The 576,716-nt window shown below is 37.1% G+C and overlaps 1 protein-coding gene and 1 long non-coding RNA gene across 4 annotated transcripts; one reads left to right on the top strand and one right to left on the bottom strand.

Annotated features, from left to right (window-relative positions):
- Positions 1 to 93,724: 93,724 nt before the first annotated feature.
- GBE1 (1,4-alpha-glucan branching enzyme 1) lies at positions 93,725 to 359,834 on the bottom strand. The gene is made up of 16 exons (XM_087418209.1): positions 359,551 to 359,834; positions 303,640 to 303,809; positions 267,476 to 267,591; positions 229,960 to 230,085; positions 228,993 to 229,128; positions 226,096 to 226,186; positions 222,326 to 222,535; positions 176,923 to 177,038; positions 174,671 to 174,798; positions 170,004 to 170,102; positions 164,264 to 164,374; positions 160,371 to 160,542; positions 125,906 to 126,090; positions 124,164 to 124,294; positions 104,154 to 104,271; positions 93,725 to 95,686 (listed from the first exon to the last, which is right to left on the bottom strand). The coding sequence occupies exons 1-16, from the start codon at positions 359,673 to 359,675 to the stop codon at positions 95,630 to 95,632; spliced, it is 2,091 nt and encodes a 696-aa protein (XP_087274335.1). The 5' UTR covers positions 359,676 to 359,834; the 3' UTR covers positions 93,725 to 95,629.
- LOC147913473 (uncharacterized) lies at positions 359,320 to 364,003 on the top strand. 3 transcript variants are annotated; one of them, XR_015548742.1, is made up of 4 exons: positions 359,472 to 359,582; positions 360,673 to 360,759; positions 360,964 to 361,072; positions 363,680 to 364,003. It is a non-coding gene; the product is annotated as an uncharacterized LOC147913473 (long non-coding RNA). The 3 variants fall into 3 exon arrangements; XR_015548743.1 differs by lacking the exon at positions 359,472 to 359,582 and adding an exon at positions 359,320 to 359,405 and having other exon boundaries at positions 360,673 to 361,072; XR_015548741.1 differs by having other exon boundaries at positions 360,673 to 361,072.
- Positions 364,004 to 576,716: the final 212,713 nt, after the last annotated feature.

Consider the following 576,716-nt stretch of genomic DNA (forward strand, 5'->3'; position numbering starts at 1 on the left):
ACTTAAATAAAATGACTGGTATGGCAGAAAAACAAGTTATGTATTTAATAAGCAATCTCAAGCTTGTAATGTAGTGAAACCCACTTGTAATTTCTTTCTTAGTTGTTTTTTTTTTCCCCTGCACACACTGTTCATTTTTAAAACTCTCTACAAGGCTTTTATAAAAATCAACTTAGTCGGTATACCATCACTCCAATTTTCTTTGCCCATTGCTTTGAAAAACTGTACTCTGATTCACGAACGTTAGTCATATCGAAATGCATGAAATATGGTTGTACAGCATTCTTTAAAGCATGGTTTTCACTTATGAAATATGTACATTAAAGAAAGAAGCCTTCAGTATGCGCTGACACCTCACACAGGCATGCTGTCTATCTTTCCAACCTGTGGGATACTTTTACACATAAAAGCCATTCCTCTGTATTTTGTCTTCCAAATGAAGGTTGTTATAGTTCATCATACTGCCATTTACTACCCCATGATTCTGATTACCTTAATGAAGTAGCATAATGGGCATTCTTGCCAATTAAACATAAGGTTACTGTTAAAAATTAAAATACTGAATATGGCAGTCAATTCTGAAACAGACTAACCTGAAACACTGCCAGCACATTTGAGCTGCCCATTCAGAGGTGAAACTACCCATTGTCACTTTCAGGAGACCCTTTACTAGTCAGGTTCCCTCTCTACTGAATTACTGCATTAATTCCTATGACATTTCACTTTCCTTTAATAAGATAATTATCTAACTCCATTTGAGCTATTTGTAAACGTGTTTTCATGCATCCAGCTCCTCAGAACACATTGTTTTCCATCAGAGAGGGGAAAAAAATATTATACTGATAATTAGTTTCCCCATGGGACAGTGCTATAAGAAATTTTCCTCTCATCAACTTTGATTGAAAAAAATAAGGCAGTATTTTGCCAGTGAGTGAATATTGGCTTAGGTTTTCAGTGTATTTTAGATTTATTTTTAACCTTGGCTTTCTTTCTGTTTGAGCCAAGAAAGATCATCTTCTTCCTGAGGATTTTTCTCCTCTTTTGCTGATTAGCTATAGAATGAGGAGAAGCACCTGATGGCCACATTAAGAAGGATGCTAAGCGGTTTACAAGTCTCAGTAATTAATGACTATTTTTATCACAAAGAATATAGACTGGCTTCTTCCATCTATCCGAAACTCAATGTAAGCCTATATAAGCCTCAATGCAGCATAATTGGTGCAATAGAGCTGAAAATGAGATGGAGGATATAATGCAGCTCCAGTAATCCTGCCTTTAGCTAAAATGGAACAGTAGACGCCCCTGGCAGCCTCCAATGTGGTTGCCACTAAGATTTAAAGCCAGCCAGCTGTCTGGTGTTCCTTGTGAAACTCACATCACTGTTTATATCCTTAAACAGAGTTAAAATGTTTCAAATAATGACATTTATGGGAATGATTTACTGTGGTAAACAATTTGTTTCTCAGCCTTTTGGCTCTAATTGGGTGTTTTATCTGATTAGGAACAATCATGGACTGTGTACTTGTATCAGTGTTTATTCCGACCACCCTGTGCTTATAATGTGCTCTCAAACCTCTTGGAATGAACAAATGGGTTTTTCTTTCTCAGTGTTGTTATTAAAAAACCCACTCTCTTGTAAATCATAATATGCTAACAATAGGTCTGAGGACTCAATTGGGAAAATGAAAACAGCTTCACATTCATGAAGGCACGCTAAGTGAGACCACGGTAAGTGCTGGGTAATGTGTTTGTTTTAGATTTGTGACCAGACCCTCTGCAGCCTGGATAGCACTGCATTGTCCAAACCAGCCATAATCACGAATAAGCTCCTGGTAGTTTCTACAACAGGACTGGAAAGAACACTCAAAACAAAAAAGCAAACAAAGCGAGGGATGGGACTACCTTCTAGGGGATTCTGAGACAAGTCAGGGTTATTTTCAGCTATCTCTTTAAACAGTGTGTAAGAATTTCATTCATGTTCTTCCTCATAATGCCAGCACCACCAACTGTAAAAATAAAAAGACCGGTTTCTTCAAAAGAAGGTGATGTTTTGAGACGCCTTAGCAGCGTCTTCCATGAGTATTATATAACAGCTGCATGCTACCGTTCTGTGGATATCAAAAGTTAGAAAGTATTTTCTAAAAATACCCCTTGAGGGTATGCCAGGTATTCATAAATAGAAAGATTCATTGAGGAAACCACATAATCAGATTAATCAGAGGTGTGGTTAGATTTAACACGATAATACAGATAAATCCAATGGGATAGAGAAACTAGTTGTAGTTCAAATCTTTTAAGAATTCTTATAGATGATGAAATCCTATGTTTGGATGGGAGTCCAAAATATTACCTATTCCATTACCCCATTACCTGTAATAGGAGGGTTTCAACGTGAGTTCGAGTCTTCTGACAGACACTGTCAGTTCACAGCTACAGGAATCCTCAGTAGGGGAACGAGTTCCATGAGGGGTCATGGAGGAAGGTCCAAGAATGACTCGAACTGTTGATGAAAAATGAAATGAAACAAAAGTAAAATTTGAATTCACTCATTCCAAACAAAATACTCATCATCACAGAGCAGGTCATGTGTTATCTGTTATTTTCCTTTGCCTATTCTCACAAGGTTAAAGACTTTGGTTATCTGAATCATACAGTTTCCTATGATATAGATATGATCGCACAAAATTTTATTCCCTTAAACATAAAGCTGAATAGTATTAAAATCCAAAGTTGCCACATCTGGGCAACATGACAGAGAAGATGCAGCAGAGCGGTCAAGATTGCTGGACTCCGGAGCTAGATAGCCTGGAAGTGATTCTTATTTCTGCCAATTTTCAGCTAAGTATTCTTGGGTAAGTTCTTCACTTAATCTGTAAAATGGAGATAACAGTACAAACTTCCTTAATAGATTATTGGGATGATTAAATGAGTTAATGCATAGAAATATAGTATTATTTAATAAATGAATCAATAGAAACCCAAATAGGTACATCGCTTTCCCAAGATCACATACTTAGGAAGTAGTGGGGGCAGTAGTGGTAGCTGTGATTCTGCCATGGACTCCACTGGAACCCCCACACTGCCTGTATGAAAGTACTAACGATTTTGGTGAGAGTGATTCTGGAGAGGAGTACAGTGAATGCAGGGACAAGCAGTAGGAGAGGATTATGCAACACAGGTTCTGAACAAGGTAAAATGAGTAACAAACATAGGAAGGAGCAGAAGATCAAAGGAAGGTGACGAAACGCCACACAGTCGTGTCTGTCTGCCCAGGTGCTCGCTTGGAACGATTATATATTAGATGAGGCGCTTACACTGAATAGATGTGAACAACTGCTTCAGGCGAACAACATACAACTTGTATTTAGTTCTTCCCTGCCCTACACATCCGTGACGTTTCATGCAGGATCCTGAGAAACTGCTAATCCCTCAGTATCTTCCAACTAGGGAATACAATCCCATGACTGGCTAGTCAGTCTGCATCAAACACATCTGGATTCCTTTTAGGAAGATTTTCATGTTTTTAAGAAGTGGATATTACAGTTGCCTTCTCCATAATTGTCTAGTTTCATGAGCTATACATACTGTCAAAAAGCTACCAGCTATTCTGCATAAGAATGCTGAAAATGTGGAACATTATGCCATATATTTGATTTATTGGTCCTTCCAAGAAATCATTTCTACCAAACATTGACTATGCCAGAAATATCTCCTTTATTGTTTTATCTTCTCTAATATCACATAGAATGCTTTGAAAATATTATTTTTTTTTTGGCAGTTTGCTACTCCTGCATCCGATTTAAAGTGATTTCCTCACTGGAGAACCTTGGCTACATCTGACTCAGAACAATTCTCCACATTTTCTATAGGATTATCATAGTATTACATGGTTCTGTTGCTGCAACGCTATTGCATTAAAATAATAATACACTCCAGACAGGATTTCAGATTACAAACGTTTTAAGGCAAGAAAATAAAATCATTTTCCCAACCACTCTAGGATTGAATATTCTCATGAATTTATTGTTATTTGTGTTTAAAATATCTATACACCAAGCTGTAGTTTTGCTTACTTCCTCTTCAATCTCATGCTGTGTATAAAGAGACTGTTGTGACTTATTCTGGTTTCTGCAGAATTAGAATCAATGAGTAGGTGCTAATAAAGGCAAATATCTGCTCAATAATAGAGAATAAAAAAACAAAAACAAAAAATTCCAATACTCCCTGACTGGTGTAGATACACAGATGCCTTACAAGAACAGTTTTCTGCTTTAGAAACGTTTAGAAGAAGCAACAAATCTGTCTATCACTAATCCCTGAGTCAAGTGAAAGTTTAGACAAAGGGTCCTCCGAGGTCCCATGATTCTAAACTAACTCGCAATACATCTATCTCCAGAGGTGGGAAACTTTTTCAAGAAAAGAAGTCATAATTTTTAGTATATTTTCTATTTAACATTTGGAAATTAAGTTATTGGATTTATCATTGTGTAAAGGTAATAGCCATGGACTCTGGAGTACTATGGACTTGGCTTTGAATGCCAGCTTTGATGTTTATTAGTTCTGTGGAATTGGGCAATTTACTTAACCTCTTGGAAGTGCATTTTTTAATTGGTCAAATGAGATTAATAACACCTATCACACAGGGTTAGTGTAAGGATTGAGTGAAATAACCTTTTCAATGCTAATATAATCCTCAGCACAGAGTGAGTGCCCAATACACAGCAGCTATTACAGCACATATAAATCAGTAGACATAAAACTTCTAAGCCATAATAATGAGAATGTTTTAAAAAGTTGTAAAATGCAATTGTGCCATAGTTGTGCACAGAAATGATTCATTTATAAAATGATTAAACCATTTTTTATCAAATCAATATATTCATTCCTGTGCTTTAATTATGACTTCTTGATCTGTTAATATTTCTTTGTTTGTTTATGTCATCCAACTCATTTATCTTGACATCCTCTGAAATCACTTTAAAATGAATCAAGAAATGTGTTTTTCTTGTTTGGCAGTTTTACCTTTTCAAGAAGTTGTAAATTCAGAGACCATTATCTGTGATAGATGGTCTGAAGGAAGTTGAGGGGCAGTGAAAGGGGAATAGAAGTATTCACTGGAAGGAAACTATTTAGTGTTGAGTAGAGGAATAAATGTTGGCATACGGAAAAAGAAGATTCTAAAGAAATGCAAGGAGAAAATCAGCACTAAGGTCCAAAACACTAAATGGAAAATTAAGAAACCAGGGAGCCCAACAAAAATAACAAAATGAGACTTATGGAATAATTAGTTTAAGCTGGGGATTATGTCCTTTTGAAATACTAATGTTAAATTCATACGTTTTTATATTTGGATTATAGAATCTTAGCATGGAAGATGGAAGGTAGCATAAAGTCATCTGGTCAACCCCTCTGCCTATATTAGGATTGGAGCGTCTTTGGAGCGTGATGAGTACAGGCACCACAGATAGGGGACTGCATAGAACACTTGCTTTGATCTTAAACCATTTCTGGAGTTACTTGTTGAAGAAAAGCTACTTAATCTTAATTTATAAACTACTATCATTCATCAGTTATTTTTTTATTTACTAATGCAGTGAACAATAAACACTATATTTATAATCTTTCATTGATTTTATTGATCAGCATTAAAAAGGAGAGAGAAAATGAATGCCTCCAATCAGCAGATATGTAGTAACCTCTGCCAAAAGGAGTGAACTCCACTTAGCCAGGATACAAAACTCAGATTCACGTCTTTTTTATAGTCTCCAAAATTTGTTTTCCTCAGAGCTTAAATCACCAAGTGTTAATAAAGCAAAAACAATCTGTTTTCTTAGATCCCACACATTACTAAGTTGCTTCAATAATCCATTGGCAATATGCGTTGTCCAACATACCTCCTATGTTCTTCTAGTCTATTCTCTGTCCCTTGTTACCTGAAGATTGCAGATTCAAAAACCAAAATAAAATAACATGAATAATAGCTCAGCCTTTCCTGATCCCCTTCCCACTAAAGATGTTTCTGCTCTGCCTGCTAAGTTTCTTCCTTTTTCCAAACAATGAGGAGCATTCTGCAATTCCAGTCATATCTTTGTATTATTGTGGTGCAATATTATGGAAAAGATTGAAGGAAGAGATTGCACTAGAGGCTGGAAGGTTGGTGAAGACATTTTCAGGAGATTTGGATGCTAGGGTTTGACACTGAGTTTTTTGGAGGTAGATAGGAGAGTAGTATTATACAATGAGCCTTGTATCTTCTTGCGCAGTTTGAGACATGTCATCAATTTATTTTGACATTTCTTTTTCGTGGCTAGTCTTTGTTTTTTCTTTGACCTACATAAGGCTAAAGACTAGATGCTTGAATCATGGCTATATTATCTACACAACTACTCTTTACTATCAGTTTATTGGATCCTTACAATCACAAATGAAGAGAACTGTAAACAATGTGGAAGATGAAGCATGTTCAGTATTTTTGGGGGGAAAACCTGCCCAGTGCAGAATCCACCCCCATTTACCAGGCAGTGGTACTCATCTGTGTGGTAATGCTATTATAATGGTGCTTGGAAATTAACTGTACAGTACAGGCTGACTCACACGAGGTCTATTTAGATCTACCTCAGGGGTTAGGTTTTAAATCAAAGTTATTAGGCATTTGTGTTGCAGACACAACCTAAAGGTCATGATGAAAAGAATTTGAGTTAAGTATAAGAAGGCGAAATTACATCTGCACGTTCCCCTGAGCTCCAGGGTACTGCATACCATTTGCCTACTGACTCTGGTCATATCAGCGTCCTTAACAAATCATAAGGGGGCCTATCCATGAAGTTCTGTCTGGCCTACTGGTTGGCAAAACTGCCTGGAAGGAAAATCCAAAAACTGAGAATTGGAGAAATTTCTCTTCTGAGGCCTTCGAAAGTGGCCTGGCTGGAAAGTAATTGTTGTAGCCTCACCTTTCTATCACCTAAGAGGGTAGTGGGAGTAGAACCATATAATGAGCATTAAATTTCAAGCTCTTCACATATATCATCTTCTTTAACCCCTGCAACAGCCAAATGCAATATGAACTATATTTTATGGATAAAGAAACTATGACTTTCAGAGTTATATGCTCCCAATCACTCAGCTAGTTTAAGGCCAGGATTTGAACCAAGTATAAGAGAGTGAGGTTTTCTTCATATGACATTACATCTTTTCAGATTTCTTCCTTTTCTTTCATTGCTTTTCTACCTATAAGAATACGCCTTCCCAGACTTTATACTCTTTTTCGTTTTTCTATCAAAACTATTGTAAAAGTAAGAGCAGCAGAATCATTATTGAAATAATATACCTCAGAATAACTTGCTGAAAAAAAGTCTAACCCCTTGGTGGATATATTACACATTATCCTAACAATCAGGCTTTTGTGTTAAATTCAAACAGCCAGATAACTCAGAAACTAATTTTTTTCCCAAGATTGCAACGCCATTAATGACGATCCTAAATTGATGCAAGTTTTCTAAGCGGCTTCGAAGACATTAAGGAAATATTAAAATATCCTTAATAGGGTATCAGTGCTATGTACATTTTATTGCATTATAATACCTGGAACAATTTTCAATTTATTTATGGTGCATATTGTTATTCTCAGCCAATTCCCTCATTGTGACTTAAAAATGCAAGTTTAATAGAGTTGTCTTGATTCAAAGCTCCAGGGTCACTGGGCTTTACTGCTTTTCTGTGCTAACATATCCACTTTTAAAGTCCTAGACATAATAGTTCACAGTGAGAAGAGAAACATTCTTTCTACCAGGGTTGCAAAGTTTCCAAATATAAATTGAAGCCGAATCTGCATAAATATTTAAATGCTCCTTGGCCTCCTATTATCCTGTGTTCATACCCTGAGATTCATCTATGAAAGGAATCAAAGGCTGAATTTAAATTCTCCACCAGGATAATTACCCATTGCATCTAATTTTGAGGGTAACTTATTAAAGAAACTGGGGTCATCTACTTGTAGAGGACAGACGGTAGCTAAAATCAAGGTACGACCCTTCCTGTCATATCTTAAGATTAATATCTTTCCCTCGTCGTCTTCGTGCTTGCTTTCTTGTTGCATTAACCAAAGAGTTTCCATGGTGTCTATTGAGAACTGATGTCTATTTGCACGCAGATTCTTACCGTGAAAAGTTATGTGGTCATGATTCTGAAATAATCCTGGTGGGTGAATGTGGATAGACCAGGATTCTCCGGTGATATTTTTAAGAGATTCTGAATGGGTCTGAACTCAGGCTTGTAAAGAATTTTGAATCTGTATCTACTCCTGCATGCTGCCTGCCAGCTCTGATTTCTTCACTTTAAAGGACTAATCTCCTTTTAAGGAAGGGCATTAACTCACCAAAAAGGAAATGGTGTGCTTGTAATGACAAATGAACGTGACTCTTCTCTTCTATTTGATAGAAGGGCACTTGTTCTGTGGAAATTGTATATTCTTTTGTAAACAGACTCTCCAGCCCTCTGGCTAGAGGAATCAACGCCCTGTGCGGATGGGGCAGACCTTTATCCAGAAATGCACACACTTGATTTATAGTAAAGTTTTGATATTTAACCTTCTGTCTAAACCTTAAATCGGGGCCTAGGGCAAGGACAAATGTCTTCATCTTCTTGAATTTAAAAATTTGTTTCAAACTATTGAAGAGAAATTAAAATCCCAGAATGATTTGAGTCTGTGAGCATAAAAATAGCCCTCTAGCATAGTATGCATTTGCAACGAGAGTCATAATCTAAGGATCAGTCTCTCAAAATGAGAATGAGAATCAAAAAGAATTAGAGGAGGGCCGGCCCCATGGCTTAGCGGTTAAGTGCGCGCGCTCCGCTGCTGGCGGCCCGGGTTCGGATCCCGGGCGCGCAGCGATGCACCGCTTCTCTGGCCATGCTGAGGCCGCGTCCCACATACAGCAACTAGAAGGATGTGCAGCTATGACATACAACTATCTACTGGGGCTTTGGGGGGAAAATAAATAAATAAATAAAATCTTTAAAAAAAAAAGAATTAGAGGAAAAACATTGAGTCTATAGAAAGACATATATAAAGCCCTATGAATATAAAAACCCAGCCGACCTAATTAAAATTCCAGTGTATTTAAATACATCTCTATACTCCGTTCTCCAACATACATACAAATATGCTCATAAAAAATACAATATAACCTAAAATTATGCTATTAGAATTTTTTAAAAGTAGTTACAGGACTTAACTCATATAGCAGCTAGGGAAATGATCACAGGTTGTAGCTACTGCCACCATAAGAATTGGTTTCAATTCAGCCTTTAATGAGATCAGCTATTTCTATTCATTTTCATGGGTACCTACTTCTGTAATGAAAAGGATTAATTTGAAGTTCCTAGAAATGCATCACCTAGCTCATGTTGGAGGGTAGCTAGTCTGTGGGCCGTAAATATCAATTCTTCAAGTAGAAGGTTGACTATTTCATTAAAACTGATGATGCTTTAGTACTTCATATGCAGAGCCATACAAAGGTTGTGTGAAACAGGGTTTCAACATAGAATGTATTTGAGGAGGAAAAAGTGTCATGGAAAGGTGATCATGAGTTACTCAGAGATGCATTAGTGGGGTCAGGGGGATGCTTCCTTTGTCAAACCAGTGCAAAATAATCTCTGAATCTCAGGTCTTTCTTATTGATAAAACAGGCCCACAAATCACATCCCCACATCTAACATAGCCAATACACAGGCAAGAGAAGGCCTCCGTGGCATGGCTACCCTTCAAACGCCAATGACACTAATTTATTTCATTTTCCCCTAAGTAAAAAATAGTAATGATTAAAAGGTGACCTTCGAGGTTTGGGAGAAGGTAGTGCACGTAGTGTGGTTCTTCAGCCCCCTAAGTGTTAGCCCCTGATTTTAAGTGAATATTTCCCAGCAGTGCTTTTCCAACACTGTAACCAGTGACATTCAGATAAACAATGTTGGAAATGGCAGCCAACTATCACGCTAAATGTGAGGGAAGCTGCAAAACTGGCAGCAGCTCCATAAAGCACAAGTTCATTAATTCCCTGAGAAATCTGCCATGGCTCGGATTCCTTGTGTAACGTCAGTTATACACGTGTAATAATCAAGCGAGTAATTTAGCCCCAACTTGATCAATTCACTGAGGAGAAAGAAATAAAAGATAGCCAATCTGGTTTCATATGAAATTGGGGGCAAGTGGTGTCCTGGACTTTTCATTAGGAATGTTATGGACTTATGTTTTCCAGATTTCTATTTTCTGGCCAAAGAAGAGTTGACTACGATTTTCAGAGTTGACCATTAGAAACATTTAAATTCCAAGAATTATTTATAAAATAGTGACTATCCATCTACTTTTTTAAAGTGGAAATCTTGTAGAAGATGATAAAACATACATTTCTTTGAAAATTATTTCCTGAAGCTGTTGTGAATCTTAACATAGTATTCATCATCTTGCAAGTAAATAATAGCATATAATGATTCTTGACCCTGCCACAGAAATCTCGCTTTGGGATCAGTATCGTCTGTGACATCTATAAACCAAAGACAAGACAAGATCGCCAATCATGATGTCCCAGACAGCAATCAGCCACAATGCAGTGAGCCCATCCAGGGTTATTGTCCTCCCCTGCACCAGACAGGTGAGGAAGGGAGTTTGTAAATGATGTATGAAGTCTTCTGTTGTACCTAACAGACACAGAGTGTTTATCTTCCTAAAAATTTGTAAGACTCCTGTCACTTAGATATCATGCCAAGAAGACAAAAGGAAGAGGAAAAAGGGAAGTTAAAAAAAAGTATCTTTGAAGCCACTGTGTTAAGGAGTGTCAGGGGAGGGGTGACTGCCAAATTTGAACAGCTCTAGGCTCTTCAGTGAATGTGTTTATGTAAAATGAAAACCACAAATTACTTCAGTAAGAATGAAAAGAATTCTGACCTCAGTATTTCCATAGTACAGCCACAACACTGGTTGACTTACTTCACTCTCAAGTTTTCACCTGGTTGTTTTTTTGTCAGTGTCATGTTAATCAAAGCCACAATTGATAGAGTATTAGATGGAAAGAAGGAGGATTCATCTTCTCCCTTTTGTTTTTCAGCCTTATTGAGGTATAATTGACAAATATCATCTTCTCTTAAGTAGCCAAACTAGTATGGATCTTGACCTCTAAAAGTATCTACCTGCTGCTAAGAACAGCCCTGTTAACTATTGACAAGGAAGATTTAGAGACATTAGAGCTTGAAGGACCTACAAAATTCATCAAATCCAATTCTATCGTCTTGAAGGCTAGAGCTAGAGCTGAGAGAATGGCACCATCTAAATATAAGAAGTTCCAAAATAAATCATGATTTTTTGCCTATGATATACAGTGAATAAAGTAAATACACTTTTCTCAGTTGATGGTTGTGTACATGGGCAGTAACCCATTCAGCATTCCTGTTCCCTTACACATCCACCTTGTTTATTACATGTCCGAAGGCAACACGTATAATGCATAAGAGCTGGGTTTTGACGTTAAATCTAGTTCCCGTGTACAGTGCCTCTACCTCCTAGGACTATAAACAGGCAATTACTTTATCACTTTAATCCTTAGTTCCATCCATAAAAAGACATGAATAATTCATTGAGTGGCTTTAAAGATAGTGAAGTAACTTATGTAAAGTGGCTAGCACATTGCCAGGACTCAATAAATATTAAATGTCATTATATTTTTATTTATACAGGCACAAAATATTTCAGTGAATGAATCAGTAAAAATCAACTCTTCCTTAATTCAGACGATGGAGCAAGTGTTAGTTACAGTGTGAAAAAATGGAACAGAAGATTAGGAGAAACTGAAGATCTGGATAACTGTTATTCACAATAATTGAATTTCCATTTGTGATTAAACTTCAGCTTCTTCACAACTAAGAAGATGCTCAAATAGTGGGTCATAACATATGCTGTGGATATTTCCACGTGTAAAAAGACTGTTTACTTCTGACTATGAGGCACCAGAGTACTTACACTACACTTCACAATTAGGATGCCAGTATTAGCTCCTGATTTCATATGTGAATATAGCAGAAAAAGCGTGAGCAATTTGAAACTCAGTGTACAAACTGCATTTATGTTGTCCTAAATAGCTCATATTCTCATACAGTTAGTTGTGGATTTAGAAAATACATTTTGAACACCTACCATGGGCCCAATACAGTGCTGGCGCTAGCAGGAAATATTAAAGTTAATAAAACAAGATAGAGCTTGCAATTGACACACACACACTCACACATTTGCAATCAATTGAAAAACAAATATTGAACAAGATAATCAGCCACAGATCCTGGAGTTCGGTGGGATTTTGACAGGTAGAGATAAAGGAGAAGGGAAGCGTGAGTGGAAAGAATGGCATGAACAAATGTCCAAAGAATGGAAACATGAGATCTCATTTGTCCTTTCTGTCCTTTGTCTGACAAAATCCCACTCTTTCTTCAAAGTCTAATACAGATTTTAAACTGACTGCTCATTTCCCCTCTACCTCCTTAATTGTTCTCTTCCTGTAACATCTTTCCTTTTTCATTAGTAAGTTAAGAGCTCTCTAGATCCGGAACAACGGCTTGGCAAAGCTTAGCTCCCCAGGAACTTACGTGGTACCTGGTACATAATAGTCACTAAAAAATGTTCATTCTAGAATATGAGGAGTAAGGGAAAATGAGAAATCAAGTTGACCTCTAGAATTTAAGTTTCAACGACTGGGTGGAAAGAGCACAGAGCCACGGAGCCCCTGAAGAAAGAGGTGGTTTAAGTTGTTTGAGAAGAAGGGGACTACGGTGATTTTACTTTTGATGACAACTGAATATCCAAGTGAAGGTTCTGGCCAATGTTTACATATTTAGGACTAGAATTAAAAAGGAAGCCAGGGCTTTAGAAAGAGATTTTTGAGAGTTGTCCACATGGTAGTAACCGTGTGTAAAAAAGATGAGGAGTGCTCTAATAAAGGAAACTCGAGGAAGAACTCTATTTGGGGTACAGAAAGAAAATGTGAATACAGAAAACTGAGAAAAATTAGAAAGACATCTAGGAGAGCTTATTATCAGAGGATTCCATGGAGAACAAAATAGTCAAGAAGAAAGGAGAGAGATCAAGAAGAACTGAGAAAGAGTTATTAGATCTGTGACTTCTGTGGTCACTGGATATCATCAAAAATTATTTGGGGACAGAATGGAAGTCATTTTATCAGAAGGAATTTTTCTTCCCATGCTCAGTACACTTACACCTATGAACATCATATCACTATCACAGAACAGAGTCTATAAAAAGTAATATGATACATCAATAGCTTTATGAGGGATGAAAAGAAAGTATTTATTCAAAGCTATTTAAATATATTACTGTGATTTGCACATCGTGATATCATTTTAATAGTGCATTAGATGAAGATTTTGCACTTACTTATGACTTTATAATATGAATTTTTAAAAAGCCTATCATTATTAACACTTCTAAAAGTTAGAAAATTTACACCAACAGTCACGATTAAACTACAGTGGGACATTATTCTTGATGTGAGAATAAGAAGCTTACATGCCATTTTGGAATCAGTGGTTATTATTTTTATGAGGAAAACTGGATGTACTTATAAAATACAGTAGGAGGAGAATCAGACTACCCAGAGGTAATTTAGCTGGCAGGTAGCTTAAATGTTTTGCATTTTGGAAATTGTGTATAGCTTGTGAGGGTAGAAGTGTAAAAAATGAAGAAATGAAAATAGATGACCAGCTACCCAGAGAATCTGCCTGATTTCATTTGCAGAAAGTATGTAATTTGGTGTTAGATTATCACTCTTAACCTTTAAATTATTTCAATTCTGTTGAGAGGGGAAGTCAAAGCACAAATTGTAGGATCTGGTTAGCTGAGCTAGTTTAAGACAGACAGAATAGACTCATACTGAGGATGGACTTCCTCTCTATATTACTATAAAATGAGCAAAGAAAACATTTCCCATTGTTATATGAAGGTGAATACGTTTTCACGGTGGAATTAGTTTAGTAATCTAGATTCATGTCCTGTGAAACCATGTATTAGTCAGTATATTATCATTTTCCCCATTGGAGTAGATATTCATTCAACCATCCACTCCTTTATCCATTCAAATAATAATGGAATGCTTATTATATGTCAGGTACTATGGTTGGCACTGGTCCCACAACCATGAATAAGATCCATCCCTTGTTCTCAAGAGCTGAAAACCTGGTAGTACTTTCTAGATATTTCAAAAATCATCAAAGAAAATCAATACAGCAACTTTAAAAATCCCATATATATGCCATACAACTACCACTTAAATATCTCATCATATTAACCAATGTTCTTAATTTGCTCTATGACATATCGTATCTGATGTCCATAGCACACTGGATGCTCAAAAATAGGATCTCTCTTATATGCTCTAATACTTTTCCTTTCACTAGTTGAAGGTTTTTATGTTTTTGTTTTTGTTTTTATCACGAATACAATTTGGATTTGTACCCAACAGTTGCATTTTTGTACACTAACAACGAAGTAGCAGAAAGAGAAATTAAGAATACCATCCCATTTACAATTGCAACAAAAAGAATAAAATACCTAGGAATAAATTTAACCAAAGAGGTGAAAGATCTGTACACCGAAAACTATAAAACATTTCTGAAAGAAATTGAAGAAGACACAAAGAAATGGAAAGATATTCCGTGCTCTTGGATTGGAAGAATTAACATAGTTAAGATGTTCATACTTCCTAAAGCCATCTATAGATTCAATGCAATCCCTATCAAAGTTCCAACAACATTTTTCACAGAAATAGAACAAAGAATCCTAAAATTCATATGGAACAACAAAAGACCCCGAATAGCTAAAGGAATCCTGAGAAAAAAGAACAAAGCTGGAGGTATCACACTCCCTGATATCAAAATATACTACAAAGCTATAGTAACCAAAACAGCATGGTACTGGCACAAAAACAGACACACAGATCAATGGAATAGAATCGAAAGCCCAGAAATAAACCCACACATCTATGGACAGCTAATCTTTGACAAAGGAGCCAAGAACATACAATGGGGAAAAGAAAGTCTCTTCAACAAATGGTGTTGGGAAAACTGGATAGCCATATGCAAAAAAATGAAAGTAGATCCTTACCTTACACCATACACAAAAATTAACTCCAAATGGATTAAAGACTTGAATGTAAGACCTGAAACTGTGAAAGTTCTAGAAGAAAACATAGGCAGTTCGCTCTTCGACATCGGTCTTAGCAACATCTTTTCAAACACCACATCTGACCGGGCAAGAGAAACAATAGAAAAAATAAACAAATGGGACTACATCAAACTAAAAAGCTTCTGCACAGCAAAGGAAACCATCAACAAAACGAAAAGACAACCTAATAATTGGGAGAAGATATTTGCAAACCATACATCTGATAAGGGCTTAATCTCCAAAACATATAAAGAACTCATGCATCTCAACAACAAAAAAACTACCAACCCAATTAAAAATGGGCAAAAGACCTGAACAGACATTTCTCCAAAGAAGATATACAGATGGCCAACAGACACATGAAAAGATGTTCAAAATCACTAACTATCAGGGAAATGCAAATCAAAACTACAATGAGATATCACCTCACGCCAGTCAGAATGGCTATAATTAACAAGACAGGAAACAACATGTGTTGGAGAGGATGTGGAGAGAAGGGAACTCTCATACACTGCTGGTGGGAGTGCAAACTGGTGCAGCCACTATGGAAAACAGTATGGAGATTCCTCAAAAATCAAGGATAGAACTACCATATGATCCAGCTATTCCACTGTTGGGTATTTATCCAAAGAACTTGAAAACACCAATTTGCAAAGGTACATGCACCCCTGTGTTCATTGCAGCCTTATTCACAATAGCCAAGACTTGGAAGCAACCTAAGTGCCCATCAAGGGACGAATGGATAAAGAAGCTGTGGTATATATACACAATGGAATACTACTCAGCCATAAGAAACGACGAAATCCAGCCATTTGTGACAACATGGATGGACATTGAGGGTATAATGCAAAGTGAAATAAGTCAGAGGGAGAAGGCCAAATACCATATGATTTCCTTCATTAAGTAGTAGATAATAACAACAATAAACAAACACATAGGGACAGAGATTGGATTGGTGGTTACCAGAGGGGAAGGGGGGAGGGTGGAGGGTGAAAGGGATAATTCGGTACATGTGTGTGGTGATGGGTTGTAATTAGTATTTTGGTGGTGAACATGATGTAGTCCATGCAGAAATAGAAGTACAATGATGTACACCTGAAATTTTTGCAATGTTATAAACCAATGTTACTGCAATAAAAAAAAAAAAAAAAAAAAAAAAACAATTTGGATTTGTACCCAAACATATTTATATAAGTTATGCTTATCATTGTAATTATGTAATTAAATTAAATATTGCTTAAACTGATCAAATATGACTGTGAAAGTGTTTCTTTGATGGTGGTGTTTCTGTGAGAACTAAGTTGAATGATATGCTAAGATTCAAAAGTAAGTTGCCAAGAAGGCTGAATTCACTTCAAGAGACACAATTTTAAACAATTGTAGGGAAAAATCTTAAATGTAGTAAAGCCTTCTCTACCTAGGTTAGATTACTTCACAATGGTCTCTAAGTTCTTGCTCCACTTAAAACATAAAACAAAACGGGCTTTCATACAACATGTATTATGAGTATGATTTATGCCAAAAAGACGATGAACTCCAATCCCTGAGCCAATCCTCAAAAAAGCAAAAAAGAACTTTGGTTTTCCATTAAAAAAACAGTTAATGAATATATATTTACAGGTTTTAGGGTAATAGAAGATCTTTAAAGTATGCATATAACAGATTATTTTGTGATTCCTCATGAAATCTACTTTTTCACAGACTACAATCCCAAAGATGTGTGGCTATGGCATAAAAGTGTTGCATATTAACTGCAACACTTATAGATATAGATGGATATCATTTTGTTACTTCAAAACCAAGAAAGATGCTTTTGCTGCTCAGTTTAAAAAAGGAAATGGGAGGTGATCATTCAAATTACAAAAAGATAACCCACAAGGACCAAAACTAGTACACACATGCACATTTGTCAACTACCTGATAGAAACTAATACATTTAACTTGTCACATAACCACCCAACTTCTGGGAAATCACCAAATGTGTTATTTAAACTCAGTCTGCGCTTAGGGGAATGCTTTATTTAAAAGAACAGTTTTTGCTGGGAAAAATAAGAAGTTAGAACTTCATAGCCCGAAGGTCCCACTCTATGCTTACTTCTTAGACGCACAACACTTCTCCCAGTTGATGGATAAAGAGTTCACATAGGGGACCATGAGTAGGGTGGCATGTCCCTGGAAAGAAATGAGATATGATAGTTTGAAAATTGAGTTTTCTATTGAAAATGTTGGGTTATTTAATTCTCAGTGACTCAGGGTGCTGGTAAATGTTTTTACTTGGAATGCACATCCTTGAATGTTATGTTGTAAAAATGTCCAGAAAATGGGATGTGAGCAAAGCCATTTTTCTCCCATTTCATACTAATAGAGCAAAGAAAAACAAATGTGTTTATATAGTCTGTGCTCTATTAAACCACCATGCCTTCAGCTGTTGCCTGTGGGATTTTTATGAGAACCTTTGCTTACTTTACTCACTTACACGGAGGCCATTTAATGGCCCCAGTTAGTCCCCACTCATTAGCAGACTTACTTGATTACAACATAAAAACTAAAATAGCAGTTTAAACTATCAAAATACAAACCTGAAGAGGAAGGCTTAGAAGGTTTTCTCTTGTGAATCTTTGGAAAACCTACAAGCCCTATTGCACTTGGCTATTTGGTCTAGAAAATTATGACTCTCTTTCCCATTTTTATGTTCTTGTTTTATCCCCATGCTGACTTTAATAAAATTGCCATCTTATTTAGCTGTTTCTTTCATTTTACCCTTAGATCCAATTGTTTACCAAGTTTCATTGATTCTTCCTTTTCCTTCTCCTTCACAATCCTCAAAGCCACCATCCAAGTCCCCACTTAGCTGACACCTGGACTAGGACAGAAGTGTGCTAAGAATTCACAAACTCTTGTTTCCTTTTGCTGTCCACACCGCACGGTAATTCCAGATGAATCTTTCCAAAACATTGTTTTTATCACTTAATTCTCATCCTTAAGAATAAATAAAGCAATCTACTGACAACATCATTTCTATAAATGCCTCTTCTTGTTATTCCAAGTTTTCCATAATCTGTCCCCACTCAATCTGATATTATTGTCTCTTCTAATCTGTTTTTAATTAGCTGGGGTTTTGAATATACAATTCCTTAATGTCAGCATAACTCCCTTAGCTTAAAGCAGGGGTCTGCACACTATGACCCGTGAACCAAATCCGGCCTATTATCTGTTTTTGTATGGCCCATGGCCTAATTGTGGTTTTTAAACTTTTAAACAATTGAAAAAAAATCAAAGAAGAATGATAGTTCATGATATGAAAAATAATATAAAATTCAAATTTCAGTGTCCATACATAAAGGTTTATGGGAACATAGCCATGCTCATTTGTTTATGTATTGTCATGGCTGATTTCACACTACAACAGCAGAGTTGAATAATTGCAACAGAGACCACATGGCCCACGAAGCCTAAAATATTTACTGTCTGGCCCTTGACAGAAATTTTTCCCAACCTCTGGCTTAAAGAATATCAGACAGGGGCCGGCCCGGTGGCGCAGGCAGTTAAGTGCGTGCGCTCCGCTGCGGCGGCCCGGGGTTCGCCACTTCGGATCCTGGGCACCACCCACGCACCGCTTGTCAAGCCATGCTGTGGCGGCGTCCCATATAAAGTAGAGGAGGATCTGCATGGATGTTAGCCCAGGGCCGGTCTTCCTCAGCAAAAAGAGGAGGATTGGCAGATGTTAGCTCAGGGCCGATCTTCCTCACACACAAACAAACAAAAAAGAATATCAGATCAATTGACGGTAGACAAATACATACATATAATTTCCCCTTATTCAAAACCATGTATGCTATCCATGTAATATTCTACTTCATTAAACATGAATTTCTTTTCAGTAAACTTAGAAAAACACTTTCATCCAAATGCTACTTTGGGTTTAGTGGAAATAACAGCAGGAGAAGAGAAAGGAAGAGGAAGCATAAGCGTGGAGCAAGGGGAGAATATAGTGAAAGCAAAAGTTGAGGAAGGAGGGTAACAGGGATGGTTTGTACAGACAGAGAGAAACAGAACCAGAACTGTTAAGGGAAAGTGGGGCCATGTTCCCATATCTAGCCAACTCCTGCCCTTTTGCCTTTTCTCCCCATTAACAACAACTATTACCTCTTACATGTGAGATTTACTTATATCATCTCAGTTGACCCTCACGACAATCCTAATTAAGGCAATAATATTATCTTAAATTATAGATGAGGAGGGTAATACTTAAAGATGTTGACCAAGTGACAGGCCCGTGCTCGTAACTCAGGTGTGGTGCCAACGCCCATTGTTACAATACCACACTGCCTTCCATTATTCCTCAATATCATGCTCCTCATTCAAGAGGTATATTTAGTTCTTTAGAAAATCACTCATTTTTGGGCCGGCCCCGTGGCTTGGTGGTTAAGTGAGCGCGCTCCGCTGCTGGCGACCCGGGTTCGGATCCCGGGCGCGCACCGACGCGCTGCTTCTCCGGCCACGCTGAGGCCGCGTCCCGCATACGGCAACTAGAAGGATGTGCAACTATGACATACAACTATCTGCTGGGGCTTTGGGGGGAAAAAATAAATAAATAAAATCTTTAAAAAAAAAAAAAAAAAAAAAAAAAAAGAAAATCACTCATTTTTAAAATTACTGTGGAATACTGTCAAATTGAAACTCAGCTTGCCTCTTACACTTAATAACTTCAAAACCTTCTTGTAAAATCTAGGTGTTGATTTTTACCTAGTAATCGAGATTTTGTTGACACGGGGAATAAACTACATTCGTAGGTTTCAAAGCTATTGACTGTTGATAAAATATTATCCTAATAGTGAATATTTATTGACCTCTTATTATGTTCCAATCATTTTTTTCTCATAATAATCCTAAAGAGTATGCACAACTATTATCCCTATTTGCATCATAGATAATTGTATCACCAAAAGGTTTTAAGTAACATGCCCAAAGTTGGTCTAATTCCACAGCCGTAGGATTAACTATTATGCCAGGCTGAGAAAAATCTTTAAAAGAGTTAAGTATTAGAGACTCATGAGCACCTAAACATAGAAGACTTATATTAGTGGATTCCATTTTTAAATGTAATAAGGCAACAACTTGAATATATAACAGGACTATTGAAATATACACAACGCTATCTTTGAAGACAAAGCAGCACAGTATCCTGATTAACAAACACACACATGTGCGCACACACACACAATTACAATCGCAGTGATAAGATGTGCTCTTGTGGTCAGGAAGATCCCATATGGCACTATGCTTATCAACTTACCAGTATACAGGAACTCCTGCTATGATAAGCAGCATGCTTGGACCACCATAAGAGGAGTTGCTTTAGGTTCAAGAAGTGTCTCTCCTTCAGGCAACGCTCCAAACCAGCTTTCCTCTCCATCAGATCTTGGTACTGTCTGCATAAGATGTTTGCTACCATTAGTGGACTGTGAGTGGTGCATAATGAACACTCTGCCTCAGGTAGCCACAGTTCATGTAGTCCCCGAACACTGATGAGCACAGAGATTGAGCTATCTGTTCAACCTTATTACTGTTTTTAAGTCGATTTCAAGATATAAAAGGTATCTGGAATGAAGCAGAGGAAACTCACTGTGGCTGGTATAACCTTTTGTCGGTAAATTGCCTTGGATATTTTATCAACACAATGAACTGCATTTCACAGGAACTACACTATTTAAAAAGACAAATGTTAAAATCATAATGTAATATTTAGACACTCTTTTCCCGGAGGTCAACGTAAGGACATCGAGTAATTACATCGTAACATGAGATACTTAATTATGGAGGTGCGTATTACCTCTCCTAGATAATGTCATTTTCATTACGGCAATTTCTCATTTCTAAGAAACACTTCTCTCTCATATAGGAACTCTGACATGAGAATTCATCTTAACATCCCCAAATCAGATGCAAATGTGTACGTTTAGCGAGGTGATACCCTCCCAAATGCTGATTTTAATTCTAAGGTACATCTTAAACTAGAGGGCATCTTAAAATGGAAAAAAAATGAAATGATCTAATATTGGTATGGGATAGAAATAATCTTTTAAAAATTAAAGAAAGTTCTTTCAGTGTTTTCCACTGCAGCTAAAAATTAAACATGGTTGTCTGGATCACGGAATGCTCACCGCCTCCTCCTGACAAAGCAAAGCATTAATGGTGGCAGCAACCATAACATCTCGTCTCTCTTACTGCCAAAACCAGCGCCCTGTGATGTAGTGAGAATTAAAAGTTCCTAACCCTCAGCTCAGTTGATTGGAAAGTTTTCATTAGAAGTAGGTTTTATTGTGGCCCCAAAACCTACATTTTAAAGCTCATTATCCTCTGTTTCAGCAATGATAAGCTGACAACTGTAAAACAGTCATGAAAACACAATTGCAGTCTTGATAAATGCCTCCGCTGTGTAATCCATGGCAGCAATGATTTATGCATTACAATTACTTCTTAAAGTACCCAAAATTCACAGAGTCATATGGTTTACACACACACGCGCGTGTGCACACACACACATATGTAAGGATGTAGTATTGGGCCTTAAAACTTAGTTTTAGAATGGTGCACTTTTCTTTTGTTATCAGGGAATTTTGCTTGCCATACTCCCATAGTTATTTAACACGAACAACTTTCTGTTTCCATTCATCAAACAGCAGTACTCTCCAGGAATACAAATACCCTGAAGACAGTCAGTCTTGATAGTCAAGAAAATGTTAATCATCACATGCACCATGGTACATTCACCAGCCTGTAAGGCACTGTCTTTCTTTCTCTCCTAGAGTGTGAAGACACTTGTAAGTGGGCTTGCCTAAGAGGTTTCTCATAATGTAACTACCAAAATGATTGTATAAGTAAAAAATAAAAGCAAACTTGTTTTCATTTAAGATTAAAAGTTCAAAATTTAAAATGTCCTGTGTAGATTCAGTAATACATGAAATATCCTCAGTTTACCTTAGTCTTCATTGTATTTAATACGTCATATAAATATCAGGACTTTAGATTATAGAAAATTCATCTGAAAATACTTTCCAAAATATACCCCTGTAGACCTCTAGATGGCAAACTTTGGTAAATTTTTATGACTGGCCTGAATTCACAAAGTTTCTTACCAATTCTGTCTAATCCACCTATTGAACTGATTCTCTGTTTCATAAGCTACTCAGAGGCATTTGTGCTCTTATGGAACAATGAATGAAAAAAGCGAAGCGTACTGTTTTTTTCTAAAATTTAATCCTTTTCTTTGGGATAACCTAATTGTATCAAGATGATGTCCCAGTGTCTTCTATCAGTGTTTCTTTGGTGTTGTCTATGTTCCGGAAAATTTTACCTGATAAATGATTTCAACTGGCTTCTAAAATCAACTATTTCTCTAAAATTATAAAGGTGAGTTACAGCTTTTATTATAGGAATTTCAGAAATCTCATAGAATAATTTTAAAAAAGCCTTTTGAGAAATACTAAGTATAAAATATGTGTATGAGACTGTCATTAGAATCTTAAGCATGCCCTTTACAAAACAAATATCTATCAGGACAAATTTCCAAAGCATGCTTCTTTTTGTGATATCATTCACGGCTGTTTAATTCTATAGTCACTGCTAGTCCTTTAGTCAAATTAAAAAACATTTATTTTGAATGCCAACTATATTCAAGAGTTGTCATGGGATGAACAGAAATAAAATTAGTAAGAGAGTTGATAATTAAAATATATGCAAGTAGCATTGAAAAGGACAAGTCTACTTTTCATACAACACTATTAGCAGGAATGTTAAAGCATAAAATCCAGTTGTAGCTAGGACACTATGCTAAATTTTCAATGAGGACTTGAATTAATATCTTAAAGCTATCACTGGCTGAGAGAAAATTCATTACTTAGTGTGCTGGATATTGTAGAACCCCCTTTCTGAAAGATAGCTCCTCCCCCATACACATAGTAACTATGGGAACAATATTTTAGCATGATATAATATTGGCTACTGACAACTGGATATCTAACTCAATTGGTATAAGCGTTTGACAAAAGCTGGGACAAAGTTCTTTGCAAATTTCAACTTCTGGTCGCTAGGATAGGACCCTGACTGAAAATGAACCAATAGGAGTCTTTCCCTAAAGATTATAAAACTAGAAAAAGGAGAGCAAATCTCTCTCTACTGGCTAAAGCTATAATACATATAAATATGTAAAGTTTATGAATTGGAGGCATCCATTCTGGGTTTGGATTGGAGATGTGGAGGAGGCTGAACTTGGAAAGACAGAGAGAGACGGTGAATAGAGTTCTGAGGGTATCGGGCCCCTGATTCCAGTTATTTGTGAGCTAGAGCTATTTTCTCATCTTCCCAATCTATAAGACAGCCTAGAAGCCATTCATTAGGTTCCCATTCTACTTAAGCTTCTCAAGTTGTATTTTGAACACTTGAAACCAATAGAATCTTAACTAATATTCTGTTCTTTTGTAGTTTTACCTCGAAGGTAAATCATTTTAGAGCTAAATCAAGTAGCTAGGTTTCTAATATTTATGTAAATGTTAACTGAGAGTGAACACATGTTTTAAAATGTGACAGAAGCAAGATATACCTTATAAAATCCAAGTACGTTAATTATTATTTACAGGCAATAAATAGAATAGTACATTTAATTTAGGAGACTTTAATACAAAGAACACTTTGTGACCACAGAGAACCCAAATGAATAAAGACATAATTTTCTTTCATTTTTAATTATAAGTGTAAATGAGTTTTGGGGAAGTATACATACATGTACCATCCAAGAAACACAAAGAGAATTTTTATAGCTCTTGTAAAATATTTTGATCTAGGTGCTCACATTAAACTGAAATGAGGTATAAAGGTCCAGCCCCGGCTTGGGCTCAGCTCCCCTACTCACAAGCTGGGTGCCCTTTCAAGAAATCCTTACAACTCAGTGCCCTGCTCTTTTCAAGCAATAGATGCCCTTGTTTTCAACAGAACCTTGAGATTTGCTCTGTAAATGTTTTTTAGATGCTCATAGATTTTTTCTTAATTTTGGATGGTGAAAAATGCAAATAATTTCCACTAGGGGCTCCCAAAGTCCCGCAACTTGGAGAACACCTGCCTGAGAATTAAGTCGACTCACGGAGAGAAGTGGAGGCAGTGAGGAGGACAGAAGCAGCGCTGTGAGGATTTCACCCGAGCACATGGAGCCAGTCACGCCTGAGGCAGTCCAGCCCTTTGACTTTACATTTATGTGAACTAATAATTTCTCATTTTTACCAAACCAGCTTCTATATGGTTTCATGAGGAACCAAAGGAATCTTGAAAAATAGAGTCAAACCCCACTTTTCTGATTCATGTTTTTCAGTGGAACCTCTTATTCTTCATGACTCCAAAGGGCACAATCAGAGCTAGAAGATAAGAGGAAAACTAACTGTCTTTTTTAGAATCACTCTAGTTTTATACAGGAAACTTTAATATGTCGCTGGCTAGGTGGAATTACATACCTAGAAGCAGCATAAAGATCCATCAGATCACATATCCAGATGTTCATGTTCAGAAAAATGTTATGGACATACAGTTATTGACAGATTAAGGTTTTCAAAAAATTTGAGAAACTAAAAGAAAAAGTGGGTCAACACTTAAAACATAAAATATCAAAGAGATTTATCTTTTTAACATAAGATTAGTGAGTTCCACCTAACAGATCTTGTCAAGTGAAAAATATAGAGGGGTTTTAGATTATTGCAGAGATGTCCAAAATCCCTACTGTGACTTAACTGAATAATAATAATATTATAATAATCACATTAAGGGGAATATTTTGAATGTTTTTCCTTGGTTTTCCTCACTTTGTAATATAATTTTGCTAATTCTGAGTACTAAAATATTCATAAACTGAACACTTGCAGAAGAGTGTAATTGAAAGATTATATGAGGATACTTAGCTAAAAAGTGGAGCAATGCAGGTAAGAAAGGAGAAAACTCTGGGAAAAGACAAAAAAAGATATGGTGTCAAAAGATCTGAAGTTCTTGACCTGTCAATTGCAAGAGATACTGTCTTGGATAAATTGCCTAATGTCTCCAAGGCTCAGTTTCCTCATCCATAAAATTGTATTAATGTAATAGATAATTGTGTGACTGTCTTCCCAATAGCCTTTCCTAGAAACTATCCACCACCCATATGGGAACTGTGACACAACCTTGTTCATTCACAACCTCGGGAATTTACCCAATGAAATCTGAAATTGGCCCCCAGGAATTCTAGCTCTTAGCATATCAATCTGTCTTTGTCATAAGCGCTTGGACCTTAATCCTGTGCAGCTTGTGCCCTTTTAGCTTTGCAAAATGGCACACTCAGCTGTCTAACTGATTATCCTGCGCTCCCACCTTGTCTGCCAGCCCGGAAGCTAGCGGAGTAGAGGACACTGCACATCCTTCTCTAACCTCAGCTCTTCTTCCAATATTCTAACTGGATATTCAGCCTCTAGTTGGGCATCGATGGCCACTGAACTGCCCACAGTAGAGGCCAGCCCACTGTGGCAGTCATTCATTTTCCCTCTTTGCCCCAGTGCAGTATGTGCAGTTCCTCAAACAAGCACATTAAACCAGCTGGCATTTTGGGGGTGGCCCAGTACTCAAATGGTGGTCCACGAGCATCTAACATACAGGCCACCCCTTCCCACATAGAGGTCAATGGCTAATTAAGGATATCCCCCTTGAATGCCTCTTTCCCAAGACCCATTTCTTCAGTCTCCTGGCTGGCTGACCAATTTTGAGTTTGCAACCTCAGGTATTTCCCAGGTGAAATCTAAAACTGGCCCCTACACAGAAGGGCAAGGAGAGACTGAAGAAAGAGGCAGACCGCTCCAGATTTTTAGGTGGCAGTTTTAACAAGCAAGGGAACTTACATATGAGACTTGTCTTGGGCAGCCACAAGATGAGTAGATCTAGGCACCCATCCACCAGAATCTTAAAGGTTTATATAGAGGCCTTAGACGGGTTCCATCGTGAGTTCAGTCCAGATGCTCTCAACATCTTACTGTCAAGGCTATATCCTTGAAACATTCCTGTTGTGAGAATGGTGGGCAGAATGCACATTCCAAGGACAGGGGAGGGGGTAGGGAGCCTCTAATTGCCCAGGTCCAGCTCGAGGGTCAACTGGCAGTCATGCCCTCTCAACGACCTTTCCAACAACGCTTTAACTATATTTGGTTGTAGCAGATGCAGGAACCTTATCCTGATTAGTCCATGAGGCCCTTCATTGTATTTGTGAACCAAAGAGTGGTCAGATGGTCATCAATTGCCAAAACTGGGAGGCGACAGCTAAGAAGCTACTACTGATGATAATTTCTACCAAAGAAAGGCAGTCTGCAATAAGAAGGAAGCTTATAAAGAGATAGATTGTTAAGAAATAGAAAGAGAGTCATGTTGTTCTGCTGCCTGAGTCCTTGAGTTCAGCTCTGTCCTGCAATAGTAGTTGTGTGGTTGTTCGACTTTTCCTTGGAATCACTTGCCAGTACATTTCTCCTTCGTAACCTCATCTCTGAAATTGCTATCTATCACTTGCTGCCAAGGAAATTCCTAATCTGATTACCTTTTCTAATTTTATATAATTTATTTCAGAAATAAAATAAGATATTGAACATCACAGGACTTTGAAAACTTGAAAGCACTGCCTAATATAAGACAGCGTTACCGTGGTTATTATCTACAACCAACCTCAAATGTTTTAGAGACTGTCATGTAAAAGAAGAATTTCTTGTTATAAGTAGTTTCAAATGGCAGCACCAGGGAAAATGGTTTGGTGAAATTTAAAGGGAGGAAGACTTCAGCTCAATATAAGAAAAAAGGTTTTAAAAACTGGAGTCTTCTAGTGTTCTCATGTTCAACTCTAAAATTCTATGACGCTAAATCTCCGTGATTCTGTTCCAAATGCTGCATCCATTCTAGTCTAAAATAATATTCCTTCAGCTCTGTTGTTTTTTTTAGATAAAAAGCTATCCTTTCTTTAGATAAAAAGCTATCCTAATATTATATACATATATACACACATATACTAATATTACATCTATTTTAATTTTCTCTCTGTATAATATACGTATATAGTTTCTAAACCAGTAATTCTCAAAAAACAGTGTAGTCATTGATTATTGTTTTCTCTCCACCAACTACTTTCCCTTCTTGTGGCAAAGATAAACGATTAGGATTTGAGGGAACCATCCATCCCCATTCTCTGTCCATGTTTTTCAACTGAAGCTGATTCTTTGGCTGGGATTGTTCAGGACTAGAGGATATGATGACTTCAGTTAAGCCCATGAGTGTATTAAATTTCCTGCCCATAAAAAGGCACAGGCACATAACCTAAGCTGGTTCAATTAGTGGGAAGTCAGACAGTTGCTCTACACTAATTAAATGGGCCAACAGGAACTTTTCTGGGAATTCTGAGACAACGATTCTCTTTCTCCTGCTGTAGGCATTTGGCCCTGGAATCTGCTGGCAACCCTCAAGTGACCACGAAGGAAACAATCCCAGGGTAGGGGCTGATATCTTAGAAACAGAGCAGACGAATAAACCTAAACTGTGTCCTTGATGACCAGGTTGAGTCATTGGAATAAACCTAATATTAAACCTATCATATAGATGAACTTTTTTTATTTCTCTTCAGTATTTAAGACAGTTTGAACTCAATTATCTTTAACTTGTAATGGAAAGCATCTTAAATAATGCAAGTTAGGGGATGATGAATGAAGGGTACCAGAATATACTCCCCCTTCCCAAAATATGCCTCTTGGGCATAGGGATTATTTTGAACTAAAGGACATTGAGAACCAGCAGATGCAAGTAAAGCTCTAAAAACAGGCACAAGTTTTTCTTTTATGAAGGAAATTGACATTTATAAGGGAAATCTCCATTTGTAAAGGTTTCTCCCTTTCCTGTGCCAGGAAGAGAAGGACTCTTAAGAATCCTTATCCATAGAGAAGACTTAACTCTGCAGAACAAAACTCACTACCCAACCTTGTTTACCATACTTTTCCTGGTCACCTTCCCATAACTTGCCTCCCCCACCTGGAAGCCCAAACCCCTTTTCCTTTGTTTAACCTAAGATGGTACATGAGCCCCTTTGGTGGTAACCCTCTCTTTGGGTTACTCAACACACATGAGTGCTCCCATGTGTATGCACAATACACATGTTAATAAACTTCTATTTGTTTGTCTCTTGCTAATCTTTTATCAGTCTAATTTACAGGGCCCTACTGGAGAACCTAAGATCAGTAGAGGAAAAAGATTTTTATTCCTCCCCTACATGGACTTCACTGCCTCCACTATGTTTGTTCAAACTCCAGACGCCTGCACATTCTGACATTTTGCTCTCGTAACAACATCCGCAAAATCCACCAAGGTGAGGGTTGAGACATCAAAATTTTTTAAATAAAAATACAATAGAGTTTTCATAAAATATTTACTCATATGTCCACGGACTATAAATTGCCAGCTAAATGTGAGTGAGAAAAGTCTGGAAAGTCTGGAGCTCTAGGTGAAACTGTGTAATGCACAAAACGTGTCTTCAGGATCACATTCCTCCCCTCTTACTCTGAACCTAAACACACTGCTCTGAAGAAACATATACAAAGAATAGTCATCTTTGTCCATCAGTAACTACACACATATACTGAATACTTCCTGGATTCCAACCTTTTTTTTCTCTGCAAGAACTACATCTGAAAGGATATTGGAGCGGAAAGGACTTTATATTTTCCAATTCTCCAAGTTACCTGCATTCTAAGAGAGCATGCTAATGTGAGTCAACAGGAGTTGAACTCCTGCAACAAATGTTTATAAGAACTGTTATAACAGAAATGACTACAATAAATATGAACCTCATATTCCACAAAATCAATGTGTAAAAAAGAAACAAAATATAGAAAACTTTACTTTTTTCATCACTTAATTTCTATCTCCAGTCCTCACTCTGCCTCATGACAGAAAACTTGCTCTATCTTGGCTTACTCTCTACCTTCTATTATTGTCTCCCTTCCAGGGGGAGGAGGGGAGAGGTAGTAGATGCTGAGTCTAAGTTGGAAATATTATCAAGAATAAAAACCTTTATCAAAATCTTTTCTACTACACTGTTTTATTAGTAAATTTCTAAGAATTAATCGAGAATTCTGATTTAATCTGATTGTCGTATCTAATGGAACTTTATCTTAACCCAATATTAAAGCCTCACTTTACCACAATAAGATTGTTTTTTGGATAGACTTGGAAAGGTAATGCTTAAGAGAGCAGAATGAGTGGCTAATGGTGAAATCTCCAACATCAGTGATTAGAAGATAGGAAACAGATTTATTTATCCTATGCTAATGAAATGATTCAGAAGAGGAGAGAAAAAGAAAGGAATGGTTTTTAAAGAAAATATCTGAAAGCAAGAATTTGCATACAGTTTCCAGAAAACAGATCTAATAAAGCAAGAATAGAAGATAATGAGCTAGGACATTTCTTCCTCTCCTGCAAATCTGTGCACACTCATCAAGATCAAACATAACCTGGCCTGGCTAGAAGTCAATTGGGAAAATAAATTATCAAAAATATAATTAAGTAAGCAGAGAGGCCTGGGCAAGCTTCTTGGACTTTTTTACATCAAAGCTGTAAAAATGGAGCTTCCTGGGGTCATTCCATCAAAATCACTAACAAAGCCCACATCTGGTTTGACTCTGACCAAGATCTCTCCACAGAATCAATTAGGGCAATTACAAACTAGCAGTGAACAAGGGCTCATCTGTGGTTAATTGAGTAAAACATACTTAATCAACCTTTCTGAGTAATAAGTATGTAGAAAATCAAAATCCCCAGTGTCCATTGGTTCTAAGTATCGCTACTTAAAATCTGGCTCTTTTATGGATATGAAGGGGAAAATGTTTGAAGGAGGAGAATTAATGGCTCAGGATGGTTTTTCTGGCATAAGAGGGTATTAGTGGAGGCCCCTTCCCTTCACCACTACATGCTTTCCAGTATCTCTAGTGAGAGCACAAACATGTAATAACAAAAAGAATCAATCAAAAGCAGCTAACCTGGAAGTTGCATTGGGTCAATAAGCTAAACATGAGCGTTGATCCAAAATTCTAGCTCTTAAAATATTTTGCAGTGATGTTAATTTATTATCACTCCCCTGCTGATGATATATTCTGAAAATCAAGTGAAGAAAATACTACCAGGTTATTAATTTAACTCAGGACTCCCTTTCATTTTCAAGCTATTCCAAGGGGCAAGGCCAGAGAGTGCCTGCTTTTGCGAGATAGCAGAAAACACAACTCATGCTAGAATCCAAAATTCTCCAAACATAACATTTCAGAGCCAATCTCCAATCTATCTAATTTTTTTGATGACAGCTCTGTTATAGAAAAAATAGCCAAAATGCCATTTCTACTGGGCATGGGAGGAGGAGGCTAAGAGCTAATTATGAGAGAGTTGGGGTAAACCAGCAAAGTCTATGGGTTTTTCCCAAGCACCACAATTTCTAACCTAAGCTATTTAAGGAGTGAGCCCATTGTGTCTATGGCAAGGACTACCCTCTAATTGTTATCTAAAGCACTGGACAAATAAGCAAGAACTATTTTAAAGAATCCAAACAGCTCATATCCTCCTCCTGCTGGGTACACTTCTGACAAGTTGGCATTAGCACACACCTTCCTCTGAATGGAAGAGAACAAAGAGAAAGAACAAACGAGACAGAAAACAGAAAACAAAAATGCCCTAGGGTTGTTCTGAACTCCAGCGGCTCAGACTAGGTGAACAGTGCTTCATCAGCACGGTGGGAAGTTCCCAAGCAGGCAGGTCCCATGCCCTAGAAAACTCCTCTGATTGTGGATCTCTAATCAAACTAAACAAAGAATTTTAAAGAGAGGATGAAAAAAAGTGGCATGTTTTTGTGAGAAGAATATTACATTGCCTCACCTTCTCTGGAATCGGTGCTCTGGCACCACACAGCCTTCTGGAGCGTTCTCTCCCGGCAAAACAAGGCTCAAATTATTTATGTTTTCATTGTGTCATATTACATGAGGCTATAATGCCAAATAATCCTCAAAAAGAAGCCTCAGGTAACACAGATGGTAGTATCAATTGTTTAAGAAAAAAACCTGATCACAAGCTTTGCATTAAAACTACGCTGACAAATGAAATCATCATGAAGAGAAAATAGAACTTTGATTGAATAATAACTCTGAGTAAATGTCAAATTCCCCCATATCCAGATTCATCTTTGGCCTTAAAGATGGCTTTGGAATAAAATGAGAAGGACAATGTTTCTTGTTTCACATGAATAGAGATTAAGTCCTGTAAGATCTTTTGAGAAGCAAGGAGAATTCCCACAAGGTTTGGCTCAGATTTTAGAAAATGTGGCTACATGTATGTGCAGCCTGTATCCTTCACACATGCACTGTTTTCAAGTGTTCTGTCTTCAAATATGTGGGAGCAGAGGCCAACAAGCTAATTGAGTAGCAGAGAAGGGAAGATGCTTACCTAAGTTTAAGTATATTTTCCCATGTTTTCACGGCCTACATGGAGGTGTCAGTGTATATAAAAATAACAGATACATAGAGCATTTAGACAGCCTTTTCTGAAATGTTTATGTTTGTGATCTCACGCTGAGAGTGTCATTTGTATAGCTTTAATATTTAAGATGTCTCTGCAACTCTTTCGTTTAGTGCCATTTATATTCAGCAATGACACAGATGACAGGGAGAGTATCAAATACAGCTGTGAAATTTGATATATAACCCAGGGTCCTTCTAAATCCTGGGTTCAGATGGCTACAACTTTGCATTTGCAGCTGCAGGAGCTCTGGGCAGGTCTGATCTCTGAGTCTGACACTACCCTGGCATCCCCAACGTGGCCTCTGTTATTCTGCTTTCTGTCTGTCTGCTTCTAGAAAGCTAAGCCAAAGATTTCTCTTTTGTGAGTCTTTTTAGGTTTTGTTGCTTGCCGTTCTCAGTCTGCCCCCTTCCTCGTGCTATCCACAAGCTATTTTGGCATCTTGCTGTCTTCCCTCCCTGGTGCGTGACTTGCCTTGTGAGGCTCACTTACAGCTGCACACTTTCCATGCTGGTTGGCAGGCTGAGCTGTAGGATTTCATTTTTAGTGATTGTTGTGGTACTTGCTGTCCCTTCTGATGTAAATAGAACTCCACTGTTTCCAAAAAAAAAAAAAAAGGAGCATTCCATGAAAAGCCTTGTGAGTAATGGTAGAAAGCTTAAAGGAGATTAATGAATTCCTCCCCCCCGGATGTCTTCCCCAAGTGTACCCAGAGTGAAAAGTTGGCAACCATGACCTGCTCTATTGCCTCATTTTTCACCATGTTTGAAGAGTGGTCTTGGAAAAGGGGGTAATGCTTAATAACCCCCCATGGATTCTCAAGCTATTTTAGCACCCTCAAGTGCAGGTCAGGCCTCTTTTCTCACCTATTGCTGTTAACAAACATTTGTCAGAAAGTTTAGAAGTCAGCAGACTATACTGACAGCTTTCATTTCTGCATCTCCAAGGCTTATCCTTGGTATTGCGAACGGTCGTCACCATCTACGGTGGTGCTGCCATTTCAGTCTTCTTCCAAATGGAGACAGTCTCCTACGTGTCTCTGTTGTGTGTGGCTGGCTCCATATTTTTAGTGAGCTATCACATATGCAGCATGATTTCTGAGTGTTATAAAGATGTCTATAATTTTTTGAGCTGGAAGAGCTTCCCCAGAGGCCAAATTTGTATTCTAATAACATAGTCCTCATTTCTCATCTCCCTAAGCAGGCCTTCAGGAAAAGATGATCCTGAAGCCAAATATACAAGCAATTCATACTTCTGCACCATTAGTAATGGGCGATAGCTCTAACACAGCCCCGCAGTTGTCACCCACAAGGCCATGTCCTCATGTACTAACTTTGGATCATAATTAATTCTATTCACATCCATATCTATTTAGAAGTACTATGATTCTAGCCCACTAATAACTGAAAATATGTCCATACAAAATTCTGAGAGATGTAACCAACTATTCATATAATTCCTCCTATTTCTCTCCTATAAAGAGAATAGTGTTCTTCCTACAGGCAAAAACTACCAATGACTGTGAAACACTTATTTAGCCCTGCACAGTAACTGATTGAAAGCAGCTTGTTCAGTGATTGTGCCAGGGCTGGAGAGAGATGACAAGTCCTGACAATTGCTGCAGTCAGCATTCTGACTCTTCCTCACAGATGGTGATGACTGGCGTGCTGCCTCCTCAGACACATTACCTCAGATGCATCTTTATGGGAAGAATCCTTGGAGAGGTCTAAGAAGCCTCTTCTTGTTTAAAAATCCTTGGCAAGGATGTGGCAAAGTCCAAGGGCTTTACTATTTTTCATCTGCCTTCCCTGTCAACTTATTGAGTATTCTCCTTAGCAGCTTCTAGAGTTTTCTGTGTAATAGAGAGCCTTGTGCATGATGGTGGAAGACTTTAAGGAAACAGATAAGTTATTACTACTGTGGATTTCTTCTCCAAAGGCCCACATGGTGAAAGAGGAGAACTCATATTATTCCTGTCACGTGATCCATAAGATACACCCCAGTACCAACTAATGGGGAGCCCAAAAGAGGTGTATGAACATAGGCAAAAGCCAGAAATGACAAAAATGCAGTAGGACTGAAGGTTGGCTCAGGCTCCTTTAACCCCGAGGGTCTGTCAGAGCTGATCTGCGCACGAGGAATTGTTCTCTGGAAATCCTTGAAAGGAAGTGAACTTGGGCAAGAAGAGTCTTAACCTTACAATTTTGGAGTTTGGATATTAGCTTTGTCATGAACAGGCTTTACCTTCTCAGCTCCTAATTTTCCATATTTTATTAGGATATATGGTGTGACTGTCTCAGGAAATCTGTCATTGCCACTTTTATAGTTGTCTAAGTATGGCTTACAATTTAGTCTTCTGCCTACTTCTGAGTTCAAAAGAGCCATGTTGTTGAACAAAATGGTAAAACATAATATTTTTACAGTTCTTCGCAGATGTACAGAAACACATATCACGGCAAAGATGAACAAAACATAATACTCACCAAAAGAAAGACCAATGAGGAAATTCATTAAAGAGGGTTCTATTTACACATAAGAACAATAACATTTCTTAAGCACTTATTCCATGCCAGGCATAGTTCTAAGGATTTTACATGTATTCACATATTTAATACTGGTAACAAAACTTATAAGGTATATGCTATTATTTCCCACATTTTATAGACGAGAAAACTGAAGCATGAGGTGAATCAGTAATTTAACCAATGTGAAATTGTTAGTAAGTGGCGAAGTTGAGGTTAAAACCCAAGTCGTCTGGCTTTAGAGCCTGCTATAGTAACCACCACTCCATACTGCCTACGGTCACCACTAATTGTTGCTTTGCCTTTACCAGGGGTATTGCTTGATTAAGATCACCAATGATCGTGGGTATATCAGCTATGTATTGTGACAATAATGCATAATAAACCACTCAAAACTTCAGTGGCCTACAACAATAAGCATTTATTTGTCATGCATCCCTGGGATTCAGCTGATCTAGGCTAGGTTGGCTGTGTGTGGCCGGGCTTATTCATTCTCCTGCAGGGTGGTTCTGCTTCATACGCCTCTCCACCAGTCTCTGCCTGCACCTTGTTTACCAACATTCCATTGGCCCAGTGCAAGCCACGCGGCAGAGTTGAAGAGTCAGAGTGCGAGGGCCCTACCAAAGGTATATGGCAGTGGGTATGGACACAGGGAGAAGTAAAGAATTGGGTCATTATGTCAGTCTACTATATTTAGTAACAAGGAAAGTGATATGGATTGGGAGCCAAATTCTATTCTATTCATTCATCCATTCATTTATCCATTCAGTAAACTCCCTTGAATTTCATATATAAACACTGTCCTTACATCTTAGGCATACCAAGGTAAAGTTCAGAGATGCTCCTTCAGAAAGGCCTGTAATCTCATGGGTGAGATAGACAAGTCAACAATTACACTACACCAAGAATGTTATGAAAGCAAAGGCTAAATTTTCAAAGAAGGGTTGTATTTAAGCAGGAGAAAGAAGAAAAGGGAGAAGTGACTGCCCCCAGGATAATTTTCAGGCTAAACCTTTATGTGTAGGTAGTTCAGATAATAGCCAATATGCCTAAAGCATCCATTACATGCAGCAGGATGTCAAGAGATGAAGATATGGAAGTTAAATCATGAAGAGATTTGCATGTTACCCTAAACAGCTCACACTTTATCCTGAAGGCAATAGGAGGCTGTGAAAGATTTTAAACAAATTATCAGACTTTATATAACAAATATAAATAATGCCTGACAATTTTCTGAAGGATATTTTATAAATTAATATAAAGGTAAGTAAGTGGTATCATACAAAGAAAAGCCTTCTATAATGTTCCTTCATTTTGAAGTCCCCAAAGACACTTTCTTATCGATGTCCCAGAATGGGATCAGGCCCTGAGTGACTGGTTCACAGTTACCAACAAATAACATGTAAGATAAATACCAAAGGATCAATTTATTTATATGCACTGAAAAATAAATCAAACAAACCATAAATATCTGAGCATCAGGGTTGGCACATTGGCTCCCAGTGGCCAAACTATGTGGCCATGCAGTAAACATAATCAAAGCCTGTTTTATTGATTTACTGTCTAATTACTGCAGTGACAAGGACAAAAAACAGAAAGGAAGACAGACACAGGTATCAGATTTCTTGGTGAGCACGGAACGAAACCATGGGAGTTAAGTGAATTGAATGTTTAATGGCAACAGGTGAGAATACCTGTTGTTCCATCTCACAACAGAGTTGGACTTTCCTTTCAGACAAGAAAGACTTGAGGGCCCCCTGGCTCCAAGTCTAAGGGCCAGCCTTGCCAGTGGGACATAAATAACTTGATGTCCAGTACCTAGGATCCCCACTTTATTTCATGATTGTTATCATTTGCTCAAAGACGTGGCTTCCTTTTCTCCATTTCCATAGTTGACTGATGTCCCCTCTGTGTGGCATCTTTTTTCCTTTAAATGTGTTAATACTTCAACCAGAAGCCATCTGGCCTGTTGTAAGCCTGCTGACCTATAATCTAATATTGATTTTATCATTTATCTCCCAGAGAGCCAATTATTTCCTTCGTTGTCAAAATTCCTATTGGGCTCTTTATTATAGTCCATAACATGTGAAAAAACAAGGGCATTAGAATATGCAGTCAACAACTGTTGTATAAACATACATATGCAGTCAAGTTAAAAAAAAAACAGACGTTTTTGGTTATTTAATGATGGAGCTCCACTGGTGAGTTTTGATCTGCAATAAAAGTATATGAGTTTTCTCTAAGTTATTTATATCAATATATTCATGAAAACAAGCTTTTTATTCACTGGGAATTTTAACTTCAAGTTTCTAATTATATAGTAAAGGGCAACAGATACCTCCAGGTAATCTTTGAAATAGCAGAAGAAACAATTTGTTTATTCTCCGATTTCCTGTTCTCTTTTCTCATGCTCTTTATTACCGTGAGCAAAATATTTGAATGAAACAGGATTTTTGTTTATAGATGACTGTCTTCTGTTAATGTTGAGAAATCCTCCTGACTCCTAAATAATACTTGGATTATATTATGTATATTTCCCTGGCAATGAATGAAAGAAAAGGAAATAAAGTAAGCAATTTCCAAATTGCTCACTGATATTGGGTATTTATGGTTTCAACTATGTTGCTATGAAATAACCAATTAAAATAAGGTATTGCATGCACCATGATTTACAAATCATGCAGGAAAGTCAGAAAAAGTTTACACCTGTGTAGAAATATTGCTACTTATGTGCGTCTGTTTCTGTCTCTTTTTATTTCTTTATTTTTACACATGATTTAGGGATTGGAGAATGGAGGATTACTACATTTATCAGAATGTTTTATTTTGCAAGTAGCAGAAAACCCAACTCAAACAGGCTTAATTAATACAGATAATTTATTGTTTTTGCGGCTGAAAAGTCTTTCAAGTAGTGCGTGAACCACAGCTCAGAAGGTATTACCAGGACTTGTCTTATTCTTTTTGCATGTCTCAATTCCTTTTGCTGGGTGTTTCCTTCATTCTTTAGAGGCTTCTCTCCTCATTGTCCAGGATGGATGAAAATGGCTCCCAAGAAATCACACTTCTACATTTCTATCCAGCAAAGGAGAGCATTTCTGTTACAACACCCAAATAAATGACCTGAGATTTATTCCGAGTAGACCAGCTAAACCACAGGCCCACCTTTGAACAATCACTATGGCCAGGGAGCCCATATGCCACCTCTGTACCTGACAATCGAGTCAGCTTCCTGCACCATGTGATCTTCATGGGAACAGGGAAGAGAAATTCATTAAAATCGGGGTAGTATACCAAGAGAGAGGGAATAAATTTAGGAGTCAAATAAATGATTCACACTCTGACTTTAACATCAAATATACACCTTAAAAAACTATTCTTGAGCCACCCCTGACGGCCTAGTGGTTAAAGTTTGGTGCTCTCACCGCTTCAGCGGCCCAGGTTCATTTCCCGATCATGGAACCACACCACTTGTCTGTCGGTTGCCATGCTGTGGAGGTGGCTTACATGGAAGAACTAGAAAGACTTACAACTAGGATATACAACCATGCACTGGGACTTTGGGGAGGAAAAAAAAAAGAGGAAGATTGGCAACAGATTTTAGCTCAGGGCAAATCTTTCCCAGCAAAAAAAAAAAAAAAGTATTCTTATTTGCAGTAATGTATTTGGGCAATATGAATAGACCACAGAAAGAAAATAATTTTAATAAGGTTTTCAGTGAAAAAAAAATTTATCTGTAAAAAAGATTAATAGAACAATGAGAATAATAATTGGGATCTACCTCACCCACGACAGAACCTCGTAACCATTTCCATTCGTCTTTAGGATATCCCAAGGTAACACTGCTAATCAAAAGCTGTTGCAAGTGACTCAGTTCAACTTCCCCTGTTATCTTTTAAGAAGCCACAAACCCCCTGTCCGGTTTTGCTTATTGTCTTCTGTCATCATCCTCTACACCAGTAAAATGACGAATAATAAAAAGGCGGGAGGAACACTAACTCCTCACAGACAAGGAACAAAGGGCTAACCCAACTCAATGGTGCTGAGTTTGCAATCCACTTACGAGATTCGGTCATTTAAAAAGTAGAAGGCAACTATCACATGCAAATTGAGACATATATTTCTGCACTGTAATACTCTGCCTGTTTGGTGTTTGGTAGTTCCATTTTTTACCTTGTTTTAAATTTCTTCTATTGAGACATTTACACATTTATTTTTCCTTTGGAGCTACTAATTATCCCTAGGCAGTGACTGAACCCAAAGTCTGAATTTCCGTCTTCAGGGCTATTTAAACCTGTTATATCTTTAATTGTTTTTATTTGCCAGAAAGCATTTATTCTATTTCAAGTGGCACAGAACGCTTACTGGCTCCTGCAAAAGTAAATTCTTTTACATGTAATTTAAAAACAAGGTAAAGGGAGTGACAGGTCTCCTCTTTATCCCTTTTCAAGATGAATTGCCATTTTCTGGGTACTACCAGCCGTAAGCGGTGGGAAAATTTCAAGATGTCCACTTCACAGCATCTAGACTTGGATGAACTGAACGCTCAAACTGTTTTGTGCATTAAAGAAATTGTACACTGGAGAGGGGAGAAGTCAAGATGGCGGCGTGGGCAGACTCTGAACTCAGCTCCTCCTGTGGACACAGCCAATTTACAGCTGCTCATGGGAAAGTTGCCCCTGAGACAGAACTGAAAACTGGATAAGAGGAACTCCTGCAACAACGGACAATCCTAGTTGAGGTGGAGGAGGCAGAGACTCTCTTCTGGAGAGAAAAAATGCCGCCTTCACAAGCCGCCACCTTCACGGCCACCAGGGAGCTGCCCAAAGGTCCGCAGCCCTCCCTGGAGGAACGGGGCCCTGAGCCGGGGAGTGCCCCCGCTGTGGGCATTTTGTGGACCCAGCACAATCGAGACGAGTGGCATAAATATCTGACTTTGCCTGCTACTAAAACATTGGGGAGTACCCCCAGAAAAGCTGGTTCACAAAGAAATTAAAACCAGCTCTTAAAGGGCCCATGCGCAAACTCACCCATTTCAGAAAGCATCCTAAAATCACCAGAAAGAAAGGTGCACAGTGCTTTGGTGAAAGGAGACTCACCTGATGGGCCCTGAGTGCATCTCGGTGAGAGGTGGGACCTCTCCAGAGACTGGGACATTGGCGGCGGCCATTGTTGTGGCCTGGTGTGGATGGGCTGACACAGACGCCATTGGAGTTCTCCCTGGGGCCTGCTAGCCCAGGTCTGCCCCATCCACTAGAGCACCGATTTAATCCAGCTCAGCCAGGGCAGGCAGCCCACCCTAGAGACTGGCCCCACCCAACAACAAGCACTCAGGCAACTTGTGGGCCTGCATAGATTGGTGACTGGATTCTCTGCAGCCTGGCAACTGAGCCCACTTCAGTGGGACAGGGTGTGCACAAAGAGCAGGTGGAGAGTGTGGGGCAGTGGTGGAGTGTGTGCGGCTCCCACCATGGAGAGACTGGGTCCACTTCGGGAGGTCGGGGCGCACACACGGGGCAGGACTGTGTTGACTGTGTGTGTGGACCTGTGGGCGGCGGGGCTTGTCAGCTGCAGAAGACTTGTGCTTCTCAAAGGCCCACATAGGGGGTTTGCCCCTCCTTCCAAAGCCTGAAGCAATTGGGTGCTCCTGTGCTTGAGGCCAGCCCCACCCAGCTGCAATCCTCAGAGAGCTGACAAGAGACCTAAAGGCTGGAGGCTTATAGCAATTGTAAGCCCCTGAGCCTAACAACCTGCCAGGCTGGGGGCCTACTCACTTAAAAGAAATACTGCAACACAAATGTGGTATTAGAACTTGCAGCCTACTGTGCTGGGGCTCCCCACACCTGAAAAAGAGACTGAAGGGCCCACAACAACTACAAGAAGCTGAGCATTACAACAGCTGGCCAGGAGCATAACTCAGCCTCCCTGGGCGCCTACAGGGAGAGCAAACAGGCCACAACAGAAGGACACACGTAGCCCACATAGGGGCCACCCCTGGAACATTGAGAACTGAGGGAAGCACACTGCAGGAGTCCTAAGGCATCACTTGTATAAGGTCACCTATCCAAGAGCAGGAGACATAGTTGACCTACCTAATACGTAGACACAAGCACAGGGAAAGAGGCAAAATGAGGAGGCAAAGGAATACATTCCAAGTAAGGGAACAGGACAAAACTCCAGAAAAGGAACTAAGTGAAACAGAAATCAGCAACCTACCTGACAGAGAGTTCAAACTAAGAGTGTTAAGGATGCTCACTGATCTGGGGAGAAGAATAGATGAACTCAGTGAGAATGTCAACAAAGAAATGGAAGATATAAAAAAGAACCAATCAGAAATGAAGAATACAATACGGGAAATGAAAAATTCGCTAGAGGGACTCAAAAGCAGAGTAGAGGATACAGAAGAACGGATCTGTGAGCTGGACGAAAGACTAGAAGAAATTATGCAAGGTGAACAGGTACAAGAGAAAAGAATTAAAAAGAGTGAGGATAGTCTAAGGGACCTCTGGGACAACATCAAGCACACCAACATCTGTGTTACAGGTGTCCCAGAAGGAGAAGAGCGAGACAAAGGGGCAGAGAATCTATTTCAAGAAATAATAGATGAAAACTTCCCTAACCTAAGGAAGGAAACAGACATCCAGGTACAGGAAGCACAGAGAGCCCCAAACAAGATAAACCCAAACAGGCCCATACCAAGACACATCATAATCAAAATGTCCAGAATTAAAGATAAAGAGAGAATCCTAAAAGCCGCAAGAGAATGTCAAATTACATACAAAGGAAACCCCATAAGGCTATCAGCTGACTTCTCAGCAGAAACCTTACAGGCTAGAAGAGAATGGCACGATATATTTAAAGTGCTAAAAGGAAAAAACTTACAGCCAAGAATACTCTACCCAGCAAGGTTATCATTCAAAATGGAAGGAGAGATCAAAAATTTCCCAGACAAGCAAAAATTAAAGAAGTTTGTCACCAAGAAACCAGTGCTACAAGAAATGTTAAAGGGACTGATTTAAGGGGAAAAGAGAAGACCACAAATAGGAAAAATTATCTATTTCCATGATTAGAACGTAATGGATACAAATGCACAAAAAAGAGGTTAGATATGATATCAAAAACATAAAAGGAGGGAGGAGGGGAGTTAAAGAGTACAGCTTTCAGACAGAGGTCAAACTAAAGAGACCATCAATTGTGTACAGAAGGAGAAAGGAACAGAGAAGGACTACTAAAACACTGAGGAAAAAAAGTTAAAAAATGGCAGTAAGTACATACTTATCAATAGCTACTTTAAACGTCAATGGACTAAATGCCCCAATTAAAAGGCATAGGGTGGCTGATTGGATAAAACACCAAGGCCCATATACATGCTGCATACAAGAGACATACTTCAGACCTAAAGACACTCACAAACTGAAAGTGAAAGGATGGAAAAAGATACTCCACGCAAATGGCAATGAAAAGAAAGCTGGGGTAGCAGTACTCATATCAGACAAAATAGACTTTAAAACAAAAACTGTAAAAAGAGACAAAGAAGGGCATTACATAATCATCAAGAGAACAATCCAACAAGAGGATATAACACTTGTAAATATCTACGCACCCAATGTAGGTGCACCTAAATATATAAAGTGATTACTAACAGACATAAAAAGAGAAATAGATGGTAACACAATAATAGTAGGGGAATTTAACACTCCACTTACACCAATGGATAGATCATCCAAACAGAAGATCAATAAGGAAACATTGGCCTTAAATGACACACTAGAACAGATGGACCTAGTAGATATATACAGAGCATTCCATCCAAAAACCGAAGAATATACATTCTTTTCAAATGCACATGGAACATTCTCCAGGATTGATCACATATTAGGCCACAAAATGAGTCTCCATAAATTTAAGAAGATTGAAATAATACCAAGCATCTTTTCTGAGCACAATGGTATGAAACTGGAAATCAACTATAGGAAGAAAATCAGAAAAGCCACAAATACGTGGAGATTAAACAAAATGCTACTGAACAACGACTGGGTCAATGAAGAAATCAAAAAATACCTGGAGACAAATGAAAATGAAAATACGACATGCCAGAATTTATGGGATACAGCAAAAGCGTTTCTAAGAGGGAAGTTTATAGCAATACAGCCCTTTCTCAACAAACAAGAAAAATCTCAAATAAACAATCTAACAATGCACCTAAAGGAACTGGAAAAAGAAGAGCAAACAAAGCCCCAAATCAGTAGAAGAAGGGAAATAATAAAAATCAGAACAGAAATAAATGAAATAGAGACTAAAAAACAATAGAAAAATAAATAAAACCAAGAGCTGGTTCTTTGAAAAGATCAACAAAATTGAAAAATCTTTAGCTAGACTCACCAAGAAAAAAAGAGAGAAGTCACAAATAAGTAAAATCAGAAATGAAAGAGGAGAAATTACAACAGACACCTCAGAAATACAAAAGATTATAAGAGAATACTATGAAAAGCTATATGCCAATCAATTCGACAATCTGGAAGAAATGGATAAATTCTTAGAATCATACAGCCTTCCAAAACTGTATCAAGAAGAAGTAGAGAATTTGAATAGACCAATCACCAGTAAGGAGATCGAAACAGTAATCAAAAACCTACCCAAAAATAAAAGTCCAGGACCAGACGGCTTCCCTGGTGAATTCTACCAAACATTCAAAGAAGACTTAATATCTATCCTTCTCAAACTCTTTCAAAAAATTGAGGAGGGGGGGATGCTCCCTAACTCATTCTATGAAGCCGACATTACCCTAATACCAAAACCAGACAAGGACGACACAAAAAAAGAAAATTACAGGCCAATATCACTGATGAACATTGATGCAAAAATCCTCAACAAAATACTAGCAAATCGCATACAACAATACGTTAAAAAGATTATACACCATGATCAAGTGGGATTTATTCCAGGTATGCAGGGATGGTTCAACATTCACAAATCAATCAACGTAATACACCACATTAATAAAATGAAGAACAAAAATCACATGATCATCTCAATAGACGCAGAGAAAGCATTTGACAAGATACAGCATCCATTTATGATAAAAACTCTGAATAAAATGGGATTAGAAGGAAAGTACCTCAACATAATAAAGGCCATATATGACAAACCCACAGCTAATATCATCCTCAATGGTGAAAAACTGAAAGCTATCCCTCTAAGAACAGGAACCAGACAAGGATGCCCACTGTCACCACTCCTATTTAACATAGTACTGGAAGTCCTAGCCAGAGCAATCAGGCAAGAGAAAGAAATAAAAGGGACCCAAATTGGAAAGGAAGAAGTGAAATTGTCACTATTTGCAGAAGACATGATTTTATATATAGAAAACCCTAAAGAATTCACCAGAAAACTTTTAGAAGTAATAAACAAATACGGTAAAGTTGCAGGATACAAAATCAACATACAAAAATCAGTTGCATTTCTATACACTAACAACAAAGTAGCAGAAAGAGAAATTAAGAATACAATCCCATTTACAATTGCAACAAAAAGAATAAAATACCTAGGAATAAACTTAACCAAAGAGGTGAAATATCTGTACATTGAAAACTATAATACATTGCTGAAAGAAATTGAAGAAGACACAAAGAAATGGAAAGATATTCCATGCTCTTGGATTGGAAGAATTAACATAGTTAAGATGTCCATACTTCCTAAAGCAATCTATAGATTCAATGCAATCCCTATCAAAGTTCCAACAACATTTTTCACAGAAATACAACAAAGAATCCTAAAATTTATATGGAACAACAAAAGACCCCGAATAGCTAAAGGAATCCTGAGAAAAAAGAACAAAGCTGGAGGTATCACACTCCCTGATTTCAAAATATACTACAAAGCTATAGTAACCAAAACAGCATGGTACTGGCACAAAAACAGACACATAGATCAATGGAATGGAATTGAAAGCCCAGAAATAAACCCACACATCTATGGACAGCTAATCTTTGACAAAGGAGCTGAGAACATGCAATGGAGAAAAGAAAGTCTCTTCAACAAATGGTGTTGGGAAAACTGGATAGCCACATGCAAAAAAATGAAAGTAGACTCTCACCTTACACCATACACAAAAATTAACTCCAAATGGATTAAAGACTTGAATGTAAGACCTGAAACTATGAAACTTCTAGAAGAAAACATAGGCAGTACACTCTTCGACATCGGTCTTAGCAACATATTTTCAAGCACCATGTCTGACAGGGCAAGAGAAACAATAGAAAAAATAAATAAATGGGACTACATCAAACTAAAAAGCTTCTGCACAGCAAAGGAAACCATCAACAAAACGAAAAGACAACCTAACAATTGGGAGAAGATATTTGCAAACCATACATCTGATAAGGGCTTAATCTCCAAAATATATAAAGAACTCATGCATCTCAACAACAAAAAAACTACCAACCCAATTAAAAAATGGGCAAAAGACCTGAACAGACATTTCTCCAAAGAAGATATACAGATGGCCAACAGACACATGAGAAGATGTTCAAAATCATTAACTATCAGGGAAATGCAAATCAAAATTACAATGAGATATCACCTCACGCCCGTCAGAATGGCTATAATTAACAAGACAGGAAACAACATGTGTTGGAGAGGATGTGGAGAGAAGGGAACTCTCATACACTGCTGGTGGGAGTGCAAACTGGTGCAGCCACTATGGAAAACAGTATGGAGATTCCTCAAAAAATCAAGGATAGAACTACCATATGATCCAGCTATTCCACTGCTGGGTATTTATCCAAAGAACTTGAAAACACCAATGCACAAAGATACATGCACCCCTGTGTTCACTGCAGCGTTATTCACATAGCCAAGACTTGGAAGCAACCTAAGTGCCCATCAAGGGACGAATGGATAAAGAAGCTGTGGTATATATACACAATGGAATACTACTCAGCCATAAGAAACGACGAAATCCAGCCATTTGTGACAACATGGATGGACATTGAGGGTATTATGCAAAGTGAAATAAGTCAGAGGGAGAAGGCCAAATACCATATGATTTCCTTCATTAAGTAGTAGATAATAACAACAATAAACAAACACATAGGGACAGAGATTGGATTGGTGGTTACCAGAGGGGAAGAGGGGAGGGAGGCAGGCGAAAGGGATAATTCAGCACGTGTGTGTGGTGATGGGTTGTAATTGGTATTTGGGTAGTGAACACGATGTAATCTATGCAGAAATAGAAGTATAATGATGTACATCTGAATTTTATACAATGTTATAAACCAATGTGACTGCAATAAACAAAAAATTAAAAAAAAAAGAAATTGTACACTGGCAATTACTATTTTTCTAGTCAAGGTTGGTGTTATAAGGATTTAAGATACAGAAGCTCAGCAATAAAGTATATATATAACCAACAGCCTTGAAAAAGAATTGATTAAATGTGGGTTTAAAATCAAGTGTTACACAAACTTACGAGTGTTTTAATGAATTATTAGGCATTTTATTCTAATGAAAACTTGACTTCTATGCTAATAAGCTAAGGAAAGATGTATTTGCTTTAGATTAATACTTCTATATAATAGAACTTAATTTACTTTCAAGAGCTCCTCTTTTAATTATTACTAGCTTGTACATAATAAAGGAAAAAAACATATTGAGAGTTACTGTTAACCATTTGAACTAGTGAGATATTCTATCAATCACAACATAAAACTCCCTATCCATAAGTATTTGTTATAATCATAGTTGACCTCAGGAGAGTTGTTGATATTAAAGCATACTTAATTGCATATATTAAATGAATACTTGAAATAAAGAAAAAGACAATAAATGCAAAAAGATGCTTTACAGTACATTTTCATAATTAATATTCAAATTCTTTAATTTGTCCCCTATATTCTTCCTACTCAACTGCCCTTAATATTCCTAACTCAGAATAGAAGCTGCTGCCTGCAGCCTGGTCTTACTGACTCCACCTATTTATGACACAGGGGTGTTCCCCACATTTCTCCCCTCCGGGAATGAGGCACTCATTCCCCAGCTCCTAAGAGTCTAGACCGCTGGCAACTTTCAACTGAGTCTCTCTCCATAGTTTTCCGAAGCCAGTTCTCAAATTTTATCTTGTACTAGAATCATAGAGAGAGCTGAAAGCACAGACAGCTGTGCCCCCAGATTTCTGACTTAGTAGGTCTGGAGTGGGGGGGCGTCTGGGGTGGGATCTACCTTTCTAACAAGCGCCAAGGTGAAGGTGATGCTGCTGTTCTGGGAACCACACTTTGAGAATCACTGCTCTAAGCTAAAGAGAGCTGCCTCACCCAGGTCACACCTCCCTCCTTGGAAGCAGCCCAGATCCATTGGGAATATAAAAGCCAGGCCTCCTTGCCTCAAAGGCACAATCTAAAGGACCATCTCAGCTCCAGATCTCCTGGTGGGATTGGCTGAGGCACTTATCATTGCATTGCGTTTCAATAATTCCCTCTGTCCAATCTTATGTCCATTCGCCACTATGGGTGCTGATCCTATGTGTACTACAAGACCCAAATTGATCTACTTAAAACACCTATGTGACATTATAATGGCTCTCCCATAACTCTACAATGCCATCCAAACTTGTGTCTATCGTTTGTATTCTCCACAATTCTGGAATAATAAAACTACTTAGCTTCAACTGGCTGTTGAATGCTGCTGGAGAGAATGTATACGAATTCATAGTTCCTGCTCCAAAGGAGCCCTCCGCACTGCCTAATAGTACTAGAACCTGTGTAGGTAGTTTTCTCTCCCACGTTTCACATTAACTACCTTCTCCGTTTTCTTCCTACCTCCCACTCTACCATTTCCTAACACACTCCAACAAGATGGCCTTTTCATCATCTTACCTCATTACACAAAGCAGATGCCAAAGTCATCCTCCACACTGCCTTTCCCTTATTCCCCAAAGCTAGTCCAATATCAAGTTCTGATAAATCTATCTACAAAATATTTCTCCAATTTTTCCACCCCTCTCTTCCCCAACAGTCTCATCATGCCCTAGTGTGGCAAATGTTATTTCCCACTCTGATAACATTAAAACCTTCCTGACTAGACCCAGGTTTTTGTAACCTCCAGCCTGTTCTCTACTTTGGCAGTCTTTCTAAAGCAAAAACCTGATGTCGTCTCTTTCTATACTCTTTCTATACTCTTCTACCACAAACATCCCTGTGACCCACCCCCACTCCATATAGACGCACACTGATCTCAGGATAAAGTCCAAAATTCTTAGCTTGGCTTACAAGGAGGTTCATGATCCAACCTCTATTTGTATCCCTTGCCTCATCCTGTATCCCTGCATACAATACAACATGCTACAGTTATGCTAAACAACTTGAAGTTCCCAAGCCCTCGCATAAACCGCTCATCCAAAAAAAAATGTGTCTGAGTTCCCAAGGCTAAGAAAACAAACAAACAAAAATTTATGGCAACAAAGTTTAAAGCTTTCCAATCCTTGAGAATATATCCTCAGACCCTGAGAGGCTGGTTATAAAATCCCAGGTTGAGAAACACTGTCATAAATGCAATCCTCCTATATAAAAGCAAAAGAATTATAGAATCTTAGGGCTAGAACAGATGTTAAATAAAAACAAGTTCAACTCTCTTGTTTCCCAAATAAGGAAAATGATGCTCAGAGAAGTTAAATCATGTCCAGTGGATATTAAAGGAGCCAGAACTTGACTGGGAGAAGGGTGAGAAAAGTTGAAGGAAATCTATAAAATAGCAAAGAACTTTGAAAAAAAGGTGGTTGTGGGGCTATCACCATCAATTTTGAAATCCAGTACAGATAAACTCAATATGTACATGAGTGACAGGGGACTGACTGGGAGATCAGAATCCCACACTGGTCTCCAAGACCAGTCCACTGGTCCTTTTCAGAAAGGATTGTTGCCAATGCTTCTTTGTTGCAGGTAATGGAGACATAGAATGAAGAGATTTACTTACATCCTCATCTCTTTGAGCATGCTGGGTATAGTTCTAATAGTTAATGTCTCAGGAAGAAATGTATTTTATGTTATTAACTGGTATACACACACACTAAGCAAACATGCTCACACATACAAATAAATAATAAAAATTTCACACAGCAAATTCTGATGTTTTCTACTTTATTTTGTTCTATTCTAAACCATTAAGATAAGGGCTAACCATGACCTTCTTAATTGTTTTCATAGTCCATTAATGGGTTGTAACCCACAATTTGAAAACTAATGTACACTTGATTTCTTATTGTTTAGTCTGAATTTGAGGTCTTTTTTTGTGTTCTTTTATCCAAAACAGCAATAATACTTTATAATACCCCAAATATATGTGGCCTTTTTGGTAAATTGCATTTGGTCCCCCAACAATCCTTTTTATTAAGATTAAGCCATCCGATAGGAAGAAGAAAGATAGAATTTATCTCAGTCAGCTCAGGCTGCCATAACAAAATACCACGGACTGGTGGCTTAAACAACAGAAATTTATTTTCTCACAATTGTAGATCCTGGAAGTCTGAGATCAGGGTACCAACATGATCAGGTTCTGGTAAGGGCTTTCTTTCTGGCATTGGGACAGCCACCTTCTTGCTGTGGCCTCACATGGTGGAGAGACAGAGAAAGGAAGCTCTTTGCTGTCTTCTTATGAAGACACTAATCCCATCATGAGGGCTCCACCCTCACGCCCTCATCTAAACATAGTTAATTCTCAAAGGCCCCGTCTCCAAACATCATCCACAGTGGGTAGGGCTTCAACATACGAATTTTGGGCAGACACAATTTGGTCCACAGCATAATGTAAAGCAATACTCTTCCAAAAAGAAAGGGTCTTCTGGTTCTGGTGGAAAGGAAGACATGGGAAAAGTGGAAGTGAAAGGTAGTTGTGTGACATAAAAGTCCTATCTGCCTTGGAATCAAAATTCTAGGCTAGGTTGTTAGGAATATCCATATTCATGGAAGAAGGCATATTCCTTATTTTTAGGTTATAACACAAAATTTCAAAACCCTTTGGAGAAGCAGCCTGACAACAGGTAGCTACCACAAACTACCAATGATGGCATGACGTAATTAGGTAGAGAAGAAATCATGACATGGCGACCTCTTCATTCTTCACAGCCTGGGAAAAGTGTGAAAGAGATCTGGAAGTTTTCATGTGACATTTTAGTGGGTATGTGGTAGATAGCCCTAAATCAGAGACTTTGATATCATGGTGTCAGAAATACTTGCTAGATTCTGCTGGATTAACTGAGGTGTGTGTCCTGTGTAACAGAAGGAGATGGCCAACATCCCAGGAATTTTCTTACACAGAGAAAGATGATATTAAGACACTTCACAGAAGATACACCAAGGACAGAAACCAAGACCTGAAACCAGGCAAGACGATTTACAACTCAACTGGAGACATTCGGAAGCCAGCAGATAAGGATAACATGACATTATGTATGGTCCCAACGTGCTCAGATGTCACCCAGAGAGGGAAATAGGAGAGGAGAGATGGAGACAATGCCTGCAAGTCTGGATATGTACCACAAAGATATTGAGAAAGACAGAAAGAAAATGTTGTTAAACTGGAATAGACTGTGATGTATTTGATTGCTAAGTTTGTGACTTAAAATGTGACACTATTATACTTCACTTTTCTTTTTATGCTCACTCTCCATTAAAATATTCTGACTTGTCATTATAACTTAAGAAAATTATAAGGTGGTTTCTAAAAATATAACACAGGTTATCATAAGAAGCTTGGGTCAAGAACAATGTGATTTCAGGCTAATATTTTTGGAACCAAGTAGTTAACTCCTCACTTCCCTTTACTCCAGAGATAATAATAGATTGGTCTATGCCACATGTCAATATCACAGGTGTCACACAGTTCTCATTTATAAAATTGGTGTTCTTTGTACCATTTTATATAAAAACTACTCTATTCTTGGGAGTCCTCCAAAATATGTGAAAATAAAAATGTATAATGAAGGTTAAATCCGAGATAAATAGTTAGCCATTTCTGGGTAAATTTGTAACTGAGAATATGATGAAGTCCATTTGGCCATGGAGCACCACAATACTATAGCCATTTGTGCTACACTGAGCTATTTCTAAGTGATTGTTGACTTTCACTGTACGCCTACTGTGTACTTATCACTGTGGTAAGTGGGCACTGAGGATACAAATTGAATGGGACAGAATTCCTGCCCTATCAAAGCTGATTGCCTATTCCAAGAAAGAGAAAATTAAACAGTTACAAAATAGTAATACTGCAATCTGTGTCCTGTTTTATGTGCTACAGGAGCAGGGAGCAGGGAGAAGGATCTTCTTGCTGTGCAATGGAGCTGCATGGGGAAACTGTGAGAGACAGCTTCACAAAGAGGTAATAACTAGACTAAATCTTACGCTATGGGGAGGAATGTTGTGTTATGTTTTTTTATAAATATCCCTTTTTCACATTTAAGACACCTGGCTGAATCTAGTAAGAATATTAGAATGGAGTAAATTGGAGCCACAAAAAATGTGGAGATTTAATTTTGAGGGTTTACCTCATGATTTCATGGGCTGGATGCTACAACAAATAAGCCATTCAAAGATAACTTTTAAAATTCACGAAGTAGTTATTTATTTTGAGGAGATTACAATATACATCCGTAAATATAAACAAATAACAATTTTCTACTGTTATCAGAAAGACTACTTGTGGCTTAAAATAAAACATCTATCGATGACATCACGTACCAATTCAAATATTTTTGTACTTCAAAATATTTAGACAGATGAAGATGAAGTAACCTGGAAAATGCCTTGATGATTCAAAAATGGCTTAAGCGATGTTGACGAAATGGAATTAGAAATGGATGATATTTTGACCCAAGTTAGGCCAAATTCACTTTCTCAAGAATTTTAAATCAGAAGAGATTCCAATTGTCTTTGGGAACTGGACTGTGTAAAACACTTAAAATTAGGGCTGGGACAATCACGTTTGCCTACCAGCTTTGTTGGACAAGCAGTGCAAGTCCAACAGCAGAAGAGTAAAGTGCAGAGGGAAGCAGAATTAAAAGGCCATGTGAACACAAAGACAGGAAGGGAGAGGTGGGGATAAGTTGGTTACCTTGGTTTCTGGGTTGTCTTGATTGTCTTGGTTTGGATGCTCTTAGTTTTAGTCTCTTGTCAAGAAGAATTGGCTGCACTTCTTGCCCTTCATTTTCTGAGATATGCCAAGATGGTTCCAGGTTTTGCCTAAGAAATTATGAGAGGATTTTGTTACATCTAAGCAAATGATTAAGACACTTGTGTCTTTCAAAAAAAAAAAATAGAAGGTAGCCTAAGACCAACAAGAAAAGGTAACAAATTGTTTAAAGCATAATCTATACAAATCCCTATCATTGTTGACTTACTGACCTCACTAGAGTCAATCCTGAATGAGAAGCAATAGAATACAAATAAATTCAAATGCTGCCTTTATATTCCCCTGGGATCCACAGTAGAACTAAAATTACATGTAATCTTAGCTGAATGCGATGGCTCCATAGTTTTATCCATAATATTCAGTTTAGAGAAAAAATTATTCATTTTATCATTTCCATGTGTATTATTTTGCTAAGTAGATTAAACTAAAATGTTCAGTGTGATCCTGGAACTTCATTTGGGATTATGATTCCTTCCAGCTGGAATGAAGGTTAAAAGAAGAGTAGTTGATTAGCCATTTATTTTCAAATACTTGAATATATTGAGAGTCTAATTGAAATTTTCAATTATCCAGATGTTGGACATACGTAAGCTTTAAAAGAATAAGCAATTGCCACTTGATAAATCATAGGTTAGGGCAGCACTGGGCACAGAAAAAACTTTGAAGAGACAAATGTGACCTTAACGACATCAACAATGTCTTCCTGTTGAGTGGCTACTCTCACCATCCTATTCTATTATTCAGTAATTTTATAGAGGCTCTTCTTACTACTGGCCCCTCTAAATTCCTTTTCTTATTAACTCTTCAGAAATTCATTCACACAAAAGGGATTAATAGTTACTCAGTGTAAGCCTTCCCAGGAGAACTGTCATTTTAAGCCTTTAATTAAACAGAACAATCTTTTACTGCAGGATTTTTCAAAACGTAGTCAAAAGAAAAGGGAGTATTTGAGGAACAAGGAAGTTTCCTTGCTGCCTCTTATCATACCAGGTTGGTAACTGTCCACTCCATCTCTTTTCCTAACTCATCAGGCCTTGTTTGGCCAAAAAGTATTAAGTAGAAGTAATTCTCACGCTAATTCTTGTCTTATCATTGCTATTTTCATTCATGATTCATCTTTTTCTCCTTGAAAGTTTATATATTCTCCCCCAAAGAGAAAAAGAAAACAAAAAAGGAGAATGAACTCAATGAGGGATTAAACAGATGATATCCAGAAGACATGGCACCAATGGCAATTTTTATGAACATATATAAAATAAACTAATTATTCAAACAATAACATACATAAAAGGTATGAGGTAACTTATTCAAACCAATCTCCTGCATGTTGGTCTCTTGCAAAGTTCCATGAAAATTTGCAATATAGGTGCTTAAGGCAAATAATGCTGGTGGAGCGCCGAGGTGGTGACTAGGTCACCCATCTACCACATCACATTTGCTGTAGCAGTAGAGAGGGACTGTAATTCATGATTAAGTCGGGGAGGAGCTGGTTCTTCCCAAACCAAGACAGCTCAGGGGGCAGGTCATGCTGCTGACCAATTCACCAAATAGCAGCGACCACAAGAGTTGGACACCTGCTCATGACAGGGAGGAGGTTGGTGCTTCACAGCTATCCAATTTAAAAACCCCACAGCCTAAGAGCCGAGGTCTCTCTCCCAAGTCTGATATCTGTTTCAGCCAAAGTGCAATGGGCTATAGCAAACACCACATCTGCGACTCCTATTGTTCTGTGAATATTCTAAATAAATACTTCCCCAATAGGACTTCCCCAATAGGACAGGTATATGCAAGGTCTGGCCATTTGCCTTAAATACTTATCATTCATTCCTCTCTCAAAAAATTATTTCTGGGGACAACTCTGTGCCAGAAACTGTTACACACAATACTTACACAGAACTGGGACAGAGGACAAAGAGAGAGAATGTGCTTTGGTATTAGGATGACCAGGTTAGAATCCCAGGCTGCTAATGCCTGGCAGTGTAACTTGAGCAAGTTATACTCTCTAAGCCATATTTTGTTCCATAAGATGGATATGCTTGCAAAGTTGTCATGAGGATTAATGAAAATATATGAATAGCATCAACATTAATACGATGGCTGTAGTAGTCCATCTTAGTCAATTTGCTTATATTATCACACTTTTCTTTGAAAAAGAATTCTGGTAATCAGGACATATAAATTTTAGATTCTTAATTTCAAAAACACGAATGATCAGGCAACATATTATAAGAATATTAGGACCAAATTTTAAAACTCTTTAGTAAAATATGGCAATGCCTTTTATTGAAATAGTCCATTATTAGAGCATGGACACATAAAAACAATATTTGTAAATAGCTTCTTCCAAAATTCACACTGATAATTGTTAATTATTAGGCCATTTGTCAGTGGGAAATACATCAGTTCTTGGTGACCAAAAAAAAGCCAAAATAAAAAAAAAGGGGACTTCTCAAGAAGTATCCTCACATACAATTTCATAGAACACATCTAAATAAGTCAGTAGTGTGGGTGGGTTGCTGGGAAATGCTGTAGCTTAAGGTACTTATGTTATAGCTTTGAAAACATGGGTCCATGTGGAAATTAAATTATAAGAATTAAATGGTCAAATTCTTCCACAAGCACAGATTTTGAAGATATTGCATACTGTCACAGATTGTACAGAATTTCCCACTTGTAAGCTGTAATAACTAGGTGACTTCTGCTTGAGAGAGATGCCCATGATAGATCTATGAGGACTTCTTTAACAGGAATAGTCTTTGCCATACCTTCCTCTAGCTGCAGATTAAAGATCCTTAAATTTAAGCAAACGAACCAATAGCTTCCCGTCCAGGGCTCTGAACAAAGAAATTTCCCCAGAGATGTGAAGTAAGAAATGAATGAAACTGATTTATTCCTAAGGAATTTACTACCTAAAAGTGTTCCTAGTCCTACCTCTTCCTGAAGAATTTACTTCCCAAAAGGATTGTAATAGAATGCAGTTAATTTGGAGTATATGCATGGGAAAACATAAGGAAAAAGCATTTTTAAGAAAAAAGAAATGAATTGCCCTGGTTGCCTATTTTTAAGAGCCAAACTTACTCCAAAAATAGGACCAGGATGTTTCTAGCATCTAGTGTGTACACAGCAAATTAGATTAGATATTTCCAGCGCAATTCAGACTAACATTAAAAGTTTGATATATACACATGCTTTGGGAAAAAAAATGAATAATTTAAATAAATAGAACACCTCATCTTCAACTAAGTACCAAGTTTAGAAGCATCAATCAATCCCTAGCATTTGATGCTTTAAATACATGACCCCGTTTCATCTCCACCAGAATTCCATTGTACAGATGAGGAAACTGATACACAGTGACCCTTACTTACCCCAGCAGGAACTGCTGGGGTGCCAGTATTCTAGCCAGGGTCATACCCTTAAATCAATCACCTTTGCAAGGCTGTAGGTAGAAATTAAAGGACAGTTGAAGAGACACATAAAATACATTCATGCAATCTAATCACGGAGAAAAAAGATTACCGCAATATATTTCCCATTACTGAGCCAGAATAAAGAAAAATGATCCAGTAAGGATCTTCTAACTTGACTGGGAAACAGAATAGGACTGAAGTAGTTGAGCTTCCATATGAAGGTACATAGGCTGAACTTGTAAAGGAATTATGCATGATTTTTAAAAACGAGTTTCACCTTGAGGCATTGTCATCTATACCACCTCCTGCCTTAACTGAAGGTAGTTAAATAACTTATTTACTTTTCCCTAAATTGAAATAAAGTTCATAGAAGGAATACATTTTTGAGATTAAAATCTATAATAAAGAATGGATTTTATAGAGCTTCTATAGCTTTGCCATCATTCTTAGAGCACACAACGGAATCAGCTGAAAACTTGGAAAAAACACACTCCTGGGAGCCATTCAGTATTGCCTAAAGAAATACACTCTGTTTTAATGGGGTTTTTTGTTGTTGTTGATTTCATCACTTGTTTCTAAAACGCTATGATCCAGCCCTTGGAAATCCAGACTTCGAAGTGTCTTGCATGAATTCTATTCTTGCAGAATAATCTAAGCCTTTCATCTGAGTTGGAATCTTTACTTCTGTAGTTCATCAACATCATCTGTCACGTCTATGTCGCTGAAATGAGAAAAACTTTAGAAGGCAGAAAAAAATTAAAAACAAATTAATGTGGGAAGATGATATAAATCAAGTGGTGAAGCCAAGAGTAAATTATCAAAAGATCTTTCATCTGGAGTGAATACATTTTCCTTTCTCAAGAGGAACCCATTATGTGTTTTTGTTTGCACTATTATACATCAAGCAGCATATTAAAGAAATAGATTTATCAGGATTTAGAATGTGTTTTACTCTGATAGGAAGAATAGTGGTCCTTCAAATTTAATTTGAAAAGGCTTAAACCGTGCAAGTCTACCTAGGCCCTGGCTAGGGGCTAAGAAAAACAAATACTATTTTTAACTTAAAACACATGAATGCATCCTCCCCCATAAGAAGAAAAATACCAAAACAATACCATGTTAGAATAAGCATTATTTATTCTATCTAAAATCCTCAGAATTTATTCAGTCAAATACCGCAGTTTGACATTTTTATGGCAAATCACGCTCTGTTTACTGAGTGGGGAAAGAAACAATTAAAACAAGGCTTGCTTTGTGTTTTCTGAGCTTGTTTTTCTTCTGAGTTAAACTGATTGGTTTTACTAATGGGTTTTGAAAGACATATCTATATAAAACAGAGATCTCAATAAGGGGTTTGAGATTGCCAACCAATTTGAGAGAACTTCCATCCAAAGGTGGATAGAAATTCAGAGATAAAGAAAAATTTGCTTTTCTGTGGTAACCTACTTGTAACTTGCCCAATCACCACACCTGTTCTTTTATTAGAGCAAATTAAATAGCCATATTGGAGTCTTTCTGAAGAAGTGTGTCTGTATATATATGTGTGTGTGTGAGAGAGAGAGAGAGAGACAGAGAGACAGAGACAGAGACACTGGGGGAGAAATGTCTAGGCATTTAATGTGGCCTAAGACCAGATAAGTGGTAAGATGGGGGAAAGGACTACTGTAATAGGGAGAATGCTCTGACCAGAGATTTGTAGGTGTCTCAAAAGTAAAGCAGAAAAGGGCGTTTCTTTCTGGGAGGAGCAGACAAGGCTAGAAAGAGGCAGGTGTGAGGAAGTGGGATAAAGCATGGCCTGATGGGACAGTAGGTCAGAGAATGTTTTACTGTGAGACCAGCCTATTCTTGACAGGGGCTCTTAGGGAGGGGTTGTAAGGGTGGGTCAACGTTCAGAGACCTGTGTGAAGGAGAGGAACTTAAGTTTGGTTAACCAGCGTTTTGTTCTGATTGATCAGTGGGGACAAGCAGTTCAGTGAATAACTCATGAGGCAAAGAATGGAAATTTGGAGAGCCTGTGTCTGGCCTTGTCCTGGTAAACAAGGGGGCACCTGTGAGTCGTATCTAAGTCATACGGGGAAGGGGCTTCTCTGCAGGATGCTGTTTCCTGGAACACAAAGCCTGGGGGGCTTTCTTTAACCTTCTCTGGGTTCCAGGATCACAGAGCTGGGGCAAAATTCAACATTGTCAGTGTTGATGTCACTCCCAGCTCTGAGCTTTTCTTCTTGCTCTTGTCCTAAAAAAGGAAGGCTCTCCCTTATCCTCTCCTGCCACAAAGGTCCAGGAAGAACCAGTGCACTTTACCAAATGCTAGGGTGGGAAAGGAAGAATAAGGCTGGAAAGTCTTTGAAGAGGAAAGAGAACCCTGGGACAACGTCTGAGCTGAGATTGGCCTCCTACGATGATCGTGGTCTCCTTAACAAGATAAAAAACTTGGGACATGTCATGTCACAAAGTCCCCTCAGCTGATGGGAGTCACTGCTGGAGTGTGTGGCTTGTTTCCAGTGCTCTGAGCATGGGGGACATCTGATGCAGCCTCTGGACAGGCTGGCAGAGGGGACGGCAGCATACAAGGAGTTAAATATATGTTTAAAGCCTCTTCCAGGCACATGTTGGCTACTGGGTCTGGCTTGAACAAGAACAAAATGGTTACATCTGACAGCAGATCTCATCAGGGTGAGATAGTATATACCAGTGATTTTATCACGTCCCAGAGGCTCAGAGTGAGGAGGCACATGAAATTAAGTAGGGTGATTTTTTTCCTTCTGGGAAATAAATGCTGCATAAACTTGAACTGAATAAAGTGCATAAACCAGGGCTGGCCCAGTGGCGTAGTAGTTAAGGTCACACTCTCTGCTTCAAGCAGCCCGGGGTTTGCAGGTTCAGATCCCGGGCACAGACCTAGGCACCCCTTATCAAGCCGTGCTATGGTGGTGTCCCGTACACAAAGGGGAAGAAGGTTGGCACAGATGTTAGCTCAGGGACTATCTTCCTCACCAAAAGAAAAACAAGTGCATAAACCTTTGAACTCCTTGTGTCTCCTTTTCTTAATCAAGAACACTACTTACCACTCTGATGACTTGTAAGTTTATCCTGTGAATTCATAGGCCAATAAGAGCTTGAGAAAAAACTTCAAAATAGAACAAAAGGATTGTTACTGTTATATACACTACTACCGTCAAAAGCAGCAAAATGCATCATAAATTATATACTTAACTCCATAAGGGTGAAAAGAAATTAGTTCTTCTCATAAGTAACAAAACGCTGATAATTCTCATTCAATTTCACCGTTTAGGAGCATTCAGACCTTTTACCACTATTGTGATAAATTAGAAGTGGGAATGGAATCTGTGTTTTCTGTAATTTTGCAGTAATAACGCCATTTCTGACACACTTTGTCTCTGTCATCAAGGTAATATGATTTGCTCCTTAATTTCATTTCTGGGTAAAGGTAAAATAACAAAGACCCACACCAGTGAATTCATCTCCTTATAACACACGTTACAGTGAGCCTTGGCTAATGCTAAAGAGAGGGAGAGGAAAGAGGCTCAAGAAACCAGATTAGATTTTCTCTTTCTCTTACTTGTCCTAGTTTACAGGCTGTTATTATTCTGCATTCCATAAATTAAATGTAATTACATTTTAGTGTCATCTCCATTTCTCATGACGTTGAAGTGTTCATTGCAGCTTACCAAGAAGCCCTAAATGTGGATGCGGGGGAAGTTGGAACAAACAAAATGAGCCAATCCTGCTTTCTGTATCCTATTATCAAAGCTTCATTTAACCACTCTCCTACAGGAGGGGCCGTCACACCTAAATTACACCACCCACTAATGGAGACCACCTAGAGAGACTCCAAAAGTCTTATGCACAGTAATTTTTAGAGATTTTCCATTATCCTTTATTCAGCAATATTCACAAAACCCATCTTAGCATTTGGTGAATCATTCTGAATCTGAGGCATCATTTTCTCCCCTAATCATCCCACTCCAAGATCCAGGCAGGTTCTGTCAGCCTCCAGGTCTCCTCTAAAAGCTGCCACATCTTTGTACTGCTTACAGCATAGACTCAAGCAACGAGTAGCAGCGACCAGAAAAAACCCTCTTCCTCCTCCTCGTGCCCAACCTGGAAGAGCCAGCTGAGGGCAATGTTGTAGAGTAGGCTGACCTCAGCTGAGACTCCGAAAACATTTACTTAGCGCTGCACTAGATGTGAAGAGAAATAAAGAGAAATAAATATAGGGCCCAAGTCCTCTAGAAGCTGACAATGTACTAATCCACTGAGGAAGATTCTGATAAGTTTATTCACACTAAACTGTTATTAGCTGACAAGTGTTAGTTCCATTACGGGCTCTTGCAACAGATTCCTTAGCAACCCACTTTCTCCTTCCTTGGTGGGTATATAGCAGGGGGAGGCTGGGTTATCCGGGTGTTGTTGTGTGGGAACAGCTTCAGGGGAAATCTGTCAGAGAATTATAAAGTTGTCCAACAGAGGCTCCAGAGAACCGGCTGTCACCCTATTTCGTCCTGGACTTTTTACAGAATGGGCTTCCAGAAACGTCCCTCAACAGATTCTCTGCCAACCGAGAGGGCGAGTGTGCAAAGCTGACCTTGGAGCCAGAAGTCTTGAGAGAGTCATTTTCTCATTAAAGGTTTTATTCTCTTTAAAAGCACCATAATGTAGCTTGAAAAACTACTTTCCTTTGAGAGCTTGTTTCATAGCCTGATGCACTTTTCAGGATAATGGCCACAGAATTTAGGTTCAACTTGTAGGAATCCTGAAGGGCACCATATCAAGCGTTCAGAACATTAGGAATTTTAGGCTGGAAATAAAGTGGCCTCCTGAGTGAATTTCACATTTCTGGTAATGGATAGAGGAGATGTGTCCTGAAAAAAAGGTTTTTTGGGGAAAAAGTCTACGTGGCCTTTTTATAGGAGATATCTTTATTTCTATCTATGAATATATAGATATTTTTATATCTATATATCCTATAATACTATATGTGTGTATAAATACATATATCATTTCTTATATTCAATCTATGGTTATTTAGCCATAAAAAATGAAAACCAGGGGCCAACCTACTTAAACATTTATAGGATATTTCTTTTATTTGGTGTATAATCATAAAACACTAAAAATTTTTTAAAAAATGAGAACTAAAGGCCAGACTACTTACAGAAATTTTCCTGAAAAAAACTTATGATGACCTCTTCTATCATTTAGGCAGGTTAGTTGATATAGTTGGGTTTAAAATACATGAGGTCTGTCCTGCAGATCAAGGCCTTGGCCAGTTAGCTTGGAAGACATAGATTCAATAAACTGTTGTTAGCAGTGGATGGTATCCTGTCTTCCTCTGCTCTCATCCCAAGGTATAAGTTATGTAAATTAAGAATCTAATGTATAACATGGTGACTATAGTTGATAACACTGTATTGTATAATTGAAACTTGCTAAGAGAGTAAATGTAAATGTTCTATTATGTGAGGTGATTAACTCAATGAGGGGAATCCTTTCACAGTGATATATATATCAAATCATCACATTGTACCCTTTAAATATCTTTCCATTTTTTTTGTCAATTATACTTTAATAAAAAAAATTAAAAAAAAAAAAACAATGTGGGGCCAGCCCTGGGTGGCCTAGTGGTTAAGTTCAGTGCTCCACTTTGGCGCCGTGGGTTCAGTTCCTAGGCACAGACCTACACTGCTCTGTTAGTGGCTAGGCTGTGCTGCCAGCCCACATACTAAAAAATACAGGAAGATTGGCACGGATGCTGGCTCAGAGCAAACCTTCCTCAGCAAAAACAAAAACAAAAAAAACAATGTGGACTGTATCTGAATATTCAAGTCATCCAGAGAAGAAAATAAAAGGACTTTGTTAGAAAAGCTCTTCTGACTGACACTGTCTCCTCAAGTTCTGAAGGTTTCACCCACAGCCTTAAAAAAAGAAAGTGTTAACTAATCAGAGCCTGATGAGAAGGGAGGGTCCCTGACTGTAACCAAGAGGGTCCATAAAACAATAATATATGTCAAAATAAATAGTACGTGGTCGACACAATAAACACTTTTACTGAATAATAATATTAATAATAACAGACAATGTCCTTGGGGAACTTCTATGTGCTGACACTTGGCTACACACCACACTCATGTGGTCCCAGCTCCAAAATACACTGTTTTCATAACTCGTTTGACAGCAACACCTGACCCAGCTTGAACTCACTTAATGGCAAAACTTGACCTGAATTGCTTTAAGAATTGTACATACTAAGTCCTTCCAATAACCTTGGATTTAGTTTTTCTATTATATTTATTTTGTGGTTGAGAAACTGAAGCACAGAGAGGTTAAGTAGCTTTTCTAAGGTCACACAGCTGGTGATAGTTGGAGTTATGACATGAATTTAGGCAGTTTGTCACCAAGACCTATGATCTCTACCCACTACTTTGTACTGCTTCTTATACAGATAATCTAACATAATAGAGAAATGATCAAGTTTAGTGGTAGGATAATGAAATGCCTACATGTAAGCAATAAGAAAATATTTTATAAACAAGGAAAAATACTTTCTGCTACATTTTTGACAACTCATCTAATGCATTGACTAAGAGCTACAGCCACTAGGCAGCACTACTGGATAGAAGAGGAATTGGACAAAGCCACTTTGTCAGTAGCAGGGCCTGGAAAATCCAGGATGTCAAAGAAGAAACAATCATCGGAGGAACATCTTAGGAATCTTTGTGTCAGAAGCCTGGAGAAACCCCAGTGCAGTCACTGAAAAGCAGGAACCACAGAAATCAGGAGAACCACAACCCTACAGAAGTCCAAGAGACACTGGAGAATCTCTGCTTCCTCTTTCCTTCACCTGCACACGCCATTGGGATTGCAAGTGTCTCTCCTGCTCTGGAGGCCTTTCCTCTTATTTTCCTCTGACAGGTGGACAGACTTTGGGTTAAGGAGCACTATCAAGGTGGAATGCTCCTCATTCGCTACATATAAATGTCACAATCTGTGAAAGCTAGTGCAGGGGTTACTGGGGTAAAAAGAGAGAGAGAGAGAAATAGCTTGCAGGATGCTAAATATCCATCTTGATAACATCTCATTGAAAAAATGTCTTCCAGTTTTTAATATCTAGAAATATACTTAAAATAATAAAAAAGAAAGAAGAGGTAGAGAGATGGAAAGTGATGTTTTCAGCAACATAAGAGAGAGGGAGAAGGCTCTTTGCAATATAATTGGCTACTATGAAAGGGGCCAGAAGGGCTGCAAGCAGATGCTGAGGGCAGGCAAGGGGGAAGTTGGAAAAACAGATGCTAACGGCCTTAAGAGAAATGAGTTTTCCAGAGAGTTCTGTTATATCACGGTGTGTTCTGAAGCTAGAAGGGGCTAAGGTGAAATAACTCTATAAGTAAAGGGAAGGATAATTGAGTTTGCTAGTCTCTGAGCTAAATGCTAGCCAAGTAGAATGGATTGCTTACTGCACCATCTGGAGTGGTGTCCAATTTATTCTGGGACTCTGAGGCCCTGACTATAGAATTAGAAAGCAGTTCTTTAAACAAATATGGTTATTGAAGTGCATAATGATTCGTTTTCCAGCATATTTTTATTAAGCAATGGTATTAGAGTCTCCTGAGGACAGTGACGTATTGTGGTAGCCCCATGAATCCACAGAAATCTAAAGCCATTTGTCCAGAGAGCAAAAGGTGATGTTAAAACAAGCCTGCTTAACGCAGAGGTAATGTTGACATTAATTTATATGTGGACTTTGGGTGATTTGCATCAGAGACTAAAACATAACTTCAAAAAGATTTAAACCCCCTCCCTCTTTACCGTATAAAATGGCCCTTCTCCAAAGAACTCTAAGGAGCTTCTAACAGTTCTTGCAAGGCTGACAAATCGGCTAAATGGACATTTTTAATCACTATAAAATGAAGCATACTCTCAGAGATCAGAATGCCAATTATTTTATCTAAAATTTCTTTCAAAGAAATTACATTATAAACTATCAAAACCCAGTCTAGAATTGATTATAGCGTGGCAATGCATTTATGCCACTCTCGTTAGTGGCCTGGAAAGGTTATTGAAAAGTCGAAAAATCTACATTGCTTGATATCTAGCCACATGTGTCAGAAGTTTTGACAAGACAGACGTGATATGGCTCCAGTGTTTTCAGGTAAACTCTGAGGATTCATTTTATATCAGAGAGCCCTTGAATGATGTGGCAAGAAGAAACCGATGTCTCCTTGCTCTGGGACAGAAGGCAAAGAGTAGGGGGAAAAATTATGTATGAGACTTCTTCTAAAAATAAGTATTTCAGCATGGTTATATAATTTAACTCTTTGATATCCTCAAACTGTAGTAATAGTCACTTGTTTTTGTCTGCTCAGCATGCATTTTCCCTTTTTCTGGCAATTACAACTGTATTTTTCTTTGCAAAGTAATTCAGGTAAACCTGGCCCCAATCTATCGTGCTCTGAGGGATGGGAAGTAGCTGATACACAGTCAAATAGATTTACAATGAGCTTCTCAAAGACAGCCACGCGACCCTAGCTGAGCCGGGGAGTTAAGCCCAAGACTTTTCAGAAATCACTGGAAAGAGAAGCTAAATTGGTAAGCCAAGAGCTGCCAAGAGCCTCTATACGGTGAAAGCCTGCCTGAGAAGGAAGCCAACGCGGAGAATAAAAGAGCTAAGATATGGATAGAGTGGTGATTGGGAAGAGGGGCAGGGAACAGCAGAGAGACTGATGAAGCATTCACGATACTCTCTGGCTCTTCTAATACTGGCTCTCTTACTTCTGCATTTTTCCATTATATAAACTAAAATAATCCCTTCTGTATTTATTATGACTATTTCAAGCAAATTTACAATTGGGATTCTGTCACTTAATGTTGAAAGATTCAAATTTACAGAAACGGATCCTAGCAGGCGGGGTGGAGTGTGAGCTTTTGAATTGACTGAGTCAAAGTGGAAGAGGAGAGAGCTGGAGCTCGTCCACCCCAGGAGATCACCGGCATTGCCTATCACATGACAAGAGAGCAACTGGTTAGATGACCTCTTGCTGTATTTCAGGAGTCTGAATTTTAGGTTACTAAGTATAAAAATGTCAGAAAGACAGCTAAATCTTTCATCCTATGGCCTTGAAGAAAGATCAAGCATAAGGCCAAATTTGGCACGACTGACAGCAGGAACGAGGAAAAATACTGGGTTTTTTTCATTTATTTCTTTGCTTGTTTGTTGCTTTGAAGCCACAGTAATCAAGACAGGGCAGTATTGGTAGAATGACAGACAAATAGATAATGGAAGAGAAAAGAAAATCCAGAAATAGACTCTGATTTTCCACAAGGCACATCCAAGCAATGCAATGGGAAATGAAAGGTCTTATCAACAAATGGTCTGGAAAATGGGATAAGAGCATGAAAAAATATCAACTTTAACCACTATCTCACAATAGTAAAAAATTAATTTGAGATGATCATAGACCTCAAACATTAAACCAAAACTATAAGATTTCTAGAAGTAAACATAGACAAATATTTCTGGTATCCTCAGGTAGATAAAGATTTCTGAGAAAAGACAGGAAAAAGCACTAACAAGAAAAGAAAAAATACAATACATTGGACTTTATCTAAATTAAAAACTTCTGCTCATTGAAAGACATCATAAGAAAATGAAAAGGCTAGAACATTGTTTGTAGTACATATATCTAACAAAGGACTTGAGTCCAAAATATCTAAACTCCCACAATTCAAAAAAAAAACCAATAAAATTAAAAATGAGTAAAATATTGAAAGACACTTCACAAGAGAATAAATTCAAGTGGTTAATAAGCACGTGAAAAGATACTCAATACCATTAGTCATCATTAAAATGCAAATTAAAAGCACAATGAGACACCACATCAGTTAGAAACAAATCAAAAGAAGCGATAATACCAAATGTTGGCAAGAACGTACAGCTACTGGCACAGTCACCTGCTGCTGGTGAGAGGGCAAAACTGGAGACCCACTGTGGAAACATGTTTGGCATTTTCTAGAAAGCTCAATATTAACTTACTAAGTCAAAGCAATTCCTTCTCTAGATATTTACCAAAGAGAAATGAATATTATATATATATATATGTTTTTTGGTGAGGAAGATTGGTCCTGAGCTAACGTCTGTGCCAATCTTCCTCCATTCTGTATATGAGATGCCACCATGGCATGGCTTGACAAGCAGTGTGTAGGTCTGTACCCAGGATCCAAACCTGTGGACACTTGGCCACCAAAGCAGAGTGTGCAAACCTAATCATCATGCCACCGGGCTGGCCCCGAAAATAATATTTTTACACACAAAAATTCACATACGAAGGTTTGTAATAACTTTAATCAATTGTATCCCCAAGCTGGAAACAATTCAACAGTCTCTCAGCAGGAATATAGAAAAACAATTTGTGGTATAGTCATACACTGGAATATTATTCAATCATCATCATCATCAACTACTGATACATGCAACGCAATGAATGAATGTCAAAAATATTACATTGAGCAAAAAAATCCAGACACAAAAGATTACCTACCATATGCTTCCATCTCTGTGAAGTTCAGGAACAGACTGTTGCTATGATGCATACCTGTCACAGCATTTAGCTTTACCCTAACCTTATTCCTAATAATATCACTTCCATTTCAGGCTCAACTCCATCCAAAGGCTGACTTCTGCCTTACCAAATTAAAATCTCCCTCCTGCACCAATGCCACTCACTCTCCCAGCTATCTTACCCAGAGGAGGCTAAAGGAGAAAAGGAGACAAAAACTTTGGTTGATATAATCTGTATGACTAAGAGTTTATAAGATGGGTGGCAACGAAGAGCCTTCACTCTGCACTGAGTAGACGTGGCTTTTTCAGGGGCAGCATTAACACTTACACTTTTGCTATTTCTGACCTAGATAAATTGGCAAGAGAGGAAGACTATGAAAGTACTAACCTATGGTGGTAAAATCAGAACAGTGGTTGCCTGTGTTGCGTAGGGATTAACTTGAAGAGAAGTGAAGGTAACCTTGTGGGGTGGTGGAAATGTTCCTGACCTTGATTGGGATGTTGGATACACGGATGTACACATTTTCAGAACTCATTGAATGACATACCTAAGATCACTGCATTTTCTTTTTTTTTTAAAGGTAAGGAGATATATATATATATATATATTTTTTTTTTTTTTTTTTGCTGGGAAGATTCACACTGAGCTAATATCTGTTGCCAATTTTCCTCCCTTTTTTCCCCTCCCCAAAGCCCCAGTGCATAGTTATATATTCTAGTTGTAAGTCCTTCTAGTTCTTCTATGTGAGCTGCCGCCACAGCATGGCAACTGACAGACGAGTGGTGCGCTTCCGCAACCAGGAAACGAACCCGAGCCGCCAAAGCAGTGAGAGTACCAAACTTGAACCGCTAGGCCATCAGGGCTGACTCTGCATTTTCTTATTTCTAAGTTTTCCTTCAGTGAAAAATGAAAATTGATGTGCTTAACAATATTTTTTTAAGTGTGGAAAAACCAAAAAGACCTTAAGGCTGTGGGTTACTGTTTGTGGCTGGCAATCTGTGATGTCTGCAAATCAAGTAATCGAGTTTATAGGATTGGAAAAGCTGAATTCTCTGTGAAAAATGTAGTTAGTCCTGGCAGGAAGCAGGATATAAGATTGAAACCAAGGAAACCAGAGCTTGAAAGCTCAGGCCCATTCCACTATTTCCTTCTTGCTAGAGAAGATGGTGCAGCACCACATTCACATTTCTGATGGAAAAGCACTTTCAACTTAAAGTTTATACTCTGAAAACTAGCTAATAAAGTGAGCAGGCAGAAAAAATTTTCAACCATGGAAGAACTCTTTGAGAATGTGCTTCAAGCAAACAAGGAAGTAGATGAAGAGATAAGGCATTGCTCTTAGGAACAGGGAATCTCACATAGGATCAAGGAAGGGATACAACGGAAGTCTCAGAATGGCCATCGTGTACTGGATGCAAAAGGTGTCCAGTCCCGACTGAACAGGATAGTGGAATGTGGGAGGGAATTCGTCGAAAGTAAAGTGTGTGTGTGTGTGTGCGCGCGCGTGCGTTGGGCGGTCAGGTCACAAGACATCACCAGAGAGCACATTATTCAATAGAGGCAACTGTGCAGGTTGGAGATCACCACAGATTCCCGAAGAAAACCTCTAATATGATCCCCAAGAGAGCCAGCCTGTGAATATCTGCCACACCAAAGATACCAGTGGCTGAATTACAAAAGCACCAATGACATATCTTTGTCACCTTTGCCCTAAGCACTTCACCCCTTTCATTCCCCACCCCCCTGGAGGGGCCAGGAAGTATGGGGGGTGGGGAGAGAGTTGGAGGAAGAACAAAAGGACAGACGCTATAATCTCCTCCCCATTGCAAGTCTCTGAGCCCAGCCGAGGACAGCCTGAGCTTGGGGAAGGAGGGAAACAAGTAGAGATGACATTGACGGTTTAAGTTGTAGTGGTCTGGACATAATACCTAAAAGTAGCCACAATTAACTTTTTCTTATACATGAAAGGTACTGGAAAGTGATGGAGGAAGGATATCTGACAGAGCAGGTTAAAACACAGTCATGAGAGAAAAATTATCTTTTTTCTCCTGTTTTTACCCCACTGAGTTCAGACTCTTCGATAATCTAGTTACAGTATCTGCTACCTGCCTGTTAAGATTATTGAGGTTTGGTTTTCCATTCTTCTGTTACCACCACTGAATATTCCATATTCAGTCACCAAATGGAGATATACCACAGTATTTGATTCAGTGTATTTACTGCTCACATGATTGTGACCATGGAAATATTAATTGTGGATTCACATAGAATACTATGATCACATTTCTTCATGTTACAAAGTTTTGCATTTTTCCCACGTTATATCTTAACAGCTTTTCAAGACTCAATCGAGAAAACAAGAACTATGTTTTTAGCACAATAGAGATCCTTAAGAATAACCTTTGGAAATGAGTGTATATTTGCTAAAATACTAGGTATGCCATTAAATTAATTGTGTTTATTTGTATTGTTTGTTTGACTGTCTGTTTTTGAAATTAAAGTGTTGTATATTCTGAAGATACTGTGCTTCAATCCTAGCATTTTGATTGTTCTTTGCTTAAGCTTAACTTCTGGGCACTTGTGTTGGTTTATTGAGTGAAACAGAGCAAGTCTTCTTACATAGACTATACCTGTTTAACCAGTTGTGCGTCTAGTTACTTTCTGTGACCATAAAAGCAGTAGATAGAAGATGATACATAGATCAATAGATAGATTTGTTGTTGTTAGTGCCAGTGAGTTGTTTCCCACTCCTAGAGACTCTGTGGACAGCAGAGCCAAAGCCCGCCTGGTCTTTTTGATCCTCTCACATTCCAGCGCTGTATCAGACAATGTTCCGCTGCTATTCATAAGGTTTTCATGGTCAGTTTTTTTGGAAGTAAGCGGCCACATCCTTCTTCTTAGTCTGTCTTAGTCCAGCATGGGGGACCCTGCTGGTATGTGAAATCCCGGTGGCATAGCTTTCAGCATCACAGCAACATGCAGCCGACACAGTGTGACAACCGACAGATGGTTAGTGTGCTTTCCTGACTGGCGAATGGACCTGAGCCGTGGCAGTGAGAGCCCGAATCTTAACCACTAGACCACCAGGGCTGGCTGGATAGATAGACAGATGTAGATGGAGAAATAAATATTTATATATAGTGATAAACTATATCACTATAAAAATATTTCTTGTATTTGTAATATGACTCATGTAAAATTGAGATAAGTTACTTCATAGGATTGCTGTGAGGATTTACCGAAACAATTTATAAAGAGAATAGCGCCTGTCAAATAAGTGCTCAATAAATTTATTATTTTTAGAATAATATATATAAAATTATTCTCTCATCCCACAGCATAGTAAGAAATATGGACACATTCCAATTATTTAAAAAGTGGAGAGCACAATATTGAAGTTTAAAAGATCTCATTTTTAGTCCTGGCCTCTATACCCAGTTAACTTTGTGACTTTTGCCAAAATGTTCCACCTCTATGGGCCACAATTTCCTCATCTTTAAAATTAAAGGTCTGATACATACTTTCTCTTTAAAGTCTACTTCAGCCTTACTTCCATGATTTTCTTACTTTAACAGCTTTCCAACCAGAGAAGATTTGTTAAAACTGGAAAAACTAAGGGGGAAATTTAGAGGTGAGGAGTAAGTTAAGAAAATGCATTTTTCCATAGCCAATCCTGCATTATATACTTGGATAGAAAAAGTCAAGCTATAGTTTGGAGTTGTTCCATTTAACAAGTATTTACTGAACACTTACTATGAGCCAGGCTCCTTATGAAGCACAGGGCTCAGGGCTGGGACACAAAGGGATTTCTGCAAATTTGGGGACCATGTTGCAAATAGGATTCTCTTTATTAATAACATCTCTTTAAGGCCATAGCTCTGGCGCCTTTTCTGTATAGCTATAGCACTTCCTTTGCACAGCTCTAGCACATTCGACTTAGACAGCTAAAGCACCTAAATGCTAAATTCTAGAATGTGTTTTTCTCCCTTGTCACGTTTGGATCCAAGTCCATCTGTCAATGGCCAACTCTGCAGAAGCTGAAAAACCACTTTTGGAACGCTGCCAGCTCCTGCTTCTGGGCTGATTTCTAGCAGCTGTTCTCCCCTTGTGAATTCCCCCTCCTCAGCTGCAGTCCTTTGCACTAACAAAAGGAGTCTCTCCGCCATTTAATGCACCTGTGGAAAGCTACGTAGCCCCGTAGATGGGAGCGCATCTGGATCAGGATGGCCTTTTCCCCCTGACATACAGACACGAAGCACATCATTACAGCTTGCACACTGCTTCCGAGTTGCTTGCAAAGGGCCTGGCAATTTGATAGATTTAATACACTGACATTCTGATCATAGAACCACGGGATGACATTAAGGAATTAGGGGAGACGCAAGCCATCACCATTAAAAGACTTCGCAACTGAACCCCCCAAAATTTACCCTGGATAAAGATAGTGTTCTAGTTAAGAGTCTAAAACATTCAGGAGTGAACCACATTTGCTCCCTTTGGAATTATACTACACGTGCAATCAGGATTCCGATTAGGACAGACTTCAAATTCCCATTTTTAGGAAGGTCTCATTAACATCACCAACTGTGGGCAAAAAGGTAAAATAACACATGTGTATGTCCTATGGCAAATAATTTCATCTCGCAAATGCTGTGTTCTCTCATAGCTTCACAATAAGTACAAAGCTAAATAACAATGGAAATTATTTTGCAAGCTTTCCTACAACTTAAAAAAAAATGAAAGAAAGATACCTTGGGACTTATGTTCAAAATACAAATTCTTGAAGTTCTTTATTCTTTTATCAGCTCTGTTGCCCAAGGGGAAATTTGTACAACAGGCATCATATGTCTTTAATAATGAAGCAAACTACAATTGCTCAAATCTCGCGAGCAGCTAAGAAACCCAATTGTGTGTAGGAAATGCCAGAAGATTTTATTTGACCAGAGCTATAAATTCAGCAACAGTCAAGGGTTAGGCTCATTTCAGTCAAAGGCAGAAAGGCAAAACTGATGAAAACATTTTAAAGGATAATCTGTATGGACTGAGTCTGAGGGAAATTTCTCATGAAGTGAATACCTTCCTTATACCAGAGAATTCTAGAATCCTCCCCCTTTTTTATATTTTTGTTTAGAGTGGTTCACTCTACAGGACTTCTCAAAGCACTCAAAGTTTTATCCTTCTTGAAAAAAGAAAAGGAAAAGATATTTATTTTAAAAGCTTCTGGTAAAATTTCTCCAAGTGAAATGTTTTCTCTATGATTCAATTTACAAATCTGTATTTCAGATTGAAAACTACAAAACTGGAATTAGCAAATTAGATATTAAAGATTTTGCTTCTAATGACACTTGTTACACCATACAGCATTTTATACGCTTTAGCTGGCAGAAGAACAATGGGCTGATATTAAATAAAGTAGACACGTTAAAGATAACTATAAAAATAATTTATTTAAAGGATCAAGTAAACATTTTAGGCCTCATTTTTATATGAGTTTCAAATTGATGTTATATTAAATACTATCCACTGAGACTTAAGATGAACTCAATCCAAAGGTGTCAATTCAAGGTATTGTAGATTTAAAGAATAGTCAATAGTTCCTTTTTCTTTCAAAAACATCCATTATAGCAGAAAAACATGTAAATTTAGTGAAAGGAAAGGAGCATGTTTACTTAGAAATTTTTGGATGGGAGACCTGGACGCTATGAAAAACATTGTACTGATAACAGACTAGCTCTGTTCTTAGCTGGGAACAACTAAGAAACACCATCGAAACTTGGTGTGTACTTGGTAAATTGAAGGATCATGTGACATCTTGACTAATGTGCTTTCTAGCTTGAGACTCATCACAGATCTAAAATTTACATGTCACTTGGCAGCAAACCTACTACAGGGTAAAATCCAAATTAATTCAATGTAAATATTGCTCAACACAATCCCTTTAATTTTAAGAGATTTAATAGAAAAATTCCTTTCACAAACAAGTGATTGCTTTATTTTGTAATTAACAAAGGGTAAGATAGTTTTTCCTGACTCTATCTACCTCTCCTAAAGTATTTGGACAGCCCAAACGAAATAACTCAGTGTCCTTGTTCCAGAACTTGGTATATTAGACAAACCCCTTACTAAAAACTCGACTCCTTTTTTAGACACAATTCTAAAAAGCGTGCCTATTTGACTTTCTAATCTAGAACAGGTTAAAAGCAGAAAATTAGAAGGAGGCACGACCGTATTGGCAGGCCATCAAAGAGTGGCAAGAAATGACACCTGACAGCCTGACAGAAAGCAGCAAGTCAGAGGGACCGTAAAATTCACAAAATAATTATAAAAAGCAAATACAACAAACTGACCCGAGAATTTAAAAGGCATAGCATCTTGAGGCAAATGTCTCCTCAAATAATTACTTTACTGTACACTGTACAATTGATATGCACAATGAAGACCCCAAGTCATCAAGAAAATATTAAATTATGCACCCTGCTCCAATAAGGCAGGAAGTATTTAACACATCATACAAATATTCCCATAAAAATCCTTAGCCTATTAAAAAAAATGAAGAAGAAGGAGAAAGCATGAGTAATCTGAGTAGACTCTTTTGTGGAGTATCTCATTCTCAACCATGTCAGACCTCTGAGGCCTACATCAAAACCAGAATATAAGTGGGGCTGGCCCCATGGCGTAGTGGTTAAGTCCAGCATGCTCCGCTTCAGTGGCCTGGGTTTGTGGGTTCAGATCCTGAGTGCAGACCTACACCACTTGTCAAGCCATGCTGTGGCAGCATCCCACATAGGAAATAGAGGAAGATTGGCACAGATGTTAGCTCAGGGCCAATCTTCCTCAAGCAAAAAGAGGAAGATTGGCAACAGGTGTCAGCTCAGAGTGAATGTTCCTGGCACACACACACAAAACCAGAATATAAGATACTTAACATGACTGCTAGACGCTGACTGATAGTTCAGGTAATAAAAAGTCAAACAAATAATTTATTTGTAACCTTAAAAGTAACCTATTGCTACACAGTCTTCATAATTATAACATGTAATGTCTCCAAAATATTTCTTTGAGTGGATATTTTAAAATTTATTTTCCACATCTCTTTGGTTGATCATTTACACTGTAATGACCTTGTAGTTAAAGCTACATGTCTCAAGATGTTTTATAATATCAGTATCAGAAGAAAAGAGCATACATAACTTAAATCTGAAGGACAGGTTATTTGTGTAGATAGCTGGATATCCAGAAGCAGGACAAACTTCAGTTCTCTTCACACGTGGTTCGTGGTTTCATTTCGCTGTGATTCCGCAGCTGTGCCCTTCCACAGGCATTGGCTTAGTCCCAGAACCAGCTTCCTTCCTGGTTGCAAAATGCCTCCAGCAGTACCAGGCTTCACATGTCCACAAATCAAGATGTGTGGCAGAGCACAGAACGTTTTTTTCTTGATTTCTCTCTCATAATGACTCAGAAGACCTCTTTACTGTCATCCCCAAGGAAACTCTCTCCAATTTCACCTCATGAATTATGTTAATCCTGGTACCTGAGCCCTGTGGCCAGCAGAAGGCCCTTCACTGATTGATTCAGGTCTAGGTTATTGAACCAATCACTGTGGGACTTCCCTGAGACAATCCAGCCCAGCCCTGGAGGTTGTGGCGGATCACCTCAACTGCAGAGGAGTCAACATCTATATGAAAATTGGGTTATTATGCGGACGAGGGGGAAATGGAGTGCTAGGTGGTAACAAACATTGACTGTTACATCAAAATGGATGTTGTATGTATATATAGAGCTTTCTCTTTCCTTCTTGTTTTTTCTTTTTTTTTTTTTTTTTGTGAGGAAGATCAGCCCTGAGCTAACATCCATGCCAATCCTCTTTTTGCTGAGGAAGACTGGCCCTGGGCTAACATCCGTGCCCATCTTCCTCCACTTTATATGGGACGCCACCACAGCATGGACTGACAAGCGGTGCGTCAGTGCGCGCCCGGGATCCGAACCCGGGCCGCCAGCAGGGGAACGCACGCACTTAACCACTACGCCACAGGGCCAGCCCCTCTCTTTCCTTCTTTAGTATAGTTTATCATACATAAAAATGTTTTCATTTAATCATGTAAACTTTTTTGGTCACAATGAGTGAACTCCATTTGAATTTCTTTAAGCAAATGAGGAAACATTTTGGAATAGGTAAGATACATTTATTGTCTTGTTTTTCCAGGCTGGTACCCTTCCCCCTTCCTGGGGAATGTGTTTTGAAGGGAGCAGCCTTATTTGTTGTTTACATGTTGTACTTTCCGGACAACAGTGATGGATCGAAGGATAAGTATCTGATCCAAGCTCAGCCTATTATAGTTCCCTATATCCCTGACTAGATGGCAATTCATCCAGGGGATAGACACATGGTCCAAGCCAGAGTACGCTACTTTCCAAAGAGTGTTATAACTAGGAATTGTGGGAGTTGGGGGACGGTGGTTGAAAGCTAATTTCATTTCATCTTGAAAAAGTGTGTATGCCCAGGGCTGCTGGTGGCCACGGTTCCAGCCTGGTGGAGAAAGCAGGTTTCAGAGAAGCCAGAACACAAAGAGCAGAAAGAAAAGATGGAATGAAAGAGACCTGAAGGTGTTGACAAAGATCCTCTCCTTGACCAAACTCTACTCAGGCTCCACTGAACTTTCTCACCTTGACTTCCACGTTTGGATTTCCATGTTCATCTCTGAACGAATCTTGTTAAGTTGGTTTCACTAGAATCCATCATTCTCTATATCTGACCGCCGTTGATATCTCTTCTGGTTGCTCATTCTCCACCAGCTTCCAGGTGATGTCTGATCAGCCTGGCTGCCTTCAGCAAGACTCCTACTAGGTCAGTTTAGCCAGGATCTCCCCTCATCCTTCATGGTTCCTCTTAGTAATTTTCCATACACTGACCCCCATCCTGAGCCTTGGCTATAAATTCCCGCATGTCCACGCTGTATTTGGAGTCGAGCCCAATCTCTCTCTCCCACTGCAAGACCCTATTGCATTGGCCCCTATTTCTACCACAATGGCATCCCTGGAATAAAGTCTTCCTTACCATCTTACCAAGTGTCATTAACGACATCCAAGCACCAAATTCTAGTTGTGTCCAGCAACATTCTGGCCTCTCTCATTTATTGGGGTAGGCAGTTTCCAGAAAGTTCATCCCCATTTGCTTCTGTAGATATCTGCTACTTACTGTCAATTTGCTTTCCCAAAATGTTGTACTGATTTATATTGTATTTCATCATAAATCAGCATTTTTTTTTATTTAAAAGATCGCATAATGAATACTTCTGAAACGCATATATTATCACAGGAAAGTAGCAGAAGTGGAGGAAATCTGTTATAGTGGAAGGAATGTAGTTTTCACGGTCAAGAAAACCTGAATTGAAAAGTCTGCTCCTCCTGCCTACTAACCGTATAATTTTTCGATAGTTACCTGAGCTTTAGTCACTTCGGTTACAAAAATGGGCATATTAATACCTAGCCAGTATCCAGTTAAAAAACCAGCATTTAATACATATCATTTTCTTTTTTCCTGGAAGGAAAAGATCTCTTCTATTCCTAATTTAACCACAAATTGCTTGATCTAGGGAACTCACATTACTTACATCTCTGTACGTCACCATCTTAATTTTTAACTAAGAATTAAAAAAAAATCTCTTTAAAACCTAATTTTTGATAATTGGTTTAATATCTTCAGATTTATAAATATTATTATATCCTAACCAAATTAACTGTGAATAATTTACATCTACGCAAAAAGGAGTCTTTCTTTTTTGAAAATTATTACTTAATAAATAAGTAATATTTGTCTTCATGGAATTTCTAACTTCTTCATGCTGTTCAATTGCTCCTTGAACCATTCATGAGTCTGACTTTATTTGGCTGGTGTCATTAAGCCACATCCAAGGTGACAAAACTGCATGAGGCTTTGGTTTCTGAGAAAGCCATCTCCAATCTTTGGTAACACCTTGTTGCAATAAATTTATATCTTTGGGGATTTAAGGGTACATTTAGAAATATGGAAAATCTACCTGTGTGAAATCACCGGCTTTGTGAGGTTCCCAGTTGTATACTCAAAACATATGCAATTATGAACTTATGCAATTAAGTTCATGTATTAATGAACTTTTATAGTAAAATCATGAATCTGTATAGAATTATCAGCATTCCTACATTGATAGCTATTTCTTGTAGATTTTCCAACTTAATTTGCAAGCTAGATAGGAAATATTCATTAGTATATATTCTTGAAGTTTGAATTATTTTTAAGGATTTAATGAATCATTTCAGCAAGTTCCCTTTAATTCAAAGAGAATACTTTATTGCTTAGCCTTAAATTTTAAATTTATATGTATGCTCACTTCAGGAAAGCACCTTAATTATTTAAATATTTCCTTAACATATGCAGATATGAAACAATAGTTTTTTGAAGGATGAAATATTTTTACATCAGAAGAGAGCACAAAAAAATGGATAAGAGTAGAAACACTGCTGTTTTTCATTTCCTTACATGCATTTGTCAGCTAAAGGTTACTTTTCAGGTCAAGAAAACTTGTACGCTAATCCCTTCTGATGAGAGATTCAAGGAACCATGTTGGGACTTTGGTTTTCTTAAGTAAAAGAATATTGTAATACTCAGAGTGGTAGAGACACGTGTAAATATGATGTTACATTTAATTTAAAGTTCCATTCTCATCTTTATATTTTGGTTGGGTATAAATATGTATAACCCACAAATACATATACACATGCAACTTAATGCTTATCCTTATTTTTTTTCATTTATCGAAAAGTGCTAAACAGGGGAGCAAAGTTATAAGTCGTAAATCCCTTTGTAATGCTTGCACTGTAACACGTAATCTGGAAAACCTCTAGACACTTTTATTCTAGAGGAAAAAAGATCAGATATTGCATAAACCTAGAGATGCATGGGGAAGAAACTTGAAGAGTAAAAGTTGTTAGAGGAAATTGGAGGCGGGCAGAGTGTGATGGTCAATTTACAGTAAATAAGCAATTTAGTTCCTCTTTCACTTAATCTATATTCATCCCTGGAAAGGAACACACACACATATACACACGAACATGCACACACACAGAGCTCATGGTCATTAGAGAAACAGCCATTGGCCATTTGCTGTTTTTTCAGACAGTGGGCAGAGATACTAAAAGTAGAAAATTCTTGTCTTTATTTTCTTCTGTAGATGTATTCTTGAATATGAGCAATCGACTGAGATTAAAGATCATGGATATTCTCATACTATATCTTAAGTAGGTAAGGGGAGGTAGTAGGTTATGGCATAATTTCAGGATTAGAGTTTTGCTTTGTCATGGGAGAGTTGTAAGGGAGTTGACGATAGAAGTATGTTATTAAGTATTTCTGGTGAAGGCAAAGCAACCGATAGTCATTGAGAAATTATTGGCATCAGGAGTGTACAAAGAGAGACTGAAAGAATGAGAGAGTTCAGTCATACAAAGGTATGTTGGATTTCAAAATTTCAGAGAAGGAGCAGCAGCTACTCATGTCAGATCTTGGGGTATAGAGGAAGCAATGACTAAGGTGTCAATGCTTCAAAAATTTTGAGCGTAATAGATGATTGGAGAATGACAGCTATGAGGAAAGGTAAAGTGTGGCATGAAACTCAAAGAAAGAAGAAGTTTCGCCCAGGGTAGAAGAATAAATGTTGGGAAATTGCAATGCTGTCATAATGAAAAAGGTTTGGTCCCTGTGTAGCAGTCACGAGGGCATTCTGTAACACAGAATGGGTACGCATTCCCTCGGCTGAGAGCAGTGTCAGGTGAGGCCACTTTCCTGTTTGCTAGCCTCCTACATACTGGCTTGACATTGATACATGACCTTTTAAAGAATAGATTCATTGAAAAGTCAGGGTGGCAGAGCTAAGTAAACACACTGAACATTTTATTACTCATTAGAGATATTTGGTCATTTGTAAGGTTGCTGTATTGCTGAGTGTGTTTTCACTTTTATTTTCTTTGGCTAAGTCATAATGCTCAATTGTTTCTTCCTTAAAACGTTTCTTATATTTATACATTCCTCTCCATTCCCTTTTTCTCAGCAGTTTAGCATTGGAAATCTGTAACTATTTTCGCCAACTCTCCTCTCTCTCCCCTTTCAATCATTTTAATGCATCAATTTGATTAATCTTTGCAAAAGAATGATGTCATTATTGAATTCCATTGCTCAGGAACATACACAATATTGATTCTCTGCTGAGTATACTATTTGGTTCTATTAAGTCCTTCATAAATCTATGTCTGCAGCCTTGTTCCCCACCATCCCCCACCAAGCACGTTCTCTTCTACTCTGGCTGATGCTCTCTCTGTCCTCCTACAAACAATGTTCAGGCTCGCACTTGTGTCCTTGCTAATGATATTTCATCTGCTTCAACTGACCTTGATTTCTCATTGATGAGTCCAAATTCTGCCCTGTTTTGTGGCCAAATTATAATTGTTTCCAAAGAAATTTATCATTTTAAATATTCCAGCCTACCATGACTTCTCCCTTCTCTCAATTTTATACGTGTCACCATTCTCTTGTTTTGTCTCTCCAAATAGATTTTAGGCTGAGGGAAAGCGTCACATGACATACTTCTTGTCCGCTGCCATAGTGGTCAGGAACACGATTTCGGTGATGTACGGTGAAGCACACATGGCTGTCATTGTGCTCACAGTGTGCCATTAGAAACACAATACATTTCTTCAATGATTGCCTTGACATTTTTAAAAGAATTTCATCAAATGTTGGCTACTTAGTATGATATTTTTTATGTTGTTCAGTTCTTTTCCGTATCAGAATTTGCTAAAAGTACTGCTAAAATCAGCTCGTAATAAAGCCATCACTAAAATTCTCAAGGCCATTGCACGAATGGACGTTGATTATAGATGGATGCTAACTTTCAAAGAGCAAGATTTGACTATTTAATTCTTAACTCTCCATTAAAAAAGCACTCCAGTGACCTCAGTCTTAAGCCCCAGGAGAGTCAGTTCAATTTGTACTTCATAACCTAGGAAGACCAGATGCTAGTCTACTCAGTTCTGTGGCAGAAAGATATTCAGAAGCATCTGAAGGTCAATCATGAGGAAAAACTCAAGCTTAGTAAAAGAAATAAAAAAGTGAATAATTTAAAGTGATGCATAACACACCATTTCGTTGCAGTTAATTCTATTTTCCACCTCTTTACTCTAAGACAGTCCAAACATAAGAAATTCTAATTCTTTTCATACCCTGGAAAACATTTTTATGAAGAATTCAGCGTGAAAGTGACTCAGGTTCAAAAGTAATGAAATTATTCCTATGCCTTAAATTTATATTGTAGAAAATCCAGACAAACCAAATTTCTCCAGTCAGGAGAAGGAAAGTCAGACAACAACATATTGTAGGGTAGATGACAACCCTGCGTAAATGTTACGTGGCTTTCGTCCTGGTTGTTGCTATTGTTTTCTTCCCTTATCTTCAGGAAGTTAAAGTCATCTGAGTAAACATTCATTCCCTCATCTACAAAATGAAATAGGTAAATCTGATCAGCCCTGCTAGTTTGAGCCACTGCATAACAAAAATTAGATTATCATCTCAGAATATCGGAGTCAGTGAACTGCATTGCATGAGCTTCTTGTAGGCAAAATATCAAGAGGATAAATAATACATTTAGGTGAAAATACTTTCTTCTATGGGAAAAACTATTTGTTCACACAAAAATTAATTGAGCATATTCTCTGTGTCACTGTGCTGTCCACTGCATTGTGAGCGGAAAGCCATAGCATATAACGAATGGAGCTTCAGGGTTTTACCATAATATGGTTAAAGACACAAAACATACGTACATGAAACATTTACAGCAATAAAGCATAACACTTAAAAATGATAAGACACTGGGAAGTGTTAAATACTATGAGTTCAGGGGAAGGGGAAATTTGTGGCCAAGAAATAAAATTCATTTCAGCTGTTGTATTGAAAACCAATACATACCCATGTGCTCGATGCTTTTCTTACATTATCTCCTTTAAGGAAATTTAAAGCAGGTTCAGAGTAGGAAGACTTTAGCCACTAAAGGTGGAATGGAAATCAGAAGTCTGAAGATGGGACAGCAGAAGCATGAACAGGGTAGCAGGAGCAAAGAGAAGTTTAGAAATCGGGAGGATGCGAAATCAGTCTAGGTGAATACAGAAATTTAAATACTCCCAGTCCCTCCAGTGCAGCCAAATTATTGTCCTCCTGAGACCACTTCACCAGCTCATCAGCTTTGCTGTTTAAAGCCACCTGTTTCAAGAGCACTGTAGAGTGACTGCCCTTTCCTTGTGGCTGGATTTAGCACATAACTGGCAACGACCACATCGAAAGCACTTTCTAACCAGACTTTTGATGAGTTGTAAACTGCTGTGCATCCCAGGGGTGAGCTCAGGAGACATTCAGAGCCTGAACTTAGGTAAATATATTGCATGTACATATTCACATATCGATTTATTTGGGAGCCATATCTTGTTTACGTCAAGAGTCTCGGTCAGCTGCCTCAGCGTGGGTATCTTTCCTTCCACTGCTCTCTCAGTGTGCTACGGACAAGATTCTTCATTCATAGGCCAAAGATCATAGTCTGGGAACAGGATAGTTAAATTCAAAAAAGTACTGTTACCACAACTTCAGCAATTATACGGAGTCCTCAGATTGATTGTGACTTTATTTCCACCTTTCTTGAATATATCAAGGTTCTAGTACTTTTTTTTTTTTCGATGAGGTAGATTGGCCCTGAGCTAACATCTGTGCCCATCTTCCTCTATTTTTTATATGTGGGATACTGCCACAGCATGGCTTGATGAGCGGTGTGTAGGTCCACACCTGTGATCTGAACCCGAGAACCCCAGGCCGCCAAAGCAGAGCACACGAACTTAACCACTACGCCACTGGGCCGGCCCCAGGTTTCCTCTTTTGACCAAATGTTTTCTTTTTCCAAGTGGTTCCAAAGCAAGAATTGTGGATTAGTTGATAGAACTGATGTATATACATCCATACCAAACTCAACTGAATAGATATGACTCATCCCTAGGTCATGGTTTTTCAAGCACGGTACTCAAATGGAAATAATTATGCAGAAGGGAAGATACTTGTAACTTGTTTTTTCCAGCTTATTCACCAAAAGACAAAGCTATTAGGTTTTATTTCTTAAAAAAAGTAAAAAAAGGCAAAATCTCCTTCTTCACACAATAATAAATTTTTGATTTTTTAAGCTCTGGGAAAATCTATTTGATAGAAAAGAAACAGAAATGAAGTTACACTGAATAATGTCAGGAATGAGTCCCATAGAAAAAAGCTTCCCAAGAAAAAAGCAGATCCAAGAGTCTGACATAATTCTCTGAAAAAGAGATAAACACATGCAGGGCTTGAAGAGGCACCCTAGAGTGGTATGAATATAATTATGTATTTGAGCTTGAAGATAAAGTATTTGACATTGGTGAATTTTCACTGAACACCTGTAAAGACAAATTCTTCTTTTTTTTGTTAACAAAGAATTGCTTGCCATCCTTAATAAACTTGATCTTTGCCATCATCTGTCCTACAGTCACTATATATTCTCAGTTCTTTCAACCTGGTTTTACTCTTTCCACTCAGACATCCCTTTTAACAAGTTTTCCTAACACTAAAAGATCACTTTCTTCCTTCATCCTGCTATATCACTATCCCTCTAGAAATACTATCATTCCTTTCCTCCAATCCAACTTTCAGGTAGCTAAGAACTGAAATGGAAAAAATTCATAAAAATTCAGCTTATCTGTGGGTCAAATTCATGTGATCTGATCTACCAGACGAGGCTAAACAACTACTAAACAATTCTCTTAGCCATGTTTACCAACTCCGATAATGACTGTCACAAACTGCTCTCAGCTCTGCACAAGTTCTCAACTTGATGCTGCATTCTCGCTCTTCCAGGCGAAGAGAGGTACTAATGAAACATCCACCAGTTTCCCACTTTTTCACCTAAAAATCTTACTTGATCCCTCCTCCCTCTTTTCTCTCAAGAAGACTTGCCCTTACTGGTGTCCAAGTCACATCAATCTGTTCTCTCAACTCCAGCCCCTCACTTCTCCTGAATCTGTATCTTCAATTTTCATCTCTTTACTGGCTCCTTCTCTGAAATAAAATATATACTCTCCTTTCCTAAGAAAAGAGACTGTGCTTTTCTTCTCCAGGTATATTATGGCTCCTTTCTTTCTCTACCAAACACCTCAAAAGTGTAACCCACACTTGCTTGTCATCAGCTGTTCACTGCCCGCTCCTCAAATCTTTCCCTTCTCCTCCAAGCTCTCAGCATTCTATTGACATTTTTCTCTTCAAGAATCACCATTGACTTTCTAAATGGGAGATCTAATGAGGGATTTTTACTTAGGACTTGTCTTACTTCTCAGCATCATTTTTAACCACTGCCTACATTTTGTCATTGTTGCTGTTATTTTTGTTCTAACAACTCACTTCCCTTTGTCACATAACTTTGCATTTTCTGGATTCCTTATGTCTCTCAGGATGCTACCATCTACCATTCTCTTGGTTTGTTATCTTCCACACACCAAATATGTGTAAGTTCTTGGAAGTGGCTGAGTTGAGCAATTTTATGTCCTAACTTCATTTATCACCTCTTTGTGGGTGGCATTGAAATTTACATCTTTGGTTCCTAAATCTCCTGAGATATAGATTGAAATTTTAACAACCTGCTGAACATTTCCACATGAATTAGCCTTAGCATCTAAAACTTAAGAGATTCAAAATCAGTATCTTCATTTTTCCTCAACTTCTCTACCACTTGTTTCTACGTCACTTATTCATGTTAACATTTTTCCTCCCTAAATTTTGAAGTTATCATTGATTTTTACTTTCCTCTTGGCTCTAACTCCCCACACTATCACAGGACTCCAACTGGTCACCAAGCCAAATAATCCTTTCTTTGTAAGGTTCCAATATACAAGAATTTTATTCACCATGTTTTAATCAAATAATACCAGTTCCAAACAACACAGTTCAAATTTCAGTTGCCATGGCTATTAACTGGGTAATTGCATAAAGTATGAACTTTCTGATAGCTTTTCAGTCTATAAATTATTATGTAAATAACAGCTGTGCATCAGAATCAGTGGCCAATAACATCACTTCTTTCAAAGAATGTGGATGATTGGTCACAGAATGTCTGTTATTCAGTTCACACAGAAATTACATGTAGTTGTGTTGACTCTGTCTCTCATGATAAACCCATGTGCCACTTTTCAAAAATGGATAACTGGAAAAGGGAACTGGCCAACAAAGATGAAAGTGCAGCAAAGAAATGATAAGTGATAACGCTGAAAGGGAAATTCGAATCAAATGTAAATAATGTTTAGAAAAAATTGCCACCCTTGGGAATGTTGACACTGCTAACATTCAATAGACTCCAGATACGCAGCTAGAAATTCACTAGTCTACTGCAGGTGGGCTTACGACATAAAGGAGGAAAGTGGTTGTAACAAAAAGGATGAAGGTGTCCCAGAGGAAGCGATGCTGGCCAAAAACTACATTAAAGGACTTCTCAGAGATATTTCATGGCTCTGAAAGTTCAAAGTATAAAATGTTGGAAGCTAATCTAAACTTAGAAAGGATTCACCAAGGCATTGAAAAGATGTTCTCTTCATATAGCGAGTTATATGACAAAAAGGCAAGCACTGTTCATACTACTCTTGACGTGTTTTACGTAAAGAAATCAAACACGTTAATTGACAGTGTTTCAAAAGTTTTAAATTACTGGGTATAAATAAACATTAATTTTGCTATTTTTTCTTTTCTCTTTAGAATGTATAGTAAGAGATATTTTAATGCTTTGACAAAAATGTTTAAAGGTTGTAAAACAATTATAATTTTTCCTCTTGATTATTAAGGTCCTACTGCATGGTTTCAGCTTGCACAGTCACTTGTATGATTCCTCGTTACCACGCAAAGCCAGGACTGGGTGCACTATCGATTCAGTGTCAGTAGTCTTTTGCACATGTCCTGTGCTGTAGACTGGGTGTTCTTGCTCAGGAACTTCTTACTCTTCTTAGAGCAAGGACATCAGCAGATGGCAGAGGGGAGTTTTGCCAATGGCTTCTAGGCATTCTCTTGAGAATTACCCACGTCAGTGCTGTATGCAGCTGTGATAATCAACAGCAGCTTCTAGCAATATCTTGGCATCCCCCTGAGAATCATGGATTTGGTGTTCCAGACAGCCAAGTTTATGAGCAGTGGCTTTTCTGTAAGTCTCACATTTCTGGAATTTCTGAAAGCCAGAAGGAAACCTCATTACCTCTGCTTTACCAGCCCTTCTGTGTCCCTATTATAAACCATTTTACATTTGCAACACTTGTAGTGATGTCTGTTTTCCTGACTGCTCCTGACTGACACAATATTTGGCTCCAGAAGAATTTTCTAGGTAAAGAGCCACCTAAAGATGAGTCTTTGTGTTGGTTATCCCACTTGGTGAGATCTGAAGGTGGTAGTGACTTTATCATTAGTGGAAAATGAGACGGTAGTCCGTAAGATACAATGGAAAAGAGTTACATAAATTATCAGCTGTAGTTACCCGGACTACAGAGCCTTGTGAAAGCAAATATGTGGAGTCCAAGTGACTCTTGGAAAAGAATGACGAGATAGAGATGAACATGAGGACTGTGGGGGACGATGCCTACTTCTGAGCACACTGAGATTAAAGACAGAGAATTCTTAGGGTTTTAAATTCTCAGCTCAAAGCATGATCAGAAAACTAGTCTGAAATCATCTTTTCTCTCTTATAGCCTCAGGACTGATGTATCCAAATATCAGACCCAAAGTTTGAGGCTACTGGTTGCAAAATTACAACACAAGTTAAATTCCCAACTTCATTTGTTCTCTTTAGTAAAAGGTAGGGTATTGATCTGTGTATAAGTCAGGAAGCAACCAGGAACAAAAGAGAAACCATTCTGAGTGTTTAAACACAGGGAATTAAAAGCAGGAATTTAGTTACACTGTTGATGAGAGAGGCTTAGAAGGCATTTAGGCCAACTGACACGTCCCTGCTTGTGTAGTTCTGCTGTAACTACTCTGGCTCCAGGCCATCCCCGTCTCTGGAGCAGCAATTGCACTCGGCTTTTCAACCAGTCTCCCAGCTGCCGACATTTATCCCTACAAAGTACACTTCAGAGCATCTTCCTGAAGCACAGCTCTGATACGCACTATAACATAATGAGGGAAATTGGCCAATGTTCTATAGACTTGAGATCAAGTCTTAACTAGCAGTGGGATCACGGGCAAAAGGCTCCTCTGAGTCAAAATTTTCCAATAAATACAATGAATGGATGGATGTAAATTGGTAGACTTCACATTTTATTAGCCTTGGAATATGTTGTTCAAGGAAGTGTGATGTGCAGTTATAAACAGATAAAAGTGAGTTGCTCTGAAAGAGGGATCACAGTGCTGCGGAGACTTACCCATCAAGAGTCCCAAACTCTTTGCCCCAGCCCCCTGCCCACCAAGTAGTTTTCAGGGGGATCCCCCCACAGCACATTTTGAAATCACTAGAGTAGTGGATTTTAAGGTTCCTTAAGCTCTAAATATTTTTTTTTTACTTTGTAAATAATCCATAGTGGCCATATAATCAGTAACATAGAATCCAATCTTCTTAGTTTACACACTGAAGGTCATTTATAAACTGGTTTTAACTTACCATTCCACTGTTATTATTTACGTTTTTTTCATAGACTCTGAACTACTAACTCATGTTGAATGAATTAATATGAGTTTAGAAAGAATTCAATGTAATTTCCTACTTTTAATATATGAATATGCCTTCTTTCTGTATATCTACAACCTCATTCACCTACTTAGTTAAATCTTATACACGCAAGGCCTAGTTCTTGAGTTTTTTCATCAATTAGATCATTTAGTTTCATTAAGTGAATCGTTTAGGATTGGATTGGCTGCACGTCACAGAAAATCCTAAATATATTAGTAAGTATTTAAGGGCTTATTTTTCTTTTACATAAAATAAACCAAGAGTAAAGGCAGTTGATGGTTATATGATTGGTGTGTAATCATCAGGATTCTAGCATCGTCTGTCTTTCCCATCTACCATCTAGCATGTAATGTTGTCTTGTGATCTAAGATGGATGCAGATCTCCAGCCATTTTACACACATACCAAGCAGCTGAAGGAGAAGGTAAAGGTTGTTATTAGGAAATGTCCACGTTTTCTATTTTCCCTTTTAAGGAGTCTTCCTGGAAGTTCTGCCCACTTCTTTCTTTACTTAGAATTTAGTCACATGGATGGAAAAACGATGTTTTTGGCACCTGAAACATGGTTCTCTTCTTGTGGAGAAAGAAGAATGGATGCTGGATAGGAAACTTATAGACTCTGGCACAGCAACAAATCTATTTGCTCCTCCGAGACCACAGTCAGCAGACCACATTGTGAAATTCTATTACTTATTTATCTTTACATTCTGAGCACCTGGCACAGTATCTCAATACATGAGTGAACAATAACAAATGAATAGCAGCCTTATCTTTTTTTAAACTGACATTTGACAAGCCAGCCAGAATGTCGAGAAGCGGCCCACATCCTACTTGTGCTAGGAGTCTGAGATGTACTAGAGATGGCCAGAGGGGGCAAGAATGATTTCTATTTGGACACGCTCCTTCAAAAGAAAGAAACTAACGCTGAATATTACTAACTCCATTTCTGTAACTGCCTGTCGAGAAATATATATTCTTTTACCCCAGTTTAATTTTTAGTTTTGTGCAATATTGAGAGTTTATCTTAACTTTTTGTATTAATGATATATAAATTTTAATGATATATATGTATAAAGGAATAGAAGGTTATGCTAAAGTACAGGTAAGAATTTGTTTTTGCCACACAAGGAAAATTCATAATTTTTTTCATATGTACTTTAAAATGTTTCACACATTATAATGAGATTTAACATCCTACTCTCATAATATCGGGCAGAAATCTTTAAGAATGTAGAAAATCCAGGTTTTAGACTCATGACATACCAAAGGCAGCTCCTGTCCTTCTCATTAGTTTAGTGTTTCCTCAGCAACTAGTCACAAAATATGAAAACACATAGCTACAGACTATGCCATCACAACAACCAGAGCCATATTTAAAGAACTTATTCATCTATCTACCTACCTACCTATCCAATCTATTTCTGATCTATTTATCCATCATCTATCTACTGCCTTCCTCCGAAAATGATTTAGATGGCTTTCAAATATATACCACAATAAGCAATATAAAAATGAAGTTTAAATGTATAGGCAACAATAATCAGAGCAAAGGAAAATCAGGGTAACAAAAAACCAGATCAACTCACGAATTACGTGATTACATGAAATGCATACATGAAATCCTACTTTCTTTCTAGAAGTTGGCCATTAATTTGGTTCTAAGATTTCTTATAACCCAGTGCAACTCATTCCAGAGAACTTGGAGATTGGTATTTGTGGATCCAGTTAAACATCTATCAGGAGAATTCTGAACCTAGGGAAATAAGATTTTTCATTGATTGTTAAATTATGAGATCAAGAAATGATTCTGGGAGAAATGTTGACTCCTAGATAATCTGTTCTTGAAGGAGAGTGAACTGAATACACACACACACACACACACACACACACACACAAAGAAGAGTCTGAAAGAGGAGTTACTGGTCACGGAAGCATAGAAAAAAGAAGAGCAGTGTATCTTCAAGTTAGTGTATCCAAACCATGTTTAAGCAAATATAGTTTTTTTTTCAAGATATTTATTGATGTTCCCTGTTGATAAGGACTGAGTTAAACAATGTTAAATAAGTTTGGGAAACACGGTGTTAAACAATGTTAGACCAGTTTCCTTATTATAGGAATCTTGAGTCTTTAATGTGTAATTTGCACTAGGAGTCCGTAAGGGGAAATAAAGTGTTTAAGATTTCCCAAACTTAGTTGACAGTTAATGGCAGACGCGACACTATGTTTTTATCGCACTGTTTCCCTTTCCTGGACACAGAAAGATCCAGCCTCCTCTGCAGTTGGGTCAGGACAGTGTGACTGGATCCTGGCTGACAAGGTGGGACAGAAGGGGTGTAAAGCACCTCCAAGCTTGGACTTTTTCTTGCAATTCTTCAGTTTTCTCTTCTTCCATTGTGACTTTGGAGTCCACATGTTCCAGATAGCAAAGCTACAAGATGGAGGATGGTCCCCTGCTCTGCCCTGAAATGTGATGTGAATGAAATATACCCACTTCTGTCTTGTCCAGTCATTAAGATTGTAGAGTTTACTTGTAATTTCAGCCTAGCTTTACAAATATCTTATTTCTTAACATAAAATGTTGCTCCAAGATAAATGGTTGAAAAATATATGCCCGAGTATCTGAATGAATTATTTTGCTTATAGGATTACTAGTAAGCTAAATGCGGAAGATGTTTTACCCCAAATCCTGAGACTTGGTTTCAGAATGTTTTGTTTACTTGGAGGCCACTAACCAAACAGTAAGTATAATATCTCTGAGGAAGTAATCCAATGCAGACCAACAAGACGCAAGTTTTAGAATTTCCACGTAGTCGTGATTTTAGACCTTTGCTTTGTCTGTTGCTCAGGGGAGAAGATGGAGAAAGGACAATTGGTCATTATTTCTGTCACTTTGGAAAACTGCAGTCAGGCTCTTGCGCTCCTGAGCTCGGTTTTTGTTGAGTTTTGGTTGTCTCCCTGGAACACTGGATGTGACTTGTTGTCACACTACATTTCCTCTGTGAAGGAGAATTGTCTATGCAGGCATCTGCCTTCTTTTACACAAATAAAAAATTATTAACTAAACTCTACAGCTTACTTATGTTTCACTAGTTTTTCCCTAATGTTTCTTTTCTGTTCCAGAGTCCCATCTTGGACACCACATTTCATTTAGTTGTCATGCCTCTTTAGTCAACTCCGGGTTGTGACAGTTTCTTACACTTACCTTGTCTGGCATTCCCTTGTCTAGGCTGGAATCTCTATGATGGTCACTGTTATGTGTCAGCTTGGCTAGGTTACAGAACCCAGTTATTTCACCACACACCAATCTAGGTGTTGCTGTGAAGGTATTTTGTAGATATTGGTGGTTAACATCTACAATGAGTTGACTTTAAGTGAAGATTACCCTTGATAATGTGGGTGAGGCCTCGTCCAATCAGTTGAAGGCCTTAAGAGCAAAAAGAAGGAATTCTGTCTCAACTGCAGTACCAACTCTTGTCTGAGTTTCAAGTTTGCTGGCGTGTCCTACAGATCTTGGACTTGCCAGTCCCCATAATCACATGAGCCAATTCCTTAAAATAAATCCCTTTATATATGCCTTATATATATTATATAAAGATATACACACACATATATAAAATCTTATACACACATACAAAATATCTGTATAATAATCATCTCCTGATATATAACCTCCATATGTATATATATATATGTATATACACACACAAAATCCCTCAATTTTTTTTTATGATGTTTTTCCCATGGTTAGACTAGAGCTATAGGCTTTGGGACTTGTATTTATGCCACTCTCATCACATCATATCAAGGGCACATGCTGTCAACATCACTCACCACTGATGATGCTAACCTTGATCACCTGACTGAAGTAGTTTTCTAGGGTTTTCCACTGCCATTTATTTTCCCTCTCCCCTCACTCTGCTCTTTAGAAAGTGGTCACTAAGTGCAGCCCACACTTAAGGGAGGGAGTTGGGGGTGAGTTAAGCTCTACCTTCTTGAGGCGGAGTATCTACAAAAATCATTTAGTGTTCTATACAGATTTGTCTCTTCTCCCCTCTTTACTCAATCATTTATTTAGATGGTATGAACTCACGGATACTTATCTACTGCTTTATGCAATAATACATTATTTATTTTGTTGCTCAAATTGTTTCAGGTGTGACTACTGGGTACCTTTCTATTGGCCCCTTTGTCCCATTGCCATGCTCCCATTCTTTTGATTTGGGGCCACTTCCTTACTTTCTGGCACTACAAGAAGCTCCAATCTCATCTTGTACATTCTGTCCCAGTCCTAGAATCAGCCATTTCTCCAAGGAGTCCTGGTTCCTTCTTTTGGAGAATATTAGAAACAAGGATCTGGGAGCTGGGTTCATGATCTTCTATGCAACACACAGCAAAAATAATTCCTGGAACTTCAATACCATCTCACAACAGAGTGTGGGGCAATAAACACCCCAGGTGGGCTTCAAATGTCATCCCCTTCCCCTACCATGTTCAAATCCAGTTAAAGACAAACAACACAAACGAGAGACCCAAATTTTGACCCCTGGCCTAGAGATTGTCAATATCCACGGCGGAAGATGGCAGAGTGCAGCAGGACGAGCACGAGCCTAGACTCAAAGAAGGACGATAATGATTTTTCCAGAGTTTAAGATAATGTGTATAAAGTGGAGCACAGGGCATAGTAACAAGAAAGCACTCAATACATGGCCGCCAATACAATATGTCTTCTAAAAAATATATCTGCTTAGTAAATAATTAGGCATTCTACTGCTATTTCTACAGAGCTGAGTGATGCCCACTTATCAGAAGAAAGTGTAGAGGAGATAGAGAGCGACTCTGTGTGTGTGTATGTGGGAGACCTCTGTATCATATGATTGGTTTTAATCAATAGTTGACAACATGGCTAGAGGCATTTGTGAAATAAAATTACATGCAGTGTTTTTCATTATTTATATTACTGAAGTGAATGGAAAGTGACACTACAAACTCCGTTAAAAGAATCCCTAGTGGACATAAATCAAGAAGTAATAAAGGTATTTTATTTCCCTCCCCCTCCCTTTCTAGAGGAATAATAAGACTCATAGTCAAATAGTGTGAGGTGAGAAATTCTCTAAAGAGATCGAAACATATATACTGCATTTCGTTGCAAGATTCGGAAACTTCTTTAAATACAAATTCACTTATTTAGATTTGATGCTCATAATATGACCAGAAAAATATCTAAAATCGAGTATAGTATCATACACAGAGATCAAGCGATTCATTCATTAAAGACAATATTGGAATCAGCGAACTTTGTGGGTTTTCAGTTTACAGATGTATGTGTGTGTACTCACATACCCATACATATGCTATAAATGCATACATGTTGGATGGGTTTATTCATACATTTACAGCTTTATATTTCCTGTATTACCTTAGACAAGTATCCACAAACAATTGGAACACTTACTTCATTTAATTTATATGTAATTTAATTTATTTAATTTATAAAGTAATTTAGTGTGATGGCTTTCTTGTGAGTTTTCTGCTTTGCATCGTCTTATGGTGAGTACCAGACAACTGTGGAAATTGTAGATCAATGGTTGATATCTCTCCCTCTTCTTCAAGAAATTAACATTTAGTTGTACAAACATTTATTTCATAAAGCTGTGTATTTCTGATGAGACTACAGACTTTCAATCCAAAAAATGATGGGCCAACTGTTTCCAACCTATGAGCTCTCTTCTGCAATTCTTCAGTTTCCTCTGTCATTTATTACTTCTGCTAGTAGTATATACTGGACTGTAAGGAAGGGGAAGAGGGAAAGAAATAGAGACCCTCAACACCGGGTTGCTGTGCCTCACTGGAGGGCACCTGTGGCTACTTTACTTCGTGTACAATTTGCATTGCCCCATTGGTGACCATAAAGAGGTCGTTCCCTTTCATGCACAGCTGGGTTATACAAGGGCAAAGTCTGAGAGTAGCTGACACACTAAGGGGGCAGCACACTGATTGCAGGGGACTGGAGTTCACTGGGACGTCCCAGTGTACTCAAAGAAAAAGCTAAAATAAGCAAATAAAATTAGCAGTGGAGGATCGATGTTTTGGTTTTCTGCAGTGTTGGAGAAAATGCAAAATCCCCTCCTCCTCAAAGCAGCCCATACCTCCCTGCCTGGGAGAGCGGGGATAACTTAGTGCAGAAGCCTTGAAGGATAGACAGGTGGTGGTGACAGCGTGTTCCTGACAACAAACTTGGAAGATGTCGCCAAACACTGACTCACCATCCATGTAGCAATTGCTCAAACAATGGCATTTATAGAACCAACGATGATGCTTTTTTTTTCCCTTTCACTCTGTCTTGTAACCTTGGATAAGAACCAAGAGTCATTGAATGCTTTCTCAAATGAGGCACTAGGAGTAAAGAGCTGACATTTGAACTCAGGTCTTCTGACCACTATATCACATTGTTTTGTTTTGTTTTGTTTATTGCTAAGGAAGATCGCCCTGAGCTAACATCCATTGCCTATGCTCCTTTTTTCGCTTGAGGAAGATTTGCTCTGAGCTAACATCTATTGCAAATCTTCCTCTATTTTGTACGTGGGCCACCACCACAGCATGGCTGCCGACCAGCAGTGTAAGTCCGTACCTGGGAACCTAACCCGGGCTGCTGAAGCAGAGCATGCTGAACTTAACCACTAGGCCAATGGGGCTGGCCCCACACTGTTGTTTTAAAACACAGCACAGGCTTCTGGATGAAACGGTCTACACAGCATGTATGAGGCCCAAATACCTCTCTTTGGTCCAGCAGAAATGACAAGAAATACTGTAAGTTATAAGTAAGCTTCTGAACGACATGCCCTTTAGCATAAGCGTATCTATCACAAAATACATTTTTTCATGTAAATAAATTACTTCTCTGCACAGCTTTTGCCGAGAGTTAAAATCCAGATGTAATGTGTTAAATATAGAGAGACAAAACTTATAGCTACTGTATCTTAATTCCTCACTCTGCCAATTAAGAAATTCTGCCCTAAAGTATAAATGTTTCTCTGCAATTCTCTACAAATCACCATTAATAAGATAATAGAGCAGAAAAATTAGTAGGGAGTTCATTTGACTTTTTTCCCCCTGAAGGCTGGCTTGAGTGGGAAAATTTATCTACATTTCAGTTCTAACACATTGTGAATGATAAATGAACTCTACTGCATAAAGGACATGACATTGCTGTGGCTTAGATTTCTATGTTCTTTCATCAAACAGTCTACCTAGCAGAGTTCATAGCTCAGAGCTTGTCTCCCCATAAGGAATATACAGATTAATGAAATCCACCACTCCACAGAACCCCAGTTCAGGACACGACTCAAAAGAGGTAAAAAGAAATAGTCTGAGAGGTGCAGGGTCAGCCAGAAAGCTGCTTCACTGTTTTAGTTTCTATCAGGTATGTCTGTTCTGGCTTGTTCTAAACACGAAAAGCAATAGGAAACCTATTTGACGTTGCTTTCATCACCAGATTCAATGGCTGCAGGACCAGAGACAGCGCAAGGATATTTGCCCTGAAGCGCCAAGCGGAGCACGAGAGGAGAATACATTACCCTTTATCGCCTCCCCCAGACCTGTCTGCACTCACTGCTATACTATTTGAAGAACAGGCTCCTTATTGAAACAACCTCCTGCATGATCCCGCATAGCAACGGCTATAACCCTGATGGGTGACAAATGCTGAATTGATATTGCGAAGGGGGAGTGCTCAAGTCAGAGGGAAAAATACGTGCATTCTTTTACAGCGGCCACAAGAAAAGTCAATTTATTGTCACTGGTTATTTTTTGAACTTGAACAACATGGTGGCTAAATCCCTCATTTTATGTTAGAGATGAATACACCGGCTGAGAACAGAGCAAAGGGAGAAACATTGAACATAAAGCAAAGAAAATACGAAAGGAGTTGACCCTCAGAGTTCAAGTGTTATAAAGTAAGAAGCATTCTAGTAAATATGTTTACAGTTCAATTTTTGACTATTAAAAACTATGGCATTTTCTGAGTAAGCTTATAGTAAACTAAAACATTAAGCATCATTAGCATTAGGGGTAAACAGAGCAATTACTAGCACTCACTTGCTAATATTAGAAAACGACGGAAAGAAATCTGTAGTTATTTATGTTTTCTAGAACATAAAAAATAAAAACAGTAAAAATACTTATTCTAAAAAAGTCAAGAAGATAGACCAGTCTCATTTTTGATGTTGGTAATAAACACATCATAGAAAAAACATTATTATAAGGCACACAGTAAAATTTTGTGCCTCTCTGTTGATTATTGAAAATGTTTAGCCAATAAAAAAAAGAACTTCTCACCAGATTACACGATGATGAGAATGTTACTAATACAAAAATGATGATTTAAAGTGAAATATACTACAATATTAGAATGTTCTATAAAGGCTGTCTATGCTACGATAGGAAAAAACAACGACTACGTTCTATTTTGGATTCAATATTTTATTTGTTTGCATGTATTTTTATAATTCTTACCTAGCAACATACATTTATTGCTCTTCTTGGGGGTGAAAACACTTGACAAGGGAAATTAAGTTACATTACATTGTTCAATTCAAACTTCAGATGTGAAATCTAAAGAACATATTAGTAAGATCAACCAGTATAATGAAAACACAGCATACAATTACTCTGGTTTTTTTGACTTTGCCACAGAGGATCACAATGGAAAGGAAATGGGTTCTGGGTGTGAAGTCATTTCTTGTCATTTTTAAAGAGCTGTAATAGAAAAATAGCATATCTGTTCACACGTAAGAAACACAAAGGTAAGGAAGTATAAACTAGAACACGAAACATCATGGGTGCACATCACGTCATCAACAGCAGGTATAGTACATGGATCACGGCAGCGCTGCGACATTAGTAAGGTCCCTGTAACAGGAAAAGCGTTGCAGGCGGCATTCAGTCACGTTTCCTGGTGTGCATCATCCTCAGCGGGCACCGCCGATTCTTTCAGGAAATCCAACTACTATTCTACTTTGAGGTTAAAGCAAATAACACATTTCAAGACCTAGATTCGAGGCTTTACTCAAAAAAGTTATAAGGAAGGTGGTTAATATATAGGTTTAGCTATAAAAGTAAGTCTATTTTGCTATTTCTTCCATTATTGAGTTTTTAATAGAAAGATTTCTAAGTGCTCCTTACTAATCACGAATAACCAGGCTAAAAACAAACAAAAACACAGTATTAATGTAAAAGAAAATATTAGATCTTTAAAAAAGTGACAGATATTTTACGTCTTATAAGTGCATCATAATTTCTCAGTTATGAATGAATTCCGTAGCAATGATTTTAGACCTGTGGTGAAGTATTTAATAAACTGAGGGGCAACTTCATGACTGAGTATCCCACTGAGTTGAGACAGTTAATTCAGCTTCTAAAAGTGCTCAGGTTTACAGCTGGAGACTAGCTTAGATATCTGAGTGGGTTAAGATAACTTCAAGTTACAAAATGGTACCTAAGAAAAAAAATGTTATTAATCCCCATGCCTCCTAGTCCATCGTGCACATGTGCATGTATGTCGGGAAGGTATCGGAGTTGAGATAAGGCATTTTCATATTCATTCTAAATCAAGGCCCTTAATTGTACAGTGAAATAGACAATTGTAGCAAAAGCAATTTTACAATTTTTTTTTCCATTGATTCAAAGTAAAAGACATTTTCTGAAATGTTACAATTACCAACTCAGGCCTTCGGAAAGACTGAGACATCAGCATGTGCCAAGATACCAAGTGAGCAAGAGACTACAAGATGGAACTTATGCAAAATGAGGCATGGAGGAGTTCATAGATAATAACTTTTACGTTATCTTTGATACAATTCTTAATCTTATATTATTACTATTTATTACAGTATTTCTAAACACAATTTGAAAAAATACAGTAACAGTCTTGGTACTTTGTAATTTAGACCAAGAAATATTAGAACAAATAAAGCCACGAAATATCCATCTTAAAAAAAGACTGTCTACATTCAACAGAAATAATCATACATGACACATGATTCAAATTTGAACTTAAAAGGATCAAATAATTGGCCAGGAAAGCAAAGTTGTTTAAAGACATTATGTATAATACTTCATTTGAGAATCCTAGCTGCTTAGATGCCTGGAAAATACAGTCTAGGATCTGTGAATATTCAAAAATAATCCCTCTCCACTTCTTAAAGTTTGACATTCATTTGCATAAAGCAATACTGAATTTCAGACATTTGACATTTCGGCTAGACAACTGTATTTTGAAAAGCGTACACGTTATAAGCTTCGTGACAATGAGAACGGGAAAACAAAGCACACATCTTCCTCCAGTGGAGCTGAAATCAGGTCTCGTCAGTTGGGCAGATCCACATTCTGAAGGACGAGGGCCACTCGGCTTGGAATGTACACCTAGGTCAACACAACCATGTCAGCGCAACTGAAAGAAATACTGAACGTGATGTTATTAAGGCAAAGGGGCATGATGCAGTCTCACATTTGCTTCAAGTTACAGTTAGCTTGACAGTTCTACTGGCTCTGAGGAGACACTGTCCTGCGGTTCCAATGCTTCTGGCATCACTGTGAGACGCCTTTAAAACAATCACCACTAGAGGGCTCCACATGCTTTACAAAAACCAACGTTCCTCAGACACCAGGGACGTAAATGGCACTGACGGCTGTTAGGTACTATGAGGCGGGAAAGGAAGGCTGCCCCACAGGTCACAACGTTATTCTACCGAGGTGAATAAAAGTAACGTACAAAGCATCGCTTTACATCAAGACACATGTATCATTCTGTTTTGTTTGTTTTCTCCTGTCATTTTAAGAACAAAAATGTGGGGCCGGCCCTGTGGCTTGGCGGTTAAGTGCGCGGCTCTGCTGCTGGTGGCCCGGGTTTGGATCCCGGGTGCGCACGGACGCAGCGCTTCTCCGGCCATGCTGAGGCCGCGTCCCACATACGGCAACTGGAAGGATGTGCAGCTATGACACACAACTATCTACTGGGGCTTTGGGGGGAAAATAAATAAATAAAATCTTTAAAAAAAAAAACAAAAAAACCCAAAAATGTAATATAAGGGATCCTAAGTGCATTTTAGGCCACTTCCCAATTTAAATCAATCAAAAAGCTTGCCATGGCACTTAAAATACAATACACATCCTGTCCGCGCCCCGCAGAGTCCTGACCCAGCTCCTTCTTGCATAAGCGCCTCTCGCCTCTCAGCTCAGCACAGCACTTCTCTTCTCGCCTCGCTCGCCAGGCTCCAGCCACCATACCCTGCCCTTCCTCTGGGTCTTTGCCCAGGCTGCGCCCTCTGCTCGGAACACTCTCTATCTTGCTAGTGCCTTACCCTCTTGGATTTGAAAAATCCAGCTCCACGGAGAGGTGCTCCTTGACAACGCCAGATATGATACTTTCTCCATTTCATTTTCTATCATAGCACCATTTTTGTTTCTTTCTGAACACTTAACCTAATTTGTGATTTTTTTCAAGTTTATGATCTATCCTCCCCACTGGACTGTGAGCTTTACAAGGGCCATGTCTTCATATTTATAACTCTTGTAGGTGTCAATGGACAAAGAAGGTGCCAATTACGACTGAATTAAAGAATGAATAATGAATAAAGGAATCAGCAATAGTGGGGTCAATAAGTGCATATTTCACAAGATATCCTTCAATATACTTACATCTGAAATAATTTTTATAAAATTGAGAAGTGATTTAAAATTAACCGCTGGACGCTTCTCTACATGCTATTTTACACATAAGATATTTAATTACTATTAACAAAGCAAACAGTAAAGACAATATTACAGACTGCTGTCATCGTGACAGTATCTCTCCATTTCTGACTTTGCGAACGTTTTGCTATTTTCAGTCACTTTATCTAAGTGAAAGCTTGACCAGTGGTTAAAAAAATGAAAAAGGCTTTTATAGTTTAGAAGCAGAATGAAAGATGCAAAGAAAACACAGCTTTAGGAAAAAAATAAAAGAACAGAACAACTGATTTTCATCAAATGAGACTATTGTATGTCCAGAGCATCTCACTCTGTACATGAACACAACATTTTCCCTTAAGGTTTCTGTTATAAAGAACTCTTACAACTCTTAAAAAAAAAAGAAAAAATCAGATACACCAATACAGTTGGTTAGTTTTGAACATTAAAGATTAAAGCAGTTTTAAAAGGATGGCATTTTGAGAAATTGACATTACGAATGTAATAACTAGAGAACAGTTTTTCTAATCTTCAACTAAAAGTAACAGTGATTTGGGAAATGATCATCAACATTTGAGAAAAATTTCAGAAATGCTCAAAGTCACTGGGTGGCTCAATGTCTCACATCTGATGGGCAATCTAGTACTTCCAAAAGAGAAACATCCTCGCAGTCACTAGGTGTGGGGAAACCATGTACTTTAATGCCACAATGTTTCCCTATAATTTACACACTGTTTTTAATGACTCATAGCTTTTAAACCACATCAGGATTTAATTGCTAATGCAATTCCTTCCACTCAACAGTTTCTCTCCAACCGTGATAGGTGAGATGTTATGAGATTGGTTCAACAAAAGGAAGCTGGAGGCACCATGAACAAAAGAGGACCATTACCAATGATACAGACAGATCAGTCCAAAGGATGGCATATTTCCATAGTCAACACAGACCAAAGCAAATGAGGAGAAATAAAAGAAACCAACAGTCAGATTCAACCAATTCCCTCTCCAAGTCTTATCAAAACAGGCATGAATCAAGACAGTGTCCTGCCCTTGCAAGGGAGTTTGCCATGTACTTATTCTATTCTATGTGTTTAGTTTGGGGAATCACAGTAACTCGGTGTAACTCATCAGCGGGATGGCAGGTTATAATCAGAATGGTTCTGAGTTGTTCTGTTACGAGCATCCTAAAACTGAAGACCAATCTAAATTTCTCAGCAGCACCAGAAACTGAACAAAAGAATTCCAGTTCCCTTTATATTAAAAACATTTCTCTAATATTCTATGGCTCTAAATAAAGATAAAAGGATTCTGAAAAGCCCAAGCCTCCTGAGAAAGATGCAATGAAACACGTGTGTCAGGCCTAGGACAGACCATATTAGGTCCCTGCTCTGTGTGTGGCACAGCGATGTATCATGAACAAGTATGTCAATCTGCTGTTTGGATGCCACACCGTTTTGGTACCTGCTCTGTTTGATTCATAACCTCATACAGATTTCATTAATGAAATACAACTGATAACTATAAACTGATAATTTATAAACAATCTCTGTGATCTTTTGGTATTTTAGCTAGCCCAAATTTAAGAGTAAAACAAAAGGGATGACATAAGAAGTTCAAGGTTTGCAACATATGCATTGAGTTTCCTATTTTGGCATTTAATGGCTAAAAAATGCTCCAAGAACTCTCGCTAAATGATGCTGGTCATTTTATGTAAGGAGCTTTATGATGCCAACTCCAGTCACATTTAGAGACGTCCAAATACTATCTGCTCAAAAACCTTCAGCTGATAATCATGTGATATCATTAACAGGAATACTGTGTAATTATATTTTTTCACTGCAGTGTTAATTACCAGAATGTGTTTATGTTGCTCTAGAGCCCTTGCAGTATAGGCAATATGAAAGAATTTCTCCAGGCAAGTGATGTTTCTTAACTATGGCTATTTATGGAATTTTGAGTTTTCTTCTTTATTAGGGTTCTGAGTATGTAAATCAATTTTCTTAGTGGTTAGGAAATGACTACCAATTATACTAAAGGATTTAAGATAATTAGAGCTAATCCTATGAAGAGACAATTACAGACATGAAGAATTTGGGGGCTCTATAAATCAGTACTAAGTATTGGCTCTGTAACTCTCATTTTATAATTTTAATTCTAAAAATAGTTTTGATTCATACAGCAAGAAAAAAATATGAACATAATTTAAGTAGATTGAAATATAAACATTTAAGTATATTTAAATATAATTTATATTTAAATACATGTATATGGAAAACATTTAGTAGGCATGTCACAGATAACATACACTGATAAACATATTTACTATGCCCATTTATTAGCCATTAAGCCCTGAACATTTTATAGCTAGGATCACATTAAGAACATATGAGAAAATGGAATGTATGGCCATGAATTTCGTTTTTTCTAGCTATATTTGTAGTCAATTCTTCATAAGGAATCAGAATGCCACAATATAATCCAATACATTTATTAAGAGAGTCAAAGTGCATGCTAACCTACCCAGCTTAATGACTTAATCACTATGCCAACCATTAGTATGGATAATAAAATAACTGATCCCACAATAATCTACTATATTATATCATCCAGGCAAAGTACTGTGTTCTTCTAGGATCGTAATTGAGTTGCAAAAATTAATTACACAATTTTTGAAAACAGAGTTTCAAAAATTTGAAAAGAGAAAATTTTAAAATAATTTTTTTTTTTTTTTGTGAGGAGGACCAGCCCTGAGCTAACATCCAATGCCGATCCTCCTCTTTTTTGCTGAGGAAGACTGGCCCTGGGCTAACATCCATGCCCATCTTCCTCCACTTTATATGGGACGCCGCCACAGCATGGCTTAACAAGCGGTGCGTCGGTGCGCACCCGGGATCCGAACCGGCAAACCCCGGGCCGCCGCAGCGGAACGTGCGCACTTAACCGCTTGCACCACCGGGCTGGCCCCGTAAAATAATTTTAAATAAAAACACTTTAAAGGCTAATTTTTAAGTTTTCTCAGAAATTGTTAAATTTAGCAATAGCACATAACTGAACGGTGATAACATCAGTTGTTGAAAAGGGCATTAGACTCTTAGTATATACACACATTTGTCATAAAATTTACAAATTATTTTGAAAAATAAGGATGACAAAATAATTTTAATTTTTACAAACAAGCTTTAGTTCATAAAATATTTTCTAAGAAAAAAGAAATCTTATTCTAATTCATTATTTTGTATTAGGTTAAGAGAAAAGTGATGCTAGTAAATATTTCTATATAGAAATGTATATTTTCTCATCTAATTTAAAAATATTAAAAAGAGTAAACTTTAAGAATCAAGATTGATTATTTGTCTAAAAAAAATTAAACAGTTTCATAATTTTGGATAGAGGAAAAGACATTTTCCAGGGCCGGCCCGGTGGCAAAGCAGTTAAGTGTGCACGCTCCGCTTCGGCGGCCCTGGGTTCACAGGTTTGGATCCCGGGCACGCACCGACGCACCGCTTGTCAAGTCATGCTGTGGTGGCATCCCATATAAAGTAGAGGAAGATGGGCACGGATGTTAGCCCAGGGCCAATCTTTCTCAGCAAAAAGAGGAGGATTGGCATCGGATGTTAGCCCAGGGCTGATCTTCCTCACGCACACACAAAAAAGACATTTCTCATCAGCCAAGTTGTATTTTCAATACTTACCACCGAGGGGCAATAAAAAAGATACATCTATGCCAAATGCCCTATTTAAACCAAAGTCTACTTTTGACCCCCCAAATTTAGAATGTGAATAAACTGATCTGCTTCTCAATGATAAAGAGCCTAACTGGCAAAGTAATAAATGCTAAAACTATTGCTTTATTCACATTTTCACCATTGAGACGGCTTGAGTTACTGTAAAGGAATCTAATTCACTTCAGGTTCAATAATCTCTCTTCTTCCATTTGTGCCATGGAATTAGAGTTTATGAACCAGAGGAAAGAAAGCGCCCCTTGCCCCACCTCCAGGGCACTGATTAACATTTAGGGTAACATATAAGTTCCTGTATCAGGAACCAAAATATAGAGAAATGGCTATGCTAAAATGGAATTTCCAACAACTGCTGGTAAAGCAGAATGGATACGTTCTGCCCTATCGCTTCCTGGCATCTGTGAGCGACTCTGACCTTACAAATACGTTCCAACGGTACTACACACGCAGTTCTCTGGCTTCCGAGTTTCAGCTGATGGAGCACAGAAAGACGACGCTGGAGTGGTCCCTGCTGATGCTGCAGCATGGACAGCTATTTTAAGATTCCTTCGAGCTCTGTTGGTTGCTGTCTTTGAAAACAGCTTTGACACTTATTCAGCAGATCCTCTGGATTATTGAGTTTGCAAATTAAGCTTTTGCAAATACTGTGTCCCAGTTACAATGGCCAGAAATTGCATGGAAAAGGTAAAAGCTATATTTTTGTCCCCCTTTCCCCCTTTATTTTAGGCCTGTGGGAGGCAGAAGCGATCTTTCACTGGTGGTGGAATGTGAGACCTATAGCACGTATGGTCATGTTCAGGAAACCTGACTGGATGCCAGCACATAGGAACAAGTTTATAAAGTTCCATTATAACGAAGCATTCTTATAATAGGTCTGTTTTTTAACGTAATTTTTTCTCTGGCTTTTCGAAGGATAACTCGGGCGAGAAGGAACCTGTTCTAGTGGATTTTCTGGTCTATCTGGCCTCCCTTATTCTTACATTAAACCAGGGATCATTTCCTCTGGAGCCTGAATGAGTAATTTTTATTTAATGAGTAATTCCTGAAGCACCTATAGTCATGGAAAATAGAATGCTGCCGCTGGGAAGACAGGGTTCATCTCTACCTTTCTGACGGAGCTGGATCAGAATCCTATTACTGGCAGCGGTTAAGCTCTACTCTATTTCTCCTGTGCTTGCACTGCTGTATTCCTCCAGCTCTTATGGAGACCTATGTGATATTCTCCATTCCACCTGCTAATTTAGAACTGCACATATCATATAAGCAAGATCAAGTCAATTAGTGCTTGAAAAAGTAATCTCCTGACTGTTGCTGCCACTGGTTGGCTGGTTTAATTATGACAGAATATCTTTGCTCTTACAAAACGGAAAGGATGCCAAGATATTGTCTGCCTACGCCCAAAGATTGTGAGCCCTTGCCTAAGATTATCATTTCCCAAAGTTGGGAGAAGGTCTTTTTAACTGTGTGTCCTCAAAGCACCAAGTGTTCTGATGTGCTTAAAATACCTAACAAATTGTCGAATAGCCATGACAATAATAACTTTAAAATACATGTGCAATAGTATTTTGCAGTTTCCAAAATGCTTGGCTGCATTAATCAATTTATGCCTCCTAAGAATCTCTTGCCGTAGGAAGGCTACTTTTACTAATCCTCATTATACAGATGAGGGAAACGGAGGCACAAAAGGCTTCAATTACTCAAGTTCTCATAGCTGGTAAGTGGCAGGCAGAGGGCTTGCTCCTAAGTTCTCTGCCAGGACCTTCTGTGGTCTTTTCACTATACTACCAGCCCTCTCTCCCTAACACAACCCTCTTTGGATACATGAACCTTTGGGAAAGTTGGCTACATGAGAATTTTGCTGTCTAGATCTTTCAAACTCCTTTCACTCTGGTTTAATTGGTTCAAGTTCAGCCTTATTGTAGTCGGTTGCTGTTTCTCCATGACTCCTCTTTGCCAGCTGAATCAACCTCTCTAACCACTCAGGGGTCTCTAACTCTTTTGGTTATTTCAGAGCTTTAAGATAATTTTATCATTCTTTCAGAACCTATTTTTATTAATCTTATTTTACGTGGCAAAACGGAACATTCTGACAGACTACAGCAATCATTCTTTGAAGACTCTCACAGCACCTTCGAGCCCTCACTCTTAAAAACACATATGTATCTACATCTACATCCAAAGCTCTACCAGTATCACCATCAACACCACCCGTATGCACACACATACACTGAGGGTAACACCTAAGTCTCCTGTGGCCACTGCATTTTGCTCAGAGTCTCAATCAACAACTCGATCTTGCTCATCCCTGCATTTTTCATTTACTTTATGCCACTGTCTTTGGCACATCAATTCTGTATATGATATGGTGGTTTACAAAGTGATGTGCTGTCACCACTTTAAGAGATGAGAATATAGTAGAAAAAAGAGCCAGACAGGGGTCCGATACAAATTCTCCTGCTTGACTTATACGTAAATTTTTGAAAAATGAGAGAATTTAACAGCCATGCTAAAGCTAACTATACATTCGTTAGATACATCCTGCCCTCATGAAAGTGAAGCAGATCTTAATCCAAGCCCTCCCAGGGGGAAAAATACAGATCTGAGACAGAGAGACAGAAGAAGAGGGAAAAGAAGGAAAAGAGAGAGAGAAAGAGACAGAAAGAGAGAGAGAGAGAGAAAAGAGGCATATGACTAACCAGGAAAAGAAAAATATATATATAACGTAGGTGTGGACTTGATCCTTTATCCGGCCATAAAGTAAATGAAGAATTCCTCCCAATCTGGAGAGTTTCTAAATTCTACAGTTTTAAAATAATTTAAACCCAGCAGTTTAAAGCAATATTCTTTCATTTGTGTTAAAAACACAAAGTAAAAATTAGTTATATAACTTAACGCCTTCCTCAGTAATATGAAGAAACCACGGAATTTTCTAACTAGAATGAATTCAGTCTTCAAGTGACTACATGAAAGAAAAAAAGATATATTTTATTGATCCTTTTAAGGTGTTTTAAACCAAACTTCATTAAACATTCAATAATATAGAAATCTGCTTAATGTAAAATATTATAGAGAGAGCAAAAACAGAAGAAAAGTAAATTGTTGCACAAAAAATAGAAATGTTCATAATAGAAAAAAACTGCCTTCCTCTTATTTTTTGAGAAATAATTTTTAATCCTATTAATATTCAAATTTCCCCAATTAGCTTTTCCTGCCTATTAGTTTTACAGAACCCAGTCCAGTCCAGCACCACACACCGCATCTGGTGTTTTCAGGGCTGTTCTCATTCCCTGCTCCTCCCCCACCCCTGCCTTTTTTGCATGTCACTTACTCGTTCAAGAGTTGTTTCTTTGGACAAAAACATCACTTTTAAAATAAAGGATTAAATTAAAATGCAATGAAAATATCTTAAAAACCTTACTTACCAAAAGAGAATAGGGACGCCCATTATGTTCATAAGGCTCAGAGAAGAAATCGGTATTGTGGTCCAATCTCTGGTGTCCCCCATATTCCGCTGCATCTGAATCTAGCACAATTTTGAACGTATGGCTCTTAAGGAATCACAACGGTTCAGGACTTGAATGAGACATTATGAAACACGTTCTGGGACAGCAATTTAAAAGAAAATATTCTGGACACTGTTAAGTCATGATTTGTGCTATATACTCATTTTTTCTCCAACATTTCAGGGATTCTCATGTTTGAAAAGGGCTTTATAGCTTATGTAGTCCACACACCCAGGGGATCCTTGTTGTCCTATCACAGCTCACCACGTGTCTTCCAGCCTGGGACTGAATAGACCAATTAACAGAGAATCTACTTATCTCTTAATGCAACCCATTCCATTTGTGAGAAATTCTCCTCCGCAGTGAATAGAAATTTGACTCCTTGGACACTTTCTACCCAGAAAATCCATGAAGAGTACGTTCAAAATACAGTAACTTTTCAAATATTAATTAATAGCTATGCTATCTCCATGTGTCCTCTACATATATTACTAAGTACATACTGAATATAATCCTAGAACCTTTGACCATTCTTCATTTGATATGGCTTTTTACTTCCCCATCTCTGAATTCCTTCCAGTTTTCTAGATCCTGGTTATTAAAATGAGGAATACAGAAGTGAACCGAGTGTCTACGTGTGGTCTGAAGAGTGCAGAACGAAGCAGGCTTACTCCCTCCCCCTGGTTACAGGCAGCATGCTGCTATCAACACACAAGATCATGTAAACATATGAGCCATCATGTCACAGGTGGATTCATGTTACAATCATGAGATCTGCTACAATTTAACGGCTGACTTTTCACAGTGAATTATTAGACATGTTAGCATTACCATATTTACAATAAAATAAAAGCTATGGTTATTATGTTCAAATTTATTATGCTCAGAATGTCTAGACATGATACTTTGATACAAAACCCCTCAAGTAAGTATACATAGGTACTTAGAAATCTTAAATTTCTTATAGCCTAAGAAGGGATATAGATAGGTATAAGTGCTTTGTGTTTTCTTCTCCTGATATATAAATCTTAAATCTCAGAAATGTTTGTATATTTTCATTAGAGCAAAAATTATCACATTAAAAGTACATGTGGGTAACAAACAATGACCATCATTTTTATGCCTAGGGAACCTCTGTCTGGGTAAGAGATGCAGATGGCTTGCTCCAGGAACTTTTGCTGGGAGTGGTGACTCCATCTCCATCAATCCAGGTCATCCTGCTCTGATTAAATTCAGGCTGATAATCAGCACATTAGTGTGTTTAAAGGAGAGAGATTGGAATTCAAAAGATGACTACCAGGCACAGGCACACTCTAAAGTCACTTAATATACCTGAAAATAATTTGAGTATACCAACTTATTTAATGGTGAACTATGGATAGTGAAAATAAATAATTGGGACATAGTAAACAAATGAAGCATTGTGGAATGAAAGGAACTATTAAAATAAAAGTTTAGCTTTTGTTCTTCATCTTAGTTCATTAAATAAATACTTATACAAATCTTCAAAACACAAAAATAAAACCAAAAAGAATACAGTTTAGAGAATAACGTCCTAGAATAATTTTTAAAACTTTTGCAATAGAGTGTCAATTATTAAATTAGTGGCCAGAGAAAGCCAGCATATCATCCAAAGCAGCGGTCCCCAACCTGTGAGTTAACAATCACTGGTAGTGATTAGAAAGGTGTTATTAGAAAGGTCTCACTGAATGAGCAATTGTGTTATTTTAAGGGACTGGGAACCTATATGTGCATTAGGCATTGTCTGGACTAAATTATGTTATTATACACATTTGATGCTGTATTTCAAAGAATGTGCACACTTTTTAATTAGTAAAGTGCAGATTCATTTAACAAGTCACAGACTTTATAGTAAGTTTTTGCCTATATATTTTCTCATTCAAAGGTTACTGAAAGAACAATTGTTATATAGTGATCCATTTCTTTTGGTCATTGAAAAGGATAATCATACTGAAAATGGTTAGAATCTATTCACTCAATATATAAAATTTGTAGCCATAAAGGAAAACTTACAAAAGCCATAAAGAAAGTTTCAAAATATTAGTTTAGATACATTTCTCTGATCTATAATTTAAAAAAAAAATTCTGCTGTGGCCTCGTTTGGAATTACCCAGCCCTGTGACTTTATTACCTAGGAAACACAATAACTTCCGTTAGAAAATGCAACCCTTAAACTCCAGAAATGCCAACAATTTAAAACACTAGATTAAAAGTAATGATTGTGAAGGAGCTTTATAACTGTAAATTACTACCATATATTATTCAAGAATCAGGAAACCCCATGTTTCAGGAACACTGCTTAGAACAAAAATTTTTAAAGAGGTTATTTGAGCAACTGTATTTTTGTTTGTTTTTCTGTTCCCTCATTCAGGCATTCCCTCCCTCCCTCTTTCTCATGTACACACACACACAGACACACATACACACACAACATGGGACCCACACAGTCCCAAAACCCCTACATAGCCCCATCTTCCATTAAAGAACATCTTTCTGAAAATATAACTCAGTCAATTTACACTTACACTACCTTCTTCATATGGCTTTCAATTCCATAGTAGACAGAACAAATTTAGCAGGGCACTTCAACGCTTCCACATCACCTGTTTTATTCATAGCTATCCCCCTACACCCCACAGAGTACCTTCTCGTAATAGGTTCTGAGTACATCTTTGAAACTGATATTCAGGATGACAATTCTGATTCACCAAGAAAGGTCAATTTACATATCTTAGTTTTTTATATTAGAAGAAAGTAGAATAAATTACCCTTATTGCCCTATTCACTTAGTAAATACATATAGTGTATGAGGCACTGCACAAGATTTAAAAAAATGACTTAAGAGATGGTCTTAGTTTATGTGCAACTTACAGCCTATAAGGGGAGATCAGACATGCACAGGAGAGTCGATAAATAAAACCGACAGCGACATGCAACGAGAGGGAGAGCCAGGAAGAAAGGTAGGGATGACTGTCTGCATAAAGACTTTCGAGGGCTGCGCTAGGCTAAGATTTATTTTGGTAACTAAGTATGAGAAGGTTGAAGATTTTTGAGAAAGGGTATGACAATCAAGAAAATTAACCTGGAGGTCGGGAGTATAATAGGATTGACAAAGGAAAGATTAAATCAGAGAAACCAGCCAGGAATCTAACAGTGCTCCAAGGACAGTAAGTATGGCTAAACTCTGATGATGTGAATGGAGAGAAAGAGATAAATCAATAAGATTTTGCAAGTACAACTGATGGTGGTCAGATGGTAAGGAAACTGATGCTCAATTTGGGGAAACATAAGTGGAAGGGGAGAAGAGCTGTGTTCAAAGACACACAATCAGTTTAGTGGCAGAGCTGGCATGCACACACAAGTCAAACGTAGATCTAATCACTCTACCAGTGGACACCTGTTTTCTGCCAAGAATCAGGCAAAGTGTTTTCATATGCTGTTTCCTGTTTAATTCTCAAGTTGAGATTATAAGCATAAAGAGGCTAGAATGAACATGACATGAGAAGAATAAAAATAACAAATGCAGATAAGATGATATTCATCTAAATGATTAATCTAATTAAATTTAAAAGATTGTGTTAAAGGACTGAATTCTTAACATTCCTTATGGAGTCTGAATATCTGACATTTATTCTATTTGTTCTAGATCTATTTCTTGTTCATTAGGTTCATCTGGTCATATTACTGGTGAGTATAAACTATTGGACCAAAAAGTTTACATGCTCAATTTGGGAAAATACCATAGGAAAAGAATGACAGGATGATAAAATTATTTTATGGAGATTTTTTTTTTGATGAGGAAGATTAGCTCTGCATTAACATTTGTTGCCAGTCTTCCTCTTTTTGCTGAGGAAGATTGGCCCTGGGCTAACATCCGTGCCCATCTTCCTCTACTTTATATGCAGGATGCTTGCCACAGCATGGCTTGATAAGCAGTGTGTAGATCCACGCCCAGGATCCGAACCTGCGAAACCTAGGCTGAACTGGAGCACATGAACTTAACCACTACGCCACCGCGCTGGCCCCTTTTATGGAGATTTTTTTAAGAAGAAGATCAAATAGTTCCCTATCCATTTGAATGTCATTTTAAAATATTGTGATTTCCTCTTATTTTAAATTTAAGAGCTTCCTAAGTATATGTGATAAATCTATCAACAGGTTGAAGTAGATAAAAAGTTTTAAGCATTATATTATAATCTACATCCTTAAATTTGAACCGAGCAAGAGCCATGGTCTGAAGACCTGTACTAATAAGATTGAAGAACAGTGAAGGCATGAAGACTCTTAAATTCAATGGCTCTTCAAATACTTCAAAAGCTGCTGTGTTTGCTCAGCCACTTGATAAAGTGTCTGCTCAAAGTATAAGGATTTTGATGTAAGAAGTACTATCATTTATATCATTCTGCGCTAAACTCACTTCACTTCCGCTGATGAAGCTAAGGAAATGTATTGTAAGGTACAATCCCCAAGGTTTCAAATTGAGTGACAACAAAAGGGGTTCTCCAATGACTAGATGATCATAAAGATGGAAAAGTTAGTAAGTTACCATGTATCTTTAAATTGAAGTCATCACCGATTTAGGATGAATTTTTTATATATCTCCAATAAAGAGAAAAAAATTTCAGTACCATGCCAATCATTGTAAGACATACCCCAACTGAAGACGTGAAATGTGAAAAAAATGTACATCTTAGAATATATGAATACAAAATTGGTGAATATAAAATATTGGACCAAAAAATTTACCTTGCTCAATTTGGGAATATATAGTAGGGAAAGAATGATAGAATTTTTTACGGAGTTTTTCTTTTTTTTTTTTTGTTTTGGTGAGGAAGATCCGCCCTGAGCTAACATCTGCCAATCCTCCTTTTTTTGCTGAGGAAGACTGGCCCTGGGCTAACATCTGTGCCCATCTTCCTCCACTTTATGTGGGATGCCGCCACAGCATGACTTGACAAGCGGCCTGTCGGTGCGCACCTGGGATCCAAACCCTGGGCCACCAGCAGCAGAGCGCGAGCACTTAACCGCTACGCCACGGGGCCAGCCGCCGGAGATTTTTTTTTAAAAAGAAGATCAAACAGGTCTCTATCCACTTGGATGTCATTTAAAAATATTTAAATATTTAAAAACAAACAAGCAAAACAAGCTCATAGACACGGAGAACAGACTGGTGGTTGCCAGAGGCGGGGGTTCGGAAGTGAGAGAAATGAGTGAAGGGGGTCAAAAGGTTAAAAAAAAGAATATATGAATTTAGTATGTTATCTTCAGATCTTATTCTTTAATCAACCCACCCATATCATTATGATTGCCACAACTTCTGGGAGCTGAGGGACCCTAGGAGAGAATCTACATCAAAGGCAGAAAACATTCCATAGGAAATTCTAAGAAACTGAGAACGAACATCTGGTAGAGTAAGAACAGGTGCTGGAAAGCAGGGAAAATTTTATGTTTTTAACAGTCTAAAAATAACTACTAGCATATGACTGGCCACAATGTTCTAACAAAATCCTCCCCTTTTTATGTTTCCTGAATTGAATTTTATTTTTTGCCAGCTACAATCCACAAAATCTTAGGTTATGGCCATACAGCATCTCAAGTAGATCTGTCCCTTTATTTTATAAATATAGCAACTTAGGCCTAGTTTATTGTCCTAGACATACATTACAACTTTTAGTTGCTCTCTCTGTTCTCTTTCCAAATGCAGGAGTAGCAAAGACTTCTAATGTGTTACTGTATAGTTTACGAATGTGTACGTGTGTTAGTGTGAGGTAGGGGGGGGTGTGTGTGTGTATATCTGATTTAGGCATTTCCATCTTTACTTATGTGATCTAAAATACGTATTAATTTAAAAATTCAACCCTGGAAAGGAGTTACGATATTTCAATCATATTTTCAAAACTATTTTATGAATGTAGCATTTACAGCTATGTTACCTTCAATGGAAAATATCCATTTAGCTTTTTTCTCTCCTTGACTTCAATTTAAAAAAAATCCCCAAATATTACAATATTTCTAAAATAAAATTAAAACAGAGAGTAATGTGAAAATAAATACAGAATTTACTATTGAATGTAGTCAAAGGATATTTTAAAATACAATGAATGCTAAATGCAGCTTCTCTTTAAGGGAGCAATGGTTTTTTTTTTTCACTCTTATTAGTTCACATTAAAATTTTAGTGTCCTTGAAAAAACCAATATCTTCATCACGAGCTACATATGCATTCAAGTTTGTGAACACTGTCTTCATTAAAAGTTTAAATGACAACACATACTTTAATTAAGTGCAAAATAGAAATATATTTCTAGTATAATCTAGGATGTATTCATTTCATCAGTAATAGGTTTCTGATTTTAGACTGAAAACTTAACTCCAATTCCTGCAAGTTTACTTCCTTGGCTGTAAATTTTCAGAAACTGTACAATGAAGAATCACAATAAAAAAAACTTAAAGGTTAAAGGGCTCAAATATTATCTACTGCATTAAATAACAGATTGTTATGCTTTCTGAAATGCATTTTTATGCAAATTATTAGTATATTCTTTGGCATGCTTAATGACACACATCAGTAAATAGCAAATCGAATGATAAGACAAAATACTGAGTACTATATATTTCTCTATGCAAACAGGAAAATTATTCTAAATACTTTACAGAATACTTTGACTAATCTAATTAGGAACTTTTCTTTGTTCTAGAAGACGATATAACTTGAACTAAAAAATGCCATTGTTTCTTAATAGCTCAAGAAAGAATAATAATGGAAAAAAATGCCCACGCTTAAAGAATAATAATGAAAAACTATGCTCACACTTCTGGCCTAACCTCCCTCTAAAATTGTTGCTCTTTGAGTGCCATTAAGGATTACCCAAAGAACTTGTAAATTCAATTATTTGATGAAGCAATAGCAATTACTTAGAACAGCAGACGAAAAAATAACAGATTTTTTATTCACCTTTTAACCACATACTTGGTCATCAAAATGAGTTTCAACCAGGCAGATTCAACATTTTTTACAAACACATTGTGCTATTGAACTCAAAAGAATTTTGACTTAGGCTAGAAACACCTTTGCCCAAATTTACTCTAATATAGCCTTCAATGGAGTCCAACACAATATATATAAATGGAAAAGATAAGTGGAAACTTCAAAGTCCCTGAAAAATAATGACAATTTTAAGCAGTAAGTAAGCATCATTTGAGCCATTTCAGGCAGGCAGACAGAACAGGAGAAAGCATCTTAAAATGGTAAAATATGGTGGGTGCATCGATAGGCTTTGGGGTCCAACAATTACACTCTAACCCCAGTTCTGCCAATTACCAAGCGTGTGTCTCTGAGCAAGTTACTGAACTTCCTAGAGGCCCAGTTTCTCCTTGGATAATGGAGGTTCTACATCAGAGGGCTGTTGTGAGGAATGACTGAGGCAACGTACATCGAGTGCTTAACACAGCGTCTAGCACTGGGGAAAATGCTCAAATCATTAGCTGCTGTTTTTATTATTATTACCATAGACCCTGGACCATTTAAAGTGCTGTCTTAAGTGAGGAAAAATGTAAAAGTGGGTCTCTTTATTCTTGCTCTTACTTTTTACACCCAACCTGGCCTCTTCTTTAATGACCTTTTTTTCCATTCCATTCTCCTCATTGTCTTTGTTCTCATTAGGATCGAAACACTTTTTCTGTTACACAAAAAATTTAACATTAAAGCTTAATTGGACAGTAGATCCAACTCTTTGAGGACTATATACTTTTTTAAATTTTAAGGTTTTTTTTTTTTAAAGGAAAATGCTTCTCGAGCTTCTTCCTACTCTGAGCACCCTAACTGAACATTAAACACCTCCCTACACCCTCTTGTACTGGTCCTGATTTTACACTATAGCATTATTAACTTTTAACATATTATAAATTTAATTATTATATTTTTCTGTCTCTATTAAAATACAATCTCTATAAAAGATTTCTGTCTTTCCCTACACCTTCTTCCTGGGGATGATTTACATAATTCAAATGAGCAAAATTTCTGGCAAATTCTACGTAGATTTAATTATTTATTTTGAAGGTTATTTCACAAATGTAAGTTTTATTTAGACTATCCAATTATTATTAAAATTCCAAAGTGATGAGACTATTATGGTGATGAGAGAGTTCATCAAATCCAGCAAGATGATGCTATATAGCCCTTAGGTAAGTCGTCAGAGGCAGTCAGCAGACCAAATATCACCAGGAATAAATTTCCTATAATAAAAATTATTAAGGTGAGAAAAGGAAATATGTACAATTAAATGCTTCTAAGATAAATCTACAGGATAGCTCATCTCCCTCAGTTTGTCCAAGGCTGTATCTATTGTGTGTGGCTAAAATAGATTACAACACCCATGCTGTAAACCTATGCCGGTAACACGGGACTAGTGTGCAAATCATAACTTCTACACTCAAGGAAGAACATGAGCAACAGCTTATTAAGAAAGCTGATGACAGTAGAACTCATCTTTCACCTCTTTGTAGAGCGTTCTTTCCTCTGTTGTATGGGATGTTTACTTCAAAAACCCTTTTATCCTCTAATATCCTTCAGCACCTATCATGACGCTTTCTCAATCAGCACTTGAAGTTGAAATACGCTTAGGTTTATATCCTACTTTAATATAAGATCTGAGTAGTCATCTTTTTACTTAAAAAGTTATTCTACCCTTTTAAAGTGGATATGTTTGTTTTTAAAATATTCCATTTAAATTGATCTGTGCTTTTGAGTGTCAGAAACTAGGATAGTATAACACTGCAGAAAAATGACATTTAGTAAGAGGCACCATTAACTTTTACAAAGAGAAGCAGGGAAAACAAATAAAATTATAAGTAATTAGTGAGCCACACTTTATCTATTTTAATTGCATTTCTACAGGACAAGAAAACGATAAATTATCAGGTGCCCAAATGAAAAACTATGCTGAACTTAGAAGAACTAGATTTAAATCACATTTATTCACTTACTAGGAATATGATCTTGAGAAAGTTATAAATCTTTCTGCTGTTCCTGTTTAGGTTGAGGACAAAAATACTTGCCTGACCCGCATCACTAAGACGCTGTGAGGATAAGACGAGTCAATGTAAATAAAAGCACATATACACTGTGGAGTGCTATGCAAATTTAACTTCTGGTAATAAATAGGAAACCGTCTCCTAACCCAGCCAATTCTATTTAATTTGAATGGGCTAAACCAGGTCATGCTAGAGCTCTTCTACCTCTCAAAAATCTATGATTTCATGCTGCCCAGTATTTCCTAACAGTCATTAAACATCACAAAACTGCACTTGGTGAACAGGGCAGAGATCAAGGTGGGAGGGGTGATGAGGGCCCATCATCACGGAGCTGACAGTTGAAGCTACGAGTATGTGCGAGTTGTTCAAGGGAAGAGTGCCAGGAAAGGGAAGAAATGATTGGATTTGGATCTGAGGGAAAAAGCTACCACAAAGAGTGAGTAAAGAGGACAAGAAAATCAAAATAGTGCTGCAGCGTATGGAGAAAGGGGGTGAGGAAGAAAGGTGGGCCGACGGGACAGGAGGGAGGAAGGATTTAGCAGGAGGAGGAAGATGCGTAATTTCAGGACTGTGAAAGGACAGAAATCATTTTGCAGTGGAGAACTGGGGAACAGGAAATGAAAAAGGAGGACGAGAGAATGTGGGCAGCAGAGAGGATTGGTACCCTTTCCTCTTGCCCTTTCTTTGCCTTCCTTTTATCATCAAATTTCTAGTGCACCTTTTGAATGATGATGACAGTAATGATCACAGCAGCAAACACTTACTGAGCTCAAACTGTGTACAGGACACTGTTGCTAAGCCTGTCATAGGCATTAACTCATTTAACACTGAAAATAATTCTATGTGTTGGTGTTTTAAAGATGAGGAGACTAGGAAACAAAGAGGTCACTTTCACAACACGAGTAAGTGGAAGAGACGGAAATTGAACCCTCAAATGGTCTTATTACAGTGCTCGTGCTCTGAACCACTATCCCAGTGACCAGAACAAATTTCCCCACATTCACAAATACAAGAACCAGAAATACCTGCTACTACTGTGGCCGCATCAGTTACATGAGCCTTCGGGAGACAAAAACGTTAGGGGAAGAGACCAGACTGAAGAAAATAACATCTTAGAGTCAGAAAAGAATGCTACCACCAGAGAAACTTGTTTTCTTTAGCTGGAAAAAAATGAAGAGTGTTGGCAGGGAAGGTAGGAAAGTGAAAACTATCTCCCTAAATAATAAAGAGCTCATGGGGAAAAAAAATTACAGTAGTGTTTATAATTTTACAGACAAGGAAGACAATTTTATGTTTTAATTAATGTTCTTGTAATAAAACACTTATTGTCTGCCAATAAAAGGTAATAGGATTGCACTTTATTAAGTTGTACATTAATTAAATAATTTTTCTTGATGTCTAAAGAATACTTTCCTTATTCAACAATTGATACCACCTAATTACCAAAAAAGAATCATAATTAATTTAAAAAATAAATTTCACAAATATAATAGGAATTAATTAGGCATTTTTCCACCATTAGGCCAAGAGAGACTACATTAATAGAATTAGAGATGGTTCTTACACATGGTTATAACTGAAGTCACTATTTCCAAGAGCATGTTGTTCATGGCTCTACTTTTTCCACTTTTCTCTGGAGAAACAGACACTCTTGTTTTGGTTGTAGCATCTATCATGTTCTTTTTTTTTTTCGCTGAGGAAGGAAGATTCGCCCTGAGCTAATATCTGTGCCAATCTTCCTCTATTTTGTACGTGGGTCACTGCCACAGCATGGCCGCTGACGAGTGGTGTAGGTCCACACTTGGGAACCGAACCTGGGCCGCCGAAGTGGAGCATGCCAAACTTAACCCCTAGGCCATGGGGCCAGCCCCACAACCATATATTCTTGGGAGCCCTTGAATAATTATGTGGAGCTAGTAGTTACATCATGGCTTAATTTTAAGAAATTTTCTGGGGTATTCAGGCACCATTTTCACATATAAATGAAATATTGACCACTCAGTTTGACCCTGTGAAATTCTGAGTTAGAACACCTTAACAGAAACTGGTAGAAATGAAAATATCTCACTTATAGAAGATCTAAACAGCTTTCGACAGGCAGGAGATACTCATTGAAAAAAAAGGCTAATTTCTACAAAGATTCAGAAAGAAAAAGTAATTTAACATTCAATATTAAGAATTTATTTTAGACACAGAATGCTCTATTTAAGAAACACTAGCATCAGATATAAAGGTGACAAATACAATCGATTTTTTGTAATAGAAGAGAACCATCTGTTTTGGACTGATTAAATAAAGGACTATTTTAAAAGAAAGGTTAGATATGAAATCTTTCAGGCCAACGTTTTCATTGTAGATGCCCTTCTTCCACATTTGCAATGCTGTTCCCTAGGCAAGGAAAAGGTCCACCAAATGAGATAGTGTAAGGTGCTTGCAGAGAGCCAGGCATATAATAAGATTGTAATAGATGGTAGATCTTATTATGCAAGTCTGTTCAGCAAGTATTCTGACAACAGATTCTAGTGCATTAATTTCAAATTCTACAAAATTATGATGAATTTTATTGATAATATTTAATCAATTTTTCCTTTCTACCATTTAATTAAATATCTGCTCTAAGGGAAAAGCAACAGATTATACTAATCTTTGTGTTTTAATTACTTAAATTTAAACCACTTCAGGGGTTCTTTCACCATTAGGTAGCTGTATCCTCTATCCATCCATCCATCCGTCTATCCATCATCCATCCATCCACCCATCTGTCTGCCCATCCCTCTATTTATCATCACTCATCCATCCATCCATCAAGAATTTACGAGTTGCGAGTACCTAACATATTCTAACTAAAGATATAATTGCTAATTTCAGGTAAGACTCTCAGTCTTACCATGTATCTTGGAGTCAACTTCCAAATAATAGTAACTCTTTTTACGAATTGGTAAAAATGATTACCATAGGCACTAATGTTTTTCCCCCTTATTAGTGCTAAAGTTATTAGGTCAGTATGTACTGTTTTTAAAGGTTACAATAATGTGTCTGATTTCTTTGTCCCACAGAAGAACAAGAAATAGAGGACAAAAATCTTAACTGAGCTATCGTCAGATGAATTTCTGGAACCAAAGGAGATCATCACTGTACAACTGAGCTATGACTCAAAAAAAACAGAAAGGCTGTTGAATATCTCAGAGCACTGAGACACTGAATAGCACTCAGCTAGTCACAAAAAAACCTAAAACCATTTGTGTGTAGTAAGGGCTTGCTCATTATTCAGTACTGCCTATCGTCTTATGAATATATGTTAAGTCAATCTAAAAGTGTTACAGCAGTTGCAATATTTTAATCATGCAAAATATTTTTCTTACTTTGTGATTCATCTCAAATTTCTGGTAGAAACATGAGGCTAAATCAGAGGCTCTTTATTGCTGGTGGAGGTGGGGGTACGTGTCTGTCATTATCATTAAATTACAGGGATTGTTGGACAGTGTTTAACAATGAAAAATGATCAAAAAGACCGCTAGGTAATGTTTAAAAGTATTACTGGCATCTTGAAACTAAAGAAGGCTAACATAGGCAATGAGTGTAGCTCCATTTTTGAAGCTATAGAAACAAAAGGAGGACCTAGATTAAATATGAAATGGTTCGTAGTATTGTCTGTCTCTTCACAGAAAGAACAGCATGATTAAATTGCAGCATACAGTAAAAGCAGACACACACACCCACACACACATACACAAATACACACACTCACATACACAAGAAAAAGAAAGATGCTTGTATGTATTCAAAGTCACTGTTGCAGATCTTTTATGAGAAAATCTTGTATTTTTTAAGATTTTTTTTTACCAAAACATCTATAAACCAGAAAGTTGAGATGCTCTAGTTTTTTAATCTAGAAATTAACCTTTATATATAAAATCTTGATAGAACATGGCATTTAGCTAATCCTAAATTAAATCCTTTGTTTTTATTTGTTGCATAAAGCACAGATTCTGATAAACACGGAGTGTTACATAACCACGCTCCAAAGGCTTCTGTAAACTAAGTAACGCGCAGCAGCATCTCAGCTTCAGCGATCACACTCCAGTGAATCATCCAAGTGACCTTATTTGCTTATTAGAAACTCTGTGTACAGGTTGCAAATGTCAGAGTCTGAATTTACATTTTAAATAGTACATCTTGCAGAAGTTTAATGATAATATTTCAGAGATCTTGGGTCAAATCCAACTATTTACTCATCTGTTCGCTTAGCTTTAAATATTTTTGGCCTGGATTCTCATATTCTTCACAAGCCATACTTTCTGATCACTCCTCTTAACATTTCAACATTGTAACAGTTTGAAACACCATTTGGAAAGGGGGCTGCTATCATACCATTATTTCCACACCCACCTCAACAGCATGCTGACGAATAACTTTAAAACATTTGATTTTAGTGTTGTTTATGCTCTCAGAAAGATATGCATCTGTGTACACCAAAGACACACACCTTATAAATAAACTGTGAGGGCTTAAAGTTTACTCTGAATATTACACAGTAAACTTAAATGGATGGAGTGCATCAGAGGAGTTTAACTGTGAACACAGAACCACGAGACATTTATATTCTACTCTAGAATATGGAGAAATCACAATAATCATTTTATCTCTTTTTTTCTTATGGAGGATGGTGACAGGGGTCACGAGGAAGAATTTCTGGGGAAGAATTTGTGGGGGGTGATGGTGGGGTGCTGAGGGAAGTTAGTGGATGAGAGAGAAGCTTGTCTGTGCCACGAATTTGTGTCTAATTTTGTCATGCTACCTATTTCTCCAGAACTGTATCAAAATCATTTTGACCATTACTGAAATAAGTCATCATCCATAATGCTACTGCTATCACCACCAACCACATGGGCATACCCATGAACAGACAGAAAGAGGCACCATGGTCTAGAAGAACGAATGTGGGCTTTGCAGTACACTGCTCACCCTTCACCAGCTGTGTGTCAGAGGGAAGGTAGGTAGTTACCTAAAGGACTCAGTTTCCTGATCTGTGACAGGAGGCTAACAGAACCTACCTTATAGGGGGGCCGAGAATACTAAACTAGTAACTTAATTAAAATGGCTAGCAAAGAGAGGCCCTCAAATGACGTCCCCAACACCCACACTCTCCCCCACATCATACTAAATGTGGCATCATCATTTGCTTTATTCAGAACAGGTTAGAACGAGCAGTTTGTCCCTGGGGGCTCAGCCGTTTTCCTTTTGATTCAATGCTGATTTGATAATGCTCCAGGTGAAGAAATGTGATGAAAGAAATACAATAATGATTCTGGTAACATAAAGGGCATATGTTTCTTTCTTTCTCTATAGCTAAACAATGTAACAAATGTGACACATCAAGAAAATGTATTTTATCTTCCTAAGCACGTCATGTGTAACCTGCCTGCTTACCCAGGATACTTAGGTCTCAGTTCTGCATCACCCACATTGCTATCTACTGTATTAAAGAAGGCTAGTGATTAGTACACTGAACAACGGCAGCTAAAAAGACCAAGGCAAGACAATGTATAGGCAAAGGGTTGTTGCTGTTGTTGTTTCTCATTTTCTAGAATACGGCAGTAGATTCCTTTTGCAGAAACAATACTACGTCCTTCAGCATTCACCATGAAGACCATGTTCAAAACCTTAGTGATACAAATCAGACTTCCCTCTTATCTTTCCAAATGCATCATCTTATTTTGAAGTGACAGTTAAAAGCATCCTTAAAACATTTCTTCTACCTTGCCTGGCATTACCTCCAAAACAGCTCCCCTTCCTCGATAGAGTTTCTGGGGAAGACAGTCACCACCTCTTCTCCACAGATCTGACTGAAAGTTGATGTCTTGCTATTTGATATGGAGGATATACAGGTTCAAAACATGGAACTGCTCAAGAATTCAGACATGTTACCTATTGCAGGGTTATATTTCATAGTGACAGACGTTCAAATGACTTCTTTAGAAACTTTAAATTTGTTCTGGCACCAAATCCTGCTTCCCAGGGAATTAAAAATTTGATGAATTTCTTGACTTGATTAATACATCCAATTTTGCCACTGTGGATTCTTCACAGGGAAAATCTGTATTCAATTCACTGGCTCAGTAGCTGGAAATACCAATGGCATAGAACACTGTGGACAAGCCAGGAAATACAGCATAGAAATCCAAGTTTTTTTTTACTTTCTATATCTGAAATAACTCTGTAATGCTGAGCTACAATGTCGTTTAAAGGTACAAGAATAAAGTCAAAAAGATGAAAGGGCAAAAAGAAATGAGACTTATAAAATGGTAACGATAATAAAAAGGACTTTTAAAGCTAAGCTTGGAACAACAAGAAGCTGAGAGAATAGATCTATGTGCTGCTTGTGGAAGATGGTACAATCACAACAGATTAATAACAGAGAATTGTTCTGCTCTAGTATGTGTTTATCTTCTCCATTAATGGGTTAGAGGCAAAAACAATACTGTTTGTTTTTGTTCACGTTTAATGTTCAATTTGGGATTTTAGGTTAGAATTAAATGAATAAATAAAGAATATAGGAGATATGACATAATACAAGTACACATACAGAAAAACTAAAGTTTTTATTTGATGCAAATACAATATGAGCAGAAAATGTGATGGCTGCCAGTAAAGCTAATGTGACTTGAAGAGAAGAGTATCGAGACAATGGGAGGTAATGGGGCACTCTATGTCATTCTTGCCAGACTATATCTGGAATTCTGTGCTGTTCGTTCTAGAGACACAACGTAAGAGGAGTGTCAACAACAACGGGTGCATTTTGATAAGGGATATGTGATGGTAAGAGGTCTGGAAAGTATCATGAGAATCTATTAAAGAAATTAGAGGTATTTGGTCTGGAAGAGGGAAGACTAGGGAGGTGGTACTGTGAGGAACATGTTACATGCCTTTCTGATTTGGATAGCTGGCATGTAAGAACAGGCATTAGCCCCAGAGTACAGAATTAATGCATTTTACAGTTAAGGAAACATTTTTACAAATTAAAAACCTTAAATTGTTTACGTTGTGAAACAGTGAGTTCCAAGGACTGGGAACTGTTCTAAAGACATCGGCTATTATTTGTGGAGGAATTTATAGATGGGATTTCTGCACTGAACTGGGTCACTGGAGTACAGAATATTGCAAACTCCAGAAGATTTTATGATTCCAAACTAGGAGTTAGTGCTGGTGCTATGAACATAAAGCCAATTAGAAGGCATGGTTTAAGGTGTGTTGGCATTGCTCTGCTGCTCCTCTACCCTCAAAAAATAATCCTCATTATAAAATAATCATTCTTTTAGATATCCAGTCCATTAGGTCTTGCATACTTCTTGTGTATTCAGAGACTTGTTAAAATGCAAATGTCCTTAGAGGAAACAATAATATACGGGAATTAGTTACAACTTGTTGACAGAAAGACATGACTGAGAAAGGCAGCAAGAGTAAACAAGGCCCGAGTGGGCGTAAGTCTGTAGAAGACAAATCCTTGTAGTAAAAGAACCAACACTATTTCGTCAAGGTTCTCCTAGAGAGCCAACAGATTACCGAGGCTACAACTACGAGTTCTATCAAGATGTGGCCCAATTTTCCAAGGAGTCTATATCATTACAACTTTTCATGAGTGCAGTTTCTGAAATGCGTCACTAATGTAAAGCATCCCGTGTTTATTAAAATAGAGAATCTCTGAGTAACAGGTGCCTAGAGACATTTGAACAAACTGCTAAATTTCAGAAGATTCAATTTGTGGCAAGATTTATTGAAACCGAACTAGAATTTCCTATACAGTGTAACTTTGTACCACTAAATAAAATGAACTTTTGGGTGGGTTCTACTTAATAAAATATGCTATGTTATTATATATGTTTTCATTTAATAATATTTGTTAAAGTTACATAGGTTTCAGATACAAGATCAATGTAGCTTGAGTCAAGATTTTGCTCCTAAACATCATCATTGAAATTCTATGTATTTCCACTTCTCAATGATCCTAAATTAAACTAATATTTTCTCTTCCCCTAGCTGGTTACTCCTCCTTGCTTTGCTAATGTCAGAAATAATATCATTGTTCAAAGTGAAACCTTATATTTTGTCTTCTGCACGCCATGTCCAAACAATGCTGAGTTCTTTACTACAAGAAAAGGTTTCATATACCTCTTTCTATCCTATTACCATTACTTTAGTTCATGTCCTAATTATCTTTTACCTGTACTGCAATTTCTCATAATTAATATCTGTACTTCCAATCTCTCTCCTCATGAAAGCTCTGTTACACACTGGTACATGAGAACTTTTCCTAAAGCATATATTCTTATCAAGTAGCTCTCTTGCTCAAAAACTGTCAATGACTCACTATAATACTACAGAACAAAGCCTAAACTAATTAATATGCCATTGAAATCTTCTATTATGTGATCTCAATCTATCTTTTCAGCTTTATCTCTTAGTATTTCTTTTTATGGTCATCATTCTCCAATCAATCCATTGTATTGTCCATTATCTAAGGATATTCTATGCTTTCCAACAGCTGGAGTGGCCTTCCTCAATTTTTTCTACTCATTTTATTCATTTCCCAAGATCCAGGCTTAAAGATTCTTTTCCTTAATCAATCAATCAATCTCTTTCTCTCTTTCTCTCATTTATTTATTTACTTTCTTTACTTGTTCTCTGTTCTCCCATGGAACGTTTCTGTCCCATCCCATTTACTGCATTGCACCTTATACCCTAGTTTGGTTTAATACATCTCTTCTCCCCCACTTAGGGTCAAGGCCAGTGCTTAGCAAAGACTGCAGCAGATCCCAAGTGTTCTGTAAATGTATTTTGGTTTGATTATATTTTGATTTGATTATAAGCAGAATTATATTTTGATGATATTACATTACCAGGAATAAGTCTAGGGGCATTACTTCAGCAGTTTGGAGCTGAGAAGGGCTGTGTATAAGTTGCTACACATCTAGTATTTGTTTGCATTTCTTCATGGACATGGTGAGAACATTTATTTCCTAAACAGTACAGCTCTTCTTTGGTGAGATAAACCCATCACAATAATTTTCTTTATCTGAGCATTCTCTGTGTTACCTGAGGCACATTTGGGCTATCAGTCACACCTACAGCCTCCTCTCCTAAACTCTCTGATGTCATGTGGGACAGTGAGCTGCCAGGAGGGGAGAAGGCAGGGAACCACCTTTCACGGCCCTCAACGTCACTGAGAAGCGCTGGGTGGTGGCAGATGCCACAGGCTACCTACCAGACAGCACTGGCTCTTTCCTCCTTCCTGCCAGAGAAACATTCTGTCTGGGCAACCACTTCACCAAGGAGTCTACTTCCTGGAGACTCAGGGGTAATTCCTAATTAAGCCACTCATGGTGATACCATTCTCCTTTCTAGAAATTTCTCTGGGGATGTGTGACTGAATTCGGCTCAATGGAATATGACAGGAAATTTGCTAAAGTGACTTCATTCTTGAAAAGAGAAAGAAAAAATAAAATGTCTGCCTTTTGTTGTCTCTGAAGGTGACATTTGGAACCAGGGTTGTTGTCTTACAACTATAAGAGGTGCCAGCTCTTGGACACTGCTAGCACCCTGAGAGTTGAAAGCAGAAAGACAGAAAGAGCCAGGGACCTCGATGATACATTGTCACAGTGCTGGGGTCACCCTACCTCAGGGCTTTTATTATGTGGCAAAATACATTTTCCTTATTGTTTGAGCCAGTTGAACAGGGGGATTCTCTTATTGTAGCTAAGACACCCAGACACAGAGCACTTGGTATTGGCATCACGTGCTTGCTCAGGTGGCAGACATTAATCACTGTTAGGGCTTCAGGGGAGAAGCACATTATTTCTACCGCCTGCCTAAAAATTTGCGCTGGTTTGTTGTTAGGTCCTCAATCTGTCACTTTTTCCATGGATCTGGTAAGTCATAATCTCTTTAAACTATACAGTATGGTCCCTTTTGTAACATTTATCAAACTTAGAATTACTAATGTTTGTCTTCTTCACTAGTTGAAAAGCTCCATGAGGGCAGTGACTATATCTGCCAGGAAAATTCCTGTATTTACAGCACCTAGCACAGGGCTGGCGCACACGTGTTCAATAAATAGGTGCCCCGTAATCATCTGTGAAATGGATGAATGACTGAGTAAACGAATATACAGTCATGCATCACTTGATGATGAGGATAAGTTCTAAGAAATGCATCATTAGGCAATTTCATCCTTGTTTGAACAGCATAGAGTGCACTTACACAAACCTACATGGTATAGCCTTCTACACACCTAGGCTCTAGGGCACTAATTCCATGGGACCACCATCATATACCTGGTCCGTCATCGACTGAAAAGTCATTATGCAGCACGTGACAGTATAGAGAACATCAAAAACATTCTCCCGGCTACTTCCTTCGCTTACACCTCCCATGCCCTGATTCCTGACCCAGTCAGGCCTACAAAAGGGAGCCCTGTCCTGCATGTTAGGACACAGGAAAGAGAAAAGGGAAGGAAGCTATCTTTACAGCCACTGTCTGCTCTCTCAGTGGAGACGGGGAAGGAGACAATTCTCAGAGGCAACTTACAAAGTATTTTCATAAAGAGAAACTACAATCATCTTCTATATTGCATACTGGATCAAAATATTATTTAAAAAATGTTCAGAATCATACTTTTTAGAGCCAGAATGAAGTTGAGGGTTAATTCAGTATAACTAGCTGAGCAAAGATTCATCAATCACCTATTTCAAGTTCCTCACTTTTCAGATGAAGAAACTGAGTGCTACTGTCACCAAGATCAGCATCAGTCTTTCTTAGGCTCTATGATGGAATAAAAATTGAATGCAGACTGTCATACTCATTGGCAACAAAAAGGATATTTCCCTGGCAACGTCGTTCCGACTCTGTAATCGGTGTAGCTCTTGTTTGGATGGAAGTTGAAAATAAAAAGGAGACCCGCTCTCTCAAAAGCGATGATCTTATTGTCTTCGTGCTTCTCACTCACAAAGGCCTGCAAGAATTAACACATATATTACATTTAAATAACACCTAGATGCTGTTATAAGTAAATTATTCACAAAGAAGTTGTTTTTGTCTTTATTAATAGCGTTGTTAGTTATTAAGCCAAAAAAGAGAATGCCAGCACATTATATTTTTGAACATGTTGTAATTTTGCCATATCAAACTCTAAGCCAACAACAGTCTCAAAAACTGCTTAAAGAGTATAAAACTCTCATCAGCACTTGCCAACTTCCAGCAAAGCACAAAGGATCAGTGTTGTGGCTTAGGTTTTAAGTAAAAACATGGTAACTGTGCTATATATAAAGTGTTCGCGTGTGTGTATATATACTTACAAGCAAATTTTCTTTTTTAAGACTTTTCTTTTAGTCCCCTGATTAATGAGGTAAGGTACAAAAAATTACGTTTCAAAATATAATGTAACATTGTTATTATATTGAAATTTCTGAAGTTGCAGTTATCTTAAAAACTTTACATTGTTGCACAACTTCGTCAGATTCAAAGGCAACCTAAAGTCTTCATATATATATATATATATATGCCTAATCAAAGAGAAGGTCTGAAAAGAAATTACAGTATCTACAAGCTCTTTTATTTTATATACCATGTTTTACAGTAGGCAGTGAGAGCCTTTGCTATTCAAAACCACCCTCTTCCAGGCCCGGCTTTGAGAGGACTTATTTCCATGCATATCAGCTGCACCACTCTTGGTAACGTAGAAATGTGAACCAAGGCTCTAGAGTAAACAGCATGCCTTTTGGTATTCAACACTGTTCCTATTGAAAAGGAGCATCATTTTGCTCTCTCTTCTGGAAACAGCATTACTAATAAACGTGATTAGGGCATTCGTGTCATGTAGCCAATCTTACTGAATATATAAGCACCTTTGTTCAACCGTTAAAAAAAAACAACCATAGACAGCAAAGTAAAAACACATCAACGGTAATTTCAAACACCACCAGTAAAAAGCAAATGGGTTATAAGTAACACATACTATATGCTAATTTTTGCAAAGGAAAAAAAGAAGCCTGTATAAAATTTGCACCTGTTAATTACATTTTCTAAAACTTATTGAAAACTGAGACTTTAATTCTAGAGGAGAGTCAGGCTCATGAAAAATACAAAACAGCATGCAGGTATAATGGCATCTATTGAAATGACAAGTTAGAGACCAGTAAAGGAGGGGAAAAAAAGGAATAAAGAAATCTACATGTTGTCAAAGTCATTTCTTTATGACAGCATAATTATTTATATAAAGAAAAACAGTCAAAACAATTAAGATGTTTTCACAGCAATTTCCAAAATGGATTCCATGCAGAGCTTTTGTCATTTATTTTAACCAACTGAAACAAAAATTACTAAATTTAAACAACAACAAAAAGCTAACCAGCAAAGTAAGCAGGGCATTATGTTTAAGATTTTCATTATCTATTGGAGAGACTTCAGTGACATGTTTTGACAACCTGAAGTGTGTTACAGGGCACTTACACACTGAATAATAAAGTGATGTTTAAAAGATCTGCACACAGATTTAAGCTGATTGCCATTCGAAGCATGTACAACATTGGTGACTAAAACATAACATTTAGAGGAAAGAGCTTACCTGGGGAGCTGAAAGCCAACCACATCTTTCTTCCAATTTATTCATATCCCTGTCAAAGTTATTTAGGAACTTATAGCGAAGAAGGTGATCATCAGTTAAATGAAACTGCCTTCTGGCATAATGGTAACTCTCATTATTTCCTTTTCTTGGGAAGTCTAACCATTCAGGATGGCCAAATTCATTACCTGCATTAAAAACAAATATAAACCTCATCTAGTGATATTAGCAATTCTCACTAAGATAACTCAATAACTATATGTTCTAAAGTCCTTCAAATCAATTTAGGTTATAATTTAGTACAGCTGTGCCCTGTAAATTACGTACAAAGCCGGGTCAGAAGCAGCCCAGTCAGGCACAAAGAGTACTGACCACATTTGGACTCAGGTCTGGCGTTAGCCCGGCCACATGTTCCTTGTTGCACGCCTCATTTTCCTCATGCACAAACTGAGAACAGTTATCTCTGTCACACTTATTTCACCTCCCAAATAATCTCTGAAGTCTCTGAGTAATTTCTGAAATCTCTATTTCTGTAATCTCTGAAATCTGTACAATGCTTTACAGTTTCCAAAGGCTTTGTATGTCCATTATTTTTTGCTCCTCAAAGGGACTCTCTCTCTTGTCCATTTCACAGATGAGAACTCCAAAGCTCTGGGCAGTTAAGAGATTTGCCCAGCCTCACACAGAGAATAAGTGGAAAGCAACCATTAAAGTTCAGTTCTTCTGATTAAAATCCAAAGGTTTTAATGAGGTTCCTTCTACCTCATCACATTAGGCAAATACATTCTAAACTTCAGGCGCTACAGAAACCCAAGTCATCGCTCTTATTATTCATTTTCCCTGTCACTTTCTCAGATCTGTGTTACCATTAGACATGCATCTTTAATTTGAAGTGTGTCTGCATGTGTGTGCGCTCGCCTGTGTGTGTGTATAGCTAGGACACTTGGTTGGGAATTCATTTATATATTATTTCCCATTATAATGATGAGAACCAGAAACCCAATACACTTGAAAAATGAAATAAAATAATAACACACACATATTCTTCACTCTGAAAATCAAATTTAGATATTAGTCACCCAATAGATCAGCTCATATTGTTTTCTTCAAGTTGGATTTCTACTTTACAACTTCTTTTTTTCTTCTAAAACTTAAATGCTAGGGGCCAGCCCCATGGCGTAGCGGTTAAGTGCGCGCACTCTGCTGCTGGCGGCCTGGGTTCAGATCCTGGGCACGCACTGAGGCACCGCTTGTCAGGCCATGCTGTGGCAGTGTCCCATATAAAGTAGAGGAAGATGGGCATAGATGTTATCCCAGGGCCAGTCTTCCTCAGCAAAGAGAGGAGGATTAGCATGGATGTTAGCTTAGGGCTGATCTCCCTCACAAATAAACAAATAAAAAATTAAAAATAAACGCTACTTTCCAAAATTTACTTTCATTTACCACTTTAATGCTGCAATTTTCTAAGCCACAAATTTCTTCTTTGAGTTAGAAAGTACCATAGCCAATACAGGTGTGTCCTATTTTAAAGAAACTAGTATATTAATATTCCAATAAATAAAAACTAATAAGCTAGGATGTAATTCAAAATGATTGATTGTAGAGTTGCTTTAAATGTAAACTCTGCTAAGAAACACTGCAATCTACATTTAACTTTTCAGGACTATAGTCATCAAAATAAAAATAACATCCAAACAAATATGTCTATAGTAGTTTCATAAAATTTAAAGTATCTACAAACATTTTGCTAAATTCTAATATTTCAGTCTAAATAACATTTTTTAATAATGTTACCCACTACGTGACACAGGAGGGAACAGGGTTTCTGACTCCTTGGGCCCATATCTACTTTAGGATGCTTTAAAGTGACACAAGGGCTTCCCTCTGCACTTAGGATTCCTGCCTGGGTCTGGAGCCTGATTCACATCAGCCTATGGTGTACCCACGGCACAGCTTGCTCCAACATCCATTCAACTGGCAAAAGGATGTAGCTCCAGAATTGTAGTGAAGACATTCTGGACTGATAATGAAGGTACCGCCAGCCTGAGGAAAATTCTGTGTCCAAGCACTAGTGGGATTTCATCTAGTGGAGAACTTAAGAGAGACTAGAAACGCTATGAGGTAGCTAGAGTGTAGTAGCCTACAAACTGGATCCAGGCTTTCTACAGGCAAAAATACTTTCATTTTGATATGGCCATAGATCTCTGTATTGCCTCCAGTAATAAGCAATTCCTTTAGCCTTTTCTAGGGGAGACTGTTACATCATTGTCATTATCATTATCACAGTAGAGGCAGGAGCAAATGCTTAATGTCTACTTATTATGTGCCAGGCACATGCACTGCACATGAATTAACTCTATCCACCTTCAACAACCCTGAAGTAGGTACTATTATTGTCCCAAATTTATAGGTTAGGAAACTGAGGCACAGAGAGTTATTAAGTAGTGGGGCCTATGAACCCAGACAGTCTGGTTTCAGCACCCTGACTCTTAATGACTACTCCACCACATTGCTCTGAGGTCAATACCATGGAAATACAGTGTGAAGAATGACTAGCCTCTCACACGTGGACAGAAACTCCAGCTAACAGGATGACATGTGCAGACGCATTGGAGTGAGAAGGTGAGTTGTACTAAGGAGTTTGGGTTAGTCATAAAATAGGGCTGGTGGTGAGAAGAACGGGTGGCACAGCCAGGATGAGGTTAGATTAGGATAGGACTCATAAAATGTGGAGCTTATATTGCAGACTGTAGGGAACCAAAAGCTATTTGTTTTTGGTGAGGAAGATGAGCCCTGAGCTCACATCCGTTGCCAATCCTCCTCTTTTTGCTGAGGAAGACTGGCCCTGAGCTAACGGCTGTGCCCATCTTCCTCTACTTTACACGTGGGACGCTGCCACAGCGTGGCTTGATGAGCGGTGCGTCGGTCTGCACCTGGGATCTGAACCTGCAAATCCCAGGTCACTGAAGAGGATGCGTGAACTTAACTGCTGCGCCACTGGGCTGGCCCCCAAAGGCTATTTTTAAGTAGGGAATGAGCAGTTCAAATGTGTTATTAACACATCTCTGGTACAGTGTGGACGAGACGCTGGGTATTGGGGATAGCTGAACGGTAGGAAAGCTGTACGGAATCCCGAGGCTAAGGGAAGAGATGATGAGATGCAGCAGGCAGGCGGAAAAGAAGGATCGACTCGAATGGCAGTTCTGAGGTGGAGACAACAGGACTCGATGACTGCCTGCGGAACGGAGGTTCTGAGGAGAAGGGAAGTGTGAATGCAATTCCCAAGTTTCGAGCTCAGGAGACCGAGCAGTGCCAGCAGTAAGTGCACTCGGGGAAAACGGTGACAGAACTGACAGAACGTGTGGGGAGAAGATAGTGAATATATTTTTTGGCATGCTAAATTTAAGACCTGAAGAATATACCTGCATCCATGGATTTACAGCAACCTTGATGAAAATAAAGTACTGAGACTCAGGAGAGAATTGGGGGTGAAGACCAAGAGTACTCTGTAAGGCCTCAGTGAGCAAGGGTAGCTGCAGCTACAGGAGGAAAAAGGGCCACAGGCGGCACCTCCAGGAAAGAAGACCTGAGGAGGTCTTCTTAGATTAGAGAAGACCGAGGAGCAACGGTCAGCAGAGAAGGAGGGACATCAGAAGAAAATCCAGAAGGCTAAGAAGAGTTTCAAGGAGGGTGGTCAAATGCTACCAGAAAAAAAAAAAGAACTTTCTATGTTATCACCCCTTTGGTGTGGGAATAAGATAGTGTGGAGCTGTGCTTTTCCATCTATGGTATGCTCCGAGGAAGCATAGAGATTCCAAGAAAGCTTGTTACCAATGTTCACGCTGGTTCATCACCTTTGGGGTGAGTCCCAGGCAGGCAGCTACATCGTCACCAGCCCCCCTGTAACGTTCTGAAGGAGGTGGGCGAAAGGCCACACCCAGAAGAATAACAGCATAGAGATTTTTTTTTTTTGTGAGGAAGATCAGCCCTGAACTAACATCCGTGCTAATCCTCCTCTTTTTGCTGAGGAAGACCGGCTCTGAGCTAACATCTATTGCAAATCCTCCTTTTTTTTTTTTTTGTTCCCTTTTATCCCCCTAAAGCCCCAGTAGATAGTTGTATGTCATAGCTGCACATCCTGCTAGTTGCTGTATGTGGGACACGGCCTCAGCATGGCCAGAGAAGCGGTGTGGCGGTGCACGCCCAGTATAGAGATTTGAAACTTCTTTATGTCTCAGTAATGACAGTCATACAACACAGATTTCCTAGTCAGGGAGACTTGGATTTTAATTCCAGCGAGGCCACTTACGAGATTCAAAAGAGGTAAGTGAGCCACTCAGCACCAGGTCTGGAGCCTGCAAGCTTTCAATGTCTGGCAGGTTTTATGTTACACACTTCCACTCATACTGATGTTTTTCAGGAAAGAATGACATAAAAGGTAATAGATGAGAGTTATAATAAAGCTAAAATTTCTGGTGCCCAGCATTCTGAGGAGGGAACTGACCACCCTACTCTGCAGTAGACATACAAGTAACCGGGACGAATGGGAAAGGCAGCTATTGGCTCCTCTCCACTCAGGTTTTATCATACCACATCATTCCTTTCTTTAAAGTGAGTAAATTCTACACAGATGTATTTATTCATATATTTAATAAGAGAAACACATTTCCCTAAACCAAGTATTAATGTCCTTTAAATTATCTACTATTTTAGATCTTAAAAGGCAGAATTGAACGTGAAAATAATTTTGTTACAAGACATCCAGAGTGATAGGGTAAATCAGGTTGCTATGTAGGGAATTCCCTCTCCACTCTCTTCCTTCGTTATTCCTAGATGTTCATCCTGCAAAACCTCTGAACAAGCTCTCAGGGGTTATTTATTTTAAATATATATATATATATATATATATACACACACACACACACACGCACATACATACAAACTATATATTATATATACACGATAGTATATATGTAGTATATATATGCTATATACAGCATATACATTATGCTATATACGTATAGTACATATTTTTATAGTATATATAGTATCAGTTGATTATATTCTACTTAAAACGAACATTTTAGGCACCTTCTAAAACTAGAGTTCTGCTCTGGTTGGAACACTACTGGCACTGGAGGACCTCCTCATCTCCTCATTTCTTCCCAGTCTTCTTGAAAATGTGACCTCAGCTTACAACGCCTGTTGCTTGCCATCTTTTCTACTGCCTCAGGTAGACTAATGAGATGAAAACATAAATTCTTCTCCACTGTATAGTTTAGCTTCTCTCTTAGTATCCCTCCTTGGAAGTACAGTTTTCATCAGTACAGAACTGAATGGTGTTTTTGACCAAAACTATTGGGGGCAGTATTAATCCATCTCATAATCTGGTTAAAAAGCTAAGTACCCATTCCCCAGAAATGTATACACACACTCACAGCATGCAGCCTCAAGGATTCATAGACTCCATTAAAAACCAATCCAATGTGAAATTACATTATTATCATTTATTTCTAACAATCTGGAATGAGAATTCACCTCCTTATAACCTATAGCATAAATAAGGATTGAAGAGTAACATTATTACAATTAAATGAGCAAAGGCATGAAAACTATTTAGAAGAGTACAAGACACACAATATGTGGCTCAACAAACACTAGCTACTATTATTATAGTGTTATAATTTTCTTTTAGTTATTGTTTTTATTGTACAGGTAATATACTGATAGACATATTATTATTTGTTTTTGTTTTTCTTTCTTTCTTTTTTTTTTTGTGAGGAAGATTGGCCCTGAGCTAACACCTGCCAATCCTCTTCTTTTTTTGCTGAGGAAGACTGGCCCTGGGCTAACATCCGTGCCCATCTTCCTCCACTTTATATGGGACGCCGCCACAGCATGGCTCGACAAGCAGTGAATCGGTGAGCGCCCAGGATCTGAACCTGCGAACCCCAGGCTGCTGCACTGAAGCGCACACACTTAACCACTTGCACCACTGGGCCCGCCCCGACATATTATTTTTTAAAATCACAATTAAATACACACACAACATCTGAAATCTTACCAAATAACCACTTTCTATGGTCTGAATGTTAGTGTCCCCCCAAAATTCATATGTTGCAATCCTAATCCTCATTGGGATGGTATTAGGAGGCGGGGCCTTTGGGGGGTGCTTGGTCATGAGGGTGGAGCCGTCACGAGTGGGATTGGTGCCCTTATAAATAAGACTCCACAGAGCTCCCAGCCCCTTCCGCCAGGTGAGGACACAACCAGAAGTCTGAGAACAAGAAGAGGGCCCTCATTCAACCATCCTGGCACCCTGATCTCGGACTACCAGCCTCCAGAAACTGTGAGAAATAAATTTCTATTGTTTATAAGCTACCAGGTCTGTGGTATTCATTATAGCAGCCCAAGTGGACTCAGACACCACTGTTTCCCTTTGGTAAATACTTTATTTATTTCCTTTTATAGCTATAGCTATAGCTATAGCTATATATCTACATCTCTATCTATAGCCATATACACGTCTATCTATTTATCTATCAACTTGGTTTTGAACAAAGATAGACTTATATTGCTATTTTGAATTTTAATGTAAGCATTTTCCACGTAAGAAGTATACATCTCCACGATGGTATTCCACTATTTGCATGTAACAATTTTATTTAATCATTCTCTTCATGTTAGTCATTTGGTTTTTTCTAAAATTTTGGTATTATAAAAAATGACCAGTCTTATAAATGTATCTCTGTACACTTATCTGATATTTCCCTAACATAAACTGAATAAGCAGAATAGCTGTTCAAAAGGTAAAAAGCAGATACGATTCTAAGAGAAAACACTTCCCAAGTTTTGAACTTACTAATTAAAGACACAAGCACAAGTCAGCAAATTGTTCCTGCAAATAATGTTACACACACACACAAATCATATTCCTTAATGCATATGTTTAATATTCTACTTTAACAGTATTTCTCATCACTTAAATTTAAGATTTCATTTTACTGCCCTCTAAGATATATCAATTTTAAACATTCATCTTTTCAATAACAAATCTAAAAAATTATTAACAACTAATAGGAAAATTCATTACATAATGAATTTTCAAATAAAGTACTTGGAAAAATATAAGACAAAGACAAAAGGAGGAAAAATGTTTGACATAATCCTATTTAGGATTTTTTATGTATTTTAACTTTCACTTCATTTATCACTTATAAGTATAAAGCCACTACTTTAAAGAACATCCCAATAAGCATACTTATATAATATGGAATGTGAAATTGAATTTTTAAGTTAAGAAAAGACCAGGGCAGGCCTCGTGGCTTAGTGGTTAAGTGCGCGCGCTCTGCTAGTGGCGGCCCGGGTTCGGATCCCGGGCACGCACCAACACACCACTTGTCAGGTCATGCTGAGGGGGCGTCTCACATAGAGCAACCAGAAGGATGTGCAACTATAACATACAACTACCTACTGGGGCTTTGGGGAGAAAAAGGGGAAAAAATAAAAAAGGAGGAAGATTGGCAATAGATGTTAGCTCAAGGCCAGCCTTCCTCAGCAAAAAGAGGAGGATTGGCATGGATGTTAGCTCAGGGCTGATCTTCCTCACAAAAAAAAAAAAAAAAAAAATCCAAGAAAAGACCTATTTTTAAAAAAATTTTCAAGACATGATGAAGACCCTTTTCTATTAGAGAATCATTTATTAATCTCTATTACAGACTAATTTAAATTTTCTGAAAATCTTCTCCTGGAGAGGCTTCTTTTTAAACTGAAAGATATAAAAAGCTGCATACGACAAAGAAATAGAAAAATTACATTAGTGATTGCAGACAAAACATTCTACTGGGTGGCTTTTGAATGCTATCTCTGTTGTAAATGAGCTGACAAGGGGCAAATTAAGTTTAATGTAGACAAATGCAACATTAAATTTCATATTTGGTTCAAAACTGTAAACAGAAGCATAAAATAAATGGAAGCAAATCACAGAAAGACTTTCAAAGTGACCTTGGAATAATAGTGAACCATTCTCCGACTGAACAGAGAAAACTGGAAAATGCCTGTTAGTATCTTACACCAGCTCACAGCTCACAAACCTAACGAAGAAAAATACTATCATTAAAACAAGTTAAGAATGTTCTTCTCAGCTATGGTCTACAAATTACTTAGGAAATGTGGCAGCACTTGAGACAGTATAGTGAAATATGGCCACCCAAATAAGCTTATAACTAAGGGCTGCTGTATATAAAGATGGATAAGAAATCTAAATTTATTCAGGTGATGGCAAAGTAGGTAACTAATTTGTTTTAGTACAGATAACTTGATGGAATAGGAAACACGGGATCTGAATCAGCATTTTAATTTAACCAAATAAAAAAATACGTGTGTATATATATTTCTAAATTATATATAAATATGTTATGTACACACGCATACATAATATATGTATATATTCCTCAATGAATGCAACAGGCATTTGTAAGCTTCATACATTCCTAGTGATTCCCTGATATTTTATGCAAACTATTGTATGTGTGTTCATCTGTGCATTTTTCTGAGGAGAGAAAGGTTTGCCTCAGATTCTCCTGGTGTCTGAGTCACCACTCACAGCATTAGAATGTTAGGCACTAGAAGAATTGGTCACAAGTAAGTTTCTAAGCTATATAAAAAAGAAGAAAAAAAGTAGAAGCCTAAATTGAGGGAAGCAGTTTTAAAACCTTTGGCTGGTTTATTCAACAGATGAGAGGCTTAGAAAAGTCACATTTAAACTAACTGTAGCACACAGAGACTGTGACACTTGAGAACAATACTTCCAAGTCCAAAATATGCATTACAAGTAACCTGGCACTAACCATCAAAGTATGATCTTTCCACTCATCAACTTACGATTATGATCATGAATGTAAGACATAGAATGCTACTCATTTCACAATGAAGGGAGGATAGTAAGGTTTCGAGCTGTCATTTGGAACATTTTGCAGGAAAATTCACAGTACATGCCATGATTCACTGCATTCAATATACTAACAGAACTGGGAGCTTCTAGAAATGAGGAGGCTGAAAGCTTTGGCTAAGCAACTTTAAAACAAAAACAGGGAAGCAAGTGACTAACATTGCTACAGTTAATTAACAATTCTAGAAAATTCTACTAAGTTGCATCTTCCATTTCCATTTCCTCTGTGAACAGCACCATTCATGTCTGGTTAATTGTGAAAAAGCTATAAGCGCAAAATTCCTATTCGGATTTCTTTTCCTGTAATTAATTTTTTGCTGTTTGATGTAAAGTTCCAAACTATAAATTGACAAGAAGCCAGCTGGTATGGTGATGAAATTTGAGACAATACAACTAACGAAAAAAGTACCAGCTCTGTTAGCTGAACATTTTGATTATCGGGTTTGTGTGTTTTGTTTCTCTCAACTGTAATACATACTAATTTTACCTAGGAATTAATTAAAGTCTATCACAGCTTCCATGCTGTGGATGTTATATAACTTTTTGTTGATACCGAGTTTACATATATATATATATATATATGTGTGTGTGTGTGTATATATATATATGTGTGTGTATATATATACGTGTGTGTGTATATATATACGTGTGTGTGTATGTGTATATATATATACGTGTGTGTATATATATACGTGTGTGTGTGTGTATATATATACGTGTGTATATATACGTGTGTGTATATATATACGTGTGTGTATATATATACGTGTGTGTGTACATATATACGTGTGTGTATATATACACGTGTGTGTGTATATATGTGTGTGTGTGTGTGTGTATATATATATATATATACGTGTGTGTGTGTGTGTGTGTGTGTGTGTGTATGAGTCCTAATGAGAATATGAAAAACTTTAGCTCGTATTCCTCTTAACTGTACTGGAGACCAACTCTTAAAAGGAAGTATCTATTTTAAAATTAAATGCTTTGGTCTGCCTCAAGTCCTTCAGTGAGTACTCAAGTCACTAAAGGGTGGGGCACAGCATAAAATATTTTTCTAAATCAGGGCCTGTGATTTCCCTTTTCAAAAAAATAAACTTGCTATCCACTCCTCCATCCCACTTTTGATGCTAATCAATCTGGTTCTGGGCAGGGGCCACATCTAATGTTTCTTTTTCATTCTCCACACCACGTTCCAGCGTACTATACCTACAACAGAGACTCCTTAAATATTTGTTAAGCTTGGATGTTTCCCTCTACACTTGTTAAAGGTCTAATATCATCTCTTTTGAGGCACAGAAGCAAAATATAACAACCAGATCCAGAAGATGAGATAAAGGGCGGCACGGCAGCTGAAGCAAGCAGAACAAAATTCAGCAGTGCTACGGGGGATTTACTGTTAAAGTCTACCACAGCCTCTGTGCTATGGATTTTAGGTAACTCTTTGTTGATATCAAGTGTATCTATACATATACTTTATATACACATATATATGTGTATAAATATATATATATGTGTGGGTATGTATGTAAGTATAAGTCATGTGTCACTTAACAATGGAGATATATTTATAGAAATGCATCGTCAGGTGCTTTTGTCATTGTGCACATACCATAGAGTGTACTCACACAAACCTAAATGGTATAGCCTACTATACACCTAGCCTTTATGGTACTAATCTTATGGGACCACTGTCGTATATGCGGTCCATCGTTGACCGAAAGGTCATTATGCAGTGCAAGACTGTATATGGTACAGTCCTCATGAGAATATTAAAAAAAAAAAAAACTTTAACGCCCATTCCTCTTAACTGCACCGAAGAGTATTTTAAAATCAAATGCTTTGGTCTCTGGGTTCTCTCATGGAGCCTCCATCGTTACACTCCTCCTTTAAAAGGTAAAGTCAACAACTATATTCTGAGCCCCATGACTCACTCTATGGGTCCTACGCTCAACTACAACCCAAGATTATAATTTTAAAACTATTGAAATGTACCCTGTGTATCCAATAACATGCTTAATGCACATTAGCATGATCCCTGACCTCATAGAGCCCACGATCTAATAGGGGAGACAGACAGAATTAAACAACTATAAACATATATATTTTCTTAATGGGGGCATATGAGGGAGAGGGCTCAAAAAAAGGCTTAAAGGATCAGTAAGAGTTAAAACAACAAAAAGTAGTAGGGGAGGAAAGGACAGAATGCCAGCAAACCCCCCCCTCCAAAAAAAGGAAAAGGCAGCACAGCACCTTAGGGAGAACAGGCCTGAAACTATGTCAATATACAGGGAGGGGGGAGGAGTCAGTCTGAGGAACTCCATCTTGGAATTCTAGAAAATTATCTTTGGCGTTAAAAAACAAACATGTCTTGGCATACCAGACACATATATGGCTTTTAGAAACATACAAGGTAACTGACGCCCTGGGAGTAGATGGAATTGCCTGGGAAGAACACGGTAGGTAAGAGCGACAGAAAAGAGAGCCCACCAGGCCAGAGCCTGAGGAACACTCACACGACGAGGGGGGCAGAGGAAGAGGAGCCTGGAAAGAAGCCTGAGGAGAAAGGGCTGGAGCGAGGGGAGGAAAACCACGGTGGGCGGGAGACGGAGACTGATCAGGGAAGGAACGCAGTGGTTGACGGGAGTGAGGGCTAGTGAGACATGCTACAACCTGAAGTGCTATGATAGAGTAGTAACCAGAGGGGACACTGATGACCAGACAGAACGAGAGCAGGCATGTCTGAGGGTAAAGCTGAAGACTGAAAACTCTACCGTGAGTAAAAAGTGCTTTATTTTTTAGGTTTGTTTATTCTCGGATATTCTGACAGGTAGGATTTAACTAAATACCTGGGAAAGAACGGTCATTCTTAACTGTGTGTAAGCTTTGTATTCCAAATTTTAAATTCTGAGGTGTTTTATGGTATATTTATGCACTTTATCTTAAGACACTAAAAAAAGAGTATACTATTAGTATGCTAGCTTAGTAGTTTCCATTAGGTTTCCTTACAATGCCTATAACAAATATACAAACTAATATTTTGAGTAAAACACATGATAAATTCCAGTCCCTCATCCCTTAGATAAAGGGGATGGTGGACCGAGTCAAAGTTCCACCTGCTCTCTTATTCCATCTAATAATACTCTAGGGACTAATCTCCATGCCCCTGATGCTGTGACTTTGACAGGGGCCAGGAATGGTGCTGAAGGTTAGAGCTATAGTAGCAAGGCTGGTCCATACCCTCATTCTGTCCTGCTCTCCCCAGTCTTCCCGCCGATCAATTGTGCATATAAAGTCTGGAGGCAAAAGCCAAATGAGCTCTGGAAACTTTGGAAAACAACTTTCAACTTTGCGCGGACCATGGCCAACCCATCAGTCCCTTTGCCGGGCTACATTATTAGAATTGTTGATGTTCCCGTCAACAAGGCACTGGATAGGGGATGAACTAAACGCTCAGGTCGAGTGTTTTGATAAGAAGGTCATGAAAATGAAACAAAAGACACTCTGAACTATCAATGCCTATAAGTACAAAATCGGATTAACTCTATATTACATACAGATGTGGCAGAATAAATGTAGACATAAACCAGTCTTATTTGAAATGCTAAAGAATTAGCAGTATAATATTGAAGGGTAATTATATATCTCTTAATGCTTTTATTTAAATCAAGGAACTGAAAGAACACTTTAAATAAATGAAATGCAAAGTAATTATAAAATTATATTAAAATAATAAAAGCAAGAGTAATTTCTTGAGAGCCCTCTATATATGTGGACTCCATGCTAGAATTTTAGTAGTTATTTCAAACAATAGTCATAAAAACCCTTCAATGTGGGAGGGGACATTATTCTCATTTTCAGATACTAGATCAGGAAGAATGTGAGTTTCTAAGGTTATGCAGGTATCAAGTGTCAAGGCTGGTATTCAAACTTAGGTCTGTCTGCATGCTCTCCATTGTATCTGGCACTAGGTACTTGACTTGAACGGCATTAGCTGCAAACCTATTATGAATGTACAGGCATGAGGGAAGGTAATGAAAGAGCTATAAAAAGACGTCTAAGAACGCATGTCCAACTCCACTATCAAGAGCACAAATAAAGCATATTCATTACCGACCTGTGCTCCCTCTGGGCCCTGCGTGTTCTGCTGCTCTGGCCGTTAGTATCCGTGCTGTAGCTGGTTAGTGTCCACGAGGCCTTCTTTAACTCCCGCAAGAAGGCCTTGGTGCTTGTGTTTCCACTTGCACTTGGATATACTTTGTTTCCTTAGTAAGGTAATGATTTAAATAGTACATTTTTTTGTATGTTTGTTGTTTCGTTTTCCTAACTCTGTATTAGGCAAGGGATAGATAATCTTACATTTTCACCTATTATCCCTATTGCCCAATGATAGCAGGCATATAGTACACACTCAAGGATTTATTAAATAAGCATTGAAAGAAAAAAATGAAGGAAAATTATGTCTGCTTCCCTTAGTAGACTATATTGCTTATGGAAAGTTCTGTCTTATTTTTTGAATGCCCAGTTTAAAGCACAGGGACTCAGATAAAGAAAGTGTCTAACAAATGTTTCCTTACTGACTACAACATTGGTTTTTATGAGAACCATAAGAAAAACAGACAAAATGTGCTACGGGGTAGAAAGGGGATGGGTAACGAGGAGCCCATCTGTACCATCAGGGAGGGAAGGTGTAAATCCCAAGAGAGCAGATAAATCACTTCAGTTCTCTATTCCTCAGAGGCCAGGATGACTCCTCAGGTGTTTTCCTATCCTGAATGCCACGCCGATAGGAGGCAGAATTTCAAATGGTTCATGTTGCTATGTATACTTTGACCTACATGCCATTTTTGGCACAGTTTTGATTTAAAATAAATAATAAAAGTATAATAAAAACAAGGATAAAACAACGAACAAAACAAATAAGACTGAATTGAGAATGAGTGTTATTTTTACGCAAACAGAATTTTTTAAGGTATTATTTTCTTAAGAAACCAGACAGCAACAGTAATGGACTTCTGCCACTCATCCTGAAACTATTTTGATGCTGCATGAAACAGAGGACTCAAAATACATTTTCAGGGGCAGAAGAGAAGGAATAAACCATATGAAGGAAGAGATGGTGGGGGAAAAAAAAGAGGTTATTTGATAAAATCCTAACTGAATTCAGATTGTTTGCAAGTAATTTCTAAATGTCTTAGAAAATGTTTTGCTAATGGACAGCCATGTAAAAAGTGTAAAAGTTTTGCACGTGAATAGGGCACCAACTAAAAGACTCCACTCCTTTTCAGGTGGTAGAAAACAAGTCAAGAAACAAATTATACATTGGCTGATTATAAAATTAATTATACACATGTAGTTTTGTAGGTCGCAACTGTAAGATTCAAAAAAAGTTTAGTAGTGGAGTCACATTGTGTTATTTTTTCCCTAAAATTTGCCTATAATTAGGATATGCTACCACTAAGTTGGGTCAGTTCCTTGTGGTCACATCAAACATACATAGTAACAGAGATTAACAAATTTCCTTAAGAAAAAAAAAACTTCCCTAATCAATTATTCTTTCAGAGCTAAGCAGAGACATGTAAAAGAGAAGTACATAACCACAGGAAATAAGATTGGAAAGAAAATGTTCACTTAAATCCTCTATACTTGATAACTGACATCAGTTTAATTCAATCCTGGTATCATTCCCAGGCAAGAGGAGTGCTTCTGTAAGAATCTAAGGCACAGCATGCTGTAGCTTTTCTAGGTTCCAGTCTTCCACAGCCTTTCTTCTGTAGCCAACAACTCTAACTCCGCTGGTAGGGAGACTTAACCACTTGCTTATAACTTAATCAAAGAACTAGTATCTGTTTGCCTTTGGATGATGCTTCCATCGATCCAAGCTCCTGCCAATAGCTAGTCAGCCTTCTCTGCCTCCCTGCTGTCAGCTCATGCTTCCTCTCAGGCCACTGGTGTCAAAGAAATGAGAAAAAATGTCCACAGCAGCATGAGGGCTGGTGGGAAACACTGTGAACTTCTTCCCTCAATAAGAAGAAAGGTTCTCAGCATTTGTACTTGCTTCAGGTGTCTCTCTGCTCTGGGTAATACTGATTTTGAATTTATTAAAATGTGATGGTAAGGTTATAAATTAGCCTACCTACTGGCTTTGAGGCAGTTAACAGGGAGGGTTCAAAATCACATAAACAATCTTAATGTCTTTAAAATGATGGCATTTACAGTATCATTCATAAGTCTCCTACAGAAGTTTGATGCAACATGAACAACCATCACCACCATCCTCCACATAGGTAAACCATCAAATCCTCCCATTCTCTGCACTTCCATAAAGAGAAAGTTCTAAATGACAAAAACTGTTTGCTCAAGAAAAGAACACAGAAATGAAGGGATACAATTATAAGTGTTGTGTTTAACTTCAGTCATATCCAACCATTTCATTACTTAAACTATTCCATTTAGAAATGCTTATCTCTATCATTTGTACCCAGATGAATAGTTTCTTTGCTCTCCTTTAAGCTTTATCTCCCAACATACAGACTTTGTTTCAATCAAACAAAACCAGATGACAGTAATATAATGATGGCCCAGGTTTCCCACTTCTACATCTCTCCAGTTAGTCCTTGACTTGTAATGCCTGTTTTCGCCTCCAGAAATCCTGTCCGTTCTCCAACAACCAGCTTAAATATCATTTCCTATGTCAAAGATGTATCTCTCCTTCAGTCCAAGAAACATAATTTTTTTTAGCTGATAAATTGCTTTCAAGAAAAGACACATTTTGGGCTCAGCCCAGTGGCATAGTGGTTAAGTTTGCGCGCTCTGCTTTGGCAGCCCGGGGTTCACAGGTTCAGATCCTAGGCGCGGACCTATGCACCGCTCATCAAGCCATGCTGTGGCAGCGTCCCATGTACAAAATAGATGAAAATTGACACAGTTGTTACCTCAGGGTCAACCTTCCTTACCAAAAAAAAAAAAAAAAAGACACATTTCCTAACTTCCCTTTATGGCTCTAAGTTTTGTCCAGTGACACACAAGCAGAATTATTATGTGAAGATTCTTTCAAAAGAGCTGACTCAACTGGTAGATATTCACTTTCCGCTTCTCTTCGGTACCTTGATCTGGACTATGTGGGAAGGGCAGCATTTCAGTTTTGTGCATTTTACTTTATAGTGAAATGTTTTGTACACATAGATACACAATTAAGTGAATTTAATGTAATTGTATCAAAAAAACCTAAGGCTATGACAAATATCTAAGTAAATTTCCTTTCTTTAGGTTAGAAAGTATCTGTATAGTGTAGAAGGAAACTTAATATGAAATATGCTATTATCTCAGAACAAATATCTCACATAGTTACTTAATTTGAAATGAACATAATGTATTAATTTTAAACAATATAAAGAAAGCTATTCAGAAGTAAATGCTATAGCTTGACTAAAGAGTAAAGAAATATCCCAGAGACTCTAATTACACTCAAAAGATTAAAATAAGCACCCAAATTTATGGCACAACAGTTACCGGTCCCCTCACAAACGGGGACATGAATGTATAAAACAACTTTGTCAAAGTTTTCCGCAAGCTTCTTGAAACTTTACAAAGAATCATTAAATGTGTCAGGTATTTGGGAGAAAAAAGAAACTTTTAACATTCCAAGTGACAGATGTCAAGACTCATGAATATCTAAATATCTAAAATCTAAATATCTAAAAATCTAAACTACCATCCAGGAATATATACATATTTACTTTAATGTTATTCCCGGGATTCATTTAAAAAAACTTTATAGGAAGAGTGGGAGCACACAGTGGAAACATACTAAGGAGGCAAATTCTACTGACTTACACAACTACAAATGCTATTGCATAGTTTTATGCTTTCATATAATTTTATGTGAATTAGTCCAGTCTTCAGTAAATAAATAATTTCTTATAGAAATTAGAAAATTATGTGTCATACAGTGGGGGAAACATGAGATATGGATACAAAAGACACGAATTTTAGGACTCAGTTTGTCACTTACCATACGTAACCCTCAAGCTGTGTAACTTCTCCTTATTTGTAATATAGTAAAAACTTATATTTATCACACACTTATTACATGCAAGGCATCATTCCAAACTCTCAACATCATTAAATATTTTACTTCTTACAAGTGCCCAGTAAAATAGGTATCATCATAATCCCCATTTTTCAGATGATGAAGGTAAGGCAAAGAAAGATTAAGTAATGTGCCAAAGATAATACAGCCAGAAAGTAAAGCAGCCAGGATCAGAATCTAGGCAGACTGCCTCCAAACCTGAACTCTTAACCACTATGTTACACCATCTCAACATGAAATTATACAAAGGATACTGACTTTGGTGGTTGGTTGCACTAAGTGAAATTACGCATGCAAAAATGTCTTATAAACTTTAAAAGTCTAAACAAATGCAACATACATATAAAATTATGTGGGAGTTTATACAGGGAAAAGGATACAAAGAATAAGGATGCTGTGACTTGGCTCCTAGCCGAAAGTTAAGAACAAGGAAAAGGAAGGAACAACTGAAATAGACTCTCAGGGTTCAACCACTAGTTACTGGACTAGAGACGACGACACTAATAATTATAATAATTGTAAAAAGGCATCACGATTTGTAGGGAGGATGATTTCAGTGACTTTGAGGAACCAGAAAGATATCGTATCAAGATCCCAGGCAGGCAGCTTCAAAATTTACGTTTGTAGTTTAGAACGAAAGGTTGGATTTGGGGATGTTGATTTGGGGATTATCTACATTAAAGAGATGGCCAAAGCCTAAAAGTAGATGAGCTTTCTGAGAAAGAAAGAAAGAGCAGGGAAGAAATAAAAGAGGCCCAGGACAACATCTGAGAAAATACATACATTGTAGGAGAAACAAGATGAAAAGGAGACTCTGAAGGAGACAGGGGAGTCACAGTTGATGGAACAAAGGAGGCAGAGAAAGAAAACATGAAGAAAGTCAAACCAAACCAGGTGATCAAGAGAGCTCGGGGAGTGGGTGCAGAGTCCTGCAGGTCACGGAGGACCTTGGAAACCAGAGCTTCTCAACTGTAGAGAGGGCAGCAGGAAACCTACCAGGGTTTGAGCAGTGAACAGAGTTATGAGAAAGTAGGGTTAGCACACATAACTACATTATGATGTTGGCAAAGTAGAGGGAAAACAGATTAAACAGTAATTAGCTTCACAGGTTAGTAACCCGTTTCTCAATTTGTAAAAGGTGCATTTTAAAGCAATGTCTAAAAATTTTCTGATATTTTCTCGGATTCATTTCCTAGTTATTTTAATTATCAAAGTAATTAAAACAAATGTGTATCAAAATCATGGTGAAAAGAACTATCTGTAGTCCAATTGCTTCCTGTCGATAGTGCATATTTAGCCACATTATAAAAGGAGACATCTATTGTTTTATTTAACTATAATTTAAGAACAAAACAACTTAGGTGTCACTAATGTATATTATCAAGTTGCAGAGGAAATACTGGTTGGTACAAAATATCTTGTGCTAAGGGTCAGAAAATAGCAAATTTTCTGCTAATTATTAAAATTCAAAAATTTAAGAACAGAAATTCTGTTCTTTCTATCTGTAAGTTATAATAATTACATCTGTCTCTTCCAATTAATCTTTCCAAGACAAAACAAGATATCACTTATGAAAATATTCCCGATTCATATGGAAACAAGTATTTTGTGCACCCAAGGTGATACAGATAGAAACCGATTTTGAGAAACAAAACTATTTATACAAATATTTCAATACATTCAATGTTAATATGAATGATTATTTTCTTCACCAAGAAAATAATTTTCATGATATGCATATAATAACATAGAGATATTAGAACTTTTTCCAATTTAAACATGTGACCTTAAAGTCAACTGATTAAAAATGAATGGATTTCATCGTCTTTTACTCAAAAAATGATGGGTGTCTATAGGAAGGAAATTTAGAATTTAAAAGTTTCAGCTCTTTATCTCAAGCTGTCTGGCCTTTGATGTTATATTTGCTCAGGCAACTCTTGCCCTCATTTATTTGGGGGCAGCACATTTTGGCAAGGGAAGGAGAAAAAAGCAAAGAATAAAAGAATTAAGTCAGAAGTAGGCTGGCGGTCATTGAAGACTTTTTTTTTCATTTTCAAAAACATTTGAAACTTAAATCTGTTCATTTTTAGCTACTTCAGAAATATTTTCCAAGGGAATAAGATCTCTCATCAATTCCACTGTTAGGAAGAATATGAGGCCAAAGTCTCTGTTTTATTTTACACAGGAGAACACTTAATTACATGGGAATGGCCGAGCCAGGACTAAAATCTTACCTGTCTATCCTAAAAGAAGAATCTACACATTAAACCAGAAAACTGAAATGATTATGCTTCAGATACTATTTTGCGATAAACAGAATCTAGTGGACAATACTTGAGTAGAAGGCCCAGAAGTTACAACGAACAATACAGTGTTTCTCAACCAAAATAAACCAAAAATTTTGTTTTTTCAACAAAAATGTCATTATCCCCCCCACCCCTAACCTCCTCCACACTCACACTCAGGAACCTTTTTAGACATTTTTTTCCTAATTGCTTCCATCCCATGAAATTTAAGTACTATAGATCTAATGCATATCTGTTTATATGCTGTGATGCTCTGGAGGGCAACAGACTATTATAACAGTTAAGGTTATTTTTTTTGCCCTCCTTTAACAATCAATTTTCACCCTCATTGAGACTGCATGAATAAAGCATGTTTATGAAACCACGAAAACAGGCACGTTGCTGGAAACGGGTGCATGCGTTCTGCTCTAGGCACAGAGGGCGCATGCTGCCTGCACTGGGTAATCCTGGAATTGTTTGACCACATCTCTTCAAAGAGAATAAAGGGATCCTACCTGGTCCATGTGATCACTGCCCCCTGGACTTTATTCTCATCAAGCTCTCTTTAGGAACTATCAAAAAAATCTGACTCCAAAAATATTGGGATTGGTTAACAAATATTATAATAGAAGCTTTCCAATTTTGTAAGCAAAAGAACATATTTGACTATTTTTACTTATTCTGCTAATATTTATTTGGCCTCATTTATAGGAGAGCCCATACACACACAGGATTTAAAAGTCTCCCAATTAAAAGACAGAAAAAGAGAGATTCCTCGTAGTTCACATAGCTTTCAGAAGACTCTTGTTTTAATAAATAAAATGCATTTTAAAAAAGTCAATAAATGGATTTTTCAAAATGTACCAGGTTTATAAATGTTTACTTGTTCAACATGTAATAGTTAAGTTCTTGTGTCATACTACTATTTTAAAGTCTATAAGCTAGGCATAAAATAAGCTGATCTCCAAAAACTATTTTAAGTGCACAGCATTTTTACATTATAATAAAGAAAAAGTAAAGGAAAGAATATAAAATGTGGAATAAATTTTTAACCACATAATATAATTAATATTTTTTATTAAGCTATAGATAATATATTAGATTAATCCAAGATATCTGGATGTCTTCCTGTTTGTGGAAGGGTGTTAATAAGGCTGACAAGTGTGGTGGAAAGGAGATACTATAAAAATAATTCAGTATAACAACTTCATAATAAGTTTACTTACCCACCTTATCAAGTTGTTACCAAGTATAACACGAAACTTTAACTCATGACTCATATATAATGAAGCATAATGTATATAAGATGAAAATATTGAAAAGGTGTGGATTATCTAAGTTTTCAAACTTTTATTTTTGTCATCTCATCTTTTCATCACAAAATGGTCATCACAGCACATCTCAGAATGGAACCTCAGAATGATGGTGGTTTTGTGCGTGCTGGTGAAGCTCAAATTCTATCTTTGTTTTTATTCACAGTCGTTCACAAGAGTCTATTAGACAATGGTGTGCAAATCAAGTTGCAAAGCTGTTTCTGGGTTGTTTCTCCCAAGCTATACAATTCCTCTATAAAAACTAAAAGTTGATTTATATTTTTAAGGTTAATAACACATGCCTATTAGTTCTTGTTGACAGAGTTCCTAAATGTATTTTTAAAGAGAAGATAACGATTGTAGGCATAAATATATTTATGAACTGTTTATGCTTTAAAAGTTATACTATTATTCTTTTTCATTTGTAATTTATGCTTCTATGGGTACAACTTACTTTGAGCAACTTAATTTTATAAAAATGTTTTCATAAAAGATAAATCAGGTGATAATTCTTTGCTATATTACAGAATTCTTTAAAATAGCACATTTTTCAATTGTACCTCAAATTATTCATTTTAAAAACCCAAAATTAAAGAAAACTTCTCCCAATGATAGTTATTGCATAATGTGAGTTACACCTGTACTACCTTATATTTTCAAAACTGCTTAAATCAAGTACCCGATCATTTTTGAGTTATGAAATAAAATGCAGAGGTTGAGTTAAACTTGCAACGTTCAAAAAAACATATCTCTTATATGATCCACATAGAAAAAAAAACCAGTATTCAAGTATTTGATTATTTAGGATATAAATATGCAGTAAAAACAATTTATCTAAATAATACAATGATATTTTTTATCTTGTACTACGTATCTTAGGCAGAGTCAACAATTAAATATCTCTTTTATTTGAGTTAATAATCAAAGACATCTTAGTATTCATATGGCCCTGGAAAATGGCAACTTTACTTTACTCATACTCTTCATAAAAATCTTATTTAAAGAAAATGATTTTGAACCCATCCACAGGAGATATACCCAATTTATTGATTGATGTGAATAGTGTAGAAAGAGTTCAGACCTACAATTTTAAAACCAATTTTACAAAATTCCAGTGGCAGAAGATCTTGCAGTGCTATATGTAGTTTGAGGTGACTGTCCTCTCAAATCTATCTTGCACGTTTTCAGTCGAGTAACATATCTAAACTGTGGATCTGACTATGCCAATCTCCTGTAAAACCCTTCAATAGTGCTCTATGACCTGGCCTTTGCTTCTATCCTCAGCCTTCTCTCTCATCATTCACGTTCTAAATTAATGTGTCCCTCATGCTGTTTCACCTTCTTAGCTTTGCGTAGTCACCCTTCCAGTGATGGATTCTCATGGAGGATCAGGACAGAGAGGAAAGGGACACGTTAAACTTAACCCCTCGCTCGTCAGGAAGCCTTCCCTGAAGGGCCACCATGTCCTCTGCCAAGTTCATGCTCTTCCTTGGAGTACTCTCAGTGTTCCACACAGACCTTGAAGGTCACATTTATCACCTAACACACCTACATCTGCCTGGCTCTCTCTCTCTCCTCCATGGACAGTGAGCTCCCTGAGCTGACAGCTCGGTCTTCCTGACAGGACCCAGGTCCTGCTGATGCGTGACCCAGCAGCAGGTGCTAAGTCACTGGAGAATGAAGGAAGCAAAGGGGACTAACAAGTCATTTGTAAGAATGGCTCACAATTTGGAAATAAGTTATCTTCTCCCTTGAATTGTTTCATAGATTACCACACGATATGAAATTTGGTTTGCTGTTTTCCCCTTTGATTCATCTTCTCTGGAGGGACACCTATAGTTAAGAGATTTGCAGACATCACTGCCAATCTTAGCATTCATTTCAAGTAAATTAACAATATTGGCTTATATGGGGTAACATGTTTTGAGGCAGAGACAGCTGAGTTCAAATTCTGGCTCCTGTATTAATCTGAACAAGGCATTTAATCTTTCATTTTTCTCATGTGTGAATGAAGGCAATCATTCCCACCTTGGGATTGCAACTCAGCTTTAATGAGATATTAGATGTAAAGCACTTACTGTACTGCCTAGCTCAGGGTAGGGTTCAAGATATTGTAGCTACTTTAGAACAGGATGCTCAAAGACTGTCAAATTAAGACAAGTCACCCAAATAATCTGCATCCCACAACCCCTCAAGGAAAATCCATTCCCAGAGAGAAACCTATGTCTCTCTAATGAGAGAAAAAAAAAAATTACTTTATTTTCCAAGGATCTTAGAAAATCTCTCTCCTATTAACTGAGATTAGTGTGCATAGTTCAACTTCCTGCTTTATTTGGGGGTGTGAGCCAGGATGGAGAGGTAAGACTCAGACAACGATAGAAAGTTTTAGAGGCAGAGAAATTCATCTTCTCAATGCCGGGTCTCCTGTTGGCAAGTTACTCAGGAGAAAGTTTGCCAGAGCAGATTACTCATGTTTAGAGCACGCATGACCCCAGTCCAGAACATGACAGCCATACAGCTCACCAGCTCTAGCAATATATAATCAATCACATTTGCATTCTATGGTTACAAGGATCTTTATAGTCTGCTTGAATAACACTGGAAGCCATTTGGCCTTTGAGTTAAAATAAACTCTCTGATCAATTCTTTTTGGAAGAAAGATCTGTGGGTTTCTTGGTAACTTCTAGAAACCTATGGAAAGTTCTAAGAGGCTGTGAGCCAAATAACAAGACGTACTACATAGTAAAACTGGAAAGGAGAGAATTAGTGAAGGTGAGAAATGATTCAAGAGCCCAACATCACAGCAGAAATATTGTGAAGCACGAAGAAAACTCATACCATGAGATGGGTGGGGGTGAGGGAGATGCTGTTAATTTATTGGTATCTCATGTAGGCAGATGTCACCAACAAGATGAGGTTATCACTCAGGTGGGTCTTTGGGATTGGATCTGGGGGAGGCTTAACTGAAGATATAGCACTAAATTAGGAATTCAGGGCTAGTCTAATGCCCATTGTATATTAATTTATCTTTACTCCCACATCCTAGAATAACATCCTATTTTTCCCTCCTTAGGAAGATGAGTAATTTGATAGAGGATCCTGGCCTAGCTGACTCCCTGGATTTAGAGGAATCTTCTGTAGACACTGAAGCTCATGAAATGAGGCTTTGGAGTTATTCCAAAATGCTAGATGATAAAGTAAGAAAGAAGGTTTGAAGAAATTTCTGTATTTCTAAATAATGTTAAAGTACGTAGTACCTCCATTCTGCAAACTCAATCGTCTTCAACTTAACAATGGAGCTGGAGAGGTTTATACAGTATGGATCTACTTCTAATCCCAGGCTAAGTGGATAGTGAGTCCATTCAGTGGTATATATATAAAATTATATGTCATATAATATATAAACTATACATTCTATATGCATATTGTATATATATGCTGTGTGTGTGTGTCTAGCAGCAGCCTAAGATCAAAGAATTCACATACTAATTTGAGAAACAACTGTGCTTCTTTCACTAGGACTTATTCTAAGATCCAGGCTCACTTTATTGTTGTGTTAGATTAGGAAATCTGCTGTGCAGCCTCCAAGTTGAAATTCCTATTTGTGATTATCTCACTTTGAGGAGACAGAGATGAAAAGAAAAACAAGTGCTTTAGCATGCATGGGAATTTTCTTTCTTCATGATGCTATGATGATATACCTTCTCTAGGAGAAAGGTCAGTGTCCTAGATGGTAGGTTTTGGTTTAAAATTCATAACACGTGAGGGATAATATTCCACTGGTTAGCATGTCCTGCACAGAAAAAACGATTTCATTTTCCCAACAAGTCTCTCTAACGAAAATAAATGATTGAACCAATAGTAATAATTAATACCTCCCCTTTCTGACAGAGTTTTATAGAAATAAATCAAAGAGAAAAGTTCTTGTTTCTGCTGTAAAGGCTTAGAGGCAGAAGACCAGAGAGCAGCAGACCTTGCTTAGACGGGTGAAGACGGGGGCGCTGCCATGGGTCTCATCCTATTGCTCTTTTTCTTTGGAACTTCAGTGGGAGGTCAGCCCGGCTGAACAGCAGTTCAGGAGGAGTCATTAACACCGCCCCCATTGACACCCACTGACACCCAGACACGTCCCAAGAGAAAAAATGCAGGGACCATCCGAGTATCCTACCCTGAGACCGAGGCTGAAAGAATTAAGGACAGACAGGTTCATTTGCTTCTTAACTCCTCTCAACAAGCAGATTATCAGTAGACCCTTTTCCTATCAGTAAACAGTGTGACGTATTCAATTTGGTCAATGTGAGTGGGCTAGAGAAAAATGTGGATAAGTCACATCAGAAACATTCTCTAATAAGTTAAGACGTTTCTCTAAAGTGACTCTTCTCCCAGGTTATGGTCATCAGCAAGGATTTGGAGGCTCTTGTGAAAACTAACCTGGCAGAAAGAACATTTCCAGTACTGACGAGGGTATTTAAATCACGTGGGGAGAGGGACAGGCGATTCCATCAGCCAGCTGCCCATGATTCCAGCACAGTCTGGATCTGTCTCTGGCTCAACCTTCATTTTTGCATTTCCCTCCATCAGTGGATCTCTGTGTTGATCTCCACAAATTAAAATCACTTGATGAGATTTTTAAGAACTACCCCTGCCAGAGCCTCAGGGACCTGGCTGGAACCTCCAGACCTTGGCTGGAACGGTGGGATGGGGCTCAGGCTTCAGGATTTTAAAGCTCCTCGGTAACTGTAGCAGCATTTCCTCAAATCTCAGCACAGTCTCATACTCACCGTACGTTCTCATTAAATGCCAGCTAAAATTGGTTATCAGGGCCATTACTTTTAAGTCTACGCCATATAAAATAGATGCTATTTGTGTCTCTGAGCATTTTAACAGGGCTTCAAGCTATTTACCACTGTGCATATTGAGAATTTTGCAGTTTTTCACAGCTCAGTTTTATAGACTTCTACTATTCATGTTACATTCAGTAAACTTGCCTCAACAAGCTAAGAGAAAATGCCAAAAATTAGCACTCCTACTGTTCGGGAGAGTGTATTTTGTCTTCCTATAACTGTTTCAATTCCAGCACTTAGCAGGAAGACATTTAAATTTTTATTGTATTCTGATCCATCAGAGAAAAAGAAGAATTTACAAGTTTGACACTAAACAATCACAGATGGAAGATTTGAAGTAAGATCACACATTTTACACTGAAGTATAATGTAGCTATCACTAAATGCAGACTGACACTCGGGACAAGATCCATCCAGCTTTCCCTGTGGCTTTAGGGAGCATGTAACATATTCATTAAAGAACGTCCCACAGAATTTCAAATGTCAAAATACAATGTAAGCGTATTGAGAAAATCCTTCAAATTTAGTAATGGAAACTTCATAATACTGCTGAGAAAGAAAATTGTCAGTTCGTAATTATGCCTCTTTCTCCCCAGGTATCACCCATTACAGAAAACAGAATAACTTCATGGTAATGAGGTTCCTAAACAAGAGAGTAGTAAAAACATATGTACACATATCAGATGACCCACATTAGGAACAAAAAATAGTTTGCTCTCTATTGTCATGATTTTAGTTTGTTTATAAATAGAGCAAAGCAATACAAGAAAAACAGAAAAGGCTTCTGATTTAAATTTTAACTATTGATGAAAATATATTTGAGAAAGCTTCTCAATACCAGTTAGGAAAACTCCAGGGGCAGCCCGACTCCTGTTTGCCTTGTTTGCTATGGGAAGTCCAAGTCCAGCCTCCTGGTCATTCATGGGCTGTTGGACTCACCACATACCATAATCTGTTCCAACTGCCTTTCTCGTCCTCCTGCTGTGCCCTCTACGATTTCTGTTCTGTAACCAGAGAACTTGCCCATATGTTTTACATCCTCTTGGAATTCTCTCTTTATGTCCTAGTCTTAAGAATCACCTGGGAATCTTTTAAAAATTCCAAAGCCCAGGCTACAGCCAAGACCAATTCAATCACAATCTCTAGTATTTTTTGAAACTCCCCAGGTCATTCCCATGTGCAATTCTGAGAATCAGTGATTTATTGGTTCTCTATTATACCAGTTATTTTCTAATACTTTCAAAACTCTTCCTTTTTTTGACAGATGTCTGATAAAATTCCCACCCTTGATCAACCATGGCCTTCTAGGAAAAAAGTAATACAACCAGGGGCCGGCCCAGTGGCTCAAGCGGTTAAGTGCGTACTCCCTCCGCTGCGGTGGCCCAGGGTTTGCTGGTTCAAATCCCGGGCACGCACCGACACATTGCTTGGCAAGCCATGCTGTGGCGCTGTCCCATATAAAGTGGAGGAAGATGGGCATGGATGTTAGCCCAGGGCCAGTCTTCCTCAGCAAAAAGAGGAGGATTGGCAGATGTTAGCTCAGGGCCGATCTTCCTCACCAAAAAAAACACAAAAAAGTAATACAACCAAAAGGCTGATTCAACTCATAGTCTTGATTACAAATCTCAAATGAGCATTCAATATTACCTAACTATCCTACTGTGGTTCTCTAGTATTTTCACACCTGGAAATGTCCATTTCATACTTCTATTTTTTTCTCAATGTCTCTTACTCCTTCCACTCTCAAATGATAACCTCAATGAGAATATAAAAGCTATCAAGAATGAACTTCTTCACCTTCACATAACTCCACTTAAAACCCACTTGCACCTGTATCCAGAAACTGACGTGGAAACAATGAGTTTAACTTGGATGAATGAATGAGCAAACAAATCAATGAGTCTCATTGATTCTAGATTATTTCAGACATTTCAGTTTATGTATTAACATCTGATGTCATGGGGAATGTGTATTTTATGATTACAACATGAGTTTTCGGTTTTCTGGACTACTGTGCCATATTATAATAGCGAAACATTGCTAGTTTTGTTGACTTAACTCTGCCAGTTCAGTATTTTTTAAATGAGAAATTTGAATCATTTATGTTTTGAGATATACCCAGAGAGTTACATGCAGCATTAAAATTTCAAATTGAATGAAGGTGTACTCATTTAGAAGATGTTCTTCTATAACACTGTAATCCCCAAGAGGAAAAAGAAAATGACGACCGAGAAAGCAAAGCTTCTGTTGCAAGAATAATTCTTACTTTAGTTCAAAGGCTCTCTGAACAAGTGGAATGTGAACAAGACAGTATGGAAAGTGATTCAGGTCATCTGCATTTGAATCTCTATCTATATATGAGGAAAATAAAGAAGATGAAGTCAAATCAAGGGGGAAAACAAAACAACTTCCTTTGAAACAAAACTGGCAGCAAGCTCTTAATAAGATTGCAGTCCCTACCAAAAAAAAAAAAACCCAAAAGTTGTTGAAAAAGACTTTTCTTAAAGTTATTAGATAATAAGACACTTGATTATGTGAAAATGAAAATATTAGAGTTAGCTGTCGAGTGTCACTTTCTCCTTACCATTGCATAGTCTAGGACAGGGTTACAAAAAGCTTTCTGAAAAACCAGAAAATTTTTCACAACAACCAACTTGCAACTCAATGATGACAACATTTTAATGCACTTTATTTTTGAAAGTCACATTTAAAAAACTATTAAATAATATTATTTCAGGTTCAAATTTATGATTAAACTTTCTTCATTTTGTTTGGATAGCTGATTCTTAAAATTACATTCCACTTTGTCTGACAATATTTTAAATCAGCAAGATATGTGCTTAATGCTTAGATTTTAATTTATGCTTTACTTGATATTATAAAATATGGTTGTATGCGGCCGGCCTGGTGGCATAGTGGTTGAGTTCACGCATTCCACTTTGGCTGCCCGGGGTTGAAGAGTTCGGATCCCGGGTGCGGAGCTACACACTGCTCATCAAACCATGCTGTGGTGACATCACATATACAAAATAGAGGAAGACTGGCAATAGATGTTAGCTCAGGGCCAATCTTCCTCACCAAAAAAAAAAAATACTAAATAAATAAATATATAAAATATGGTTGTATATGTTTATATTTTAAATGAATTAAATATTTTTAATTTCTTCTCTTTTTCTAGAATTCTAAGCAGTCTTTAATAAAAAATACTACCAATGCTATTATTTTGGCATTATATTGAATTCATACTGCAGTATCAGCATTGATGTTTTTTCCTAGTACTGTGATCACTGGACATAGCAGCCCATTTGCCTGCCTGCCTACGCCTCTTTACAGCAATTCTGGATGAGCCACATGATGCAGCCTTGTGACTACTCCCTCTGCCTCAGCCAACTGGATTGGAAAGGGCAGCACTCCCATGATAACCAGGTAACCGTCAGAAAACTGGCACAATCTATCCTTATCCTCATTTTCTTCTCCTTTGAATTGCTTTAGCAGTTTATCTACATGCAATTAACATATATTCGCTGAAGTCACCCCTATGTGTAAAGCAGATATTTTTCATTTTATATTTACTTTTAACCATCAATTAAAATTCTTAAACAACCAATGATCATAAAAAATAGCAAAGACATACTCATATACATTATCAGCAATCACACATCTTATTTTTCTAATCTGTATCCTTTTAGTTATATTATAAATAGAGAAAAAAATAAACATAAAGCCACTCAACCATCAATAACAGGTCTTTCTTACTAAAGACTTCATGATATTTTAAAGTGACTGAAAACCACATTTTTTCATAAAACTTGCCAGTCAATGAATGATCTCTAAATTGATTTCCTTAGGCCCCAGTGTTTTCATTTATTTGAAGTTTAATATTCCTGGATGACCTGAATCTCACTCCATCGCTTCAGTCCCATTCCTACTTAGACTTTCACTGATTTCATTGCATGGCTTTCTTGTGCCTTTCTATTCTGAGTCTGCCTGGCTGAAGCAGCTCATAACTTCCACGAACAATCTCCTAACCCAGTTTCCCACATATTTACATGACATTCTGTGCTTATCTCTGTCACTGCATCTAGTGCATGTACTAGTATAAAGATACTTGTCTGCTTACTTGTCTGTATTCTCTTTTGGGTTTTAAGACCTCGACGGCAAGAACTGTTTTCCACCTTGGAATATCCACCACTTAGCAATACCTGGTACATAGCAGATACACATAAATGTCTGAAGCATGAAAGAATTTTATGAATTGTATTAAAAAACATTCTAGAATGTGTTATGAATATATCAAATTTGTAGTTTAAACTTACATAAATCTCAAATTCACTAACTTTTTAAATTGAACTTGCCTTAAATCAATCTGCCTTCTCTTTCTCTCTCTCTGTATTTAGAAATTCTGTGCACAAGTATGCTAGAAAAACGTATTAAGTTTTATCCAGTGTTCACACAGACTCACACACAGACACCACATAATAGATACATAGTAAATGCTAACTGATCAATATAATTTTGGCTTATCCTAGAAATAAAAACTAGTTAAGGCAACCTTCAGACATCCTCATACATGAAAGCTAAGTAAGGTGTTTTAGCCACAACATTCAGTAAATGTCACTATGAATTAAAAGCAAAAAAAGTAATATTCATTCTTAGTGAGACTGACTGTAGAAATGGCTTAATTTACCACATAATATCAACTGGGAAAATGTCATTTGATTTCTAACAAAGAACTATTACCTTTACTGGTGTTTTAAAGAGGAAATGAATGAAACATTTTAAGAAACTTTATATTAAACAATGTACCATCAGACAAGATTCTAAAGAAATACTCTTAGATGGAATTGAACATCAGCATTCTGGACCCATATATTTAATAGAATGACTAATAATATTAAAAATAGTAATAGTTAACTTAATTTTAAATTAAATTTAAATTTAAATAAAAGTTAACCATGAGCTACGTGCCTGGCAATATTCTGAGTCCTGTACACGCATTCAATCACTTTACCCTCAGAACAACCATCTGAGGCAGGCGCTACTCCGTTTCACCCCTGAGCAGAGGAAAGCCCACCTCGATGATGCGCCCCACTCTGGTCACAGTGAGAGAGCTCGGACTCTGCCCAGAAAGTTTTCTTAACCACTGTGCTCTACCTTTTCCCTAAAAGGTACTCATCGGTTATACTTTGGTGGCTAAACTACATAATGATCTAAGAATAATTTTTTCAGTAATTTTCTTAAATTGGAAATCAGAAGAAAAAGACAAGCGATGAGCTGCTGTCATTTTCCAGCTGTACAACGTCAGGTATGTCCCTTTACTTCTCCCAGTCGCAGTTTTAGCAAAATGGGATGTGGAACATCTACCTAGCATACCTTAGTACTCTTCTCATGTTCACCCAGGTTTCATCTGAACTAAGACATACTATAAAAAAATATATATAGATTAAGATTAAGTTAGATGGTGCATATCAAAGTGTTTTAGAAAGTATAGAATGCTAAGTCAATATAAATGTACTTTTATTAAATTTATTATCTTAACTCTCTTATGATCAATGATATAAAAATAATTTAGCCATCCCTGCTCTCCTCTTCCATACTTGAGTCTTTCATATGACTATACGATAGAATAGGAAATATAAATGTATTTATTCATAACCAACTAAAATAACGCAGCAAATCAAAAAAGTCATAGCAAATATTCCTCTGCTTTAACCAGAGCAAAAGAATTTTTCTGAAACTCAAAATTAAGAGTCTATAAGACAAAAACAAACAATCAAATCAGCCAAACTGGTATCATTTTGAGAAAACCCATATTGATCTTAATGATTTTTGATAAATAAAACACATACCTAAATGCCTGACAAATTTATGGAAACAGATTTTAATGAAAAATGACAAAAATGTGTTGTTTTCTTATTTCTTTTAACTCATTCTTTCTCTACTAGAGGGAAATAAAAATAAAATTCCAGAAAACTAACAAGTTTAAAAATGCCTAAAACATGAGTAAACAACCAGGTTGCTCTTCGGTCTTAAAGAATTTCTTAAATTGATCTTTTTAAATATTAATTTCTTATATGCCACTTGAAAGGAATTACTTTGCTTAAAACTACGACTGGTGATTGCAGCTAATGAACTACTGCTAAAAATATTACAAGGTACTATTATATATACATCTACATATATATTAAATATGTAGATATCTGATATCCTTTTTCAGAAAAATGTGACAGCCTTGTGATGGCCTAGATACCACACTAGTTGCTAGTAGTTCCGGAGACACAATAGTGAATAAGATATGGATGACTCCTATTCTCACTGAGTTTTAGATTTATCAAGGGAGCCATGTATTTAATAGTTTTTCAAGTGTAATTTTGTTAAGTGCCGTGAAAGGTAAGTACAGGGTGATATAAAAATGGACAATAGGGAAAACTAGTGTAGTTTGAGACTTTAGGAAAGACCTCCCTAAGGACATGAGACTTGCAGATAAAGGATTTGGTTAGGTAAGCGGTGGAGTGGGGGTTTGAGTGGGATGATTTCAAGAGGGGAGAACAACAAAATGCATAGAGAGTTCAGAGTGGAAGGAGGCTGGCACATTCAATGAACTGAAAGAAGGCTTGCTTGGCTGGAGCAGAGCAATCAATGGGGAGACCCACGGGACACCATTCATGCAAGGCTTACAGGTCAGCTGGAGGACACTGTAGTCATTGAAGCCATAAAGCAGGGCAGTGACATGATCAGAAAAGGTGAAAAAATATTTAAAGTCATGATCGCTCATGGGCAAATATTAAATTTTATCAAACAACATCAATAATGAGAAATTATAGAGCCATTTGGAAATTACTGATTTTAAAGTGAATAGAGAAATGCTATATTTAGATAAGATATTGAGACAAGAAGAATTTAAAAAGTGTGGTATATTGGAGTTAAACATTAGAAGCCATTTGCTTCAAGGACAAAAGTAAGAATAAAACTTCAAAAGATCTATCAGTCCTATGTCAAAGAAGAATCTCAAAATTATATTTGGTACCACAAATATGGTCAATTTACAGACCTTATAAAAAGAGATGCTAGAAATAATTATGTTTATTTATTGTGTTACTATTGAAAGTTCCATAGGAAGAGTCTCCAAAACAGAACAGATGCTCAGCCTGCCCTAGGTTGAATACATACAGTTCAGGTGATATTAATATAAATATTTCACAAAGTTTACGAAATTACTGGAGATTTGTTAATGTCCTAGCTGTCCGTGATCTGTTTTTACCCACGGGGAAAATGCTGACGAAGACTCAGGAAATAGTTCTCATTATGAACTTTTATCAGACTTTCCTTATTTGAAAGTTATCAATATTAAATTAACTAGGGCCATTAAGTCTCTGTCCTCTGCCGATAGTTTTGTTTTACTCTCATGCTTGCCTGGAGGCTCTGTTATATGCTACAGGCTAGAACTGTCTTCAACAAAGGACAGTCTGAGGGAAAGGACTCTTTCAGGTACTTCAAACCACTGACACTCTCGACTTTTAGGTATAGGCCTCTGAGCTGACAGCGCTTACGTAACTTCCAGACTACAGCAGTAAACTAAGTCAGGGTTACTAGAATCCTCGGATGCAGGGGGCTTCAAGAATTAATGACATAGGACTGACCGCATGAACTCATAGGTCTTATTTTATTTTGGTTCTCTGCTTGGAACATTGTTTTAGTTTCCACACACATAAGGAAGCCCTTGCATTTTCTTTTTAAACTATCTATAGACTGTAACAATTTAATAAACCCTGCTTTTGTAAATGAAATAAAACATTTAAAACTCTCACTAAACCCCCAGTTCTCCTTACTTTACATGGCAATATAGTTATTTTCATAGGCTCATAGACTCCACCTTTTTATTAGGATACAACTGAATAAACTGATTGTGCAACTAAGGCCTTACTGGAATGGCCATATTTGTTAATGATGCTCATTGTGCCAAGGAGGACCAGGTGCCTTTAAGGAACTGAGGCTGATTTTACTTATGGATAAAATGTCTATAAAGTAAATCCAGAAAACGTGGCCTGATATTTGGCTGGGACGGTGCAGTCTCCCAGGTGAAGAAGGTTACCTCCCGGCAGGTTAAGAATATTAACAAATTTTGGTGATCCTCAGAGAAGAGGAATACGCCCAAAGGTTATGCAGGTGAAATCTGGCATAGGGTCTATTGGGTTTGGCTTCCTAACCTCAAGTTAGCAAACAAGAGAGTCTTTTAAAAGTCCAAACTGAGATTCCTTATAAAAACTTGCAGATAGAAATGAATTAATCTGAAGCTCTAAGGCATTTATTATAGACAAGTCAGTCAGCCTCCCATACAAACTTCCCAGTCTTTCTGTCTCTCTCTAGCCTAAAAGCTGGTGAAATCTCCCAAAACTCAAATGTTTAAATTGTCATTACTGGCCAAATAGAACAGAAAAACTGTATTAGTTGATTTCTATATTTTATCATTCAAGATCCTTCAGACAACAATGATCTTTGAATATTCATATTTTTCCCAGTTTTTTAAAATAATTTTTTTGTTCATCACAATATCCTGGGCCTTGGTTTTCACATTTATAATACAAATATACTGTTGGACAATTACCTCAAAGAAGACCAATTAATACTAGCTTAATGTGTTATGACATGACAATTACATCTTTCTTATGTTTTATTTGCAAACACTACAGTAATAAACTCAAAATGATTAAATTCAGAATAATTTCAAGTTCTAAAAATAGTTCGATTTCTTGACAATATTAAAAATACCAGCTATTAGACTACTTTTGCATCAGGTATTAGTATAACAATAATCTTAGTGTAATTTAATTTTTACAGTTTACACATGAAAGTATATTAAAGAAATAAAGTAATTTTCTATTTTAAATCTGAACAGCCAAATCAAAATATTCTACATGATTTATGTCACATGTAATATTAGTTAGCACTTTAAATGACTGGATATGTGTTCAACTCATACTTACCCATGAAATTGAGATAGCCTTCTCCGCCAAGCGCGTGAGTAATGAGTCGAATCATTTTATGAAGCTGTATTCCACGATCAATAACTGGAGTAAATGGGGTCAGAACGCTCATGTTGGTATACATTTCGGCATCCATCAACCAAAATGCCAGTGACTTATCCCCAACGAGTGCCTATTAGAAATAAAAGTGATTGAGATAAATGCAAAGAATAGGTACTAAGCAGCTGGGATTTACATGAGAATAACTCATGATTACACAGGGTGCAAAATGGTGTGCATTAGTATTAATTTCATGTAGTTTCCATTAGTTACTTTCTATGCTGAAGGTGAGCTGGTAAAATATATTAGAGATCAACACATCTGTTTTCAGGACTGAGTTTTATTTTTAAAAGAGCTTAGTGGATACTTCATGATAAGCTACCTGAATATTGGTTATACCTGAGCTGAAGCTTCAAATTTTCTGAAATTGGAATAAATATTTATTATAATGTTGAGAACACTAAACAGATTTTAAAACAGTTTGCATACCATGATTTTGTTTTGAAAGAATGGAAGAGTTTCTAAAAAACATTTATATGTACATGTATTTAGATTTATGTATATGTACTTATATGTATTTGTAGATGTATATATAATATATACATATATTAATATGTATATATAATATACATATCTAAATATATTTGTACATGTATATGTAATATATATATCTAAATATATTACAATGGACTCTCCTCCCCTTCAGCAGAGGGTTGACAACTTTTTTTTTAATGTAAAATTTGCTTTCTCATTGCACTTGTCATTTAATCTAAAATTAGTTTGTTTCATATGAACATGTAACAGTTGATAAAGGGGGCAGGTAACTCAGAAAGACCCTGAGTAGCAGAAGACAGGCTTCTTAACAATCCAAATTATTCATGGTTACAAACAACTAACTAATGCAAAGTATTCTTCACTGACAAAAAATAATATATAGTGAAACATAAATAGAGATTAAACCATAATCTCATTATTCTATTACAATTATTTTCATTTTTAGAAAAATGTTTTTACTTACAAACCTATCATAATCTCTATTTTGATTTAAATGACTTTTAAAAAAAATACTCTTACAAGAAGATCTACTCATTTTGTGGGTCTTATCCTTATTTTGAGGGCCAAGAAAGAACTGGCTTGGAATATGGTTCCTGCAACAAGAATTCCCAGAGTTTGATTAGATGGTAATTGTCATCTATATTATTTGAGTTCAATTTTTTTTTGCTTTATCAAGTAGCCTCTTTGTTCTCTGACTTATTTTAATATTTATGTTGAAGTCCTAACTCCCAATGTGACTGTATTTGGAGATGGGGCCTCTAAAGAGGTGATCAAGGTTAAATGAGGTCATAAGGGTGAGGCTCTCATCCAAGATGAGTGGTGTCCTTATAAGAGGAAGAGACACAGGGATGCATGTGCCCAGTAAAAAGACCACGTGAGGACACAGAGAAGATGACCATCTGCAAGCCTAGGAAAGAGGCCTCAGGAGAAACTAAACCTGCTGACACCTTGATCTTGAACTTCCAGCCTCCAGAACTGTGAGAAATAAATTTCTGTTCTAGCCACCTTGTCTGTGGGGTTTTGTTAATGGTAACCCTAATACATGTACCAATAAAATGCAGCTTCAGTCTGACATATAACTTAGAGTTCTATGTAAGCTTAGTTTGAAAATAAGGCTGCACTGCCAAAAAAGTTTAAAAACAACATATGTAAGATATAAATTATATTTGTTAAATTGTTTTTAGACAGGACTCTCAAACAATTTGTCCTTTTCACTTGTTTTGAACTGTTTGACTGTATTCTTATGTGTAACTGTGTTTATTTCTGTCATTTCTGATTCTATTATAAAATTATTTTGATAATTTCTGCTTAGATTTTTACTACATGTATGTATTTCTATTTTACTCTGATGCATACATTTGCATATTATTAATTTTATAAATATATATATTTATAATTTTTAGGTGTAAGAGTCAATGTACACTTGCTTATAGAAAGAACTAGGCAACTTGCATCTTTTTGTACATTTCTGACAATTTGTAATACGAGGCAGAATTACCTCAATCTTTAAAGTATAAAATAATTCTTGGTAAATCTATAATGTTTCTGTACACTTTGGGAGGAAAATTAGGAAAGTAACTATCGGTTTCACCTTCAATTTGCTTATCCACTCATTTATTTATTCTTTCATGTAAAATAAACATATACTGGGAGATCAAAATGTGCCAGAACTGCTGGGACTTTGCAATAGAAAGATACAATTTCCACAGATAGTTTAGTTTTCCTGTAGTTATATATTTGGTGAAGAGGTCCTTGCATTCTTAAATTAATATTATTCGTTTCTTATTTTGTTACATTTTGGTTCTGGTATTTTCATAGATATTTATTTGATCTGCTCCATGGCCAGTTTAAATTGAAAAGATAGCACTGCCCCGATTTGGAAGATGCAATATTTAGCATATGCCTACTTCATGAGTCAGCAAACTTTCTGTAAAGGCCACATAGTACATATTTTAGGCATTGTGGGCCACTTCCTCTATCTCAACTACTTAAATCTGCCATTATGGCTCAAAAGCAGCCATAGACAATATGAAAATGAATGAGCATGGCTGTGTTCCAATTAACTTTACAAAAACAGGCAGCAGGCAGAATTTGGCCCATGGGCATTAGTAGCTGATCTCTGGTCTGCTTACACTTTCTTAGTAGTTAGAGGAGATACCTGAAAAACCACCTGTTTACCTCAAATGACCAATTTCTGCTGAAAGAATAGAGAAGTTTATTGTTTGAGCTTCAATTTTCTTAATACACATACTGCAAATAATTTCAAAGCTTTTATGATCTCTTTTTTAAGGTATAAAGAGTACATTTTATGTTATTTACATTTATGAGGATTAATATGGCTTTAAATAACTAAATGGCCTTTTCCCCCATTTATTTTTGTTTATTGAGTGACTACTGGGAACAGTCACAGTGCTAAGGCTGGAAACACAAAGGTGATGGAAACAAATGGTCTGTCTAAAGCATGATGAGAACGTGGAGAAGGGGCCGGTTGTTTTTCCCTTACACAACTGAACAAAGGCTTCAGAGAGAACGTGCTATCTGAGTCAGGGCATCGGGTCTTTGCAGGAGTTTCCAGGTGAAGCAGGCATTTGCACGTATGTGCGGAAAAACACAAGACTGGAACGCAGCTGACCTATTCAGCAACGGGTGGGAACTTTACAGCACTGAAGAAGAGAGTGCTTGGAGGGTTGAGCAGAGGATGAAGGTGGCAACTTGAACTTGGGCCAGGATATGAGTGGCCTTGAATGACAAGCTTCAACCAGAAGAGCGGGGTTGACAAAATGAGCTTTGCTCTTTGGAAAATACTTCCGGCTGCATTAGAGAGGATGGACTGACACTGAGAGGGGTGGGGGTCAGGGGATCAATTAGCAGGAGATTTCAGTGATTGAGGAAAAAAATGACAAAAACTTGTCAAAAGGCACAAAAGAAAACCTCTAGAAGAAAACCTAAAATGGAAATTAAAATAAACCTGGATCAGCACAAATAGTCCTCTCATTATAACAAAGGAAAACATGTAAAATAACACTTGCAACTATCATTTATAATCTTTTAATTACAGTTTGGCAGGGTAAAACTGGTACCGCATTTTGAAGCTAGAATTTATAGATCTACAAAATAATTTTAAAATGTTTTTCAAATATGACTAGCTTTCATATAAAGACATATATAGATAGAGCTATATACAATTAGTTATATTAACTGTATTAAACTACAGAAATTTGTATTTAGATATGTTTGTATTTAGGTACATTAACAAACCAAGAGCGAGAAAGCATGAATTTATACACATATGCATTTACCTGATCGTGGCTCTCTGCATAAGCAATGCACTTTTCAAGGTAGCGTCTGTTTGTGAGTGTGTACACTATATTGCCCATATTCCAATCTTCATCTTTAAACTCTTTAAGTAGCTAGATGCAAGAGAGAAAATAATTTGAACAAACCATTATTGTTCTTACTTTAAATCCCAATCTGAGGTATACAGCATATCAATCCAAATTATTTGACATGTAGATACAAGTGTACCTATATAGCAAAGATACCTTTGTTTAAACTTTTATTGAAATCACAGCTTTTATACAGACAGTCCAAATGACAGTGCTGTGGGTGTGTGTGTTTGCTTTTGTGCAGATGGTTTTATCATTGCACTTTAGGATTTCTGCAACCTCCTTTTCCCTGTAACAACTGCAACCTCTTGATTAATGACCACAGTGAAGGGTTGTTGTGCAATATGTTTTTCTGTAACTTTCGCAAGGTAGAGATATACTACTTGCTACATTTTTTGGTTTGAATAAAAAATTTTATCAAGAATAGTGTTTTGTTCCATTCTTAAAAAGTGATAATTAAACAACAATTATTATTTCAAAGTTTAAAGGCTAATTACCATGAAATAACTATCATCTTAACAGATGACTTTTTTTTTTTTGCTGAAGAAGATTTACCCTGAGCTAACACCTATTGCCAATCTTCCCCCCTTTTTATTTTATTTTTTTGCTTGAGGAAGACTGTCCCTGAGCTAACACGTGTGCCAATCTTCCTCATTTGTATGTGGGTTGCTGCCACAGTATAGCGTGACGAGCAGCGTAGGTCCGCACGCAGGATCCAGGCCCACAAACCCAGGCCAGCCAAGTGGAGGACGCTGAACTTAACCACTACACCACAGAGCCAGCCCCAACAGATCACATATTTTTGTCTCCATTTCAGTTGCCACTCATCTCCAATCTGGCTTCTGCCGCCCACCACTTCCATGTAAATGGCCTTGCCAAGATCTCAGACGACTGTCTCTCAGGTCAGTAATTGCTCTTTCTTAGGCAAATGCTTGCTGTACATGTTGACAATGCTGACATTATCCCTTCCCTGAAATGCTTTCTCTACCACTGTGAAACTCTCGATTGTTTTGTTTTGTTTTGTTTTCCCACCACTCTAGGCATCCTGCAAATTCTCTTTCTCTGCCTATCCTATAAAAGTTGGTGCTCCTCAGAGTTATGTCCTAAAAATAGCCTCTTCTCTTATACTCAACACACTCTTTCTGTGTGGGCCCATTGCTCTGTCCAAAGGGTCAATTACACTCTGATTGGCAGAATTCTTAGATGGCCCCCAGGATTCCTACACCCTCATATTAACATCTTTGTGTAATCCTTTATCTAGAGTGTAGACGGCACCTCTGAATATGATGGATGTCCTCTGAAGAAACCATGAAATAATAACTGAGTAATGTCTTAAGTTGCTAAGTTTGAGATAATTTGTTATGCAGCAATAGAAAACTAATGCAGATTTTGGTACAAGAAATGGGGCTCAGGCCTGCTTGTATCTTCCTACGCTGACTTTTTTTTGTCTATGGAATTCAGGTGTGCTTAGCCATCCCCCATAATTGCAGTGTGAATCGTTGGGCACCAGAAGGCAGACTGTGTTAGGCAGAATAATGGCAACCCAGAGATAGTCACATCCTAATGCCCAGAATCTGCGAATATGTTACCTGAGATGGCAAAAGAACTTCAGAGATGTGATGAATGAAGCTAAGGACCTTGAGACGGGAAGATTATCCTGGATTACCTGGATGGGGCCAACGTAGTGACAGGGATCTTTCTAAAAAGGAAGCTGAGTTGTCAGAGTAAATGACAGTACACTGCTGGCTTTGAAGATGGAGGAGGGAACCATGAGCCAAGGACTAAAGATGGCTTTTAGAAGCTAGAAAAGGCAAGGAAACTAAACCTTTGAGAAGGAAAGCAGCCTTAGTCTTAGCCTAGTAAGACTCATTTCAGATTTGCGACCTACAGAACTATAAGAACTACGACAGTAAATTTTTGTTGTTTTCAGCCACTAAGTTGGCGGTAATTAGATGCAACAACAATTTGAAACTGATGTATAGATCTACACAGATATGCACAATTAATTTTTGACAAATGTGCAAAAACAATTCAATGGAAGGAGGATAGACTGATCAACAAATCATGCTGGAAGAGATGGACATCCATTGGTAAAAAAGAACCTTAAGCGAAGTCTTACACATTGTACAAAATTTATCTCAAAGTGGATCACGGACTCAAATATAAAACTATAAAATGTTTAATAGAAAACATAGGAGAGTCAAAGAATTCTTGGACATGATACCAAAAGAAAGATCTCTAAAGGAAAAAATGATAAATTGGTCTTCATCAAATCTAAAGTAAACAACTTTTGCTCTGTGAAAGCCCAGACGAAGAGGATGAAAAGACAAGCAACAGACTAGGAGAAAATATCTGTCAACCACACATCCAACGAAAGAGTTGAATCTAGACTATATAAAGAACTCTCAAAACTCCACAGTAAAGAAATGATCCAATTAGAAAAGGGTCAAAAGACACGAACAGACATTTCACCAAAGAAAATATACAGACGGCAAACAGGCACATGAACAGATATTCACCACCATAAGCCATTAAGAAAATGTAAATTAAAACCACAGTGAGATATCACTACACACTTATTAGAATGGCTAAAAAAAAAATAGTGGGGCCAGCCCAACGGTGTAGTGGTTAAGTTCACATGCTCCGCTTTGGTGGCCCAGGGTTCGCAGGTTCGGATCCCGGGGGCGGACCTATGCACCACTCATCAAACCATTCTGTGGAAGCATCCCATATAGAAAATAGAGGAAGATGGGCACAGGTATTAGCTCAGGGCTAATCTTCCTCAGCAAAAAGAGGAGGATTGGCAAAGGATGTTAGCTCAGGGCCAATCTTCCTCACCAAAAAAAAAAAAAAGTGACAACCACAAATGCTGCGGTGCAAGGATGTACAGAAGCTGGATCTCTCCAATGTTGCTAGTGGGAATGTAAAGTTGTGCAGCCACTCTGGAAAACCGTTTGGCACTTTCTTAAAAAATTAAACATCCAACTACTATATGACCCAGTAACTGCACTTTTGGGTATTTATCCTAGAGTAATGAAAACTTATGGTCATACAAAAACCTGTAGGCACATACTTATAGCAGCTTTATTCATACAGCCAAAACCCGGAAAGACAAGTCGAATGTCTTTTAAAGGGCGAATGATTAAACAAACTGCGGTATATCTATACCATGGAATATTATTCAGCAATAAATAGGAATACACTATTGATACATGCACCAATGTGGATGACTCTCCAGAGAATTTTGCTGAGTGAAAAAATGGCAATCTCAAAAGGTTACATACTGTATGATTCCATTTATATAACATTCTTGAAATGACAAAATTAGAGAAATGGAGATCAGATTAGTGGTTGCCAAAGTTAACAAGTAACGGGGGCAAGAGTGAAGTAGGTGTGGCTATAAAGGCACCACCAGGGAAGCCTGTGGTGATGGAAGCGTTCTGTGTCTTGACTGTATCCATGTCAGCATCCTGGTTGTGACACTGTACTACAGCTTCGCTAGGTGTCACCACTGCGGGATACCAGTTAAGAGGACACGAGAGCCCACTGGATTATTTCTCACAACTGCATGTGAATCTACAATTACCTTAATATAAAAAGTTTAATTAAAAAACTATATATATACTAAAAAAGTACTAGATGCACAATAAATATTTGATGGAATTAATGGATAAATGAATGAATTCAATTAAACATTTATATCACCTTTACATGAACATTTCAGTTACTAGATAATAAAAATGACTGAATAAAATGGAAAGAGATACAGCAAATTAGGCATATTTTAGATAGTCAAATATTCGTTCAGTAAATGACTAAACTAATATGATATTCCAAACTACTGATTTTAAACAAATACAAGTAGAAAATGGTAAATAATTTGCTTTTGAACAACAAAAACATGATGAAATCTAGCATTCTAATCTAATTCATACCCTACAGGAAGATAACAATGCAGGCCACATACATGCTGGGTACAGCTATCATTTGAACTAATACTCTTGTGTGTTTTATTGACATTTGAGGGAAGGATAGTAATTTATGGAATTGCATTTTAAACACACAACTTATAAAACTAGAGGAAAATCCTCTTTTAGTTTTTTTTTTAATATTATTTTAACTCTCCCTAGTTTTATTAACTAAGGGCCTCGCTTGGGTGACGCAGAAAGATTTTTAAATAATTACATAACACAGAAGATGACATCTTCCTTCAGAGAATTTACAGTCTAAGAAGACAGGATGGCCAGATCCTAAACACAGGACAGGTGCATGATGTATTGCCTAGTACAGCACCTCGGGCAGACAAGGGACTAACATGTTTAGTAAGTTCAAGATTCAAAAAGAAACTGCCATCATTGTTCAGAGAAGAGAACATCCCACTGTGAGCTATGATTGACTGGAAACTAATTGTAGGTTGATACACCTAGAAATATTCTTGAATCTGCACAAAGACAGTGAAGGCTTTTCAGTAGGAGATTAAAAAGGCAATATTTGGCACTTGTGAAGGAAAAACATCTGCCTGGAAGACTAGAAATAGTCAGAGATGGTGGGTGGATAAAGAACCTTAAACTAAGGTGAGAAACTTGAAGACTACAGCATTTTTTTTTTAATTAACAAATATAAAGTGACTTTCCTAGGTATTAACGCTAGAAAACTCGTTTGTTTGTTTGACTTCTAAGTCTAATCTTCTTTGTAAAACACCTGCTTTTTGAACTGACAACGCTGAAGAATCATTACAAATAGAGAAGCAGAAGTTGTGTTGGTAGAGGTTTAATGTCACAGTTGTGCATTGCACAAATTGCCGGGAATCCTGGAAAGACAGCTAAGACATGACTGCAGTAACCACTTCCTTCAGAGGCAGCTCTGTGGTTTTTCTCTGCAAAGTTGAGAGACTTCTACCATTGTGACTTCACGGCACCAGTTCATTTCTGTCCTCTGAAAGGCTTCATCAGAAAGCTCTGATTATTTGATACATATGTGACTCCTTACACATACTCAGCCTATGATTACGAACTTGGCCACTCAAAAATGTTCTATATCAAATCTAAGTCTATATAACAACTTTAGTCTTTTAGGTAAACATTAAATGAAACAAAATATAATCCAAACTACTTGAACTGTCATTAACTTTAATAAAATAGTATTAGAAATGATGTACAATTATTCATTCCGAGTGCCTGACACATGGTAAGGACTTTTAAATGCTGAATGAAGGAATGAGTGAATTCAAATCTGTTGAGGTAAAACCATACTATGAAGCAAGTACTGGGAATCAAGGAATAACTTATACCTTAATTGATGATTTGCAGGCAGAAATGGATGCTTTGGTGAACTTTAATGTGTTTTAAATATACAGCATTAAAGTTTCATATAATTGCATTGTTAATGCAAAATTCCATTTACACAGCTAACATTATATTAATCATATTTTCCCCTTGCCTGAATAATGCACGTATGAATATTTTAAATAAGAACTTTTAGAGGTTTGAGAAGCACCTTATTAAAGAGCACAAGAATCAACACACTAATGCGAGAATACTTCAATTATAATATCTGTAACAAATGAGCACAACTAAGAAACAAATCGAAGAAATAACAAATAAACCAACATAATACATATATCCACAGAAAAAAAAATTATATAAAATCTTACCTGGATCCATTTATCCGGAATTGCCATAGCTAATCTATAGTCAAAGCCACCTCCTCCCTGGGAAATCGGAGAACACAGAGCTGGCATTCCTGAGACATCCTAAAACAAAGTACATGAGCATTAGCAGCTCACACTGCTCAACTTCTTACTAAATATTCTTCTGACAGCAAAGTCCAAGCCAATAAATAAAGACAATAAACAGAGGCATATATTTTTGGAGTATTTTGGAGCATAACTGTGAGGGTAGATAAAATTGTGATAGCATATCTCATTTCCCAATAAGGTTTTGTGTAATGCAGGACAACTTCAATCTCATGAAGTTATTCTTTTCTTTTCCTTAATGTCACATAGAGAATACAAAATAGTAAAACTATTATTGCTAAAACATAGTTTCCTAGACTTATATTTGAGCTACTGTATGAACATTTTTTATTAGCTACTGCTTTCAAGAAACACAAAAATACACGTGGCATATATCTGTTACACTTGCTCTCTCCCTATACAGCACTGACATGGAATGTACTTGGTGAACGCTTAGCTTCTGAGGAAATGGAAAGTAGTGTTAGTACATTAAGAGTGAAGCAATAAGATGGCTTTATATAGTCAGTTACACTTGGACAGGGTCTTGGAGGTTATCTTGTGAAGCCTCTTCATTTATAAGATACAGAAACCTAGGTTTATTGAGGTGAAGGGTCTCTAAAGATACATGTTTCTCAAGGGTAGAGCCAGGACTCAGATGTCAGGCCTCTCAACAGTGTCTTTCTACTCCATCATGCCACCACTAGGTTAGTGATAATCAAATGAATAAAAAATCAAACAGATAAGTAAAAAAAAAATAAAATTGGTATAAAGATCCCAAGGTAACAAAATATATTATTATAACAACTGTTGCAAAATATGAGCCAAGTACTAGTAATTCTAACTCCACAATATCTTTCAAATAAACCCCTTTCTTTTGTTCCATTTCTACAGCCGCTATCTTATTTAATCTTCATTACTCCTTGCTTAGACCATTATATTTCCAAATGGAATTCCCCGTCTCCTGTTTCTTTTCACACCCACTGCCGCCAAATTAACATCTTATGGGAGAGTCTGCTCCTATCACTGTCCATCAATAGCTTTCAATAGCCAACAATTGAAAACTCAAATTCTTTAGCTTAAGATTCAATTCAACAATCATACTTGAAGCATCGATGATATAATTTACTATTTGATTATCTGCTTTCTCACTTGCTGTAAGAATGTAAGATTCACGGGGCAGGAGTTGTGTGGATGCTGTTGCTGTTGTTCATGAGGTATGCCAAGAGTCTAGAGTAGTAGAAGAGAACCTGGCACAAAGCAGGAACTCAATAAATATTTGCTGAGTGATTGAATGAAGGTGCTGTCAAAGATTTAAAAATAAATAACACACAATATTTGACCTTCAGGACTGATAAACTAGGACCTAAATAAACAGACACACATTTATTATCATGAAATGACAACATGATGTAGTTATTGTTCTTAACTGAAGACACAGAAAGCGCAATGGAGAGACCTACATCTTTCCACCATTATTTCTAAGATTTCATTTCAAGCATTAAAAACATCATTCACTTTGAAATGTTTACTCTTCCCTGTGCTGGTCACACGCTTTTCTACACATGTCACTGCCCAAACTCTTCCTTGGATTATTTTCTTTACTTCCTATAAAAGACTATCACATACTCCGAGCTCTCTGGGACTTAACTCAAACGCTTCTTCTTCCAAACACTATCCCCAAACTCTTCCCTCAAAAAGGCTGGAAAAAAGAAATATATGACCTCTCTGGACTTCCAAAATAATTTATTAACTGTTTTCTAATGGAAGAGACGTACAGTTAAATACAGTACATGGTGAAATACATCCATAAGAAAATATTTGTCAATAATATCTTATTTCTACACAGTACTTTATAAAAGTGAAAAAGGATGAATGGTTAATAGAAAAGAAACTATTTTAAAAGAAGTTATGTTTATCAAAATATGTCACATTTTCACAGATATGATAGGTAATCAGTTCAATTCCTTATAAACATTGGCTGAATCTGTATTAAATATCAGGCACCCATGTTAGGCACTCAAATTACAGAAACAGTGCCTTCCAGAGGAATTTTCATAAGACTGGTGATAGGCTGGTATTAAAGATCAAGATAATTTTTTTCAAGAAAACAGTAAGGTGCATTCTATATTTTGTCTAAAGGCAGTTTTAGGAAATAGTATGATACGAAATAAAATCTAAGAAAAATATGTGGGTACCAACTGGCCTTGACTCCTAAATCCGAATCCTAGAAAGCTGCCCCTTTAATGCATATGAGATACTTGTAGCTTTCTTTTGAAAATGGCAAGTTAATAACTATCATTTTAAAACCTTAAAAGAAAAAAAAAAGATAAAGATGACTAAAATACATATATTTTAAATATAAAAAAGTTGATGCCGACATAGTATATTAAAACAACCATATGTGTTTCAAATGAAGTTAAAATAGCTTTGTTTAATATCTAAAGATCACTTATGACTATTCCAGAGGGGGGGATCCTCAATCAAAAATATTTTTAATTAATATAACAAATATAACAGTGTGGAATGGTAAATATGTTCTAGAAAAAAAGGCTTCAATTTTAATAACTGTCATTATAAATAAATTCAAATTTCTACTTTAGGACTTTATATAAAATTACATTATTTATTCATTACACCACATTTCTTTCTTTAAAAATAAGTTCATGAGGATCAATTCCACATTTTGAAGAAACTCTCACTAGACAGAAAAGTGATGTATTGAAATTGAAGTAGTTTTGAATTTAAGTAGAATAAACTGAAGACAAATCTTGTTTAAAAAAAAATCTAAAACCAAGTAATATAAAGTAGGCTAAAGCCTCAAAGTTTCAATGGTAGAAACACTGATAATCAGACAAGAGCCCCCCGGCTGAAGAAACTATGTTACTTGAAATGAACAGAAAGATCAATGTAACAATTCTAAGTTTCATGTATTAAATAATTGCTTCTTTTTCTTCAGTACCCATTTTTGATTTGTGCTGTCATTAATTGTTTGTAGTAATTTGTCATATAATGTCTCTGCGCTTTGAACTGCCATAAATATAACTGACAGACTAACTTTCTTAATGTTTGACAGACAAAATTAAAATACATAAAAGACAAAATAAAAGTTTAAAATATGCTCTGATTGATGTTAAAAAATATTCGGCACATGGGGCCAGCCCGGTGCCATAGCGGTTGAGTTCACGGGCTCCGATTTGGTGGCCTGGGGGTCACAGGTTCAGATTCCAGGCCTGGACCGACGCACTGCTTGTCAAGCCATGCTGTAGCGGCGTCCCATATAAAGTAGAGGAAGATGGGCACTGATGTTAGCCCAGGGCCAATCTTCCTCAGCAAAAAGAGGAGGATTGGCAACAGATGTTAGCTCAGGGCTGAGGAAGGAAGGAAGGAAGGGAGGGAGGGAGGGAGGGAGGGAGGGAGGGAGGAAGGAAGGAAGGAAGAAATATTCAGCACATAAAGTATTAGCCAGATTTAAAAGCTATGACCACATGTAGGTAGGGAGAGCATGTGAAATAATACAAGGTATCAAAATGGTATGATAATTGTGGGTTTTTAAAAAATCCTATATAAGAATTTATTCCAGGAATTTAGGGTCCATAGCTCTATTCCTAGAAGATATTTAGAAGGCAAAAGGCCCCAAAAGAGTAACTGTTCTCTATCCAGAGATAAACAAGGAAATCATACCACCTACTTGGAGATTTGGGGTTTTGAGAAACAATGGATAGAAAAAAGCCTATACACATAAAAAATACCACAGGAAGGAGACTGTCCCTCCTGCATTCATTCCAATGAACTTAATGCCAACAATGGGAAAACACACTTTGACTCTTCTACAACAGTCTTACTATTTTTATATGCCAGCCACTACACTTTATATAGAACAATTTTAACCTACTAAATCCAATTTTAATAATAATTCTTAGTTAGAAGACTCAGAAAACCAAAGGGATTTTAGTACTAAATCTAAATTAGCATAAGCATTTAACAAACTTCTTAATTTATCACATTTATCACAAAGAGGGGAATTGTCAGTTATGCATATACCGAATTATATCATTACAGTGCAGGTTTGGGACAGTTAATCATGAACCTTCAGTAATCATGAATAACTAGTGAACATTTGGCAATCCGAGAGCAATAACGTAAACAAGAAATGTAATCGCATCAGAACGAGAGAGGCTTCAGAGAAGCTCGCGGGCAGTGATCCATGCCATCTCTAATGATTAAACCAGGAAAGAAAAAACAAATAAATAAATAGACACACACACATTAATATTCAATTCTTTACTCCGCTGCAGGTCTCATGGCGGAAGGACCTGTCCACTGATTAGGGTATTTCACTTTCCAACTACTGGCATTTTCTTTTTTAACAATGGAATGACGGCAAGTACTTTGTGTACAGCATCTCCTAACAGAAGCGCAGTGAATTCTAAAGAATGTGCCACCCATACGAGGTAGCTGCACTCTAGTCAGGGGGCCATTTCAGCTATGCAATTATTGACAACTCAAGACTGATTATTCAGATACTGTGTGCCGACAAATGTCCTCTATTAAAGGGGGTCAGTGGGTAGAGATCGTTATGGCTTTACCTCAGCTATTGTTATAGAGTCTGGATACAATGTGTGAATCAAATGATTTGCCAGCATGAGATAAGTCAAGGCATCTTCATCTACTTGTAGTCCAAAATATTCATGGTAATCACCTGAAAAACCTTCACCTAGAGAACAGAAAATAAATATGGATGCATTATGTTAACAAGCAAGTCTTAACTGCACAAATGCCCCCACCAATTAGTTTGTTGATGTCGGTTTTGCTATCATAGCAAAGTGTAATGAGCCTCGAATTCACATAGTGTTACCATTAGCAAATCTATGGAATTCCATATCAACATTCAGAGTTCAGACAATCCTGCAATGCAATTTTTGTTTTACAAAAGCAAACAAAAACATTTTGATTTAAAATTTTAATTTAATTTTAACTGAATTTTACAGCACAAAAATAAAGCAAAATGATACTGAAGAGAATTTTAAATTTCAACTTTTGGATATATTTTTTTCTCACATAAAGAGATGTTAATATTAGCTGGCTCCTATCAGGTCCCAATGAGATAAAGTAAAGCAAATATGAAAACCATCATAAAATTGAGACTTAATGTTTATATTATTTTAAATATGGGTTTCAATTTATACAATATGGATTTCCTATGACAACAAAAAGATTTTAACATTCTCCTACTCTTTCTGTATCCTCTTCCTCCACCTCCTAATTTTGGTTGCTTATAGTATGCTTCTCTTACTGGGTTATACCATTTACCTTCTATTCCTTCAGTTGTTTGCTCTTATTTTTAATTAAATCAAATTAGTGCTCAATATCTTCCTTTTTTTCCTCTGTTTCCCTGTATCTAAGTTCTTTACTTTGACTCACTTTTTTCAGTTTACTAGATTCCATCACTGAAGGTTTTCATGTATAATTATGGAAGTTTTATTCTGAAGGTTCTTTCAAATTTATAACTCAATGGCAATTCAACTATCACATCCTTGAGTCACATTTTGTTTCCCTAAGAATTGTGTAGACACTGTTGTTGGCAATAGAGTAGTATGCGTCCAGCCATTTTTTTTCCATCTATAGCGGTAAATTGCTTTTTCTTCCTAGTTGCCACCTGATGAATTTCTCTTCATCACTGAATTTTATAAATTAAACACTCTGTGGCTTGATGTTAATTGCTTTATCTCAATTTTTTTCTGGTATATTATGTGTTCTTTTGCAATTTCAGTTTTGTTTTCTTCCCTCTCATTTCAAAGGGCGAAAACATGTTAAGTAACTCAGAATGTTTTTCTTTACTATTTCTTGGGCTCTTTACCTATAAAAAGCATATCCCATATTCACGGACTTCAGTTCATTTCCCCCATTTCAAAATTCCTTGGAAAATACCTAGCCCTCAGCAGAGGGAGGTTCTGCAGGGGAATGCAGGTGTTTTAATCTAGGAGAGGATGTTTCTGGAATTTAGCCATGCTTGCCTTTTTCATCCCCTAAGTCAGCTTCTCTCCAAACTGGAGGATATCAATAAAAGCTGTCGTGTTTTATAGATTCAACTTCTCTCCTAGGAACATCTCATGGGGCAGCATGATGATTAAGAACAGATAGCAGCGCGCTTTGAATATAGCTTCTTTCCTTGACAGCCACTTTTCAAGATTTACAGTCTAAAGTCCCTTTTTTGGATTGGTTGTTGCTGGTAAATATTTGGCCATTAAAAAATAATAATTGTTCGCTATGTTATCTATTGAGGGATTAGGATTCTGTGATTCTACTTTGTACAATTTTTAAACTAAAGATCTCTGATCAATATTTTAATTACAAATTAATTTACAATTTAATTTTAACTGAGTACATCTATATTTAAAATATACATATTTTCTTCAACGTTTAATATGCCAAGGAACCCACATGTTCACAAATGTTCCCATTTATTATTTCTGTTATTTATTTTTCATTTCAAATGCTGTCACATTCACATCCTGAGGGTGCTGCAATAAATGGTTTCCCTAAAAAACATTTTTAAAAGAAAGCTACATCTTAAGGATAGCATATTATTAAGTAGATATATTTCAAGGAAAATCATTATCTTTCATTTACTGATAAAATGGATTTATACCCAACCTCTTGCCAAAAAAAAGATCAGAAGTGACTAGAGACAAGACACACACAGTGGAACTAATAAAAATCAAGCCAGCAAGAACGGTCATTGGAGCTTCTGTAACTGAACCCCAAATCTGTTTACAATCTTCCTGTAAAAAATAAAATAAAATCATCAGTTATGTCTGTAATATATCAGGGTACCTACCAATTCCATGGTGATGATAGAGCATGGATGTAACACCATCAAAACGAAATCCATCAAAGCCATATTCTTCCAACCACCATCTTATGTTTGACAGAAGGAATCTTAAAACTTCCCAGCTAAAATATTAGAGAAATATATATTTAAGAACACTGTATACAATGTTTTCCTTAATTGTTATACATCATTTGCTGAGAGTATTAGTTAAAATTATAAATCTCTGTCTTAGGAACCATGATGTTTAAAGAAATAATATCATATAAAAACCAAAAGACTACTAATAATTTATCTCATTTGTTTGATGAAATTCATTTTAAAAGGAAAAATTATTAAACTTCTTTAGCTGCAAAATCACTTAATGTCTGAGAAAAACAGAAAAATGTGTAGGATGAGTCCAAAGTGCAGGGACTCTGTCCTGCTCAATGCTATGTCCTCAGCCACTGTGCAGCAATTACTACACAGTAGTGCTTACCGAAGAAAACAAAATCTGTTAGTTATCTGTGAATTTTCATCAAGATTTTTCATATAATATAATCAGTTATTTAGTTTCTCCTTCTAGAAAATATAATTTCATTATCAGTAGTAAAACTGCCTTCAACGTTTGTCTGCTTAAAATAGTTCCTTATTCTACAATTTCAAACAGACACAATTCAGAATAAAAAGTCACAGGAAAAAAAGACTTTTAAAATCAACCACATGATAAGCAGTATTACATTATAGACTACTATTTTGTGGGGGTAAAAAAAAAAAAGAGACCTAATTACTAAAAACATATGTTTAATAAGTAAAAAGTTCTACAAATTAAAGAGTCCTACATCCATAAAAACAGAACAAAAACAAAGAACTATTATAACTCAATTAAAAACGCCACACGAAACAAGCTCATTTCGGACAATTGAAAAGAGGGCATCATCAGTTAGTATTTTCCTCAGTCATAGAGTTATGGTTGAGTTCTCTATCTTATTATAACCATGGTTTTAAGACCTTAATACCTCATTTAGTTTAATGAAAAAGCAGTAATAGTGTACACAAATCTCTAGCCCAGTTGAAATCTATGTATTTTCTTAAACCTTCCATATATTAAAGAGTAATCCGACATAAGTGGAGATTAAGTCATCACAATCAACTCCAGAATTGTAAAGCTAAACTTTGGGGAAAGATGAGTGTTGTTGGTAATTAACTGCTTTAAAAAAGTTACTTTGAGTTTTCAAAACTGACTGAAAGTTAAAAAAAGAAATGAAAAAATAGAAATCCAAGCAATCTAGTAGATACGAAAGGGAGCCAGGAGGTTGGTTCTAGATTATTAGGTCCAAGACATGATGAAGGGAGAATTTGATTATGTTTCTATTAATACATATTCATTTAGAGTTTAAGGAAAAAAATTCTGTTTAAGAAAACCAAATGAATAAAAATAAAGAAGTATTCTTCAATGGAACAAGATCAAAATTACTCTATATTTTGTATAGGAATTTCTATTTATACTTTTTTGAAGTTTTTTAAAAATTAATAAACCATTATTTTAGAGCAGTTTTAGGTTCACAGCAAAATTGAAAGGAAGCACATCTATACTTTTTTTTAACAAGGTTGCTATATTAATATTTCAGAAAAGAGAAAAAATAAACTTGCATATCAATAATCCTTTGTAAATAATGTTTTGCAAAGGATATATATTTTTCTAATTTGGCCATTTGACTGGTAATGTATATATTACTTTTGAAAGGTAAATTGAAAGATATTTTTAGCCAAAAATATCCCAGAGTAGAAACAAAACCTGTTTAAATACTAAATATCTTGGATAGATGCATGAAGATATGAATATGTACACCAGAGATCACAAACTGGCTTGATCTGACGTGCACTACTGTTTTGTTTAGCTTGCAGAGTACTTTAAATTTTTCGATTTGAATTTCTGTAGCTGGAACATGTATTTTCTAGCACGTCCCAGTCCCTGCCACTCCACACTTTCTTATACCAACCCTATTTACTCATTTACATCACCAGCTGGGGCTTGTGAACATTTGCTGTCAATTTCCAACATAAATATCATGGACTGAATATTTTTCAGGTAGGCGTAGGTTCAAACGTAAAAACTATGCCCTAATATCTACAAAAAGAAAAAAAGAAAAAGAGCCAATGATATTGCAATTCAATGAAAAACATAAAAAGGAGATACTAGGAATGACTGAAAAGAAAGCATTGTCCAACATCACTTAGTTGATTAAGGGCAGAGTTACTAAATGTCCTACTGATTCCTGTTATGACAATATTTAATCTATTCTCTTTTTGACCAACAGGAGTAATAAAACTGCAATTGACATATTAAAAGGAAAAAGACATATTTACTTGTAACTATGTGAATAAAGAGATTCTTGGCATGGATGAATAGAAGAAGAATTACCTGTGGTAATCAAAAAAGAAACAAAAATGACAATGGAGCATCTGATTAAAAAGTTCTAATGGGTTAAGAAAATAAAGTCTATTCTTTAGACCTCCAAAATGCTCTTAACCTGAAATAATGCCTAAACAACACAAACAATTCTAAAAAAAAAGTCACTACAAGATTAAACTGATAGGAATAAATCAAATTTGTAGTGCTTTCAAAATAATTTATTTTATGAATCATTAATGAAACATAAAATAGAAACAGAAAAGAGATACACAAAATTTACAGGAGAGAAAACTATCTAGAACAAAAATAGGAAAGAAAGAAATGTAGGACGTTTTACTTTCTAACAAAGTCTCAGGAAACATTCAGGAAAAGAAAATCAGACCTAAATTTTTTAAGTTAGTAGCAACAAAAGGAAAGCAAAAGTTAAAAATATCAATTCTCTGATTATATTCATTTTCTAAAACTAAATTAATAAAAAGAGTTAAGTAAAACACACAAACAGGTAACATTTTATAGACAATTAGCCTTTGTTGTTCAAGAAAAAAATGAACTACGAGTGCAGGAAACAGGAGGAAAAACAGACTTATAGATAAGTTCCTAATATTTCTGTGGTACAAATTTTGTGTCTCTGATCATCTTAGCGTGATAAATCTAGACAGACTAATTCACTGTCTGTAAACTCAGTGTCCTGATGCAACTACTTTTAAAACACAGACTGCCTGTATTCAGGTCACAAAATCAGGGCTTTAGAGCTCTAACATCACAGAGAAGCAGGAAGACTGAGGTTTGAGTCTGTAAAATAACCGTGAGTACCCGCATGAACACAATCCAGAACTCAAAAGTCGAAAAACAGTGGGTCACAGAGCGTTCAGTGTTATTGAAACGAAGATGTAGTTTTTTTTCTTTTTCTTACACTATGTGAACATCCAACTTAATGTCGACAATGTATTTAATTATTATATACACACATTTACCCCAGATCACTGTTCTTAAATTACAAGAGGAAAGCTGTGCCAGGGGTCCCTAGACCCCCTCCAGGTTGTGATTCACTAGCAGGACTCACAGGACTCAGCATACAGTCGTGCTCACAGCTGTGATTTATTACAGTAAAAGGATAAACAGCAACATCAGCAAAAGGAAAGCGTGTGGGGCAAAGTTCAGAGGAGTCTAGGTGCAAAGCTTCCAAGAGTCCTCTCCAGGCGCAGTCACACTTAATTCCTCCAGCAATGAGTTGTCTCAACACTTGTGAAATGTTGTCTACCAGGGAAGCTCATTAGAGACTCAGTGCCCCTCGATTTTATTGGGGGCTGGTAACTGGGCATCCTCTGCCTTAGCATGTATCAAAATCTAGACTCCCAGAAGGAAAGCAAGTGTTCAGGATAAGACACATTGTTTATAGGAAGAGTTTAGGTGCAGTGAGCCATTGTCTTCAGTTCTGGGAAGGGTAAGAACCTTCCGGAAATGCAAGTTCCCAGCTGCTAGCCAAGGGCCAATCTCTTAGGCAAGTGTTTCTAAGGATAGCAGTTTTAGTCCTGCTATACTAACTCTTTTCCGCACAAAAACAGAGCCTAACATTTATTACATAATTATACAATACTTACTATAGTTTACTGGAGAAAAAACTTCTAAAAGCATTTTATTTCAGAGGTATTGAGACCTCAAAACTAGTGGAAGAATCTTAAATATATATTAAAAATCTAAATACGTAAGGACCTCTGGCGGAAATACGCTGTCCTGCACTCCGCCTTCCAGCTGTCACATGGACAACGAAATCAGGAAGCCTCTACAGGAATGAACTGGTTCCCTGCATCTAACATTTGCCTTTTAAATACAACACCAGAACAAGCTTAAGGGATATGTACCAGTGAAAAGACAGACTTCTGAAAGATGTCTATTGCTATTTCTACTATCATAATGTTCAAATTCAGCACCCATCAATTCCATTTTTCCTTCTTTGGTGGGGTTGAGAAGAAGAACAGTTATGATGTATTCCAAATTACGACTGAATTAGAAACATTACTCAACGTGTAGTAATAAATGAACTGAATCATCTCACTTGAGTGGTTTGCCTTGAGTCCAAGTATGAAAATGTCTGGCAAAGAGTACCATAAAAAAGGCAATTTACTTTTTCTACCTCAAAATGTCATCAGACAGCCCATAACACAGTTGATATATCCAGTTGATTAGAGTCCCATAAAAATATAAAGTGCAATTTAAGAGCACGGTTTTAGTTGGTGTGTTCTAGCACACAAGGCGGAACTTTGATTTTAAGATTACTCCATTGAGGCTTTTACAGCCTATCCTTAGAAACCACGGGGCAGCCTAGTTTGCAAACAATTGGAGGAGTTAGATGCTAAATTTTAGAAGTCGATGGCAAAAAATATATACCTTAGTGGCCAGCACGAATGTGTATGAGAAGTACCCTATTTTAGTTATTAGCTTTATATCTTAAACTAATTAACCTGTTAGAAACTAATACAATGTCATCTATACTGCCTACAGTCAACTGATTAACTTACATTTTTATGAAGCAAAAACAAAATCCCTAAAATCCAGGAAAAGATAATGAAATGCAGCTGACCTTCTTGTGAATCATAAACCACTAAAAATGTTTAAATCACAGATGTCTAATACAGAAACTGAACACATCGATGGATAATATACACATTTAAGCATTTCTGGCAATCAAAATAATAAGGATTCTAATTGGTTTAGATGTCTGAAATCTTCAACCTGTAATCAAGTAATGAGGATTTACTAAGGAAATTTTGTCACATACAGATAATTCCAATATTAAGGTTTTTAGGAAATATCTCTAAAATCAAAAACTGTTGATTGTCTCCCATTCTGCCAAAGAACTTTATGATGAAATAAAACAGTCAAATTTTCTTAGCAAGCAAGTATAACCCGATATAACAACATCAACTAGATGAAGTTACATTTTGTAATACAACTTTGTTTGCCTAGTGTTGTATTTATTTGTGGCCCTGAATAATTTCCGGGATTTTCAAAACAAGCAACTTAGTCCACTGGATGTTATTAAACCTAATAACATTGTAAACTAATAAATAGGAGACATTATTAAACAGTGGCTAAATATCAAAAATATGAAGAAAAATTATATATTTCTCTTAGCTATTCCAGTCTTTGAAGCTGAATGGCTATCAAAAAGTATATCATAAAACCATGAAATAAAAACCACATGTTTTGATCTGAGTATTTCAAGTGAGACAGCAGACTGACAGTGAATAAAGAAGGTACTTTGATACTTTTTCTTTTATGAAAAAGATACGGTGTGTCAAATAAAGGATAGACTCTTAAATTGCAATAAAAATAACATTTTTTAAGGAAGATATTCTAAACTGTCACCACAGAAAAGCAAGAAATATCTAACTACCTACTCTATTTTTAAAAATTAAAAAAAAAAAAACCTCATCTATCAATTTAAGTTTAATTAAATTAACCAATAAAGACAAGAATGTTATATTTTTGTCTATACTTTGTCAAGAGAAATTATACTTTTTCAGTCAATAGAAATTGATTAAAAGAAAAACTTGAAATGATCAAAAAGTGATTATTCATATCTAATACTAGATAGCAGTATCATCTATAATAAAATGTATCTTGGTTTTTAGACACGGAGAATTACATTGAAGCTACTGTATACATCAATTCCAAATAAAATTAGGTAGCAAGTAGCACAAAACTCTACTGAGACAGACTGTTAATTCAACTACCAAAAATTCATAATAATATAAATTTCGGAACTATGTAGTTATTAAAATACGATTTTGAAGTTTTCAATGTCACGTTATTTTCTGGAGTTCACCCTGAACAACTTTATTTTATACGAATTAATATATTGTTTAATCATATTATATCCACTAAGCCTTGGTTATCTATAGTCATTACAATAAAATATTTTCTTTCCCTTAAGGCACAAATTATACTTAGCTTATTAAATATTATATTAAAATTACCTCTATTTGTATTATCTATAAGTCTAATCAGGTATTCTCTAGAAATAAGTTGGAAAGGATAGCATATTGTGCCTCTATATGCTAAACGCTTCCAATTATACTTTTAACAGAAGAAAAAAAACTACTCAACTCAAACAATTTTTGTCTCTTTTTTCTCTAATTTAATCCACAGTCTTAACAAGCTTGGTTACCTGCTCAAGTACGATTAGGAAAAGGCAAACTGGAAAGGGAGTGTGTCTGTGTGTGCCTGTAGTAGTAAGGGACCAGCAGTGAGAGCAAAAGTACAAGTTTTGGTTCTGAAATAAAAGAAAGAGACAAATCTAAGACAACTAATAACCCCCTCTGATAACGATTACTCCAAGTGATTAAGAAATTAATAAATTTTCATAACTTTTTTTTTAAATTGGTTCATATTTCTCTGTTTTCTCACAAAGACTGTTACCAAAGGCAATTTTTCAAAGCATTAATGCTTATAAATTATACCACAAAAGTTTGGAGAGAACTTAGAAACATCTTTTTCAAAGTAGAGGACCCGAAAAGCTGAGCAGCCCATGGTCCAGAAAGCAGAAAGCCAAGCAAAGTCACCCCTATAACGAAATCCAGGTGAGGTGGTGAAATTACTACATATCTCATCTGAACAAGACACCGTTCTTCAGAATAAACCCCTATAGTTAGCTAATCACATACACACACATACAGACATAGGTAGATAGACACATACACACTCATAGTTTTCAAACAGGACTAAAAATTCTCTTACCTATAAAATGATCCAGGTCAAAACAGCTGACAGTGACTTGAACATATATAGATATAAATCTTCGACAAATATTAAACCATAATTGGTAATCAGCTTTTAAAAGTTTATTTTAATGGTAAAAGTCTGGAAACATTATTCATATACTTCTGCTTTTTCATTTTTTCCCTTCTGATCATTTATAATAGATTATGATATTTAAATAAGCTATTATAATACTTCTATTACAGAAAAATACATTCCTGAACTTGATAATATTCCACCATCTCATTAAAATTTATAGTTAAATATATAATATTTATTTATTTATATTTAGCTAGTTTCATTTCAAAAGATGACTTGAGGCAACTCCCAGATCTAAACAGTATCAAAAATAAATGAAGAAAATACAGGTGAAGGGGAGTAAAGATATTGCAGATATACAATCATAAAGCATCTGGGAATTAACTTTCTTTTCCAGTCCAAAATAATTATGATTTTATAGACTATACTGACTACAGAGGATTTTCCTTGACTATCACCCACAAATAATGAATATTTTAGGGCAACATTTAAGGAAAATACTATTATAGTTTATACAAATATATAGATATTTAGAACACTAAGGAAGTTGTTTGTAACATGCAACAATGTACTCTGAGACCAAAAATGGATAAGCCCTCCACAGAGGAGGTGAACTGGGTTATACCAGTTGCATAGGGGTAGAGGGAGAGAAGGGTGAAAAAGAGAGGCACCTAGTTCCTCAGGAAATGGGGTGTGTGTGTGTGTATCAGCGTGTGTACGTGTGTGCATGTGCGTGTCAGTGTGAGTGTGTTTGTGTGGTGTGTGTGTGTTCTGGGGTGGAAAACTGAGGAAAATAGTATGAGAGGCTTCTATTAATCATATTTAAATTTCAACCATCACTCCTTTAGTAGTTTTCAAATTTGCACTAACCTTGCTAAACAATATATAGCTCTCTAACGCGTATTTGCACACATTTCTACAAACAAAGGGAGCTAACTTTCAGTGGGCTGTCTGGAGTAGAATAGAAAGAAGAAATGTGAATATTATATAGGGAAAAAAAAGAAATTTAAATTCACTGAGTGTCTACTGTCTTCCAGACTCCACATATTACATAGTCTCACTTAACGAGGCTGTGATGTCAAGTATGTTTTATGGTTGGGGAAACTGAGATTTAGAAAAGTCAAATAAAATACTCAGTGTCACTCAGGTAATAGGGACAGGTGGAATTCAACCTGTTGAGTCCAAAACCTCAACTCTTAAGTATAATTTTATACTGCCACATTCAGTATGACTATGCATAAATTAATTCTCATTTGTGGCAATGTCCTTGGTACATGATGTTTTAGAACCATGTAAGTCCCACACATCCACTGCTCTAATATGTACTCATATTAGCGATATGAACCTGAGCAAGATATTTAACTTCTCTAAGCCTCAATTTTCTCAACTACAAAATGGAGAAAACTTCAGCACCCTCCTGAAGGGGATTAAATGGGATAACATGTAGAATGCGATTAATAGTTTGATATACAATAAGGGATCAATTAAGGGGAACTCCTATTAGATAATAAACAGATTCTAAATGTATATTTGTTTAAATATAGATTAAATATAAATTGATATAGACCAATGTGTTCTAAGAGCTATAATTTTTTCCATATTAAAAATAAGTCTTCATAAAGATAAGTATGCTTTGGTTAATATCAAAATAAAACAAGCCTTATTATTTAACTCGGCATTGATGTTTCTGGAGTAGTGTGGTTTCTGGAGTAGTGCATTCAACAAGTGTTTCTTGAGTACCTGCTTTGTGCCAGGCACAATGCTAAGAGCTGGGGAGGTAGCCATGAAGAAGAAATACACAATACCCATTTTCATGAAGTTTAGAGTCTAATGGGAGAGACAGACATTTTACAAATAATAATACAAGTGCATTTAATTACAATGGTAATTAATAATACAAAGAAAAATATGGTAGTATGGCACTGTATTGAGAGAGGTCCTGTTACTCTAGTCCGGGGAGGTGAAGCTAGGCTTCTCCGAAAGTGATATTGAAGGTTAGGTCTATTGGCTAAATTAGACAATATATCACCCATTCAAATTTATGAGAAATCACTTTAAACTTAGTTCGGAAAAGCTGCCAATCCACTTCTAACAGGCATAGCAGAAATACATTCTTATTACATACTATCAGTTCCCTAGTGTAGTCTTTAACATAGGACCTCCTTTATAAATTTATTTTAGGGGCTGTGGGGCAGCGGTTAAGTGGCGCACTCCACTGTAGCAGCCCGGGGTTTGGAGGTTCGGATCCCAGGCGCACACCAATGCACCACTTGTCAAGCCATGCTGTGGTGGCATCCCATATAAAGTAGAGGAAGATAGGCAGGGATGTTAGCCCAGGGCCGATCTTCCTCAGCAAAAAAGAGGAGGACTGGCAACGGATGTTAGCTCAGAGCTGATCTTCCTCACACACACACACAAAAAATGATTCTAATATACAGTCAACATAATCAGAGTTTGTTCAAAGATAGCTATTAAATTAACCATCAAATAAACCCGTGAGGGCAAGAAAAAATGAATATTTTTCCTTATGTGATAATTTTGTGATTGACCTCCTTACACAATGCTCAACTATTCTCTCCTTTTTTTCATCACATTTCTCCAGAATTTTTCTCTTTAAAGAGAATACCTTTGGGATAGTTTTCTTCCTAGCAATATACATCTCCAGGAAATTCCCACTGCGTGTCCTACCCTCTTTCCTTATCAAGTCTCACTCTTTTCTTGACTCCTGTGCCAATCATTGCCCTGTTCACCAGACTCGGATCTTTCTGTCAATCTTGAGAATCTATTCCTGCCCCCCCTTACTCTCCGTGGCTCCTTCATCCCCAGATTAGCTCCCCCTAGGATCTCTTCTCTTTCCTTTCCTTTTCCTTTTCCAACCTCTTCTCCTCTTTCTCTTTTTTCTCTTGTTAGCCTTCTTCCTTTTAAATCTTCATTGAAGAAGCAAAAGTGAAAGCCCATCAAACTAAACTAACTGATGCTTGAAATTCACTAAGTGTATACATTTCTTAATACATATATTAATGTTGTACATTAATATATCAATTAATATATTACTTATTTGTTAATATATTATTTATGTATTAATTAACATATTAATATATAATAATAAATATCATTTTGAAAAATTAAAGATATTAGGTACTACGGTTTGATGCATTTTATGAGGAAATTGTGGCATATCTCACTTAAAGAAAATTAACAAAGCATTTGTAATACCCAAAGAAATAGCACTGAATTAGGAGTCAAGAAAACTGTATTCTAGCCAATTTTGCAAAAGTCAATATAAACACATAATCTCTCTGAACATTACTGTGATAATTTTTGAAAAGAGGGTACTAGATTTTTTTTTCTTCTAATTTCATAAACTTTTTGTATTAGATTGAAAGATTAATTCAAGATAAAAAATTTTCTGAGTTTCAGGATAGACTAAATAATTTGAATCATTTTACTATATGCTAACAGAATCCAGACCTAAACGTTTATCACATCAAATACTGTGGTTTAGGCAATAATAGAGTTCTAAATGACATGGAAAAATAAACGTCTATACTAAAAACAAAAATAAAACCAAGCAGGCCATCCTCTCCAAAAAAATCAAATAGTAAGATTCATTTGCCATTCCTCTCCTAACCAAACTCTACCCATTATTCAAAGCCCAGCATAAGCTTCACAAAATCTTCCTGACAACTCCTTACATTAGCGCTATGTGAAAAACAACAGGAGATGACCTGGTTCATGCAAATCAGTCCAGTCTTCCCCACTTAACCATAACTGTCTATGTGGTAGGAACCATGCTCTACACCATTTTTTATTAATTTAAAATAAATCGACATGAATTGACTTAACAATGTACACAGAAAGCTAAGACATTCACAGAATTAAATAGTAACATTTATTTTTTTACATCTAACATTAACTCAGATGCAATAAAAAAAATTAAACTGAGAAATCTCTTTCACAGTCATTGAAATAGGAAATAGAAATTAAAAACAACAAAATTCTTTACTTCACTGGAACAAATGCAAACTTAAATAATGATACTTTGGATCCCTACAAAAGTGGCTCTGTGATTAGTATGATGCAGGCTTTTCAAGAGGTATTTTCATAAAGAAAACTGAATAAGAAATTATTTAGTTGGAATGCTCCAACAAAAGATTATCCTTTTCCTTTTTCCCCACAGTTATAATCCCTGTCTAGGAACCTTTTATAACAAGTTTACCGCTACAAAAAGTAACATCATTAAACTCTTCACTAATCAGATTTCCTTATTAATGAATGGATTTGTTTATTAGACATTTTAACACACACAGGCATTCATAAAAACACATACTCCAATTAAAAGAAAAAGTAATATGTCTGGCCTCTAGTTAGAGTATGTTCAGATTGGCCTGTATGTATAGCCTCCATCAGAATAAGAATGCTTATGATTAAATATTGAAAACTTCCCCAAATGTTCTATAAATCTCTGGTGACGACAGCAAAAGGAAGAAAGCACAAAAACACCAGCATCCTTGAGGAATCGTCAGCTTCCTTTTGTTTGCTCCAGTCATAAATTTTGTATTTGCACATTGCTGCCTAGATTTTCAAAGGGTTTTGCAATGATTAATTTAACAATCTACCCATATTGCTGTAATTTAGCCAAAACTTTTACATATACATAATTTATAATATCCGTATGAAGGACAGATTAGCGGGCAAAACAGAACTTCTAACATCCAGGAGTATTATTAAGGCAGAAATGGGCAAGTGTCACCAAAATATGACTACTTTTACGTCTTCTTGGACTTTAAAGAAGTCAGATGGACTTCTCAAGCTTGGGTGCTATACCCCCAAGGATAAACATAAACAGTGGTGCATTTTCACAAGAGTCAATTTAACCCGATGATTTGGAATTAAACACAAAGAATTTTTTAAAATTCTAATAATTGCAAATATATTGAATGCTTACTAAATGCCAGACCTCGTACTAAGTGCTTTGCATGAATTATTCCATGAATTCTCACAGCAACCCTCAGAGGTCTACACCATAATAGGGGTCAGAATAGTTTTTTCCTACAGGGCCAGATATAAACATTTTAGGCCTTGTGGACCACACACGGTCTCAGTCTATGTCACAATGACTCAACTCTGCTGTTACTGGCTGAAAGAGCTCATAGGCAATCTAGAAAGGAATGGCATGGCTGCATTTCAATAAAATTTTATTTATAAAAACAGGCAGCAGATTTGGATAGATTTGACCCACACACCATAATTTGCTGACCACTGCAATTAAAATTCACTGTTTACCAGTGTTAGTATATAACTTTCACATGGCCACATAGTTGACCAGTGACAGTCAGAATTTGAACTCAGGTCTCTTACTACAGAAATCAAAGCAGCTGCCTATTATGCATATCTGCCTCTTCACAGCAATTTAAAGAGTTATTTAAGAGTCAAATAAACACAAACATATTCTAGAGTAAAAGGCAAACTGACATGTCTGTAAAAGATAAAACAGTAGATTAGAAGAAACTTTGCATTTGCAACGGATGCAGGCCCTCGTAAATAAAAGTTTACACTCCTCAGAATATCAGGATATCTAGTGAAAAGTTTAAGAACAACTTAGCCTATGCTTACAAATTGAGCTTTTTAAACAAGTCCCAAAATTATTTTAAAGTTCCATGGTGTGTTTTAGGAATCTTTTTCATATACAATGACACAGGATGAATTGCTAAAGCCACCTGGAATTAAATATATATATATAGTTATCAATGACCAGGCATTTTGCAAATGTACTCTGTGCAGCCAAGTTGAGAATAATAACCTCACTCAGGCCAAAATCCTGCCCAGTCAGAGTGACTCTGCCCTATTAAATAAAGTCCCATCTCATTTGGAACAAAATCCAGTCTACTGTCGTGGTTACAAGGTCGATATGATCTGGCACCAGTCTAATATTGTGACCTTTTCCTCTCCACTATGTGCCAGCTAGCATGCCCTTCTTTCTGTTACTCAAGCACAATTAAGCTCTTCTCAGCCACAGGGACTTCCCACCCCTGCCTGGAATTCTCTGCTCCAGATTCAGACCCCAGCTCAAATGTCAAGCAGATTTCACTCAAGTGCGATCTCTGAGAGGCCTTCTCTGGACACCCGGTTACTCTACCAATCACATCATCCTCATTCATGTTTTGCTTACCACTTATGTAATACTGTGATCCTTTTTCTGGGTTATTATTTGCTTAATTTTTTTCTCCTTTATTTTCTACATAGCAATTGAGTAATGCTACGTAGCAGTGTTTTTATTGATTTATTATTAATCTTCTCCAATATTAGAAAAAATCGATGCTTCTGAAGTATAGGTGTCGTGTTAGTTTTGTTGCTGCTGTGTCCCCAAGCCTAGCAGAGTGCCTGGGAACCACACAGTAAATACGTGTAAAATGAAGGAGTAAACGAGACACACGAGGGGAGCCCAGACTCAGACACCAGACCTCTCAGTCCACCGTTCTGTACACTGCACCACATGGCCCCTCCCTGGTCATTTACTTTACTTTGGAGAACCATGCACAGAAAAGAGGAAAAAGTGTCTAGGCCTCACAGAAACTAACAAAGCATTTAAATTTCACAGTCTTGTTAGTTTATTCAAAAGAGAAAAAGATTTTTTTTCTTAAAAGTCCCCCTGGATAGCTGCTGCTGTCTAAAAACGAGAGAAAAAAATGTTGTTTGCCTCTGTGTAAGAGGCTAATTTTTTAAATTTGGTAATGCATACTGCTGCTTTATTCATTTGGTCTTAATTGCCATTTTAATTATTTAATCTTTATGTATTTTTATCTTTTATTTCTTTTGCATATTACCTTAGTTGTCAAAATGTTTGTCCAGTTTAAAAATCATCTTATTTATTCCTAATTGCCCTTAGTCAAGAAAATGTCATCTATTATACAAATTTAAAACAATTTATTTTTTCTTAACCCTTTCTAATTAAATTTCTCAAAGCTTCAACTTTGTTTTAATTCATTCAACTTTTATGTTAGACTTTTTATCATTTCTGTTATTTTTGGTATTTGTTATCATTTTTAGTTTATTGTAGGACAGCATAGAGAGTACAGATAAATGGGGATCATATATACTGTAAGAAAAAACTATGTCTTAAGCAAGGAATATTATAATCTTGTTCATCTATGATTAAGTTTTGTATTGGCCCCTCAGTTCCTTAGAACTAAATCTGGTACTTTTGCCAAAATTAATTCTTGTTGCAAAAAATCGCTAAATTGGATACCTGTTGAATATCACTATGTCACTACTTGTACAACCACCAATGGTTTTCTGGATCGGTGGTCAACTTTCCCAAGCCAAATCATTTATTTCCACTAAGAAGGAATCTGCACCCTCCACCCTATGATCTCCTCCTCTGTAATCACTGGTTATAGGCTACGCCATGTAAGAATACCTTTGCACAATATGGAAGCAAAGTAAGGGGAATCACTATCTAGTTAAATCTACTGTGCTTCTTCCACTGAAAATTTTTCTCGAGACAAATTTTATTTCAGAAATATAAATTCTGAATGTTACTCTTTAACTACATCAGGTTGTCAATGCAAATAATCCATAATCAATCTATAAATCAAAACTGGGGTGAGTTTATTATGAGCCAGATCCAAGGACTAGCCTGGGGCCTCCCTTCTCCAAGGAAGGAAGGACACCAAAGAAGTGGGGTGTACAGAGTGGTCATATATCATCTTAGAACAAAGAGCATACATCACATGTGATAGGAATGTCCCATTTACAATTGTCACAAGATGTTTAGCTGGCACAGCAGATCAGTGGTCACAAGCTGAGCACAGCAGGTCGGTAATTAATCCTTAGCTCCCAGGACGAGATACTTATCCTTAAAGAAATGCCAATATGGGGGGAAGTTACATTCCTATATTTAGGGGCATCATTCTTGTCTTTGGGACACTATAAATGTTTAAAGTAGACATACAATGCATGCTCAACAGGCCATGTCAGGCCCTTCTGGAAAAAACAAGGTCAGACCAAATTAGCTTTAAACCAAATGGCTTCCTCATATATTCCAATATATCCTATTGCTTTTCATTTATTTATCAGGGCCTTTAGGAAAGCTGTTTATCTGGGTTACACCATCTTTCTCCCTTTCAGAAAAGCCCTCTCAAACTACATTTTCAATACCTCTTTTAACCTGCACTGAAGTCACTGAAGAGGTTTGTGACATTTGCTTTCTCACTGGCATGCAGAACTGTCAGCGAGAACAGTTCCAACCACATCACTCAATGACCCCCAAACAACGAGCAATATGAGGTAACTGTCAGTCACGATGTGTCTGTTAATTCCTGAAGATGACTCCCTCTCCCCTTTGGCTGCTGGCCATTTGCATGCTAGGGAAATAAAGAAACAACAGAAAACTACCCTTTACTGAGACTCTATAATGGGTCAAATGCTTTATCCATAAAATCATATTTAATTTTCTCATTAAACTTACAGAAGGGGTTATCATCCTCTAAGTACAGATGAGGAAACTGAAATAAGAGATGTTAAGTGATTTTCCAAAGTCACCTGGGCAGATAAGTGGAGGATTAGACACTGGTCCAGGTCTGTCTGACTCTCTGCCTTCTAAAACACTGCTCAGGACTGGCCCTGTGGCTTAGCGGTTAAGTGCACGTGCTCCGCTACTGGCGGCCCAGGTTCAGATCCTGGGCGCCCACCGAGGCGCCGCTTCTCCGGCCATGCTGAGGCCGTGTCCCACATACAGCAACTAGAAGGATGTGCAACTAGAAGGATGTGCAACTAGAAGGATGTGCAACTATGACGTACAACTATCTACTGGGGCTTTGGGGAAAAAAAATAAATAAATAAAACACTGCTCAAAGCCAAAACACTTGCAAGTCAGATTTTATTCTCAGACACAGCAAATATATCAAGATTATAGCCCATGTTTCCCTGCTTCCTAAATTATTTTCTAATTTTTGCTTTGTAGGTTTTTTACTTTGTTTGTTTTCTTTTGTTATTTTGCTTGCTATTGATGATTAGTGAAGTTAATAAAATTTTGGATGTATCACAGGAAGCTCATAGAGCTTGTGGCAATGTGCCACTTGACTAGTCATCTCAACTTGCCTTTTCTAGAGCCCTCTTGCTCATGAACGCTTTCGTTCAATTTATTAATTACCATCACAATGTATTTCATTGTGATATTGTTGACTGCTAATGGTCAAACCTACTTTGGAAAGAATTATAGTATTAGAATATTTTAATGCAGATGTTAGAGATTGTAAACACATAAATTGCTCACAACAGAGCCTCAAATAGCTCAAATTTGGCACTCCGACTTGTTACTAACATAAAAACATGATTCAAATTCATTCACAGCCAATTACATAAGGGATAAATGAGGAAAAAAGAGAAAAAGGGTGTAAAAAATCAATAAAGATATAAATGTGAGCAAAGAATGAAACAGGCATATAAACGTGGAAAGGTCAAGAAAATAATGGCTGTACACAAAAATTAGTATTGCTCTGAAGTATAAATTCTGCTTACAATTTTCTGATTTTTTCCAACTATTATGATATCCCATGTCACATGTCTGGCCCATTGGTTCAAAACTTTCCTTCACTTTGGCTAGAACAACAGCAGAAGCCAGCACAAGTAAGTCTGTACACGACATCTCCACGTCTCTCCATCACCATCCAAGTTAACAATTCCTTGACATTTGATATAGCAAGTTAATCAAAGAATAATTTCAAAGATCCTTTGTTTTATAGATACTTGTGAGTCTTTGGCAATAGTTTATTTTATGAAAAGTGCATCTCTTTTAAGATGAAAGAGCGGAATATCTAGTTGAAGACAAAAGCATTTTTGTGAATAGGATATTTGTCGCATTTATAGATAAAAGGCCTACATTTGTTTCTCATAATTCACAAACACTTCATAAGGAAAGACCTCTTTGAAGGTTTACGATCTTATTAAAACACGACAGAAAAAATGATTTTGATAAATTGAGGGTGGAATATACATTTCTAGCGTGGCTTTTAAGAGACAGAAGTCTGAAGGTGGCCCAGCAACCTCTGAAACGCTGTCATCACAACGGCTGGAGAAAAACACAATAGCTCTCTGGTGCGCCACGCTCCTCGATAACACCTGCAACTGCGGGTGGCTCTCCTCGAAAAGAAACGCCCCACTTTCCTCTTCAGGGGTGGCCACTGTGCTCCACGGTGGGTCAGAGGTGACCAGGGTGCTTTCAAGTTCAGTTTAACAATTCTGAAGAACTGGATTGTGAGCACTGACAAGTTCCCAATTTAGCTTGTTAAAGACATAAAAGTGGTCTCTTTCCCTCCTTTAACATACACTTTTATTCACTAAGTGCAGCAGGAGATTTAATCTAGTGACCTTCTTTTGGAATTCAATTTAAATTTAAATGATTGATTTTAAGATTTTGACTAGACATATACTGAGGCTTTAACTAAAAGTAATCTTTACAATACACTTGAGGGAGATTAAATGAGGTTAAAAAGAATTGTCACAAAGTGATTTTTTTTTGCCGTTACCTTGTATACAAACTATTTAGGAGTCTAGAAGACAGAACAGAACCAAATCTTAACACACTAGGAGTATTTTGACAGAATTGCACTTTTGAGATATAAAATAAATAGCAAACTACAAGGACACAATGCATTCCTATACTGGGCAATGGCTAACAAATTTCTGACTGAAATATAATACGACATAGTCAGAACCCACCTGGTATATTACATTTCGTTTAGCATTCCACATTTAAGAGGGATATAGATAAATTCAAGGTTGCTAATAAATAAGAATTCAAAACCACATAACATAACAGAAGAAACAACTGGGGGAGAAATGGAAATGCACATCCTGCAGATAGGAAGAGCCCCAGGGTATGACACTCAAAGGCACACTATTTAGGAAAGTGATGGGATCGGCTTTGTGAATTCCATGAGTTACAAACTGGTACACATATTTTCAACTCAATAAAAAAACATAATTTTCTGATGGAAAGACCTGTCCAAATATGGAATGGACCACCTCATGAGATGAGTTTCACACTACTGAAGACATCTAAGGGCAAGCAGAATGAGGGATGCCGAAGAAAAAACTAAAGATTAAACTATGATATTGGGGCTTTTTCAAAGTCTTGAGTCTATCAATTTTCTAGTATGAGAATTGTCTACAATGAGACAGCTCCCAGATTGATAAAGAGAGCATCTCAGAGTAAAATAAATACCAGCATCTAATGAACCACATTAGCCAGTAGCAGAAATAATGTAACTTAGACATAGTTTATAAATGCTTTTTTGGTGAGGAATTAGGGAATACCCAAATACAAAGTGATAAGTTTGAATTGTCAAAACCAGGATGTCCTGAAGAAATCTGACAAAAATCTAAAGAAAAATAATGTATTGGGAAAAGAGCAACAATCTGCACTATGCCTAGTAAAAGCAAACACTATTACTAATCTTCATAATATGCTTTAGTCAGTCTAATCCAGCAGTGATGAAAGAAACACTAGTTGATGAACCCAAACTTCCCAGTTATTATAGAGGTACTTCTTAGGTAGGAATGGTCCAGAAGACATTTACTTTACCAAGATTATACATCATCTAAGACCATGCAACTAATATAGTGTTAATTCTATGCTCATTTAAAAATCCTTAAAATTACTTATTTGGATTCAACACCTCTTTGGAACAAAACAAACGTAACTTTCTTAGTGAACACAAGGATCTCAATAACTTTTAAGGCATATACTTCATCTAATACCATTAGATCAGCATTTTTTTTTTAACTTTTTTTTTTTTTTTTTTTGTGAGGAAGATCAGCCCTGAGCTAACATCCATGCTAATCCTCCTCTTTTTGCTGAGGAAGACCGGCTCTGAGCTAACACCGATTGCCAATCCTCCTCCTTTTTGTTTTCCCCCAAAGCCCCAGTAGATAGTTGTATGTCATAGTTGCACATCCTTCTAGTTGCTGCATGTGGGACGCGGCCTCAGCATGGCCGGAGAAGCGGTGCGTCAGTGCGCGCCCAGGATCTGAACCTGGGCCGCCAGTAGCAGAGCGTGAACACTTAACCACTAAGCCACGGAGCCGGCCCTAGATCAGCATTTGTTATACCTTCTCTTATGAGTTTAGCGTGAGTGTGACCCCTATAGCTCAATCTAATCTAGAGGGGAAAAAATTCTGAATTCTCAAGTTGAAGATCAGCTCTGAACCGCCGTGATTTTAACTGGCACTGATGTTCTAAGACTGCATGAGCAGCACATGTCCCGATTTGACTAAATATAAACACACGTTACGTTAACAAAATCTATTTGAAAAATTATTACCTACCTCAATATGTTTTTGAAAATGAAGACTACTGTCAAATGCCCATGAAAGACAATAAATAACTATTAACATTTTCATATATTTTCTTCCACTACTTTGTTTCTTATGCAAAGAGGCTTTAAAAAAATTTTTAATTAAACTTTTGATTTTGAGGTAATTATAGATTACCATGCAGTTATAAGAAATAATACAGAGAGATCCTGCGTACACTTTACGGAGTTTCCCCAAATGGTAACATTTGGAAAGCTACAGTACAATATCACAGGCAAGGTACTGGTGTTGACAGTCTCAATACACACTTTCATCACCAGAGGTAGCCCTCCTGACGCCCTTTTACAATCACACCCACTTTCCTACTGCTTTCCCACCACTATCCTTAACTCCTGGCAACCACTAATCTGTTTTGATTCTTTATTTAGTCAGTACAAGAATGATACATAAATGTAATTGAACAGTACGTATGTCCCATTGGGGGACAGGCTTTCTCCACTCAGCATAATCCTCTGGAAATCAATCCAAGTTGTTGCATGTTTCAATATTGTTCTTTTTTTTTTTTTTTGCTGAGGAAGATTTGCCCTGAGCTAACAGCTGTGCCAATCTTCCTCTATTTTGTATGTGGGTCTCCGCCTCAGCATGGCTGACAAGTAGTAGGTCCATGCCCTGGATCCAAACCCCTGAACCAAGGCTGCCAAAGTGGAATGCGTGGAACTTAACCACTACGCCACGATGCCAGCCCCACAATATTGTTCCTTTTTAATGCTAAGGAGTATTTCATGGTATGGGTGTACCACAATTTGCTTAACTATTCATCAGTTGAAGCACACCTAGGTTGTTTCCAGGTATTGGCCATTATAAATAAAGCTGCTATGAACATTCATGTAGATGTTCTTGTGCGGGGGGAAAAAAAATTTTTAATTCTGGGAGGATAAATACCAGGATTGTCACTGCTGGGTTGTACAGTAGTTGCATATTTAGTTTTACAACCATCACACTGCTTCCCAGAGTGATTGTAATATTTCATATTCCCACCAGGAATAATCCAGTCTCCCACATACTCACCAGCATTTGGTGTAGTCACTATATATTATTTTAGCCATCCCAATGGGTATGTGGTGATATCTCATTGTAGTTTTAGTTTGCGTTTCCTAATGACAAGTGATGTTGAATATATTTTCATCTGTTAATTAGCCATCTATATATACTACTCATGTCTTCTGACCATTTTCTAATTTGGTTTTTTTGGGTGTGTTTTTTGTTTTTTGTCTTTGAACGTGGAGTTTTGAGACATCTTTATATATTCTAGATTGAGACTTTTGTTGGATATGTGGTTTGCAAGCATGTTCTCCCAGTCTGTAGCTCTTCTTTTCATCTTAATAAGATCTTTATATCATAATCTTGATAAAGTTCAGTTTATGAATTTTTTCTTGTATTGATTGTGCTTTTGGTGTTGCGTCTAAGAATGCTTTGATTACCTCTACATTTTGAAGAATTTTCTTTTGTTTTTTCTAAAAGTTTTCCAGTGTTACATTTCACATGACAGTGCATGATCTATTTGAGTTGCCTTTTATATAAGGTGTAAAATTTAGGTTGAGGTTAATGTTTTGCCCATAGATGTCCAAGGGCTCCAACACCATTTGTTGAAAAGTCTATCCTTCCTCCACTGAAATGCCTTTGTACCTTTGTCAAAAATTAGCTGGGCATATGCGTGTAGGTCTACTTCTGGGTTCTCTATTCTGTTTCATCAATCTGTGTCTGTCCCTCCACTGATACCACATAGTCTTGATTACTGTAGCTACATAATAAGTCATAAAATTGGGGAGACTGATTCCCACCACTTTATTTCTCTTTTACAAAATTGTTTTACCTATCCTAACACAATTGCTTTGCATTTCCATATAATTTTAGAATAATCTTCCCTATATCAAGCCAGCCCTTGTAATCTAGTGGTTAAGGTTCAGGGCTCTCACTGCTGTGGTCTGGGCTCAGTTCCGGTCAGGTTAAGCATCAGCAGGTCATCACTGTTTTGAGACTGTTTTGAATAAGCCTCACATTTCTGAAATAAACCCTACTTGATTATGGTGTACAATTCTTTTACTGTATTACTGTGTTGTATTTGCTAACATTTTGCTAAGAAGTTTTCTGTCTATACAGTCAGGTGTCACTTGACAACAATGCATTTGAAATGCATTGTTAGGTGATTTCGTCACTGTGTGAACATCACAGAGTATACTTACACAAACCTAGATAGTACAGCCTACTATACACCTAGGCTATATGGTACTAATCTTATGGGACCACCATCATATATGAGATCCATTGTTGACAGAAATATCATTATGTGGCACATGACTATTCATGAGGAATACCGATCTGTAGTTTTCCTTTTATTAGTCTTTATCTGGTTCTGTTAACAGGACAATACCAGTTTTATAAAATGATTTGGGAAGTATTCCTTCTTTTTCTATTTTCTGGAAAAGATTGTGTAAAATTAGTGTGAATTCTTGAAACGTTTCATAGAATTATCCATTGAAAACATCTGTACCTATAGATTTTACTATTTTGAAAGTTACAAATCAAATTTCATTAACAGTTATAGAGTATTCAAATTATCTATTTCATACAGGGTGAGTTGTGGTAGTGTTTTTGTAGGAATAGTTTCATTTCATTTAAGTTGCCAAATTTATGTATGTAAAGTTATTCCTAGTATTTCCTTATTATTTTGATGTCTGCAGTGACATAACTTAAAAACTAAAGAGAAGAAGGAAACTTTATTGTATTTGCCCATAGTTTTACTCTTTCCATTTTCTTTCTTCCTCACTGATATTCCAGTATTCCTTCTTTTATAATCTTCTTTCCGTTTAGAGAATTTCCCTTAGCCATTCTTTTAGGATAGGTCTGCTGGCCACAAATTCTTCTAGTTTTCTTTCATTGAGAATGTCTTAATTTGCCCTTCATTCCTGAAGAATATTTTCACTGGTTTCTAGTTAATAAGCTTGTAGTAAATATCTTTATGCACAAAGTATTTTCTTTTTAATACATAATATGCTTATAGCCTTAGAATAAAATGCCTTAAATAGAATAACTCAATGATCATGCAAAAGCATTTTTTAATATAAGTACTGAGAAACTATTTTCCAAAAACATTGTAGAAAATTACACACCATGAAAAACAGTGCATAGACGTGATCGCTACTCTGAGAGAGAGAGGATGGACTAGTTGACTTCAGAAGACCCTTCCAGCTCCACAGTCATGATTCGAAAGGATACCATTGAGGAGGATCATTTATCATGTTAATTTTTAGACACAACCTTATTAGTCAGGGTTCTCCAGAGAAACAAAACCAATAGAATATATAGAGATAGATGTAAGAGGAGACTTCTTATAGGAATTGGTCCATGTGGTTGTAGGGGTACAATCCCACAATCTGCCTTCTGCCAACTGGAGAACCAGGAATGCCAGTGGTATAATCCAGTCCAAGGGGAGCCAGTAATGTAACTCCTAGTCCAAGGCCTAAGGCCTGAGAACCAGGGTGCCACTGGTCTAAGTCCTGGAATCTGAAGGCCCAAGAACCAGGACTTCCGATATCCAAGGGCAGAAAAGATGGACTTCCCAGCTCAAAAAGACAGAGAGAGAGAGAGTTCACCCCTCCTTCACTTTTTGGTTCCATTCAGGTCCTCAAAGGATTGGATGTTGCCCACTCACATTGGTGTGGACGGATCTCTCAATCTACTGAGTCAAATGCTCCTCTCTTCCCAAACACCCTCACAGATACACTCAGAAACAATGTTTTACTAGCTATCCGGGCATCCCTTAAGCCAGTCAAGTTGACACAAAAAAAATTAACCATCACAATGGCAGAGAAGAATAAACTTTGAACAGCAGTGAGAAGTTTCTTTGGCCTTTGACATTCTCAGTCAACACCTGTTCACTCCCACCCCAGCTCCCCTGGGCATTTCTGCCTCACTTCTCTCCCATAGCTCAGAAATTTCACTGATGATGTATATCCTACACTGAACTTTCCTTTCTATAAAGAGCTTAGGGATGAGTTCAGGCCAAGCTACACATTACAACTGTAGAATAAGTCCTTGAGAAGGTAGAATTACTTACTTACGCACTTAGTTGAAAAGTTACAACTACACCCAGAAGTATTGGTGTTTCACTACTGATTTTTACGTTTAAGTAAATCTACTCATCAGGTACTTTTTCGACTTGAAAAACTGCTACATATCCAGAAAGAAACATCTTATCTAATGTACTCTTGGAAATCTCTGAACTTGTACATGAGCTATTTCTCAAAAGACGACCCTTTAAACTATATCAAAATAATGAAAATATACAGAAAATTATTATATTTATCATTTTGTCATTTATTGCAAGGAATATGTAATCTTCATTTATTTTTCAAAAGAGATCTCTTAAGTGGTAAAATCATTAATAATGTTGATATTTATGCATTGGTCTCTGTCCTATAAAAACAAGTATAAATAATCATATTACGCAGATTTCCAGCACCTGCATATGGTGGCTGAACAATATGTGTAATATTCATTCTATAGAAAATATATCCTTCACATTATCCACGTCTATGTGAACTTGACTCAAATTTATCTTGCAAATATATCTATACATCATATATATTAATAAAATCTCTATTTTTTCCATTTAAATTTAGAAAGAACACAGTGATTTTATGGTCTTCTACTATATCTGCCCATGTTGAAATCAGAATAAAAAGAAACCTATATCTGACATACATTAAATGTACAAATACGGGCTATTATACTAATTAAATAAAATTGACAGATTGCTTATTTCTGTATTTAACTACATATTTCCTTATTTTTATATTTATATAAAATTGTTTATAAATCAAAATAATCGTGGCAGTTAATTATATGTCATAATAGATATATGATGGATAGAGATAGCAGATGGGAACTTATAAATTATTTAACACTTAACGCACATTTCATGGGGGTGGGTAAGATAAGTACTTGATAAAATTATGACTTTATGTGGGATGGAGAAAAATTATAAAACAAATAATTATATACAAAATTGAAAATTATCCTCTTAGGTCAGAGACATTCACATCTGAAAATTCTTTAGGGAGTTAATTAAAATAGAAAGAGTCATCACTTCTCAAAAATATAATCAAGAGATTTAACTTTGGCTTTGCATATTTATTTTGATATTTTTAAATGCATTTTAATGTGAGGAAACAAAGCATCATTTTATATTTAAAATAAAGTTTTTCTTTTTACTTTCTTTTAGTAGGTCTCTTAGAATAAAACTTTTCATCATAAAACAGCATAGTATTAAAATGTCATCACCACTAAGATATACACAAATTTATAAACTAAAATATCTTCATACTGAAGAAGAACTGGACTTTATAAATCAGTTGGTGTATTAGAAAACAGATCATGATTTCCTATTTAAAAAAATATATTGCTTTCATAAATTACTCAGGGCACAAATAAAATTAAAACTAAATGATATAAAACATATCAATTAAAAAGGCTGTATTATGTAGCAGCATGGGAAGATGCAAATATTTTTGAAATAGAAATAACTTTTAATATCAAAAGCCAAAGGAAATGGCAAGACATCTTACATTAAAATATCTCATGAAATGTACAGAGTACTCAGCATATATACTTCTATTTTAGGTATAATTCTAATAGCTAATAAGCATTTATTGGAGAGCGAACACACGTTGTGGAAACAAAGCTAAAAGGGAGGTCACTGGAGTGACATGTTGTCTAATAGGAAAGACTAACATGGGGAGTTTTTTCAATGTAATATGCACATTATTAGACCTATAAATGCAATATTTAAGTAAGAAGGGGAAGTCCAGATCAAGTCTGTTGGAATGAGGGAAGAGAGAGAATATATAAAGAGGGAGGGACAGGGAAGAGATGGGAGGACTTTTATGAAGATTTCCTGTAAGGGGAGATAGGTACTTGATGTTGAAATATAAGATAGTCCGTAAAGTAAAGCAGAGGAGGAAAGGCATTCCAAAGGAGAAGGAACGGCATTTGTAAAGACACAGAGAGTTGGTATGAGAGAATTGTGAGACTACAACTATGTTGTAGAGTAGAGAGGCAGAAAGAGACCAGATACTGGAGCTCCCAGGCCTTTAAAGGATCACTTTAAAGATGTGATCCTTGCACCCATAGGGCTTTGGTGAAGACCCCTCAGTGCCCAGTGGTTAGGACTCATGGGGCTGCTACAGGCAGCTGGAGGAACACCCTTCCTTGACACCTCAAGACACAGAAAGGATTCACCCATTGTGACTACAGTCTATTGTTCTTAAAGTCTGTGCACTTCCTCCCAGAGACTGGCTAAGGGAATACAAAGGAGAAGGGCAGCCACATCCCTATTACAAGCACCTTTTAAAAAATAATGCCATCTCTTTTATTATGCATGTTTTCTTAAAATTTAGAATTGGATCCTTTTGTGTATCAAAAAGTTGTACAGTGGTCCCCCCTTATCCTTGGGGAATACATTGCGAGACCCCCAGTGGATGCTTGAAACTCCTGATAGTATTGTAGGGGATCAGAATTGGCCACCCCAAGATGTGTCTCTTTGGCATGAGGATTATTTTTGGCTGGTTATTTTTTAAAAAACTGCAGGCATGGGAAAAGCTCTGAAAACCAAGTAGAAGTTACCCTTTGTAAGAGATATTTACATTTGTAAGTGAAATCTTCATTTGTAAAGCTATCTCCCTCTCTGTACCAGGAAGAGTGGGGTGACCTTTTCTCTAGAAACTCTTATCAATGCAGGAGGCAAGGACTTAAATCTGCATAATAACCCTACTCTTGTTTACCGAGCTTTTCTGGTAATCTCCCATAGCTGACTCCCCCCACCCCCAACATCCTCTTTTGTCTTTTGCTGAAGAGGATATTTAAGGCAGCAGCTTCAGCCATTCTGAGGAGTCACACAGTTTTCCTGGGTTTCTCCCATGTATACATGTTATAAAGCTTTGTTTGATTTTCTCCTGTTCTTCTTTCTCATGTCAATTTAATTCATAGCCCAGTCAGAGGACCTAGAGGGTAGAGGAATTGTCTTCCTCCCCAACGGTAGCAAACCCTACATATACTGTTTTTTTCCTATAAGTAAATACCTATGATAGATAAAGTTTAATTTATAAATTAGGCACAGTAAGACATTAACAACCATAATAATAAAATAGAACAATTATAACAACACACTGTAATAAGAATTACTGTAGATCTTAGCAACCTCAGCATAACGATTTTTTTTCGTGTTAAGTTGGGAATTTTTGCCTTTTCACTTAAAGAGGCATTTGATGGCTTCTCTTTGGCATATCTGAATTGCCAGCATCACTACTCCTGTGCTTTGGGGCCATTATTAAGTAAAATAAGGGTTACTTGAGCACAAGCACTGCAACACCATGAAGATCTGATAACTGAGACCGACTACTAAGTGACTAACTGGCGAGTAGCGTAAACAGCGTGGATTCACCAGACAAAGGGATGATTCACACCCAGGGTGGGACAGAGCGGGTCTGTGCAAGATTTCATCATGTTACTCAGAACAGTGTGCAATTTAAAACTTATGAATTTAATGGGGCTGCCCTGTGGCACAGCAGTTAAGTGCACGCGCTCCGCTTCAGCGGCCTGGGGTTTGCAGGTTGGGATCCCAGGCACGCCCCAACACACCACTTGTCAAGCCATGCTGGGGCTGCATCCCATATAAAGTAGAGAAAGATGGGCACTGACGTTAGCCCAGGGCCAATCTTCCTCAGCAAAAAGAGGAGGACTGGCATGGGATGTTAGCTCAGGGCTGGTCTTACACACACACACACACACACACACACACACAACTTACGAATTTAATATTTTTGGACTGTGGTTGACTGTGAGTAACTGAAACCACGGAAAGCAAAACCAAGATAACAGGGGACTACTGTAATTGAATGTATCCATGGACCCACAGTTTCAGCCCCGGAGAAAACCATACAAGAAGTTAGAACTCTGTTGTCACTACCCCACCCACCATCCCAAATGCATGTTCATGTGCACACACACACAGCTGTGCACATTTTTGCACAATGAACACATATACACAACCAGCAGGCTTTTCCTGAGACAGCTGAAAACTGGACAACACCCTTGTGTTGCCTACTACTAACTGCAGTTCTAACTACCCAGTGAACAGTGGCACCTTTTGTGCTCAAGACCATTTAGGCAATTGAAGACTTCTACCTTTAGTCAGTGGACTAGAAACAGTCAGGATAATATCCGGGAATTATTTGGGATATTTGATATGGAATAACTGGTATGTAAAACCCTCTTTCTATGTCTGTTTCTGCCATATTTCTATTCCATACGATCAAGAAAGTATCAAGCTATGACATAACCCATTAGGGGGAGGCAGCCTCAAGTGTGAGAGACTCTACAATAGATGTTAGATCCCCACTTCCACCAGAGCTATTAGCATTTATCTGTTTAGAAAACAAGTGCCATAGGCTATTGCTTACCACTGAATATTTACATTATGAGTCACACACCAAATTTGCATTTGAGAAAGCTTACTCCTGCAATGTTATGAAGCATATATTTGGTGAAGAATTGCATATATTTGAATCAATTGTCTCTCAAGTTTACTTGCCTTATAGTTTATACCTCCTGCTGTGATTTATTATTTAACAGATTTGACCTGGAAAACTGTGATTCTTTTTGTTGTTGTTGTTAACGTTCTGGAAATGTTAACTATATGAGAATTTAAAAGAAACAGAGAACGCAGAATTGTTATTCAAGCATTTATGGAGGGCCCCCTGGAAGACTGCCTTTTCCAAAATTGAGAGCAGCCCTCAGTGGGGTTTAAGGGAAGTCTCCTAGCTCTGGCAGAACTCCAGCACTAGGCAAACCCAACTTCTGCTTAGTCCACACCCAGGTGGGTCCTCCAAAGCCCTCAGGAATCCTATCAGACTTCCTTAGTGAAACAACTCCCCCACTCTCTCAGATGATAATTCCACACCTCTGCTCACCTGCAATTTCTAGTACCTCTCCCTTAACTTTCCACTTTCAGCTGACTGCCTTGCCTTCTAGTTACTTGGAAAAATGGAAGCAATTAGAGATCATCAACACCTCATCAAATCTACCTCCCTCGCTGCTTTAAAACCCTATATTCTGCCTCCTTCTTATCATATCAGATAAAATGCCCCTGAACTTTTCCAAGAGCAACCCTCCATTGGTACATCAAATCTCATCTTCTCTTCCTGTCTCAAAGGGTTTGCACCTAGGTATCCATTCTCTACTGACTCAGCAATTTTCCCTCCTCTATCAGTTCAATCCCATCAGCTAAAGTATCTCCTACCTTAAAAGAAACTGCCTGACTTTTCACCCTCCCGTTCAGCTAACAACCCACTTTTCTACTCCCCTTTAAAGAATATCCTCTCATAAAAGTTGTCTACACCTGCTGCCTTCACTTTCTCACTTCTTATTCTCTACTTAACCCACCTGAATTGGAATTTCAGCCCAAACGTTCCACGAAAACCCTGTTTAGTCCAAATCAATGACCATCAGGCCACATCAATGGCCAGTTCTCAGTCCGCATCTCACTTAAGCCCTGCAGACGCAGCTGACCTTGCCGAGCACGGCCTTCTTAAAGCACGTCTATTTCACGCTGCTGACTGCCCTCCTATTTCGCCTGCAGATGCCTCCCCACCTTCTTAGCTGGCTTCTGTTTTTCCTGACCTCTTCATCCGAGAGTAACTCAGAACTTCGCAGTCAGGCCCTCTCTCTCCTCACCCTCACTCTTCAGGTGATCTGATATATTTCATAGCTTGAAATAATTTCCAAAAACAGATGACTCCTGGATTTAAATTGCCAGCCCTAACCTCTCCACTGAATTCCAGGCCCAAATATTTAACTGCCTACTCAGCATCTCCATTTAGATGTCAAACAGGCATCTCAAACTTAAGTTATCCAACACTGCCCTCTGGGTTTTCCCCCAAATCCCTCTCCTCCCAGTTTTCCACAGCTATATAAATGACATAATGCTCAAAAGGTATAGAGGTGACGTTTTCAGAGGTCCATTTACCCGCTGGTCAAAAACTTAGGAATAATTTTTCCTCCCTTCATATACAACTAATCACGCAGCAAGTTTTGTCAGGTCTATCCTCAAAATGTATTCCATTTTTAATCTAATCAATTTTGTGAACCCTGATGCTGCCATCCTGATCCAAGACACGACAATTTCTCACTGGTCTACTGAGGTGCAAATGCCTCTTAACTCCGTCCACCAATTCCACACCTGCCCCACATCCTTGTTTCTCCTAGTTTATCAGAGTGGGTGGACTTATCTTTGCTGTATATTTACAGCATTCCCCTGATCCAAACTTTTTAACAGCTTCCCATCAAACAAGAATAAACTAAATGAAATAGAAGAAAGCCCAAACTCCGTACAAGGGCCTACAAGGCTTTATATGATTTGACAACTGCCAAATTCTCTGGAGTTGTCTAAAATTCTCCCTCACTTACCTACATCTACGTCTCCCTTACCTTCCCGTGAACACTCTAAGCCCCCAGCCCTGCCCCACAGAGACTTCACAATTGCTCTTCTCACTGTTCGCTCATCCCCCAGGATGTTATATTGTACCTCACTTCATCCAGGTCTCTGCTTAAATATCACCTCTCCAGAAGTGCTTATCTTGACCACACTAGAGGACAGCTGACATGTAATACAACTCTGAATACTTCTAGCCGGCTTCACTTTTCTTCACAGCCCTTGCCACAGCTGGAAATTTACTTTGTCTTGTCTATCTTCCCACAGACAGGGCTCTCAGGACTGGCGTCTTATCTGTTTTTTTCACTGCTTCATTCCCAGGGTTCAGGAATGTTGGGTACACAATAAGTACTCAAGTTTTGTTTAATTAATTAGTTAACTCAGCACCTGTGTGTGCCAGACATTTTAAATACGTGATTCTCATCATGTGTCCATGAAGCTTCCTGCCCCTAATATTCATTTTAAAAAGCAGAGACAGTCAGAAGATCATTTTATGTATATGTTGTATATTTTTTCCTAAAGACATTTGGCACACATTTCTAATATAGAAAAAGTATTTCATATCTATTTTTAAAGCAAAACTCCCTTTGCTTTAAAACAAATCTACTTGCACAGCCTAGAAATGTATATTGTTGCCCTATTTTCTATCAATTTTAGGTGTGTTAAGATTATAAACTATAACAGCAAGAAACCAAAACATTAAATAATCTATGATAAACCTGTATAAACTTTTGAATTTTAGATGTGTCTACACACACATATACATATATAAACATGTACATTAATGATGAGAAAACAACCCAGTGCATATTAATATGAACTAGTTAATATCAATATGGTAATATAATTTATAAACACACACAATACAAGAATCAGATTTCTGCAGGATGTTAACGCATCCTACAGAAACAGTGGACAAAAGGACCAAGCCTTCCTCTGGTTCATTCCCACCATCTCTGAATTGCCTAGGTTTATGCTCAAACCACCTCAAAGGTTCACATTTCTTAAAGCAAATTTCTAGCTGCAGCCAATTTTTCCTACGTGCTAACATAACCAGCACAGCAAGGAAATAAGCCAACCATAGGGAAGACAACGAAGAGAATCCAAAGAGAAACCTCAGCCACCTCTCCTGACACAGACCCAAATCCTCCCCTGCCTCAGAACCGTGCTTCCCTTGTGTCACACAAAAAAAGGAGAGGTGGGGGAGAGAGAGAGAGGCAGAGATAGAGAGAAAGGAGAAGAGAGGGGAGGGGAGGGGAGGGCAGAAAGAAGGGAAGAAAGGTCTCAGAGAAAAGCCACAGTGCTTCACTCCTGCCATGATGGGAGACATCCTTAGTCCTTTACCAGTTCAGAGATGACTATCTACCCTAGACACCAAGGACAGCTTCTCCTCAAGAGCATTTGGTTCTGAGGGAGGTTCTTATTTTTGTACTGGCTATGATCTTAATATTTTATACTTTGACGGCTTGTGGCAATTGGAGCCTATACATACATTAAGACTTTTAAAAAGAACAGAGAGAGAACTTTTCCTCATCTCTTTCCAGAAATTGACAAGCATGAATAAAAAAATAAAATCCTCGACTTTTTATTTTCGGCTATCTTCTTTTAAAAATCACCAAGCTTAAATTGCCAAGTGTATAATTGAGATCTATGAGAGAGAGAGAGAGGGAGAGAGAGACAGAGAGAGCGAACAATGGGAAGATGTAGGAGAAGGCAGCCAGACAAACCTCTGACAGGCTGATGGGGGAGACTGACGGAGTGTTTCCTTTAAATAAGTGTAAATCCCAAGGCAGGTTGTGCTATTATTTTCTGCTTGAGGATATAATAGTAAAGAAGCTTCATTTCTCCGGCCCGTGGCATAGTGGTTAAGTCTGGCACACTCTGCTCTGGCGGCCAGGGTTCACGGGTTCAGATCCCAGGCACAGACCTACACCACTCGTCAAGCCATGTGGCAGCATCCCACACACAAAATAGGGCAAGATTGGCACAGATGTTAGCTCAGGGCCAATCTTCCTCAAGCAAAAAAAGAAGAGGACTGACAACAGACGTTAGCTCAGAGTAAATCTTCCTCATCAAATAAATAAATAAATAAAATGTACACTATAAATAAATAGTACTACATGTTGATGGGGGTTGGGGAGTGAAAGAGATGAAAATGAAAGATTTCAATGAAGTAAACAATTACAGATGATGACAAACACCACTCAGTAAGGAGCAGCCCACGGCTCGGAAATAGCAGAGCTTGAATGCTGAAGCAAGTCTATCTTATTCCATCCCCTAACCATCGCACTGTCACTGTACCTTTATTGGTTAGGGTATTAGCGAAAATTTTTATTTTCTTTCAAGGACACAAATTTCAAACAGGATATTCTTTACAAAAATGTGAAACCACCACTAACAATGTTTATAATATAGAATTCACCCATGTATACTCATACAATACAGTATCTCCTAAAGATGAGATCAAAGGAAAAATAGGTAAGTTATGACTTTTAAAATACAAAATGCAAATATAATTGCAAATTTTAACTACACATTATGATAAATAAATGAAGGATAAAAAGAAGAAGCCATAAGTGAGCATTCCAGGGGGACTGATTTTAGACTGGTGAAGTGAAGGAGAAGGGGCTTTTCCACTGTAGACGGGAAAGTGAATAGGAGATCAGCATAGGAGGGCTATACTCCCAGGAGAGGGCCGAGCACGCACAGAGGGCCAGGGTGAGAACAGCAGCAGAGTGCTTAGAGATTAATGAGTGATGGGAAGAGCATGTTAAGATGAGACCAGAGCCAGTGCTTTAGAAACCTCATAAGCCACGTTAAGATTTTTTCTCTCTCTTCTAAGCGCATTGAAGTGCCTCAAGGTCAAAGAAAGTTGAGAAATGGAGAATTATTCTATAGCACTTACTTGGACATTCAAAATGCACATTAGCTAATTAAAAATCCCAAGAATTTCAACTATAAAGAAATGAGTTGAACTTGATTTAATTCAGAGTTTTCCAAATTTATCTGAGCACTGAACACTCTTCACGTGACACACACTGAGGTCCTGCAGAACTTTCCTCTTTGGTGGATCATTTCCCAAATTAGTTATATGGAACAAAGAGCTGTGACAAACCTGGATGCCATTGTCACTTCATGAATTAACTGACACCATTTGCTGTATCTTGGAATAAAAGGACCTAAAATATTCTAAAAGTATTACTTTCTAGAGATAATGGGTTTCATTTTTCCTCAGTTGGACAAACATTTGACAGTCTACCCTCTGGCAGGCTCTGAGGTACTGTCCTAAACAATAGGGTTATAAGATGTATAACACCTATATTCTAATTTGGGAGAATTAGAAAGCACAAATGTATTCATTCATTTATTTATCCATTCAACAAATTTGTATTTCAATGAGTCAAGCACTGTTCTAGTCGAAAGAGATAAAGGGCGGAAAGAAGACAAACTATCTTTGCCCTGCTGAAGCTTATATTCTTGCTTGGTGTAGAGAACTAAATAATAATAATGCAATCCAATAACTGGTATAATAAGACACATATTAAGATGTAAGAGAGCACAGATAGGATGTAGATAATCAAGTAAGAGCATTTAACACAAGGCAAGGGGTGGGAAAGAGAATCTGGAACTGAGAAATAATTTGGAAGTAATATAAAGAGGAATTGTAATGCCTAAATGGATATATGTTCAGAGCTGACATGATACAGAAATTTGAGCTCAACAAAGTCTGGATGGGGAACAAACCATGGAATTTAGAAGAAACAATAACTAAGTCTTATTATGTGCCAGGAACTGTTCTAAGACCTTTATATATTTTTAATATTTTAAATCTCACAACAGCTCCATGAGGTAGGCTCCTTTTTAATCACCATTTTAGAGATGGATGTGGCTACTAGAATATATTTAAAATTACATATATGGTTTGCATTATATTTCTTTTGGACAGTGTTGTTTGATACGCTCCTCAGCAGGACTGTTTGTCTCCACCGTTATGTACACCTCGCCTATAATCTCCCATTCTTCCCAGTGGCCCCGCCAGCCTGGCAGCGCAGCAGTCTCCTGCACCAGCTGGCCAGCGGGGTGGCAGCACCAAGGTTTTCTCTCACCATCCCTATGGCCCAGACGTGTTTGCTGTGTTCACACACTTCCCTTGATCACTAAGCTCCCTGAATTCTCCTCTCGGACAGGAGATGGTAGATACCTCGATTCTGGAAAGGGCTAGGGAAAGATAGAGAGATGGGCTACCTCTGAGAGCCTCTCAGATGTAACCACAGCAACTAGGAGATCAGCCCACGGCAGAAGCTAGACGGACAAACCGAAGGTCAAGCAAACCCAAGCTAGCTTATTATAAAGCAACCCTCAATAATAACACTGTCAAAAAGAAAAACGTCAGGGGCAAACGCTATTCCACACTGGGCACCGAACAACTGGCATAAAGGTATGACCTCTCCTCTCGTAACCATCGCCACATCAGTGGCCACACAAAACACAAAGAAAAGGAGGCTGTAATAACTAAATAGGCCCTTCCTGCCTGAGTTAATCTAGGTACTATTACAATAAACCGTTTATCCACTACACTAAAAAATTTGTCACCTAACTCCATTATCGGGAAAGACTGAACACTCTGAAACTAAAAATCTGTTTCCCCCTCATAACAGAGCACCAAAAATATTGTCCTAAGAAATACATCAGAGGGTCCCTGATTTCAAATGCAAAATAAGCAGGTAGTTAATGCAATAACTTTAATAAAATGCCTTTGGCACCTGAAAATTTTAAAAATAATAAGTAGAGGGAGCGTATTCCACACTGGAGGAGAACAAAGTAGTCCACGTAAATAAAATCTTCACAGTAATCCTCATTAAAAAATAGTCGACAGATAACTTGAACTAAATCCTTAAAACAACATTTAAAAATTTAACATTTTTAACAGAAATACTTTGAAATTACATTTTACTTTTTCCTGGCACCTTAAAAAGAGGTTTTTGAACATGAGACAGTTTTTTCTTGACTCACGTTCGTCATGATCAATGATTACGCCACACTGCAGTCTAGTGACGCCCACAGGGACGACTACAGCGTGTGCAAGTGTTCGCTGCTGCACCTAAGCGGCCTCACATCGTTGTGCTTTCAGTTCGGGTTCTGACGCTGATGGGTTTCTCTCTACCACTGCTCTCGGCTGTGACTCCTCGATACTGCTAGGCGTTGATCACGATCCGCCATTTCCACAACTGTTCCTCATTTTGTGCCTCTACCAACAAAAGAGCTTAACGTGCTTTTAAAAGACAGCGTGAGGGGGCCAGCCCAGTGGCTTAGCGGTTAAGTGCTCGAGCTCCGCTTCTGTGACCAGGGGGTCCCCGGGTTCGGACCCCGGCGCGCACTGATGCACCGCTTGTCAAGCCATGCTGTGGCGGCGTCCCATATAAAGTGGAGGAGGATGGGCATAGATGTTCGCCCAGGGCCAGTCCTCCTGGGCAGAAAGAGGAGGATTGGCATTAGGAGTTAGCTCAGGGCCGACCTTCCTCACAGGAAAAAAAGGAAAAATAAATAAAAATAGTGGAGACCACAACAAACATCTACAGCCATTACGGCACGTATTTTGGCTCATGGGAAAAACTGCTGTTACTCGTCTTCACGCCTCTTATGTTTCAGAGGACTAAGCTGGCTGGCTAATCTGCCCACAAGATAACTGTGACAATGACATAGTAGTAATGATAGTGACCACGGCAATGATCATGACTAGAAGTCACACACTGGGATAAGTGTGTCTCCGAACCTTTGCAATCGTAGGAGGGAGGTACCATTAGAATCTAATGTTATAGAGGAGGAAGTTAAAAAGATTAACTAATGTGGGTGCGGTTACATGCTAATAAGTGGTGGAACTAGTCCTGGAGCCCAGGCTGATACCTAGAGCACCCCCTGCCCATCCCTATACTGCCTCCAAAGGTCAGCAATCACATTCATCGTGTTTTAAAGAAATTACAACCTAGATGCAAGGGACTGAAAGAAATAAAGTTACCAAATTTTAACTATGTCAATTTCTTCAATACACATACATTTTGTTTTACTGAGCCTGGTCTTAAAAGGCACTATTTTGTTGATTTATCTGCTACTTAAAATTAAGGAGATGTTAACATAACTCTGCTAAGTGATAATACCATACTAGCAGTTTAGGTTCATAAAATTCCCATTGCTAATCCACAAAAGAATAAATTACGATGTTGTAATTTAAGCTATAAAAGTATCATTATCCTTATATTTGAATCATTACTTAATTTACTATTTAATTTTGGAAGTTGGGTAGAATATGATACTCTCATAATCAAAGGTATACCTTGGAGTCCAGAGATAGCCCTAGAGGCCCAGGGATTATATCCATCTCACATGTGTGTTCCTTTGGTCTACACAGTGATTTCAAAACTTTAAATTAATTGCAGATACTTAAAAATGGGGAGATTTCATATAAAATGTGGACTTCTGACTTCCCTTACAGAACCAGAAGACGTGGCTACATGGGCCACACTCTCACATGGAAGAAACAACTGGGGGAGTTTGTGAGTGGCAGTCCCTTCAGCCAGGACCTGTTTGCTCCAGGTTGCCAAGAGTGCCACCTGGCTGGCTTCCCTCTGTCACCTGCCTGGTTTGTGAGCTGAGCCCTGCTTTCATTTTTAGTAAAAATCTGAAAGTGCAACTCCAACTTTCCATAATATTCCATATTCTAGTTTACCATGCATTTTCAATTATGTTATTTTATATAGTTTGAACAACTACCCTGCAGCACATAAATAATATTATAATTATGAGCTCTTTATACATGAAACTGAGATTCAAGTGTTAAGTGGCTGGGTTCAAGATCAGAGAGGTAAAGGTCATTTAATTGCCAAACCACCTATTTTATATTATCCCAGATCTTTAATATCCTAAACAGTATTTATTATCATCATTTTGGCTAGAAGTATCTTTTGTACTTCAGTTGAATTGAATTCAGTTCTAAACGACAAGTAACCCCACCAAATCAATTCTTTGCAGTATCACGTTCATGACAAGAAAATTTGATGGTGAAAAGTTTATGAGACAGAGAAACAGAAACAGAGACTGCTTTACTTTAAATAAAATGTCTTCTATAAGAAACAATAAATTATTAACATTACTTCCACATTTAATATATAAGCAACAAATACATAACTAAAATTAAAAAATAAACAAGTATCTAGAATGTCACATGGCGATAGGTGCAATGGAGGAAAATCAGGCAGGGGCAGGAGCTGGGCAATGGTGAGGGATGGGAGGAGTTATTTTATATCAGGTCGTCAGAGAAGAAAGGTCAATAATGTATGTAAAGCACTTAATGCCTCCAAATTGAATGGTCCTTAATAAAGGTTATCCCTGTAATCATCATGATTATCATCACCTCACAAAGACCAGGGGAACCCAACTGGACAGCTGGTTGGCCTCATTTGCTATCCTTATTAAGAACAGAGATTCAGTCTTGGGAAAGTTGGTTATCACGCTGTTTTGTTTCCTAAAGCATCGTGGGAAGACTGATGCTTTCAGCAGACAGAATTTGAAAGGCACCATGGGCAAAGATCTAGTCTTGGGGAGATATTGTAACCCGGAAGGAGAAAATGAAATAAATCCTGAGGCTGATGGCTTCTCTTATTAACAGTGAAAGAAACAGGAGGAAGACTGGAGACTCGGGATACAACCAGTGCCAGGGATATTTCACCATCACAAAACGTGGACGGAAATATCAGAAGTCAGAGAAAAATACGCCTGATCACTGATCTAAATGAATGAGAGGAAAAAACTCTCAAAAATGAATAATTTTTATATTACTTATAAAATGCATCCTTCCAAACTTATAAAAGACACCTATATTTTCTGAAAATAATTGGCTCAATATAACATGGCTTATTTATGTGCAGCATAACGCTACGGAAATCATTCAGCTAGAAAACCACGAAATATCTCTTCATAACTTCAAAACTGCTAGTCCATACCCTAGAAAATAGACATGTTTAAACGAGTTGTTTTGTTACACACAGATAAAAACAGAAAAATTGATTTTTTTTTTCACTTTTTCCCTGCTTGTTTAAAAAGGTCATAAACAAAACCCAGATATTTTTATTATAGACTCCAAAATTCCCAGATTTAAATGAATAATCATTGAATAGGGCTTTCAGACCATGTTCCCAAGCATGTACCCCTATCTCAAGCTGAAGGAGCTGCTTTTGGAGCAATGCACATTTTCAAATTGAAGGTAAATTACTGAGTAGAACTGCCCTACTTTAGAGTGAGTTTGGATTTGAGAAGGTGAATGTTATAGGTGAGCAAGTCCTAAATACTCCAGATATTTTCACGATATCCCCATGAACCTAAATTTTAGACTTGTGGGGAATAAATGAGGCAGATAATACCAGGAACAAAGTTTATACAAAGACTGTAAATCCTTACCCCTGCACTGTGCTCTGCATCAATAGAAATCTTTCTGCTAGGCTGAATAATCTCATAAACCCTGTGAGAGAAGTTATATTTCTACTATTCAAACTCAAATCCAGACAGATTAGATTGATATAGCAACTTTCTTAATACCTTTTACAAAAGAGAATTAGTCTGTCTGAATTTTGAATCTAACTCTACTTTCTTTGAAATAGTAGATTTAACCATTTTCCTTAATCAAGCTGAAATAAGAGTCTGTTTAAACAAAGAAGAGATACTAAAAGGAAAAGAAAAAATACTCTAAAAGAAGAAAACAGTAAGGCTTTTTATGGGACATCCAGCATTATTAACAATCTTACCGTGAGATTTTAATATTCTTAATGAATAGGCTGTGAGTTATTGCTTGTTTTTACTTGTCTGACTCCCTTTGGAATAGTTAGCTGTTTACTAAATCTACGTCCAAAATTGTCTGTTAATCATTCACCATTTGCAATTGTCTGGAAATCATCCATCATTTGCAAATGCTTCATTAAAAAAAGCATCATTTACTTTTTATAAAGCAAATAGACAGGTATTTGTCTGTCTAAAATGATGCTATTACTTCACTTAAAAAAATATAAAATGGGGGCCGGCCTGGTGGCATAGTAGTTCAGTTCACATGCTCCACTTCGGCGCCTGGGGTTTGCAGGTTCGAATCCCAGGCGCAAGCTGACGCAACACTCATCAAGCCATGCTGTTGCAGCGTCCCACGTACAAAATAGAGGGAGATGGGCACAGATGTTAGCTCAGAGCCAGTTTTCCTCACCAAAAAAAAAATATATATATATATATATAAAAAATGTTCTGAAATCTCTCCAAAGAAATTAAAAAATATTTTCTTTTAGAGTTTTGTGCTACATTAAAATTTATTGAAAATATCACTTCCCTAAAGACATGACCTACGGTAGATGCTCAATATGTTTATTAAATAAACAAATCAATAAATTTATGAATGAATTGATCAGAAAAAAAATAGTTTCTTCTTCTTTTAAGGAAAATCTTTGATGTTAACCCGAATTTACCTAAGCAGAGGTCTAATTCAATGATCTGTAAACTTTTTTGGTTGTGTGCCCTATCAGTAAAATCTTTTCAGCAGAGTCCTCTGTATATCTATTTATTTATTAATTGTATATGTATACATATCACTTTAGTAATATATTAAGTATACCGTAAACTCATACACACAAAGAAACTAATTTTAAAATAAAGATAAAATAATCAAGGTCTGGTTAAAGTTAAAATCACTTTGATATGTGATTTTAATGCTTGTTCTGGCTGTAACAGCTCACTAAAATACATAGATATAAATGAAAAGAGAGGATCAATGGTTGTGATTACTAAATTATAAAACTCTTTGTTCAACTCCCCCCACCATCTACCATCTTGCATGAAATTTGGCTGCATATTTCCATTTTCCCTGAAGTTAGTGAGGTGATCTTGCCCAGTAACCACACAATGATTCATTTATATTTATAATTATATTTATATTTCTAACCAATGAGCTTAAGACAAACTAAAACTAGAACAATTTTAAGTTTGGCAAAAACTGCTCCAAGATTCATGTGTATGCAAATTAAAGAATTTTTATGACTGAAATCATTTGTGGCAATAAAATCACATTGATGGAAATTTTTTATTGATATTTTCCCCCAAATGCTTTCTCCATGCTGAACTTTCTTTGAAAGCAGTTACTTCAAATTAATTGTTAAAATGATGCCTATACCCTGAAGGGAGTGATTTTCTAATTTCTATTTCTTCTCAAACTTCTGATAAGCATATGCTAGTTCCTCAAGCATATACACCTAGTAATACGTCCTAGGATATATGAATCTACAACTTTTCCAGGTAATACAAATTGTTTTCAAAGGTAGTTGTATACATTTGCCCTATGCTATTTTCTCTGTGTAATGGTGGCCACTTTTACTATAGCAAAAAGAGCAATTATTCTACTCAATGGCATGTGGCTTTTTGTTTTTTTGCTTTTATGTAACCACAAAGTAGCATATGACTTTAAAGTTGTCTTAAAAATAATAATTTTAGAGATTTCCATTCATGTCCTAGATGCTTAGTTTTCAAATATCTTGCTAATCATGATGGTCTCATATGCTTGTTAGCTAATAAATACATAAATGAACAATAATCCTTAAGTTCAGATTCACCACTAAGAAATAATTTGGTCATGATGAAATATCATATATAAATATGCTAACATTTTGTTTAGAATATTAGCACCTATGTTCATGAGAGTTTATCCCAGAAATGCAAGATTGGCTTAACATTCAAAATCAATAAATGTAATTCACTATATTAACAAACTAAAAAAAAAAAAAACATATCATAGCAGAGACTACTTAAGATCCAAATATCCACTCTGAGCAGAGAAGGGCCCCACAAATTTCCTTCCACACTCTAACTTGTGGAAAAGGCGTAACATGATTTAAAAACCCCAAATATTACAGTGTCTGTACTAAGGGGTATTTTATTCCATGTGGTTATGACTCTAAAAAAGCAAACTGGATTCACTCTTGTTTCTGAAAGGAACTCTAGTAACTCAAGATAAGAGTAGCGTATCTTCCTGCCTAATAGTTGTCACATTATGAACCCAAGCTGATGGAATATGATTACACTACTTTTGTACCCAAATGTAAGGTTCAGGGGAAAAATGAGCATTAGCTCTACTATGCTATCTCCATTGAGTTTCAATATCTTATCTTGAAAGAGATACTCAACAAAGAAAAGGTATTTGAAGCTGTAGTAATGGTCAAGGCATAATAATTGTTTAAGCTCAACAAATCTGCAGTTGTCTTGTTTTATCAAGTGCATTTACGTAGTGCCAAATGCACATGCGAAACAGAACTTAAAACTGAGACCACTAAATTATATCCATTATTTCTCACTCTACAAACTTCTGAAACTTATGGGTGACAGATGTGTCAGAAAGTTTTCTTTACCAACTAAAGAAAGGACAGCCCAATCTCTGGTATGAGCTGTCATTAGTAATTTAGCAGAGCTAGAAGGCAGTTCAGCGGAAAAGTAGATAGAAAATTAAAACATGGGCCACTCCTGATTAGAAATTTATTCATAGCAGGTAATGAAATAGCACAGTCAGGATCTCTGGTATTACTCAGAGTGAGAGATTTAATTCTGATAACTTTGATGATGGCACTTGAATCAGAGATTGTAAGTGGTGACAAGTTGTGACATATAGATAGGATGAAATGAGCATCAGCAACATATCTCTACAGAAGCCGATTCTATATAAGACCATTTTTTTAAACAGTAAATATAATAATTTCAAAAATTATTACAAGTTTTCAAAAAAGAGGCTTAGGCCTTAGGCGAACCATGTACCATTTTTATATATACTTTTCAATGGAGTATAATATTAATCAACATATCAAAGGTAAGAAGTGGAAAAGGACTTATATTTTAAAATATGAAGCATAAATTGTAGTTTCTGATTTCATCTGGATAAGGAACAACCCAAAATTACAGGCAGAGTAGCTATTCTATGGGGAGAGTAACAGTGGAGGCTTGGGTTTATATGTGTTTATATGCATGTAATGGATACTCATTAAAATGCACTCAGGTACAAAGAATGTTATTTATATTTATAAAGTATAACAATTTTTACTTTGGATTTTGTGTGCCTTTTTATATTTTCTAATTATCAACAATGGCATTATTACTTATATAATGAAAAGTATATTTTGTAAAAATTGCCTGTTTCAAACAAAACCCTCTACCACAGAAATATGGTTGATTGAGCAAAATAATAATATTTCCACATAAACAGGTATGTCAATCTATCTGTTTTGAATTTGTGCCATATTCATTGTGTGTGGGCAAAACTTGCTAGACATGGGAATTTTAAAACACAGCCCTAAAATTCTTTAATGCTCCTGCCATTGAACGAAGGAGTCCATGTCCCCTGTTCCTTTTACAGCAGAAATGATGCTGTGTCAGTTTCCAGATCCAGACCATAAGATATGGCAGCCTACAGGTCCTATTATTTGGGACTCTCACTCTTGTAAGAACACAAGTAGCCAGTGGAGTGGGGTACAAGGAAGGAACTGTGGAGTGGGGTACAAGGAAGGAACTGAGGCCCTTTGCCCAGAGGCATGGCTGAGCTCCTAGCTGACAGGCCAGCCCCACTGGCAGTCATGTGAGTGAACCTTCCTGACAGTGGAAACTCCACCCACTCCAGCTGACACAACACAGGGAAGAGAAGAGCCGGCCGCTGAGCCACGCCCAAATCACAGATCCAGGAGCAAAATAAACAACTGCTACTGTCTAAAGTCACTAGATTTTAAGCTGGTTTGTTAAGCAGCAATAACCAAAAGAGCAGAGTAGGATTTGAATCACGAATGCTGATTACAAAAATGGCTTTAGCATTACACCAAAGCAATGTTATACTACATAAGCTATAACTAATCAGGATAGAAGGAAGAAAATGTAAAATAAAAAGCCTGATAAATTTCATCAGGCTAACATAAATTTTGTTAATAAAGTTTTTAATAAATTGCACATAGTACTGAGAAAATAATTCAGAGTCCTAGAATCTTTAGTATTCTACATATTGAAAAACCTAAGTATTAATGAATTATTTGTTTAAATTTGGTAATTTAAATTTGGCTTTGTAGGATTTTATGTATGTTGTTTAATGATGTCATAACCAATAGTATAAACCTATACAGAAAACACTAATCCTATAAAACTAGGAAAATTCAGATATTGTCAAATAGAACAACATAAAGGATAAAAGAAATACATTTTAAATGGAACTACATTTACAGACAACTGAGCTTATATAATATAACGTAGCCAAAAAAAATTATCATAATAAAAATAATAAGCTAAAAACATACTATACATTATTTACCAAAAGTAAGCACCTGAGAAAGATTAACAGTTATTTCAATAACAAAAGAAACCAAGTATTAAATAAAAATGTTAACTATGTCTTAATTTCTTTTTAAAACAATTATGTATAATCCCTTTTCTTTAGAAAATTGGATAATTTTTTTTTAATTTATTTTTTCCCCCAAAGCCCCAGTAGATAGTTGTACGTCATAGCTGCACATCCTTCTAGTTGCTATATGTGGGACTTGGCCTCAGCATGGCCGGAGAAGCAGTACGTCAGTGCGCTCCGGGGACCCGAACCCGGGCCGCCAGCAGCAGAGCACGCGCACTTAACCGCTAAGCCATGGCACCGGCCCCAAAATTGGATAACTTTAAATGGACTTTGAGAGCTCAAGATACAGAAAAATACACTATAATAAATATTTTAATAAAATAAAGAATTGCTTTATAACATAAAAATCTACCCACTTAATGTATTTCTTTTTAAGATACAGTTCTACAGAAGAATTGTTTCATAATATAAAAATTTAACCATTTAATGTATTTCTTTTGTAAGGAACAGTTCTACAGGAGTCAACTCTTATTCATCCAAATAGGAAACAGAGAGTTCAATTAATTGTATTTCTTGTCCACCATCTACTTTTATAAGAGTTACTCAATAATGTAATTAGTGTGATTATATCATTGAATTAGTACAGGTTCAGTCCTTTTTACTTGTTATAAATCCAGAGCATAAAAAGCAATGTTCAAAAAAGTGACACAAATACAAAATACCTTTACAGAAGGAATTGCATTAGCCCCAAAACTCTGCCTCCTCTTATAATGAAAAGCCTGAGAACCAGAATGATTAATCGATTTGTACCAGAGTGAAGTTAGGCTGGAAGCCTGCCACCCACTCCCACCTCTTGCATCTTTTCTCATATATTATGCTGCTTCATCGGGCATGAGTGATTCCTATATGGCTATGAAATATAAAATAACGTATGATATTAAGAAAAGAGTGAAGCAAAACAATTTCCTCCACATAAAAGTCATCAAATTTATGTTGAAAAATCAGAATTCTTCATTTTATCAAAGTACTCGCCGAAGCATTTTTCTACACTGCTCGTTTTCCAGGTATGTTTATGTTTATGTACAATGCAACATCGAAAAGAAAATTCATCAAATTTTTTAAAAAATAATTTATAAAAAGTTAGTTACACATTACTTGACACTCTGCTACTTTTAATATGCCTGACAACATATTTTCATATATTTTCACTTATGATAAATAATGGATACAAGTTGATAGTATTTTTGATTTTCGAGAACATGTTTGCCATGCTATTTAGGGTTAATCATCTAAACACCCTTCTAGTTAGATGGTTAAAAAAGTCAGAAATGTGTTTAATCTTTAAAACTTGTTTCAACACTAAGCCTTAGTTTACTTATCTATATGATGGTCGTAACTTACTATGTGTATGTAGAGTTACTGTGCAAAATAAATGAAATAAAATATGTAGCTAATATATCTAAAACACCTGGCACCATAGCTGACGAATTACATACTAATAAATGTTAGTTACTATAGTTATAATAAATTAGCTGCAATAAAAAACATGATATTATTAAGATAGCAAAACATAAAGTATGATTTTGAAAAAAGGCCTACTTAAAACAATGTGTATTTTTCTACTAAAAAGAGATTTGCTATGGTTAATTCAACCTGATAAAGCGGTCTTTTAGATATTAAAAACTTATTCACATTAATCCTCTTAAATGGCAATATATTTTAAATGGCATAAGATTTATAAAACTGAAATTTAATGCAACTTACCAAGAATACATGTGCTATACAAAACAAGGTAAATTCTATAATTTTTATAGCATTAAAATTTTTAAATTTAAAAAAATTTTTAAAATCAAATTAAGAAATTAAATACCAGTGAGAGAGTACACATAAAATGAATTTAGTAAAATTCCTTGACATTTTTTTTAAACAAAGAAGACATTTCCATGTTATATGTACCTACCTGGAGTAGATAAACAGTCGACTATCCCAAAGATCATGAGTCCCTCTAGGTCCAGAATGAAAATAACAGGAATCTGTCCCATCGAACATATTCAATCCATCATCTGAATTTTTTGAAGCATGGCTGTGTACCACATCTAAGAGGACTGTAATACCCATCGAGTGAGCTGTGTCAACCAATTCTTTTAGCTCTTCAGGCGTCCCATAACGGCTAAAGGTAAAGAGCACAGGAAAACCAAAATCACATCATATTTAGAGCAAACAGCCAATCATTTACTGTGTATCAACTGTTTTACCAGCACAGTACTAGATACATTAAATATGCAAATGCAGTATGATACAATACTTAGATATGTCAAAGTTGCTTAATATTTGTTATTAAGCAAATTTAAAATAAAAAACTAATTCAAATTTAGCTATTAAATATAGATTTAATCCCAACAAAATTCACATTTTGAGCAGGCAGATAGTAACACTCTGCTTCTCTATGCTCAGAGGTGCTGATTTCTATCTCCAAACCTAGCTAGTGTGGGGAGCCATGGTCATTCCTGTTCATATACCTGGCCATCCCTCTGAGTGTGTATGGTTGGGGGTGGGGGGCTCTTAAGAGTATTTCTTCAAATGTCCTTGGTCACTTGATTGAGGCAATCCCTCCTGCACTTACTTATTCTCAAACTAGAATGTCCTCAAGTCCCAGAAGGCCAAGAGAATGTGTCATGTCTGTTACCAAGCAGAAAAGATGGGTACCTCACATGCATATATGTTTATGTTGAAAGCAGTTTGCTAGTCTGCATGAAACAGAAAACAAAAATCACTCCTAAGAAGAAGGCCTTTCTTTTTTTTTTTTTTAATTTTTTGTGAGGAAGGTTAGCCCTGAGCTAACATCTGTTTCCAATCCTCCTCTTTTTGCTGAGGAAGATTGGCCCTGGACTAACACCCGTGCCCATCTTCCTCTACTTTATGGGATGCTGCCACAGCATGGCTTGACAAGTGGTGCATCAGTCCGCACCCGGGATCCGAACCTGTGAACCCCGGGCCACTGCAGCAGAGCGTGCGACTTAACTGCTACGCCACCAGGTCAGCCCCAGGAAGGCCTTTCTTAACTTATGCAAAATCTCAATATTACAGTCTTCCATAGCATCAATTTTCCCTTTTAAATAAATAATCACTCTTGTGATTAACTGTTTATTTTCTCTCTGCCTCACTAGACTATATGCTCCTTGAGGGCAGGGGCTGTGCCCCTCTGGTTTCTCATTATATTGTTCAGTGCTTAGTATACAGCAGATCTCCTGATAGCCAAATCCTTTGGGCAGCAGAGCTATCTTTAAAAAACACAAATAAGATCATGGTATCCTCTACCGAAAATCATACTTGCACTCCCATTGTCCTTAGGATAAAGACCACTGTCCTTGTCATGACCAACTGCACTGCCTAATCTGGATTCTTCCAATAACCTTAGACTTATCTTATGACTCTACCCGTTCCTCTCCTTATCCCAGCCACCTAGCCTTTTCCACTCACTGAACAGCCTGTTCAATGAATGAACAGCCCTAAACATTTGTTTGTTCAACAAATACTTATTAAGCTATCTACCACGTGTCATGAAGTTTTCTGTGCTCTGGGAATTCAGTACTGAGCAAAACAAATATCACTGCCCTTATAGAATTTACATTCTAGTTGGGAGACAACAAATAAATAAGCAAAATATGTGGAATGTCAGATAGCTTCTCCAAAGAAAAATGAAGCAAAGCCACTGGTGGGAAGGGCTATTTTAAATAGGGTCATCAGTGAAAGTTTTATGAAAAAAGTAATATTTAAGTGAAAACCTGAAAGAAGTAGGGAGTAAGGCATGCGAATATCTAAAGGGAAGAATGATCAGAGAGAAGGGGCACTGGGGACAGAAATGAGCTAGGAGTATTTGGGAAATAGCAAATAGGCTGGTGTGGCTAGAGTCGAATGATCAAGAAAGAGATGAGCCCAGAGAGTCAGCCGAGACCTAGATCACATGGGGTCTTATGGACCAATATAAGACTTTGGCTTTTATTCTGAAAGAGACGGGAATCATTAGAGGGTTCCGAGCAAGAAAGTGACATGATCTGACTTTTATTTTAAAATGGTTATTACAGAAAGTAGTCCACAAGAATGGAGGGAGAGATGGCTAGAGAAAGGGTAGGAGGACAAGAGAAAACAGAGTGACCAATTAAAGAGCTATTGAAATAATCCACGTAAGAGATAATGGCAACCTGAACCAGGGTGGTAGCAGTTGAAGCAGCCAGGTTTGGGTTACATTTCGAAGTTACAGGTGGCTAGGTTTTATGATAGAGTGTAGGGAGGGACATAAAGGGAAGAGTCAAGTATAATGCAAAGATTTTTGGCTTGAACAACTGGAAGATGAAGATGTCATTCACTGAATTAGGGAAGATGGCAGGAGGAGGAGGCTGGAAGATGAGGTCAGGAATTTAATTTGGGACACGTTAAGTATGAGATATGTATTTCATATCCCAATGTCAAATAGACATTGTTTGAAATTCACAACAGAGGTCAACACTGGAGAGGTAAATTTGCGGGCTGGCATATAAAGCGTATTTAAGCCATAAGAATGGATGAGACTTGATGAGATCTCCAAGGTACTCTATATAGATACAGAAGAGAATGGAACCAAGGCCTGACCGCTGGGCGATCCAATCATTAGTGGTCAGAAAGAGCAAAGGAAATAAAGAAGAAGCAAGAAGAGAGGTGGGAAAAATAACGAGAGGGTTTAATATTCTGACAGCCGAGGAAAGAAAAAAGTTCCAAGAAGGTAGGGGTCAGTTCAAGTAAGCTAAGAATTGACCACTGGACTTGACAACATGAAGGTCATCAGCACCCTTAGCAAGAGCAATATTGGTAAAGAGGTAGAGAGGCTGCTCGGAATGAGTTCAAGAAAGAACAGAAGTGAAGGAATTAGAGACGGTAAGTACAGACAACTTATTCAAGGAGAACTACTACACACAGAAGCAGGTAAACGGGTCAGTGACTGTTTCCACATCTGGCATGCTGTCTACCTACTCCCACTTCACCGCCCACCCCCAGTTAACTTTTAATCATGTTTATATCTCAGTTCCAACATCAGTTCAAATCTAATCTAAACTATCAGATCTTTGATTGTATGCTATTATAGAATCCTGTCATTTTCTTCTTAGCTTTTATTACAGGTAGAAATCATAATATGTATGATTGCTGGATTAATGTCTATATGCCACCACAGTGTAAGCTCCATGAGGTGGAGACAGTATTGAACTTGCTCATTCAGGTCAGCACTCCTTCAATGGCGTAGGATCCCTTGGTGTATTTCTGCTCGTTCCTGGGATTTCAGCCTGGGAAGAAGGACAGTCCTTCTGCGGGTAGTCTATATCCTACTATGGGCCTCCTCAGTCATCTTCCTACATGTCAATCCCTTTCAATAAAAGGATGTGAGCTCTGGCAACAATGGCTTCCATAAGACACGATTTTCTGACTAAAGCTTGGGCCTCCAAGTGCATGACAATTTCAGCAGGTAACTGGATATTCTTTATTAGAAATCATTTCACGAAAAGCAACATTAAATCAGGGCAACCTCTTAGGCTAGATGGAAAGACAGTCTATGATCTTAATAAAAGAAAATGCTCAGCTTCTGTTAATTCTGTTAACCCTAAAATAAGTTACAAAACAACATCATATAAAATGTAAAACTTCATTTGTTTTAAATTTTTTGATCAAATAAGAATGGATATAATGAGTCTTTCATTTTACCTTGAAGCTGCAAAGAAGCTTGTGATTTGGTAACCAAAACTGGCATAGTAAGCATGCTCCATGATCGCCATCAACTGAATGCAGTTGTATCCTACACAAGCGAAAGTCAAATAGAGATTAAAGTCACATTAAAAAAAAAAAGTAATAAAAAAATATATAACAGCATCCTTGTTCTAAAGACATTGAATTTTACTTAAAATCATTTACATATAAATGATTTGATCATTTTGAAAAGTTCTACTACTTTAACATCTTTTGCTCGTCTGACCTTCTCACACAAAATCGGACAGCTGGTTCTTGAGGGTTACATTCTAACTAGCTATTTGAAATGTCTTCATTTTAACAAGTAATAAATGATATGCAAATATACTCTTAATTTGGATTTAGAATATTAAAGATGGCAATCTGCATATGCTAAACTTCAGTTGCACTTGTAATGTTCATACTGAGGATTATGAATGCTAAATAAAAGTAACTGATTGCATGCCATATCCTTTTTATTTTACATTTTATTTATATTTCAGTTATTGCTACCATATAGCATAAGATATACCAGCAAATCCATTTTTCTACAGGGTAGCTTTTACAGTGCCAGCATTAATTCTTCTACTTGCCACTATTTCTTGCACCTATAAAGTTACTCAAGTTGCATGTGTGCACAGATGTATAAGCAGACACACACACACACATGCTCACACACACAACTTTCCTTTCTCTGTCTAAAAATGTTTTGCTTTAACACTAAATGAAGTGACTCAAAAAGGTAGGCATTATATTTTTAAAAATCCATAACACTTAAAAGTATTTACTAATGTATTTTCTTTTTTTTAGTGAGGAAGATTAGCCCTGAGCTAACGTTCAATGCCAATCCTTCTCTCTCTCTCTCTTTTTTTTTTTTTTTTTTGCTGAGGAAGCTTGGCCCTGGGCTAACATCTGTACTCATCTTCTTCTACTTTATATGGGACGCCGCCACAGCACAGCTTGACAAGTGGTGCATCGGTGCATACCTGGGATCTGAACCCGAGAACCCCGGGTTGCCACTTAAGCAGAGTGCACACACTTAATGGCTACACCACTGGGTCAGCCCCACTAATGTATTTTTGTGTGTGTGTGTGTGTGAGGAAGATCAGCTCTGAGCTAAGATCCATGCCAATGCTCCTCTTTTTGCTGAGGAAGACTGGCCCTGAGCTAACATCCGTGCCGATCTTCCTCCACTTTATGTGGGACACCGCCACAGCATGGCCTGACAAGCGGTGTGTCAGTGTGCGCCCGGGATCCAAACCCGGACTGCCTGCAGTGGAGCACGTGCACTTAACCGCTACACCACGGGGCCGGTCCCCCCACTAATGTATTTTTAATGTAAGCAAATAATCATAGAAGAAACTTTTGGTCTCTTAAAAAAAAAAAAAACTAAAAAAGTCAGGTTTTCTTCTTCAAAGCACAATTTGGTAAAATTTCCAAATATGATTTGATTGCTTTGAAAGTTTACATTTCTGTAACATACATAGAAAATATTCTTATTCTGTTCTCAAAGTCCAATTCATGTCAATGTAGCTTCTCATGCACATATTTCAGTACATAATATTGGAACAATTACAAATTCACATTCAGAATTAGGGATTCGTAAGTTTAAAGAATAATATAAACTTCATGGTTTATAATCTGCTGAAAAGTTATCGTTGGCTTTTTATTGTAAAAAAAATCAAATTAACTCTATCAGGCCTGATGGAAGTATATATATAAACTACTGCTCAGAAATACAATTACATATTTCATAACAAAATATAGTTTGTAGTTTATTTGCCTATTATGCAATTAACATTATTTTTATGTTTAAGCACCAATTTTTAGTTTTTATTACTAATTTTATGGCATTAATCATTCTGGATTCATTTATGTTCAGAATACTGGCCTAGACGATTCAAACACAAAGATGAACGAGAACCTTATTCTGCTGAACGTTTTGCAAGAACTGGGTCACAAACGATTTACTACTTATAAAATGACAAAATATCACAAATACAATAATTTTAATATAATATCTATTAAAATAATTAATATAAAATTCTCCAAACATTGATTTAATTTTGGTTTCTGGAACCTGATCTCATCATCACAGATCATTAGGATCCATACATAACTGAAAACTTTAACCATGAGTTACAAACCTGTCCTCTAGCCAAAATTTGGACTGCCTACCAGAAGCAGAATAATTAAATGTACTTTATCTTCCTGCCTAGCCATTGGAGCAGGTGCTAATATGCTTTGAAATGATAAAAAAGCATTACCTCTAAAAAAAAGCAACCGATTCAAAGCATACTGAATCAAAAATTCAGCAGTACATTATTCACTCTCCTGGTTGTTCTTATGAAGACAGAGTCTGTGTCACTTCAGTCCAATACACAAACATCTAGAACAATATGTCTCACATAGAGGATGCACTATAAATATTGGTCACTTAAGTCATCCAAACAAGAGCTATACACACGACTCTGATATAAAATGAGTTCCCAGTCACCTTACAAATGTAAGATCTTTTTCCCTAACAGACTAAAATGAACAGGCTATAATCAATGACCACTCAAATCGATAAAAGTTCTCTCCAGTAAAAAAGTAATTATGCTTACATATTTATCTACAATTTTTCAAGCCATCAGTTCATATTACTTAAAATTGAAATTGGAATAATATCTTGAATTCTTATGCTCTATCTTATTTCATTTCTCTTTTCTATGCTATCACTATTACAGGGCAATTTGAGAAGCCTAAAATAAAATGCATTTCTATTACATATTTAATCTCTTAGCACAAAAAAGAGACACTTGTAATTAGTTTTTCTAATAAGAGAACAGATACATTAAAATTTTAGCTGAACAAAAATCACAGTTATTACTCACCAAGGCCTTTGATTCTTGGTAGTACATTGCATGTAAAATGTTTATAAGAAGCTACTTTTCCTTCATGGGAAGAAATTCCCACATGAGATTCATAAATTCTTAGACTTCTTGGCTTCTTTGGTCTGGAATGCTTAAACTACAGAATATAAGATTACATACAGAATGAGACCAGAAATGCAGGTATGACACAAGCTGATTAAGTATGTAAAATGAAATGATGAATCAACTCAGTCAAATACTTTGGAACTGTTTTTCCATATAAAAGGCATTGGCTATATCCATTAAATTTTCTTTTGGAAAAAAGTCCTTTTTATGATCACGTTAATGGACCTATTTTAAAAGAGTAATCATGTAATGGCTTACGCCTTATCATTGAGTGAAGATATATTTTAAGCCTAAGACTTAGAGAAAACATAAGAGCTGTGAAATGCACACAGAATTATTAAATGCAAAGCATTTATCAACAAGCTCCAATAACTTAAAGGACAGAAAAGTGAGTTCAAAGACACCTACAACTCTTGTCAATAAGACAGCCTTAAAAATTACTCTAATTAACACATTCAGGGGATGTCTTCGCTATTCCTTGTTCCTAAGGAGACTGATCCTGCTTCAAACCCATGACAGTGAGAAATATTACATCACTGAAGAGTCTGATGAATCAGAAATTATAGCTAAAATTTTTTAAAAAATCAGTATCCCTTACAGGTTAGTCTGTAAAGATTTAGTTTTCTTCCCCCCACCACCTCAGAAACACACAATAAAACAAAAACTCACTTCTATACTTTATTGGCTACAGATGAGGGACTCTAATATATGTAAGTATAACATAATGGGTGCACTATGACGTCAAATATTAAACCAGCGGCAAAGAGAGAAATTGAATGCTACTATAAAAGTTATAAAAGTAAAAATTAATTTTCCTAGAAATATTGGAATAAGCATTTATTTAAAGATTTGTTGTTCTCACTTTATATGGCTGTTCTGGATCCCAGTGTATCCAATCATAATTCACATTATCACTTTCACGAACCACATACTTCGCCCACGGTGAAATACGATACAAGATCTCTCCACTTTTACTCCTAATAACCACCTAAAAAGAGAGAGAGATGTTACTGCTTTAAAATACTTTCAAAACTCTAAGAAAATGCGTAATAGTAGATGAGCACTGCGACAAGTAAGAATAGGAGGGATGCTCTTAAGAATCTAAACTACCATCCAGACATGTGACCTTAAAGATATTTATGAACTTTGCTTTCCTCATGTAGCTGCAGTATGTGATCCTTAAAGTCACTTCCAGCTTGAATATTTTATGATTCTCTGGCAATTTCCATCATTGCCAACCAACCTTTAGACTGGTTAATTAAAGTAAACATACAGTAGATAGTAAAAAGAGAAGAATATTATTTGGAAGCTACTGTCAATAAATCAATCAACAAGAAGAAACAATACTACTTTATTAAAAAAAGCCACAAGTTATATCACCATGTCTTTCATTTCCTTTTCATAGCACTATAACATTTTCAAGAAGCTAAAGGAGAAAAATGGGTTTTGATTAACACGGGTATCGTGTGTGCACACACACACACTACCCTGCAAATCTTTTCCACCTCTTCTCAGTATCATCTACACTAAATTCTCAGTATGCTTTACCATATAAAACCAAATATTTTCCCCTTTAACCACCCATTCCTATATTTGCAAAAAGTATCACTATCGTTATCAATAATAAAAAATAACAATAAAAATGCAAATACAATTTTTACTGAATCCTCCATTTTAGACTTAGCACTCAATAGAAGACTGGGAATTTATCAGCATGGTTAGATAATAAAGTGAGCTACGTAAACAGAGTTTCCAAGTGATTCAAATTATAGAATTTTTCGAAGTTTTTTTTCAATTAAACATTCTAAAAGTAGGTAGAGTATGACCAAAAGTGTTCAGATTAGGAGCTATATTATGCTGCCAGCGTTGAGAGAGAACATATTCTTCAATCTCCATTAATAGAGAAAAGCTCAAGTATGCATAATTCTTGGTAATTAAATATTTGTGGGGCCGGCCCCGTGGCTTGGTGGTTAAGTGAGCGTGCTCCACTGCTGGCGACCCGGGTTCGGATCCCGGGCTCGCACCGACGCGCTGCTTCTCCGGCCATGCTGAGGCCGCGTCCCACATACAGCAACTAGAAGGATGTGCAGCTATGACACGCAACTATCTACTGGGGCTTTGGGGGGAAAAAATAAATAAATAAAATCTTTAAAAAAAAAAAAAATATTTGTATAACACTTTATAGTTTAGAAAGGACTTTGATAGTCTTATCTCACTTCATTTCAGAGAATCCTTATACCCCAAATATTAAGTAAGATTAAGTGAGTTGCCAAAAATTCCCAAGTCACCAAGTGGCAGAGCCAAAAGCTGAACACAGAGCTTCTGATATTCACTTCCTTGCTCTTAAATGGTGACCACAGCACTTTCTTCAGATACCAAAAAAGAAACAATCATGATTTATAATGGAAGGGGCAGGTGAGGGGTGAAAAGGAATGTCTAACTTACATGAACTCAATTCTTTCTCCTTCATTATGCCTCCCACTTACTGAAGCCAATCATAGTGATGTGTGGCTATTATTCAAGTAATTATCACAAAACCATGAATGAATACAATCAACTCACTTCAGGAGTATTTTATCCCAAAAGATATGTCCCTTAAGCCACATGAATTTCTAGTATAATATACAATAGTGATATGTTTGAGAAAAGGTCCTTTTGCTCATTCATCAACCCAGAACAAAGGTTATGGTGAAATAAAATACTAGAAATCAGTTTTCAAGGAACAGCTAATTCACTGAAATCACTCTGCCTAATCCACCCATCTATCTTTTCTCTCTTTTGCAAATGGCTCTACAATCTCTCCAAAGGATGAATAAAACCAATAACTATTTTTGAAGGTATCTGTTGGCAGAGAGAATATTTGAAATTTTGAGTAAAGAACATAAAGAATCTCACACTGAATATAATTTCCACATTCTTTGGAACATTAATTTGTTTATCTTGATGTACGCATGAATGTCTTCAGAGGCTACTGAGTGACGGGGGTGAGAACGAACCGTCCCTCCATGGGTCTCTCACACTCCTACATATTTTGCTGGGTGGGTATGCCGAGAATACAAGGTCCCGACTGTCATTGACAGGGGCCATTTCTCAGGGTTGTGTTTGCACCAAGCAACCCTGAGCAATGAGATAATGTCTTCCTTGAAGACACAGAACAGGCTTGCTTACTGCTTGCTATAAAAGAATGGATTCTCCAAGATGAATATTCCTCAGCTAAGATGCAAACCACCCACGTGAGTAGCATCTATCTGGACCACATGTCACCCCTGTGGGACTCGGAAGAGGAGAGAAGCCAATGCAAATATGATGCTCATACTGCTTACTGTGCTATGGCTAATAAAATCATTTGTCTCTAACTCAGGAGTCCCTTGTTTTCTGCCAGAATCCAAGAAACAGTAACAACCTATAAACTTCTATGTAGGGTAAACTTAAATCCTACACCTGACAAAGTCTTTCACTGAATGACTTCACTATTTTTGTTTCCAAAAGTTCTGTTTCTTCCTTCCCAACAGTCATTTCTATTAGTGTTGCTTCTTGGGGTGAAAACTTAATTACCCAATTCCCTCCTTCTTTCTTGGTGACAGAATTATAGCCTGGGTCCCTGAACGATAAGCAAAACAAAGTTTCTCACCAAATCTGGAATACTTATCTGTGATCATTACATAAAAGGTAAACAAATTTCTCTGTTCTTTAGGCCCCTGAATTTTGGAGGTACCTTTGTTACAGCATTTTAGATTTTCTTAAGCAAATGCACTTGCCTAGAGTAGGCACCTCACCTCACTTTTGATTTGCTGTTCCTAAATGGTTGTGGTAACCAGCTAAGAGTATTATAATAAATATAAATAAATCTAACTTGAGAGACATTCCAATAAATAAAGAATATAATCTTTCTGGACTAAACTTTGCTCACACAACATTTTTGGGGGGATGGGAGAGAAAAGACTACCTTCTAGATTTTTGCTCTCATGAGTTCAGATTCAGAAGAAAGATTTTTTTAAATGATGAGACTTTATATCATTTAATTTATATTTAATTTATATTTATATTTTATTTATATATATTTTATATATTTATATATTTTATATTTTATTACATTATAATTTATATTTAATTTATATCATTTAATTTAATAGCACATGCTATATAGCAAACTGACAAGAAAGAGCCAGCTTGCTCGATCTTTCAATGATGATAAGTCTAATAGCTGACGGGTAAAAGTTCACATGATACTACCAAATAAAAAGTCTGTTTTTTGGTACATACACTGCTAGTATGCATATAAAATAGTATAGAATTTCCAAATAGGAATTTGGCAATATGCATGAAAAATTCAAAAAAAGTAATTCTCAATGACTCAGCAATTCTAATTATAGAAGTTTGCCCTGTGGAAATAATCAGATATGTGCCCGAAGAACTATATCCTTGCCTACTAATTTTAGTGTTACTTTTATTAGCAAAAAGTGAATGACTGAATAATGTATTATTGTTAAAAATTATACTATTGAATTATATTAAACGTTGCAAGAAAATTCTTCAAAGTTATAAAAAAGAATGTATCGCATCCTCCTAATGTAAATGCACACAAATTCATAGACTAAAATATTTAAAAAGTTAGAATACTGAGATGGTTAGCTATAGAGGGAGGGATTATTAGTAGCCTTTATTTTCCAGTTATATGTTTCTGTACTGTTATCACTTCATTTCGTTTATATGACTTCTATAATCAGAAAAAAATAAGTGTTTCAGTAAAGATTGCAAATGGATTATGTAATTGCACACACACTTGTGGAGCTGTCTTACTCAACTTGCATGCTTTGTGGACCTTAAACATATTGACAGTTTTAAAAATAGAACTTTAAAAAATACATCAAATCACTTCAAAGGAATATATTAATGAAAATAATAGCATGATGATTTTTTAATAGTGCAAACAAGACATTTTGTAAAATTGTAACATTTTGTAACATTGTAAAAAAGTTATTAGGCTCTTTTTTTCTTTTTTTGTGAGGAAGATTAGCACTGAGCTAACATCTGCTGCCAATCCTCCTCTTTCTGCTGAGGAAGACTGGCCCTGGGCTAACATCCGTGTCCATCTTCCTCTACTTTATGTGTAGGACGCCTGCCGTAGCATGGCTTGATAAGCGGTGTGTAGGTCCGTGCGGGGGATCTGAAGCTGCAAACCCCAGGCCGCCAAAGTGGAGCGTGTGAACTTAACCACTATGCCACCCGGCCAGCCCCTTAGGCTGCTTTTATTAATTAGCCAAATTAACCCTTTGGCTTCAGGGAGGTTACCATCAAAAGATATTTTTAGGGTAAATAGAGAAGTGAATAAAAGAAACTCCTACCTGTGCAGAAGTCAAATCGACGTAGTGAACTGTATGAAGTCAAATTTTATTTAGAAAATGACATTTAGAACTCAAATATACAATATAAGAAAGAGTTTAGTAAAATAGTGCAGACCTAAAAAAATTTTATGTGTGTATTCATTCTAGAAATCTTTTGAAATGCTTCTTGCCAAAGAATACTGTTCCTACGGACTGGAAAATTACTGAAATAAGATGCTCCTCAGGTGGCCAACTGTTACATAAAAACAGTGGATGTGTTCAGCTGGTTAGAAGCGTTAGCATGCTCTGGAAAACAGTACTGAATGCAACTCTAGGCTTCATAAGTGAATGTATAGAAGACCAAGAGAAAAGGCACAAATACTAAATAATATAATTCAATTTGCCCAGATTATACTTCCAAAATCACAACTACATGCTATGAGACAAAGGTTTTCCTTAAAAAAATGCTTAAAGGGGGGTGAAAAACAAAAAGATATTAACGAAAATAACTATTTGATAGAGTACATGTCAAAGTAAATAACCAAAGTCATTTCTAATTTATGAAGCAAAGTTATCTCCTCCTCTTTTAAATTACCTCTAATGTATATAATATCCACAGTAATTGATACAATGTATATTCAAATATATAAATATATAAAAATATAAAATATATATCATATAAAATATATAAACACTGGATATGCCATACCAGTGTGCAATGTTGAATATCAATATTCGATGTGTGTGTTTAAATGTGATTAAAATATATATGTGTGTGTGTGGATAGAGAAATTTACACACATACATATGTTCAAAACATATTGTAATCTATTCTTAAGTAATTAAAAAAAAATTTTATATATCTGAAATCTACTGAAATATATTTGACATATAACATTGTATAAGTTTAAGGTGTACATGGTTATTTCATACATTTTTATATTATAATGATTTAAGTAATTTTTAGAAGTAGGTAGGATAAAAATAAAGAAGTGAAATTTCTAGAAAAGGTAATCAAAAGTTCATAATTAAGTAGGAAAATAAGCGATATTGGAGAGGAGAATTTGGTGGTTCTACCAACGACCAGAATCCTAAAGAAATAAATGTGCGTTTTTAAAATTTACAAATAACATAGTATAAACATTACTTTAAAACGTATAGATATAATTATTAAAACTTTAAAATTGCTTAATATAATTTAATCTCATTCATAATTTAATCTCATTTTAATTCAACTCAAATTTTACTAGTAATCTTTATTTTAAAAAAAAAGACCTATGAGTATAAATTTTATTCATAGTTTTGTTTGTGATTACTACTAGACCAATTTTAAGATTCTGTAGATTATGTAAGAAAGAATATCTTTGCCATTGTGGGAGGCTGAAAAACTGTCCCCTGGAAGATGTCCACATCCTACTCTCTAGAATCTATGAACAACACTTTATACAGCAAAAAAAAAATGAATCTTTGTAGATGTGATCAAAGTAAGAATCTTAAAATGGAGAGATTATCCAGATTATCCAGGAGGGCAATCATATATATCCTTAGAAGAGGCAGGCAGAGGGAGATTTCACACATAGACAGAAGAGGAAAAAGCGACGTGACCAAGGAGGCAGAGACTAAGTGACACAGATATTCCCATGTAATTATTTTCAGAGACTGAACAAAAAGAACTACTCTTTACACGATGCAAATAAAAGCTCTAAATTTACAATAAGGAAAAGCTAAGGAGCTATTTTTTCTACTCAATACCTGATATATCCACTTCATTAAACAGAGATGAGACTATTTAAATAAATAGATAATCAGTTGGCAAAAAACAATAATAATAATAATGCTTATTGAATAGATTTCATTCCGAATTTTCTAATTAGGGATATCAGCAACACTATCTGATATTAAAACGTATTTCGTTATGAACTTTGAGTTTATATTTCAATTAATGAGGGAAGAAAACCAAGACACCAATAAAAGTATCAAGGCAGTTTTCTAATAATAATAAGGCCCTGATAAGTAAATGACCACTCTGTAGAAAACTTTCATAAAACTAGATATAACTGATTGGTAAAATTACATAAATTAGGGTTCTAGATAAGCTATAATTGACATTACCATTGTTTATATATTGAGCCTGCTATAGGTAGCAAATAAACATAACTCTGTTTTTTGAAATTTTTTTAATTTTCTGTTAATTTTACCTGGATACTTAAGTTCATACATTTTAGGGATCTCCATCTTTGTTTCATAATTTAGTTCATAATTTTCAATTAATCAAACAACCTTACACAAGTCATGTGCACATAAAATCATCATAAAAATTATCTTTGTGATGTCCTTTATATATACAATGTTCAGGGATTGAGAGAGGTGGAGAAGATACTAAATGATTAGATTAAGCCCCTTAAGCTCTTATGTTTCACAGTACTGGACACTATACGAAAGAAAAGAAAAGGCTATATCCTTGTTAGTAGTTTAACTAAGAAAAGATAGAAAGCAGTTGAACTTCGAAAGTAACAACCTAGTGATGATTTTTCATTGGCTTCCATTATTTGTGATTTGTATAAGATTTCTTATTTTAAAACATGCCATCACAATTCATTTTTTTTTCTTTAATAAGAAACAAGAAATCTTTCCAAGATTGAACCCAGTAACAACAGTTTGAGTAGAAATAGTTAAAAGATTTCTCTTACAAAAATGAAGCCACTAATTAAAAAAAAAAAAAAAAAAAGCCTTCCTTAAAAGAAAAGATTAAGCATACTAGCTATGAAAAATAAATCTGTAATGTCACACAAACAAATATCAGATCAAATAATACCAAACTTTTGGCATAAAGGACACCAATGTGCAGAACAAAAAGAAACGATTTTTGAGGTATAATACTCATAGTTACTTTGCTCCTGATTTAACACCAACTGTAGAATTACAGAGATATAAACATACATTTCTATAATACATATGGGAGAGAAGAAACTGCAGAATATTGTCAAAAAGAAATAAATGAAGATCAGTAGTTGCTTCTTCTAAAAGCAGGTCCTTATTTAGAATGATTTAGAGGGACAGATGCTCCTGTACCTATAAAAAGGAGTACTACTCCCAAACGTTTCCACCCCAGCTCTCCCATCTTCTAGTCAAGTTAAGAAGTATTACAACTATAATATTTTTTTCTGTTTCTGTCTTTTGACTGAGGCAAATCTTTAAAGAAATAAACAACTAAGCAGAACTGATAAAGTGTTTGCTTCATTACAAGTACATTACCTGAACAAAAACCTTATAAAGTGACGTCACTACGAAAAGACAAAATCCAAAGGGATTATGTGAGATTTAGGAAGCAGGCATTGAAAACGATATCCCTGAGCAAGTGAGAATAACTACTCCTAAGCGAAAAGAATAGGAACAATGCTGCAATCTTGTAATCCGGTAAAGATTGATTAGGTGTCTTAGACTAGAAAACAAATGAATTACACATGACATAAAAATACAGGAATTAAACTTCCAAGATATTGAAAAATCAATATAGTAATAAAAGAAAAAAGCTATGGAAAGGGGAAAAAATCAGTGAGTTTTCATTACTGAAAAAGTATGCTTCAAAGAGACTCATCCATGTGCAGAGAAGGCTAGAATTCTATTAAGTAAACAGAGTTATAACCTGGGATAATGCCAATAAAAAAATCTAAGAAGTATTTTCAGAAGTGCTAGGAGAGGGGAGGTACTATCAAAAGATCAGTTAAAGCTCTCTTTAAAATATTTCATTAGGTATAATTACAAAAGTCTATATGGTGATAAATTGAATCATTTGAAGAAAAGAATATGAATCTGAAGCAATCACTCTAAGTGCCACTGAAATGAAGTAAAATATAAAGTGTGGGGGAAAAAAAGAAATAATTCAGCCCTTAAAAGAAATCTAAAGAAATTCCAGAGACTAGATACAGAATATATAATTCTAAAAATCATAAGAACTTTTGAGAAAACATACAAGTATATATTTAATATACATTGACACTAATATCTCCAAGAATATAATTAATAAAGAAATAAATAAAGAAAACAGTTAATGATGAAGAGAATTCTTCCTAATATTTAAATATTCTTTATAAATTAAGGTCTCATAATATAGATTGCAACACTATCACTCTTTTCTCTTTTCTTCCACAAAAGACATGTATTTTGCCAGGCATAGGTGGTATCAGAGGAAGGAGAACTACAAATAGGTATGCATGAATGTTGATAGGGAAATAAGAGATGAGAAAGTGACGACAAAACAGACAGTACAATGGGGAATAGATAATGACTACACATGAGATGTAACTCAAGATATGCATTTGGGTAATTTCTTATCAACTGATTTTTTTCTAGCATTCTTGCAGGTGATAACACATGGTCAAGAACTGTAGTGACCCTTTTGATAATGGATTCAGGCACTGGAGGTGGAGAGAGTGACGATGGCAAGAAGTAGTGGTAAACAGGAGCCTTTACAATGGAGCTGTTTACTTTAAACCTTCCTAGTCGAGGTGTATTTAAATTATTAAACATGGGTACTCCCATCTTATGCAGACAGCAAAGACACAGGACAGCTAACACACTTTGATCTCTAAGTGTGACAAGCTCTCTGGAGAAGCAGGGAAACTTCTCTGACAATGCACTGATAAAGCACAGGTCAGGGAACTACTCACCTGACTCCTGCGTGAGGCTCAGAGAATATCCATGAGCTGAGATGCAGTGACCTATGGCTGACTGTTTCAAAAAAAACATCTGTCCATAACACATTTTTTTTTCCCATTTAGGGACACATTGAGTCACTTGAGGAAATTTATGGCTATTGGTATATTAGAATGGGTAAAGACAGACTGAGGAGTGAAAAAGAAAAAACATTAAATTGAAGAGGGTTCAACATTAATGTTGACATTTAACATACATTTAACTGTGCTACTCAATAAAACAACTCAGCTTAAATGTAAAAACTTAAATCATAAAAAGATTATATCATATGTATTTTACCATGAGAAACAGGTTATGTCCTGTAGGTGTACCTTTATTCATTATTATTTGAAGGCACACTTGGCCAAAGTGCAAATACTTCTATTAAACACAACCAAAAGTAATACCCACCTAAACAGTCACAAAATCTAATTTTCTTCTGTTTTCTGGCCCAGAAAACAGAAGTTTTAGTATTTAAAGATCAAATACTAAATAAAAGCTCTCTTTAAAAAAATGATGCCTACATAATTTAGAAGAAAAAAGCATAAACTACTTTTATTAAAAAAAAAACCTCCTAAACAAAAATGAAAGTGTTCAGTTCTCCATACTTTATAATCATATTTAAAATCTACTATGCCCACACTGAAGGACAAAAGAATAAAAGATTATAAAATAAGTGCAAGATATTTCACAGTACATAGATATAAGAAAAAGAAAGTGTGTTAGTGCATTTAAAGTATTTCTAGAATCTATGTTCACATAAAGGGAGCAATCAGGGAACATATTCATGAACAGTCTAATTTTCCAGATACTTGTGATTCACTTCCATAAACACTAAAAGAGAAAGAGGAAAAGAATATTTTTTATAGCTATATTTCTAAAATGTATTCTATATTCCCTTGTGGCCTTAACAAAGAGAATTAAACACTTGTTGAAATTGAATTGTATACGCTGAACTGTGACATGTTTGGAATATGAACATTTCCCCTCTGAATTCAGTAAAGAGAATATTAGACTTTTATATGTGTCTTTGGCAGCAGTTTTCAATCCTGGATGTACAATGAGAACTATCTGAAGAACATTTTAAAAAAAAGGTGCCCGAGCCCTATTTCTATCCATCACCACCAGCCTACCCATCGCCCTTGATGCTGACTCTGTAGTCTGCAGTCTAGTGCCTTAGGAGATAAAAGCTGGAACTGAGAAAGCGAAAGACAAAGTAGCTACGGGGACCAGTGACCCAACAATAAGAGGCTAGATTTTTATTAAAAAAGAAATTATGGGGAAGGAAAGAAAACTAACACCAGAATTACAGAGAATAATTTTCTAAAACCTTGATAATAATGAATATCTTTGCAAATGATAAAAAGTATTTTGCAATGAAATTTGTCTCAATCTCAACTTTGAATTTTAATTTATTTCTTATTCAGTAATAATTTACACTTCTCTTTAATTTCTTCTAATTGATAGTCTAATCATCCTATCAATTTATTATTGTCAAACAATTACTTCGTAAACTTAATCTCACTTCAATCACTAAGGGCATCCATGCTGGCTCAAAATTTATTCATTTTTGGTCCTGAGTATAACCATGAATTCCTCACATCATTTACTTATCCAAAGTTTTCCACTATACTTTTAAGGAATGCCTTCGCAAAAGGTATGGTGAATTTATTCAAGCTTCTGATCTTACTCTATAGTTCTAACCCATCATTTTAGAAAATTTCACAGTTTCTATACTATGTATCACATAAATCATTCTGCAAAACAATATTTATCATTGCTACTTTAAATGCCATTAATAAAACTGCATGATTTTCTTTATAATACTATGTTCTTAGGAATTCCATTTATAATTTTTATTTAGAAGTTGTAGCAGATATTAGCTCTTTAGTCAGTCAAACTACTTTCTGGCATTCTTCCCTGTAACAGAGAGAATGGAATACTTAAAATCACATTTTTCACACTCTCTTGCAGCTAGGTTTCTACATAGTAAATGCACCCTGCAAGATCTAGAAGGAAGAAACTAGTACGTGGGGTAAATCAGATGGAGATCAATCTTTTTTGCCTAAGAACCCTGAATGATACTTAATCTAATAAATTGTCATTATCGCTGTAAGTATGAACAGTGGAAAACTCAAAGATAATTGACATGCCACAATTCATTACCTCACACATTCATAATTTCCATTTTTAGCTCCCCACACACAACTACATACACATTCAGAATCAGCTCTTTTGTGAGAAATAATCATAAAAAAGGTGTTTTGCATGGGGAAAATGTTTTTCTTCCTGCATTTGGTTTCAAAGTTCAAATTTTAAAATCTGAATTTTATAAGCAGACTTGATATGATTATCAAGCCAAAAAAACTGTTGGCAATACACAGGAATCCTCAGGGAGCAGAGAGAGTACTGGGGGGAGGTGCAGGGATAATTTGTACCGAAGCTGGGATTTGAAGCAGCACTCATCACGAAAACTAAAAGATTCTTTGACCTAACCTAGGACGTGATTTTGAAAGAACACACTGAATGTGGAATATGAGACACTGCAAAGTCCAAGCAAGTTTAAAAAAGCAGTGGAATAAGCAGGCTCAAATGAGGAAAAGCTAGAGGCAGAATGTGGAATGGAGGCCTAGAGAATTGAAGGAGAACAGAGCAGATTTCAAGCTTAGACAGGCAAAAATAGAAAACTCTCAGGATCTATCAAAAGAGCGCCTGTACTATGAAAACAAACAGTATAGGTGTGCCCAAACTTGGGCCTAAAATGATCAAAAACTCTTGAAAAGAAAAAGAAAACACCTACAGGATTAATTTCTTTAGATGTTAAAATTGCTTTTTATATAATTATTAATTTAAAAATCAGTTCTCAGGAACAAATGGAAAGGTTTGCCACTGGTGAGACAGCTTCTGGTTGCTCTAAGAAAAGACTATGCTTACAGCATAGCTTCCAACTGCTTCAATCAGCAACCAAATATGTGTTAAAAGTACCCACGATGAAATTATCTATTTGCCAAAAATAATGATTCAATATTTATAGGTGAGTGAGGTGTTACTTTCATGTCTGACTTACAGATTCACTTGAAAGAATGGTGAAAATATTCACATGAACAGAGATTTGCAAAAATCACTCACTGTAACTACCAGTGCAAGACATTAGGAATCATTATTTCATTATTATTATCACTTCAAACCTCTCAACATGACTGTTCATAAATGTGACTTCTTAAGTCAATAAAATAGAATTAATTGGCCATCATAAGCTATCAATATTTAGCATAGTGATAGAGTTAATCCAGTTTAATATAAAGATGCAAATGTCAATGATATTGTTATTTACAAAGGCAACAAACAAAAGCCATTACCTGTATATTCTTCAATTTATACTATTTCATTGAGTTCAAATTTGTATATGAAATACGCCCTACTCGGAGAGTATTTTTTCCCTAAATTCAGATAGGAAACAAGTTCACAACCTTATTTCATAATAGTAATACATACATTTATACACACACACAAACATATATATATTCACATATATTGTTGTTATGCAAGATCCATTTAGATTCTGCAGTGTTTTCAACCTCTTAGGAACGCTGATTAACTAAGTTCTAAAAGTAAAATTTAAGAAAATTAAACAAACAAATGAAAATTACCAAACTGATGTTAGATGTGAGACTTTTTAAAGTAAAAGAACCTATTTTGACTCTCATAAACATTTTCTTTTCATGTTACATTTAAGTGGTCTTCTTGGGCTATGGTAATGGTTAATTGAAAACGTTTAAATCTGACGCACTTCATATTCTGTAAGCAAAGTTACAAAGGAATACATAATTAAATCTAAGACCATATCCAGTAAGACTCAACACTGTCGGAACAATTTACAAGTAAATTCAGAGCACTTCGGAGGCCCAGATACAGGCCGCAAGGAGGGTAGGAAAAGAAAACCTCATTCTTCTAAGTGATGGTAATGAAGATGGAGCCCTGATTTTAATACCTCAAGAAAGCACAAAATTATTACAAAAATACTTTAGCTAGTAAAAGAAACAGATTTGTGTGATACACATTTTGGGTATTAGTAAGCTTTTATTTCTTTTTATAATAGTCGGTTATGCCAAGGTAGAATGCTTAGCCAAAGTAAATATAAGCTTCTAGCTTATAGGCATCACTCCATTAATATGAAGATGGAGTTGATTCAAGTAAGTAAAATAGTAATGTACCTTTTGAGATTTGCATGATATATTGAGTAAGAAGAAAAAAAGGAAATTGGAAACCAATAGATATAGAATAATCACGTTTTTATGATAATCAAAAGCATATAAATACAGAAAGGCAGAGAGACAAGGAGAAAGAAAGTTTATAAATGCCTAGAAACAGATCAGGAAGAATACTCACAAAAACTAAAATAATAGACGGTGAGAAGGAGGGCCAGGCTGTTCACAATTATGAGAAGAGCTTCTTTGCTATTTCTTTCTGTATTTCTTAATTGCTTTAATTCTGTTTTTTTAACAGACATTATGAATCGTTTAATAATCACAAAAAAGTAAAACTGATTCTTTTTAAATAAAAATGAAAGCATTTCAAATATCAAAGTTTCCCTGGGTTGAAACACATATCAAATGGCCTGCCGTTCTCAAGCCTCAACAAATATATATGTGCATATGTATATGGAAGTTTAAGCTTTTTACTAACATTATAAAATTCCAAAGGAAAATCATCTCAAAGAAAAATATTTTTACATTTGTATTCTCAGGAAATTATGTAAACTGAAAATCTGTAAAGAATAATTTAATCTCAATCAAAATGCTACACCTTGGCTTTCCAAAAGAGGGAGATATAACTCCACTGCCACAACTCTATCGATTTGATACATAAATGATATATTCAAACACACAACTTATTGAGTTACTGAAATAAAATATTTTTAAGAAAAAACTTTAAATTATGTGTTTATTTTAGCCTTACGATTTTAATTGCCTAAAGAGCACAGTTAAATCTATGAAAAGTATCACAATCCACAATAATAAAACAGAAGCTGCTCCAACTCTTTTATGGAGCTCTCAATTGTGGAATAAAAATATGACAGAAGTCTCGCAGTGTTTAGATTTTGAAAAAAACATAGATTCAGAGACCACAGATGTTATGGTTAAAAATTATAGGTTCTGATTATTATTTGAAAATAAGACTTACTATTGTTCAGAAGAACTAGAGACAGAATGCTATCCATTTCCTGCAGTGATTACTAAAAATATGAATATTAAATGCTGTACCTGGGGGCTTCCTACTGAAAACAATGTTCACAAAACTTACTTTATAAATCAAGTCAAACTTTTAAAAATGTACTGTATCTTTTGAAAAAAAATAAGAATATAATCTAGTTTCTAAATTAAGAAAAAGAAAAATCAATGAATTAAAAAGCTCAAAGCAAAAGAAATATTTGAACGATATTACAAACAAAGAAGACACATCAATGATGAAAGAAAGGATATCAGCATCAATCCCAGATATTAATTTAACTTGATAAAAGCAACAGAATCACTCTCTAGAAAAGTATATTTTAAAAAGAATGTGAAATTGTTCTAAGTTAAATAAACATATATATGTATTTAAATATAAAATGCAAGTAAGCAAAAACAGTTGAAAACAGGGCACCTATTTATTCAGAATGCTATTATCATATTTATTTATTTTATCCACTCTCTATGTAATTACAGTTAAAAATAGATGGTTTGTTTCTCTTAATCAGCATGTGGCCAAATCACCAAGTTTCCACACATTTAAAATAAGCTTTGAGCTAGTTGATTACTACAGTTCTCCCAACTTCAACATAAGTCAGGATATTACAGAGGATAGAGGAGAAAGTAAACATCTTAATTTGATTATTGTTTCAGCCACTTATGACTTGGGACAATATACTTAATTTAGCCAACATCACTTTCTATAGCTAAAACTGGAAATAATTATAGTATCTATACATCATAGGACTGTTAAGCTAGGATTAAACCAGAACAAGATGCTAAGCAAACAAAATGCTTAAAATAGTACCTTTAAGATACAGAATACTCAAAATAATATTTTTTTAATTCAAACTAAAACGCTCTAACCATTTAAACTCATAAAAGGAAACTAGTATCCACGGAGACTATTCATAGTCACGAAGCATACTACAAATAAAAACATCTCTGCTGATAATATTTTCTTATTTATACCTCAAGCAAGTACAGATAACTTTATTTCGCAACGAGCATGAGCTGGTATTTTGTAGGCTCAGACTTTACTAACATGAAGAGATGCATGATCTTGGGCAAGTTATAACTTCCTTGAAATTCAATTTTCTTAACTAAAACAAGAATATTGGACAAAGATGATCTCTAAGATTCCTTCTTGTTTGCAAACTCTAGTATGCTCACTATGAATAGAAAATAATTATGTATGTGTACATACATACATACATATGTACAGATATAGATATGTAGATAGAGAACAGGATAATAAGAGAACAATAAAAACAGCATATGTAAGTCCCGAGGGTATGTGAAATAGATGTTTAACCGTAATGTTATTTCAATAAGGAAGGGACTTTTAAGCCATTTTGAAGAACAAAATGGATATGGAAAGGCAGAAACACAGACGCTTCAGTAGACGTTTCAGAGATGGAAACAAACAAATCCAACGAGAATTTAAAAAACGGATTCTAGAGATTACACAAATCTCCAAATAATAAATTGGCAAGCTGAACTTAAGAAAGTTTAAAACAACAACAATTAATCAATTCATGAAGAAAATGGAAAGCCCATACTGAGGAGTTTAGGATTAACAGCTAAAAAAGTGCCAAGTTCTTAAGAAACTTAAAGTAGAAGATAAAGATAATAAGGACTTGTATCATTAGACCATTTTCATCTTTTAAAGGTATCTTCACAAAGTCATTAACGGGACATGCAACATATAAACATACTAAGCAAATAAACGGAGGAACCAAGATATAAAATCAAACAGCTAATTACTAACAGCCAAACAAGAACCCAAAACTCTCACCACCTAGCCAATATGATTTTTATAAGGCCAGTAGTTTTGAACTCGCCACCCAGAAAACCCATCAGGAGCTGTTTAGAAATGCAGAGCCCCCTCCTCTGCATGGTGATACAAAGCTGTCTCTGAAAACTATTGTCTTCTGTGGTGAAAGAGGAGCCACTGGAGTAACTCAGACTAAAGGCAACAAAGGCCAGAGCCACAAATGAAAAGAACAATATTCGAGAAATCCTTCAGTGGTGGAATCAGCTAAAGGATTTGACTGATTGATTGTGATGGTAACAGAAAGACAAAAAGGAAAAGAACTCTAAGTTTACAGTTTGGGGAGACCAAGAGGATGGCAGACCCTTCGAGAGGCATAAGTAAAGATGGAAGGTTATGCCGAGTTACAAATGAAAACATGAGCTTGTTTCCTCACAGTAAATGTCAATTGTACACTTGAATCTCATCAGATTTACCTCACACAGACGTTTGATTCATACATATAACTGAAAGATATGTGTATTTTTTGCAATATTTTCAGGAATCTTTTTGTTAAAATTAAGCTACTTAAAAACTATATGCAGGGCTGGCCTGGTGGCGCAAGTGGTTAAGTGCACGCGCTCCGCTGTGGCGGCCAGGGGTTCGAGGGTTCGGATCCCAGGCGCGCACCAACGCACCGCTTGTCAAGCCATGCTGTGGCGGCATCCCATATAAAGTGGAGGAAGATGGGCATGGATGTTAGCCCAGGGCCAGTCTTCCTCAGCAAAAAGAGGAGGATTGGCAGATGTTAGCTCAGGACCAATCTTCCCCATACACACACACACAAAAAAACTATATGTGGTATATGAGTGTATATGCATGAATATATGTTGTGTTTATACATAGGTTACCTTCTCTCATCTCCCAAACCCACAAGAACACACGCACTGTGCACTGTTGAAATCCAGAGCTAAAAAGTTAAACTATGTTGATTTCATTATTGACTCTTCTAGGAAAAAAAAAAATCTTATTTTAAACTAATTAGACCAACAAAACAGAATTGTCTAATAAGTCTAAACTATAAAAGTCCTTATTTTCAAATAATTGTTACTTTCAAAGTTTAGGCTAAATTATTATTCTTCGAGTAAGTCTAGTAGAAGCCCTCTTTTCATAAACAAGAAAGGACCATTTATAAACAATATAAAGCACTTAGTCTAAGTAACCATTTGCTTAGTAGTATACAATTTACATGTGTGAATTACCCTTTAATAAGGCTGAAGCACATTAAAGGTATGGATCCTTTTGCAAAGGTATCTCTCTTTTAGAATACATTCCCATTACCCATTAGCCTAGGAAATTTGTTTTATCCGTATATTACTTATAAATTAAAATAATGTTTATATTTTTAGGTGAATTTCAGTGTAACGTGTTCAAGCAATTACATAAAACACACAATAATTGTACTAAGTGGTAAGACAATATATAGTTGGCAGGCTTCAGGAGTTATGAGCAGAAACAGCCAAATTTGCTCTTGTGACTTGTTAGAGGTCACTGGAAAGACTATGGGAATTACCCTCACCAAAATATGAAAGGCTCACTTGGTTATTGGATGGACAAAAACGTGTGTGTAATATGAGAACAGCATCCACGTTCATTCCATTGCTCACAGTTTAATACATTTCCTATGATATGATTTTTCACATTGATTAGATCTTATTGATTATTCACATCCAGTCCTCGCATTCGATTAGTCTCAAAACAACTAGCTTTTCTCATTTCCAATAGTTCCTTTTTTCATTAAGGATTCTCCATCCATCTTCACTGTGGTGGTTTCATTTTGGTCTCATAGTCTCCTTGATCTCTCCCATAACATTTCATTAAGATTTCTTTTCAAGTTGTGCAGAGATTTTATACACAGTTCCAAGATTCTTAAAATGTGAGCTTTGAATTAAGAAAATATATGTTCAAAACCACATAAAATTCTTTACATGAATAAGTGCTGGGCAAATCACACAGTTTCTATAAACACTCTCGTGAATTTCCAGTCATTGGTGGGGCTGATTCCATGAACACACCAGCTGAATCTTAGGAAACAGCATTTGTAAGGAGGGAGATAATGCTTATTTACACACAATCACCAGATATTGCCTTATTATACAAATTTATAAAATATTTGGCCTCTACTTAAAACGTCTACAAAGATGTGACTATTGAAGACATAATATACATGAGTTCTGAACATATGCATGGGAAAAAAATTAGTTGAGATTCCGGAGCATTAACTAAGTATCAGGCATTGTTGTAAATGCTTTTACCCTCTCATCAATTCTATGGGGTAAGAACTATTATTATTCCCACGTTAGAGGAAGCAACTGAGGTAAGAGAGTGGTTTGTCACACAGTAGTTTCGGGAAATGGCAAGTGAACACACGCAGTCTGGCTGGAGTCCACGCTTGTATTCATTATGCTATTATCACTATTCAAGAGAACACGGAGACATGTATCCTCTGAAATATAGGTAGAAGTATTGGCACCGACATAAAGTCAAAGCCATCTAACAGGCAGAGTACACAGGAAAAATGTCACATGGTATCAAGTGTCTATTAGATATTCAGGTGAGACATGGCACTGCACTGAATGTTACTGGGCAGTAAACTCAAAGATGATTTGCTCTATCAGATGTACTATGAGAGAACAAAATTTTAAATTTATTTACCTTGAGAGAATAAAAACAATCACTATATTTCTTATTTATTATGAATATGAAAAATCAGAACATTGAAATCTACTTGAATATTATTTCTTTGAAAAATTTTTGAAACCTATTCATTACATTTTTTAAAATGCAAACTGAGGAATAGCCAAAAGGCTCAGATATGTAACTTGCTCAAAACAGTACAACTTATAAATGGCAAATAAAGAACTGACATCCAAAGCCTTTTTTATCCAACTCACTATACAAAATAATTTGTCATGACACTTAGCTAACAAGATAGTAGATGACTCCAAATTAGTAAACACTGAATTTAGGATATTCCAACTTCTCTGATGCTTTGCCTTTAAGAAAACTGCTGTGACACGACTCCTAACACTGGCTTAATATAAAGGGACTTTGTGAATTCATACATCCTAACCGTGTACTGGAGGAGAGGGGATGAGTCTCGGGGGCATTAAGGAGCTCTGCAACTGTGAGGGTATAGGTTTCACGGATTAGGGTTATTCGAGGTGGGGAAATAAAATAGCACACTTTGGGTAGTGAGGACAAAAAAAAGGCATTCAATAGGGACTTTTCCTGGCTTGAGTTTATTTCTCTGTTTAAGAAAATAAAATATAAAATCCTGCTCAAGCACCCCTTTGTTGCACCCGGCCCATATTCTTCCTTATTAGAATTACAATAGTTGTCTACAACTAATCAAAATGAAACCACCACAGGGACCGACTCGGGGGCATAGCGGGGAGTGCACCACTTCGGCAGCCAGGGGTTCGAGAGTTCAGATCCTGGGCGTGGACCTATGCACTGCTCATCAAGCCATTCTGTGGCGGTGTTCCACATACAAAACAGAGAAAGACTGGCACCGATCTTAGCTCAGGGCCAATCTTCCTTACCAAAAAAAAAATAAATAAAACCATCATATTTTCGCAAGGGACCTTGAAACCTACATATTTGAAAAAAATAAGATTTAAGGACATGATCCCGTTTTGTAAAGCATCATCATCTAAGGGTATGTGCTAAAGAACAAGAGTCCTTTCAGCAGTCCTCAGTGTGGTCCCTGCACCAGCAGCACTGGCATCATCTGGGAACTTGTCAAAATGTAAATTCTCAGGCCCACCCCAGACCTATTGAATCAGACACCTGGGGTGTGTTTTAACAAGCCTGCCAGGCGATTCTGATACATGCTAACGTTGGAGAGCCAATACTTTAGGATACTGCTGTTACACAGGTTTCTGTGGACACGCAAGTGGATGGTATGGATGTGGGGAAAGGAGAGAGTCTACGAGTAAAGACAACATCTATCCACAGTGCGATCACCACAGTAGACGGCCGAGGGTCATCCAACTTAGTGGATCTGAGTTGGGAGGAGGGCAGATCACTGGAGCAGAGGAGGAGAAAGAACCGAGAGGCAGCAAGGTGAAGCGTCTCGCATGAAGATACTGAAATCACCAAAATTACTTCTGTTTAAAATATTCCTTCTGGGATACAAGTGAAGCATGTTAAGGTCCTTTTGTGCTCCCCAGATTTTATGATTTTACCCTAAAATATCCTTTAGAAAAGATAAATTTTGAGAATATAATTCTCTTTTTATTTTTTTGTGAGGAGGACCAGCCCTGAGCTAACATCCAATGCCAATCCTCCCCTTTTTTCCTGAGGAAGAGTGGCCCTGAGCTAACAACCGTGCCCATCTCCATATAAGCATGGCTTACCAAGCGGTGCGTTGTGCGGCCCAGGATCTGAACCTGCAAACCCCGGGCCACCGCAGCGGAGCTCGCGCACTTAACCACTTGTGCCACCGGGCCGGCCCCAAGAATATAATTCTTATTTTAATAAGATTCAGTTTACTAACGGTTGCTTTAGAAATGTTTAACCAACTTAGCAGATTTTTCCCCCTTTTTATTTTGTGAGGAAGATCAGCCCTGAGCTAACATTCGATGCCAATCCTCTTCTTTTTTTGCTGAGGAAGATTGGCCCTGGGCTAACATCCATGCCCATCTTCCTCTACTTTATGTGGGACGACACCACAGCATGGCTTGACAAGTGGTGTGTCGGTGCACACCTGGGATCCCAACCTGAGCATCCCCCACCCCCCACCAGGGGCCGCTGAAGCGGAGTGCAGGCACTTAACCACTGAGCCACCAACCTGGCCTCCAACTTTGCAGTTTTAAAAGCAAGCCTTCTTTCTAAATCCCTTCTAATATTGTGTAAAATATAAAAAATATTCCTTTCATTAATTATTATAACAATAGATAAATGCTAGCTCGCGCCCTTTCCTTCTTGTCTGACGTTCCTACAGAATTTATTTTTAAAAAAGGGAAGAATTAAAAATGTTTATTAAAAAATTCTCACCACCAAAACAAAAAATAATTAGAGCCAACACCTATTTGGTTTTATTAAGAAGGGAATGAAATCACTCTCCCCGAGCCCTAACTTAAATTTTAGGTATCTAAAATGTACCCTTCCAGCTGTCCTATGAATTCTCTGTTATAGAGGCAGTCGGTTTACATGCTCAATTTTGCTATTAAATAATGAAAACCAGGTTAGAGCCTGGTTGCTGACAGTTGCAGATTCTGCTCAGTATGCTTTTACATCCCACATTGCTATATATACTGCAGTGTTTTCATTAAAATTCTACTCTTATTTTATGCAGAAATTGTTTGTCAGACTAAAAATAGCATTAAAAATGAGATTGGCATTTCACGATAATTTGGACATCCTGCAAAAAGTGGCAAAATTTTAAGCCTCACAGAATAATATCTAATGAATCCCAGATTGCTTTAGGATTTTACTTTCATTTTATTTGTTTAACGTTGGAGTTTACAAAGACCTAAAGTATGCCATTATGATTGCACATTATTAATAATACTAGCTATATCCTTGAGTGTATATTACTAATATCAGCTATATCTTTCAAATTTTCCTTTTTATTAAGAACACCACACTTTTTCTAAGTTATAATGAATTAACTCATAAGAGTTTTAAAACAATGTTTCTATAGCATAGAAACAAAAAAATGATACATTACTTACAGTTGATTTGAGAAGTATAAAAAATAAGTTTCTAGCACAAAGTTAATTCTTCTATTTCCTTAAAGAGTTCATTTTAAATGGCTATGGCAGTAAATGCTAATTGTATTTCAAAATCAATCCTCCATTTTTTTCTTTAAATAAGACCAAACCTGCTGAATTTTAGCTGGACAACTATTTGGCCCCAAGCCAAAACCACATTTCCCAACTTTCCTTGCAGCCAGGATGGCCAATGTGACTAAGATCTGCCCAAAAGGATGTGTATAGAAATGATGTGTTCACATCCTTGAAAGGGAATACCCTGACCTTGTTTTCCTTTGCACAGGAAACATAGACAGGAGATGGTGAGTGTTGTTCATCATGTGGATAACACACTTGGACACAGAAGACCAACAGGATGTAAGGAACCTGGTCTGAACACATACAGGGAGCAGACACAGCCTATCCGCAGAGCACCCACTGACCTGAACTTTCACTTCACAGAGAAACAAATCATCTATCTTGATTAAGACTGTTATTTTGGCCCTCAATAAAGCAAAATAACCAATATCTTACCTAATACGATGACTGAGAGATACCTATCTCCCACTGAAACAATCTTAATAAGGAGTAAGAAACTTGTAAAGGCAACCAAGTGTACTCCTGGGCCAGCAAAACACATTCTACTCCAAATATCAGGATTAGCACAGTGGAGCCCCAGCACTCATCTTACCTGGCTCACCTCACACTTCCTTTTGTTTTCTTAACCACATTAATTACTGACTTCTCCATCCATCCTCAGTCTAGCCAGCCACACCAGCTTTATAAACAATGGGGTTTCTTTCATCCTCCATCCTCAGTTTTAATTCGTGGATACTTTGGTCTCTTACTTCTTTGACTCTTTAATGCCACTGATGCCCTTTCAGGTACCATGGACGGTCTCTTATCTAGCCACTAGGACATTGCTTTCTGAACCTTGCCCCTTCAGCAGCCCCCAAGCTGAAAGGTCTGATCACAGAGACAGGACATGAATGTGTTTTCACACTAGGTATAGCGACTAGTCTATGTCTAAAAAGTAAAATCTCCCTTGCCTTGTAATGTTCTCGCTTACATAGCTATAAAACTACCTACCTACATATATACATAGATGCATGCATGCATACATACACAGTGACTAGCAAATCATGAGATCAAGCTGTGTCAGTTTGTGTGCACAGCCTCCTTAGAGCATCTTCATCACAAGCTTCTTCACATGGATATCATGATGTCATCTACTAGAAGTTATGGTACCCTGAAATACCTAACTTGAAATATACATACACACACACATATACATATATATATATTACTTATAGCATCTGTTCTATCCAATATTCCTAACAACTAAAAGATATCAGATTGTTTGGGGCCGGCCCAGTGGCGCAGCAGTTAAGTGTGCATGCTCCACTGCTGGCGGCCCAGGTTCGCATCCCGGGCATGCACCGATGCACTGCTTGTCAGGCCATGCTGTGGCGGCATCCCACATAAAGTAGAGGAAAATAGACATAGATGTTAGCCCAGGGCCAGTCTTCCTCAGCAAAAAGAGGAAGATTGGCATGGATGTTAGCTCAGGGCTGATCGTCCTCACAAAAAAAAAAAAAAAAAAAGATATCAATTGTTTTCTATGTTCTCCCAGGTTTATTACTGTCACTGCAACTTACTAACAGGAAAACACGAATTCTAAAAACATATTATGATTTTCAAATGTTTATCATGTTACCCAAGGGCTATGCTTGGCATTTACATTTTTAAATATAGTTATCAAGAAGTCACAGCAATTGTAATTAAACTAATAAATTATTACAGCATAGCATAATGGTTAAGGACACAATCTCTATAGTCAGACTTCCTGGTCTTTTTTTATTGAGATATAATTGGCATATAACATTATATTAGTTTCAGGTGTGTGACATAATGATTTGACATTTGTATATACTGCAAAACGATCACCACAGTAAGTCTAGCTAACATCCATCACCACACAGTTAGCAATTTTTTTTCTTGTGATGAGAAGTTTTTGTGAGGAAGATCAGCCCTGAGCTAACATCTGATGCTAATCATCCACTTTTTGGTGAGGAAGATTGGCCCTGGGCTAACATCCGTGCCCATCTTCCTCTATTTTATATGGGACGCCGCCACCTCATGGCTCGACAAGCGGTGTGCTGCTGCGCGCCCGGGATCAGAACACGCGAACCATGGGCTGCCGACGCGGAGCTCGCGCACTTAGCCGCTATGCCACGGGGCCAGCCCCTGTGATGAGAACTTTTAAGATGTACTCTCTTAGTAACTTTCAAATATAATACAGTATTATTAACCATAGTGACCATGCTGTACATTACATCCCCATGACCTTTTCTTTTATAACTGAAAGTTTGTACCTTTTGATCCCCTTCACACATTTAACCCAAACCCCAAACCCTGCCTCTGGCAACCACCAATCTGCTCTTTGTATTTACAAGTTCTTTTTTGTTTGTTTGTTTAGATTCCACATATAAGTCAGATCACACAGTATTTGTCTTTCTCTCTCTTATTTCACTTAGCACAATGCCCTCAGAGCCCATCCATGTTGTCACAAATGACAAGATTTCCTTCCTTTTTATGGCTGAACAATACCGCATTTTGTATATATATTTATATATCACAGTTTCTTTATCCATTCATCAATCGATGGATGCTTCCATGTCTTCGCTATTGTAAACAATGCTACAATGAACATGGGGGTGCAGATATCTTCTTGAGTCAGTGTTTTCCTTTGAATAAACACCCAGAAGTGGAACTGCTGGATCATATGGTATTTCTGTTTTTAATTTTTTGAGGAACCTCCATATTGTTTTCTATAGCGGCTACACGAGTGTACATTCTCACCAACAGTGCACAAGGGTTGCCTTTTCCCCACATCCTCGCCAATATTTGTTATTTCTTGTCAGACTTCCTGGGTTTCAACCCCAGCTCTACCAATTATTGTTACCTATGTGACTTTGAACAATTTACATAATCTCTCTGTGCCTCAGTTTGATGATGATAATATGCACCTTCCTGATAGGCTGTTATGAGGATTAAATGATTCAGTTAATATTTATAAAGTGTTTAAAATAGTGCATGGCACATAGTAAGTGCTATAAGATAAATGAAAGAAAGAAAGGAAGCCTTTGACAAGGAACAAACGATTATATTTATAGCCTAGTTTAGGTTATAAATTCTGGATAGTCAATCATTGCACATTTTAAATTATGAAATAATTATTTTACAAACTGCATTTTTAAAGGAAGAAAAAGACAAAACCACAAGAGAAAAGGAAGGAATCGACAGGTTTGTGGGATTTTCTTTTCCTTGTGCTTGTCTCTGAAGGTGACCTTTTTGGGAAAACATATGTTATTTGTTCTCTGAGCTGTGTATGATTAGTTTCTTCATCATGCACAGACAAATTAGGAAGGCTGCTGTGGTGCCCAGAAATCATCCTTTAAACAAAATCAAAATTAATGATAAAATTGAGTTCCCTTTGTGTTTGATTTTCATCTATCTGCACTCAATTATAAACGAGCTATCAAAGAAAGCTACCCATTAGCTGTTAATTCATAATGACCTCAGAAAGCAATCCCTACATCACCATTGATATCTCACCGACAACCTTGTACTCTCTTCAGGGCTTTAGGGGGAAACGAAAAGGGAAAACAAAACCACATAATCCAAGCGGATCCTCCTCCCGAGCCTGGCCACGGAAAACACCAGTGCACAGAACCAGGCTTCATTCAAACAGGCTGTAATCAGATTTCATCTATAGATTTAAGAGAGAAACTATTTTTTCTTTTATCATAATATATTGCTCCTTAAGTAAAATAAACATTGATATAGTAACGGTACATCCTGGATTTCTATTCTATTGTGTCAAAAGTGAATATTCTTCAAAGTTAGAGCAAGTTTTCAATGAGGAAAGTGTCTAAAACAGAGATGATATGTGCTTCACCTGGAGAGAAATAACATCTAATTATCAATTTGGGATAAGAGTGACATCATTCCATAACTGGACTTGTCTCTCTTCATAGTAACCATCTAAATGACTCAACATCTGACCTCTGGCACATCCCATAGTAAATCCACTTTGTAGCCTCCTAACTAACTGGTTCTGAACCACAAGGAAAAGGAATCAGGCACTGTCTGTTTATACACACATGATTTAAAGAAATATTAAAACCAATTTGGGTCCTGATTTGAAATAATTCCAAACCCTTATTTGCATATTTATATACGTTTAATTTATATTCTTCTTACTTCAAAAAAAGGAGAGGGATAGCTTACAATTTTTAAAAAGTAGTATTTAAAAATAAAATGAGAAAGAAAAATCAGCAGTTTTTTCTGAAAATGGTCAGAAGGAGAGAGGGCTAGAGGGCGAGGAGGTGAGATAATGCTATAGGACTCCAGCAGGATGGTTACTGCATTGTACAATTCACTTAATTTTAAGTTTTATGACAGACAACGGAAAAGGAGGAACGATGAGATAAAAATAAGCATTTCAAATCTTCAGGAGAAAGGCAAACATTTTCTAACATTAAGTTCTCTAAACAGTGACTCATAAGGATCTTTGTATTACAAGTAACACAGAAAATGCTCAAGATTTATTAAAACAGGCTGTGGTTTCCAGACTAATATTTGCTCATTTGAGGTTTTTTTTATTTTTATTTTTTACCATGATTTCAATAGGACTCCTCCTATAAATAGCAATTCTATAGGTCTAAGATGCCTAAACTCAAAGAATATAAAATTACCAACGTGCAACCTTATCAATTTATTTCCCTTTCTGTATAATGTGCATATGCAAAAATTATTTCCAACAGTGGCAAATGCACTTATCTGATGGTCCCTGTCCATTTCACCCATGCAGTAAATAAAATTTATTGAGCAGCTTCAATGAATCAAAATTAATAGCTCCCAGGGATACAAAGAAGACCAAGACACTGCCCCTGTCCTCAAAAAGTTCCATCTAAAAGTACATCTCATCACAGTAAGTAAGGAGGGAACAGGCTCTAGAGGGGTTTGTGGCAGAAGGGGCAGTTGGCAAGTGAAACGTAGAGTTTGGGATTATGGAAAACTTCACCAAAACTAAATGGTATGTAAGCTCTATATCAAAGACTGGGAGTTTGTCAGCCTACTAAAACAGGGGAAAGCCATTCCACATAAAAGGGGTTTTCCCTTTGCATTTGCTAAGACATGACCAGAATAGTGTTTGAGAAACTACAAGTAACTCAGCATGGACGTTACACTGCCTTGTTATGGATTGAATGTTTGTGTCCCCCCAAAATCCATACGTTGAAACCCTACCCCCCCAATGTGATGGTATTAAGAGCTGGGGCCTTTGGGAGGTAACTAGGATTAGATGAGGTCAAGAGGGTGGAGCCCTCATGAATGGGATTTAATGCCCTTGGAAGAGTCACGAGAGAGCTTGCTTCCTCTCTCTGCTCTCCTCCATGTAAGGAGAAGATGCCAAAGAGAAGCTGGCAGTCTGTAACCCCGAAGGCAGCCCTCACTAGAACTCTAGAATGCTGGCACCCCGGTCTCAGATTTACAGCCTCTAGAGCTCTGAGAAATACATTTCTGTTGTTTTTAAGGCACTATGGTACTTGGTTATAGCAGCCCAAATGGACTGAGACAAGGATAAAGACAAAGCTGGAGAGGAAGCCAGAGGCCAGGACACTGAGGGCTTTCTATGGCAAGCTAAGGAGCATGGAATTCATCCTAGTGTCGTTCAATTCTTTTAAAACAGAGAAATTGTTATTTAGACATAATCATACATGAGAGCCCAATTATAAAAGAGAAAAAGGATCTCGTTATTTTTGTTTGTTTATTTTCAGGGAAAGATTCGCCCTGAGCTAACATCTGTTACCAATCTTCCTCTTTTTTTTTTTACTCTCCAGAGCTCCTGTGCATGGTTGTATATCCTAGTTGTAAGTCCTTCTACGTGAGCCGCTACCACAGCATGGTGTGTTTGGCTCTCGTGGTTCCACAGATAGGTGGTATGGTTCTGTGACCGGGAAATGAACCCTGGCCTCCGAAGTGGTGAGAGCGCCGAACTTTAACCACTAGGCCATCAGGGCTGGCTCAAGGATCTCCTTATTTCAAGTGAGTGCTGGGGAATCTGAAAACCAACCAGGTTGGCTTCATGACACACAATGTAAAAACCCTGGCTAAAACCAAATCGGGGTGGGGAGAGTTCATCACAAAGGGTTTAAAGCAGACAAGTAACATGAATAGATTTCCAATCTCACAATGATGACTCTGGATATAATGTGAAAATGGACTGGGGTAAAAATGAGAACCAGGACAAACATGAGTTATGAAGGTATGACCATTTCAGGAAAAAAGTAAAAAAGGAAACACATATCAAGGCAGATGGTAGTCAAATTTTTAGAAAATCAAGGATAAAGAGGAAATCCAAGTGACTACCAGGAGAAAAGGTAGATTTCATACAAAGGAATAAGAATCAAGTCATCAGGATTTTGATCAGCAACACTGGATATATGACAAAAACTGCAGCAACGTCTTCAATATGCTGAGAGAAAACAACTTTGAATCTAGACATCTATAATAAGTAAACTTTAAACCTGGACAAAGTGTGGAATATATAAGATCTCAAGCCATCGCTAGAAGAATTTCTACAGGATGTGACACAGGAAAAGAAGGTGTTAACAAGTAAGGTGCAAAAAATGAAAAAATGATTTATGACAAGTTTGAGTTGGCATTTATGCTCTAGATGAGAGGGTATGAATATTAGTGACAAAAAAAATGAGATCATTAAGGGTCCAAGTCCTGAAAAAAAGAAAAAAAACAAGAAAGCACAGATTAAAGAAAAAATTGGTCACTATTAAAAATTATTGAGGCTCTTTTTTAAAGTAAGAAATGCAGGATTTAAGAAAAAGCAAAGAAGAATCTCTGTCAAAGTTCAGCAACCGTGTTGCCCTGCATGTTTTCAGAGTAAAATTTCCTAAAATAGATTCACTACTTTGTTTAGTCTCCTTTGTACATCTGATGTCATCATAAGTCAATACAAGTCAAACCAACCAGTCTCCCAAGTAGAATTGGGTAATTTCTGTTCAGTCTTGCTTGGCTTTATATTCTTTCATTCCCTAACTGACCCTTGACAACCTACTCATTACTCTACATCCATTAACTCCTTCAAGACCAAGCTTAAAATGCATCTCTTCCCATAATTATTCCCTAACTAACTATTCAATTTGTGACCTTTATTCTCCCCCATCTTTCTACTTCCACAAGAATCTCTCTCTAATCCTTGTCCTCAATCCTGTCATCCTCTCTCTTGGGTTCTTTCTTGGTTCCATCAATATTTAGCAAAAAATGAAGAGAACTGCATCACTAACAAATTTTAAAAAAAGAAACAACCACATATTCCATTTACTTATTCTTGCTTTTCTGTCACAAATTTCTCAAAAAATATGAGCTTCTTCCACTCCTCCCTTACCAGCCACGTAATGTTTAATCAACTCATTTCATTTGTTTATGGGGAGCTTACTCCAAGCGGACAATAAGTTCAAAGTGCAGGCATTTTATCTTTTATTTCTTCACATACATCCAGGGAGGACAGTGCAATGCTTCAAGCGCAGAAAACATAAAATTAAATACATGCTAAGGTATTAAGAAAAAATAAGAGCAAAATTTGATGAAGAAATTAATGTGGAGCAAGCTCAAAATAGAAGGAAACACTCCCACCTTCTATCACTTTCTATTTCATCCATCCTCTAGGCAGAGCTCCTCTACAGACTGGAGAATAGACTGCTTTGGAAATTTACACATTTATTTTGTGTTTCCTATCAACATTCTAGAGAGGTTCAGCAAAAAAGAAAAGAAAAATGAATCAATTAATAAGCCTTTATTCTCATCTACAGAGGAAGACTATTTCCTAGTACGTTATTTAGGTTCATTAACATTCATATTGTATTTTGCAAACACAAAGAATGATAATCTCTGTGGTAAGGGAAAGTGCATCTAATTCTAACTATGTATTCTCCCACAAATTAGATGTTTCAGGATCTTACAGGTTGATTAAGTTGAACCAGGTAACAAATGAAGTGAGTAAAGGATTTTCTGTGGGTCATGTAGAAGAAAATCTTTATCACATATAATAATATGTAAAGACATCACAAGGAAGAAAAAAATAAGTTAGACCAAAATCTTATAATCATGGAATATGATAAGAATGTATTAACTCAACTGAGGTCCTAGAATTATAAAACATTCTTCTATCCGATAGATGTTCTTTTCTCTTCTTCCATTTAAAGAAAGGTGTTTAGACGTATGAATTAAAAATGACAAACCTACCAAACTCTTGTTGAAATAAATAACAGAAAAGGAACACAAAACGCATTAACAGAGGACAGAAAAGCAGGCAGCAAGAGACCACAAATTTCAACAAATTTTTGGAATATAGAAAGCAGTTGGATAGGTAAGAAACTAAGTAGACAGGCAAAAATTACAGTCTGGTATTGCAGAGGAAGAACCTGAAGAGAGCTGGTCAGTCTGCCTTACAGAACCCCCGGGAGACTCAGCATCTGGAAGCTTCTAGGAGCATGGAAGGTCAGACGCAGTGTTAGACAAGGGGACTGTAGGGTCTGCAGCAGAGCCTTTTTCCTCGCAGATAAACTTGTATCCCCTCAAAACGCCATCTCTCACCCTCAAACAGGAGATCAGAGTTTATTCTCTGAAAAACAATGAACTAAGAAGTTTCCAGAACCAGAGACAATGAGTACAGCAGATGGCAGAGGTGAATCACACGTATGAACCTAGGGAGATTAAGTGTCCCACTGAAAGGAGGGACACTTGTCCTCTTTCCCTGTCCTTATCCAAGGATGCCAGTAGCCAAGTATAAGTCCTCCACTCCACACCCCTTCGACCCACCTTGTAGGAGACTGGAAGACTCATCTCTGGAAAAAATAAACGATCCCAGAGGAAAACCTTCACTTACTGCCATCAACATAAAGGCTGGCTCACTTTCTGACTATTCAACAGTGAGGCTCACCAGGAACAAAGCCCTGTCCATGTGCACAGAATTTTCAACTGCCTTTTCCTACCACGTTCTAAAGTATGACCATGTAACCATGGACCCCTACACATTTGAAGACAGCCTGCAACATGAAAGACAGACTAAAAGAAACATAGGAAAAGAAACTCTGAAAGAAATACAATACAGAGTGGTGGAATAAAAAGAAAACTTGGGGAAAAAATAAAAGAAAATATCTCTAATAGTCTCAAACAGATAAAAGTATCTTTGGATATTGAACAATGACAGAATTTATGAAAAAGGGAGAGAACAAAACCATGTTATTAGAAATTTTAAAAATATGATTACTAAAATAAAAGCAGTTAGAAGATAAAGTAATTTCTCAAAGGGGAACAGAAAGTCAAAATGATGGGCAACTTGAGAGAAACAGATAAGAAAATATAGGAGATCCAATATCCAAATATTAGAAATTCCTGACACACTGAATAAAGAATGTCGAGAGAAGGAAATGGGCAAACAAAATATTCCAGAAATGAAGGATCTGGTGCCTATGAGATTAATCTTCTTATGCAAATATTCAGATACTAATTTTTCAGCATGCCACATCCCTGCCCAAAACCTCTCAAATGCATCCTTCTACCTAGCAATCCCATTCTAGCTCTCAATAATTAGTTTCACTTTATTTAAACAATCTGACCTCTTACCATCTAAAACACAAAGTCTTTCCACAAATTATCCACAAATTATTCCACAAACTTATTATCTATATCCCTTCTATTCTCAGGGAAGGTCACTTCAATACTGTTTTTCAGCAGCCTGAAAAATGGGGACGATATTCTCTATACAAAAAACCAAAAGCAAATATGGTATAAAATGATTGTTAAGTCTGAGACAAGGCTCAAGTTCTACTTTCTCTTTATCACTTTTTTTTCTTTCTTTTCTTGGTGAACTCTTAGCCTGACCAGCAGTGCAACAAAATAGTTAAGAGCATAGACTTTGCTGTCAGACAAATTCAGGCCTACCATCTACTTAACCTCTCTAAACTTCAGTGTACTCATCTAGGAAATGAAAATATAATAATAATACCTTCTCTCATAGTGTTATCATGAGGATTAAATTAAATATGAATGTGAAATGTCTCTAATTTTTCGTTTGTCTTATCTAAGAAAATTGCAAATAGAGGTATTAAGTTTTGTGCTCCTCTTCTACCAATCAATTGTGTAACATCTAAATATAAATAGAAAAGCAATTTGATGTGCTCTGAACTGAATTGTGCCCCCTCCCCAAATTCATATATTGAAGCCCTAACTCCCAATGTGATGGTATTTGGAGATGGGACATTTGGGAGATAATTAGGTTTGAATGAGTCATAAGGGTGAGACCCTGATGATGAGATTAGTACCATGTGAGGACTTGGCAAGAAGGCAGGCATCCACAAGCCAGGAAAAGGGCTCTCACCAGAACCCAAGCATGCTGGCTTATTTCAGACTTCTAGCCTCCAGAACTGTGAGAAAATTAATTTCTGTTGCTTAAGCCACACAGTGGTATTTTCTTCTGGCAGCTCAAGCTGACTAATACAAGATCCTTTGAAATGTTAAAAGTCTGGTATCAAGAAACCTCTGTTCTGGTCCATTTTGTTACAGATTGGCAAGGAAAAGTTCAAGTACACAAACATCCTAAACACTAAAAAGAAGACAATTCTAATTGCCATTGCTAGTCAGTTGGGTATTGTTGAAATAACTTTCTAGGCCCAAGATGGAGTCGCTCCTGTCCTGGGTACCATGTCAGCAAACCAATACTTAGATAACTTCCATGTCCCTATAAATGCTCCTCTTGACCAGAAACACAGTATATCCATTAAGTCAATCCCCAAATGCCAAGCCAACTCTGGGCCTTCTCAACCCAAACAAGGTTGACGATATGGCCCCAGCCAATCACTTATTTTCTTTTTTTCTCTTCCTTGTTCTTTATTATTTATCCTATAAAAGCCTTCTGCCCTCTGCCTCATTTTGCAGTTCTCCAAATGGAGACTGTCTGCTTCATGAAGTGTTACATAAAGTTTGTTTGTATCACCCAACCCGGCTTCTTTAATCATTTTTTAACAGTATTAATTGGAATGATAAAAGAAGAAAAAATGAGAATCAAAAGAAAAGGAATTCTTCACAGTTTGCCTCCAAACCACCTTTCAGGTTTACTTTCCCTGACCTGTTACTTTTCCTGACCTGAGGTCTTTCCCTGACCTCCTGAGCTACATTTTACTAGTTAGGACAGATCCACTTCCCAGCCAGCTCTCTGCCCCAGGAGGCTGACATATGTGGACCATACTTCCCAGAACTCTGGCTTCTCATTGGGTTTGGCCAAGGTGGAGCCCCAGTCAGAAGTCAGAGAGAGGGGGGGGAGTGCTAGAGATCAGAGTATTTGTTTCCTTCCCTGCAAGGGTACCATGAATTAACTGTGTCCCTCACCAAAGCTCAGTGCTCCTCTCAAGACAGAAAGCATCTCAGTTCATTTGGCCTGCCATAACAAAATACCACAGACTTCTTTTCTCACAGTTCTGAAGTCTGCAAGTCCAAGATCGGGGTGCCAGTACGGTTGGGAGAGCGCCCTCTTCCAGGTCACAGACTTCTTGCTGTATCTTCTCCCTCTGGGTTCTGGTAATTGATCCCTTGTTCCTTGTGGCCTGGGCAACGTAACAATTTGGGTGCTATTCAGGCCTCTCACCCCACCCTCCTTTGAACTCTCACGTGACTCTCTATCAACTTTCAAAACACCCTTTTGGGGAAAAAAAAACCCTCTTCAAACTGAACTATTTCGAGTGTGCCATTTGCTTCCTGTTGGGACTTGGATCAATACACACACTTTTATTCATGCAGTACCCTCAGGTTAAAATAGCCTTTCCCCCTCTATCTCTCTGCTCAACTTCTAAACATGTTACAAAGTGTGCTTGAATGTTGCTGCCCCTCTGTTATTTCTCCTGTTACTATCACAGAATCAATAACCTGTTCGCTCACTTTTTGTTCCAATAGCATTTTATTTTTAAAACACACACACACACACACACACACACACACACACATATATTATAATTCAGTACAAGCGTCACAGATCAAGGGCAGCACCTGACATACAGCAGACACTCAATAATTGTGCTAACGGGGCCGGCCCAGTGGCGCAGTGGTTAAGTGAGCGCGCTCCACTGCGGTGGCCCGGGGTTCGCAGGTTCAGATCCCGGGCGTGCAGTGCTGCACTGGCTGTCAAGCCATGCTGTGGCGGCGTCCCATATAAAGTAAAGGAAGATGGGCACAGATGCTAGCCCAGGGCCAATCTTCCTCAGCAAAAAGAGGAGGATTGGCAACGGATGTTAGCCCAGGGCTAATCTTCCTCACAAAAATAAATAAATAAATAAATAAATAAATAATAATTGTGTTAAATTTCCATGAAACAACTTGAGAAGATTTTTTAATATAATAATGTTTTTAAGGTGTATATTTTAAAATAGTAAACAAAAATACCTTTACATAAATTAGTTTGGCTAGTATCCAGAAAAAAAGTGTTAAAGACTTTTAACACAGTCTTCTATCCTTATATCTTTACAGCTTTGAATGTTTAATTCACCTTATTTTATTTTTAAAATATTTTATGTTTGGTTAGCTTACTTAAAAATATAGAAAAGAGACATTTATATGACCATATAAGTAATTAGTTATCTTCTTCCAAAGTGTTCAATTGAAAAGACCAGTTGTTTTGTAGAGAAAATAAAGCTATTATTTCAATGGCAGGTAACAGTTCTTTTTTGTTAATGGTTACCAGATAATTCATAAGAGAAACATCCTCAAGTGAGTTATAAAGGTCAATCCCTTGTGGAGTGAAATAAATTTTCAAGTTCAATTTAAAATAAGATTTTTAATTACCAAGATAGACTACCTAGGGACAACTTCAGATTGAAAGGCCAAAAACCTCTAGTTGATTTTTTTATAGAGAATTTAATCTCTCCCCCAAAGAAAACCTGGTGCATCATTTCCCCTAAAAGAAAAACTAATTATATCACCTTTTTAACATTATAATAGCACCTAAATATCTCCTCAACATTTGAAACATTTAAACACTACAAGTAGTATTTTGGGCCTAAAATTTCAGTTAATTATCCTCATTGAAATTTTTACAGAATAATAATGAAGAGGGCCGGCCCCGTGGCTTAGCGGTTAAGTGCGCGCGCTCCGCTACTGGCGGCCCAGGTTCAGATCCTGGGCGCGCACCAACACACCGCTTCTCTGGCCGTGCTGAGGCCGCGTCCCACATACAGCCACTAGGAGGATGTGCAGCTATGACACACAACTATCTACTGGGGCTTTGGGGGAAAAATAAAATTAAAAATATATATATAAAAAAAGAATAATAATGAAGAAAGATTACACAACAGTTTACTTGATATTTGTTGAACACTTATTTGCTGTTAAACATAGACTTTAAAAGCCTTTAAAATGCAAACAGGGACTCTTCTTTTATTATCGGATTATCTCATTTTATCCAGGTAAAATAAACTTTCGAAAGAAAGCATAGACTAGTACACAGCATCGTATAAAAAGCGTCTTAGTCCATCTGGGCTGCTATAACAAAATATCACAGACTGGGTGGCTTACAAACAACAGAAACTTATTTCTCACAGTTCTGAAGGATGCGAGTCCAAGATGGGGGTGCCAGCATGGCTGGAAGAGGGCCCTCTTCCAGCTCACAGACTTCTTGCTGTATCTTCACCTGGCAGGAAGGGCTGGGGCTCTCTCTGGAGCCTCTTTTATAAGCGTGCTAATCCTATTCAGAGGGCTCCACCCTCCCAACTTAAGCATCTCCCAAAGTCCCACCTACTAGCACCATCACATCAGGCATTAGAATGTCAACATATGAATTTTGGGGGGACACAAATATTCAGACATAGCAGAAAGTATAAAAGATTTAGGGTTGGATGGGAGACATAAATGCTACCATTATTCCCAGTATAAATCAATAATCATTCATTCCTAGTACTCCACTATTTTTCCCCACGTATAAAAACAATATCAAAATTAATTCATTCATTTTTTCAGGCAAAAAGTAAGTAAAGTGTCAGAGCTCCCAAAATTTTCTAATTCAAGAAGGCAGAAAAAAGTCTGCAACACTTAAAAAAATTAGTAAGTTTAGTTCTTTAAAAAAATGACCATTAGACCTACAGCGACAATGAAACCAGCGCTATTACAGATGCCTTGCCTCAGTTTCCATAAAATCAGGCCTTATAAACCATAGAAGAATCAAGCTATTTGATTTATTCTTTCAAAGATTGGACCTAAAAATGCTTTAACATTCAATAACTCTTTCTTGAGTGCCTACTCTGTGCCAGGCACTGTTCTAAGAATTGAGAATATACAGTATTAGCAAACAAAACAGCAAAGGCCCCTGTTCTCGTGGAGCTTATACCGACTTAGAAAAGGGATTATTTACATTAAATTTAAATCCCTCTTATTGTATACTGTAGCTACTTTTTCTCTTTTTCACTGCAGATTAAAAAGAATCTTGGCTGCTATCCCATGTTAAAATGTCTCTTTACTCCAGACAGCATGCTATTCTGGTAACTATATTATGTGTGGCAATATTTCAGCAATTTTCAGATACACTTATAATTTCATTATTTGCAAAAAACAAAACAAAACGGCAAAGCAAACATATGATGCATTTTGATTTTAAACATACCTTAAGTAACTCTAAGTTAATATTGTTAAATAATAAATGCTAATAAACATAATAATTCAGTCATAGGATTTATTATCATAAATGCTATGAATGCTATTGCAGGTCTAAGGAAAGGAAAGAGATACAAGGGACATAGAAATATTACATAATTATATGAGATGGGCTAAAATCCAGTGAATGTTAAACAATTTAGATAGCTTCTTATACAATCAAAGCCTGAAATCTGGAATCCAGACTTTGGGACCCACCCCTCAATCTTCCCTTGAGGAGACAGGAGAAGCTGGCTGTGTTGGCTGTGCAGACCCTGAACGCAGAACCACATGGTCAGCCAAAGCAGAGGGAGTGGGGGGATGCTCAGCCTGCCTCTGACAGGCAGCCCCTAGGCTAACCCAGGTGGCCTTAACACAGGAGAACAGCAGAAACAAGAGCCCCATATCACAGACCAGAAAGAGGATAACCAGAAAAATCACATCCCCAAATTGCAGGGGACTCCCATGCACACAGTATCGCCTCCCATTTATGTGGCTCCTCACAAAATCAATTCTATCAAGACTCTATCTCTACAGGTAAAAATTCTCTCTGCATTTGCTGATTTGAAGACAGGTTTCATTTTTCTATTAAACTTTCTGTTTTCTAGATAAACTTCTGTAATACTCAATTGCTCCTTATATAAAATTTCCAAAGGTGATGATAATACAACTAATAAGTTTGGTATCTTACCAACCAAAAAGTTCTAATTTAACACATTTTAAATTTTCCTCTATTTGGACATTTAGACTGTCTCTCCCACAGTTATAACGCATCAGTTTACATTCTAATATTTTAAATCAAACTTTGCAAACAGGATAAAAAGAAAAAAAGTTCAAATAAAAACAGGAGAGAAGAAAGTACCTTTAATTTGGATCCATGTGGTACTAGAAGGGATTTATCCTGCTTTGGTGGGATATACAGATCCCATTTTCCATAATCCAGTTTTTTATATGGGTACGAAAATGGATTCCAATCATCTAAAAAAATAAAATAGATCAGTTAACAATAGCATGATAGGACTAATATTTAATGAATTTCAAGCAAAGCATAATATGCTGCCTACTAGTACAAAATCAAATTGTCTAAAATATATTGTTTTCTAAGGTGTTAATCAAAACACTCTCCTAGCCATTTAGATAAAGCAGGTTATTCTTAATCTGTTTTTAAAAAAAGTATTTCAAAGTTTGTCCTTTGCCCCTTAAAATTAAAGATCACAACATTTTCAATTGTACTTTCAACTCTAATACTTCTATCAATAAATAGAATGTAAAAGAAAATGATGGGACCTTTTTTAAAGAAACACCATGAACAAAGACAACATGAAAAAATAGAAATGCATTGTAGGCTATTAGATAAGATACATGTCATGGTAGAAAAAATGATAAAAAAAATAATTAAAATCATATTGTATTTACACAAATTCATAAGCATGTAACAGAATTGAGTTAAAATCTAAAGAAATGCCTCAAGCAAGAAAGGGAAAAGGTTATAAATTATAGGGGGCAAAGGAAAGGAGGATTGTAGATCCTAGAAGAAAGCCAAAATGAACAACAGACCCATGCACACATAGACACTTAACATATATCAGCAGTGGCATTACAAATCACTGAGTAAAGGACACACTGTTTAATAAGTAGTGCTAGGACATTTAGTTATTCTTATGGAAAAAACGAAATGGATCTCTACTTAATAATATGCCCAAGAATCACTTGAATATAGGTTAATGTTTAAATATGATAGGCAAAACTGTAAAATGTTCAGAAGGAAATATATTTATAATCTTGGGTTTAAAAAGTGTTTTTTAGACAAGATACAAAAAAACTTTCACAAAACATTAAGAAAAAGTCTGATAAATTTGACCGCTAAAATTATAACCTTATCTTCATAGATGGATGGATAGACAGACAGAATGACAAGACAAGCTACCAAATGGGAGAATATATTTGTAATGAATATACCAAGAGAGAGCATCCAAATATATGAGGAACATCTATAAGCCAATGAGAAAAAGAAAACAAACCAATAGAAAAATGGACAAAGATCATCAGAGGAGGACACATGAATGGCCACTAAACTTAGCTCAGGCTCACTCATAATTAGGGAAACACAAATTAACACAACGATGAGATGCCATTTCCCACACATTGGATAAGCAAAAATTAAAAGTTTGAAAATATCAAGTAGTCAGCAAGGACATACAATAACACTGCAGCTGAGGGTATAAATTGGTGGAACAACTTGGGATTATATAGCAAAGCTGCATTAGCTCTAAGGCCCAACAATTCTACTCCTAGGTAATAACCTAGAGAAATTCTCACAAATGTGCACAAGAAAGCATTCAAAAATGTTCACTGAGGGCCGGCACCGTGGCTTAGTGGTTAAGTGTGCGCGCTCCACTACTGGTGGCCCGGGTTCGGATCCCGGACGCGCACCGACGCACCACTTCTCCAGCCATGCTGAGGCTGTGTCCCACATACAGCAACTAGAAGGATGTGCAACTATGACATACAACTATCCACTGGGGCTTTGGGGAAAAAAAAGGAGGAGGATTGGCAATAGATGTTAGCTCAGAGCCGGTCTTCCTCAGCAAAAAAAAAAAGAGGAGGATTAGCACAGATGTTAGCTCAGGGCTGATCTTCCTCAAAAAAGAAAAAAATGTTGATTGAGGGGCCAGCCCAGTGGCATAGCAGTTAAGTTCACACACTCTGCTTCAGTGGCCCGAGGTTCGCAGGTTCAGATCCCCAGTGCAGACCTACGCCCCACTTATCAAGCCATGCTGTGGCAGGTGTCATACATATAAAGTAGAGGAAGATGGGCAGAGTGTTAGCCCAGGGCCAATCTTCCTCACCAAAAAAAAAAAAAAATTTCATTGAAGAATTGTTTGCAATAGCAAAAAATGGAAGCTATCAAAATTTAAATCAGCTACAAAGTGGGTAAATACATTGTCAATAATTAACAACAGGATGTTATAGAATGATATAAACTGAATGGATTAGAGCAAATAAATCAACACACACAAATAGCTAAAACATGAAAGTTAATTTCAAAAGGGTATAGAAGAATAGCATTTATAGCAAGCTCAAGAAATAAGCAAAATAGCTTTATATAATATTTATGGATACATATGTATGTAGTAAAAATATCAAAAGAGAAATGAGAATGTTAAACATCAAATTCTATGGGTGATTTACCCAGGGTAGAAGAAAGGGAACACAGGGAGCTTCAATAATATCTGTAATATTTTATTTCTTAAGGTAGGTCATATACACAGAGATGCTTATTACATTATTCCCTATTCATTTATGCCTAAAATATTTCACAGTTCTAAAAAAAATTAAGCAGCCCTGTGATGCTATGCACTGCAATGCTGTGACATTAGATGCTCAACCGAAGAGATAACAGAAGCATCAGGAAGCTCACTTTAGGCCATGATTTCCTTCTTTACACACCAACTCTTTCACCCATCAGCTCTAAGGATCGTCACTCCCAACCAGTCTGAACACTGGGGGTAAGAAACAACATTTAATTAAAGATCCTTCTAAACATTTCCCTGCTCCCCATCACAAGGACGATCTGAAAGGAGCCTGCAGCTCCACAGGCTCTGTGTTGCTATACTCTCTGGCTCCTGGAACCCCAAATACATCTCACCTATAAATGGTATGACATTCCTTTTCCAAAGAAAAGAATTTTAGAGTATAATTAGAGAGAAAAAAAGCTTGAAATATGAATATGTGGGTACTGTAACACTTTATACATTTACTGAATGTCTTTGTTTTTTTTCTTCTTTCGTGAGGAAGATCAGCCCTGAGCTAACATCCATGCTAATCCTCCTCTTTTTGCTGAGGAAGACCGGCTCTGAGCTAACATCTATTGCCAATCTTTCTCCTTTTTTTTCCCCCAAAGCCCCAGTAGATAGTTGTATGTCATAGTTGCACATCCTTCTAGTTGCTGTATGTGGGACGCGGCCTCAGCATGGCTGGAGAAGCGGTGCGTCGGTGCGTGCCCGGGATCCGAACCTGGGCCGCCAGTAGCGGAGTGCGCGCACTTAACCTCTAAGCCACGGGGCGGGCCCCCTGAATTTCTTTTTAAGCTTATCACTTAAGACAATTAAGCTTAAGACAAGCAGCAGATCTTTTCCTGGTTAGTTAGATCTGAAAATAAAGGGTACAGCTCATTAGTTCATTCATTCATTCATTAAATACATACTGAGTGCTTAATGCAGGCCCTGCTCAATGCTAAACTCAAAATTAGTGTTCAGAATGACAGTCATATCTCCTCAAGAAAAGGTTAAATAGAGTAACAGTACACCAAAATGAACAATAAAATTTATAATGCAGGATCCACTGAAAACTCAACTATAAATAGGATGTTGTTACTTTGAAACTTCAATTATATGGGAAATTTACATATGCAGATTTATTAAAAAAACTGTTTTCAGTAATATGAAAATCACGTGTTTTTGAATATTAGTTTTTGAATACCAATTGAACTAGCTCTTCAGCTCGCAGTCACTTAAGTTTTAAGATCTATTTAAACAAGTATTAATATTTTTATAAAGAAAAAATACTTTTACTGAATCATATTTTCCTTTTATATCTTAGAGATCTAAATCTCCTAATGCATATGTTGATTATTTGTAGTAATTCTACACTGTGAAAAAATATATTTTCTATCATCTTTAAGAGTTTCATTTTACTAGCACACCTCCACCTCGTGGAAACTCAGGTGTTGACTTTCACTACAGGTACATTTTTCTTGCCAAACACCAACCTTCAAAGAAAGATTTAGAACATCTTCACGTATGCCCCCAAAGAAAATGCAGTCCACCAACCATCGTAAGGAATGTAGAATATACTAAAGAGTTCATGTGGGAGAGAGAGAGGAAGCTTTATAAGGCATACATGCATGAAACTTGAGATTTTTTCATTAGACAGTTCTCTCCCCACGTAAATCCCTCTTCAGCCACACGACCACCAGTCTTTCATCTCCTTGAATCTTTCTCCAATCTCTGCTCAGCCCTAAATTTTCCTCACTCTTCTGACTTTATTAAATAGTGTTCCTTCTTTTTATTCAAAACATTCACTGACACCAACCAAAATACCTACCTCTACTGTATTGCAGGCATATGAAAATTTTTTTCCAATAAAACTAGTTTCTCCCTAAAATGGGTTTCCCAAAATAGCTAATAAGAACATAAGCTTTTCTCCATAGGGTACACATATCTAAGGCCCAGAACAGAATAATCAAAAAAATCATTGGATTTGAACCTGTTCTTATAAACTTAACGTTAAACACTTAGTTAAGAAAGAAGGAACTATCATTAAGGTATATATATATAGGTATGATTGCAGAAACCAATTGTGGAAGTATACAATTAAAAATAAACAAAAATTAAATGTCAAATGATTGGTTTAAAAATATAAATTAAAAATGAATTTTTTGTTTTTAAATAAAATTTGCTTTAGAAAAACACAGAAGGCAAAATAATAAAAGTTGAAAGACAAATTTTAGGGAAATTTATGTCTTGTGAAATAAGTCATGAGGCTATTCCTAAATATAACTGAAAATAAAGTAATAATAACAAAAACAAGAATAATAATGATCAATAGTTCTAAGCCATATCAGAATATATCTAAAGAGAACACTTTTAGAACTAGATGACTCAAACTTTTTTCATTTTAATCTTGTATGACTTATTTTCTAAGTACACAAAACAGAATTAATTTTAATTAAGTACTTAATGCAAATAGTTTGTATCCCTATATAGGCCTCAGGATAGGACCAAAATATCCCATCACCACATGTGACAATTATTTGCTTCTCTATCAAGCACAGAACTATACATTGAGAGTTCTGTAGTTCAGTGGGTCTCAAACTTCAGCTCACACCACAATCACCTGGACTTATTAAAGCAGATTGCTGTGCCCCACCCTCAGAGTTTTTGATTCAGTAGGTCTGAAGTGTGGCCTAATAATTTGCATTTCTAACAAGTTCACAGGTGATGCTGATACTACTGGCCTGGGCACCACACTTTAGAAACAACTGCCTGATTCAATTGTTGTGTTCAGGTGTTCTCTACTCTTAGCTTTGTGAGTGATTTTCTAGATTAAATTAAATTTATAGACTACCATATAATGTTCTAAATCAATAGGTGAAGGAAATTCTGAAATGGAACATATAATAATACTTCAAGGCAAATATTACATGAAATTCAGGATTTAGGATTTGAGAATAAATAGGGTTGTAAAGCCCAGAAGGATGACTAATGAGATAAAGATTATAGAACACATCTGAGATATTAAAGAATTTGAATGTATTAATGCAACAGAACAAAAACTGACAATTTGAACATGAAGACCATTACTCAATATACCGTTTTTAACGTCTATAGATAATGTTTTCTAGAATATTCTCACCAAGAGATAGCTTGATTAAAACGTATAGGTCACTGATCATAAAATAAAAATTTGAAGGCTTTTTCCTAGAAAAGTAATAGTAAAGTTTTTAAATGTTAACATACGAACTCATCTTCCTTTCTATGCCTCATTTACTACCATAACCTAGACATTGCTAGGTTCGAGGGTTAAGAACCCCCAAAACAATGTGTGTTTATTATTCTGGTTTTGGTAAAATTTTAAGAATATGTTTCCTGCTTGCATAAATTATTTTATTATAACATTTTCTACGACATTTGATGTTGATCAAGTTAGGATAACATTACACATTTTTAAAGCAAACATTTTAATAGGTATTTTATTATTAACAGGCTCAAATTCATCATCCTATTTGATACTGCAAAAGATGCTATTTGTCCATAGACTCAAAACCAGCAGACAAAATTTAAATCGAGAAATAGAAAAAAAAACGATGTGTGATGCACAGTTTAATATGAACTACAAACACACATTCGGCACAGGCGATCAAACATTAACTAACGTCACTGCATCAGGCGCACAAACTCTAGATTTATCTCAAACCCAACAACCTTTCTTTTTCTAATGTAATAATCCTCACATAAAAATCTTAAATGTCAGCCTCCTTCAAATATTTCAAAACTCTTTAACCCACAGTAAAGTATTTCTCTTCATCAGCACTTAGCTGCAGAATTTTTTGAGTTTAATATAAATTTTCCCCATGCATGGTTGGAATGGTTCCATCTTACCGTGCAGAGCCTTACACTTTTGATGCAGATGCCAATGTACTGAAGAACATGGTCCACACTTGGGCCAACTCCTGCCACATGCAAGCCTCACCAAGCAGTGAGGGAAGATTCCAGATGAACGCAGCAGGCAGGGTTAACATAGGCAGTACTGGCCCGTACAGCAGATTTCAGTCACTTCACATCTGAGTGGATGTCACTTATGTCATCATAACAGTTGTTAAACATTTGGAATATCACCTCCTTAAAGCAAATCAACACCCTTCCCCATCATAAAATGTTATTTAATTTTTTCAAGGTTTTGTGGTTTTTCTTGGAAACTGTATCATTTTGTTATTAAGGAATCCACTTCTACGACTGTCGTGAAGCCCAGGCTGGGTTAACAGCGATGAGTTCTGGAGGTAACTACACCCACTCTGGACTTTCAGGTTATAACGACTGTCCTCTCTGTACCTCAACCGAAAACCCAGACCTATGAGGCTTCCATCCCTGTCCTCCTATTCCTGGAAGATGCCAAAGCCAACTATGTAGGAGGATTTTCCAGAGAAGACAACTTGGTCTTCCCAGAAGACAAATCCTCTACTTTGCTTTATGAGGCAGATAGCAACCCCGAACCACAGACAGGTTGGGACCTGCGCAAGCCTCAATTGTTTCAAGGTTTTTATCATGCAGCGTTTACACAGATTTATAATGCAAAGTCGGCTTGTCAAGATGGAAGGTGGGGACTTCTACCATGTCAAGGAAGCCTCCGTTCTATTCCCGAAAAATCAAGGTCCAGAACTGGAACTTCCTATGACCTTGCCCTTATCCAGGATTACGGGAGAACGACACATTCTTTGGGCATGGAGGACAGTAGTCTTTCTGACATACACTCCTGTGCTTGTCGATCTCCACCTCTTGTTCCCCTCCAGATAATTCTTCCCCTCAGTTGGGTACCTGAGAATCATCTTTCTTCAATTTCTGCTGGCAGCTGCTACCCTGGGAACGCCCTTAAGGCCTCCAGCATTATTTCTTAGGGGAAACTGCTCTTAATATACATTAGGTTAGTTGTGCTTTTCAAGAACAAAATCTAGAGTATGGCAGAGTGCCACTAACTTCAGAACCAATGGGACACTAATATCTCATTATTTTAAAGAACAATGGTGCTTAATCTTGTGATAAATAGCTTTCTGGAAAGGGAACAGATCAAATACTATAGAGCTTCACTTATTAAACTGTTCTTTTTAAGGCATGCACAGAAGAAAACGGCTCCATGATCAAAAACAGTGTGGCAAATATGACTTCAAATAGAATTAACTGTGTTTCTCTCTTTTTTTTTTTTTTGTGAGGAAAATTAGCCCTGAGCTAACATTTGTTGCCAATCCTCCTCTTTGTGCTGAGGAAGATTGGCCCTGGGCTAACATCTGTGCCCATCTTCCTCTACCTTATATGGGACACCACCATAGCATGGCTTGACAAGTGGTGCATTGGTCCACACCCTGGACCCGAACCTACGAACCCCAGGCCACCGAAGCAGAGCACATGAACTTAGCCACTATGCCACCGGACCGGCCCCAACTGTGTTTCTTTATTACAGGAATAGTATTTATATTATGATACTTCTTATGAAAGAAAGGGTGTGATAAATGAATAAATGTAGTTTCTTGTGATTTCAAAAACCATGAAAACATAACCCAAAAAATGAACAGAAACAAGTATATGTGGAGGGAGAACACAGATTGTAGTCTTCTAGGATTGTACCTTGTTATATCATGACTATAGAACCAGGTAAACAATTTGCAAAACTAGAAAATTTAATAAGTTAAAAAGGAGGAAAAACAAGAAAACAAAATCCCTTAAAACGGAAACAAACTGAGGGGCTGGCCCCGTGACTTAGCGGTTAAGGGCTCGCGCTCCACTACTGGCTGCCCGGGTTGGGATCCCAGGTGTGCACTGACACACCGCTTCTCCGGCCATGCTGAGGCCGCGTCCCACGTACAGCAACTAGAAGGATGTGCAACTATGACATACAACTATCTACTGGGGCTTTGGGGGAAAAAAAAGGAGGAGGATTAGCACGGATGTTAGCTCAGGGCTGATCTTCCTCACAAAAAAAACAAAAAAACTGGCAGATTGTTAAAAAAAAAAAAAAAAAACAGAAACAAACTTAAATAAACGAACTTATGTGATGGATGGTATTTGGAGGTGGGGCCTTTGGGAGGTCATTAAGTCATGAGGGTAGAGCCCTCATGAGTGGGGTTAATGTCCTTATTAAAAAAGACCCCAAAGAGATCCCTGCTCCCTTCCACCATGTGAGGACACAGAGAAAAGACTGCCATCTGTGAACCAGGAAGAGGGTCCTCACCAGACACCGAATCTGCAGGCACCTTGATCTTGGACTTCCCAGCCTCCAGAACTGTGAGAAATGAATTTCTGTCATTTATAAGCCACCCAGTCTACGGTATTCTGTTATAGCAGCCCAAACAGACTAAGACAAAGATCTTCTCTAGTTTTCCATATACTAAGAAATTTTCCTAATAAAAATTTAAAAACTAATGTTATGAAGTCTCTGTGCACAAATACTTACACAAATCTCTTTCTTTGTTATCAATTATAAAAAGTGATCTTATCAAGAAAAAGATATGATTTTTATTTATTTATGGTTCTAAATACAGATTAACAAACTACTTTCTGGATAGGCAGTTACAGTTCATACTCCCACCAACAGCATATGAGAATGCTCAACTAACCATATCCTCATCAACATTGGGGATTATCATTTTAATAACAAGGCATGCATGCCTTGCTCAACCAGGATTCACTAAGAGAATTAAGCCCTAATGCCCTAAGGATCCATCATATACAATAAATTAACTTCTCTTCAATGCATCTAGCACAGTATTCACTATGTACCACACTTGGGGGAATTAAGAAAAAAGGCATCCAAATCATTTTCAGTGTTCTGTGGATCAGATGCAAAACCAGCATGAGAAAAGTTGCCTCTCATTATTGTGTTAGGTATAATAGAAAGCTTTTGATATGCAGAGTTTTCATTTCTCTTCAAAACAGACTATAATTATAACTTTTGATTATTTTCTTTAATCCTATTGTTATCTGGGAGGAATTGGGTGGTGGATATATATTTTGTTTTAAACTTTTTCATTTATTTCTAGTTTTACTGAAATGAATTTAACAATGTAGTGGACTTCATGGCCTAATACAGTTGGTAATCAATCCAGTTATTTATTTAGCAATCTATTTATTTCTAGCAGTATAAACCATTTAATTATCTCAAAATAGATTTTATGGAAAACTCCAGCAGAGAAACTATATAAAACACGTAAATGCAGAGTTGCTTTGCCTGAAGTGCCCCACCTACTTGGGCCTCCTCCTCACTTCTGACCCTCCCTTTCAGAGCCTACCACTCAAAACTCAGTTCTAGAAAGTGCTCCAATGTATGATCTATCTTTGTAGATATTCCACAGAGCCTTGAAAATATGTAATTTCACTTGTTTCAGATTCTCCATTTATTTTTAGTTTCCTTGATCAATTACAAGTTAAGAGAATATTAAATTCTATCACGACAATTGGGTCTGCAAATTTATCCAACTTCTAACAATTCTTGCCATCTATACTTGACCAAAAATAAATATTATTTGGGACCTAAGGATAAAGGCATTTATCTTTGCTGTGACTTATACTATTGATCTCTACACCATTTTACCTGGATTTGTTTTTGGTCTGGATTTGACCATCCTTTTATTATACAATATTTCAGTGACAGTAAAGCAGAAGAAAATTAATGGTTAAAGCTCAGAAGAGATATATTATTTGCTTAGAAAGAACATAGAAAAGGACAAAGTAGAAAGGAGAAAGAATGGGAGAGAGGTACTAATGCAACATGGTCGATCATCAGAAGCAGTGACAGCATTCCATGGGCCAAGGTGGCCCTCAATTATGTTTTAACCGCCAGTACACTGAACTGTATCCCTCCATGTCAGCAAACATCTGGAACTGAGTAGGGGGCTCCCTTAGAGCACACACTCCAGCTCACTGTTATACGCCATATCACTTGCGATTGCAACCTCACCCATTTCTGAGTTCCGTGGCTTCAGGACAGAATTGAGTTTAGAAACTCTTCTCCACACCCTAAAATACAATCTTTCATCTGAAGATATTCCACGTGAACCAGCCCCTGGTGTGGGGGCATGTGAGGGGCCTGTGATAATCAGGAAAGCAATTATATAGGTCTCCTTCTACCCTACAGCCACTCATGAAAATACACCAATGAAAGTGAAATAATATTTCTAACATGTCTAGCAATGCAACAGAAATAATCCCATGTGCCCATGGCCAATTGATTTTCAACAAGGGTGACCAAGACCATTCAATGGGGAAAGAATAGTCGTCTCAACAAATAGTGCTAGGACAACTGGATCTCCACATACAAAAGAATAAATTTGGACCTTTATCTCAAAATATATATAAAAAACTAACTCAAAATGGATCAAAGACTTAAATGCAAGAGCTAAACTATAAAACTCTTAGAGGAAAACACAGGAGTAAGTCTTTGTGACCTCAGTTCTTAAATATGGCACCACAAGTACATGTAACAAAAGAAGAAAAATGATAAATTGGACTTCTTCAAAATTAAAAATTTTATGTGTCAAAGGACACTATCAAGAAAGTGAAAAGACAACCCACAGAATGGGAGAAAATATTTGGAAATCATATATCTGACAAGGGACTTAAGTCTAGAATATACAAAGAACATTTACAACTCAATAATAAAAAGACAAGCAATTTTTAAAAGGAGCAAAGGATCGGAATAGACAATTCTACAAAGAAATTGTAGAAATGGCCAATAAGCACGTGAAAAGATGCTCAACTTCATTAGTCCTTAGGAAAATGCAAATCAAAACCACAATAAGGCACCACTTAATTCATATTAGGATGGCAATAGTCAAAAAGATGGAAAATATTTGTTGGCAAGGATATGGAGTAACTGCAAACCTCATTCAATGCTGGTGGGAATGTAAAACAATGCAGCCACCTTGGAAAACAATCTGGAAGTTCCTCAAAAGCTAAAGATAGAATTACCTTTTGACCCAGCAATTCCACTCCTAGTTATATGCCCAATAGAAATGAAAATACATGTCCATACAAAAACTTGCATATGAATATTCATAGTAGCAGCACTCATAATAGTCAAAAGGTAAAAATAACACAAATGTCTATCAACTAATAAATGGATTAAAAAAAAGTTACATATCCATACAATGGACTATTACTTGGCCATAAAAAGGGATAAAATACTGAGATATGATACAACATGGATGAACCTTGAAAACTTTATGTTAAGTGAAAGAAGCCAGTCAAAAAAGACCACATATTTTGTAATTCCATTTATATGAAATATCCAGGATAGGCAAATTTATAGAGACAGAAAGTACATAAGTGGTTGCCTAGGGCTAGAGGAGGAATGAGAAGATCATGGAATGATAGCTAAAAGGTACAGGGTTTCTTTTGGGGTGATGAAAATGTTCTAAAATCGACTGTGGTCATGGTTGCACAGCTCTGTTTTCAGTATATTAAAAATCACGGAATTACACTTTACATAGATAAGTTGTACGGTATGTGAATTATATCTCCATTATATCCCAAAGCTGTTAAAAATTTTTACAAAGTCAGGTAGCCTTTTTCTGCTCACTTCTATTAAGTTTTTGCCCCAGACTAGAATCAGGTTCTATCAGAGCTATCATAAAGGCAAAGACCACCTAGGGAGACGTATACAACAATTTAATGCTGAGAAGATAACCTGGTCAATAAGTAGAATGAAGAGTCAAGTTGGATAGCCGAAGACTTCTTGAAAGAGAAAATGATTAAAGGTCTCAAGGCTTTGCAAAGCTATAACAATGCGACCACATTAGAAGCTGGGGAAAAAACAGGCTTTTAAGCAAAGAAAACGTCTCTCTCCTCGTCTGGAGCCCCGATCAGCAGTAGCTGTATGAGTGATTATCAACAAAGCAGATCAAGCTGCTGCTGCTGCTGTGAACTTACCACGCACTACAGAAGAGCCGCGGAAGGACAAGAAATCCCAACACTATCAGACGATCCACGCCCTTAAGGGAAAAAAACAGTTTGAGCAGAGGCTTCTCAAAACTAATGATACAGGAATAGAAAGTTTTATTATGATAGAAGTAATAAAAGTCACCACAATAACAAAAACAGGAGGACTTGGTGACACTGATGGCAGCAGCGGTAGTTATGGACTATCTGCAGTGCTTAAATTCAGTATCTTCCTCAATTATCTCAACAGCCCTATCAAGTAGTAGGATGGATTTCATTTGATGGAAGAGGAAACAGGCTCACATGGGGAGAGCAACAAGGGTCAAGACCCACAGCTATTAAGTGACAGAGCCAGGATTTGAATCCATGTCAGTCTGATTCCTGCTTCTGCCTGTGTGTGCGCTTACCCTCCAGGACACATAAACGATCTGGACCCAGTTCAGCATCTACCGACATTAGAAATGCACACAATTCATATTGGGCTCTTGAACAGATTTTGTCTGCACTATCAGTTACAGCTATTCTTCTGGAATCTTATGATTTAGGAAGCAAATTTTGCATGTGGATTTTTTTAATAGAAAAGCCCACTGTATGTGTTTGCAAGCCTCGAAAATGTTAGGCAGGTCTGCGGCGTTAACCAGAGACAGAGCTATGTAAGTCTGTCCAACACAGGGCACCCTGGACCACAGTGCCCGGACAAGTCAGCATTCCCAGCCAAGCAAGTGAAGGAGCATGATTCAGGCTGCTCCCCGAACACTCAACCTTAACTGTCAACAAGCATTTTGTTACTGTTCACAATATGCCTAGCATTAACTTTGCTGTTATGGCCTTATGGAGGATAACCACAAAAGTAAAAGTGAGTGACAGTAAGACAGACAGGGAGAGAAAGACAGAGGAAGAGAGGAAAGAAGAGAGAGAGAGAATAAATACAAATGACTCCTAGAATGGAGCAGCTTCTGGTATGTCCACAGAGAGGTAAACATACATACTCCCTTCTTTGCACTAAAAAACTCTTGTTTTCCACTTGACAGAGAAAACTGGAGCTATTGGGCAAGAACTTCATCAGCTTTCTGCTTTCAAACCTACTAGCCAACACCTGCAGCCATCTTTACCTCCTTCCCTTTAGTCTGTCAGGAAGAAGGTTTTGTTTTTTTTCTCTTGTTCAAGGCTAATTCCTTGATTCCATTCTTTGCTTTTGTTTGTTTTCAATTATTTTCTCATGTTCCGAGGTTTTCAAACATTCTCTCTCTTCAGGCTCTTCACCTTCAGCATTCAAATATGATGGATTGACGTATTCACTAATTATGAAATAACATCAACGATAATGAAGAGAACCTCTCTTTTGATCCAAGTCACCCTCTGGTTCTCCTGCCATTGACAGCCTAATTTCTTGACTACTATCTCTACTTCCTCATATCTCTTCAGCCCGTAAAATGTTTCCGAAATACTCTGGCAAAGATCACCAGCGACCTCCAACTTTCCAATCCCAGCTGTTCTTTTCAGACTTCAATTTATGTAGGCTTTCAGTGGCATTTGAAACTTCTGGTCACTCTTTCTTGGGTGTCAAGAAATGAGTGAGTGACACCTATTTCAGTTGGTTCTCTTAAATCACAATAGTGAAGATGAAGAGGAAAAAGAGAACGGATTTGAAAGCTATTTCAGAGTTAAAATTGATAAGAAGGAGTGTTTGGTTATTAGGGTGACAGACAGTGATAATTTCTTGCTTGGGTGGTTACTAAAACAGAACATAGAGATAGAAGAGGAGACAATTTAAAGGAACTGAAGTGGTCAACACCACCTATTACTGGAGAAATGTCAAGTAAGGAAAAGATATCTAAATTGAGGAGGGGAGGTTAAATGGAGAATGCATGTGCATTAGGGTGTTATTATTTCTTTATTACTATATTTTTTCTTATTGCAAAAGAAATGTGTGTTCAGTGCAGAATAAAAAACAAAAAATATAATCAAAAAGAGACACTAAAGCATTCATAAAAGCATGCTTATAAACTTATGCTAATACCTTAGCATAAAATTTTCTCATTTTTTTACTATCTAGGTATTTAGATGCACATATATGCGTTTCCATAATATGAATTATATATAAAATATATCTATACACACTTTTTTAAATTCAGTTTTGTAACCTTTTCCACATACTACATGGTCAGTCAGCACTACCTCTGTCAGTACATATTCATTTATGACAGTAGCTCCCCAACATGCCTACTTTTAAAAGTTAGAAATCAGTAGACTCCACACCAGATCCTTGAATCAGATCCAAGAGTGGATCTGTACTTTTATAAAGCTCCCTAATTTTTTGCACATGCAGATTTGGTAACCAATGATCTACATACCATTCTAGAAATCTGACAGAGAATTAAGGGAGAGATTTTCTTTAGTTTTCTGATATGTTTAAGGAAGGAAAGATGTGAGCAACTTTATATGCAGAGAGAAAGGAAGCAGCAGAGGGAGAGGCTGATAGGAGAAAGATCTAGAGGTAAACAGAGTTACCATATTTAGGAAAAAAAGAGAAAGGGATTCAACGTATGGATTCGCGACATCAATTTCTTCAACTAACTTTTGAAAGCACCTGGGAAGGATGAATATAGATATACAGAGATCTTATTAGGGAAATGGCTTGCAAGTTGAAATTGTCCTTGCTGCTAGCTTCTATTTCCTCTGAAAAGTAAGAGTAAGTATTATGCTAACAGACAATGAGGAGGCAGTGAAATAAGGGATTCTGAAGGGCGAGAGGAAACTGAAATAGCTACTGTGGAGGATGTAAAAAGGAGATGACTGGGGGGCGTGCAAATGATTTCTGTGGAGTGTTAATGGCCAGGAACCCGCAGAAACAGCAGCTCATATGGCTGTGATTTCCCTCATGGTGCCCAAGAGCTGCGCAGGAGCAGAGAAATTAGACAGTTTGATGTGAGCAACACTGCAGATTCACAAGGCGAGTGCGGTAGAAGGCCAAGGTTCAAAGGAGATGAAACTTTCAGGAAAAGCGTGGTTGGAGAGCTTAGAGCAAGGGGTCTAGACATCAAAGAGACATAGTCATGTCAGAAAGCATCATGGATCTAGAGGTCTCATTCAGTCTAGAATAACTGGCATCATGGAGTTTAGAACAGGAAAATGCTGCTATAGCAATCTTTGTACGTGTTACACAATATATTTTGACAATGCTTTGCAACAATCCCCCCGTCCCTCATCAGCAGCATCATCCTCCACCAAAAAAATCTTGATTGCTACCACATCACCTTCCCTAAGCATATCAAGATCTCTAAAAAGCAGAGCTACTCTATCAGATCCATAAATACATGAGTGAGAAATAAATGCTTACTGTTGTTACACACTGAGTTTGGGATAGTGAGTTACACAGCATTACCTTGGCGAGAGCCGACCAGTGCACCAAGTAAGAGTGAGCACTACCCCTCTGAACTTCCCACAAGTAGCCTAAATCTATATCTATTAATGCACTTATTACACGTGTCTCTATAGATTTGTTTGGTTTTGACTATAAGCTACCTGAAGGCAGGGCCAAGTTTTATCTACGTGCGTATCACAACACCTAGTACAGAACCTCCACATAATAAGTACTCAACAAGTTTTCTCTGAAAAAATAAATATTCAACTTTTTATGCCAAATTGAGATCATAAGATAACTTGGCAATCGGAAATTTAGTAAAGAACAGAATTACCCAAAAAAATCATTTCTTTTTTAGTTTTGCAAGTGAACATAAATAGTATTCTTTGAGTAAGACTTCATTATATATGCTGATTATAAAAAATCATCTCTATATTTAGCAAATAATGTAAATGATTAATAAGCATAAAAACTAGCTAACTCCTTTTTATTAATCTTTCCAATTAATATAGATCACTAACTAAATTATGTAGACATAGCTTAAAAGCGAAATTATAGTAATTAAAAGAAACATGAATGTCTCTACTTGTATGCTAGGATAGATTTTGATTTTCTCCTTTATGTTCTAAACTCAAAAAATATTATATATAATTTATATAACGTAAATATATTTCAGAAGATCACCTTTGAGTGGTGATATTTAATTATATATTAGACTAATTACATATAATATGTAAAGGGAAAAAGGTTACGAAATTGTAAGTTAAAAAAGTATGTGTGTATATACTATATATGATATATATACAAATTATAAATAATTAATTTAATATGTATATATAATTAAATATTGCCACTCAAAAAAGGCAGCATTCTAAAATGCTCAATAAACTATTAATCTAAAGATTCACAAAATGCCTAATTATCCATATTTAAACACAAGTTAACATCTAAAATAGACTTCTATATGTGATTTTTATAACACACATAGGGCATAATTCATTAGGCTATGCTCCTTCTTTTCTGAAATCCAAAATCCAAGAAAATTGAATCACTTTTAAATGAACCAATGTGTTTATTAGATCTGTGGGGTGTAAGAAAACTTCAATAGCTACTCTATGTCATGCTGATATAGGCATAAACTCACAGGTTAAACTTCTCTCTTTGTAGTACAAGTTTCAATTTGGATTTTAAAAAGCTTGAGGCCATCAATTTTCACGTCTTTCCCCACTCCCATTTCAGAAATCAGAGACCCAATTTCAGGAAAATACTGGCAAGTTATATGGAGGTTTAACATGCTCAAGAATAAATCTGACTGCCATTAAGGCAATTCCATTAAAATAAAGAATATTTAAACCACTTACTATTACCAGGTTTTCTGGCTTCTAATTTAATAAAGTCAAACAAAGTGAATAATCATGTTTTCCTTAACTATTGTACTAATCATATTCAAAAACTTTAAAATTTGAAACAAAAGCATTAAAATGTTTCTGCCACTTTTAACCACCTCCTAACAGAGCCTGCAAGGCTCTGCCTTCTCATCCCACAACACTCCCCCCATCACTGGAGGGCTAGGCCACTGTACCACTTTTTGAACAAACTAAGCTCCTCCATCCTCTCTTGCCCATTGGCCATGTGCCCACTGCACAAACCCTTTGAACCTGACACTCTGGAGACAGAGACCTCTCTGTGTCCCTGCGCCTGCTCCTGGACTCTACGGAGCACGGTGAGGAGATCTCCACAAGCACGGGGACTGCTGTCCCACCTGAGACTGTGTGGACTCAAGCTCTCTGATACCAGGGAGACGCTCAACACCAACCAAGATCATATGTTCATCCCTTCCACCCTAACTCTATGTGCATACTTTCTCTCTAAATTTCTCTCCTGAAGGTTCCCAAAGAAGTGAAGGAACTAGATCTCAGATGTAGCACTATCAATCAAGTAAGACAATAAGAGCTAGATACAGAAATAGCAAACAAAAAGTAATAAGGTAGATATCCCTCCAGCTCTAATACTGGATCAGGCACACAGAAGAAAAGCAATAGTGTGCATTAAACAAAGAGTTATCAGAGTTACTCATTATTTTATAGTTACATGTAATATGCATTTTTAAAACTACAATAGCGATATTCTTCATCTTCAAGTATGTAGTAAACGTTTGCCTATAATCCATCTTCTTTGTTATCGTCACTACCTATCCGAACAGAATGAATAGCTCCAAACAATTCCAGAAGAGTAGCATGATCATAAATCACAATTTTAAATGATGGCAACCCTGTTTTTTAAAAATGGTTAAGCCATTTATGATTCTCTTTACTCTTTGGCTTTCCTATGCTAGACATTATAATTGTTGTGTGTAAGCATCATTAAGTCCTACTAAAATAACTCAACTGATCACGTACCTAAAACCCCACAATTCCCCTAAGATAGTACACTCAAAAGTCAGGTGGTTCTCCTTCAATACTTACTATAATATACTCACACACACACTTATATTTACACATATACTTATTTTTATTTATAGAAACAAAAAGTTGTGTGTTGTGTATGTTTGTGTGTATATATGTGAGTTCTCTTCAAGTCAGTCCACTTCGAATTTTCCTGTCTCACAACTCAAAGGTAGGAATGTAAACCATTTAATTACTTATATATCCATTGTAGTAACATATATAATATTACACATACACACACATACTCAACACTGATATCTTATAGTTTAGATATAAAATTATCCCAAAAGTATAAGTCAGCTTCTAGAGACATAAACATGAGTTTCAGATGTACATCATAGAAGTTACATGTAATTCAAGGGTCTGAAATTAGGATGCCATTGGTAAGCAGAGCCTTAATAGAATGAATATGTGTAGAATACTGGTAGCTAAACCTTTCAATTACTATTTACCAGATATGTGATTTTTGGCAGGTTGTATAACTTCTTGAATTTAAATCTCTGTGTCTGTAGAATACAGAAACAACTCTCTAGTACTGTGAACAGAAGCGCAAATGGAACTCACTTCCCTTAAAGCTCATGGTCCTCAACCCTACTCCAGCTCAGTGGTTACAGCACAGAGCCTATATGCCATGAATGCATCCTGTCTCTGGCACAGGCTAGCAAGTATGAGTTCTGTAGTCTAAGCCTCAATTTGCTCATCTGGAAAATGAGGACAGTATTAGTATCTGCCTCAACAGGCTACTGGGAAGATTTAGTGAAAGAGTTTGTATCAAGCACTTATTGCACTGTTAAGTGTTCACAACACTTTAGATGTTACATAGATATATAATAATATTGTAGATATTTATCTCTTCCTTGAAAAGCCCTCTCCTCTTTCTGTGTTATGATACGACACTCTTCTAATTTTCCTAATGCTGTTCCTTTTCACATGCCTTCACCACCTCTTCTTCCTCATCCTTACACCCCCAAATGCGAGTTTTTCATGGTTCTATCTTCAACTCTTTACTAATACTGTTCCAGTGACTTGTAAACAAAATACTGAAACATTTGGTGAAGGGATGAATCCAAATTCCATAAGAAAGGAATATTTTATCCTGGGGAAATTTAAGAGTAGGCTTTACCAGGTACTTATTCCACAGAAAAATTTTGTTATGCTTTCAGTTTGAGACAATACCACCACCATTGAGCCTAGCAAGAGAGTGCACACCTTCAAAAGGTAACCCAGCAAGGGTATGTTTTGACAAACTAGATGATAATGTTCATATTCTCCATTTAAACTTTGGAAAATGCCAAGCAAAGGCAAAAAATGAGTGAAGAAATATTTGTTGTGAATGTACTAGATGTCAGGCACCATGCTAAGAGCTCTCACATACACAATTTCATCTGCTCTTACTTGCTACACAGCACTGTATGTAGCAGGATCTTCCTACATGGTTGATGATGAAGGTGTGAAACAAAATAAAGTCCAGATGAGGAGAATCCATCTGCTTGCAACAACAATGACTTCCCATTATCTGTATGCCTAACATGACCATGCTTTCTTACTAAGTCTCTGAGATGCAATGAATCTCGATCTTCGCTGAGAAAACATTAACAACTCTATAACGTTGCAATTACCTTTTGGGTAATGATGGTATACTTATAGGAGATTTCAGTTTGTGATTACCTCACCCTGTGGAGACGAGGAAAAAGGAGAACAAATATGGACCATTTTCTACAGAAGCTGTTCCTTTAAAAAGGAAATGAAAGTTATAGTGAATAGACTTACCTTTTGACAGAGTTTATTGTGATTTAATATGTACAATTAATCTGAGATAGTTTTGTGCTAGTCAGCATGACCTAGCCATAAAAAAAAGTTTTAATTCAAGAAGAATATAGCTATAAAGCACTTAAGGTGATATTACTACTCATCTGAGTAGGTCTTAGGAGAAAGTAAGCCAGTCAAAGATAAAACCCCTCTTCTGACTCAGTAACCCTTTGACAGAAGGATCAGTGACAAGTTGATTGACAGGAGCCACAGGCCTGAACACACTGGAGTTGCAGCAACTGGTATCAATCCTGTCCCCCACCTCTACCCTGGCTTTTCTCAAGCAAGAAAACTGGCATGGCCCAAAATACAGCCCAAACCCCAGTGTCTGCTCAGAGCAAGAGATCCCCATGTCCTGAACCTAGGGGATGCATTCCCAGGGCTGAGGGGTATGGTCAAGATAAGTAGTTGACAACGTACAGCAACTAGAAGGATGTGAACCTATGACATACAACTATCTACTGGGGCTTTGGGGGGAAAAAACTGAATAAATAAAATCTTTAAAAAAAAAAAAAAAAAAGATAAGTAGTTGACTGCACATCCTTCTGTATTCAACTTACTTTTTTTTAATGCCTTAGGCTAGGAGTGCACAATTAGACAGGGCCACAGGGCCACAGAATGAGCTTGGAGCACTGTACTTTCCTCTAACTAATCTAAAGCTGATTCTATAACAGTAGACTTTGCAAATTTGACCAACACACGTGCACAACATATATTCTCATTTATATTTGCTTTTCTACTTTGATAACTTCATTCTTCATATGCTTTACCTTTTAGGAAAGTGCTATCCACTGGATAGTATTATAAACGAGAAACCAACCCACCAGCTGATAATTCTAAAAACACTAGGAAATATAATCCATAATGATAAAGAAATTGTGTTGACGAGGTGTTAGGAGAGGTGAGGAGGCAGATCCCCCTTTCGTTTCCAGGTTTTAGCTTAGTTTGATAAGTTTGGTTACCTTCCCCATCAAGAGAAAAGTAAACCATACTTGGAACAAAAATAGTGAGTTATAAAATTCTTTTAGAAACTTTCTTTGTATGTTCACTGTAATAGTTCAATTAAAATGTACCTTTTGGGGGCTAAACTTTATAAAGAATCCCAATTAAAGGCAAGTCCTGAATACAAGTTAAATACAAACTAACTATAAATTTAAGATTTTAAACCTATTTCTAACTTAAAGAAAGGTTAAAGCAATCTACTTTTAATTAAATATATCTATGGCAACTTAATTCCAAATCTTAAGGTTCTGCAACCGAATTTCTCATGATAAGAATATTACTAAAACTCATCTGCATTGAATGACAATCTTCCATTCCTCTCGGCTCTCCGAATCCATTATCTCTCTCATGGGAATGAATGCTTTGCTATGACTGATGATGAATAAGATATATAGGACAAATGATGCACTTTTTCATTTAAAAGACTAAAAAAGAAATTCACTTTAGTCTCCTTTCTGCCTACTTTCATTAAAATCTAAATACAGCTATTCTAAGAGATTTTTTCTTGCTCAGTTCAGCTTGACAAAAAACGTCTCATGTATCACCTAAATCAATTACAGATTCTCTGGAAATGTACCTCAAAAGTTTCATTTGAACACTTTTTGTTTAAAAATAAACACATAAAATATCACCAAAATAAATGAGCAATCAAAATATCCTAAATAAACAGTATCATGAAAGAGTATATTGTTTATAATTATTACTAAATTATATTCTAAGAGTCATTTCAACTTTAGAAAGTACTTAAGGAAAATAATTCCTTATTTTCTAAAATATCTTTATGAAATAGTATCCTTAATCATTTATTTTTTTACCTAAAAAGTCATACAACAATGCCCACAATATTTAGAATAACATCAAAATCTCAATTTAATTTTATTTCTAAATGAGCTTAGGCAACTACTGTTGGTTAAGAGGAGACCATCCATTTCCCCGCTAGATGAGGTTATTGTCCCTCTTTGCATCACTGAATTTCCATGGCTTAGCCCAGTGTCTGCCACATGGAAGGTGCTCAATAAATACTGCTACCAAGGGAGGGAAAGCAGGAGGGATAAAGGAGAAGCTGTTGAATTTAAATTCCAGATCTTTCACATGCTCTTCTAACTTCAAGGACTCAGACTTTTGAAACAAACCTACTTTTTAAAAAATCACCATATACCCACGTACAGCCATATATTTAGTGAATTAGAACATTATTTGGGAGATACTACAACTTTAACAGAGTAAGCACCTTATTTTAAAATTGTATTCTATAACTCTAGGGAAGAAAAAGAAAGAAAAACCTTGATTTTACTTGCCCAGAGTTTAGATGTCCCTCTGATAAACTGCTACAAAAGCAATTGCTTGCTTTAAGTGGATTAAGAAATAAAGTTCCATCCGCTTTTCCCTAAGAACCCAGACTCTTTTGTAAACCTGAAACTCTCCCACTTCTTAGTATTAGTTACTAAACTTGCTCAGGATTAATAAGATCAAAGAAAAATCCAAGGGAAAGAGGGAGGAAAGAAAGAAAAGAAGGAGAGATGAAGGGAGGGGTAGGGACAGAGCAAGAAAGGAAGGAAGGGAGAGAGAAAGAAACCAATACACCAAAGAATGTTTTCTTCCTCTTTGAATAAAAATGTACACACATAATACACTGACGTAGTTATATAAAGAACTTGGGAGTCACTTACAAGAAAATAAAGTCAGAAATGCCTCTAGTGATTTGTGTTCCCTCTAAATCCTGTTAAAAGAAACCTGGGTAGCTATCCTGGTTATTCCCCATTTCTCCTTGCTAGGAACAACCTTAAGATCCCTCTGAGTTTCTCAGACCTGCTGGAGACCTTGGAGGCTGACCTCAACAGACTCAACCCCAGGACTCTCCTGCACTCCAGCTTGAGGCAGGGACTGGCCAACGGGAGACACTGGCATAAGAGAAATGCCGAGATATTGAGCACTCACGTCCATCCCTGCTTCCTTCTGGCAGCAGCTGCCTTTCTCTCTGGCCACAGATCCTGTGTCAGGCTCCTCCTTTAGGACTCCAGCGCTAACTGTACTCCAGTAACCATTTCCTCCTTCCCCATACCTACACCCGAAGGGGCAACAGCTTCCAATTCTAGTTGTTCCCTTAACCCTCACCAGCCTTCTGTAAAGCACCCTTCATGAGACTCTCTCCAGTGACACCCCTGAGCATGCCATCTGTGTCCTGCTGCTCCCTAATACAGAGGCTAAAATCATGTGACTCTCAAAAACCTCTTCAACAGAAGCAAGTGTGCAAAGAACTACCACCTACAGATGACACCCCTGTTCACTGGAGCCAAGCACACTTATCAGTCAGCTGAGACAGCAAGAATAAAGAAAGCAAGTTAGAGCAGCCTAGGTTAAAAACAAATAAATTCCTATAAAGTGCCCAAAATCGTCAGTCAGCACATGCTTCATTCACCTTTGGTCCTGATGGAGCTCTCTTGTCACCTATTTCCCCCTTATTGGGATGAACAAGTTTGAAAAAACACATTCTCACATTTCCATCCATAAAGCAATGTCTAGATCACGCATATATTTGCCTGGCATATCTGTTTCATCAATTGGCAAGTACATCAGCTACATTTATCACCATAGAGATATAATTCACTTATATTTTAATGAGTAATTTTTAATTACATGGCCATGGTTACTCACATAATGATAGCCTTTTAAAAATATCTTCTAAAATCTTTTATTAATATTTTTACAAAAACAATGTAAGCACTTAAGTATTTAATGATGCTTCTATAGGTTAATTCAAAAAGTTAAAAACGAATGAACAGTTCTTACATTATAGCAAATATTGTTCATTGCAGTCAAGTAGAAGACTGGAATTACCAATACTTGTCCACAGTCCAATAACATGACTTGGTGCCACTCTATTAGTCAGTCTGTCTGGGCTTCCATAACAAAATACCACAGACTGGGTGGCTTAAACAACAGAATTTATTTCTCACAGTTCCGGAAGCTGGGACATCCAGGATCACAGTGCCAGAAGATTCAGTTCCTGGTGAGGGCCCTCTTCCTGGCTTGCAGACTGTCACCTTTTCACTGTGTTCTCATGGGATAGAGAGAGAGAGAGCTCTGATCTCTCTTCTTCTTCTTTTAAGGACACTAATCCCATCATAGGGTCTCTCTCACCTCATCTAAGCCTAATTACCTCCCTGAGGCCCCACCTCCAAATACCAACACACTGGGGGTTAGGGCTTCAACATATGAATTCAGGGGGCACACAAACATTCCGTCTACCTAAAGTAGACTCTTTCTAGCATCATGTTTAAATTGAGCCTTACTTTTTCTTCTACTGAAAACCTTTATTCATATTCTACAATTTTCTAAGCTCCCAAATATTTCTCCATTCTGCCATTTTCATCCTAGGGAACTTCTTCATGGGGTCTTCTCTACCCTCTCCCTTCCTAATTGTTTGTTCTTCATGCCTGTTGCACAACCTGACTACTTCTCTTTCCACTTTACTGTCTCCTGAGCTTGAATCACTGGTTCTTGCATCTTATGTCTTCTTCTTTCTTGGTTTATTTCCTCATTTTTCTGGCATCCATACATAACCTCCTCAGAAAGAATGCTTTGAAGATAAACTTTCTGCGTCCCTATATAGCTGAATATGTCTCAACCCTGCCTAGACATCTGATTGATAAACTGGCCAGGGAGTAAGAATCAAACTTCCTCTACCGCCCACAATAAGTGATGAGTCCATCTGATTCTTTCCTAGGAGACGTGTTTTTCTTTCCTTCTAGAAGATTCTCCTAAATAAAGAAAATATGGGTCACTGCCTTGGGTTGCATACTGCCTACTATGTGCTAGGAAAAGAGAGTACGGCTGTGACTTCCCCCATGAAGATGGAGTGGGAGAGATGAAAAGGAAGGACATATGATACTATAGCAGCCACTAGCATACAAATGATACAAGTCCTCAAAAAGGGGGCAATACATCATCAACATTAAATTCTACCCCCCAGAGGCTGTGATTCAGGAGGTTTGTTATCTACCCTAGAATCTTCATTTTACCAACACCCAAGTTACTCTGCTTCAAGTGATATATGGACCACACATTGGGAAAAATTGTTTTTGACTTAACAAAGCATGATGAAGATGAAATTGTTCTCCAGTAGAGGGAGCACTAAAAACCCTGTTTAAATTAAAGCATAATTAATTTGCTACAATATAGGAAAAGAATATAATGTATCTCTCACTGCTGAGTTTTCTAGAATTTTGAACAAAATAACTGAAATTCTATAACACATCTCTTTACCATAAAAAGACTTAAAAATTCACAAAGTTAGTAAACCTAACTTTAAAAAAAATTATTAAAAATACTTTAACAGAAGCAGGGCCATTGAGCTGAACCATTCCAGAGGTGCTTTATAATACCTAAAACACAATGTGGAAGGTGTCCTGTAGACTTGTGTAACTCAGCAGGCCTAATGGAAGGGAAATACTATTCCAGCAACAAGAGGCCACAGTGGAAACCACTCTATCTACTTCAAATAGAGGGACTTAATACAGGTAATTGGTTACACAGGTAATAGAAGAACTGAGAATTCAAATAGAGGACAATTAAATAACCCAGGGATTACCAAAAAAGAATCTGGTAACACCTCTAATGGGGAGGCAATATTACCGGAACCCAGAAGCCAGGGCCATCTAGCAGAAGCTGGCAACAAGGGAAACCTTCCTGGCAGGAGCTGAGCTCAGAGAGAAAAGCAACAACAACAACAAGAAACACCTGCTGCAAGAGACAGTCAGCCTCACTTTAGACAGAAGGGTGGGCAAGGGAGTAGGAGAGAATTTCCTGGCTTCTCCCTTCTCCCAACCTTCAGGCTTCCACTAGTACATCTCAGTAAACCAGCTCAACAGAAGCAGAGACCGAGGGAGCTTGGGAAATGTGGTGCAGAGCAGAATAGAGTGGGTGAAAGGATCTTAGGGCAAATAAACAAATGCCCAGCACAGTAAAATATTTGAATTTGGTCAGAACATCAATAACCAAGGCAACCCAAGAGAACTGAAAGCATATGCTCACATAAAATCTTGTACAGAAATGCTCATGGAGCATTATTCACAATAGCCAAAAAGTAAAAACAACCCAAATGTGCATCTGCTGAGTAATGGATAAACAAAATGTGGTATATCTATATAGTGGAATACTATCAGCCATAAAAAGGAATGAAAGCCTGTTACATGCTATAAAATGAATGAATCTTGAAAACATTATGCTAAGTGAAAGAAGCCAGAAACAAAAGGAAACAAAACATACATACTGTATGATTCTATTTACATGAAATGTCCAGAATAAGGGAAATCCATAGGGACAGAAAATAGATCAGTGGTTGCCCGGGAATGGAGGGAGAGGAGAACTGGGACTAACTGCTAACAGGTATGAGGTTGCTATATGGAGTGATGGATGTTCTGGAATTAAAAAACCACCGACGGGGCCGGCCCAGTGGCGTAGTGGTTAAGTTCGCACACTCCGCTTCAGCGGACCGGGGTTCACAGGTTCAGATCCCAGGCAAGGACTGCCGCACCACTTGTCAAGCCATGCTGTGGCGGCGTCCCATACAAAGTAGAGGAAGATGGGCACGGATGTTAGTCCAGGGCCAATCTTCCTCAACAAAAAGACCAGGATTGGCAATGGATGTGAGCTCAGGGCTGATCTTCCTCACAAAAAAAAAAAAAAAAAAACCCACTGAAGTGTACGCTTTAAATGGTGAATTTCATGTTATATAAATTATATCTCAGCTATCAAAATGTTAGAATAAAACATAAAGAAAGAAAATAAATAACTAAGAAGTGGAGTAGATAATAAGTCTTCCAGATTTAGGTCAAAAGTCATTCAGACTCCAGGGTTGTTGGGCAGTGACATTGCGCAACTGTATCACTACTGAAGGTCATTGATCCTTGCTGAGAAAATGTGGTATTATTTTCAGGTTCCTAATCTCTAAATAATACATTTGAGGTACTTCTGCCACTTCTTTACAAGCAACCAAGATGGCTAAGGTATTTTTTCAGGAATCCGTCATAAGAAGTGGGTCTCTGGCATTCAAAATTAAAATGAATACTTTCACAGTTTCACATGAGGAATTGCCAAGCTACGAAGAAGCAAAATTTTCCTTTTTTCTTTCAAGATCTATGCAAGTTTCAACATACCTCCAAATTTTTCTAATAACAAAATAGTTGGACAGGGATTGAAAGTGTAAAGAATACAAGCTAGTGATAGGAAAAAGAGGACAAGGGTGTGAGGAGAGCGCTCCAGATTCAAAGCTTGACAATAAACCTCCAACTGTCAGACAACTGAAAAGACTAAACTTCAAAACTAATCAGTGAATTCCAGCTGACCTGCTTGGACAACTGTCTGGATAAGCAAAACAGACAGTGCTTTACATCTTTTACAAATTTACTAAATTTCTGTACACCTCTCTACAATGCAAAATGGTATTCAGTTGTGTTATCTGTGGCATAAGAAAGGAAATAACAAATGACATTGGAGTTGCCTTAAATGTCTCTCATAAATGACAACTTCTTAGAATAATACAATTTGAACTTAAATAGTTTAGTTGTGATCAAGATACAGTGAATGCTGATATATGTTACAATTAGTCACACCTGGGGCTAGATATGACTATTACAAAATAGAACACTTCTCTAAGAAAACATCTAATTTGATAAGAAAATAATATAAATATGTACCTTCTCTGTGTAAATAAATGGTGAGCTTAATAAAGTCACTTTAGTGGATAAAATTATGAAAATTTCAAAAGACAACTGCTGAAGAACAACCATAAACAAAATAATTTTATAGACATTAACTACAAGTGAAACACCCAAACTGAAACCTAACAGAAAGTATTATATTATCCAAACAGCATAAATTTTTAACAGGATATTTATGAAAAAGCAACACGAGGCTATAAAATTATTATTTATGTCAGTCACACAGTTCAAAATCTACCTCCTAGCATTAAGGTCTCTAACAGCAATCTCCTAAAATCCCAGGGGGTAAGGATGCTCCCCTATGAAAATAATCCCATTAGGCATTATAACAAAGCTCTCTGATCCAGCACAACCAGGGCCAGAAGTTGGTACATATATGGAAAATATTGGTTAAAGCAGAGAATGATAAAATATGAGTGTCTGTATACATATATACATATATATACACACAAAACATATATACATATATATACACACAAACAAATGGTAAAAGTTTTGTTTTAACTTAAAACACAAAAATATTCACCTATCTTCTGATCTAAGACCAAAGACATTACCTTGACTTCAGGTACTTTGATTAGGATTTTGTATCATCTTTATTATAGGAACCTACACCTACAATGCAACATTTATAATTTCCAATTCCCTTTAGAATGAAAGCTAAAAGGTGCATGCAAAATAATCTACATGTGAAATTGTTAGGTTTATTTCATTCTTTTGCAGTTCACTTGTACATACTTCATTTAAAATAACTTTTTCCAACTTGTCCTTACTGACATTTTCCCATTACTCAATACTTTTCTGTCACGCTCACAGTTTATCACTTTATATAATATTATGTTATAGAATTATAATGAGAAGAATTAGTACTCACAGGATTGGAGGGGGACAGGAAACTGGCTCACTATAGGCACACAATGCAACTAGCAGAAGCGGGACTGCACACATGTAGCAGACCACAGTCTACTACCTGTGCATGCTCAGTATCCTGTGGGAAGCTGTTAGTATCGCTTACAGTGAGCCTGTCAAGCAGAAGTAAACTCAGTAAGTCTAGTAAGTAGACGTTGGTTAAGTAAACCTACACTGTACATCTACTCCATTGAAAACAAACAATCCATCAGTGATAACAGATAAAAGGGGTGAAAGAATCGACATCAGGTTGGAAAGCTGGAGAAAGTACTGACAACAACAAAACACTTGTTGGCTGATCAGTTATTTTAAGTTCACATCCGTCAAAGTGCCCATCTCTCAGCATCAGTGCTAGTTTGGTTAACAGCCTAAAGCCTTCTACCTTTGCCGTGTAGTTTGCCACTCTTCTGCCAAAATAAACAATATTGAGAGTCCCCAGACCACCCTAGAAATTTGTTTTCTAGAAACATCACAATCTCCAGTAAGCCAAACTGACGGAAAGCCACATAACAAAAATGCATTCACAGAGGACCCACAGGGAGTTGAAAATGTCTACCTGACAGAAGCCTCCTTGAAGTTCCACTTGAATCCAGAGGTCAGTAGAGATTCCAAAGGAACTTTCTCAACAACCCAAGTAGGGAGCACCACCCTGCCTCACCAGCTCCCCTCTGCTCCCTCAAAAAAAGAATCCAAGATATTCAGATTATCAAAAAACCTGGAAAGTTTACACTGTATATTATGAAAATGTGTTATTTGCCATGGGGTCATTTATATTATTATCCCTAAATTTTTCATGAGCCTCCACAAAAGAGGATTCTGCTTCCACGCCTCACTGACATAAGGCTAAGCCAAATTATTTGGTTAATAAGTACAAATCACATCTGCCACTTCTAAACTGAAGCTTTTAGAGCCATGACAGGCTTCCTCCATTGCTCTTTCTCTCTGTCAGGAGATCAGCACGTCCCACACTGGGGCTGCTCCATCACCCTTGATCCTGGAAAAAAGCTGACACTTGGGACAGAGCCATAGCTGATAATTGTAGCCAACATGAGCAAGAAATAAGGCTTTGTGGTTGTAAGTCATTAAAATGTTGGAGTTTTAAGTAACATGCCACACCACAGTGAAAGATCACTAACACCACCACAGATTTAGGTGAGGGAAGAGATACAAAGGAGGCCGACATCAGAACTATACCTCCAAACCTTAAAGGACTTCTGAGCCATAAATAATGATCACTAATTTTTCAGATCAGTGTTTCTCAAACTATCAATGATGACAAACCAGTTACCATTTTTTTCTTAATTTTTCAATCTATTATAGACTAATACTTATGTAAAATATAATAAAATGAATTATTAGAAAATCAAAACTAAAAAAACATTCAAAATTTAAGCTCCAATTTTTGCTTTATCATTATTAGATTCAACAGAAATAAAATTACTCTGTCAAACTGCTCTTAAAGTTTCTAAATGCTTACTCCTAATTTCTGACAATATGTCATTGCAAACCAATTACAGTGCACAGAACCACACTGGTCCACAGAGGACACTTTGAGTAACACTGTTTCAGAGCATAAGGAATTAAGAAATGTAAAGGCTTTTGTGATGATGTAAACTTCTAGGCAACTGTATACCTGGAAACTAAATTATAGACAAATTTCGTCCAGAAAAACAGGTAAAATTCTCCTTAGTATTTTTCCCACTCTGAAAAAATATCTGTGGTGCCTTTTTTTCTACAGTTTTTTCATAAAAATCAGGGTGTGGTTTTCCTTTTTCAGTCTATCAATGATAGACATTTAGGTTATTTGAAAAGTGCCTAGCTCCCGGACTTGGTAATTTTAAATGAAATGTTTTCAGTTATGGGCGAATAGGAACCCAATTATTTTATATTGACATACGCAGTTTACTGCCTTTCTCTCTATTTATTATCATCTAGCTACTGGAAAGCAGCTAGTTTTCCTCAATTATTTAGTAACCTGCAATAAACATGATTTAGTTCCAAAACTCCAAGTATATTTTAAATCGCATTTAGTTTTCTAAAGAATCAGTCTTTGTTGTATTGAAGATAATTCAAAGTTTTAGAAATTCATCTCAAACCTTTAAAGTAGTTTCTGGTTTGCCCAGAAATACTTTTTGGGTGGTAAGATTCCAATCTTGATGAATGTCATTACATATCCACTGTCCTGGGTTGCTGCAGCAGCTGCTAGCTGCTTAAAAAGCTGGTTTTTAAAAAAAAAAAATGACTGACAGAAAAAGAAATCATTCTTTCATTTTCTAGCAAATGAAGAAAAATACATGAAATATATTTAAAGTGAAGCTGCTTTCCTAGTTTTAAAAATGTGGATGGCAAATCCAGATCCACCTAAGTTTCAGGAAACAGAGACTAAATCATTTGACTTTGGCAAAGCTCAATTGCCCTTTGAAATAAATAGTAATTTTTTTAATAAGAAAAAACGACTTTTGCAAATTAGAGTATTTTTTCAATCTTGTCAATTAACATTTCTGTAGCACTGAATAATGATAAAATGTTTTCCTATTTGCAATCTAGTTAATATATGGAGCAACCCCAATTACAACAGGTAAGACAAATATCATTTTATCCCACTGAGCCAGATGAAGAATCGTGTTTAGAGAGCTCAAACTCCAAATCTCATGGTTTTTTTTTTTTTTTTTTTTTAAACACACCAATTCAGGGCAGTTTCTTTCTTAAAGATCATTTATATTTGACTACTCTAAGCAAATGTACCTAAAATATTTTCAGGCAGTTGGCAAAAAACGGTTGGCAAAAAAAATACACTACAACAACAAGCGTTTACCAGCAATATTATGAGTAAGCCCTGAGAAAAAATGTATAGTGCAATTTCTAAAATGATTAGAAGAGGAGAAAGACATCACAGCAATTTGCTCAAGAATTTTGATTACAGGTATAATTTTCCATAATACACAATTAAAATCTAGACATTCTCTAATTTTAATTTCTTCTGAAAAATTATCAGATATAAATGGCTAATCATTTAGATAAACGCTGAATTAAGAAAATTTCCTTTTTTAGGTAAAATAACTAATAGCCAATTTATCCATTAGCAGAAATAAGATTTTTGTTGCTGGTTTTTGAAGATCTGTTTTATATTATCTTTGGGGATTGAGGGATGTGATAGGTACAAAAGCAATGTTTTAAATTATATATACAGGGCTGACCCCGTGGCTTAGTGGTTAAGTGCGCACGCTCTGCTACTGGCGCCCGGGTTCCGATCCTGGGCGCACACTGACGCACCGCCTCTCCGGCCATGCTGAGGCCGTGTCCCACATACAGCAACTAGAAGGATGTGCAACTATGATATACAACTATCTACTGGGGCTTTGGGGAGAAAAAGGAGGAGGATTGGCAATAGATGTTAGCTCAGAGCCGGTCTTCCTCAGCAAAAAGAGGAGGATTAGCATGGATGTTAGCTCAGGGCTGATCTTCCTCACAAAAAATAAATAAATAAATAAAAATTATATATACAGTTCCATGATAAAAGTATAAGTAAAGTTATGTTACTTTTTAAATATCTGTCAATAGGTAAAGAAGCAATAGGTTTTTATAGGTGATACTTCAAGTACATATATAGAAGTTAAGCTTACTGTTACATAAGATGACAAAGTAAGAAACAGAATTCTTAAAAACGATCAGCGTCATAGATATTATTTCTACAGAATCTTTTAAGTTTATTGCTGTTTCAACTTAGCTAATAAATGAGGTCATATGAATACAGTTAAATGATTTAAAAAACATTTTAATATCATTAGCAAACCACCTAGAACAACATTTTAATTAAATCATCATTTGCATTTTCCAATAAAAAAATCTACCATAATTTTTTTAGCTAATTAACATGGATTTTCTTTTCCTTTCAGTTTAGTACAAATTTATACACTGGAAGACTTACAATAAAATCGTCTAACCCATTTCTGATCCTAAGAAAAAAAACTAAAAGAAAAATAACTTTCTTCTTGCTCAACTCTTTGAAGAAATAAAACATAGATTTTATGTAAATAAGAGAAAAACAAAATATAGAATCCTTTGTGTTTAAAAAAAAAGACATGATGAGCTCAGTTATTTATGGGTATATTTTCAGCTATGCTGTCATCATCAGCAAAATTCTGTGTTCTACACAGTCACATTAAATTAATACTCACATGTACATTTTTCCCAAAGAAATATTCTTTTAAATACATTATTAACCTAAAATTTTGGCTCTACTCTCAATTTTAAAGTTGTTTTTTTTAAAGGTAAAGCTCTTCAGTGAGAAAAAGTTGAGATCCCATGGATAAAGAGACCCTGAGACCCTGTAACTCCGGGCAGAAAAGAAGATATTCTTTCATCTCGGTAAGAAAATAGATTAGACATTTAAATTTTCCCAACATACTGCCTGTTAACTATTTTAACAGTTAACTATTTTCTATCACAATTTCATTTATCTTAGTCTTTCCAATCCGTCCAGTAAAAATAAAGGCCCATTGATTAAATCTGATGCTTTTCATGCCCTTATATGCTAAATAAATATTGGCTGACTGAAAAGAATCAAATGAACATTATCTCAAGGATATGGAGAGATTTTAAATTATGTGATACACTTTCACAAAAGATAGAATTTTTAAAAATCAACTTAAATTGAAAAAAAATAATTAACAGGACATTTTTACATTAAAATAGGAACTAGGTAATTTTTAGTTTTCTCTTTCCAAAGGTTTTTTAAATTATTATACTTTTAATATTTAAGCATTAAATCCTAGGTATTCAAAATTTTTAAATGCAATTCTTCAAACACACATATAGTCTAACTGGATTTACAGGCACAATTTTTAATAAATCAGCGTTAGCCATTATGATAGCTCTCAAATCTAGTTTTCATATAGTTCCTTTCCCATATTTTAATTTTTTTTAAATCTATTTAGTGGATTTCATCATAAATACGAGCGAGGGGGGACCAAATACAAGTATCAAATTTTAACTGAGGTTCTTATAGTAGTTTTGGTATCTTTAGGTAAAATTTGAACTTGAACACTCTCAATCAATACCTCTCAATCATAAATGGCAGTCAAAAGAACAAATAGAATACTAAAAAGTACCTTGATTGTAGGTTGATGTCTAAATGATCTATTAACAAAAAACTAGAAAACTAGTAGTCAAGGCAGTTGCTTAGAGAAGATGGGGAAACAACCATGTTTGTGTATAAGAAAAAATTAACAATTTCAATAATTTAAGTGAGATGTCTCCTATCCTCAAAATGCATTTTATAATTATCACCAGGCCAAGCTAATCTGAATCAGCTAATTGCATGGTCTTTCTCGAAACTTTCCCTGAAATTTTCAATAACGCTCTGGAAACACAGGCAACTGACATCAGCTAATTTGGGGACTGCACAGAGAATTAACTCCTTAGACCTATGCTTTCCAATAAGTAAGCCACTAGACACATGTGGCTACTGAACACTTAAAATGAAGTTAGTGCAACTGAGAAACTGAATTTTAAGTTTTATTAAATTTTAATTACCTTAATAAATTTAAATTTTAAAACTATTACTCAATTCAGTTATTAGAACTTTTAATTACGTTTGGAAAAACTTGGGCATGTACTTTAAAAACTGAAAATTTTATTAAATCTAAGTATATATCAAGTATTACCAATGAAAAAATACGTACCAGATTTAGAAGATGTGGTACAAAAGAATGAATGAAAATATCTCATTAGCAAATTTTATATTGATTACATGTTAAAATAATATTCTGATATATTGGGTTAAATAAAATTTATCATTATTAAAATTCATTCAACTGTTCTCCTTTTACTTTTTTAACACAGCTACTAAAATTTTTGAATTACATAAGTGGCTTGCATTATATTTCTATTGGACAGTGTTGCCTTAGACAATATATATAAAAGCAAAACTTTTTTTTTTTTTGTGAGGAAGATCAGCCCTGAGCTAACATCCACGCCAATCCTCCTCTTTTTGCTGAGGAAGACTGGCCCTGAGTTAACATCTATTGCCAATCCTCCTCCTTTTTTTCCCTTTTTCTCCCCAAAGCCCCAGTAGATAGTTGTATGTCATAGTTGCACATCCTTCTAGTTGCTGTATGTGGGACGTGGCCTCAGCATGGCCAGACAAGCGGTGCGTCAGTGCGCGCCCGGGATCCGAACCCGGGCCACCAGTTGTGGAGCGTACAAACCCAACCGTCAAGCCACCGGGCCGGTCCCAAAGCAAAACTTTTTTAAAGTCAAGTTCCTTAAGGTATAATTTACATGCAGTAAAATTCACTCTTTTATGTGTACAGTTCTAAAAATTTTGACAAATGTGTGCAGTTATATAACCACCACCACAATCAGGACATAGCACATTTCCATCACCCCCAAAAGTTCCCTCATGCTCCTCTGAAATCAACTCACACCTCCTACCCCCAAACCCTGACAACTCTTTCTCCTGTTCCTATAGTTTTGCTGTTTCCAGAATGTCACAGAAATTGAATAGTAAGCATGTAGAGTCAAGTAAAATTAAATATTAAATACTACACCACTGTGCAGTACTAAAGGATTATTACCATTCTGATATTTCCTTTCCTTGTATTATTAACATCTTGCCAAGACCTCTTTTTCCAGTTACTCCACTTTCAAAACTGAGCTTTCCTCCTTATCACTACTACAGAAATTTATTTATACTTCTAGAATAAAACTGCGCAGACTGCATTAGAGTTATTTACATACAGGTCTTCCTTCCACTAGACTGTAAGCTAGAAGCCTGACTTCTAGCCACTATGCTTTCCATAGAGATAACAAGGCAGAGAAGATATTTCCCATTGTGTTCCCATAAAAAAGGAAAAGGAAAAAAAAGAATTGAGCGATGAAGTTGACCCTCTAGAGTAGATGTCTACTTTTATTGAGGTCTCAAAAAAGGATATTAGGCTACAGAAGATCTAAGAACTACAATGTCAGCTAATTGGGTGCAAACGCTAGTGAAGATTTAACCTACACCAACATTTTTACCCAGATTGTTAGCAAGCTCTGACAAAACCAACAGCAAAGTTGAATTAATCTGAAGTAGTCTGCCTAATACTATTTTCTCATGAACTCTGTTATTTCTGGTACATGATTTTACAGAACATCAAGTTTTTATTTATTTATTTATTTTTCCCCTAAAGCCCCAGTAGATAGTTGTATGTCATAGTTGCACATGCTTCTAGTTGCTGTATGTGGGACGCAGCCTTAGCATGGCCGGAGAGGCGGTGCGTCGGTGCGCGCCCGGGATCTGAACCCCAGGCCGCCAGTAGCAGAGCACGCGCACTTAACCGCTAAGCCACAGGGCCGGCCCAGAACATCAAGTTTTTCAGGAACACATGTATCACATTATAGCAGAAACACCTGTACCACATGAAAGGTAAAGATTTAATAAATTCTATGGCTCTATCTGAAAAGTCAGATATTTGTAATCACTAATCCTCATATAATTAAACACATGAAATAAACAAGTCTATGTTTTAAATAGATAAATAAAATATTACTACTGACTTTAATGCTTTCAAAATACTTACTGAAGTCTCCAGTAAGAAAAACCCCTTCTGCTCCTGGGGCCCATTCTTTGCAGTATAAGCCACCGTCAGCACATCTGTGGACACCAAATGACTCATAACCTCTGGAAAACTTATCAATACCACCTTCGTTCTTTCCAATGTCGTCCAAAGTCTGGTTAAACCGCTTATACCTTTGAAAAAGTGCAAAAGAAGGAAGTTAGAAAATTAAATTGTCTTCCAGAAAAACTACTGTAATTAAATAGCTGCTTTACTCTTATTCAGATAAAAAAAAAAAAAAAAAGACCAGACATTATTAAAGAGGAATAATGTAGATAATTTCATTTACTGGTAGAAGTTACCTGCTAGGATAAAATCATTCTTATCTCAAATAAACTGAACTAATCCAACTAACATTTTTTGTAATTCAAGCATTTTGGTATAAGAGAGAAAATGTGGTTATGTTATTCCATGAATTTTTTTAAGTCAGCATTACAGCAACTTCTACGTCAAGACTATATAAAGAAGGAGAATCCCTACGTCTCTCTCCTTTAACTCCTAAGAAACTGAAAGAAAAGTAGTCAAAAACCAGCAAGAAAACTAAAATTACCCTATAGCAAAGGGTTTGGCAAACTTTTCCTGTTAAGGGCAGATACTATTTTAGGCTTTGCCAGCCATATGGTCTTTGTCACAACTACTCAACTGCGTCTCTGAAGCATGAGAGTCATCATGAACAATATGTAAGTGAGAAGGTGTGGCTGTCTCATTTTAACACTTTATTTACAATGACACTTTATTTACCAAAACAGGTGGCAGACAAAATGTGGCCTGTGGGCTGTAGTTTGCCTAAACCTTGTCCTACAGCAACTAAGCATGGAAAGAACATAACATCATGTGAAACTACAAAAGCTATTAGCCTTGTGAAGAAACCAAAAATTCCTTCCCAAACAGAGCCAAGAATAGCACATGGCTGCTCGTGACCCTCTCCCAGATCCCCAGAGTCCATACTCAGGACTGGCATACCAAAAAAAATGCTACTAATTTCACTAATACCCCCAAAATCTGGGGAGAAGCAAACCAGGACAAAACTGGTAAAAAGAGAGAAGTGAAGCATGTGGCAGGTGCTCTCCGTCAGAAGTGAAGGTTCCACAACTACACCATGAATTGAGCAATGCCAACAAGCTTCCCTGCACATCCCCATACCCTGAGGATGAGCAAGAAAAGTCCTAGAAAGATGGTGTGAATCCAAGTAGGAGATGCACAGGGAATATACAAAATTTGAGAAACTGACTAAAGAACACTCCAACTGAGCTGAACAGAAAAAGAATCTTTCCACAAAGGTTTCACACTATACTTCAACTGAATTAAAAATGAATTCAATAAAATGAGAGCTGAGAGATTACATGACAAAACAACAGAATGAGAGGTAAAATGAGACTGCAGACCTAAGAAAACAAAAGAGAGAACAAAATATATCATCGAAAAATAACAAATAAATTAGAATTGGCAAGGAACAAAATTGTAAATATAAAAAATAATTAAATGAATAAATTGGAAATTGATATAATTAGAGATGAAAAAGACAAATGGAATATATTAAAGAGAAGCTAAAAGATATGCAATATTGACAAAAATTATCCAAATAAGGATAGCTGGTGACTCTGCAGAACAAAACCAAATAAATTAGATATAAAAGGTATAATACTGGAAATTTTTTCTTAAAGAATTAAATCTGCATATTAAAAAGAACATACAATGTTTCAAGAAAAATTTGGAAAACAAACACATAAACACGCACACACGTCTCCCGGTTTAAGCTATCGAAATTCAAAGGATAAAGAAATAATTCTATAGACAACAGGTACAAAAAAGCAAACAGAGGGGGGCATTGTTTTTGCAGAAGAACATTATATTAAAGACCAAAAGATAACAAAGCCAAGCCCACGCAATTCTGAGAAGGAAAAGTAGAAATCTAAGGATTATTATATAAGTTCCCACTCAAACCTAAGGAATTCTTTATCAAATTTAAAAATAATTTTAAGTCTAGGACACTAATGAACCATTCTTGAAGGAAAAAAAACTACTTTCCATAAAACTCTCGGCAATTAAACGATTAAACACACACACACAGAGAAATGCACAGTCATTGCAGCAGTGTAGCTGAGCCCTGAGTCCTTAAACACAGAGCCACGGCTAATAATTGTGCAACTGCGTGAATGTGATAACGAAAAAAGAATCGCAAGGCACAAAGTAAAAATTTTATTTATAAAAAACAAGATATGAGTGAAAGGGAGATGGAAGAAAATCTATGTGTACAAGGATGATCATTACGGCATTATTTATCATACCAAACGACGGGAAATAATCTACCTGTTCAACAATCGGAGACTGGCTGAATAAACTGTGGAACATTCAGACCACAAATTACACAAGGTTTGCTAGGAAGAATGAGGGAGAGGGAAATGTGCTGATACGGAAAGATGCGCAACATAGACCGCTCAGGGAAAGAAGCTTCAGCGCAGTCTGCCACAGAGCATCTATGTGTATAAAGAAAATATGGACATAGTGATGGACGGCACGTAAATCTATCTTCACAGGGCCTCTTCCTCTGCACTGGGGGTTGGATTCCAACGGCCTGGGGCGGGCAGGGGCCTCAGTCCTCCCTAGCACCACCACACTCACCACATTTGCTTCGACAAGGAGAGAGAAGCCACAGCATCTGATCAGCGGAGTGCAGCGGGAGTTGTAGGTATTTCTGGAGTATTTCATATATGTATACTTATGTATTATATACATACATACCTAACACAAGCAATTACACATGCCCGCATGTGAGCGCACATGCCCATGGTTTTATAAAAATGCACATTACATTTAATCTATTATTTGAAACAAATTAACTTTTAATAAAATGACATAACCCCAGTCTCATTAACAGTCCTTACTCCAGGGGACACAAACTAAATCACCCACAGGAGCCAGGCAGGTACAATAAAGATGAGGAGCTGGCCCCACAGAAGTGCAAATCTGATAAAAGAATGACTAGTGAGGTTGCCCTTCGAGTATGGAAAACAATGCAGAAGGAACTCTGGTGAGATGGAGACCACAAACCCCATCGAAAGGTGACCGCACGTGTTCAATACTACAGCCTATTGTTACCAAGCGTGCTTTGCCCAATCAAATAATTATTCAAGAATGGAAAAAAGTTCCAGATTTTTCTATGAAGTCTCCCTAACAAACCTTGGCAACTGTTTCAAAATACTTCAAATACTGACCTCGGCAAAAAAAAAAGAGAGAGAGATCTACAGATCTAATGAGATTCTAGTATGCAAATTCCTCATCCTCTCTAAGTCCTATGAGAAAATGACTATATCTCTTACAGATATCCTTCAGCTATAACTCCTGCTCTAATCCATATCAAACAACATAATAACACTCAATAAAATGACCAAACGGAAAGGAACAATCAACAAAATAAATTTGGATTTAGGGTAAAAAAAAAAAACACATACACACACGTATATATCATCATAATATAAGAAAAATTACTGATTTTTTAAGAAAATATATAAACTTGAGAGGTTAAATAAATGTAATATTTTCAATGTGGTTATAATATCTTTCAAATACATTTTTAGATTTATTTAAAGTTTAAAAAATAATCATTCTTAAGAAGTTTCACAAGATATGTACAAATGTCCCATTTACTAAAAATTCAATGGAAATAGGATTATAGTATAATATTACTTTAACTAAATATCTTGACTTCCCTCAAGGTCAGCCCTATAGCTTCTGATACAGAAATACACATTCCACTTTGAAATCACTGTGGCTCAAAAAAGAAAATGCCTGAGGATACAGCAAGCTCATCATGCCTGTGCCCTCTCCTACTACAGTCATCTCTCTTAATATTTTGCTATGAATTTATAGGATATTTAAAAACTGGGTCAAATTCTTGGTAACCAAGAACATAAAACGAAGCTAGTATGGCAACTAGCATTTTGTACAGATATAAAATGTTACAAATATTATCAGGTTTAATCTCTACATTGATGTTTTTAATCCTCTTTTTACAAAGGAAGAAATAGAGGCATAGATAAATATGTAAGCTGTTCAAGGTCAAGAAGGTAAGAGGCAACAGAGATGTACATCATTCCTCACAACAGGTATACTTTAAGTAAATCGAGAGACAAAATCTCAAATTAAAAGTCACATTTTCTTTTTAAAGAAAGCTCTTTAAGTTTTACTCATAGGGCTATTAATCTTATAATTAATAGAATCAGCTTAGTCTCTAGAAATAAACAGTGTAGGTTCAAATCCTAACTCTGTTACATCTTATATGTGACCTTAAACAAGTCACTTAATGTCCCTTTTCCTTAATTTCTTCCCCTGTTAAATGGGGAAAACCTCACAGTTTATAAGAAATCAATGAAATCACTCTGGGATCCATCCCCACAGTAGCCAGCAAGTGCTCAAAAATTGTCTGCTGCAACTTCTCACCACCTCAGGGAGAGGCAATGCTGTAATATACTTTTTAATTAATTAAGGAATCTTTTTTTCACTTGTAATGCAATTTAGATTTTAATGTATGTGTTAATTATTAACAAACGTTAAGGATTGTTCCCCCTCAAATTCCAAAAGTGTTTGAGAATCCTTACCATTTTTTTCCTGCTATGAAAAATTATAAATATAGGCACACTAACAGATAACACATATTAGGTACTCCATATTGACTTGAATGTATGGATTACAGAAAGTTTGGAAGAAAATTAAGTAGACTGGATTGATCGAGAAAAAAAATAGTTACTTTAGGGAAGTAGCAAGAGATAAGTTTGGCAAAAAAGGAAACAGGCTAAAGTCTTCGCTCTCCTGGAAGACAGCTCACCCTAGATCCATACTGAAGTTCTAATTTCAGGCAGGGTTGTGAACACAGGAGATATGTCGGGGAGATGGAGCATACCTTATCTGGAAATGTCTAGGATGTAGAATCCTTTCTCAAGTGCTTCTGAGTGGGCTGAAACCCAAGGGACCCTTGGGGGAAATTCCTTCCTTGCTAGCTTCATTTTCGAGATTTTATACTGTCATCTGCTTTCATACTGTCATCTGCTTCCTAGGGGAGACTTGGATTAGAGTCAAGAAAAAGCACAGAAGTAAAAGCTCAACTGGAATTTTTAATAGCTAAAATAGGGGAAATAAGGTTAAAGGAGGGGGGAATGGAAATTTTTTTGAAAGAAAAAAATAGCTTTTTAAATCAGCCTTTAAAAAGACTTCAAGGTGACTGGCAGAAACTTTCTTCTTCAAGCAAAAAATTCCCAGAATATACAAAACTATCTATATGTTAAGGCTGTCAAATGAAGTTTAGGCATTTGAGACTTTAAAGTGAATAGTTCATGTCCCTCAACCAAGGATAAGTAGTCAACAACATTAACAAAAAAACACAACATATTTATTATAGGATAAAAATATTTATTGTGTGCTAATAATCCAGTTACATAAAACAAGAACCTTCCCTTAGTAAGTTTGTCAGTCCAGTGGAAGCCTGTTCAACTCATGACAGGATAGGGCTGAGATCAACAACTGTTAGCAGAAGAATAAGTGAGACAGCAGAAGAACTGGAGGGAGAAGAGGAGATTACAGAAGGCTTTAGGGAGTAGCTGGCATTTGTGCTGTATCTTGAGGATGAGTAGTATGCTTGGACAGCTGGAGAAACACACAGAAGCGCATTACATGTGTAAAAATTAGGTGGTTCTTGGGGTCAGCCCCATGGCATAGTGGTTAAATTCAGTGCACTCCACTTCAGCGGCCTAGGTTCACGGGTTCAGATCCTGGGCGCACACCTACACCACACGTCAGCCATGCTGTGATGGCCACCTACATACAAAACAGAGGAAGACTGGCACAGATATTAGTTCAAGACTACTCTTCCTCAAGCACAAAACGAGTTAGATTGACAACAGATGTTAACTCAGGGTGAATCTTCGTCAGCAAAAAAAAAAAAAAAAGGAGAAAAGAAAATTAGGTGGTTCTCGTCGACATGACAACTAGCTAGCTCTGTGTAGCTGGAACAGGAGGATGGGTAGGAATCCAGCGGCCAATCAGGATGGAAAAGATGGTTTTCAGCTAGATAATAAATTAAATAAAAAATAAAAACCCTTTAAAACATTACAGAGGAGATAACTGGTATGATCAGAGACAGATTGTAAAGGGAGCAGTCTGAAGGATGAATTTTAGTAGGCAGAGTATATAGACTAACGGCGTCTTTATTAAATAGACCAAATATTAAAAGCACAAGGATTTGTGGACTCTTTTGTTATACAAGATTGATCAATAAAAAGAATTTAAAAACTGACATCATGGCACACGTGGTTTCTTATTTTTGAATGTTGTTTCTTATTCTTAAATGTTTGTCATTAATCACCAAATACATGTATAAATTTTCAAAATTCCATTTAAAATCTCAGTGGCATTTCTAATGTGTATCCAATTTAGCATACACTGTAGACTTCATCTGTCAGGAAACAGTAGAAATGGGACCCTTTAAGTAAAAGTGACAAGCAAGATGTGGTAAAAGCCACTCATTTATTCCACAAATGTTACTGAGCATCTACAATATACCCAGTGTCATGCTAGTCACCAAGAACAAGGAGATGAAAGACATTACATCCATGCCTTCAAGACATTCTTTGTTACGTGTGGTAGATAGTAGAGCAAAAAGCAAAGAGTGGGAAAGCATTATATAAGGCACTGATAAAGGCTTATAACCAGAAAACAGAAGCAGCTAGAATGTAAATTTCACAAACACAGGGAAATTGATCTGTTTTGCACACTGATGTACCCAAGCACCTAAAATACTGGCATATAGTAAGTATTCAACAAATATTTACTGAGCACCTATTACTTGCCAGATTGTGGCTAGGCAATGATGATACAATGGTTAGATTTAGGTTTAAGATTAGGATTATTTCACCCAAATTTCAATCCCAATCTTACCCCTTACCAGCTGTAACTAAGACCAAATTTCCTAATGTGAAATGAGAATAATAACGGAAACTACTTCATAAGGTTGCTTTGATAATCAAATGAGATAATATACCTAAAAGGCTTAGCACAATACCTTTCACATGAAATGAGGAATAAACACATTATTAAGGACAATAAGCATATTCAATATGATTGCTGGATTTAAGATCAACATAGAAAAATCAATAGTCTCTTAAAATTTAAGAAAGATACAATCCACCATAACTGAAGTAGACTCTCTGATTCACTTAGCCCCACTGGCCCTCCAGGCTTTGTGCACTCGTTTCACTGGACCTACAAAGGTTGTGGCTTGCAAGCAGCTCCCAGAAGAAGCCAAATACTAAACACGGATGTGTGGAGGAATAAAGGGCCAATGGCACAAACTCACCAGCAAGAGATGGAAAACGGGAAGGAGTCCTCAGATAAATTCCTCATCCTTCCTCCTGCAGCTCCTGTGTGATCCCATTATCTCATTTCTACACAAACTGATAGCATCATGCATATCTGTGGTTTTTACTCAAGCAGTTTTTCTCACTATTACAACCCTTACCAATGCCTACTACGTTCATGAGATTTGGGACTAGACGTTAATTAAATGAGTTGCTTCACATATGGAATTAATCTATGACTAACTGGTATGGACCACCTACTGTGTGCCAAGCATGATGACACACTAGAAAGGATACATTTTAGAAATAAAAGGTTGGGTTTTATTGCTAAGCCCATTAGCACACTGACTTTAGATTTTACACTTAACAACCTCAAGAGTTTCAATTTCCTCAGAAAGACAGTACCATTGATCTCAGGGCTATTGCACTTATATATAACTAACCCACCAAAAATAAATTATTTTATGCATGCCTCATCTTTCCTTCTTTTTTAAATTTCTAAGTAGAAAAAGAAAACAATAAAACCTTGAAAAAAATCGGAAGAGGTCTATCATGCTAATTATAGTACAATAATAAAATCTAAATATTAATTCAATTACAAGCAAATATTAAGTTACTCATTTTAACCTTTATAAAAAAATCTTATTCATTTTGTACCATCTTTAAAAAACAATCAAATGCACTGTGGCCAATCTGATAAATACAACCTCAGGTCACATTTAAGAACAAATAGTTGCCAAATAGTTGATCTCTTATTTTCTGATGTTATGGAATAAAAGCTATTTATATAATAGTTTTGTTCTTACTTGGCCAAAAGTTAAATGCAATTTGGCTACTCTGAGTTTCAAATTAATAAAATATATGTAGAGATTATGATTTTATAGAAATCATTAAATCTTTCTTTTTTAAGAGGGGGAGAACGAGGTCAATTCAAAACTGTTAAAAGTTAACTTTTAAAAATTAGAGTTGCTACTATTTAAAACAGTGTCCTGAAAGTAAATAGCAGCTTTTATTTATTAAATGTTCTTTCCTAATTCCGGTACTGGACCATAGAGCTAAGGGGGTTAGGAAAGGTTTTCACTGAGATCCTTCCAGATCTAAATCCTACAAAACCAAAAACATGAAATGTTCTTCTTCAATTAATGAAAAACTAAAAATATTCCACTTAGCGGTACTACATAGACAGCCTTATACAACTCTATTTATTTTAATAATAAATAATAATTTATTTTAATTCTACAAGTACTTACTTGTAGAATTCTACATTTAGGATCATGGAAATGACACTTAATGACACAGCTTAAAGAACCTACTATATAGCCATTAATGTAAACATATTTTGACTTCTTAACAGATTAATTAACTAGAATAAATTAACAAAATGTAGCTAGAAATTAATTTTAATCACTGTGCCTTGTCTCTTGGTTGCAAACAAATTAATAATATATTGCCCTTGCAGTTTACCAAGGTATGATTAATGGTCAATATTAAAATTTCGGAGGTCTTCTGGCAAAGTGAAAACCTGACTGCCTAACTAGAAAAAAACATCATGCGAATGTAATAAATCAGAATTACTGAAGGTAGGTCCTGTGAGATGGCCCATCTGGTCAGGCCTGGAAGTGTCAAGTGCTGTCCCCAGCACTTTAAGCAGCAGCCTCTTTATCAGCCACTCTCTTTCCAGTCACGCTCCTGTTCACGTCTTTGCTACATGCTGGGCTGATTACCTTGGAAAAGGGCAATGCTGTAACTGTTCAACTGACCTTTCAGTTTATTTTCTCTTGTGTAATATGAAACATGAGCTAACACAGTCTTAGTCTACTGATTTCTAGGAAGAAATCTAACTTAATGTTTCAACAGCTCTTGGCTCAAAGAGCTCTGTTCTGTGGTCAGTTTTCAGAAAAATTACATGGACAAGGCCCGAGGTTTGGGCTGGAGAGAGAGGGGCTTTAGGTCTTCCACGACTACCATCCGCACAATAGCTATGCTCTTGAGAAGATACAGTCAACTAACCCGCTGGGAACCAATTCTAATCTTCTGAATCATCACTAGAATCTTGTTCTTAACATGATTTATTGCATAAGTAAACATTAAAAGCAATGACAGTTGTCTTTTCCTCTTTTAATATGAATGTCACTGTTACTCAAACATTGTCATAAATTCTAAACTCATCAAAATAGAGAGGGACGTTAGGAAGTCAAAAGACAAGTTCCAGACCGACTCTAAGTACTTGCCATGTGAACTTGAGGAAGATAACTACCCAAAGCTTTAGCTTCCTCTTCTGTAAAATGAAGAAGCTGAATTGAAAGGTCCCATCCAGGTCTAAGAACATGTCATCCATACTCTAACCTTCTTCAATTACAAGTTGGGTCCTAACTGTTTCAACCAAGAAAGAAAAAAAGGCACCCCAATTCAAAGGTTATTTTGAACATCTCCCACATATACTAGAGTGTGTATTTTACCATGCACAAGTCACATAATTTTAAATATATCCTTCTTCTTAAAATGAAATGCAGTATATAAGCCATCTATGAAACACAAAATGCGCAGCAAATAAAACAAGAAAATAGTCTGTCAACAGACAATATTATAATTATACATATCACACATCGTAAATGATAATGACTAACACCTCATGGAGTACTTACCATGCTCCAGGTACTCATATTACATCAACTTATTTAAGCCCTCACAATAAACCAGTGTGGAGGTATCACGCTCATGGGTACAGATGAAGAAACAAGAGGTTAAGCAATTTTTGTCCAAGGTCACACAGCTATTAAGTGGGTGAAGCTGGAATGTAAATCCAAGACTGTTTCTAGATCATCTGTCCTTAATCATTATGCATAGTACCTCTCAACACATTTTGCAGTTTACAGTTTTCCAGTTGATTTGGACTTCCATACTAAATTTAAATTATTTGTTACTAAGTATTTGGTAAATAATATTAATAAGCCAAACTTTTGAAGGAAAAAAATCTTTTGTTATAGGCAAGAGTGGGACAAATGGTCAAAAATAAAATCACCAGAAAATTCACTTGAGAAAACTAAAACTTGTCATATTTACACTAAACAAATCCACAAAGCATTTTATTTATTTTTTTCCTATTTTATTTTTTAAAGTCTAACAAAGGGCAGAAATCACATTGGTACTGATTCAAATTGCTCAGGGAATTTTATTTGGAGGGCGGTGTACCCATCACAATGAACCTCAATTAACTTGAGTTGAAGCAAAACATGCAAAAAAGTATTATTTATACCCCTGATGTATAGTTTCAAACTGGATGGTTATTTATCAATTGTAAGATAAAAGCTAACGAACACTAATTTTTCACCTAAAAAAAATCACCAAAGATCAGAAGGCCTATATACTAGTACTCGGCAAATCAGCAAACCCCATCACACTTTTGAATTTATTAAATATAGTCAGAGAGCCACGGACTTTATCCTTGTGAATGTTTTTATATTAGAAACAGGATAAATGAATCAATTTTCACTTTGACAATGGCATAGGACACACTATACTAACATATATCAAGGAATCCAAGGAGATATATATCACCTCTAACAAAAACCCCACATCTTTTCGACTAAATAGCCATGAAATATCAAAGGTCTATCCAACACCCTGACAGTTCTTTGCCTTTACTGAGGGAGACAAAGGTTTCAAACGTCAGTCAGCTACAAAACCAAAAGATCAAAGAGCTTTCATAGTGACTCCCAACATATTGGCAAGATCTCTTTTAAGTTATAAAAATCCAACTTTCATATCTATATCCATCTACCTATCTGTATATGTATATATACATTGTATCATGTATGCTTTAATATACACATATATGACATTTATATATATTATACACACATATACACAAATTTCTTTTTTACATCCAATGACCTAACAGAGACCAAACAGAATAAGTCTGAAAGCACAGTACAGTCTGGCAAGTAGAGTAGTCTGCTATATTGTCTGCATATCCCAGTTTATTATTTCTCCCAAATGACATATTTTATTTTTTTAAATATTTACCCAAATTGAAATTGAGAGAAAGTATTTAAATGTTCCTGAGCAACACTACTCTGCAGGTTTTGTAATGAAGTATGGATGTAAAACAACACTATAAATTTCACTTACCATATTATCAAGAGTCCTCATGCCAAATTAAACTACTATAATCAAGACCATGATGCTATAAGCAGATTTGAAAGAAAACCCAAAGCTCAATTCCATTCAAGTACAAGTAAATCTGTTTGCTAAAAAAGCCACCCTGATGCTTAATTCAGTAGCCTATTCAATATCAGTAAAATGGAAACTTTAAATTTATCTAGGACTCTTATTGTTTATGGGCCATAGTTTTCCAATTCGACATTCCCAAAATGCTCTGGCTAGATCACATAGTGGTACTAATAATTAATACTGTGGCCTTTTCATAATCAAAACTACGGGAAGTGTGAATTTAGCTGGGCTCCTCAGTGCTCATGGGCAACCTTTCCAAGGCTGGGTTCACAAAGAGCTTTGGTCAAACTGTCCCAATGGTACAACCATACAGTATTATAAATTTCTCTGCTGACACCTTCCCCCACCAGATTATAGGTGCCATAAAGCCAAGGATCATCTTTTGTTTAATTTTACATCTTCACCATCTATTACAGCATCCATTAAGGAATAGAGACTGAACAAATGGTTCCCTCAGTATGTTTCACCCTGGGACATTTATAATAGGAGAAAATGTCCTAACAACCCAGGGTGATTTCAGTGATAATTGCTACGTATTACTAAGCACTTCCTATGTGCTAAGTGCTCTACAGACAATACCTCATTTTAACTCTCTCAATGCTATGTGTTGAGAATTCTGTTGAATTCTGAGAATTATTTGAAACTGAATTTCTAATCCCCTTTAAGAATTTCCAAAGTTCATGTGGAATAATTTAGCTGTTAGGATTAATATTCATGCAAAATATCTTCAAATTTTTGAGCACCCCATGCATATCATATATATGATTTTATTGAATATTTATGCTACATTCATACATGAAATATTAGGAAGTGTTAAATCTATATTTATTGACATAAAAAGATATTTATAATGTACCGTTAAATGAAAACAAATCAAGTTTAAAAGGTTTTTTGTTGTTTAATTATGAAGGTATACTAATGTGTAGGGAAGTATCTCAAAGATTATACATCAAAATGTTAACCATGATCTCAGAATAAGGTTATGAATGATTTTTCTGTATTTCCGTCTTTATTTTTTCCTACTATAAACATTCAAAGACACAGAATATGAAGTCAAGAATATGAAGAAAGGATCTACAGAAATTATTTTAAAGATTTTGTTTAAAAAATAATTTAAAATTTCTAAGATAGAGCATATTTAATCCACGTGTCTACTTTAACAGAAGTTTGAAAAGCTATTTATTGAAAAGCAAATGAGGGAGGACAACCAAATAATGAAAACTTACGTCTCATTAGCTCTTCTGCTATTCAAATCACTATAACAAAAGGCACAACTCTCTTAAGTCAATCCTATGACCTGCTACCACCAATAACTGCTGAAATGGAATGTATGAGGCCCTTTGAAGCCTTGAAGCTGATTGATTCTGCCTCTACACATTTCCCCCACCCCCTTTAATCCATTTATTAATTCACAGAAAAAATGTTTAGGCTCTCTGTCCATATAATGATCTCATACATGCATACACATAATCTCCTACTTTAAATCTCTAATACCTAATGAGGACCTAACAACAGCAGGCACTTCTAATAAAATACCGCTTGAACTAACGAAAAAAGAATAAAATTTGGTGCCCATCTTCAAAAAATTCCAGTTTGGTAGGGCTCCCTAGCATTATTTGCTTACAGCATCATTTCCTCAAGAATACAACCTATCACAATCTTCCCAATACTTCCTTATTCTCAAAATGCCAGCCCCACCCCACACCAGAAACTGACACATATCCTCAGAATTAAATAAAAGTAACTTTTTAAAAAGAAGACTACAATATCAAAGGTGCCATATTTAAAGAAAAACTACCACCTACAGGAGAATAGAAGAAACCATTCAATTTTTTCCACCTTACATTTTTTCTTAAAAAACAATGCAATACATCTTAAATTACTTCACTGCTGTTGCACAGAGAGTCCCAGTGATAGATCTATCTTATTATTGTTTGCTTCAATACCTATGTCCCTCCTTTCTTCTTACTTCCAGCAACATTCTCAAAACCATGCTTACAAACAATAAATACTAAAAGCAGTGGAAGTGAAGCATGACATACTCATTCTCTTCTAAGACTGCTTACCATCAGAGCAGGAAAGCTCAGCTCTGCACTCTCAAGAGTAACATTATTTCTATTTAAAAACTCCCAGAGAAGACAGAGCAGCCATGTAATTACTTATCTGCAGCCACTCTATCTGCCCTGCCTCCTGCTCACAGACAGCGCACAGTCCTTTGAAAAGCATTAGTCCTTTCGTCTCACAAATCAACTCCAAAATCAGAGCCTGAGCTTTGGTTGTGTGTTTGCTTGTTTTGCTTTCTTTGTTTTATTTCTCATCCCTGGAAATCACGAGGTTTCAAATTCCCTCCCTTTAACTTGCCACTAGAATGAACACCTAAACAATAATTGTACCCCATCAAGAACTGGGCAGCTCAACACTGCTGAGAAAAGTATGTATGACGTTTTTCTCCACAAGACTCCATTCTCAGTTCTCAACTGGTTCAGTGAACAGAGCTAAAACTGAGAAAAATCCAAATGCAAGAAAAGATTCATCATACAGGAAATATATGTATATATTTAAAATATTTTATACAATGTACTTTACATGAAACTGGATTTGTTTCCAAATTCACATTAAAAATAGTATTTGCCAGGGCTGGTCCCGTGGCTTAGTGGTTAAGTGCGCGGCCCGGGGTTTGGATCTCAGGCGTGCACCGACCCACGGCTTGTCAAGCCATGCTGAGACGGCATCACACATAAAGCGGAGGAAGATGGGCACTGACGTTAGCTCAGGGCCAGTCTTCCTCAGCAAAAAGAGGAGGATTGGCAGATGTTAGCTCAGGGCTGATCTTCCTCACAAAAAAAAAAAGAAAAAGTATTTGCCAGCATTTTCTTATTAACATTCTAAATTTAAAAATGAAAATGCTTCTAAGTATGATAATAAGTAAATTATGATACTGTTCACTAATTACTTCCTACAGTTCTGTGGTATCAAGATGTAACTTGAAATTATAATCTTTAACCAAAGTCTCCCACTCTCCAAAATCTTTTTAGTCAATAAAAAGAATCAAAGATTTTTCAGGACACAGAAAATCTTTTCTCTTCTTCAAGGGGAAAAAAAGCTAAAAGCCTCAATCAATTACAAAATAATTATTTCAAAATTCTATGTCCAGTTTCTATAGCTCCTCTACATAATTTCAAAACCCCTTTGTGGTCACAACTAATTAGGTTAGCAAACAGTGATTGAATGATTTCATATGTATACATGAAAATGTGATGTCTTCCATTGAAAGAAAAAAATCTCATTCATAAGAAGCAAAAATTAATTTTTCTGAAAATAAAGAATATAAATCTAAAATTTGAAAAAAAAAGTGAAGATGGCTTCATATCCAAATACTCTAAAACCAAATACTAATGCTAATTTTAGACACTTGAGTCATATAAATTCCCTCAAGCGAATGAATGCATTTTAACTTAAATTCCCAAAAAGTGTGTTTCTGTAAGTGTTGTCTCTCCTGCATTCAACTCAACTGGGGTGCTTATCACAATCAAGATTTTTGAGATGCTTGCTGAAATGCTTATTACTGGACCCAACTTCTGGAAATAAGGCCCACAAATAGCCATATAAATGGAACTTTTTTACATCATTATTATGAACATCAAACTGTTTTAAATGTGTCCTGGTGGGTACATCGCTTCTTAATGAAGGTTACTCGAACTGATAATCAAGAAGACTTTTTTTTTGCCTCTTTAAAAGAATAAGATGAACCATATCAAGAATTCAATTTTACTCCATGTTCCCATCTTGGTAAATTCAAATGTATTTATTTTTCATAAGATCATATTTCTCCTTTCAGGATAATATTCTCTAACAATACATCTCCCTTCAGGATACTTTTGTACTAAAAGTGACCTCAGGATTCCCTTGAGACCCATCAGCATTAAGAAGACATAGAGAGGGGCCTGCCCCGTGGCTTAGTGGTTGGGTGCGCGCACTCCGCTACCGGCGGCCCAGGGTTCGGATCCCAGGCGCGCACCGACGCACCGCTTGTCCTGCCGTGCTGAGGCCGTGTCCCACATACAGCAACTAGAAGGATGTGCAATTATGACATACAACTATCTACTGGGGCTTTGGGGAGAAAAAGGTGGAGGATTGGCAATAGACGTTAGCTCAGAGCCAGTGTTCCTCAGCAAAAAGAGGAGGATTGGCATGAATGTTAGCTCAGGGCTGATCTTCCTCACAAAATAAAAAAAAATAAAAAAAAAAAGAATACATAGAGAAATGCCCCTTCTCTACAATAGGCCTTTGGTTTCTTTTTAAGAACAATGAAATGTTCATTTCAGGACGTGAAGAGGCAGAGATCCCTCAAAGGGTTATATATAGAAGTTGCTAAGCAACATTGGGACTTTACATGAGTTGTGTTTCAAGCCTGTGCCAACACGAGGGATTATTCCAAATGTCCCAGCAGTATTCCCCAGAGCCGATGATGCTCACTCAGCTTTGGGCACCAAACAAAGCGGTGTTGCCTAGCTAGGATATGTGGCTATGTCTTCGTGACTTCAGTGAGGGGTGGCAAGGGAGGAGAAGGGATTTCATGGGGCGTTTCTGGTCTCTTCTGTTCTCTTCCCTAAGGCAGAAATGATGCCCGTGGTGATATCCAGATCAACCAAATGACCAAACAGAGGCAGTTCAATGGGCAGGATACTTGGTATTCTTTAATAAAAATATGAAAAGGCAAACATGTTTAATTCCTGGGCAAAATTCCCTTCAAACCAAAATTCTGCAAATGTCACACATTCTCTTCCCTGGTGCAATATGTGTAAGATCTTCCGAAAGGAGACCCAAAGATCTTATCGTTATTTGAGAACAAACGAAAGTCAGAGATTACTAATCTATCACGAGAAAGGGAAAAAAATCATTAGTTACTTTGTGAGTGTTGGAGAATCTTTAAACCAACAGATTGGAATTTTTCCAAAGCATTCCCAGAATAATAAACTACTTTTTTATCAAGTGTTGTCCCTTCAGACATGTTAACTTTCTACACTTAAATGTTTAGAAATAAGTAATTTTCTAATAACCTACCATTGGGCAATCATTGCATAATATAAAGCCAAATATCTCCCAACGCAATTCTTCACATGATGAGAAACTTTAACAACAATTTTCAAGCTAAAGTACAAAAGAGAATATGAATGTCAATATAAAATGAGACTCCTAGCAAAAACAGGAGAAAAAAGCAAAACAGGGAAAAAAAGCAGGCAGTATATTTTTAAGCTTCTTTTGGAAGATAAATTCATACTGAATAAATTGAAGTGACATTTGGTTTCTCATAATTCCAGCCCGTCCTGATGGCCTCCAAAGTAACAGATTCTTAAATGGAGCCTTTCTTTACTAAAACTGACACCTAGCCAGAATTGTCAAGGCAAAATATTATTTTTAAAGATGCTCATATAATGTATTTAGAATCATATTAGCTAATTATATACTAGGATTATCAATTAACCTCCCAATTACCACAGAGTTAGCAATAAAAATTAGTTTCCTGGCAGTACCTATTTTATTTGTGTATAGATTAGTCATTAAATCATAAATATTATAAAACATTGCAAATGAACTAAAAGATATAATGATACTGGGGGGGAGATGCTATCAAAATTTTCTGAATTTAAAATGTCTCATTAAGCAAGAATCTGCCTTGCATGTATAGTATAGAAACAAAAACATCTGTCATCCTAAAGCTAGCTAAATGTATTGAAAGTAATTTAAACTTTGTAAAACAAAATACAAAAATTTAGCGATTTATGAAGTAGGAACTCTAAAGTGGGGGGAGGGACTATAATAATGCAAGAGAATTGATTTATTCCAATTATATTCATATGCTTCCTCCTTACCTTGGCCATAGACTTATCTCAACATAAAGAGTTCATGGAAATAATATGAAATCACCTCATCCAATTTCTCTCCTGAAGAGCAGAGACAGGCAGATATTAACAGAAAAGAAACTGGAAAAAGTAAATCTGGCTAGCAGTGAATTCAGTCTAGTCTGGAGCTGACCCCCTTAGTTTAGCCATATACTGCAATGGAATATACAACATAAATACATTCTAATTAGTACTTGGCCATTTAAAGACAAAAAAAGGAAAAGAAAGAGAGAAGGAAAGGAAAAAGAAAAAAAAAGTCCCTGACAAAGAACAAGACACAATGAGAAAAACCACTATTATGAAATTAATTCTAAATTCTAATCCCAAATCAAATCACTACTGATGTCCTCTTATACAAAAAGATGTATGACAACAGAAGTGATTAAATGTTTATCATTAAAAATTTGAAGAAATTCTTCAAAGTGTTCAAAATATGTAGAATATCTTCCATTTGCCCCTCCAAACTCACCCTCTAACCTTTTCCACCCTGATCTCTGCCTCAAGAAGCCGATATGTATGTGCTGCATCAAAAGGAACTCATGCCCTTATCTGCAGACAACTGCTCTCCAATTGAAAAGCAGCTCCTAGCTTACTACTAGGTGTTAGTAGAGATTAACCATCTGCCCATTAACATCAAGTGACTATGAGAGTTGAACTGCCCATGTTGAACTGGGTATTACGTGATCCACCAAACCTTCAAATGCACATGCAGAATGGAATTCCATCACAAAGTGGAAGTAGTATATACCAGACCAAACCCAAGCAGGTCTGGAAGGCACAAGTAAACTAAACGACACAAACAAGCGGCTCAGACTCCCAAGGCAATTGTTCCTACTACATTGCTGCCTCTCTCTAAACCCACACATTCGGCCTCAAGGGGAGGTCCTGATGGCCAGGAAACAGAGGAGGAAAAAGCATGAGCCTGGATAATGGATGCATCTGCTCAGTAGGCTTGCATAAGTCAGGAGAGTGCTACTCACCCCTTCCCAGTGAGTAGAAGTGGGTTGTACTCTGGTTTTCCACTTTGAGTGGAGTGAAAAGTAACTAGAAGTACAGTTCAACAACACTGACTTATGGGCTAACAACTACAGAGTCTGGCCAGCAAGGCATAAACTTGAAAACATAGAAATTTAAAAATTGGTGACAGAGAGGCATGTTGATTGACCTCTAGTAATAAGTACAGAGTACGATGATATTCATGCCCCATGTTAACTACCCATCATAGAATATGTACAAAGGGGTAGGCTCTTAAACATCAAGTGAACAAAATGACCCATTCAGTGGATGTCAGTCATTTCCCCCCAGTCAATACAGCCCTTGCTCATGTAACAAGGTGCCAGGGTGGCAGGGATGGATACTACACATGGGTTCAGTAACACGGTCTTCCCCTTACCAAAGCTACCCGGCTACTATCTATGCTGACTATGCAGCCAGCCAAGAGCAGGCTGCTCCCTTAAACCCCCAGAATGTTACCATTCCCTGGGCTGATCAACTAATTACTTGGTAGTGGGTTGATTACATTTGATCTCTTGCATCAAGGCGGTGCAGCATTTTTTCCTCACAAAGACAAACATATATTCTGTGTAAAGATTTGTCTTTTCCACCAACATCACCATTCATGGACTTACCTATACTTTATCAATTGCCAAGCTGGATGACACAATAGTGTCTCTGACCACAGGGCATATTGTATAGATAATGAGCTTACACTTGGACAATTCTCTGAAATTACTAGATGCTCCATCACCCAGAAACAGCTGGCTTTATAAAACGGTAGAAGGGCCTGCTGACGGTTCAGTAACGAAGACATTTCGTAGGCAACAGCCTGAGAGGTTGAGGTACTGTCCCATAGGATACAGTATATGCTTTAAATTAGCAGCTAATATATGATATCTCCCCATAGGCAGAATATGGGTCTAGGAATCAAATGGAGGAGGTGGGTGTAGCTCCTCTCATTATCATACCTGATAAGGTACAGGAAAAAATTGCTTCACAACTGGAACTTTAGGCTTGGTGGGTTTGGAGGTCCTAGTTCCCAAGGGTGGATTTCTTCCACCAAGAAATATGGTCATATTTTCAATTAATTGAAAGCTAAGACTACTCTCTGGCCATTTTGTGTTCCTCGTGCCACTGAACCACAGGAAAAGGAGGAGGAAACTGAGATGCAGTTTCATAATAGAGGCCAAGAGGACTAGGTTTAGAATCAGGGAATATATTGGAAAGCCCCTCAGTCCCAGTAAGGGACAACCCAATAAAAACAAAACCACCAACGACTCAGATCCTATGGAAACGAACCTTGTAAAGGTTATCCATAGAGCTTCACCTTGCAAAGAACCCCGTCCAGCCAAGATGGAGGGTGGGGAATAGCAGGAGGAGGCAGCTATGATTACAATGGGCCCTGGAGAAGCTATGTTTTATCTTACTTCATCATACATTTTCTCTCCTTTTTTCTCTGTGCCATCTTATACGAAGAAGACTAGTGGTAGGCAATGCTTTATATTTCAGTGAGGGTATGACCAGTTTGACATCACCTGAAAATAGGATAGCTGACGGGACTCTGCATCAACTGCATTAGGATCACAGACTTTTTACCTTCAAAAAGGATAAGAGCGTAGGCCAAGAGGCAAAAGAGGCAGACTGTATAAGACGTCTTTCATTTGCCCCACCAGGCCCCTTCTCCATCATCCTGCACACTGTTCTCTGCCCCAGGAATATGACCTCTATGGATTATATCAGCAGACCTCTAGCATCCAGTAGGGTTTGGCCATTGGAGACATCCAGGAAGAGACCAGAGAGGAAGGGGAGTAGATCAGGATACTTGTTCTCCAGGCTCCCTCCCTGCAACTAAGTTGACTATGTCCCCTGACCTAAGACCACTGATCCTCTCAAAATGGATGATTCTACATGATATTCGCCTTCCTGATTATATTAACTGCTCCTTCCCTTATACCTTCAGGCCTACAGATGGTAGTAACTCAGAAGCTAAGCCCCTGGTCACTGCATTATCCACGGTGGTTCCCCTACTACCATATCTTTATAAATATTCACTTTATAAATAAGTAATTCTTAGATTATACTATTTTGATTGACATCTGTTTCTTATGACAGCCCTGACAGATACAATAAGCCTAAAACCTTATCTTTATCCCCAAATAAACACTAATTTTGATTTCCAATTATTCTACAGGAACTAATGGAAAAAACAAAAATAAAACAATAACAAACAAAAAACCTTTAGACATATTGATTATAGCACCATGAAGACAATTGTCTGCTTTATTTGTTTATGGCTGTAGCCTAGCACCTAGCACAATACTTAACATATAGTAGCATTGAAATATAGTTGTTTAATCAATGAATATATATAAACACTATGAGAACTACATGGAGCCAGGTCAATAAGTAAAATGAAATAGAAAGCCCGCTATTAATCAAGATAATTATCACTCACAAATGGGACACTAGACTACAATACAGCACCTTTTATATTAGGCAAACATACACAGCAAGCCCATTCCATTAAAAATAACTAATATCCCAGATTCGACTACATAAAAAAATTCCAAATAAATGTGGTCATTGTTCCTACCATCTAAGAGATTTAAACATTTAAATCTGTGAGCTATAAATATTGAAACCCAAGTTCTACTACTGTTCCTGTAACTAATTAGATGACAACCTCAGCCCAGGTCACTTAAATTCTTCCCTATTGTTTATGCCAAAAGCCTCAGAGACATCCTTGATTCCTCTCTTTCATATCCAATCCACCAGGAGGTGCTTTTGACTCAATTTTCATAACAGATCCAAAATCCCAATCACCTTTTACCACCTCCAATGCTAAGAAACTGGTCAAACCACCACCATCTCTCACCTGGATTGTGCAACAGCCATAACTAGTCTGCCTGCTTACATCCTTGCCTCCTACAATCTATTTCAACACAGCCACTCAGAGTCATTGTGACGGTTAATGTGACAAGTCAACTTGACTGAACCATGGGGTACTCAGATATTTGACTAAACATTATTTTGGGGTATGTCTGTGAGGATGTTTCCAGATGAGATTAGCATTTGAACTGGTAGACTGAGTAAAGCAGACTGCCTTCCGCAATGTGTGTGGGCATCATCCAATCGTTGAGGGCCTGAACAGAACAAAAAGGCGGAGGAAGGGAGGATTCACTCTCTCCGCTTGACTGCTGAGCTGAGACATCGGTCTTCTCCTGCCCTCAGACTAGGACTTAACAACATCTGCACTTCTGCTTCTCAGGCCTTTGGAGCTGGACTAGAACTTACACCATCAGTTCTCCTGGTTCTTAGACCTTGAGACTTGGACTGGATCTAAACCACCAGCTTTCCTGGGGCTCCAGCTTGCAGACAGCAGATCATGGGACTTCTCAGCCTATATAATCACATAAGCCAATTCCTCATAATAAATCTTTATGTGTGTGTGTGTGTTTCTGTATTGATCTGTTTCTCTGGAGAACCCTAATACAGTGATCATTTCGAATCATAAGTAAGATATGTCATTTCTCTGCTCAAAACTCTCCAGTGGCTCCTTATCTCACTCGCAGTAAAAGCCAACCAGTCTCCAGCGAGGCTCCTGATCACTGCAGGATGCCCTGTCCCGGTGCCGGCAGGGGTGAGGAAGGTACATGGGTGCCAAGGCATTTGTCCCAAGACCCTGATCCCCTTTCCCAAAGCCTACTCGTCCATTGTGCCACCTGATCACCTGCACCTGGCCTGAACCCAGACCTAGTAGCACAGAAGAGGGTTTTCCTGTCGCCCTGACAGCAGCCCTTTCATCCTCTTGTCTCCATCCATTGGGGGACTGAGGAAGGCTCCCAGCCTGGCAGGAAGCCATCAAATAACCTATCCTCCCTGGCTGTGCTCCTGAACACAGAAACACTCCTCCCCTGGGGCTGACTCTCTCCTAGCTCTGGCCTCTGTCCCGCTTTTTCTCCTGAACCTCATCTCTTGGGCTTACTGTAACCCAGGTCGTCTTGACGGTAATCGACAAGTACTTGCATAATCTGACTGTACTCACTTATCTGACTTATGCCACGTCTTACTGCTCTGTCCCTAACTCACAATGTCCCAAACAAACTTCTACTTCCCGTTTCCTGAATACTCCAGACAAACCCTGCCTAAGAGCTTTTGCAGTGGCCATTTCCTCTGTCTCAAACACTCTTCCACAGGTATCTGCATAACTAACTCCCCTTCAGGTCTTTGCACAAATGTCAGATTCTCCTCCATTCCTGCATCCCTTATATTTTTCTATGTTCTCTTTTTGCCACAGCATTTATTATCCAACACTTGTTATGTTTATCATGTATCGCCTGTCCCCTGCTGCTAGGAAGTCAGCTCCTCAAATGTATAGACTTTAGTCTGTTTTGTTTACTTTCACATTTCAAGTGCCTATAATAGTACCTGGTCCATAGTAGACACTAAACAAACTGCTGAAATGAATCTGTTTCTTTACTTGAACAAAGGGTGAGAGTTGGACAAATTTGCCTCTCTTACCTATAAAAGTATTTATTTTCTGTAGTCATCTGTTATTTTACTAAATATAAACAAGATTTTACTTGTTCAAGAGCATTAGGTATAATCAATTATGAAAAAAAAACTTTAGGACAGAAACTGGTTTATTTCTAAAGCTTTCCAATGTTACCTTTTATTCTCATTTTTATATACAAGTCATTAAACTATATACTTGTATTTTTAAATACCACATTAATTTTTATGTATGAGTGTTATATGTGTAAAATAAATACACTAAATTCCATAAATTTATTTTTTATTCGACAAAGAACAATAAAAATTAATCACTATTCAAAAATAAAGCTCAAGTTAAAAAGCTATAGAAATTTGTATTTCAGAGGTTTCATATTGTGTAAGTTGTTCAAAATGAGTACTCTCTGTTCAAATTAATATGGAGTTCCTTGTTTTTCTTTATTTAATTAAATACCATTCATTTGGGGAAAGAAAAAAACCCTATAGACTTAGAAGTGCTGAACCAATATTTGAACACTGTATTGAGTTAAATTTTGCAGGATTACCAGATTAAAGCACAGAGTTTATCATCCACCATCTGGCATGTGTGAGTCCTGCCACGGCACCTAGGGTGCTGGCTGCTCCCTGCTCATCAGATTCAAAAAGTGTGATGGCCTTAGTGCACTGGGCCAGGACGATATTCTCTAGATATCCAAATGATGAAAATCTGTACTAGTCTGGGTTCTCCAGAGATACAAAACCAATAGGAGATATACAGCTATTTATTAAAGGGATTTATTATAAGGAAATGGCTCACACAGTTATGGAGACTAAGAAGTTCCAAGATCTGCAGTGGACAAGCTGGAGACCCAGAAGAGCCAATGGTTTAGTTCCAGTTTGAGTCTGAAGGCCTGAGAACCAGGAGAGCTGACGGTATAAGTTCCAGTCCAAGTCCAAGTCCGAAGGCAAGAGAAGCCCAGTGTCCCAGCCCAAAGACAGGCAGTGAGAGAGGGAATTCTCCCTTACTCTACGTCTTTTTGTTCTATTCAGGCCCTCAGTGGATTGGATTTGGCCCACCCACACTGGGCATGGCAATCTGCCTTACTCAGTCTACCAATTCAAATGTTAATCTCATCTAGAAATTCCCTCACAGACATACCTAGAGTAATGTTTAGCAAAATATATGGGCACCCTGTAGCCCAGTCAAGTTAACACATAAAATTAACCATCATAAGGTCCCTATGGACCATATTATGACAGAGATCAAGAAAACTGTCATTGCCCTGCCCTAAAAATATGAAGATGCTCAGCTCTCACTATGAATTGAAGGCCATCTGCCTCTGATTGTCCTTACTAATTGGCACAGAGAAAAAAAAATTGCCAAATCAGTTGCTGCATACCAGGTGCCAAGGACTGCACTGACACTACATTTTAGAAAGCAAAGCATTGGAGTCATTCTGATTAGGTCTGCTTTAGTCCACAGCTGTTCTCCAAGATCCATCCATCAAATCAGCACATCAAAAGGGACTGTTATAGGAATCTCCACTGCTGTATCTTTCAAGTCTTTGAAGGTGGCCCTACTTGCTGCAATGTTTCCAGGGAGGTAGTACTGCCTACGGTTTTGCCTTTTGTTAGTGAGACGCAATTCCAGAGGCTTCCACTTGGTCATTCCTAAATAGTCCTCACTCCACAAGACGTCAGGGTGAAAACTGTGCAAATTCCCAACCCTGTTGCCAGTAAGGACTCAAGAAACTGGAAAGCAATCACAGGATTAGTCTGGCAAGCCATTAGACCCACAGTGATGAAGATCAAGTGACCCCCATAAGCCTCAACACTGACTGATATGCCACTGTGGCGTTTACATGCCCAGGATAAATCCAGAATCTGTTTTTATTAATTCTCAAAAGTCTGCTTTCTCCTGATAAACAGCAGTTCTCTTTGGGAAAGTCTGGAAAGATTTAAAGCACATATTTGTGGTAGTATTTTATGTCCTTTCTCAAGGGAAATCAGCCTCTCCTTTAATCAAGGGGCTCCAAGAGAAGCCATTCTCCCTCTTTCAGTAACTCAAGTCAAGCTTGTACTCAACATACCTAGAATTTCCCCAGTTATATAGATCAAGTAAAAATCTAGTAACCTGCCAATGTATCATATTCCTAAGGACACTATGATCAATTAGCCATACCACAGAACTCTGCATTTCAAAACACTGACTGCCACCCCACACTGGAAGCCTATATGGCAATTACAGCTACTTAATCAATGAAGCCTAAGCACTGCCAAAGCGTTTTGCTACCAGATCCCACGATCCCCACTAAAATCTATGAGTCTAGTTCACTGGCAGCATATCCCAATGACTCTGCCCAGCCTAGAGCTACAACACAGGTCTGTTCCTTGCACCAATACATTTCTTAATTATTAATCAAAGGTATGCCCTCTGGAACCTCATCAAGGGCAGAGTGACAAGGTTGAGAAGACTGTACCTGATAAACCTACTCTACTATTCCCTTCTTCCTATGCCTTCCTCCTTGCTTCACAGCCTAGGAATGTTCAGGTATCTCGACCTCATTAAATGTGTTAGCTGTTGTTGAGCCCAAGTTCCAGTCAAATAATCAAGCAAATTCTTGCAGCCACTTTCAGATGCCGAGCAAACACCTTAAATCCAGATTCTTGTTGAGAACACTCATATCGATAAATCTGGCTCAATCTGAACTAAGTATGCTCATATCAGTATGTTGCATCTTCCTTAGTCTACTTTTCTTAGAATTCAACCCAGTACATTATTTCCGAGTTGCTGCCGACACAAATTAGCTTGCTACCTGATATGCCGATTGTCCCTGTGAAAGGCTAGGATCTGACTCAGTTACGGGCCTGAAGGAATTGAGAGGCATACACATAAATCTCGAGAAGAATAATATTCCTTTCCCTATAAACCTATAAGTGGTCTCCATGCCTCTGGTTTATTCAGACCGATTTTAATACTTGGCAATCTCTCAGATCAGTATTATTTTTTCCATTTACACAACCACCACTACAATCTAAGTGACCACACCAACTTACCTGGAGCGCTGCAATTGCCTCCTAACCCTTCGAAAATGCAATTATTACACACCATTCAGCCAAGGAGACTGTAATTAAAACACGAAGACATTAAGGCTTATAAACAGGCTTACTTTTTTAGAAAAATCATTCTTATAGATATATGGAGAATGGAAGCCGGGTAGAAAGTAGAAGCAGGAAGTCCAGCTCTAACCTGGATCAGATATTGATGGTGCCTTGGACTATAGTGTTAGCACTAGAGATGTAAAACAATGGTGAGATTCAATAGGACATAAGTGATGGACTGATGGGGAGGCTAGGAAAGAGAGGAATCAATGATAATAGCAGATTTCTACTGAGTAGATACGTAACCCTATTTACCTAGAACAGAGAGATGGTCAGCTCCAAATTTGAAAAGTGTGAATCTAAAGGTCAGAGAAAAGATTTGGGTATAGATATGAATTGTGAAGTAAATGAATATATACATGTTATTTAAAGCCGTGCTACTGGGCCGGCCCCGTGGCTTGGTGGTTAAGTGCGCGCGCTCCGATGCTGGTGGCCCGGGTTCGGATCCCGGGCGCGCACCGAGGCACCACTTCTCCGTCCATCCTGAGGCCGAGTCCCACATACAGCAACTAGAAGGATGTGCAGCTATGACATACAACTATCTACTGGGGCTTTGGGGGAAAAAATAAATAAATAAAATCTTTAAAGCCGTGCTACTTAAATGTGTGATCCATGGACCACTGCTCAGTAGCCAACTGTTTATCTCTGGTCCATGACGAGATAAGAACTGAAATTGAGAGGACGCATTTAGAACCTTTTACAGCAATTGTACAGAGTATTTTTATACCTTTTGAAAGGAATTTAAAAACTAGGCCTTTTATTTTGTATGTCTTTTTTTTCCCAGTGTTATTGAGGAATAATAGAAAATAGATCACTGTGTAAGTTAAAGGCGTACAGCATGATGGTTTGATTTACATATATTGTGAAATAATTACCGCAATAGGTTGGGCTAACATCCATCATCTCAAATAGATACAATAAAAAGAAAAGAAAAAATAAAAGAAAAAATATTTTCTCCTTGTGATGAGAACTCAGGATTTACTCTTACTTTCCTATATATCGTACAGCAGTGTTAACTACAGTCACCATGTTTTATGGTACTTCCCCAGTGCTTATTTATTTTATAACTGCAAGTTTGTACCTTTTGACCACCTTCCTCCAATTCCCCCTCCCAGCAACTTCCACCTCTGGTAACCACAAGTCTAATCTCTTTTTCTATGAGTTTGTTTGCTTTAGATTCCCATGTAAGTGATATCATACAGTATTTGTCTTTCTCTGTGTGACTTATTTCACTTAGCATAATACCTTCGAGGTTTATACACGTTGTTGCAAATGGTAGGATTTCCCCATTTTTTATGACTGAATAATATTCATATATACATATACCACAACTTCTTTATTCATTCATCCATCGATGGACACTTAGGTTGTTTTGCATATTTTTTCTTAATTTAATTTTTCTAATAACTCTTTTCTGTTGAATTTTATAAAATTATCAGTCGCTGGTAGATTAGAAACTAAAGAGAAAAAAAAGACTGACCCTTCACCAGAGGTTGGAAAGCACTGATTTAAAGCTATGGTAGTGGGTACAATCACTTGAGGAGAGAAATCTAGAAAAAAATTCAAATTTTTAGGAATTGGGTATGATTACAAGTTTTGTCCTTGTTGCCTTCATCAACTTATAGCACTATAAAAATCATATACTCTGGAATGTAATTCCTAAGATTACTTTATCATCCATATCTCCTTATCACTATCAATAATATTTACTGAGCACTTACTTCTAACCAGGCAGTCTTTACAAGGATTATCTCATTTAATCCTCACAAAATCTTGACAAAGCCGGTATTATTATCCCCATGTTATAGATTTAAAAATTAAGGGCTGAGGAAGTTAACTAACTTATCCATGTCACATAATTAATAAGTTAGGGAGCTGGTATTTGAACACAGGCCAACTGACCCAAGCCTCAGCTTTTAATTACTGCAACATACATATACTGTCAACCTATCCATCAGTCAGTTTATATATTTTAAGCAAAATATTTCATGTGAAACACACCAAAAATTTCTGTGTATATGCCTTCCAGAACTAGGAATTTATTTATATCTTGGTTATCAGGTAAGTTTTGTATACTAGCATTTATCACTGGATTATTCTTATTACCTCCAACTAGGCAATAATGGCTCAAGAACAAAAGGCAGAGGCACACCTTCTAGGATCTAACAGACTGCCTGGTAAATACTGAGTGAATTAACACCTGTTTCAGGAGAGTTTGGATCTAAGAATCTAGCTTTCCTTAATACAAAAATAAAGTAGTTTACTCTATCCATCAATGTAGGCAACACAATAATGCGCTCACACTGGTTCTCCAGCTGACTTGATTTTATTGAGAGTGTTTTCATTGTTGACCTGAGTCTTTTCCATGAGGCTTCCCAAAAGGGTTAAGCCAATTTTACCTTGGCTTGTCATCCCTTGAGGACCAACTTATCTATTCAACTCCTTTTAGAAAATATTTCTGCTAATTTTCTTATTTTTAACCATAAACACACATCCAAACATTATATAAATTAGTCACAGCTTTTGCTTAAGTCTCTATAATTCCTTTCGATAGCCTATAAAAACAATTAAAAATAAAAATCAACTATTACATATTGCAGGGCATTTATTTAACCTACATGTTTCCATTTTTTTCTAACTCACACCTGAATTTTGTCTGAGCTCCAAGAAAATGTGATATTAAATAATATTTACATTGGATACCAGTTATTTCAGTGTTCAGTATGTGCCAGGTAACATGCTGAATGCCTTAAATACATCTTCCCACAAAAATTAATCCTCAGAACTACTCTGGCACATAAGTATTTTTTGCCTCATTTCCACATATGAAGAAACTGTTGCTCAGTGAAATAAAAAAAGTCCCCAGGCAGAGCCAAAATTCAAACCTAATCTCACCCCAAAATCCATGTTCTTAACCATTATGTGCACTTCCTCCCCTTTGTAAAATGTACAAGACTCCTTTTGTAATGATCACTTCTACAGAGCATCATGCTAACATATATTTTCTTGCTTTAATTTTCTGCAGTGGATTACAAGAGAGTCATTTCCTTTTCTGGATTTTGGACATATACGTATTAGATGCTGGATGATGTTAAGAAAAGTCAGGTGGAAAAATGAATGATTTTCTAATTGAAAGTCTAAATCATGATTCAGTTATGATGAAAACCTGACATACTAATTTCGTTCTACAGGCAACAAACCTCTGAGAAACATAAGGAATGTGCTTTAAAACAAGCAAAGCCAACTTCTACTGAAATCATCACATGATCACTAGAATATCTGTCTGTTTTAACATGGGATATTTTAGCACGATATGAAGATGATTAGACTGAGTTACGCCCTTACAGAGAGAAATTTATACCATCTTAGATGAATCACTCAAGGTAGCAACAGCACAGGCTCCTTAATTGTAAAATAGAGATAAAGGCACTAAATTAACCTGAGCTGAAAGATGTGCAAGAATTTGCCTGGCACTGATGCATTTTTATGCATTACAAGCACTACAGAAAAATACAAGAAACTCAGATTCTTATAATAAATTAAATTAAAAGACTAGTATTTCATTGAAAACATAGGTAAATATGTTTTGGCAACTAAGGCCAAAAAAAAAGAAAGATGGGGCCAGCCCCGTGGCGTTGCGGTTAAGTGCACACACTCCACTGCTGGCGGCCCAGGTTCGGATCCCAGGCGTGCACCGAGGCACTGCTTGTCAGGCCATGCTGTGGCGGCGTCCCACATAAAGTAGAGGAAGATCAGCACGGATGTTAGCCCAGGGCCAGTCTTCATCAGCAAAAAGAAAAGAGGAGGATTGGCATGGATGTTAGCTCAGGGCTGATCTTCCTCACCAAAAAAAAGAAAGAAAGAAAGGAAGAAAGTGATAATCTTGGAGTGGGGGATCTTTAACGACAGTCAATATAACCAACAACTTCATGCATTCTTTGACCTTGCTACTGAACTTGTGGTCCAGCAGCATCACCTGGGAACTTGTTCAAAATGCAAATTCACATGCCCCACCCTAGACCTAATACATCTGCATTTTAACAAGTTGATCCAGTCCATCCAGAGGCACTATTCTTGGCTATTTGCATTGTTAGAGAGAGAAAGCTATCTCATACTCCCCACATTCAATTTCAGGCCTTATCGTGGGGCCTTCGGCTAGTTACTGCCTCAATTTCCCTCCACCACAGTTCTCTTCTGCCTAGTGGATTTACTAGGAAAAGGGTAATTAGAAGTTAGGTTGTTTCCAACATGTGACCAGGTAGTTCATGACTGTACATTTTTGGTTTTTTGTTTGTTTTGTTTTGGCTATTCTTAAGGGCCAGCATTACACATGCGTGGATACCAGTTTTCTGAAAAATCCTCCCATTCACAGCTGAAACTCTCATAAATTCTCAAATGGCTGATCTTAGATTAGCCTGCAAACACCATCATTCAAATATATGTAATATATAAGAGTATAACACTAAATTATGATCAGCTATTATCACTTTACCCCTAGTTGGCTGACCAGCCAGAAAATCAACCAAAGGTCATAGAACAGAAATGGAATGAGGGGAAAGCAAACAGGAGGAAAGAAAACAGGATAAAAGACTCAGTTACCACAAAAATATGGCGACTATCTAATGGATGTATATTTGTCTCCAAAATTATTCCAAAGTTAGCTTTTATTAAGATTATATAGATATTATGTTGTAGGGTCTCTACACTTCATGTATGCATTCATTCAAGAAACAAATACTTCCTTATTAATACACTAACATACACAAATTCCACTACATCGCAATACACAGAAACATCACAATACAACACAAAGAAATCTAGTATAAATTATTTGCATCCTTTCATTCTTTATCAGTTAAGTATGCCTGCAGATTTCTGATGACTAAGTAAGGAGGAAGGTGAAATGAAATGGCTTAGAGTCTTGTCAAAAACATTATTAAAATGAATGCTTAATTGTTGGTATGACAATCATTTGTATCTGTTCAGGCCAGAGTTAGCACTGTATTTATTATTACTTCTTGAAAGAAAATCTAAAATGCAGTAAATGCTCTTAAGGAAATAAATAGCTTAACTATTTCTTCTCATGCTAACCACTGAAAGAATTCTATCTGCCAATAACCAGGCCTCGGCCTTGCTTCCCAGGAACCCTGGAACATTTAATGGTCCCAGTCTTTCCAATTTGAAGGCAACAAATTTGGAAAAGTTGCATTATTTCTTTTTTACCTTTCACAGTACTTAAAAACAATGGCCCCAAAAATCTACCACTCCCTAATTTAAATCATGTAGCCCTCATTATTAAAAGCGATTACTCTGTTAAATGATCACTAGTCTCATGGCTGCATAAGGAAATTACAATGAGCTTCTAATGTATTGCCTAAGAGTACTGGAAAACACACATGCATGCATGAAGGAAGTAAAAATTGTATTAAAAATTAAAAAGTTACTACCTTAGAGACAGGCACCTCCACACCCTAAGGATTCCTGGTATAAGGGGGAACGTTTATTGATCCTGACTGACTCTATTCATGGAAGACTCGCCCTAAACTGTTCGGGGAAAATTGAGAACAAGAGAGTGCTCCAGAGGGATAAGTTTGGGAGGGTCGGGGTGGAGGGGGTCCAGATGGGGACGCGCGTGTGTTAACCTGATAATCGCTTCGCGCCATAGCAATTCGTGCCATAAAATGTAACTGTTTAAATGTTTTAAATTAGCCAATCATGTAAGACCGCACCAACCTTTTCCCGCTTTGTGCTTCCAAACCCTATATAAGAATTTGCCCTTTAAGGTCCAGGGTCGACTCCTCTGTCTCCTGCGAGAGATACGGATCGACCCAGAGCTCCGCTTAATAAACCTCTTGCGTTTGCATCAAGCTCGGTCTTCTGTGTCTGTGGGCCCGCGCCTTCCCGAGACTGGAGTTGGGGTTTCCTTTTTGGGATCCTACATTTGGGGGCTCGTCCGGGATCTGCGCGGTCACCCCAGACTCCGAAGACCCCTTGGAGGTAAGCCTGAGTGACTGGGTGTGTGAGTGTGTGCGGCGCCGCGAAGCATTGTTTTGGTTTCCGTATCTGGGCAGCCGCCGCTTCGGGCCGTGAGGACCGAGCGGCTGCAGTGGCAGACGTGCTGGGAACTGCAGGCTGCAACCCTGGGGGACGCCCCAAGGGACAAGGGGAGTCAGGAAAGCCTGACCACCCCCCCTTCAGGTGGAAAAAGAAACGGCACTCTTTTTCCCAGGGAGGACACGAAAACCCCTCCCGTCTGAAGCCGCCTTCAGTTGGCTTGTAGAGACGCCAACCGGGCAAGGTTGTTTATGTTTTGGTGTGTCTTTGGTGTTCGTTGTTCTGTTTTGTTCGTCACGTGGACCTCATTTGACGGGATGGGATCCTACAGCTGGAGGACCTGCCTTCTCCCTGGACTACTGCAGATGGTGAGATACGGAACGCCTGACAAAAGCCGGCAAAAGGTAAGACTTCTTACCACGTCAGCCTCCCGGAATCTCTATCTGCGGAGTCGGCGGAAGGAAATGGTGAGAATTTTTCTCTTTCTAAATTTAGATTGGCAGGAGAAAATATTTGGGAAACTAGTTTCTTGGGCTTTTAGTGACTCTTGGTTTAAATTTGGTAGAGTACTCTTGGTTTTTGATCTTGATCCCTTTTCCTCCCAAAGGTAGTCTCTGTTTTTCTCTTTTGTCTGTGTCTTTTGTCATAAGAAGGAAATACCATAGGGTAGGACGCAGGCATAGGCCCTATTAGCCTGCTGTCCGGGCTGGCCCCACAGACTGGTGAGTTTGCGGGTCTCACCAGACCGGCGTCTACAAACTTTGCTGTGGGTTATTATGCACATGAAGTGAAGGTCATTGCCGAGGGCATCTTGGAAGCCAAAAAGGCCGCAAATTTAAGTGGGCGCGGGTCAAGCAGTTAAGAGCCATTAGGGCGCTCGCCACTTTCAGGAGACTCCCGTGACAGGATAAGTTGGGTCACGGAACGGGGTAGATGACACAGGTCCCCCGCCAACTGCAAGAAAATGTCCGTGCAACGACGAGGTACTCTGTAAAGCACACAGTCCCCGACCCCGCGGCACCTCCCCCCCAGGTATTATTCTGGCTCCAAGAGACCTAAGGCATGATGTGGTTAAAGCTGTCATTGTGCACGTAAGAAAAAAAAAAAAAAAAAAAAACCGGATGAGGTTTTTCCTTCTGTCTTGTTCTGTGTCCTGAGAAAACTTGGCTTTGTGACCAGTGAGAATATTCTCCTTGGTCTCCACCATACGGAAGGTGCATTTACCGGGGTGCACCTTGGTGGCCAGTCGAGTACACTGGGGTTCCGAACTGTCTCTGTCCGGCTGGGCCAAGCTCTCAGGGGAGTCTGAATATCTTTGGGAGTGAATTCTGTGGATCATGGGGGCTACATCATCTGCGCCCTCACCAGGGACGCCTCTTGCGTCCATGGGAAAGATTTATTCTAAGCGTGGAAAGTTACCTCCGGGTCTTTCCTTAAAAAGGCTTATTGGTTCGAGTCACTATTGGAATAAATATACAAGTGAAGATCCTACTCGTCAATGGCCAGACGACGGATCCTTTGAATTGGAAAAACTTCTAAATTGGAAAAAAAAAAAAAAAAAATGTTTTGAGAGCTCTCACATAATTGCTTAATTGGTACCTAAGAATTAAGGCTAAAAAAAGGAAGGAAAAAATTTGACTAGTCTTAAGACCTTGACTCAGGTTACAATTGAATTGAGAACATGTAAAAGTGTAAGTGTTGATAAGATTATAAAGGTTGGAATGTTTGAGCTAATTTTATATAAAGAGGTTACATCAACCTTGCCTGAGTATGTTTTAAAATGTCTGACTGGGAATGCTCCCCTGGTCCAAAATTATAAGACCAAGACCTATTGATAAAAATCTTAATGATAACTATGTTCAAAGGTATAAGAAGTGATGAAAACTGCATGAAATTTTGTAGGAAAAAACTGATGTTATTTCTATTACAGAACTGGTTAACAAAAATAGTAATTTAAATGATGGCTAATTTTATCTGAAGTCTTATGAAGTCTTGTAGGCAATCTAAATAATTATTGGGAATAAGTAACTAAATAGTTGTGAAAAAGATGAACGTTGGATGAACTTTACACAATAATTATGTGTTATGGTGGTTACAGCTTCCAAACTCTTTCTGGTAACTTAAAACTTTAGAGTTTTGCTAAATTTTATGATAAAAATTCTCTGAGTATCATCATTTCCAAATAAGATAAGATATTAGACATTGATTGCTAAATGTACATTTGTCTACTTTTGGCTTTTCATTACAGGAAAACTAAAAGGTGTTTTAGGTCTATTGGTAAACATGTGTTTTATTAAAAGATTGTACTATAAAGTAACATACTTCTAGAAGTTATGAAGTGTTCATAAATTTTCCAATCCACAAAATGCTAATGTAAAAAAGTTTATAACTGCTTACTTAGTTTTTACTTAGAAGTCAAAGTCTATAAGGGTTAAAATTTCTAATTAATATATGTGATTGAAGCTACTAAAAAATTAAGAAAAATATGTCTGTGTACAAGGAAAGTAAGATGTATAAAGAAGGAACAAAGAATGAAAATGTTTTGTTTGGTCGATTAAGAAAGATAAATTTGTCCTCAAGTACTAGAAGGGAAAAGAAAGACATGGGACAAATTCTGAATGTAAAAAGAAAGTTATAAGTTTATGAAAGAGGAATTCTGGAAAAAGAGTTTTTACATGGTCAAGTTGGCTAAGATTAAAATAAATTTAATTAAGTAAATGAGTTTTAATATCAAAAGTAAGCTGGTACAAAATTATAATTTGGTCTTATTTCTCTTAAAAGGATAATTTTCTTAAACTTGATAAAGAGGTTACAAAAGATTTTTCTTTACCTTTGAGTAAGTCTACCTAAAAGACAAAAAATCTATGTTTTGTTAAAATAATTTCGTGTGTTCAAAAGACTGAGGTCTCTCTATTAAGGCTTTTTGGACTGTTAATGCTCTGTTTGCTTTAACTTTTTATATTTTTGACAAGCTCCCCAAAATTCATATCTTAAAGTCTTTTTTTTCTTTGGGAATTTTCAAAGGGCCCTGGAACTTCTCAAAGAAATTTGCTCTCTTCCTATAAGGGGAAAGATACTAAACTTATTAGGCTGATTCAGTATGTTAAATTACATGGAAAGGATTGTCAGACAAGTGATGATAAGTCTGCTTAGGTGCTATTATGTGGGTAAATGTTATTGATATAGGTGTTTTAAAACTGTACAACATTACTGAAATGCTGATCTGTCCTGATTATCAGTCATGATTCTGGTTATTATTATTTTAAAGTGTTGTATGTCACAGAATTAACCAAATTTCTCTGTCAATTGCCATTTTGAGGTCTTGTTCTTTACAGACTTATTTCTTTGCTCTAATGCTTTTGCAAAATGTTTCAACTTCAGAAAAATTCATAGAAAGGACTCTGACATTTACACTGAAGTACAGGCTTCTGATAAACTTTCTGATCATAAAACTGAACTTGATAAGAAATTACAGAAATCTGTTGGAGAGACTGATAACTTCATGAAGCTGCTAACAAAAAGATTGGGATCAAGAATGGATTACACAGGACTGAATGAACTGATTATAATTTTTATGATTTTTCATTTGAAGTATTGCTGAATTTTTAATGTTTTGTTTTTTCAGATTTAAGGAAAACTTTTTCTCTTTTCTCCTGAGCTAGCTATGACTTATAGCAATTTGGTAAATAATACTTTTGTAAGTAAAATTGAAATATTTATCTTTTTCTCTCTATCTGATCCCTCGAATTTGGAAACTCTTAGTGAGTATTGTTGTTTTCATGGCAATATAGTTATTTGCATAAGTTCAATAAGAATCTGTTCTCCTTGTAACAGGACACAATTGGAAACACTGGTTGTATTACCAAGGTTATGACTGGAACATCATATTTGCGATATAACCATACAGCTTTTGAGGAATGAAGATTGGACTTTATGGAATAAAGCCACGTGGAAATATTGGCCTGGTACCTTGTGTTCCAAGCAGCACTTACCAGGATAAGTAAAGAATGTCACTTATCTGGCAGGTACAAGGAACCTTGAAATATTTTGGGGAAACCTCGGAATAGAGGAATTCACCCAAATTTATAGGTATTGCAGGCAAAGTCTGGTGACAAAATCTTTGGCTTGGTTTTCCTGGCCTCGAGAGGCCTTTAAAGTTCAATGTGAGATTCCTTATAAAAAGTTCCAGCAAAGCAGATTTAAAAGAGCCTATGTGATCAATTGCTATTCTTGCTGTACTTATGTTAATAATTGGGCCAACTCTATTAGAACTAGACTTATTTTGCAAACTAGTTAGTTTTAATTTTGCTATCTTAATAAAAATGAGGGTGATTTTAGAGAAAAAAATTATATTTCAGTAAAAACTATAGTATACATTTGCAGATATTAGATCCTAGTTTTGTTAATTGTCTTTTGAGGTTTTTATTTTATATCTGTTGACTAGACTGGATCCTGATTTCTTCCAGTCTCCTGAAATGTCTGGCTACAGATCTCCAAACTAACGTTTTTGATTTTTTCCATCATTTTCATTTGGAATCACTGAGAACTGAACCTGCCCTTTTTCCTGAAGCCTTACAAACTGAAGCTGATGGACTTGATACCATAATATAGGCGTAACCTTGAGAGCCCACCTGCATCACCACCTTCCAAAAGGAACTCAATTGAACTGATCTATCATCAGGACTATGAAATGTGTTCAGTGAGATGAAACAATCTACCAACTCAGCTTCTGGACTATGAAACTTCTTTAAGTTTCAAAAGGACTGTGAAACTTTTAGTTTCAAAGGCGGGACTGTGGGAGATCAAGATTTGGCCACCCTGAAATATATCTCTTTACCTTGATTGTTTTCTCTGAAGGACATTTGACCTCCCGCAGTACCTACTGGGCAAAGATGGCACAGACTGTTTAACTTAGTACGGGGAGCTTACTACGCCTTAAATGGCTCCAACCCTGAAATGACTGAAGCATGCTGGCTATGCCTAGCGGTCAGCCCCCCCTTATTATGAAGGAATTGCCACCATGGGGGTCTATAATAACACCACGGACCACACGACTTGTCTTTGGGGCAAAGAAGGGCGGATAACCCTAACGGATGTATCGGGGACCGGTTCAGGACTATGCTTAGGAAAAATTCCCCCGGGCTACCAGGCTCTATGTAATAAGACTGAAGTCAGCCTTCCGACCACTCCTGGTTATTTTTTGATACCAGGGCCCAATAGGTGATGGGCTTGCTCCACAGGCCTGACCCCCTGCATCTCAACTGGCGTATTCAATTCGTCACAAGATTTTTGCGTGCTTGTGCAGTTGGTGCCTAGAATTTATTATCATACTGCCAATAGTTTCGAGGATGAATTTGACCAGAGATCCAGATTATGGAAAAGAGAACCAGTATCCCTCACCCTGGCTGTACTCCTGGGACTGGGAGTTGCCGCAGGCGTAGGGACTGGCACTACGGCCTTAGTCACAGGAGAAAGGGGATTAACTGCCTTGAGCAATGCTATAGATGAAGACCTCAGGACTTTAGAACAGTCCACCTCTAAATTAGAGGAGTCCCTCACCTCCCTGTCTGAAGTAGTGCTCCAGAATAGAAGAGGATTAGACCTGCTGTTTTTAAGAGAGGGAGGACTTTGTGCGGCCCTTAAAGAAGACTGCTGTTTCTATGCAGATCACACAGGGGTAGTCCGAGATTCAATGCAAAGATTAAAGAAAAGATGAGACATGAGGCAGTGAAGCAGGGAGGCGCAACAAAGCTGGTTTGAATCCTGGTTCACTAAGTCCCCCTGGATGACGACCTTACTATCCTCCCTAGCAGGACCCTTGCTGATTCTTTGTCTACTTTTAGTTTTCGGACCGTGTGTTTTCAATAGAATTACTGCTTTCATAAGAAAAAGGGTCAATGCAGTGCATGCTATGGTGCTCCAACGCCATTACCAAGCTCTCCCACGCAATGAGCCACTGATAGTAGACACCGAAAACTAAGTTCTAAGATTAGAACTAGGGACAAAAGAAGAAGTGGGGAATGAAGGAAGTAAATTATATTAAAAATTTAAAAGTTACTACCTTAGAGACAGGCACCTCCACACCCTAAGGATTCCTGGTATAAGGGGGAACGTTTATCGATCCTGACTGACTCTATTCATGGAAGACTCGCCCTAAACTGTTCGGGGAAAATTGAGAACAAGAGAGTGCTCCAGAGGGATAAGTTTGGGAGGGTCGGGGTGGAGGGGGTCCAGATGGGGACGCGTGTGTGTTACCTGATAATCGCTTCGCGCCATAGCAATTCGCGCCATAAAATGTAACTGTTTAAATGTTTTAAATTAGCCAATCATGTAAGACCGCACCAACCTTTTCCCGCTTTGTGCTTCCAAACCCTATATAAGAATTTGCCCTTTAAGGTCCGGGGTCGACTCCTCTGTCTCCTGCGAAAGATACGGATCGACCCGGAGCTCCGCTTAATAAACCTCTTGCGTTTGCATCAAGCTCGGTCTTCTGTGTCTGTGGGCCCGCGCCTTCCCGAGACTGGAGTTGGGGTTTCCTTTTTGGGATCCTACATGCACACACATACAATTTGTTTAAAATCTAAAAACTAACTTTATCAAAAAGAATCCATCACAAACACTAAGAGCTAGAAAAATCCTTAGGGAATTGTTATCACTGAATGTTTGTGTGCTCCCAAAATTCATATGTTGAAATCCTAACCCCAATGTGATGGTATTAGGAGGTGGGGGCTTTGAAGGTGATTAGATCATGTGAGTAGAGCCCTCACGAATGGGATTACTGCCCTTATAAGAAAAGACTGGAGAGAGCTTGCTGCTGCTCTCTCTCTCTCCTCTCTGCCAAGTGGGGATACGAGAAGACAGACATCTGCAAACCAGGAAGAACGCCCTCACCAGACACTGGATCTGCTAGTGCCTTGGTCTTGGAATTGCCAGCCTCCAGAACTGTGAGAAAGAAATTTCTGTTGTTTAAGCCACTCAATCTATGGTGTTCTGTTACAGCAATCCAAACTGAGTAAAGCAGGAATAAATCAGCCAAACCTGTCAGTAACTGGACTGTGGCCTAGGCCACTAATCTCTCAGCCAAAATATCTTTCTCTCTCTCTCTCTCTCTCTCTCTCTCTCTCTCTCTCTCTCTCACACACACACACACACACACACAGAAAATGCCACTGGACTGGCATTTTAAAGTTAAAAAAACTTTAAAATGGATTTAGAAAGTTAAAAAAAAAAATAGAGCATAGAGCCAACAGAAGTCATACAGCTCCGAATCTGGCTATTTGTGGCTCATCCACATTTTTACTATTTCCTCAGTTATAACTGAACCTTAATTAAAAAGTAAGTAAATGTCATTAATAGCAATTAACTAACAATACATCTGTAAGAAAACATCTCTTTGATGCCATAAAATATTGTGCCTAAAATTTTAATATTTATCATTGTATTTTCAGCCTGAACTTTCCATTAATGCAAAAATGGTTGTTAATAATGTATAACAATCAGTAGCATCATAAGCTTGAGAAATATTTCGTTCAACAAAATGTTTGATTTTTTTTAAGCCAAAGAAAAAGTACTCAGCCCTAGAGTGAATCACGATGTGATAGAGCCTCTGCCGTATTTAAAAGTGTAAATTCTGTTTGAAGCTTTTCCACTCTACTTGAGAAAGAGCAACGACAAAATTCCCAAATGTCAACACAGATGGGAGCTGAGAGGAACAGCAATGAAATCTAAAATGCAAACTATAACCCAAAATGAAGCACTCTTCCTTTCTCCTTTTTAACACCAAGACGACTATCCCGAGAGGAAAATCCCCATATTCTGCCATGTTTGTACACAAATATCAGCACAATGAATAGCAAAACATTTATTCCAACACGGACAAGACACGATATAAAAACCATTTATCCACACACAAACACACACAAATATAATATGTATGAATATACAAGTGTACAATACATATTTACAACATAGCCAGAGTTCTAATTTTAGTTTAGCCCTAGGTCTCTCTATATATACTCCCTACAATCTCTTGAAAACCTTGATATTACAATAAACGTTTCAAAATCTACCTCAGCATAAGCCAGAAGTGGCTAATGATAAGAGAACAAAGGGTTTCTCTTGTATGCCTCTGTCTGCTAGACTTTCCCCCATTAAACACCTAAATCCCTCTAGAGTATGTCATTATTACCAAATTCAAACCCAAAAGCAGCTTCAAGAGCCTCAGCTTAGAACGCTGTCTTATCTCAAGCCAAAATCAAGCCTAATTCATGATCATTTGGGACGGCAATCTAGGTAATTTGTTTCATTCCTTTTTCAAATACCACCTTAAAAAGGAAATTTGCTACCTATTAAATGAACCTGAAACCCCTTTTTTTAAAGTCAGTAAAAGTAAAACAGTCTGTTAGTCTAGTGTGAATACTGTTGCTCAAGAAAATTTTGTGGATGACTTTAAAAGTTCAGGTGGAAAGTTAAAATTCTATTCATTAAGAAACCAAAGTCCGGTTTACAATGTAGAAAACTACAACAGATTTGAAATAAAAGTAAAAACTATGCATCTCTCTCCATAGTAATAAGAATGAAATATTTTGTGAACCAAAGTAATTTCAACAAATAAAAAGCACAGGCATCCCAGCCTTTGCTAAGCCACAAACACACACAAAAAGATATTGCTAGGAAATCCATACAGAACTTGAACGGGGAAGGTGAATGAAGCCAGCAAGGATGGAAATTACTACCGGCCTGGCTAGAAAAGCACGTTGGGCCTGAGGCGAAAGAAGTTTTTTAAATAGGAGAACGTCCTGAAATAGAAAGCATGTTAAACAGAATTGCCCGAGGACTGTTAGGAAATGAAAAATTACACTAACTGCATTGGGAACAGCAACCTGATAAAAGCACAATGCACAAATTACAATCTTCTTTACGAGTAGTATTAGACACCAGAAAGGTGAAGCTGTATGTGAGGGAGGTTTTGCCCACCCCAGGCCACTACATGATAGAAGAATTACTTTCAGGCGTTTCTAGGGACTCTCCAACAATTATGGTAATAAATATTTCTATATTTCTAATATTACAGAACAAGCTGGACCAGACCTTCAGTCAATATCTATTTGCAAAGTACCCCTTGAGTGCAAACCTCTATTCTAAGCTCTATAGAAAACACCTAAAAGACAATAATGTGTCCCCTAAATATACTCTTCTCTTCTTAAATTCAAAACACACATCCAGCATCCCAGGAATGCTCAGGGAGTCAGCATGCACTGAGCAGCTATAATGCGGGAAATACAACACTAAAGAGAGAAAGAAAACAGCATTCCATAGGAAGAATCTCATTGACAATCTCATGAGGGCAAATACTTTTATAAATGGTAATGTTTTCAACTATTATTACAAGGGTAGGTATTAAGTATGCAAAGTGAGTAGGTGCAAAATTAATAAAAAGTATAAACAATGAAGAAACTACCATCTAGAGGAAATAAGAAAAGCAAATCATGAAGAAAAGGGCATAAAACACAAGACACACATCTGTTCATGCACGCACGCACACCCACAACACCGTGGATAGTGTGAAGAGTGATCCAGGAACAATCCTTCCAACCCTTCTGTCTTACTAGCAGAGACCAACTCAGGAATAATGCAAGTCATAATGAGTCACTACACATAAGCAAGATTCTTGGGACAACAAAGTTAGGAACAGCTGCTATTTGGGCTGAGTCAAAGAGAGGTTGGCACTTCCCAAAAGGTCTAGGACTATTAGAGCACCGAATAGCCACCTGATCTCAGTCACTTTATCACAAAGGACCAGACTTAGTTTGGCTGACCCATGCTCTGTTTTGTGTTTGTTTTTGCTTTATGGACAGATGTAAAGCATTTAGCATATAAAAATATGACATAAATAAGAATTACCTCAATGAAAAGGGCCATGTGAAGAAGCCATGCTAATTAACCTGGGGAAATGTGGCTACCTAGTCAGCCCCAGTTAATTAACTATGTGGCATATCTCCACGTTTACATTTAAGACACCATCCATTTATTTCTCTTCAAGTATAAAAAATAGTCACCAGTCAATAATTGCTGACACCCTCTCTCAGGCAAAATCAGAATCTCTATGGGTCTACTTTCCTCTGTTATCATGAACACAGAGCTGACTGAACATCTCTCCCTCCTTAATCCTCCCCTTCAATGTCTTTACAGGTCATATCAACTCTTTCTATAAAAACTCTCTTCCAGATATATAATCCAAACCTGCACTCTGTAACACGGTAGCCACTAGCTACACGTGGTTATTGAGCACTGGACACATGGCTAGTCCCAACTGAGAAGGGCTGTAAGTGCGCACACGTCGGATTCCAAAGACTTAGTATGACAAACAAATATAATATTTCATCAGGAATTTTTTTAATTACATACTGAAACAACAATATTTTGAAAATACTGGGTTAAATAAATATGTATTATAAAAATTCATTTTATCTGTTTCTTTTTACCTTTTTTCATGTGGCTTCTAGAAAACTTAAAATTATATATGTGGCTCATATTATATTTCTATTGGATAGTGCTGATCTAGGTGAGACACTTAGGGTGGGGTTAGGAGAGGGCATTCAGCATTCATCTGCATTTCTGGGGCCCTCCAGACTGGGTAGCACTCATCAAAATGTCCCCCTGACTCATTCAGGAAGAGGTGCCCTTAGCTTACTTAGGAATTGCCTCATTGCCTCTAAAAAGAGTCCACAATCTCTTCCAAAATGGGCTTATCTGTTATAAAGAAACATACTGATATGTTATCAAACATGATTTATAAACCATTTTAGAGGCTTCGGTTCTTACACAATGTGGCAATTCTTACACAAGCACATTTTGCAACTGAACCATTTTGCAACTAAACTTTCACTTAAAAGCAACGAAAGCTGTGTAAAGGTCTTATGGTAACATCATTATAATTTTAATGATGATTAAAATTAGCTGTCATATTCTTTGACTTTTTCCAAAAGAGTGTCATAGACTTTGTCCACATTCTTCAAGACTCAGTCCTCCTTTTATAGGGAGATAATTTTAAGAATTTAAAGCAATTCAAATGAACTTCTTTGTGGTATATACTTCCCTTCCTTAACAGAATAGGGTATGCTTTCATCCCTCTTACACTGAATTTTATGCACAAAAATTTACTATAACTGTGTTTACTTGTTCATCTCCCCAATTAGAGCTCCCGTCAGGTAGGAAGCCTATCTTACTCATATTTGTTCTGCTAGCATATAATAAAATGCCTGGACAAAGAGGATGGCGAAAACAGATTTGTTAAATAAGCAAATTAATCAAACGGGCTGTGACTCAGATGACCATGTATACCCTGGAACACCAGTGTGGGAAATAATTTTTCTCTATGTGGTCACCTTCTGTGTCTTATCCTAAAGACTCATACGCAACCATGAAACTCACAATGCAGATGCAAGAAAAAGCAACTTTGATAATACTAAAATAAAACCCCTTTTACCTACAAGTAGAAGCATCGTTGTGACCACTAAACAATTAAATAATCTGGTTAACTATATTCGTATATACGGATTACTTATTTTCAAAAAATCAGAACATACACTCATAACTCAAATATTTACAGAATAAAATTGGTCCATTACTAACTCAGTTTTGAACTGAGGTTGGGACCATGCCATGCTTTGCTAATCAAAACATTAGCTGTGAAACAGTAGCATCAGCATCACCTGGGAGCTTCTTAGAAATGCAGATCTCAGACCCAATGCACACAAAATGACATGCACGTAAACTGTAATAAGTATTATTGTGATGATGACGATGATAATTTATTATCAGGAGAGTTGGCAGAAGTCTCTTTTGGATGTTTAGTGCCTCAGACTCATCATAATGAGTAATCATTGTAGAAGGAACAAATCTTCAAAAATTCCACTTTACTTTTGTGTTTAAAGGTGGATAAATTTTTAGCTATCTTATTCATAAATTTTCCAAATTTTGCCCAAGTAATAAAAACAACTTTCATCTCTCAACATCTAAGCAATTTCTGTTTGGAAATGGACATGCTCTGATGTCTAATATATTAATAGCACAATGAATCCTGACAAACATCAAAGTAAATATTACGACCGAAATAAACCAAAGGCTAATTTCAGCTAGATAAAAAGCAACTAACCTTAGGAAATATTGACATTACTTTAGTTAAGATTTAACAAATTCATTCATACAAAGGAGAGCATAACATAAAAATATTTTGGAGACTTATTCATCATTTAAGTCAATTAAACAGACAAAATGAATGAACCTTGTTTTTAAAAGAAATGTTTTTTATAATGTAGAACTGAAGAATATATGATACTGACAAATGAGTGGGTTCTAAGTATAAGACATGAAATAAGAAAAACCTTAAAAAGTCAAATTAAAATTACAAGTTCAATCTACTATATAGGTTAATATCTATATATGTTTGGAATATAAATCAATAAAGTAAAGCTATAACATAACAGAAAAATATGAAAATTAAAACAAAAAATTCTTAACATGAGGTAACTACTTGGGAATAAATTAACGTATATTTCACAAATTATCTTTCCCCTGCTTCCTAAAGTTTTGAGACTGCCTTATGATAATAATCAAAAGTTAAAATAAGATCTTAGAAATAAGAAAACTGACAGGTTAATTAGTTCCCACTGCTTTCAATAATCTATAATAGATATAAAATTGTCATCATTCACATATCTCAGTGAAACCTGACTAAAGACTAATTTATTTTTGATCAGGTGGCTCCCCAATACAAGTCTGTCAGTTTATGATGTTAAAAAGGAATCACACATCCACAGGCAATAAAATAAACCTTCACCTAAACCTCAAACCTTATAGAAAAATTAACTCAAAATGGGTCACAGACTTAAACGTAAAACAATAAAACTTCTAAGAGAAAACTAGAGGAAATCTTCAGAGCCTAGAACTAGGCAAAGAGCTCTTATACATGCCAACAAAAGCATGATCCATGCAACAAAGAAGTCAGTAAACTGAACTTCATCACAATTAAAAAGTTTTGTTCTCTGAAAGACTCTGTTTAGAAGATGAAAAGGCAAGCTACAGACTAGGCGAAAATATTTGCAAAACAAATATCTGACAAAGGACTTGTATCTGGAATATATAAAGAAGTCTTAAAACTCAAAGATTAAAAAAAAAAGTCAATCCAGTTAAAAAATGGACAAAAGACAGGAATAGACATTTCACCAAAGAGGATTCACAGGTGGCAAATAACACTTTAAAAGATTTTCACCATAATTAGCTATTATAATAATGCAAATTAAAACCACAATGGTCTATCACTATACACCTACAACTAACATTTAAAAAGTGACAAAACAAATGCTGGCAAGGATGCAGATAAACTGGATCCCTCATACGTTTCTGGTCAGAATACAAATGGTACAGACACTATGGAAAATAGTTTGGCAATTTCTTATAAAACTAAACATCCACTTGCATATGACCCAACAATCACACTCCCAGGTATTTCTCTCAAATAAAACCCACACATAAATATTTATATCTTAGCTTTACTGCAATATTTTTAAGAGCCAAAAACTGGAAACAATCCAAATGTTCTTCACCCATTTACCTAAATGGGTAAACAAACTGTGGTATATCCATACAATGAAATACTATTCAGCGACACAAAGGAACAAACTATTGATAAATGCAACTTGGATAGATCTCAAGGGCATCAGGCTGAGTGAAAAAAAGACAACCTCCAAAGATTACATATTGATAATTTAACTTATATAACATTCTAAAAATGAAAAAAATTATGGAGATGGAAAATAGATCAGTGCTTGCCAAAGGTTAGGATGGAGGTGAGAGGGGACAGTGTAAGTATAAAGGAAGGAGGAGTTCCTATTTGGTGACGGAATAGTCCTGTATCTTCATTGCGGTGACGGTTACATCAATATAGATTTGTGATAAAATTGCAAAGAAGTATACACACACAAATAAACGCGTGTAAAAACTGGTGAAATCTGAATGAGGTCTGTAGATTGTATCAATATCAATTTCCTGGTTTTACACTGCAATATAGTTAAGCAAGTTATTACCACTAGCACAAGCTTGGCAAGGAGTACAGGAGCCTTCTCTGTACTCTGTTGCAACTTCCTGAGAGTCTATAATTATTTCAAAATAAATTTTTTTTTAAAAAACCCACTCTAACACAATTTGCAATTCTCTAAATTCACTATATTTTTAAATGTCCTCTAACTTTAAAGGTACTTTGAACTTGCTACAACCAAACTTCAGTTTTTACATCACTCTTAGTTCTAAGTACTTCTTGCTTAGGTGTTCTATTTGCGAGCAGAGGTTTATCTAATTCTGCATGGATAACATACAGTTTTCAATAAAAGGCACTTTAGGGAAGTGAAGCAAAAAAACACCCGTTAGTTTTACTACACTCCTATCACCAGCAAGTACAACTTAAACAACCAAAACAGCACTGCCAACTGAAATGGTCCAGAGGATGGAAGACACCCATTTGCAAACAAAAAAAATGCACAAATAAGCAAACAAAAGTATCGGAGATTTTTAATGCAGAAAGATAAGAGCTGGAAAAAAAAAGCACGGAAATAACAAACATATAAACTACTTCTAAACATAGTAGTATAGAACGATCATGGATAACAGACCCATAACCTCTTAAGAAAGAAAAGTAATATGACCTCAAATCATTGAGCTTCCATTCTGACATCAAAGAGGAATCGCATTCTTCCACAAATCGCTCTTTGGTCCTATTGTCAAAGACAACACGTTAAAATTGCCTATGATGATAAATCTTCTATTTATATGAAAAATCTGTGGTAGGTATGTTCTGAAGAACAATAATTACACATCTTAAGCTTTAAAAAGAAAGGCATAGAAGGTATAATGTCAAAGCCCCATAAGTTTGTATGTCGTTAGATAACAAAAGACAATTCGTGTTTTAAAGATTGAGCATAAGTTAATCGACATCTTCAATTTAGTTCCTCTAACTTCACAAATACTATATTCTCCAAATAACTTAAAGATAAATCATTTTTTAATGAGCCCAAGAGGACGTGGAAAAATTATTAGTAATTGACAAACTCATTTCCTCTCAAAACATTCTCATATTTCAGAGTAAAACACCTATCAAATTAAAAAGAGAAGACAGTACTCCCAAGTTGTGGGGCCAGGTGGCTGAGGAGGCCAGATCGGCTCATTTTAGACCACAGCAGCCAAAAATCTCTATATTTCCCCAGGAAAAGAATCCAGAGAAATACAGATCAGGTCCAGTAAAGTGAAAGCCATGACCCAGGAATCAGTGATATTAAGGAATGTGGCTGTAGATTTCTCTCAGGAGAAATGGAAATGTCTGGATTCTGCTCAGAAGTATTTGTACACAGATATGATGTCGGGGAACTACAATATGGTCTCACTGGGACTTTTCCTCTTTAGCCAGATGTAGTCTCCTCTTTGGAAAGAGCCCTGGGAAGCTGTGATGGGTGAGGCAAAAGTGATACTGGCTCAAGACAAGGTTGACATAAGGGAAACCATATTGTAGAAAAGAAAAACTCTATTGTAACTTTGAATGACCTCTGACAAACTAACCTAGCTGGAATATGCACCCTCCAGGAGATCTAACTGCTCTATAGATTTTACGACCCCTGCTTGTGCATGTACCTCCCAGCTGCAATAAGATGATAACTTTGCTTTTTTGAGTTCCTTAGGAATGTGATGACCCCCAAACAGAGAATCTATGCTGATAGTCATCATCAGTGAAAACTGAAAGATCTGGTGTGGCACTCCCAGTCTATAACACCAGAAGGTCAACATTTCTAACCCCCTCCCAATAACCCAATGGCCTATATAACTACTGTAAGATTTCGTGCCCACTTAACATGCTTCTTTTGGACATGAGTTGGCCATCTTCCCTCTTGCTAGCAAGCTGTAATAAAAAAGTCCTTTTTCTCCTACCACCCTGCCTCCTGACTACTGGCATGTTTTGCAGCGAGCAGAAGGCCCCACATTGAGTGGTAACAAAAGGACATTTCTCAGGAAGATGTGTGTACAACTAAAAGCCTTGATTATTCAGGCTCACTTTCAGCTGAGGATGATCATGGGAGGGTTCTGGTCAATAATCTGTAGATTGAAAGAACTAGATGGAGTTACAAAAAATTAACACATGTTGGTTAAAATGCACATAGTGAGCTAGCAATGCTCCTGCACTGTGGGGCCTAGTTGTGCCCCGCCATCTTCTAAGCCTAAGAATGAAGACTGTGTGCTAAGGAGAGTGGAGCAGAAAGATAAAGACGGGTCCGTGCTAAGGCCTAAACCTCCCACTTTCACTTTCTCTGTGAGAAACACAAACCTCTATTTCAGTAACTCTCCGTTTGTGGGATTTTCTGTTATTTGAGGGTGTGTTGGGTTTTCTGTTACATCGACCTAAAGCATAAGTGATTTTATCATGTTTCTGTAAGGGAGGTCATATCAGTATTATGCTATCAGTTATTCATAATTAAATATAACCTGTGACTAATTGCTTATTATTTATGAAAATGAAAAATTAGATTGATAATAATTGAGTAACATATGATTTTACTGGTAAAAGAAATATTTAACTCTTACTTGCTAAATATTTGGAAAACTTCAAGGTTACCTAGACAAGAAGTATATTTGTAGACTCAGTTTCTGATTACCACATTTTGGATTATAGACCTAGACATTATATCTCACTGTAATTTATTGTTCAATGGATCTACTAAAACACACTGAACATTCCATTCCTTTGTTTTATGTATCTCATTGCAAAGCCAAACATATTGAAAATAACCGAAATCATCAAATTGAAAAAAGAAAGGGAAAAATACATGATAAGGCAAGACATAGGATTTAAATTTTTTTCTTATTAATAGATTATATGTTCAGACTCCACTGGATAATTGTTTCATTTTCAAACTTTTAAACTGCTATTATATATTTTTATTCTTACTTTTGAAGTTATTCTGCTATAGTAAACTCAGTATGACATTCCTCCCACCATCCAGAGTCTAGGAGGAAGAAAATCCCAGCCACTGTTTGATGCCCAAGAACATGAACACTTAGCAGTCAGATGAAAGAAGAGACAAGACAGAAAAGGAAGATCAAGAGAAGAGTGAGGCTGAGTTTCTGCGGGCCAGCATTTACCTCTCTCAGTAAAGGCGGCTTTGTGCTCATTATATCCCGGACTCATCTTGCCTTCAGCTTACGGTAAACTGGCAATTGCCTTATCATTTCCTCTCCAAATAAAGGATCAAAGTTTAAACATATTCTTTTCCTTCTCTATTAGATTATGGTTAAAATTACTACTCCTCACCTCATTCACACAATCGCTCTACTGGGAAAAAGAAGGAACCCCCTAAAGTAAAGAAGCCATTAACTAGCAAAAGGAAAAGCTGTGAGGAATTTCCGGTCATGTTCTTTACCTTATGGTTGATTTCAGGATACAGCATTAAAGACGCTCACAACAAGAAAATCTTCCAAACATAATATTCTAGCAAATATTTGAGATGGACAGTTAATTTGCTAATAATATTATTGTCATTAAATAACTATTATTTACTTACTGAGCATCTTTACATATATTCCTAGCCCACAAGACACTCCTAAAATCAGGTCCTATCCATCTTTTATAGAGGAATAAACTGAGGTTCGCAGAGGTTGATTAATTTGCTCTCAAACTCAAAGCTATTTAGCACTTACGAGAGCTAAAATTCAAGCCCTGTCTTGCTCTTGTACACTACAACACGGTCATTCAGCAATATTTTTATATATTTTTTTTCCATTTTACATGTAAAGAAACTAAATTTAGAATCTAAGTTATTTTGATCATTTAAACACTAAAAATCAATCAAGTTTCACAAGTTAGTCACCATAACTTAAACAATGTCAAATAAACTACAATGGAATTGTATAATAAATTAATGAATGTAGACTGTATAATAATGTATGTATGTTTAATGTGGAGTTTTACCTTTTGACAATGTACCAGGTTCCTGTTACCCTAAACACAAAACAGAGTAGAGCAGCTTTTGGATATTAAGCACAAAAGAACCCCAGATCCAAAACAGTGGTGAGTATCTATTGATGAGCAGGCATCACCACAAGAAGAGATTCTACTCTTTACTAAAAAATAAACTTACTTTAGAATGAAAGGTACCTGATAGCAGCAATTCTCTCCAATGAAAACACTTTCATGTTTTCCGTTAATACCTACAAATGTATAATTGAAGTTTAATACGCGCTTTCAAATAACAGCTGCATGATATACTTATCAGTCAAAAATTATAGCACATTTCACAGAAACTGTATTATTATCTCACTGACTAACCAGGGCCAGCTTGGTGGGAGCTGAACTGAATCCTCCAAGAAGTTACCACACACACAGTCATTTCTCGGGAGGTGGTACAGCAGGCGCCAGAGCCTAAATGAAACCAAAATGCTCCATCAAGTCATGTTAAGGCACTTTGAAAATGAGAAAAGGTCACAGCCTCTTGCCCAACACTGTAGAGAATTCAGGGGTAACTCTGGAGTTAGGACACATCTCAGCTGCAAAGGGCAAATGAATCTGCTGGTACAGAAGAGCAGGCCAGGTACATCTTGTAATCTTCAGGTTCTTCCCTGCCTTCTAGAATCATTGACATTTGACTTTCTTCAGAGCCCACAACTTGGCCAGGCACTGAGAAAAAAGTGCACCATTCAGCTATGAAAGCTTCTGTGCTGGGAGAATCAATTTCTGGTGTGGTTGCTGATACACCAAATCTAAACTACTTTCCAATTGTGATTAGATAACCAATGTAAAAGCTATTTTTATTTCTAACAGAATAGAGATGTTCACTGTAGTAGAGATGTTCACTTAACACACAGGCTCACAAAAACCTCTCCTCCCATTCTCAGGCACACAATTTGACCTCAGATTCTCTCAAACTGAAAATTCCTTCAGTGATTAAACCTGTAGTCTCTGTGGAGTATGGAAGTATCTAATTAATAACGATTTTCTTAGTTTTCTCCGGTTATCTTTAGCTCTTTACTTGAATATATATTCCCATCCCTCAAATTGTCACACACAACTCCTGGTAACTATTGCTTCTTCTCTGGCCATCCATCCTAGCATTTCCAAGATTTCTAGCTTAAGGTGAGTTGACCTGAGACTCACTGGCAAGGAAAAGAAAAACATAAATAGTCAGAAGACATTCATTCAGTCATTTGCTCATTCAAATATTATACTGTTTCCGATAAGCCAGGCACGGTTCTACAGACTGAGAATACAACAGTGAGCAAAGAATATAGGCAAAGTGCCCACCTACGGGAGCAAATAATCTAGGGGGGGACACAAAAGAGCAGGAAGACAACTACGTTACCGAGGATGACCATCTTTAAGATGGGGGTGTTCAAGATGGTAGACAAGAGGTAGGAGGAAGGTTTAAGGATGGAGGAACTCAGGGAAGGCATACAATATATCTCTAAGCTGTGTCCTGAAGCACACATAGAAACTTACAAGATAGAAACAAAGTACGCATACGCATCAAGCAGAAGAAACAGCATGTACAAAAGCATAGTTGGACCCACAGCTAGACCAAAACATGTAGCATCCAAGTCAGGAAAACGTCTGGCACTCCTCAAATTGATATTAACATGTGTTAAAATATATTTTATGGAGTGGAGAAAAATTATTTTCTATTAATAAAAATTAAACACAGAAAAGGGTTCACTTAATCATTTCTACTAAGCTAAGAGTCACTTCTGATAAAGATCAGAAAATGTTTCTAGTTCTTGATCTCTCTTGCCTTTTTATTCAGTGATTCTTCTAGACTTCTAACTTCTTATGAGCCTACACAAAAGAAGAAATGAAAATCAATATTTAAGAAAGGATTATGTGTGTAAAACGGGTATCATGATTCCAATTTATTCTAGTGATATTTTAGCGCCCCTTGTAGAATGGCCCCCAGACATTCCAGCTGCCTCTCTACCCTTAGGCACTCCCTAGTTAGATGGTACAGAGTGAGGAGGGTTCAAAGATGAGGCTAAAAGGTAGACAAGGACCAGATAATACAGAGGTTGTTTTTGTAAACCAAGCTAGAGATGCTAGCAACTTGAATAGAATGATAGCAGTAGGATATAGAGTGGCACATACTTGAAAAACTATTACTGACTGGAGCTGGAGATAAGAGAAAAAGAGGGGGGAGAAGCAATTAAAGATAAGTCTTAAGTTTAGCTTGAGCAGTTGGTAAATGAGGATACCACACACTGAGATAAGGTATAAAGGGACAATCAGGTTTGGGATGAAAAACCATAAGTTCAGTTTTACACATGTTGAGTTTTGTACTTATAAGACATCAAAATGAAGATATTTATAAATATGCCTAAGACCAGGAGAGATATTTGGGGTGAAGTTAGATGTGGGCAGCCTCAGTACATAGATGGAATCTATGGATGGATGAGAATGCCTAGGGAAAGTATATGAAGTAAAAATACATCTAGCTACCTAGGGAAGAGCCTTGAGAATCTCATGCATTAAGCAGTCAGAAAGAGGCTGAGGAGAAACCACCAGAGATAATGGAAGAAAAGCTACAGCATCATCACTTCAAGGATCCAAAAAGTGGTCCAAAATGTCCAACGCTAGAGATAAAGAGGAGGAAAGAGATATCCACTACATTACCAAGAAGTCATCATTTGTGAACTTGTTGAGAACAGTTTTAGTAAAGAAACATTAATCCCAGCTGCAACTAGCCATGTGCACTTAAGCCAATCACTTACCAAATCTCAGGTTCTTCATCTATAAAACAGGAAAATAACCTCCCCCGTTCCTACCTCATGGTTTTATGAGTATTAAATTAAATACCATAATATACCTAAAAGTGCTATATAAACTTTAAACAGAAGGTATAGACAAGTGTTATTGCAACTGTGTTTTTCTTGGTGCTAGTCACCAATGTCAGTTCTCTGTTCCACTCACAGGGTTTGGGAGTCACATTTGACTTGCACTGGCCAATATAATGTATCAGCAGAAGTGACTCGTTGCTAGGCAAAAGCTATGAGCAACAGTGCATGGTTCAACGTGCTCTCTGTTCCTCACCACTGACACTGTAGAAGCACGTTTCAAAACAAAGCCTTCATTAGCCTAGATCCTTGAGTGACTGCCAGGACAGCCTGACTCACGTTGCCATGTAATATGGGGACAATTAAATGTTGCTGTTTTAAAACACTAAGATGTTGGAATTATGAACACAGAAACTAACTTCATTATAAATAATAGGTGAAAAAAACAGGAGAGTCAGGAGGTATCTTAGAAGGTAATCAATGAGACTTCACAGGGGCTGTCACACACAGTAATGTACTAATTTTTATTTTATGGCACAGAGTAATTTACTAATCTTCACACTTGATTCAACATTCTTACAGTTACAGAAAAGGTAACCTAGAACAACAAAATGTACATAACAGAATTTCTAAAGAAGATATCTTGGTTGAGGAAAGATGAGACAGTCCATCAAGAAGAAACTGCCTCCTCCATCATCATTCTCACACACTGTTGTCTGTACCCTAAATTTTCCTTAGTAAGCATACTTTGCACTTACGTTTGACTGGTTGTATATATATATATATATTTTTTTTTTTTTTTTTCCCAGGATCAACAGTGGAACCAGCTATTTCTGCCTTGAGTGTATCATCCAAATGGGTTTTACAGCCCTGTCTTTTTTTTTTTTCTTTTTAATTTTTTGTTTATTGCAGTAACATTGGTTTATATATTTGTGTTAGGCTAAAGACACACTGCCCAAGTGGGTTATTAGAAATAAAAGGAAAATAGGAAAAGTAACCAGGACCAAACTTTATGAAGGAGAAATTTTTTATTTTTCAAATGTTAACAGTAAAAGTTACTGCTGCCAAGTGCCAAATTACTATTTGACATGCCTAAGTGGAACATGTGTGCTGGAAAATGGCAATTTCTCAGCACCAAGGCCACAAATAGAATAAGGTCAGAGTAAGGCACAAGGGCCCATCGAACCAGCCTTTTCACCAAGAACACTGGATGCCCCCACTTCTTTATTCTGGCCTTTGTCTGTCTCATTAGTTTTGACAAGCCATGAAAGAGGATCATAAATGCTTCAATCTCAGTGGAGGTGAAGTGAATTACAGGAAAGAAACACTTAACAAGGGATGTTTGTTTGCTTGTGATCATTTTTTTAAAAGAGGAGGAGAAATGTAAACAAAACATTTCCACCACTCTTCTTTTAGAATGTGTCATTTTACAAAGCATACAAGTAACTTAGTGCCATCATTAATAAGCACATCAAAAAAGTCTGACCATCACGTGCTCTAAACTTTTTTGACTATTTCTAAATCAAATTCAATCTTGAACTCTGAAGATCATGCACTAAGTTTCTTTAAAAGCATATATTGTAAAGAGTGAAAGCAATTTCACAAAGCTGCTCTCCAAACAGTTTCTATAAGGGCCCAATCATCTTGATTAAGGGAGCAACAGCTCAAGGTGACCACTTTGAGGAGGGCTCCTTCATTAGGATATACAAGCTCGGCAAGGAGACGTATTCAACTCTGTGTCCCTCACTTTTCGTTCATAGTTGCCTAACTGAATACAGGTAGTAAGTGACAATGCCAGGTCATGAACCTAACATTGTTTTTCAACTCCAATCAACCGTCTTTCATTACCCCCAATGTTGCTTCCTGCCAGTAACTAGCTAGACGTTTTCTATTACTAAAATTTGACTATGTATATTCTGTTGCCTCGGTAGTTTTCATTATCAAGTGACTCAGCTAAAAAGGGGCAGAAACCATTAAATCACAACGTGCTTATCTCATAAATGTAACTAGTATAACAGCTATTTTAATCTTAAAAACTGTACCTTTTAAGTTGAGCTTACTACTAGAATTATCCCAGCAACTTAATTGTGGTGAACCAATTTACTACAGCGTGACAGCAGGCAAACTAAAGCTAAAGCATCCTAAGTTGGCGTCGAGAAGTTTGGCTTTCCTCGCCTTTCTCCCTCTTGGGGGGCAATGCCAAACACCGACGAAGGGTGCTGTTCATTTATTCGTCAATGTTGGCCCAAGGGGGGGGGGCCCAAAAGGGGCCCAAAACAGGCTTAAGCATTGCAGAGAAAGGGAATATTAACAAGGAAAGAACAAAAGCTGCCTGGAAGAATCCTGCTGGATACAGAGTCACATTTGCTATGAACCAAGCATTTTAACCGCGCAGGTACCCAGGCCGGGGGCCCCGCACACGCCGACGAACAGGACCTCTCCGTGCGTGGAGAGCACCCTGCAGCGGCGTCCCTCCCTCCGCATGAGCAGCGAGGAAACGGGCGCTGGGAGCCACAGCGCGCGCGCCGTGGCGCAGAGCCGCTGGTTCCGCAGGGGGGTGGGGAGTGTACTCAGCGCTTCCGCGTCCAGCCCGGGGGCACAGTCGTCAACCCACAACTCCGGAAGCCACCGGCCCCAACTACCGATGCCTACCCAACGCGACCCTCGGAAGCGGCCACCCTGCAAGGTCGGGGGCGGGGCCGGGGCGGGGCCCGCGAGGGGCGGGGCCACGGGGCGGGGTCTGCGCCCCCAGAGCCGAGGGGCGGCGGAGCCCCGAGCCGCGCCGGGGGGCGGGCTGGCCCGCTCTGAGGAGTGAGGGGCTCGAGCCGTACCTGCGCTGGAAGTCGGGGGCGTAGGGCTTCAGGTACGGGTCGATCTCCAGAAGTCGCGCCAGGCCGGGCACGTCCGCCAGGGCAGCAGCCAGCGCCGCCTCGGAGCAGTCGGCCGGCGCCGCCATCTTCCGCCGCAGCCCGCGTAGCCGAGGCCCGAGCCGGTCGAGTGGAGCCGGAGCGGGAACGGGAGCTCCAGGCGGGAGGGCGGAGCCGAAGGCACAGAGGCGCGCCGAGGCGAGCCGCAGCGGCCCCGGGCCCTTTATAGCGGGAGAGCGCGGCCGCCGGCCCTCCCCTCCTGCCCCCGCCCCCGCCGGCGCTGCCCGGACGCGCGTCCCGAGGGGCCCGCCCCGCCGCTCGCACCGGAGGCCGCGGCCGGCGCCTCCTCCCCGACTCCTCGGCCCCGCGCGCCCGCGCCTCCCCCGGGGCGGCGCCGCAGCCGACCCCGCTCAGCCGAGCGCTCGCTCCCGCGCAGACCCCCGCTTTCCTCCCTAAACAAATCGCGCTGGCGGCATCCCCTGCAAGTGGCTGTACTGTGGTTTTCTTGGACGGGACCTTTCCTCTCCAAGTTCTGAGAATTTCTCGTTGTTAGGGCAGGGTTTCGGACAGATCGAGTAAATTCCCGGTGAGAGGAGCAGTCAAGTGTGGATATAGTAATACCGTTGAAAATGTTAAGACCGCTTCCTAACCTGATCTTTCTAGGTTTCCCTGTCTCGTGAATTTAACCCAAAGAGGCAGGAATCGTCCTGGAATTGTCCCACGGATTCCCTGGTGTTCTGGTACTATTCTCTGGGTTACCCAAGGCCGAAAATTGAAACCATGGCAAGAAAATTTTCCATTCCCCATGCCTCAGAATAAAAAGAAAGAAAATGGCCTTCTTGCCTTTCTTTATAATTGTAACAAACTTTTCAACCATTATTCTATGCTTGATGAGACAAACGGTATAGGGAAGAACATTAAGTTGCAATTCAGTTGTGCTGCTTACTAAAGAAGTGATAACGGCAAGAAATCTTCCTCTTGGCTGAAGAATGGAGGACTCTAAGTATTAGTCTTCCCCACTTGGCAACTTCCTCATATTCTTTTATTCCCATTAACTGCCTTCTAGCTCAACAATCTCTTTTTCAGAATATAGAATGGTACACCGAGAGAATTGGACCCACCAACCCAGGAGTTTCCAAGCTGCCTTGTACCTAGAAACTGGAGAGGCTTGAGGTATCGGTCCCAGTTAAGACCCGGGTGTGGAGAATCCTAGGGGCTAGGGAGAAGGAAGTGTGTTAATCAGCATTGGCCTTGAATTTTATAACATTTTTTGTAAAAGGGTTAATAAAAACTTGATGAAAAATATCCTGTAACAGAGGACCTCAGAGTGAAAGAGTTGGACAAGCTTCAGAAAGGCATATCTTATTTTCCATGCAGATGGAAACGTTGCGTGTTCCATGAACATGCAGACGTTGAAACTCAGAAGCAGGATATCCAGTCAACCCACAGAACTGTGTGTCCAATCCTAAACCTTTCAGAAATCCAGGTTCGTATGGCTACTTGCCTACTGAAATCTCCATTTAGCTAGGAGACCTAAACCGGCTTCTCTGCAGCATACCCTAAGTCGGTCTTCTCATTCTTTCTGCTGTCACACTTATACAGGCAGCCTTCCTCTCTCGCTTGGACCAGCATAGCTAACTGGTTTCCCCTCGCCTACTGTTTCTCACTCCTAATCCGTTCTCTAGTTTTTCTCAAGCTTTTACTGTTTATACGCATCACTTGGGGATCTTGTTAGAGGTACAGACTCTTATTCAGTTTTGGGGTGGTGCCTCAGATTCTGCAATTTTCACAAGCTCAGAGGTGATACTGCTGCTGGTTGGGGACACCATTTGACTAGTAAGGCTCTCCGCAGGAATAAATCATACAACTTAAGTGATATGCCGCTTCACTTGAAGTTAAATATAAACTCCTTATCATTCCCAGCAAGGCCTGTGTAATCTGGTCTCTGACTACCTTTCCACCACTTATCTCATCTCATCTGGCTTTACTGTTCTGTAGTCACACAGACTTTCTTGGAACTCATTGAGCACTTTGTAGCATCTGACACTTTTACTTGCCCTTCTCTTTGTTGGGAATTCTCCTCCCTGAGTTCTACATGGCTGGTTCCTTCCAGCGTTCATTGAGGTCTCAGTATAAATGTCAACTCATTGCTGAGAAGCCTGATTCCACTATCTAAATATGGTAGATTCCTCAATATCCTCCATTACAGCACATTCTCTCCTCTGCAACAGTTAAAAAAATTTAGGTTTTTCTTTTTATCTTTTACTTGTTGATCTCCCCCTTTAGAACATAAACTCCAAGAGAGCAGGGACCTATTCTGTCTTGTTCACTATTGAACAAGCCATGAGAGGAAGAGCATTCCAAGTAAAGAGTTTGTGCAGTGGGGGAATGAGTTGATTTAGTCACAGAACAGGAAAGAAATTTAGTGTACCTGGTGTGAAGTAGGAAGGAGAATGCCAGGTAGTAAGGTGTGAGAGCTAGGCAGCTGTTAGAGCATACAGGCCCTTTAATTCAAGTGTGATAGGATGCTTTGGAGGGTTTTGAGCAGCAAACTGATATAATCTGATTTACATTTTTAAAATATTCTCTCTGTGGCAAATGGATTATAGGGATACAAATATGGAAGCAGAGAGACTGTTAGGAGGCCATTACACTGCCTATGTAAGAAATAATGGCTTGGTCTAGGATAGTAGATGAAAAGATGAAAAACAGGTTTAGGATGTATGATACAATGAATGCGTAAACTATTCTGAAGTCATTTAGTATTTGTATTAGTGTCCTAGGGCTTCTGCAAAGTACCACAAATGGGTGGATTAAAACAACAAATATTTATCTCACAGTTCTGTAGGCTGTGTGTGAAATGGAGGTGTCATCAGAGTTGGTTCCTTGTGCAGGCTGTGAAGAATTTGTTCAATGGCTCTCTCCTAGCTTCTGGTGAAAGCTAGAAATCTTCAGCATTTCTTGGCTTATGATACATAACTCCAATCTCTGCTTCCATCTTCACGTGGCATTCTCCCTATATCTCTGTCTCTTCACATGGTGTTCTTTTCCAAAGGTCACCAGTCATACTGGATTAGGGGCCTGCCATACTCCAGTATGACCTCATCCTTACTAATCTGCAACAACTCTATTTCCAAATAAGGTCACATTCTGAGGTACAGGGGGGTTACCTGAGGTACTTCAGCATATCTTGTTTGAGGTGACGCAATTCAACCCACGGCAATATTGGAACGCTAAAACAGAAGAAATAGTTCAGAGAGAGAATTCATTGGATATGGAAGCAAAAGGAGGAGTTAAAGGTTGAGCTTTTTGAGACTGGGTGAATTCTATCATTAGCAAAAATAGGGAAGACTTTGGAAGAGGGAGAGTTGAGTTCAAGGTGCCAACCCCTGGATAGCCAAGTGGAGGTGTGTAGTTGCAAATGTAATTTTGGTGCCTAATAGTTTAGAAAAGGATATAGCAATTAGAGAGTCATCCATTTGTGATTAATAGTTAATTGTGGCAAATAGTAGGTCCTCAATAAATAGTTTGAAACTGTGCTTCATTTTGATGTTCAAGTCTCATAACTGAGAAACTAGTATGCCTTCCTATAGCACATGTTTTATGTATTCTCATCAGCCAAAATAGTTTGGCAAGGTTTGCTTTTCAGTAGTCTGTATTATAAAACCAAAAGTTTATTGATAACATGCTGCAACATGGATTAACCTTAAAAACATTATGTTAAATGAAAGAAGCTATTCACAAAAGATTACATATTCTATGATTCCATTTATATGAAATGTCCAGAACAGGTAAATCTATGGAGACAGAAAGTAGAGTATTGGTTTACCACGGCTGAAAGGAATAAAGAGTGACTTCTTATAAGTATGAGGTTTCTTTTTGGGGTGATAAAAATTTTCTAAAATTGATTGTGGTCATGATTGCACAGCTCTGTGGGTAGACTAAAAACTATTCAATTGTATGCTTTAAATAACCATATGGTATGGGAATTATAGCTCGATAAGGCTGTTTTAAAAATACTAAAAAAGGATTTTTTAAGTATAAGTAATATTTAATATGCTCTTTCTATATCCCCCCTGTTGAAAATCACTAGAAAGAAAAAAAAAATGAAGAAAACCAGAGAGCTGTGACCAAACTCCGGAAGAGAAGTAAAAAAGAAGTAACAAATAAAAACCAGGAGTGGTGATAAAGGAAAACTTGATCTCTGAGAAGACAAAGGAGAAATTTCAGAAAGAAAAGAATGATAATAACTCTTCTATCTTTAATAATGTCATTGAGGACCAAGGTTCTTTGGTTCTTTGATTTCCTCATTATGTAGGCTTTGACCTCAAGTTTGTCCCCTCATGATCATAAAATGGCTGCCACAACTCTAAGCATCACTCCTTCATAAGGCCACATCTAAAGGAAGGAAAAATGAGTGTTTATTCTGTGCATCTTTGCTTAAAGGAAAACTTTTTTTCAGATGTTACTATCAAACTTTCCTTTATATCTCTTTGGCTAGAACTAGGTCTCATCCCACCCCTAACACTGACATGGAGGAATGTGACTACCATGATTGGTTTAAATTAATTGTGACACACTGCTTGAATTGGATCCACCTTCCTTTACTGCATTGCTGCCCAACATCTGGATAAAATGGTGATTCAATTTACGTAGAAGAAGAGGGATGGATAATCAACGTCTGCCATGTCTTCCTTTGCTATCCATCCTAGATCCCACTACCCATGGAACTCGCCAGTGTTATTATCTGTCTAGTCTCCTTGTGATTGATTTTACCATACTTACATGTCAAAACTCCAACCTAGAGTCAATTAATTTGCCTTCTCCATTAGTACATCCAGACTGCTGGGGAATACCAAAAAAAATCACAACTGTAGAAACTGGTTTCACTAAAACTCCTTCCTCATGCAAGGTCACCAAAGTTTTACAGTCCATACACTACATAAGGAATGCCCAACCAAGAGGGCAAATTAGGGCATTCACTTTGAGGAAGAGGAACTTTTTCTTTGCACAAAGGTGCTTCCCCCTTATCAAGCTATGAATCCTTAGGAGTGTGTCCACCGAGAGAAGGCACTTCTTTCTGATCCACAGAAGGACACAGTGTGGGTGAGTGGTAGCCCTGCCCTCAATTCTGTCTCTCTCCCTTGACCATGACCCTGCTCTTCCTTCATTGCCAACTTCTTGACAGATTATCCCATGCACTGGGATAACACACTGTGGGCTGGCTTATGTTCCTACTATGTCCGAAGTCGTCTTTCCAGAATACCCAAAACTTCCTAGTTGTTAAACCCAATGGGCAGTTTTTAGTTCTTGTCTTATTTAACCTCTGAAGATATGGAACTGCTGATCATATCTATTAAGAAAGAAAGGATAGAAAATTGTGACAGAATTTGAGATAATAAAGGTGTGTAGCCACTGTGTGATGTGGGAAAGAAAACTAGTGAAGGACAGGATTTCTGAACAATGGTGAGAGCTCAGCTGAGGCTCGGCATCCAACACCTGAAATAGTGGTACGTGGCCCAACCATTAGTTTTTGTTCCACATTGCTTAATAGCCTGAGTGTGTGAGTTCAAAAAATAAATATTTGGATGAAGCTAGGGTTAGAGATTGACAGGGTGAGTATAGCAGAAGGTCAGTAGGGCTGAGAAACTTGTGCTGGTCACCATGTCACACACATGCTTAGCCATGGAATTCAGTAAGGGTGGTTAAAACAGAAGATCTTTGTGAGTGCTGGGTATTGATTTAGCAAGGGTAAGAAAAATGGTTGGCAAAAGAAAAGTTGTTTGCGGTTAATGAGAGCAGTGACCCTTGATCCGGACTGCCTGAGTTCTCAGCAGAGCTCCTCCATGTATAACCTTGGCAAGTTACCTCACCTCTCTATGCCTTCATCATCTTCACTGCAAAGTGTGGTGAGGATTATATGAGAATATTTAGTCATTTAATAAGTTCTTAGGATAGTGCCTATCATACAGTAAGCACTATATGTATTAGCTATTATTATTAATAGGTAGTGAACTTTAAAAGGAAGGGTGTGGCTTTTCCGTCCCTATATCCATAACACACATTCAAATTTCTCCATATTAGTATTTAAACTTATTCCGTGATTCTGGATATGAAACACTGAAACATGGAAGAAACATGAGGATGGGTAATTTTATTTATTTTCCAAATGAAATATTTGAGTGCCTACCATTCGTAAGGCATTATGTGAAAGCATTGTGATGGTAAAAAGACCTTTGATGTGATCCATTAAGATAGTCACAATATTAGACAATTCATAAATGAAAATTTAAACAATGATAGCTCAAAATACTACACAGCTGTATTAAAATTGTATTTTCAAGTTTAATCAGATTTTTAAATTCTATTATTTCTCTCTTGTTCATTCGTCCTCACCCCCTTTCTCTCAGTACCATAGGTATTACCTTCAAGTGAGGGAATTTAATTAGATATATATTTCTTTAAATTCTTGCATTAGAATGTTCTAAAACTGGATGAGGTTTGGTTACCTCAGTGGTAACGCATGGTTACACAGATCTATAAATTTACCAGAAATCATTGAATTATACATTTAAAACAGGTGAATTTTACGGTTTGTAAGTTATACCTCATAAAGCTTGTTTAAAATTTTCTCTTACATAAAACTATAAGAATCTTCATTGAAAAGGTGGTTCTAATGGCTGGCAATTGTTGGTATCCTGGTCTCCAAACCGACTTCCGCTTATTTCTGGATTAAATTCAGCAGAGGCAGTGACAAGCTAAACTTTCCCTCTACCACTTGCTAGCCTCTCAGAGGACACTGGAAGAAGACACTGTCATTCTATCTTCGGACTCGTTCACCCTCCAACCTCTCTACCTAGGTGACCAAGTGCAGAGTGTTCCATGTGACGGCAATTGTCACCCCCTGGAAATGAGAGTGAGGCAAACGACGTTTTCCAGAGACAGTACTTAGTTTTAGATGATAATGATTTTCAGTTTCTTTTGTCGTAAGTTGGATGAGAACCAGTGACCTAAAGGTGAAAGGATCTAACTTTTGTGACAAATCTGCTGAGCATCTGGTCCTCTCCATTGGAACTGAAACAATTTCCCTTAGTCTCAGACCTACCCAAGCAAAATGGCAATTTTTATTTCACTCAAATTTACAGGCTTCCTTTATGCCTTTATGTTATCTCTATTGATTATTTTATATCTGAAATTTTCAGTACTTCTCAACTATTTCTTATTTGAAAATTTTGCAGATTTTTTTAGGCACAAAATCTTGTAAGAAATAATCAGATAGCTGAGCTTATCATAATGGGGTTACTCTGAAAAAAGACTATAGTTGTTTTTCTATTCTGAAGGAATAGTAGCTAATAATAATAACACACTGCTTTCTACAGTCAAGGCACTGTTTTAACCATTGTGTGGCGGAGTGTGTGTGTGTGTGTGTGTGTGTGTAAAATCCTTAGTCCACCCTATGATAAAGGCACATAAAGATGAAGAAAATTGCTTAAGGTAACGCAGCTCGTAGGAGGCAGTCGGTCAGGATTTGCATCCAGGTAAACTTTGTGCAGTCCATGCTTTACAACTGTTCTATACTGCCTCTCAGACAGATGGATATGAAGGATAATCTAGAGAGGTTTTTTTAAGACTTTAAGACAAAAATTAGACAAACAAAATTTAAAGCACTGCATCTATCAGCTTTACCTGAATGAAAACCAGATCCCTGGCAAACTTAAACAGTCCAGAACAAAGCAAAGAGCCAGGAAATGGGCAAAAAATAAAAAAGATGTTCATGTATAAAATTTAAGTCACAAAGCCCATGGATTAAAGCCTCATGCAAGGTACTTATAGAAAGACATCTCCAGCTACCATCATCTATTACAGTAGCTTGAAGAGTGGTCCCCAAAAATATAGGTCCATGGCCTAATCGTCATGAACGTTACCTTCATGATGTGTGAATGGTGAATGTGCGAATGTGAATGTCACCTTATGTGGGAAAAGGGTCTTTGCATATGTAATTAAGTTAAGGACTTTGGGATGAAGAGATCATCCTGGATTATCTGGATGGGTCCTAAATCCAATGACAGTGTCCTTAGAAGAGATATGCAGAGTAGACAGCACGGAGAAGAGGAGGAGACAGTGTGACCGTGAAGGCAGAGACTGGAGTGATCCAGCCACAAGTTAAAGAATGCCCACCAGCATCCAAAAGCTGGAAGAGACGAACGACGGATTCTTCCCTAGAGCCTCCAGAGGAAATGTGGCCCTGCTGACACCTTGACTTCAGACTACTGGCCTCCGGAACTGTGACAGAATAGATTGTTGTTGTTTTAAGCCACCAGTTTGTGGTAGTTTGTTTTGGCAGCCTTCAAATACTAATACATCTATTCTGTCTTTTTAAAATGAGTTCTCAGTGATTGCCGATTGGAGGCTACAAGTCACATGACAGAAGAACTGCTTTAGGACATTAATTGGCTTATTTATATATCACCTATTCAACAGAAGGAATTTGAGGTGGCTAATAAAAATACTTGTGGTAGGTAAAACAATACTTGACGAAAGCAAGAAAACAAAAGATCGTAGAGTAGAGAAAATCCATGGTATTTGAGCTCAGACCTTAATTCTCACCTAGGAACAAAAGCAAAGAAGGAAAGATATTAGGTGTTTATAATTCTATAAACTTTGAATTGTCCCTTTTAGTTATAAATGGCTCTATAAACAATAGGTATTGGATAACATTTTGAATCGTGTACTTGGAAGCCAACTTTAGATAAACTACAAAGGCCTTTCCAGATAGTTTCTTTTTATGGATAGCAGTATGAAACTGTGGTTAAGGACACAGACCTTGGAGCCAGACTGCCTGGGTTTGGATCTCAACTCTGCTACTCACTTGCTATGTGATGATGGCAAGTCAATCTCTTTGTGCCTCAGTTTTCATTTCTGTGAAGTGGGAATGATAATAGTACCTGCTTTCATATTGAGGGGATTAAATGACTTAATACATGTAAGGTACTTAGAACTGTACATAGCATGTAATAATCACTCAATAAGTGCTAGCATTTATATTTCTGCAAAGGCAATACTATAGTATATTGCTATAGCAAAGAAGAGTGATGTATTCCATATACAATGCTGTCCAATAATTTAGATTAGTACAAAAGTAAGAAGGTGTTAAGATCTTGAGGATATTTAACAGCCTCGGGAAAAAAAAGTTATGTCAATGAAACCTTACTTGGATTCTGGCGGACACTAACACTCAGCTGATGTTTTCTAAAGGAATCCTCTAACCAGGGCCCAATGTGTTCCATACGTCAATGCTAGTAAACAAATGCTTGTTACCAATCCACGAAGAGAAAAATACAGGAATTGAGAAAACTTGTTTAGAAACTTCAATGTCAATTTACTGAGTAATTTTATGTTTGAAAAATATTCATAAAAAACTGGGGCTTGTATTTGGTATTTTTAAATTTCTATTTCTCTAGAAAATTATTGTAATCTTATTTTATGAAGCTATCAATCCATGACTGATTTTAGGAAAAAAAAAAACTTTTTCCTTATTATCAATAGTTTGATAAACTTTGCGCTAATAGGACCAGAACTCTTCTCAGAAAGTTCCTTATCTGTGCAAGTGCCCTAATGAGTACATACTACACCCCCCAAATTCTCATTTAAAAAAACAGAAAATAGGAATTATACTGATTTGGAATATTTTAATAATAAAATTACAATTTATGTTTTACTTGGTCAAGGTCAAAGCTAAATTATTCAAGTGGAGCTGATCTATTCAAATTGCATTGTAAGATCACCATGTCAAATTATTTAAAGATAAAGTTAAAGACAAATTATAAAGTATGGGGAAGCAAGGATATGACCCTATTATATATTCTTTAAGTAGAAATGTCTTTAGAATTCCATTGACAATGCATAAATAGGAAAAGAATGACTAAAAAGACTATAAAAATGCCCATTTACTAAAGCAAAATAATCTGGGTGCTTTAACCATAAACCCAGCCACACTGCATTCCTCTGTAGGATATGAAGTTTTAACATTAGTATAATAATTTTCCATATTTTGGACTTTGTATACAACTGAATTCTAGTCTCATTTCTGAACCAAATGACCTTGGGCAAGTCACTTTCAGAACCTCAGTTTCATCTTCTATAATGTAGATATAGTAAAGCATGTCATTGGGAAGATGTGACATTAAAATATGATACTATCAAGACCATGCCAAAAAGAGTAACAGCCTAAATTAATTTAGCAGGGGGAGGAGGCAGAGTTGTGCTATTATGGCTGTATCTGATAAAAGTCACAGCAGGCAACCGTCCCCTATCTGCCTTCACCCCAATAGGAGGACTTGGTGTAGTTCTCTAATTGCCCCACTCAAAGGACAAAGAGCTCTGCTTATGCTGGGGTGAGTAAATTATGAACACGATGGGTTATAATGCTCTCGAATACTGCTTCTGTAAAAATTAATGACAATCATCTTCAAAAGGAAACTTTGCAACATTACGTTTCTAAATTCCATATAGCTTATAGCTGTGTTTTTTTCTCAAGAGAATTCTCTTTAAAACTACATTATTGGAGGGGCCGGCCTGGTGGTGCAAGCGGTTAATTGCGCACACTCCGCTGCAGCGGCCTGGGGTTAGCCCATTCGGATCCCGGGCGCGCACCAACGCACTGCTTGTCAAGCCATGCTGTGGTGGCATCCCATATAAAGTGGAGGAAGATGGGCACGGATGTTAGCTCAAGGCCAAGCTTCCTCAGGAAAAAAGAGGAGGATTGGCATCAGATGTTAGCTCAGGGCTAATCTTCCTCACATACACTCACAAAAAACTACATTGTTAGAGAAAAAAAGAAGCTAACCTAAGTTAATTCTGGAAAACACTGTTTTGACTTGCTGCTGTAAGGCTGAAAACAAAAAGAACTGTAGTACATAGTTCTTCTACTCTAGTTGGTAACTTTATTTTTCACAGGTGTATGGACTAGGAATTCTGAGGCTGCTCTGCATGTATACTACAATTGGTTGAACAAATAAGTAAATAAATTATAGACAATGGGAGCCAGGTTTCTTGCTGTCAGAGATAAAAGTTACAAATAAGCAATGGGGGAATGATAGAATAAATCCTGTGGTGCTGAATTAGAGTCAGAAATAGCAATATGAACTTGGGTACACACACAAATAAATAAATACAAAAAAAATGTGTTTATGTGGATTTGTATAATACATATATTTCTTGGGTCTGTCTGCTGAGAGAACACAGAAGCAGTGACACCCCAGTAACAAGCATACCCAGCACCCAGATCTTAGTTTCTAAATACTATTCTCCAATAAAAAGAACCAGGGCTCCTTGAAGAAATGGTTGATTCTAGGGCTGGGTAGGGAAAATGCAAAATGAGCCTGGAGCATTTTAGAGTGCCAGAAAGTAAGAGAGTGTTTAAAAAAGAAGAAGAAAATGGGGGCATGTCAAAAGAACACAGGAGCCAGCCAGAACGAGTCCCAAATGGTCAAAGCAGGGTTCATTTGAGCAACAAAACAATTAACGGTGGTATTGGACTATTAGTAGTAATAGTATTTATAACCCAAAAGAGCGAAGCAAATATCCGTGAGTACATCCTAATATATATAATCAATTGAAAAATGGAGGAGAAGGGAATAGTCTTCCTTCAAAAAAATTCTAAATAATTTATGTAGAGCCTCCTCCCTCCAGGAGGTGGAGCTTAGTTCTCTTCCACTGTACTGTGGGCTGGGCTTTAGTTACTTGCTTCCAAATAATAGAATATGGAAAGAGAAAGACAGGAACTTTACAGTAGAGAAACTGTCAGACTCCACCTTAACCAAGTGATCAAAGTTGACACCACCAATGATAAGACGCATTGGTCTGGTATACCCTTTGATATGATGTGATGAGATGCACACATCACCTCTGAGATACTCTTCTCAAAAATTCATTGAGGGGGGGCCGGCCCTGTGGCTTAGTGGTTAAGTACACACGCTCCGCTACTGGCGGCCCGGGTTCGGATCCCGGGTGTGCACCAACGCACTGCTTGTCCAGCCATGCTGAGGCGGAGTCCCACATACAGCAAAAGGAGGATGTGCAACTATGACATACAACTATCCACTGGGGCTTTGGGGAGAAAAAGAGAATAAAAGGAGGGGGATTGGCAATAGATGTTAGCTCAGGGCCGGTCTTCCTCAGCAAAAAGAGGAGGATTGGCATGGATGTTAGCTCAGGGCTGATCTTCCTCACACACACACACACACACACACACACACACAATTCATTGAGAATTCTTAACTGTGAATAAATGTCAGACAAAACCAAATCAAAAGATGTTCTACAAAATATATGATCAATACACTTAAAAATTGTCAAGGTCATGAAGAAGAAGGAAAGACTGGGACACTGTCATGGATTGAAGGAGACTAAGGATACATGATGACTAAAAGTTAAGTGATGTCTTGAAATGGATCCTGGAATAGAAAAAGGTGAAATATTAATAAAATCTGAAGTTTAGTTAACAGTACTGTGCCAATGTTAATTTCTTAGTTTTGCTACATGTGTTTGTATAAGATGTTAGCAGAGGGGAAGTTGGATGAAGGTATATGGGAACTCTTTATACTGTCTTTGCAACTTCTCTATAAATCTGAAATTATTCCAAAGTAATTGTTTTTAAATCTATAATATCTTCATTTATAAAATCTTAATATTTGTTGATTTTGGAGGTATCAAAAACTATTGTTCTATGTATTTTTCTATAATTTAAATTTTTTCTAAAAGATAAAGAAATTTTTTCTAAAAGAAAAAATATTGCAGTATTTCTTTTCTCTCTTTTTCCAATGGTATTTAGTGCTTACACAAACCTTAATGTTAGATGAAAATATATGATAGTATTTTAATAATGTCGTAGTTAATCAAAAATTTCTGACTCTTCTAGTGGAATTACGTGTAATGGATTTTCTGAGCTTCTATTAACTCTTTGAGTTTGCTAGGCTGCTGCTTAGTTATCTGGCGGCATAGTGTTCTGAGAAATTTAAAGGAACTGCTACAAGTACCTAATTAATCCTTACAAAGTTGATTCATTAACAGAACGTGTGTCTGGCACTGAACTAGAAATTTTTAATTACCATTTTGTACTTTGCCGATAACGTGATCCTCAGTGAAAAAAAAGTGACTATCTCGAGGTGATGTACCAAAAAGCTTAAAGCACAAGACTGCAGAAAATATAGGAAATCACAGGTAAATGACCTAGATTTTAAGAATTTATTTTTCTCATTTTGAGATCATTTTCCCTAGACTATTTGATTCTAACAATTTTAATAGGAACTCCTCATTCTACCTGTCTTTCTAACTAGTTATATCATTTCATTTTAGTAGCTAATATGACATTTTCATAACATTGAGTTGCTTAAGCCATTGAACACTTTTCAATTGCTTTCTAATCTGACTTAATTCTTCCAGTATTTGCCTCCATCTATTTTCATTCAAATGTTTTCATCTTTTTAAGAAGCATATCCTATTTTTCAAGATTTCCTTTTCTTTTTATTAGCAGTTGTAATAATGCCTTTTAAACTTGAAAAGACGGTATTCAAAGATATTGCAGTGAAACCTAGGTTATTTACTTGATATTGGTATTAAAAGATTTTTTTAATGAAGATTCTGTCTTTACATAAAATTAACGATCTAGGTATAAACTTACCTATATCAAAACTTCTGTTGAGAACTTTTTCAGATGAGAACCTTGCAGATGTCCCTGCATGCCCCACATTCATGAACACCTAAATTAATTCTCATATGTGAAGGTAACATTTCCTAGGCAAGCCATATTAAATTATTTCATGAGAGGGTATATCATTTCACCTGACTCAATGTTCTATTAGTTATACTGTACTTTTGATCTAAAAAATTGTTTGACAGAGAAAGGTTGAAACTTTTCCTTAGTAGGATGAGGTCAGAAAATTCTTTAAGATCTAAGAATAGCTCCGATATAAAAGGATTGTAGAGGCTGGATTTGATGTACACATTTCTGTGAAGTTATCCCTACTTATTAAATGATAGACACTCTTGCAGTATCCAGGTTTGTTTTTCTTTTCTTTTTTTGTTTTTCTTTTTTTTTAGGGAACAGTATTTGGAATTGAAATTCTTGCTTGTTAAAATCAATACTTGTCCAGAGTAGGGGAATATATTTTAAATTAAAAAGCTATACATATGTATGTGTATGTAGAAAGAAACTTTGATTCAATAGTTTACCATAAACTGGATTTTCTATAGAAGAACTATATATGGATTTCTTAATCTTCCTATGGCCCATCTCCATCATTAAGAGCAGCTGGGACTTCAGCTGCAGGTCAGATGGAGTAACAAGGACTGCATTTATCCTGCGTGAAACAACAATGACGAAAATATCAAATCAAGGTGCTGGGCATCAGACAACCAAAGAGAGTGATCCCTGAGAGATGAAAAACAAGTGAGGTAGCCCTGCAAATGTCCTAGCTTACTGCCCTGAGAGAACTTCCACGCCGTGGTTCAGGGAAGGGGAACACAGGCAGAACCTGGCTTGAGGAAGTGGAGGCTGAGGTCCAGAGAGAAAAAGCAGCCTAGAGCTCACAGGACCCATAAAGCAGAGTCCTGCACAGAGAAATAACCCAGAGTCTTGCAGCAGGTCCCTGCTGAGTATTCCACAGAGCAGTGATCAGTGTTTGCATTTGAGGAGACTGCCAGAGGCTGTGAAAGAACCACCCAAAGGAATTAAAGCAAACCGTGCTTAACATTCACGCCGGGCCAAGAAAAGTACCCATTCCATACAGCCAGACTAGAAAAACTCGTAATTCTTTAAGGGTTGGGTAGGGTACTCAGGAAAATCTTGTTTTGGTAGTGGGTAATAATGAGTTCTATGCTGGGTAGTTTTCTGGAGCCACCTAACAAGTCATAAAAGCAAGGCCTTAAAGGATCTGTTTCTAAGTAACAACTGCATACGAGAATGAAGTTAAAGAATATTTGTAGGAATAAGAAAACATCCACTCAGCAAATACAACTCACAAGCTCTGGCATTCAGTCAAAGATTTGCAGACATGAAATGAAGCTGGAAGACATGACCCTTATTGAAGAGAATAATCCATCAATCAAAACTGACTTAAAACTGACACAGGTGTTAGAATTAGCAGCCCCAAGGAGATAAACACAGTTATTATACCTGGAATGTATATGTCTAAAAAGTTAAGTAGAAATATTGAAGGTATGAAAACTACAATGTCTGAATTCAAAATTTAGAGTATTGGAGATATAGCAATAGAAACTATCCAAAATTTAAAACTGAAAAAATAATTTTAAATAAAGAATGCAAAGCACACCCATGAGCTGTGGAACAACTTCAAGCAACTTTTTAAATATGTAATTGGATTCCTGATGTAGTGAAAATAGAGGGGCACAAAAAAAATGTGAAGAAATAGTGGCCAAAATTTTCGAAATTTCATAAAAATTAAGCAACCACATTCCAAGAAGCTAAATGAGCACCAAAAATGTGAAGAAAACTATACCCACACACTTCATAATAAAATTGCTTAAAACTAGTTATGAAGGAAAAAATCTTAAAAGCAGCCAGAGGAAAAAAGACATGTTGTGTACAGACAAACAAAAATAAGGAAAACAGCAGATTTCTCATCGGAGAAACTCAAACAGTGGTGCAACATCTTTAAAGACGTGAAAGAAAAGATTAACACAGAGTTTACTACTCAGTGAACATATTGTTCAAAAACAAATGCAAAGAAAGGGCCTGCCTGGTGGCGTAGTGGTTAAGTTCACGCACTCCACTTGGGCAGCCTGGGGTTTGCAAGTTCGGATCCTGGGTGTGGATCTACACACCGCTCAGCAAGCCATGCTGTGATGGCATCCCACATACAAAAAATAGAGGAAGATTGGCACAGATGTTAGCTCAGCAACAATCTTCCTCAAGCAAAAAGATGAGGATTGGCAATAGATGTTAGCTCAGGACCAACCTTCCTCATCAAAAAGAAAAAAAGAATGCAAAGAAAAAGATAGTTCAAATATACAAAAGCTGAGAGAATTCATTTTGAAAAGACCTACACAGTAAGAAATTTGTCAGGCAGATGAAAAATTATACCAAATGAAAATATGCATCTAAAGGAATGAAGAGCACCAGGAAAGGTAACTACACAGGTTAAAAAAAATACTTTTTTCCTATAATTTAAATTTCTTCAAAAGATAATTGACTGTTTAAATAAAATAATTAAAATATATTATATGTTTTATAACATGTATAAGTAAAATGAATGAAAAAATAGTATAAAGACTAGGAAGGAGAAATGTAAGTAAACTATTGCCAACTTACACGTACATATAGTGGTTTAAAATCACTTGAAGGCAGAATGTGATAAGTTAAAGATATATACACTAAACTTTAATGCAATCAATAAAATTATAATACAAAGAGGTAGAACAAATAATCCAACAAAGGAGATGAAATGGAATCACTAAAAAATACTCAATCCAAAAGAAGGCAGAAAAAGGAGGAAAGAGGAACAAAGAACAGAAGGACAAGAAGAAAACCAATAGGAGATGATAGATTTAAACCTATCTGTATCAATAATCACATTAAATATAATAGGTCCAGACATTCCAATTAAAAAGAGATTGTCAGATTAGATAAAACAAGAAGACGCAACTCAATGCTGCTTGTAATAAATTCATTTTAAATATAAATATACAAAAGAGATGCTATGCTGACGCTATTCAAAAGAAAGCTGGAGCAGCCATAGTAATTCAGACAAAGTAGATTTCAAGGCAAATAATATTACCAGGGATAAAGAAGTTCATTTCATAATGATAAAGGGATCTATTTATCAAAAAGACATAATAATTCTAAATCTTTGTGCATCTAATAACAAATTTTCAAAATATATAAAGCAAAAACTGATAGAACTGCAAGAAGAAATAGACAAGTCCACTATTATAGTTGGAGATTTCAATACACTTCTCTCAATATATGATAGAATAAATAGAAAATCAGTAACAATATAGAATATGGAACAACATTATCAACACACTTAACCTAATGGAATTACTATAACACTCTCTCCAACAACCACAGAATGCACACTCTTCTGGTGCACATGGAAAATTGACAAGATAGACTATATCATGGATAACAAAACAAGTCTCAATAACTTTAAAAAGATTAAAGTTATAAAAAGCTTGCTCTCTGACCACGATGAAATTAGATGAGAAAACAAGAGAAACATATCTGGAAAATCCCCAAATGTTTGATAATAAATAACAGGCTTCTAAATAACACATGGATTAAAGAAGAAATCAAAATAGAATTAGAAAATATTTTAGACTAATGGAGAATAACACAATATAACAGAATTTCTGGGATTTCTGCCACTAACGCAGTACTTAGGGGAAAATGTATAGCACTAAACACCTGTATTAGAGAAGAAGATGCGTCTCAAATCAGTGACCTCAGCTTCTACTTTAAGAAATTAGAAAAAGAAAAGCAACTAAACCAAAGTAAGTAGAGAAATTAAAAGATCAAAACAGAAGTGAATGAAATAGAAAACAAAATCAATAGAGAAAACCAAAGAAAGCAAAACTTAATTCATTAAAAAGATTGATAAAATTGGTAATACTATAGCCAGACTTATTAAAGAACAGGAAGAGAGTGGGGCCGGCCCTGTGGCTTAGTGGTTAAGTGCGCGCGCTCCGCTACTGGCGGCCTGGGTTCGGATCCGGGGCGCACATCGACGCACCACTTGTCTGGCCATGCTGAGGTCGTGTCCCACATACAGCAACTAGCAGGATGTGCAACTATGACCTACAACTATCTCCTGGGGCTTTGGGGAGAAAAAGGTGGAGGACTGGCAATAGATCTTAGCTCAGAGCCGGTCTTCCTCAGCAAAAAGAGGAGGGTTAGCATGGAGGTTAGTTCAGGGCTGATCTTCCTTACAAAAAAAAAAGAAAAGGAAGAGAAAGTGAGAGAGAGAGAAAATAGACACAAGTTACCAATATACCAATATCAAGAATGAAAGTAGGAACATCACAATGGGTTCTGCAGATACTTAACGGACATTAAAGGATTGTTATGAAAACTTTATGCCATAAATTCAATAACTTAGATGAAATAGAAAAAGTCCTTGAAGAATGCAAACTACCAAAGCTTACTCAAGAAGAAATAAATAATCTATATAAATAAATATATATGTATATGCATGCATACACACATGCAAATATATATATATAATATGAAATTGCATTTGTACTAATAAGCTTCCCATGAAGAAAGCCCAGTTGGCTTCACTGATTAGTTCTATCAACTCTTTAAGGAAGAAATAATAGCAATTCTACACAAACTTCCAGAAAATTGACGAGTGAGGAATAATTTCCAACTCATTCTATAAGGCCAACATTGTCATTATACCAAAAACAGACACAGACATTACCAAAAAAAAAAACAAAAAAACAAAACTACAGACAATATCCTTCATAAACCTATATGCAAAAATTATTTTTAGAAAATTAGCAAATCAATTGCAACAATATATAAAAAGAATAGTATATCATGAACAAGTAGGGCTTATCTAAGGAATGCAAGGTTAGTTTAACATTTATAAATTAATATATTTCACTACATCAAAAATGAAAAATCGTGATAATCTCTGTAAACATAGAAACAGAATTTAACAAAATCCAACATCCATTCCTGATAAGAAATCTCAGCAAAGTACAAAAAAAGAGAAGGGATCTTCCTCAACTTAATAAAGGTCGTCTACAAAAATCCTTCAGCTTACATACTTTGTGTTGGAAGACTAAGTGCTTTCCCTCTAAAATCAGGGAAAACACAAGCATGTCCATTCTCATCAGTGCCACTCAATAGTGTACTGAAAGTTTTGGACGGTGCAATCAGGGAAGATAAATAAATAAGTCATCGAAATTGGAAAGGAAGAAGAAAGTCTTGTCCTTATTCACCAACGATGTGAATGAACTGAATAGAAAATTGAATGGAACCTGCAGAAAAGCTACTAGAAAAAATAAGTGAGTTTAGTGAAGTCACAGAATATGAGATCAAAACACAAAAATCAATTGTATTTCTGTACACTAGCAACTAATGAGAGGGAATTGAAATTTTTTAAAAGTTGCAACTACAATAGCATCAAAAAATAAGAAGTACTTAAGGATAAATCTGGTGATCCTAAGATGTACAAGGTCTGTACACTGAAAACTACAAAATATTGTTTCAACAAATTTTAAATAAATGTAGACATACCATGTTCAATGATAGGAAGAATCAATATTGTTATGATGTCAATTCTCTCTATACTAATCTATAGAATCAATGCAATTCCAATTAAAATTCCAGGAGACATTTTTTTAGAGATTGCGAAATTGACTATTAAAAATTCATATGGAAATGCAAAGGACTTGGAATAACCAAAACAAATTTTAAAAAGAAGAATAAATGTGGAGGGCTAATACTACCTTATTACCATACTTCTAAAGGTATAATATAAAGATAATGTGGTATTGAGGCAAAGATAGACAAATAGACTATTGGAACAGAATTGGCAGTCTGGTAATAGACCCACACCTATGTGGTCAATTGATTTTTGACAAAAAATTCAAAGGCAATTTGGTAGAAAAAGGATAATCTTTCAATAAGTGATACCTGAATGATTGGATTTCCATATGCAAAGAAAATGAACTTTGATCTCTACTTCTTACCAAATACAAAAATCATCAAAGAGAATCATTGAACTAAATTTTATACCTAAAACTATAAACATTCTAGAAGAAAACATAGGAGAAATCCTTTTGACCTTGGGTTAGGCAGATTTCTTTGATTCAAAGGTAAAAGCATGGTCCATAAATAAAGATCTTGATAAATTTAACTTAATAAAATTAAAAATTTCTATTCTTTGAAAGACACTCTTAAAAAGATTAAATGACAAGACACAGGCTAGAAGAAAATATTTGGAAAGCATTTATCTGATAAAGGATTTTTCCAGAATATATGAAGTACTTTCAAAACTCAATAATAAGGTAGTTTGACTTATGAGCCCACTCTCTGCTCTACTGCCTCCTAGACAGTAGAAAGAGTGTTCTGGAGTCATCAAGTAGACCAACTAGGCTGCAGTAATAAGTTCATATAGGGAAACTAGGCTGCAACATCAAGTTAAACTATGAGGCGTGCTGGAACCAGGAATTAACACTGGAAATGGCAGAGAAAAGTGATCTAGGATCAGATGGGACTGGGGAAATCGATCTAGTTAGATGGTGTAAATAGCTTTGACCAGTCTAGCAAAGCTATTTGAAGCACAGGGTCTATAGGCCACAGCACATATAGTTGTGTCCTGGGTGTGTGTGAGGAGGGGGCCCGTTCAGTGGACAATAGGAGGCTCCACATAGAGGGAGGTAACGCGGAGTCAGTCAGAGGTGCATCATGGCTGTGGGGATCTGTGCACTCATCATCCAACCCAGGCTGTGCCTAGTAGAGTTCTACTAGGGTATCAAGGTCTTCGCTCAAAGAATTTCCTTTAAGGGCCTTATTCCTCAAGGAGGCTTAAGTACTAGATGTGGATTTGGGCTTAGATTTGAAGACTTGAGACAGACCCACCCTAAGAAGGCAGATGCAGAAGAAGAGCGAAAAAAGGAGACAAAGGAGAAAGGCGTGTTGAAAAAGGTAGGAGAAAAACAAGAATGCTCACAGATATCAAGAGAAGAGAAAGCTTCAAAACCGATTTCATTAAGAGTTATAGAGAAGTCAGGAAGGGGACATTGTGAACTGATGACTAGATGATGACTTGTGACCTGTAAGAATGCAGTGCTAGTAGAGTGGTGGGGTAGGAGCTGGATGCCATGGAGACAAACTAGGCAAGTGAAAGCAATGCAGAGGTAGTTGTTTAGTGTTTATAAGAACCTGAGCTCCAGAATCAGATCGTCCCAGTTTGAATACTGATTTCATCCTTTAAAAATGCTTCAACTTTGGGCAAATTGTTTACTCCTTCTGTCCCAATCAAATGAGTAGAATATAATAATGACTACATCATAAGTTGTTGTAAAGACAAAGTAAAAACCTTGTCACATAGTAAGTGTTTGATAGCTGTTAAAATCATACATTCATTTGAGAAGTTTGGCTATGAAAGGCAGAGGATAAATAGATATATTTCTCCTTTTTCTGGGTCAAATCAGTTATGGAGAAAATTAAGGATCTACCTTACTATAAGAACAGGTAGCTGATCCTAGATCAGAAATGTTTTTTTTTAATTGAGACTTGAACTCCATCAGCTTTCTTTCCTTTCTGCCGTTGACTCTTGAATCAGGTGAAAAGATTTCTCAGTAACCCTTTTTGCAAGATTTCCAAGTGCCTGACCCAGTAGTTATCCCTCATGTTCCCAATCCTGTACTCTTTCTTCTGCCACATGGATGCCACTGATTCTCCTGACTGCTGACCGCTGAGATGAGGGCGTGCAGAATGAAGGGACAAGAAGGCTGTGTACTAGTAAGAACATAATTTTGAATATAAATATTCTTGTTAATATATATCACTATCAATAAGAATTATTCATAGAACAAAATATATTTTTATCACTATATTTATAAAAAATATATTCATAAGAAGAATATATTTGCCAAAAAAATACATTCATTCTTGTGATTATATTATCTTATGCGTCTCAATCTTCTTTACCTGCACCTCTGTCTTCCACTCTAGCAGGAGAGAGTTAGGGCAGAGACAAAGATAAACATTCCTGCAAACCTTATGTAATCACAATAAAATCTGGTCAACTAAAACTAAATACTCAAAGAAGTGAATTTTGTAAATTAATTTTAGTGAATTGGATTCTGGCAAATTTTATTCCCTGCCTACCCTTGGGTTCATTGAGATTCCTTTGTATCCTTGTAAGAAATTTCCTCTCTTTTTATTTAAACTAGTTTAAGACAAGTTTTTATTACTTGCTTTCAAAAAAACCTTGACTAACACATAGTCTCACCTCTGGCTCCTTTCCGTATGCATGTAAACATGTTTCACCTCTTCCTTTTCACTGTCAAACTTCTTACATGAGTTTATATTCTATAATTCCATTACCTCCCTTCTCAGTCATTCCTAGTGGTTTCTACCTGTATTACACGGCCACAACTAGACTCGACACAGTTGCCTGTGAGTTCCATGTCAATAAATCCAGTAGAACAATTCCAGTTTTTATCTAGCTTGATTTTTCAACAACATTTGACATTATTGACCCTCAATCTGGAAACTCTTCCCTTAGTTTTTTAATAAAATTTCTTGTAAGTTTTTCTTTTACTGATGTGGCCGTACCTTTTTGATCTTCTCTGTCACTTCTTTCTTTCCTACCTGATCCTTAAATGTCAGAGTTCCTACAGAATTTCTTCTCCATTTCTGTTTTTTTTTTCTCTCTCATTTTCTTCTTTTTCAGAAATGGTATCACCATGTACCCAGTCGCTCAAGAGGAAAAACAGACTAATGCAATCATCCTTGATGGCTTCTTTTTCTTCTTCACCCATATAAGTCTTAAAAAGTCTACCTCCAAATTGTTCTCAGGTTTATCCACTTTTCCCCAGTTCTACTGCCAACCACCCTGCTCTGATTCCCAGCATCATGGTCCCAACTTGGACTACTCAATGGCCTTCTAAGCGGTCTCCTGCATCCAACTATCCCTTCTCTAAACTATTCTTTATCCCAGCTAGAGTGTTAAAAAAATTAAAAAATAAAGCATAACATGGGCTAATTCTTGTTTAAGACCCTTTAACAGCTTTCCATTTCTTTTAAAATAAAGTCCAAGGGCCGGCCCCGTGGCTTAGCGGTTAAGTGCGCGCGCTCTGCTACTGGTGGCCCGAGTTCGGATCCTGGGCACGCACCGATGCACCGCTTCTCCGGCCATGCTGAGGCTGCATCCCACATACAGCAACTAGAAGGATGTGCAACTATGACATACAACTATCTACTGGGGCTTTGGGGAAAAAAAAAAAAAAGGAGGAGGATTGGCAATAGATGTTAGCTCAGAACCGGTCTGCCTCAGCAAAAAGAGGAGGATTGGCATGGATGTTAGCTCAGGGCTGATCTTCCTCACAAATAAATAAATAAATAAAATAAAGTCCAAACTCCTTAAATGGCTTACAAGGCTTCCCACAGTGTGCATGGTCCCCATCTATTATCTCCAACCTCACCCCTTACATGCTTCCTTCTTTATATTTCATTCACCTTTAGTTTCTTTTGGCTTTAGTAAGGTGCTATGTGGCCTATGGGGCCTCAAATAGACCTATGCTTCCCTGAGTCTGGAAGCCCCATCCCATTCCCTACTTTCCCCAAGTTAATATGCACCCATCTTTGAGGTCTCAAATAAGAGGTCATCCCCTTGACCCTTGCCAAACACTAGGTTGGGTCTCATAACATCCTGCACTTCTCTTTAATAATACCTATTACACATATAATGACTTAATTAATGTCTATATTTTCTGCTGTATTATCAATTCCATGAGGGCAAAAGCCAAATCTATTTTATTGCTGTGTACCTAACACCTAGCCCAGGCCAGGCTGATAGATGCTAAAAAATATTAATGAATGAATAGACGAATGAATGACTTTATTCCAGAATCTACTGTGCAATTATTTATAAACTGTATTTGTTTATAAATTATATAGTTATAATAAATTATATTATAAAATGTATTATGTATTTATTATATTATAAACTTTTTATTGAGATGAAGCAAATGCCTTCCCTAAATCCTTGGCATTAATGGCTTAGAGTGCTAACTATACACTGTGGATAGATAGAAGGGCCACCTGCCCCCAAATATCTTACGTGGTAATGTATCATAACTTCCCTTCTTTGCTATTTGTTCTAAAACTACCCTGCCTCCACCCATACTCACTTGGAATCCCTAATTATAGGATGAAAAATATTAATTGCTTTCCAAAAAGTCAGTGTTAAATGCATAACATTTTTTTCTGGGGGCGGAATCCCACTTCCCTTTCTGGGCCAATTGGAAGGATTATCAGATTTGCTAATTGCTAAACTGTTATCCCTGAGGATGTGAGAGAAAGAACATGCTGTTATTAGAAGGGGCTGTGAGCTTAACCCAAAATAATAGGGCACCCCCTGACCTTTATGTTTTGGAATACTAAGTAAGAACATTGGCCATCAGAAAGAAGGATGACACTGAAGGACTGACTTTTTCTTCCTTACAGTTTTGTAGAACTAGTCCAAATGCTTTGAACATTGATGTGCATTTTGGAGTAATCCTTTTACTCTGGCATAGCAGAGTAGTGCCCAGGTATTGGACACATGTGCCAGTTCTCTGATACCCATGTCACTGGCCAACTGAAAGCAGAATAAATGAAATTAACTCCACAGGAAAATAGCGCTAAGTTCCATGACATAGATTGGAGGGAACCCAAACACAGGGCTTAAACTGCATCCTAAAATCAAGGCCAAATCAGCAAAATTACTTGCACATAAATTTGATTTGAAAAAAGATGAGTGAAAGAAGGCAGGTAAGTAAAATATAATGTGCTCAGTAGTTGACATTAGAAGTACTACAAAGGAAAAAGGCACATCGACATACATAAGCTTACCACATTTCATCAATCCGGTGGTACCCTCTTCTCCATATTTTTCGTCTATGAAATGGGGATGCATCTTACAATTGATGATGTGTCAAATTTAATTGGAAATATGTTTTCTTAGTGGTGCATGTAATGATGTCCCTTATAATCAATGACATCTTGGAATGATTGATTGAAATACAGTATTTGCTTGTAAATATGTACTGGTAGCATATGTTCATTGCCATATTTTCAATTCATGTCACAATTAACCATTTGATTTTTATGTTTGGCAGAATTTACGCATAAGTTATACTCTGAGAAAAAGAATGATAAACGTAAGTAGTAGATATATTTGATGGAGAATTATAACATGCCAAAACCTCCACAGATAGCAACAGCCCAGAAAAGAGCAATAAACTCTGTAGTGACCATAACCATTGAATGGATCGTTAAAGACCCTATATTCCAGAGAAACAAGTCATTAGAGAAATAGATAGAGACATGGAGGGTAAGGGGTAGAGGTGGAGAGAGGCAAAGAGAGAGAGAGAGAGAAGCACATGATATGCAGATATGTAGAAGCAGCAGTATAATTTCTTCTATTTAAGGATGACAGGAATATCTCTGAAGTTGGGCAGCAAGACTTTAAGTTTTTTTTTTTCTTACTTAATATTTTCCTTTTTAAAGTTTACATTGAGTGATAACATAATTAGTTGAGTTGGAAAATGCCAAATGAAAATGAAAAATCCAACACATGCTGCATATGAACGTCTTCTCAGGAAATTCTTGTGGATTCTCTTTTCTTGTCAAGTAGTGCATGTCAGTGAATTGTATCTGAAGAAAGAAGACTATCAGACTGGTGGCCCCAAAAATAATCAAAATATGCTCAGTGGTGCTCAAGAATTGCAGAGGAAGGTAGAAGAGGTTTATGTTTAAAAATTTTTTAAAAACCAACTAATCCTTTAGTGCACAGAAAACAGGAACTAACCACAAAGAAACCTTTGTGTTGCCTTCCCACAAATGCTCCTTACAATATAGTACAGTATTTTACAAGTCATTATTAATAAAATATCACTTTCGGTAAGGTATGGCTATGACTGACAAATGGCTTACCCCAGTGGACTCTTGATTATTTGTATATATTTTTCCTTAAAAAATAGCAAAATTTTAAAAATATTTGTTCTTGCATATTGCAGAAAGCTCCAGAGTAAGTCAGAGGAATTGAGAGCAGCGGGAAACAGCTTGTTCATCTTCTTCCCAACCACATCAGATTAAGCATTGACCATAAGCTTTAAAAAGAGACTGCATGTTAGGGGTGCAGGATACCAAGAAGAGCTTGATGATGTCCGCTTTCCATTATCCCTAATGTCGCATCCTTGGTTCCAGTGCATGGCACTCTCAAGATACAGTCCCCTGCCTCACGATAGACGTGGCTGGTGATTGCTTTGCTGGTCCTGACTCCTCTTGGACCTTGGATCTGCTGCTTGCCTGCAGTTTATTTGCTTTTTCCTAACTATTTTTCAAAAGAGTAGGATCAACCCGTAGGAATACCACTTTGTGACCAGGACAGCAAATTTCAATTTTTGTACAGTTGTGCGCCGCTTAACAATGGGGATACATACTGAGAAATGCGTCATTAGGTAATTTTGTCATTGTGTGAACATCAGAGTGTACTTACACAAACCTAGATGGTGTAACCTAACTTCACACCTATGCTCTATGGTATAGCCTATTGCTCCTGGGCTACAAACCTGTACAGCATGTTATTGTACTGAATACTGCAGGCAATTGTAACACAATGGTAAGTATTTGTGTATCTAAGCATAGAAAAAGTACAGTAAAAATGTGGTATAAAAGATAAAAAAAATGGTACACTTGTATAGGGCACTTACCATGAATGGATCTTGCAGGACTGGACATTGCTCTGGGTGAGTCAATGACTTTGTAATACTGTACACTTAGGCTACACTGAATTTATAAAAAAATTTTTTCTTTCTTTAATAATAAATTAAGCTTAGCTTCTATAACTTTTTTACATTATAAACTTTTACATTTTTTTAAAATTTTGACTCTTTTGTAATAATACTTAGCTTAAAACACAAACACATTGTAGAGCTGTACAAAAAAATTGTCTTTATAGTCTTATTCTAACAGCTTTTTTCTATTTAAAAAATTTTTTCCTTTTACGTTTTGAATATTTTTGTTAAAAACTAAGACACACACACATTAACCTAGGTCTACACAGGATCAGGATCTTCAATATCACTGTCTTCCACTACACATCTTGTCCCACTGAGAGGTCTCCCATCTTGTCCCACTGAGAGGTCTCCAGGGGCAATAACACGCATGGAGCTGTCCTCTCCTGTGATAACAAAGCCTTCTTCTGGAATACCTCCTGAATGACCTGCCTGAGGCTCTTCTTGAGCAGGTGTCACTCTTTTCAGAAATATGTCCGTGTTGGTTTGCTTGATTTGTTTCTTTTTTCCATCTTAGATTTGCTTGTAAGTATATAACGCATCATGAACATTCCCTTCTATTAATGCAAACCTTTCGGTGTTGGGGTGCGTGTTTTCAAACTTTTTAAGGAGCTTGTTGAGGTCTATAAAAGCTTTTGCTCAACTCTTCACTGTGAATTTTCTTGGAGGTTTTTTACCTTCAGTTTTCTTTTCTCTTGTAGTTTCTTCAGCTATGCATTCCTGTTCCAGTTCTAACAACTCCTCATTAGCGAATTCCTCAGGAACCATCTTTAGGAGCTTCATTCACATGTGAGTTAAAGTTCTTTGCTATCTCAACCACAGCCTTGTTGATTTTTGCAACCTCTTCATTCTTGGCAAACCATTTAAAGTCATGAACGACCCCCTTGAGTGTCTTCTTCCAGATGCCACTCATACATTCCTTGATGACATCAGTCTAAGCCCAAGCATGGTTCTTGATGCAGCCATAGATGTTGCGATCCTTCTAGAATTGCATCAGTGTCTTCTCAATATCTTCCTCAGTTGCAGCAATAGCCTGGGCAAAGGTCCTCCTCAGGTAGTAGGCCTTAAAAGCTGCAATAACTCCTTGATCCATCGGTTGGATCAAAGAGGTGATGTTTGGAGGGAGAAACACTGCTTTGATATTGGATGAAGATCACCAATAAAAGGAGGACATCCAGGAGCATTACCAACAATAAGCAAAATCTTGAAAGGTATGTTATTCTCCAAACAGTACTTCTCTATTTCGCTGGCATAGCAATTCAGGAGGGCACCATGGAAGAGGAGCTGGATCATCTAGAACTTCTTATTGCTTCTGTAGTACACTGGCAGTGTGTACTTATGATATGCTTGAAGGCCCTGGAGTTCTCACGTTGCCGGATCAAAAAGGTCTTCAATTGGTAGCCTGCAAAATTGCCCCCAAGCAAAACTGTTATTCTGTCCATAAGAGCCTTGAAACCTGGCATTGACTTGGCTTCCTTATGGATGAAAGTCCTTTTAGGCATCTGTTTCCAGAATAGGGAGGTTTTCGTCCATATGAAATATTTGCTCTGGCAAGTAATTTTCCTCTACAATCAGCTTATCTAGAGTTTCCAAAACTTCTTCAGCTGCCTTCTTATCAGCACTCACAGACTCAGCACTCATTTTCACATTATGTAGTGAATTAACAATTCTCGAATCATTTAAACCATGCAGAACTAGCAATAAATTCAACATCATAGTTGGCTCCAGCCTTTTCTTTCAACATCGCAAACAAACTTTTTGCTTTCACCGTGATCATCGTGGTGCCGAGAGGGACATGCTTCTGTGTCTGGTCTACAATCTAAGTCATTAGAAGTTTCTCCATGTCTGATATAGGCTCTTCTCAAATTTTAGTTAGTCTTGTTGCCTTCAGTGAAGCAAACCGTTTAACAGCTTCCATCACTTTGTTCTTGTTCTTCAAGATTGTAGTTGTGGTGGAATGGGACATGCCTGATTGGCAAGCAATAACCATCACTGATTTTCCACCTTCATAGTCCTTAATCACTTTTAATTTCATTTCCAGGTAAATCACTCAACATGGCCTCTTACTGGCAACATCAGCAGTGGATTCTGTATGCCTCCGGGCCATGATAAACAAAACAACAGAAGATTAAATCAAGCACAAGAGAAAATGATACAATCAGGAGCTGCAGTCCACATGAGATGTATGAGGCTGCTGCCAGTGTAACAAGCCATATTGTTTTTCAGTAAATTTTTTATAAGTAGAAAGAGTACACTCTAAAATAATGATAAACAGTATAGTACAGTAAATCCATGAACTAGTTACATAGTTGTTTATTATCATTATCAAGTATTATGTACTGTACATAATTGTATGTGCTATACTTTTATATGACTGGCAGTGCATCACCACAAACACGAGTAATGCATCATGCTATGACATGACAACGATTATGACATCACGAGGCAATAGGAATTTTTCAGCTCCATTATAATCTTCTGGGACCAGCGTCATATATGAGGTCTGTCATTGACTAAAACATTGTTATGCCATGCATGACTTTATATAATTTTAACCCTAATTTTTCTCATTGGAAGAGTGAGCTGCTCATTATAGATCCATCTTCCAGAATGTTTTAGATGAGAAATGGGGAGGAGAGGGGAGTTTCTTCTCATTGGTTTATTTCCTCTTAAGTAGCATTTGCTGGAAGTGGAGCCTTTAATTTTATTTGTTGCCTCAACTGATTTATTTTACCCAGTGAAACAAAGTTTAGCAATACTAGGAAATAAAACATTTGTTGTAATCAACAGTTGCAACCAACACAGGATTGTTACTTTGTCTTTTTTTAAATCAAAATGCCTTTTGTTTATAATAGCTTGGTATATATATAAATATATATATTCTCCTTTCCTCATCTCCATTAATGAGATAATAACAAACAAGAAGTTTTAAAATCCCCTATACAGATGGATATTTTAAAATTCAAATCTGTTAGCATAAATAAAGAGATTAAATATTGTCATTAATTTTGCAGTTTGATATTTTTATTCTAACAAAAACTTAGCAGAAATGTTAAACAAAAAATGATTTAATATGTGGCTAATTTTTATTAGAAATAAGCAAGGTCATACATATTTTCAGCTTTTTTTGAAAAATTAATTTTAATGGCAATTATTAGTAAAAAATCTTAGCTAATTCAGAACAGAATTCTTGAACATCACTTTTCAACTTGCTAGGCTAACATAATAGGGCCAAGTTTGCCTTCAGTTAACTTTTGGAACTTTTACTTGGAAGTTCTGGAAACCAAGCTAGGCTTTTACGTGTAATACCACCTCCACATTCGCTTCCTGGACTTGAGCTAATGTGTCATTGGACCTATTCCTCAAGCTGTTACTTTTCCATGTTTGAAGAGTCCTGTGATTGGTCAGCTCTGTATGATATAGACTAGTGATTGGGCTACTCTAACGACTATATCTGTAACACAGCCCTTAATCAGCAAAGTCTGCTTTTGACAATTGAAAACATAAACATAACAAATAGGATAATGATACTCACAAATCAATTCAATTGATTTGAACTGCAACGTTGATGCATCATTTAGTTCTGCAGACAGGTATCCTTAATCAGACAGGACAGAAGTTAACTTTGGTTTCCAGAGAACTTTTTCTGAGAGCACTAAACCTCAAATACGCTTTAGCACTACCTTCATTTTAATAGTCTGTGGTGATGCTTGGATTTAAAAAGTGCTAATATTCAATTGTAATTTTCTCAGTAATTTTAAAGTGCTTTGTGATTTTTGCTTTTGAAAAGGGGGAAGAAATATATTAGAGGGGCCGGACCCGTGGCTTAGCGGTTAAGTGCACGCACTCCGCTACTGGCGGCCCGAGTTCGGATCCCGGGCGCGCACCGATGCACCACTTCTCTGGCCATGCTGAGGCCGCGTCGCACATACAGCAACTAGAAGGGTGTGCAACTATGACATACAACTATCTACTGGGGCTTTGGGTACTGGGGCTTTGGGGAAAAAAAAGGAGGAGGACTGGCAATAGATGTTAGCTCAGAGCCAGTCTTCCTCAGCAAAAAAAGAGGAGGATTAGCCTGGATGTTAGCTCAGGGCTGATCTTCCTCACAAAAAAAAAGAAAAAAAAAAAAAAAAGAAATATATTAGAGCCATCATGAATCTGTCATACCCTGATCCCCTACTCCCTACCCGCCCCCTGCAATCCACAGATCTTTTACTAAATTTCACTATGCCTCGGTAGGAAATGTGAATAGTCATTGAAACTGGTTCTATGCCAGGGCTTGAAAGCTGATACACTGAAAAAAGGACCCAGTGTATGTTAAATGAACACCAAACTCCCTGGCAAGGAGAGGACTAATGTGAGACTATGACAGTTAAATTTAGAAACAGGATTAAAAATAGTTCATGGGTTTTCATTTCAAGGTCATTCACAGACACATTCTCACAGTTCTGTGGGATTCCATTCCCGCTGGATTCCATTGCACGTGAGGGGTAGTCTTTTATTTTTTGTCTATTAAGACGTTTGAAGATATACGAGAAAGGAAACTAGTATTTATTAAGGATTTACTACAGTCCTGAGATTGTGCTAGATGCTTCCCTTTATATCTAATGATTACAGTTATAAGAATAATAATAGTAGCTGATGTTTTTGGATGCTTACTGGGGGAAAGACTGTGCTAAGTAATTTGGATTCCTAGTTGTAGTTTTTCTCACCAAAAGCCCATGAGTTTTACAAATGAAGAAACTGATGCTTACAAAGGTTTAATAACTTGTTCAAAGTGGCTGCCACTTTTACTGAATGGCAGAGCAAGATTTGAACTTCAGTTTCTCTGCCTCCAAAGCCCACATTCTCAAAAGAATGTCAATACAAAGGTTTTGGAATCAGATTGTGTCTTAATGTCTTCATTTGTGAATTGCTAATAATAATACCTACACTAGAAAATTGTTGTGAGAATAAAATTAGTGAATACACAAAGTTTTTATAATGATAGTGCCTGGTTCATGGTAAACATTCACGAAACATTAGCTATTAATATTTTTGTTTAATGATAAAAATAATTAGTAGGTTGTTATATTCCAAAAGATAGTGATCTTTTCTTTATATTTTTATCTTTTACTATTATAATACAAAGCACTAAAAAAAAAAAAATGAAAATATTCTCCTTTCATTCTAACTTCCCAATACATTAAAATAGCAAAATTTGAAATATTTATGCAAAGTGCTCTTTAATTTAATATTTATGAGATCTATGACCTGTTATGTAAAATCAGCATGTCACAGGTAAAGTTATTTCAAAATCAACATCCACTAAAAGCTTTACTATTTGATCCTCAAACCACTATTTCATTTTCAAAATGTTCATCATCCCAGAGAAAATGAGAAATTTAATACAAGTCATCGTGTGAAACTAACTGTGTTGTTAGTTGTTCCCACCACATGGATAATGTTCAGAGGTTCAGATGCTGCTGTATTTTTTAAACCATCCCTAAAATTCTTTTCCTTCATATCCTTAATGGACTGGGAAAATTGTTCCTGTACTGGAGATCTCAGTCTGTTTCTCAATTTATTAGTTATATATCATCTAGTAGCAGCCAGTCAAAAGGCATTTTGGCAGAACACCTGTTCTTAAAATGGCTGAGTTTTCAACACCTAGATGAAACAACTCTTCGGGCTGAGTTCGTTCTCAATTTACTGCAGTGATAACGGCATGCACTGGTTATTCCCTTCTCCAGACCTTTGTCTCCCGGAGTGGCAGATGGCTTGCCAGGAGCTGACCACTCTTGCTGGAGTGTTTTTGTAACTGACATACTCAACCTCTCAAAATAGCAGTTTTATCCAAGCTTACAATTAGTAAAAGGCTTTTGAAGTGCACTGAAACCTTAGCGAGGCCTCCCAGCAGGAGCTGGCTCTTAAGAAGGCTTCTTTCCCTCTGCTAGGCTGGAAAAAGTGGCCTGTTAATATCACCTTTTAGTCATGGTTGTGTTTCAGAGAGGTCAACACTTAACTGAGTTAGTCAATCAATATTGTTGCCTTTAAAACAGTAAGGTTGGTGCTGTAAGTACAGGGTGTAAGTCATTGATGCTGTTCACCAGCTATTTCTGATATCTGGCTATGTAGCAGGATTTTCTTTCTTGATTTTGTTTTTACTTGACATCCTCAGGTGAGTCTATATGACTAGTTCTGGCCAAAGGAGTCATGAACAGAAGTAGCAGGGGTCACTTCTAAGCCAGAGCATTTAATTGCCAGAGAGCCTCATGAATTCCTTCCTGCTGCCACAATGATTGGCAGCATTCCAAATAGTGGCTGTAGCATCCATCAACCTTGTCTCTGAAAGACAATAAAGGCAGAACTCTCAACTGATCTCCACTGGGTATATAAAGTAAGCAAAACAATAAACATTTGTTGTGTTAGCCTCTGAGACATTTAGGGTTATTTGTTACTACAGCATTACCAAGCCTATCCTGACGGATACACACAACAAGAATTACAAATGAAAATTTGTGGCCATTTGAAGAGCAAACTAGAAAAGGGAAGCTGGCATTTTAGAAAGTCATGTTTATAGTCTTTAATGACATATTTATACTTATTGCAATAGGCCATCAATTTTGTTTCACAGGAACTTAGGATCTATAATTTTCACAGGATCTATAATTGGATCCATTATTTATGACGTCAACACCTAATACCTGAGTTGTAACTATGAAGCAAGCACTCATAATGAATTTTTGCAATATCTTAAACTTTATTTTAAATATACATGTGATTATAACTAATACATTTCGTTTTACTTAAAGAACTCGAGTAAGTTATCTTATAAATCGTTACTTATATTCATTCAAAATAATACTCCTTTAGATCATTCATTTTTCACAATAGCCTGTATTATAAAAATATACTGTATTCTCAAAATGAAAAAATAAAACATAAGAATTAGAGACAAATTGCTACTTGTCTATGCAATATTCTTTCTCTGCCAGGGACACCAAGCTATGGGTGCTTTCCTTACTTTGATCAGAAGTACTTCTCTCAAACTTCATTTTCTGTAATAACCCAATGGTGTACCATCTTCCATCCCATATCTAAATCTTGCACGAATTGTACTGTATTTTTACAATATACTACCTCCTAAGGGTGATGAATCACCTCTGTTTAGAACTCACTGTGAAAAGCAGTGCTTAAAAAATGTTTCTTAATTTTATTTTCTAAAGGACTTCCAACATTGAAGCTAGTAGAAAAGTCATGGTTCAGCCTATTAATATGTCCCCTATTTTAATATATTTCAATCTTATTTTCTCTTTGTCTTACGTTTTCCAGGCCTAATGGCACCAATAATTTATTCCATTCTATTATGGCATCGCTCTTTTTTTTTTTTTTTTAATGAGTCAATTTTACTTTAATTTGGTTTATTTACAGTACATGCTTTAATGCTCTGCATTCCTGTCTTTCACAGTGACACTGAAAATAAAGGCAAATATTATTATGGCATCACTCTTAATCCCCCATCCTTTTCATTATCTGTGCTGAGTTACTTCTCTAGCATTGTGCTATCACACATTTAAAAAGTAAGCAATGACCATAATTCAGAAACTGCAGCTTATAAAGATGCATTATCATGTTATTTCAGAATAGAACCTAAGATTATTAATTCTAAAAGAACTTGTGATCATTAATTTTATACTTTTATAAGGCCTATTGATTTAGGCAGTATTTTCATAATAACCTAAACTAATACTCTCTCTTAGAAAATATTTTTTTAAGTATTTAATTTTTCTTTCTCATCCATGCAATAACATGCTATTTTTGTCTGCAAAATGGTTGTAAAATCAAATTTCCTGTATTAATGGGTTTCAAAAATTACTATAACTCAAAGCAAGGTATGCACTATGAAATAAACCATCTTTTGGTTGTTAAGAAATGAAATCACTCCATCTTTGATGACTCAACATAAGATGTGTGAAATTAATTCATTGAACAACTGAAATTTGAAGTAAGGTTCTGAAATTTAGTTCTTTCATGGAAGGGTAGACAGTGATTTCCTTCAGAATATGTCTGACTTTGATTAAAATTCTTCTGTTATACTTCACAGATGAAGGATCAAACTATTTTTGTTTTAAATGATAGTACTGGATTCTAAAACTGAGCCCAGAAGGATAGTACACATCTATACACTAGTGCAGGTCCTTAAAACTCCACACCACAAAGTCAGATGAAAATATCAATAACCATTTGCCGTTCACTGTTGTGTGACAAAGCAGATTGGCAATGGTTTTGCCTATTTCTACAATTTATTCCTATGCAAATTTAAAGCATATGTTAATCAAACACAAAAGCTATATTGAAACATCAACTCATTTCTACTTTTGCCTGCTGATTTAAACTAAAAAAAATCTATGCACATCTATTATTTTTTAATATACTTAAATAATCCATGTGTATAAGAAATGATACTTAATGTATTTTCAGTTATCTACTATCTAGAATTTTGGAAAGTTGAAACAACACATAGTCCAAAACTATATAAAATAAAACCTTTATCATATGAGTAGGATGAATTTTATTTTATTTACATAGCACATGCCAAATGTAACAAAAGGAAGCAACTCAGAAAGATCCAAGGTAATCACCCATGTATCGCTACATTACCATTGATAATATACAAAATATAGAATCTATGTATAAACAGTCATGAATGACTTTAATCTGCTTATTTTGAAACAATTTTGAGGCAGTTCACAATAAAAACATAGGTACAAGAAATGTGAAACCATTAGTCCAAAACTAAAATACAAAAATCAAATTGTAAAAGGTGAGGATGGGGGAAATTAAACAGAAAAACTCCCATTAACTAACTTGCACTTAATTTCTCACCTGAATAAAAAGCCTTGGATAACAATCAAAAGGTTGACAAACAAATAAATATTTATATGCTTTAAGTTTAAAGAATATGTTATTTATGTGTATGTAATCTTTTATAATTTCCGTATTTTCTAGAAATTTCAGTTAACCAATCAATTAGATCCCAATTGTGTAAGGATAAGAGGATATCTAGTGCATTAAGAAATGATGATGAGGAAAATAGTAACAGCTGGGTATAAAACTTACTTCAAAGCAGAAGTGGATTTGCCATGTAACTAATAAATCTTAAGCTTTAAGGTTCTGAACTTGGACAAGGCTCTTCCATAGACCCACACCTAATTTTCTATTCATAATTTTGAATTCTGTTTTCTTAAGAAGAGCTCTCAAAATTATATAGACCTGAGGTCCCATAAAACTTGGATTGGTTCCTGGCTCCAAGTTTCTCGGCAGTCAAGGAAAAATGTAGTTGATCACACAATGTTCAGTGTTGAATAATAGGTAAATTGCCAGTTTATCAAGAATAATAAACATTTGTCCAGTTGGTATGCTCATAGAGAAGTTTACTATTAAATACTTCATGTGAGGACATTGAAAAATATAATAAAGTATAGTCCCTTGGCAACAATGTCATGATATGGCAATACATCACAGAAAAATGCAACATTTTTCTACCTACAGCATTTCTTTATATAAGCAGTAAAGGCATGTTATTAAAGCATATTTCACATACTGTTCTTTTTTCAGGATGGCACAAAGGGGCCCTGGAGTCAAGTTTGGTAGGAAAGTTTGCTGTGGGGAGAAGAATAATAGCAAAATCAAGGGGGAGGAGAGAGAATGAAATAGAAAGAGATGAGCTAAAAGAGCAAGCACACTGTGTCCAGAGAGGACATTATCCAGCCACAGTAGAGTGGAAAGATGAACCATCTTGTGGAGTTGCAAGATTCCACAACTCGTGTAGAATTTTCCATTGCTATCACGCGTAAAATTAGAGCAATAAAATTAAAGCATTATTAGTAATGAGGAAACTGGATTTTCAATGCAACTAACAGATGAGATGATATAAAGGTAATTGGTCATGACAATGTTTAGCATTAGTAATGGACTGTCTATTTTAAAAATTGCCTTACCATAATTAAATTACAAAAAGTCACTGTGTTTCATTGCAGCACATTCCTATACACCATATTAAAGAAAACAATAACTACTTCAAACACAGTATAGACATTATTTCCCAACAATAAGTATTCAAATCAAGATTTGTTCATTGCTATATTACTGGCACCTTGAGGGTGCCTGACATATGCCAGATTCTCAATAAATACCTTTTAGCAAATGAAAAATTCACACAAAGCACTCATGACACTCTAGAAATGTAAAATATTATAATTTTGTTATAAAGGGCATAATATGGGTAATAAATATACTGACTTTACATAGTATTGTAAAAAAGGGATTCAGTGTGCAATAAATTATATCTAATAATACAAATCACAACTCTACATTATAAATTTAATATATCACAAACTATCAGCTAATCATTGTAAACATAAATTTCACAATGCAACCAATAATTTGCTTAGGGACTGCTGGAGTGGAAGGTGATTTTGATTGTTTATATCACTTTAAAAACTATCAAGGGACGTTTATAATCTGCCTTCATTTTCTCATATAACAAGTAGAAATACTGAGAATTATTCACTAGACTCTAGAAAAGCACTAAAAGTGAGGACAATTTTTATAGAATTAACAATTGAGGTATCTAATATTTAAGAACTTCATCAAAGGCTTTAGTTGGGAGACTCTGGAGAAGTCTTTCTCAATGATAACTTTATTTTTCTTCATACCACTATACTCCCAAAGAATAGCCTTGAAGGATAAAGGAACTCGGAAAAGAACTAAAAGCACTTCTTCGGAAGTGTGTAGAAAGCAGAAATATAATGGCACGGTCATACTCATCTGTCCTGGCAATAATCCGTGTTCATGTGCTTATTATATGGTTTTGTTTATTTAAATGTCCCTGACAGAGTCAGTTTCTTACCCTCTATTCTCTACTAGAGCCCTTGTCTTGTGCCAGCAACTTGGAGCTCTGCCTTAGACATTATGGGATAAATTAGAAGTAGGGTAATTTAGATCATTTTGAATGAATCAGTGGATAAATTCAGAGATTTTTAGTTAGGATAATTATTTCCTATTTAAGCTTTTATACAATAAAGATTTACTATTCTATCCACCCTTTTTTCCTTCAGGCTGGAGACAATATCTAGACAATACATCGAGAAAGAGAAAAAAGAAAGAATTCATTGTCATTTGTATATCCCTTTTACTGACTGAAACAATTAATATATCAACATGTGTGTTTGGTAAAAATATAGTAGTAAATTACCACCTGAGTCCGCCGTTTGAACCTTTGAATTTAGTTACCTCACTACTGAATTTACAGTTTGCTAAAATGACTTATATGTGTACACCAATTAATTTATTATACTTTTCTAATTTTGAGTTATGAGGTATGAATATAATCTTTAAGTTATATAAGTGGAACATGCTTATTCTTGCCTATCCAATAATTAAAAATTTGGAACACATTTTATGATGGGAATTTTAATCCCCATTATTTTAAGAAAAATTGTAGATGTTTGGGAACAAGAATATGCAATAACAAGAGGACTTGCTATACTTGACATAAAATGTTTCTGATTTAAAACAGAGATAGAAAGAGCTAGAAGTGCATCATTTTGTATACTATTGGGACAGAATTGTCGAGTCTTAAAGGGCAAGATTGGGCTCTTAAAGAGAATTATCAGCTAAAGTAAAATAAAGTACTACTTAGGTGTAAGGAAAAGGTCATAAAAACACAAGAGCAAGTATAGATAGGGCAGGAAGCACATACATTAGCAATAATCTAGGGGCTAAAAGTAGGCACTTCCCAGAAACAAATACAGAATTAATCAAAAGACTGACATCTAATTACAAGAGAGTCTTGGGATAACAAATATAGAGGGCTAAGAAAAATAAGAAATTTAACATTTAATCTGAAAGGGTTAAACCTGGCCATGATTATCTTAGAAATTGAAATGGGAATGCTCCTTCCTGGCTGTAATGAATCAGCCTTCAAGTCCGAAGCTGTTCAGGACCAAGGACAAAGGCAACTCAGTACAGCCACATAGATTTTCTCACCCCACTTGTATGAGAATCTTATTTAATCATATACCTGGAAATGAATTTAGAAATCATCCATCCCAAGTCCTTTACTTTTCAAATAAGAAAACTGAAGCAGAGTTATTACTAACTTCTCCAGTCACCCTGTTAATAAGGGGTAAAGTTCAGCTTAGAATCTAACTCTGCTTATACCTGGTATAGTGTTCTTTGGGACACACAAGTATATATAATCACATGCACAGAAGATTTTGAGTGGTTGTTTTCATATTAAGAAGGTAATTTATATTTTACTTTTGTGTATGTATTTCTAGATCAGTGCGTGTGTGTGTAGGTTAATAGTCTAAATAAACAGAAATAACTTTTTGTAAAAAGCCCACTCTAAGCACAAATTACCAGATTGTTTCAGATCAAATGTGCTCTTCCTAATTTTGGTGACTTTATTTGGAAATGGTCAGAACTAAGCTGCCCAAATTCAAAATATCTTCTTAGATCTTTCTTTCCTTTGTTTAGCAATATTTTAAATAATTACTTGTTACTTTAATCTCTTTATTGTGCAATTTTCTTGTCTCATATCTGAGAACTCTTCTATATCATTTTTGGGTGTTGTTCTGTGTTTTTGTATTGTTGTTAATTTCAAAATGTAAATAGTTTTACTAAGTTGGCTCATTTTTTCTTCTTTTTATTTGAAGCTTTGGTCAAGAAGAATTAGAATTTATGAAAATTAAACTATTGTTGAGATTTTATGAGAAAGGATCAATCAGGGAAAAGTTGTATTATTGTCAGAGGATATTTTGTCTACTTTTAGGCAGAGATATCAAGAGGAACTAAAGTAAAGGTTAAGTTCAAGTAATAGCACAAGATCTAGAGGCTTATTCTATGACCTGTACAGTCACTCAAGTAGTAAACCAAATTAGAAATGGAAAGATGCATCCTAATTTGGAAACAACGTGTTTAAAAAACAAAAAACTTTGTCCTGCCTAGGACTATTACAACCTCTTGATATAGTGGAAAGATTATGCACTCTGGAATCTGAATACAAATATTGGCTTGACTCATTCTACATAATGCTGGAAAAATTTCTTAGCCTCTTGCAGTCCTAGTTTCTCTCTTTGAAAAGTAAGAATATGCTTTTGGATAACACTAAACCACACATGTAGACATATCAGTCCTCCCTGATGGGGATCCCTAAATAGCTGAAATGATAAGTTTCTGTCCTCGCCTCCATACCTCCTCCTGGAGCCAGCTGTCAACACCCAATCCAAGCCTTTATGGTCTTTGGCCTTGGTCCCACTGCCGTGAACTCTGGTGCGAGGCTCCAGAGATCTTATAAAGATACAGGATCCAGAGTTCCCCATCACCAATCCATCCAGCTTGAGCTGTGATGATAAACTCCAAGAGCCAGGTGACAGAGGGTTCCCCAGAAAGGACTCTGGTAGAATCTTCGGGGGTTTTAGATGTAAAATGCTGGCCAAACACTTCTGCGTGTTTCTCTGCGGATCTCTAAATTTTTTATCCTTCAACTCCTGCTACCTCATTCGACTTTGTTGTGGGTTTTTGGAAGGGAGTTAACTGTTGAAATGCACCTGGCTATTGACAAAGAAGCTTTCCTTCATTTTGCACTGGGTACCATTTCTGTCTTGGACTAAGCTGTTTCTACATGTCATGCTACCACAATTTAACCTAATCTACAGCAAAGGGGCACCACGTGGAAATCACACCCAGTTCACAGATATATTTTTCCATAGATTATAATAAAGTTAAATAAACATTAAAATTTTTATGACACCCACACATTTCTTAATGAAGAGGGTCTGGGAAAAATCAATCAAAGTTTAGTAGGAGACAGGAGATAGGAGAATTCCTTTTTGGATTTTGCTATATTCCTTTTTTTATATTGTTCAGATTTTAGCAGGACCAGTTGACCACTTGTACTTAGGTAGGTTTCTCTACTAGTGAGAGGGTATTCTTCACAAGTGGGTGTGGTTATGTAAAAAGATAAGACTTGAATTTCTGCTTCCATTTTAAAGTCTAAATGTTAATTTACATTATATTTTCTAATTTGCTCAGGGAGAATTTATGTGTGCAAGTGCAGTAGAGCTTGTTCCCTAATGTCAAAAAACTTTCAATTTTCACTTTCTTGTGAAATGTACACATGGAACATATTTTCATTTATTCATTCCACTAGTAGTCTGTGATGTAAAGATATATATTTTGACAAAGAAACAAATTACTTTCTGGAGTCTTAATTAGAAGCTAATTCTTGAATTTGATCATTGCCTTTACATTTAAGAAAAATATACATTTCTACCACAATACCCAATACATATACATTAAATCCAAGGAAAATGATGAAAAAAATCTACCATTTGAGTTTGAAAAAAGAAGCAAAAGGAAGCTGTTTAAAAACTGTTACACTAACACAAAGAAAAGGAAAGGGTATACGATTCAATTTTTGCTTCTGTGTGCCTTGCTCACATTCATTATTAACTTGAGACAATTTGGTACAAAAACTTTCATGATTTCCTTTGCTTGAAGCTTGCATAGCTACATAAGCTCATTAAAATTTCCCTTTAAGTCTCAGTTCTCTTCTTGAACTTTACAGTTGTAATTGTTGAAAAGGTTTTTTTTCTTATATTCAGCCAAAGTCTGCTTCCTGGAACCTGTACCTATTGGTACTCCTGAAAGTCCCTGGGTTCTGGGAGTTAGCAAGACCGGGACACATTACATTATCTCTGGCAATATATGCAACTTACCTGGTAGTTTTGAGCCTTAGTTTTCTTATCTGTAAAATGGGAATAGCAGCATGTGTATTGGGCCTGAGTGTGAAAGATAATAAGAGTTTTCTCCATGTCAGTTCATTGCGCCTGCTCCTTTTTGCCCCTTCCTCAAGAAGTATCTGGTATCATGGAAGAGACAAGATGAAAATGGTTGAAACAATTAATGAACCACGTGTTAGTGTGTAATTAAGCATTAAATTGCTACTGTATTTAAATATACATGCTGATTTGTGGTATATATTATAGTATGCAAGTTGTGAATTTAATTTAGAACTCAATATTTTTCAAAAACATTGTAATAATTTTCCCCTACAATACCTGCATGTCCTTCTGTTTTCTCTTTCTCCGTTTATGGCCGTCTCTGTTAACTACTCTCACTCTCTTCCCCGTACCCAGTCAGCTACCAAATCCCATTGACTCTATTCTAGTGTTGTTGCACATTTGACCCCATATTTTCTTTTCCACTTCCTGGTATAGCTCAGGCCCTCATTAATTCTTGCCTGGAATATAGCATTCCACCCCTACTGGTCTATTTGGCATGAGTTAGATCCCTCTTCAATTAGTTCTATAGACTCCAGCTGGTTTGATCTTTCTAAGCAGAACCCTGATCAAGCAATTGCCTTGCTCAAATATTCTCAATAATTTTGTATTTCTTGGAAAATGAAGTCCAAGCGCCTTTTCTTAGAAATTACTACTGTCTATGACCAAGTTTCACCCTGACTTACTCCTGTCTAACTCCTCACTACCCTGCTGAACAAACTCTAAGGCCCTGCCAAATTCCATACTTGCTGCTTTCCTTCTGCACCTTCCAACTCTTGTCTTTGGGCAATGCTTGACTTCAGTCTCGAATTATCCTTCATTCTTTAGAGAATTTTTACCATCTTTAAATACTTGCACTGGATACTACCTATACCTCTCTCTGATTTGGGCTCCTACAGCTCCTTGTGGCCACTGTCAAACACTTATGATCTTTTTTCCTGTTTACTTAAACATGTTTAATATCCCCAACTGTATTATAAACTGGTTGAAAGCTGTCTTTATATCTGGCACCTTAGTTAGCAGAGTTTTAAACATGTAGATACAGAATGTTTCTTTTGAAGACTCAAGAGATTCACTGTGAGTTGGAACAGCAGAGTTTGTTTCATAAAGGAGGACGGTCTTTGAGTTTGGGCAGAAGAAAATTTAAAGAAACTTTCAATGACAGAAGTTTGTATGACAGGAGGCAATCACCCTGAGTAAAGACTTGTGTTGAGGATACAATGGGAAATAAGTTCAAGTAATTATGAAGGAGTCTCACTGTAGCGATCTTGAAAAACAGAAGAGTTTAAAAAGGATTGGGATGGGAAAGTAGAAAGAACATTCACCAGAGTCAGGAGACTAGTCACAGTTTTACTTCTGACAGGTTATGAGACTTCAATAATGAGTTTATTGGCCTCTGTTGCTATGGCGTGAAATTAACAGATAAGATTCCATGGTTTCTAGCCTCTTCTAGCTTTAAAATTCTATGCCTATAAAGAAATAATGGGATACTCTATGTTTTTGAGCAATTAGTGGCATATAAAAGCTGTGCTTAAGGAAGATAGGAAAAAAGATCAAAAAGGATAAAAAAACTTTATAAAATTTTAGCTGCTTTATTATTTTATATAAGTAAAAATAGTTACTAATTTATGTAGAGATATGTAGTCATATAAATAAAGTGTGACAGGTTAATGTGTGTACATCCTCATTTTTGTCAGTTTATCGTTTATTGTTTGAATGTTGAAAATTTTTAATATAGAACCATAATAGTCTGGAGGGGTCGCATCTGTTACGCAGACGCACACTCAAATCATCCCAGACACATAAGGTTCTATCTTTGATTTTAAATACCTCGAGGCAAACAGCACAGTCTTTTCCCAGCTCAAATAGATCCAATTACCTCTAACGACCCTGTTGCAGAGTGTCTGTGATCCAGGTGCTTGTGCTGAAGCCTAAAGTAAAATTTTACATCATTTTGTGAAAACCGCTGGACAAAATGAATAAAAATTGCTGAGACCTTTTCCCACAAAACTATTTTTTAATTTGAATACTTATTGAGCACCTGCTACGTGAAAGAGAATGTACTAGGCTCCACAGAGAAGACAAAGATGAGTAAGGCAGCATTTGATCTCAGAGAGCTTACCCTTTGCTAAGATACAACTAACATGCAAAATAGGCTGAGCTTCTGAAGGGCTGACACATGGCAGGTGTTCATTAAATGACTATTGATAAATCAAATCACACAGAAGTTAGACTATGATACATACCACCAGAGAGATACAAAAAGCAATGGGAACTCAATGTCTTAGGATTATCAGAAAAAGTTTGCCAGGAAAGTTGTATTTGGGCCTTGCTTGAAGTTAAGTTCTTAATAGGAGTAAATGTTGGAAGGTTATGGATAACAGGAGAGAGAGATCCCAGAAAAAATAAAAAAGGTAGGATAGCCTAGAGTAAATTTTGGAAACAGGGAATGGCCTAATTTGTGTGTAGAATAGGGGAGTAGTGGAGAATGAAGCTAGAAAGGTAAATGGCTAAAAAGTTCTTCATTTTGTAGGTAATTTGGGAGTCATCAAATACGTTTAAATTGCGAAGTACTACATGAGATCTTCGCTTTCTCTTTTAGCCACAACACTTTAATATGACTTAGGGTGATTCTTACATATCACCTTCAATGCTTAAAAATTCATGCACTGAAAACACAAACCAAAAACAAAAACAAAAAATCATGTATCAGCCTTCTCATTTCTCACTACTCTGTGCAGCAATGTCAAGAATCAAATGGACTGTTTATGAAAGTTCTCCCTCAGCCCTTGAAGGGGTGTTCAGGGAAGGAGCTGCATGTGGTGATGGTTATGGACTTCACATTCCAGTGTATTTGAGTTTCTGTTGACATTAAATTTACCATCATCATAAAAAAGCAGTCCTAAGGTGTTAATCTCCAAAATATGTGAAGAACTCACACAACTCAACAACAAAAAAACAAAGAACCCTATCAAAAAATGGGCAGATAATGTGAACAGATATTTTTCAAAAGAAGATATACAGATGGGCAATAGGCACATGAAAAGATGTTTAACATCACTAATCATCAGGGAAATGAGAATCAAAGCTACATTGAGATATCACCTTACGCTCATTAGAATGGCTATAATCAACAAGACAAAAAACAACAAATGTTGGAGAGGATGTGGAGAAAAGGGAACCCTCATACACTGCTGGTGGGAATGTAAACTGGTGCAGCCACTATGGAAAAGAGTATGGAGATTCCTCAAAAAATTAAAAATAGAAATAGCATATGACCCAGCTATCCCACTACTGGATATTTATGTAAAGCACTTGAAATCAACAATTCAAAGAGAGTTATGTACCCCTCTGTTCATTGTAGCATTATTCACAATAGCCAAGAAGTGGAAGTAACCCAAGTGCTCCTCGACTGATGATTGGATAAAGAAGATGTGGTATATATATATATATGATGGAATACTACTCAGCCATAAAAAAAGACAAAATCAGCCCATTTGCAACAACATGGATGGACCTTGAGGGTATGATATTAAGTAAAATAAGCCAGACAAAGAAAGATGAACACTGTGTGATTTCATTGAGATGTGGGAGATTAAACTAACACATAGGCAAAGAGAACAGATTAGTGGTTACCAGAGGGGAAGGGGGTTGGGAGGTGGGCATGAGGGGTAAAGGAGCACATTTATATGGTGTGTGACAAGTGACAATGTACAACTGAAATTTCACAATGTTATAAACTATTATGACCTCAATAAAGTAAAAAAAAGCAGTCCTATGTAACATAATTTTACAATAGAACACCGTAGAAATAATATTAGGAAAGTATTTTTCTTAACACATTAGAAAAATGTTACATTTCTATTACTGGCTGCTTCTTGCCCTAAAGTTATGCTAGAAAAAGTGTTTCCAATCATCAAGAGGAAAAGGTACATTTTTCAAACAATGTCATCATTAAATAATTTAATTTTTGAAATGATGCTGGATATTGTCATATACATTTGGTTCTGGGAGATAAAATCTAACAGCCTTCATATGTTAACAATCCAGTTACATGTTGAATGTGTATTTAACCTAAACTCTTAATAAAAACTGCCGTAAATTCTGCCTAAATTTTCGATTTTGAATACTTATTACAAGTGGATTATTTTACTTTATTGATCAAAAGTTTATTGCTCAAACTGTGCAAATGTATTCACGAAATTTAATGAATGTCTATTATAAAATATTATGTAAATATTATAGAATATTATTGTTCCTAATTCTTCATTCCTTCCCTATTGTAGAATTATACATTCAAACCCTTTGCCAAGTAACTTTTTTTGGTTTTTTTTTGGCTGAGGAAGATTAGCCCTGAGCTAACATCTGTGCCAATTATCCTCTATTTTGTATATGGGTTGCCTGCTACAGCATGGCTGCCAATGAGTGGTGTAGGTCCAAGTTCAGGAACTGAATCTGGGCTGCTGAAGTGGAGCATGCTGAACTTAACTATTAGGCCACGGGGCGGCCCCCAAGTAACTTTTTTTTTGTGTGAGGAAGATCAGCCCTGAGCTAACATCTGATGCCAATCCTCCTCTTTTTTGCTGAGGAAGATCGGCCCTGGCCTAACATCCGTGCCCATCTTCCTCTACTTTATGTGGGATACTGCCACAGCATGGCTTGAGAAGCTGTGCGTCAGTGTGCACCCAGGATCCAAACCTACGAACCCTGGGCCACCAATGCAGAGCGAGCACACTTAACCACTGCGCCATTGGGCCAACCCCTCAAGTAACTTTTTAATATTTCCTACTAGGGTAGGTGGAATATATTTTCCCACCATGTTGATGTTGGGCTCAGCCATGTGACCTGCTTTAGGCAATGGAATGTGAGCAGCCATAACATGAGCAGTTATGAATGTCTGAATGTACCCGTGTGATTAAGCTTGAGCTCTTGGGCTTCTGCTATCTACCGTGAGAAGAATATGCCCTGAGTAGCCTCTGGTCTCAGAGTGATGAAGACAAGTGAAGTAGACTTGAACTGGACCTGAAGCCTGCAGTCCAATCAAGCCTAACTGAGCCCTAGTGAGCCCAGCTGAGATTGGCGGGGCTGCAGCCAACCCACAGATTGATGACTAAGAAAAAAGATTAGTGTTTGTTTTTGTAAGTCACTGAGATTTTGAGGTTGCTTATTATCCAGCATAATTTTAGCTGTCATTGACTAACATATGTATTATTTTATAATATTTTGATAGCTATGTTTCTAAATAATGGTAGGAAATAAAGAGAATGTTAAGACTCTGTGATTTATTGTAATAAGTTAAATGTTAATTAAATGTCCCAAATATAAATATGTCTCGGTAATGGTAATAAGATTTTGGTCACTAAAAATATAGTCTTCTCTGGAATGTATTTTTAGTCTCATGAGGCCCACAAAAAAGTTCAAACTGAAAAGATTAGGCTACACAGTTTTTATATAGAAAAGCTGTAAATCATCTGAAAGTTTTTACTCTTCAAACTAATGTTTTATAAATATCCCCTTCTTATCTTAAAGCATAGCATTAAAAATTACTTATCTATTTAGATAATTCATCACCTGAACATTGTAATCTCTTCATAATTTAGTTATTAGGGACCATGATGTAAGACATGAATAACATTTGCTCTAATGGGGACTTGCTTAGAATAAATGGCCCAAAGATATAACTATATACAAAAGTTTTATAACTTTAAAACTATGTACAAATGTTTGGCAAGAAAAAGTTTGATGTCATATGAGGATATGCTTATGAATCATAGACTCAACTGAATAAATTCCTCGATTTTAATGGATGGCCTACACTATTCAAATAAGCTCATCTAAAAAAATTTTTTTAGCATGAATATATATGAAAAAATATACATATAAAGTTGTGTAATTATAGAGTGAATATTTCCATTTCAGATGTCAGAGACATCTTGTCAAAAGCCAAGAACTATGAGTGAGTGGATGAAAATACTTTGCTTCATAAACAAGTTGGCCTATTTTATTTGGCCTACTTTTTAAAAAAGGCAATTTCCTTTTGTAGGTAAGATAGCAATTGCTGAACAATTAAAATATTATTTTACTCTAAGATGGGAAGAAAGAAGGGATATTAAGACCATTTCTTTTTGATGAGACTAAAACCATTTTCTACATATTTGTCTATCAAGGCATAATAGACTCATCAAGTAGACATTTTATTGTTATGCATCTTTAATTTAAATTTCTCAGTTTCAAGATGAAAATCTTTTTGAAAATATTTTGAATAGGTTCTTAGTGAAAGATTTTTGTTTGATAAGATTTCCACATTAAAGTTGAAGTATGATTTAATAAAGGCTATATTTAGTTAGTTGGTTAGTTCTTGGATGGAAAAGGAAATAATTATAGATAGACATTTCATTTTTTAAGCATATATAGTTTTCTTGGATTTTGAACATCATAGTTATTTTGGTTTTTCTTTTTACAGAAACATGATAAGCTATCTCTATCCATCCTCCAATTAAGCACAGATATTTATTTAATTTTGTAAATAGTTACACATATAATTTTTAAAAAGTAGAGCTTTCAGCACCTAAAACAACATAATTAGGGACAAAGAAGATAAACTCAACTAATGAACACAGAGTTGAAAAATAGAATTCTGAAAAATTAAATGAACTCTTGCTTTGCATGTCAGTGAAAACCTTTTGTTGTTTTCTGGCAGGTATCTGGATAGACAGCAGCTTTCCCATGTATCGACAGAACTGTGCAAAGCCCAATTAGTTCTTCAGCTTTCCCAACGTCTGTTCTTTCCTGAGAAGTAATTCCAAACAGCTCTCATGCAAGCAGAAAGTTATCCACATTATAGAAAGTTTAGGAATACTTTAGCTTAGTTTTATTTTGGGCTTTGTAAAGGCAGAGAGAGAATGTCACAAAATCCTCAGTATAGGAGGCCTGGTGCTTCATCCACATTTGAAAGATCAATAGCCAAGGTACTGAGAGGAACTGCACATACAGCAAGTCGGAAGAGGAAAATGGATGATAAATAAAATATCAGAAATATATGAACCTGTGTACACTTCAGGTCACATGCAAATTTAGCATTTAATTTATATGGTATCTTCATAGTGCTGTATTATTTTGAGTAAAATAGTCCTCTCATCAACTATGCTGTAAACTGTTTGAAGCAGGCTTTGTGTTTTATACTCCCTCTGTATTCCTTAACACAGAGCCAAGCCTAGTACTGAACACCCAATAAATAATTATTGATAAATTGATTAAGATCCTAATTCACATTTGATAGGACAATGTGGTGTTAGAATGTTCTTTGCAAACAACACAGCCATTAGGGATTCAAATTGAGGTGATATGGGCAGCTTTAGGTCACCTCAACATTGTTTATTTCTGATTTTAAGATTGCTTTAACTTGCTATTGACTCAAATTTGTAAGACAATTTTCACCATAGTTGAAAAATATTTATTTCCTATTTAAGTGTGTTCTGTGTACTTCTCTTTATTGTCTTGTCCTCTTCTTTTGGTTTTGGGCAAAAAGAAAATATACATCATATGGTCTTTAAGAATTGCATTCTTTGCTTTCAGACACACATTTAAGCCCCATGAAGTGAGAAGATCACTTCATGAAAATCTTTTTCTTCCCACTCTCCAACTAAAGTTTGGGAAGAAAGAACTATTGAAATTCAACACGAAATTATGGGAATCCCAGTCTTCACTCCCCTGACCCCACATAGGAAGAGAGGTAAGTTAAAGAAAGTCATAATGGCACATGGTTTTCATTACTACATGACACTTCAAGGTTAGGAGGGAGAGGTGTACAGAGGGTGTACCCTCTCTCAGACTCAGATCTTGCTACAAAGTTCCAAACATGGACATGGTTGTGGAAGGACTATTCTCTCTTCTCTGGACCACATTGTATTCCTAGGAAAATTCCTTGTAGATCATTGACTTTGCAGTTTTGTGTGTTTAAGTGTCATAGCTTTGTTTTAGACATAGGTAATTGAGTCTGGCTATAACCCAGCCTATGTCAGATTACTTCACTGGAGTTGAGTGGGTTTTGCTCTGCTCTCTATCGGCCCTATGGTAGGAACCATAATGCCCTGTTGAGACAAAGAAGGTGACTTAAGCTATGTTTTCTAAATTGCAAATTATTTTTACACAACCTTGTGGTAAAGAGTATGATCTTTACAAAAGGAGTAATATCTTTACTAAACAGGATATCTGGGAGTATTACTGGAGAAGGATGTCTTTGGTGATTGTGTTGTTGGTTATATTTGACTCTAATTCAGGGGGTATTGCTTTGAAAAAACTACCGATAGACCCTGGACAAAGATTTTCTGTGTCACTAATCCTTGAAAAGCTGCCATGATTTCAATGTATAGTAAGTGGCATATTAACTAACATTGTTGTTTGTGAATTCCACTTGGCTTATCTTTTGGCTCATTGGACACAGGTCAGTGAAAAGTGAGCCTAGTTCTCACTAGGGAGCTCTCCATGCTTTATGTCTTTAAGCTCAATGAATCACTCTAACATCCAAATTGGCATTGCACTATTTATACTGTCTAATCAGGAATATAATTTCAGAACATAGAGTTTGCAGCACAACCATAGCATTGCAATTTAGCATACATTTTGTTAATGTGCTTTGTATCCCATTAAATTCTCATCTTTGCAGCCCAGTGTCATATGTTATTGGTCTAGAGTAAACATCTTAAGCAAGAGGAAATAAAAAGGAGTAAAATTACAGTGTGACATGCTATTGGTTACCTACCAACAACTGGTTCCCCTTCTTCTTTCCTAATCAAATCCTAATTTTGTTCAAGTTTGGGAAAAATGTGCTCAGGGAAGATGAGCCCCACTCCCAGCCCAGGGTATAAAACATGAAGGATATAGGTAATAATCTCATTTCCTTTTCACCAGGGATTCATTTGGAGTTCATAAGTAACTGAGTTCTGGCCAATAGGACCTGAAAGAAAGTCTGTTGCAAGGCTTCTGGGAAAGGTTTCTTCCTGATAAAGGAAATATGCATGAGGAGAAAACACCTCAATTCCCTTCCTTTCCAACATTTGGATGTTGTTATGAGGATTTAATGCACAGCGTTGCTGTTGCCTAGAGGCTGGGGATGAGGAAGATTGATGACATGCAGAGCATGGCAAAGCTGAAGGTTAGAAAGAGCTTAGGTACTTTAAGGCATTGTCAGGATGCTGAGCCAATTCTTAGATCTGCTTCTCTCTGGACTTCTTGCTGAATGTCATAATAAATGTCCTTATTGTTTAAGCCGCATTTAGCAGGGTCTTCTGTTACTTACAGACAAAAGCACTCCAACAGATAAAAGAAGTTAGTTAAAAGAATGCAGTTCATACCAGTGTGATTGCTTCTCTCACAGGCAAAGGCAAGGCAAAGAAAAGAAAGGGCATTACTGGTTTACTAATGAGCTTTTTGTAGATCTGGTACTTTACAGCTTGAAATGCATTTCCCCCATAGAAATGTTATAAATGGTGTCCAGGTTCCCAAGGTAAGCCCATAAGGCCTATTTAATCCAATAATGCCACAAAATCTGTGCAGTCTAGTAGAATTGAATCACCTTGAAAAACAATGTTTCCTTTGGGACAAAAATGAGTTCAGGAAAAAAAAAAATGAACTCAGAGATTCAGCTTGGCAAAACAGAAAATCATCACCCCAATAGCAATAAAACTGAGGACTTCCCTCCCCTCAAGAACTAGCCAGTAGGAAGGGTTATTAACCAATATCCCAAAAGGCAATGGTAATACCTCTTGCCTGGGAGTCCATCTGAGAGACGTCAAAGGCTAGGCAGTGATATAGGAGCAGGATGGAAGCTTGGCAAGGGTGAGGGTTGAATGTTTTCTTTCTCCTCTACCCCCTAGTTTCAAGAGTTTACCTGCCTGTTTCTATTTCTATATGACTACCTACTGTTTCTAATAAAAATAATTCTCTTCCTCTCTTTTCTCTGAAGCATTTATAACTTGTGGCACATTCAGGCAGAACCAACAGTGTTATGTTAATATCACTGCTTACCTGGTTTTGTTCACTCTGAACACCAGATCCCTTGATACTTTTTAAAATCTAATTGGCTTTATTAAATGATTCATGAATCGGGCAGCATCTAATCTGGCAAGCAGAGAGATACTCTGATGGGTTACACAACAGGGAAGGCTTTTACAGTAAGGAGGGTGGGACAAGGAAAGGAAGTCATCAGCAAGGAAAAAATTAAAGTTCATTGGAGAAAAGTAAGAGTTCAGGTGATGATGACTTCTCATTGGCTGAGTTGTAGCATTTTCATTGGTTGGGTTCGTTGCTGGGCAAGGAGGAAGACTTTCTTCCTCTTGCTGGAGTGGTAAAGTAGTGGCACTAACTGTTTGGGAGTGCAAGGTATGTCTCTTCCTGTTGGGATCAGTTACTGATGTTTCTTCCTTTTGGGGTCAGTAGCTGAGGTCTTCTAGTTGGGGTCTGTAATTGACATCTTCTTGTTTGGGGTAATTGATGGTGAGTGGTAGAGTATGAGAGCTCCCTCTACAGGCCTTTCCAACTCCAATTTTAGTTGAGATTTCCTTTATTGATTTTAACAATGCTAATGGTGAGATATTGGCCACCACTTAAGGTATATATATATAAAAACAGCTATGGGGGGTATTTAATTTGGGATCAAGTGATAAGACATTCTACTGATATTAAATTAATTTGTGCCTTGTTCTCACCATTAAACTGGGAAGATGTGAAAAGTCTTATTGCTCACTTTTCCCTAAAACTCAAAAAGCTTGCCAGGTTTTGTGTTCCAAGTTCTGAACTGCTTGCCTTGTGGAGTTCTTGAACACCTCTATACGGCAGGCCGATAGGCGAAGTGGTCAGGGCCCCAAAAGACAGCTCCTACACTACTCTTTGTTGGTTTACTTTCTCTTTAAGACTAAACTTTTGGAGGGAGAAGAGAGACAAACTAGGGAGGATAGAGGCTTTCCAGGAATTTTCTCAGAAGCTTAGCAAGTAAATGAGGATATAGGGGGCTTTCGCTGAATGACTGAAATCTGAGGCCTGTTCCCACCCTGAACACTTGAGATGTGTCAAAACCTCTGATGGGATGATACCGAGATGTCGGGGGGAAAATTAATTCTTGTGATAGGCAATAAAAATTATTAAAATTATTATAATGAAAATATGTACAGTTAACCACACATAAATTACATATAAAGGGTATGTATCTGATATATCTGAGGACTTCTCTGATTTTCCAATTAATCACTGAGTCCTTGTGAATATGAGCATGATTTCTAGTATGCCACAGTTAAAGTCTCCTTTATGCATAAAATCATGTGGGTTCCTTATGCACACCACTCTTTTGAAGATTGCTAGAGATTTTAACTGATAATAAGCACAAGAAGTAGGAAGTGGGGATTAGGTAAATGGCTCCTCCTTTGCTGTTTCAACACTCTTTTCCTTTACTTAGACCTTCACTTCTATCCCCTGTGTCTTAGTCTGTTCAGGCTTCTAAAACAACAATACAATAGACTAGTTGGCTTATAAACAACGGAAATTTATTTCTCACAGTTCTAGAGGCTAGAAGTCCGAGATCAGGGTGCCAGCATGGCAGAATTCTGGTGAGAACCCTCTTCTGGGTGGCAGACTGAAAACTTATTGTATCTTCTCATGATGGAGAACAGAGAGAGGAAGCTAGCTCTCTGTGACTCTTAAAAGGTTACTAATCCCATTCACGAGGGTTCTACCCCCGTGACCTCACCTAATCCTATTTATTTACCTCTCAAAGTCCCCACCTCCTAATGCCCTCACATGGTTGGGGGGGGGATTTCAACGTATGGATTTCGGGGAACACAACCATTCAGTATACAACACCCTGTAATTCCAGGAGCTGTGTGTCCCCTGCCACTAAAGGAAGAGACATGAATTAGCTCCTTGGAGTTTTGACAAATGATGAAAAAGAGCACTCTACCTCTGAGTTACATTTTATGCAATAAGCTCAAGAAATACATTCTCAGCAATATATATGAGAAAACGTTAGAGCGGGAGAAGTTTCCCGGTGAAGCTTCTCCAGGATCCTACATTCCTTACAGGAAATATGTTTGGATCTCAGCAAGGGCCATCTGCCTGTGGAGCCTGCCAGGCTGGGGAAGTCCTCAGTGGGGTTTACCTCTGTAACAGTGTAATGGTTCCTATTGCTATGTAACAAATTACTGCAAAACTTAGTGGCTTAAAACAACACATTTTTTTTATTACTGAGGTAAAACTGGTGTATAATGTGATATCAGTTTCAGGTGTACAACATTGTAATTCAACATCAGTATACACTACAAAGTGTTCATCACCAAAAGTCTAGTTACCATCCATTACCATACAATTGACCCTCTTCATCCATTTTGCCCACTCCCCAACTCCCTTCCCCTCGGTTCTCTATATCTGTGACCTTGTTTTTTAGATTCCACATATGAGTGAAATCATACAGTATCTGTCTTTCTCTGTCTGACTTATTTCCCTCAGTATAATGCCCTTAAGGTCCATGCATGTTGTTGCAAATGGCAATATTTCATTCCCTTTTATGGCTGAATAGTGTTCCGTTGTATATATATACCACATCTTTATCCATTCATTGATCAATGGACTCCTCCATATCTTGGCTGTTGTAAGTAATGCTCAAATGAACATAGGAGTGCATATATTTTTTCAAATTAGTGTTTTTGTATTCTTTGGATAAATACCCAGAAGTTGAATAGCTGAATCATATGGTTGTTCTATTCTTAATTTTGTGAGGAATCTCCATACTGTTTTCCATAGTGGCTGCAACAGTTTACATTCCCACCAGCAGTGTATGAGGGGTCCCTTTTCTCCATGTCCTCACCAACACTTGTTATTTCTTCTCTTTTTGATAATAGACATTCTAACATGTGTGAAGTGATATCTCATTATAGTTTTGATTTGTATTTTCCTATTAATTAGTGACGTTGAACATCTTTTCATGTGCCTGTTGGCCATATGTATGTCTCCTTAGGAAAAATGTCTATTCAGATCCTCTGCCCATTTTTTAATTGGGTTGTTTTTTTGTTGTTGTGGAGTTGTATGAGTTCTTTACATATGTTGCATATTAATCTTATTGGATATATGATTTTGCAAATACTTTCCCTCATTTAATAGATTGTATTTTCATTTTGATGATGGTTTCCTTCACTGTGCAGAAGCTTTTTAGTTTGATGTAGTCCCATTTGTTTATTTTTGCTTTTGTTTCCCTTGCCTTTGGAATCATATCCACAAAAATATTGCTAAGACTGATGTAAAGGAGATTACTACCTATGTTTTCTTCTAGGAATTTTATGGTTTCAGGTCTTCCATTCAAGTCTTTAATCCATTTTGAGTTAATTTTTGTTTGTGATGTAAGATAACAGTCTAGTTTCATTCTTTTACATATGACTGTCTAGTTTTCCCAACACCATTTGTTGAAGACACTTTCCTTTTTCCATTGTATGTTCTTGGCTCCTTTGCTATAAATTAATTGTCCATAGATGTGTGGGTTTATTTCTGGGATCTCAATTCTGTTCCATTGATCTGTGTGTCTGTTTTTATACCAGTACCATACTGTTTTGATTACTATAGCTTTGTAGTATAGTTTGAAGTCAAGGAGGGTGATTACTCCAGTTTGTTTTTCTTTCTCAAGATTGCTTTGGCTATTTGAGATCTTTTGTGGTTCCATACAAATTTTAAAATTCTTTGTTCTAGTTTTGTGAAAAATGCCATTGGAGTTTTGATGGGGATTGCATTGAATCTGTAGATTGCTTTGGATAGTATGGATTTTTTTTACTTTTTTTTTCTTTTGGTGAGGAAGATTGGCCCTGAGCTAACACCTATTGTCAATCTTCCTCTTTTTTTGCTTGAAGAAGACCGTCACCAAGCCAACATCTGTGCCAATCCTCCATCACTCTGTATGTGGGACACCACCACAGCATGGCCCAACGAGTGATGTGTAGGTCCATGCCCAAGATCTGAATCCGTGAACCCCTGGTCACTGAAGTGGAGCACGCGAAGCCGAACACTATGCCAACAGGCTGGCCCCAGTATGGATATATATATATTTTTTTTTGTGAGGAAGATCAGCCCTGAGCTAACATCCACGCTAATTCTCCTCTTTTTGCTGAGGAAGACCAGCTCTGAGCTAACATCTATTGCCAATCCTTCTCCTTTTTTTTTCCCCAAAGCCCCAGCAGATAGTTGTATGACATAGTTGCACATCCTTCTAGTTGCTGTATGTGGGACGCAGCCTCAGCATGGCCGGACAAGCGGTGCGTCGGTGCGTGCCCAGGATCCGAACCCGGGCCGCCAGTAGCGGAACGTGTGCACTTAACCACTAAGCCATGGGGCCGGCCCCCCAGGATGGATATTTTAACAATATTAATTCTTCCAATCCGTAAGCATGGAATATCTTTTCATTTATTTGTATCTTCTTCAATTTCTTTCATCAATGTCTTATAATTTTCAGTGTACAGGTCTTTCAGTTCCTTGGTTAAATTTATTCTTAGGTATTTTATTCTTTTTGATGTAGCTGTAAATGGGATTGTTTTCTTAATGTCTCTTTCTGATAGTTTGTTATTAGTATATATAAATGCCACAGATTTCTGTAGATTGATTTTGTATCCTGCAACTTCACTGAATTAATTTATTAGTTCTAACAGTTTTTTTGGGGAGTCTTTAGGGTTTTTTATTGTCCTAATTGCTGTGGCTAGGACTTCCACTCCTATATTGAATAAAAATGGCAAGAGTGAACATTCTTGTCTTGTTCCTGATCTTAGAGGAAAGGCTTTCATATTTGCACCATTGAGTATGATGTTAGCTGCGGGCTTGTCATATATGGCATTTATTATTTTGAGCTATGTTTCTCCTCTATTCAATTTGTTGAGTGTTTTTATCATAAATGGATGTTGAATTTTGTCAAATCCTTTTTCTTCATCTGTTGAGATGATCATATTATTTTTATCCTTTATTTTGTTAATGTAGTGTATCATGTTAATTGATTTGTGAATGTTAAACTGTCCTTGCATCCCTGGACTAAATCCCACTTGATCATGGTGTATGATCCTTTTAATGTATTTCTGAATTCAGTTTGCTAATGTTTACTTGAGGATTTTTGCATCTATGTTCATTAAGGATATTGGCCTGTAATTTTCTTTTTTTGTGGTGTCCTTTTCTGGTTTTGGTATCAGGGTAATGCTGACCTTGTATAATGAGTTTGGAAGCATTCTGTCCTCTTAAATTTTTTGGAAGAGTTTGAGAAGGATAAGTATTAATTTTTGTTTGAATGTTTGGTAGAATTCACCAGTAAAGCCATCTGGTTCTGGACTTTTATTTGTGGGAATGTTTTTGATTACTGATTCAATCTCCTTACTAGTAATTGATCTGTTCAGATTTCCTGTTTCTTCATGATTCAATCTTGGAAGATTGCATGTTCCTAGGAATTTATCCATTTTTTCTAGGTTGTTCAATTTGTTGGCAAATAATTGCTCCTAGAACTCTCTTATAATCCCTTGTATTTCTGTGGTATCAGTTATTAACTTCTCCTGTTTCATTTTTGATTTTGTTTTTTTGAGCTCTATTTTTTTTTTATAATTTTATTTATTTATTTTTTCCCCCAAAGCCCCAGTAGATAGTTGTATGTCATAGTTGCACATCCTTCTAGTTGCTGTATGTGGGACGTGGCCTCAGCATGGCCGGAGAAGCAGTACGTCGGTGCGCACCCGGGATCCGAACCCCGGGCCGCCAGCAGCGGAGCGTGCGCACTTAACCGCTAAGCCACCGGGCCGGCCCAAGCTCTCTCTATTTTTTTCTTGCTTAATCTAGCTAAACGTTTGTAAATTTTGTCTATATTTTCAAAGAACCAGCTCTTAGTTTCATTGATATTTTCTGTTGTCTTTTTAATCTCTATTTCATTTATTTCCACTCTGATTTTTATTATTTCCTTCTATTAACTTTGTGCTTCATTTGTTCTTCTTTTTCTAGTTCCTTTAGGTGTAAAGCTAGGTTTTTCAGCTGAGATTTTTCTTGTTTGTTGAGGTAGGCCTGTATTGCTATGAACTTCCCTCTTAGAACCACTTTTGCTGCATCTCATAGATTTTATGTTGTATTTTTGTTTTCATTTGTCTTTAGGTTTTTTAATTTTTCTTTGATTTATTTGATAATTCATTGGTTGTTCAGGTGCATGTTATTTAATCTCCACATTTTTGAGATTTTTCCAGTTTTCCTTTTGTAATTGATTTCTAGTTTCATATCATTCTGATTGGAGAAGATGCTTGATATGATTTCAATCTTCTTGAATTTATTGAGACTTATTTCATCACCTAACGTGATCTATTCTGGAGAATGTTTCATGTGCATCTGAGAAAAATGTGTATTCTGCTGCTTTTAGGTGGATTTTTGTGTATATCTATTAAGTCCATCTGGTTTAATGTGTCATTTAAGGTCAATGTTTCCTTGTTGATTTTCTGTCTGGATGATCTGTCCATTGATACAAGTGGAGTGTTAAACTTCCCTACTATTCATGTATTGCTCTCAATCTCTCCTTTTAGGTCTGTTAATATTTGCTTTATGTATTTTGGTACTCCTATGTTGGGTACATATACATTTATAAATGTTGTATCTTCTTGCTGGATTGACACCTTTATCATTATGTAATGCACCTCTTTATCTTTTCTTACAGTTTTTGTTTAAAAATCTATTCTGTCTGATATGAGTATAGCTATATCAGGTTCTTTTTGTTTCCATTTGCATAGAATATGTCTCTCCATTCCTTCACTTTCAGTCTGCATGTGTTCTTACTTCTGAAGTGAATCTCTTGTAGGCAGCATATAGATGGGTCTTGTTTTTTAACCCATTCAGTCACTCTATGTCTTTTGATTGGAGAATTTAGTCCATTTAAATTTAAAGTAATTATTGATAGGTATGTACTTATTGTAATTTTGTTAATTGTATTCTGACTGTTTTCATAGTTCCTCTCTGTTCCTTTCTTCTTCTCATTTTCTCTTCCCTTGTGGTTTGAAGGTTTTCCTTAGTTTTATGTTTAGATTGTTTTCTCATTTTCTTTTGTGTATTTATTATAAGTTTTTGCTCTGTGGTTACTGTGAGGTTCACAGATCACATTCTATGCATGTAATGGTCTATTTTGCATTGATAGCAACTTAAATTTGAACACATTCCAAAATTTTACATTTCCCCTAAGTTTTATATTTTTAATGTCCCCTTTTACATCATTTTATTTTATGCATCCCTTAACTATCATAATTTTAGTTAACTTTATTACTTTTATCTTGTAACCTTTATACTTGCTTTATAGGTGATTGATCCACTAACTTTACTATATATTTTCCTTTTCCAGTAAGATTTTTACTTTCATATGTTTTCTTTTATTAATTAGTGCCATTTCTTTTCAGCTTAAAGAAATCCTTTTAACATTTCTTGTTAGGCTGGGTTAGTGGTGATGAACTTCTTTAGCTTTTATTTATCTGAAAAACTCTTAATCTCTCCTTCAATTCTGAACGATAACCTTACTAGGTAAAGAATTCTTGATTGGAAATTTTCTCCTTTCAGCACTTTGAAAATGTCATGCCACTCTTTTCTAGCCTGCAAATTTTCTGCTGAAAAATCTGCTGATAGCCTTATGGGGTTTCTCTTGCATGTAATAAGTTGTTTTTCTCTCACTGCTTTTAAGATTCTCCCTTTATCTTTAAATTTTACCATTTTAATGATAATGTGTCTTGGTATGGATCTCTCTGGGTTTATATTATTTGGAACTGTCTGGGCTTCTTGAACCTGGATGTCTGTTTCCTTTCCTAGATTAGGGAAGTTTTCAGCCACTATTTCTTCATATAAGTTTTCTGGCCCTTTCTCTCTCTCTTCTCCTTCTGGGACCCCTATAATGTGAATATTATTCCACTTGATGTTGTCCCAAAGATCTCTTAAGGTATCTTCACTTTTTAAGATTCTTTTTTCTTTTTGCTGCTCTGACAGGTTGAATTCCATTACTCTGTCTTCCAGCTCACTGAGCCATTCTTCTGCTTCATTCAAACAGCTGTTGAACCCCTCCAGTGTATTTTTCAGTTCAATTATTGTATTCTTCAACAATGTAACTTCCCATTTGAAACTTTCTTATATTTTCTATTTCTTTGTTGAAGATCTCACTGTGTTCATCCATTCTTCTCTTGAGTTTAATGAGTGTATTTATGACCATTACTTTGAACTCTTTATCAGGCAGATTGCTTATCTCATTTCATTAATGTCTTTTTCTGAGGTTTTGTTTTGTTCTTTTGTTTGGAACATACTCCACTGTCTCTTCTTTTTGCCTGACTCTCTGTGTTTCTTTCTGTTTATTAGGTAAATCAACTACCTCTCTCAGTCTTGAAGGAATGGCCTTGTATAAGAGATGTCACAGGCCCTGACCATCAGAGCTAGGCACTCAAGGGGCATCCCCTGTGTGGGTTGCACACACCCTCTTGCTGTGGCAGGGCCATATCTGCAGCAGTGGGTCACCAGGGCTCTCAGTAGGACACTCCCACCAGCTCTAGCAGATTAGAGAGAGAGTTCCAAAATGGCACCTGCCAGTGCTGGCATTAGCAAGGTAGAATGAGATTGCAAAAATGGTTCCCACCAGTGTCTCTGTCCTTGGAGCATTTCCTCAGACAGTTTCCTGCCTTTCCAGCAGACACTTTAAGATTAGTAAGTGGGTCTCCTTCACATACGGTCTAGGTGCTTTTCAAACTGATGTTTTTGCGTTGGGTCCCAGGATGAGTGAGTCTGCACATAAGCCCTTTAAGGGCGGGTTCTCTGTTCCCTACAGTTCTATAGTTTTCCTGAATGTAATCCCCATTGGTTTTCAAAGCCAGGCATTTTGGGGGCTCAGCTCTCCTGTGCAGGATCTAAGGGTTGGGGTGCCTCATATGGAACACAAATGCCTTGCTCCTCAGGGAAAAGTTCCATATTTTTGAGATCCCTCCCACTTGTGGATTGTTGTGCCTGGGTGGGTTTTTTTTTCTTTTGTGAGATGTTTCTCTGCCTCTCCAACTCATCTCAATGCTCTCTTTTTATCCTTTGTTGTGGAGGCTCTGTTTAGCAGTTTTCAGGAAATTGTTCCATATGTAGTTGTAGATTTGTTGTGTCTGTGGGAAGAGGTGAGTTCAAGATCTTCTTACGCCACCATCTTGAACCTCCTTCAGTCTGACCCATATTTCTTATCTCATGGTTTCTGTGAGTCAGGAGTCTAGAAAGTCACAGGTTCTACACACACTCAGGAAAGGGAGGTTACATAAAGGCATGGACACAAGGAGACAAACATCAGGAGTTAGGAGTTATTGGGGTTCCCATTTGGGTCTGTCCACCACACAAAGTTTTTTAAACCCTAGCTACATCCTGAAACTCTGAAATAATTACCTTATATGACTGTAAAAATTGTCTTTAGCACTTCTCCTAGATTTGGGTTCTGGGTTCAGTTTCTTACTATGTCATTAGCATCATCTTGTACCATGATTTTTCAACAATATAATCCTGAGCAGTCTGTATACAAGCACAAACTAAACCGGAAGACATTGGACCTGCAAGGTTTTGCCAGGGCCCATAAGTTAGTCCCGCTTCTGAAAGCCAGGTAGAGAGAGGGGATACCAGAAGGATCCAATCAGTTCATTGCGTCTTTACTACCACAGGGTTACTATTGAACATTATTACTTCTCTAGAGATGGTTCAGATCTTTGTGCAAACTATGCTGGTGCTTCGTATTTGAGCTCTAAGATTATAGCTTTCTGTCACTGTTTCTGTGGTCATAAACCAGGACAACTATAGCCTTCCCTTCTTAAGGAATCTCATTGAGCCCAGGTCAATCATATAGTCTCTCTCTTCCCTCCCAGTGAATTCCCCTTGGGGCTCTGGGGTGTCAGTAGAATTTAGTCAGGGCTACTACTCTCCATTAAACCGTTTTCTTAATTTCCAATCTCAGGGAAAAGTGGCTGAGATTTTGCCTCCTTCATACATTAAGGGTTCTTTATGTAAATTGGTACACCCTCTTCTGAGGTTCTGATTACTAAGAGTTAGGTGCAACCCTACTAAATCTAATGGAAGATTTGTTCAGTTAGAAATCACTTTTTGCCTTACATTTGCATAACTGTGTAACTGCACAGATTAGAGAAGAATGACTTTAAGATGACTTTTTTCCCTCTGCCTAAACAGAGAAGCAGCTGGTCCTCTGCTCAGTAAAACAAATTAAAGCCCTGCCTCACCAGGCATTCCAGGCACCCCATTACACTGGTATTTTATTATACGCATCTTCAAAGCAGTCTTTAAGTACTGAGTCTTTATCAATTGAATTCTATGGGAGGTTTTACTCTTCTCCATTATGCTCTGCCAAATGCTGGCTGGAGCTGTGTGATGCTACAATCCTCTGTCATTCCATCTCCGGAAATCTTTGTCTACTTTCTTTATGTGTGTTATGGCTATAGGAGCAGTGTTTTAAGGTCTCTTTGTCGGAAAAAGCCCAAACTGAAAACAGCTGCCCCACTGGGCAGAAACAAGGAGGCCATGGCATTTCCTATGTAGCACGTTAAAAAGTCATTCCAGATGTTACTGTTTAACTCTTTCACATAGTCCCAATATCATGTGGGTTACACAAGCACCTGGGACTTTTGAGATTTTTCTAGGGCCTTTAACAACTAATAAGTACAAGAACATAGGAAGTGGAAATTGGGCAAAAATTTTTCCTGCTTTGCTATTCATACTTTGATTTCTACTTATGCTCCTCCCTGAAAACCCATATACACCTGAATTATGGATCTACTTTTCTCTATTTAAATCTATCTATAAACATATGAATGCTAATGATAGCTTTAGAGTAGTGAAGTTAGATGAATTTATACTGCAGAACAAAACTTGACTGATACCGTTCTGGAAATTTTATTACAGTAGAAGCAAAAATCTAGTACTATGAGGTGAAGAAAAAAAAGGATGGGGAAGAGGGACAAGTGTCTGAGTTTGAGATGTCATCACTTTCCTCATAAGAACCGTGCACTGAAACTGAGGGACTGGGGTATAATGAATGGACACAGTTGTTCATTGTGATCTTCCTTAATACTGTTAACTCTGCTATTATTGGGTGAACTTGGGCATAAGACAGTTACAGGAAGTATTAGTTGAGTGGAGCAGAAAAGGAAATCAAGAGAGAAATCCCAAAGCCACAACAGAGAGGAAAGGAGGGGATGAAAGTTCCTCTAGGCACTGCTTTTCACAAATGAGATAGCTGTTATGATATAGCCATTTATATATAAGGCGCACGCGCTCACACGCACACACGCACACACACACACACACGCCCGTCTGAGACTGCCTGGGTATTATTTTGGCTAATACAGCTAATGCAACTAGTAATGGTCAGGGTTTTCAGTTACAGACAACAAAAATCTAGCAAATGAAAACAGAACATGATTTATTAAAAGATAATGGTAGCTCCTAAATCACTGGGAGAGCTGAAAAAAGAGACTCAATGCTGAACGCTATAACAACTCCCAAAACCACACCTTAGAAATCGAGTGCCCAGGAGCTGTTGCCTCTGCTATGATCAGGAATTTGCTGAATCAGGAAACTGCTCTTATAACTACTTGCTCCAGAACAGCCGCCTCTGCCAGAAATCATATCATTAATAGGGCAGATCAGTAATATGGATCTTACACTGCCTGTTTTTCTATGTGACTAAGTTCTAAATTAGGAACTTATGCCAGTATGCCTAGATGGGTAAACCTAAATCATCTGGGGAATGTTGTTTTTTTCTTATTCTCCCAGTGTCTGCATGCTAGGAATTGGAACAAGTATTAATGAAGACATATTGCTATATTCTGCCACTCCACTGAACTTACTAGACTACCAAAGAATGCTTATTCAAAATGGAGGAAAGGATGACAAAACCTAAGTAAAAAGAAAACCAGAAAAATAAAACAAAGAAAGCTCCAAAGTGACCTCCCCCTATTCACATCCTTGTGTGGACTTCTCCCATATTTAATCACGGCTAGTCAATAAGATTAATAGAATGTCGTGTGTGACTTCTGAGGCTACGTCATAAAAAGCCATTATAGTTTCTGCTTTGATCTCTTGGGCTGCTTGCTTTGGGGAGAACCAACCTCCGTGTTGTGAAGACACACAAACAGTTCCTTGGAGAAATCCATCTGGAGAGGAACCAACTTGTCCGCATCAACTTGCTAGTTATGTGAGTGAGCCGCCATGGAGGTGGATCACCAGCCTCAGTCAGGCCTTCTTAGGATTGTAGGCCCCGGTGACATCTGACTGCAACTTTAAAATCCTGAGCTAGAACACCCAACGCAGACTTTTCTGAATCTCTGACAGAAATAGTGAAAGAAACACATGATTATTGGGACAGATTATTGATATTTTAAACCACTACATTTAGGGGTGATTTAGTACACAGCTGTAGATAACTAATACAAGCCTCTTAGTGAAGTCAGGAAACCTCTCTAAAGAGATGATATTTGATATGACTTGAACGAGGAGTAACTAGCTATTTGACACTTATAGAGTTAAGTGTTCCGGGCAGAAACAGTAGCCTTTTCAAGGGACAGAAGGAAGGTGAGTATGTGCAGAGCATAATTAGTGGGATTGGGAGAGGATGAAATGGGGAGAGGGAAGTAGGAGTCAGATTCTTTAAAATATTGCAGGTCATGGTAAGGAATTTGAATTTCTTTCCCTAAGTGCAACAGGAGTTATTAAAAAGTTTTAATCATGTTAGTGATGTAAGAATGGAAGGCAAAGGGGCCGGCCCGGTGGCGCAAGCAGTTAGGTGCGTGCGCTCCGCTGCAGCGGCCCGAGGTTCGCTGGTTCGGATCCTGGGCGGGCACCGAGGCACCACTTGTCAAGCCATGCTGTGGTGGCATCCCATATAAAGTGGAGGAAGATGGGCATAGATGTTAGCCCAGGGCCAGTCTTCCTCAGCAAAAAGAGGAGGATTGGCAGATGTTAGTTCAGGGCCAATCTTCCTCACAGAAAAAAAAAAGAATGGAAGGTAAAGAAGTACTTCTTGATGTACCCACTCAAGAATTTTTGCTGTGACAGAGGAGCAGATGATATAGGGTCAAATGAGGTTTTGTTCTTTTTTAAAATGGGAACAATTAAGGCCTATTTGTATGCTGATGGAAATGGCTTTAGAGTGAGGGAGAAATTAATGGTGCAGGAGATCAAAGGGATAATTGCAGGACAATTGTTTTTAAATAGACAAGAGGGATGAATTCGGATGACAACAAGTGAGGCTATTCCTCAGTAGAAGCAAAGACAGAGAGGAAGCTGAGTACTTGGGGACATTGGCAGTTAGACTGGTGAATCCGTAAAAATGAGGTGATTTTGTCTGATCGCAACTATTTTCTCAATAAAATGTTTGGTTTGATTATGAGTTAAAAGTGGGGACATAGGAGGTTTGAAGAAAGATGAAGTAGATATTTGTGTTGCACGTCTGAATAAATGGAACACAGTTGGAATTTCTACTGCTTTCCGCTTCTAGGGAAAACAACAACAAAAACAAGAAAGAGAAAAACAGTTGATATATTTAGTCCAAAAAAGCATGGCTGGTGGCAAGGGAGGATAAAAGGGAGAGGAGCGAGTGAACTGAGAGAGAACTGATTTTATTTTATTCCCCCTAGAATTCTAGAATTTTAGAGTTAGAAGGAAGCTTAGATTAGTATATCTAGGCAAAAGCACACCCTTTGCAATTTTTCTTTGCCCTTTCTATTCTTTTGTGTTTGGTTGGTCCAGGTAATTATATTTATAAAATAAACTGATAATTTCTGTTTTTATCACCAGTGAAATCAACATGGTCATAACTAAAAACTTGGGACTTTCACTCTGACAAGGGGCACCAATGATTATTTGGTGGGATTTATTCATTCAGCAAAATCGACTCAATGCCTACTTTGTTCACTGTAGTGTTCTCGGTCTAGGTGACAGGAAATGACAGAGAGTGAGTAAGACAGACAAGCTCTCAGCCCTCCTAGGTCCTCCTCCAACCTTCATCTACCATATCGATAATCAGGCATGTTTTCAATCTTTCGGCTACGTGAAACACTTCCGCTATAACACATGCCTCTAAGGCGCACCTAGAGACAGTACAGTGTAATGTTCAGAGTGTGGTCCCTGAGCTTGATAAGCTTTGAATCCCTTAAACTCTCTGTACCTTGTTTCCTCATCTGTACAGTGGACACAATGATAGACATGTCTCATTCAGTTCCTGAGATAATTAAATGAACTTTTACATACAGAATGCTTACTACAGAGCCTGGCACATCAGAAGTGTTACATAAGTGATTCCTATCAATTAATATGAATGTATCTTCTTCATAAAAAGTGAAAAGACTCAGTCTTTTAAAATAAATTTTAATTTTACTTTAAACCAGACATAATGTGGAAACTAAATGGTCTGACATAGCCTCTTCTCCTTTCACACAATTCTAAAGCAGACTGTGTGTGTATTTGCACATTGTGCTGCTCCTGTGGAAATTATATGTTCACGAGAGGAATCAGACACTGGTTATCACTTTACTTTCATTCTGATGAAGTTCATTTTCATATTACAATTTTAGAACTCTATTTTACAACTTAATACTAAAATTTAAGTTTGTGCTGGAATTAAAAGTGTCAAATCCAAATCAAACAACCCCCACAATCAACCATTGAATAATTTAATGTATATATGGTTCTACAAAAGCAAATCACATGAACATCCAGAAGGTTCCCCCCAACACCATCCTTCCAAGTATAGTAAATGCTTCAGTCATATTTATGCATTCACAATCCTGCCCCCACCCGAGGATGAACAGGTATAAGTTGTTTCCATTTAAGCCTAAACAGATCAATTATTTAGCTTTTTGCAGGTTTCTTCTAAACACAATTACCTGGAGGAAGAAAGATGAGTTTATGAAAGCTTCTACGGAATTTATGCAAAAAAGAAAAAAATGGTGCCCAAGTTGCTTTTCATTTTCAGAGGGCTTTTTTTCTCTGTATTTAAAGACCACATTATGTAGTCATTCATTCTGTAAATTAAACCTTTTGATTCCTAGTAGCATTATGCAAATCTGGCTTACTGTACCTATTTGCCAATACACTATATTAGTGAGTGCTTTCTTTTTCTGTGCCCAAATTGCCAAAATGTGTCACAACATACAAAGGACATCTTAAATGTTACCAAAATAGAAAGTTTTGTGTAAGCTATGATAAGCACAATATACAGTATAGTCACTCCAGGTACCCAAAGAGATGTGGAATTATGAGATGAAAAAAAAAAAGTAAATGCACTCTGAAAAAGTTAAAAGCACAATATATGAATGTCATGGAAAAGTCACCCAGGGGAACTTAATCATTGAAGCACAACTATTGGACATGAAGGAAGTTTGATGAAACTAGGCTTTGGAGAATTTTTCCTAATCTCACCCTCTTCTTGTTCCAAACATAACTGTAGACACTTCAGATTGCCTGGAATGCCCTGAGGTGGGCAAGAGATTTGATGGAAAAGATCCTCAGAAGCAGCAGAGGAAACGGGACAAAGCTGAGTGACTTAGATATAACAGACTGTTTTGTCACTTTATTTTGAACTGTGACTGACATGTTAACCCTTCCTCCTGTGTTCCCTTCATTCCACAAGAATTGTACTTACATGGGACACACAAAATCCCAGTGGTAGGACAGCACCTGAGGAGAAGGGGTGGAATTTACATAGCTAAGATATTTCTGTATCTCCTCATCTAGTCTTTAACCACCTTCTTTAGTACATAGAATGTTAAAGTTAAAAAAAAGGACTCAAAAAAGTCTTTGTGCTATTTGTGTGTAGGGAGTAGAGGTTTGCAAGGGGCCAAGGGATCAGGGAGGAGAAGAAAAAGGGAGCTGAGTGTGGAAAAGAAAAGAATGCTCTTTCATCTAAGAATTCAAGAAGAAAGTAGACTTAGGTTGTGTTCTCCATTCTAAAGTGGGTTGTCCATTTGAAAGTGTGCTGGGAGAGTCAAATCCTCTCAAACACACACACACACCATGCAGACACAGACAATATTTATGAGACAACACTTAAGAAATGTTATCAAACAGCTATTATTAAAATAAAAACATACTTCTAGCTAAATAACTATTTACTGTAATATTTTCATGTTTAAGTGTTATAAACTAACTATTAAGAGAAAAAATAAGAGAGACTTGGGCTATTTATCCATGAAGGTGAGGAGACTGAGGAACAATCTAATATTCACTATTGTTTTTCGTTTTATATATGGAATTTCTATATCTATAACCTTTGTCCTCCTGGGTGGTTTGTTCATTTGCTCGATAGTATTTACAGTTCTATACTCTCCTGGAATTCTCATGGAACCTCGTTACCTTACCTCCTTAAACTCTCAGAGACACTGGTGAGGTCCTCTATTGAGAAGAGTGTGAGAAGAAAATATTTAAACTCAGAATATGAGATTTACATTACACTTGGGAATAGTGTAATAGTAAAAAAGATAAATCTATAAGCAAATTACTGATGGTTTTAGGATCTTCACAATTTTTTTTTTTACAGATGCACTGTGTGTGTGTGCATGTGTGATTTCAGTATAGTTTAAGAATGATATAAATGTTTGAATTTAATTTGGCCTTAAAAAGCTGTTTTTGTCTCCAGAGAAACAAAAAGCATTTTGGGATGAAAGTAGATACTAGGTATAAGTGTTCCGCAAGTGAGCGTAGGGTCCCTTACATTAATACACTTGTTCAGGGCTAACTTAAGGGAGATGCGCAAATAAATCGACACTAGAAAAGCTGCCTTCAATGAGGTATATACAATTGACAGAAGGCAAATGAGAGAAAGATTTTAGTCTCTGGGGCACAGCTTGCTGAGACTGATCCCCACAGGCCTGGGTATGGTCTTGCAAGCCCTCCAGTGGCCAGAGCAACCCCCTGGCCACCCTAACCGCCCCTGGCCAGTCTTCCTTGGTCTTGAGCAGTATCTGTCTGCTTACCTTACAGTGCGGTGTGCAGTACAAATATCACCATTTTAGGATAGGAAAACATTGCCCTCAGGAGCTATGACTTCCTAGATCTGAGAATTGCTTTGCATTTCTTTCCGTAAAGGAGTAGTCTTTGATTGTACTCCTTGTCGTATCTATGCCTATGTCTATCTTTATCTTTATTTATATCTGTTCTACAAATATTTCTTGAGCATGCACGATATGCCATGCATAGTAGAAAACAATAAAAATCTGATTTTAATGAATGCTATGCAGACAAGCAAAATATAAAGTGAAAACATAATTTGCAACAAATAATGACTAGAAACTGTCTAATTTATACAATATTTCTGTTTGCTATCAAGTGAATCTTTTGATTTTGTTTTTTTTCCAAGAATGCATCCCTTCTTTCTTTCTTGAGCTGTAATCTAGGTAAGTTTATTTTCCTTGCTGTTCTTCTAAATATGAAACTTTATCCCTTGTCTGTGTCTATGAAACTGGAGAACAGAAACTGGATTATCTGTTACTCTTAACATTATTGATTTAAGAGATCCTCATCTTGCTATTTCTAAGGAAAGAGCCAAAATATCCTGGTATTTCTGTTTGTGAAGATTCAACAGCAATGAAGCAAGCTATTTCCCTTGAATGCTGTTGTACACGACAAAGGAGCTAACTGCTTAATTCCAGGGATCTGTTATTATTTGTAAACTGGTTCTTAAATAAGGATACTTACAGATGCCTCTTGCTCCTGATGGTACCATTTAACTGCCTGTGTTACTCATGAGTGGTTTTCTGCTTTAGCTTTAAACAAATACTTAACACAGCAATTCTGTTATCAAGAATTCTCTCTTAAAATTGGAACAAAATCCTAAAGTGCTGCATGAAGTGGCAACACAAGCAATTTCCTTCAGCATGGGACACATGGGTTAAAAATAAATGGAGCACGAAATAGTGGTGGGGATAAAAAAGAGCCATAGCCAAGGGGAAAGAGAAAAGATCTCTGGGCTTAGTCTGAAGATCTGAGTGCAAATTCTTGCTCTGCTACATGTCAGCCTGGTGAACTTGATAGATCTCAAAAAGCTAGGGATGAGGTCATCCCTTTCACAGGATTTGTTTGAGGACAAAACAAGGTAATTAATATTTTCCAACACTATTGATGGATGGTGACAGATATTACCAGAAAAAAAAGGTTCCATGGATGCATCCATTTGAGAAATGTTAAGTTAAACCGAGAAATAGGTTTCTTCAGTGCAAGACTTCTCGGTCTTTAAAATGACTTCAAAAATGACTTCTCAGTACGTTTTGTGACTCTCCAAGAAGACATATGTGTCACTGTGATTTCTAAACTTACTTGGCCCCCAGCCAGCATTCTTGTTGGAAAGATATTCCGTGGAACACATTTTGGGAATGCTACTCTACTGTCTAAAGTGCTGTTAAAATGTAAGCTGTTAAAAATTTATGTGTAACAGGAGACAGTAATTTGGGAACTATCTTTTACTCATTTGTGTTCTGGAGACCTTTCCTATCTGATTGTCCAAATTAATCTATTATTATATCAATAGTATTTTAAAATAAATTAATTAGCAATTTTGATGATTAGTACATCAGATATTTTAAAATAAGCAAAGAAAAAGCAAAACAAAATGAAGATTTATTTAAGTCCACAGGTTCAGAGAACACTAGCCATACTTCACAGCTTTGTATTTAAAAATGTAACCAGGTATTATGATAGTAACCTGACCAGATATTTGCCTCTTTCATGGAATTTTTACTCTTGAATTTTATTAGTATGGCTTAAACTAAAGCTCCATGAAAATTTTAATGCTATTTTTGCATTCCTTTTAGTAGTACTTGAAAAATATGAGCGTATTAGAGAAACAGCCCAAGTACTGGATATATCTCACATTCAAATCCTAAAGGACACCTACTTGCTCTGTGATCTCTACAATTGACTACCCCTCCAGCCTCAGTTTTCTCATATGTAAAGTGGGTATAGTAATACCTACCTTCCAGAATAGCTGTGAAGCACAAAGAAGGAAATCATCAGATAAAAGCTACTGACGTGCAGCTGTTACTTTTGTGTGATAATAGAAAGGCACATATTTGCCTGTTTAAATGAAGATGTTCCCAGGACTGGGAATTAGTATACGACTACAAGTTCCCAGTTTTTAAAAATTAGAATCGGATTTATCTTTATTTAAACAACTCTAATCTACATGATGATGCGTTAAATTTCAATTTATATTGCAAAGAATAAAACAATGTTACCGAACCGGGTTTGTTTTTGCCTGTTGCCTGGAAAGCCAAACACCGAGACGATGAGACTGCAGCAGACAGGGTTTCATCACAAGGCAGCCAAGTGAGGAAATGGGAGACTGAGTCTCAAAGCCACCTCCCGGGAAATGGGGACTCAGGGATATTTATGGGGTAGGGACAAGGTGGTCTGAAGTGTGGAGACAGATGATTGGAGGTGAGGAGAGGTGAAGTAATTGATGACCTGCACAAGCGCAGTTAGACTTCATGCCTCTTCATAGGACACGCGTTCACAAAATGCTGGCATCAGCATGACCTGAGGGTGAAGTTTTTAGCCCCTTGAAGTCAAAAGGTCACTTATTGGACATCTGCACAGGCCCAGTTGATGGGTTGGTGGTCTCAACTGGCCTGAAGTGGGCAAGGAGTTCTAATTCCTGAAAAACAGCTCAAACATCTGTTTCCATGGTGACCCAGGCACCAGGGAGATGTTATCTATAGGAACCTAGTGGGAGTCAGGTAGCATATCGCCTACACAGCACAGTTAACAATGGGCAGGGGAACAGCTAAAAGCTATAATCAGTAATTGCAAAAAGGAAAAAAACTTTAGACACTAGCTACCTCATCATCAATGGCTAACTGTTTACCGGTTTCAAGAATATCTAATCTATGCTGCATATCTGTATCTATGGGAATCTTTCCTTAAATAATATTTCTTTCATATTTCTTCTCTATGCCCTTTTGCAGGCTGATGGTTACTTAGCTCTTATACTGAGATTTGAATTTTGGTATTTGTGCTTTTTAAAATTCAAAACTATCTTATTGCCTCTTTTTATTTTACGTTTGTGATGGTCTCAGGAATAATACTGAGTATATTAATTATTCTCGTTTTAAAATTATTGTCTGCATCTTGAATTAACACTTTCTTCCACTTTGGTGCCTGCTTCATTGGTCTGGTGACCACTGGCACATATGAAAATCTTTATGAGCATTGGTTCAGGGTATAGGGCCTTCACTGAGGTAAGGGGGAGGAGACTTACAGCTGATTATTGTGTTTTAAGGTGTGAAAGGAGGTTATCTGAGCTCAAGTATTTGTCTGTTAGCAACTGAAAGTCACCCAGAATTAAACACCAGCACCCCCTCTCGTGTCTCCAGTAGTAATGCTAGATTCCTCTCTACTTTGTAGAAACCTGTCCTAAGGCTTTATCCTGGAGACAAATACTCTGGCAAATCTGAGAGCATGGGCTGGTGTGGCTGTTCTGTGCCCCTTGACTAATTTACACCACCAATTGGCCCATGTTCCTGCTTCTTAGACTAGATTATTCTTGAGTTCTGGTGGGGATACTCATTTTGGAGCAAGTCTCTGTTTTTCCTATACTGTACTAAAGTTTACTCAGGTCTGTTAAATTTTCCCATCTGTCTTCAACTGTTTGGTATATTTGGAAGTTCTTTAACTTTCTGGCCAATAGTACTATGAATTTATTCTAATTTTCTAATTGTTTCTTCTTTCTCTTTAATAGCACTTTTGGAGGAGAGGGAGAGGTAAAGTCCTGTGCTAGTCACCCGTCTTGACATGGAAAACACTGAAATGATTATATGTTTCTATTATCATCTTTTACTTCCTTTGAGTCTATACATGGTCACAATGAAAAATTTTCACACTCTCCTTTTTAAACATATTTGACCATAGCCAGCAAAGACTCTTATCTCTCAGCTTTTGTCTTGGTTTACTTCCTCAACAGAAGAAATTCCTCTTCAGACTTGAATATGCATCATTCATTCATTCAGTCATCAAGCATTTGTTGAGCACCTCTTAGATACTGGGTGACGAAGAAATACAGACACAGCCTTGCCAGCATAGAGCTATGCTCCTTCTTTTCTGCAAACACAGAGCAGATTTTCTTTATTTTTTCCCATGAGAAGAGTAGATCTGTTTTTACCTTTCTGCTTATCTAACCTATTAGCATAGCATATGTCTAGTTTTTGTTTAAAAAATTGCTTACTCTTTGTAAGACAAAAATCTTCGTTCTAACTTGGCAACTGAAAAGAAGACTATTTAAGGTTAAATATTAAGCTTCAATACAACAGAAAATTAAACTGACATTTTAACTTCACTGTCAATACCGTATATGTTCTAGAGACCTTCTAATAAAATAGTTGCTATCACGTAGGATATAACCGATGGCCCTTAGTGACTATTTTAAATTAAATTATCTGAATTTATTCTTTATAGGTCTCCCAAGACATATAGAGTTAAAATGCGTTTTGCCTATATTGAAGAAGGAACTTCCTGCTATTAAAATGGAATGAGTTTCCAAGATTGTCTGTGGAATTCCTTCTCTGCAGAGCTTAGGGAACAATCTATGTTCTCATATGTCTTTGGTAATTTAAATGTGGTTATGTTTGAAGGCCAGAGACTAGGATCCCTTTCAATCTTATGACCTATGGGCAGCTCAGCCTAGTTCTCTCCAGTAAGTGAAGTGTTTGTGAAAATGCCAGAAGGCACATGGAACTGCACTGTGCACATGCAAATGAGTGTAGGAGAAGAGATGGCTTGTCGATCCTAGAGCTGTGTGCCTCTCAAACTGGGACAGGCATGACCCCAGGGGGACAGAGTCTTATGTCAGGGTGTATGTGAAGCTGCAGGATACACATGGTGCATCTTCTTGCCATGTCAATAATCCTAAAAATATTGGAAAAAAACATTTTGAATTTTTATTTTATTTTTATTATAGTAAATATGGATGTATTATAAAGTAGAAATCACAAATTTTTATATTGATTAAAAAAATAAGACGTAAGTCTTAAAATAATTTTGGACTACTTGGGATTGATCCTCCTGTGTCTGCTCAGGGTGCTCACTCTCTCTCCTCTGCTGCACTCGGGCGGCACTGGTCACAGGGCTCCTCTACGGGTGAAAATGCACGGCCTAAAATGCTGGTTTCATTACCTAATCATTATTACAGCTTGAGTAACAATGTTTTTAATTCTAGGGGTTAATTCATCTAGGGATTCAAGAAAAATTTGCTTTGAGACTAGCAGATTAGAACTTAATCTTTTTAAAATTTGATAAAAGGGAGATATAAACAGCCTCACACACATACATATATAAAATTTGTTTTGACAGATTAAAATATTAACATCTGATTGAAAGTTAAATGTCAAAATACATCAAGCATACAAGATTGTCCTTAGGATCTTTATAGATTGTGCTATCTATGGCTGCTTCCCAGCCTAGCACCCACGGCCCCTCTTCTCCACTCTGATTGTGCTCAGATTCTCCTTTTTGTGAATCTCTAAGTTAATCTCAAGCCTTTCAAAGCTGAATCTTTAAATGGTACTAAAATACTCTGGAAATCATGAAGAAGTTTGAGATAAAGTGCATGCATATTCAAATTACTCAAATGACAGCTTTATTTTTAGTTAATTTTCATTTATGGATGCCTCTCAATTTTCTATGAAAACCTAGATAGACAGAGCTGTGAATTCTGGCATTTTTTTCCATTTCTGGAGTCTATTTTAGAGACCCCTGCAAATAGAGAAATCTGTAAACATGGGTCCTCCTTGTTAACCTCACACCTTTGCTTTCTCCCCTAAACATGTCTAACACTTAAGTTCAGAGTCAGGGCCAAAGACAGACTCTGAGGGGAGTGCAGGTACATTATTTTTCTTGCATCCCTTGTTTCTCCTTTCCCTCCTCTTTAGAAGACCACTGGGGGAAAATGTTTAGTTTCCTTCTAGCTTTCCTTTTATTCTTGTGGGGAACAATGAGCTGATGCGATCTAAGCCAGTCCCAATATTTCTAACCTTTTGCCAATAGAAAAACACTGAGATGTACACTGTTCATTTTTAGGCAGCCCGGTACCCGTGGGGCTCAGTAAAAATAATTTCATGAATAGATATTGGCATACTTGATTTGAAATCGTGAATTAAGAACCTAGAAAAGCAAATATCTGATAATCAAAATAACCTTTCAAACCTTAGAGTTGTAAGGTGTCGTTTGGTCTAACCCAGCAGTTCTGGATTCCTTCTACAAATCCACCATCTAAGGTCATTCAGCCTCTTCTTGGACATTTTCAGTAAAAATATTCTCTTTGGATACTTTCAGTGAAAATTCATCGCCCAAAACAGCCAATCACACTGGCAAATTTCACTGTTAAAAAGTCTGATCTTAAAATTGACCGCAAATTTGCTATCTTATATTTTGCATCTACTGGTCCTGGTGATGCCCTCTAGACTAAAAGGCTAAAGTCTTGTCTTTCTCCATAGTGAATCTTCAAATATTTGAAGGAATCCTATCTTCCATTAATCTAGTGGTTTGCTGGAGCTGGCTTATACCAGGTTACAAGAGCTGATTTTTAAATTTTCAGGAAGTTTGCAAACTGATTGTTAAACTAACCATTATTAAAAATTAAATTATACAAACTTAAAGAAATTATGCTAAAAAGATAATAAATATAGCTCACCACTTCCTAATAATTTCACTACTATCTATGATTGAGGTTATTTATACCGATAGCTACATGATAGAAGCACTATACCTTATTGTACTACTGCCTATCTCTTCCCAACCCTGCATTCAGTGATACCATATTGGTAGCTTGAAGTTGGACATGGTGGGAGTGTTTACACCATGGAAATTAACAAATGCTAAAAATTAGGGCCTTCTTCTCGAGAGCTGATTATCAAAACATTTACACCACACTACTGCCTCATCTCTGATCCAGCCTGAAAATTTTATGCAGTTCTTTTCATCATCTTATAACCTCTCAAAATTCATTTCTCAATGATTTTATGAGCAACTCTACTCTCCCACATACCTTCCTCCAGATGCCTATTAGTTTCTGTTAGTACTCAGAACCTAACACGAAATTCTAAAAGCCCAGTAGAAGAATTCCTACCAATGATTAGGACATTATTATTTTTCACATGGCCTAAGAAAACATAGTTTTCATTGTTTTTAAACAGCATTCAGGCATTATCTACATAAAAAAGACAAAAATACAGTTGCCCCACCCACAACACAAGATTTTTGTGGGGCTCCAATAATATGAATAAAAGAGTACCATAAAAAACATAACGTGTTACAGAAATATAAACAATTATTAGACTTTATTAATAGCAACAGTATACAGGTCACAAAAAGTAATATTTCCACAGTATATGCTTCAATGATCAGAACAAATGTCAAATGTTATTCTTAGTCTTCGTGCCCCATTTTAATAACAACATGGATAAATTAGGGTAAATCCTCAGAAGGGTGCCCTGAATGGTAAGGAGTCTGGTTTTGATTTTGTTATTCTATCACAGGCTTATCTTTCTAACTATGTTTTGGTTAAACTAACACTAATACTTGTTTGCATTCTCAGGTGATTCACTAAAATTATTATAGATTATCTCGTAATTAGATAATATACACATTGATAACTGAGAGTGAGTTCTCTAATAAGCCAACTTCCTACCAATTTAAAAAATTTAGATATTATAAGTAAAACATTCTTAAAATTAGGTTAGTTTCCATCTTCATATTCTTTAGATAATCCTCCATATTTTCAGGGAAAAAAGAAAACTGCAATCTTTTATAACTGTAAAAACCTAAACATTTTGTAGCAGAATAAGAAACATCAAAACCTATTCTTTAAAGTGTCATCATATTTAGTGACTACAACCCAAAGAAATATGATAACACAATATGAACAGAAGAGATTGCATGATGTGCCACAACTTAGACTAACATATTACGGAAAGATGGGGACAGGAACCAGAAATGAAATGAAGAGGGCAAGGGCCAAAGGAGTTGGAGGATGAGGCCTCAAAGGTAGATTAGGCTGAGAGTAGTGAAGATATCGTATATGTTATTAGAGATTAGTACTTTAATGCAGCAGGAGTCACTGAAGACTTTTTCAGCAACTGAGTAATCTAAAACAACTATGTTTTATAAGATAATACTGGCAGTGTTGTGGGCTGTGTTGGAGAAGAGAAAGACTGAAGGCAAGGTGGTCGGTAATGGGTACATTACAATGCAACAGCCAGATCAGATTTTACAGAAGTTCCAAGGAGTGCCAGTGGAAGTTGAAAGAGAATAATGCAGATTTGGCAATCTACATGAAGATGGCAGCTAAAACCATAAAACATAAACAAACAAGCATACAAACAAACGAATAAAATCACCAAAGGAGTATGCATAGAGAAAATATGCCTTGGTCAGAATCTTCGGATGAAGAGAAGAAAATTCAAGAAGAGGGTCTACATGCAAATGTCAAGAATGAGAAAGCCAAGTAGCATATATTTTATTTGAGATTCTTCATAAATATTCCACATTATTTTATTTAATATTTTGAGTTGATTTCTTTAAACTTATTTTTTTAAAACTATGTATTCCTATTGTAAATAGAAAAACCACAAATAGAAGGTAAGTATAAAATAAATGGAAAACTATTAATACCAAATGAGAGAATATTATATATCACTGAAAATTGACTTTTATACATTCAGTAGTTCATGTACTACACTTTGGGAAATACAGGACTAGGAAAAGCCATTCTACATATATAGTGAAGACTTAAAGGAGTTGAGTTTTGGGGAAGAGAATTAGATTGAGGAGACAACTGAGCTTGTGAGCAGATGGGCAATACTGGCTTGTCCTTGAAGTGAACTGTAGGATCGAGGATGGAGCATGTAACTTTGAGTGACAAGAGCTGAGTGCTTCCTGATGCTTAAGCATGGGATTTGGATATTAGCATCAGAACATCGGAGAGATCATAACTTTCTCCTTTCAAACATGCTGCAGAATTTTGCATCCATTTGGTCATATCTCTAATAACATAAATTTCTATCACCACTGGGAGATTTGTCTTCTTAAAGTTTCTTGCCCTGAACAAGAAATGAGAGAGTGTTCCAACAGAAGACTAAACAAGTAAATCTATAACTGAAGCAATAGTTCTAGATTTGACGTAACTGTATTGAAAGAAATTGGTTTTCTTTATTTAGTGTTGGAGAATGCAATTAGAGTAAAAGAAATTTTTCTCAAATCACCTTTTCTCTCTTTTTAAATCCAAGTTGCTTTCCATGGGGAAATAACCTCTCTTTTTATGGCTGTTTGTAAAATTGAAGGAAGGATGGATCTTTCATGGCAAAAGGATATGCTGGAATGTACATGTCCTTCCAAATGTTAACAATTTATTTAGATTTGCAAAGAAATTGTCTTTATACAATGAAAACCTCTCAGGAAGTCCAATTGCTTATTTGTTTGTTCTTTCAAGTGCAACAAATCATCATTAAAAAGGTTCAGCTTCAAATTAAGACCTTTTAGAAGCTTAGAGGGACTTGTTCACAAAAGTTCAAATCCCTTAGAAAATGGCTCATTGCTGCCTCAGAGAAAGAGAAAAATAGCTACTGATGAGATTCAAATCATTCTCTATCTTCCCTTTCATTAATTTTAAACATAATTCATAGGCCATTATGCTCTGGAAATCAAAAGAATTATTTCTTATTGTAGCCCACCATTTTTCATCATTATACACACACAATGTCCAATTTCACCCCACACATTCAAAATGGCGCTTAAAGCAGGGAGAAAAGATTAACTTCAATACTTACATTTGGCTTTAATTCATAGCTTTCTAAAGAATTTTACTAGTCTAAATATGTATTTACACAATGAATATGATGAGTCATTTCTAAAATGTAAACATAACTAGTTTTAAAAATTGCTTAAATATGTATTTCTGCCTGAGCTTCTCTAAGGATATTCCTATGAGATGTGCAGCAATAATTCCCTAATATTTGAATCACATGACTTCTCAGTACCTTGCAAATAATAAAAAACGAGTGAGCAAGGGGTAGAGATATCTCTCAAAGTAGTCAAAATATTTTAATCCCTCATCTTTCCTGATGTTGGACAGTCATAGGGGCGCTGCCTTCGTTTCCGATGGAATCACCTTTAATCTCTTCTGACTAAGCTTCTAAGGGTGTTAGCAGGTTGCTGTGTAAAACCTCTAATATAATCAAACACCTGGGCAGATGTTTCAGAGAATAAAAGTGTTCACTTCCTATAAAGAGAAAAGTAGCTCAGCACATTGGCTTTTATTTTTGGCTAGACACACATTTCACTACATCATCATTCTCTCTTTGCTTTTAAACAGTCTGCTGCACATTAAAAAACACTCCAAATTTTTATTTTCTGTTGCTAGTGAGGGTGCTGATGAGCACCATCAATGTCATCCTATGTCTGAGCCTAGTATCTCTGCCTTGACATGCCACTGCGAGTTCCAATTTTGGTCCAAGATGAAGCAGAAGTGAATTAGGATGGCTGTGTCTATAGGTATAGACATAGAAAGGAGGCAGAGTAATAAGACTTATCTGGTCTTCAATTTCTATGTTATTAATGACACTTATTTCTACTGTAGGGCAGTCTAGTCTAAACATTGCTTCAAGCAGCGTATTTTGTAAATGTTGCGTGCTGTATCTCCGTCTTGAGTATTCTCTGACAAGTTCTATAGATGTCTATTTAACATGTTTGACCTTGGAAGATTCCTCAGCTCCCACTCTCTCCTCCCCCTCCCATTCCTTTATAACATTGGACACAGGCTGGTTTTTCTAGGAAAGAGACTTTGAGATGCAGAACTTTATGGGGGAAGTTTACTGGGGAATGTTCTTTAGATAGATAGCTATTGGAGAGTGACTGAAGAGAGACTGGACAGAGGAGAAGTTGAACTGAGAGGCAATTACAACAAAGGCCTCAGCGAGTCTCATGGAAACTCTGGAGCTGGGATTTCTCTTCAGACCTGTCTTGCATTAGGGCAGGGGAGGGTCAACTAAGGCCTTGGTTAGGAGCCTGAGGATTCAGGGTTTAATATTCTACAATTGTCAGAGCAGACTTGGTATCAGATGTCAAATTTAGGCATGAATTATATGAGAAAGTATTTTTTCAGAAATATTTGTGTTCATGCTTCCAGGACCTTAGGCTTCTGCCTCTTTCTGAGGAGGGTGGTGGACTTTAATAATTTTGAAAAACATTTATTGAATCAGATATATGGTATAAATGTCATCTCAATTAATCCTGAATGCCAGGCATTATATTTTTCATATTTTATAGATAAGGAAATTGATCGTAAATGTGATCAAGTGAATTGCCAAGGCTCACACAGTTAGCAGGCTTGCACGTAAACCCAGATTTCCCTGCTCATTGGTTGCACTGTACTGTTTTATAGACTCTGGAGAGAGGACTTGGATGGGTGGCAGACACAAAGTCTAGAACTGATCTAATTATGAAGCAAGAGTCGGCAATCAAGGCGAGGGTCAACTAGAGTATAGGGGTCTCCAGAGAAGCAGAACCAATAGGAGGGAGGGAGAGAGAAAATGAGTGAGAGGGAAAGAGAGAGAGAGATTTGTTAAGCAATTATGGAGCTGAGAAGTTCCACATTCTGCAAGCTGGAGACCCCAGAAAACCAGTAGTATAAGTTAGTATGAGTCTGAAGATCTAAGAACCAGGAGAGCTGATAATGTAAATCCCAGTTCGAGGGCAGGAGAAGATAACATGTGATGTTCCAGCTCATGTAGTGACACAGGAAAAAACGGGTGAATTCCCCCTTCCTCTGCCTTTCATTCCATTCAGGCTCTCAATAGTTTGGATGATGCCCACTCACACTGGGGAGGGCAATCTACTAATTCCACTGGTTCAGATACTAATCTCATCTGGAAATACCCTTGAAGACACACCCAGAAATAATGTTTAATCTGGGCACCTCCTGGCCAGTCAAGTTGACACATAAAATTAACCATCACAGATAGTAAAGCCCTTCATATCTTAGAAAATCCACTCCTTCAAGCCTCTAGATACTATGGTAATTGATGATAAACTCTTAAAAATTTAATGTGCTTTAAGAAGATTAAGACATCTTACGATATCAAGGATAATAATGCCACCTAAGAAGAATCAAGTACCTAATGTGTTCCAGTCCTGTGTTAATTACTTTAGACACATCATTTCACCTCATGAATATCATTATTATTATTTCCCTGTTTAAGGTGAGTAATTTAGAGAAGTTAAATAGCTTTCCCAAGGCCGTATTACTAGTAACTAGTCACAGGTCTAGAATTAAAATCCAGACCATCTTATTCTAAAATCTGAGCTCTGAGCCACTGTTCTATGTAGTTTCTCAATGATCTTTCTGAGGTGTAGAAATGTCAAGATGTAAAATGCTCATGTACTGGAAAACTTCAATTAGCTCCTTCGGGAGTCACTGTAATTTTTGGAAGCAACGCTTACTCTTCCTACCTGTGCTGGATGGTTCTTTTGTCAACTTGCTTAAGTTGGGAATGCCATTGCTTAGAAACCCTTCCCTGTACCAGGCTAGAATTGGCCAAAAAAGAAACTTATATGAAATTTGAGAGGTTGAAGTGAAGCAGCAGCCATTGTCTCTACAGACTGTCATGGTTAGTCACGGTGACAGAGAGTCACAGAGGTGTTGGCACGTCCCAGCTTGTCCCCTCTCTCCTCCACTTTGAATCTAGCTCTTTTTCCTGACTGTCGACCCTGGTGAGCAACAGCAACTCCAGCATTTCACCAGTTTCTTGGCTGGATACTCAGAAAAGCAGAGCTTCCCATAGACTTCTCTCCTAGGTACTTTTTTATGGTCTCATTTCAGCAGCTGGATGTGCCTGGCCTCTTAGATCGATCAGCTGGTGATTCTTTTGATCCTTTAACTTTCTCTTTTGGGTCTTCACTACCCCAGTTCTTTCCGCATTTGTGTGAAGTCTAATTCCTATAATAAATCACTGATCCCATGTGTATAATTGTTCAGCTTCCCTTACTGAATGCTGAGTGATACAGAAATTAGTACGTGGAAGTAGGTGCTACAGTAACAAAACCTAACCCATGAGACTTTGGGGGCAAAGACTGAGACCCAAAAATATTTATAGAATACTTAAGAGAAGTTCTCAAAGTTCTTAAGAGAATTTTCCTAGAAACCTACCATGAAGTCAGACCCAAAAGGACAGAGTTCAAACTGAAAAAGAGCCTGTGGGCTCAAAGTTTCAAAGGCAGGAAGCAGGCTGAGAGAGATTCTCAGATGAAAGTATGGGCAACTTTTTTGTGGAAAAGGAAAGATATCTCAGAGGGAGGTGCCAAATCCCAGAGTGAACTCAGCTGAGACCAATGTTTTAGGGAACCATTGCCAGGGAGCGGAATTGGGGACTAACCAAGAAACATTGCCTGCTCCTGGTGAAACTGGGGGACCTGAAAACATGTTCCCAGTGTATTTAATTTTATTCTTTTCTCTTCTCTCCTCTCCTCTTTTCTCTTTCTTTCCCTTCCTTTCCTCTCTCCTCCTTTCCCCACCCCTTTCCTCTCCCCTTTTTCCTCCCTCCCTTCCTCCCTCCCTCCCTCCCTTCCTCCCTCCCTCCCTCCCTCCCTCCCTTCCTTCCTTTTGTTTGCCCAGTTGTAGTTTGGGAATTACTATGAAGTCATGACTATGACTTTCATTCTCCTCCTTTGTAAACAGAAGTGTCTTTTATAGTTGTTTGGTCCCTGTCTCACCACTGAATGTCAGTTACACAAGGATCAGATAACTTGTATTTTTAAGTTCAAAGTTTGTTAGTTTAAAAGGAGTTGCATCTGATGAGCCTCATCCATATCTGGGCATAATTTAAATGATAAGATCTTGCACTTTGAGCCACCAGATGCTCCATGATTGGATAAAACTGTGGGGATCTTATTTGGAGATTAGTGCATTATGCATATGTGAGAAAGGTCAATTTTGACCAGGAAACATTTCCTCTCAAGCCTAGATATGCCCCTTCTCATCAAGAAGAGAAATCCATTTCCCTCTTCTTGAATCTGGGCTGGACTTGTGACCTTCTTTACTTAATAGAATGCAGAGGAAATGATGCTGTGCCAGTTTTGGATCTAGCCCTCACAGACCTGGCACATTCTACTTTGCTTTTGTGGAGCCCTGAACCACTACGTAAGATGTCTGATTACTCTGCTGAGAGAGAAGCTCAGCCTCTCCAGCCCTTCCACTCAGCCCAGCACATATGGAATGGAGTCATCTTGGAGATTCCAACTCCAGCAAAGCACCTGGCAGAATGCGACTTGATGAGTGACCCCAGACAGGTGGAGCAGAAAAATAGCCCAGTTGATCCCACTCAGTCCACAAAATAGTGAAAAATAATAAATCATTACCATTTTAAGCCACCAATTTTGGGATAGTTTGTCATGCAGTAATTGATAACTGAAAGACTTACAAATGAATGAAAGAAGGAAGGAGTCGATGACTGATTGGAACAAAAACCTCTGTAAAGGAAGTAGATTACATTACCTAGTATATCACTGGGTGTGTTATCACAAAGGTGTGTTACCCTTTCCTCCCACCTGGCACCTTCTGTGAAGCTTTACACCTGTGGTGGCCTGTGGACACCAAGGTGCTATGGAAAGGTGCTGAATCCTTGTATGTGTTGAGATAAAAATGAGGCAGGAAAAAAAAGTGTTATTGGCCCCAAAAGTTTAGATCTGAACAGCTTTCTCCTTTTCTACCTCGTTTCAGGGCAATATCATGCTCATTACTTTTTTTAAACCCTTCATTTTTGCCAAATATTGAAGTTACTAAAAAAAAATGAGACAGGGAACGCTAAAGCAATAAAGGAAAAGACATGGAAAGTACAACTTTTATTTTGTGGGAGAAAAGTATTTCTAAGACAATAGCTAAAACAAATTCAAAGGCTCTAACACACTAAAACTGTCAAAATGTCATTGAAGGACTTCATATCAGCATGCTGTGAATAAACTAAACAAAATGCATAGAATAGAGGCAAAGTTACGGAGAAAGTTGACGTCAGAATAGAAGGTCAGCTGTGGGTTGGCTGAGGATTTCGCGTTTGAAACTGGTTGTTTGTGTCTAGGATCTTATCTTATTGACTAGAGCATGTAAATGACAGAGATAAGGAAATCGTGAGGAGGGAAATAGGTAGACTTTATAGACACTACTAAAAAAGCAATAATGAGGAATGATTTAACAAAATCCAAAGGTTTCAGATCATTTGAGAGCCTGAAACAGCAGATGGTAAATACAGTTCAATTCAGACAAACATAAAAATAAGATGCATAGCAACAGAGAACTACAAAAGAAGGCTATGGAAACACATTTCATTGGACTAAACACCCAGTCCACCAACCAGAAAATACTTGAAAACTTTTAACTATCAGCTCAGTGCAAAGAAACAGTCTCCTCAGATGAAGGCTGGAATAAAAAATGCCGCAGGTTTTCAGTCTTAACTGTTGAGGGGCGGGGAAGTGGGGATGAGAAAAAAGACTTAGCAGTGGGAAAAGATCAAGATGCTTTCCGAACAGGAGATTCTTAGTCACAAACTCCAGGGGATTTAATTATCTCCATGGAAATAAAAAAGCATTTTAGTAGGTGTGTTAACCTATTTAATAGGGTACAGTTTAGTACCTTATGTAAGAGAGTGTCTAAAATAGCCAGAGAGCTTTTTTCCAAGTGGAAATGGGTTATATAGTCTGTAAACTACCATTTGCTTATACTGACGGTCTTAGCGCCAGAGGAGGATCCATAGACGTTTATGTGGCCGAATGGGCTGGAGTATTTCAAGGCGTCTGTTTCCACGTGGTTTCTGTATTTAGACAGGCACTTCTCACAGAGGAAGCTTAAGTGGAACTTTAAAGCCTTCGCTCCCGCTCTGTTAATCACAAAATCTCTCGTTAGGCTGTTCTCCCAGGTTCCACAATTTACTCAGGGACAACAGAGTTGGTCCCTCTAACTATGGCATTTTCAGTTTGTTATTAGATTTACAATCACTTTTTTTTCTTATTACCTTCAACAAATATTTTGGAACAGAATGGAGCAAGCTCCTACTATCTTATCTTTCTTTAGAGACAGTTTTGACATTAGCAGTCATGTTAGTTGTGTTTCTGAATTAACCTGTGATGTCATTGTGCATTTATGGGTGGTGGTTTGAGACTGAACTCAAGATTATCCTATCAGGAATATCTAGAACCAAGACACTGAGGGGGAAAATAGATAAAGCTATGTCTTGGGAATATGAAAGATTTTAAGCCAGAAAAGCCTTAAATGGATGTCTATGGGAATAGACATTTTTTCAGACATTTAAAAATACGATAGTCACCAAAATATGTTAAAGATGTTCAAAATGGACTCCTGTCTAAAGTGCAGAGATTAAAGCTGATGGTCTCTAAAGAACCCCTCCAAACTGATTCTTCTTTATTTTTTATTTCTTTTGGTAAGAGTTTAATTGCCACTAGAATTATTTTCAAGTTAAGAAGATAAGTGGATTGACTTTTTAAACTTCAAAATGAACTTCACTGCTATGACTAACTATATGTTCCAATATGAAGAACTGTAAGTTTTCACAATGAAATCATAAACTTTTAGTGTACTTCGACTCTCTGCTTTATGCCTCATCCATCTGCCACATAGGCGTATTCTAGCTGGCATACTGATAATGGTTAGCATGCGTACTATGTGCAGTTTCACACTGACTACTTTTAATCCAAACTGAAATGATATAGATATGTTTTAAAATTTATCCTTGTCTAATAAAAAATAGAAATGGGCAATAACAAGAGTCTAATTTTAGGATCTTTAAATAAAATATATTTGGGATCACTGGAGATTACTTAAAAAAAACAAAGTTAGCTTACATTTTTTTGGTGAATTTCTCTTTCCTTCAGTTGGTATGTTGGCACAAGTAAACCTTACTTTCCCCATTAAAAAGATCATGACTGTGAGTTCACTAAAATCAGGATGCCTGTCATTCATTTTTTTATCCTCTGTGCCCAGAACAGTGCTCGCTGATGGTAGGCTAGCAAATAGTTGTAGAAGAAATACATAAACTATAATTTTAGTACTTCCCAATGGGTTCAAATAATGTTATAAAATCAAAGATAACCAAATTGAATTCACTAAAAATTTTATTTCACTTAAAATTTTATGTATATTTCACTTTTTGTGAGAACAGAGAGAGGGTCACAAAAAAATCAGGAGATGCTAGGCAGCTACATTTTTTTGAAAGATCAAGAGCCACTGACTTCGTAGAGTAACAGAAAGTTATATTTAGAAGTAGACTTAGAATATGACAGTTCATGACATGGTCTTTATTAAGGAACACACTTCACACGTGGGAGTCGACTTTTTGATCCAGCATGCCTTGCCTTGCACCTGCTTTATATAGAACAAACAAAAATGCTTTCGTACATGACTGTGGCAGGGTTTCTCAATTTGATTCTCTGATGTCCTTATGAAAGGTCGTTATTAGTTTTCTACTGCATAAGTTGCCATTTCAATATTGACATAAGCTAAATGTAAAATTGGCATCAACAGTGCATTATATTTCTGAAAATTTATTCTTGATTTTTTTGTTGTTCTTTTTTTTGATCATACTCCTAGCAATCATGCAATGCTTTCCTCGTGGACCACCATTCTCATGCTCTCTTTGCCTGATGGTAGAAATAGCTAGCTGTCCTACAAAACATTTTTCCCATTCTTCCATAATAGATTTGTCTCTGGGCACGTGGCTGCCCAGCTAGAGCCCATATTTCTTAGACTCCCTTACAACTAGATACGGTCCTTTGGCTATGTTTTCACTAATGGAACGTGACCAAAAGTGAAAGTGACACTTCCAGGTATGGGTCTTAAAATATTGGGCGTGTGAATTCTTTATACTTTCCCCTTCCCACGAGCTGCAGCGTGGTCACTTCTGGGACTAAGCTATGATCATAAAGATGAGAACAACAACTTAAGTGTTGGTGGAATCACAATGTAAGGAACTTGAGTCTCTGAATGACCTTGTAGGGCAGAGCTGCCTGCTTATCTGGACTGTTTACTTGGATCTGTTATGTATGAAAAAATTAAATTTGTATTTTTAAGCCTCTGTATTTTGGGGCATCTTTATTATAGCAGCTTAGTCTTCACCCTAACTAATGTAGTTAGATTCAATAATAGTTTTAACTCACCCTACTCCAGAATGAAGCCAAACTATAGCTCATTATTTTAGATGCTGGCACTTCTCTTTTGAAAATGAAAGTCAGCATATCCAATTTTATCTTCTGATAGATATATCATATTATAGGTGATATCTTCATTTAAACAGTGGCAGTATAAAGACAATATCCCAGTTTGTAGTAATTATTGGATAGAATTTCAGGCCAGGTTGACATAAAAATATTTAGGACATTTAATAATTATCAAGTGCTGTGTAAAAACAAATTCCATCTTATAGGATACTGAGAGTTCCAGCTTTACGTAGTGCTGCTCTCTATCAGTGATACGAAAAGATAAAAGCCCAAAAGAGACTTGATGCTCTCACGACCTTCACTGCATTTCCCCTAGAGGCTATAGATGGCCGCCTGGCTTCGCAGTCCTAATGTGATCTGTCAATTCCACTTTGCTTTGGGCAGTTGTATGGGTTATCTCCTCCCTGACTTTAAATAGACAGGTGTGCAGTGCATTTAATAGTATATGCATTCATTCAACAGATGTGTGTTAGGTGAATGAATGAACAGCATTAACCAAGAGTTTACCATGAGTCAGGCATTATCCTGTTACCTGGAGATTCAATGATGAATGAAAGAGACCAGGTTGCTGCCCTCATGGACCTTGTATATCAATTGGCAGAGACATGAAACACATGAGTAAACAAATAAATAAATAAAAATACTCAGATCTTGATAAATACTATGAAGGAAATTAAAACAGGGAGTGACTCAGTGGGGAGGAGAGTTCTCTGGGTAGGGTGCCCCAGGCAGTCACTGGAGAGCTGGGCAGAGAAGGTTCTAGGCAGAAAGAACAGCAGGTATCAAATCCTTGGGAGTTTTACATTCATTTTTGGATACTATGTATATGCTATTTATCTAATTATTATATAATAATAAATAGCAAACTTGTGATCTAAAAATAAGAATTGATAGTTCCACAGAGAGCCTAAATTAAAATATTCAGACTTTTATCTTCACTTGGTTTAGTATTAGATGCAACATAAATCAGGTAGCAGATTTCATAATTGCTGGCAAAGGGTTATCATCCAAAATGGATTCAAACCAGGGGGTTTGTTCAGCATAATAGTTTATTTTATTTTATTTATATTATTTTTAATGCAAATTACAGGTGCTGTTAAGTATAATATTGTGTGGTTTGGCAGGTACCATTAGGACGTAATTCCCTTTAACTAATAAAATTTCATTAATTGTTGTGATTTTACTTTTAATTGAGTGTACAAAAAAAGGCTGGAATGATTGACTAATAACAAGCTGAAGAGGTATGATGTTTAGGTGAATAATCTAATAGACATAAATATAATTAAATAACATAGAAAGTAACTTAGGAAAAGGAAGAAAATCTGAGGTACCTCTCAATCAATGCCTATTAGGAATTGTTGAAAAAATACTGGAAGTACATAAACTGTTTTTCTGTAAAAATTTCCAAAATTCTGAACCATAGCACTTCTGAGCATAAAGCTATTAAAATATCACAAGAAATGTAATCAGTATCTTGTAGAAACTAGTAAGGACAATTTCACTGCTGAGTAGAATATCTGTGACCTGGAAAACAATTTAAGGATTTAAAAAAAATGACTCTCGACAGTTCTTTTAATAAGTTCAGGTAAATTGGAAATCAAGTATGCAATACGGCTTTTACTTTACCTCTATATCTTGTCTGCAACACATGAAAAAATCAAAATGATATTTGCAGTAATACAACATGAGCTAGTCTATGAAATTTAATGTCCCAAAGAAGATTCAGCACGCCTGAACAGGAATACAATGAAGAAAAGTTACTATAATTATGAAACTTATGACCATTAAGTTATTTATGTTGTGTATCTTTGCTGCATCTTTTTGTAAACCTTTAAATAAGCAATCTAAGAAAATAATTTTCTGGAAAATGACTAAGATAATTAGAGATAAGAAATTAAAATGAATTATTTGGCAGCCACTGTATAGTAACATTAGATTCAATTCTACTATTGAAATTGCCTCTGAATTGTAAGCAGTTAGGAAACACTTTCTCAAATTATCAACATCTATTTCCAAAAGTGTAGTTATGGATAGCATGCATAGTTACAAATCATCATGATCTTCCTTCAAGAATCAATTCAAGGAGAAGTGTTCAGACAAATAGATACCTTTTAATAAGTCAAGTTCCAGCTGGGAACATCAAGGCAATCATAAGAAATAAACATAAAGTGTCCAGGCATAATATAAAATAAATAAGTCTTATAAAACTGGAAATTTGCAGGGTTCTAAATCCTCAGGAATCCACAGAATGTCCACAAATGCATTTAGAGGGCAAGACTTCCAGAGCTAACATAAAATCTGACTCATTATCTTTCTGTAATTTAGTATTTCCCGTCATAAGAATTCTAAATAGAGGGTGGCTAGAATAGCTGAATTAATCTAAACTTCTTTTCCATCAAAAGTTCATTACTAGTGCCCTTGGCTCTGTTCTGTTCTCCTTCATCCTTGCACATCTCTCCTGCGTGACTTCAAAGAGAGCTCGCCACACATGAGATAGGAAAGGGAGGCGAGGGGATGAGAACAGGGCCACCTCTGCTAAAAGAGAGGCTTAATTAAGTACATATTTGAAGAGTGCCTTTGACATGAAAAAGCAGTACGAAAATTCAGTACTATTAACCCTGAACGAGAAGTGTTCGGTCCTGGGAGCAAAGCCCTATAGAGATTAAGAAAAAGTTTATATTCTCCTCCTCTAGGCAAGCATTTTTCAATGGGGTTCTTTATTGATCTGCCATCCTAAGAGAGTCTGTAAATCTAGCATGTGCATATTGATTCCTGGTTTGTATGGAGGAAGAGGAAGCAGAGAGTAAAAGATACATCTGTCTTAAATCTGAATAAAACTACAACATGTGTGCTTTAAATGTGCAAACATTTCTTTGGAAAAGGACTTAAAATACAGGTAAATTTGGAGAAAAAGAATTTGCTTATATAATAAGAGGAGGATTTTTATTTTCATTTGTTACTTAGAAATTTAACTGGCATATTTTATTATCAAAATGACCAATATTAATGTAACTGTACATGAAAATTGGAAGTTTTGATTGAGGCACGGTGATTCCGCAGATATAAAATTCTAAAGTGAGATGCCAGATCAAAATGCAAATCATCCAAAAAAAAAGAAAAATAACTGGTTAAAAGGCTCTAATACCCATAACAAAAGGATTGAGAAAGAAAGTGGAGTAAGAAGAGAGTATATCTGTGCAGAGATTTCCTCCAGGAGCTGGTGCTGGACTCGAAGTCGCACCACGCATCCAGAGGGTGAGGAGTGGGAGCCATCTCTCCTCTCCCTGAAACCTAGAAGGAGAGGCTTCACTGGGAGCATTTAGAGAGCTCGGGATATGTCCTCATAATTTGGAGGACTCTCTGGTCTGCCATCTCACAAATGCCCTGACATTCTTCAGGGCAAGGTCACGACTCTCTGAGGTGGAGGGTCGACAGAAAGAAGAGAGTTCATTTGTGAAATAACTGCATTCTCGCTAGTGGAGGGGCAAAAAATTCCTGAGCTTTTCCTGTAGACCAGGTGTAGATGACAAGGGTGGAGCCATCCCGGAGCCATTTTACGTTCTGTCCAGCAGGACTTCCAGGACAGACAACAGGACTAACTGCTAGTCTGTGTATGAAGTAGACACCTGAGGGATTAGAGGTGAGGGGGAAGCAGGCGTCTGAAGAAAAGGTAAGAAACAAGAAGTCATAGATGTTGTAGCCAGAGGAGGCTAACCTCCAAAAAGTCCATGAAAGCTTTAGATATCTGCCAGGTCAAGTTCCTACAATGTCATCTTGTGACAGTACCCGTCCAAGTAAGAACTTCCCTTCCCTTCTTGGACCTCCCCTCCCTTTAATTTAGAGTGGTATTTGCAGGAACAGGTGAGTACAGGATGAGGTGAGTGAGATAGAAGGACCCATTCTCTGTACCCTCTGCCCCCGAAATGGACAGTCTACAGCCAGGCCCTGGCTGAAGATGGGAGAAGATAGGATGGTAAACCAAGGTCAGCGTTTTGATTATTGGGGACTGAAAAGTGTAATTTCTGAAACAAGACTGCATTCACAACATGAATTGACTGTAGAACCTTCAATTACTTAAAACCAACAAAAGGGTCATGAGACCTTCAAATATTTCATCCAATATCAGTGAAAACTAGTCCCAACAGAGAAGAAAACATAAAGTGGGATGCAAGGATAAAAGTTTTTTTTTCAGTTTGCCCCACGAGTTGTGCTTACTAAATAGCAACCATAAGCCTAAAATCAAATTTTTTACAAAGAAACTACAGCTAAGTACAACTGATTAAAAATGGGACATATCGACTATTTTGCTGTGTAATCAAATTAGTCACCGTAAGACACAAACATATTGTTCTTTAAAGTTAATACAATGTTAAAACTCAAAGAGAGAATACTTGAATAAAAAATTCATCAAGGCCTTCAGCCTTATCTTGAAAGATATTAAGCCAAAAACTCACCTGTTTGTAATTGTACCTAGAAGGCCAAATAATTATTCAATGTCATACCAACAATTTAAAGACAAATCATAGCATATACATAGTAACTATCTTAAGATTTACTTAATTTGTTAGAAACAAGAATTATATGTTAGACAAATGTAAGTTGTTTTCATCAGAATAGAGACCTGGCAGCTATACTTTCATGGTTCAAGTAGAAGATATATAATCGTTGTGTGGAAAGTTGACAAGATGGCCCACTTAAAAAAGGCTTTCAGGGTTCCAGTCTGAGTCTATAATGCAGACTCTTATAAGAAGGAGACATATATTCATGGAAACTTAAATATTTACTAGTTCAGCCATTTTGTTTTGGTTGTGAACTCTTAAGAGAACTGAAATCTCTCTGCCATGACCTGTCAAAGATCAACTTTTTGGGGACTTGAATGGATTTCCTTTATTGGAATCAATTTGGGCAACAGGACTTAGATTCTATTAATTAGCTGCCTTGCCCCAGTAGAAAACTGAGTTTTCTATCCTTTGCTTTAGAGAGCAAAGCCTAGGCCAAAAGAAGACATTATTGCAATAGTAGTAAAGAGACAGATAAGACTCGAGCTGTAAAGAACCGTTTCAAAAAAGCGGTTCTGAGCAATCTTTAGTTAGTAAATAAAGTCTGTGCACATATTTATGAAGCTTGTATTAATTTCTTCTTTTTGAAGTTCTTTTCAGAATTGATCTAGAGCTTAGAGAAATGGCTGACAGGTGAATCAGTTTTGAATCTCAGTTTCTGTTCACACTGTCTAGATTAGACCTTCATCTTTCAACTGGATTTTGACAGTACCTTTTTCCCTCACTTCCCTGACTTCAATGTTGCTCTCCTCTCATACACCCTCCCTATATCAACAAATTATTTTTTAATGAAAATCTGTTAACATTTCCCCTTTGTTCAAAATAAATTGTTGGTCTCGCATTTCCTAAAGGAGTGTTTGTCAACATTTTTTTCTGCCTTGGCATTCATATGAGGGACAAACCAACTTGGGCACACTTAGCTTCAGTCTCATTAGCTATTTGCTCTGCTTTTTCCTTCCTACTCACGCAAAAAAGCATACTGAAATGCGAGATACTGAAAGGGAGTGTGGAGGGATAAGCCTCTTTTATTAAAAAGGATAATTTGTGATTTCAATTCATTGCTGTTCTTAACAAATTACTGATATAATAGCGGATCAAGAAACTACACAATTGGACCATAGAATAAATCCAAACCACTCCATTTGGTATGCATAGCTCTAGTCAGAGTCATTTTCTGTTCCTTCCTCAGTCATGCCTGCCTCTGATAGGGAAATAATACAAATTACCCCGGAGGTGGGAATTTTCTGGAGAGAGGAACATATAAGGACAGGAGAGGCTAGAGAACAATGGAATTTTTGGACTTTGCAATTTACCTAAGGTTAGGCCTGGATCCGTGAATCTCCTCATGCATTTTCAGGACTATCTTAACTAGGCGTTGTTACATTATTGGGAGCCCTGCAGTTTATAACTCTGATGAAATAATAGAATTTAAAATATGGATCTAGGACATAGTTAAGTTGCTAAACTTGTCAGTAACTCAAGAGATTAGAGCTTCATAATTTAAATTTCATAGTTGTGTACATTTTTTACTAACATTATGTGAACTTTTAGAGTGGCAGAAAATCACAACCAAATAACTAGATTTCAGTTATTAATATTACATTTGATTACCTTATATATTTTTAATAAAAATATTAAGAATTCTATACCTATGAGATTTGCAAAAATAAGATTAATTATTGTATCTGTAGGTAGAGTAATTTATCAGATCACATAGTTGCTGAATTACTGTCTCTAAGATCATTTATCTTTTATCATTCTGTTCTAAAATGAATGAGTGGAATTTTCCATTTTGTAGCAAAACACTTTTCTCAGCTAAGGATTCGGTAACACTAGAATAGCCTACGTGCAAATTTCTAAGTTATAATTAAAAAAATGTCACATTTTTAAATTCCCTATACATCTTTTTGATATAAGTTTTTCTTTTTAGGTTTAATTTTCTTTCTAAGCCCTTATTTGACAACTACATGTCACCTTGAGTCTACTTGTTAATGTAGTTTTCTATCTTCCTAACTAAATTATGGTTTCTTTAGAGAAAGTAAGATGCATTCTATTTCTTTGTGTCCTGAATATATAGCACAGTGCTTTGGGGATACTAAGGCAAATTTAATTTAGAGGAAACCAATTTGACTTTTTTTTTTAATTGCAGTAACGTTGGTTTATAACATTGTATAAATTTCAGGTGTACATCATTATATACATTCTATTTCCGCATAGATTACATCATGTTCACCACCCTAAGACTAATTACAATCCATCACCATACACATGTGCCTAATCATCTGTTTCACCCTCCTCCCTCCCCACTTCCTCTCTGGTAACCACCAATCCAGTCTCTGTCTCTATGTGTTGGTTTGATGTTGTTTTTGTCTTCTACTTATGAGTGAGATCATATGGTATTTGACCTTCTCCCTCTGACTTATTTCGCTTAGCATAATACCCTCGATGTCCATCCATGTTATCACAATTGGCTGGATTTCATGGTTTCTTATGGCTGAATAGTATTTCATTGTGTATATATACCACATCTTCTTTATCCGTTCATCCCCTGATGGGTGCTTAGGCTGCTTCCAAGTCTTGGCTATTGTGAATAATGCTGCAAAGGACACAGGGGTGCATGTATCTTTATGCGTTCACATTTTCATGTTCTTTGGATAAATACCCAGCAGTGGGATAGCTGGATCATATGGTAGTTCCATCCTTAATTTTTTAGAGGAATCTCCATACTGTTTTCCATAGTGGCTGCACCAGTTTGCACTCCCACCAGCAGTGTATGAGAGTTCCCTTCTCTCCACATCCTCTCCAACACTTGTTGTTTCCTGTCTTGTTAATTATAGCCATTCTGATGGGTGTGAGGTGATATCTCATTGTAGTTTTGGTTTGCATTTCCCTGATAGTTAATGATGTTGAACATCTTTTCATGCGTCTGTTGGCCATCTGTATATCTTCTTTGGAGAAATGTCTCTTCAGGCCTTTTGCCCATTTTTCAATTGGGTTGTTAGTTTTTTTGTTGTTGAGATGTATGAGTTCTTTACATATTTTGGAAATTAACCCCTTATCAGATATATGGTTTGCAAATATCTTCTCCCAATTGTTAGGTTGTCTTTTCATTCTGTTGATGTAGAGGAAACTAATTTAGAGAGGAATATTTATGGGATTTTTTCCAAAGTGACTCAACGTCATTATCAACTAATGTTTGGTTTTGAGCACTATCCTAGATCTAGGATATGTTTTGTGGCACTCACCCTCAAAGAATTTGCAGTCTATTTACAAAGACAGGCCACATATCCAAAGCTCATTCATGAAAGAGCTAAATGAGTGGCATAGATATTAGTTGTTGGAGGAATTCCGAAAAGACATGACCACTGTACATGGTGCTAGCAGGGAAATTTTGAGGTATCTGGGTGGAATTAAATTATATTCTATATAATTTTAGTATATATATGTAAAGATAATTTTTAACAACATGATTTTACAAAAAAGAATATCATTGCACTTGTGCATGGGGTAAGGGGACATTTTGAACTTATTTAACCCTCTGAGGGTGGGCGTCCCTTGGCAAACACATATGAGAACATATCACTAATATTATTTTGAGAATTAGACTCCCTTTTTTTTCATTGTACAACCATGCTTTCTTATAAGAAGTCATGCACATTTTGTAATGTAAAGTTTTATATTTACAGGGGCTGGCACTGTGGCTCAAGTGGTTAAGTACATGTGCTCCGCTGCGGTGGCCTGGGGTTCGTCAGTTCGGATCCCGGGCGGGCACCGATGCACTGCTTGGCAAGCCATGCTGTGGCGGCATCCCATATAAAGTGGAGGAAGATGGGCACAGATGTTAGCCCAGGGCCAGTCTTCCTCAGCAAAAAAAAGAGGAGGATTGGCAGATGTTAGCACAGGGTTGATCTCCTCACAAAAAACAAACAAACAAACAAAAAGTTTTATATTTACAAAGAACTCAATTAGGGACATGCAAGTACTCTAATCAAATTTACTGCTGCCTTTGCTTTGGCCATGAAGAAGTTCAAAGGCCAGCAGTTGGAGAAAAATAGTGATAAAGGCCACTATTTATAGAAATTAATAAAAATAAATTAACTCAATGACAACGTGAAATATTGCAATAGTCTTGCACTGCCATGGCTGAGCCTTGTAAGTGAGACAAAAACAAAAGCCTCTGATCCCCAGTTTTGGTTTTTTTTAAATCCCTAAGGAAAACTAAAGTTCTGAGAGCTCCCACCCAAGGTATTATATCATTTGGACTCCAGCCCCAGTCTATCTGACTTGAAAGCTCATCTTCTTTCCACTTCACTGTATTAAAATTAACCTGACCATTTACACGTGTATGTATATGTACACACACACACACACACACACACACACAAACACACACAGGCTTAGTTTTCTCTCAGGTTTGGGAAACATTTTAGGCACAAGAGATTTTTCTTGATCCATCAATACTATGTTAACAAGTACATAACGAAGATTCCTGTCTTAATTGTTCCTGTTGTATCTTTGAATTTCTGTGGTCATGACTATTATTCATTCATTCATTCACACATTCTGCTAGGTGCTGAGGATGAATAAAGTCTCTATATTCTGGGGACTTAATAGCCAATTGGGAAAATAAATATATAAACAGATATATGCTACAGGTAATAAACATGAAAGTAGTTTCTAGGTTCAGGGAAGAAATAAGGACGGAGAGTGGACAGTCATCAGACGTGAGTTGTGGTAGACTGGAGCCTCAGGTTTCTAACACCTATTTCGTGTGTCTGCTGTCGAGATGATAAGACAGTCTTACTAGAGGTCCTTTTCATAACCGCAGTGCACAATCGTCTAGGATAGCATCCAGCACAGACCTATCAAGTGACGAATTTAGTTCTTCTCTAGTCCCTTCCTTTACAGGGACAGCCTGTAAAGAATTCTGTCTCAGACCTTGAAACATTTTGGTCTTTATCATGTATTTGTTTAAATGTTCTAACTTAACTAGGCTAGCACCTCCTAAAGCCAGTGTCTTCATTCTCTGTGTAGCTAAGCCTAACACAGAATCAGACTTATATAAGGCATCCAATGAATACTTGTGGAGTAAATGAGGTAAATATGCAGCACTTGACAGTTTATAAATCTCTTCATATAACACACAGATATATCTGTGTATATGAAAATATATGTATATGTATACACATGCATACATACACAAAAATATGTATGTGTATGTATATGTATGTTTGTGTGTATATTTATATATATAATATAAAAATTATTACAATTTTAATGTGAGGGAGAAAATTGTATAATTAAGCAAGATTTAATCTGAACTGCTGATTTTTCTTTTTTTATTCCTAACAGTGATAATTGTAAGATAGATCAGGGGCTAATAAATTTATTTCATATATTAAGGAACTGATGCTTAGAGAGATTCTTATTAGGGCAAGTTCAGATGTAAAGCCAGAACTAGGACACAGGTTTGCTGATTTCCAAATCAATGTCCTTCCATTTTACTATACTAGTAAATGCACTTAACACAGGAAATAAGAATAATAACACCTATTTGTTCCTTTCACCCAAGGTTCTCAGCATGCCTTGCTAATTGTATCTACAGTCAGAGAAAAGAAAGCTCTTATACCTTCAGGATTTTGTCTAATCCATTCTGCAGCCAGTGGCTGAGCCCAAAGTACAGCCCTTCCTTCATTTTGATCAAAAGATCATATTGGCTATGCCAACCTATTAGTGTCTAGAGAAGCTGTGAGTTAAATTTCTGTGCTTCAAAGGATAAAAAGTGTTATTTCTGTTTTGAGATGGTATTCAAAAAAACAAAAAAAGATTCTGCATGTAGGAGGTTCATTCAGCACACACTTCTAACATACTTTTAAATCCATCTTAAAATAGAAGTCTGTCTAGTTCCTCTGAATCTCTTATAATTGCTAATGTCAATGCTACGAATATGTTATTTAGTTGGAACTTTTAAAAGCAGTAGTTTATCGGTTAAGAATTATTATTACACAAGGCCTAATTTAGACTAATGCAATGTTACTGTTTACGCACTTATATTTTCCATACTCATATTAGCCTTGGGAGGTCATATTTAAAAAGATGCTTGGTGTACTGCAGTCATTCTTTAATTTAGTTCCTTAGATTAGGTGATGATTGCAATCAAGTGTTTGTAGATAGTATTTTTGACAATAAGTGGATATGATAAGGTTAAATGATCCATAATAATGGATTGGATTAGAAATAACAATTGTAACCCTGAAATTGTGGAAAAAGGTTTAGATACTTGAAAGTTTGGGTTAAACATGCAATGAAACATACATATTTAAATAAATTTAAAATCTTGCCCTTTGAGTCTTTTACTTAAATCCTCTATCATATCTATATTCATTCAACTATTGCTTCCTGATTATATAGGTACTTTAGGGTAGGCAGACCTAAGATAGATTTTTCTCTTTTTCAGAAATTAGTGATCAAACACTTAATTGGATCCCCAAGTAGTCTAATTCAGTTATAATGGCAAAAATAAGGAGGTGGTTCTTTTCTGCTTCATGTATTGACACTATTACTTGGTCTCAACTACTAAACTATAATACTCTTTGGGAGTCCCCTGTTGGGAAGTGGGGATTTACTGATTAATCTTAAACAACACCTGGTAACTTTCAAAGCTGATTGCTCTCATGATGCAATCTCTTATATCAAGAATGCCTATGCCAAGATCAGCCCCTACCTTGCAGTATTTTTCCAATGTGAGCACAGTTGGCTAATCGGTTTAAAAGACATACTTATTGAGTAGCTTAAATATGATAATGGCATTGTGTTAATTGTGAGAATACAAAAATAAATATCATATGCCATATTCTCAAGGAATTTATCAGTAAGAATGGAGAACATCCTTAGTTCAACTATTGTATAAGATAGTTCATGGCAAATAAATTAAGGGTCATATAAATAGAAAAACAGGAATACATAAAAAACACGGGATGTCGGGGGCTGGCCCAGTGGCGTAGCAATTAAGTTTTTGCACTCTGCTTCAGTGGCCTGGGGGTCGCAGGTTCAGATCCCAGGCACAGACCTGCGCACTGCTCATTAAGCCATGCTGTGGCAGCGTCCCACATAAAATAGAGGAAGATGGGCACAGATGTTAGCTCAGGGCCAATCTTCCTCAGCAAAAAGAGGAGGTTTAGCCACAGATGTTAGCTCAGGGCTGGTCTTCCTCCCCCAAAAAAACACTGGATGTAGAATTAAGAGTCAGAATAATGTATTGGTTTTGAATATTGCCTCGGTATCTAGACTGCGTCAGTTTAAATCCCAACTCAACCAGCTGGGAGTTGAGCCACTTTGGGCAAGTTACTTGAACTTTCTGCTAGGTATTTATTATATATTACTTTTTCATACTGATATAACTAGTGATAATAATGGTGCATGTATACTTCAAAGGCTTGTTAGAATTAAATAAGTTAATATGTGCAACAGTACCTGGCACATGGAAACATTTGAGTATCAGCTATTATTAGTAGTAGCATTATACTGAAGAATAAGATAATAATGTATATAAAGAGCTTAGCAGAATGGCTGTTTCATAGTAACCAGTTGAAAATTTTAGTTTTTTATTATCATTATTATATGTACTGGGTTGCTATGTTATGTTTTGAGGAAAGTAAAATCAACCATACCAAACCAAACAAAAACTATATGCAGAAGGTAAGTAAGGACTAATGTAGCCACACAACTCTACATCTAATTGAAGGAGAAATCCTATTATGTTGTGATGTGTTAAGGGGTAGGTTTTGAAAGTTATATGGAAAAGGGAATGGTCTAGGATATTAATACTTGAGTAAATCACAGGGTGAGACACACAAAACAAGAGTGAATGAAAAACACCACACCTGGTATTGCTTCTGTGTTCTGGCTGTGAACAAGGCTGAATCCCAATATTAAACCTCAGTCAGTCCCCAAATGCTGGCCAAATTACAACATTTATTCCCAGAAAAATGGCATTAGGGCTATTATAGTAGGATGACTGCAAAACAATCCCCTAGACCCTAGAACTTCCTCTCCCTACCAAAACAGCAAACAAAAATAAACACTACATTCCAAGTCAGGTTGCATGTATTTGTGCCTCCATTCGAGACTTGAAAGATGCATCTTTGGTAACTTGCCTGTTTGACTTGCACAGAAGTCAAACAGATTTTGGAGAATGACAGTGGATTATCATAAACATAACCACTAGCAATTCTAATTTCAGTTGCTATTCTAGATGTATTTTCTTTACTGGAGCAAATCAACTGGTAACTAGTATGCAACTGTGGATTTGGTGAATGCTTTATTCTCTGTACCTGATGGTAAAGACTACCAGCAGAGGTTCAATTTTACCTGGCTGAGAAAGCACTACCCCTACACTTTCTAATTTCAGGACTAGGTCAACATTCCAGATTTTCTGTTATAAACTAATCCACAGGGATTTTGTTTATTCTACTATTTCTAACACCATCATGCTGGTCTGCTACTTTTATGGTATAATATTTACTGGATTTGGTGAGCGGGATCTAATAAATAATCAGTATACATGGTAAGTCACATGCATGCCAGAAGGTGGGAAATAAACCCGTTGGAAATGTAGTGGATGGGAACTCAGCTGTCGGGGAAGGGCTTCGCATTGCAGTGGCAGGGGAGGAGGAGGTGAGGGCAGGCGTTATGCAGTATGTGCGTTTGCCCTGGGCCTCAAAGAGTGGATGGGACTTTCGTGGTTAGAGCTAGGGAAAGGAGGGCATTTTAAGTGGAGAGAAAAATGTGGGGGAAAATCATCGAAGTTAGAAAGTGGAGCCGCACAAGAGCTGTTTGCAAAATGGAGACGAATAACTGAAGAAAATGTAACTGGAAATGAAGCTGGAATGGCAAGTTGGGACTTGAATTGCCAAGATAAGGATGTGGAAGTTTATTTTTGGTAATAAGGTTTGCATTTGAACTAGAAGAAGTGTTTCAATAGTCCTATTAATCTACAGGAGGATGCCGGGACAGACGGGAGGGGTGATTGTAATCCAAAGCCTCCATCTTTTTGTTCCCCTTCCCCAGTCACTGACCTCAGGAGTCTGATAGCTTGAGTATTATTGATGCCGAGGTGCGAGCTGCACCTTTAGTTGACACTTACGAAAACGTGGTAGATTTCCCCACCTAGACTTTTAAAATCTTAAATAGTAGGAAAAAAGACACAAGTTAAAATCACACTCACACGAATGGTACTACCCACTGCCATGGCATTTGATTTGCCCTTTCGTTTTAACTCTCTGAATAGCCAGTCCCTTAGCAAGGGAATAGATAGCAAATTATTGATTGGATATCTTATTTAGAAATGGTCTAAAAGTAAGGAAATTATGGATATTTGCACTTTATAAAGAAATGTTCCAATTAGTGGGCTAAATAGGAAAATGTTACTGATCCACTCTCAGGAATACTCAGTTTTAAATATCCAATTTGATGAGTTTTGAAAAATACATATATATATTGAAAAATTCATATACTCATATATCATACATAGAATATTTCTACTACCTCAAAAATTTAACTCATGCCCCTTAGCACCCAATCTCTCTCCTCTGACAAGCACTGATATATTTGTCTCTATAGTTTTTTCTTTTCTAGAATTTCATATAATTGGAATTATACAGTATAGTTCTTTGTGTCTGGCTTCTTTCACTGAGTATAATGGTTTGGATATTTATCTGTGTTGTTGTCTACATCAGTAGGGTGTTTCTTTGTATTGCTGAAGAGGACTCCATCATAAAAGTTTACCATAATTTATTTATCCATTCACAAGTTGATGGATATTTGAGTTGTTTCCAATATTTGGTTATTATGAATAAAGCTGCTTTGAACCTTTGAATACAAGTTTAGTCTTTTTTTTTAAGTTCATGACTTATTTTGAAAAGCATAGTTAATTTAAAATTTCACTATTTTTCTGAAGTGATGATTTTTGGCTGATTTACTTTCAATGTTGTCTTCTTTGTGTTACAGTAAAGGACTTGACTTTAGATTCAAGAGTTTTGACCAATTATGCTAATGCTTTTTCTCTATACTTCATGTTGATGCCACTATATTTGTTATAGGTGTGTGATCATTGTGTTTTGTTTTGAATTTTTAAATGTTCACATATTTAAGCCTCACTTGTAAATCCTGTTTTTAGTTCCCTCATATAAGATAGCTAGGGCTGGCGCCAATCTTGCTAGATCCTAATGGTGATAATTCAGATCTCGTTTGATAAATGTATAAGCTATGCCTAAAGGCCAGTGATCCTTTGCCAGAAACAGGGAGAACCAATTAGGAAATTATGAATTATCGTCCTGTTTAAAACTGAATTCCACAATCTAATTTTGTTTAAACAAAGCCATATGCCTTAATCCTGAGCGTAGTGTATTAAAGTGATGGCTGATCTCTGGCCCCACCTGTGAACTGCAAGACATGAGATTCTAATATATTAGAAACCTAGGTACAGTTTCGTTTATTGGTCACCACAATGGCCAATAATTAAGGCATAACCTCTTAAATAAGCAATTCGCTTTCAGAATTAAAGCACACACAGAAGAATAATTTTTAAATTTTCTAATTGTTGTTCTCTCCTGCGGATAATGATAGTTAAACTTTTTTGTCAGCTATGATTTGTAGGCATAATATTCATTATGTCCCTATTCCTGTATACCTTACTATATTCTTTCTGCCTTTCTCAATAGGATATTTCCTGAAGCTAATATTAATAATCATTCTCATTAAAGACCAACGAAACTTAGGGAAAAATACTCTGGATTTTATTGCTGAGAAAATCTTTACCAGACTAGTGATTTTTAAAAACTTTTAATACTCTTGTGATAATTAAAGATTTTCTGTTTCAGTCCGGTCACATCTCTTAGAATTTCTCTTTATATATGTATATTTGGTATTTTTATACTAAAAATACAGCACAGTTCTGCCATATCATATTGTATTTGTTATTAAATAGTTCAAAATTTTAATTGCATTTTTACATTGGAAACCAAGCATATATTGCAGAAATCTGAGGTCATCTTTAAAGTTCAAGAGGCTTTTCAAAATGGTAAAATGAATATAAATTTTAAGGGAAATGTCAATTTTATTCTAAGCAATCACAGTAAAAAAATGAAATAGGTAAGGATAACACATTTTGAAAATTGAAAAAAGGAAAAACAGAAAATATTGCTTTTTTAGTATGATATTGACGTTGTTACAGTCCTACAAAGTTTGTTATATATTAAATTTTTTCCTTCTTTCTTTCTTCTTTTATTTTCATTAAAAAAATAACACATAATATTGTGATGTTCAAAACCAGTGACTTCATCTCTGAATCTTTTGTTTACCCTGGCTGGACAAGAGAGAGTTTTCTTCAATGAGACAAAATGTGAGTTAGTTTTATTAAGTAAAAATGAGGCAGTCTGAGAGAGTGGAAGGTGTTTTAGGTGAACAAGTCTTACCTGAAAACATTTAGAATGATGAAAAGAGCCAAATTTAGGTCCCAAGTTCATGAAAAAACTCATTCTGATTTCTATGGGCATTTTGTACCTTCTGGGATAATTATTTAAAGCATGTAACATGTATAGTTTGACTTCTTGTTAAAGAGTAAAATATTGAATGTTCTTTGGCAGAGAGTTGGGTAGAGTAAATGAATTTGGCATGTTAATGGAAAAAGATTGCTAGTACATATGAGGTTTTCCGTTTCATGGTCCCTGGCCTGCCTCAACTATATGTTTTTTGTTTGTATGTTTTTTCCCCAACACTCCCATGAATCAAGTGACTGCCTTTCCACGTACTGAGGTAATTCAGTATGTGCCTTTTGAATAGTTGCTATAGGTCTAAGGTGCATAGAGGTGCATATAGGTGTTACAGGTCTAAGGTGTGGAGGAGGCAGTGGAGAGTAACAGGAAATGAGAGGCTGTGTGGTACTGTGGGAGCAACAGTGTCAGAGTTCCCAGGTTTAAATTTATGGTGCGCCCTTATGAGCAACTGTGGACAATCTATTTAACCTCTTTCAAAGTTCACTTTCCTCATTAGACCATAGGAGAATACAGAGCCCGACAAAAATGGTTGAGATGCTTGCCTTATGGGAATTATATCAGATATGTGTGATGGTGCCTTGTAAATTGGGACCCACTATTTAGGTATTAGTGGGTGTCTGAAAACTAGCGCTCCCAAATTTGAATTCCTAATAAATATTCCAAGATGTTGTAAACTTAAAAGGCAAATTCACCGGTTATTTACCTGAAAACAAGTTTATTTGGGAATAGCCAGAGTAATTGTAATTTGGGGTGCGCATGCTATCGCAAACCATAGGCAAATCTGGAAAACAAAGGAGGGGAGCTGCTTTTATAGAGAAAAGGGGGGAGTAAGGAGGGGCTGCTCTAAATGAAAGCCCATTGGGGAAAAGTTCAGGGCGGCAATGGCTTCTTATTGGCTGGACAGTTGCCAGGTGGAAAGAGAAATCTTCCTTCCTGAGTAAAGTAGTGGTACTTCTTGTGGGAGATCCAAGCATACCTCTTTTCCTGTTTGGAGTAATTGACACTGTATGATAGGGTGTGAGAGCTCCCCCTACAGGCCTTCCTGACTCCAATTTAATTAGGGTTTCTTTTATTAATTTCCACAATGTCTAATGGCTTCTCTGTAGGATAAACATTAACAGTGAAAAAATTCTTGTGAAATCCCAGGTATTGTTTAGATAGCTCAGTTTTAATAAAATATCTACTCTTGTAATTTCCCAAATATAAGAGTTGACTGTAGGATAAAGAAACTTGCCCTTCTCCCAAGGGTCCTATAAGAAGTTTTCAGTGTTGTTGATTCTTTCATTGACTGCATGTATCTTCATTTTCTTTTCATAAAGCATATGTGAGAAGAAAGCAACCTGGATTAAAATTTGTGCATGTATAACTTTCAGTTAATAGGCAACATCAACTGCGGGCAAGGCTGGATCCAGGTTTTGTGGGGATTGAGGCTTAATCAATTTGGAGGATGCTCTTTGAGGAAAAGAGTGCAAAATTACAAATGCAAAATTAGATATGAAAATGAAATTTTATTTGGAGTGAAAGAACAGATTAAAACAAATCAGATTCCTTTCTTCTGGGATCTTTTTAGGCTATTTACTGGAAACGCTTACATAGAAATGCCTCATGATTCATTCTTGACTTCTCCTTCTCATCTGGACCTTTACAACTTCCAGCAACTCCTAGCAGCCACTGGGGTCTGTGCAAGGAAGAGAACTTGCAGGTTTATCTGACCCTGACTGTGGGGAAATCTATTAACTGCTTTTGTTCTGTTTCTCTTCACTGGGGCTAACCTATGCAATTCTTTAAAAAGCACAAGAAGACTCTTTTCCAAGGATGATAACCTTTTCAATTAACTCCCCCTCCAGTGTAACTGCCAAGTGGCATCAGGCAAGGGCATTCAAAGGGTTTCTCTTATAGGTAGGTTCCTGTGTCTAGGAATTTAAATAAAATTTCCCAGGAGCTAGACCTGGAGGCTACTTTGAATGAACACTTGCCTTCTACCTCAGGGTGATCTTTATTTTGTTTTCATGCTGCCCTTCTCCTCTTCTCCCTCAAGCCTGTAGCATCTTTCATTTTTTTGTCTCCAATTTTACTGTGTTGTTACTGCACAAATATGGGGTTCTCCTACCTGACACACATAAATAAGCCAATTAATTATGGCATCTTTTGGGAAAAGAAATCAGCTTTATTCTGTGAGATCGATCTGCAGGGAGACAGGGGGCATGTGCCCTCAGATCTGTCTCCCCGATTCAGGATTTGGGGCAAAATTTAAGAGGTTAGGGAGAACAGACCGGCATGTGGAAATTTCAGTGGGACAGGTCTTGATTGATGGGCTTCAAGTATTTATGGTAAGATTCTAAACATTTATGGTAAGGTGGGGAAGGAATTTTAACACTGAATCTTCCTTGCTTCTGGTAAGAGTCCGACTTTTAAGTTCTGGTCAGGTCCCGGTCTTTGAGTTCTGCAGGGAGGAGAATCTTTGGTTCTGAAGTCATTTCAGGTCAATAATTTCTTCTTCTGCACATGCTCTGGCTACATGACTGCAAGTTTTTAGAAAGACAATTCTTAATCACTCTGTTGATGGGACATGAGGTCTGTTCCAACTGGCTCTAAGTGGACCTGTGGTTACGGTGTAAAGCAGTGGTTCTGAAACCACTGCACATCACCTAGGGAGCTTTCAAAACTACTCAAGTGGGATTCACTCCCAGGCATTATTATTTAATTAGTCTGGGATCATTGTACTATGCAGCCAAAGTTGAGAACCATTGTCTAAGATCCCAATGGTATTTTTTTTAAAGATCCACCTGCATATTTTTGAAGGGACAGAAATGGCTGAGGATCTAGAGGTGAATATGCGTATAAGATCTCACTAATTTGTGCACTTTTCTGTTGAAAAATAAAAAGACTGTTGTGTTATTTCCACATAATTGAAGATAATTGATACCATATTGAATGATTCTTAAAATCAATTTGGATACTGTGTATATCCTCTTAACCACTGAAAAGATGCAGAATTTAAAGACTAACTTAATTCTGGTCTCTAAATTTACTACCCTTTCCAATTTTACTCAAACTAGATGGCTGGATTTATCAAGCTAGAAGTTATTGTTTTTTAATATTTCACAAAACTTTCTTTTATGATTCTCTTATTTGGGGAGAGTCAGTGGCAGATCATAGATGAATGTGGAATAGGGTAAACCTGGATGTGTGGGCTGGAAGCTGAGTGGTAAAGGAGAATGGCTGGAGAATGGTGCAGGGGCAGGCCGAATGGGAAAGTTGAGGTGCTCTGCTGAGCCTAAAATCTAAGGTAGACACTGAGCCCAACTGGAGGGTGGAAGCAGACTTTTGAGGCCTACAGAGGGAACAACAGTGTACAGAGTTACCCTCTGGCATAAATCTGGTGTTACAGTGATGGGACAAAGATGAAGAGATATCTTGGTGGGTGTTCCCAACAGGCTTAGAAGATCTGAGACTTGATGCTGAGCCCAGTGTTTTTATCAGACTTCCTGATGTGAGTGGACGTATATGACCAGAGGACATGGTCTTCTTTAGAGTGAGACAGGGTTCTGTAGGGGCTGAAACCAAAGCAAAGGGCCACATCCTGCTGTGAGTCATGCAATCAATTTAGGATGTTGTGACCAGCATTTTAAATAAATGAAATTGAATAGATATTGGTCAAAAATGCTGTGGAGTAACTGTTCCTTTACAGAACTTAAATGGATGAACCTAGACACAGTTTATGTGTCATGAATTGCTAGTTAAGTGTAGTTAGGACAGAGGGACATATAATTAAGGAATTCTGATAATGTTTGGTACTTTTAGTTCTAGAATAGCTCATAAATTTGAGTTGTGAGTAGGATAGTAGAAGGCTAGGAAATTATTTCAAGTGTCTCATCTGGGAGTGATGGAGAAAATGGGAGAAGTGTAGTATTTTAAGACTTTCATTTGGGGAGTACTATGGAAGTAGGGAATGGAAATAGGGTGTCTTGGAAAAGAAAGGAGTGCATCTTAGTTGGATAAAGAGTTTTCCTATTTTTAAATATTAGTGAATAATGAAGTCTGGTCATGAGAACAGGAAGAGTGAAGATAGCCATTAATGGAAGGAAAAATATACTAGGACTTCCATACTCCCAAGAGGAAAAGAAATAATACATAGCAACTTGATCAAACCAGCAAAAATAAGAAAATAGGTAACAACAATGTGAAATAAATGATAAACATGACTAAAATTAAAAAGTAAGACAAATTGTTTAAATCATTATAACAAATGTAACATTTGTTAAAAATTATATCAAATCATTGTAACAAATCCGATTCTTCTGTTGAAAGAAAAATTGAAAATGGGCTAAAAAAACCCTCTGAAATCACAGTTAAATACAGCTCATAAAAACAATTAAAACCAAGGAATAAATTATGCTAATGTAAAATGTATATCTTTCTAAGTGTCACATCAAAAATATTGAAACTCCTGTTTTAGTAAGTTGTATAATTTTAACCTGAGAGTTACCCACTTAGTTGCTTGATTGGTTGATTCGTATATTCTTTCATTTGCTCAACAAATATTTATTAAATCCTTAACATTCTCCAAGTATTGGGAAAAGTCTTTGAGTTACAAGGAGAATAAGAAAAATATTCTTGATTTTATGGATCTTGTTACTGCACAAAATGGGGGGTTTGCTGTCAATGCACATAAAAAGCCAATAATTATGGCACTGGCTTTTGAGAAAAGAAAAGGCTTTATTGCAAGGTCAGCAGGCAAGGAGACAGGAGGCAAGATTCTCAAATCTGCATCCCTGCTTCAGGGTTTGGGGAGAAATTTAAGAGGTGGGGGAGAACAGACTGGTATGTGGAAATACTGGCGGGGCAAGTTTCAGTTGGAGGACTTTAAATGTTTATGGTATGGTGTGGAAAGGGATTTAAAAACCAGATCTTCCTTGATAATAGATCCCTCTCTTCTGATGAGAATCTGGCTTTCAAGGTCTGGTGGTGTCCCTGTCTTTTGGTTCCATTGGGAGAGAATCCTTGGTTCTGGGTGTTATTTCAGGTCAAGATTTTCTCCTCTGTGCATGCTCTGGCTACATGACTTATACGTTTTTGGTTTGCTGACCCTGAAAAACTACTTTTAACATTCTATTGATAAGATGAGGTCAGTTTGAACTGGTCCCATGTTTACAAGCTTATATTCTAAGGCATATATAAATAGTAAACAAGTTTATTAAGCCAAAAATAATTTCATCTTGGAACCGGCCCTGGGGTGTAGTGGTTAAGTTCGGTGCTCTCCGCTTCGGCAGCCTGGGTTCACTGGTTGGTTCCCAGGTGCAGACATACACCACTTGTCAGCCATGCTGTGGTGGTGACCCACACACAAAATAGAGGAAGATTGGCACAGATGTTAGCTCAGGGCAAATCTTCTTCAAGCAAAAAAATGAGGATTGGCAACAGATGTCAGCTCAGGGCAAGTCTTCCTCATCAACAACAAGGTTTCATCTTATGATCTAGGTTATGTGGGAAAGAATCAGGGTGCTTGCAACAGAATAACAGGACATAATGTAGTATAGAAAGTGTGATCAGAGAATGTGACTCTGAGAAAGTGAACTCAGTTGAATTCACCTCTTCTGTTGGATACAAGGCTCAGAATTTTTACATCTGATATTTTATAACCTGTTTCCTATTTCTTAGTTACAAAACTCTCATAAAATTTATAAAGAGAGTTATTTCATTTCCCTCCATAAAACGAGGGTCTAATTTTTACGGACTTATAATTGGCTCAACCACTTACAATATTTGGAATCAAATCAGACATTTTATTTGCCTTTTAGTTTAAAAATACATCTGAAAGTAAACGGAAGGAAAAGAACCTCTAAAAAAGTTTCTCTAAACCTATCTTCTAAAAATAACATCAAAAACCCAAGTAATTAGCTAAATAGGCTTCATAGTCGAAGTGAAATTACCAATTAACCTTCCCCTGACCCCCTATTAGGAAAGACAGCTAGAGAGTTGAAGAGTGAGGAATTCCTACAGAGGGAGGATCTGATCCATTTTGAGGGATGCCCTTGCTGGAGGCAATACTTACTTGAAAGAAAATCCCAACCACCAATTCCACTTAAGTTTAGGAATCTCTTAAGGGCTGAAAGAGAGAGTCTGTTTGCAGAGAGAAAAACAAACAATCGAGACAAGGAGGGGGTTGGTTGACAAAGCATGCCCAGAGTCTGATCTGTTTTGTGTCAGTGGGTTTAGGTTTGGCACTGGATATGACCAAGAAGATTATGTTTTATTTTGAGCTCAGCACTGGTGAGATGTAAGATGCAAACATTGTCTAAGCTGTATAACCTTAATTTGCTGATAAGAAGAGGATGCATTATTTGTGTTAGAATCAGAAGCCTTTCTGGAATTCGGATTCTATGTGAAGTGCCTCTCCTTGGTGGGTTACACTGTCCTTATGTCACCTACAGAAACAGCACATATTAAGAAAATTATTACATGAAAATTGACAATCGAAAGCAAAGATCTGAATGTTCTCTTTTCATTGCTCCCATAACACTGTATCTATTCTTCTATTTTTATATTTAAAGATGAGTTTTAAGACTTTACTGATAAATGTTTTTCTCTAGAATGTGAACTCTTTGAGGGATCTTGTTTATCTTTGTAATATTAGTGCCTAACGATGTCTAACCTACTTAGAGTATATTGAATTTAAAAAAAAGTTGGAATGCTTACTTACCTTATTTAAAATGTATAAACCCACTCCAACTTGGGCTTTTTCCCTACTACTCTGGCAAAACTACTTACAGTTGTCCCCCCGTATCCACAGTTTTACTTTCCATGGTTTCAGTCAACCACAGTCCAAAAATATTAAACGGAAAATTCCAGAAATAAACAATTTATAAGTTTTAAATTGCACGCTGTTCTGTGTAGTGTGATGAAATCTTACACTTTCCAGCTCCATCCTGCTCAGGACGTGAATCATCCCTTTGTCCAGCGTTTCCATGCTGTATACTTTATAATCGTCAGGGTTATCAGATCGACGGTCTTGGTATCACAGTGCTTGTTTTCAAGTAATTCTTATTTTACTTAATAATGGTCCAAAAGTGCAAGCGTAGTGATGATGGCAATTCAGATATTCCAAAGAGAGTTATTGTTAATCTCTTATTGTGCCTAATTTATAAATTAAACTTTATCATAGATATGTATGTATAGGCTTGGGTACTATCTGTGGTTTTGGACATCTGCTGGGAGTCTTGGAACGTGTTCCCTGTGGATAAGGGGGACTACTATATCATCTTCTCCAGTGACCTCCGTAATGCTAAGTTCAGTGGCTCGTACTCTACCTATCAGCAGCACTTAGCGCCATGGGCTACTCCCTCCTCCTGAAAACATTTTCTTTCCTTGGTTTCTGGGACAAAACATACTTTTTCTTCCTTCCCCAACCATTGGAGTGATTCAGGGCTCAGTTCTAGCATTGCTTTTCTATCATCACTCCCTAGATGATCTCATCTGGTGTCCTACAATGAGACTATCTACACTCTGGGACCTTGGCCTTGAGCACCAGTAGCATTTAGCCAGTAGCTTTTACTTACTAATTTAATCGGTATCTCAATTTAATCTAACATTGAAGCTTGATTCTTTTCCTCTCAAGCCTGTTTCTCTGCAAGTCTTTCCCATTTTAATACATGGCAACTTCATCATTCCAGGTGCTCAGGTCAAAAATCTTATAGTATTCCTTCACTCCTTAGTCTTCTACACCACATATGTAATTTACTAGAAAATTCTATTGTTTCTACCTTCAACACATATTCAGAAACCCACCACTTTTCACCACTTCCATTACTACTGTCTGAGGTAGTGTAATCTCTCAGTTGGATTACCACTGAATCTTCCTGATTTCCCTGCTGCCACACATGGCTTCCTGTAATCTGTTCTTCATACAGCAGCAGGCATGATTCTGTTAACCTAGTCCACATCATGTCACTTCTCTGAGCAAACTCTCCAATGGCTCCCCACATCAGAGTAAAAGCCAGCATGCTTACAATGGCTCCTGGAAGGTGCCGTCATCTGAAACCCAACCCTCTCTTTGACCTTCTTACACTTCCTTTTACTACATTTCCTCTTGTTCAATAAAGACTAGCCTCACTGCAAATTTTGCTTCTCCTACAGGCCAAACATGCTCCTTGTTTCTGCCTGGAAAGCTCCCCAGCGCCATACAGACTCCTGGCTTGTTCCTTACTTCTCTCTGATCTTTACTCAAATGTCACTGTATCAGTGAAGACTTCCTTGAATGTCTTAGAAAAAAATGGCAATCACCCCTTCTTTCCTGCTTTTCCTATCTCCACTTTATTTTCTCAGTAGTAGTTATCACATTCTCTAAATTACACATGTTTTAATCTTATTATCTGTATCCCTCTGCTAGGGTATAACCTCCATGAGGGGAAGGATTTTCTTTTTTTTTAATTTTTTTAAAATTTGTTGTTTATTGCAGTAACATTGGTTTATAACATTGTATAAATTTCAGGTGTACATCATTATACTTCTATTTCTGCATAGATTACATCATGTTCACCACCAAAATACTAATTACAACCCATCACCACACACATGTGCCGAATTATCCCTTTCGCCCTCCTCCCTCCCCCCTTCCCCTCTGGTAACCACCAATCCAATCTCTGTCTCTATGTGTTTGTTTATTGTTGTTATTATCTACTACTTAATGAAGGAAATCATACGGTATTTGACCTTCTCCCTCTGACTTATTTCACTTTGCATTATACCCTCAATGTCCATCCATGTTGTCACAAATGGCTGGATTTCATCGTTTCTTATGGCTGAGTAGTATTCCACTGTGTATATATACCACATCTTCTTTATCTATTTGTCCCTTGATGGGCACTTAGGTTGCTTCCAAGTCTTGGCTATTGTGAATAACGCTGCAATGAACACAGGGGTGCATGTATCTTTATGCATTGGTGTTTTCAAGGTCTTTGGATAAATACCCAGCAGCGGAATAGCTGGATCATATGGTAGTTCTATCCTTGATTTTTTGAGGAATCTCCATACTGTTTTTCATAGTGGCTGCACCAGTTTGCACTCCCACCAGCAGTGTATGAGAGTTCCCTTCTCTCCACATCCTCTCCAACATATGTTGTTTCCTGTCTTGTTAATTATAGCCATTCTGACGGGCATGAGGTGATATCTCATTGTGGTTTTGATTTGCGTTTCCCTGATAGTTAATGATTTTGAACATCTTCTCATGTGTCTGTTGGCCATCTGTATATCTTCTTTGGAGAAATGTCTGTTCAGGTCTTTTGCCCATTTTTTAATTGGGTTGGTAGTTTTTTTGTTGTTGAGATGCATGAGTTCTTTATATATTTTGGAGATTAAGCCCTTATCTGATGTATGGTTTGCAAATATCTTCTCCCAATTGTTAGGTTGTCTTTTCGTCTTGTTGATGGTTTCCTTTGCTGTGCAGAAGCTTTTTAGTTTGATGTAGTCCCATTTGTTTATTTTTTCTATTGTTTCTCTTGCCCGGTCAGATGGGAAGGATTTTCTTGTCTCTTTTCTTCATTGTTGTATTGCCAGCACGTAGAAGAATGTTTGGCACATAACAGGCATTCAGTGAATACTTGTTAAATAGATGATTGAATGAAAAAAAGGAATGGCTTATTTAGAAAGTTAGGAACATTTTATTTTATTTATTTAAATCACTGAAAAACTTTGTTTTGTGTGTGAACATGATATATAGTTCCAGCCTCTAGAATAATCAAGTTCCCCATTTAATGATGAATAGGGCAATTAACATCATTAATTGAGATGCTGGAACCTCAGAAATGACAGGGAGAGAAAGTGAGTCAGAATTTAGACAACTCTTTTTCCTTAGGGTGTGGAAGAGGCTAGCAAAACCAGCTCAAGCAGGCCCAGGAGGCTGACATTGGCTCTCTACACACAGGTTCCAGTGAATGCAACTTTCCAAGTTTTATTTCCCAAAGTTGTTGATACTGGGAGTTGATGTGGGGAGGCAGAGAGCACTGCAGAGGTGAATCGAGAGTTAGGTGGGACATTGCTGAAAGGCCTTCCCAGTGGCCCACAGGAGGACAAGGGGTATAGAGCCTTCCTGAGAATGGAGATTGACAAAACTGGGCGTGGTACCATGGGTGGAGCTTTACAGTGGTGTTCTAAAGAACCAGCAAGGGAGACGGGTCAGAACAAAGGAGAGAGGGCTTAGTACTCTCGTGTTCTGGAATCTGGGACCCCAGAGGATGGAGAGAGCAGAGCAGGTGGAAGTGCTAAAACTGAGGATAAGAGGGTCATCATTTGTATTCTGGAATTTAGGACATACTGATGAAGAAGAGATATGGGAAAGAAAATATAGGAGTCCTGATATCCAGTCAAGGCCATTAGCCCTGGGTCAGGGAACAAGGCTTTATGCTGAGTCTTACCAGACGAAAGTGGGGAGTCAGGGGAGGGCGTAACCCAGGTAAATATGACCTGTTTCTCTTGCCATTAACTTAGTAGCATCAAAATACTTATCAAGAACTTCCTCTGCACCAGACACTGTATATTCATTTTCATTTAATCTTTATGATACTATTGACAGGTAGTTGGCATCCAGATTTAACAGAAGAGAAAACTGAATTAATGTTGTTCCTCAGATCACGTGGTATGGAAGTGAACAGGATTGAAATTTGAACCCAGAGTGGTTAAATTGTAAAGTTCGTGCTCCTTTCTATTTCTAGGTGGTTCTCAACTCTAGCTGTCATTAGAATCTCCTGGGTACCTTTTAAAAATAACTTAAATCCAGGCACCACCCCCAGATATCCTGATGTAATTTGTCTGACATGGGGCCCAGGCTTGGATATTTTTCTTTTTTTTTTTTTTTTTTTAAAGATTTTATTTATTCAGTTCTTCCCCCCAAAGCCCCAGCAGACAGTTGTATGTCATAGGTTCACATCCCTCTAGTTGCTGCACGTGGGACTCGGCCCCGCGCTGGACAGAGAAGTGGTGCCTCGGGGCGCTCCCGGGATCCGAACCCCGGGCCGCCAGCATCAGAGCGCGCGCACTCAACCGCCAAGCCACGGAGCCGGCCCGATATTTTTCTTATTTTGGTAATCTTCCTCAGGTGATTGAAAGGTATAGCTGAGATTGAGAACTACTGTTATACAATGTTGTGTGGGGGTGGGAAGGGATAGAATTTAGTGTACTGTAATGTTTTAAAGTGTGGTCCAGGATCAACAGCATCCGTCTCATCTGAGACTCTTGTTAGAAATGCAAAAACCTTGAATTAGAAACTTTAGGGGTGGGGCCCAACAATCTGCATTTTGACAAACCTTCTAATGCACAATAAAATTTGAGAATCCTTGGCATAGAGATTAAGGGCCTTGGATTTGAGCTCAAGAAGACCTAGGTCTCAACTGGCTTTCATCATTTAACAACTATGCACACTAAATCAAGTAACTCAACATCTCTAGGTCTCAATTATCCCACATGTAAAAAAAAAAGGTGTTATTTACAGCTCCAACAAATAATGGGATACTTTATGTAAATCACCTGGCCCATACAAAGTGTTCAATAAATAGTAACTAATACTAGGAGGTAAGCATTTCAGAAAGAGTAATGAGTTAGAAACCGAGCCTGTAAGTGGAAACCTAAAGGAGACCATCTTTGAAGATCTGAGGAAGACAGTTATGAGAATATAAAGTAAGTAATCAAGAGTTGTATGAATGTATTAGGCCTTAGAAGATTCTTAACAGCTAATATTGAAAAATGGACAAAAGTATCTGGCCTACTGAATACTTAAAGAGTTGTCTTTCTGAACAGAATAGGAAATACCTCTTATGCATAATGTTGGATATGTAATAGTTATACAACGAACACTAACATTTCCTACTTTTTCATTTGGTTAGATAAAAATGTTGCTGACTTGCTTTTAGTTTCATCTGTTTAAATACTCTTTGAATGTTTAGATAACAGATTTGGTCATGCAAAGTACTGATGACAAATGGGTTAGATTTGAACTTTGGGCTTAAGTACACTTCCTTTTTGAGCCAAACCTCATTCCCTCCCTATTTTCCCTTAGAGATCCAGAGTCTTAAAAGCAAGTGCTGTGGCCACCAGAAGGAAGATGTGTGCTGAGAGAATGAAAAGATTCCTGAGATCTTAAATTAGAACTTTTTTATTCCTGGAATTTTTTCTTTTATAGTTCAGTGACAAAAACCTGTGTGTGTGTGTAAGATATCTTTAAAAGATTACTGAAGATTATTATCCACCCTAACTTAGAATGATTGTGTGTTTTATACATAGCAAAATAGTAATACCAGTAAATGGCCTCACAGCCTACTGGATTTAGCATTACCACTGGAATTGTGGTAAGTTTGAGGAGGAGGAGCTGTTGTAGAAGGGAATTAAACACAAGCTTGTTTCCTCTTGCTGCAAGTAGCTTAAATAAATTCTGGATATGTTTGAAAAGTTTTGAGAAAAAATGAGAACTAAAGCTTACTTGGAGGTAGAAAGGTAGAAAAAGAAACAGTTAGGCAAGAGGGAACTGTTGACTTGAGAACATTTTCTGGGAAATATGAGTGCAGGTGATATTTCAAACTTACATACACACGAGAAGCATCCTAAAAAACGTTACAATACTTGAGAGAAAAAAACAAGAACAAGTTACCCATTGACCTAAAAGTTCAGTCTTTGGTTTAATAGTATTCATGGATGTAGGATAAAATGACCTCTCTGAGTGGTTTATGTCTAAATATGACTTTAATAAGTATTCTGCTGGGATGTATAATTTTTGTGTATAGAGTCTAAAATATGATCATGACATTTATGTTGAAAAAGTAACAATCATTGGATCAAAAGATATATTGCAGTATAGCAATTTGTGAATTGGGGTTCTGGCATCAATCCTATTAGAATTCTTTTTCTTTTTTGGAAAAATAACATGGGCAGATATGCATTTGGATGATCAAAAAGAGGGAGAATCTCAATTTATGCATTTAAGCAGTTTCCAATAATACATTACTGTGAAATTTATAATATCATGAGTTCTAAATCAGTACTCTAAATAAGGCAGTTAAACCTTCATGTAAGTACTTGTACCTTTTTCCTGAAAAATACAGTCACTAATTTTCCCTTTTATATTTGTTAAAAAGAGAGATTTATAGTTTAATTCTACTACGGTTAACCTTAACTTGTCAGCATATTATTCAAGATTTGTAAGACTGTTTACTCTACTAATTAAAAAGTGAGGTTACCATAGTAACTAGTATATCCTGAGTACTCTGCTTACATGACCTCTGAGAGTCAGAGTAGTTTCTCATCTGAATTCTTCTATCCGCTACACTGATTTCAGATGCTCTCTTCCACTTTGGACTATAAAGGGAAATTCTTTACTGATTATACAAGTCTGAGTATTTTTAGACAATTTGTTTATAATGTAGACCAGGTGTCTCTCATATTTGGGAAGTTTTAAAGGTGGAAATAATTTAAAAGCACTTTCAAAAAGACTGAGACTAGCAAAGAGGTGCTGGTGAAACATTTGTTTAAGTAGCTGAGGACTTAGAGTTTCAATTTCAGAAAATGCCTGGAAGTAAAAAGGATCAGTCATTTGATGAATATCTTATTCTGAGGAATTCTTCTACAAGAGAGATCACAACTTGTTATTGGGAAACTATCTTATTAACTCAGAACATGTAAAGAAAAGGAAATCTTGCTCAGCTCCTAATAAGGTTTGCTACAAATAATATATATGACTTTTGCAGTGAATGAGTAGACTTGGAGTTCTGGAAATTTAACACACTCTTCATATGGCTTGTTTTCTTGCTGTTGAGGCTTTCCATATGCTCTTTCCTCTGCTTGGAATGATTTCATCATTTCTGCATGCCTCCGCCCCTAACTTGATCCTAATAGTTCTTGGCTTACTCTATTTGTTCTTTAGATCTTAGCTGAGATGTCATATTCTCTCGGAATATTGCTTTGACTTCCCAAGACTATGTTAAGTCTCCTCCTACATTCTCGCATAACACTTGCTGAAGATAATTTCACGCCTAATTGTAGTGGTTGGTTCACTTGTCTGTCATCCAGTTGCTGAAGTGTCCTAGAGAGAAAGACCAGAGTCTTGTTATGTGTTCTGTGGGCTCAAAGACCCACTTAGTGCCTGGCGTATAAAAGTTTTTCATACAATATTATAGTAAGTAACTGTATTAGTTTCCCATAGGGCTGCTATAACAAAATACCACAAACTGGATGACCTAAAACAACAGAAATGTATTTTCTCCAGTTCTGGAGGCCAGAAGTCCGAAAACAAGATGTTGGCAGAGTTGCTTCCTACTGGAGGTTCTGAGGGCGAATCTGCTCCATACTTCTTTCCTAGCATTTGGCAGTTACCGGCAATCATTGGCATCCCTGGGTTTGTAGACACATCACTCCAACTTCTGCCTCTGTCTTCACATAGTATGTGTATGTGTCTGTGTCTTCTCCTCTTCTCATAAGGACACTAGTAATATTAGCTTAAGGCCCACCTAATTCAGCATGACCTTATCTTAACTTGATTGCATCTGTGAAGACCCTATTTCCAAATAAGGTCACAGTCACAGGTACCAGGAGTTAGGACTTCAACATATTTTTTAGGTGATAGAATTCAACCTGGAACAGTGACCATCTAGTACATTTTTACCTTAGGGCTGAGTTGACATAAAATAAAATCTTAATCACGGGCAGGCCAGTCACTAAGATGCTAACTAGCTCATTATTTAGTCACTTAACAGGACAACATTCACAGAACAGAGAAGACTTGGTCGGATTGTTTTTTTTTTTTTTTTTTTGTGAGGAAGATCAGCCCTGAGCTAACATCTGATACCAATCCTCCTCTTTTTTCTGAGTAAGATTGGCCCTGGGCGAACATCCGTGCCCATCTTCCTCTACTTTATATGGGACGCTGCCACAGCATGACTTGACAAGCAGTACGTCGGTGTGCACCCGGGATCCAAACTGGCGAACCCCGGGCCGCCGCAGCAGAGCATGCGCACTTAACCGCTTGGGCCGCCGGGCCGGCCCCCCGATTGTTTTAATGGTCTCAACCTCCAGACTTAATCGCTTCTTAGAGAATTTTATTTATTGATAACACACCCTTTGATTCAGTTACCAAATGTATGTACTAGTTTGCTGTATGGGCATCACTTAATTTTAGAAAAGATAAATTCATATGCAGTAACTTCAGAAAGAATTAGGCCCAAATAACTGTACTGTATTCAGGACTGTTAATTCTTATGTGTGACTCAAAGTCTTATATTTCTAATTTGGGTCATCTTTATTTTATACCCAATGCAAGGCAGGGGCAGAGGAGACAATAGGAAAAGTTGTTTCTTGGCATTTAACAATTAGTTGATTAACATGCAAATTTTATCCAAAGTAATATAAAATATGCATCTATTATTTTTGGTTCATCAGATTGGGTTATTTTTAATTTTAATAAGATGCAACAACAATTAAGTGATTTAAAATATATAATTTAATACTGAACTAGTTTCTCAGTAGCAATGATTGCCAGGTTGCACATGAGGTTCCAGGGACATGCTCGCCTATAAGGTCCAACAGACAGCAGGCAGAGGATGGGACCTGGAAACCAGCCCATGCTGGCGAGGATGAAAGAGTATTCTAGAATTCTAGGGAGAGGAAAGCAAAGATCCAATCTAGCACTAGAGAAAAGGGATTTTGGCATGTGTCCATGCAGGTGTGCACCATGCGCCTGTGTGCATGTTGCGTATGGTCTTGGGGTAAGAGGTTAATGTGTTTTTGGATCTAATTGGAAGTGAATGTGGGCAGCTGGACATGTGTATGAATACTGATGGGTCTGTGCATTCGGTACATAAATGAACATTGCTGCTACTGGTAGATGTTTCATAACTTCCAAAAGATATGTTTCCTAGATTCTTTAAATTAATAGGACTTTATTGTTTTAGAATTTAAGAAATTCTCACAGGGATTTTCTTACTTTTATTATTCTGCTAGGCCAGCAGGGGGGAGTCACACATTATTTTTTGGTGGGCTTCGGAAACATTTCTTCAGACTTTTTCTTAATAAGGTCTATCTTCTTGCTAAAAGAAATTAAATAATTTAAGATAGAGTGCTTATAGTTATGATCCTCATAAGCATTGCTAGTATCAGTTCCTAAAAAGCAGCCTTAAACTTTAAGTTCCTTATTTTTTCTAATTAAAAAGAAGGATGAAACATCCCAATATTCCTGCTAAAAAGTAATTGTCTTGTTGTTGATGATATTCATAATGCTTCTAGCTGCTAATTTCATTTGTGACATAAGAAATTTAATTATTGAATTTAAATGACACTACAAAAAGTGAAGGAAAATCTATTGGTCAATTTTCAGTGCTAAAAGTAAATCATTTTAATATTTGCTACTGTATTCTTCATCTGCTTTTTTTTTGCTGTTTAAAAATGTCTGGGGAAGAAGGGGAACATTTTAAATTTCAAGATACAAACAAGAATAGCTCTTTGTCAACACAAAACATGTTATGGGGACTCTATGGCTATTGTTTCTGAGAATATAAGAGCTGATTGCATCATATTGTGTGTATTCTGTAGGAAAAACACTGTAATGCTTGCATGGCTAGTAATAGGATGATCTAAGTCAATACATTGTGCAGTTTTGAGTGACATGGAAGGATAACATCATTATTCTTTGTATTTTAGTCTCTGTACTAAGTTAATCATGTTCACTGTTCCATCATCAATTGTCATTCACTCATTTTGTAAAATTTGAGCATCTGTATTTAATGTTATTATATTGTTTCTGTTTATTACAGCTGGTTGCAATAGACTCAAATGACAATTTCACAGCTACACATAAAAGGTCACAAAAGACAAACATCCAAAATAGAAACATCTTACTTTGCAACAAGTATACAATCTAAGTATGAATAAGATGTCTGAAGTTATAAAAATTGGAATGAGTTTATTTCATTATATGTAAACTCATCTATTTGAAAGGTATTATACATTTCTTTAAGTAAATGGCTAGGTAACATTTATCTTTTTTTTTTTCCTGCTCCCATGGCTAAGTTTATTGTATTTATTCTCTTCTTTTACAAAATTAAAAACTTTAAAAACCAGGCTCAAGTGACAGCTCGAGCCCCTCTGTTCATGGAGACTGAGAAGTCTCAGCCTGGCTTTGGTAACATTTATCTTTGAAATCATAAATTCTCAATCATTGTGATTCTTCTGTGTTGCTAATTACATATAAATGTTTAAAAAATTACAGATAAAGATAGTAGAAAATAATGATCACATATTTAACAAATGAAAAAGAAATCCAAAAAGATAATTAAGAGAGGCCAGCCTGGTGGCGTAGTGAAGTTCACGTGCTCCATTTTGGCTGCCTGGGGTTTACAGGTTTAGATCCCAGACGTGGACCTATGCACCACTCATCAAGCCATGCTGTGGTGGCATCCCACATACAAAATAGAGGAAGATGGGCACAGATGTTAGCTCAGGGCTAATCTTCCTCAGGAAAAAGAGGAAGATTGGCAACAGATGTTAGCTCAGGGCCAATCTTCCTCACCAAAAAAAAAAAAAAAAGGATAAATTTGAAATAATATAGAGACAGAACAAAAAGGATTAAAAATGACACTTACTAGAAAAACAAAACTATATAATTTGTATATTGTATATTTTGGAAACTTTTAATTATTCTATACACACACACACACACACACACACACACATAGCTGCAAAAGTGCAGAGGAAAAAATTTGCATTGAGAAAGCAAGCAGAATGAAAAGGTGATGAGATAGCTATACCTCCAAATCTGTATGTGTCATCACCAGGACGTCTTTACAGTGTTAAAGCAAGAGTGTACCTAGCAACTAGCTCTCAGAAGAATATTCTTAAGTGCTATTGAATTGAAATCACAAAGGGCTAATGAAATAGGAATGAAACAATTAATTTCTTTCATTGATAGAGATAATATTGAGTTATGAGCCTTTTCTCTCATTACTGGGGTTAAAATTTTTGCCATTCTATTCTGGAAGGAGTGTTTTTTTCCTAAAGGTTTATGAATTTTAAAGCTATGAGAACATAGCAGTTGTATGTTGTCTAGTGCATACCAGACCTAGATTAGTTATTTTCATTGACTAAAAATAATGAGAAAGTATCAATAATCTTTAGATATTGGCAAAAAGATATATAGAATAAAGGGTAATCTTAAGAACCAAATAAAGCATCTACATATACTGACAAATTTGAGGCAGAACAATTAGAGGGAAGTTAGTCTTCTAATTGGATTATGTGTTCTTTAACAGTAAGGTGTCTGACTATCCTATCCATTTCCTCTTTGGCTCTTCCGAGAATAACAGCCATATAATAGGAACTAAATAAATGTTTTCTTAGTGAACAGGTTTCCTTTCAATTTATGTAACGTTTTAATCTGGAAATGTAGTCACAGAAAATCACCCCATTTTTAGCTCTGCTGCTTGGAGATCAGAATTGATATTACAATAAACATGATATGATATACAGTAGACCCAAATGCATGGATTACATAGTACCCAAGACTCATTTAAGTTTGCTGTCATTTTATGTTGTTATTTGTAATATCTTTGTGTTAATATGCCTCATGGTTATTTAGGAGCAGTTTCACAGTCTTACAAACAAAATGCTGGGGTTCTTGGCTTAAAATGTTCAGTTGCATTTGATATTACAGAAATTTACACGTTGGGATTAAGTGGCCTGAAGTTCAAGTATGCAAGATAAAATGGAAATAATGCAACCAACTGCAATCATATTGTGCCAATATTCAGGCAGGGCACAGGGGAAAGACACAACAGATTTAGAAACCAATCAAATTAATCACAGCCTAAGCTGGGAAATAGAGAGGGAAAGATTGCTACTCATCAGGTCTTGCTGTGATGATGAAGGAAAGAGATCTGATCATTTGATTACAGGACTATAGATACAGAATTGTGGAAACCCTTCCCAAGTAACTAACTTCTGGTAATGTGTGGGTATTTCTGCAGCTTGGGAGCGTGAGTTGAATTTCTCTTATAACTTGTGGTATGTTTTAAGGTGAGGGCCTTAAATACAACCCAAACTGTGCACGTCTTTAGAGCAAGCAACAATTTATGATACACAGAAAACAATACAGGAAAAGGAGCTAATCGTGTGAAATTGAAAAACAGAATGTCAGAGTAGAAGCTCTTGAGGTATATGAGTTGGAGCTCTATAAAGGGTCTGCCTTTCATTTTAGTGTCATGCCGATTCCTTAAAGACTTTTTGTGTCCAATATTCATCCAACTCTACTTCAGGGAGATGATTTGAGTGTCTAGAATGCTAACTGGGGAAAGACATAGAAAGATGAGGAAGGCCAGCACCGTTCTCCCCTCAGCTCTTATCTGTCTTCTCCTTGAGTTCAATCGTGCCATCTAAAGAAATCTCTGAATGACACGATGTGTTTGTTAATAATAAGTATTTACCTGTACAATGAAGTGACAGTGGGTAATACTGGCCTCTAAGAATTTTTGAACCCAGACTTTGTGGAATATATAAATGTTGAGTTATTGGGACGCAGCAAGAAAGAATATCTCTTTGAAATGAAAGCAAATTTGATTAAAATTTCGAATCTAAGATTCTCTAACTGTGTGACTTTGGACACGTCACTTACTCCCTTTTCCTCAGTTTCCTCATTTATAAAATGGAGATGCTAACATTGACTTTGTGTGGTTGCTGTAAAGATTATGATGTATGTGAACTGCTTGCTGGAGTACCTGACAGGTAGAAGATGCTTAACTGGCTAACAGCTATTTCTATAGCCCACAACATTCTCTTCGCTATTTAAAATTATCATTGGGAAATAGATGATGTCTTCAAACTTAGCTGATATCAAATACATTTTCATACTTTCTGTCCTAAAAATATGATAGAAAATAAGTTACCACTAAGGAAATAAATTGGTAATTCACAAAGTTTTCAACAGTCTTCAAAGTCTGAATATTTTGGGGCAGCAAATTATATAAGCCAAGACAAGTACTTGTTCTGTATTTTAATGAGTGAAGCTGACATCATAACTTTTTAATGTAATGTATTTTCATGGTTCCTGTCACTGTGAAAACTAAGTGTTCAAAGACATACATTTAAAAAAGAAATGGATATGTGAATGCTTTTGGTCCCCACTCTCTTCTAGCCATGACAGACAAAATGAGGGATGAGAGGAGAGCTCATTATTTTGAAGAAATGACATCTTAAATTAAAATAGCACTGTTCTCTTCCTTTCTTAGAAGTTCCTTTTACAGTAAGAGCTAAACACCTCCTATGGGTTGAATTGTGCTCCCCTAAAATTCATGTGTTGAAGTCCTAAATCCCAGTACCAGAGAATGTGACCTTCTTTGAAACAGTACCACAGAATGTGACCTTATTTAAAAATATGGTCATTGCAGATGTAATTAGTTAATATGACATCATACTAGAGTAGAGTGGGCCCCTAATCCAACATAACTGGTGTCTTTACATAAAAGGGAAATTTGGACACAGACATGCACACAGGGAATACACCATGTTTACATGAGGGCAGAGATCACAGTGATGCTTCTACAAGCCAAGGAATGCCAAAGATTGCCAGAAAACCACCAGAAGCTAAGAGAGATGTATGGAACAGATCCTCCCTCATATGCCTCAGAAGGAACCACCCCTGCCAACACCTTGATCTCAGACTTCTAGCCTTTAAAACTGCAAGACAATAAAATTCCGTTGTTTAAGCCACCTTGTTTGTGGTATTTTGTTATGGCAGCCTCAGTCAACTAATATAATGCCAGGCTATTTATTGAAATGTGAGTTCTGAGGAATTGTGTATAAACCTGTATTAGACATCTATTGTTATGCTATATAACCACAATTTAGTGGCTTAACACAACACACATTTATTATCTGACAGTTTCTGTGGATCACGAGTCCAGGGATAGATGAGCTGGAGCTTCTGCTCAGGTCCTCATAAGGCTGCAATCAAGGTGTTAGCCAGGCTACATTCTCATCTAAAGGCTTGACTGGGGAAGAATCTACTGCCGAGCTCATTCAGGTTGTTGGCAGAATTCTTTTCCTTGTGCTTGTAAGACCGGAGTCTCCATTTGTTTTTCTAGCTGTGGCTGGGGCTGTTCTTGACTCCTAGAAGCTACGTGTTGCTCCTTGCTAGGTGCTCCCCTCCACTGTCAGTTCACAACAGGACTGTCTGTTTTTCCGAGGCTAGCAGAAGAATCTCTCTCAGGCCGGTCTACTAAGGCAGAGTTTTATGTAATGTAAGGTAATCATGGGAGTAACAGTCCACCACCTTTGCCATGGACTATTGGTTAGATAAATTCACAGTTTTGACCCACACTCAAGGGAAGGTAATTGCACAAGGACAGAACTCATGGAGGATCACGCTAGGGTGAGTTGACACTACCACCTAAAATATATGTTTTTTTTAGTAATGAGATAACATGATCAACATTGATACACACACACATTCAACAATGGAAGCATATCAACTGTTCAATTAGAAAATAATCATAGCATTACAGAACCTGCAACTCTGTAATAATCAAGTTCCGAAGATAGAGATATAAAGTTATATTTACCTGGAGAAGATTAACTAGTGCAAGCCTAGCTAAGATATCCTGAGTTGTTCATGGCCATGGTTCAAAAGGCCCTTAGGTTTGTTTTTTTTCCCTCAAGCTAGGTTTAAATTTATTTTCATCTCTTATACACAAAAAAGATACACTCAAACTATTCTGGAATAGACCTGAAGTAAGGGTAAAATGTCCATAATTTTATGGGAAAGAAAAATGAAAATATTTTTAAATTATAAGGATGAAAAGAAGGAAAAATAAAATTCACCAGAATTATTGATGCATTTTTAATTAACTAGTTCTTTCAGTGAGAGATACATCAAAATATATTAAGAAAAGGTTGAAGATACTAATATTATAGATGAATTTTGGAAATTTTAATTAAACACAATTGGGAAAATATTTTCAAAGTCCTAGGTTTATTTATCCTGAAAAATATTAGATGTTGTGATTCAGTTATAATTTAGATATATACTACAAGTTAAATTGCATTCCAGTTGATACTATATTTTTCCAGGTACGCATTCCATAGATAAAAGGGAAAATGTTTTGAAATTTAACTCAAAATTATATGCGATCTGATTCTATGATAAGATGATAAACTATGTTCTTCTACTTTTGTATCTTTAAATTTGCAAAGCTCTTTCTGAAGTTATATATTGGTTAGATTAAATAGACATTCTGCAGACTTAAGATTAAAACATACATATCATATAAGAGGGTCAGTCAGCAAGGACTGCTTTCTAAATTTTGTGTCCCCAGACAGCCATCAGGCAGCCAGCAGAAAAATGCATTTTGAAGCCATGGAGTCTTCAGTTTTTATCTATGACATTACACTGAGATTCGACAGATGGAAGCCCAGCAGCAGACATGCAAAGTGGATGCCAAATGAGGCACATATACATAGCAGAGTAGTGCCCTACACAGGTGGTCATCTTCTTCTTTCCAGAACCTTTAACATGGCTCACTCCAAACTTGACTATGCTGTGGCGGTACCGACACGTTCCTCAGTCATTGGTGAATGTCAGTGATCTCTTGGCTCTCCGCATAAAGAATTTTAGCACACTCTCTGCTTTATACATATGTCCAAGTTGGCAGCCAGTTGGCATGGCTGCTGATGTGTCTCTATCTGTCAGATCTCCTCATCACCTTTGGGACAGAGATAGACGATATGAGTATGTCAGCAAGAATGTTGCCATTGGCTATGGAAAGATGTCCAGGGAAATAAAAATTAGGAGATTTAGAAGTAACCTGGCAAATTATCTTTATCATCTAAACCAAGGATCTACTTATCTTTTGGAATACAGGAAAAGTCCAATTAAAATAGAAAAAAATTTATGACAATTTTAGCCAAGACTTCAAACAGTCTTCAATAGTTAATGAATAAAACACACCCTGTGCAATTGAGACAAAGAGAGTAGGGATCAAGCTTATAGAGGATTTGAACAGTTTTCTAACACAATATCAGGCAGGATATTAAAAAAAACCCTAGTAACCAATCTTTTAATTGATTAAAATTACAATAACAGATTATTACATGAAACAGAATCACGCAGATGTTCTAAACGTTCACTGTAATCAGTTTTCAGACATTTTTAGATGATGTGTATGTTTCTATACTCACATGCACGTGTGTTTACACTCCCATTTGTCTACCCATTGCCCAGCAATGGGTAGACACATTATTCTGCTTCAAATTTATCAGGTAACCTTGAAATAATTGGTTGAAGTGGTTCCACTTTAATTTCTCCATAATCTTTTCATTTCAGTGATGTTATCTTTAATTCTTACATTCGTTCATCTATCCATTCATACCAGCAAATATATACTGAATTCATTATCACCTGTCCAACATTTTAAGCAGTTTCTCTGACTATGTTCCCTAGTTAATTTCACGAAATCTCTATTTACTCACTCACTCATTCACTTGAGAATCATCCTTGATTTTTCCCTTTCACTGACCTCTCACGTGCAATCAGTTCTTAATCTGCTTAATTCTATTTCCTAAACATCACAGATTAGTCTTCCTCTTTCCAATGCCAGCAGCAGTACTCCTTCCCTATGTATTCAAGTGACCATGAATAAGACTGTATAGCCTAGACTTTGGAAATATACCAATGCCACCCTGTTTTATAATGGTAAGGATGCATTTTTCACAAAGGAGACAAATATTCTCTTTTAATTATCTTGGGGAGATTAATTATGGAATAGTAAGAATAGAGACTGGCACGAATGTAGGAAGGAATTTTTTCTCTTGCATGTGAGTCGGGGTTGTGGCCAATTGTGTCTCATTTTTAGATTTGGACAAGTTGTCAAAATGTTCTTTTTAGAAGTAATTATCTTATTTTCCAATGACACTCCTGAATTAGAGATGGAAACCTTAAACCTTGGCTTTTCTTTGGTGGTCTTGACAGCATAGATATAGCAGAAGAGAGCAGCCTCAATCTGGGACAACATTTCTCGTCTATTACAGGTCAAGGGGATTTATCTGAGTTCCAGTTTGATGGGTGAGCAAAGAAAACCAATGAATAATAATCCTTTGGGGATTTGGAGCACAATAAGGCGGGGGGAACTTGAGACTGGACTTCATATTTACTTAGGCCAGTACTGGCTGGGGATTCTGAAGTCAGTCATCGCTGCTTGGGTCCTATGTAATCGCAGTGTAATTTAGTGATGACAAACATGGGATCTGGTGATAGATTCTGCGGGTTTGAATTTGGATCCTTCTGATATTTAGTAAATAACTTAACTTCTCTAAGTCTCAGTTTCCTCATATAAAAAGAGAGATAATAATAATGACAATGTCCATCTCGTGATGGTGTGGTGAGGTTTAAATGAGATAATACACGTAAACATTTAGAACAGCATTTTCCAGAGACTAGGTGATAGACAGAAGAGATATGTTCGCTTGATTGTACTACAGGTTAGATAACTGGAAGTGCATGTTATACTGACTTCCTTCCACATTCTACCTGCCTCCAGGTTGCCCTCTCTGACCCATCCTCCACCATTGCTAACAGAATTGCCAGAATGTGCTTTTTAAAACTAGAATTAATCATGTCATTTCCCAGGTTGGCTTTCTTTAGGCACTCTTCATAGCTTTCATGTTAGACCAAAATTTCTCACCATGGACTATAAGTAGGGTGACCATACGATTTATCGTCTAAGCTTAAGAGTGATTGTATTATTATTAATAATTACCTTGGGGCAACAGGCATCACTCAGGCAAACAGGGACATATTGTTACCGTGTATATGAAGTCTGTCTGTGGTCTCTCAACCTCACCGTTAGTTCCCTGGTCCTCTGCTGCAGCCGCCCAGACCCACCAGCAGTCCCTAAACTCTCAGGTTCCTCCGTGTCTTTGAATATGCAGCAGTTACAACCCTCACTCTCTTCTCTCCATTCTCTCACCAAATTTATACCTGTCACTTTATGCCATTGCTGAGTTCTGGAAATCTCTCTGGATTCATGAATTCTGAGTTATTTGCGTGTCTATGTGTAAATGGTGTGGGCTTATCTTTATCATTATACAGTCATGTGTCACTTAATGACAGGGATAGCTTGGGAGAGATGCGTCGTTAGGTGATTTTCTCATTGTGTGAACATCATAGAGTGTACTTACACAAACCTAGATGCCATAGCCTATTACACACCTAGGCTCTATGGTAACCATTTGGGAACACTGTCATATACACATGGCCTGTCATTGACCGAAATGTCATTATGGAGCTCATGACTGTAATAATAAAAAGTAATGATAATAGTTGCCTGTTCTACGCACATCGGTACCAGGATAGGTGCTTTACATGTGCTTTCTCTAAACAAATCCTGCAAAATATACATATATTTTCTGAAGCTTTAAGATAAAGAAATTGAAGCCCAGGGATGTTAAGTGACTTGCTGGGGCTCACACAGCTAATAAGTGGCAGAGGCAATGTTTAAGTTCAGATCATTCTGTATCTAAGCCCCTTTTCCCCAAATAGCCCTCTCATCAAACACTTATTAGAAAGAATTGTGATGAACATATGTATTGTCTCTCCATCTACATTATAGATTTCCTGAAGGTTAATACTACTCTTTATTCATTTTTTTAATTAAATTTCCTATACCTAGTCCAGTGCTTGGTACATGGTAAGCACACAATAAATGTCTAATAGATGGACGAATCACTAAGTCCTAAGCAATTCAATGACTTCGTGAACAGTAACCAGTTTCTTTCAGTTCAAAGGCATCCTTCCTGAGTTTTCTGCCTTCAGACACCTTCCTCCACCTTGGGGCTCTGGTTCTCATCTCTTGGTTGACCACCTAACAAGGTCCTGCAAGCCTGAAACCAGCACTGGATTCAAATACTTGCAAAAAATCAGTGAAAACTTACACATACGGCCAGGCACAAAGGCTTCACAGGGGTATGGTGGATAAGGAAAACAAAACATTGCTACATAATACACAAAGAATTTTATGTCAAGATTGCCTCAATGTTTTGTTTCAGAATTAACTAGAAATATCCTTTTTCAACAACTTGCTGGGATCATTAAGGAAATGGTAATTGTGATAAGAATAGCAAGAGAGAGAATGAAAGGTAATTTTGGAGCATAAGGTTACTGAGGAGGAGGCCAGGTCTTAATGGGATTTTAAAGCGGGGGACTTTGGATAGCTAGATGACAGTATGGCAAGACTGACGGGATGGTGGCACCGGGAGTCTGGTAATTTGGGGAAGGGAGTGTCAGCCCATGAAAGAGAGGCCGTGGCACAGAAAAGAGTTTAGTAAGAAGCACCATAGAGAACCCTCACTGTTCAATTTTGCTTGGACTAGTCCTTACCTCCCGTGAAAACTCAGGGGCAGAGTGAATCTGCCATTTGACTCATATTCCTGTCAACTTCAGGGTGACGGCTGCAGACACAGATGGGACACCTCACAAATGTGAGTCCTTGCACTCTAGAAAGAAAATTGCACACAGCTTGGAAGGGCCTGGGCGAAATCAGTCACCTTTAACGTTTTGGATTTAAAATGTTAAACTCTTACTGTGCTGTCTCAATATAACACAGGAATCCTTGCAGTTTATATTTCTACTTTGGTTTTACCTATATTTACCTATATATAGATAGAAAAAGGCAAGCAAAAATGAATGAAATACAGTCCAACACTGAGAACATCACATTTTAGATGGCTCAGAGGTGGCCTTCAATAAATGAGTGTTCAAATAGAGTCTGAAACCTGAATTCTGTTCCATTATTGGCCATGCGACCTTGAGTAAATCTCTTGGCCTTCTTGTGTCTCTAGTTCCTTATGTTGTAAACAAGGACATTGTGCACGATAATCCCTAAGGTACTTTGCAGTTTTAAAAAATTTGTGTTATTCTTAACAAAGATAGAAATGCTAAAAGAACATGAAATTTTGGAGTCAGCCAAACCTGATTAAAATCCTCAAACCACCACTGAGTGACCTTGAGAAAGTTACATAGCCTCTCTACAGCTCATTTTTCATCTGTAAAATGGGAATAATATTGCTGATCTTGCAGGCTTGCAGAAACCATCAAATGAGATCAAATGTGAAGCTGGCCGCATATCACCTGGTGTATAGAAGTTATTGATAAATGAGTATAGTTTTATAGGCAGAGGGAAGTCTCATTTCCTATGAGAGGCTTGCCAAATGGGATGCTCAAGTTACTGTTTGCATTCCTCGCCCGTGAAGGTGTCCATCAATTGAAATTAGCACCGTGTGTGTGAGCCTCATGGGATTCAAGTGTTGCTAAGGCAACCACTAATTTCCGAATCAGGGTAAATACTTTCCCAGAACATACAGTTTCCTTTAACTAATTGGATTCCAGTGAAGGGCACACCTTTCCTTCCCCTGCTGCTCTGGACCCAAGTGAGTGCCGTGCGCCTGCAGCTGTGTGTGCCAGGGCCCACTTTCACCTTCTGCCAACGACACTCTGAAAGTAACAGCCGGTAACGGAGATCCCCCACGTCTGTCCGCTTTACCCATTCTTTACCTTTTGTCCTTTGTCAAGTTGGAGTCACATTTCTCGACTCACACAGTAGGGCACTGAACCAGCTCCTTGGCACATTCGTGTAATAGCCTTTTAAGCAAAGACGCCATGCGGTTTGCAGTCATCTCCTTCTGCCTTCTCCTCCACACCGGCAGCTATCGTTATTTCCTCCACTCACTCATATGCATTCCTGCAGAGAATGAACCTATTATTAAGCCAGCATTGCCTCTCCTGCTACATTCTCGTGTTAAATTAGTCCTCTTCATTGTTGCAGATAATAGGCAACCACTTATATATCAATGAAAATTCACTGCACTGCTGTGGGGTTATTTCAGTCCTCGAGAAACTACACGATCCTGCCATTGTTTATGGGGAGTGATTTGAAATCTCTTTTACTTTCTTTCAAACCTTTTCTCTTGGGAGGGGTGGCCAATCCTCCTCATATACTTAGCATATTTTTTCCTCAACTCCTTGGAACAATGGGTACTGTAACAGCAGCATCTTTTATGCAATAATTCTTAGTGTTGCCTTCTGCTGTTGAATACGCCAGTAGCAAAGCATGAATACAATACTCAAAATTCATGGAAGCATGTTAATTACCTTCCTTAAGAATATGAAAGAAAATTTATGGTTATTTATTCTTTTGTGGTCAAGTCTTGAAATCAGAAAAAGCCTCTCTAGCTTTTTCACAGCTCCATTAGGAAAACGCTTGGCCACTCACTTTCGTTGAGGTCCGACCTTGTTCCAGGCAGAGTGTTAGGCCTCGCATGCCTACTATCTTACTTAGAACTTGAAATAACTCTGCAAAGAGGGTAATATGATGTCCATTTTACTAATGTGGAAACTGACTGGAATTTTAAAAGATCTTACATTGAAAAAATATTCAATCTGGAAAGCTCACATATCTCTGCAGTGTAGCACAATTACTGATACAATCCACTAAGTAAAACATTTCTCCACATGCTAGGAGAAGAAGAATGAAAAAGAATTTATTGCAAAACATATTGCACATAAAATAAAAATATATATATTTGGTTTAAAGAATAATGATAGAGGCCGGCCCCGTGGCATAGCGGTTAAGTGCGCGCACTCTGCTGCTGGAGGCCTGGGTTCGGATCCCGGGCGCACACCGACGCACCACTTGTCAGACCATGCTGTGGCGGCGTCCCACATAAAGTGGAGGAAGATGGGCACGATGTTAGCCCAAGGCCAATCTTCCTCAGCAAAAAAGAGGAGGATTGGCATGGATGTTAGCACAGGGATGATCTTCCTCACACACACACAAAAAAAAGAATAATGAGAAAATGGACATGCATACACTTACTACCACTTACTACTCTCTTAAGAAGACGCTACCATCCTGATGTGCCTGTCCTGGGCCACTTAGCCCTCAGATTCATTGCCCTGTGCCACAGAAGGGCTGGTCCTTGAAGGCTGCATGACCCCAGTTCCCTTCCACCTGTGTTCGGTCAGTGTGTGAACCATGGGAGGCAGGAGGCAGGAGGCAGGGAGAAGCCAGGCCAACTCCTCCCCTGAGCACATCTTGGGTGGTTTCCCAGGCAGGGTCTTGTATTCTCCACGCCTCTTGGATAGGCCCCTGTGGCTCCAGTCTGTGCTCTGGTGATACCACCCCCTTGCTTTTTCTCCTTGACCCAGAGAGCAGAGTGGATTGCTGCTTTTGCTGGTTCCCAGCTTACTCTTTTATTACTTATGTCAGTAGTTTCTGATTGAATTTGCTGTGATGCAAATACTTGAAGTGTTTCATTTTTTTCATGTTTAGATCCTGATTAAGGGACATTAAAAGCCCTGTGTGCTCCTCCTTGATCACACCTCCCACCCAACCCCAGAAGTAACCACTCTCCTGATTTTTAATTTTAGCATTCTCTTCATTTTCTTTATTGGTTTTACCACTTATGCACCCTTAAACACTATATTTTTTTTTTACTTTTGTCAGTTTTGTACTTTATATAAATGGAATCACACAGTATGTTCCCTTACATGACTTGCTTTTTTTTTTCAACAACATGTTTTTGAGATTCATGCATATTATCTACGCAGCAATTCATTAATTTTCTCTGCAGCATAATATTCCACTGTATGAAATAGCATGATTTACACATTCTAGTGTTTATGGACTCTTGTCTGTTTCCAGTTTTCACTCTTATAAACATGTTACTGTGAACATTTTGGTATGTGTCTCCCGGTACATATGTGCAAGAGTTTCTCTAGTTTCTGTGAGTGGAACTGCTTGGCTGTAGACCACGTGTTCAAGCTTATGTGATAATATCAAACTGTTTCCCAAAGTGATTGTATGAATTTGCAATCCCACCAACAATGAACAAGTATCCCAGTTACTCCAAATCCTAGCCAGCACCCAGTTTTATTAAGTAAGGATGAAATATTTAAATGAAGACAAAATCTACATAACATCTAAATAAGCTATTTTCTATGTTTCTTACTTTTTGCCTGTCATGCAAGCAAATGTAAGCATTTATAGTCTATAGGTATAAAACTCTTGTTTCTTTGCAGATAAGAAGACTCTCATAGATCATTACGGTCAACTTTTCATTTTATGGCGGTTAGGTAATTTGTTGAAGGTAGTTAGATGATAGGATGATGTAAAAATGTGACTCTCTGTATCTCGTGTTTGGCTGAAGCGCCAAGATGAAAAGAAAGAAATGATAGGAGGCAAACCAATCCAAAGTGGGGTTCTAGACCACTTATTCATTACTTGCTGAGGAGATGCCCAAACAGGTTTTATAACTTTTAGCCCAATACCTACTTGCAGGTATAGAGTGTTAGGACTGAAGAGATTAAGAAAAATATTTCTTTGGAGAAATTTTTTGCATTCCAGTAGTATTCCCACCACCCATGGGAGAAGGGAATAAAGTGCTTTTCTTTCACCCCATGCTGAATCTGAAGAGCTTCAATGGAACGCCTTGGTGAGCTTGACTTGGGTAGCCTGCACATTTAGGCACAAAGGATTGTGCCAGTCAATTCCTAGAAAGTCCTAAAGGCAGAGGCTGTGGCTGGGTAGTTGCTCTGACAGATGGTGAAGAGACGTGCTGCACTGGAACACTTGTACTCCAAGTCTTGGTCAAGTCAAAGGATCTATGGACTGAAAGTGGGTTTGAGAGAGCTTTGTGCTAGAAGGTTTGACTGAAAGGACCGTGGGTCCTGGTTGAAGAGCCTGAGCAGGGTGGCTTGCCAGAGGTTGAGGAGGGAGATGTCAGCAACACTACAAAGGAGAGTCATTGTCATGTCAGGTGAGCTGGAAGTTCCCAGGGTGTATGGGTAAGGAGTGGGGCGATGTTTTCCAAAGAATCTACAAAGGAAAGATTTATCTTTGAATGCACAAGTCTAAAGAGCACCAACTCCAAATCACTGAAGTACCAGTACGTGAGTAAAGTAAGACCTTTCCTGCTTTTTACCTGTCTCTCCCGCTTCCTCTTCTCAGTGCCCACAGGAGCTGGTGATGGATGGTGGGAAGAAGAGGAGGGGAAAGTAGAGATAAGTCAGCCACGCTGTGTCACTCACTGTGAGGTCCAGCACGAGGAACACCGGAGCGGAGCTAGAGGATGGCTTCCAACGTGAATGAGTTCCTGAATTTTGCCATTACATGTACTGGACAACTTAATTACCTGAATGAAAATGTTTTGTGAATAAGAGTGACAGGAGAACTTTTGAAAGTGATGAGAAAAATCACAGGGAAAAAATGCAGTCTGAATATAACATTTACCTTTTCTCTATCTGAAACACCCCCTAAAAGTTCAGTAAATACATATATGTGTGTATATACATATATATATACATATATATATAGGCATAAACTCCCTAGGATAGACAAAGGGAATTGGAGAGGAGGCAATAGAAGATCCAGCAGTAAAAGTTTTCGAGGCTGGAAACCCGCAGGAAAAATGGTAACAGACAAACCAGAACCAAGAAAGCTGAATCCTACGCAGTGGGAGGGCTGACAATCAATTCGATTTAATTAAAGAATTACTAAAGGGCTCAGGAGTTGGCTAGTTCTGGAGACATGCAGAAGTGGAGGTGAATGTCAGTGAAGTAGAGTTGTTGAATGTCTGTTTAAAAACCATTAGACTCTCTAGATTCCCACCAGATTGTTCCACGCCCTTCCTCCGCTCCTCCACAGCCCTTTGTATACGCCTCTATATTTCCAAACAATGTACTTATATTCTTCCTCCTGACTTTTCACTTTTAAATATTATCTTTTGACTTCAAGCTATTTACTTCCCCACACGTTTTTCTATCCCTGGTAGTTTTAGTGTCATTTGGGATGATTAATGTATCATGTTTACATTATTACGACTACGTAAATGCTGTTTACTACTAAGCCATGTAGGATACTGAATTATTTTTCCTGAGAACACTTTTTTTTCCATAGCATTAATAAATGCCTTTTCTTGATAAGTTTTCCTTACTTTTACATGCCTATATCCAGAGGAATAAAATGATGAATCATGCAGCACGTTCAGTAGGATGAAAACACACATTCACAAAACCAAGGCTTTGAGGAAAACCTGAATTTGGGGATAGAGCAAGAGAGTCCAGAATTAGAACCACCAGGCAAGTCCCATTGATTGGGAGGTTAGATGTCACTTCAGTTCAATTAATCTAACGCACTATGTTCTCAGCACTGTGTTAGGCACTTGGAACACAAACAGAACTCATTTTCCACATGGTCCATGCCTCACTTGTCACATTATAGTGTTGACAGAGAGACAAGTAACCAAAAATTACATCACAGAGCATTTGAAGAAGGGCATGGGGGTGGGGATGATGGTAAATCAGGAAAAGCTTCTCAGAGTCACAAGGCTTGATGATTCTTATGAGACAGGTAGGAATTAACTAGCTGGAGATGGAGGAGAGTGAAGTTTCAGACAAAGAGTAAATATTTACAAAGTTGTTTGGTATAATATTTTAGAGAAAATATTTTTCAGTGCTGTTGAGGACAAATCTGGAGGGAGTTAGATCAGTTTGGAGCTATTGCAATAGTCTAAGCGGAGAATGATGAGGGCCTAAACTAATACTCTGTCCAGAAGGAATTGATTTGAGAGCTGGTATAACATTTGAATTAATAGGAGAGTGTTACTACCTGGACATTGAGGGATGCAGTAGACTCTTGGGTAGCATAGATGCTTTTTTGGGGGGTTACTAGATGGATAACCATGCCATTCACTGAGATATGCACACAGGAAGTAGATAGATTTGGGTGGAAGATGATGACTTTTAGATCTATTGAGTGTATGTTACTTGTGGAAAATATGTATGAAGAGAATGAGCTGGGATAATACATTGAAATGTAAATCATGCTTTAATTTCTTCTGTTTTTTTTTTTTTTTGAGGAAGATTGGCCCTGAAGCTAATGTCTGCTGCCAATCTTGCTCTTTTTCTTTTTTCTCCCCAAAGCCCCAGTACATAGTTGTATATCCTAGTTGTAGGTCCTTCTTGTTCCTCTAGGTGGGACACTGCCTCAGCATGGCTTCATGAGCAGTGAGTAGGTCCACACCCAGGATCTGAATCAATGAACCCCGGGCTGCAGAAGCAGAGTGTGTGAACTTAACCACTATGTCACCAGGCCAGCCCTAATTCCTCCTCTTGGAATCAGTTGGTATTCCCCCGGCCCAGGCAGCTAGGGTATTCCATCTACACTGCCACAAGAGAAGAGATGATCAATATAAAGCAGATCAAAAGAGTTAATTCTTAGGTTTGATTTCCAAAAGCCTAGGCCTTGCCCTAGAGAAAAATTTTGAAAAAAAAAAATTTTGAAAAAAGATAAAAATATTCCTTTTCTGCAAATCTCTTCCCCTTCCTAGACCAGAGAAAATTTTACGGGCTCCAGAAAGGGACCTCTGTTATTCAACTCTGGAGTCCAGAGATTTGGCAAATTACAGCATTCTATCACAACGAGCAAGGGCAGGAGCAGAAGAAATCTCCTCCTGGTGTGTCTAGATAGACTGGCCAGAGAGGGCTTCACAGATTGCCCATAACCCTGAGTGTCTTAAGATCAACAGAATATTTTCCATGTGCCCTAGAATGGCCTGTACATGGCTGAAAGTAGGCTGAACTCAATGAAGTCAGGGAAGAGGAGATTGGACACTGCAGCACAGATTTTTGTGGGTTGATGAGTAAAGTACAAACTGGGAACAGGGACATCTTAGCAAATGAGAAAATGAGTATGTAAACAGATGGTTCTCAAACCCTACCATGTCCTCAGAATTTAAAAGCAAGTCTAGGGAGAAGGCGGATTGCTCCTTCAGCTGATTGAAATGAAGTTTTCATTATCAGCTGAAATGGATTTTCAAAATAGAAATTCAGTTCAATTATTGAAATATAAAGAAAGTTCATTTTATTGGACGTGTGATTTATAGACTGGGATTCACACCTGCTATGTACAGTAGGCAATTGGAAATGCTCTCCTGGAATTCAGTTGATAAAGCTCGCCTGAGCTGTTAAATTGGAAGTTGTCAGTGTATCTGTGGTGGTTGAAAGCTTAGCAAGAATCAGATTACCTTGGTAACATGTAGAGCAAGAGAGAAAACGATTGAGAGCAAAAATGTCTGAAGAACACCAAAACTCAAAACTGTGGAAGAAGATGACGGTCCCTTAGAGAATACTGAGGGAGCATTTTTAGAGAAGCCTCCTTTTGAAGGAGGGGCCAGCGTCTGAAGGTCTAACATTGCTGGCCTTGCATTTCAATTCAAAAGGGCTGTTGCCTAATGTATCTAGGTTTCATAAGAAATATATATTGCTAAAAATGTCTTTCTTGCCTTTCATCATTCACATAACTAAACTGAATGACGCCTGCAATTCTTTGTTTTATATTAATTCTGACTTCAAGCAGAAAGGGGAATTGGTACACATTGGTACTCACAAACATCTCAATGAGCTTTTTTTTCTGTGTGTGAGGAAGATCAGCCCTGAGCTAACATTCGATACCAATTCTCCTCTTTTTGCTGAGGAAGACTGGCCCTGAGCTAACTACTATTGCCAATCCTCCTCCTTTTTTACCCTTTCTCTCCCCAAAGCCCCAGTAGATAGTTGTATGTGATAGTTGCACAACCTTCTAGTTGCTGTATGTGGGACACGGCCTCAGCACGGCCGGAGAAGCGGTGCGTCAGTGAGCGCCCGGGATCCGAACCCGGGCCACCAGTAGCGGAGCGCGCGCACTCACAGCTAAGACACGGGGTCGGGCCCCCTCAACGAGCTTTTACTTAAAAAATATCAGCGTTTACCCTCCCCCAAACAAGGAACAAACCAACACAAAAAATAGCCATCAAATAACATACATTAGATCGTAGACACACTGTGATTCATCATAAACAGCTGTATCACAGAACAGCCTGAAAAGTTAGAGCTTAGCAGCTTGGTAATTCTTGAGTCTGTATTAGAATTTCAATTGTCTTCAAGGAACCCACAGCAATAAATTCCCTCTGGTGCTCACGCTGGTATTCTTGAGTACTTTAGAGGTATAGACTCTTATTTAGGATGAAGCTAAAGATGCTGTCAACACTTCACGTGTCAGCCTTGGTAAAAACTGAGGTTCGTGTGTTGCTGTCAGTTGTCACCTGGGATGGATTTCAGTTGCCATTGTGAATATAAAAGCTCACTATCCCCTTACTAATTCCCATGAGTTATTTAGTCCTGTCTTTCTTTTTCTAAAGGTTAAACTCTTATCTTTCTGCTAAAAAGTTAGATAATTAACATTCTCATTTACAATGCTTCCATAACATCTGTAGATTATGCACCATTAATCAAGTTCCTCTGCAGGCATGATTGACTTTTGCAAAGAAACTTGGTGAATAAATACTTTCTGTTTAGTAATAACTTTGTTGTTATTATGGCTAAAAAAATTCCTTTCTGAGAAATTCAATTTAGAGTAACAGTCTCTGGTTACTTACACTGGGTATCATAAAACCATATAACAGAAATAAGAGTAAATGACATATTTTAGAATCTTTGAGTGCTGACATCTCTTTGCATTAAAAACTTTAGAATTTGTGATTTCCAAAGCATTGAATATTTATAAAATCATTTGTATTGACAGTTAAATTCTCCATTTTCAAATGACAGGAGCAAAAATTAAGGATATATACTTTATTAGTGTTTTAACTTGAATTTAGAAGGCACTTATGGAAAAGATATGTAAAAAAATCAGATTTTTAACATTCTAGAATTTCTGTGCTTGAAGTATTTGTCAAGAGCACTTGCATAAGGCAAGTGCCGGACATTTATAGAAAATATGTCCTAGCAACGATTTGTTCATGGAAAAAATCTGTTTTATATCTGTGATGTTTCCTTGACATTTTCTTTCTGCTGTAGGTTTCTTATAATGCCTCCTTGATCTGTCTGAGGAGATAGATTGTGGGAATTTTTGGAAGCTTTAGAGATCTATTAAACATAGAAATAAAACCTCTTCTTTTCCATCATAAGATCTTGTTTTCAATTCTTTCCCTCCTGCTGGCTTCTCCTTTTTTTTACTTCCCCTAAATAAGTGGTAGAAAATACCAAAGCACTTTGAAGAAAATAAATTAATGTAAGATTTTTTGAGGTTGGATGACATACATGAATTGGATCAATAAAACTAAATATCAGAGTTTTATGACAAAAATATTAAGAAAATATCTTGACCTAAATTTTCCTCTAAATTTTGAATATAATAAAAATTTTACAGAAAAAAGATTGACAACCTTGACATAGAAGCAAATATTTTTTTAAATCTCAGTAGTAGTCATACAGATGATTTTTAGACAAAGGATCCAGAGTTTTGGAAGAGAGGAGTCAGAGTAAAAAGAAAAGAGGATGGTGCCAACAGATCGTGATTAGGTGTACTGATAACGTTATAGAGTCTAGGTATCTTCTAAAAATGATCAATTAGTCAAGATCTGTGTATAAGACTAAGGTCTTGAGAAGGTGAAACATTGAATAATTAGTCTTCATGCAACTTGTCTCTATTTATAAAACAATTTGTTTCTGAAAATCATTCCATTTAATGTTCACTTAAAGTTTAATCTCTAACCATATTGGACCATTCATTGTTACCTATACATTTAAAAATCCTTATAAATTAGCTTATATTGACCTGTACTTCTTCCCTTCCTAGTGACCTTCTACTTATCCTTAAAGAGGAAAGGAAAATGTCTTCTCTGTGAAGGTTTTGGAACCACTTTATTCAGAAATAGTCTTTTTCCTTGCAATGATCGTCTATTATTTGGAGCAGAGCTTAATCAATTTGCATCCTACCTTTTTGCCTATGTGTTTTGTTTTTCCATGTTAAATGGGATCTCGGCAAGGGCCATATTTCAGCCATCATATTTCCAGAAATGAGCTCAGTGCCTGACAGAAGCAGTCATAGTTTAAAAGTATACATAAAAGCACAGAAATTTATATTCTTAGAGTTAGAAGCAAGAAGGGGCACAGTTAATATCTTGAATTTAGGAAATGTTTACTTCTTTCTTCAGCTACAAACAGCCTCCATGATTTATTGTTACTTTCTAGTGGAAGACTAAATTAAGAGTAAAAATGACTAAGAACAGAAATTTAAGTTGCTGATTGACGATTCTGTACAATTCAAACATGGGGAAAGAACTGTGGCACAAATATTTTGTAGCCTTGCCCTTAAATGAGCCATCATCTAGAAAAAAGGAGGAAAAAGATCATCAAAAACTAAGCATTTGAAAAGTGAGACCATATTTCTAGATTGACCTCACTTGACCTTTAACAAATAAACACAATGACATCAGAGTAAGTGTTAAGGTTATGAGTACCAATCTGTACCCAGAACTGAGGACAGAGCACCCTTAAAATTGTGTTGTACCAAGAGTTCAGCAGAGGTAGACACAAGTATTTCTTGCATATTTGTTCTCAAGCCGTTGAATTCTAAATGTGTGTGTTCCTTTTATTCTTAAGTATACTGAGAGCAAAGTTGACCTAGGATATGGAAAGAAATTGTTCTTCTAATGAGACTTCTAACGTAAGCACACACAACTTCTTAGCTCTAATCTTCCTCCCATTCTCTCCCTCCCTATTTATCTCTGTCTTTCTCTCTCTGTTTATATTCTTGTTTAGAAAAGGATTTTGTTTGGTATATATTTTTTGCTACTATATCCTCAATAATTAGAACAGTGGCCGACACACAGTAGGAACTCAATAAATCTTTGTGGATAGATATACATTTCTATATTACCAAGGCAGGTCATGCATGGAAATAGAAGACATGCTCCTTGTTTGGTAGCTGGTGATGACTAGAAAACCTCTAATACACATACTCAGTTTCACAGTTTCACTAAACACTCTTTCTGCTGAAATTAGAAATATCTTCGTTCTGTTTTCAGTCTAGTGTTTAATAAAGATAAACTAATTATAAGACCCTGTGAGTAAGGCTGTGTTGGTCTCTATCCCCAAAGTCCGGAGGCCAAATTGATATAAACATTGGCCTATTTCCTCTAATAAGTCAGTTTGAACACTGATCGTAATATAGTAAAATATACTTTCTAGAAGATGTAATTATAAATATTGTCAACAAGAGAGAAATCAAGTATTTATTGAGTTGTCTGCAGAGCTTCCATGGCAAAGAGAAAGCTTAGCTTTAACAGCAATATATAAGATTTATGGGTATCCAATATCTTCGCATTTTAGAGTCGAAATTTTTAAAGTTTGAAAGTCATTATTTCCAGGACCTTACATTTTTGAAAGAGGGAATAAGATGTGGTACATTTAAGTGACTGAGCAAGGACACACAGTTAGACAGTTAGACACAGGAGAATACATGACTCCTAGCTCCCCATTTAATGGTCTTTACAGTATACCCCTATTGTTTAGTGTACCCCATAATTTAATGAAACCCACTTATATCCAACTATTAAACTAATTTAACCATTTATTATAAGGTAGAATGAATGTCTTAATGTAAGTAAAAATTATTCAAGGAAATCAGAGCAGGAAGCCATGGTTTTCTTAATTAATAGAAAACCACAGCCTCTGTATAATGCATATACTGTGAAGAGCTCCATCATGTGGAAATTTTGAGAACTTCAATGTAGACGGTACCAGATTTCACAAGCCCTTAGTATCATGGTAGGCCATCATCTTCCTTGAGTTGCCTCAATTTCTCTAGCTCTTCTGTTGGATATTTCTTTGTCAATTTTTAAAAAAATTTAATGGAAATCTCTGTTTCTGAACAGAGAATTCTTCCGAATCTCTGTGTCTGAAGGCTATTTTGCAGCACCTTCAACTGACTAGGAGACTCTATGTTTGGAAGACTAACATGAAATGTTATCTTTGGATGTTGGAGATAATTTTTTAAAGCACTCTAGTGTTTGAAAAATGGTATGTGAATCAATAAATAATTAAAATAATGATGATGACAGAGGAAATCTTTTGGGGAAAGTATTTTAAACTGAATCACTGTATTAGTCTTTCGACATTTTAAGGTATCAACCAGAAAGGCAGAAAATGGAACATATACAAATTAATGTCTTGGTCAGGTGGAGAAGTTAAAAAAAATCCTTTAATAGAACTGAAAGTGTAGCTATTGATTTCTTAGGAGATAGGATTGCTAAAGGCTGAATTGCTTCTATGATTAAATCACAAGTTTCAGCTCTGGCATCAGTGTTTCCTTCAGTCAAAATCACAGAGGATATCTGCAGATCCCTAGAGCTGTTTCTCTGAGTAAACTAGTAAAACACAAATATTTCCCTGAGGGGTTTTGATCCAGTGCTCGATTAGCTGCCTGAAGTTGATCATTTCAGTTTTTCTTGGAGAGATCTATAGAAGCTAGTTACCTCTCTGCCTTGCCCTTCTGTATCTGAGAATTAAAATGGGTAAGAGTTGAAACCTCTGCATTTATTTAGCGCACTGCAGGGCCAGATGGAAATGCAGCTTCCTAATGGATCAGCCTTTTATGTTTCTACCTTCTGGGTTAGATATTATTGCTTTTGGTGTTCAAAAATATCATATTTTAGAGAGGGAGGTTAGGTATTTTGAGTTCAGATTTCATCACCAACCACTCTTTAATCTCATGAGTAAGATAAGCCACCATTAAAAAAAAATAATCTTATGAAACAAATTACAGACACACCAAATCCCCAAAACCCTACACCCAGCTTGCAATGATGAAGTGCCTAAGTGGGGTGGGGTGTAAGAGCAGGTGAGATTGTAAACAGAGGTTTATTGGACAATCTCAATTTGGTGATACACAAACCCAAGATAGTTTTCTTTCCCCCCAATCATTGCCTTCAACCATGCTTCACTGACTATCCTTTTTCCGACCCATAGTGACATCTTCGGAGATCCCATAGCTTTCCCATCACTTTCTCTTATTAGAAACTGCAATCTAGGGGCCGGCCCGGTGGCCCATTGGTTGAGTTCGTGTGCTCTGCTTCAGCACCTGGGGTTCACGGGTTCAGCTCCTGGGCGCGGACCTAGACACTGCTCATCAATGTGTGGCATCCCACATACAAAGTAGAGGACTGGCACAGATGTTAGCTCAGGGACAATCTTCCTAGAGCAAAAAGAGGAAGACTGGCAACAGATGTTAGCTCAGGGCCTAGCTTCCTCAGCAAAAATAAAAAAAACCCTGCAGTCTAGTCTTGTTCAATTTAAGACTCCAGTTTCATCACCTTCTCTCCTCCCAATGCTGACCAAGGAGCATTGCATTTCCGCAACTTCACCCCTTTGCCCTTCTTTCTGGATCTGATTACTCCATTGATAGTGGTGGGAGAAGGCACTGCAGAAACAGGCAATAGTCTCTTAACCTCACTGGTACATTTTTGCTGCTGTGAATACTTATGTACATAAAAATGGCCAGCTGTGATTCCCCCTGTCTGGCAGGCATCAAATGCTGCTCTTCTTTGGGAGCCATGAGACATTCCTTCCCATCTCACAATCCCAGAGGCAGGAGATTCACCGGCTCTAATTCCTCCAGTTGCCTTTCCTGTCTTCTCCCCTCCTCCAAAAGCTCCCCCCGTTCTCACCTCAAGTCTTCTCTGCTCTCTGTGGCCAGCCCTCACTGGTGCGGGACCAGGGAGATGACTGAAACCTGGTACCTTCTCTAACCGCTTGACTCATGGAAATCTGCTGCATTCTCACCACCTCAAACCATGGAAATGCAGGCTGCTCCATTGTTCCTGTCTCTTCACATTGTCTTTTCCATGCAGTTCTCTTTTCTGCCTGCTCATATAGGCCCCAGAAGATTAGTGAGCTCATGGCATAAACCGGCTTTCATCCAGGAAACGTGATGCCAATCACCCCTTCCGGAAAGAGTTACTCCTCACATGGCTGTTGGGTAAAGTGACCATATATTGCATTGTCAAAGCCAGGCCACTTTTGAGAATAAAGGGGTCTAGAGGCATAAACCAGGTCTTTTTTGAGCAAACCCAGAGATAAGTTACCCTGTTAATGGAAAGGTAGAGAGCTCTTTGTTTGTAGGGCTCCCCCTTGTGAGCATAGGAAGCCACAGCACTGACTCCCTAGGATAAAGTCTCAAGACTAAGGAGATTCTCCTCCCTCTCTCCCTCTAGTATTCTGTTTATCTAGGGGGAAGGGAAAGGGCAGTGGAGGTTAATGGTGTGGGTAGTAAAGTGAGTTTGGCTACAATCAAGGTGTCTGGCCCCCAATTATTTGTGCTTCAGTTTAGAATATTAGGTATTTGATGCTCCTTTGTTCTTAGCTTTCATTCCTTCATATCAGTTACAGGGCAAGAGGAGAACTATTCAACATCAGCTTAAATATAGAAACTTAACTGTAAAAATCAGATATTTCAGGAATTATGATTTAATAGAGGATTAATGTGATCTAATTATTTTCAACTAACCACGTGGTAAAGGGTGTGGTTTTCCAGAACAAGGATCCTAACACTCCAAGACTACTGCCTTCTCAATAACTTTCATTCTACAAATATATCATTTATCTCCTATATCATTGACTTTCTCCCTCTTTACTAGATAATTCTCTTCAGCCTACGTGTGTGTTATAATGGATTATCTCCCACCTTACCGAAGATAATCTGTTTTGATTCCACCTTCTGTGCCTGCTGCTATACAATTTTTCTGCTCCTTTTCATTTCAAAATTTCTCAAAATAATTGTTTATATATGTTTTTGAATTTACTTTTCATTTTTTTTCCACCTTCCAAGTTTTCCTCCCTCTTCTCACATACTCACATTTCTCTTGTCATGGTTACCATGGCCAAATCCAGTGGTCACGTCTATGTTCTCATCTTGACTTCAGCAGAATTCAATAGTGTCGGCCTTCCCTTCTGAATATAGTCCTTTATTTATGGTCTGAGACATAAACACTAGTGGTTTTCTTTTTACTTCAATTGTGGTGCATTTCAAACATTTTTGAGAATTTTCCTTTTATATACTCTCTTATTAGGTGATCCAGTCCTATTGCTTAAGATATAATGTCTATGTAGGTGATTTTCAATTATGTTTCCAGCCTTGATTCCTCTAGACTGGTGTAGCCAGTGATCTTCCCAATATCTCTACTCTTAATCATCTTAAACATTTTGTTCAAGACGGAGTTCTTGATCAATTTCCTTTCCATTCTATCTTCCTCAGATCAAGTAAATGAAACCACAAACATCCAAGCAAAAATTATGAGTTACCCTTGATTTTTCTCCTTCTCCCATATCCCATGTTTAATCTATCAGCATAGTCCAATAACTTTTATTCTAAAGTTTATAATAAACTTGTCCACATAACCTCTATCTTGAATGCTAACACCATAGTCCAGATACTAGAGGCTATCTTTAACTAGATTATATCCTGATATTTCTAATCATCTTAATAGTAGCAGAGTCATTTTTATAAGAAAAAGGTTCTAATCAATTCATTTTCCCTGATACCACAATATGGATAATTTAATGCTCTTTAGGATGACTTTTATTTTAACTTCTTGTTTCCCAAATATATATTTTTTTACTCTAGAAAGGAAAGCAAACAAAGCCTATAAGCAAAACTCCTAAACTCCCTAGATCCAGGTTTGAGACCTGAAATCCTTTAAAAATTAATAGTTAACTCTCATTTATTCTTCATTGTATTAGTCATACTTTACCTTATTTATACTATTAAAAATCTCTTGGATGCTAAAAATATTACGTGCTTACTTAGTACTTTTATTAACATAATTATGTGTTTTTACTCTTGCTCTGACTGAAATGGAGAGGAATGGGGTAGGGGACAAGGCTTTTAAAATACAAGAACATACAAGATGTGAGCCAAAGGTGAATATGTGTAATGGACACTATGTTTCTTTCCCCAAATCCATTCTTTTGTCTCTAGGTAATTCCCCATACAACTTCTGGGAAGCTTAAGCGTTTTGGAGGAAACTGGCTTTATCTCTGGATCTGGGGTTAGGTCAAGTGCCTTAACCTAAGCCCTTTCTTTTTTTTTTTTTTTTTTTGGGCAACTCAAATGTCAGTGCCCCTGATAAGGATAAGTGTGTCCCAAATATCGCATGGGATATACCTACACTAAAACATTCTTTGTTATTTATTTTTTTTTTTTAATTTTTTGTTTATTGCAGTAACATTGGTTTATAACATTGTAAAAATTTCAGGTGTACATCATTGTACTTCTATTTCTGCATAGATTACATCATGTTCACCACCAAAATACTAATTACAACCCATCACCACACACATGTACCCAATTATCCCTTTCACCCTCCTCCCTCCCCCCTTCCCCTCTGGTAACCACCAATCCAATCTCTGTCCCTATGTGTTTGTTTATTGTTGTTATTATCTACTACTTAATGAAGGAAATCATACGGTATTTGACCTTCTCCCTCTGACTTATTTCACTTTGCATCATGCCCTCAATGTCCATCCATGTTGTCACAAATGGCTGGATTTCATCGTTTCTTATGGCTGAGTAGTATTCCATTGTGTATATATACCACATCTTCTTTATCCAATCATCCCTTGATGGGCACTTAGGTTGCAAAAGACCTGAACAGACATTTCTCCAAAGAAGATATACAGATGGCCAACAGACACATGAAAAGATGTTCAAAATCACTAACTATCAGGGAAATGCAAATCAAAACTACAATGAGATATCACCTCACGCCTGTCAGAATGGCTATAAGCCCTTTCGTATAAACCCATCCCTTAGGCATAGTGTCAGGAGTGAGTATAGGATTCAATTTGGGCTAAGGAGACAAGAGAAGAGATTTGCTGAGAGACTTCTGGGACATAAACCGACTGTGTCTTCTGAGAGAATTTCCAAAAGCAACTCTGTTTCTACGGGTTTAGATTAGGAAGTAAGTAGTCCTGGGAGTTGATAGTGGCCATCTTGTGTTGGGTAAGTCAGCCTTAGGGGGAAGCAGAAATTCAGGGAGGCAAATCCACGACACCGAAAGAAACCAGGTTCTTGATGAGATCATCCTTCTGTGCAGTTATGTCACTTTTGAGGACCCCCCCCCAATATTTTAAAACTTCCAAGCAGGAAAACCAATGGATCTCATTTTATTGTTTAGGCCAGTTTCAGCTGTGTTTTCTCTTGGTTCCATTTGAATATCTCCTAAGAAGTATGGTGACTTAGAAGAAAGACTAGACAGGTCTGTTTCTTTTAGTTTTCCAAAAGCCTGCGAGGTGAAAATTTTTGCTCTTAAAAGAAACAAGCAGTAAAGAAATGGAGAAATTTGATAACTTTAAAGCCCCTTTTGAGTTGGAATGTTTTCACCATAACCTCAATATTGTGTGAAAAATAAGCATCAGGAAATGTGTGTTCACGTGGGTACAGACATTATGATACAACATAGTAACTGCTTTCTCCTTAGTTATTGAGGTACCTTAATTTCACAAGGGTTTCACCATTGAATGGGCTATCCAGAAAATTGATCACGAGATGAAAGCAAACATAATCAAAAGGATGCTATTACCAAAGAATCAAGAAATTGTAAACTGAAGTCAAAAGGATATTTTAACTTTAACAATATGATCAAAAGAATGAGATTACTGAAAGCACACCGTAATCAACTTCCTCACTTTGTTGGCTTGGTTTAGGGCTGAGATGTCTCAAGATCCATTAAAGGCAAACATTATACTACTGCTTTCTTCATCTCAACACTCCTTCTCTTCCAATCTGTTTGAATTTCATATCTTTTTAGGTAGGAAAACTAAATCACATTAATATTTATTTTCTCCATTATGGTATAAATTTTAATCTTTAAGCCATTCAGAACTCAAAAAAACTTCTTTCAATAAGAAAACTGATTTTTGCAACTAAATTTTTGGGCTTTTAAAACTATTATCTCTGTTTTGATTTTAAGAACTCATTTCCACAGTCAAAATCTAGGATTTGACACTGTCTTCCTAGTTTGGCTCTCCTCTAAGTTAATGAATCTCAGCCTCATGTCCAATTTTGACTATGGAATGGCCACAGTAAAAGGCATTTCTGAGACCAAAAAAAATTCCTTTGGTTTATTATTTCAAAATGTTAGCCTACTGTGGATATGAAATTTATATAAACCAGAGGTTTCATGTGCCCTCCCTTTCCTTCTCAGTGGGTGCTTCTCCTAATCGGCTAGGTATTCAGAAGTTGAAGCTTCCACTCGTCTTCGTGTGTCCTCTGCAGAATGTTCCTCTGTGGTGATGGGTCTCTCCATCCACGCTCTTTGGGCTGCTTTCTGGTGCTCCTGATTAGCACTTGTCCCTGCGAGGCATAGTCCACTGAGTGGACTAACAGCTCCTCTTTGATCGGGTCTTGGAGTGAATGAATGGAGCGATCTTCTCCGTCTTCTGCACCCTGCCTTTAGCCTCCAGAAGACTAATACAGCAAACTGTAGGCATATGCGGTCAGGGAAGTTGCATAAGGAAATTACCACGCAGAAGAGAGAAAAAAATTACGGGTCTAGTCAATTGGCACTTCCTTTTGAACCTGCTATCCAAGTTCCAATACATCTTGTCGACCTTGAAAATAAAACAGCCAGTTATTTTACCAGCAAAACGGGTTTATTTGGGAATGGCAGAGGAATTGCAATTTGGGCCATGCAAGCTATGGTGAAAGATAGGCAAGTCCGAGGAGACAAAGGGAAGGTCAGGTTTTACTGAGTCTTGGGAGGAAATTAGGGAGGGTTGTTTCGAACAACAGTTCATTGGAGAAGAACAAGAGTTGGAGGTTGTGGCGGTTTCTCATTGGCTAGAAGCGGCGGTCGGTGCGCTGTTACTGGGGCGGGGAGGGAGCCGCCTTCTTAAAAGCAGGAGACGAAATTCCCGTGTGGTTAGTGCTCTCCCTTGTCAAAATATTATCTTCCTTTTTCCTGCTGGTTATGAGGCTGCAATCAGCGGTACGCGTGTGACAGCTCCCCCTTTAGGGCTTCCTGACTCCGTTTTAAAGGAGGCGTCCTTTACTTATTTTCACAATCTTTACAGATAATCTTGATTAGGAGACGCATTGCCGTAATTACTCCCTGCTTTCTTGACCTCAGGTTTATTGTTTAGGTTCTTTATCTGCTCTTTCAAGTTTCTCTGTCTGAAATTTGACCTCATCTCCCTCTTGAAAATGCTAACTTCAGGACAGTGTGAACTTACTGCGTGTATCCTTCCTGAGTCCTACCGTCAACGGGGCTCCCAGTTTCCGTTAGATGGACACGTTATGTTTGCAACGTCCCGGTCTCCCAGCCCCAGTCCCATGAAAGAGGGTTAAAGTGACTCTTTCCATTTTATGTTCTTTTCCCCCTTCACACTGGTGTTCTCACTGTTAGATGAACTGTTAAGAAAACTCATCTTAGAAACACAAATTTTCCCCTTAAATATAGAATAATCTAAATCTCTATTAAGGAAAGAATATTTCTTCTATTAGCAAAGCTGTGCACTGCAGTGGGTCTGCAGTATTGCACAATGGAACACTTAGGGTCTGGCATCGGCACAAAGAACCACAGTAGCTTTCAATGGTTGCTTTCTCTGTTGGATGGGGAATGGCATGAGTCTCAAATTAATTCCTGGGATTCAGATTCTCCTCTGATATGAAGGGCTGGGGTTGCAAATTCCTGTCACCACATCTATGTGGGGGTTCCTTTAAAGTCAAGCCAAAAGTTCATTAAATTTTAAAAATTTCTTTGCTTTTGTTTCAATTTAAAAAGGGTTTTGACTTTAGGCAAGTTATTAATGCCAAGCTTGGTTTTATAATTTAGCAAACGGCAATTATACAAGCTAGTAGTTCTTCAGATGTTGGGATACTTCTAATATATCAAATTTTATTTGTACCTCTAACTTAATCTTTACCACATTCTGCCTTGTATTGTAATTACATAATTAGTCATGTATTAAGAATCTTCTTTAACAAGGCAATGTTCTGCTGAGCACTGTGAGCACATAGAAGCATACGCACATGTAGACATTTTTCTTTCTTCCACTAGGGTGATATCCTTGAAAGAAGGGCCTTATAATAATACAATTATTACAATACAATTAAAATACAATTAATAAGAATACAATCATTAATATTACTGTATCTCCTATAACATGTAGCACAATGCTTTGTTCAAAATAATTCAGAGATTAGCCATGAGTACAAAGGATGAGAAGACTATTTTCACAAAATTTGAAAGGCTGTTACTGAAGTACATATCATAATACACTGACCTTTCTCTCAAAATGATCACAGAGTAGTTCATGTCTTTTGCTTCTCTAGTCTAATCACAGACCTCGACATTTTAACCAGGAGCAGAGATTAGTGTGGCTTCTTCATCATGGCTTGTTGGCTGTAATCAAGTTGCAGGGTCATTAATTCTGGTCAACCAGAATTATCTTCTCCCAGGACCTACAGGTGAGGGTTATTTTCTTTAAAAGAAGTGCTCATAATTTTTTAGTGTATTTGTCTCTTTTTCTTCAACTGGTATGATATTTTCCAGACTGTGGGTGCTTAACAAATGTTAAATGATCATTCTTTATTGACCTGGCTGGGTTTGGGAGCTTTCAAAATTTTCAAGGAAGCATTTTAAATGTTTTGTGATCTTTAGGATTTTAAAATAGAATTATGATGACCTTTCCAAAGCAAGAAAGCAGAAAGTTGCTCCAATCTGAAGGCCAAGCAGTTAAAACTGATATGATTGGTCTCTTTTGGCTCATTAATTGCATCTAAGTGGATACAGAGAGCTGAGGCTTTTGTTAAATAATTGACACACAGCTAATTCCAATTTGTAATATGTTCTGGGGATGGTATTATAATAAAGCACAAAATGGCCTCTGTGGCATAAAGTAGAGTGGAGAGTCCAATAAATGCTGCATAGAGAGCCAGAAGAGATAACTTAGGTTCTCCCCACACCCTCAGCCTGAGTGTTGATGGCCATTATGATGCTGATGGTGGCTTGATCACTGCCAAGACCACTGGAAAGTGGCCCTTTGTATACCATTTGTATTTCCTATTGCTGCTGTAAAAAATTACCAAAAATGTAGTGAGTAAAAACAACATAAATTTATTATCTGACAGTTCTGGAAGTTAGAAGTCTGAACTGGGTCTTACTGGGCTAAAATCAAAGTGTCAGCAGAGCTGAATTCCTTCAGGAGGCTCTAGGGAAGAAACTATTCCCTTGCTTTTTCCACTTTCTAGAGGCAGCTGGGTTCTTTGGTTCTGACCCCATTCCTCTACCTTCAAAGCCAGCAGGGTAGCATCTTTGAATCTCTCTGCTCTGACATTCTTGTTTCCCTCTTATAAGGACCCTTATGATTACATTGGGCCCAGCTGGATAATCCAGGGTAATCTTCCCCTCTCAAGGTCTTTAATCACACCTGCAAAGGCAACGTTTCTTTCGCTATGTAAGGTAATAATTCACAGGTTTCAGGGATTGGGAAGTGGACATCTTTGAGTGTGCCATTATTTTGCCTATCGTGAACTAAAAATAAAATTTTATATTATTTTTAAAAGATAATTTTGCATTATGATAATTTTCAAGGTATATGAGAAGAATATTGTTTGAATATTAAAACAATAAAATTAAAAATTGAGCAAATACGATGATTAGTGTGGTGGAAAAACTGGGTTTCAACTGTCCTGGGTTTTAATCATGCCAATGCTATATATTTACTGAAGATTTTCTGATCTTCAATTTCATTACCTAGATAATGAGCTTATAATGCCTACCTCATAGGATCCTTTGGAAAGGCTACCACCTAGCATGGTAATTTCTTGACTTGTAATTCATTAACTACCTACTCAGGGAGAGCTCAAGTTTTAATCGTTAATTCTCAGTTAGTATATTGTTTGATAAATACTTGGGCTGGTCTCTAAATGCAAGTTAAGAGAGCCTTTGGAATGTCCTCGGTGTGGCCCTGAGAAGAAGGATGCACAGATGTTTTATTGTGTGCTAACTCTTATCTACTAGGATAAGACAGACAATACAAAAATAATATTCTACTTTGCTAATTCCACTACTTGCTGGAAAGTTCTGTCTTCAAAGGCTTAGTTAGAAATAAATGCAAAGTTGAGTGTTTAAAATCAAAGAGCATTAGGTCTATGATCTCACAGGTTGGTGACTGGACATTAATCAAATTAATATCTTCAATTAAATAGATTCTGTTGAAAAAATAGAATGAGAGCCAATAGATGTTTTAGTCAGTTAATAAATAGACTCTGTTGTTATATCCAGAAGAAAATGGAATTCTACATGATAGAATATTATTAGTTTTAACCTGAAGACAGATTGGTAAGTACTTGCTGTCAAAATTCTTTTACAACTAATTTTTCCCCTCTTGATTTTGCTATGTAAATAAATGGATTCCATGTCCACTGAAATTCATTGGTTTATCTGAAGTCCTGATCTAATACTGTATTGTCATTTGATATCAAGATTTATTAGAATTTATATTTGGAAATATGTACCTTTCGGGTGGCTGGCTTAAATATCCTTTAAACTAGAAATTTACTTTTTAATATTTTGGCTGGTCATGATTTGTCAAGATAAAATAGGCTAAAATTGGAGAAACTATATGTACTACCATGATTCTAATTTTAATAATGCATAAAATCATATGTTTTAGGAGGTTTGATTTAGTGCGTCTTAAAAGGGTTAGTATTAAATGATACACTTTGCTTTTGTTATCTCATCAGTTATATAGAATTATTAATTTTTAACGTTGAATACATTCATGTAAAAGTGCCATCAAATAGCTAATAAGGTATAAAGAAATCATTAGCCTGTCTTCAGAAAGATATCCAAGCTGGTGAACTATAAAATTTTGACTTTTTCTGAGTGTCACTTGGAGTTCTGGGGGATGTCTCTCTTTTGAATTCAGAAATCATAAATTGAATATCTTGATATACTTGAGTAAGCGGGAAATGAGCACTGCTTTTGCAATTGACTCATAGATGTGATCCTAAGCAGGAGGGCAAGGATGAAGAGGGTAAGAATGAATAATAAATGCATCTGAAAATGAGATTTAACATGTAGAGAGTTCCAGAATTTTTCTAGCACTCTGAAGAATCACAGTTTCTTTTTCTTTACGATGCTTCTTAAAGAATAGAATATGTGACTGATTGATTATTTCATCCTTACTATTATTCTACCTTAAAATAAAAATAAAGTCTTTACAAATATTTTTTCTTGTAATAATATGCTCAAATGGCTCTTCATTTTACAGATCCCATGTAGAAAACCATATTTTTCCCTAAGACTTTCTTTCAGTAAAATTTGTTGTTAATATATTTAAATTTTTTTTGTAGGAATTTAGTTTGTTAACTTGACATGGGGGGTTAAGTTATTTCAATGGCAAACAAATGAAAATGGAATCAGAAATATATTTTATGGAGTGGAAAATTTGTTCACAACTTCAGCATCTTTTTTAGGCTTAAATTTTCCTTTCATTTTTTTCTTTAAATATTCTGAAGAATTCCAGCCTCCCTACTGTTGCTTCTTACATGGATTCATGTTGAATATGTATTTCCCAGCATCTAGAGATGCTGATTCAGTGTAGTTGGTGACAGGTGTCTCAATGACAAAGGCAGGAGGCCTTTAAAATCTTCAGTTTGGGAGTGTCAGGATGGGTATGACACAGGCCCGTGCTGACAATCTAAAATGAAGGCTCTTGGCATAATTGCTTTTCATTCAAAAGTTAAGAAATGCAGCTGCGTCCTCTTCACCTCCAATTCTTGCGATCTCTATGCATGGAATGGAGAATTGCCTCTTTCATTTCTGAGTTTATGTTCCTTCCATCTTTAAAGTAACCAAAGATCAATGAACTGAGTGCTATTCTGGTTCTGACTAAACTTAGCCTACCTGAAATAATCCACTTAGCTGGAAAATAAATCTAATATAAAGAGAAAGACCCTGTGTTCTTATTTATACAAAAGCAAGTATCTCTTTTCCTTCCAGTGACAGGGGCACACAGGCACTGCAGCACAACCTCAGGCGACATAGAAACAGAGAGCAGAAAGCACTGCCTTTCTCCAGAAATGACTCACGATATTTATTCAGATGACAGGAAGGATAAATTAGCTGAAGATTTATAGGCATCTATTAACTCTTGTGCATGAGTTGTAGGTTAATTGAACTATAAGAATATGTTCATCCATGAATTGCTCTTAGCTGTACATGGCAAACTGTGTGGACAACTCACACATGTTAATCATCTTTAGAAGTAAACCCGACTTAAGAAAAATAATGGTGTGCAATGGGTTAAAAATCAAGGTAAAATCAATATACTTCAGTATGTCTTCATATGGATTAATTACTTACATATTTTCTGCCTGAATTTAACTATACATATATACATCTCTCCATAATTTGGTAAGGAAGCTTTTGTCACAATGACTTCCTACCCAGCACTTTGAATTGTTGAATAAAGGCTCTCCATAAATGAACATCATTATAACCTTAGGGTTTTGGGGTAATTGAATCAGTTTTACAATCCACTGTCAGGTAGTGTAAAAGGAGCCACTGATGGCCATTCGAGCAGCCTTGACAATTCTCAGCTTACCACACATCCAGTGCAGTACCTCTGAATTTGATCGCTGTCAAGAACAAATCATAGGTAAATGGATACCAGTTCTAATAATGAAGCATACTGAAATGGCTCAAGACCTTACTAAATTTACAGGAAGGCAGCATCAGAACCAAATAGCTACTGCCCAATCAACATTTTTCTTTTTGATTACACTGTGGTAAGGCAGAGAGACAGGTAGGTTTAGGATTGTGTTGAAGCTAGTGGTGAGGTTAGCACATATATATATATATAACAAAGCAAAAAGTATCCTCATGTGGGCATTTGAAGAGTAAAACATGGGGTAATTAGAGGTATATAATCGTTTAAGTCACCATTATCATCAAGTGCCTGTGGGTGGGTTCACATTACTAGCTGCTACTGAAAGAAAAGCTCTTATCTTTTGAACAGCACATTATGTTTTGTGTTATATGAAGCAAAAACTCTAGTGTAGTTCTTGAATGTATTTTCAGGTGATTCTGTTTCTTTCCTTCCTTCCTCCCTTCCTCTCTCCCTCCCTCCCTCCCTCCCTTCCTTCCTTCTTTCCTTCCTTTTTGGTTTGTTTCTTTTATTTGTGGCTGCTAGATATGATAAATCTTAAGTATGAAGACCTGCAATTATGAAACAGCTGCAGATGGGACTGTTTATTTAAGTAGCATATACATATTTTGATTTAGTAGATCCAGAAAAATAACATTGTGCTGACCTCTGTGATTGTGAACTAAAAAGACCCTTGAAAAGGCCTTTGAAGATTTAGTACAAACTCTCCTCTTGGCAAATATATTATCCTGTTTAAAGATAGTGAAACTCTAACTTGCTTTCATTCAAACGTAATAACATCGTTCAAAATGAACTAAGCCACAGGTTGCTATCCATTGGTTAGTCTGGGCTTCTGGATGTTTCAGAGGGCAAGTCTATAGGTTCCCCTTTTCCCTGTGTTTTCTGCATACTCTTCAAAGCGTGGATTCCGTGGGCCTGTGACATTTGAGGAATGCTGTGGTACCCTGTGTTTTTCAGTGTGCCAGCTGCGGAGTGATTAGTGAGTCATTTTAGGACATTACATACTAATTGCTAAAATGATTAAGGCTCTTTCCTGTCCTATACTCAATCCCTTAACCCATCATTTTCCACTTTCACAATTTAAATGCAGATTATCCAAATTTTGATTCCCTAACATGCTCATTTAGCTGAAGATCAAATTTTGTTTCTAAGAGATTTCCATCAGTTTTCCCTGATTTCTTGCAACTGAGGCAGCAAATCACCATTCTTGGCCCATGGATGGAAAGAGAGGGAGAAGGGGAAGGGGAGGAGGAGGGGGAGGGGAGGGATGGGGGGAGGGAGATTTGCTTACTCTGGGACTGACTTGGAGCTAAGCTGTCCGTCTCACCAAGAACCACCCCGAAATCTAAACACATGAAAACATTGCTGGCTCTCTCCTCCACCAAGAATAAACTTCATAGCATCTGGATGCTAAGTCACATACCAGACAGATGCAAACAGGACAATTAAGTATTTTTAAAAAACTATTTGAGAGTCTCATTTTGTTGCAAACAGTCCTTTATGCACGAAACATTATCAGAATCTCAATATCAGTGTGTTTGTACAACCCTGATAATATCATATTCATCTCCAGAGATAAGAAAGTGCTACTGCATTCTTGAGAGCAAAGAGAAAATTCTGACTGATAAAATGGTCAAACAGGGCTTGATAACAATTTATTTCTGACCTTTTGATGCCTTCTGTTCTTAATGATTTTCTGTCATTTCTGTCTAGTCCAGACTTGAAAATCAGTCTCCGAGTGCTCAGCTTTATGTTGCCACTTAACTTTCAACTTCCATTTTCAGCACAGAAAGGTAAATCAGTAATTGTCACTTTGGCTTCTCAAGGTTTGTCAGGCCCCCACATGGGATTATGACATAGATCTGAAGGGTGTTTCATAGGACTTTGACTTTAATTTTGATATAATCTTGGAAATGTCTTAGGACTTCAGGAATTTAATTATTCTGTTAGCCTTACCTCTTCCTTTGCTTGGGTTTTTGGTTCATTACTTTGGTCTTTCTGTACTCTGACCTCTTGAGAAGTGATTAAAGAACAAACAAAAGAAATTCAGGGATATCCTCAGTGAGATGTCTCCTTGGCCGACAAGTGTCTCTCACTGCCCTCCTTTTCTTTTGTCTTCTTTTCTTTTTCTTTTATGTCTTATTTCTAAGGAGATAACATGCGTTTCTCTAGTCTGGGCCTTGTGGAACAGTTTAGAGTGGGAGGAACCACCCTGTGAGAAGTTAGTGCATCGTGCATTGTTTCAAAATATTTTTGAGTCTGGTTTTTATTTTATCAGTTAGATCCCAGTGAGACAGTAGTCCACCTAGAGATATTCTTTGGATGAAGGAAGAAATGGCAACAAGGAGTCTCTAAGAAATGGTCTATGGAGAACTTCTGTCTTGAAAAGATTAAAACTTAGGTTTCTAATACATTTATCCAGATAGATTTGTCTAGAGATCTATGGATATAGATTGTTGTATGTGTGTATTGGTCAAAACTTCTTCACTTCTAAGTAAAGGAAACTGAACTCAAACTGCCTTAAGCCAGAAAGTCTTTAAGGACGGCTGGATTCAGGAGCCCCAGCAGGTTGCTAATTATCTGTTGTTCTCTCCCCTTCACCTCTCCATTTCTTTTTCCCTTCTCACTTGCCTCTCCATCTTTCTGTGTGTTGCCCTTATTCTCTCCTGCCAAAAATTAGCTCTCTCCATATGATGGGAAAGGTGGCTACCGGCAGCCCTAGTCCAAAAAGAAGAGACCCTTTTCTCCTTGCATTCATAGAACTTCTTCTGGGTAAGTGTTTGAATTGGCCCCAAAGGATTCCATGGACACCTCTTGGCTCAGTCACTGTGAATAGAGGGTTGGGAGCCTGGATCATGTGTTCATCCCTGTTGAGAGGCTGTGGCCCAAACCTGTGACTGGTTGTCCCACTACGTTGGATGGGGGAAGGGCAACTCAGCAAAGGAAGATTAGTGTGCTGCTACCAGAATTAGGGGTACAAGAAAGCACACTGGGAAAGCCATATTTACTAAAATATAGATCTCTGTCTATTGCTACGCGTATAGCAAACCAAAAAAATTAACATACTTAGAGGGATATTTGATGTTATTTTACATTTATTGAATACCTGTTATAGATAGGAAATGGTTCCAGGTGCTACTATGTACTTTTTCATTAAAACAACTAATAAACGCATTTTGCATTTTCATGGTGGTTTCATATCTGTTGTCTTAAGAATTTTCAAAGAGATGTATTTATTCTGTTTTTAAAAAAAACATGAAGAGATTAGGCAACTTGTTTATGAGCACTCCTGCTAAGTTTTAACATGTTTTTAAACAGTTGTTTATAAAAATACATGAGATTTTAAAAGTATATATATATATTTAAACATTATATTATGGATAATGGAAAAGTACCTTAAGATCACTGTCCTGAGCAGTTACTGAGTCTCATTTCTAGACCTCATCGATACGTTGTTAACATTTAGATCGATAAACAATTATTGTTGTTTGTGAGATGCTAAGTAGATTTGGAGAGTTTACAGGTAAGAGGCATACTTTACCAGGGGCTGTCAAATGTCAAACTAACAGATAAAATGTATTATTTATAGATCTATCTATCTATCTATCTATCTATCTATCTATCTATCTATCTATCATCTATCTATCTCATCTATCATATCTGTGAGTCCAGACAGATCTGTACATATCTATCAACCAAAGTCATATAAAAGATATTTGAATTTTCTTTTCTTTCTACGGATTTCCACAGGGAGCAGAGCTGATATTACTGGCTCCGTGCCTCATGGTGAGTTACAGTTATAATGGGGACAGCAGGCTTCTATAACTCTGTTTAATAGAAAGCAGGGTACCAGCAGAGATTTTCTAACTCTGCATTTAAAATCCTCCCAATAGCTATTATTACTTCTTAAAACCATTTGAGCATTAGCACCAAATAAAGTGGAATAGTTTCATTTAAATAATTTAAGGGGCTGACTGATGTTCTCACATTGGACATAAATAATATTATTAATTTCAAGAAAAAGAGGAGGATCAGAATATTGTGATTTTGGTGTTCTTTCAACTGAAAAGTATTTTGAAAAGGATTAAAGAAGCAAATTTTCTTCCTTGGATTTGACTCCCCATGTGCCCACCTCTGGTCCTTTCATAGAACCCCCACCCATTGTGTTTGGCCCCATGTACCAGCCCCAGCAGGGTGGCGTCCTGTAGTGGGAAGTTTTAGTCTTCTGTGGAACAAGTTTATCGATCAGCAGGGTTTGCTCACTCAAGTGTAGGGACATTCTGATTCTTTCCCTTGGGTTTTCTTTTCCTTCTTGAGAAAACCCTTATGAAGAATTCTTTCACCTCTCTTATTGTGCTTCCAATCAATCTTTCATTTGATATGCTGTGGGAAAAAAATAAGAAAAAAACAACTTCTTAAGACTTATCTCCAAGGGAAGAACTCTTCATACAGTAGCTACTCTCCTTTGTGTATATTTTCTGTATTTTGTCTGTGCGTCGAGGAGTAGTCATCGTAACTCTGTTTTTAAGAGTGAAAGTTTGAGTTTCTTCGGTCTTTTCTGGAGTGCCAATGAACATTCAAATACCACTATGTTTCTCAAAACTATGATCATAAAAATTATTTGAAAATACAGATTTCCAGTTTCCTCCTTGAAATTTGGATTTAGTAACTCTGGGGTGGGGCTTGGAATCAGTATTTTTAATAATATCTCCAAGTGATTTAATCATGGGAAATACTGAATTATCTCCTTTATTTAGACAAGTTGATGACAATTACACCACTTGACATTCCAAAATGAATATCAGTAGCTGTTATTTCATGTTCTTCTTTCTAGGATTTTGGGCTTCACATTTCATCAAACTACCATCTCCATTGAATCCTTTCATTTTAGAACTGAAGTTGCCTCTGCTCAGCTAAGGTCTTTTTTGAGGTGAAATTTGAGGGTCTTTGATTACTCGTGATGGCCTAGAAGAGAGGAGAGGAAAACCAGAACTAAAAGGGCAATAGCTCCAATATGGCTGACCTAGTGCTAAGGATGAGGACCAACCAGGAAGTAACATGCTTTGATAAATGGGTAATGAAAAATTTACTTGCAGAGGAAACAAGGCTGGAAATGGCTGAGAGCCAAGAACATCTGTGTTCATGGTATCCCCAATGTGTGACAGGAACAGATGTGACTGAATATATAACAGAAACTCTGGCACAATTCCTAATAAGGTGGAGAACTCGGGATGTGCACAGGCTTTCTGAAACCCAGAAAAATTAAAAATACTGGGGAACTCCCAAGTATTATTATTAGCTATCTTGAGGAGAGATATTTTTAAAGTGATTCAAGACAATAAAGACAGCTTATTTATATAAGAGAAAGGGAAGTTACTCATTGCACACAACCAATAAGACAACTCAGCAAATACATTGTATATAAATATAACAATACAGTTATGTTTAAGCATAAATATGAGAGGTGAAGCATAAGATTTTATTTTTAAACTTGCTTCTTGTTTTCCCTATAAAACTATACTCTCTTTCAAGGCCAGCACATAATCTTTGTTTTACTAAGTAATTTCATACTTTTCATGGGCTCAGCCGATAGTTCTAAGAATGACTGCACTGAGGTACCTAGAAATTAGAAAAAATATAAAGTGCAACTAGGAGGAGCCAGATGATAGCAGCTGCTGTTTTGCTTATTCCATTATACCAAGAAAATTTATTTTAAAGCTCTTATTGAATGAGTGTCTGGATAGGGCACAGTAGTTGGCATAATTTTAATATTGTGTGTGTGTTTGGGGTGGACATATAACACCCTTTCCTTGGCTACCTTCCAGCTAGAATTGGCCGTGTGATACAATTCTGATCAATGAAATATAAGTGGAATTCTGTTGGGTCAGTTTTTGTTTTCCTGATAAAAATGGATAGACTAGGCTGGCATGCCCCTTGGCCTTTCCTTCTTCTTGCCTGCAGTGTGGACAGGATGCTCGAGATGCAATGGCATATTGTGATTGTGAAGTGACAACCACAAGGATGAACGCAGACCACCTAAACATGACCGAGTGGGAGGATCTTTTGATTCCCTGATGGCCACTGTGCCAACACTGCACTGCTATCCCTGGGCCTTTGGTCATGTGAGAAAAACAAAACCAGTCTGTTTAAGCTACACTTGATCAAGATTTCTGATACTTGCTGCTGAACACGTTCCTAGTGGATGTAGTAGTTATGAATTATTAATAACTCCAGTTCTGTACAAAATTTTAAAGGATGTTTTCAGTATCCTTGGCCTTGCTTTTCTCATCATTTCCTGAGTTGCTGTGGTCAGTACTACCTGTCCTCAATGAACACACCAATTACTTAGCTGTCATGTCTTCTCATCTGCTCTAGCCACTCTTTTTTCTAATTAAGATTTATTCCAAAAAATGATGTTATATTCCACTTAACATTACTGTGTATATACATATATACATTTCTTTGCTTAAAAATGTGACTTTAATTGAAAATGTTATGTAAGTGCATTATATTAGGCACAAGAGCTTTGTCAAAAGAGAAAGCATTAATTATGGAGTTTTAGACAAAGCTAGGAGTGGGAGAATTTTGGCAGTGGGTGGAGGGCGAGTAGGAAAATCTTTAGTAAGTCATATCACACACAAATTCCTATTCTTAAGACTGGCTCTGAATAAAAATTCTTACCTGATTTAGGTAGATCAGCTATACTGAATTTTTATTTTATGTGCCTTCCTTTGTCATCAGTCCTAAATTTTCTTTTCTTGCTATTATATTGGGGCTCACCATTAAATTTGTTTAAAATAATTATTTTACTACAATATCCCCTTCATTCAAATGCTTAGAGAAGCCATTAATTTGCCTGGATATAACTAGACTCAGAATATCAGTTAAACTCACACGGTTGCAAGTCTGCCTCTGAGTGAAGGAGAGTGGGCAGGAAGGCTGGGCGGAAGCGTCCTGGACGGCCGAGCTGTCTGAAGAGAGCTCAGCGCCCCCTGGGAGTCCTCCAGACACGGCTGGCTGACAGAAGGGTCTCTCAGGAAAGAGCCTGCTTCAGGGTTCCTATCGGACTTGGTTAGCGCCTCAGCTCTGCCTGTGGAAACGTTTGCCTGGCGCAAATACAGTGATGGCGTCCGGAGCTGGGCGCTGGGGTCCCTGGTTCCTCACACCCTCGCACTTGGGGGTCTGCAAGGGGAATTCTCCCAGCCACCACCGGAGATACCAAAACATCAACTTCTGGGGGAATTATTTGAGAAATATTTCTTACAATTTTGAAAAAACAGTCTAAATTAATTACTACAGAATAATATTTCTTTAAAACAAATACTCATGATGATGACTAATGGAGAAAAATACGAATTTTAAAAAAGTGAAAGATTTTTCAAATGAACTGCTTTCTCTACAATGCCTTTATTTCACTTTCTCCTTTTAGAGTCACTTCTAATTTCATGCAAAGCTGTGTTTGAGAACATAGGAGAGAAGAATGAGTCAAGTTGTGATGACTTGCTCTGGAGAAGGATATATTATTCATTCATTAAACGAATATTTATTGAACACTTCCTATGTACCAGATATTTTTCTGTATGATAAGGATATAGCAGTGGAGAGAAAAACAAAATATAGTTATTGTCAATCGTCATTCATGTTAAAACAAAAATTATTGGGCCCTACCCCCAGAATTTTTGATCCAGTAGGTCTAGGGTAGAGCCCACTCATATTACTGTAAGGGTCCCAGGATATGAAAATGAATAAATGGAATATTTGGTGAACATTACTGCCTCTGCCACAGATGTAAAGAGTAGAGAATGAAGAATAGATTTGAATAATTATTAAGAGCTATAAACCTAGGTAGGCAATTCAGACATTATTAACACTAAGTCAAATGAAGATATGGAAGACATTTTATGTTTTTCAATGTTGAATAACATATAGTTAAGAGGAATAGTTAAGATATTAATTGACGTCTGGAATGACAGACCAAAACCAAAGGATAAAATTCACTAGAAGTCATGAATTCAGGTATTTAAAAAATAGAACCCTCAAATATAGAATTCAAAATTCATTCATTTATTCATTCAACAACTATTTATTTAATAACTACTATGTGCCAAGCACGATTCTGTGTCAGGAATAGAGCCATGATCTTTTTTTCCCCAGCTGTATTGAGATACTATTGATGGATAACATATGTAAGTTTAAGATGTACGATGTGATGATTTGATGCATGTATATATTGCAAAATGATTACCACAATAAAGTTAGTTAATACCTCCATTCCCTAATATAATTACCATTTTTTGGTGGTTATAACATTTAAGATTTACTCTCCTAACAACTTTCAAGTATATAATACAGTATGGTTAATTATGGTCACCATACTGTATGTTAGATCCCCAGAACTTATTCACATTATAGCTAGAAGTTTGTACCCTTTGCTAAAATCTCACCATTTCTTCCACTCCCTCAAGACCCTGGCAACCACCATTCTACTCTCTATTTCTATGAGTACAGCAATTTAGATTCCACATATAAGTAAGAACATACAGTATTTGTCTTTCTCTGTCTGACTTATTTCACTTAGCATAATGCCCTCAAAGTCCATCCACATTGTTGCAAAAGGCAGGATTTCCTTTTTTGTAAACAGCTGAATAATATTCCATATTATTGTTATATATAATATATATGTAATATATAAATATAATAATATTCCATATAATTATAATAATAATTATTATATATATATCACATTTTCTTTATCCATTCATCCATCAATGGTCACTTAGGCTGTTTCTATATCTTGGCTAGTGTAAATAATGCAATGAACATGGGGGTGCAGATACCTTTTCGAGTTAGTGTTTTCGTTTCCTTCAGATAAATACCCAGGAGTGGAATTGCTGGATCATATGATAAGTCTATTTTTAATATTTTGAGGAATCTCCATACTGTTTTCCATAGTGGCTGCACCAATTTACATTCCCACCAACAGTGCACAAGGTTCCGTTTTCTCTGCAGCCTCACCAACACCTGTGATTTCTTGTCCTTTTGAGAACAGCCATTCTAACAGGTGTGAGGTGATAGCTCCTTGCGGTTTTGATTTTCATTTCCCTGATGATTAGTGATGTTTAGCATCTTTTCATGTACCTGTTGGCCATTTGTATGTTTCTTTGGAAAAATGTCTATTCAGTCCTCTGCCCATTTTTTAATTGGATTTTTTTTTTTCGCTATTGAGTTGTATGAGTTCCTTACATATTTTAGGTATTAAGATGGTTTTCAAATATTTTCTTCCAGTCCATAGGTCGCCTTTTCATTTTGCTGATTGTTTCTTTTTCTATGCAGAAGCTTTTTAGTTTGATGTACTCCCACTTGTTTATTTTTGCTTTTGTTGCTTGCTCTTTTGGTATCATATCCAAAAAATTATTTCCAAGACCAATGTCAAGGAAGTTTTCCCCTATGTTTTCTTCTAGCAATTTTATGGTTTTGGGTCTTAGGTTTAAGACTTTAATCCATTTTGAGTTAATTTTTGTGGGTGAGAGTGATGTAAGATAGGGGTCCAATTTCATTTTCTTGCATGTATGTAACCAGTTATACATGTTTCCTGGATATGCTCCTATTGAAGAGACTATCCTTTCCCTATTGAGTATTCTTGGCTCCCGTGTCAAATATTAGTTGACCATATGTGCACGAGCTTATTTCTGGGCTCTCTATTCTATTTGTTTGTGTGTCTGTTTTTATGCCAGTACCATACTCTTTTGATTATCATAGCTTTGTATTATAGCTTGAAATAGGAATTGTAATGCCTCCAGCTTTATTCTCTCTCATAATTGCATTGGGCTATTCAGGGTCTTTTGTGGTTCTAGACAAATTTTAGGATTGTTTGTTCTACTTCTATGAAAATTGCCATTGGAATTTTGATAGAGATTGCATTGAATCTATAGATGGCTTTGGGTAATACGGACATTTTAACAATATTTATTCTTCTAATTCAGGAACATGGGATTTATTTCTATTTATTTGTATCTTCTTCAGTTTCTTTCATCAAGGCTTTTAATTTTCAGTGCACAGATCTTTCATCTCCTTGGTTAAATTTATTCCTAGGTATTTTATGGTTTTGACGTCATTGTAAGTGGGATTGTTTTCTCTGTTTCTTTTTCAGGTGATTCACTGTTAGTGTATAGAAACACAACTGATTTTTTGTGTTGATTTTGTGTCCTGCAACCTTATTGAATTTGTAGATTAGTTCTAACAGTTTTTTGATGGAGTCATTAGAATTTTCTCTATATAAGGTTATATTATCTGCAAACAGAGACAGTTTTACTTTTTTTTTCAAATTTGGGTGACTTTTATTTCTTTTTCTTGCCTAACTGCTCTGACTAGGACTTCCAGTACTATGTTGAATAGGCGTGGTGAGAGTAAGCATTCTTGCCTTGTTCCTGATTTTAGAGGGAAAGCTTTCAAACTTTCACCATTAAGTATGACATTAGCTGTGGGTTTGTCATATATAGCCTTTTTTATGTTGAGGTATGTTCCCTCTATGCCCAGTTTGTTGAGAGTTTTTATAATGAATGGATGTTTAAATTTGTCAAATGCTTTTTCTGAGTCTATTGAGATGATCATATTGTTTTAACTCTTTCTTTCTATTAATGCAGTGTATCACATTCATTGATTTGCTTATGTTGAACTACCCTTGCACCCAGGGATAGATCTCACTTGATCAAGGTGTATGATCCTTTTAATGTGCTGTTGAATTTGATTTCCTAGTATTTTGTTGGGACTTTTTGCATCTATATTTGTCAGGGATATTGGCCTGTAATTTTCTTCTCTTATAGTGTCTTTATCTGGCTTTGGTATTAGGGTAATGCTGATTTCATAAAATGAATTTAAGAGTATTTCCTCCTCTTCAGTTTTTTGGAAGAGTTTGAGAAGGATTGGTGTTAATTTTTCTTTAAATGTTTGGTAGAATTCACCAGTGTAACTATCTGGTCTTGGGGTTTTCTTTGTTAAGAGGTTTTTGATTACTGATTCAATCTACTTACTTGTTATTAGTCTTTTCAGATTTTCAATTTTATCATGATTCGGTCTTGGTAGGCTGTATGTTTCTAGGAATTTATTCATTTTTCCTAGTTTATCCAATTTGTTGCCATGCAATTATTCATAGTAGTCTCTTGTGATCCTTTGTATTTCTGTGGTATCAGTTGTAATGTCTCCTCTTTCATTTCTGATTTTATTTATTTGACTTTTCTCTCTTTTTTCTTGGTCTAGCTAAAGGTTTGTCAACTTTGTTTATCTTTTTGAAAAGCTAGCTCTTAGTTTCATTGATCTTTTCTATTATTTTTCTGGTCCCTATTTCATTTATTTCTACTCTGATCTTTCTTATTTCCTTCCATCTGCTATCTTTGGGCTTGGTTTGTTCTTTTTTTTAATAGTTCCTTGAGGTGTAACATTAGATTGTTTATTTGTGATCTTTCTTTTTTCTTAATGTAGGCATTTATCACTATATACTTCCCTCTTAGAACTACTTTTGCTGGATCCCATAAGTTTAGGCATGCTGTGTTTTCATTTTCATTTGTTTCAAGCTTTCTTTTTTTCCCTCTTTTGATTTCTTCTTTCATACATTTGTTGTTCAAGAGTGGTTGTTTAATTTCTATACCTTGTTAATTTTCCAGTTTTCCTCCTATGATTGATTTCTAGTTTCCTACCATTGTTGTTGGAAAAGATACTTGATATGATTTCAGTCTTCCTACATTTTCTAAGGCTGGTTTTGTGACCTAACATATGATCTTTCCTGGAGAATGTTCCACGTGTGTTGAGAAGGATGTATATTTTCATGCTTTTGGGTGCAATATTTTGTACATGTCTCTTAGGTCCATTTGGTCTAAGGTATGTTCATGGACAATATTTCCTTATTGATATTCTGTTTGGATGATATATCCATTGTTGAAAGTGGAGTATTGATATCTCCTACTATTATTGTATTATTGTCTATTTCTTCCTTCAGATCTGTTAATATTTGTTTAATATATTTAAGTGCTCCAATGTTGAGTGTCTATGCACTTACAATTGTTATATCCTCTTGATATATTGACCTTTTATCATTATGTAATGATCCTCTCCCTTGTTACTGTTTTTAACTTAAAGTCTATTTTGTCTAATATAAGTGTAGCTACCCCTGCTCTCTTATGGTTTTCATTTGCATGCAATATCTTTTTCCATGTCTTCACTTGAATCTATGTGTGTCTTTTTTTTGGGGGGGGGTGGAGGAAGATCAGCCCTGAGCTAACCTGTGTTGCCAATCCTCCTCTTTTTTGCTGAGGAAGATTGGCCCTGGGCTAACATCTGTGCCCATCTTCCTTTAGTTTATATGGGACGCCGCCACAGCATGGCCTGACAAGTGGTGCACTGGTGTGCACCTGGGATTCGAACCTGCAAACCCCAGGCTGCCGAAGTGGAGCATGTGCACTTAACTGCTATGCCACCAGGCCAGCCCCCATGTGTGTCTTTAAAGTGAATCTCTTGTAGGCAGCATATAGTTGGGTCTTGTTTTTTTAATCTATTCAACCATTCTACGGCTTTTGATTGGAGAATTTAATCCATTTATATTATATTATTGTATTATGTTATTTTAATTATTATATTATTATATTATATTACTTTATAATTATTGATAGGTAAGAACTTATTAATGCCATCTTATTAATTTATTTCTGTCTGTTTTGTGATTCCCTGTTTCTTTCTTCCTCTTTTGCTGTCTTTCTTTGTGAATTGATAATATTCCAAAGTGGTATACTTTGATTCCCCTTCTCTTTATCTTTTGTGTATCTACTGTAGGTTTTTGTTTTGTGGTTAGCCTGAGGCTCACATAAAACATCTTAAAGCTATAGCAGTTTGTCTTAAGCTGATAATAACTGAACTTTGATTTCATATAAAACTCGATTCTTTATTACTCCCCCATATTTTATGTTTTTGATGTCACAATTTACCTCTTTTTATGTTGTGCCTCCATTAACAAATTATAGTAGCTATAGTTATTTTTCATACTTTTGTCCTTTAAGCCTTTGTAATAGACTAGGGTGATTAACATACCATATTACAGTATTAGAATATTTCAAATTTGACTCTATGCTTAGCTTTACCAGTATATTTTATATTTTCATATGTTTTTATGTTACTAGTAAACATCCTTTCATTTCAGTGTTAAGAACTCTTTTCAGCATTTCTTGTCAGGCAAGTCGAGTGGTGATGAACTCTGTCAGCTTTTGTTTGTTTGGGAAAGTTTTATCTCTCCATCATTTCTGAAAGACAACCTTGCTGGGTAAAGTATTCTTGTTTAGCAGTTTTTTCATTTCAGCTCTTTGAATATATCATTTCACCCTCTTCTGGTCTGCAAAGTTTCTGCTGAGAAATCTATAGATAACCTTGTGGGGGTTCCCTCATTTATGTGGAATTTTTTTTTCTCTTGCTTCTTTTAAAATTCTCTTTGTCCTCTGATGTCAAACAGTTATAACAGATTGTGTCTTGGAGAAGATTGTTTGGATTGAAATTTTGGGGTGACCTATTGGCTTCATGATCTTGAATGTCCAAATCTCCCTCCAGGTTTGGGATGTTTTCAGCCATTATTTCTTTAAATAAGCTGTCTGCCCCTTTATCCTTCTCTTCTTCTGGGACTCTAATAATATATATATAGTTTCCTTTAATAGTAATCCCATCATTCATGTAGGCTTTCTTCGCTATTTTTTATTCTTTTTTCTTTTTCTCCTGTTACTGGATGATTTCAAATGACCTGTCTGCAAGTTCACTAATTCTTACTTCTGCTTGATCCAGTCTGCTATTGAAGTTCTGTATTGAATTCTTCAGTTCAGTCATTGTATTCTTCAAATTTAGGATTTCTGATTTTGTTTTTTATTAGTGGTTTCTGTTTCTTTGTTAAACTTCTCATTTTGTTCATGCATTGTTTTCCTAATTTTATTTAGTTGTCTATCTGTGTTTTCTTGTAGTTCACTGAATTTCTTTAAGAGGATTATCCTCAATTCTTTGTCAGACTGTTCATTGATCTCAATTTCTTTAGGGTTAATCATTAAAATTTTATTAATTTCCTTTGGTGGTGTCATGTTTCCTTGATTTTTTGTAATCCTTGTGGCCTTTCATTGATGTCTGTGCATTTGAGGAAGTAGGTACCTCTTCCAGTCTTTACAGATTGGCTTCAGGAAGAAAAGCACTTCACTAGTCAGCCTATGCAGAGATTCTGGGTGGGCCATCTGGTGGTGTCTGCAGATGGGCTTGCTGCTGAGTCCTTGGGTAAGCAGGTCTGGTGCCTTGGTCAGCAAGTGGGCAGGCCTGGTGCTTGTGTACATGGCCACCAGCCTGGTGCCTGTTTCTGCAGGGGTGGGACTGGAGCCTTGGTTCACTGGGGTGGGCTTGGTGATTGAGTCTGCAGTGATAGGCCTGAGAACTGCATCTGCATGTGCAGATGTGGATCCTGGGTGCTCATGGGCCAAATAGGTGCCAGGGAAGTCTGAAATGGGCCTGGTGTCTGGTTCCATGGGGGCTGGCCCAGTATTGGGATAGGCCAGGAGCCTGGTTTCACAGGCCTAGAGGCCACAGAGGCCAGCCTGATGCTAGAATGAACCTGGAGTCTGGGGCCATGAGAGTCAGCTTACAACCTGGGGCTTCAGGAGTCAGCCTGAAGGTTGGGTCTGTGGGGGCTAATCTGGCACTGGGGCAAGCCAGGAGCCTGAATCCTTGGGAGCTGGTATCAAGGCTGGGATTATGGGGGCTGGCCTGGTGCTGGGTGGGATGGACGCTTATGTTTGCAGATCTGATCTGGAGTCCAGATTTGTGGGGACCAGCCTGGTACTGGGATGATCTGTGGCCTGGGGCTGTGGGAGCTGGCCTGGTGCTAGAGTGGGCTGAAAGCCTGAGTCTGCAGTAGTAGTAGGTCTGGGGATAGGCCTGGTCAGGAGCCTGGGGTGGCTGCAGTCTTTCAGGAGCCTGGGGCAATGGAAGCTTCCTGGGGCTGCAGGAATCAGCTGGTGACAGGATGAGCAAGGGGCCTAAATTTGCAAGAGATTGCTGTGAGCCTGGGGCCATGGAAGCAGACTGGGGACACTGCATTCGGGAGGCCCTTGGGTAAGCCGGGGTTCTGGGTTTGTAGGAGCCCACAGGGAGCCTTCTAGGTCCACAGGAGTTGTCCTGGTCCTGGACGGGCTGGCTCTGTGGTCCGTGGTGAAGTTGGCCACTCACTTCACTCTCCTTCTCCCACAGGGAGGGTGTCTCTCTCTGTGTTGGGCTGCCTGGGCTTGGGAAAGTGTGATGCGAGTAATGTGATTCTACCTTTCCTACCCTCCTCAAGGTGTCTTTTCTTATTTCTGTGCTTCACTCAGGTGCTGTAATCTGTCACCTGGAATCCTTAGTTCCTTTGAAGGTATTTTTGTGCACAGATAGTTGCTCAAATTGATGTTGCTGGTGGGGGGTGGGGATGAGCCCTAGAAATTCCTTTGCCTCCATTTTACTGACGTCTCCAATGAGAGATTTAGCCATGTTCTTGTTTGCAAGAATTTTCATTAACCAAAGACACAGTGGGAGTCCAAACATCATAAAACAATTCAAAAGCTAATATTCTATTAGGTCACATTAAAAGACATGTAACTGGGGAAAGCAAATTCTGGATAATGGCTCTACTGTTGGACTGGAGCTCACCTGGAACACTGCTTTCATTTCTGGATGACCCCAAAGAAAGACACTGATAAATCAGAAGACTCCAGAAGTGTGATCAGGATAGTAAGGGGTCTGAAAAGCATTTCCAAACCAAAATGATTACTGCAAATTGGGGAGGTTCAACATTAAAAAACAAAAACAGAATCAAAATTTAAAAATGTATGGTTATGACATTATAACAATTTTCAAATACTTGAAAGGGTTTCAAGTAGAAGAAATAAAGTTATTGTCTCCTCCAAAGGGTAATATCAGGACAGATAAAAATAATGGGGAGGAAGATTACCGCAAATTGCGAAGGTTACTGCAAATCACTGCCAGATAATAAGGAAATATTTTCTGCGAGTTAAACCACCCAACAAGGCGTATGCTTAACCATCTTTTTGGAAACACTCCCACTGGATAAATCTTTGCTGAAGGAAAAGACAGCGAGTCTCATTTACCTTTGAAGATTCAGAGCCCAGAACATAGGAACTCCTTAATAATACCTATGTGATGAATGAATTGATTCTATTATGTTCAAATATCCTCTGAATTTAAATTTCTGTACAGTTAGAATATATGCACACTAATTGTGAGATGCCTCTACCGTTCTCTAGCTGCACTGCCTTACGTGGTGATATAGGACAAAGTGTCTAGCTGGACTAGAGAATAAACACATGCTGACCACTCAGGAATCAGCGTTGCAGATACCCCACTCTTAGTAAGACAAACCATGGGGCTGAAGACAGTACGAGCTCAGACTCCTTAGAGCAAGTCTAGAAGACATTTTATCCCTTAGAGGCCGGTACTCCCGTATATCCATTATGGAGATTATGGCTCATGAAAAGGTGTAAACATGACTATTTTTCCTTCCAGTCTCTACTGGCTATGAAACACAAGCTTAGGTTGCTGCATCCAGTATCAGAAATTGATTCAAAGGGTTACTTATGCTTTCAGGACGTAATCCTCTGAAACAGTTCCAGCATCAGCTTTTGCTATTGTGAGCTGTCTATTATTTGCTTTTCTGTCAACCAGACAAGATGTCAAGTCATGTTTCCTTGCTTCAAATGGCTGCATATTATCTATCCCCTGGTGAACTTCTTTTCCACATGTTCATGTTTAAGTAGGAACAGAGGTGAATACATAAAGTTGAGTGCCTGAATTGTTTTTAAAAGGCCAATTCAGAATATTTTTAAAAGTATTTTAGTGTGTCAAATGTGAATTGGCATACAGTATTTTGCTCACAGCAAGCTGAAAAATCTTTGGAATATGAACTTTTTATATGACTTAGTGACTAACAATTCAAAAAGGTAAACCTGACTGTTTTGTAATGGATGTTTTGGGAAACACATTTGAAATCTATTCTTTACGCAGTGAGCTTGGATATGCACGTCTTGGGCATCATCTTTTCTTCACTTGGCAAGCGTAGCTGCAGACAACGTTTCCACTTGTCTAAAGAGTTTCTTTGTTGGTAAAACTTTCTGCACTTTTTAGTGAGAAAGTGGTGGTTTCGAAAGGAAACCCTAAAAGAGTTTTAAGCTACTTTGTTACAGTGCTAGAGTTTATCATCAGTGCTCATTATCTGCACATTTGGTGAGGATTCATTTATGTTTAGGATAAATAATTTCATTTTATTCAAATACAGTTTTGACATTTATTTAAGAATAGCCAATTCTCAATTTCTCAGAGTAATATAGAAAAGCCCAGTCATGGATTAGCTAAATAATGCATTGGAATATGTAGATTAGGCAATTACGGTAATTAACATAAGCATCTTTCAAAGTAGAAACTAATGTTCTGCATTTTTGTTCAGCTATAACAGGAAAGTGCTGAAATTTCAAGCATAATATGAACATCAGTGTTATATATACAGAAAAATATATTCATATTCAAAAGAATACAAAAGCAAAGACAAATATAATAGAAAAAAATAGCTCAAAAAAAAAAACAATTGCTATCTGTCTGCTCTTTTTTTGTTTGCTTGTTTTGCACACAGCTGCTGGCGGGGTTTGGCAGGAGGGGAAGTGGGAGGATGGATGGCATCATTATTACCTGGGACACTGACATGATTGTACAGCTCCTTGTGAATGTGAGAACAATGAACCCGGAAATAAGGCAGCTCCATAAGCTAGGGACAAGGAAAACAGAATGATCTGGGAGTGAGTGGACACCATGAGAGGGAATAAGAACGAAGAGGAGAAATTAAAAGTTACTGAGTATCTGTTATGTGCCAATTCCTACACAGTACTACATGTTTTATAATCATGGACTCATTTCATGCGAACATCAACTCTTTGAACCGGAAAACATCCTCCCCAATTTATAGATAAGAAAACCAAGACTCAGAAAATTAGGGAACTCACCAGAACTACACAGCTGAGTGGAACATGTAGATTAGTTTTGATGCCTGTGAGACATCTAAACAGAAATGATAAGTAGGCAATTGAGTATATAGCTGGGAACTAGGGGAAGAAGTAAGGGCTGGAGGTAGAAATTTGAGAGATATCAGATTAAAAATCATAATTATGGCCTGTATTGATGAAATCACCTGAAGCAGGAGTAGAGATAAAGAAACCATGAACTGTAGTTCTCTCAGCCAGTTCCAATGCTGATTAAACAATTTTGTATACGTGTAGTCTTGGCTTGACTGCATGAGGATTCTTGTTACAAATACGTGAAAGATTTCATTTTTAAAATGCATCTATCCCCATCCTTTTTTACTTTATTATTACTATTTTTTACCTGTTATAGAGAGAAGTACAAAGAAGGTGAATACCATTCCAGGCCAATTTGTGTTTGGTAGATGTGAGGATTGATGGTGGGCAGAGGACTCCAGCATGAGGTTTGGTGTCAAATAATTGTTTTCACTGTGACATGGGTAGGAATTCACTGTAAATGCAAAATGAAGGGATAAAGCAAAAGATGGGGGAAAATAAAAGTGACACAGAACAGAGTATTATCATCAAGGCATAAATATGATCAAAAGAAAAAGAAAATACTTACTAGGTAAAAGATCAAGGACACATAAGTAACATACTTAGTAAGAAAAATTTTCTAGCATGTTGTATGACTCAGTACGACAGAGAAATCAGGAAGTAAACTCGCTCTTCTCAGTACGTGTGAGACCCTGTTATCACAATGTCTGCCAGCCTGGGCTCTCCGTTTGATCAAACAAGCTGAAAAACAGGGGAAGAAATAGAGAAGACAAACAAAACTCTGTGTCTTGTAAGACAAGATAAACTAACTAACTATGATGATATCATCTCGAATAAGAGGGTATTTAATATGGTGCTTGAAGAGTTAAATTAAGGAGGGTATTCGATAATTATTCTCACATTACTAGACAAATAGATTTACATTGCCTGAAGTCTGAGTAAGATTTAAAGAAAAAATACTTTCTAGCAGCCATTAAGCAAAGTTGTGGCACACAATTTTTGATAGGCAGGTCCTAAAATGTCCCAACGTGACACATTAAATAGAGTTATATTTGTCTAATTGCCCCTGCCCTTGTCCATCTTCAAGTGTCTCCAACCTTAGGTGTTTCTCTTTTTCCTAGGTTCTTTATTCTGCATCTAGTTTTTGCTCACATTGGCTGTCAACTAATTTCTCCTAAGACACTGACTCTTCAGTTCTTAGAAACAGGGGCAGTGACTGGAAAGAGTACAGGAGCAGAAGCCAGTAGTCGTGTACTTCCAGTCCTGGCTCAAAGGAATTTTGCCTCAGTTCTATTACCTGCAGAATAAGAGAGATGTATCAGACTCTCCAAGGGTAAACTGGATCTCTGGGTCGTTCCAGGTCTAAGATGATTTGACTGCATTCTTTTCATGGTGAACTTTTCCACAGCTATTCGCCTTTAGTAGTAGAAGTCTTATAACTTCTGGTGGCTAGAAATCTAATAGAAGGTCTCTGGAAAAAGTACTGTGGAAAAAGTTGTTGTGATTGTCAGAGGAATCCTGTAAGGATTCTACTGTGTAGACCAACCATAATGTAGTGTCATCTTTTACTCTTTTTCGTCCTTAATTTTTTCGGGCCTGTCCATTCTACTTCCTAAGGGCATCTCATTCATCCCTACTTTCCTTCCCACTGCTACTGCCCTTGTTAAGACTGTCTCTCGCTTAAACTACACACTATTTTCCTATTGAGAATTCTGGTCTCCATTTTCAACCCTCTCCAATCTGTTTGCTGTACATATTGAGTGGTTTTCTTAAACAAGGGTCTTAATCACGACATATCTCTACCTTCTCATTGTCTACAAAATCCAAATCTCTTATTAAGACAATTAAGACTCTAAACAATCTTTCCAAACTGATCTATGATCCTGGCCCTACTGCTATCCTCATCTACCCACTAGTCTCTGAATGTACTCACTGGACTCGATAACCACTCTGCCTTTGCTGATCGTGTTCCCTCTATCTGGATTCTCTCCCTCTCTTCATTTCTTTCTGTCAAAATGCTACATATCTTTTAAATTTTAATGCAGCCACCTCCTCTGTGAAGCCATTTCAGGGCTGGATTAATCTTTCATAACACTTCAGTTTTATGTGTATTGTAGAATAGGACTCGTTCTATCTTTTATCATTATTTGTATTCGAATCTCCCAAAAGGCTATTTAAGCTCCCTAAGGGTAGAGCTTCTAAGACTATTACTCATCTTTGAATTACCCAAAGTGCCTTAAGTATGCAGATGAATATTCAGTTAATGTTTTTTGGACTGAATTCTCCAAAAGAATAAAAAAGTTCTTGGAGGAAGAAATAGTGACTCAACTGCCAAATGCTATGATGTTAACGGTCCCGGGGACAGGAAAATGCAGCTCAAGTTGGGTGCGAAGGGTTACTCCAATAGCATATATGGAAACGAGGGAAGGTGGAATGAACAAAGATTCTCAACTGTTTCAGGAAACAGCCAGAAAATGACTCCAGAATCCACTAGAAGTAAAAGAAGATAAGCAAAACTTCAAGTGCAGGACACGAGGACATAATCACATTTTCTGGACAAAGAGGCTTGTTAGCCGTGTATTGAGGACAGTTTAATTGTCTGGTACTGGTGCTGAGAAGCTTTCAGTTTCTGAAGATGTTCGGGGACATCTGCTGAAACAAAGGAGATGAAACTAAGTGGGGCTTCTGGAGAAAACAGACTAGTGGAGAGAAATGATGTCTTTCAAATGATATAAGAAAACGAAAAAGGCTGAGGAAATTGAAGTATCTTTCTACACAATTTGTGGAAAATGATGTGCCCCAGTCAGGTCTCAGGGGACTTGTGTTTGAGGCTCTCCATGCTGTTGATCACATGCAGACTGGAAGTCTGGTGTACTTCTTCCAAGTCTCAAACCTCCTCCCAGTAATGATTCCAGGATTCCTCATGTTCAATGAATGTTTAGAAAGATAGAATTCCAGGACAATTTCCTCTGATCTTGTACCACACCAGTGGGGTGCTGGCTTCTGTGTAGCAGCTACCTTGTTATTCATTTAAGAAATACTGTGTGCCTACCATGTATTAGATGAGCAAAACCAGTTACAGCTCTACTCTGATGAAGTGTAGTGTCTAGTAGGAAAGGCACACATTAGTTACATATTCAAAAACTAAATGTGTAATTACAAAGTGTGATAAGTGTCAAGGAACAGAGTGTCAGGAGAATATTTTTTTCTTTATTTTATTGAGGTCACATTGGTTTATAACATTGTGTAAATTTCATTATATTTCAGCTTCTGTATAGACCGCATCATCTTTACCACCAAAAGTCTAGTTTCCATCCATCACCATACACATGTGCCCCTTTACTCCTTTCCCCCTCCCCCCACCCTCTTCCCTTCTGGTAACTACCAATCTGTTCTCTGTATCTCTGTTCGTTTGTTTATCTTCCACATATGAGTGAAATCATACAGTATTTATCTTTCTCTGTCTGACTTATTTTGCTTAGCATAAGACCCTCAAGTTCCATCCATGTTGTTGCAATGGCAAGATTTCATCTTTTATATGACTGAGTAGTATTCGATTGTGTGTGTGTGTGTATATATACATATACCACATCTTCTTTATCTGTTCATCCATTGATGGGCACTTCGGTTGCCTCCACATCTTGGCTAATGTGAATAATACTGCAACGAACATAGGAATGCATGCATCTTTTCAAATTAGTGCTTTCATGTTCTTTGGATAAATAGCCAGAAGTGGAATAGCTGGATCATATGGTATTTCTATTTTTAACTTTTTGAGAAATCGTCATACTATTTTTCATAGTGGCTGCACCAGTTTGCATTCCCACCAGCAGTGTATGAGGTTCACTTTTCTCCACATCCTCTCTAACACTTGTTATTTTTTTCTTTTTAATAATAGCCATTCTAATGGGTGAGAGGTGATATCTCATCATAGTTTTGATTTGCATTTCCCTAATAATTAGTGATGTTGAACATCTTTTCATGTGCCTGTTGGCCATCTGTAAATCTTCTTTGGAAAAATGTTCATATCCTCTGCCCATTTTTTAATCAAGTTGTTCATTTTTTTTTGTTGTTGAGTTGTGTGAGTTCTTTATATATTTCAGAAATTAACCCATTATCAGATATATGGTTTGCAAATATTTTCTCCCAGTTGGTGGGTCGTCTTTTCATTTTGTTCATAGTTTCCTTTGCTGTGCAGAAAGTTTTTAATCTGATGTAGTCCCATTTGTTTGTTTTTTTTTTTTTTGTTTCCCTTGCCTGAGAAGACATGGTATTCAAAAAGATACTGCTAAGACCAGTGTCAAAAAGTGTACTACCTATGTTTTCTTTTTATGGAGTTTTATGGTTTCAGGTCTTATATTCAAGTCTTTAATTCATTGTGAGTTAATTTTTGTGTATGGTGTAAGATAATGGTCTACTTTCACTCTTTTGCATGTGGCTGTCCAGTTTTCCCAGAACCATTTATTAAAGAAACTTTCCTTTCTCCATTGTATGTTCTTGGCTCCTTTGTTGAAAATTAGCTGTCCACAGAGGTGTGGTTTTATTTCTGGGCTCTCACTTCTGTTCCATTGATCTGTGTGTTTGTTTTTTTGCCAGTACCATGCTGTTTTGATTACTATAGGTTTGTAGTATATTTTGAAATCAGGGAGTGTGATACCTCCAGCTTTGTTCTTTTTTCTTAGGATTGTTTTGGCTATTTGGGGTCTTTTGTTGTTCCACATAAATTTTAGAATTCTTTGTTCTATTTCTGTGAAAAATGTCATTGGGATTCTGATTGGATTTGCATTGAATCTGTAGATTGCTTTAGGTAATATGGACATTTTAACTATGTTTATTCTACCAATCCATGAAGATGGAACATCTTTCCATTTCTTTATATCTTCTTCAATTTGTTTCAATAATGTCTTAAAGTTTATAGTGTATAGGTCTTTCATGTTCTTGGTTAAATTTATTCCTTGGTATTTTATTCTTTTTGTTGCAATTGTAAATGGGATTGTATTCTTGATTTCAATATTGTGATCTCATCTGATAATTGTAATGCTGGCTCACCATTCATAACTTCATTGGCTACTTGTATCCTTGGGCAATTACTTAACCACTTGTTGCCTCAGTTTCCTATTTGGTAAAATGGGAAAAATATAACCTACTTCATAGGGTGCTTAGAATGGCATCTGGCATCTGGTGAACACTCAATACATTTTCACTATTATATTATTATTATTGTTATTATTATTATTTTAGTGAATCAGAGCCCTAGTCCTGGTAGGTATTCCCTCTTAATAATCAAGGAAATCCGTTCTCTCATGCTCCTTCGAGCAGCTTCTGAGGTTTGGTGTCACACAAAAATCTGAATGAGTTGCACAAAAATAGTGGAATTTGATATATTAATTATATTCTGGTCATTCTGTCATATAATAACAAAAACAAGAGAATGATCTTCTGGTTATCTGCTCTCACTCGCTCATTCATCCCTTCAACCACACGTATATCAAACATCTCTTGAGAAAATAAAGCTAGGTACTAGGGGAATGAAAAGATAAATTAGCATCAATTCCTGATCTCTCTCTCAGTCTAGTAGGGCTGACAGGCAAGTACATAAACAATTACAATGTAGTCAGAGGAGTTATACAATTGAGAACTGTACCAAGTACAGCTGAGGCACAATGGACCACTTCCACTCAAGTTGGGGAGATAAGGGAAGGCAATACAGGCAGAGAGGCAGCCCTCCTGTTCTTTTCCTTATCTTATACATGTAGGTTATAAGAAACAAACCTTCTCATTGTCATTCTCATCCACAAGATATACACTAGACAGAGCTATGAAGATTTCTTATGATAGTCTATTAATCATAGTGCAATTTATTTGGGAAATAAACATAACGGTGATCATACTTTCAACTTTTGATTGAATATAGCAATCATATATAGTGATTCTTGGCAAGTTTACATTATACCATTCTTTTAATTTATCAGTATGCTTCTCTATCCCTGGACTTAAAAACCTTAATGACACTCTCATGTGTTTGGTTTGTAGTTTTAGACATTATTTCCCTTAAACTACTCTCTTGCTCCTTGTTTTATTCCTATTTTCCCCTCTTACCCTTTGCTGACAGTTTCACTGCTAATCCTCCTATCCTTCTGTCAGTTTCCAACATAGAACAGAAGAATGTCCATTTTAAAAACACCTGGAATTATAAATCACAGGATTCAGAAAAAACTAGCAAGAAGTAGCAGGTTGTAATAAGGGATGCTGGTGACAATTTTTAATCTACTTTACAGGAGGAAAGAGGAAGAAAGAAAGATATAAACATAGAAGCTTTTGAGAGCAGAGCAAGAATGATTTAAGCAGTTTCTGATGCATATTTCCCTTTGCATCCATTCTATAAAATTTCTGACTGCCAAAGGTGAAGTGACGGTAGAAAGCTAATATTTGTCAATTGATAAAAAACTGGATTTCCCCAATGCAGATTTATTTCACAGGGAAATATTTATGTATCTAAAAGCAGGTGAGCAGAATAATATAATGAGTAGGTTTAAAAGTTTCATTACCTGATGGGAAAGGACAGAAATAATTATTAAAAAAGTAGAGAAGGGCAAGGTAAAGTAGATGGTAACATGGAAAAGAAAGGCATAGTCCCTGAAAGAAAAATGTAAGGTTATAAACAACAAATTATAAAGAGTAGTCTGTGATTTATTAAACTTGACATAGATGGAAAGAATGACTATGTTAGTATCTTTTATTGCAAGAGGCAGAGGGAAATGAAAATCAGCCAAAACAATGATTGCATGTGCCTTGATCTGCAATAAGAAGCTACTAGTTAAAGTCAGCATAAATGTCTATGGCAGGAGTAGAACACCTTTCCAGAAAAAGTTCACAGAAGAGGAGGCACAGCAGTGTCTATTTACTGAAAGAGTCATGGAAAAAGACTCTTGGATGAGATGGCAGTGCTAAGGGGAGAACGTATAGGTCACCTATAATTACAAAACCAATCAAATCAAAAGGAAAAGAAAGGAGATACACGGAAAGGGGGAGAGGAGAACAGAAATGTACCTGGGGAAGCGTAAATGCCAGGAAGATAAAAGAGTATGAAACACAAGGAAGGAGCAAAATGAGAAATTGTGGAAAAAATCCATGTATCACAATCTTCCTGATTCCCAGCCCAGCTCATAGCCATTCCTTCCTGGGACACCAGTCATGTACCATCATCAGAAGTTGGCTCAGAGTCAACAGTGAATAAAGGTCACTGAATGAGTCCTGGTATGCAATTCATCTAGCATTTGGGAGAAAATGTAAATATGGGAAGTATAGGAAGACCTTATAAAATGAAATACTCATAGAAAGTCCTTGGAGATGAAAAGAAAAAGGATTCTGAAAGGATAAAAAGCTGAAGAAATAATTGTTGTAACCATTAGGAAATGGAAATGGGGAACTTGGGCAAAGGGGATTTTCAATGGTTATTTTCATCAGTTTTGTTTGAATTTTTATAGGAATATGTCATAATTTTTAAATTCAAAGATTAATAAAGATATTTCAAAGCTAAAAATGGACTAACCTGTTGTTTACATATTGTTTAAATAATAACTTTGACAAGGCTCTAGAACCAATTAATCAGTCAGGTAATGAATGAATGTACTCCCACCCCTACTTTCTTTTGTAAAAGAGAAGACAGTTGATCATGAGACTAGATCAGAAGAACTATGAATTTTGTTCAAATTATTTTTTTGTGAACACAGTGGGTAGAAAATTTGAAGACGTCTCTGTTCCCCACCTTTCCCAGTTGTAACGCCTTCCAGTTGTAACTGTATTTTCTCTGTTAAAAATCCTATGAAATACTTGTTGAAATGCAGATGTTCTGATTCTGTAGCATGGGGTTGGGCTCAAAGACCCAAATTTTAAATAAACATCTTCTAGGACAGAGGTTGGCAAACTTTTTCTCTAAGGGACCAGATAGTAAATATTTTAGGCTTTATGTGTCAGAAGGTCTTTATTGTAGTTCCTCGATTCTGGCTGTAGTGCAAAAGCAGCTACAGACAACACGTAAAATGGGCATGGCTGTGTTCCAATGCAACTTTTTTAACAAAAATAAGTGGATTTGGCTCATGGGCAGTAGTTTTCCCACCGTCACTATAGAAGATGCTTTTCAAATGTCCTTAGAAGACATTTTGAGAACATACATGTTTATATGCCATATTTCAGTTAAGTGCAACTCTCAGGATTGTTTTAAGATTCAGAGCAGGGAGATGTAAGAGGTGTCTTCCTTGTTTTCACAAGGATAGTTTTACATCAGAAACTGGAAAACTTAATTGCATGTATAATAATGTAATTAAGGGGTTTAGTATACTCACTGTCTGCACTGAGTGATTACCACCAGAGCCTGCCGTTTTGATGAAACATCAATGGTGGAGTATTGAATGACGGAATAACCCTGACAACGTTGATGCTAAAATGTCAATGATAAGATGCCGTATGGAGAAATGTTCCTGCAATGAAATGTTGCATAACAAGAGGTCCTTATGATGAAATGGTCAACAAAATGTCACCATGACAAATGAATACACATAATGCACGTGCACACACATACACACACACCTACATACCAAGAAACGATGTGGCAACTTGGCTGCCTAATTACTTTCAATCTAATTTATATTGACAGAAAGCCTTTTTACTTTGTAATCAGAGACTGCTAGGACATTTAAATGCCAAAAAGTTTTTTTCCTTTTTCTTTCTGGGACACTGCAGGTGGCCCCTTTCATCTCTGTGCTTCACACTGCAGAGTGTTGCCGAGCAGGTGATCCTAGCGTCTCTGAGTCAAGAGAGCTAGTTCAATCGTCTGCTTTGCGCTCCCCACCTCTCCCACCTCCTTCCCAGTTGGAACAGTAAGTTCTCTGTGAAAGCTTCTGCAAATGATGACAAGAAGGCGAGTTCTCAGGGAAAGCAGCTGAGCTTTAACGCGAGTAAAACTGTTCCAAATGTAAAACACATTTGAAAATCTAAATGTCTGCCCCTGAAACCACATCAATAGAACCTTTAATGATCTTCAGAACCAGCCTTTTCTCTTCCAGTCAGTAGGAAGATTGTTTCAAATCTGTTTGTGCCTGAAGCACTTTTGATTGTGACAGTCTACTCATTCATGAGCTAAACATGGCGTCCCACTGGAAGTGCCATCCAGGTTCACAGCAATGCAGTATGATATGAAAGTATAAACAGAAGTCAGAGCTGCATTTCTCCTCTGAGATAACAAGTGCGACTAGATTTTCAGACCACCTATTATGCCATAAAAAATAAAAGAGAAAGGAAAATAACACCTACTTTATGTCAGCCGCCTGGTTCCTGGGAATGAAACTTACCAGGTCAATATGGAGCCCTTTAAATGACTTCTATAGACAGGGCCTCTATCCTTGTTCCTGGCCAGTTGTTAAAATTTTTCACAAGATAAACACACAGATATTAAAATCAATCTAAACTTCTTTCTGCTTTTTGTGGGTTGGTTAATCATCATTGGTTAAATCATGGGTTATTTTACAACCTGGCTGTTTTTTTCTTTCGCTTTGAGTCCCTGACCAAAAAGCTAGGGCTCAGCCATGCTTAATGTTTGAGCTTCCCAACATATAGATTAAGATTTAGGATTCTTGTAGCCCTGTTTCTCTTAGTAATGAGCTGACTGGATGAAATAACACTGGTTTTCTGTATAGATAGACATACTCTACCCTCATTATAGAACTATTTTCAAAAGCCAAGGATATTGAAAGTTATAACAGTAATGTCAGCCCTCATGATTAAATCATGAGGCACATGAGTTTTCATTTAAATTTGATGTTCTCATGATCTCAATATTTTTCATGCAAATCTTGTTATTTCTGCATCCTTTCACACTCCAGCTTAAATTGCTTGTCAATCGCAGTGCTTTTCTTGAGGACAGCACTTTTGAGCTTCTCCAATACGATTTTATACGTCTATTTATATCTACTTCTTTAGTATATTTTCCCTTAAAGAAGACATTGGTACAGCATTCCAAATCACATTTAATGAAGTCTTTTGAATTGGGAGCAGTGACTTTGGAGGCCAAAGGAGATGAGACGAGAGGATTGGTTTGACCTGGAGATGGGAGTGAGGAGGAACTATAGGTTAAAAGAGGAAGAAGCCCTTTTATATTTTAACATTTATAACATTTTTTCACATTATAACTAGAGTGCTTACACTAGGGGCTGATTCGAGCCTGTGGCAAAGCCACAGCCTAACAAAGAGAAGCACCATAAACAGGAAGATCATTACTAAGTTAGGTAACAAAAAAAGATATTTGCAAAAGACCTCACAAAGTAACCCTTGAAATCTCAAATCTTTCAAGGAATCCCAATTTTTCAGAAGCTATAAGTCCTCAATTTTTAATTTTTTAGTCAAATGTTTTCTCTTTTTTTACTGAATACTATTTCTGATTTCTGTAATATTTCCTGGTAACATCATCTGGTTTGGCCTTAGAAATCTAAGGGAAAATGACCAGAGGTAAGTATGCTTCAGTCAGGTCAGTGCTACTTCTCTTTCTGAATTTTACATGACTTGCACTATAGATATGTGCAATTGCACAGGCAAGTTGCAATCCCCTGTCACCAAGCCCCCCAGCGCTCCACCTCGTTTTCTCATTCAGGGGAACACGTTGCCATGTATCTTGTAGAATCAGCTACTGTGCTTGCGTGGGGCTGAATGTCACTGGTCTAACAAGACATGCAATAACGTGCGCTCATGTAGTTGAGGACACTTCCAATTGATTATACATTTATTTGTCACACCACTATTCTCCTTGGAATATTGCTTAAGAAAACACTGTTTGAATAATCTTATACTATTTTAGGGATTCCTGATGTTTGCTAATGAACACACCACAAAGCTTTATTTTTCAAACGTATTCTCAAATGTGTGACCTACTTATTGCTTTTTCCATGCATTTTTATATTCCAGAGGATCCTCCAGTGACAGAACGTTTTCAATCATTACTTCTCTTTGGTGGAATCAATTACCTCCTGATAGATTCCCTTTCCAAGTTTAAAATTGCATTTAAAAACTCATCTCTTTTCTGAATTCTAATTGGGTGTACTTGAACTTTAGATTCTTCTTGTGAATATTTGTTTATAAATCTTACTATGACTTAAAGGGCTTGCTAACATGTTTATGTGCTGAGTGTAATAATCAAAATATAATATGTAATTCCTTTAGGACCATACATTTATTAAACAGAGGTTTTATTTATTCTCAAAGGAAAGACCAAAAACACAATCCTGACAAAGTAATAATTGAGGAGTAATGATATATTTTAAACATGTTTTTCCTGCCTACATGATTTGTTTAAAGTCACATTTGAGGACATTGAAAATAGAATTGTCTCCCTCTTACACACAGAATCATATATAGTAGCTCATTTATATTCCTTATGTGCAAAGCAGTCCATCAGCTTTTCAGTGGTTATTATTTTGCAAATTTATTAATCTGCAATATAACCAAGGTTGAGAAAGTAAGTAAAACATACCTCTAAATACTTATACTACTACGTGCAAATCTTTTATTGACAACTGTCATGTACAAAGCACGTTTTTATATTATATTTGTTTTTTACAATAACCCTACAAGATGGGAATTTTTAGTCTTGTTTTTCAGACGAAGAATATAATAGTGCTAAAATTACCTGTTTGAATTTGCATAATTAATTAGCAGCAGAGTTGGGATTTGAACCTAGTTATAGCTCACTCCAAAGCTGTTGATACTCTTTCTAATATGGCACCCTATCTTTCAAAGTAGGTGGCAAAATGTTCTTGATTTAAAATGTACGCAATTTTACCTATAGAAGAAATTTTTAGGGCTTCATTTAGAGCCACTTCTTTTACTTAGAAACAAACCTTACTGCTCTCTTAACTGACTTATTTAGTCGCTAATATGAGAGACTGAATAGAAAGTGGATAGAGGGAAGCATTAATGCTAAATACAGATCTGACAACTTCTCTTATCTTAAGATCACATGGAAGACACAGAGTCACATGCCATGGAAATAATGCAAATCTTTATTCCCAACCTCAGCACTCCAGAGGATTTAGCACTATTCCAGTACTGACAAAATCCAACTGCAGAAGCCAAACAGAAGAAGATCCAATCCCAGCTCCTTCTGACTTTAGGTTAGTGTGAGAACAACCTTTTAAGTCAAGGTCACAAAATTTCTGCCCTTAGCCTTATTTTAGTTGGCTGGCTAGTGTCTTTAAAAATCTGAATTTGAATGCCTTTAGATTTTCAAATGTTTGCTTTAATTACAGGCCCTATCACACACTGCTGTCTTACCCCAAATCTACTGGAATCACTTATATCCATAACTCAGCCCACGAAGATATTTGAGTTTGCAACTTTTTCCTGCCGTGTCATGTAAAGATACAATCTTTTTTGTTTTTGCTGAGGAAGATTTGCCCTGAGCTAACATCCATGCCAATATTCCTCTATTTTGTATGTGGGTTGCCCCCACAGCACGGCTGACATGTGGAGTAAGTCTGCACCTGGGATCTGAACCTGTAAACCTGGGCCGCTGAAGCAGAGTGTGCCAAACTTAACCACTATGCCATGAGGCTGGCCTGATGGCCTTTTTCTAGTTACTCCGGTTCCACTCAGTGTTCTTCTGAAGTACCCAACAGGGTTGGGATTAGGGTGAGACAATCTTACGTTGGGCACAAAATTGAAGATGGCGCCAAAAAACTCAGTAATCAGAGTATTTTAATGCCATACTAAAAAAAAACAACAAAATTAATCCAAAAAATTCATGATGAACAAAAGAAAGGCATCACCTGGTCCTTACTCTGGTATCCAAACTGCCCTCTAAAGACTATTATGTTTCTATACTAAGACCCTCAAGTCCAAGGCCCTGATTCTCACTTGGTTAGTTTCTGCTTCTTCTGCCTCATCTCTTAGTCTGAAAAAAGTGGAGAGTAGCAACCAATCCTAATTAGGAGAGAGGAACTCCAACAGCAAACCCATGTGGCTTTATTCAGAATAGGAGCCTACATTTAGTACACCTTGAAGAAATCCTCTGTATAGTTAATAATTTTAAAACAACAATAGCTAACAATCATTGAGCATTTATGTGGAGGCCCTATGCTAGGCACTTTATTTGAATTATTTTACTAAATCCTGACAACTATCTTATATGATAGAGATTGCTATTATCCCCAATTTACATATGAGCCTATTAATACATGGTAGAGGAAGGGACTAAATTAGGACATCATAATCACAGAATACACATTTTTAAGGGGATAACTAAAATTGACTTTGAGTCATAAATAGAAGGCTAAATGATTTTACCTTTAGAAGCAGGGATGTGTTACACTGAGAGAGCTTGTTATTTAAAACTGGTTGTTATCATGGGACAGTATTTGGACATTTTTAGGCAGTTCCTCATCTTCCTTACATCATCATCATCATTATTATTTTAATAATTGCATCACATCTTTCCACTGGAACCGGGGTATTCATTGTCTATGGAGGAGGACAGATATAGTCTAGGACAAAACAGTCATTTTTCTGTTTTAAATTTGAAGATTGATTTTTAAAAATCTCCAGCAGAGACTCTGAACTTGAAAGCTTCTGATTTTTAATTGTTATATTTGATAAAGAAGTAGGTGCTTTTATTTCCAAAAGTTTGGCTTAAAAAAATATCAAGAGCCACAGTGTGGAGGACTCAGGTCCGGTTATAGCATAACCCAGAGTGAGAACTCCAGGATGATCTAAGAGCTCCCAAGGCGGTAAGAATTTGACAGCAGGAGTGAGAGGGAAATCTGTAGAAGAGGAGATGGAGTTAGGCGTGCTGGCTTTCTGGTGTAGGAGATGGCGAGCATTGCGGAGAAACCCCACGCTCAATCTGGTGCCTGAGAGGTAAAGGAGCACCGACCGGGGGCCTGAGAGTAGGGTCACATGGTTTGGTGCTGTTGTCTCAGCAGTGTGCAGGGAAAACAGCCAAGACTATTGAAGTAGGTTCATTTGGAATGAACAGGATGCAGAGCGAGTATACCCGAAAAGCCAAGGCCATGGCAGGACCTCAGACATACTCAGTAGATGAATGGGGATGAAGTGCACTCAGCAGCAGCCGCAGAGGGTGGGAGGAACACAGACTTGTTGCAGCACATTTCTATTTCTTCCCCCACCCTGGCTCTTCCTCTGTGCCATGATGTTACCTCAACCTTTCCTGGAGCCAGAACCATCCGGGAGAAGGGAAGGCAAAGAAGGAGGTGGGAGATACTGTATTGACTGCATAGTGATCTCAAAGAGACTGAGATTTAAATTAGAAATGATTGTGTCTACTCTTATATTTGCAAAATTGAAATTTCCTTAATCTTCAGAAATGGGGAACAGTGAAATAATTTAAGATTACTCATAGAGGAATAACAGAAGGATACTATTGCATTCTTGAGTGTTGTAAGTGTAAATTTATAGCAGCTATAGGAAAATAACAATGTTATGGTACTATAAGCTTCAGTTATCTAGAAAATTAACCCGTGTGGAACTCTGCTCTCTCACTATGGTAGAAAGTTAGAGCATCATTTTGTGTACAAAATATCAATTAAATTTCATCACCCATCCAACAATAGAATCAGAAGTGTAAATTTTACCATTCCAAAGATTTTCATATAATTATCACGTGTATTTTATGACTGCTACATCTTGGGACTTAGACATACCAGATTCTACCAAAATCCAATAAAAAAGGAGTAGAATATTTTTATGATCAGACATCAGCACTGATCTACCATGTTCCCCAGTATTTTTCAGATTATCAAATTAGATTTGATGATTTTTGCTCATAAATCTATATTCATCTCATATATTAAAAAACTTTTGTGGTACATGTTTTACCGGGGTTTAATATGTTTCTCATTCTAAAATCAGCCCATGTTTAAATTGCAAGTAGCACACTGGAAATCAGCAGAGGGAAAATGAAGAAATTGGAGTAAAGACAGGGTCTGGTAGAAAAAAGGAAACCCACATTTTTTGGTTATTCTTCCATACTTAAACAATTTTGAGTGTTACACCACCAGACCCCAAGCTGCTCTAAACTTCTTTGAGCTGCATGCTCCAGGTGACGAGGAGTTCATTTGTATAAGGCTATATGCTTCTGGGATTCATGATCTCTATACTAGAGAAATATCAAACATTCAGATAAATCACAGGGAGAAATGTGAAAATTTTAAGGATCCCCAAAAATAGAAGTTCAAAGAAAATGCTATGCCTTGGTAAAGAGATTGCAGACATTAAGATTGCATTTCTGTCTATTGGGATGATTCTTTTCCCCGATGTGCTGAAGGAACGCTAGCCTACAGTGATATCATATGAAAACTACGTATGTTAGGAATCAGTAAAAACTTTCCCTTTTCTGAGATCAAGATAAGCTACCTTAGCAAACTTTAGCTACCTTAAGGTAAGGATCCTTTTAACCCACATATTTCTTTTAATAATTATTTGATAATTTTAAAAGTTGAATCATATAATTTCTTACTTTGTTAACCAACATACTATTTCGACTCAGAGTAATAAAAGAGAAACATCCATCCTCTACTATATATTTGGAAACATCACCTGTTATCTGATAGAATAATTATTGTTATTTTGGTTTCTAGATTAAAAGCAAGTGGCAGGTAGAATGCATGTAGGGATTGCTGGGAAGAAGGCCAGAGGAAATTGGAGTTGGAAATGTAAGATGTGTGCAGGAGTTTGTCGAAGGAAAAGCAAAGCCACTATGTTTAGAAAACGTTGAAATCTTATTATTTTGCAAGACGTACATTAGCAACTGCAAAAGCTTCAGGAATTCCAGGTAATCAAGGGTCTTAGAAGCTCACTGAGCCAGCATGCTTCTTCCCATGAATGCTGCCTCTGTAAAGCAGATTTTTCATTTTCACATTAATAGCATGGTTGAGAAGCTCTTGATAGAGTAGCTTCTGGGGGAATGGAATTTGTCTGAAGAAGAAATAAGCCGGGAAAAGCCAGAGTAGCCATAACTAAAGGCTGAAATTTACTTCTCTTCCAGGCCTTCTTTTTTGGGTTTGGGAGGAAGCTCTGTTTTTGAAATAGTGGTGTATTTCTGACAATTTAGGATTCCTGAAACTATGGGGGATCAGAAAGACAAGGATTTTAAAAAATATCTTGTGAGCAGGTTTTATTTCTTTAATTAAATAAAATGTGTAAAGAGACGGGAAAAAGATGCCTGGTGTCTGCCTGGACTTCTCTGAGCAGTTGTATTCACGATAAACCTGTAGCACCTTGCTCCGTCTTCTAGTACTCTGCTAGTTACAGCCTGTAGCCCGAGGTAAAGGGATTGCCGTTCCCTCTCTGTGTTTCCACCCCTTAACTGTGCTCCTTGATCACTGCTCCTCTGCCTTCACACACTCTCTCCCCCACGTCCTCATTTCTACATCGCACCATTTCAAGTGTAGATTTCTCCGGTGGAGAAACACAGCATGGTTTAAAAACAAAACAGAACAGAATTCTATACTGATGTTGATGGCCCAGGCAATGCAGAGAGAGATTTTAAAAAGAAAATCCAAAACCTGAAAAGAAAAGAAAAGAAAAGAAAAGAAAAAAGAAAAGAAAAGGACAAAAACAAGTAATTGGGAAATGAAGCAAAGACCTAAAATCAAGGTGCAACTTGATATTCCTCAAACTTACAACTCGTTACTTCCCTGAATGATTTACTCCACAAATATGCAAAGGAAGGCCTGTGTTCAGAGGAGTATTTAGTTTTACAGGGCTAAGAACATTGCCCTGGAGCACTGCGAAATTATTAAATTTGAACACATTCTGTTATCACACAAATGGTACAGTCTGCTCGCTGTGAGACAAAAGCCGATCATCAAGAGACAAGATGGTGGAAAAGAAAGGGCAGTTTATTACAGCTTGCTAGCCAGGGGGAAGATGGCTGACTAATGTCTGAAAGAACCATCTTAAGGGAGGCACAAAATCTTACAGCAGTTATATAGGCCATTGGGTTATTGGGGAGGGGGTTAGAAATGTTGACCCTTGGGTGTTACAGACTGGGAGTGCCACACCAGATCTTTCAGTTTTCACTGATGATGCTATCAGCATAGACTCTCTGTTGGGGAGTGATCACATTCCTAAAGATCTCAAGAGAACAAAGTTATCATCTTATCGCAGCTGGGAGGCACATTCACAAGCAGGGATTGTAAAATCTACAGAGCAGTTAGATCTCCTGGAGGGTGCAGATCCAGCTGGGTTAGTTAGTCAGAGGTCATTCAAAGTTACAGTATGGTTTCTTTCCTACAATATGGCCTCCATTATGTCACCCTTATCTTGAGCTGGTATCAGTTCCTTTTCTTACCTGACTTAACACTATGCTGAGGTAAGGGCAAAAATTCACCTCTGGTTTTATAACTCCCAAACTAAAGCTTTAATATATTATGTTAAATTTTATAAAGTTTGTACAAATAAAATTAATACCATATATACTATTTTGTAGTTTTCTTGTTTAAAAAATTTAAGTTAAAGTAATAATTTAGTAAATTATTAATAAACAAAAATGATATTAAAATCTTATTTCTAAAAAAATACACTTCTGTGCCTTGCCCCTTCTCACTCTCTGCCTTACTTTCTGTTAGCTTCATTCTCAACTTTTTCACCTTTCTTTCTGTGTATTTGTGTTCATATCTCTAAATAATGTAATAATATTGCTACTTCTTGGTTTGTGTAGTTCACACCTCACCTGTTGACATTCTATTATGACAAATGAGGATCTGCTGTCTTAAGGCTCCTTTTCTATCTCCCCTCCATTATTCCAACATCATCATGTCTCAATTTGAAATTCAAGTCATATTTAGTTTGTAGATTGTCCTAAATAAATACTATTCACTGTAGAGTCGAGGAGCACACTGTGTTTCCTTTCTTGTATGATATTTTTCTTTTTCCTGGAGTCAGTAATTCCCCTGTTGTTCTCATTTGCCCAGTTTTCTAGGTACCAGTTCTTCCCCCACCCCCAACATCCTCTCAGAATACTTTTCTACATGATCAAATACACCAGATTGTTTTTCCATTACCCTTTTTCCTCCAGCAGGTTCCCCTAGAACAGATTCCTGTCTTACTGCTCCCCTGGGACTCCTAGCTGTCCAGGCCTGCTGTGCAGCTGTGACCCTGGAAGTTCCCCCTCTTGACCTCTGGTGCTGGAGTCTGTTTCTGGAGTCCATGGCTTCCTCTTTATTGGTTACCGTTGCATATTAAGAAAAAAAATGCCTTCGAATGCCAACTGAGAGTTTTACTTATTCATTTATTTTTGGATGAATTTATTGACCATACAGAGGACGTTATTCTACTGTCTTATGCTTTGAAAATGACAATGTCTAAGGCTCCAGGTGCACAGAGCAGTAACTGACCCTTGAGTTTCTTCTTATTGTCATTAACCTAGCCACGTGCCTTCATCAGACAACGAAATATTCTGAAGAAAATAATCTGTAAATGTGAATATATTACATGTCCATAATAATATTTGAATTATATTAGTGGGGAATTACATCTGTTGGGTTTATCTGATATGAGATCTAACATTAAAGCATTGAAGTTTTCCAAATAAGGATGATTTTTTTATGGGGAGGGCATTGACATGAAGCTAGTATGTATGTATATAAATAAGCTAGTATATATATATAAATACCACTTAAAAATGATGGGGAGGGGGCTAACGTTAATTTAGCATCTGCACTAAGTTCTTTTACAGACACCACTGCACTGAGTTCTCTGAGACGCCGCATGGTGCACCTAATGAAATATGGGCTGTGAAGTCAGCAGCCCTGACAATTAGGAACTGTAGGATCTTGAATAAACTACATAACTCCTCAGATTAAATGCCCCCAGTTTCCTTACTTTTAAAATGAAGATTACAATACCTACCTTGCAAGGGGCTGTTGAAGGTGTTATGTGAGATGATATGGGTAAAGTGACTAGCACATAGCACTGCTTCTTAAGACTACTATTATACTACTACCACCATCCTACCATCACTACAACAACTACTACTACCACCACTACATTTTATAGGCAAAGAAACTAAGAGCTGAGACAGGTCAATAAATGTAATCAAGATCATATTCCTGGTAAGTGGACAAACAGGGATTTGAAAATGAGTCTGACTGACTCCAAAACCTTCCCAGTACACCACAACACAACTCTCTATCAGGAGCAAACAAAGTCATCCACATCATTTTAGACTTTTCAATTTGCAAAATAATAAACATTCCACTGACCTTGGTAAGGGGTCTCAGAAAGGACAATCTTACCCCGTGCTCGGGAAGCCAATACTGTAAGATTTGGACCAGAAGAGCAGAAAATTTCTTTTTGGAACTTTTCACAGAACATTTGTCTCTGGTTTTCTAGTGACGAAGTGAAGGACCAATTAGCAATCAAAAATGATGTGTGATTTTTGATTGTATCCTGGACATTTTGTGTATTATGTTATGAGACTCTGAGTAGTACTTAAATCTTATGTTTGAGCGGGTTGCCCTGTGATACCATGCTGGTGGGCAAAGGTGGGGGCACCACGACACCTCATTACTGCCAAGTCGGGGTACAAACCCAGGTACGCCTCTGTTGACCCTATGGAAGGGATTGGCTCCTGACTGTTGAGTGGGGTAAATACAGGCTCCTCTGCAGGCCTATGCTGACCCCACCAGGGCTGGGAGGGGGAGGGTCTCCTTGTTACTGCTCCCCATGTAGCCTGCATGGACACCGTAGAGAAAGGGGAGAGACTTGTTACTGCTGGAAAGTGGGGAAAGTCCAGGCTTCCCCCTGGGCCTCCTCGGATACCACTTTGGTGGGAAGAGGAGGGGCCGCCTCTTCACCACTGGTTGGGGGTGGGAGTCCCAGATCCCTTGTGGTTTCCACTGACACCGGGAAATGAGGTGGCTTTTTATCTCTAAGAAGTCATGTAAGTCCCAGCTCTGCCACCATCCTGGCAGGGGCGGATGTATCACTGTAGCCAGTAGAGGATCTAAGTTTAGGCTCTTCACTCAGCCTTTGCTGATCAGAGTGGGAGTAGGGCCACAGCTTTTTTTCCCCCCAGCTTTATTGAGATATAATTGAGAAATAACATTGTGTAAGTTTAAGGTGCACAAGGTACTGATTTGATATATGTATATATTGTGAAATGGTTACCACAATAAGGTTAGTTAACACACCCATCGCCTCACATAAGTACCATTTTGTGTGTGTGGTAAGAACATTTAAGATCTATTCTTTTAGCAAATTTTAAGTATATAATACAGTGTTGTTAACCACAGTCACCATTCTGTACATTAGATCCCCAGAATACACTCAACTTATAACTGGAAGTTTGTATCCTTTGATCACCTTCACCCATTGCCCCCACCACCCTGCAGTTTTTTCCATGGTGCTTGGCTGGAGCAGATTAGTTATTGTCTAAAAGTTTTCTGTCTTGCTGTGCTGCCCTGGCCTAGTCCTTTGTCTGGAGAGAGCAGGCTTTGGTTGAGACTTTTTTGGTCTGGACCCACCGGCACGTCTGGGTTGCTGCTTCTCCAGCATCCAGTCTGGGATATATGAGGCCAAAAGAAAACCCAGTGAATTCACTGGCGTGTCATTCCCAGCTGGTCTGCCTGTTTATCTCCTCCTTTTACAGTCTTCTTATATTTGTTTTATATATAACGGCTGGAGTTGTAGTATTTCTTAGTAGGAACAACAGGGAGAAATGCATCTACTCCATCTCATCTGAAACCAGAAGTCCTGAACTGACTTTCACATCCTGTTTTTCATTGAACTTAAAATGATATTGGGACACTTCACTCACAGAATTGTATACAAACACAGAGCTTGTTTGTAGACGTATACTGTTACTACTGAAACTCATACAGTACATATCACTTTTGTGTGATTCTTAGGGTATGCTAAATAAAACCGTCAGGGAGTATGGGAAACAAAATATATGGAAGGATGAGACTGTTGAGCTATAGTGTGGTCCCTTGACAAGCAGCATTTAACATCAACTGGACATGTGTCAGAAATACAAATATCCATCCCATCTAAGACCTACTGATAAGAGAACTCTGGGGGTGGGGACCCAGCAATCTGTTTTTAAACAAGCCCTCAAGTAATTTGGATGTGAGCTAAAGTTTGAGAAGCACTGAGCTATGGGGGTACCTGAGGACCCCTGTAGTGTAGTGTGGTCTGCTAGTGGGAGAATCCCCAGAGCCCAGACATTAATACTCTGCACTGTACACATATGGCCTTGTCCTCGAGGCTTCCCGTGCATCCTTTTCTTCTTCTTCCTTAATTTTGTGGGTAAACAAGGGAGAAGAAAGTAGGTATACTCAGTGCTGAGGTTACATGTTGCCTGGTCAGTCTTGGAGTGGATGGGCAATTCAAATCTACTTATTTCCACATTAGAAATATTAACATAGTCAGAACCTGCCTTACATTTAAGTCATACGAAAAGAGGAGTGTTTAAGGGATCCCCTGTAAAATATGCTTAAAATTCCACTACTGAAATTATTTTGAAGAAATTGGCATCTTCCAGAATGAAGAAGCAACCCATAAAGCTGTCTTTTCCTTTGTAATAGAGGAGGAATAAATTGAAAACTAACAGACTCTAAGCTTCTGTTTGAAGAAGATCCAAGATATGAAAAGAGGCCATAATGAGAGGGGATGCTAATGGGACCTAAGGGGGAGTGTGCCGAAACAAACTTGGCTGCCCTGCCAGTTTATCTAGGACTCACGGTAAGTAGGAGCATTGTGTTCTAATGCCATGGGTGCCATCTATAATGGTTGATTCTGAGTGAGTTGGTTATTTTCATCCTTTATTACTAACAGCACGTATGGAATTTAACAATAATCCTACGACCTTGCAGGCAGAGGAGCATCTTGCTTTTAAGTAAAACTATTTTCTCAGTATTAAGGCAAAGTACAAACTCTGCATGATAAGGAACATCCTCTAACTCAGTTGAGCATTATCTTTATTATTATTTCTTAAGGATATCATAATTCCAGCTTGTCTTCGACATTGTAGTTCATCATCATCTACCTTGAGGATTCTGAGATGTTAAAATCTCTTGGCCCTCAGGGCCAGATAGAATCACATCTCACTTGCTCCCCTAAAAGGCACAAAATCAAATTACACCAAAGGCTCGTTAGAGTACAGCTCTTTGCCAATTACTTGAATTATTTTCAGCCACTTTGGTGCATTTCCCCTCCAGACGAAACGAAAGTCTTTTAGTCTGCACTAGTGAAGGATTTTAGATTTCTTAGTGCTTCCCATATGCAGTATAATGAGAATAAAAGCTTCTCTGCCTCACAGATCTTTCCGATGGTGCCATAATGCAGGGAAAATAACATCCATTTCTAACATAGGAAGCCCACATATTTTCTAAAGAAGAAGAGAAAGACATTAACATTACACAAGAAAACTATTTGCTCTTTGCTTTAAATTTCCAAATTTGAGCATACCAGAGATTTCAGACTTCAAAACTACATACATCTGTGCCAAGACACAGGCCCTCTAAGGTGCCTCATTATTGGCACTGAAAGCTGGTGTCATGAAACACCTGCTCTGAGTAAGCAATGCGATCAGAGTGTCAGCAGGGCAGACAGATTTTAAATGGAAGATTGTTCCTTACCCAAAAGCCATTTGGAAGCTAAAAACAGCAATATCAGCAAACCAATAACAGTAGCTTAAATATCCCCAAGTACGTTATTAACACTTCCAGCCCTCTAAAGAGCGGATGACTTCTTTTTAAAAGTTTTTATGTCTCAAGAGAACAAATCGTTTCTCCACAATTATCATTTAAAAAAATATTATTTTGCATTGATAGCCTTACTTATGTTTTATTATTCCCAGTCGCCCTTTTATTTTTCCTTCTGATTTGAGTTATTTCCTCTCCACCAGAGCCCACAGCAGCATTCACTGAAATCACTACCCAGTGCTCAGTATTCTTCTCTGTTCTCAGTAGCACAGCCCTTAGGATTGAATCCCTTGCCTGGAGCATTAAGAACTGGGGGGAAAAATCACTACTCATTGCTTTGCTTGCAGTTCTCATTTGGACTAGTGGTTGCAGAAATTGAACCGAACTTTCTTCACTGCTACTGCATCTGTAAGGTAATTGCCTCAACTTGTTGAGCCAATCGGAACTACTGTTCTTGAGTTTTGCAAACGTGAAGAATCTGATGAGGCAATTTGTAAGCCATACGTGGTACATCCCTCTTTCCCCACTCGAAGTCGTATTGCTCTCTGTAGGCTTTTGTAGGACCCTTATGAAACATTACACTCCCGAATTCTATTTTAAAAGCTCCAAACATTAGTTTTAAAAAAAAATCATTTCTATTTATGGGATCATTTTTGTTGCACAATTCTTATATTAAATGAAAGAGGCTTGAAACTCTTTAGCACTTTCTGTAATGTTTCGGGTGACTCAAAGAAATAGCATTTAATAAGACAGAGAACACACAAAAATATGGTCCTGTAAGATAAAAGGAGGAATAATACGTAACATGCTTGCGGCACATTTTGCCCACCATAAAATTGGTGCTCGATATAGAGACATTCTGAAATGCCTCATTACTACTGCTTCCTGAGTTGGGAAAATGAAGTGTTTGATATACATACATATATATGTGTATATATATATATAGACAGAAAGAGAGAGAGATTGAGAGAGAAAGAAAGAGGGAAAGAAAGAAAGAAAGTGAGAGCTTCATACCTTCAGTAAAAGCTCAGGGAACTTAAGAGCTTTATCTGTTCTCTAGCTTAGAGGTATAGTAAATAAACCAATTATGTATTCCCTGGACTGTATTTCTATCCCTATTTGTGAAATTTAAAGTATTTCCCTTCATAAGGGAAGGTATTGCTTCTGACCCAGTTGAATCCTCTCTGAATGCCTAACTAGCTAAATTATCCTCTTCACATTTGATGTTACACAGGTCATTGCCTCTTCAAAGAGAGAATTACTGAAAACTAGTCCAATTTTTTAAAATTTTAAAACATTTTTCTCTCTTGTAGATCAGTCATTGGAAAGATAAAATAATCACTTAAAGTAACCATAATTCTGCAGATCTTATTAAACATATTTACCCTACTGTCTCATTCTTTTTCTTAAAAAGCCAAGTTATTCACAAATCCTAGATTAATGTGCTGACTTGGCCGAGAGAAGCACTTTAGTGAGACTCAAGGCAAAGAAATTTCAGTTAGCTTAAGACAGTGCAAATTATTACATTTGCAAGACAGTACAGGGTATATTGTTATACAAAGCCTATAAATTTACGAAACTTGAGAGTTCACACGAATTGAAGTGGGGTGGAGGATGAACAGAGCTCATTGCAATGTTATCATACTATCCACAGGGAGCAGTTGAACCGTTTCGGTGCAATATGGCAATTGTAATGATTAATAAAAGTCATAAATGGTTGCAGAATATTGTACTTATGTGGATGTGCTACATGATAATGACTGATAGAACAATATTACTGAGTCGTCTGAAGAGAGTCAAAATTGGGATTTCAACAGGAGCTATGCACTTGTAGGAGGCTATAAAGATTGTATGGAAAGTGGGGGGAAGATAACAATGGAAGATCATTACCTTAAATTAATCACTATGATCATTAATACCTACTTTGGACACCGCATTGTTCTAGGTGCTAAGAGAATTGATAGAACACCAGGATTATATAATATAGCTCTTATTTTCAATAAAATTGTAATGTAATGAACATCAAACAGTAACAAAGTTGTATTCCATTTATCAACCATTTATTGATGAATAAAAACAAGTGTATGTGTTCAAATGTAAAATATAGTTAATGAAAATACTTGGATACACATAAACAGACATGCTGGTGAAGTAGGAAGCATTTGGATATGGAACTGAGTTTAAAAAAGTCAGTAAAGGTTTCTAGTAAGAGAGAAAAGTTGTCTCCAAATATGATGGACAGAGTAGGGGCTACTTTGAGAATATGGGACATTTTGAGAAAAATCTTACAAGTACTCAATAGAGAAAATTGGATGAGAAACTCATGTAAGAACTGAGTTGTTTTAGGGAAGGCAGAAGAATTTGATAGAGGATTTGAAAATCTGGCCAGGAATTCTGATGTCAAAATTCAGGAAATTGAAAGCTTTTCAGAGATTTGAGGAAAAAGGATTGCAAGCCTGCTTACAGAGGATAAAGCTCCCATCAGAGTGCCCTGAATATGAGGCCACAAAATAGAAAAGCAGTGAAGAGTTTTATAATATTGGTATAGATTTCTTCTACAAAATCACTTCATCTATAATTGGAAGATTCTCAGTCCTGGATAACTAAAGAAATTTTAACGCTAATTAGATTGTTGCAGTGACAGGATCTTATTTTTTCACATAAACATATTTTTCCCTCCATTGACTACAAAAATATTTTCCTTCCATTTTATCACAGTAGCTCATTTTCATTACACTCAAACCTCAGTGCATCACCTACACCTACCCAGCTCATCTGAGTAATTAAAGAAAAATGATGTACGATGCATTTATAGTTAAGCGAAATGAGTATAAATCTCACACAACAGCTGGATTCCTATACTTGGCAACATGGCACAGTTTGAGAAAAGCAATCATCTTCCTTTCCTGTTGGCAAAACACTTCACCGGTCTCTCCAATTTACGTCCCCTTCAGGGTTTAGTGTCTTCTCACTCTATAATGCACAGAACGCTACTTCCAGATGGACAGTCTTGTCATATGCTATTTTTACGCTGCACTTTAGAATTTGAAAGTGGGAGCAGCTATTCACCACACACAAAATGTATCACTTACTGTATACATTGGAGCAGCTTTTCAAATCAGCGTACTCAACCAGCTGCTGATGAGCTTCACACACTAAGATGAAAGAAAGCATGCGTAAGTCAGATGGTCAGCATATGTTTAAAAATTTTTATCTTGTATGGTGCTGATAGGGATTGGGGACAACTGAAAAGACGAGGAGGCAAGATTCCTGCTCTTGAGGGGTTTCCAATCTAGCACAGATACTTGACAAGAAGTTGAAAGCAGACAGCATCCTGGCAAATGTATTATGCATATCCAGATGCAGAAGAAACAGAGAGAGAGAGAGAGAGAGAGAGAGGGAGAGTTATCAAAACTGGACTACCATACAGCAGAAGGCCTCTAAAAGCAGAAGAATTTTAACTGAGTCTTGAAGGAGATTGTATGTCTAAATTTCAGTAGGAAAACCTTTATTTGCAGTATGAAAAGAGGTTAACAGAAAAAATGCAAATACTATTTAGAGCACCTACTTAATTGATTTGGTTGAAGTGAAAAAAATGATATATAAAGAAGTGAGGGGCCAGTCTGGTGGCATAGTGGTTAAGTTCAGTGCGCTCCACTTTGGCGGCCCAGGTTCACAGGTTTGGATCCCAGGCATGGACCCACACCAGTCATCAAGTCATGTTGTGTCGGTGACCCACATATAAATTAGAGGATGATTGGCAACAGATGTTAGCTCAGGGATAGTCTTCCTCACCAAAAAAAAAAAAAAAAAAAAGAACTGAGATATGACATTAGAGAAATGGATGGAGGATTAGGTGTTTGGATTTGATATAGAAAGACACTAGGGAGACACGGGAGATGACAGAAAGCATAAAATGACATTTAATGAAGACTAGTTTTATAACTATTCAGAGAAATACAGTTAGGGATACCAAATGATCAGTTGAGTAATTGAAGCATTAACGAGAGAAGAGCCTGGTCTATAGAAATGGATAGGAAGTGGTAACTTCTCCATCAAAATTTAATTCTCTGTATTTTTCTCTTTAGAGTTCAGTATTTTAGCGTCTTGACAGGGCAGTGCCTTATGAAGTCAAGTCAGCAAGAGATATTGCTGCCTCTTTAAGCAGGGCTCTGGTGTGCAGAAATGCTTGCTGAGTTGTGTGGGGTTAGAAGAAATGTCAAGTTTGGGGAAGCATCTCAATTAAAATGAAAAGAAGTCTTTCTCTTTATTCCTTTCCGTGTACCCTGCACTCTGAATCGTAATCAAATGTGTCAACTTACAAATCAGATTATTACCCACACCTTGGGCATTAAGTACTTTTTTTATCGGAGAGTGGTTTAAAGTGAGTTTGAGAGATACCTCATCTTTCAGCTAAAGGTAGTGTTTACTGGTTTTCAAGCATTCTCTGCTCAGTACAACTGAGGGATATGATCAACCACCATGAACACTGGGCTGGCTATAGATGTGATTCTGTGAGTTTGGGGGTGGGTGGTAAATGGTGGTGAGGGCTGTATTATTTCTGAAAGCTCTACAAGTATTAATAGGGAATCCTGACTTTCCCCCTAAAACCGCAATCATGAAAATCATCGACTTAAGGAGTTTTGGGGGGGTGGAGGGCATTTCTTCATATTGAACTTAATCGTGTGGAAATACATGAAGACCAACCAAATGAGAAAAGCAAAGGCTATTTATTCTGAGCTTGCTCATAGCAAGGGAGTCAGCTACCAACACTTGTGTTTTGGCAGAGACTCAAAGGCAGGCAGAGGAGTGGGAAAGCTTCACAGTGGAAAAAAGGGAAGGCTTCAGGTGTGCCCTGATTGGCGGCTGTTGTCATGGAGAAGCTGTAGGCAGGCTAACTAGAAGCAGAGTTTCCTATGTGATTGGTTGGGGGATCATATTTGGCTTTCTCTGGTTGGTCCTAAGTTGGAAGCGGGAACAAAGACTAGGGAAGCTGTCAGTTATCAATCAACCCTGGCCATATTGGGCTGACTGTTATAGAAGTCACTGTTTAGCTTCCTGGATTGTCACTACATAGCCATCTGGCTTCCTGCAAGTCTGCCTTACAGCAGGCTGGCTTCCTGGGCTGTTTATTGTAGATAAGGGGGTTGGTTTCCTGGGCAGACTGCTGAAAGTTGTGGGTCAGAGTTTTATTTTTATATATAGTCTGGCCACGGTCCATTTGTATATTCAGTCTTTCAGTTGTTATTGACATTTTCCCCCTAAAGACCTGTCCTGTCACTGCATAATGCTTGTTGTACCTTATCCCTTAGTATACATGCAAATGTGTGTAGTGAAAAGTGTGCAGATAGCTAGACGACCTTCTCTTAATGTTAGCATTTAAAATCTTGCCAGTTTATGTTGTTTAGTGAAAGTGTCTGTTTTTTTAAAATTGTTAATTTTAAATACATTGCTCTTGATATAACTATCAAGAAATCAAGCTGCCATTCACTAGAGAAGTTTTGAAAACAATCCACTCTCTTTTCAAAATGTACTACTCTGCTTCATCATATCTCATAATTGAAGACTGAATTGTAATAGTTGATACCTGTCCTAACCACTCAGCAGCCTGGCTGCCTCACTCTCTGTGGTTTTGTGCATTACTGCCTTGCCCTCTGTCTCTAAAATCTTCCCTTCTTTGTTTCTACCTACTTCCCAGCACCGGTATTGCTGCAATCATCTTATTTTCTGAACCAAAGAGAAGAAAGCAATCATGAGTAAGTTTGACTGTACTTATATGGAGAGTGAAATAAGATATTTGAAATCAGGATTGCTTTGCAAAGTACAGGCTATATGGTTTCTCATTTTTGATGTTTTTGGTTGCAAGTAACAGAGTACAATATGCAAAATTGCTTAAGCAATAAGAAGATTTATTATTCCGGGTAAGAACTTCAGAGGTACAATTTTAGGTTTGGTCAACTTAGTGGGTCAACATATCACCAGTGACAGGTTTCTACCACCTCTCCATCTGTGTCTTGTCATCCTCAGTGTGTTGACTCTTGTCCTCAGCTTACTCCCTTCATGAATATAAGTTTGCTACAGCAACCCTGTTTTAGTTTCCTAGAGCTTGGTGGCTTAAACAACAGAAAGGTACTGTCTCACAGTTCTAGAGGCTAGAAGTCTGTGATCAAGGTCTTGGCAAATTTGGTTCCTTCTGAGGGATGTGAAGGAGAATCTATTCCATGCTTCTCTCCTAGCTTCTGGTGAATTGTTGGCAATCTTTGGCATTCCTTGGCTTGTAGATGCATCACTTCAATCTCTGCCTTCATCACTACATGGCCTTCTTCCTGTGTATCTGTCTTCCCATGGCCAAAGGACAACAGCCATATTGGATCAGGGGCCCACCCTACTCCAGTATGACTTCATCTTACCTAATTACATCTGCAATGACCCTATTTCCAAATAAGGTTACATTATGAGGGGAGTTAAGGCTTCAACATACTTTTTTGGGGGAACAGAATTCAATCCATAGCAAAGCCCTTGCATTTTATCTTCACACAACAATGTACATAGGCTGAAAGAACAAATGCTTCTTCCTTATTTTCTCTGTGAAGAGTATACTTTCCCCTGTGCTTCCATGCCATACACAGAAGACTTCCCAAGCACCTCACTGGCAAGAAAAGCATCACCTGCCTTTGTTTAAACCAATCACAGTGAGGAAAAGAGAATTACCATGATTGGCTTAGACTAGGGATTGTGGCCCCAAAGCATTCATAAACAGTAATGAGTGGGTGTGGCTGTGTCCCAAAAAATTTTTTAAACTTTTTTAATAAATGCAGACAGTGTCTGAATTTGACCCAAGGGCTATAGTTTGCTAACCCCTGGTTTAGATGAATCTAACAGTCTGGAACTGGTGACTGATCCAGACTTTCTGGCCAATTTAAAGTTGAACCATTTTTTTTTTTTCTTTTTTAAAAAAGGAAGAAGTTTGATAATTGTTGGAAGGCAACATATGGTCAATATAAGTACAGCACTCAGCTTCTCTAATCTTGAGTCACTTGTGGTACAGCTTGTCAAGACTCCTCACTTGGAAACGCTGCCTCGGGAGACAGGTTTTGAGGGTCAGAGCACGGCATGGGCGTCAGGCTACCTGTGTTCAAACCCTTGCCTGGCAACTTGGCAGATGGATGACCTTTACCTTCTGCCTCATATTCTCACCAGTAAAATGGTGATGATAGTAGGAGTATATACCTTATATCTAATATCTGGTAGGGTTGTTGTATGGATTAAATAAAAAATCAGGAACAATCATTCCTTTACTTGAGCCATTGTAAATGGTTGTATTTTGAGTCTGTGGCATATTTCCACACTGTGGGAAACCAGATCTTGAGGTAAAAACTTTATACAAACTTGCTTTTCTCAACAGTATTCTTTCTTAGACTACCACTCTTTAACATTACCTTCAGGATTGATGAATTAATTCATATCATTACATATATGAATGAGTAATAGATACAAGGATGAGCTACAGTACAAGAAGCAATAAGACTGCCAAGTTTAATTAATGATACTCATGGTCACAGCTGGAGGAAAATAGACCATAGCACAACAGATTCAGCCCATGGATTTGGATTCTACTGGCCTCTATAATCAATACAGATCACCCTTGGATGGAAAGAGCAGTAGTGATTCACATCGATGATGACACCTGGCAGAGGAAACCCATAAGGTTTATGACTGCACTGCTCTGGTTGGTTTTTATTGCTTGTACATGGATACAGTCTAACTGAAGCTTATGTCTGATCCCATCGATACTACCGGCCCTGTGCTTTCTGGGTTCACAGCATTCTTGTTGACTCAGCGAGAGAGGAGTCCTTAGAATGTCAAACTTGTTGTTCATTTCTTTTCTTCTCCCTCGGACTCACATTAGTGATGCCTTTCTACAGGGCACTAGTTTAACTACTACTCATTTCTCTTTTTGAAGATGCCATTAAAATCTGCTACAGATGACATGATTGAATAAGCCCTCCTATCCTTCTCTTCATACCATCTTTATTTTCATTCTAATCAAAGTCAGGCTCAACTTGCCTTGTTGTTGAATTTCAGAGTTTTAGAAAGAGAAGGAACTTTCATCATCACATGGAGACTCATAGACTCTACAGAAAATGAGTTGACAGAAGTCATATGCCAGATATTTAATGCTCTTTATGCTACAGGATTTTTATTATGTAAAATTCAAAACATATACAAATTTAAGAGAATAGTATAATGAACCTGTATGTACCCATAACCTAGGTTCCACAATTTCCAATTCCTGTCTTATCTCATTTCTGCTAAACTTAGGCTGATGACATTTTTCTAGTATAAATTAATGTATGACTGCTAATTATCTCAACCTCCCATTACTCTCAAAGGTGTTCAAATTTGAACAATGATTATATGGTCATCCTATCTATATACATTACTAATCCCTCCCAACCTCTACCATTGGGTTATTTTGTAGCAAACTCCAGACCTCCTAATCTTTAAATATTTTTGTATAAATATCTTTATTAATAAGAATTCTTAGCTTGCCATGTGTCCATTTTCTCCAAAACCATATTAAAAATTCTAATCAATAATAAAATATTTGAAAGTACAAAATGCTAGATCCATGTTAGATAATCTCCTCCATCCCCTTTCTTTTATTTTGGAGCTGTGTTTTTATGCTCCAGATGGACCATTTTGATGAAATTGGCTCATCAATGTCAACCTGTGTGACTCATTATTTGACTTAAGGGACTGCTTAGTTAATGGTTTGGCCAAATACACTGGGAGCTTTGGCACCTGCAGGTGTACTTTAGTTGCTAGATATATGATATATGTTGTTTAGGGCTACAGTAAGGTAAAATAAATTCAGTCTAATAAATATTCCTTCTGTATGACTTATTAATTGCAAAATTAAAAACATAGATAAAAACCCTTCAGTTCCAACATGTTTCAAACACACTAGAAATTGTCATTTTTTTCTACCACTGTATAAAATGTTCACTGAGAAAACCTATATGGATATGAAGAGTAATTGAAACATGTGAGATGTTTATATCAGCTAGTTTGAGTCTTTCATATAATGTGTTATTGACATTGGGGGAGGAATTTGCTTATGTGTGGCACAATATTTTGTGTAAGATGATGATTTAAATATGACAGTTGTTACCTTTTCTTTCTAAGTTTTAAGACGGATAAGACAGTAGTGAAACTGGAACAGAAGGACCAACATAGTTAACTCCTGGTTAGTAATTACTTTTAGCTAGAGCAGACAATACCTTCCTTCCTCTACTGTATTACACTACAAAACTTTCTCTGCTCTTGGAATTTGCTTCCTAAGATTCCAGGGTGAGCCACTGCAAAGACTACAACCACTTGGGAATACTCCATCCAATACAAACCAATAGAGTGCAAGTAAATTTCCAGCTGAGACATTTTGAGTAAATTGTATGTCACTTTTTGTGTGTAGTAACAAAAGTCCCAAGACCTTTTGACAAGTTCTGAAGCTTTCAGTTCGTTTGAAAAGGACAAAATGAAGACAATCAGTCGTCTGTGTTTGTGTGTGTGTATGTGTGTGCTGTGATGTACTTATACACTGCTATATAGAGGAATCTTGTCTTTAGATTTCTCTATATAGCAAGATATAAATAAAAAATTAAAACTCCTTTCTTTCTGATGAATGCATTGAATCAAGAGAACAGCGGTCAGTCTGAAGGTTTTTACGTTAAAACCCAAGGATTCCTATTCATTTTCTTCTGTCACTAAAACATAACCCATCCAAGTCAAGCACAAACATAATTGGTCTCGGAATTGAAGATAGTGGGATTGTTATTCAATCTGGATTCATTTCCTGGTTAGTCTCTCTCTCTTCTTTCTTTTACGGTTCTTGGTTTCTCTTGAGGTCTCTTTGCCTTTGGAGTATAACAGCTATAAAAGTCTGTTAGAAGTTACAGTGCAATTCACTTCGCTTGGCCCTGTGTTTTTGACATGATTGGTATCTGCGAGCAGGTGGGGAATTGGAAAGATGTTCCATCTTACTCTGAATGTGGCATAGTCTGATTACAGCACAGACTACGAAGCAGATTTCTTTGCTCTGATCCCAGGAACAGCCTATTGCTCTTGTACTGACACCAGGAATAGTTCTGTCTTTTTAACCTTCTCCAAAGATCAGATTATTCCCGGTCCTGGGCCTTGATGATAACTCTAGTGTGTTATCAGTTGTCAAGGCGTGCTCTCTACAACCTTAATACATCCTGACAATCACCATACTGGATGCCTCTCTGCCCTAACCTCTATGAATTCCCCCTCCTTGCCAAATATTGCGAAAATTTGCCAGCACATATGCAACTAATGAAAAGAGGTTAAGCCCGAAGCTTTTAGCTTAATTGTGCATGCAGCCAAGGTAGAGTGTCAGAATGCTGCATCTTCTTGCTGCAGTGACACATATTTTCTTACAGTTAAGCCTCAAACCTTTCTAGTTTGGCATGCATAAATAAAAAGATAAGGGAATTGAACTTGTGTCCCGCAAATGGAACTCTAAATACTTAGAAAAGAACTTTCTTTAAGAGTGGGCAGAAATCTGTTCATCTTCCACAAGCCTGAAGAACAAGGCAAAGGTCTACTGGCTATAAAAAGATGGAGATAAGAATAGCTAGAAAAAGCTTAAATAGCACTTTTTTTTCTCATTTACATCTTCTTCATGGTTCTGATTTCCCTCTAAGGAACCATTTCAGAAAGCAAATGAAGAAATGTACCTGGGAATTCATAATATGCTGAAGAACTACAGAATGAAGGTATTTTGAAAGTGAGGAAAAATCTTTGTAGATCTCACTTTGTTTTTTAATGGTTTGCCTGCCTTAACTGATATTCTAAAGATAGGCCGAATGTAAATTTTGGAAGGGATTTTTTAATATCTGAACATTTGTTTTGGCAATGTCAGAGGAGTGTCTTTTGGACTGGAAGTACCTTTGTTAGTTTCAGAGGATCAGACAGAGTTTTATATGCAAAATGACTTTCTGGAGAAACAAGCATTTCATTAGGCAGCTGCCTGGAAATGTTAAGAGATGCTAATTGCCTGGCAGACTTAGATGAGCAGGGGGCACAGAGGGACGCTCTTATTACCACAATTCGTGGAAAGCAGAAAGTGACATGAAACTGAATCTAAGAAATGTATTATCTGGTGGGATGCTACTTTCTTGTTGCTTTAAACAACTTTTATATTTTTTTTCTAGTAAGACATCAGATAAAATTCAAGACAGAGTAAAACAATTTAATTCTTCAAGTTATGAAGCGTCTCAAACATAGTAACTGTGTTTGAAGGACTAGATGTCTCTCCCAAGAAACTGTCATTCTTACCATAAAAGATCCTCAAATATCATTAATTAAATATTAAACAAGTCATATCACACTTAGAGGTAGAGTTAATTATTGGTCACTTTGTGTCCTAAGAAAGAAGTGAAATAAGTATCTACCCACACATTATGGCTAAAGAACTGCTAGCAGATCCTAATGAAAATAAAAAAATCTCCATTCATTGAATATTTCCACCTTAAATATCCATGTCTTTAGTTAAGACCTTGTACCCTCCCATTGCTTAAAAAAATCCCCAAACTTAGCCTTCTGAATAAAAGTCTTCTAATTATTAAGTAAATAAGTTTTATATATTTTAGAAGTATTATAAATAATTTCAAGAGTTATTTAGATGTTAAAACAAAGCATGGAATTTTCAACAGTTATTTATATCTTATAATGAAACCAAAGTGCATTTACTGAGTGCTCACTCTGTGTTAGGCACTGCTCTAGTGTTTAACATATATTACCTAACTTAATCTTCACAACAATTGTATGAGGTAGGTACTATCATTATCATCCTCATTTTACAAAGAAGACAAGGGGCACATAGAATTCAAGTAACTTGCCCAGAGCTATACAACTAGGCAGTGGTAGAGCAAGAATTGAACCCCGTTTAGTCTGGATCAAGCACCTACATCTTAAATACTACACCAGTGGTTCTCAAACTTTAGTTTGCGTCAGAATCACTGTGAAGCTCGTTAAAATGCAGATTGCTGGGCCCCAGTCCCAAAGTTCTCCATTCAGTGGGTGTGGGGAAGGGCCAGAAAATTTGCATTTTAACAAGTTCCCAGGTAATGCTGATATTACTCATCAGGGGTCTACACTTTGAGAACCTGTGTGCAGTGCTATAGTGGTATTTAATTTACTTAAAATCATTATCTCTTCCACTGGACCAGACTGTTTTCTCTTTGAGGGCGGAGAGTGTGTGTGTTGTATTCATTTTTCAGTGTTCCACAGCTGGTGTTTGCAAGTTACAGTAAGTACTCAATACTTGTTTGTCTGAAGTATGAATAAAGGAATGAATGAATGAATCTCCAGAATCCCCTTTTAAAATGTGAAAGACCCTAGGAGTGATATTTAATTAAGCTGTCATCTTACAAAAAATTTAATATGGATTCGTTTATTAGGAGTTAACAAATCAACCACATAAAAAGCCCTAGAGGAATGTATAGCAGGACTCTCTGATGCGAATTATGAGGAATGGTTGGGAACCAGCCCAGCAGCAATGCTTGAGGACAGTCCTGGATGTAATACTGCATTGTAGGACCAGGAATAGAAATATGAGCTAGTTCAAGCTTGGGTGGACGAGGGGGACCCAACAGTGGGGAAGGGACACTGAGAAGAGATAAGATTGGTCCTTTGCTCAGGAACAAACCTGCTGGAAAAGTGTGAAGTTTATGGACTCCTTTGAAAATGACTGCAGAATGTGGTAGAAAGAGCCACAGATTCAGCGGCAGGCAGATATGGGTTCAAAATGGCGGTTCTGCCACTTGTGAGCTGTATGCCCCTGAATGAAAATATAATTTAACCTTTACTTTCTCATCAATAAAATCACTTGATTTATAAGATTAATATGAAGAGAAAGCAATTTAACATATACAAATCATACACCAGCAGTGACTGGTACTCACCAAAATTTAGTTTTCTCCTTTCTCTAACACCTCTGATTCATGCTACGAATTAATGTCACACTTTCTGTTTTCGTAGGAAGGTGTTAGTAAAAGAATAAACATGTACATTTCTCTCTCATTATATACTATACAGAATAGACTTAAACTTCTTGGACTATTCATTAAATTTGCTTATATTATTGTTGTGCTTTTTATATTTGACTAAGCTGAAATGTCCAAGCTTGATTTCTTTAATTATCAGATTTTTTGTTATTCTCTTGCACCAGATATGAGGATAATTTATACTGCCTCTGTTATCAAGATCAATAATACTCAAAAGGTCAGTGCTGTAACCTTTGTCCCTTTAGTATATCCTCGAATTACTCTTAGAAAATGTTTGTCTTCTCTACCTTCAAAAAAGAGACGCTAAGGAACAAACATGTGAAATGGTTAGAAGAAAAAGTCATATGTTGTTAGAATCTAGCTTTTCAACGCCCACGTCAGCACTTTCTATCTGTTAGGTGTTGCTGCTTCATTGAATTACAAACCACGGGACTGACATATTCCTGTGTGTTTGTATTAACCACACTAAAAGTTTTGTTATTCTAATACTGTAGGAAAGTTTCCACATTTTAGAAATCACCTAATCATCATATGTTTTAAAAAGACCATTTAATACAACTCCTCATTGGAAACCGGTTCCTTTTTTAACCATTGCATTTAGCACTTCCCCTCCCTTCATCCCTGGGTAGTTAGGCTTTGGCAGGAAGTGAGTGTGGTGGATGTGAGGAGGAGGCTTCTGGATGCTCACACAGCTCTGCTGGCATACTTAGTCTACTTGGCCTAGTAGACGTGTGATGGTGTACTTTCATGCTTCCATGTTTGTCAAAACAATTTTCCAAGCACATTTCTAAGATTTAGAGATGGTTTTAAATAAAAGCATCTTTTGTTCTAAATCCCTAGTTTATGTCTTGTTTTGAAAAAACAAAACAAAACTGACAATAATGATCAAAATGAACTGTTTAAAATCTTTGCTGCCTTCTACCCAATTATGCAGATAATACCCTCCATCCATGAAATGTCTCATTTTCCTTGAAAACATCTCCTTCCCTCTGGCTGCTGTGGTCTCTGTTTTCTTATGGCACACTATGGACCGTTACAGAAGGCAGGGCTGGGAGGTGTTCTAAGAACGTCGTAAAGCATTTCAATCACTGCTGTCACTGTTGTGGTTGCACATTCTTGGAGTCACAGATGTGTCAGGAATTCATATGCACATTCTTTTACATTTTAAATAATTTAAAAAACTCTTTGTGTGGCTTTATATTTTTAATGGTGCTTGCTTCAAAACCCTGCAGCCTTATGAAAGCCATTTGTAAAGAGATCCCACTTTTTTTTTTAGGTGTCAACACACAGACATATAAATATGCTAAGGTACTCATATACCTTAGAGGTAAAGATTTTACCTTTAAGTCATTAGCTACAAGCTAACCTCAAATCAGAGCAATGGATTATTTATTAAGTATCAACAAAATAATTATATCTCTACGAAGAAAAAGAGTTTAATGACTGCCAAGAGAGTCTAAATAGATATTCCTTTGCCTTCAGTGATTAGGTGTTTACCACTGGTTCTGAACCTTCATTCAGTCCCAATGGACCTGAGGCCCGTGGCATGATCCCATTTGTAACACAGGCTCCCTATATGGCATGCTGGAGAACTGGGCAGTATCTGAAACTGAGACTAATTAATTGATTGGGACAGTCATTTAAGAAGTACTGAGTGTCTGCAATGGCCAAAGCATGGTCCTAGGTACTGGGGAGAAAGCAGTGAATGAAATAAATTTAGCATCCTCATGAAGCTTATATTCTAGTGCAGGGAAATAGTACAAAAATAAATCATGATGTAATTTCAAGTGGTGATAAATACTACGAAGAAAAAGTGAAGCAGGATAAAGGAAAAGAGATTGGGGAGATCCATTTTAGATGGAAAGAATGTATAGTATTATAACCTGTGATAAGTAATATTTCTTAAAAGATCCTTGATAATTCCAATATGGATAGTAAACACAAAAATTATTTGTTGAATGAGTGAATGAAACACTATTTCCCCTACAATCACCAAGAATCATTGTTTTAAACAGCCTGATGTGGATTTTGATTAAGAAGTAAGAGATTGCCATCCCAGGGGAAGGGAGTATTGGTGATGGTGGTGGGTGCTGTGTAAAGCGAAGTGGTTAAGTAGGGAGCCCTCTTATGCATAGGGATTCACTGACATCAAAAGTAGTAATTAAGCTTCTATATTCATATACTGTGACAATAAGTGACCCATGTAATACTGACAGTCCTTGTACTACAGGCTCTTGAGTTTCACGACATCTGACACCAGTGTGGGTGATCCTATGGAGGAGAGAAATATAAATACAAAGAACATTCTCCAAATATAAATCAAGGCATTTTGCATTGTGTTGGGTAGCAATAAGTTAGATAAAGAATGAGTAGGTCTCAAAGAGTTAGTCCTTTATTGCTGAAAAATGTACTTTGGAAAAAAATGTATCTTAAATCACTTTAGTATATAAACTGGGAGTATACAAAGAGCCTGAAGACCATTGTCTTTTCCCACCACATGCTCTCTACAAACATCACAGGCTGCTACATCAAAAGCACTTGTTGGATGGAAAATCTTTGTCTTCCACCTAGAGTCCCCATTACCATACGAAATGTTCTCAAAGGCATTCCATGGTCCAAGTTCCTCTTCAGAAACATGAATATTGAATTGGAAATGCCTCAGATCTTAAAATTTTACCCCTCCCAGGTGAGATATTTATTTATGTGAGGATTAAATCCTCAAAGGAAAGGCAGGAAGCTTCTTGATGAGGTTCAAGTCATAGGGCAGACAAGGGATATCTTTAGAAGGTTCTTAACAATTTACCAGATAGTCATTTCACTTAAAAGCAGTGCTGAAGTACTCTGATTACACAAAACTGCAGAAAAACTCACCTTTTTTGCTAACTTTATTCAAAGCCAAATTTTATTTTTTTAAACTTCCCTATATTTATCTATTATGCACTCACTACTCATAGTTGAAGTTTTATACTTCACTTATTGAACTAATTAAGCAACACACACATGCACACACACACACACACACGCAGAGAAATACCTTAGAAATATCACAAATAAAGCCTGTCTTTCTTGTTCAATATTCACTCCTTCTTTTACATTTAGTGTGTATGAAATTGTCAGCATTACGCCATTTTCTCCTCTTTTGTAATGCTTCACTCCAGTAGTAACCAAGAGTACTACAGCTTACAAAAAGGAACTTTTATCCATAAAAGAGCTTTTCTATTGAATGAACCAGAAGATAAAACCAAGGCACTTTTTAAATATATCTCTATCATTTTTTTCTCACCTTGTTGCTCTAGACCTTGAGTTTAAACTAGTTCAGAATCAATCAACTCAACTCAGAAATGGAATGAAAGACTTCTCAAAAGAAAGTGAGAGCAGAGGAAAATATATATTTTTAAATTGCCTATCTATCCTCCTTTGTATCTCAGAATTTATCAATGTCTCACACAGGATCAGGGTGCGCGGTGAAACACTTGGAGAGCAGATGCGCAGGTCAAGCAGCCAACATTGTCACATAAAGTGCCAGGTGGGTGGAGAGTCACTAGACAAGATAGTAAAACAAGGCAAAAAAATAAGTGGCTATTCCAAAAATAAAATCTACCTTTCATTAGTTCTTATTTAGAATATAATAGTAGTTGAAAGCAAATCTGGGTTGACCTCAGAAAAGAAGTCAACTTACAATTTTACAACTCACAAGAACACTATAAAATAAGAATGGAAGCCCCTTGAGGTAGAAAGGAGGAAGACTTTCTACTTTTTTTTGGAACATCAATAGAGTTATATTCATGCAGGTGGCTTGGTGAACTGTTTAGGAATGAATTATTTGATTGATTTTTGAAAATTCATCTTATCACGAATTATAAGACTAGATTCTCAAGATTAATGTTTCTTATATTTAGTGTTATTTCTAATGGAGACTTAGAGATAACCTAGAAACATGTTGGGTATGACCAGTTAGGAGTTAATGCTTTTCCTAACTTAAAATATGAATATGAAATAGAGGAATTAAAAATGATTCCCAGGAGACCAAACCTAACTGTTTACTGCGTACATGGGTAAAGGCTTAGCAGTAAAGGATTAACAATGCTTGTGTGCGTGCTGTGTCAGGATCGTCAGTTAACCAGCAGGCCGTCATGCCTTTAGTAATCACAATGCCAAAAGGAGAGTCTTGGCCTGCAGGAAAGGGAACTTGATTGAGTCATATATTACCATCAACTCAAACAGAGCAGAACTCATTTTCCTCCAGTTTCTCTTTTCTGAATGGCCATCCTTAATTTTTTTTCTCTTTTGTAAACCTCATTTTTATGGGTTATCTGAAAATATTGGTTATTGATTTTACAATTATCGTGAAGTTGATAAATGATCTAAGTTTCTGCCCCAGGACAACCTTTTAAAATAAAATTGTGAAAATATGAGAAGCTACTAAAAGAAAGTAATGATGCCCATGAATGTCTGTTTCTGTTGCATTTATACCACATTGATATGCCTAATTTGTCGTCAAAGCTCCTTAACTCACTCATTAATTCGTATATTCATAAACTGGAATTGAGTGTCCACTCTGTGCCAGACACTGTGCATGGGGCCAGGGATAAAGAGATGAATAATACTTCATTCAGTTCTCGAGGAGTTTTTAGTCTCTGGGGACATTAGTCAAGGACCAGCTGAGATGAAACTGGCATAAATGTTACACTACAGGCTTGCATAGAGTATTGTAGGGGAGCACAGAAGGGTGAGGTATGCCTTTAAGGAAAAAGGTCACATCTAACTTCAGTCTTTCATTCAAACTGGAATTAGCTTGGGAGAGGAGGGTGTTCCAAGCCAACCAAACCGTGGATCTGAGTGAGTCAGGGTACTGTCGTTATCAGCAAGCCCACCTGGGTGTTCTGCCTGGTAGACCCTTGGTATTTGGTAGTTGGAGGAAGAAATCTACATGCATGGAATGGTAAGGTTACAAAGATATCTTTAAAATATCTGGGTAAAATAGGATTGTTTTTATAGAACTGAGGTAGCAACTTCTCAGGGGGAATATTAAATTATTTCTGCCTTTAGTGTGACAAAGATTCTCTCATTGACCAAATTCTACTTAGGCTCTTCTGAGCTCTTTTTCAACTAGGCCTGACTTTTGGACTTTTATGTTCATCTCTGCATTGTTCAATTTTAGTAAGAACCCTGCTAAGTCCATTTAACCAGAATCCCTCATCCTCCATATCTGATTACCGTCCATCTCTAATTGGGGTACTCATCCTCCACCATCCTCCAGGTGATGTCTCATCACCCTGGTCTGCCTTCAGCAAGAATCTTGTTAGGAACTTTTACCCAGAATCCCCTTTACCCCTGAGGTTTCCACTTAGTAATTTTCCATCTCACCTTCATCCTGCTCCGTGGCTATAATTTCCCATTTGCCCAGGCTGTATTCAGCATTGAATCCAATCTCTCTCCCTCACAGTAAGATTCCACTGTAGTGGTCCCTACACCTGTCTCCATGGCCCTCTTTGAATAAAGTCTTTCTTACTGTGCTTTAACAAGTGTCAAAGAATAATTTTTTTCTTTACCAAGTGTTACCATATTTTTTGTTGTTATTGCTGGTATTTTTCCCTCTTTCACGTCTCTTAAGGAATAACAACAGTGTGGTTCTCTTATATCAAGGAGTGAGAAAATTACAGAGCTAAAGAACAGGGGAAATGTGATATAAATAATTCTAAAACCATAAGTACTTTAAAAAAATTACTAATGATTCATAAGGCATATTTTAGAGACTTCAGTAGTAGTGGAAAGTAGTTTTGTAATTAATTCATGCAAACTCAATGGAAGATAGTAAAAACAAATGTTCAATCCACAGTATTGTTTGTATGAAATGAATTCTTCAAACCAGAATTAAATACCTTTACTTAAGAGGCCAGTTGAGTTAATATCATGTTATCTGGTAAAATTTAAAGGGATAGGCAAATATTGTTAATAGTGAATAATATTTAATATCTACTGAGCATTGAAGAAGTTGTTTCTTAAAGGGAGATCAGACATCAGTCTGAGTATTGGAAATAATTTACAGAATTTTTTTTTTTTTTTGTAGGGGAAGATTCTCCCTAAGCTAACATCTGTTGCCAATCTTCCTCCTTTTTTCTTCCTTTTTACCCCCCAAAGCCCCAGTTCATAGTTGTGTATAGCTGCAAGTTCTTTCTGGTCCTTCTAGGTGAGCCACTGCCACAGCATGGCTACTGATAGACGAGTGGTGTGGTTCCGTGCCTGGGAACCGAACCCAAGCCGCTGAAGTGGAGCACGCTGAACTTTAACTGCTAGGCCATTAGGGCTGGCTCTTACAGAATTTTTTTTACCCCTTCTCTTGTTTTTGTAAGAAGGAAAAGTAAAATGTATCCTTTATGTTTTGGTCTAGAATTTTGAGATAATATTTTTTCTGGCTTGATCAGAACTGGTCATGTTTTAATTCCACACATTGTCATCAAAAATAATGTAAAACAGTTGAATCAACAATGACTACCCTTCCCCATTCTCACCCTCATCTCTTTCCTTCTCTGATTGGGTCTTAGGTGGAAATATATAATGAGAAATTGGAAAGAATTTCTGTTTAACAGCCTTGTGAGATGTGGACTAGAAGCTTTCTCTGCTCTAAATGGAAAGATATCTCTTCCTATATTATCTAATAAAATGATTGATGTTGCTGAAGCATCAATTTGATTGGGCCAGATGGATGGTCCAGGGATGATTTTTTAATAAACTCACGTCTCCCTGCCCTAATCCAAGAGGCTTTCAAGAATCAGTGCATAATGTGCACAAGACTCTGGACTACTGGTTTTATATAAATGTTTTATCTACTTCCCATGATAATTCTATGACTTAGGTATATTTATTTCTCCACTCTATAAATGTGGAAACTGAGGCATATATTTAAGTAGCTTATCAAGGACGCAAAGTTAATAAGTGGTGGAACAGGGATTTAAATTCAGTTCTTATTTTTTAAATTCCAATCCAGTGTTCTTCACTATTATGTTATATTAAAGTAGGCATATCGTTATTGCTGACATCCTGGTAATGTTATTTATGTGAGGAGAAAATATGGTTAAAGGTAGACTCCAGCAGCTGATGAGTTTTTATTCACACGTATAAGTCCATTAAAGTCTAAACTACTGCCGTAGACGATGAACCCAGTGCTGGCAGTCTCTCCAATGTGGTTCGATTCTTACACATCTACATTTCTCAACTGGGTTTCAGCAAAACCTGTATTTGGTTGGGGCTGAAAGAAATCTAATACTTTGCTGTGACTTTCAGGAAAAGATGTGTGCACACAGTGTAAAAACCTCCTAAATTAAATTTGCAAAATAAACTCATCATTTCTAGTTGTCTCTGTTGTGCATAAAGCACAAGGAGTGCATATGGTCTTGCTCTCTGAGGGCTTTTTCTACACTGTGACAGGTTGAAGAACTGCTGTAGGAAAGAGTCTGGAACAGCAGAGGTTGGGCATACAAGTCACCTCTTGTCTCGCCTAGTTAATATCAGCAGAGTTTAAGAAGGTCCGACACCTGTATGTGATTCGGAGAATTAAGATCAAAGAGATTCTTCCATGATCTGAACTTGGTTTGCACTCCCAAGTGTACCTTGCTCTTGCAAATCTACTTTTCATTTTCACCATCAGAAAAAAAGAAGCTTTCTGCTTTAACTAGAGGCAATAAAACATGGAAGTAGGATCGAAGAGTCATAAATTAGCTATGCAAAGATTCGTGAAGTGTGAGCTAGATAGGATACCTATTCAGGGCATGGTGTTATTAGAGGTGGTCAGTGGTTGTGTTTACAGATTTAATTGTCTCCACAGTTCATGCTATGAAAAATAAGCATATCCATTAAGAGAGTTGTCCCGGTAAGCACAGCAAATCCACCTCATCTAACGCAGATGACAATTCTGTCCTTCAGATACAGAACTGAAGTAAAATTACTACTCTTTGTTACACATCGTGTATGGCTGCCTGCCAAATGGTTCTAACTCACCGAATGACATCCGAGGGAGACTGGGAAGCCCTCAAATGCTCTGGTGATACAAGAAAGAAATCGTATGACTGAGGTGGAATTTTAGGAGAGGAAAACCATTAGCAGAAATATTATTACACATTTAGAGAGCACTTTGCTTATAGAATGCTTTATAATCATTTTCTATTTGATTCTTGTAGGCTTTCAGCAGCAATGTCAACTCTGCAATATTGTTCTTTCAGACATTTAGGCTGAATATTTTTGGTTTAATCTATTGGAGGATCTTGCTGACATTAACTTGCCTTTAAGACAGAGGCATCAATATATTCTGAAAGGTCACACTAAAAAAATTAGACGTGACCTCTCAGCTTGAGAGAACTAAACCAATATTTTTCAAAACTTTTCTCTTCTTTCACTGAAGGTTTTTATACTAGTACTCTTCCCATTTTCAGATTAATGAAATGAAGATCATATCTTTCTGATTTTACAGATAAGTACAATTAACAATTTAATAAAATGAATAAGTCAGTCATAGATTGAGACAAGGATTGAGCTTTAAGTTAATTCCATTTCTGGACTTGCTTTCTAGTTGTTAGTGTAAATTTCCATACCTGTTGTATTCATGTGTTTTGTCTCATATGGGCATAGAAAAACAAGATTCCTTATTTTATATTTTAAATATTATGTTATTTAAATATAATGGAATATATAAAAATTTGGACAATTAGTTTCTTTAAATGAGTCAGAAAATAACTCCTAAATGTTCAGAAATTCTATAGATGTGCATTTTGAATGATATGTTCAACGAAATTCCCTTGAGTTTCCTCTGTACTTTGTGGACCACTCTATAGTTCAACTTGCATGTGCAATTTTAAATGGC

Source organism: Ceratotherium simum, chromosome 27, assembly GCF_057802395.1.
Source record: "Ceratotherium simum simum isolate JZ-2026a chromosome 27, ASM5780239v1, whole genome shotgun sequence".
Lineage (NCBI taxonomy): Eukaryota > Metazoa > Chordata > Mammalia > Perissodactyla > Rhinocerotidae > Ceratotherium > Ceratotherium simum.

Coding starts and splice junctions, on each gene's coding strand:
- GBE1 (XM_087418209.1), bottom strand. CDS start 359,675: ATGGCGGCGCCGGCCGACTGCTCCGAGGCGGCGCTGGCTGCTGCCCTG. Junction 226,187..228,992: donor ACCAAGAATCAAAGGCCTTG/GTGAGTAATAAC, acceptor TCGCTTGTGTAG/GATACAACTGCATTCAGTTG. Junction 95,687..104,153: donor GGCGTCCCTATTCTCTTTTG/GTAAGTAAGGTT, acceptor GTGTTGACCTAG/GTGTACATTCCAAGCCGAGT.